Source organism: Solenopsis invicta, chromosome 11 (assembly GCF_016802725.1).
Source record: "Solenopsis invicta isolate M01_SB chromosome 11, UNIL_Sinv_3.0, whole genome shotgun sequence".
NCBI lineage: Eukaryota > Metazoa > Arthropoda > Insecta > Hymenoptera > Formicidae > Solenopsis > Solenopsis invicta.
In genome coordinates, this window is record NC_052674.1 from 14,607,106 (window position 1) to 15,087,105 (window position 480,000).

General features: G+C 36.6%; 6 protein-coding genes, 1 long non-coding RNA gene and 2 other non-coding genes across 22 annotated transcripts; 4 read left to right on the forward strand and 5 right to left on the reverse strand.

The window, feature by feature from the left end:
- Positions 1–7,979: 7,979 nt before the first annotated feature.
- Positions 7,980–338,804, reverse strand: LOC105203442 (protein spire). Of its 5 annotated transcripts, none has more exons than XM_039455093.1 (17): positions 338,614–338,804; positions 338,327–338,466; positions 317,431–317,775; positions 317,310–317,341; positions 273,278–273,401; positions 248,767–248,921; positions 206,612–206,827; positions 199,896–199,925; positions 190,315–190,572; positions 167,845–167,986; positions 130,657–130,944; positions 129,333–129,451; positions 63,035–63,314; positions 60,980–61,293; positions 37,971–38,219; positions 18,610–18,896; positions 7,981–8,730 (listed from the first exon to the last, which is right to left on the reverse strand). In XM_039455093.1, the coding sequence occupies exons 3-17, from the start codon at positions 317,741–317,743 to the stop codon at positions 8,487–8,489; spliced, it is 3,051 nt and encodes a 1,016-aa protein (XP_039311027.1). In that variant the 5' UTR covers positions 317,744–317,775; positions 338,327–338,466; positions 338,614–338,804; the 3' UTR covers positions 7,981–8,486. The 5 variants fall into 5 exon arrangements, with proteins under 5 accessions (XP_039311023.1, XP_039311024.1, XP_039311027.1 ...); XM_039455092.1 differs by having other exon boundaries at positions 338,327–338,511; XM_039455089.1 differs by lacking the exons at positions 338,327–338,466; positions 338,614–338,804 and adding an exon at positions 329,712–329,773 and having other exon boundaries at positions 7,980–8,730.
- On the forward strand, positions 246,802–247,423 carry LOC120358994. The gene is made up of 2 exons (XR_005575897.1): positions 246,802–246,835; positions 247,227–247,423. It is a non-coding gene; the product is annotated as an uncharacterized LOC120358994 (long non-coding RNA).
- Trnas-gga lies at positions 328,262–328,337 on the reverse strand. Its single transcript has one exon. It is a non-coding gene; the product is annotated as a tRNA-Ser (tRNA).
- Positions 338,805–340,620: 1,816 nt separating the features above from the next.
- Positions 340,621–342,402, forward strand: LOC105203440. Of its 3 annotated transcripts, none has more exons than XR_005575863.1 (4): positions 340,621–340,831; positions 340,977–341,469; positions 341,565–341,904; positions 341,971–342,402. It is a non-coding gene; the product is annotated as an uncharacterized LOC105203440 (transcript). The 3 variants fall into 3 exon arrangements; XR_005575864.1 differs by having other exon boundaries at positions 340,621–340,804; XR_005575862.1 differs by having other exon boundaries at positions 340,623–341,469.
- A 2,757-nt stretch (positions 342,403–345,159) lies between these two features.
- LOC105203439 (ribosome biogenesis protein NOP53) lies at positions 345,160–399,919 on the forward strand. Of its 7 annotated transcripts, none has more exons than XM_026140023.2 (5): positions 345,181–345,297; positions 345,483–345,612; positions 383,372–384,132; positions 397,731–398,242; positions 399,516–399,919. In XM_026140023.2, exons 3-5 carry the CDS (start codon positions 383,374–383,376, stop codon positions 399,619–399,621), a joined length of 1,377 nt encoding a protein of 458 aa, XP_025995808.1. In that variant the 5' UTR covers positions 345,181–345,297; positions 345,483–345,612; positions 383,372–383,373; the 3' UTR covers positions 399,622–399,919. The 7 variants fall into 7 exon arrangements, with proteins under 7 accessions (XP_039310649.1, XP_025995808.1, XP_025995809.1 ...); XM_026140024.2 differs by lacking the exon at positions 345,181–345,297 and adding an exon at positions 345,375–345,396; XM_039454715.1 differs by lacking the exon at positions 345,483–345,612 and having other exon boundaries at positions 345,160–345,297.
- LOC120358910 lies at positions 360,000–363,963 on the forward strand. Of its 2 annotated transcripts, XM_039454720.1 has the most exons (2): positions 360,000–360,825; positions 361,183–363,963. In XM_039454720.1, coding segments are annotated over exons 1-2 (798 nt in total). In that variant the 5' UTR covers positions 360,000–360,028; the 3' UTR covers positions 361,184–363,963. The 2 variants fall into 2 exon arrangements, with proteins under 2 accessions (XP_039310654.1, XP_039310653.1); XM_039454719.1 differs by having other exon boundaries at positions 360,000–363,963.
- Positions 399,920–407,062: 7,143 nt separating the features above from the next.
- Positions 407,063–409,576, reverse strand: LOC105203268 (zinc finger MYM-type protein 1). Its single transcript, XM_026141896.2, has one exon. It carries the CDS (start codon positions 409,574–409,576, stop codon positions 407,063–407,065), a length of 2,514 nt encoding a protein of 837 aa, XP_025997681.2.
- Positions 409,577–457,535: 47,959 nt separating this feature from the next.
- LOC113003185 lies at positions 457,536–459,746 on the reverse strand. Its single transcript, XM_039455033.1, has 3 exons — positions 458,893–459,746; positions 458,124–458,584; positions 457,536–458,042 (listed from the first exon to the last, which is right to left on the reverse strand). The coding sequence occupies exons 1-3, from the start codon at positions 459,413–459,415 to the stop codon at positions 457,686–457,688; spliced, it is 1,341 nt and encodes a 446-aa protein (XP_039310967.1). The 5' UTR covers positions 459,416–459,746; the 3' UTR covers positions 457,536–457,685.
- A 34-nt stretch (positions 459,747–459,780) lies between these two features.
- Positions 459,781–463,523, reverse strand: LOC113005059. Its single transcript, XM_039454803.1, has 3 exons — positions 462,593–463,523; positions 462,030–462,533; positions 459,781–461,927 (listed from the first exon to the last, which is right to left on the reverse strand). Exons 1-3 carry the CDS (start codon positions 463,521–463,523, stop codon positions 459,781–459,783), a joined length of 3,582 nt encoding a protein of 1,193 aa, XP_039310737.1.
- Between the last annotated feature and the right edge of the window lie 16,477 nt (positions 463,524–480,000).

Genomic DNA, 480,000 nt, shown 5'->3' on the forward strand with positions numbered 1-480,000 from the left:
GGGCGGCTGCGCCACGGCACGTCTCACGTTCGCGCGCGCGGCGGAATAATACAGCGCCCTTATGCCCAAAAGCGGCATACGTACCTCTCGTCTATTCGAATTCATTCATTCTTTGTCCGCAACTCATTACGACCGGTCGTCATCATCCGACAACACTTTAAACCGCGCGTTAATTCTGTTCAATCGAATGTATTCAATTCTTATACAATAACTTTTAAATCCAGCAATACGTATCTCTCTCTTATCTTTGTTATAAGCGCTCCGCGATATTCAGCCGATCCGAGCATCGATTCCATTGTTAATTTCAATATCAAGAATAAAATAGTAATCTCAGTGAACCGAGAAAATTCCGGTCCGATCACCGAGAAAATTCTGGTCCGATCACCGACGACGCCGACCACCGGAGGCCGACCTGTCCCCCTCACGCAACGAGGCTTCCTTCCTCCTACCTATCCAACGACCATAACAATAATAGCTGGACGTGACACTGCACAAAACATTCAATTGGTTTCTTTTATGCAGCATGATAATATAATTTATAAATACTACTTTGCAAGAAAAAAAATAATTAATGTTTATTTTAAATCTCGAAGTAAGATGTGATATTAATTTTTCGTCACGCAGAGTTCACTGGACTCTAAAAAAGTTTACAGCTGTAATGCTCTTAAATTTATTTCTTCGTATTGTTTATGTATTATTTCATAATTATAGCAATAATTTAGTCAAGGATTAAAATAATAATTATTTCTGTACTAATTGTGAGTAAATAGATACTCTTTTTATACAATAATTTTATACTTATTACTAGAAAAACATCTTTTTTAAAATGCAAACTGCACTATTTTTCCCTGAAAATGTCATATCTGTAGAATAAAACTATAAATTTCTATTTAAAGAATTAAAAATTAAAAAGTAATAATTTTTTAGGTAAAATTTTTAGGTAAAAAAAACAGATTTTTCAACAATTTTTTTATATGGACATCCACATTTTTTTAAATATATTACAATTAAAATATTTAAAATACCATAATATTTTTATATTCTACAATGTTTAAAGTATGTTCAGTAATTTTTTTTTATTTCAAGGAAGAGAAACCGTGAATACGGCAACCGATTAAATCACTAAGGTAATTTGCCCCCGATGTGATCATTATAGAATTTTCAAGAGGTGTAACTACGAAGGATATTAAAAGTATATGCTTAGAAAGTATATTTATTTTTGTTCTCGTTTTTGCTCGCTTTCATATATTATATTACTACTTACATTATAGCCAATTAAAATTGTAAATTTACATTATCTAAGTTTTAGAAGATAACAGCAAAACAAAACAGGATATATTTTATCTAACAAAACAAATTCGAACTTGTCTAATTAAACATTTCCTAAATACATAAATAAGAACGTTACAGCTTGCAACATGTTATGTTATTATAAAATCCTGTTACGTTTTATGCAGAATATTATTATTCTAAATTTCGTGGATACTTAATTAATTTGTAAATTTTTTTCTAAAAACAATTATACATTTAAAGATCTAAAGATATATAAGTTTAAAAAACGGAAAAATGAAAAAATAATTCAAACATAAAAATAAAATATTGTTCACAAGGAAAATAATAATAAAGAATACATGAAATACATATGTCGGCTCTCTTATGTAATCTTTTTAACTTTGTAATTTTTGCAATATTTAGCTCAATTATTTTAACGTTTTATCCTATTATAAATATTAAATGTAAGCGAAGAAAGAAGGATTCTAAGAATAACACATTTGAGTAATTAAGAAAAAATTCTTTCTATTTACAAATCTTCGCTTTTTCAGCATGTTTTAAAAAATTTTTCAGAAATTTTTTTGGCTTTTTGTATTCTCAAACTATTAGACATTAAACAATTTTTATTTTTACATCATCGTATTATATTAAACTTCTTTAGTTTTCGTATCTTCTTTATCTTTTAAAATTCTTGAATCCTTTAATTAACGAATCAATGTAACCGCAAAATTATAAGCTTTTTGAATTTTATAAGCTTTGTCAAATCTTGCAAGTTCTTGCAACAATCCAATTATAATTAAACTATGAAATTATAACTAAATTGTTGCAAGAACTTGCGACGTTGTATGTATGTATGTATGTATGTATGTATGTATGTATGTATATATGTTTGTACGTACGTACGTACGTACGTACGTATGTATGTATGTATGTATGTATGTATGTATGTACGTATGTATGTATGTATGTATGTATATATGTTTGTACGTACGTACGTATGTATGTATGTATATATGTATGTATGTATGTACGTATGTATGTATGTACGTATGTATGTATGTATGTATACATACACCCACACACACATCGCACGCGCACGCGCGCACGCACACACACAATATACTGGCTTTAACATTAAAACGTTTTGGAATTATTTATAATAAAATTTCATAATTTGTTATTTTATCCTTTTGTACTCTGTACCATATTGATAAGGATTACTTACGGTCAAAATCACAAACAGTATCCTCACAATTGCCGATCTTTACTTTGCTTATATACATTTATTTAATAACAATCTCTACTGTCACAGCTTTGTTTGTTTGCAATTAAAGAAACTCGAAATAAATAATGTCGTTGTGAGACGTATTTTACAATTTAAAAAGTCATTTACAATATGTACAATCAAACATAATTCATACATTTTCTACTTCACATATTCTTAAGTAGCAACACACGAGATAACGAATTAATTTATTTTAGAATTATATGTAATCGCAATTCATTTTATGCGCAAAAATTATCATAATTAACACTCAACCATCGATATTAATCTTACTAAATATTTGATTAATACCACACACATACCAAAAGTAATTAATTAATGTTCCCTAGTCCTTTCATTGAAATACGCATTTTAATTTCTATATTTTATCTTTCTTACGTGTCTTATCTGAAATTTCTATTAAATTAATTTATTTATATACTAACATGAAGAAATTTTTATAATAAAATGTATCGATAATTTTTGCATTTGTTTTCTTTTTGTGATATTTGTTTTAATTCTATCTCTTTCAGAATATACAATTATTTGTAATTATATTCGTTATATACAAGATATTCTTGAAAAATGTGAAATTTGAAGTTTCTTTATTTTTCCATCAACTGGGTCAAACATTGGTTCATACGCACTTCTGCGAACGATTAGCTCTACGTTAAATCAATTGATATTACAAATCTGAAATTTACTTAATTTAATGTAAATATATTACTCAAATACGATGTAATGTTAAAAGTATCATATATTTGAGAAAAAGAAATACATTTCGAATTAGTAATGTCAAGACTATCTCTTCAAAGCCTTACATTTTTTCACAAATAAAGCTACTGGTACATACATATATTTAGAAGCATAGTTTTAGAATATCTTGCATACTTTTTAGGCATATAATTAATTTCTTAATATAGTTGAACATGTTTTTATGGAAGATCAAATTAATAATATCTTACAAAAGAAGTATCTACAATAAGAGAATCAACATAATGTCAACTTTTCATCATTTTTATCTTTATAAAGCCTTGTTTGGTTCTGTCTTCATCTCTACGACGATTATATAATAATACATAGTTTAATTTTTGTCGATTTTGTATACTTTATTATAACTAAATAAAAACAAGTTATTGTTTTTACCTATAAACTTGCAATATTTATCTGCAAATGTATATATATAATTGAAAAAAGACGAGATTATGAGATATGGTCGTGAATCTTTCTAATGTATCCACAAATGTATATTGTATTAAGAATTATTACAGAAGAAAGTAAGATAACTTAAAATTTTATTTAAAGAAATTATAACAAATAATGATTGAAATGCAAAAATTCACATTAGTAATAATCAATATCTATATTTAAAATTTCATAATATATTAAAATAACATCATATAAATACCGTAAATAATACTATTAATTTTTGATTGATTTGTACAAAAACTCTAAAAATTTAAGCCTATGTAGAAGTACAAAGTTAGAAGTCCAAAGATTTACTTATCTTGAAAATTGTCAACACAATACATAAGATTACAAAGGAGGGTGTATAAAAATTCGCCAAAATTAGTCCTGAGCAGAAATCTAAACTTAAACAACCATAATTCCACAGTGTTTCGTGATGTATATTAAAGAGGAAAATAATGGGTGCATTCAGTACTACGACTGCTCAATGAGCGATAGTATTGAATAGATGCAATATTTATAATGTCTGGGAAAAACTGATGATAACAATAAAATGTCATACAAAATACGTAATGCATACGTAACATTATGTTTCACACGACATTATAAATATTTTTCTTTTTCATACACATCAAAAAACAGTATGGAATTAGTTTTTAAAGTTTCTGCTCAGAGCTAATTTTCATATACCCTCCTTTATGACACTGAGAATCATTGAAATCAAAATTTTTTAAAAATAAAAAAGACAAATTTTGTAAAGAAATTTCTTAAATTCATATTTTCATATTTTTTAATTCCTTCCCAAATTCTTAATTTCTCTTATAAATTTTTCTTTGTATCCTAATGTTAAATTCATAATGCTTTGTCCTATTTTTAATGCTTTTTGTTCATAAATCTTTGGATTCCTACATCTTGAAATTCTTTCGTCGATTTTACGTTCTTATACGTATTTAGACTGAACTTTTCTAAACTTTTCTAAACTTTTGCATAATCTTCAATATTTAGATTTTTGGTTGTATTTAATTTGACTTTTATATTATCGAATCTTTATTTTAAAATTTAATAAAGTTTTCAGCTTTGTTTGAATATTTTAGTTTTTCTTTCCTTTTTAGTACCTTATACATTTTAGCAAAGTAATATAAATAATAAGAAAACATATATACATAGAACAAAATAATGTAATAATTTGATGATAACTTATTACATATCGTGTTGACTTAATATTTTAATAACAGATAGATAGGTCTTAAACACAACAATACTGTATTTTGGTATCAAATAAATAATACGTATTAAATTGGTTATTTCAGTAAAATATAAACATGTGTACAAAATATGATACAATATTAAATCTAATATTTAATCTAATCAAGAAATTTATACATTTAACAGAGAATAAGCAAATATAAACTATATTGTACGCAAAGAATGTTTATAACTATTGCACCGAAAAGATAATTATCTAAGATTTATAAATACACAGATTCTAAAAGTCTTTGAATTTTTATTATGTCGGACTTTCAATTTTGCGGATTTTTAGATTTCAACAAATATGAGAATGTCTGTGATAAAGAAACACTATCACGTGCAAAAATCACAGATATTCTTAAGTTATGAAATATATATGAAAACAATATAAAAAAATTGTGTAATTGGACTTTTCACATTTTAGAAAAGATTAAAATGTAAAAATAATTCATATTTGTAGAATAAATTTCAAAAATCCAAGATAGCAAAATCTGTGATTCTCATTTTATTTTGTTTTCTATAAAATAATAAAGTACTTAGCACAAAGCATAAGCATCAGTCAGGTTGCTTTGATGTATTTATGACATGTCGAATGATCATAGTACATGCTTTACATAGAGACACTTATAATAATATTGGTATCTTATAGAAACAATTGTATAATATTGATTGTTTTCTTCCTTTCTCTTGCTTTTCTACTTCTTACTGATCTAACATATTCATCGTTTAAAAGAGAAAAAAACTCTTTAGCTCAGAACATAAATGCGTTAACATGTATGGCTTAAGGGTTATAAGTGTACTAAAAATAAAAACATCGTCTTTAACAATTTTTTGTGACAAATTAAAGAAATGTATAAAAGCAAAGTTTTGGGAGATATTTATACATACAAAAAAGTATTTTTTATTAACAAATACTTATATAAATGTGCGATATATACAAATTATCCATAATAATAATCATATCGTCTCTCTCATGAGCAGAGAGAATGAAACTGAACTAAGTCAAAGTGTTATACCATTTTGCAATTTTCGCAAGTTAACACAAAATATTAATTAATATTAGTAATTACTACACCCTATTTAGTGAAAGAAAATTATCGGTTGTGCATATAAGCAGCATAATGAGGAGAGTTTAACGCTCTACTCATTGCCAGTATCGTCAGAGAATGTGAGAACGGTAATATTTTTTCTTATATTGCTCGAAACTCTCCATACACTAAAAACTTCATCCATTTTCGCCAGGAATGTGAACTGCAAATGACATACTTTTTGCGACCGTACCGTTAAAATCGTGTCTCGTAAAATATATATATGGTTCATGTCCATGCTAAAATCATATAGTGTGGGCAGACTTTTCATAGTAATTTTACAAAATACAATTTTAATGGCACGGTCGCAAAATGTACATGACTTGTAGTTCACATTCCGGGCAAAAATAAATGAAGTCGTTAGTATGCGGAGAGTTTCGAGCAGAAAATATATTATAAGAAAAAGACTGACATTGCCGCTATCAGATTCCTCTTTGATACCGTATAAATAAGTAACGCATTTTTGGGCTCGGGCTTAAAAAATTAAGCACGTAAAATAATCTTTGCATTTCAATGTAATATTAATCAAAATCGTAATATATTTAAATTATATACTTCCCTCAAAAATACTAAATCAAACCGTTTAACATTAATATTTGTAAATTAATAATTGCAACGATTATTCCGATACCACCCGCTTGAATCCACTGGCATTACAAGTCTATATGAGTGTATGTCAGAAGAAAAAGAAAGCTTCTCAACCGTTCTGTAAGTAGAGCCTGCGTAAAACGGACAAATTTTTGTCCGACATAAGAATTTTCTCACACTGAATAGAGATTGTCGAAACCAGCCTACCGCCAAAAACAAACATACAACAAATTATATCGCCCAATACCAAGAGTTGTCGTTAAGTGTAAGAGATAATGTTTGATAGTATGCTCTACGTGCCGCTCTTGCATAGCTAATATATTGTATATAAACAATAAACCCAATTTACATGAAATACGTATCAGAGCATAAACAAAAGCATAAGATCGCTGAACCAACGGAGCATCCAGCATAAAGTCACCATATTGATTTACATATAATTCTAATTAGTCTAGTAGCCTTATGCTGTAATATGTATTTTATGTAGAATGTGCTTAAAGCTTATCCCACATGAATTGCGTGACAAAACATAAGCATAAGGCCACTGGATCAATGAACATCCAACATAAAGTCGTCATAAGATACTTATTGGTCCAGACAGTATAAGCTACGCAAATGTAACTTATAGATCTGTTCTTTTTAGCTAAATTGGCTGCGTTAGTTCAGAGTTTATCTTTCTTCTTCCAACGTAAAAGGCAGTGTAGCCAGTTCAATTAAAAAGAACACGCCTCTAGTCATTTTATACGCAATGAAGTTAATTCTCCTCTAGCAAGGATAACTCGATAAGATACGACCACTCAGACTACATTCTAATACCGTTCTAGAGTAACTGAAAAACTGTGGTTTACATATGCCATAGATTTTTAATTATTTAGTACAGTTTTAGAACGCACCCGTGGGTGGTCGCATCTTATCGAGTATTTGCATTTGATAACAGGCCAGACAGCTAATTTTATACATTGATTTCTCATTAACTATTGCAAAAATCGCAAAATGGTATAGAACTTTCCTATTCAGCTTAATCTATTCTACATATAAAAAATGTAACGATGTGTGTGTGTGTGTGTATGTGTGTGTGTGTGTGGTGTGTGTATTTAAATGTGATATATAGTTACGTATCTGTTAATAGAAAATATTTTTTTTTCTTTATACGTTGTGTGTGTGTGCGCGCGCGCGCGCGTGTGTGTGTGTGTTTATATTTATATATATATTTATATTTATATATAATATTTATATATATATTTATATTTATATATAATATTTATATATATATTTATATTTATATTTATATATATATATATATATATTTATATTTATATTTATATATATATTTATATATATATATTTATATATATATATATATATATTTATATACATACTATATATATATATATATATATATATATATATATATTTATATTTATATATATCCCTCAAAATGTTACTTTCGTTAAATTATTCAATTTGTTACAAAATTGTCAAAGATCTTCGAGCAATTTTATCCTCTCAGTTTTCTTAAAGAATTCATATTGTATAGCGAATTGAACTGTATTAGTCAAATTCGCTAATAGACACGTCTTTATAATTAGACAATTCTTATTCTATCACTATCTCAAAACAAAAACTAATGCAGCAACTCGTATTATGAAAAAACAAATGTGCTTTTTGCGTGAATTCTTTTTCATTATTCGTTTTCGAATTGTGTCGAATATTTGTACCTATTGTTCCCATTATATAATATGCGTACAATAAAACTCAAAATTCCGATGAAACTGGAGAAACAATGACGAAAAATGATGCAGCAGCATTGGTGATGATGAACGTTTAAGAAAAGGGAATTAAATATAGGCAGGAGAAAGGTTCAGAGTGAGGCGGGAAATAACATTGTTGCGTATTGTTGCACGCGTTGTTCTTGAGCTCTTGATTATCTGGATGACCATGATGCGACAGTCGTGGCAAACGACAACGGCAACACTACGTAATCGTTCCGCTGCCATACGCTGCTCCGCACTCGATCCACTTGAAGAGGAGAACGTTTTCGTGGTTGAGAGAGCGGCAGGACTACCGCTGCCTTTGTAACATCTACATAGCAAAGCATTAAAATTATATTCAAGTAAAATACGAACATATAAGATGCGATCCATTTAATTGGGAAATTAATATTACTTCGTACATTAACAACCCTTTCCCATTTTGACGAGCAAAGAAACAAGGCTATTTTTTTTAACTAAACAACACAGCGATTTCAAAGTTTTATATGTTCTATGTATCTTCGACAATAAAATAAAAATTGTTAAAAAACATTAATTATTATAAAGGTATAAAATAATGACAAAAATGCTTTTGAAAAAAACTTGTTTAACACTATGACTCAAAAATTATTAAATCGATTGACTTCTACTTTTGCATATATCTTTAGTCAACTTTAAATATGTCTACTTCGGTTATAAATCTTAAAAATTTGCAAAATTTTAAAAACAAACATTTTACTTACAAGAAATGTACGCAAAGTGTCCGCCTCAGATTTAAACAAACTTTTAATATGTTATAGTATAGATAAAAATAAAGGACACGTATTTTTTTATACGTGCTCCTTTGCACTTTTGGAGGGTAAAACACCTCTTTAAAGTAAATCGGTTTTTTTCTTCAAAGCGTGTATCGTCAAAACTATAAAAAATAAAGAAAAAAGTTTTAAATAAAAGTTGAATAGTTCAAAAAATACTTTATAATAGCGAAAAAAAATGTTTTTTTTTTATACTTACCCCTAATACTTATCTATTTTTTTAAAATTTTTATTCTTTTACAAGCAAAATAAAGCTTATTTTATTACAAATTCAATGGTATATGACAAAGTTAAGTTGCAACATTTCCATTTTCCAAAAATAATTAAAAACCTCTCCATAACGCATGGTACGGGTATGGTCGGATCCTGATAACACACGGGACCGATAGCACACCACCACTCACAGCGGCCAATGCATAGAGTTTTTCCGTTGGTTGGGTTAGATAAATCAAGATAATTGGTTAATGGGCTATCACACCGTGCGCTATCGGATTCCGTCCTATAGGCACCCGTCCGTATACTATGAAAGTGTCTCCCATCAATTATGACAAGCATTTAAGATTTTGCTTATAAAAAAAAACAAAAATTTTGAAAAAACAGGTAAGTGGTGGGGAAAAGTATAAAAAAAATTTTTTTTTAATGTTTCTATCACTGTTATAAAGTACTGTTTGAGTCATTTAAATTTGAATTAGAACATTTTACGGTAATTGTGCATTATAGGGACCCCAGTTTCAATCATGTTGACCTTGATATATGTTATAGAGGCAATGATACTGAACAACTTTTCCTCATAAACTAATTGGCGCTCTCGTCTAGTTTTTGAGATGTACCTAGAGAAAGAAAAAACAGTTTTTCTTAATTATTTCAGAAAATATTTATTTTACAAAAATATGTGTCAAACAAAAAATGAAGCTCGTAATAAGCTTTATAAAAAAAAGTTATATACATATTTTACCTAATTTTAATACTGTATAATTGTTATAGTAAAAAAACTGTTTTAAAATAATTCTTTTTTTTATTTTAAGTAATTTTGCGTGAAATGTAAATGCTTGGGCGGGGGAAGGGCGGAGCCCCTCCCCCACACCCCCTCCCCGTATTTTTTTTAATCTAACCTAATCTTATCCTATTTTAGTTGTAATTTGGCCAAGGATTGACCATGTTGCAATATTAGATTTGAAATTATAGCTCACCCTTTCCCGCACCCATCACGTCATTAGTGGACCGACTGAGACGAGGTGGGGTAAGTTAGAAAAAATACGGGGAGGGGGTGCAGGGAGAGAAGCGGCCCCTCCTCCGCCCACGCGTTCTCTGTACATGTAAAAATTTGAATTTGTCAGAGTTTTTTAAAATGGTTTTCATTATAACTCCTAAAGTATTGGAGTTAGGTAAAATACAATATTTATGTATAAAACCTTATTTGTAAAGCTTATTACAAGCTTCATTTTTTGTTTAACACATTTTTTTGTAAAATAAATGTTTTCTAAAATAGTTACAAAAAACTGTTTTTTCTTTCTCTAAGTATATCTCGAAATCTGTAGGAGAACGCCAATTAATTTATAAGGAAAAGTTGGTCAGTATCCTTGTCTCTATAACATATGTCAAGGTCAACATATATGATTGGAGCTGGGTCCCCTATAGTGCACAATTACCCATTTTTCTTCATGCCTTATATAATAGTTTCGACGATATACGCTTTGAAAGAAAAGAAACCGATTTTCTTTAAGGGGGTGTTACACCTCCTAAAATTAAGCTTGGGCACGTATAAAAAAATACCCTAGTAGCACAAAATATTGGTTCAATATTGGGAAATAATGTAAACCCAATATTCTATATTGGGTGTGAATTGATTTTCAGTATTGGTTCAATATTGCAGAGTATGATATCGACTCTTATTTAACCAATATTAAAGTTACAATATCGGTCCAATATTGAAAAATTATGTCAACCTAATATTATCTATTAGATGTGAATTGATTTTCAATATTGGTCCAATATTGCAAAGTATGATATCGACCCTTATTTAACCAATATTGAAAAAAAAAATACGATATTATATATTGATTGTGCATTGGGTTTTCAACATTGGTCCAATATTAGAAGGTTGACACTTTAACCGATATTAGTCAAATTTTTTTTTAACCCAAGCGGTCACCCATCCAAGTCGCGACACCGGTGAATGTTGCTTGACCTGTGTGATCGTTGCGAACTGATCCCTCGTGATGACCTGTGAACACTTTGTGCTGATACGTGTATACTATATAACTGGTAGATCAGGTCAATATACGTTATCAAAAAAATGGAATATGTATAATTAAAGCACATTATTTATATAAACAAATATAAAATTATAGTTTTTTTACTAATTTCACAAATGCGGAATAGTATCTGGAATAACTTTTCTGTTATTTATTTGAGTAAGAATGCAATTAGAAAATGTCAATATAATACAAATTAAATATGAAAAATTTTTATAAAAAATTTTTATAAAAAAAAAAAAATTTTTTTTTAACAATTAAAAAATATTGTTTGCTCATTGGAATGTAGATTGAGGTTTCTTCATTTATGGACCTATTTCGTTTATTGATAATATTTACAATACAATTATTGACTCGTAACATTGGCAGCACATTAATATTTCTTTTATAACCAATATTCGCTTTAGATTTGGAAATCTTGGCCAATAATGCGCTTCCAATATAAGTGCAATATTGTACAATTGTTAACTCGTAACATTGGCAGCACATTACCGTTTCTTTAAAAAACAATATTTGCTTTTGATTGGCAAATATTGGCCAATGCACTTCTAATGTAAGTGCAATATTGTACAATTGTTGACTCGTAATATTGGCAATACATTACCGTTTCTTTAATAAACAATATTCGCTTTACATTGGCAAATCTTGGCCAATGCACTTCCAATGTAAGTGCAATATTGTACAATTGTTGACTCGTAATATTGGCAGTACATTACCGTTTCTTTAATAAACAATATTCGCTTTACATTGGCAAATCTTGGCCAATGCACCTCCAATGTAAATGCAATATTGTTTATTAATTGGCGAGCAATATTACAAGTACATGTGCAATTGATTCTATGTCCAATATTGGCTCTTTATTGGGAAATATTGGCCAATACTCCCAACATAACCAATGTTTCGCCAATGTTAACCAATGTAAAGCCAATGTACTGTGCTACTAGGGTACGTGTCCTTTATTTTGATTTGTACTACAACGTATTAAACGCTCGTCAAAATCAAAAGGGGACACTTCCATAGTATACGAACGGTGGCCGTACCATGCGTTATGAAGGGGTTTTTAATTATTTTTGAAAAATAGAAATGTCGTAACATGACCTTGTCATATACCATTGAATTCGTAATAAAATAAGTTTCATTTTGCTTATAAAAAAACATATAGTTTTGAAAAAATAGATAAACGGTGAGAAAAAGTACAACAAAAAATTTTTTGCTATTATAAAGTACTCTTCAAACCATTCAACTTTTATTTAGAACATTTTTTTCTATCTCTTATAGTTTTGACGATATACAATTTGAAAGAAGAAAACCAATTTTCTTCAAAGGGGTGTTTCAGCCCCTAAAAGTGCAAGGGCACGTATAAAAAAAAATACGTATCCCTTATTTTTATTTATACTACAACATATTAAAAGCTCGTTTAAATCTGAGGCAAATACTTCGCGTTTACATTCCTTATCAATATAATAAAGGTTGATTTATGTGTAAAATACGCAAACTTTCAATCATTTTATAATTTTCAATTTTTTGGTTTAAAGGCTAAAATTCGAGATTCACACGCATGCCTTAAATAGACATATTATTACTAAAGCTATATATATATTACCAATATAAAAAATCAATCCAATCAATCTACTAGTTTTTACAATATCAAGATTCAAAATTTTCTCAGAAGCACTTTTGTTATTTCTTTACTTTTTTTTTTAATTAATAAATTTAATTAATAAACTTTTTTTTTTAATTAATAAATTTTGACAATTTTTATTTTACACATTTTGAAAATACGTAGAATAAATGTACAAAACTTAAAATTGCATAGTATTTTCAAAAAAAATTTGTAAAAATAACGCACGCGCACACACACTCACTAACACACGCACGCGCGCGCACGCGCACACGCGCGCACACGCACGCACACGTACGCACGCACACGCACGCACACGCACGCACGCACGCACACGCACGCGAACACACACACACACACACACACGGCAGCAAAATTAAAGAATCACCTATTCTGACTACCAAAAATAGGCTAAATTTGAGAGTATCTTTCTCAAAAATACTCGTAAAAAAATGTTCAAAAAAGAATTTTAAAGTTTGAAATCTCTAGTTTCGAGATTGATAATTCATTAAACGATTTACAGATTGTTTACGAAGTTTACGCAAATTCAAATGGGGATGCGTTAAAGCTCAAATTATTTAACAAACTTTGCTGCGCGGTGTGAAATATATGCAAATACGGTTTACAACATTCGAAAACACAAATCTTTAATTTGTGTACTTGTTGAACGTTATAAAAATAGCCTTTTTTACTTCCATGTTGAAGAACTCAGTGAAAAATAATCGGACAACGCTCAACAAATACGCAATGTAAAGATTTACGCTTTCGAATGCTGTAAACTGCATTTGTGCGCAATTTTTATTTCACGCTGTAAAATTTGGCAAAATATTTATAAAATTTTAACATTTGACGGATTTTTTTTACAAAATTTTCATTTTACGCTATACTTTTTACAAGCTTTGCAAAGTTTATAAAAAATTTCAAGATTTGACGCATACCCATTTAAATCTGCGTAACTTCGTAAACAATCTGTAAATTGTTTAATGAGTTATCAATCTCGAGCTAGAAATTTTAAGCTTTAAAATGCTTCTTTTAACATTTTTTTACGATTATTTTTGAGTTACTCTTTCTTGGGTATCCCACAGTAAACAATCAAAATTTTAATAACGTATTTCTTCCTTAAAAATAAGACAAAATTCCTAGTACAAAAATGGCGAAACTATAATACTTTTTAAATAAAAAGTATTTACAATAAGCGAATGAGGTAGTCTAAAGATCGTGCGCTCAGTGATGGTACAGCGGGTGCTCTTGCACTTTTGTAAACTTATTATTATATTGAAATACTTACGATGATATAGAAATGCTTTATTGATTGATATATATATTTAAATATAAATTAGTACACCCAAGGACTTTGATTCTGTCCATGGCGAAATTTTCCAAACTGAGAAGTCGCTATCTTTCTACATACTTACAGTTCATGATTAACGTAACGACCAATAAGCTCTGGTTGTTTCATTAATCATGAACTGCGAGTATGTAGAAAATGGTGACTTCTCAGTTTGGAAAATTTCCCCATGGACAGAATCAAAGTCCTTGAGTGTACATACATTGTATAGTCGTGAGCTAAAAGGTTGCAACACATTTTCTTCGATTGTTTTTAAAATGTAGACTTGCTCATCAAACGGCGAACGTCATTGGTTCTTACCTGTGGATCCAACCAATTAAGCATCAAATCATCTACCATCAAAAAAAATGTGTTGCAACCTTTTAGCTCACGATTATACATGTCATAATCATATGAAAGTAGTACAGGATATTAAAAATAATTATAATAAATTGTGAAAATTCACGAGATGCCAATGATTCACAAGATAGCCAACTTCAGAGAAAGGATATGTCGTACAACTCGGCAATAATTAATGAAAAATGTAGATAAGAACGCAAAATTCTTTGAAGCTTAATTATATTTCCATTGGTATACTTAAAATAATATTTCATACCATTACATCATACTACGATATTTATTTTCCCCAATAGGCACATTGTCTTTATTTGATTCTTGACGAATGTTATTTAAATACTTTATTTCAATAAAATTGCTGTGTTATAACCTTGTATCATCTTACAAGGAAAGGGATAGAGATGTCCCCCTCCGATTTTAACGAGTCTTTAATATGTTGTAGTACAAATAAAAATAAGAAACACTTTGTTACATCTGGCGTTCAAATTTTTTTTTCCTCTTTTTTTCACGCCATCCAATAGTATATTTTTAAATTAAAGCATCTTTAAAACAACCGTGCTAATCCATAAATTTATTTATGAATTTATAAAATTTACGTTAATATTAATGTTAAACTGACATTTGTTGAATCGCGTATTTAAATAATTAATTAATATATCAGACTCATTCGGCCTAAATATGTTGAAAAATTATGATTCTAAAACAGTAGAATTTAAAAGAATACGCTCGTAAGCGCGCGCGGCCATCTAGCGTTCTCGAACATTCGGCGACGCGCGGTTGCGCGGCGGAATACGGCCGCCCGGCGGAACGCAGCCTCTCTCCCCCCCACCTCTGCGGCTCGACCCCGCACGAGCGTCTACAAGCGTGGGAGCCGGCGCTAGCCGCGAAGGCGCGTTGCAGCGCCATTTTCAAACCCATAACCACCCTTGCGCGCCCGAAGTGTATAAAAAAAGCGCACGCGAAACATTCTTCGAACAGATTGCTCTGAACAGTCGGAGTGTGCGCTTGCCAGGCGACAGCCAACGGTAAGACTGCCTGAAGGGTCACAACGGGAGGATTATTTTTGCGAACGAGGCAGCCGAGGAATAGCATCGGGATGTCTCCTTCCTTCTCTTCCTCTCCCTAGTAGGACATAACAGTTGAACCACACCAAGCATATGCTTGAGTGCGGCCTCAGCCTAACCTACGCTCCTTCTTTCTTTCATCGTTCTCCTTCTCCCAGGTCCAAAGGTTAGTCGCGGCGTAATTTGTTTGCACCACTTTCCGACATCTATTGTCCCTCACTTTTCTAATTTTTTCTCTTACCCTAAAAGAGGTTTTTCGAGCTGCGCGCGACCGAGCTTCACACTTGCGTTGCGCCTCCTTCGTCACCTCTTTTTCCTTCTATGACATATTTTCTAACCTCTCTTCCTTCTTTAAAAAACTCACCGGCATCCTAAGTTATTGTTCGACGCTCCAGTATTCAAATTTAAAATTAAACTAAAAACGTTTAAATCGGAACTAAATTCAACCTTCAATCTTAAATTCAGTAATTAAATAATTTATAATTTAACATATAATTTTCAAGTTCATTCCTGCTGTTTTTCACACCGTATTCTTGCATATACAATTTCATTTAAGCAATCCTCTCTCTCTAAATTAATTTAGTCGCACGAAAATCGGTAAGAAATTATTTTATTTTATTTTTTTTTATTAGAATTTGTATTAATTGGTATAATGGCAATCTTTCGTAAAGCAACATGGGCAAAAAGATCCATCGCGGCAAAGCCGGAGGCCGCAGACGATTTTTACGCGCTGTCCGCAAAGAACTAAACACGATCAAAAATTTTGATTCCTCTGTATATTGGCCGGAGTTGCCTAACGTCCTCTCTTCCCCGGCAGAATCACCGGTACTTGAACTGCCAGATTTCATCGCTCTTTTCCATCCTCCAAAACGAGACGTAAGGAAGGAGATCGAGTTCAGAAGGAGGACAGCAAAACCCTCAAATAAATACATCCCAAATAGAAAACCCACGCGCCCCATTCCTCCGTCAATCTACACAAAAAAAAAAACCAATAAAAGCGCGAAAAGTACCTTCAATTATATGTTAAATCTAATTTCCGAGTACTAAAGACCCCTAGCGGCCTAAAAATTGTTAAGTTTAATTAGACATTATTATTATTATTATTATTAATGTAATTATTGTTATATTTAAATTAATTATATTTTGTAAACACTTAAATATCATTATTATCATATTATTCTCGTTCGTATAAAAATTGTTCATATTTGTACAAATATTTATTTTTCTTATCATTATGTGTGTGTGTGTGTGTGTGTGTGTGTGCGCGCGCGCGCGCGCGCGCGTGCGTATGCGTATGAGTGTGCGTGTGCGTGTGTGTGTGTGTGTGTGTAATAATAATAATAATAATAATAATAATAATAATAAAACCAATTCATTCATACGTATTTTTATTCTTCCTATCAAACCTTTTGTAACTAATTATTTCCTTTATACATTTTCATTTAAATAAAAACTTATAAAATTATTTTCCACTTAACCAAGCTTATAAAATCATTTAATCCAATCCCACGCCACCGCTTCCCAGCCACACTACCCAAATAAGTAATAATAATATCATACATAATAATACGCAAAATAATTATCTAATCTAATTAAGCAATCCTCTTTCTCATTCTAAACTAGTAATAATAATAAATCAATCAATAATTTTGTCCTGGCAAAATACAGGACTGGTGACAGCAACCCATTTAAAAATATAAAACTCCAAAATAAAATTCATAAAATAACATAAAAATTCAAAAACCACCACGTTTCGACCCACGCCCGGATGCAACAACGTATATTTTTATACGTGCCTAATCTCACTTTTAAGGGGTAAAACACCTTTTTAAAAAAAATTAATTTTTTTTAAGCGTATGTTGTCAAAACTATAAAAGACAAAAAAATATTCTAATTTAAAGTTAAATGGTTTGAAAAGTACTTTATAACGCTAACAAAATTTTTTTAATTTTTTTTAACACTCACCACATATCTATTATTATTAAAAGCTCATTAAAATCGGAGGAGGACACCTCTGCCCCTTTTCTTGTTAGTGCAATTAATCAAAATTTTCGTTAATTCGTGATGCCACTATACAATAATATTCGCACAATGTGCCTATTGGAGAATATAAATATCGTAGTATGATGTAATAATATGAAATATTATTTTATATCAATAAAAATGTAATTATGTGTCAAAGAATTTCGCGTTGTTATCTACATTTTTCATTAAGTATTTCCGAGTTGTACGACATACATGTATTCCTTCTCTGAAATTGGCTATCTTATGAATCGTTGGCATCTCGTGAATTTTCACAATACATTATAATTATTTTTAATATCCTGTAATATTTTTACATAATTATAATATTTTTATATGATTATATGTAAAATGCATATATTAATTTATGTTTAAATATAATTCAATCAATAAAGCATTTCAATATCATCGTAATTACTTCAATGTAATAAAAAGTTTACAAAAGTACAAGAGCACCCGCTGTCATTGTACCATCACTGAACGCACGATTTTTAGACTACCTGATTTGATTATTGTAAATATTGTACTTCTTGTTTAAAAAGTATTATAGCCTGGACATTTTTGTATTAGGATTTTTGTCTTATTTTTAAGGAAGAAATACGTTATTAAAATTTTGATTGCGGATTGTGGTACATCCTGTATACTATATATGTATGAAAAGTCACACGACTCTCTTCTATTTTTTTTAAGCTGATGAATATTTATCAACATTTTATATTAGTTATTATGGGAATATATATTATTGTTCTAACCGTTTTTCTAATCCTTGAACTTCCATCTCTCGACGTGCGTGAGAAGGCGTCGACGAAGGTGTCAGCGCAGAAACAGGTGTCATCGTCGGCGTCGAGGCAGGCGTGCCGCTGCGCAACGCAGAATCTTTTCGTCTAGACGCGGGGGAAGCTGGTGCCGAGCCGACTGAACTTGTATTTTTTAGCCAAGAATTCTTGCCATCGTTTTCCGTTTCTGTGGGTGAAAGTAACAATCCGGGGGAAAGTAGAACGACTGGCACTCGTGCAAATTGCTCCGTTGGTATTCGCATCTGGAAAATGTTATAAACACTGTATTAACGCTCAGAACTATTAAAAAACAAAAAGCAACTCGATGTAAAAAGATTTTCTACTTTGTCATGGTTTTCTAGATTTCATCAGTTCAATAATTACAATATAAATACTTCTGATGCTTTTTCTAAATACAAAGAGAATTATTTCACTATTTTGAATATTGTCAGTTAATAAATTCATTTTACTCTTTAAAAACTTTCCGAATTTTAAGTTAACTTTTTCAGGAATTAACGAACATAATAGATTTATTAAGTTATACAAAGATTAGATATCCACTCATTTCCGTTCCAATGCAGTGTACAAAATCAATTGTTTAAATTGTGGGGCAAATTCGTATATTATTAAATAGCAGAATTGACGAATATAAAAACATCAGAAAAGAAAGATAAGGTACAAATATCAATTATTACATGTAAGAATAAAGAGAAATTTAGACTGCGGGAAGTTAAAAAGGAATATACAGAGGATTAAAAAAAGTATTATGGGAGAGTCAGAAAAAAGATAAGGAGGGCAGAAAGAGAGAATGATAAGATAACGGAGTGCAGAGAGGGCAAAAGAAGGATGACAAGAGTTGAGGAAGTTAAGGAAGGAAAGGGATAGGTAAAGAGAGTAAAAAAAGAAAAATAATAAAATGTGTGAGAGGAAGAAAAAAGAAGAGAGTGAGAAGTGGGCGGAAGAAGAAAAAATGCGAGGACAGAAAGACAAGTAAACAAGGAGACGAGGAACCCATGGGGGAGGCAATATAAAATGGCAGTTAAGAAACTCCACCCGTAGGCTCCCCCCCTCACTGAGACGTTAGACCCCCAGTTCCTGGAGCGGGTCGTAGATCAACTGTTCCCCACCCGAAAAAAGGACATACCGGCCAGGTCTGGTTCCCCCCCGGGTCAAAGGAACTGGGGGTCCAAGATTACGAAATTGAGGCGGCCTTTACCCGGATACGCAACAAGGAAAGAGCTCGCGCGCCCGGCCCAGATGAAGTCTATGGCAAAATCTGGGCTGCGTCAGTAATAAGTGAGGACCTCAAAAGAATTCTCACCTGTTGTCTAAAAAACGGCGTTTTTCCCAGAAGGTGGAAGAGGGCTAGGCTTGTCCTCCTAAAGAAGGACGGCAAGCCAGCGGAGAACCCATCCGCGTACAGGCTCCTCTGCATGCTGGATGATGACGGAAAGATCCACAAGCGCGTGATCGCAAACCGCATCATCCGGCATCTGTCTCGGGAAGGTTCCGACCTATCCCCCGGGTAATTTGGTTTCCGTGAGAAGCGATCAACGATTGATGCAATTCAGCACATTCATGCCCTCAGGGGATCCATACTGGAGGAGGGAAGAGTGGCGTTGGCGGTGTCGCTAGACATCGCCAACGCCTTTAACACCGTCCCATGAGGCAGGGTAGTGGCGGCACTGTCAGATTATCACGCCCTGCCGCCCTACCTTGTCGAGACGGTGAGCGACTATTTCCGAGACAGAACGCTGAAGTATTTCGACAAAGAAGGACTCCAGCGGCGAAGGAAAATAACGTGCGGCGTTTTGCAGGGGTCGGTTCTCGGACCCCTGCTATGAAACGTCGCGTATGATGTCGTCCTCCGCGAGGCTTCCACCCCCCCCGGCTGCCACATGGTGTGCTACGCCGATGATACGCTGATGGTGATTGGGAGGACCTCCTGGGAAGATGCAACTTGGCGGTGGCGTGCGTCGTCGGCTCAATCAAGGCATTGGGGCTGAGGGTGGCCCCCCAAAAAACGAAGGCCATCTTTTTTCACGATGGCTTCCGTGGGCCCCCTCCAGGCCTCAATCCTCGTGAGAGGAACCCAAATCCGGGTAGAGACAACCCTAAAATATTTGGGGTTGCTCCTGGACGACCGGTGGAGCTTTGTTGAACATTTCGATGACTTCGCCTCACGGTTAGGCAAGAAGGCAAATGCCCTTAGAGGTCTATGCCCAACCTCCGGGACCCGGGTGTGGGTGCGAGATGCGCGTATATGCACGCAGTCATGTCCGGGGCGCTGTATGGCACTCCGGTCTGGTGCAAAGCGGCAGGGATCAGCCGCAAGATTTTTAAGAATTTACATTTTATGCAGAGGCTACTGGCCCTACGCATCGCGCGCACATTTCGCACATCTCCCAGCGATGCTATAATGGTCCTGGCGAGAATTCCGCCAGCGGAATACCTGGTGGAAACCCGAGCGAGACTGTACGCTCGGGTCAAAGCTTCCCGCCTACGAGGCAATGTCATCGCCCCGAGGAACATCTCGCTGTGGAGAGAGAGGGCCCGTCGGCAGGCAATCGTAGAATGGCGAAACCATCTCGCCGAAAATCCGCCGACGGTTGGCACCCGGGTTCTGGAGGCCGTCCTCCCCCATCTGGAGGAATGGGTAAACCGCCATTGAGGCGGTCTCTCCTATCGAATGACACAGGTGCTCACCGAACACGGATGTTTCGGGGAGTACCTGTGTCAAAAGGAAGAAGCCGACGACGCGCTGTCACCATTGTGAGGCTGAGTTAGACTCTGCGTAGCACACGCTGGAGCATTGCCCGGCGTGGGATGAACTGCGCGGAGTCCTGAAAGACGAAATCGGGGATGACCTCTCCCTGAGGGCTGTCGTTGGTAAAATAGTCCTCAGGGAGAGTTGCTGGAAGGCGGTCTCCTCCTTCTGTGAGCAGGTCATGCTACAGAAGGAGGGGGCCGAAAATGTGAAAGAGAGGCAGAGAGGAGAAAGACTGGGAAGGAGAGGCAGGCGACGCCGACCCCCTCGGGGAAACAGAGGAGCCGGGGATTCCCGCCCTTCTCGGGATCTCCCAAATCTTCCGGACGGCGGAGGTTCCCAAAGAAAACAAAGAAGAATCGCTGGTGCTGCACCCTTCTCCCTCCAAACCATCGAAGAGGAGCGGGAGAATAACTGTGATGCCACCGCTGCGGGAGAAGAGGAGCCCCCTGCCTCCCCTGTCGAGGGCCCCGCTTTTGGGACTCAAAGCAGGGCGAGGCAATCAACGCTGAGAATTACTCCCGGCGGGGCTGACCCCTCGTAACGTCGGGGGGAGAGTCTCTCCCTCTCGCATAAGAGGGATGGCTCTCACAGCCTCGCCGGGGTGAGGAGAGCGGGGCACTGTGTCCCCCCCCCCTGAGAGATTTCGGGAGCTTCGCGCCGGTTCAGACTGGCGCAAATAAACTCGGGGTTTTCCGGCGAAGGCCGGATCCCCGAGTCCATACTCCCAAACAACAACCGGGGAAGAGGTTTCGGAAGTATGCTACACGCGTTTCCGGAATCCCCCAGTTACGGACTAGGGCAGGACACCCGGAGGGGTTTTAGTCGGTAGGCCTTTGCCAGCACGTCGCTGGCGGGGGAGAGCCCCACATAACCACCAGGCCTCCCCCGGGGCCTGCGGTATGTGGTAACGCATTTCTCCTCCGTAATCAAAAAAAGTAAACAAAAAGAAAAGGAGAAAAATGCGTGTGAAAGGATTAGAACAGAGAAATGGATGGATTATTTTTAAAGGACTGGATTCATTTTAACGGATTATTAGATGAAAAGAAGAGTAGTGAGAGAGATAAAAGGGGAAAGAAAGACGATGAGGAGATTACAAGAAGCAAAGTAGAGAGTGTGGTGAAAAAGTAAAGAGAGAGGAAGGCGATAGGGGGAGGAAACCAGGGGAGATCTAGAAGTGTGAAAAAGAGAGATTAGAAGGATTTATTTGGGAGATATGTAATAGAGTACAGAAGGGGAAAAAGTGGATTGAGGATTAAAGTGTAGGAACAATAGTACCGATAAGAAAGAAAAAGGAAGGAGATAAAGTGGAGGTCTACGGGGGTGAACGGTTGATGTTTCTGCTATACAAAATATATGCGATGATTACAGCAAATAGGCTAGAAAAAAAGGAAGAAAGTTAAAGGAAAGAAATAAGGTATCACAGAATCAAACGAGATTTAAGAAAGAAATGGGAACAATAGACAACATGTATGTAATGAATTACTTAGTAAACAGGTAATTTAAGTAAGGAAAGGGGAAAGATGGTGAGATTTTTTGTGGACCTAAAAGTCGCATTTAATTCTGTGAAGGAAAAAACGAAGAGAAAGAGAGTAATTAATGAGGGGGTAGTAAAGTGTACGGATTGAGAAAGACAAGGAATAGAATAAAGATAGGAAAAGAATTCAGTAAAATAATTTGGTCGGAAAGAGGGATTAGACAAGAATGCCCACTAAGCCCAAAACTTTTTAACTTGGTAACGGCAGATTTGAAGGAAATGAAGAAAGAAGAGTGGAGAAGAGTAAGATTGAGAGAGAGCAGATATATACTGGCCTATGCCGACAACATAATGCCACTGGCGAAAGAAAAGAAGAGATGAGAGCAATAATGACAAGATTAGAAAGATATGGCATGAAGGAGGAATGTAAAAAAAAATCAAAAGTGATAAGGTTTGTAAAGGGAAAAAGACAAAAGAAAAAAATAAAATAGAAATAGAAAGGAAGAAAAAAGAAAGAAGTAAAAAAATTTAAGTACTTGGGATACATTTCTCACAGGAATGGCAGCCAAGAGAAGCAGGTGTTGAATAATCAATAATTACAACAAATTTATATATTTGAAAGTAGTAATTAAAAAGATTGAAGATCATTAGAAGAAAAACATCTTGACTTTGTTTTCTTGATCCTTTCATTAATTAATGATCATTAATGGTGTGGTGTGTGAATCGTATGTGCTGACGCAGATGTAAGGCCTTACATAGTTTAATGGATAATAGTACAATACAGATAAGTTTATTCTATTTATTAAGAATATCATTTTGATTAATATTATGTTGATTCTTATTTAATGTTGTTAATAATCTCCAGAGATCATGATTATAACATCTTTTTCTTACCTTGAATGTATGATTAGTTCAATGTTAAATACATTATATTAATACGTGTTCTAAATCAGTTTTATTACTTGAATGATAAATTAATAAGCAATTGAAGTAAAATTTCATAAACCTTTAACAGCAGATTATAAACAGGGTAAAGAGGGGAATAGTGATGATGGGGCAGGTGTAGAAAGTAAGAAAAAGGAAGCTATTCGATGCATTGGTAGACGTGTAGACAGTGATAGAATATAAGGTTAAACTCTGGAGATGAAGGGAGAGAAAGCAAATGGAAAAAACACAAGAGAAATACTTGAGATGGTTGTTGGGAATAAGCTGGAGAGTACATGATAAAAAAAAGAGTTATAAAAAAAACAAATTAAGAACAAGGGTGGATATAGAAAAGCGTAAGGATTCGAGAAGAGAAAGAGGTTAACAGATGAGAAGAAAAACCTTACAAACAAAATCACTAGCTGGATATTGTAATCGATATGGTTAGTGTAATTCCGCCCAAAATTATTACATATGACGGATCACATACATGTACAATAGTTACTGTACTGCAAATACTATAATTGCCAAATTTTTATACTATTCTGTACTAGAATTATACGCCATGCCACAGAATGGATCACACGCGTGTAATTATTGTATTAATGCCGCCCTCATGTTGCCCATGTAACAGGTTTCCTAATCTGAATAGTCATCAATCTCGATTCGTAAGGCAGATAATTTTTTTTGCCAAACTCATTTGTTTTATGCAAAAACGAGTTGAGTGAGTCTATAAATAAATACGTACAGTTAAAAATATACATTTTGTATTAACTAGAGTCAATATTATACTTTTATGAATGCTACGTATCAAATTTTTCAAGCGTTTATGATTTTTCAAATATTTATGATTGACAAAGTGCACATGAATATTTAACAAAACAAAGCTAATTAAACTGAATGCGCATTATTAAATCTACTTTTGTCTTCCTACTTCCTTTCAATGCTTATCTCCCTTTTTTCATTAAAAATATGATTTGTTTTCTCACATCTGCCTCCCAGTCATAATTTTTTAACTCTAGCATTAATGTAAATGTATATTTTGAATGAACCAATGTTTGAAACAAGTATCAAATGATTGAATAAAAATATAAAAATAATTTTGATGATGTTGTACGTTTAATTTTACAAGTTGAGTTTTAGAGGCATCAACGCTGCGTATTGTCTGATTTCAGAAATTTGTAACTGGATTAATTCATAAGTAAGATAAATACATTTTGAATCTGTTTATTAAAATTAATAAAGTTAAGTATAACTTTTACAATGTATATAAAGTTCACTAAATTAGTTAAAATAATACATGATGTTGAATGTAATCACTATGTTACAAAATGAATGTTAATTGTAATTGAATAAAATGTGTGTTAATCTCGCTGTATTACCTAATATTTAATAATGTTTCTGAGCCTCTTATAAAATGTATTCTCTCTTATAAAAGATAATTTATTTTTTAATTTAACGCAGCAAGCATATTTAATATCATGGATTATTTTAACTAATTCAGTGCATGAACTTTATATACATGGTAAAAGTTTTACTTAACTTTATTAACTTTAATAAACAAAATTCAAAATGTACTTAACTTACTTATTAATTAATTCAGCTACAAATTTCTAAAACCAAAGAGAACATACAGCGTTGAAACCTTTAAGACTCAACTTATAAAATTAAACGTACAACAGGTATTAGAATCATTTTTACATATTTATTCAATCATTTGATACTTGTTTCAAACATTAGTTCATTCAAAATATACATTTACATTAACGCTAGAGTTAAAAAATTATGACTCGGAGGCAGATGAAAGAAAACAAATCATTTTCAATAAAAAAAAAAGAAAATAGGCATTGAATAAGAAGACAAAAACAGATTTAATAACGCGCATTCGATCTAATTAGCTTTACTTCGTTACCACATGCATGTTGCACTTTGTCAATTATATGTTATAACACTTAGAAAATTTGATGCATAGCACTCTTAAGAGTGTAATATATGACTTTGTCTATACAAGAGACATTATTTTCTGTGGATAGAGCTGAAGATTTGTTGTTACAAGGACTTCCATTTTTTTTTTATTTTACATTGGTAAGGAATTAATTTTTGAAATTTAGTTATATTCACGTAAGCACTTTTTTTTAACTTGTTGCTTTTATTATATGTTATTTACATAAAGCAGTGAATAGTTTGATTTTATTTGATGCACAGTACATGTAACAGCGTAATATATGACCTTGTCTATACAAGAAATATTATTTCTTGTAGATGAAGCTGAACGTTTTATGTTACAAGGACAACCATTCTTTTAATTTCTCACTGCTAAGGTTTAGTTACATTCAAGTTTAGTTTTAAGTAGACAGGTTTTAAATTTTTGAACTTTTTTGTTTTAATATTAAAAATAAACTTTTTCACTGGCAGACATATACCCAGTCAGCAAAATGTTAGCACTGTGTCGGCAGGCTGGCGGCAGATTCGATCACGACGTGTTGACAGACTGAACTCAACTGATCTCAAATTCTGCTTACGTTCTGTTAACAGAACCTGTTGATATTTTATGTCAGCAGAATGACAGCACCAGACGAGCACGCCGTGCTGCCAGCACGTGACGCCAGATAGGCGGCAGAATTCAAACATGACATGCGCAACACAATTTGACGGCAGACTGCTAGCACAAATCGAGCACGTGCTGACAAGTTCTGACGTCACGCTGGCAGCAAAAATCAAGAATTTTTATTTAAAATTTTCAAAAATTTTTATTATAAAAAAGTTTTTTTTAGTTTTCTTGCAGATATTATTCTTATTTTTATTATAGGTTAATCTAATTTGCATATATTTTATTTTACTAATTACGATTACGCATTATTTTACAATTTTTAAAAACGCATTGGCGCCGGCGCACAATGGAACCAAATCGATTCTAGCTGGCCAAAAATGAAAAATATTAAGTTTAAATTTTTTTATGATAAATATTTTTTCTTAGTTTCCAATAAACAAAAGCACACGAAAATGAAAGTTTTAATGATATTTATCATTGCTCGGAAGAAATATTCACAATCAAACATAGCTTCTTACGTAGTATCGCTGAAGCAATTAAAATAATCATTCTAAATATTCAGCGATCATTCAGTTATTAATGAAGTGATCATTAAAACATTTTTTTCTCTGATCTATCGACTAATAAGCTTTCGAAAAATCACTCATATCATTATTAAATATATACAGATTATTTACAATTATTAAGATTCTACAGCCACTACATAAAATTCAAAACAGATCACATATTATACTATACAAAAAAATCATCATCAATCATCATGGTGAGGTTTTTTCTACATGAAGAGAATACTTATAAGAAATGATATGCAAAAGGAGAACAAGCGCTTTCCAGTGCTTTGCAAAATACAGCAGATTTTGTGTTCCTATGCATGGCGCCTTACGGGGAATTATTCATTTTATGAGAGTCTGTTTCATTACACTTCTGTATTTCGTTCTTCCGAGTATCAATTTTCATTACATATGTACAATTATGGAATTTTTCAATAAAAGATAAATAATTATAATAATTTATAAATTATTTATGCAATTTAAAGCGCTGCACAGTTTTAATTAGAAAAAATTAAATTATGTACAAGTTAAAATGTGTAATATTATGTAAATAAGTGTATAAATATTCAGCATATTTTGAATGTTACAATTTTTAACTCATTTATAAAATTAGCTAAAATTTTTAATTTATATAGCAACTATATTCGAATGGAATTGTTGGATACTCATACTTACCGAAAGAAGCAAACTCTGTAATTTAAGTTTCATTTCTACAGAGAAAAAGTAATAAATTTGAAATAATTACATCGCAGCAAGACAGACGTCCGTTAATAGTACGCGGCGCTGCCAATAGATGGACCGCGGCGTTGTGTTTCTCGTATTTAAAAAATGCTCACTTACAGAATAAGTATCTGTTGCAAAATATGAAGTTTTTCACTCGTGCTCAAGTACTTGTTCTTGAGCGTTTACTCTGTTCTAATAATACGATATTCTGATGATTTCCTGCAGTATATAATATTTCAGCATTATTTAATTCTTCCCTGCGTTATATAATATTGTATTATTATTTCTATATTACTCAATACTTTTTCCACAAATTTATTAAAATTCTTTTGTTCACATTTATTCAGATTTTTGTTCGATATCTTTCTTCTTAAAATTAAAACCCAATAAATTAATAACCAATATCAAAACATGGTTTCTTTCACACGATTAGAATTATATGAAGCAATAAAGGAAATTCAACCGCCTTTCCACAGCGAATTTTTGAAAAGCTTTATTTTAAATAAATTAGGTCTTTCGGAATGTTCGTCTTCTGCTGAGAAGGATCTAAATAAATATATTTCTTTCTTTCTCGATATGATTACAAAAAAAAGATCAAAAATACGAAAAAGTTCTGACGAGTTCGTCAAAAAATCAAAGTCATGGCTAGATAAAGAATTTATTGTTCCAAAATCAGTACTTTTACTCTGTAAGAATGAAACTACAGTTACAAAGTCTATTTCAACCGATAGGAGTGGACGTCCAACAATTTCATTCGAAAATGCAAGCGAAAGAACGAAAAGACGAAAGTGTTCGGAATTGTTATCGTCTCATTCCCTCGAACAAATCGCATCGACTGCAACTATGGGATTACGTAAGGCGGGTAAAAAGCAAATTGCAAATTCGTCGCTGACATTATATCATCTAGATCTATTCCAAAAGAACCTGAGAAATGCCAATATTCAGAAGACCAGGCATTATCATTATTAATAGAAGGCGAATTGACGAAAAACCAATATAATTTGATTCGTTTGCAGGCAAAGGAGATGGGAAGTAATTTATATCCCAGTTATAAACGGATTTTTGGGGCAAAAAAGCGATGCTATCCTGACGGAATTAAAATTACTGAGAATTCTGCAGAAGTTTCTTTGCAGTCTCTTTTGAATCATACTGCTTCTCGTTTGCTACAAACAGTTTTAATTTCATCGGATACATCAATACAAAGACTTGAATTGATCGTAAAATGGGGCTTTGACGGTTCATAGGGACAATCGCAATATAAGCAAAACACTTCTTCCGGTTTGGAAGTTTCAGATCGCAATCTTTTCGCTACATGGATCGTTACATTGCAACTTAGATACGCATCTCCAAATGGGAACATGTCCGTATTGTGGAGCAATCCTCGTCCATCTTCAGTAAGATATTGCAGGCCTTTGCGTTTTCAGTTTCTGAAAGAAACTGTGACTGTTATTAAAACTGAAGAAGAATATGTAACTTTACAGATAAAACAATTGTTTCCGTTGAAGTTGGAAGAACCATTTGAAATAATGGTGAATTTCAAAATGGTATTGACCATGGCTGACGGAAAAGTGTGGAACGCGTTGAAGGACACCTCCAGCATGACATGTTACATTTGCAAAGCAACAATCAAAGATCTGAAACAGTTTGATGTATCCAATCATCATGTAGATGAATTTGCTCTATCATTTGGTATCTCTCCACTTCATTGCTTGATACGATGTTTCGAGTGTCTGATTCATATTGCATATAGAATCACTCTAAAAAAATGGCGCATTACGGGAAATGATAAAATAGAATTTGAGAAACGGAAAAATTTCATTCAAAATCAGCTCCGGCAGCGATTGGGATTAATTGTTGATATTCCAAAGCAAGGGAGTGGAAATACGAATGACGGTAACACTGCTCGTAGATTCTTCCAAGATCCAACAGTGTCCAGTCAAATTACTGGAGTTAACGAAGATCTTATCGATCGATTTTCCACTTTGTTGAAAGTTATTTCTTCCGGTTTTGAAATCGATTCTATTAAATTTGGCAAATATTGCAAAGAAACTGCAGATCTGTACAGAAAGATTTATAATTGATATCCAATGCCTCCAACTGTTTTGGGAAAACTGACTCAAAAAACATATATAACACTTTCTTAATTGTTATAAACAAATTAATTGCAAAATTTATTTTTGCAACGTTCCTTTAGTAATTTTTCCCGTAGAATCGATTGGAGTAATCAGTTTTTCTCTACAGTCAATTTTTAGTAGTTTGTTTATACCAATTAATTGCAAAATTGAGTTTTGAAAAGTTTTTTTTACATCAGTAATGTTTTTTCATGCTTTAGTCCTATTTCCAATTCCAATTTTTTTGAATATTTTTGTTAGTCAGACTATGGCCAGGAACGGGTTTTAATTTTTATATATGCGGGCAGATGCAGATAGAAATCTGGACAAATACATGCGGATAGATACGAATAGGATTTCTATACGCAATCACGGACAGGTGCAGATAGAAATTGCGGCGTATAAAATGCAAACAGAAACAGACAGAACATATGCATAAAGAAATTGATTTGTCCAATAATTAAGCAAATGCATAAGAAAATGGATCAATCACTTTCTTTATGCATATGTTATTTATGCGTGCAATTATGCAAGTTTGTCTGAAAAGGCCCTTAATAAATTCATGAAGAGTTACGTCACAGTTTAAAAATTAATATGCAAAACAGCACGGTTTGCTTGATTTGTGCTGCGTCAACGTGACGTCAGATCTTGTCAGCACGGGGTGCTCGATTTGTGATGTCAGTTTGCCGTCAGATTATGTTACGCAGGTTATGCTTGAATTGTGCTGTCAATCTGATGTCACGTTCTCTTAGCACAGGGTGCTCGATTGGTGCTAACAATCTGCCGTCAGATTGTGTTATGCAGGTCTTGCTCTAATTCTGTCGCATATGTGACATAAGCTGCTGGCAGCACGGCGTGTTTGCGTGGTGCTGCCAGTCTGCTGTTAGATTGTCGCGTAGATTTGGCTCGTTTTTTGCTGCCAATCTGATGTCAGGTCTTGTCAGCACGCGGTGCTCGATTTCTGCTGCCAGTCTGCCGTTAGATTGTGTTGCGCAGGTTATGCTTGATTTTTGCCGCCAATCTGACAACAGTTCTGTCAACACTATGTGCTCGATTTCTGCTAAAATTAAATGCCAACAGTTTCTGTCCTATTTCTGACAGCAGTTTGCTGACACCGCAGATATTGCAGAGTCTGTGTGAAATCTGTTGCCTTTCTGGTAACAAAAAGTGATAGCAGACTCTCCGAATAATCTATTTGTTCACGTTTGGCTGACGGGGTAAATAGCCTAAGTATTAAAAAATTAATAATTTAACGAGTTTATATTAAGTACTTTCTTTGTTAAACCTAAATAAAATATATTAAAATATTAAAAGATTAAAATAATATATTAATTAAAATATCTTTTTGAAGAAAATCTTTCTTCCCAGCAAACATTTTGTACGCAAAAGGATATCAAATTGGCACCAAATTCCAGCGGAATTTTGTACCAAAACCGTATCCTACTGTGTCCACATTAGGATGCCCAATGTAAAACAAATCTCACGAATATATTTAAAGTCAAATTGAAACCAATACCAGAACAAATTTAATAATAATAATGTGATAACAAAATGGCATCAAACACAAACCAAATCTGTTATCAAATGCGTTGACAAAATAATGCAAAATACAAACCAAATCTGTTTTCAAACGTGCTGACAGAATGACACCAAATCAAATCTGATGTTTCCAAGACCAATAAAAAAATTTAATTTTTTTTACAGATTTTATTATTCTTATAGCTTAATCTGTATCCACTGTTTCACATATAACATTTTAATTCACTCATTATAATTACGCATTATTTTATAAATTTTTGAAAACGCATCAAAAACGTCGGCGCCGGCGGGATTCGAACCTAGGATTTCGGAATAACAACCTAACACGCTAACACTGAGCTAATCGTACACATGTAATATCGTTAATAAAAAGTTATATTTGAAGTAAATCTGAATTGAACCGAAAGAAACTTGCGTTTTTAATACGCGCGAACACTATCACTAACCCTATGAATATTTAGCCTTAGATATTTTTAATATAAACTATATAAATAATTAAAATCTTTTCCTGCGCATAGCCAGATCAGTCAAAAAATAACAATTAAAAATAGTATCGAAGCATAATAAAACATTATTGACGTAAAGAGCACGTTGCAAAAGTCAATTTTGCAATTAATTGTTATAAATAACTGTAGAGGAAAACTGATTGCACCAATCGATTCAGCGGGAAAAATTACTAAAGAAACATAAATGACGCTTTCTTAATTGTTATAGTTGTTATAATTATTATAAACAAATTAGTTGCATAATTGTTTTGACAAAAAAATAATGGCCGAATTTTTTGAAAAGAGCATGATGTGCGTAACGTAACATTTTATCTTTGTTTAACTTTTGCTGATCAACAAGGATTATGTCATGCGCATTAGGCGCTTTACGGAACTCAATTAATGTTGCATTCTTGTATGATAAACGCTGACATTTTCGTAATAGCTAGCTTGCCACAGGCTACTATCTGCCATCAATTTGTCAATCATACATACAACAGATCTGTCTACTATCAACTTCCAATCTGTCGTGTATTTTGACAAAGGGATAATATTGCATTTTTGCGTGAAAATTGCTAACATTTTTGCAATAGCAAACTTGTTTAATATTTGTTATAAATTTGTCGTCAAAACTTTCAACAGATTTGTTTGCTTTTCAACGGCAATTTGTCATATACTCTGCCAACAAGGTTGTAGTATATTTGGTACAAATCTGCTAACAGTATCGGAAATACCAATGTATGTGGACCATATGTGGACCAAAATCTGTTATCAATCTTTGCAGTTGCAGAAATGGTTATAGGGGTTTCTTTTTAAATATCTTTGGTTTTTAAATGTCTTTCTTACTGCTTTTATGGCTTTTCTCAACTTCTCTTCATCATGGACTCTATTTGTCTTTTTTTGTCTATGTTGATCCATGCTTAGCTAATAATCAATAGCAAAGAATAATAAAAGAGTAAATAAGAGTGATATTTTTTTGGTTATGTTCGACAAAGTCAAACTTGCGTGAAATAAGAGTAATAAACAAAAATAAACATGTCATGATGTACCTCAAGAATTACTGTTATATGTCAATTGCTCCAAGGAAATACTCGCCACTTAACTTCACGTAAACAGTAACGTCAGTAACATAAAACTTGTATTAACATAATCAGCCTTAAATCTCTAAACATTATCTTATAACAGTATAGCCGTATACACTTATGCCGCCAAAAAAATGCCTTGTCTTGACAAACAAAACTATAAACTGAAAAACAAATTTTCAGTCTAATAGATATTTTTATATTAATCTCGCCATCATAATTTTTTCACAGACTTCTGAAACTCAAAGTAATTTTTTTGTCGTGACGTTTTTCTTTTGTATGTGATAACGTTCGAATATGCTCAATGCATTTAAAAAAAAAAACTGCTGTCACATAATGCCCCGTGTCACAATGTACCTCACCTTACTCTATATTTCTAGCCAAATAAATAGATATTCACCTTTTAATTTTTTTTATGATTATCGGAAGTATTTAAAAAAATCATGCAAATTGTTACACTGAATACCTTTGTGATCATTATTGTTACATAGCTTTGTTCTTTGTCAATCTTGAGGCCGTTTTCTCTTTGATCAATATAAGTTAAATTTAATTTCATTATTCGTTTGTGTAAACTGATAGTTATATGATTAATTGTCTTGTATGAAATTAATACTATTGTTACGCCCGGTATTGGAGGTCCGGCGCGTGAACGGAGCTGCGTTGTTTGACGATCGGAGATCGTTGTGTTCTGTTTCTGTTCGTTCGTTCTGGATCTAGTTTTAATCTTGTAACACGTTTCGAATTAAAGAAGAATTCTAGAGTAGAAAAAGTAATCGCTTACTTTTTCCGAGTTCTTAGCAAAACGGAAAGAAATTACTGTGTGGCTCGGCGGGAGCTTTTAGCTGTGGTTGACCCTATTAAGTCATTTCATCAGTATTTATATGGGCGGAAGTTTTTAGTTAGAACGGATCATATTTTACTTCGTTGGCTTATGTCTTTTAAAAAATTGGAAGGGCAATTAGCACGTTGATTAGAACGCCTTCAGCAGTATGATTTTGAAGTGTTACATCAAAAGGGAGTTGCGCATAAAAATGCAGACGGTCTATCTAGAAGACCTTGCGCGGGAAATAAATGCAATTATTGCTTTAAAGTGGAATTAAAAGAAAATAAAGATCCTTCTGATGTAGTTCGTCGGATAGTTTTTGAAGAAAGTCATTTTAAAAAACTACGTAAGCAACAATTGAATGCTCAGGCTATTGCAATCATTTTACGAGAAAAAGAAATCGAGAGGCATCCTTCTTTACAAAAAATTTTTTGTTTAGAGAGTTCAGCAAAAATTTATTGAGCTCAATTGTATGCTCTTATTGTTAAAAATAGAATTCTTTACAGAAAATGGTTGGTTCAAATTTGAAAACTGAAGTGTTTCAGATTGTTGTTCCGCGAGGGGAAATTAAACGGATTTTAGAAAAGGCACATGATTCTTCTACTGGAGGACGTTTCGGCATTAATAAAACTTTAGAGAAAATAACGAAAAGATTTTATTGGACTACTTGTAAAAGAGATGTGGAAAATTGGTATAGGTCGTGTAAAATCTGTGTAGGAAAAAAAAGGTCTTTTGATCAAGAAAAATCTCCTTTACAAATTTATAATAATGGAGCTCCTTTCGAGAGGGTCCAGATGGATATCCTTGTACCACTTCCTCTTACTTTTTCGGGAAACAAATATTTGTTGGTGATAGTGGATTGTTTCTCAAAGTGGTCGGAGACCATTCCTCTGAGGAATAAAAGGGCTTCTTTTGTTGCAAAAGCTTTTATAGAATAAGTAGTCTCAAGACATGGTGTTCCTCTAGAGATTCATACCGATCAGAGAAGGAATTTTAAATCCCAATTATTTTAACTCTCTAAACAAGAAATCTTTTTTCTTTTAGGAGCTAAGAAAACTAGAATAACACCTTTACATCCGCAATCTAATGGTCAGGTAGAAAGACAGCATTTGACTATTTTGAATTATTTAGCTAAATTTATTTCCAAAAACCAGAAAGATTGAGATCGATTTCTTTGTTTCTTTTATCATATCGTTCTTCTAAACATGAGGTTAATAGATTTTCTTCTTCCAAAATGTATTTGGGGCGTGAACTTTTTTTATCTTTAAATCTCCTTCGTGGTCGCCCTCCTTGTAAAAAAGAAGAAATTTAGGAAAATTCTACTCGTAATTTAAAAGAAAAATTGTTTAAAATTCATGCTCAGGCACGGCTTCATGTAAATGATAGAGCTGAAGCAGTTAAATGTCATTATGATAGGAAAGCTAGAAATACTCAATTTGAGAAAGGTCAGAAGGTTTGGTTGTACAATCCACAAGAAAGGTTAGAAAAAGTTCTTAAGTTGCAAAGTCATTGGGAGAGGCCTTTCGTGATTGTTAAAAAATTGAGTGATGCTGTTTTCTGTATTAGAAAATCTTCCAGACATAGAAATAGAATAGTCAATTCGGATAAGTTAGCTTCTTTTACAAAAAGGAAGAAATTTAATTTGGGGGTGGTTGAGAGAGTTCGAGTCCGTAGAGATCTGAGACCTTTTTTTCTTTCCAAAAGATGTTATTTCTTTTTTTTTTAGAATGGAATAGACGACGCTCGGTAACCTGTGGCAAGAGCCCAGGATAGAGCAAAAAATCATCGAAAGAATTGTGATTACAGAAGAGTACGATGCTCGGTAACCTGCGACAGGAGCCCAAGGTAGAGCAAGAAATCGTCATTTTGGTCCGAATCACGGAAGACAACGCTCGGTAACCCGTGGTAAGAGCCCGGGGTAGAGCAAGAAGTCGTTGAGATGTTTAAGAATGATGAGGACGGCGCTCGGTAACCCATAACAGAGACCTGGGATAGAGCAAGAAGTCGTTAAGATGTTTGAGAATAATGGGGATGATGCTCGGTAACCTGTGGCAGAAGCCCAAGGTAGAGTAGGAAATCGTTTGATTAAAATCTTTTATTAAAATTGTAATTTACTGATTTTCCGCGCACGGATCAACTCGTCGAGTTTTCGGTGCTAGACTGCAAAAATGGTTCGACACGAGAGAAAGGAAGGCCGGCGGTGCGGTTAACATACTACACGCATAGTATTACTTGGATATATTTACATGTATTTGGCTAATTTGCGAAATGGACAATATGTATACGATATATCTATATATTATCTATATATATATATATATATATATATATATATATATATATATACATACATACATATGTGTGTATATATTTAGATAGATAGATAGGCTACGATGCTACTAGAAATCACAAAAGTATCTCTGTTTACGCGCGGTTTCGTAGGAGCGCGGGCGCGGTCTACGGCCGGCGTGCCGTAGAGTAAGGTTCGCGACAGGTTTGCGACGCGGTGGACGTGGTTTCACTGTACGGTCCGCGGGCTAGCCTTTGTGCCGTGGTTATCGCGGGCGCGCCAAATTTCCGCGCAATATGGAGGTCGCGACGAGATCGTCGCAGAGCTGGATGCGCGGCACTCCGTCAAGTAAACTTTATCCGGGACCCCGAACACGGCGGTCGCAATTTTGGTGGGTGTTGCAAGGCAAGGAAGTCAGTCTCCTGGTAATCGGGGACCGGCTCGCTGACCCAGACTCTTGGTTTTGAGCGGGTTCTCGATTTTCGGACAGCTGTGTGTTCAGGAAGGATCAGTGTCAGAGACGGAGTAATCTCTCGCCGCGGCTAAGCACTCTTCGATCGTTGTTCCGATTTCAGGAGCGGAGTGTTACAGACGCAGCGGATTGCTTTCGGAATGCTGGCTAGTGACGGAGTCGTCGTTTCTCGGCGTGAAGGCCCTATTTATACCGGGCGACTCCGCTCGCCTCCGTTATTTTTCGGCGCTTGACAGCGGAGTCGTCGGGGTAGGAAAAACCGCGTGTCTTCCGAGTGCGCGTGCGCACCGACTTAGCGCGTGCAATGGCTCGGCTCGTCTCTTCTGGCGATGCTTGCCGGTATTTCTGTGTTTGAACTTAAAAATGGGTACCCGTGGTACCTCCGGTTATGGCCCGGCGGCCTTTCCGGCTGATATTTGCCGGGACGATGCTTGCTACGGGGTGCATCGTCACAAAGTTTTTCTCTTGCAAGGTTTTTGTTATTTTAAATTGAGTACTCGTCGGATTTTTGTTTTCTTTTTTAGTTTTGAAACCTATTCGTAACGATGTACTTCTTGTGGAAGATCGCCTTATTCTTTTAAGAAAACCGTCTCGCCCGGTTTTTGGATCCAAGGTTTTCCTGTGGGCCATAGGGCAAATGCCGAGACGAGGACTTGAAGAGCTTTTTTGGCAATGGGTTCTTGAAAAGTTTATTCCCCCCCCCCCCTTGTCCGAAAAACGAAGTAACAAACGCACAAGACACAAAATGAAGACCTTTTTAAAAACCCTCGGAGTTAGTTGTCGGGACAACTTTGAAAAAGGGAAGTTGTGTTACGCCCGGTATTGGAGGTCCGGCGCGTGAACGAAGCTGCGTTGTTTGACGATCAGAGATCGTTGTGTTCTGTTTCTGTTCGTTCGTTCTGGATCTTGTTTTCATCTAGTGACACGTTTCGAACTAAAGAAGAATTCTTTTATAAATGAGTCGACTAATTTCTTAGTGCATGTATGAATAAGAGTGCGCGAGTGAACCGTATTGCGGGCCTGTCTTTGGCGGACGCATCAATATTAAGACCGTTTTAAGATAAATTGTTTGTTTTAACGATATAGCCTAACTTCGACCTTGTTATTAATTGGCTTACATGGACATTGTTGTGACAAAAAACAAGAAATTTCACAAAACTTCTTTTTGCTGATTATATATTACACAGAAAAAAATTCAATCTTAAATCAAAACATTTATACACTATTATTAATATACCTAATGATAATTAACTTGGAAGAGTTGATGTTCTTTTATTGTACGTTCTAAGAATCACGTAGGTTTGCATTGACAATTATATTTACTTATTTAATAATTAATGGTTTAAAAAATAAACTGAATTAAATTAACTACTAATTAAAATGCAATTTATATCTCGAAAACTATATCTCTAAACATTTTTTGTTAATTAATTGGTAATTGATCTTATAAGTGTAGTTGTAGCTCAAATTACAAATGTGTGTACTCTTGTTCAATGTGTTATAATCATAATTTATATTAATATAAAAATCATATATACTAACTTTCGAGTAACATTTCACGCAGACGGTTCTCTTGCATAGGCGACAACGTTGTCCCCAAGGACCCAGTAGACCAAAGCGCGTTTTCAGGCAAAGAAAACAAACGCGTCTTTTCTCCACGTCCTCTTTTACGCGCCCTTCAACGGGAAGAGACTCTAATTCGGCTTTTGTAAGCACGCTACGAATGTGCACAATCTCGTCTAATGTTAACGATAGCCTCTCGTCCAACAGCATGTCTCCAAACGTCGCCTTCTGCAAAACATGATTACAGTTGAGTGCATCTGCATATACAGTGTGACAATTAAATTTCCGGATGAAAACTAAAGCAATATTACTAACGAGATAGATGGTACTAATTAGACAAAATATTTATTTATATGTTGTGCAAGTTTTAATCTTTTTGGTTGCCGCATTCAAAAGTTACAATTGTTGCGGTAAGGATAAGGTTTGTATTTTGTTGTGCTTAAGGTTATAAAATGGAACAAAAAACAGTAATTAAATTTTGTATAAAATTAGAAAAAATAACTATTAAATAACTATTAAATAACTATTAAAATATTTGAAATATTTAAAGTATATTGCATATGGTAAAAAATGTTTATCAAAAACAACTACGTTTGAATGGCATAAAAAGTTCAAAAAAGGAAAAAAAGTTGCTAGAAGGCAATGAATAAAAAGACCATCTTTCAATTCTCTAAAAAAAATTAATGAAAGTGATTCAAAAATTTTGGTTAAAGACCAAACTAATTGATTGAATTCATCGTATTAAATCTGATTTAAAAAAAGTCCTAATTTGTACTAAATGATAATGCTCTAGCACATTCTTCGATCGTTGTCTCCAAGTTTTTGGCAAAGATAATCCTCGTTTTATCCCATCCACCATACTCATTGGATCTAGCACCACCTAACTTTAGTGATTTCCTAAATTAAAAATTGCGATAAAAGGGACGAAATTCGTGAATCCAAAAAACTATAATAAAAGAATTGATTCCAATGAAAAGGTTTTCTCGGGTATTCAATTCATTATAGAAGCGAAATAAATAATGTACAGAAGCGGCTGGGAACTATATTAGATAAAAATAATAAATATTTCTTTTATGTATTGTGTATGTTTTTTAATGGCCTCTTTCCGGGAACTTAATTGTCATATTGTATATAATTTTATGTCTTATATCTACATGTAACATAATTTATATAACGTTTGAACGACAAAAACTGTCACAATATCCTTATATTGATTTATTATCTTTTATACTTTTTACTGTTTTAAGAATAACATGTACTATATTATTTCAAAAGAATGTTAATGAGTCTTTCAGTTTTCGGTCAAGAAATTTTTCCAAATAGTTATTACAAAAACAGCAAAAAATCAAAAAATATTTTTTCTGATTCGCTAACAATTCTGGTAAACTTTAAATAGAATATTTTCAAAACAATACAAATATTATAAAAAAATTAGATTAAAATTATTTGTATTAGATGTTTTATACTACACTTGAAAGTAATACAAAAATTTAGTGGTAATTTTCTATCTGAATAAAAATTATTTCAACAAAAAGTAAAAATATGCTCTAATATAGTATACTCCATTTATTAAGAGAAACCAAATTAATCTACGCACATAAACAGCATAGTGGACAGAATAAAGCACGCTACCTAGTATACGTAAATATGACATGTTAGAGCCCGGGCTTAGATTATCAAAAAGTATTTACTAATGATTATTTATATAATTTATTAATTTCAAATATTTTTCTAATAGTGTGAACTCATACTGAAAAGGACACTTTAAACTTTAAAACTACAATTTCCGATATGCTATAAACACACTATTAATTCTTATTCGTCATTGTTTATCCTGGCTTTTTTTGTTTTTCTTCACAGGAGATGAAACACTTCGACATCTAATTCTTCTTCCATCAAAATAGTTAGTTTACACTTCTCTCAAAAATACATATAAAATTAAATCGTTTGACGATACTATTTTTTGAATAAACAATTGTACAATATGTTCTGATGCTACACGCTTGAACCTATTAGCATTACAAGTCTATACAGGCTGTGTGAGCAAAAGAGAAGGTAACTTTTCAGCCATCCTGCAGGCGGAGCCTGCGCAAAGCAAACAAGTTTTCGTCAGAGTAGTTTCAATTTTTCTCAGTGAATAAAGTATAAAAATGTAATTCAGAAATAATAGCGATGAACTAATTTTATTAAGTACTTATATTGAAGATGATTTAAAGTTTTATTGCGCTACAGCAATTAATTTTTCTGTAAATAAACAAAATATTTTTGTTGATTTATTTATACAACAATGTTCAGAATTACAATGAAATTTTGCATAAATTATCTCGAGTACTAAAAACATTTACAAAAATTGAAATTTTGATCATTATTTTGTAAAATAATTTAATTTTAATAACAAATAAAATAGATAAACAATAAAAATATATAAATAAAACTATAATATATTCACACACGTTCATATGTATATAGTGTTCATTTAAAATATAAATGTTAACATAATTTCCAATTTCAATTTACTTTGCAAAGACCGTATGTATGATACATTCTCAATTATTTTCTATATTTTTTCTATAATCTTCTTTATTAATATCTATAAATTTTTTATTACTTTCTGTATCAATATTGAATGTACTTATGCATGATCATTTGCTGATTTTTAAGGGAATGCTAAAATAAGTATTCCGATCAATTTTCATCAGCTATTTTTCTAATAGCAGATATAAAAATTTCTTTTCCATAAATAAAGTATTAAAATTCTTTTTCCATAATTAAAATACCATTACAAATGTACAGCGTTGAACAAAATAATATGAATACCTATTCTGACTCTGAAAAATAGACGTAATTCACGAGAGTGTAACTTTGTCAAAAATGATCGTAAAAAAATTTAAAGAAAAGCATTTTGAAACTTAAAATCTCTAGTTTTGAAATTGATAAGTCATTAAACAATTTACAGATTTACAAAGTTACGCAAATTTAAATGGGGATGTGTTAAATCTCAAAATATTTTACAAACTTTACAAAGCTTCACAACGCAAAATAAAAATTGCACACAAATGCGGTTTACAGCATTCAAAAAAGTGTATTTTTACATTTAACTTGCGTTTTTGATGAGCATTGTACGATTTTTTTTCACTGAGTGAGACAACACTGAAGCAAAAATGGCCTCTTTTGCTTCAATGTTGTATAATTCAGTGAATGAAAATCGTACAACGCTCAATAAGAACGCAAATTAAAGGTAAAGATTCACGCTTACAAATGCTGTAAATCGCATTTGCAAACGTGTGTAATTTTTAATTCACATCAAATAAACTCGCAAAATACATAATAAATTTTTCCGCATCTTTATTTTTATCCATGTAGCTCCTTAAAAAATCAGTATACGTTTTCAAAGTCGATATTAAAATTGTATGTAGAAAAATTAAGCTGTAAAATGCGTTTTAAAACATTTGATTTATCATTCTTGTTGATTTATCATGTTATACACTTTTTGGAGAGTAACTGTAGGTGATCTTTTAATTTTGCTGTTGAACGCTCACTTAATCTTTGCTGAAGTCGATATTTGAACTTCGTAAAAAAAAAAAAGTATAAAACGATCTTCCAGGGCTCATTTTAAAGGGCGAAACCTTTCAATTATTTAAGTTGATTTTTCTCAAAGTTTCTTTTACAGTTTCTAGGAAGTAAAGGAAGAAATTCAAGAAAAAGAGACCATTTTTGCTTCAGTGTTGCCTAACTCAGTGAAAAAAAATCGTACAACGCTCATCAAAAACGTAAATTAAAGGTAAAGATCTACACTTTTGAATGCTGTAAACCGCATTTGCGTGCAATTTTTATTTTGCATCGTGGAGCTTTGCAAAGTTGGTAAAATATTTTGAGATTTGACGCATCTCCATTTAAATCTGCGTAACTTCGTAAATCTATAAATCGTTTAATGACTTATCAATTTCAAAACTAAAGATTTCAAGCTTCAAAATGCTTTTCTTTAAATTTTTTTACGATCATTTTTGACAAAGTTACACTCCCTTGAATTACGCCTATTTATTACTCATTTTTATGTAAGGAATCTCGTAACGTATTCAGTGTTAGGTATTTTTAAAACACCCAATTAAAACAGTATAATTTCATATTTTGCACACTTTTTCTCGTACGGCGCATGCTCAGTTCGTTACAGTACGTCGAACTGACAGGTTTTCTAATCTGTGCAATCAACTTTAACGGTTGCAATCATGATATCTTGGTTCGCGGGGCAGTCCGACATTTTTTCTTTTTCTTTCATTTCAAGCAAAAGCACATCAAATGATTCTAAATAATTATTCTATAATAAATAATTATCAAAATCGTTTCAATCAATCCTAAGTTTTCGAGGGCGAGTTTGTAAAAAGTGTTACTTTGACGATTTCAATTTTCAGTTTTAAATTTCAGCCTCGCGAGTATCCGCCAAGACGCATTCATAATGCTTATGACAAGCGAAATGTCTGTCAAAATGCACTCTTATAAGGTGTCGTGGATTAATAAATGATGGATAATTGTATGTGAATCACTAATGTATTTATTAGTAGGGAAAATACGTGATTACATAATGATCCTATATTTCTATATGTCCGAACGTCAAGCGCTGGCTTAACTACTAACACACGCTACATTATTATATCGTAACCCATAGAGAAGGATTTGGGGGTCGATTCTGTATCATGTAACTAAAGTGAAAATTACAAAAGTAAGCAGATTCACTAGGTGTTGACCAATAAAATTATAAATAATTTAGTAAATTTATTCACTTTTGTCATTTTCACTCTAGTTACATAATACACAATCGACCCGGTCCCGAATATACACCCAAGGACTTTAATTCTGTCCATGGGGAAATTTTCCAAACTGAGAAGTCGCTATCTGTCTACATATTTACAGTTCATGATTAACGTAACGACCAATAAGTTCTAGTCGTTTCATTAATTATGAACTGCGAGTATGTAGAAAGTGGTGACTTCTCAGTTTGGAAAATTTCCCCATGGACAGAATCAAAATTCTTGGGTGTACATAACATGAGGTTAAGGCCGCGACACAAGCTTTTGCATAGCTGCATAACCGTATGCATAAAGAAATTAATTGGTCCATTTCCTTATGCATGTGCGGATCAATCAATTTCCTTATGCATATGGTTATGTAGCTATGCAAAAGCTTGTGTCGCGGCCTTTACACAGTTATTCATGGCAGCTGTTTGAACCAATCGAGAGAACGATCAAGCAAGAAACTAAAGAAACGAATGAAAAAGTGAAAGAACGAATGATATCGAGAAAGCGACCGAGCAAGAAAATGGAAGAACGAACAAGACAGTGCACATTGCTTTTCGTTGCATGGACCGAGTGAGAGAGTGAAAGAACGAGATATTGAGAATCATCGAAAGAGAGAATGAAAGGCGGGTGCGATGTCAGTCAGAACTTCCAAAAACGGAATCTCGGAAAAGTAATATTGTAGGGAAAATGGAATACTATTCTATATAACATCAAACCGTAACTTTTAGAAATAAAATATTTATTATTTTTACTACTTTATTACAAATTAATTTTTATACTAGAAAAAATCCGTAATTTGAATAAATAGAAATCATACTTAATACGGTACTCCTACCACCTCCAATTTTGACAAAATTAGTCTCATTCAATGCATTTTTACACAAAACAAACGAATCTGGCACACAAAATATGTCGTCCTGCCTCAAGAAGCGAGATATTATAATTATTAAAGTTAACGAATATTAAAGTTAGAAAACTTGTCATATCAGCAAAATGCAGTGACACAAGTATGTCCTATTGCCACGTACGCATGCAAAAAGTGCACAAATTTGAAACACATATGTGAATAAAATATTCTCTGCTAAAATTACACAAATTCCTTACTTTAAAAACACAAATTATTTTCTTATCTAATTTTTGTATTCTTAAAGCAGAGAATTTATGTTTTTAAAGCAAAAAATTTGTGTTTTGAAACAGAGAATTTATATTTTTAAAACAGATGTAACGTTACGTCCCTCCGCCGCGCCACCACTCCGGTCCAAACGCCGAACGCAACGCGTAAGACTAAGCACGTGCACGCGCTTAGCTAAGATTGCCGCGATCACGCGCCACCATGCGTGCCGCGTTCGGCAAGCGTTCCTACTCCGGCCGGCCCAACCGCGCGCGCTGATTGGTACTTGCGACCGCGCGGACCGCTATATAAGCCGGCAGCGGGCAGCAGAGATCAGATCACTCCGAGCCACCGATCTCAAACCTACTCCGCTCCTGCGCCGGGTATTCTCGACGCTCCTTAGCTTGGGCATTCTCAAGCACTTCCTCGGGAACGGGCATTCTCGTTCTAACTTTCTCGCGACGGGCATACTCGTCGGTCCTAACGGCTGGGAATACTCGGCCGATCCCATCCTCCGTCCGCGACGGGAATACTCGTCGTTTCCGCGGCTGGGTATTCTCGGCCAATAGGAACCGTCCGTCCCGCAATTCCGTTCTCGGGGATTCTCGAGACCAGCACCGTCGTCGAGAATGCTCGACGCCGTCCTCCGGCTCATTCCGCAAACCTGTTCCCTACGGGGTGACAACACTCCGCAGGGAGAGACCGCTTAGGTCTCTACCGTCGACCGCTCTCGCGTATCGCGGAACTGTCCGCTGCACCGCGCACTGCCGATTCCGCGATCGCGACCGTCCGTCGCGCGGGCCAATCACGGCCCGTTTAACCGTAAGTTAAGTTAGCCGCTTCACGGCAACTCCGATCATTGCTTCCGAGCGCCTGGCGCATAATGCCTGTCCGTCTGTTGCTATAACTATCCGAGTCTGTTCTTTAATATTAAGTGACCCCGCGAATTATATTTTCTTGTCCGCGGAACCGATGATTGTTTAACCGAACAACCCCGATTGCTACCTCCGAGCGCATAGCGCATAACACGTGTCCGTCTGTTTCCAGAGTTTCTAAAATCCGTTTCTTCTAAGTGTTTAGATATTAAGTACGCCGCGAATACATTGTGATCGTTCTCTTAGTTTCACGCGGGCCGACGACCGCGCAATTAAGCACTCCAGTGCCGTAATACTATTCGTGGAGTTCAGTATTATCCGATAACGATATCGGGATCTTATGATTCTTTTGTACTAAACCATAGCAAAATATATTTAAACTATTTCGTTTCCACTACCAAACCACGGCGTTATCATTTGACACGAACCCGGACAACCGGCGAGCATATCCGAGTAATCGATCCTGAACCTAAATCCCGTAACCGACACCAAGAAACTACCAGCGTTACACAGAAAATAGTTTATTATTTAATTATTTTAATTAATTGTTATTTAATTATAAATAATTTAATAGATATATTCATTTATTATAGAAATCATCAGATAATGCATTACACCCAGATAACATACTACTAGCTGTGAGAATAGTGTAGTAAGCGATTCTTTAATATCAGTTTATATGTAAAAACCAACAGTCTACTCTGTACTAACTTAAAGAAATTGCATTTTTTCAAATTGAATACGTGCCGATACTATTTTATTTATAAGTGGCTTTAGTATTTTCAATATAGTTCCTAATATCGCCAAATTAAGTTAATGCTTGGGCTAGCTACGCTAAGAGAAATACAACGCATATTATTGTCATGATAACAGTTTATTTCATGTCATGTTCCTCTTGTACAGCTAGCACAAACACAGTAACTCAACACGCCAATATTAGGAACATTATTGTCATATACACTTGTGTTGAAAAGAGAGGATAAAAAAATCAATCTGAAACAGTGTGACTTAATTGTTTCTTGCTCACATCATTTTGAATTAAAAAAGAAGTACTGCAATCAAAATTGCCGGTTTCAGCTTGCTAGTAACCGTCTCTCAATATACTAACATCCTCTCTATAGCAAATCACTAGTACCTTAAATAAGAATGCGGACAATACAGGGTGATCCTTAAGCCAGTTGTTGCAAAGTCAGTGATATCAAATATACGATAATTAAGCTTTAGAATATTTCTGAGATTTCACCAATCAAAACTGAGGTTACATCGGCCGGCTGTCAAAACATAATTTACTAACACTACGATACATTCATGATCGCTGACGCAGCATCCGCTTATAATAGTCATGAATGTAAAAACAACTAAGAACAAAACGTGGACCCTAGAATCGGACTCCAGGCATACCTGGCACAAACTGTACACTGCACCTATGACAATACGCTATCAATGTATCGGTTTCAACGCGATAAGAATTGTATCGCGTGGTTCGTCGAGCAACTTAAACATTTAGCGCAAACTGTAAATAATATTCTGTCAGTTAATCTTCCCATGGATATAACGCGAGACGATTGGAAAAAATTTAATAGCGCTGCCACGTTTGTGAAAAACCATTTACACCTAATAAAATAGAACGGGTACGCGATCATTGCCATTTAACCAGTTGATTCAGAGATGCAGCGCATTCAAATTGCAATTTAAATTACAGAGATTCGCATTGTATTCCAATAGTTTTCCATAACATATCTAGCTACGACGCGCATTTTATCATTAAGGTGTAACGTTACGTCCCTCCACCGCACCGCCACTCCAGTCCAAACACCGGACACAACGCGTAAGACCGAGCACGTGCGTGCGCCCGGCTAACCTTCCCGCGATCACGCGCTACCATGTGTGCCACGCGCCGCCGCGTTCGGCAAGCGTTCCCACTCCGGCCGGCCCAACCACGCGCGCTGATTGGTGCGTCCGACCGCGCAGAACGATATATAAGCCGACAGTGAGCAGCCAAAGTCACTCCGAGCCATCGATCTTGCACCTACTCCTCTCCTGCGCTGGGTATCCTCGGCGCTTCCTAGCTTGGGTATTCTCGGCGTTCCTAACGGCTGGGAATACTCGACCAATCCCATCCACCGTCTGCGACGGGCATACTCGTCGTTTCCGCGGCTGGGTATTCTCGGCCAATAGGAACCATCCGTCCCGCACGTCCGTTCTCGGAGATTTTCGAGACCAACCCTGTCGTCGGGGATACTCGACGCCGTTCCCCGGCTCAATTCGTAAACCTATCCCCACGGGGTGACAACACCCCACGGGGTAAGACCACTTAGGTCTCTAAATGACGATAATCCTCGCGTATCGCGGAACCCTCCGTTGCGCCGCGCATCGATTCCGCGATCGCAACCGGCTATCGCGCGGGCCAATCGCGGCCTGTTTGACCGCTTCACGAGTTCGCCGCCTTACGGCAACTCCGCTTAAAGGGTTATCAACGTATCCGAGTCCGTTCGTATGACCCGTAAGGTAATTTATCCAAACGCTCTAGTCATTTAGTTTGTTTCCGTGTCGGAGTTCTATCAAAGAAAACATATTTGCACTTTCTTTCGCGCCGATGCGCACCGTTTCCGTTTATATTGTTTAATCAAACGCGCCCGCTGTCTATTTTCGGAGTTCGCGCCGTTGCGCACCGTTTCCGTTTATATTGTTTAATCAAACACTTAACGATTTAGGTTTCCCTGTAATTGAATTATATTAAAGATATCTACAACCGTTAGACTTTTCATAACTAAATCACGAAGTTGTTATTTTTTGTACTTAAGTTACCTTGAACAAATATATTTATATCATTACACTCAAACCACGGAGTCATTATTGCTGAAAACCCTGGCATCCAGCGAGCCCTTCCGAGCGACCTATCCCGATATCCCCACCCGAAAAGTAGCAGTGTTACAAAGGAAATAGCTACAGCATATGAAAGACGAAAAGATTTACTTCCGATAACAAAAGAAAAATATATTTCGTTTACAAAATATTATCAGAAAAATTGCATAAAATTAAGATTTATCGATTCTTTCAAATTTCTCGCTTCTAGTCTCGATAAATTGGCATTTTCTCTTAATAAGGATAAAATGTGCTATGCATAACGCAACAAGAATATTGTAATTTATCAACGGAAAATTTCGATTTTTTAACACAAAAAGGTGTCTTTCTATACGATTATATTGACTGTGTCAAAAAATTAGAAGAGTCACTATTACCGTCGCGCGAATCATTTTACAGTTCATTGACGGGTGACACAGTATCCGAGAGCGATTACGCACACGCCGTCAACGTATGGCAGCGCTTCTCCATCCAAACGCTCGGAGACTATAGCGATTTATACTTGAAAGCCGACGTATTGTTGTTAGCTGATATCTTTGAGAACTTTCATGATAATTGCATAGCGAGTTATGGACTTGATCCCGCGTATTATTATACTTCACGCGATTTGACGTGGGATGCAATGTTGAAACATACGCATGTAAATTTCGAACTGTTGACAGATATTGACATGGTCATGTTCATCAAACATGGTATACGTGGTGGTTTGAGTCAATGTTCAAACAGGTACGCACAGACCAACAACAAATACATGAAATTGTACGATCCATTGAAATCATTATCGTACCTAATGTACTTTGATGTAAATAACTTGTATGGTTAAGCAATGTGTCAACCATACAAAGATTTTCGATGGGTTAATGACGTAACAAATTTTAATGTTATGGACATCGCGCTAAATTCTCCAACAGGTTACATTCTTGAGATAGATTTAGAATATCCATGAAATTTACATGGCGCGCACATTGACTTACCGTTGTGTCTAACACGTACGCGATAAACCGCCCGACAAGCGGCAAGACAAGCTCCTCGCAACCTTATACGATAAGAAACGTTATGTCATACATTATCGTAACCTGCAGCAGTGTGCTCGTCACGGCGTTCGAACAAAAAAAAACATCGCATATTATAGTTTGTGCAATCTCCATGACTTCGTGATTACATTTAATTAAATACAGATTTCAGAACATGTACCAAAAACAATTTCGAAAAAAACTTAGACAAATTAATAAACAACGCGATATTTGGCAAAACCATGGAAAACGTGTGCAATTACATCAATGTGCATCGTGACAAAATGGAAAGGCAGATATGGCGCGGAGGCAATAATCGCTATGCCAAATTTCCATAGTTGTAGTGTCTTTTCGGAGAATTTAGTTGCAATCAAAATGCGTAAACTTGAGGTGAAATTTTACAAACCAATCTACGTGGGTATGTACATCCTCGACATATCTAAGACATGTTTGTATGAGTTTCATCATGAATATATGGCAATGTTGTTTCGCGAAAAATGTAAAATAATGTATACTAATATGGATAGTTTAATATATAACATTGAATGTGATGACGTATCCAAAATTATAAAGCGTGATATTAATAAATTTGACACAAGTGATTACGCGGTTGATAAGGTGTACGGTATTCTGCTCGTTAAAAAAGTACCAGAATTAATAAAGGACGGAAATAACAGTGTGATTATGACCGAATTCGTAGGACTTAGAGCATAAATGTATGCTCTGCGCGTTGATGGTGAAAAAAACATAAAGAAAGTCAAGGGAATCAAGAGCAACATTGTAATAAAATCGATAACTTTCGATGATTACAAGCGATGTTTGCATAATGAGATTGAAATAACACGACAACAAATAACAAGTCAAGTATTAGATCGAAATTGCACGAGGTGTATACTGTATCCGAAACAATAATTGCTCTTAGTCCGTATGACGATAAGGGCTATATTATGTCAAATTTTACCAACACATTGCCTTGGGTACATTATAAAATACCAATGTAAATAAAACACTTAATTTGTATAATATATGTATATTTGTGTAATTGTAATAAAAATTACAAATATCTTGTAAATAAATTTTGTACAATACATTATCCTTATGTATCTACAAATTGTGTGAATTATCAAATCCTAGCCATTTCACATAAACCTCATTTCTCCTTTTGCGTAAAATTTTTTCAACGAGGTACAAGTCAGGATTAGCGCTAACTCGCTGCAGCTCATATTCGTAAAATCTGCCGGCGGTGTTTTCTATAGAAATCTTTCAATAAATATGTTACAAGATTAGTTCTCTGCACTTTGACAATTTTAAATAGCTCCGTAGTCCAATTCGGCATATATAACCTTCATCAAAGATGGTTTTAAATTTGTTCACTCGTACCGATTCACCCATTTTGAATCGCGCGGGTGCAGCGATTTTTATGCAACTATACACAGTAGATAAGAGTTTTTTGGCAATCGCAGGGATAACATTGATGGGTCGCATACCAATAGTGCGATGCCTTTGCGAGTTGTATTCTGATACGAAACATGGCAACAAATTGATCCATTTATAATTTCCATTAAGCGTAAACTGCTTCCATATGTCGTTCTTCAATGTTCGGTTCGACGACTGACGCCTTTATTACGAAATATGTTGAATAATGATTAATATCATGTTTTTTCAATAGTTTCTCTACCGTAGCGTTGTAAAATTCCTTTCTTCTGTTAGTCTGCAAATTTTTCGGACATCTTTCATCGTCTTGAATTATCTTTGTAATCGCATTAGCCATTTTATTGCCACTCTTGGCCTTGAGAGGCATGAGCCATGCAAACTTGCTCAACATATCGATAGTGGTGAGTATAAAGTCTGTTAGAAAAGTATCCGACCTTATTTTTTTCTTTTGCGAAAACCTGATGGATTTAAATCAAGCGCGCTTGCACTAGCCGACCTTGAACCTTTGAATTTTTTTGCACCTGTCGATTTTTTTGAACCCGTGAATTTTTTTGCACCTGTCGATAGCGTCAGTCGCTGGCAAGCAGCATTTGAGTGAGATTATGTGTAGTGCTCTTGTCGCAGCGTCAGTTTTTAGGTCTTGTTGCAATTGCGAAGGCTACTTGATCTCAGATATCTTTTCAGGTATGACCACAGCGTTTCTTTACGTACGTTAGCTGTGGTCGTACCAGAAAAGTACATATCGTTTATTGGCAGTATCGCCATCATCTTTAGGTAGCGCTACGTGACGAATCTTACGTGACTTTGCATCAAAATTGGCAGAGACCACGCAAAGAGCGTTATCGTGCACGTAACTTCTTATTAATCCGCTCCATTTGTAATACGATTCCGCTATTTCCGAGCGATATCCCAAATTTGTTGATTGACATTTCAACGTTGACTAAAATAATATGAGTAGCGCGACTCAATTTATAATTAAACCAGCTTCGCAAAGTTCCTCAATAATCAACAGGATCTCATTGTTATAAGCGTTGTGTCGGCTTAGCGCAAAGCCTCAAGCAATCGAAAACAATCGACGAGTTCGTTCGGATCGTTCCAATGAACGTAATCAATCTTGTTGTCGTTTAATGTAACGGTACTCGGTATACCTCGTCCAACTTTATCCAATCTTAACATAGGGGAGATTATATTTTTGTACTTGTATCCTTTGTTACATCCAGTATTGGATTACATTCGCCATAGTCTCGCCTATGTGCGTTTGTAGTTAATATGAATATCCTTATATTTCTTTACATCGTCACTAGTGTAAATATCAGCGTTGAATATTTTCATAAAAATTAATTCGTACAGATTTCGAGTACCTTTGTATCTTTTACCGTGAATAAATATCACCGTCTATGAATATCATCATGCAAGTCGATACATTTGTTATCAAGCATCGTTCCAGTATTGCTGAAGTAAACTCCGTAAACGTTATCTACATTAACCGTTTTCTTACCGCTCAAAACAGCTCCCATATATTTTTGCCCCAATAGGCCACAGTGTATTTGTAATTCTTTTTACCCCTTAGACGTTTCCAACTGTTGTCGAACAGACATCACGAGGGGCTCGTCGGTGATTTCGAAAACCTCTTCAACGGAAGGTGCATGATTCTGCAATAAATCGCTATCTTGTAAAATTTGTGATGCTTTATTAAAATTAATTGGTACAGTGTGCGATTTAATTGGAGTAGAAGTCATTATTGAATTATTAAACAAAATGTTCGACCGCTTATGTTTTTGGCTCCGCGTATTCTTCATCTCTCAAAAAGAATGCTTCACTCTCAGGTGGTTTACACTCATCTCCAACGGTATTTTCAACTCCAAAGGTATTTTTAACAATCTATTTTAGTAGTTCAATGATTGGTCTAAAATATCTTTCTAATGCGATATCTTTTACCGGTTTTTAATGCGCGATATTTTTTGCGAATTGTGTTACTCGTTTTACAATCTGTTTAGCTATTTTCTCGCAATCCATGTTACTATCCATGTTGAACATTCAACGACAACTAATCACTTTATAGTATTGCAAAATCGTTGAATCCTTTTCTATATCGTCCATCAACAAGCGCGCTCCCCTTGTCTATCTAGGAATGTCTTGCCGCAATTTGACGAACCACAAATGATGCCGCGTATATAAATCGGTAGCACATTCCCATGTGTGCGTGTTTTTATTTCGAGCGTTATCTCGTCATCAAAATTAATTACTCTGATTGTCTGCACTTGCCGCACGAACCGCATATTTTCTTCCTCTTCACGGTAACAATAAATTGAAAAATTTTTTATTGAGAGCAGTTTCTATTTATAGAAGTATGTAGAGTGAAATCGCTCAGTATGCAAAATGTTTCTTATCGTGTCAGATCTCTGTAATGTACACAGTTTGACTACCAAACAGTTAAAATATATATCGAAAGTCGTTTTGCAACAAGAGTTTCACAATTACATCGATCATTTATGGGACAAATTACCCAAGCATATAAAAGCAGAATCGGAGGTTCAGCAGTACCGGTGTTTGAAATATTATAATTTATCATCTCAGCATATACATATAGATAATCCGATGCCGAAAGAATTGACTTGAGAAAGAACTGCTGCAAATACCTGCGAAAGGCTGCGGCTTGTTAAATCGCGTGAATAATGCACTTCCTTTCAAATTACATATCCCCGGTTATCAGTAGTGCAGTCCAGGAACACGTTTAGTAGAGCGATTGGCTCGAGGTGACCGAGGCATCAATCCGTTGGATGCGGCGTGTCGTGAGCATGATATAGTCTATTCACGCAACGATCTTGCAAAAAGACACGTGGCTGATAATATACTCGCCGCGAAAGCACGGAAACGCATTATAACGAGAGATTTGAGTCTTGGATAGAAAACCGCTGCGACAGCAGCTTGGGCGGTTATGAAGACCAAGATGAAAATCGGTATAGGTCTGAAATCAAGAACAAAAAGAAGAAGACAACGCGCAAGCGGATAACAAAACGTGGTGATATCCTATCCGTCTTGCCATTGTTGGGAGTTCTCGGGTCATTGGTCGGAGGAGCGGCTGGAGTAGCAAAGATCGTAAATGATAACAAAGCGCAGCGTCAACTGTAGGAATTAAAACGTCATAATCGTGTCATGAAACATTATGGAGTTTATCTCACTCCGTATAAGTGCGGTCGAGGAGTATTGATAAGAAAAAAAAATGTCGACGAAATGTTAAAAATGCCAAGAGGTGTTACTACAAACTTTGAATTACTACAACTAGTAAAACATATGCACATTTCATATTTCTGAGGAATTTTCATGCGTACTTCATTACCAACAGTGGAGCACGCCAAAACGAGAGCGGTATCATAAATTTGGATGGTGTTAAAGGACCGGGTACTCATTGGGTGGCGTTCGCAAAGAGAGAGAATTGTGCTATGTATTTCAACAATTTTAGTAATCTTCAACCACCGCAAGAATTAGTGCGATAATTTAACAGTGACGTGACATGTATCAAGTACAATCACGCGCGTTATTAACGTTACAATTAAAGCAACTGTGATCAACTATGCCTACGTTTTCTGCAATCGGTCGACAATTAATTTAAAGATCAACATTTCGCTATTTAACTCAGTATACAACATGTCACTGACGTTTACGCTAACCGGCAAGAGTAGCGTCCTCACGGTAAGCTACTTTCCAGCTGTAGATTTTAGCGATGGTAATTACGAGCTCGGTCTGATAGATTTTGAAACCTACAATAAGATACCTAATATAAATTCCTCGAATAACAAATTTTACTCTAACAAAGACGACAAGAAAATTATCACTCCCGAAGGATCGTACAAACTGCGTGACATTGACAAATATCTGAGACATGCAATATCTCATGTCCCAAACGATGTTACAAGGAAGAAGTTGCTTCGTAAAAAAATCGATAAAAACAAAGATAACAAGGTGATGATTCGCGACAACAATAATACGATGAAGAGCAAGATCAAATGCTGTTATCAAATAAATGTTATCAAATCCGACAACACTGAATCGCTGTAGGGATTTTCCTCGAATCGTATGCTAGAACTTCGACAATGGCACAAATCGGACTTATCTATAAATATAATCAATGTAAACATCATTTGCATAGAATGTAACGTGACCGTTCGTGCGTATAGCAATGACAAGTGCGTTCATACGATACATGAATTTTCACCGAGTGTTTCTCCCGGGTATAAAATCTCGGAAAAGCCTGCACAAATCAATTTACCTTCCGACCGTCGTACGGAGCATTACTGATTTGACTATTCGCATTGTGGATCAAAACCGTCGATTTCCGCGGAGAGGAAATTACCGTTAAATTGCACGTACAAAGACGATAACGTAAGATGCTCGTGCTGAATGAACAAGAGCGAGACACAATTTGACAACAAGAAGACGATAATCAAAAAGACAGCAATCAAGAATATCCAATTGCTCGGTAAAAAGAAACTTACCACATTAAACGTTGCATATTTGAGATTACTGGGATTTGCCGTACGAAATTTCTGAGATGTCTAATATTCTAAACATTGGAGGTGAGCCGATCTTTGACGATAGCATCGTCAAGATTGAAACTCACTCGTACAATCCGTACGCCGACACTACTTTTGGACATAGTGACGAAATAAGGATACCTATACAACAACAGGACTTACGCACATTGCCATGCAAAAGTTTTCTCTACGTTGAAGGAAGATTAGTGAAGAAAAAAAAAATGATGATAATGACGATGATGCATCGAAAATAAAACTTGGAAATAATTGTGTAGCGTTCATGTTTGATGAAATTCGAAATCAACAGCGCGGAAATTGATCGCAACAGAAACGTTGAAATTACCAATACTATAAAGAACTATGTATCTCTTACGTTTAACAAAGAAATGATAATGCAGAATGCCGGATGGGATATGTCATCCATTCTGTGTGAAAATTATTTCAATTTTTGTGTGCCGCTAAATTTACTGTTGGGCTTTTGCAAGGATTACAAATGCATAGTTGTTAACGCAAAACATGAATTAATTTTGATACAAGCGCGCAATGATAACAATTCTATTGTGGGAACGAATAGAACGACGAAACCGAAAATTGAATTGTTTAAAGTACAGTGGCGGTTGCCATATGTTAAATAAAATCAATAAACTATACATACTACAAGCTTTAAAAAGCGGGCAATGTCTAAGTATGAGTTTTCGTTCCTGGAATTTGTATAAGTACCCCTTGTTGCAAAGCACAACCAAACATTCGTGGGCTGTCAAAGCTGCAATACAATTAGAAAAGTTTCGAGTCGTTATCTTTGCGCTACAGACTAGTCGCAAGAATATCATGTCTCAAGATGTTACTATTTTTGACGACTGTAATTTGATCAATGTGAAACTTCATCTCAACTCTGAATTTTACCCGTACAATGACTTAAATCTATACTTTCGTAAATTTAGATACGCTATCCTATTTGAAATGTATCAACGTTTTCATAAATCTTATTATGGACGTGATTGTTACGATACGCTGCTTAACGTGGTCACATTCCTGCAAAGAAGACCTTTTACAGTCATTGATTGCTCGCAACAAAACGAGTCCATAAAAAGTGCTACTGTGGATGTGCGCATTGAATTTGATTGCAAAAAAAATGTACCTGCCAGCACAACTGCTTATTGCCTCATCTTACATGATTGTATAATCGAACGCTGTCCATTGTCTACCGTTGTATGCAAAATCATGTAAAATGTAACGTTAGCAAATATCTTCAATAAATACCGAGATATTTTGTGATATGGTACAGTCTCAAAAAATTACATGCCATGGTTGTGCCGATATTTGCGGATCTGCAAAGATTTACGTTGGAAAAAAATTTGTTGTAAAGGAAGTGGCATTATTGAAACAGGGAAACGTTCTCACACATTACATTTTTACAAATTCCGTGCCATGGAGTGCATTAACAAAATCAAAGATCTTGCGTTTCCTGGTTAGTTGCTTATCACCATGGATTGCAATGGAAAGACGGGATAGTTTAGTATTGGAAAGCGAAGCCTGATTACAACAGCTATGTATGACAAAAACGATAATGAGGCTATCATATACGTTAAGGGGCATAAAAAATGAGAATGGCTGAAGAATATATTCAATGTCAATGTGAGAAATAATGTTATCATCGAGACCGTGGATGCTGATTACGAAGATATTAAAACTTTAAATAATTTGGATACTACGAACACTATACAATGTGACAAACATGTAAAGAATTGCGCTGTGCAGAATGTATTTAAATTATACAATTATTGGTTACAATGTCAAAAAGATGCTTTAAAAAATATACAGGGTGTCCGTCCATAAATGTCCGAGCAAATATCTCGTAACTGGTTGAAGTTAGAAGAAAGTTTAATAAGGAAAATTTACATGGTTTTTAGTCGGCTACAAAATGCACGTAAAGAAATTTTTTTACTCGTCACCTTTTTGAGTTATGAAGGTCAATGTAGGTTTTTTAAATGGGTACCTATAATTTTTTTTGCATATTTACATAGTAGAGGTAATTTTCAATCAAAATTATATTAGGAAAAAAATTGCTACGACGCATCGTTTACGAGATAATCGGCATGCAAAGTATTAAAGTAATAATTTGGATCGAGTATTGTTGAACAAATTTGGAATATCAAATAGGTTGAGAAAGTAAACATTGTTTTTTCATGAAATATTTATTAACAAATTAATTAAGAAATGGTTCGAAATTGTTACCATCATGATCGATACAGCATTCAACGCGTTTTATAATGTTTCTTATTGTTAACTGCAGCATTTCTGTTGTAATACTTTCAACAGCTCTAGTGATTTTATGTCGTAAATCTTCTTCATTTTCAGGAATAGTTGCATAAACAATATCCTTAATATACCCCCAACTTCTGTTGTAATACCACATCTCGAGCATACCACACTTTTCCGTAATTGTAAACATTGTTCTCACGCGCTCGTATGAAGTCTGTTATATCGAACAGGATCGCTGACCTTCAACTTTTCAAAATACACGACTGTTTGATTTGTAAATAAAGTATTTGTATAGCACGTAATATGAATTACAGGGTAGTATGAGTCTGTTAGTCAATCGTCTACATACGAGCGCGTGAGAACAATGTTTACAATTACGGAAAAGTGTGATATGCTCGAGATCTGGTATTTAAGTATGCGTAATGAAAATGAAGCACGATTACTTTATCAACAAAAATATCCAGAACGAAGAATACCAAATAATCGTACATTTCGACGAATTGAAGATCAATTGCGTCAAACAGGATCGCTAACAAGACAACGACGTACAATCCAAACAGATGAAGAAAAAGAGACAAGTGTGCTATTAAGTTTTATTGAAAACAGACGTACATCCATAAGAACAGTAGCACGTAATTTAGAATTATCGAAAAGTTACGTACACGCTGTACTAAAAAAATTCAAATTCAAACCGTTTCGTGATAATTTAGTACAAGCTTTACATGAAGGAGATGCAGATCGCCGATTAATGTTCTGCCACTGGCTTTGAGTTAATTATCGCACTGACTTTGGTTTTCTTAATAAAATATTATGGTCTGATGAATCTTGTTTTTCCAATTGTGGTATGGAAAATCGATATAACGTGCATACTTGGTCCGATGTGAATCCACATGCGAAAAGAGATAAAGGTTTCCAACGCAGATTTTCGGTGAACGTATGGTGCGGAATCATCGGAACAAAAATTATTGGACCTTTCTTTTTCCATGGTCATCTTAATGGTGACAAATACTTGGAATTCTTGCAAACAACTTTCTCAGATTATTTACGCGATCTTCCATTATCAGTTTTTCGAAATATTATTTTTCAACAAGATGGTGCTCCAGCACACAATACACGTGCTGTAATTAACTTTTTAAATAATAGATTTCCTAATTGTTGGATGGGTACTAATGGTCCTGTACGATGGCCACCGAGATCTCCGGACTTGACACCTTGCGATTTTTTCCTTTGGGGGTATATTAAGGATATTGTTTATGCAACTATTCCTGAAAATGAAGAAGATTTACGACATAAAATCACTAGAGCTGTTGAAAGTATTACAACAGAAATGCTGCAGTTAACAATAAGAAACATTATAAAACGCGTTGAATGCTGTATCGATCATGATGGTAACAATTTCGAATTAATTTGTTAATTCTTAATTAATTTGTTAATAAATATTTCATGAAAAAACAATGTTTACTTTCTCAACCTATTTGATATTCCAAATTTGTTCAACAATACTCGATCCAAATTATTACTTTAATACTTTGCATGCCGATTATCTCGTAAACGATGCGTCGTAGCAATTTTTTTCCTAATATAATTTTGATTGAAAATTACCTCTACTATGTAAATATGCAAAAGAAATTATAGGTACCCATTTAAAAAACCTACATTGACCTTCATAACTCAAAAAGGTGACGAGTAAAAAAAATTTCTTTATGTGCATTTTGTAGCCGACTAAAAACCATGTAAATTTTCCTTATTAAACTTTCTTCTAACTTCAACCAGTTACGAGATATTTGCTCGGACATTTATGGACGGACACCCTGTATATATAAACGTATTTATATTTTATTTTATCTTTCTCTGTAATACATAAGTATTATAATTCGTAGACGTTAAACGTTTAATAATAGTATGATTAGCGTGTCAACCATACTATTATCAAATGTCTAACGTACTAAACTCGAACGTCTGTAGTACAACGTAGTACGGTAGACATACGACAGACGTATAGTAGACGTACGACAGACGTATGGTAGATGTCCGATAGACGTACGGTAGACGTATAATAGATGTTTGATATCGGTTCAATAGACGTATGATGCACGTTCAATGCACGTGCGATCATGTTATAAAAAGTGTTTAGTATGCAACGGTCACTTGGTATGAGACACTGCTATATCTCTTGATAAAACATATCTCTTGTGTTATCAAAAATTTAAGCTGCATGGTAAGATAACAAAATTGCTTAGAGGTGTTCTCATTTTACTATGAAAACAATAAGGTAGCAACGTCTCGAAGATAAATCACGTACATTTTGATTGTAAAAATAAATGGGCTCTGCTCGCTAGCGTTAATCAGTCAGTCAGTCAGTTAACCATAAACTGTGACAAATGTTACGGTTACTTCACTCCCTCAAAGCGTTACGTATGTATGCGTTCTCATTGGGCGCAAAAGCGCTACCGTTTGCTTGAGAGAAGCAAAAATGTGCAAATAGTTCAACCCTTGATCAAGGAACTTTCTCGAGTAGTTGTAGTGCCCATAGTAGCACTTCATTTACGACAAGAGTCGCCATTATGGTGACAATCGTCTGATCTGGAGGTGGAGGCCTATAACCGAGCCCACTTCATTGTCGATCCTCTCCGGATTATTTTTAATATAACCAGTGGTCATCTGGTGATACAGATCGTACCACCCCGCTCTTAAGGTAAGTTTCTTTCTTTTTTTTATAATTTATTTTTTCATAATTTCTGTATTGTTTTAACTTATTCTTACGACGCTTATTATCTTTTTATTATATTACTTACAGGAAGAAGAGGAGGATAAACATAACGATGTGCCACCACCACCATGTCACGCCACGTCACACATAAATTATTCTTTTATTGTTTATAAATTTTTTTCATTTTTTATAAATTTTTTTCAATTTTTATAAATTTTTCATTTTTATAAATTTTTCAATTTTTTAATTTTTATAACACTTAAAAAAATAAATATAAAATAATAGAAGAAAAAATAACTATAATATTATTTCCCTATCTTTGTCCCACCATTTCTTATCCTTTATATTAATAAGAAACGCGTGCGATTATAGCGTTGATGTGTGAACGAGCACTTTGAGACGCGTACGAGCGAAAAGGCAAGCGTACGAAATTATAATAAGACGAGAGAAAAAGCGTACGGGGAGGGAGTGAGAGTGCAATATATGATATGATGAGTATATGAGAGGGAGTGAGAGAGCAAACACACGTGCGCTTCCTCAAATGATATCATCTTCCTCTACGCTATGGCTAGCACGCGAGGTGGCATCACCCACTCCAAGACGCACGACGTCAGCACGACAAAGAGAACATTTGCATGCAAGCAAACATCTTAAAGCGCGTACGAGCGAGAGAGCAAGCGTATGGGGAGAGAGAGAGAGAGAGAGAGAGAGAGAGAGAGAGAGAGAGAGAGCGCAACATATGGGTATATGGAAGGGAGCAAGAGAGCAGTGACATCATCTTGGTCAGTACGGCAAAGACGCGCGCCTGTGCTCTTCCTTAGTGAGCTCTTCCTTAAGTGATGTCACCTATGCCATAATTAGCACCGCGAGGTGGCATCACCTCCTCCAAGATGCACAGCAAAAATATGTGCCATGAAATGTTCCTCCCGCTTCCCGCTTAACATCATCTCGGTCAGTAAGCCTCGCGCTCTCCTCAAATCCCATAAAATGATTTTAAATCCGCCTTAATATCCTACTATTGTAAATACTTTTTAATAATTGTTTTATTTTGCAGTAAGCGATTTGCAGAAAGCTATTAACTGATATAATTACAAAAAAATCAATATTTTAACTTTTGCAAAATTATGTTAATAACAAATAATTCAGAACTATTGTAAAAAAATTATACAAAATATTGACAATGCTTCAGTAAGAATGCATTTTTAAAAAATTTAAAAATTATTAAAAATTAAAATTAAAAAATTTTAAATTGAAATAACAGTAATTTTTTATCTTAGATTAATAAATTTCTTGATTCCCTAACTTGCCTGGTTTTCCTGATTTTTTCAGACCGTTATAGCTCTAGTAATTTACTCAAGGACAAAAATGACGTATACACAATATTCCTTACCTTGTCAATATCGTTCTCCCATTCATCGCCCTGGGCTTTGTCGTTCTTACTCTCATGTGAAATTGTATTTGCTCGTCGCGGTTGTCTCGGCGTACGTGGTTGCGGACTATAATTCGGGCTGGGATTCAAGCTAATGTTAGGACTTGGATCTTGATTCAACGTTGAGTCCGCAAGGCCAACATGCTGCCGACTCTGCGGCCTTGAATGTGGCAGAGACGTCGTTCCCATGAGCGACATTAACGGTATAGAGCATTTTGCGGCGTGTCTCCTCGCGGACGCCCTTCGGGAAAGACATTGCGTCGCCAGATCATAAGCTGCAATTAGATAAAAAATTTTGAAAAAAAGTAGATTAAGAAACAGAATATAAAGCATTATAAAAAATTTTAAAGAAAAAGTTAAACAGTTAACAAAAAATAACAAAATAAAAAAAAGAATGTAAACGTGACAATTACGATCAAATTAAGGGGGCATATACATCCAAGAAGGTCAAAAAAATCAATTTTTTTATTATTACATATTTATAATGTTTAATATTTCAAGAATGTATGGTGAAAATTTCAAATTAAAATTCCGAAAAATAATAATGAAGTTATAGCCCTGATAGCACATTGGCGCACCGCACCGCGCGCGCGCGCCGCTGACAATAATGGAAATAGACAATAATAAAAATAAATAGAACTGTGGAAACAATAATAATAATGTGTAATGATTTGTAAACGGTGTTTTGGAAGCATCTCAATGTCAGCTACAAGGATATGCTATGAAAAATAGTTCAGGAACTCCGAAACAAAGTCTTTTTTAGAACTTTTATCACGCGCTATAATACTCAATTTCTTGAAACCTATGACCTATACGGTCTCGCTTCTTTTTTTTTAATTCACATTTTAAGCTGTCAACTATTACTGATTTCAAGGATTTTTATTAACTTGTTGTACAAACTAAAACGGTCCCTTGCGAATTTTACCACAATTATGATTGGACCACGGCCCGTCCCTTCGGTTTTGTGTCTAATACCTCAGTAAAGACGCATTATTAAAGTGCTGTGTTGGTGGATATACTCAAAATAGTAATAAAAGTTTTAATAATATAATTTGGAAAATAGCCTCCAAAACAATGCACAGCGGTACTTGTACAGTAGAAATTGCTGCAGAGACATAGCTGCTTGCATATTCAACGATGGTATAACATCAATATTACGAATAATGAGCATTATGGGCATTTCTCTCAGACCGAATGCACATCAATATGCTACGCGCGAATAATCGCCGCATAGCGCAAGCCAAAGTACGCGCACAGAAACAGACAAAAGAAGCGCAAATACATCGCCGACAACAAAATTTAGACGATATGTACATCGCATCTACTGCAGAAGACTTATATTATGGCCCTGAAATTGACGACTCTGTGTAATTTAAAAAATTTTCGTGTTTTCTTAATAAAAACATATGTTAAATATTCAAACGCGTTTTTCTCGAAACGACATATTTCAAACTGGTACCAGAAATATCTCGACAACCACTGAACCGATTTGCTTGAAATTTATATTGGTTATTCCACACATGATTTTCTATCGCGTATCAAAGAGGTTTTTTTTTAGATCTCTTAGTTTTTTGGGAGAAGCGAGAAAACGAACAAATTTTATATTGAAAATCGCAACTTTAAGTTTAAACGCTCGCCATTTTGTCAAAAATTGATATTTTTGAAATCGGCCCCAATACGCCAAAGATGTTATTATATATTTTAAGATTCCATAAACATTTTTTGTTTCAGTTGATTTTTGGCGAAGGTACACCTGGTATCATTTTGGGCAATTTTTTCAGGGCTGCCTTTTCACAACACCATATTTCTGTCATTTTACACAAGTTCTTAATAAAAAAAATTATAACGTTTCTTCAAAATATATATTTTTAACTTAAAAAAACCCAATTCGGTAACTCCAACAGTTTCCAAAAAAAATTTCAGAAAATTGCCATTTTTTTAGACTTCTAGATATATGCCCCCTCAAGTCAACAAAATAAATAAAAAGATTATTGAAACATTATTTATAATACTTACATTCTAATTGAGCATCACAGAATCGATGATATTCGTTCCTAGTTAGACGAAGTCCGCCAGTTTTTCGCCAAGGATTTGCAGATCTCTCGTCATCATCCCTGTATTCTTGAGCTTTATGCCCGTTTCGTACACCTTTCCAAGTACCAAAATTGTAATCTTTAAGTTGCCAATAATTACAGGCCTCATCTTCTTCCTCAAATCTTGTCTCCGCAAAATTTTCCTCGTTGTAATCATCATCAACATCAACATCATCGTCATCATCATCATCTTCTGCATCCAACTGTTCATAAAATAATAGAAATACATAAATTAACGATAAAATTAAGAGACGCGATAGCGTCTCGTGTTAAGTATATTTTTTTTTTATTTTTTTTTAACCAAGTAAATAAAAAACGCTACCGTATATTATTTATAGGAAGGAACTCAGTTTTTTACAAATAAAGGGTTGTCTTTTTTAAACAAATTAATGTTATTAAAAAATGAATGTAGGGGGGGTAAGTGTCGATTTTTCCGAGCACAATGACACAAGAATGATGCCCGTACGTGCATTTGATTCTGAGTGTATGAATTATGCATGTATTTTTTAGCCCGATTTATGTCATTTAGATACGTCGTCGTCGTCGTCGTCGTCGTCGTCTTCCTCTTCGCAAAATTTCAGAATTGTCCACTTTAGCGGTAATTTTGAAAAGCCATATAAATATATATAAAAAATATTTCAAAAACTTAGTCTCTCTCTCTGTTTTTCACTCTCTCCTTTGCTTGCTCTAGTTCTTCGTCTCTCTCTCTCTCTCTCTCTCTCTCTCTCTCCCCCCTCTTTCTCTTCCATTCTCTCAATCTGTACCGTTCTTTTTTGCTCTCTATCGTTCTTCTACGCTCTTTATCTCGCTCTCTTATGCTTTCTCTCGTTGTCTATCGTTTTTTCTTACTATCTCTCGCTTTCCTTCGTTTGTTTTTACCATTCTTTCTCTCATTCTCTACCGTTCTCCCTTGTTGTCTTCCGCTCTCTCTCTCGCCCTCTACTGCTCTCCCTCACTTTCTACCGTTTGCCCTTGCTTTCTTTCGCTCTCCCCCGCTCTCTCTTCTTCTCTACCGCTCTCCTTCGCCCTCTCCCGCTCTCCTTCACTCTCCCTTTCTCTCTATCGCTTTCCTACGCTTTTTACCGCTCTTCCTCGCTCTCTACCGCTCTCCTTCGTCCTCCACCGCTCTCTCTCTTTCTCGCCCTCTACTGCTCTTCCTCGCTTTCTACCATTTGCATTTGCTTTCTTTCGCTTTCCCCCGTTCTCTCTCGTTCTCTACCGCTCTCCTTCGCCTTCCCCTCACTCTCCCTCTCTCTCTATCGCTTTCCTACGCTGTCCTTCGCCCTCTACCTCTCTCTCTCTCTCTCTCTCTCTCTCTCTCTCTCTCTCTCTCTCTCTCTCTCTCTCTCTCTCTCTCTAATATTTATTATTACATTTAATATTAATCGTCAAATAATGTAATTTAAAAATCTCGTGATTTACTAGAGCATTACAAAAAATAATAAAACAGTACTTGTTAAGTTCTAAATAATTATTATTGTTATAAAAAATTATAACGTTATTACTAAATTGTTATAAAAGATAACTTTAACGGTATTAGTTATATAAAAAAAACGGGCGCGTTAAGTATGCTGCTACTAGAGATTTTGCCCATCTTTGATTTTATCTGTCACATAATTTACTGCTCATTGGTACGGGAGTGTCCCGTTAGACCACGTTGCGATTGATCACAATCATTTAGAGCGACCGGTGTCTAGAGTTTTTCCACTGTTTAACACTGTAAGTGACTGGTGATCAATCGCAACGTGGTCAAAAGATTTCCACCCCATCGGTAATAAATATATTTTCAATATTTTTGATTTCACTTCTTTTTGATGGTATTATATTTGATTCCATTCATTGCAGTTTTGGTTTGGTTTAGTTTGGTTTTTTATTTAAAAAAATATATTTGGCGCTTTTTTTAATGTTTTTTTTTAGGCGGACATTATAATTCATTGCAAATAAATTGGCAGCTTTTAAATTTTGAATTTAAATTTTTATTCAATCCACATTCTATACATCTTGTCAATTGCATTAATCCCCATTCATCTCAATACACTTCTTCCAACAAACACATCAATATCTTTCGCGTAGACATTGGAAGAGTGAAATGCAAGAAATTCTTTAAATAAACTTTTCGCAGTAGTTTGAAACATTTTTATACAATACTTAAAAAGTTATCCATGCTAAACAAATAATAATCTGTTGGAAAAAGATCAGGAGAATAAAGAAAATGAGGGAGAACTTCGCATTCTGCTAATTTTTTTGCAGTTTGTTTTGCAACAAACTTTTGTGATTTAGAATTATCGTAGAATAATAACATAAAACGTATATTTAATAACGTTGGGTTTCATGGAGTGAAACACACACAAAACAGGATTTGAAGTTATTAAAAATATTATAAAGTGGCACACACATATATTTTTTAAACATTTATATATTAACTTAATCTATGTATTCAAAAAGTCATTTCTTAAAGGAATTCTAAAGTCGTCTTTTTTTACCGACATTATTAAATAAATGCAGATCTTCAAATTGGCTTTACAAATTACAAAATCCTTTTGCAGAATTAAAATGCGTAAAAGAAATAAGGCAACGATACATTTTATAAGAAAATCGTATAAAAGTAAAAAATTCACTCGTATAATCTGTTATTTAAGATTAACTTTATCTTACAGAAGTTTTGCAGCTCGTATAAAATGAGTTGAATGAGTGAAGTAGAGTGAGATAGTAAGAAAGAAGGAAATGGAAGGCAAGATGTAAGCAGAAAAAAGGGAAAATTTAAAGAGGAAATATTGTAGTTCTAAGATGAACAGACAGATACTAAAAAGTAGAGGAAATTAAGAATAAAGAAAAAATCGTTGATCAAAATCGTGTACACCAATACGTATTAATGTCATTAATGCCCTAGTAATGCTCATTAATTTGCAGTCATGCTCTAGTTAATGTTCTACAATCCCCCTCCCACTAATGTATAATAATGTCTCATACCATTTACAATTAAATAATAATAAAAGCTATAAAAAAATTAAAAACTATATTAAATTAAACAAAAGATATTAAATAATTAAAAATATAAAACATTTTTTTTATTATTTTTATAGCTAATAATTTTTTAATAATATCACACATTTTTATTAACTGTAATTATAAAACAAATTATAATTATAAAAAAAGATAAATAAAAATAAAAATATTTTTTACGTAGTAATAAAATAAAAATCTATTTTTCCTTTATATATTATAAAAAAATAATACATCATTAATATTTAATATATTTATTTGAATATGTAAACGCTTTATCCTAACCTTAAATTTAATTGTTTTATGTTTGGAGATACTGAAAGTATTGTTACGTTCAGCACACACTTTCATTCACAGCACTCGCAAACTCAAGAAAAAGGACGCACTTTCGTTAAATAACTTTGATTATACAGAAATTTCAAGAGCTCGCGTTTGACAGCAACAAAACTCAAATCAATCAATTAATAACCGAACGAAACAACAACGTCAAGAACTGATCTTCTTCTTAACATATGTAGAAGACTATGCGTCCTTTCTCGGTCATAACAGTATTATAACAATAGTATGCAAAAAGTTAAAGATGTCGTAATTTATTCTTCATTAGCTTACATTTTTTATTTATAATTAACAAATCTGAGTACTTTGTAAAATATTCATTTTTGTTAGAGAGCTCAGGAAAAGAGCAGGCAAACCGGAATAAAGGATACATGCTATTGTAGGAACAACTAGAGAAAATGTATTTTACTCAATGTTATATAGGACGAAAGAAAAGTGATCGAAAGAGTGTGATTAAGCCACGAATAGAGTATATAGATGGAAAAACAATTTATGAAATTAACAGTGCAGATGGCGCCGTAAATGAGGTAATAAAGGCAAATAGTAAGAGATGGTGAATTCCGTACGTAAATCGCCTTATGTTGATCCAACACTTCCCCTCGAGACGCATCAAGAAATTGTCTCGTTCAGTTCAATTCAAGCTCGTTGACACACCAGTTGTGTTTCTCTCTTTAATCCCTTGGTCAGAACGTCCGTGACCATCCTCTGCCGTTGGCAATCATTCACCTGTATGATTCCGTTTGCTTGTACTTTTTGCACCAAGTAATGTTTGATATCAATATGTTTGGTGCGGACGTCGAAAACGAGGTTTTTTCCAAGCTTAATCGCGCCGATGTTGTCGCAAAAAATGGTTACCTTCTGCTTTTGAAGTAAACCAAGTTCTTTTAGGAAATCTTGGGAATAAATAGCCTTCTTCAATGCCTCCATTAGAGACATGTACTCTGCCTCCGTTGAACTTAGAGCCACAGTCCGTTGTTTCCTGCGATTCCACTGCTGCTCCATTAATCAAAAACGCCTATCTAGTATACGATCTTCTGTCAATGCATCCTCCTCAGTTTGCGTAGAAATATTCGACAAATGGATTCTTCTGATGTTTGAATTCCAGTTGATAATCGATGGTTCCTTTCAGGTATTGCAACACCCGTTTAGTCGCGACCCGACTCTTGTCAAAACAATCGTTGAATTAACTTAAGTGACTAATCACGAACATTATGTCCAAACATGTTTTCATGTCAAAATACATTAATAAGCCTACGAGCTCTCTGTAAAGCAATTGTAGCTCTTCTTCGCTTCGATCTTCGTCTCTGGTTAATTTGGTACCCATTTCCAACGGTTGATACAAGTTTGACCAAAATGTCAAAACAATCCAGAATGTTTGTAATGTAGCCCGACTGACACAGTGTGATTGAATGTCTCTTCCTACCAAGCTCTAGGCCCGAGCAATACTAAACTTCACCTTGATCCCTCATTTCAAATCGCTTGGAGAGATGAACCATTAATCTTTTAATTAGATTTGAATCTTAACATCACTAAAATGTCGTCCACGTATATAACGATCAGTATCATCTCTTTTTCTTTTCCTGCGTGATACACATATAGATCCGCAGTACTAGGCTTTATTCTGGACTCCTGTAACTCTTTTTCTAACAGCGCAAACCAACTGCGTCCTGACTGACGCAACCCATATTATGCTTTATTTAGCCTACATACTTTACCTCCATGCTGGAACTGTTTCAATATGTTCCTCGCTTTAGCTTCGGATCTTTCTCCTTCCTCCTTATGATGAACTTTATTGTTTTTTGAAAAGTTTGGATACTTCCATGTAGATTTATTCATTGATCAAGCTGTTTAAGTATGTTGTAACGTCAAATTGTCAGATTTTTATTCCGATGCAAGCAGCTATGGCACATGTCAATCGAATAGAGCTTAATCTTACAACTGGAGAATATGTACCTCGTGAAAATCTACTCCGAGATGTTGAAGGAACCCTTGGGCCACAACTCGTGTTTTTCTCCTATTGATTTCCCCCGTCTGAGTGTATTTATTAGTGTATTTATACAACTTTACTTCCGCCGTTTTCCAATAAATGGCTTTAGCGCTATGTAGTGGTGGAAATAAACAGATGTAGACGTCATATATTAAGCTTGGGCATTTGTCAACATAACCCCATCAAAACATTAGTCGATTTGTGTCCGCATCGTAACGTTATTCTCGATTGTCAGTTTCGAGACAAATTCTTGTCATTTGCGGGAGGTTATAATTTTCTGCTTCAATATGAAGAAATCTTCGGCTGAGATTCATCGAATGCTCTCAAATACCTCTCGTGAGACCACTACTAGTGAAAGAACATCATGAGTGGTTTCAACGCTTCAAGAACGATGATTTTGACATCAAAGATCGGCATGGCGGTGGAAGAGAGAAGGTTTACAAAGATGCAGAATTAAAAGTATTACTTCATGAAGACTTGTGTCAAACGCAAGAATTGGCAGGATCATTGGGAGTGACTCAACAAGCCATTTTAAAACGCCTGAAAACCATGGGAATGATTCAGAAAAAAAGGAAATTGGGTGTCGTACGACTTAAAGTCGAGAGATGTTGAACGGCGTTTGTTTGCTTGTGAACAGCTGCTTGAAAGGCAAAGACGGAAGGAATTTCTGCATCGCATTGTGAATAAAAATAAAAAATAGGTTCATTACGTTAACCCCAAACGCAGAAAATTATAGGGACTTCTTAGGCATGCTTCCACGACGACCAAACCAAATATTCACAGTTTAAAGGTCATGCTCTGTATTTAGTGGGACTAGCTCGGCATAGTATATTATGCTAAAATTGTTTGTAACAATCACAGGCGATCTGTATCGAAAGCAATTAATGCGTTTAAGTCAAGCATTGAAAGACAAACGGCCGCAATACAACGCGAGATACGATAAAGTGATTTTGCAGCATGACAATGCTCGACCCCATGTCGCAAAATCGATTAAAATATACTTAAAAACGTTGAAATGGAAAGTACTACCTCATCCGCTTTATTTTTCTGACATTGCTCCTTCTGACTATCACTTGTTTTGATCAATGGCACACGGCCTGATTGACCAGTACTTTCGTACTTATAAAAAAGTCAAAAATTGGATCGATACGTGGATTGCCTCAAAAGAGCAAGTTTTTTTACGCGAGATTCGTACGTTGCTCGAAAGATGGGAGAAAGTAGTGACCAACAATAGACAATTTTGAATAACCAGTTTTTTACAATAAAACCTCAAATGTCAAAAAAAATACGGCGGAAACAAAGTTATACACCTAATATTTCTAAAGACCATTCTGCTTTCAATGACCCTTTTATAACCGGCTCGGGCGTTTGAGCAGCTCAAGCGACCAGTTCCCAAGTGTTCATGTTTATCAATGATTTAACTTTGAATGCCATAGCCTCTACCCATTCCTTAGAATGCACACTAAATAATGCTCGATTCGTAGGCACCTCAGCCATGTATGCCACTTCGTATAGATTCGTGTCTTCCTTTTGGCGTTCCTGATATTGCTTACGTGCTCTTACTGTTTTGATCATCTTAGGCCTCCCCAGTCACTGTTGAGTGGGAGCTTGATTTTAATCTTCATCGATCACATCCTATCGTGTGGTAGAGTAGGCTCAACTTCGGTGTCCTCAAAGTCTGTATTCCTTGGTATTAACTTTACATCAATGTCATCACCATTAGTTAAAGTTTCCAGATTCTTCGACGAGATGAGTTCGATTAAGTTTGTTGGAGATGGAATTACGTTTTTCAAGACCTTAACATCTTTTGACTTCCACCATTTTCTCTTCTTGTATCCAGATTCTATAAGCCTTGGATCTATTCAAATATCCTAGCAGTATCCTCTTTCGGGATTAAAGATAGAACTTCCGCTTATTATGCGATTTGTCTAAATATAATAGTAAGCTTCACTTCCAAAACGCTTAAAATATTTTACGTTAGGTTATCGACCTATTCATTTTTCGTATGGAGTTTTTCTTGTCAGACTCTTGGTTGGACATCTTTTTCTCACGTAACAGATCGTAGATATTGCTTCTGTCCAAAATGACGCATAAAGGTCGGTTTGTATGAAGTAGCATCTTGCGGATTCCAATAGGGTTCTGTTCATCCTCTCGGCAATGCCGTTTTACCGAGAGCTGTATGGCGCACTCAACTTGTGTTTGATTCTATTCTTTTTGAGATCTTTGAAGTCTCTGCTAAGAAATTTGCGTCCGTTATTGGATCAAAGTCGTTTAATGGTTCTATTGTGTTTGTCCTCCACAAAAGCCTTGTATAACTTTTCAAAAGCCTGATCTTTTAAGGAAATATATCTCGCACTACCTGAAACAGTAGTCTATAAAAGTTATAAAATATTGGGCCCCTCGTTTGACGTTACCCTCATCAATAAATATCAGTGTAAATCACTTCCAGGATATCAGTTGTACCAGGATATCAGCTTGACTCTTCGGAAAAAGCAGGCCAAGACATTTTTCCCTTAATGCATCTCGCAATCAAAATCTCCGGTAATCTATCTGAATCCTTGTATCGCTCCGCTCGTAATTGCTTGTCGAAAGTCACGCGCGTTTAAATGACCGAGTCGATAATGCCAGATTTTTAGCGTTGTTTTGTTTTTTGACGGTTCGACACTCGTACTTCAATTTTTCGCGAACTAAATATAAATCGTCTTTACGCGTCGCGATCAGCTTTACGTTGCCGTCTCTGTCCGATATCTTTGCTCTAGAACAATTGAAAATTACAGTATGACCGCAATCCGTTACTTTTATCACTGACAGAAGATCAACTCGAAGATCTGGCACGTAGAGCGCTTCATTTATTTCGACATCACTGGTTTTTTTTCTGATATCAGTTGAGAAAACAATCAATCTTTTATCGTTATAAATTTATCACTCGTGAAGTTTACCACAGTTTTTTGAATAAATGTTCGTAAACGCATTCTTGTCTTCGTACAAATGCGAAGTGCACTAGCTATCAAGGCACCACAAGTTATCATCGTCTACGCGCAATGCCGCTTGCATACTGTCGTCAAAATTAGCGTAAAGACTTACCTTATTCGTGTTGTTAGCGCTTTGTTTCTTCGTCCAGCAATTGGACGCTTTATGGCCTACCTTGCCGTACTCAAAACATTTTAGACCTTCTTTCTTAGTCTTGTCGCTTTTCTCAAATTTCTGTTTTTAATAAATTAAATTTTGCTTTTTTTTAACAGCTAATGCCTCTTGACCTGAGTTACACGGCATGTTACCTGTCGTTGCGTCGCTCTCATCCAGAATTTTCACTCGTAGTATTTCTAGCGATGGAAGTTTGTCTCGAGATTCTATTGCACATCTGAAGTTCCTGTACGCTGCAGGAAGGCTGTATAGAAACATGATTAACAATAGATCCGGTTGAATAATAACGTCCATTTCCGTTAGTTTATCAACTGCGTCAAAAAATTTTGCTAAGTGGTAGCGCATATCGCCTCCCGCCTTCATCTCTTGTAAAGTGAGCCGCTTAAGTAACGTGGTCTTTCTTGCAAGGCCTTTAGACTGTTATATACTCTCGAGTTTCAGCCATATCTCGCGTGAGGTCCTACATTCTTTAACTTGTTTCAGTTCATTCGCACTAATAGACAATATTAAGTCAGATTTGGCTTTGCTGTCCTTCTCTGTCCAGTCTCTCTCTCTTTGCCGCTTCAGAAGCCGCGTTTTCGTCGACTTACTAGGTCATAACATTTTGGAGGCTCATCCGACTATTCTCGGACCGTTTTCAAGGATATAAAAACGAGCCATGGCAGAATCAAGAAAACAAATTTGTATGTGTTTGGTGAAGTGCCAGAGTTCTCGCGTGGAAACGGCGGAGACGGAAGCTGTCCTTCGTCCAACTTTAAAGGTACTGAGGAAGATGCGTAAGGAACGATTCATTTGTCTACAACGTCGGGACGAGTTAGCAATGTTATTTCGTCAACGGGGTGAGGAGCTACAACGTCTTCGGAAGACATAGTTAAGTTTTTCCAAAAATATTTGTTTACGTGCGGCAAATTTTGCTTCAAATGTTGGAGACGCGTTGTGTCCGCGTTGCTTGGTCGTGAGAGATTTTCCGTCGGATGCTTGAAATACGTTGTTTCTATATCGCTTGCGCGCGAGAAGTTTTCCGTTGAATGGTCGAGGCGTGTTGTGTTCGCGTTGCTTGTGCGCGAGAAGTTTCCCGTTAGATGAATGGGGAAACGCGTTGCGTTTGCGTTGTTTTGGCACGTTTGGTTGAGGAAGAAAATATTCCCGTCAAACGCATTTTACGCTTGTATCTACATCTATTAATTTTTTTTTTTTTTTTTTCTTAATTGACGCATGGCGTATCGTTTCCTTTGAAAATTTTCTTGAATAAATATAAAGAAAGAAAAAGAAAGAGAGAGAAAGAGAGAGGGGGAGAGAGAGAGAGGGAGAGGGAGAGAGAGGGAGTGAGAGAGTGTGCGTGTGCGCGCGCGCACGTGTGTGTGTGTGTGTGTGTGTGTGAGTGAGTGAGAGCAGGTCATCGAGTAAATTTTGATTTCAGAAGTGGACGACGCTCGGTAACCTGTGGCAGGAGCCCAGGGTAGAGTAGAAGGTCGTCGTTTTTGTTTGATTTTGCTCAAAACGACGCTTGGTAATCTATGGCAGAAGCTCAGGGTAGAACAGGAGGTCGTCATTTTGGTCTGAATCGCAGAGGACGACGCTCGATTACCCGTGGCAAAAGTTGGGGATGAAGCAGAAAAAAGTCTGAGATTTTCTCTCAGAAAGATATTGGTTTGGGAGTGACGCTGGCAACGCTCGGTAACTCGTGGCAGTGGCCCGGGGTAGAGGTCGTCGTGCTTCTTTAAAAATCCTCGTCTTGGGAGAAAAATTCTAAAGGTTGTTCTTTCATCAGGAACTGAGAATGAGTTTCGATTCTTTTTCTTCTGATTCGTGGAGGACAACGCTCGGTAACCTGAGGCAAGAGTCCAGGGTAAAACAATCGTTAGATTAGAATCTTTTGCGTAAAATTTTGTTTGAAATGTGGAAGACAAAAATTCTTGACTAAAAGGTTCGTCTCTTGCAGGGTTATGTTGTTTGAAATGTGATACTCGTCGGATTTTAATTTGTTACAGTTAAAAGTTCGTAACATCTTGATACGAGAAGAATTTCTTCTTTAGCAGAGTTTGATTTCTTCGACTTTCTAAAGAAGACCGCCTCGCCCCAATTTTTGAATCAAGAATTTTCCGAGGGCCTAAGAGCAAATGCCGAGGCGGGAACATAGGGAATTTTAAAGGCGTTGGGTCCTCGAGAGCTAATTCTCCCCCTCGACGGAAAATTAAAGAAAGAAGCGCGCAAGACTCAAGATGACTTGAACAAACAAGAAGTCGTGAGGAATTTTTCGGAAGCCCTCTGAGTTAGTTGTTGGGACGTAACAGTAACAATATATAGATGGAAAAACGATTTATAAAATTGACAGTGCAAATGGCGCCGTAACTGAGACAATAAATAATTACATAAAAGGTGATAAATTTCATATGTGGATCGCCTTATGTTGATCCAACAATTTTCAATTAATTCTATTGGATCATAAAAATTAAATTCTCTTTTAGCAATAATTAAATTCTGATTATAAGAATTTTATTTTTATATTGTTCTTATTACATTTAATAACTTTAACAATAGTTATCTATATAAATAAAAATGTAAATCTTTGTTCATAATTTTAAATCACCAAAAGTTCTTCAACAAATACCTAATTTTGACACAACGTTGCATTCAAATACGGAAATGTTTTTCTATAGATTGTATACCCACAAAAATAGATTGTATACCCACAAGCATTATAAAATTAAACATATTAGAAACATGGGTAACATTGTTCAGAATACCTCACCTTATCTCCGATTTTGACAAAATTACTCATTCGACGCATTTTCGCTCAAAATAGACGAATCTAGCAGCAAAAATATTGCTCTGCTTCGCGAACCAAGACATCAATCGTTATAGGCTTTCTACAATAAGCTATTAGTCAGTATCATAAGTCATAAACCAAAATTGACAAATCACAGTCAAATGTGAAGAGAATATTTGACTGTAATTGATCAATTCTTATATCTTATGACTTACAGACTAATAGTTTATTGTAAAAATCCCATTAAAGTTGGCGATTGTATAGGTTAGAATACTTGTCACCTCGGCGTAATGTAGCAAACTGAGCATGCATTGTGGTCATGCAAGGGGATTCCACACACACACACGTGCACACGCAACACGCACGCACATACACACACACGGGGGGGGGGGGGGATTTGCAAGAGGGTAAGCGTAGGCCTACCATCTTAAAACCCGTGTGCATGCGTGCGTGCGTGCGTGCGTGCATGCGTGTGTGTGCGCGCGCGTGTGTGTATGTGAGCATGTGTTTGCGTGTGTGCGTACGTGTGTGGAACTCTCTTGTATGCCCACACGCATGCTCAGTTCGCTACATTACGCAGAGATGACAGATATCCTAACCTATACATACGCCAACTTTAACGATTGATATCTCGGTTCGCGAGGCAGAGCGATACTTTTTTCTGCTAGATTCGTTCATTAGTGAAAACGCATCGAATAAGCCTAATTTCATCAAAATCGGAAGTGAGGTGAAGTATTCTGAAAAATTATCGAAACGTGCGCTTTCTATTTTTGTTTTTACTTTTCCATTTAACCAAATTGAGCCATAGCAATACATGGTGGGCTAATTATAAATAAAAACGATAACATTTTTCTAATAATATTTTTTACTTATTTTCAAAAAAATATTTTGTTTTATAAAATTTTTTATCTTTTTTTTGATGTTGTTTTATTATTAATCTAAATTTTTATAAAAAACAAATTTTCAGTCATTGATTTTTGTGGAACCTGTTTTGAAAAATCTTTTAATTCTAGACTTTTCGATTCTAAATCATCTTGGGTACTCGGCTAATGTTTCCAAACGCAGCTAACATAATTGCAAATAATGCTATCTAGATCAGGGCTTGGTACGTATTACACATTAAAACAAAATTATCTTTTCAAAAAAAAGTTAAAAAAGGCGCCTATGTGTGTCCGCGCGCCTAAAAATCTTTACCTTTTCATTTTATTGCAATAAATAATTTTTGATATACAAAAACATGACGCTGCTAGAGATAGTAGCAATTAGGTCTTGTATAGAAATTATTTAATTTTTCTTATTGCTTTTCTTACCTGGCAGCGCCACGTTTTTGTGCATTAAAAATTATTTATTTCAATAAAATTTTCTTATTTTGTACTGTTTCCTCTTTAATTTTTTTAAATAAACGCACTTTAAAGATTTCATACATTTTTCCGAACAAACGCATATCATTTTTTGACATTTATTTTAAGTAAATACTACTTAGGCTTGAATAAGAAATTTTGTAGAAAATTTTAATACATATCATTTTGAAAAAGTAAAGATTTCTAGGCGCGCGCACACACATAGGTGCCTTTTTTATCTTTTTTTGAAAAGGTAATTTTGTACTGATATCACGCGTTTTGTAGTGTTAAGTAATATACAGGGTGTTCAAAAAGTCCCGGCGAAATATCTCGAAAATTAAGCATTTTAGAAAAAAATGTTTCAGATAAAAGTTGTAGAGTTTCAAAAGATCTATTTACTGATCTTATCAGTTAGACCTTGGATGGCGTCGGCAAGGTCAGATCAAAATCACATTAACTTTTTTAAATGGAACTGCCTACTTCTTATTGCATATTCTTGTAGCTTATTTCAAGACCTTTCCAAAACACTATAAACAAATGTATTTTTGTTAAGTATTTTTCGAGTTTGAAGCTTGAAAGTTACAGTACATTACAGCTTTCAAGCCTCACAACTCGGAAAATAATCAACGAAAATAAACTTTCTTGTAGTGTTTTGGAAAGGTCTCGAAATCGATTACAAGAAAATGCAATAAAAAATATGCAGGGTGTTCAAAAAGTCCCGGCCGGTTGAATGTCCCGGACTTTTTGAACACCCTGCATATTTTTTATTGCATTTTTTTGTAATCGATTTCGAGACCTTTCCAAAACACTACAAGAAAGTTTATTTTCGTTGAGTATTTTCCGAGTTGTGAGGCTTGAAAGCTGTAATGTACTTTCAAGCTTCACAACTCGAAAAATACTTAACGAAAATACATTTGTTTATAGTGTTTTGGAAAGGTCTTGAGATAAGCTACAAGAATATATAATAAAAAGTAAACAATTCCATTTAAAAAAGTTAATGTGATTTCGATCTGATCTTGGCGACGCCATCCAAAGTCAAACTGATAAGATCAGTAAATAGATCTTTTGAAACAACTACCCTACAACTTTTATCTGAAACATTTTTTTTTTTAATGCTTAGTTTTCGAGATATTTCGCCGGTCCGGGACTTTTTGAACACCCTGTATATATTTTTTGTAGGAAAAGACACGATTTACACTATCACTTAGGTTAGAGTAACAAGTCTAACTTGTCTAAATCGTCGTCGTTATTTGTTCTTTGTGACACCACTTCCTAAGAATAACACAATCTTTATAAAATTATGAAGTTCGTATATTATCAGTATTATAATACTGCAAAATATACAAAAAAACAAATCACTTTTTTCGACATCCACGGTGGTAAACAGTAATAAAAGTCTGGATGCGCTGGTACAGGCCTAAACGCGACTGCCATAATCCTCTTAAATTTATTTTTTATCAAATTGTGTAATGGTTTAACATTGTTGCACGCAGAGATTTTTAATTGGTTCAACAGATCATCTTCTGGCAACATGCTCAAATGTCTGCACACCGATCGTAAACAATATGTAATATTAATCTCAATCAGGTTTTCCTCGCATTGTGCTACGACGGTTTCCATATCCTCGTAGCTCAATGACTGTTGCAATGCAAGTGACTTATAAACTGCGACTACATAACAATGACAATGCGCTAAGCTTAACAATTTGCAATGTTCCATCAAACTTTGTTGATCTACCATAAAATATCAATCTTTTTAAAAACATGTAATTATCAATATTAATTTTTAACTTTAAATAATGCAATAAGGCAATGCTATTAAGTGCGCAACTAAGTTCTCGCTGCTTTTTTTTATGAAAATGCAACTTTATTGTGAAAAAATGATTATAAATGTATTATTCAAAGTATTGCCTATCGCTAACTACAACTTTTACCCATCTTTCTGGCAGAGCTCGAATATCGTTACAATAAAAGTGTTCGTCTTTTGAGGCTATCCACGAATCAAGCGAACCATTTTTTGATGTTTTCATATGAGTGGAATTGCTGATCAGCCAGACCATGTGCCATTAAACAGAACAAGTAATAATCGGACGGCGCAATATCTGGGGAATATGGCGGGTGGGGTAGGACTTCCCATTTGAGCGTTTCCAGGTTTTAACAGGTTTGGCAACATAAGGCCAAGCGTTGTCATGTAGTAGAATCACTTTGTCGTGCCTCTGTTCGTATTGTGGCCGTTTTTCGCGCAGTGCTCGGCTTTGTCGCATCAATTGAAGTCGATACCGTTCCCCAGTGATGGTTTCGTTCAGTTTCAACAGCTCATAATAAATAACACCGACCTGGTTCCACCAAATACACAGCATAACATTCGCAGCGTGGATATTCGCCCGAGCCGACAACGTAGAAGCATGACCGGGCAGTCCCCATGACTTTCTTTTCTTTGGGTTGCTGTAATGAATCCATTTTTCATCACCCGTCACGATGCAATAAAGAAAATCCTTCCCTTTTTGCTGCTGGAGCAGTTGTTCACAGGTGAAAAAACGACGCTCAACGTCCCTTGGCTTCAACTCATAAAGAACCCAAGTTTTTTGCTTTTGAATCATTCCCAACGCATGCAATCGCTTGGAAATGGCTTGGCGGGTAACTCCTAATGCTGAAGCAAGCTGTTCTTGCGTTTGGCACGGATCCTCATCGAGCAATACCTCCAATGCAGCGTCTTTGAATGTTTTTGGCCTTCCTTCATGCGAACGGTCGTCAACATCAAAATCACCATCTTTGAAGCGACAAAACCAATCACAGCACGTTGTTTCATTTAGAGCAGCATCTCCATAAACTTTTTGGAGCTCTCGATACGTTTCAGTCGCCGTTTTCTTTGAATGAAAAAAGAAAATCAACACTTCCCGCAAATAACGATTATTTGGCACAAAATCAGACATTTTCACACAATCAAAAGTATATGACGCCAAAACAAAATCACTAATGTGTTAACGCGGTTTGTTTACCATATGTCTAAGCTTGATTCATGACGTTTTGGATATGTCTAAATCGACCAGCACTTACTGCTGGAGCTATCTATTGACAAACAACGGGAACTTAGTTGCGCACCTAATAGTAAATATTCTTTAAATTGTATATTTTTTCTACATTGTTAACGTTATATCTCAAAAAATGTGCCTACCGCTAAAAATATTGTCAAAATCTTCGCTCTTCGGTTCCGGGGATGAAGGTTTTGTATTGCTATCTGATTTCAAACTTACAAAATTCTTGGAAATTTGCTCTTCGATCTTAAAGATACGATCGTGATAGATACCTTTATTCTAAGGTGTTTGCAATTGACCGACCAACGCATCAATTAATAATGCTAATGAGTAATCATATACGTAAACAGATATAATAAGGCTCTCCTCATTGTCGGCGTTATTAAAATTATAATATACATTAGCTTTTGATGTGTTATTTACAGTGATAGATTGACTAGAAATTTTTTACTCAATGCTTTCCAATGTCATAAAGTTAGGTAAGTTGTCTGAACATAATGTTAGATTGGAGACGATACCTGTACAGGTTAATAAGAAACCTGTTATTGATATTGCCATGAATTATGCATCACATGTCACATAAAAATACAGCTATACAAGCGACACTATGTCAAAAAAATGTACTGGACAACATTCGCTTGGAGACGATGACGTTTCTTAAATGTAAAACAACGAGATTTGGACTTTGCGTCACGATAACTTCGCATGTAGGGCACAGAGAAAAAAAATAAAAACACTTTTATTAAGCAATTTTCCCTAAGCTATCGATTGAGACTGCTCAGAACTTGATCGGTTCAGCCGTTATTGAGATCTGAGAATCTCGTTCGCTTGAAAGTCACTTGCTCGCGTAAAAAAGGCTCGGTCTGCAACTTTTTTTTCCACATAGGCTTAAGTCGCGATTGCGCCTTTTGATTTTAGCCGATTTTCGGTCAATCGGAATTTGCACGTGAAGTAGTGAGAACAAAGTGCTAAGCTGCAAATGTGTATTCAGTTTTTGTAAAAATAACAATACTAATTAATACTTAATAAGAACCAATAAATATGTTGTAACATTCACTAATTCCCATTAAGGCCTGTGAATTCCTATTAATTCTCAAATGACCAATAATGCCCCAAGGCTATACATCACAATATTTTAAACTTTTCCCTCAGAAATAGGAAAATATGCAAGGTTCATGAAGAAGAAAAAGTGAAAAGAAATAATGAAACAGACAGGAGAATAAAAAAATACAAAAAGTGAGAAAGTAGAAAATCAAAAAACAAAAAATTATATAACAAGAAAGGTAGCAAATTAATAAACTTTATAGAAGAAAAAGAATGGAGCATACTAGGGCAATGGAAATAAAGAAAGGGAATCTACATATGCAAGGATAAAAAAAATTTGATAATTGACTATATGTTGACAAATGAGGAAACAAAGCAAAAAAATGAAAAGAATGGAAATATAGACAGAATAGAGTTAATGGAGTCATTACTTGGTGAAAAATTAAAAGTAAGAAAAAGGACATGAGGAGAAGGAAAGAGAGGAGCAGTAGAAAGGCGAAGAGGGAAGCCTAAGGTGAAGAGGGAAGAAAATCATTTAAGAAATAGAAAGAAGAAAGGTGAAACAGAAGGACTTTGCAAAAGTACATGAAGGAAATAAAGGAACAGAAAAGAAGCAAGAAAAAGGGATGATAGGATCAGGAATGCGTGAAAGTAAAGAGAGAAATAATAAGTAAAGAAGTAGAAAAAGGTTCGAACGTATTGGAGCGCATTGGAGTAAGTATAAATATGTTGGAGTATGCGGCGCAAACAAACCTCTATTATTTCCATAAATATGTTGTATCTTACTTCAAGATGCTTTTCTATCGTGCATGTTAATCTTTTTTGCTATTTTTTCTTAATTATGTGATTACACTAAGAAAATTAATCCACGTAGTAAAAAAAATGTTTCAGAGAAAAGTTGTAGAGTTGAAATATGTTTACTGATTTTATCAATTTGATCTTGGGTGGCGTTACCGAAGTGAGGGCAAAATCATTTTAAAATTTATAATAAAAATTCTTTTTATAACATATTCTGATAGATGAAATGAAGATGCTTTCAAAACACTATAATAAAGTATCTTTTCATTAAGTTCTTTGCAAGTTACAAAACTTGAAAATTACCGCTGACATTAAGATTACACAAGGTTACCACGTGAAAGTTTAACTCAAAACGTATTTTAAAAAAAGTTAATTATAGTGTTTTGAAAATGTCTCTACTTTAGCTATACGAATATACTATAAAAGTAAGATTTTTATTTAAAAATTTCGAAGTGACCGCATCCTGACCTCAGCAAGCCACTAATAAAACGACTTTTGTCTGAAACATTTTTTCGTATCTTCCATATTTCTCGAGATATTAAGTATAGGATAGGTAAAAGTTGTATTGAGTATACCCAGATAACCAAGCTAGATTCAGCACATCGGGCAAATTAATGCATTGCATGTATTGTTGTAAATTTGTAAGCAATTTGCTGGCTACAGAGTTTAACGTAAAATTAAGTCAGCAACAGGAGAGCAAAAACACAACATCAGTTAATGAAATGTTAAAAGCAAAGGTTTATTAATAATAACATATCATGTTGACAGCAAACTGTCGGCTCGTCATGAGCTTACATTCGTATATGTCATAATGACAGCAATATGTCAACAAAATAATGAAACGTATAATATCAAAAGTATAATACAAGAAGTAGAATATTTGGTAAATATTGTTAAAGATTCTAAATTGCAGCTTATTATGAACAATTTGGTGACATAACAATATTCGGTCCCGCCGTGTGTAAGACCCCACGCGAACAAGTGAGTGCTGGCGCCACGCTAGGTGGCCACACCGCGGGTGATTTCTCGTGAGTCAAGTGCGACCACAGGCGTTATATCTAGGCACCACCGCGACCGACTTCCCAATTCATACCATGGTTCATACTTTAGTAAACCTTTAGGAGCTACATGTTGTAACATCGAATACTCGCTCTCATTCTTTTAAAACATGACGTGTGTATAAAAAGCTGTCCCACATAAAATTTTATATTTTTGGTACAGAAATCCCGATCGATTCCAGATTATATATTTTTTTTAATCAGTTTTAATCGTACATTTTCGGCAGGAAAGTATCTCGAGACTATATTAATATTCTGGTGAAAGAATTTTGCAAATATTGCAGCAGATATATATAAATTTCTTGTAAGAATTTAACTGCAGAATCTTTCAGAAGAATTAAATATAATGAGGAAGCAAATCGTCTTGTTGGCAGAATCTTTCAAGAATCTGTTGCAAGATTTACTGCAGTCTTGCAAAAAATTACTACTAGGGTAATAAGCAATTGCCGACAACAAAGCTTCACGTGTAGATATCATGTATGATGATGACTTGCTGACATTTTGATATCAAACACATCAGTTGAATGTAGTGTATGTATGATAACAATTTGCTGGCAATTTGCTGAATTTAAATAAAGACTTTAATGACGTCAAAACAATGGACAGTTTGTGGAAACACCTTGGTTCTAGTTTGATGAAATTGAATGCGGAATAAGTAACAGCAAAATGTCATCTGATTATGGTCATTTGGCTATTAGGGTATGATGGTTAAAAGTATATTGAGTATACCCTATAATCAGAAAGTACCGGGAATTTTTAAATAAAACAAAATAGAGTTAAATTTCAGACAAATTTATTTTATCTCCTTCAAAATATGATCCATCTGAAGCACCACACATGTGCCAACGCTTGACCCAGTCCTCCATGCATCCCTGGTAAGCCGACGAAGGGATGGCCTTTAGTTCCCTCGTCGCATTCTCTTTGATCTCCTCGATCGACTGAAATCTCTTTCCACGAAGTGGCAACTTCAACTTGGGGAACAAAAAAAGTCGCACGGGGCCATATCAGGTGAATACGGTGCTTGCTTGATGGTATTTACTTGATGTTTGGTCAAATAATTCAGTACAATTCGGGCTCGGTGCGATGGTGCGTTATCATCATGCAAAATCCAAGAATTGTCGGCCCACATTTCCGGCCGTTTGCAACGTACAGCATCTCTCAAACGCTTCAAAACGGATAAATAATATTCTTTGTTGACTGTCTGGCCCGGCGGAAGGTACTCATAGTGCACAACGCCTTAGCAATCGAAGTAAACAGTCAACATCACCTTCACTTTTGAGCGACTTTGACGCGGTTTTTTCGGTTTCGGCTCGTCTTCGAAGCGCCACTTGGACGATTGTTGCTTTGTTTCCATGTCAAATTCATAGACCCATGTCTCGTCGCCCGTAATTATCCGTTTCATGAAGGTTGGATCACTTTGGGCTTCAGAAATCATCTTTTCAGCAACTGTCTTTCGGTTTTTGCAAGAAATTCAGATCCTTCGGAACGAGCCTGGCTGCCACGCGTCTTATACCCAAAACATCAACCACAATATGCTGTGCCGTTCCATATGCAATGCTAAGTTCACTAGACATCTCTCTTAAGCTGGTATGACGATTTTCAAGCACCATTTCTTTCACTTTCTTCACGTTTTCATCGGTGTTCGACGACGATGGATGTCCGGAACGAAGGAAATCTTCCACCACTGTACGACCACTTTTAAAGTCTTTATACCACTCGTATGCTCTTGTTTTTGATAGAGCAGATTCGCAAAATGCTTTTTGCAACATTTTCAGTGCATCGGCACACGAAATTTCGTTCGCAACACAAAATTTCAAACAAACTCTTTGTTCAACAAAATTATTCATGGTAAAATGCGGCAAAATGAAAAAAGTTGACTGATGTAAACAAACGCCAGGCAGACACTAATGATCGGATGGCACTAAAACCTGACAGATGTGCGTCTTAAGGTCGTACCAACATAAGAAAAAAAAATAAACCGGTTCCCGCATGCGCGGTACTTTTAAATAAAAAATTCCCGGTACTTTCTGATCATAGGGTAGATGGTTAATGCTCCAATCTGTATACATATAATGTATCGTATTTGTGGATTTTTCTAGTAATTATTCTTACAATATTTAATGGTCCAACATGTATTAAGTGTAAATACACCATTAGTTGCGAAATCTATCATTTATTAAAAATAAATGAGTTTTTTTTCAAAGCGTTCAAATAGCTATTTTATTTTTTTTTGAAGATTTCTCAACATTTCCTAGGTAAATAAGTTTTCTTTCATAAATGCATAACCTCTCAATAAGAGAACTGCATAAGTTTTAAAGATGTCTGTTTTGACCCAATTTTAGCTATTTTTAGATTCCCTCCTTAGTCTTTTAGAATTAAATGTATACCCTGTATGGATTTATAGATTAAATAATCAATTTCAATGAAATTAGGTACAATCTTAAAACTACTGTTGTTTATTTTTATTTTATAGAGATAATTTATTTCATTTCAAACATATATTGAGAAGATGATATTGTAAGATATAATTCAAACATCACGCTTATGTTTAATGACGTCTCAGTCGCGATACGAACGCCACAGCCTTATTGATTGGACTTTATACCCACGTGAAAAAAATCGAGAACGTGTTGATCACTTGAGGTAGCGACGGCGACCTCGTGCGTTAAACTGTAAGTCATATGCCAACAAGCATGGAGGAAAGACGTGTGTAATATCTAAAGAAATAAGAAAATCAGGAAGAAGGCTTTCTAGTAACCCGTGAAACGGAAGTAGCCTCCTACATTGACTGCTAAGTCGTTAAGCGCCATTATTTGAATTTCTATTTTCGTGACGAGATTTATATGTAGTAATATTTAACATGTAAAGTTTAATATTGCATTTTCTTAGATAATTAATTCATACATATATACTTTTGCAATACATAATATTTAAGGCTCTTTTACTTTTAAGATAATTACTAAATAGTAATTATTTCATATTGTCAAATAAAAAACCAAAAATATACAATTTTTGTAAAATATATTGAAATACGTTTCAATAAAATAATACTAACAGTTGATTTATTGTTAATTAACTTTATAATATAAGTATAAGCTATAGAAATAAAGTTATGAATGACTATTGCAAAGGCAATCGGCAATTTAGAAACAAAAAATCCTCATATTTACTGAAGTTATTAGAAAGCTTCTTCCGTTTTAAGCGTAACCATGGGATTCTCGCCAAATGCTCCTTCCTGATTTTCTTACTTCTTTGGTAATATCCGAGGAAATAAAGTGTGTGTTTCACCAGCACTTTCAAATTAATCCCTCTGCCTTAACAGTATTATGATCACTATAGATATTATGATTATCTTTATTATTTCTATTATTAAGTGACAAATTGCTAGTAATGACTTATGGAATCATTTGTTTAGTAGTCTGCTGTTATATGGAGACACTAATAAGCCAATACATAATAACCGACAATTATATAAAGCATATTTACTTTCAAGCATTTTAAAACTTTTTCAACAAACAGTTTAACATTTAATTATACATACTTTCTCATTATTTTTAATTTAAAAATTTTATTATCACACAATGCACACTCGAGTGCTTTTTGCTATTCAACTCTTTATTTACCCAGGCAACCAGCTGAAGTTGTAATGACGTAAATTTACATGTTTTTTGTCACTAATTGGTGATTATGACCTAACATTGACGTTATTTTAAACGTCATAACAATGACGTCAGTACGTACGTCATAAGTATACGTCGTATATGATATTATTAGTTTTTAAAGGCTTTGTTTACACCAAATACTTGATACGCGTAATATTTAGTAACTTTCTGTTGAAATTTGAGGATTTGATGGATGGATCAATCTTGAATATACGAATGTACTTGTATTTCCTTGAGTGAATATATTTTTCTTATACGAATACAAATCGCTTATCTATAAGCAAGTTATACAAAGACATCATAGAGAGAGAGAGATGAGAGATGAGTAAGTTCAGTTAGGCACAACCATAGACAAAAGTATAGTAGATGCATAAACAAAATTAAAATTGTGACTTTAGAGAACCTATTAAAAAAAATTGCATGTATACAATCATAACGTTGAACAAAAAATTATTAATAATAAAATAATTTTAACATCCCCTCTCAAAGTTATGACTATGGAACATTTAATTAATTAAACCAAGCCCAGATACATGTTGACGTGTTTTTACAGCTTCAAGTGGCTTCGTTAAGATGTCTGCAATCATTTCAGATGTTGGACAGTAATAAAAATGAACTTGTTGATTCGTTTTTAATTCCTTACAAAAGTGATACTTAGTATCTATATGCTTCGTCCTATTTGACATCTTCTCGGAGTCCAACATCTTGAGACAGCTCTGGTTGTCCTCGTATAATATACCTGGTTCTTTTAGACAAATATTGAAATCATTCAATAATCGGTTAATCCATATTAGTTCTTGACAGGCTTCGGAGAGTACAACATATTCAGCCTCTGTAGAAGATAAGGCCACACACGTTTGCTTGCGACTTGCCCAACTGATTGGTGCTCCATAAAGTTTAATTACGAATCCTGAATTTGATTTTCGATCTGTTACATCTCCCGCCCAATTTGCGTCAGCATATCCAATCAAGGCAGTATCTTCGTTGGTATTGTCTTCTCCTAATTTTAGACGCAAATGCCTAGATCCTTTGATGTATCTGATTACGCGCTTCACCTCCTCCCAATCGGCTTCGGTTGGTGCGCTTATTTTTCTACTTAAGATAGATGTTGCTGCTGCGATATCTGGTCGTGTGTAGGTGGACAGATACAATAATGCTCCTATTGCACTACGATATTGCTTATTGTTAGGCAATTTCTCTGATAATTCCTTAAATTTTTCATATCCTGGATCCAATGGAATTTTCGATGGTTTCGCATCTTTTAAACCAAAACGTTCAATAATTCGGTCTATGTATGTACGTTGATGTATAGCAAACATCCCATCTGACTCTTGTTCGATGTGAATCCCAAGATAGAATTTTAATTTACCAAGGTTGCATAAATTAAACACTTGACTAAGTTTTTCTTCTAACTTCTTAATCTGATCCTTGTTATCACTTGCAATGATGAGATCATCAACATATATTAAAATATATGTCCATTTTCCATTTGATCCTCTTGAATATAAACATTTGTCAGCGTTGGCGCGTTTGAATTCTTCCTTTGTCAGTACGTCGTGAATCTTCTGATTCCATGCTCTTGCTGATTGTTTCAGTCCGTAAAGACTTCGATGTAGTTTATATACAAGTTCCTCTTTACCTTCAACAGAGAAACCTGCCGGCTGCTTCATAAAAATATCTTCCTCTAATTCGCCGTTTAAGAAAGCTGTTTTTATATCATAATGTTGCACTGACATATTTCGTTTGCCTGCTATTGTCAAAAGCGTACGAAATGTTGCTTGTTTTGCCACCGGTGCAAATACTTCATCGTAGTCTTCTCCATATACTTGCAAATAACCCTGGGCAACAAAGCGATAACGACTAATATTCCCTTTATCATCGAGTTTTCGTTTAAACACCCATTTTCCTCCGATGACCTTTTTATCCGAAGGCAATTTTGTTAAAGTCCATACGCGATTCTTCTGAAACGATGCTATTTCTTCTTCCATAGCTTGTTTCCAGTGTTTATTTTCTGGACTAGATATAGCCTGCTCGTATGTCAGCGGTTCTTCGGGTATAGAACATGAAACCAACTTGCATGTTTCTATTAGTCGTTGTGGTGGAATACCTTTCGTAGATCTCGATGATTTCCGGATTGTTTCTTCTGCTTGAGGTGCTGGTTCATTTGTTATGAACTCTGAAGAGGCGTGCTCTGAAGATTCGATTTTTGAAGGTATTGGAATTTTTGGAGAATGATTCTCTTCTACTGAATCATCAGTCAATTCAAAATAACTCTTCCGATATATTTTTTCAATAAATTTGACATCACGACTAACATATATTTTATTAGTAATCGTATTGAGTAATCGATAACCTTTTACAGTTTCGGAATAACCTACTAGTCGAAGCTCTATTGCTTTGTTATCCAACTTTCTTCTTTTTTCATCTGGAACATGCATGAAAGCTTTACATCCGAAAGTTCGTAAATAATGGACATTAGGAGTGCGATCAAACCAGAGTTCATAGGGTGTTTTATCGATTGCTCTCGAAGGTAAGCGATTTTGCAGATAATTTGCAGTTATTACTGCTTCACCCCAATAAGTGTGAGGTAGTTCAGCTTCGATGAGCATACATCGTGCCATTTCGATGAGACTCCTATTTTTGCGTTCAGCAACTCCATTTTGCTGTGGGGAGTATGATGCAGTCGTTTGATGCACAATGCCATTATCCTTTAAGAAGGTTTGTAGTTCAGTACTTAGATACTCGCGACCTTGATCCGTCCTTAACAATTTTGGTTTACGTCCGAACTGTGTATCGCATAGAATGACGAATTCCATTATTCTTCTAGCAGCTTCACTCTTTTCTTTTAACAAGTATACGAAACAGTAACGACTAAAATCATCAATTAATGTCATTATGTAACGTTTATTACTCGGTGTCTTGTCTGCATCGGCCCACAAAGATCACTGTGTATTAAATCTAGAGGTATCTTTGACTGCTGACTAGATTTCTTTGGAAATGGCAAACGTGTAAATTTTCCTTTTGTACACGTTTCACATGGAAAACGCTCATTACATTTTTCAATCTTGATTCCGCATGCCATCGACTTACTCTCTAACAGTTTTATAGCTTCAGGATTACGATGTCCAAAACGTCGATGCCAAGTGTGTATACATTTTTCATGTGATCCATTTGTAGTCATCAACACTTTCTGTGTACAACGCAGTTTAAACAAACCATGTACAGCATCAGCAGTTCCAACAATGACATCACCACTTATGATCTCACATCGATTCTCAAGGAAATTCACACGTATGCCACGTGAAGTGAGCGCCCGTACTGAAAGAAGATTACAATCTAAATTTGGTACATATCGAACGCTTTTTACCTGAACATGCTTTACATTTCCGTTGTCATTGCTGCAAGAAAGTGTTATATCTCCTGCTCCTTCAGATTTTGTCTTGCGCCCGTCTGCTAATGTTATTATTTCACAGACATTCTTATTGAATCTGTTGTAATAACTTTTATTATTAGTTAAATGACAGGAAGCTCCAGAATCTACGTACCATGCATCTTGATCGCCCATGCTCGTCTTAAAGCAAAATAGTTCAGAATCATTGCTTGATTTCGATGATCCTCCCTCAGATTTTTCTGGAATTTGCTTAACGATTTTTGCAGTTTGCTGTTTTTCACTTCCAGTATTTTTCAACTGCAATTGTGCGAGATACTTGTAACATTTTTCTTGTATGTGTCCCTGCTTATGACAAAAAACGCATTTTAGCCCTCTTTTTTTTTCTTTTTTATCTTTCTTCCATGTTTCTTTCTTGATCTTCAGTGCTGTTTCGGTTAGTTCTTGTGTACCCTCGTTTGCAGTTCTTCGGCGTGTGTATTCCCCGAGTATTTTCTCTCTAACCATTTCAACAGTTAGATCGTTTTCTGCACGACATTCAAGGGCAGTAATAAGCGTACCGTAGCTGCTAGGTAAACTTCCTAACATCATACCAATTTTAAGTTTCTTGGTAACTGGCTCTCCTACAGCGACAAGGTGGTCAAGAATACATTCGATTTCATGGAGTATCGATTCAACGTTACCATTTTCTGCCAATTTTGTGTTAGCTAATTTGGTATACAAATGAACGGTAGATGAAAGACTTGCCTTTTCATGATGCTTCTTTAAGTTTTCCCATGCTTCTTTTGCTGATTTTGCTGGTCTCGTGTGCACATGTTGACCCTTTTCAACAAGCAAACCGATTGTGCCTATGGCTTTACTATCCGCCTGTGTCCAAGCTTCATATCCTTTTTCTGTCGCGGCAGGAGGATCTGTGGTGACTGCAAACCACGTGTTTTCACGTCGAAGAACGAGTTCAGCCTCGTATTTCCACGTTTGATAGTTGCTATTATTCAATTTCTCTACACTGATTTTTGCAATATCTGCCATTTTAGACGTTTTTTTTTGCAACAATCCTTGTATGAATCCACACGTTTATAGCGTCTTCAGAAAGAATTTTTGAGGTTAACTTACTTTTATCTATTTCGTTTTATATGCAAGATGTGTCCTGGGCCCATAACCTTTGTTGAAATTTGAGGATTTGATGGATGGATCAATCTTGAATATACGAATGTACTTGTATTTCCTTGAGTGAATATATTTTTCTTATACGAATACAAATCGCTTATCTATAAGCAAGTTACACAAAGACATCATAGAGAGAGAGAGATGAGAGATGAGTAAGATCAGTTAGGCACAACCATAGACAAAAGTATAGTAGATGCATAAACAAAATTAAAATTGTGACTTTAGAGAACCTATTAAAAAAAATTGCATGTATACAATCATAACGTTGAACAAAAAATTATTAATAATAAAATAATTTTAACACTTTCTATTTAATTATCTTAATTTCAGTAATAAATTTAATGAATAGTATATTAAGCTGGTACAATATGAATCAAGATAATTAATTAAATATAGATATCACGTATACATTTACACGTATTGTCGAAATTAAGACAATTTAATAGAAAGTTACTTGTTAGTATGCGTGTCAAGTGTTCGGTGTAAACTAGGTCAAAGTGACGTCAGTTGAAACAAGTTAGTAAAACGTCATAATAATGTTACTTGACGGTTGTTAAAAATTTGTTTTTGAGTACATTTATGTATTATATATCATATACGTAAATATTTTATACTTTCGTTGAGACATGGCTCCATCACATAGGACGTACAGACCGTGCCATTAATCTTGGGTCACCCATTTTAGGGACCTCGTTTCTTTCTTGGTTATTTTTACGTTCATAACAGAATGTTGCGCGCGACCACAAATGTATCGTGGGTTAGTAGTGTTTTGACAGCTAGCCGTTCCAGCCTCAATTTTAATCATTCAAATTTCTGAAATATTTTAAAGGAATATTTAGTAATAAAGTTACTTAACTTTAGTAAAGTTAGGTGTTCATTAGAAATTAAAAAAAAATTACTCACAATTTAATCGAAAGGAAGTGGATTGAAGCATTTGATACGTATCAGATAAGTAGCATTAAAAAAATAAAATAAAATTGCTAATAAATTATTTGTTAATAAAAAAATATACTTTGTGAGTTGTTCTTATTATTCACAGGTAATAATAAATAAGCAAAAAGAGTCAACAACAAAGCGTTTGTGGCGATAAGCATTTTATTAGATGCAAACACAGAAGTAATATCTAATCATGAGATATTTGACAGAATATAATGGTAAAGTAGTTCAATATTACTGATTTTGCAAGAATGGATAGTATATGGTTAGATATTGTGTGCATGTAATAACAATAATTTGATATCTGAGATATGCATAATATCTTGACAAAAATATCCATGAATATCCAAGATCAGTTAACGATGTATTTGTTTAGTTTTAAAGAACCTGATAATAAAAAAGAAGTTGAAAATAAATAAAGTTTATATGTTTGCCAGGACGCAAGTTTGGCAAGAGAGCGTGTTCTCTTACTGGAGGGCCAGTAGAGTTTAGAGCGTTTATCTTAGTGCTTGCATGCCATTACCATTATATCTTGTACAATGAGCAGTTGAACAAAGGGGGTGCATCGATGCACTGCTACGTTAGGAAATGTTGCAACCAGCTATGGATATCTCTTCTCAGAGCCTCCGCACCTGAGACGCCTGAAAAAATTAGTATACCATTTGAGAACAACATCGTTCGTTGCTTAGTCAGGTTTAAATTAATATATTATTCTTTAATACACACAATCAATATGTGTGTCTAAACAAGAGTGCAGGGAATTTTAAAATATATATGTATTAAAGAATAATATATTAATTTAAACCTGACTAAGGAATAAACGATGTTGTTCTCAAATGGTATAATAATTTTTTCAGGCGCCTCAGGTGCGGAGACTCTGAGAAGGGATGTCCATAGCTGATTGCAACATTTCCTAACGTAGCAGTGCATCGATGCATCCCCTTTGTCCAACTGCTCATCGTACAAAATATAATGGTAATGGCATGCGAGCACTAAGATAGACGCTCTAAGCTCTACCGGCCTTCCAGCAGGAAAACACGCTCTCTTGCCAAACTTGCGTCCTGGCAAACATATAAACTTTATTTATTTTTAACTTCTTTTTTATTATCAGGTTCTCTAAAACTAAACAAATACATTGTTAGCTGATCTTGCTAGCTCATGGATATCTTTGTCAAGATATTATGCATATCTCAGATATTAAATAATTGTTATTACATGCACACAATATCCAACCATATAATATCCATTCTTGCAAGATCAGTAATATTGAACTACTTTACCATTATATTCTGTCAAATATCTCATGATTAGATATTACTTCTGTGTTTGCATCCAATAAAATGCTCGTCGCCACAAACGCTCCGTTGTTGACTTTTTCCGCTTATTTATTATTACCTGTAAATAAGAAGAACAGCTCACAAAGTATATTTTCTTATTAACAAATAATTTATTAGCAATTTTATTTCTTTTAATGCTACTTATCTGACATATCAAATGCTTCAATCCGCTTTCTTTCAATTAAATTATGAGTAATTTTCTTTAATTCCTAATAAACACCTTACTTTATTACTAAATATTTCTTTGGAATATTTCAGAAATTTGAACGATCAAAATTAGGGTTAGACCGGCTAGCTGTCAAAACACTACTAACCCACGATACATTCGTGGTCGCGCGCGACATTCATACAGTTATGAACGTAAAAACAACCAAGAAAAAAACGAGGTCCCTAAAATGGGTGACCCAGGCATTAATGGCACGGTCTGTACCAATAATCCATGTTGCTAAACGAGCCGGGTTTTTCGTGCATGCACGACAAACGTAGCGTCAATAATCAAAATAACAACTATGATTAAAATGATATATTATTAATTGTTTGTGAATATATAAATATTTCACATTTTTCCTTAAATTACAAACACTTTTGCAAAATTATGTACAGACACACAGAAATTTTATGCCTAAAACACTACAGTCTACATGTAAATAGTGCCATCATAATCGCGCATGCGTGAAAAACCCTGCTTGTCTAGCTACATTGGGTGCTTTCCAACAAGAGACACAGGCGACACTGTGTAACACAGTGTCTACATTGGTGCTTTCCAACTATGACACAGAGAGACACAGAGCGACACTGCAAAACACAGCTCAATCTTAAGTTTGGCCGTCAGCCATCAATAGTGCCAACACATCGGGCAAATAAATTATTTTTTCAAGTATGGTACTGGTACATTTTAGTCATGTTCAGTCATGTTTTGTTGCCTTAACATACAAAATTAAAATCATTGCTTGAACCTTTCGTTTCTTTACATCTTTTTAAATTAGCACAATGGACTTATATTTTTACTAAAAATGTCTTCGTGTTCGAAAATAACGTACCGGACCTAGAATTCTTAGATGGTAATCAATATTCATTATTTTTATTTAAAGAATTGTATGAACCTAAGAAACAATGCATTTGTTGATTATCCATTATTCGTACGTATTTTATCGGATTAATTTGCAGGTTTATTCTTTTGTCGGCATTGTAAAGAAGTTATTCCTACGTTGGATTATGTAAAATTCCTTCTTTAACGGGTCTGGATTTTCTACGGATAGATTTCTGATTCAATTCGAATCTGTATTTTTTACTAACAATAAGTCAATCTTTTACGCACTCTAGTGACCGTGTTTAGTAACTTATCTGTTCCAATTAGACTACACAACTATGTTACACTGTGTCTCTCTGTGTGATACTGTGTCACACTGTGGCACTCTTGTTGGAAAGCACCAATTGATTGCCGTGTCCTGTGTACTGTGTGCTGAAGTCATGTTTGGCCATGTCTCAAGTTCGTCGTAGCACGTCTGCATCTCATAGCATTATCAAGTAATATTGCTTTTATCGTAATTATTATTCATCAGAGTGAATATAATTATTTTAGGCGTCTAGCCGTGTCTTTATTGAGATACATATATGTATATCTTAATTATATTCTTAATATTTTGGTTGCAATCAGAAACAGATGGATGCACGTGGCTTCATTATAAAGTAAAATCCCAGAAAACATTTGGCTGGTAAATGTCCAGCAAATCACGCGCAAAAGGGATTCCTACAACGCAAGCAAAACCTTGTCCCAGTGCGTCGTCATATAAGTAACAAATCGCCAGCATATTGTGCGTGATGCTTGCATATATTATACAAATATTGCATGCATATATTGTTAGCGTATTGCTTGCATAATTTATTTATATGACAACCCTGCCGAAAATGTGCAATTAAAACCGATTTAAAGAGAGTAATCCAACTCAATTAAGATTTTTGCACCAAAAATCCGATATTAAGACCGATTGAAAATAAGATCAGAATCAAGATAGATTTATTGAAAGAGAATACATTAATGTAAACGTAATAAATGTTTAGTTTACAAAAAAATATTTTTTGTACCCTTTTCGTTAAAAAAAAATTTAAAAAAAAATGAATTTAAATTAAATATTTAATTTATGTACAAGATTAAATAGGACTTCCGTTTCCGGTAGCGAGAGTAACTATGGTGTATGTGGAAGATGTGTGTGGTCAAAAAGTATTTTAGAGGATAAGGAAGGCAATATTGAAGTACAAGATGGCCAGAAAAGTGGCGGAGGAAGTTAGAAAAAAAAGGGATAGGGCAGAGGTAAAGGTATTCCCTCTTTATTAAGAGGCAGGAGGAAAATTGGGGTTTAGACGGAATTTAGAGATTAGGCGAAAGAGCAGGTATAGAGAGTAAAGAGAAAGCAGGAAAGAGGCAGAGGCATCAACGTCGGGTGGTGGAAGTGAGTAACATAAAAGAAGAGAGTAAGCGGAAGCGCGAGAAATTTTGAACAGGGAAAGTCGGTGAGTTAGGGAAAGACAAGATAGAGGTAAACGGAGAAGGAGGGAGGGAGAAGTGAAAGATAGAGGAAGAGAATGGGGAGGAAGAAAAGAAAGTGAGAAGGCCGAGTACGGCAGAAAGTTTGTTTAGGGATAGAGCAAACAGTGTGCTTCTGTTAGAAACGTTTAAGAGAGGAGAGAAAAAGAAAAGGACACAGGGGAGAAAGATAGGAGTAGAAGAGGGAGAAATTTTTAAAAAGAATACAAAAGTTAAGAGGTCAGCAGAAAGGAAGTAGGAAAATTGAGAAAAATATTAAGGGAGGTGAGGAAGGGCTTTAACGAAATAAAAAATAAAATGAGAGAAATAAAAAGTAGAGAAAAGATAAGAGAATGGATGGAAGAAATGAGGAAAAAAGTAGACAGTTTGGAGAAAAGAGTGGAGGAGATAGAGAGAGGAAGGGGAGGAGTGAAGAAGGATGAAGGCGGAAGGGATAAAGATAGAAAGAAGATGAAAAAGCAAGTGGAGATAAGAGAAATGGGAGAGATGAAAGAATTAGAAGGATGAGAAAATTGGAATTGACAGGGAAAAAGAGAAAAAGGAAAGAAAAAAGAGGAATATAATTATAAAGAGGATAAGAGTAAAGAAAGAGGGGTAGGAGGGGGTAGTTAAGAAAAGAGGTAGAAGAGATAATGGAGGCAACAGGGGCAAGTGCGAGAATAAAAGAAATGAGGAGGATAGAGAATAAAGATAAAGGGGGAGCGAGATGATATGGGTAAGATTCGCGAGTGTGGGGGAAAAATAGATGTAATAAAGGAAAAAGTGAAGTTGAGGGATAGAAAGGAGTGGATCGTGGACGACTTGACTGAAAAAGAAAGAAAGATAGAGTGGCAGATAAAGAAGAAAACAGAAAGGCACAGAAGGAGAAGAAAAAAAAGTAAGAGTAGGATATATGAAAATTTGGATTGAGGAAAAATTGTGGGTATGGGATGAGATTCAAGATGAGTTAAGAAAATGGCGGGGAAGAGGTCAAAGAGGATAAGAGGGGGGAAAAAAGCGTAGGAAAAGAAAAAGGGGATTTCTAGAAGGGGTGTGGGGTGAGGGAAAGAGGGAGAAAAAAAGAAATAAAAGAAATAAAAAATATGGTAAAAAGAGGACAAATAAAAAGAAAGAAAAAGATAAAGAATACAAAATAGGTTTCTGGAATGTGGTTAGCATGAAAAATAAAGTGGAAGATTTTAGGGAAAAATTAAAGAAATGGGATATGATATTTTTGAGTGAGACAAGATTAAATTAACTTAAAGAGAGAAAATGGTAGAGGCTAGTGGGAATGTATATGAATGAGGATTTAGAGAAAAAAATGAGGCAACTAAGAGAGTGGAGGGGGTGAGAGTATTAATAGAGGGGGATTTTAATGCGAGAACAGGCAGGGAAGACGTAGGTAGAGAGGAGGAAGAAGAAGGAAAGATAGGGGAAAGAGGGAGGAATTTGAAGGAAAGAAAGGTGAATGGAGAGGGAAAGAAATTGTGTGGTTCTATGAGAGAATTAGGATGGTCAATAATGAATGAAAATACAAAAGGGGATGAGGAGGGGGAATAGACTTATACAGGAGGTAAGGTGGGGACTGTAATAGATTATATGACTGGGAATGAAAATACGAGAGGAAAGGTGAAAAAGATAAAGATGGAAGATTAGATGGATTCCGACCATCAATAACTGTATGGATGAAGAGTAGAGGACGCGAGAAGAAAAGGATTAAAAAAAGAAGAGAGAGAGAGAGAGAGAGAGAGAGAAGAGAGGTGGACGAAAGAGACAAGAAAAAAGTTTGATGAATATATGGGGGAAAGGGATAGTGAGTGGGAAAAGGTGGAGGGATGGAAAAAATTAAAGAGGAGAGTGGAAGAGACATTAGAGAGAGTAGAGAGAGAAGATAAAAAGATGCGAAGAGGATAGCAGAATAAAGAGTGTAAGAGTACAAAAAGAGAAGTAAAGAAAGAGTTAAAGAGGTGGAAGAGAAGAGGAAGGGAGGGCGAGAAGTATAAGGAAATGAGGAAAAGATATAGGGAGCATTGTAAAGAGAAGAAAAGAAGAGAGAGAGACAGATGGGAGAGGAAATTAGAAGGAGTGAGAACGGAAGAGGATGTATTGAGGGTAGAGAACAAAAAAAGGAGAAAAAGAAAGAGGGACAGGGAAGGGATTGAAATGAGTGAATGGAAGAGACACTTTAGAAGAGTATTAGAAGAAGTAGAGTAGAGGGTGAGAGGAAATGTAAGAGGGAGAGGAGAAAGATGAAATTAGGAGGGGCGAGATAAGGGAGGCGATAAGAAAACTAAAGGAGAGAAAAGCAGCGGAAGGAGATGGTAGAGTAAACGAGGTGTGGAAATATGGGAAAAAAAATAAGGGAATGGCTGTGGCAAATATGCAACAAAGTGTGGAGGAAAGAAAGGTAGTCGGAAGAATGAAGGGAAGGGTATTAATACCAATAATAAAAAAAGGGGAAGAAGAGAAAATTAAGAATTATAGAGGGATTACGCTGATACAAACTACAGAGTGTACGCAACGGTTTTGGCAGAGAGGCTGAGAGAAGAGGTGGAGAAGAAGGAGATACTTCCACCGAGTCAAATGGAGTTTAGGAGAGGGATAGGAACAATAAACCAGATTTACGTGCTAAATTATCTAATAAACAGAGAGTAGGAGAGAAAAAGGGAAAGACGGTTGTAATGTTTGTGGACATAAAAACAGCGTTTGACTTGGTGGATGGAGATCTTTATGCAGATGATGAGGAAGAGGGAAGTTAGAGAGAGTCTGGTGGTAAGGTGTGAGGAGGTATTAGAGGAGACAGCAAGTAGAGTGAGGGTGGGGGATAAAAAGAGGGGAAGTTTTTGGACGGAAAGATGGGTAAGACAGGGATACCCTCTAAGCCTTTGCTTATTTACGCTACTGTTGGCGGATTTGGACGAGAAACTAGAGAAAAAAAGATATGGAGGAGTAAAGATAAAGGAAAGGAAAATATACTCGATGGCGTATGCGGACAATGTGGCAGTGGTAGCGGAGGAAGAAGTAGGAATGAAAGAAATGATGATAAAGATGCTGGAAAGGTATGTAGAACGAAAAGGTTTAGAAGTAAATGTGGAGGAGACGAAAGTAATGAGGTGCAAAAAGAGGGTGGGAGGCACTAGAAGGTGGTGTAGAAATGGAAAAGGAAAGAAATAGAGGAAATGAATAAATATAAATACTTAAGGTATTTAGTGATGGCAAATAGGGGGCAGAAGGCACATATAGAAGAAAGAGTTAGCAAGGGAGCAGTAGTAATGAGAGAAATGTGGGGGATAGGAAAGAGGAATTTTGAAAGAGATTGGTCGAGAAGGATATGGTTGTTTGATAGACTGGTTTGGACAGTAGTTAATTATGGTGTGGAGATCTGGTATTGGAAAGAGAGAGGGTAGAGAGGATACGGGACAGATTTTTGAAATGGGTTATGGGGATTAAGACGTATACAGCGGGGTACATGGTAAAAGAGAAAATGCAGAAAGAAAAATTGAGGAAGAGGGCAGAAATGAGGGCATGGAGTTACAAGAAATTGGGAGAAGGAGGAGGGGGAACTGGCAAGGTTGGGAGAAGATGAGAGATAGGGCAAAGGAAGGAAAGGTGATAGGCATATAAGAGGAGAAAAAGAGAGATTTTTACGTGAAGAAGAGTTGGAACATAGAGGAGATAGAAAAGATGAGAGAGGAGAGGGAATTGAGAGAGAAAGAGGTAGTAGCAAGAGAGAGGAGGTAGCAGGAAGAGGAAAGGTGGGAGAAAATTAGAGACTCCAAATTTAATAAGTGGTACAGTAGGGTAAAAGAAAAGGGAGTGCCAAAATACTTAAAAAAGAGGTGGAATGAGAAAAGATGGCAGAGAATGGCAAAGTATAGGTCGGGAGATGGGATGAGAAGAGATAGATATTGAAAGGGGGATGAGAAAAAAAAGTGTAGGATATGTGAAGGAGGAAAGCAACAATATATTGTTGTGTGCTTGCCCTAAGGAAGCAACTAATATCGATTCGCGCGAGGCGATCGATGTGCGCGACAGAAGAAGATCGTTCCCTGTCAACAGTTGTTGTGATCGTTGTGATTTTTCTTACGAATTGTCACGTTCTTATATTAAAGTTTTTAAAAGTCTGTCTTCTTATTTCGGGAGAGCGCGTGTTATTGTCACAGCGTGAGTGTGTGATAACGAGACAATCTTTCCGGTCGTAACAATATATATACAAGATTAAATAACAATACAAATTGTTATTTACATGTAAAAATATAAAATTTTATGTAAAACCAGAGAATGGAAAGTTACTTTTTAAAAGTAACTCGTTATCGTTACTCGTTACCAAATCAAAAAAGTAACTAGTTACTCGTTACTGACTCTCAAAAGTAATTCGTTATAGTTACCGTTATGTAAATAGTAACAATTCGTTACTTTTTCGTTACTTTTTAAATTTTAAAATAAAATTAGATGTTTAAAAATTTTCATATAATTCTAAACCTACAGTTCTTAAAATAAATAAAACTACAAAAAATATGTAAGATTTTCTGAATAAGATTCGAATAGAATTTATTAAATATAAAGTGTATACACTTTTTATCGATCTTTTTAATAGGAAGTTAAATAATTACGTCACAAAGGTTAATTATGTCACAAAGGTTTGACTTTTGTCTGAAGATTTTATTTTGTAATGTAAAAGTTAAACCATAAAAATGTTTTACTTTAATATTACATTTTTATCGGTATTAATTTACTATTTACTTTTAACAAAACTTGACATCTGTAATGTTCGTTTTTAATACAATTTTGTGATTGGTTTATTTTACAACTATTCTTCAAAACAATCTTAAATATAATATAACAAAGTATGAATATTGATTAAAAAATAAAGATTGAAAATTATATTATAAATTTAAAAGTAACAATAAAGGTAACTATTAAATTCATTACTGTTACTAGAAAAATGTAACTACGTTACCGTTACAGTTATAAAAAATAAAAAGTAACGCCGTTACCAATTCATTACCAAAAAAAAGTAATTGTAATGGTAAGGGATTGAAAGTAACGAGTTACAAGTAACTCGTTACTTTCAATCACTGTGTGGAAACAGCGTTCCACACAAACGTTTGAAAAGAAGTAAGAAACGAGTATTCGTCTCAAGGTTACAACAAAAAGCTCACTGAAGTATGAACTGGGGATTTGGTCGCGGTGGCGTCTAGATATAATGTCTGTGACCACACTCGATTCACGAGAAGATACCCCGTGGCGTGGCCGTCTAACGGTGGCGCCAGCGCATCTTAAATCCATTTCAATCCAAAATTACAGGATTTTATAAATTATAATTAAATCAAATTTTAATGCAATGTGACACGCTGAGACGTTGACAATTCTTGTGTGCCATTTTTAAATAAAGAGATATTTTGATGACAACACTATAAATCACGTTAACAGATTTGTAAAATTGTCCGAAAGCAATGCTTTTTAGCAGTTAATAAACAACCATAAAAAAAATAGTTTTCGAACAATTTTACAAATTAGTTAAAATGATTTACAATGTTATTTTATCAAAATAGCTTTTTATTTAAAAATAGCTAGCAAAAATTCTCAGCGTATCATTTCTCACTACTAATGTCAGGTTTCCTAAACGTCGCTAAGAGTATTTAAGAGTTTTAATGAAACTAAATTAAAATTTAAAAAAATTTTTATATTATGCATTACACTTAAACAATTTATAAAATTAGAAAAATAAAATCTTTCAAATTTTCTTGAATGTTTGGAAATTTTTAACAACATAGAGGTATATTAACTCCTTAACCCACAATTATGTGTGAGACACGTGGTCTTCTATATGGGCCAAAAGTGATTATCACGGGCCTGGCCCGTAGTACGTACATCGGTCAAGCCAAATATAAATATTACGGGCATGGCCTCTGGTACAATGATCGACCCAAATGTAAATATCACGTGAGGTTGAAAGCCATGACATACGGCGTGAACGTTTTGGACCCAGACTGTTAAAACGTAAATCATAGGTTAAGGGGTTAAATTTAAAAAAAGAAATAATATATAGAAAATGTGTGTGTGTGCGTGCGTGCGTGCGTGCGTGCGTGCGTGCGTGCGTGCGTGCGTGCGTGTGTGTGTGATTTTAATATAAAGTATTATAAAATAAATGAAACTTCTGTTTTTCACTTAACCTTAAGCGGATTATTTTGAATTATGTATCCATTCAATTATATAATACAAATTTATTTGGATTAACAACATGGATTAGAATGTAATTATTTCGAATTAGAAATAATTCGCAAAAACGATATTAAAATCAATTACAATTCGTATAGAATTAAAATTACTTTTTAATCCGCTCGTGGATTGAATCGATTAAAACAGCTTAAAATCTATTAAAGAGGATTCCGTTTTAATCAGTTTTAATCGCATATTTTCGGCAGAGATGTACTAAGATAATACGTAGAACAAAGCAGTTTTGACAAAATAAAATCTCTAATATTTGTTAAAAATTAGATAAATCTAAATTTGAGATATAAATATTTTACAATTATCACAAAAACTGTTTGATTCTTTATTTAAAATGTTACCATGTTGATGTATAACATTTCATACTGCAATATTTTTACATTATAATTTAGGAATAATTGTTTATTTTTGTAAACATTTATTTAGATTAATTATATTTCTAAATTTTATTTATTATTAAAGTTTACATTTTAATAATTTAAGGGGTTACACTACCCAAGCGCGTCGAAAAAAATAAGCTTCTTCGTGAATTTTTTTCTTGAATTCTAGGTGGTGGATCAAAACAAAAATTTAGGGCTTTATTACACATATATTAAAGTTCTCAAAATTATTTTTTATTTATATATGTATAACAAAATGGCGTCGTGGCAGTATAAAAAACAAAAAAAAATTTTTTGTAGGAGAAAAACGGTGTGCACCGTTGCAGTCCTGGTGTGCCATCTGGAACAAAAAAAAAATTTTTTTCTTAATTTACAATAGTTTTTCCATAGAAGTACCAAGGATTTTTAATTTTGTTTAAAAATTCACAAATTTGTATGAGTTGAAATTTTTTTTTCATTTTTTAGCAAAAAAATCGACCTTAAATTGTTAATTGCAAACGTAATAATTTATCAATCATAAAAATCGTGTGTACTTCCACGGAAAATCTATTTAAGAAGTTGCAGTTAAAATTTCAAGTCAATCGGACAAAAATTGAGCGAGATACGGTGTACACCGATTCGTAAAACATAGTTTCGAGAAAAACGCGTTTAAAGTTTGAAATCGTATTTGTGATATGAAATTTTCAAAATATGGGCTTGCTGATTTTTTCACCTTTACTCTGCTATCCCAGCTCCATATAGCTGTCCTTCTACATTCGAATTTAGCTCGTCAGTCTCCTTCCTGAGTGCCGTAAGATCCTTCCGAGTGCTTTTTCGGTTGATCGACGATGAGCGGTTGGCGGCTCGAACACGATGTTGGTCGATTTCCATTGCGTAATTATGCAACTCGGGACTAATCTTCAATTCGAGGGTTGATACTACATCTAACAGTGATGAAAAGCCGCCATTATATGTTATGACGGCTACGTTGGTGTCAATATCAACTACTGCTTTGCCGCTAGATATCGCTTTCGGTGCAATCGACCAAACGACAGAGTTCAAACTTTCGTTTGCATTTTGCGTATATCCTCCTAGGCAACGGGAGAGGAGTTCTTCTCTTGTTAAATCTTCGTAGATTTTTTATACAGCATTGAAAACCAAGAGGGGCATAGCTGGTTTGTGAGTGTACATCTCGAGAGTTTGCGAGGCTTTCGCTCTTTGCCAAGAGCACCAAGAATCGGCCTTGCCTTCCGATACCAATTATTCTCATAGCAAAAGTAACACGTCTATTAATATCGTAAGCATGACCATTAATTAATGGACTGCTGTCAATTGAAGTACTTCCGCACTTTTGACACAACACAACGAGCTTGAATCCAAGACCACGCACGCATGATTCCGAAAAAGTAACACTGCCTCCGCACTGACACTTTAAAATTTGTGACAGCATCCCAAAAACAGTAACAAAGTTCAATATCCGGTATCCGAACGTTGCGTCAATTTCGAATTCATGTTCATGGGTTGTTTTTAATTTTTTTGCAAGTCTCGAAACTCCCTCGATGTCGCTCTCGAAGCTGTGGCGGTTGGGCGGTTTTCTGTTAGAAATTCTGCTCCGACTGGCCCGAGATGGTCTTGTTCTATTTCCTTTCTTTGTGTTATATACTTTTTCACTCATTTTGTTAAATAAAGCACTGAAAAACAACGCACAAACTAAATAAAATGAGCGCGTACGTCGGACTAGCAAGCGATGCTCGTTGCGACGTGTTTACTCCAGTTCTAACGGTTTTTCTGGCGTCCTACGACATCTCCGAGATTTATTACATCATCTATATATATTTTGAAGAACTATAATTCACTTATACCTGCTAAAACTACCGACAGAGCTGTAATACCCTTATAATCCTGTGCGCGGTCGAACGGCCTTTTCAAACGTTTCGGAGCGCTCAGAGGCGCTTCCGAAAAAAATCTGAAAAAATTATTTATAACAGCCTTTCCACCAAAATTCTTTTTGAATGTCATTTTTAAATAGTTTATACATCATTTAAGCAAATAAACAAATTTTGAAAAAAAAAAATTTTCTGGGTAGTGTAACCCCTCATACAAACAATGTGCGCACAATATTCGTTCAATTAGCATACGTCTTATATGTTTATTAACAAGAGTATTGCGTGCAAAGTTTGCTGGCTATTTGTTACCTATATAACAGCACATTAAAACATGGTATTGCTTGCACAATATAAATTGTTTTTTATCGTGATTTGTTGAATATTTACACACAAAATATTTTTTGAGAAGTTGTGCATTGTGTTGTTAAATTACGAGCAAACGATTAGCAATATGCTAGTCGTCTGCATGTAATTTGTCAGTATATGGAACAATACATGAGTTAACCACTTGTAAGCAATATACACAATGTAACACGTTCTACGAACAAAACTCATGCAAATCTGTTACAAAGTTTGCATGCATATCGCGCGCAAAACTTGCACGCAAGAAATTTTATCTGGGATGACAGTCACGTGTTGTTCATTAAATCAAAATTCTTTACTTAATAAAAAATTATATTATTATATTGCTAAAATTAAAAATTAACAGTTAAATACCTATTTAAAACTGTTCAATGTATTCCAAACACGAACATAACTTCTTTTTTTATCAAACAGTTATTATAAAAAGTCTATCCAGACAAATTTGTATATGCATAATGCATATGCACAGAAAAATTAACCACGTCTAATATAAAGAACATAAGTAATATACCATTTTTGTATTAGACACTTGATTAGTCAATTTCTTTATATATATGCATTATGCGACAATACAAATTTGTTTGGATAGATCCTAACTCTATTAATTCTTAATGATCGATGATAAGTTTTGCTTGCATGAATCCACACAACAAACACGAAGTAACAGTAACGTAACATAAATGTTATAATTTTCCACTCAACAGTGTAAGTGCGATGTAACATGCCTTGTATGTAGCAGTTACATTGTTGAGTAGGAAATAATAACATTAATTACGTTATTCTTACTTTGTTTGTTGGACACTATTAAAAATAATTCAATTGAATTTAAATCATTACTTTTAAACACATTACTGACGAACCGCGGTATCCCGTATACCAGCCGTATAAGCGCAAGGGATACCATTTCTGTCAGTTTCTCGAGCGCCGCGATTCCGTGTCTTCTCTCTCGATCCAGCGTCGAGTGAGGAAGATGCGGTATCGAAACGCTCCCCACTACTTTCTGCCGGCACCCCGACCTCCGCCGCGCTGCCAAGAAACACGTACGTGCGCGCCTCGCGTAGCTCGCGTGTGTGCGGCAGCCGAGCGTCAGCGCGGAGAGACACCATTTATGCCGGTGCGTGTACATCACAGAGTGTTGTGAAACGAATAAAGTGAGAGATTTGTCGAACAGAACGATATGCGTAGGAAAAGGAGGGGCGGGGGGGGAGGAAAGATCGGGCGTTAAAGAGGGGAAATACGATCGAGAATAAGAAGATACGCGTCAGAAAGCAGTTTGGTATCACTTTGTTCGTTAAGTCCTTTTCGTTGTCTCTTTATGTTTAACATTTTAGATATTGATCTTTTTTTTAAAAGATGGTTCTTTATCTAAAATTTCTACATTATCCCAATCAAAATCATGATTGTTCTCGATGCGATGTTTCGTAATAACGGAAGGAGAACTGGATTTTCCGTTATCCGATTTATGTTCCGTGACTTTTGTTTCAAGTTGACGTTTTGTCTGTCCCACATAAGACGACTCACAATCTCTACAATTAATTTTGTAAACTACATCATTGCACGATAATCGGCCAATGTGGTCTTTCCCCGTGGTTATAAATTTGTTAAGTTTGAAGGGGATTATAAACGCTACGTTGCAGTCATATTTATTACGGAAAAACAAAAATTTATTTATCTGACATCGACTTGATATAAGGGATCGTGAAATACCTTTTCGCAACCTTATTCGCCACGTCGGTGTCATTTTTATTAAGAAAGTGTTTTAATCTAAGATGAATCATAACAAAGATAAAATTTAATGGATAGTTATTGTCAAGTAAAATATTAATCATAAAAGTGAAATCTTTTTGATGAAACTGTGGATGTGATAATGAAAAAATTCTGTTTACCATACCAAAAACAACTCCTTTTTTATGACACAACGGGTGATACAAAAGGAAGTTAAGGTATCTTCCCAAAAAGGTAGGTTTACGATATTGATCGAAAATAATCACATTGTTGCATTTTATTAATGACACAACAAGAAAATTGATTTTTTCTTCTCTCTCTATCTCCATTGTGAATTGCAGACAGTCATGCACGGAATTAAAAGTGTCAAGAATACAGGATAAAGAGTATTCGGTTGCTGCCAGTATAATATCGTCTAGAAAGTAAACTCTCCCTTGCTAAATTCCTTAAAGCACTTAATTTAATATTAGACTCCACTTTCTTTAAGTCTAATAATGTTGTTTACAAACAGTTCTTTGGTTTACCAATGGGTTCTCCGTTATCTTCTATTTTAGCAGATCTGGTCATGCAGGATTTAGAATGCACTGCGATAAAAAACCTTCCGTTCCATCTATCGTTCTATTTTAGATACGTAGACGATATTATACTGGCAGCAACCGAATACTCATTATCCTATATTCTTGACACTTTTAATTCCGTGCATGACCGCCTGCAATTCACAATGGAGATAGAGAGGGAGAAAAAAAAATCAGTTTTCTTGATGTGTCATTAATAAAATGCAACAATGTGATTATTTTCGATCAATATCGTAAACCCACCTTTTTGGGAAGATACCTTAATTTCCTTTTGTATCACCTGTTGTGTCATAAAAAAGGTGTTGTTTTTAGTATGGTAAACAGAATTTTTTCATTATCACATCCACAGTTTCATCAAAAAAATTTCACTCTTATGATTAATATTTTACTTGACAATAACTATCCATTAAATTTTATCTTTGTTATGATTCATCTTAGATTAAAACACTTTTTTAATAAAAATGACACCGACGTGGCGAACAAGGTTGCGAAAAGTTATTTCACGATCCCTTATATCAAGTTAATGTCAGATAAATAAATTTTTGTTTTTCCGTAATAAGTATGACTGCAACGTAGCATTTATAATTCCCTTCAAACTTAACAAATTTATAACCACGAGGAAAGACCACATTGGCCGATTATCGTTCAATGATGTAGTCTACAAAATTAATTGTAGAGATTGTGAGTCGTCTTATGTGAGACAGACAAAACGTCAACTTGAAACAAAAGTCAGAACATAAATCGGATAACAGAAAATCCAGTTCTCCTTCCATTATTACGAAACATCGCATCGAGAACAATCATGATTTTGATTGGGATAATGCAGAAATTTTAGATAAAGAACCATGTTTTAAAAAAAGATCAATATCTGAAATGTTAAACATAAAAAGACAACAAAAAGAACTCAACAAACAAAGTGATACCAAACTGCTTTCTGACGCGTATCTTCCTATTCTCGATTATATTTCCCCTCTTTAACGCCCGATCTTTCCTCTCCCCCCCCCCTCCTTTTCCTACGCATATCGTTCTGTTCGATAATTCTCTCACTTTATTCGTTTCACAACACTCTGTGATGTATGTACCAGCATCTTTTAGGATATAGTTTTCGGAACTCATAGGTATGATCTATACTATTCCTTTCATGTTATTTATTCCATTTTACAATTTTATTATTTGACTTGTACAACTCTTTATTTATAATTTTTTATATATTTTAACTTTATGTTAGTTTTTTCCTTGTTACAATTTTATTATCTTGACTTCTACAGCTCTTTATTTATTATATTTTATTATTTATTTTTATCCGTATTTATTTATTTAATTTTTTTTACAGTTGTATTAAATATTATTGTCCTTTGGTTATCGGACTTACTTAGACTTATGTTCCAAAAACGATGTCTCTTCGCTCGTTCCTCAAGGATACATCTCGAAATAAGATGCTTTGTGACATCTTTTGTTAAACCGTTTCAATGTAGTACGTTTGCGTAAGCTGATATATCTGGTAAGAACTTAATTTGTTGATTTATGTTGCGTTAAGTCTATGATATGATTTGCTATTTAATTGTTTCGATTTTATAGATTCATTGTACTGAAGATGACTTGATATTAAACGGTGGAAACGTTTACTCTAATTACATATGTATTTATTTTGTATTAACACCCTGCACGTCCCTGAAGCTCTTTCTGCCTCACTTGAATTATTATTTTTTGGAGCCTTGTAAATTTGTATTTATTTTCTAATTTTTTTTTATTTTATTTAATTTTCAATTTCAGATTAAACAAAACATTTTTATATTTCTTTTACAATATTTTTACAGATGATTTAGATTATCTAGATGAAACATTTCAAAAAAGGAAGAAGGCCAAGCTTACGTCTAACTTGGATACTGACAGTGATAAGGATAAAATTCGAAGAAGGCGACCGACAGCAAAACAGTTAGCTTTCGACGGTTGTAATTCTAATTCTGACGCTGAAAATACTACCTCATCTAAACTGGCACAACGGCCAAAAAAAAATAATTATGTCACCGATTGCACACCGATCTTCTTTGTTGAGTAAAAGTAATTCTACGGTTTTCACGAAGTCTACAAATGGAGAAGAGGATGAATTCAGCCATAATGTGAGAACGATATCACGTCAACCAATCTCTAATTTTTCGAGATTGGTTAACTCTTACTTCCCGTTCTACTAATACAGTTCGCGCTTCTACTAATAATACATCTGCAGAGAACTCTACTCCAAAAATCGTCCAAGGGATGAAGTCGGCCAAGTGGGATTTAATGAAAAAGGTTAGTACTAATTTATTTTTTTTATATTAACAAAACATTTACTAGTTCTTGTTAATGTTATAGGTTATTGTTAATTACTTGAACATGTTTTGACAATTAAAGAACAAAATAAACAAATATTAAAATTGCTAACACAGACACAATCAGAACGGCAAATTGATCTAACAGATTTTCCTTGTGATTTACCTCTTAAATCATATGATGACGTTAAAAAATTTAAAGCATATTTAAAAGCTTTAAAAGAAAATTATGAAAAAATAGTAAGAAATATATAATTTATTTCAAAATTTAAGCAATATTTATTTAGAGTTTAATGTGCGTGTGTGTGCAAGTGTTGTTAATCCGTCTCTTCTTTTGATGAAATGAAGAAAGCCATAATCCAAGCAGCACAATTTTTCATACATGATGAACCTCACAAAATCACTCGCGGCTTCATATGTAACTTTATTTGACAAGCGTAATATTAGCCATGTTTGTTATCTGTATATTGACGATGAAGTTATTGTTTTACATGAATTATACAACTTTTTTACCGTAAATAAATTAAAAAGCTTACTTGAAAAGGTATTTAAACAATAATTATATGAACGTTCGCCATCGTCGACGATCTTATTGCCGAGACAGACGGAGCACAAGTGAGGCATAACCGTTGAGCAAAAGTCAGTAACGTATATCTGTATTGTCTTTGAACGAGTCAAGTAAACAAAATTAAGAATCATAAAGAAGTTCTGTATCATTCTGTGAGCTTAGTCCGTTTGTTTTATATGTTGTTTTATATGTATCATTTCCAAAATTAATCTTTTATGGTAATTTTCTTCGATGTCAAAAATTTTTATTTCCTTATAATTAAAGGAGTGGTCAAAAAATATTCTATAGTTTGTTATAACTGAGTGTTTTAAAGGGTCAAGTTTAATATTATTAATATGCTCTTTTGTTCTAGTCTTCAACTGTCTCTTCGTCTGCCACACATATGTAGCATCGCAATTATTGCAAAAAGTCTTGTAAACGACATTGTTACTGCAGTCACTCTCCGTTTTGTCTTTATGCACTTTGATGAAATTGTTAATTTTGTTTATGCATCTGTAGCCAATCGTAAATGTGTTTTTATCTAACAAAGATGCTGTTTTTCTAGAATTTTCTCATCTTTTTTTGTCTGGTCTTGATCATTTGTGTCTTTGATAGTGATGGGTGCAAGTTTTGTGTTTAATAAATTTTTTATTCTTATTCCAATATATTTGAAAATAAATTCCAGAGGATATCCATTTTTTAAAAGTAGTCCGATAATTAATTCCAAATTTTTTCGTTGGAAAGTAGGGTGAGATAACAATAGCGCTCTATTCACCATATTATAAACTGTTCCAATTTTGTGACATATTGGGTGATGAAAGAAATGATAAGTAACGACCAGATAAAGTTTTTTTATGAAACCAATCAATAATGATTGTATTGTCAAGTATTTTTAAAAAAAGGTCCAAAAAACTTAGGCTACGGTTCTGTTCTAATTCAATGGTGAATTGTAATCTATTATGAAAACTGTTAAACGTCTTAAGAATAAAATTGATTAAATTCACAAGTGCTGCCATAACAATTTCGTCAACATAACGATAGTAGAATGGTATTTCTAAATTTATTGACTTTAAAGCCTTTTCCTCCAAATCGTGCAACACAATATTCGGTATAATAGGCGATAAGAGCGATCCTATTGGTGTATTAAAAGTCTGTTTGTAAAAAACGTTATTAAAGGTGAAAGAAATGAAAGACAGTATAAATTTCAAAGTAGATACAAATTCATCATATAGAATCTTTGTATTATTCTCTATTAACGACCATCTCCTGCGAATACTGTCATTGCCAAATCTAAAGGAATATTTGTAAACAAAGATATCGCATTTAAAAATATTAAGATGTATTCTTTACTAATTATCATTCCCGACAGAGACTTTGCAATATGTAGAAAGTTTTGATATATAATATTTATTTTTCATTAGTTTTAAAAAAAATTTAAGATATTAATGCAGTTTCAAAGAAATAATTTAACATAAATAAATTATAATAAACATATTCAAAGCAACAAGCAATAAAAAAATATCTTGAATTGAATAAAAAATAGGCAAATGTATACTTGAGTATACATTCGTACTTGAGATGACAAGCACGCTTTGTTTTTGAATGCTTGAGTGTATACTTTGACAAGTGAAGATATATTTCTCACGATTGGAAATTTATTTCTCAAGATTTATCCAAAACTTCACGAGTCTTTAATCGAGAGGGTTTCCGGATGGATGCCACATGCGTGCTGGGCACTTTGCCGACGTTTCGCAAACATTGCAGCTTGCATCATCAGGGCTAAGAGCTCCGATACTGAGCTCGCTTTGATTGTGGTAGTCCTTATATATCCCCGTTGCGCCCGGTGAGGGTTGGGGTGGGGGGTTGATTTGGTCAGCCAATCGGAGCGTTTTGATTGACCGGTCGGTCAATTAAAAAACCCGGGAGAACGGTATGCCAAATAGGATTTGCTTGAAGGCCTTTGTCGCGGTTGAGGTTATCAGGATTTCAAGATTTCCAGACCTTCCCGATATTTTCTGGCAAAATAACTTTGTGACGGGGCCAGCATGGTAGACTTATCACACTGTACGGCATGTCCAGTCTCCATCCAATGTTCCGCCAAGGCTGATTGCGAAAAGTGGCTGTATTTGGCACATCTCTGGTGTTCTTTGATCCGTGTACTGATCTTTCTCCCGGTTTCTCCTATGTACACTTTTTCGCAAACGCAAGGTATCTTGTACACACTTGGTGTTTTCAGACTTGGTTTTTGATCCTTGGGGTTAGAGAGTAATTGAGCAATTTTCTTCTGGGGTTTGAAGATTATTCTGGTGTTATGCTTACTCAAAATTCTGCCTAAGCGCTCTGTTGTATCTTGAAGATACGGAAGAACAGCTGTCATTTTCCTTTCTCTTTCTTCATCCAGAGTTTCGGTGTCGTTGGGACTGGAGATCTTGTTCTTCAATCTCTTGGTTATCTAATTAATGTTCTTGCTGTTGTACCCATTCCTAGTCAAGGTCTGATTAAGATATTGTAACTCCTCATCCAGGAACGTTGGTTCAGAAACTGTGAGGGCTCTGTATACCAATGAGCTGATAACTGAATTCTTTTGCGACGGATGGTGATGGGAGATTGCGTGAAGATATCGGTCAGTGTGGGTTCGTTTTTGGTAAAACCGATGGCCTAAGGTACCATCTCCGTTTCTTCGAACCAATACGTCTAGGAAAGGAATTTGGTTTTCCTGTTCTACCTCCATTGTGAACTTAATGTTTGGGTGTTGGGCGTTGAGAAAAGCGAGGAAAGGTGGGAAAGTTTCTTTGCCGTGGCTCTATATAACAAATATGTTATCTATGTATCGGAACCACGTGGAAGGTTTGAGGAGTGCGTTCTTCAGAATTTTGTTTTCAAGATGTTCCATGTTGCAATAAATGTTTGCAATAATGGGTAAAACAGAGGATCCCATTGCTGCTTCAAAGGTTTGTTCAAAGAACTCTCCTTAAAACTAGAAGTAGGTCGAGGTTAGGCAATGTTCTATTAGTGGGAAGAGGTTGGCCGGAAGTTTGTCGGACTATTTGATAATGTCCAACGTATCCTGGACCGCGACATTTGTGAACAATGAAACCACATCAAAACTCACTAGGATGTCATTGGGTTTCGTTTTGATCTTTGCAATTTTGTTTACAAATTCACGAGTTTTCTTCTGTCTTAATGGTTACATAGACAAGTGTCAATGTCTATGATACGGCTACGGGTTGTGATGCTACGACGGATTTAGCAAACCGTTGGTAACCTGACTACTTCCCGGTTACTTTGACTGATAATGGCTAGTTTTTTAACTTCTTTTGACTTTTATTATTATTGATACGCTGAGGAGAACTCTAAAGTGAGTCAAAATGTTCGTTTGTTAAGAGAAATGAATAAATGATTACACATCAATACATGTGTTCGCGCACTCTTTACCCGCGCTGACACTCATTAGCCTATTTCTAATTCAATTGTTAAAATTTTGAGAATCCTTAATTAATCAATTGTTTAAAAAATACTTTATTTTAATTGACTTACAATTAGTTTTATATAAAACATTTAACAATAAATTTTATTTTAATAACTTTGTTAATTTTCATCTGCAGTTCTGCAGAATGGACAAGGAATGCGAGAAAATGAAGTAGAAAATGCAATAAAAGTTTGACTCAAAGGCACAAGAACATGTTAAAGAAGCTAACAAAAAATGAAAATCCGGAAGCTCAATCAACTTAATCTATTAGAACCTTAACTTAGTTTCCGCCCAAAAAAATCTGAGAAAAAGCATTTATTGGAAAAAATTTGTACAAATTATTTCAATGAAAGTATTTTCCATCACTTTCTACAACTTTTTTCCATCTTTCTGGCAACTGGGAGATACCGTCTCAATAAAACAATGTCGATTTTAAAGCAATCCGTTCGTCCACCCATTTTCGCACTTCTTCAACATTTCGAAAGCGTGTACCACTCAAACCGTGCTGCATCGATTTGAACAAGGGGTAATCAGAAGGCGCTATGTCTGGTGAGTACGCTGGATGAGGAAAATTCTCATTCCAGCTGCGTCAGTGTTTTCTTGACGATTTTTTCAGTGTATGGACAAGCGTTATCGTGAAGAAGAATAACTTTGCGCCTTTTACTTGCTATTGCTAATCTTTTTAGCAACAACTCATCATTCAATTTGTTCAATTGACGTTTGTAGACATCGGCAGTAACAGTTTTGTTTGGTTTCAGTAGCTCGTAGTACAGCACTTCTTACTGATCTCACCAAATGCAAAGCATTACGTTATGACCGTGAATGTTCCATTTTGGCTGCGATGTTGATGGTTGTCCTGGGTCTACCCATGATTTCCTGCGTTTGGGATTGTAGTAGATCCACTTTTCATCGCCAGTCACAATACGTCAAAGAAAACTCTTCTTTTTTTGCCTGGCAAACAAGGAAACCGTGATATTGAAACGGTCGTGAATGGCACTTTCAGACAATTCATGTGGTAGCTATTTTCCTTCCTTTTGGATCTTTCCCATTGCGTATAAACGTTTGGAAACAGCTGCTTTAGTAATTCCTAGCTCGCTTTCAAGTTCTTGTAACGTTCAAGCTGAGTTTTCATGCAATAATGCTAGCAATTCATCGTCTTCGAATTTTTTTGGCTCTCCTGAGCGTGGTTTGTCATTATCATCAAAATCATTTTGAATTGTGTGTACCACTCTTTACATGTTGTATGCAATAGAGCTTGATCATCATAACCTTCTTCAAGTAATCAATGAACTTCTGCTACACTTTTTTTCAAATCAAAGTAGTGCAAAAGCACATGTCAAACAAACACTTTATCGCGTTCCATTTTTCACAAAGCAAAAAAAATTGTTTACGCAAATAATTGTGTATGTTGACTAAATGTTATCGAGAAATGGTTAACGCATCTAGTACTTTTTTCTTAGTTTTGTTGTACATTTAATTTTATATAAATATTTGCAATTTTTATTATTTTTAACTTCGTTTCTTCAAAAAATTAGCAATAAACGTAGTTTTAAAAAATACGTTTATTATTGTTCTTTATAAATGTATTTAATACAATATGTTTAAGAAAAAAATCAAATTAAAAAAAATTATCAGTAAACGACAATTAAATAGGAGAATTAATGCAAATCTCCAATCGGAAATACAAGTTGTGTGCAATAATTTTATGCGATGTAGCAATAACTGTCCTTCTAATATTGTTTTGCTCATTGAAATTATGTAGTGTAATAATATAATATATTTGAGGATATTCCTTTAATATCCTAAAATGGTCCTGAAATGCGTATGTATGTCCCGAAAATTGCGAATGGACATCTTTAGGACTCCCGATAGGATGTCCACAGGATGTCCATGGGCAAGAATGAGGCGCTCATTTGCTAGTCTACGGGACGTCCTGTAAACGTCCCGAAACTATAACAAGTAATTCCCAGGATATCCCGTTCGTCCCGACAGATCGTCCTTAGGACGTCCCTATGCTATTAGGGAAGTGTAGTGATAACTTTTTGATCGGAAAATATTTTACTGAAAGTTCTTCTTTGTAGGATTATCCATTTTCTTCAAATTATTTAAATATATATGAGTTACAAGGTGGTTTTTCAAATTTGCAAACGTGGACATTCTCAGATATAGCCACTAAATGTATTATTTTTCCTTCGAGCCAAAATAATAATTTTCTATCATTTCCCCTACTTCATACAAGAGAAAGCGATAAATAATTATATGATGAGAATGATTAAACGCTTTTGGAAAATTTAATTTTAAGTAAAACCTTTTTCAAAACTCTTATTGTAGAGACACTTTGTGGTATTCAATTTTCACTTTTAATTTTGCATTCATGTTAAACGACTATAATATAAATAGTTGCATTATTAAAAATAAAATATCTTGCTTTTTCTATCTTAAAAGTAGAATTTTAGCTTTGTAATGAATCTTTAACATATATTAAAACTATTTATGTTAAATTATTTATATAAACACGTCTGCTATTTTTTTTTGTCAAAAAGTCTCATAAGATTTTACATGCCATAATTGCAAAAGTAAAATATAATAGCTCTTTCTTGACATTAAACATACAGTATTCGGTACACTTATGGATTTTTTTGTTTTTTAATATTATAATTACGATGCTAATATCTACTACAATATTTAATTATTGTCTCTTATGCCATTTATACCCGTCGAGCCTTATAATGCAGGGCATTTGTAGAATATCACTATCGTTTAGTGCAATTGGTGCTTATGCATAGTAGAGATCTCCGTAAATATAATTGCTATAAAACATGTGATTTTTGTTTTACTTAAAAGCAACATTTCTATTTTATGTTATGTTTTTCGAATATCTCATACAACATATAATACAGCAGCAATATTGCAACAATATATAATAATTTTTCTACAATATTTGTAATATTGTAATATATTACGTGCTGTATGGGAATAAAGTAATTATAATTACGCTAAAAGTTATGAATTTTTTTGTTTATTTTACTTAAATAATGTTATTATATTATTTGTGTTATGCTTCCAAATGCTGTCAACCAAAGGTTAAAAAAAAATGCGCTTCATCAAAAAATCCAATCGGTTATTATTTAATATAATAACAGATGTGATATTATAATAATAAACTTTAATTACTCAATAAACATTGTAATAAAATATTGTAATAAAACATCTTATGCTGTATTTTTAATTACCTATGTTTTAAATACGTCTTTATTACGTGTTATATTATGTGTTTATTACGTGCTATATTACATGTTTATTACGTGTTATATTACGCCTTTATTGCGTATTACAACGTGATATATGACGTAAACATGACATCAAGTTAATCATGTTAGGTGAGATTAATGTCGTAAGTAAACGTCATTACCTTGACGTCATTTTTGGCGAGACTAACTCACGTTATCATTAAGTTAATGTCACGTAAAAAATAACGTTAAACGGGTTAAAAACGGATCTTAAATTAACGTCATTACAACGTCAGCTGGTTATCTGGGTAGCTATCCACTTTTGGAGTTATGCAAAATTATTCAAACAAATTCAGCCATTACTTTTATCCGTAAAAATAACGGTAACGTCTTTACATATTTTATAGTATTTACAGCATATCACTTTTTTAATATAGTCACCTAAGCGTACTTATATTCTAATATGGCTACTATCAAAATTTTCATATGGCTACTATCAAAATGTTTCTTTGATAAATCAATTGTTACTCTAAAGAACTGCGTTCAAAAATTTTAGAAATATCATTGTATCTTTGTTGTTTATAATTATAACATTGTTGTTTATAATTATAATTGTTGTTTATAATTATAATTATATTGAATATTAAACAAGGATAAAACTTGTACTCGGACTTGGGGACCATACTCAAACAGAGCAATAAGTCGCAGAATCAACAAAATAACATTAAAGTTAATCGCGATTAATGAAAAAAAACTTGTAATAATTATTTTGCAGTTATATTGACATTATTTTAATATGATAACTTTTTATTCTATTAGGAATATATTTGTAATGTGTACAATAGAAAATTTATATGTAAAATGTACAGTATTTTATTTTTTTCTACATATATTAGGTGTTAAACTTAATTCTTGCCGCTTGCTACTAGAGGGTGCTACTAGAGGGCTCTAACGCTAGCGAGTTTCGACGATGAAGTCATATGTCTTTTGTAGTTTAGACATCGCTGAAAGTGATTTAATCCTCATAGATTAGATTACTCAACGCCAAAGACATTTTCCAATCCACTAAAAATGAATCGCGATAAGCTGTTTTTCCGACATGTGCTTCTTCATTACTTTGACCTCAAAAAAACCGCAGCTGAAGCGCATCGCTTATTATACGAAGTGCATGGTGATGAAACTCCATCGAAAAAAACATGTAGAGTTTAGTTTGAACGCTTCCAAAACAGTGATTTTGATGTGAGAGACAAAGAACGTTCAGGACAGCCAAAAAAATTTGAAGATGTCGAGCTGCAAGAATTGCTCGACGAGAATCCAGCCCAAACGTTTTTAAAGTTGTCGGAACAGTTAAATGTTACTCCAATGGCCATCTGAAAACGCTTGCATGCCATGGAAAAGATTCAGGAAGGGAAACGGCTACTACATGAGTTGTCAGAAAATGTCATTTCGAATCGTTTAACTATTGCGACTTCTTTGCTTGCCAGGCAAAGAAAAAAAAGTTTTTTGTGGCGCATCGTGACTGGCAATAAAAAATGGATTTATTTTGATAATCCCAAGCGGAAAAAATCATGAGTGGACCCCAGCCAACTATCCGCTTCAACGCTGAAAAGGAATATTCACGAGCATAAGACCTTTCTGTGCGTTTAGTGAGACCAGAAAGGTGTGCTGTATTATGAACTCTTAGGTTCAAATAAAACCATTACAGCTAATCGCTACCAACAACAATTATACCGATTGAGTGACGTATTGATGCAAAAAGATCATCCGTAGTCAACAATCGATGCAAAGTCATGTTGTTGCATGATAACGCTCGACCGCATGTCACGAAAAGCGTGAAACCGGTACTGCGCAAGCTTGAATGGGAAGTTTTGCCGCACCCAGCGTACTCCCCAGACTTGGCACTGTCGAATTACATCTCTTCCGATCGATGCAACACGCACTTACGGACACACACTTCTCCAATTAAAACAAAGTCTAAAAATAGGTGGCTGAATGGTTCGCCTCAAAAAACACTGTGTTCTATCGTTGTAGGATTGCCCTGTTGCCGGAAAGATGAGAAAAAGTAGTAAAAAATGAAGGAAGTTACTTTGATTAAGGTATTCATTCATCTTCCCTTCAAAACAAATCGATTTTATAGACAAAAAAAGCAGGAATTAAGTTTAACACCTAATAATTTAAGTCTACAAAGGACTCCACACAAACCTTATGGAAAATGAGTCTTAATGGATTTGATTAAAACTTTGAAAATTTATAGTTTACATGGTTTTGATGAAAAGCTCTCATTGCCTCAACTTGTTGCATTAAGTCGTTTAGGTTCTAGGGATAATTGAAAGTAGGAAATAGACGATTGCGTGTAGAAAATCATCTGATAATGCCTCCCTCTTCTATCCTCTTCCCATTCCTCTTTCTCTCTTTTTCACTTCCTCTCCCTTCTCCGCGCGCGTGTTTGTGCGTGTGTGCGTTGCGTGCATATGTTTGCATAAGTGCGTGTTGCGTGCGCATGCACACGTGCGTTACAGCAAAAATAAAAACCCTCGTCAGTATTTTTTGACTCTAAACTCGCTCTGCTGTACGCGTGTAAATGTGTGTGTGTGTGTGTGTGTGTGTGTGTGTGTGTGCGTGTGCGTGCGCGCGTGTATGTGTGTGTGGGGGGGGGGGGGTCTAAAACAACAAACTAATGTTTAAACATCAATAATATTTGGTATATTATCAGAAATTTCTCTAATATCGGTCCAAAAACAATCTTGTTTAATAAAAGACTGTATTCGCAATTTAGCAATGCAGCAAAGTATCAATTATGGATATCATATCGACCGACAGATGATCATGATATAAATGATGGAATGGATGTACAGGACGGTCTTCACATCCAAGGTTACTACTACACTTGCAAATCCGGTGCTTGAATTCTGGGCACATGTGCACATATAGCGAATGTTTTATGGTTTATTGGATACGCGACACGAACATGTTTGGTACTATGGTTGCTGATTTGCTTCAAAGGCATCGACATTCGAATTTTGAAGCTTTGAAGATTCGAAACTTTGATATTAAAATTTTCGAAATTCGAAGTTAACTTCAAAACTTAGAAGTTTCGAAAAATACGTTTGTGCCCCGCAAACTAAAATATTATTGTTGACAACTATTCACTACCGTAAGCACTAATTCTCAACTGCGGGTAACATTGTTTCATCACAACGAAACTGTCTTGTTTCTGAGAATATTTCGATAAATGTTTTTATTTTTCAAAATAAGTTTCTATTAAAATAAAACCATGTATTTTCATTAGATATAGTTTCAATAAAGAAATATTTTTACGTTTATTCTATTTTTTGCAAAATATTTTTTTATCATTCCCGAATATTCTTTCAATGTTACGATTAAAAACAAGCTAAAATATTTATTTTTTTAGAATATGTGTTATATGATGCAAGTTTCTAAAACATGTTATAACATATTGTAGTTGTACTAATCTTTTAATTTGCACAAATGCATTTTTCGAAACTTCAAAACTTCAAAGTTAACTTCGAAGCTTCGAAGATGCCTTAAACTTCAAAAAATCAAAGTTAACTTCGAAGCGTCAAATCCTTTGAAGTTTCGAATTTTCAAAGTAAGTCAAAAATAATAGCCCTTTGATATCCTTCATCGAAATTTCTTTATACTATTCACAATGCAGCGAATAGGCCACCGCAAAAAAATCCTGATAATATACCAAATGTTATTGATATTTAAACATTAGTTCATTGTTTCCCCCCCCCCCCACACACACACACGCGCACGCACGCACACACACGCACACGTACACAGCAGAAAGAGTTTGGAGTCATAAAATACTGCGGAAATGACGGACCCTAGGATACTCTCTGCTGTAACGCACGCACGCGCGCGCGCAGGCACGCACGCATACACACATACGCACGCGAAAAAGGGAAGAGAAAAAGAGAAAAAGGAATAGAGAGAGTATAGGGGAGAGAGAGAGAGAGAGAGAGAGAGAGAGAGAGAGAGAGAAAGGCATTATTAGGTAATTTCCTACACGCAGTCGCCTATTTCCTACTTTTAACTGTCCCTGGAGCCCAAACGGCTCAATGTATCAAGTTGGGGTAATAAGAGTTTTTCATCAGATCATGTAAACTTGTAAACCACAAATTTTCAAAGTGTCAGTCAAATCCACTAGGATCCATTTTCCGTTTATGCAGGATCCTTTGTTTTATAAAATAATCTTTTGGGCAGTTTGTCTATAATCTTTTTGTGATTAAACTGTCAAACAATTGACTCTAACAAGGGGATGACGCGGTGAATCACCCTGGGATTTTAACCTCAATTTTTTTAATTATTCTAGAGATGAAAAAAAAATTTATGTTTCCCGGCGTTTGATTGAATAGGCCTTAGTTTCGGAGTAATAAATTTGTGAAACTTGACTATACCGCAGCGCGCCGTATGACTCCCGATAACTCTTCTTCCAACCAGTACAGTTGGCTCCGTGGATTAGGTGCTTGCTTCATAATCATAAGACCTGGATTCGCTCCCAGAGATGGGCAATAATTTTTTTCTTTTAATGAGTTTTTTTATTTATGTTTATTTATTTTGATGACATTGATATAATATGCAAATTTTTAAAATAAGAAATTTAATTTAATATCACATTCTAAACATTAATTTAAATTTAATTTGAAGGGAACTTTAATTCAAGTAAGTATTTTAAATAATACATAAGTAATAATAATATAGATAGGTTGCCTTTATATTTTATCCATTACAAATAACTTATTATTATTATTAATTTATTATTTCAAATACTACTTGAATTAAAATTTACTTAAAATTAAATTTAAATTAATATTTAGAATGTGATATTAAATTAAATTTTCTATTTCAAAAATTTGCATACTATATCAACATCAACAAAATAAATAAACATAAATAAAAACATTAAATAAAAAAAAGTATATTATCCACCTCCGGGAGCGAATCCGGATCTTGTGATTATGAAGCAAGCACCTAATTCACGGAGCCAACTGCACTAGTTGGAAGAAGAGTTACCGAACTCATATGGCGCGCCGCAGTATGGCCAATTATCACAAATTTATTACTACGAAATTAAGGTCTATTCAATCAAACGCCAGGAGACATAAATTTTTTCTTTATCTCTAGAATAATTTAAAAAATTGGGGTCGTAATCCCAAGATGAGTCACCGCGTCCGCCCCTTGTAAGTAAATAAGCATTTACCTCTATCTCTATTAAAACTTCGCAGTTATATAGTAGTTTTTCTTACAATTTATTCTTACAAAATGTACAATTTTATAACAAAATACTGTGTTTTTAATCAAAATCAATTAAAAAAATTTTTGAGGTGATTACATTACCACCCCTGTTCCTCTTCGATCCATTATGCAGTGTCGTCACATTTACAAAAAGCACGTCTTAAATAATAATAAATGTAATAAATATTACATATCTTTGAGTCTGGAATCTATTAAACGACACTTTAATGAACATAATCGGTAGTTTCAATATAAAATATTAATTATTAACAAAGTTATTGAATAAAATATAAATAGATGACCATAATACCACCTTCTCTAACTATAAATATCTTTTATTGGGTTGACAACTAAGTGATTGCGGATTTTAAATAAAAAAGAAAATTCCAAATTTTTGCTTAAAAATATAACTTTATTCAATCACGTATTGTCCGTTTTTGTCGTTGATCTTTTGCCATCTTTCAAACAGTCATAATTCCATGTTCGTGAAACTTCTGATTTTTGCCAGCAAAAAACTGAAATAAATGTGATTTTACATCATCAGCATCATTAAAAATTTTACCATTTAAGGAGTTCTGAATAGAACGAAATAAATGGTAATCTGAAGGTGCAAAGTCAGGGTTATATGATGGATGTGCCAACACATCCCAACCTAGTTTCAATAATTTTTAGCGAGTGACCAAAGACATGTGGGACTTTGTATTATCATGCTGGAAAACAACACTGTTACGATTTGCCAATTCTGGCCGCTTTTCTTGAACTGCATCGCTCAGTTTGGCAAGTTGTTGAACGTACACGTTTGAATTAATTGTTTGGTTTTTTAATAAAAGTTCAAAGTGCAGAATTCCTTTATAATTCCACCAAACTGACAGCATAATCTTTCCTTGGTGAATCTCAACTTTTGGTGCCGTTTGGGTTGGTTCATCTTGCATCACCTAGGATCTTTTCCGATTAACATTGTTATAAACTATCCACTTTTTGTCGCCAGTTATCAGTCGTTTCAGAAATAGATTTATTTCGTTGCGTTTCAGAAGCAAATCGCAGATGCTAATGCGTTGCGTCAAATGAATTTCCTTAAGCTGATGAGGGATCCATAAATCAAGTTTCTTGACATAGCCAAGCTGTTTTAATCTTTTTTGAATGCATATATGCGATACATTGAGCTTCTCTGCAATCTCACGTGTTGTTCTATGACGATCTAAATCGATAATAGCCTTTTAATATGGATCTCATCAACTTCAACTGGACGACCAGATCGTTACGCATTTTTCAGCGAAAAATCAACAGAACAAAATTTGGCAAACTAATTTTGATACTGCCTTTTTTTAAAGCTTCATTTCCATATACGGCACATAACTTCTTGTGTACCTGCGATGCGTTCTTGCCTTTTCGGAAATAATACAATAAATGCGCGTTTGTATGTCTAAAATGCGCGTTTTGTTCTTTCATTTTTAAATTGAGATAAAAACAAAACTAAATAACTAATCAATACAATTTTTTTACTAAGTTAAAGGCAAAAGTACAAACAACAAGAAAACAATATAGGTTAGGTGCTTTGAACATGCTGACAAAACAAGAATTTTCCAAGGCTATGTATCTATCTATTGACAAAATCCGCACTTAGTTGCTAACCCAATAGATATAGCTCATTAAAATCAAAGATCAAAAATATATAAAAAATAAAGATAGAAATTACAGAGTGTTTGGCAACAAATGAAAAAAAGTTAACCTTTTCGTTACGAGCGTTTTGTTCACAGAGACGCTCCCACTAAACAAAACGTCGCGCCAAAAATGTACACGCAATCATCAGTGGTCGGATTTATGTCTTACTCCTACAAAAATTGCTTTGATGACATTTATTAGAAGAGAAAGAACTTTCCTTAAAAGAAGATCTTTATAATTTCTTAATAAATTCATTTTTATGGAAAGCGACTACAGTTGTTCGTCGTAGCAAAAGGATTAAGAAGAAATTCTAGATGATAAAATGATTTAACAATGAAAATCAAGAACACCAAACTTCCCTGTCAGCCAAACGTGAACAAACAGATTATTCGGAAAATCTGCTATCAATTTTTGTTGCTAGAAAAGCAATAGATTTCATATAGACTCTGCAATATCTGCAATGTCAGCAAACTGCTGTCAGAAATAAGACAGGAACTGTTAACATTTAATTCCAACAGAAATCGAACAAATAGTGTTGACAAGACTGTTGTCAGATTGGCCGCAGAAATTAAGCATAACCTGCGTAACGCAATCTGACGATAGCAGAAATTGAGCACCGCGTGCTGACAAGACCTGACGTCAAATTAGCGGCAAAAAACGAGCAAGATTTATGCGACAATCTGACAGCAGACTGGCAGCACCACGCAAACACGCCGTGCTGCCAGCACTTAATGTCAAATAGGCGATAGAATTAGAGCAAGCAACCTGCACAACACAATCTGACGGCAAATTGTTAGCACAAATCGAGCATCCCGTGTTAACATCGTCATGTCACGCTGGCAGCAGAAATCAAGCAAACCGGGCTGTTTTGCATATTTTTAAATTGTGACGTCACTTCATGAATTTATTAAGGGCCTATTTAGAAAAATTTGCATAATTGAATGCATAAATACTATATGCATAAAGAAACTAATTGAAACATTTTCTTATGCATTTGATTAATTATTGGACCAATCAATTTCTTTATGCATATGTTCTGTCTGTTTCTGTTTTTGTATTCTATACGCTGCAATTTCTATCTGCACCTGTCCGCGATTACTTACAGGAATCCTATTTGTATCTATCCGCATTGTATTCGTCGAGATTTCTACCCGCATATATAAATAATTAAAACCCATTCATGGCCATGGTTTGACTAACAAAAATAGTAAAAAAAATTAAAATTAAAAATAGGACCAAAGCATGAAAAAACATTACTGATGTAAAAAGAACTTTTCAAGACTCAATTTTGCAACCAATTGGTATAAACAAATTATTAAACAAATTCAAATAAGAAAGCCTATTCGGTCATAGCTAGATCTTAGTGCTTTATATATACGTGTGATTTTATATACTTTCTCAGACTCAATCAAACTGCGCGCTGTTACTTTTGGTCATATAACACAGTTATGATCGAATAAGAGTTAGTAATATCACTTTTATTGAATTAAAATTAATTTAATAATACTTGATGTTTACTAGCATCTATATTAACCCTTTCTCCCACCCTCCTAAAAAAATTGTAAAGAATTTATTGCGAAAAATATCACCTCAGCCAAGGTTCGAACCTGGGACCTTCCGAATCTCCGGTACGGGTGTTTTAGCCAACTCGACCACTGAGGCTGTGGTGATATTTCTCGCAATAACTTAAATTAATTTTAATTCAATAAAAGTGATATTACTAACTCTTATTCGATCATAACTGTGTTATATGACCGAAAGTAACGGCGCGCAGTTTGGTTGAGTCTGAGAAAGTATATAAAATCACACGTATATATAAAGCAATAAGATCTAGCTATGACCAAATAGGCCTTCTTATTTGAATTTGTATGTTAGGTACATGTATCGGTCGAATATCTCTCTAGTTTCAAATTATTAAAAATTTACTCTAAAAGAGAACTGATCGCGCCAATCGATTCTACAGAAAAAATTACTAAAGAAACGTTGCAAAAATAAATTTTGCAACTAATTTGTTTATAACAATTAAGAAAACGTTATATGTTTCTTGAGTCATTGTTCTTATAAAATCGATTGGAGTAATCAGTTTTCCTCTACAGTCAATTTTTAGTAATTTGTTTATAACAATTAGTTGTAAAATTGATTTTTGCAAGCGTGCTTTTTACGTCAATGTTTTTTATGCTCTGGTACTATTTCAAATTGTTGTTTTTTGGACTATATTAGTTTGGGCAAGAACAAGTTTTAATTATTTATATAGTTTATATAAATTATTTTAAAAATATTTAAAGCTAAATAATCAAACGGCTAGTGAGAATGTTCGCGCGATACTCAACACCTAAGTTTCTTCCTGTTCAAATTAGCTTTACTTCAAATATAATTTTTTATTAACAATATCACAAGTGTACGATTAGCACAGTGTTAGCGTATTAGGTTCCCCTATAACCATTTCTACAACTGCAAAGGTTGGTAACAAATTTTGGTACGCATATACGAGGTGTGTTCAAAAAGTATCGCGAATTTTGTGTTTTTTCAAAAATTATTTATTTATTCATGAATATCTATTTTGTCCCCTTCAAAGTAATCCCCATGAGATATTATACACTTGTGCCAACGGTTTTTCCAATCTTCGAAGCACTTCAAAAAATCTTTTTTTTTTATCTTGTTCAGCTCCTCCTTCGATGCCATCTTTATCTCGTCAAGCGTAGCGTAACGTCGTCCTTTCATGGGCCTCTTCAGTTTAGGGAACAAGAAAAAGTCACAGGGGGCCAGATCTGGGGAATACGGTGGCTGCGGCATCATTAGTGTGTTGTTTTTGGCCAAAAAGTCGCGCACAAGCAACGATGTGTGAGCAGGGGCGTTATCGTGGTGCAAAAGCCAATTTTTGTTCTTCCACAAATCCGGGCGTTTCTGGCGGATTGCTTCGCGCAAATTGCGCATAACTTGCAGGTAATATTCCTTATTGACCGTTCTACCCTGTGGCAAGAACTCATGATGCACCACGCCCCTGCAATCGAAGAAAACTGTCAGCAAAACTTTCACATTCGACCGAACTTGGCGCGCTTTTTTCGGTCTTGGTTCGTGCGGCAGCTTCCATTGAGATGATTGAGCTTTGGTTTCCACGTCATAACCATAAACCCACGATTCGTCACCAGTTATGACCCTCTGGAGCAAATTTGGGTCGTCGCGGACAGAGTCCAACATCTCATTAGCAATGTTCATGCGATGCTGTTTTTGGTCGCAATTGAGCAATTTTGGTACGAATTTCGCGGCGACCCGTCTCATGCCCAAATCATTGATAAAAATCGAATGGCACGAGCCAATCGATATGTTTAGGTCCTCAGCAACTTCTCTAACGGTGATTCGACGATTGGCCAATACCATTTTCTCCACTTCATTAATTTTTTCGTCTGTTGTTGAAGTGCTCGGGCGTCCGGCACGCTCTTCGTCGTTCACATCTTCTCGGCCTTCTGAGAACATTTTGTACCACCGATAAACGTTGCTTCGGTCCAAGGTAGCTTCTCCGTATGCCACAGTCAACATTCGGAATGCATCCGCGCACTTAATTTCGTTTTTCACACAAAATTTGATACAGGTTCTTTGATCCATTTTTTTGAATAGGTAAAAATCGAAGACGATCCAAAACACGTGCAAGCAAAGCAGCTGTCAACAATTAAGTGAACATTCAAAATGGCCGAGCTTGTCGGCATAAGTGAGAGACATGAGTACCAACATAACGCCACAAAAAGATCGAAATTCGAATATACGTAACCCGCGAAAATTCAAAATTCGCGATACTTTTTGAACACACCTCGTAGTCCGCATATAGTCCGCATACATTGGTATTTCCGGTACTGTTAGCAGATTTGTAACAAATATACTATAACCTTGTTGGCAGAGTATATGACAAATTGGCGTTGAAAAGCAAGCAAATCTGTTGAAAGTTTTGACGACAAATTTATAACAAATATTAAACAAGTTTGCTATTGCAAAAATGTTAGCAATTTTTACGCAAGAAAGCAATATTATCCCTTTGTCAAAATACACGACAGATTGGAAGTTAATAACAGAGAGATTTGTTGTATGTATGATTGACAAATTGATGGCAGATAGTAAGCAAGCTTGCTATTACGAAAATGTCAGCATTTATCACACAAGAATGCAATATTAGTTGAGTTCCGTAAAGCGTATAATGCGCATGACATAATCCTTGTTGATCATCAAAAATTAAACAAGAATAAAATGTTACATTACATACATCATGCTCTTTACAAAATTCGGCCATTATCTTTTTGTCAAAACAATTATGCAACTAATTTGTTTATAATAATTATAACAATTAAGAAAGCGTCATATATGTTTCTTTAGTAATTTTTCCCGGTAAATCAATTGGTGCAATCCATTTTCCTCTACACTCATTTTTAAAAATTTGTTTATAACAATTAATTGCAAAATTGACTTTTGCAACGTGCTCTTTACGTCAATAATATTTTATTATGCTTCGATACTATTTCTAATTGTTATTTTTTGAATAATCTGGCCATGGGCAAGAAAAAATTTTAATTATTTATATAGTTTATATTAAAAATATCTAAAGCTAAATAATCATAGGGTTAGTAATAGTGTTCGCGCTATATTCAAAACGCAAGTTTCTTTCGGTTCAATTCAATTTTACTTCAAATAACTTCTAATTAACGATATCACATGTGTACGATTAGCTCAGTGTTAGTGTGTTAGGTTGTTATTCAGAAATCTTAGGTTTGAATCCCACCGACATGCCTTTACAAAAATTTATAAAATAATGTGTAATTGTAATAAGTAAATTAAAATGTTATATGTGAAACAGTGGATACAGATTAAGCTATAAAAATAATAAAATCTGTTAAAAAAAAAATAAATATTTTGTTGGTCTCGGAAATATCAGATTTAATCTGTACTTGGTGTCATTCTGTCACGTTTGAAAACAGATTTGGTTTGTATTTGGCATTATTTTGTCAACGCATTCTTTTGATAACAGATTTGGTTTGTGTTTGATACTATTTTGTCATCACATTATTATTATCAAATTTGTTCTGGTATTGGTTTCAATTTGACTTCAGATATGTTTGTCAGATTTGGTTTACATTGAGCATTCTAATGTAGACATAGTAGGATACGGTTTTGGTACGAAATTTCTCTGAAATTTGGTGCCAATTTGATATCCTTTTGCGTACAAAATGTTTGCTGGGTTATTGTCCCGAAATCTTAGGTTCGAATCCCGCTGCCCCAAATGCGTTTTCAAAAATTATAAAATAATGCGTAATTGTAATTAGTAAAATAGAATGCAAATTAGATTAACCTATAATAAAAATAAAAATTAAATCTGCAAGAAAACTAAAAAAAAACTTTTTACAATAAAAATTTTTGAATAAAAATGCTAGATTTCTGCTGCCAGCGTGACATCAGATCTTGTCAGCACATGGTGCTCGATTTGTACTAGCAGTCTGCCGTCAGATTGTGTTGCGCATGTCATTTTCGAATTCTGCCGCCTATTTAGCGTCATGTGCTGGCAGCACGACATACTCGCTTGGTACTGTCATTTCACTGATATAAAATATCAAGATTCTGTCAACAAAACGTAACAGATTGAGATCAGTTGAGTTCAGTTTGCTAACACGTCTTGATGAAATCTGCCGTCAACCTGCCGACACAGTGCATTTTGTTGGGCTTAAAGACATTATTCTTTAATTATAAATGTTTAAATATACACTTGACTAAAGCTCGTGGATATCTAAACATTATAATTAGTACGAATTAGCCTGCATTAATATTTTGTTACTATTTGTAATTTTAAACATTTAAATAACCTCGTATATAAAGTATATGAATATTTATATTAACAAACAACTTCTTAATCACAATACTTTATTAACCCTTAAACACACCGATCCTGTAAAATATGGAAATACGTTTTCGTGTGTGGGAGACTTTTTCAACTTTGAAAAGCTATAATTTTGATTACAATCAATACTTTCTACATTTTTTTTTTTTTTTATGAAAGTTCAAAATCTTAGAAGTGTGACTGCACAATTGGCATTGCCAAAAAATAATTTATTGTGAAGTTATAACAGTTTATTAAAATTGTGAAGTTATGGCAAAACCATTAAGCAAAAATAAGAAATTGGTCAAAAATCCACTTTTCCTTCAAAAAATCATATCTTCATAATAAAAAACTTTTAAAGACTTTCAAATACGTTTTAAAGCTAAAGAGTTATATTTTTAAAATAAAATTTGGCAAAGTTATTCCTTTTAAAAAGTATAATTATGTAACATAGAAAATATGAGGTATTTTTAGGCATCTAAAAATCCACTTAAAAAAAAAAATCATATCTTTACAACAAAAAACTTTGAAGAACTTTACAATACGGCGTTTTAAAGTTAAAGATTCATACTTTCAAAAGAAAATTATATCATTGTCATTTCTATAAAAAAAATGTACTTATGTAACAAGGCGAATATGAGGTATTTTTGATTAAATCATGTCTAAAATTGAAAATTGATGTGTTTCATGATATAATTCGGAAAAACTCCCTTTTTTTACAGCATTTTATAGTATTCCAATTTCAAACAGAGTATATGCGAGTAACATCCGCAAACCGACTTGTTCAAACGTATTTTGTTCAGCTTTTTTATATAAAATACTTACAAAAAATGTTTCACTTACATACTATATGGGTCGCATTGACCCTAACAAAACTTTGCTGTCGTACCGTTTAAATTCTAGTTGACAAAAAAAGTTGATCAATCATATCAATCGAAAGAGGAGATTTCAAACTTTTTTTACGTCTTGGTCCGAACCTCCTATCTCATTCCGTCCTCACACAGGAAGCGTTCAAAACTCATATGAGGTCTCTCAGAGCCACTTATGTGTTTAAGGATTAATACGTTATTCTTAATTTTGATTAAGAATATTCTTTATTCTTTACTTATTCTTTGCTTTATTATCTAAAATATTTCTTAAATTTTCTCTCATTTGTTGCCGAACATGTATTATATATAATAATATATTTTATATGATAAAAAAAATATAAAAGCGGACCTTCAAATCAATGTCGACAGGTATCACTTTTTTGGTCCGCCTACTAACATCCAAATTTCTCCCAGATGGTTTTGGCAATGATTCGTATTCATTGGTATCCTCTCCCTTCTGTGTCATATCTGAAAAGTTAATTTCGCTCTTAATATGACAATTATGTTTAGATTTATACTCATTACGTCAAAATGCACTAAAAATCATTTATAATATATGTTGTTATATAATGAGATGAAGAGATTTGATTTAGAAATGGGTAAAAAATAAATGGAAGAAATGTACAATTTTTTAACAGATACATGGATAAGAAGAAATAAAATCAATATCAAAGAATATTAGAAAAACGATTAGTAAACTATTAGGATAATTATAAAAATTGATTTTAAAAATCAAAAATTCTCTGAAAATTTTAAATTGTCGCGGTATTTTCTGATAGAAAACCTTGTAATATATGTGTTATGTAACACAAAAAAGCGTTACTCAGAGCTGGATGTAATACAATGTGATATTTGATCATTTATTTTTCATAAGACTCAATGATAAAAAATAATTTTATTAAATATAGAAGAATTTGACATTAATATCTTACAAATTATTGTTTTTAAAAGAGCACAAAATTTTTACAAAAACAAATACATGAACATTCATTAAACGTTTATTTTCACTAGCATATAATTTATGGTTAATAGCATGAGGATCTCAAAGTTCGTCCTCGCGTTTAATTTCGTCCGTCAACCGATTTCAGCTATTAAATGCTGCAGCTGGTGAAGATGGAAATTTTTACTAAAGACGACACTAGATAACTGACAACAGTGCTATGAATATCCATTTATTTCACTCGACATTATACCGTTGTTGATTCGTGTACACAATGCACTATAATATTTGTAAATTTTTCAAGTCAAATTTCAGCATCTAAGGTATGCGTTTTCATCACTTGCTTATATCTAGATGTAATAGATTATTTCTATTTTGAGATTATGAAGTGACGATCTTGTTCTGCTATGTGAAGGCTTTTAAACTAAAGATTCTAGGTAAATATACAAATTTTTATAAGTTTTTATATTTATTTGTTTTTCAAAATAAAAAACCTTAAGAGATCGAAATTTAGAGTCCTATTTTCATTAAAGATATAAACAACTAGCTATATTTATATAACGTTTATTCTATAGTATTTCTAAATATTCTTTAATAAATATACATAAACTATTTATTTGAGAAAAATTGGTGATAACTGTATCAGACTGTATCAAATATTTCATTGTAATCAATTGCTTCACAAATATTGTTTATACCTACTGTATGACAATGAGATGAATGAGATGATTACCTGTGACCGTAATACGCCTTCTACGCGACTTACGATTCCTATTAGGAGGTAAGACCCTGATGTTGGGTCTCTCCTTGGCAATCCTTTGCCGTGGTTGCGGTACCGGCGGTACATTTTGTCTTCTACGGTTTGCTGCTGCCAGGATGTCGTCGCTAGTTGCCAAAGCCCTCTGATCCTCCGATTGTAACCATTGAGCCGCAACATCCTGTGCAGACTCCTGCTCTTGTTCTGGTTGCGAAGGTGGTACTTCCCCGAGAACTATCATGCGAGACTCTCTGTTTACGTTGCCTAATAAAAAATTGTAAATTTAACTTAAAAAAAGTGTACAAAATTTAATTCAAGTGTACAAATATAACTTTCAACTTATATTTCTAAAATGTGCATATTATACAGAATGATTCTTAAGCAAATATAACAAATCAAAAAGAATATTTCTTAACTCATTTTAGGAAGAAAAGATATCACCAATACACGTCATTATTTTCATCCTTTCAAAGAATATGTCAAAACATCATTAAAGAAAGATATTTGTATAAGATAAAAGTATATTCCCTTCCATGGCATTTTTTTACAAAGATGTAGAAAGCTTTATAATTCTATTCTTTTTAATTCGTCGAAAGGCTAATATTTAATTTTGTTTTTTTTCCAAATCCCTAAATTCAAATTTCTATAAGACTTGTGACTCGTAAAACTATAACTAAATTTTTCATTTGTACATTATTATAGCTATGTACAATAGAAACAAGTATTTTTGTAAATTTTTAAATTATATCCAGTCAACAAAATGTTAGCACTGTGTCGGCAAATTGGCGGCAGATTCGATCAAGACGTGTTAGCAGATTGAATTCAACTGATCTCAAATTCTGCTTATGTTCTGTTGACAGAACCTGTTGATATCCTGTATCAGTGAAATGACAGCACGCCGTGCTGCCAGCACATGACGCCAGATAGGCGGCAGAATTCAAACATGACTTGCGCAACACAATCTGACGGTAAACTGCTAGCACAAATCCACCACCCTGTGCTGACAACATCTGATATCACGTTGACAGCAGAAATCAAGCATTTTTATTTAAAAATTTTTATTATAAAAAAAAATTTTTTTCAGTTTTTTTTATTTACTTCAATTTTCAGATTTAATTTTTATTTTTATTATAAATTAATCTAATTTTCATATATTCTATTTTACTAATTACGCATTATTTTACAATTTTTAAAAACGTACTGGCGCCGGCGGGATTTGAACCTAAGATTTCGGGACAATAACTTAATACGCTAATACTGAGCTAATCGTACACTTGTGATATCGTTAATAAAAAGTTATATTTAAAGTAAAGCTAATTTGAATAGGAAAAAACTTACATGTTGAATATCGCACGAACATTCTTACTAGCCCTTTAATTATTTAGCCCTAAATACCTTAAAAATAAATTATATAAACTATATAAATAATTAAAACCTGTTCCTGCCCATGGCCAGACTAATATAGTAAAAAAACAACAATTGGAAATAGTACCGGAGCAGGAAAAAGTATTAATGATGTAAAAAGCACGCTTGCAACATATGGATAACATATGCAAACATATGCATAAAGAAATTGATTGGTCCAATAATTAAGCAAATGCATAAGAAAATGGATCAATCACTTTCTTTGTATGTTATTATGTTATTTATGCATGCAATTGTGCGTGCAAAAGTTCGTCTGAATAGGTCTTTAATAAATTCGTGAAGAGTGACGTCACAATTTAAAAATATGCAAAACAGCACGGTTTGCTTGATTTCTGCTGCCAGCGTGGCATCAGATTCTATTAGCACGGAGTGCTCGATTTGTACTAACAATCTGCCGTCAGATTGTGTTGTGCAAATCTTGCTCTAATTCTGTCGCCTATCTGACATTAGATGCGGGCACGGCGGATTCGCATGGTACTATCAGTCTGCTGTTAGATTGTCGCGTAGATCTTGCTCGTTTTTTGCCGCCAATCTGACGTCAAGTCTTGTCAGCACGCAGTGCTCGATTTCCGCTGCCAGTCTGTCGTCAGATTGTGTTGCGCAGGTTATGCTTGATTTCTGCCATTAATCTGACAACAGTCTTGTCAACACTATTTGCTCGACTTCTGCTGGAATTAAATGCCAACAGTTTCTGTCCTATTTCTGACAGCAATTTGCTGACATCGCAGATATTGCAGAGTCTGTGTGAAATCTATTGCCTTTCTAGCAATAGAAATTGATAGCAGACTCTACGAATAATCTGTTTATTCACGTTTGGCTGACGGGATATATATGAACACGGATTGGTTGCTCAAAAATAGTGAGAAAAATTAGTTTTAGTCCTGAAAAAGTGAGAATAGAGAGCATATTTGCAAAAAAAAGCTTTCCTGGGCAATTATATGTTAAAAGTTAACATGATATGATAAAAATTTTTATATTATGCACTATTTATATTATAGTACTATTTTTATAAATCTAAGAATGAAAACATTATTTTTACAGTAAACCTCTATAATCATTTCTGCAACTGCAAAGATTGGTAACATATTTTGGTTCGCATATGGTTCGCATACATTGGTATTTCCGGTACTGTTAGCAGATTTGTACCAAATATACTACAACCTTGTTGGCAGAGTATGACAAATTGGCGTTGAAAAGCAAGCAAATCTGTTGAAAATTTTGACGACAAATTTGTAACAAATATTAAACAAGTTTGCTATTGCAAAAATGTTAGTAATTTTCACGCAAGAATGCAGTATTATCCCTTTGTCAAAATACACGACAGATTGGAAGTTGATAGCAGACAGATCTGTTATATGTATGATTGACAAATTGATGGTAGATAGTAAGTAAGCTTGCTATTACGAAAATGTCGGCATTTATCACACAAGAATGCAACATTAGTTGAGTTCCGTACGGCACATAATGCGCATGACATAAGCCTTGTTGATTACCAAAAATTAAACAAGGATAAAATGTTACATTACGCACATGCTCTCTTTACGAAATTCGGCCATTATCTTTCTGTCAAAACAATTATGCAACTAATTTTTTTATAATAATTATAACAACTATAACAATAAAGAAAACGTCATATGTATTTCTTTAGTAATTTTTCCCGGTAAATCGATTGGTGCAATCCGTTTTCCTCTACACTTTTAACAATTTGTTTATAACAATTAATTTGCAAAATTGACTTTTGCAACGTGCTCTTTACGTCAATAATGTTTTATTATGCTTCGATACTACTTCTAATTGTTATTTTTTGAATGATCTGGGCAGGAAAAGATTTTAATAATTTATATAGTTTATATTAAAAATATCTAAAGCTAAATAATAGGGTTAATAATAGTGTTGGCATGATATTCAAAACGCAAGTTTTTTTTGGTTCAATTCAACTTTACTTCAAATATAATTTTTTATTAACGATATCACATGTGTACGATGTGTACGATTAGCTCAGTGTCAGCGTGTTAGGTTGTTATTCCGAAATCTTAGGTTCGAATCCCGCCTGCGCCAATATGAGTTTTCAAAAATTTATAAAATAATGCTTAATTGTAATAAGTGAATTAAAATACTATATGTTAAACACTGGATACAAATTAAGCTATAAGAATAATAAAATATGTTAAAAAAAATAAATTTTTTGTTGGTCTCGGAAACATCAGATTTGATCTGTATTTGGTGTCATTCTGTCAGCACGTTTGAAAACAGATTTGGTTTGTATTTGGCATTATTTTGTTAACGCATTTTTTTGATAACAGATTTGGTTTGTGTTTGATGCCATTTCGTCATCACATTATTATTATCAAATTTGTTCTGGTATTAGTTTCAATTTGACTTCAGATATGTTTGTCAGATTTGGTTTACATTGAGCATTCTAATGCAGACATAGTAGGATACGGTTTTGGTACGAAATTTCTCTGAAATTTGGTGCCAATTTGATATCCTTTTGCGTACAAAATGTTTGCTGGAAATATCAATAGAAAAACTTATATTTCGGAAAAAAAAAGAAATATAATACATAAAATTTAAAATTGTTTAATTTTAAAATTTTACTTATAAAATTTATTTGTAAACTCAATTTTAAATACATATTCAAGTACATTTTTTAAAAAAACTTGTTATACAGAACAATAATTAAACTTTGTAACTTTCAAACATAATTAACACTTAAATACACCGATCCCGTAAAATATGTAAACACATTTTCAGGTCTGGGAGAATTTTTCAACTTTGAGAAGTTATAACTTTGATTCCAATCAACATTTTTCAACAATCTCTTTTTTCACGAAAATTCCGAATCTCAGAAATGTGACTGCAAAATCGGCATTACCGAAAAATGATTTATTGTTAAATTATTGTTAAATTATAAAAGAAAAACCATTAAGCAAAAATTTGAAATTGTTCAAAAATCCACTTTTCTTTTAAAAAAATCATATCTCCGCAACAATAAACTTTCAACGACTTTCAAATACGGCGTTTTAAAGTTAAAGAGTCATACTTTCAAAAAAAAATTATGGTATTGTCATTTGTTTTAAAAAGTATAATTATGTAACAAGGAGAATATGAGATATTTTTGGGTGTCTAAAAATCCACTTTCTTTTAAAATCATATCTTTACAATAAAAAACTTTTAAAGACTTTACAATGCGGCGTTTTAAAACTACAAAGTTATACTTTTAAAAAGAATTATGTCACTGCCATGTCTATTAAAAAATATACTTACGCAACAGGGCAAATATAAGGTATTTTTAATAAACTAAAGGTGTCTAAAATTAAAAATTGATGTGTTTCATAATATATTTCGGACCCTACGCAGAAGTCTTCTTTTTCACGGCATTATACTAGTAGTATTTTAACTTCAGACAAAATAACATACGCGAATAGACCTATTTGAACGTGTTTTGTCCAGTTTTTTTACATAAAATTACTCATAAAAAAATTTCACACACTATATCGCATTGACCCTAACAAAACTTTGCTGCCGTGCCGTTCAAATTCTAGTTGACCAAAAAAGTTGATCAACCATATCAATAGAAAGAGATTTCAAACTTTTTTTACGTCCTGGTCCGAATCTCCTATCTCATTCCGTCTTCATATAGCAAGCATTCAAAACTTCATATAGGGTTTCTTAGACCCACTTATGTATTTAAAGGTTAACAATGTAACATAAAAATAAATATAAAAATAAAGTAAAAAAACAATATTTGAATTTATTTAAACTGTAATATATTGCACTATATATTTCAAAGAGATATTGAAATATAATTTAAAACGTTAAAAAAACATTTAAATTATAGGATTTTATATCCAAAACAGATTAATTAACTATCTCATTAAATTTAATCGTAACTTTTTAATTCATAAGTATTATGTTTTTAAAGTTATCATTATCTTCTGTTTCCTTTAAATCTTTATACTTCTCTTTAAAGAAGCTATGTATTAAAGATGAGTTTCTGACAACAAGTTTTTCTCGAAGTAGCTCAACTTTTGATGATTTTAACTGCTTTCTAATCAACACCGCTTCCTCAAGTATATCTTAACTTCTTATAAGTCTTTACCATCTAATGCTGTCTTTAGTCTGCCTCTTCCCTCTTTGGAAGAAATAAACCATGCTGCTTTTTTCTTTTTTATTTTTAGCTACATTTACTTTTTTTCCAAGTTCTTCTATATCATGTCTAGCTTTATTTGTTTCTTTATAAGTAAAGATATTTCTAGTTTGGATAAAGCCGGTATATACGCTGCACCTATCGGAAACTTAATTTAACAAGTATTATTTACTATGTTTAAGAAAAATAAATTAAACCAATGAAAACTTCATAGTGTTTTCTACTATACAAAATTTTAAATATAAAATATTTCTTTTCTGTTTGAAAAAGAAACTTTAAAAAATTCTTGCATTTTTGTCGTATGAAAAAAGTTAAAAAAGTGATAGAATTTACGACTACTCATGTGTAAAATATTTTTTTCTACAAAACCCAAATGGTACTATCTCTGTATCCTTATTGAAAAATTTTGTTATTCTAATCCATGTGATACTCTCTTTAATTTCTATACAAAACTTAAGTGATATTATCTCTGTATTATCATTGAAAAAAACTTCCTATTTCAACCCAAGTGGTATTTACTTAAAAATAAATATTCTAAATTTAATGCAACCTAAATGTATTTTTCCCAAAAAATGTATGAAATCTTTAAATTGCGCTAATTATAAAGAGAATATATTGATATACTTTTTGAAATAACTGCTGTACTACTTTTAACAAATAAAATTCAAGTGATAGATCTTTCTTTTTTCAATAAAACTCAAGTGGTGCTGGTTAAAAATTAAAGAGGAAAAAAAATATAAAATTTTATTAAAATAACAAATTTTTAAACTACAAAAACTTGGCGCTGCAAGATGTCTAATCTGTTCCTCCTTGGTGCAAACTTCTAGCGGAGCGGCTATATTTACGCGCTCGTAGCGATAAACAAACTGACGCGATCAAGGTCCAGCTTTGATTATGGGACCCCAGTAGTGCCAATTTAAAGCCTGCCTGCCCGGAACGCAAAAGAGGCCACTTTTGCTTCAGTGTTGCCTAATTCAGTGAAAAACAAAATCGTACAACGCTCGTCAAAAACGCAAATTAAAAGTAAACATCCACGCTTTCGAATGCTGTAAACCTCACTTGCGTGTAACTTTTATTTCGCGGAGCTTTGCAAAGTTTGTAAAATTTTGAGATTTGACGCATCCCCATTTAAATCCGCGTAACTAACTTCGTAAACAATCTGTAAATCATTTAATGACTTATCAATTTCAAAACTAGAGATTTCAAGCTTGAAAATGCTTTTTTAAACATTTTTTTGCGATCATTTTTGACAAAGTTACATTCTCTTGAATTATGCCTATTTTTCGGAATCAGAATAGGTGTTCATATTATTTTGTTTAACCCCTGTATGTATTAAAGTAACCTTGAACAATTTTAAATAAGATTTTTTTTTATCAAATCATTATTTCAAATAATTCAATTAATAAAATAAACTAAATATTACATAAATGTTAAATAAATATTACTTTAGATTATTATTTAAAATGAATAATTAATATAAATATTGCATAGACATTAAGTAAATATTATTATTGAATAAATGTCAATATAAATGTTTATTCAATTAACGTTTAAAAATACGAATGTATGGACTCAATAGATGTAAACATCAATATAAACTTTTAAGGACTAACGAGCCACGCTAGATCATCGTGCTATTAACAATAAAAATATAAAATCAAAAACAAAATTATAATGACTCATAAAATGTCATCCATCCGAGACACACAAAATTCTCGAGTTACCATGGCCAATATCAGATATACTAAAATCTACTTTGTTAATTTGTACATAAGACCATTTGATCAGAGATAATCTTCATGTAGCACAAACATTTAAAAAATTCAGACACTAATCTAATTTTTAACATATATAACTATGACTTTTTATAACATTTATCGAATGATATCAGCGCATGTGAACGTTGAACACCCATTTTTATGAAAAATTATTTTCAAAAATTCTCTTAATTATTTAATATGTTCATAATTTTAATTTTATTTGTTTAATTACCCAGACAGCATAGTGACATTTTAAAAACATACATATTAGACGTTTTGGACATATTAAAAACATCAAGTTTAGATCCATGGATATCTTAAAAACATTTTAAAAACATCCAGTGTTATCATTATGGACTTCTTAAAAACGTCCACTTTAGGACGCAATGGATTAAAACTAAACTATTAAATTAATACATTAAACAAATTTTAGACTACAATCTAGACAAAATGATTCTTATACAATATATTTTTTGTCGCTGAAAATAATTCCGTAAATAAGATTGCTCTATCATATCACATTACCAGAATGTTTTCTTACAAAAAAAAAAATTATTTATAAATATTTATTTTAGCATTGTAAAAAACCGTTTTCTTAATGTTAATTAAAATAAAAATGTTACTTAAAGTAAAAAAAAAATCGGGAATACTTCAAAAGTATTTTTTTTTTTGGAATTTTTCAAGCGGTCATCCATTCAAGTTGTAATCTCACCCAACGTTGCTTGACCTGTAAGACCGCTGCAAACTGATGCCTGGTGGTGATCTGTAAACATTTTGTGTTAACGTATGTATATCAAGTCAATATATGATATTGAAAAGATATAACATAATTAAAGCATGTTATTTATATTAATAACTTGGGTGACTGTTTGAAAATTTCTAGAAAAAATTTTTGGGAAAGATTCTTGATTTTTTTAACTTTAAAAAACATTTTTATTTTATTTAACGTTAAGAAAACAGTTTTTTAATATTCTAATATAAATATCTTTTTCGTAAGGGTTTGGGAAACTATCCCTGTCTGAACTTGTGTCATAAACGTTCAACGGATCTCTTGTACCAAAAAAGGATGTCCAATGTCCAAAAATACACGTTCGATGGACATCCATTAGACGTCCATGTGCAACCTGGGCTCAACGCTTGCCGTTTGTTACGTGCAGTCTGAACTAAGCTTTAAAACCTAATTAAGAGCACATTTCACACAAAATGCTTCGTAATAAAAATAAAACCCCTCGTGCAATTTTTAAAAAATTGCTAAAAAAACAAAAGCAAAATATTGCGAGCAAACTCAGAAAAATTTTTTAATAAAATGGTCATTTTTAAAATGTCCAAATGTAAACATAGTTTGTACGTTGTATAACGTACGTTTTTAAAACGTTCGTATTAAATCCATGGACGTTTGGACCAAACTGAAACCAAAACTGGACGTCCAATAGATGTCCCGTGCTGTCGTGGAATTATTGTTATGTTCACTGAAGATAACCTTATAAGTCGAAAAGTATGACTTTTTTTAAATTGACAGTTTTAGTTAATAACACGACGTCTGTCGCAAGTCGTTGGCCCTTTGAAAGTTTGTTCTAGTTTCTTTTAATCATTATTGTAAATAAATTATTACTGTAACATAAATATTAAATAAATATTAACCCTAGATTGCCACACTTATTTTTGGTTATCTTCCTCGTCACCCACGGGTCTCTAAAACTCTGTAATTTTATCATGTTATATCTTTAAAGAGACAACACATTTTTTAGCTTAAAATATGTGAAATCAACTTCAAAGTTAGATAAAAGCAACAAATAAGATGAAATAAAAATTTAATAAAGATTGTACGCAATAGTCAACAAAATATAATGTCGTTACTAAATTGTTAGAAACAGCTCAATTGAAAGATTTGCAATATCTCATTAAACGTTTTAAAGATATTGTAATTAATTCAATTAAAATTTTGAAAATTTATTTCATGAAATATTTCATAAACAGCTCAACTGAAAGATCTGCAAATTATTTCATATGAAATGTTGCAGAAATAATTCAACTGAAAATTGTCAAATTTATTGCATGTAAAAAATTTCAGAAACAACTCAACTGACATCTTCTAAATCATTTTACTTGAAATGTTTCAGAGATAATTCAATTAAACTTTTCAAAAATTATTTTCACGTGGAAGGTTTTGAGAAACATTTCTGTTGCAACACTTTATATAACACATTTTAGAAATCTTTCAGAAATGTTGCACATGAAATGAGAAAGGTTGAAATGATTTTAAAACCTTTCAGGAAGCTTTCTGCAATAATCGGTGCTATATAGGATATTTTATTTTAAAGTAATTACAATTATTTAAGAAAATTGTATTTTAAAAATTAGCAAAAAAATAAATACTATGAATTCAAAAAATCTCAAATTGTTAAATTTAATCTTAAAGCAAAAAATCGATTTTTAGTTAAAACTTTGGATTAATAAAAAAAAAAAGTAAGATAAACATCACTCCAAAAAGATTTAATTGTTTGAAATATCGAAAATCGACATATTTGAAAAATCAACAAAGTATGATTTTACAACTAATAAGCTAAATTATATTATTGTATTTAAACAATCTAAAATGTAGAATAAAGGGTCATAATAAATAAATATTATTATTGTATACATTTATAATTATGGAACACAGATTTTGAACAGTCTTAAAAGTTTCACAGTTTCGTAATGTTTGTGTGGGTTAGTATGCAAAAGGCAAAAAAATATACGATACAGTACGTAATATTGCATATACATTATACTAAAACATTTTTTAATACTACAATTTCATGCGCTTATTTTTATAATGAAACTCAATAAACGTGTATTTAACAAAAAAAGGGATATTTAAAAAGCCATAAACTTACGAATTAGTACACCCATGATATCTTACCAGATACCAAATATCTTTTTAAACTTTTACATTGAGGATGTAAGAATATAAAGAAGTGTCCTTAAAGGCTTATTGTATTTATGGATAGTTAAAGGTTTTTTTTATCTTAATCCGAGACTTTAAATTATAAAAAGGTTACAGCAATGTAAAGAAGAATACATCGTAAGCATGACGAGCTATGGTTAAATAAACATTGTATAACAATGTAAAAAAGAATACATCGTAGCAGCCATGATGAGCTATTAAATAAACATAAAATATTTTTTTGAAACATTTTAAATAAATAATTAACGTAAAATAAATATCAGATAATAACCTACTATGACCGAGAGGTGTAGCAACATATTTAAATTGACAAAAACGAACTAATCGGTATTTAAATCGTTAAAACGAGTTTAAATAATTGAAATTAATAATACCTTCCTAGATAATTATATGCATTTATAAGTTCCCCCAAACTATGCGTCGCGTTGTATGTTTGCCAGATTTTAAAATACTGTTGACAAATAGAACCAAAAATGTAATATAAATTTAATTAATCTAGTTGATAATTTATGATATCATTAAGCATCTTCTACAATCCCCCCTTTTCTTCTTTACAATTTTCGGGATAGAGAGAAATCGTCAAAGATACTTGATAGAATTAAATATTATTAAATTAATTAGCAATTTAATTTGTGATAGTACATTTTTGGTTCTACTTATCAGCTGCGTTTTAAAATTCAACAAACATGCGGCGCACAGTTTGGAGAAACTTATAAATGTATTATACATTCACTTAAGAAATTGCTATCAAACACTATCTGCAAGATCCGCTTTTGACCGGTTAGCCATTTTTCTAAATATTTAATTAACATTTAAAAATATTATTTTTACAAATAACTTACAATTAATAAAAAAGGTATATTAAAAAATATTTAAAAAACGTTATTCGCTGATTAGGTAATATTTGCATATTTCTAGATTCTTACATCTTTTTTTGTATCTAACAATACGAAATATTGATGAAATTTTTATCTGCACGTAATATCCTGTATTTTCGTTTACTGATGAATTTTGTAGAAACTATCATAAAATTGAATTATTTTAAATTTCTCAAATTAATTAGTGGAAGATTTTAATAAATGTTCATCAATTACATAAAACTAATTGTTTAGATACAAAATTTGAGAGCTCTTGTTTTATACTATTCACCAAATATTGTAAATGAAAAAAAACTCGATTGAAATTAAAAAACTTTGCAGTGATACATTTTCGTCAAAAAAGTACGCTTCGGATTTGTAACATGAACCCCTCGATAACCTATATGTCTCAATAATTAATTTTTTAAATGTATATAAAATTGTTTTTTATTGCACCATGATTTTGCAATCTGCATACATTTTTATTACGTAAAACAGAGATAAAATAGAATCGGGGCTTTGTTGAAATTTTATTTAAATTCTTCGATTTGATTTTGTTGACAACAGACTAGTGAATCTATTTAATTTAAACACAAGTATGCCTTTGATGAAAATACGATGACAAAGGTAATATCTTCCAATCGAGTTTTCTTCAAAAATTACAACAGGATCCAAACCAATCATTGAACAATTATTAGACAATTATTTAAGAAAAACATTAAAATAATAAGATTTCAAAATAAATTGCAAAGAAACTGATACTTTTCAGATTTAAATTTTTATACAAATTTAAATAAAATATCATTTTTTAATTAAAAATATAATCATACTATGTTGTTTTTGTTCGTTCATTATTTGATTCAATTTCTTATTTTTGTACAAATAAGAATTGATAAGAACAACTCATTAACTGATGCAATAACCCTATTTGTGAATTTCTAATATAAAATAAACTACAAATGTCCTGTATCCAAAAAATTAATCTCATGATTATATACGTAAAGATTGCATTTGTACTTTCCTTTAAAAATCACAGATTTTTTAAGATCTTTAAAAGTGACAGATTTTTACACATATCGTTTCTTATTATCCTTTTGGTTTTTTTGTGTTATAAACATTACGTATGTATTTTTTAACATAGTAAACAACTGTTCATGCTTTTCAAATCACAATTTTCCTAAACTCAAAAATTCTTCACGAGATCATTCACCCAAGAAGACACAAAACAAAGAACATCGGTTGTTATCCTAGGCATTTTTGGACACTGGTAAACTAAGAATTAATGTCTCTCACAGATGACGATGCGATGATACTAACAATTGTTAAAACAGTGCAGAACTCGCAAGTAACGGGTGATATCCGTTGACTAGACTGGCATTTCACGATGACGTTTCGGGCAACGTCAGTTCACCTTCGCACGTTTTCAGTTATTGATCGTGTCTACATCGTGTCGAGCTACTCTCCCTCCACATCTCTTTCTCTCTCTCTCTCTCTCTCTCTCTCTCTCTCTCTCTCTCTTCGTTTTGCTATGCCTTGCTATGTCCATACAACTTCAAATCATGATTCATTCTATCACACGGTGATGTGAGACTTACTATCGAATTATCACTTTTAATATAATTTGGATTTATGAGCGGATATTTAAAATTGAAACGTTTAGAAATGGAGAGATTTAAAACATTCTTAAAATCCATTTTAATTGACATACATTTTTGTACCCGTAATTGCACATGCGCACACGCGCGCATGCGTATTTGGTACAGAATATATCTAAAATAATTCTTATAATAGATTAAACAAAATTTAATAAAGAAAATTTATAAAATAATTCATAAAAATTGCAATTATGTATATATATGTGTATATATATATATATATATATATATATACATATATATATATATATATATATATATATATATATAGAGAGAGAGAGAGAGAGAGAGGAGAAGAAGGTAATATAGCACCCATTTTTATTTTATTGAATAACTTTGTTTATAACTAATATTTTTTATTAAAACTTAAACGATTACATTCGTCAGAATTGTTTGATAAATTATAGACTCAAAGTAAAGAAATATTTATTATTTAGCCTATTTTCCGATCATTAATTGTATTTATTATTTAGGATATGATTTATAAAAATCTAATGCATTGCATAATCGGTGAAAGAAAAAAAGTGGTCGTAATATGGCTATCCATAAAAATAATTTTAAAAAATAAGTTTAGTTTAAAAGAAACACAGTACCTTGTTACAAAATTATATATTTTTAATTTTCCACTGTTTAGAATTTTCCTGATTTAGAATTTTCCTAGATTCAGAAATTTTAGAAATACCATTAAAAATTTCATTAAAAATATCATTTTATCCCTGTTTAATATTAAACAACAAGCATAAAATGATGTCTCTAATGTTTCTAAACATCTTTAGAATGACAATTAATATATCAAAAAAATTTTTCGACATAAAAATTTTGCTTAAAAAACTGTATTAACAAAATTTCATATTATTTTTGACTTTGTATAACTCGAAATGTATACGGCTGAATAAAAAGTTAAATAACAAAAAACACTCGAGTGTATGTACTTTCATGTGATAATATACTCAAGTTTAAGAATAATGAGGAAGTGTATGGTAATTAAAGATTAAAAGTGTATCTTGAAAAAGTTTAGAAGTGCTCAAAAGTAAAAATGCCTTATAACAATTGACAGTCATTATGTATTGACATATTAGCATCACTAAAAAATGACGGCCTACTAAATGAATAACTCCATAAGCAATTATTAGAATACGTCACCTAATAATGGAAATAATATGGGTAGCCATATTGACGACAAAAGCCATAATACCTTCTTCTCCTCTATGTATGTGCACACACACTTAAATTATGTAAAAAATTTCCTGAGCATTCCTGGATTTCCTATAAATTTTATTCAAAATTTTAAATAAGATTATAGAATTTTTTAATCCAGCTTTAAAAGAAATTTATTTTATTATACCTTTTAATATTCTTTAATGATATACGAAGATGGATTCTTAACGTGACTATGTGACTAAAAAATATTAAAAGGTATAATAGTCGATTCTTATTTCAATATCATATTAGGTAACATCTCAAAATACTATGGCTCACTGATTGGTTGATGACACCTTATACATAGAGAGTGCGGCGCCAAAATCCAAACAAATTTATACATTTTTTCCAAACATATTTTTTAATGCAAAAACAAAAAGGTTTACAAAATATTTTTAAACACATTGTTTGTAAAGCTATAAAGAACACATTTACTTAATAGATCCTCCGCTTGCTTGAATGACCGCCTCCAGTTTCGGTCTGAAGCGTGTGCAAGTGCGCTTTAATGCGTCACGGTCCATATCGGCAAATGCTGCTTCAATAGCGGCTTTCAATAATGCGACGTTTGGATGTCTGGACTTGTTCATGACTCTTTCAATTACGCTCCATACATAGAAGTCCAAAGGATTTAAATCTAGGCTGTTGGAAGGCCAGAATTCTTTTGATCAAAACATGTCAACGTTTTCCGACAATCAATTTTGCACCTCGTCGGTGTTGCAAAACCTTCGTTGGACTTCTCCGACTCATTGTACTTTGATGACATCATACACAGTCGATCTCAGGTACCCAAAGAACTAAATAATTTCTGTCGCCGAGTGTCCAGCGCGAACACTTTCAATAATTGCGGCTCTTCGACTATACTCCGCACTTGCTTTCGACATTGCCATTGTTTCGAAAGTTTATGATGGTTTAGTACATGCATCAAGCTGGAACGCCAATCGCGATATCTACCAATGGCATAGAACGGCGGAAATTTCAAATTGAATTTTGTTCGGATTTTGGCACTGCACCCTGTACATATATACAGGGTGTCCCATGAAGTTTGCCCGCGGTCTTGTAGGTTGATAAATCAAGTAAAACTGAACAGAAAAGTTTTTTACTATTTTTCAATATTCGCAGTAGTTACCGAGATAAAAATTAATAAAGTCGGCGAATAAACGCGTACCACCACGCGCAAAGATCACCCGCCGGTTCTTCTTCTTCTTCTATTGGCCTATAGATATCTGTCTTCTACTGAAGATCAAAGTACCACGTCATGCAGAATCAATCAAATCTATTGGCCCAAAGATTAGACAGCTGCCGGTTGTTGGCAGTCGCGACAGACGGCGCGGCGGGAAGGGAGAAGTAACAGTAGTTACTTGCGAGCGGTGCTAGATCGTCGCTCTGAGCTGTTCGTTCCTCGTTTTCTTATAAAAATGAAATTTTTGAATACAATATCTAAATATGAAAATGTATCTGTTTTTATACAAATGTGTGTACATACACACATTTTTGAATGCATGCATGTATTTGTACATGCATGAACAGCGCGTGATAGACGCGCAATTTATAAAGTAATTTTTTTCTGTGGCAAAAAAATGATAAAACGCTATCATTTCCACACCACCTTGCGGTAGATAGCATGATGCGTTTATTTTTTAAGTGATATCCTCAAAAGGCTTAATCCACTTTCTTGCATTTTTAATGCAAGATTTATTCAAAGTGCCGTCCTTGTTCTCGTAGACGCGACCGCGCCGGCCAAATAACTGGGCCCCCTTGACCCATCCATCTGTCCGGATCTTAACGTGTTCGACTATTTCATTTGGGGTTACATCAAAAAGGACTCCGCACATCTCGAGTCAAGCACAGACGTGACAGTACGGAAACTAAGATGTGAGAAGTGATTCTCGCAGCTTCCAATGCCATCACGCCGGAAATGACGCATCGCGCGACGCGCAACATTACTCGAAGGGCCGAACTTTGCGAGAACGAGAACGGCACTTCGAAAAATTCTTGCATTAAAAATACAAGAAAATGGATTAAGCCTACTGGGAATACCATTTAAAAAAAAACGCATCATGCTATCTACCGCAAAATGATATAGAAATGATAGTGCTTTATCGTTTTCTTGCTACAGAAAAAAATTACTTCTTAAATCGCGTGTCTGTCACGTGCTGTTCATGCATGTACAAATACATGCATGCATTCGAAAATGTGTGTATGTACATACATTTGTTTAAAAACAAATACATTTTTAGATATTGTATTCAAAAATTTCATTCTCATAAAAAAACGAGAGAACGAGCAGTTCAGAGCGACAATCTAGCACCGCTCGCCAGTAACCACTGCTACTTCTCTCTTCTCGCTGCGCCGCCTGCCGCGGCTGCCAACCGTCTCGCGATCGGCAAGTGACCCTTGCGCATAGTGAAACGCGCTTATTCATCGACTTTATTAATTTATATCTCGATAACTATTGCGAATATTGAAAAATGGTAACGGACTTTTCCGCTCAATTTTATTTGCTCTATCAACCCACGAGACCACGGGCGAACTTCATGGGACACCCTCTGTGTGTGCGTGCGTGCGCGCGCGCGCGCGCGCGTGTGTGTGTGTGTGTGTGTGTGTGTGTGTATGTATGTGTACAGAGTGTAACAGTAGAATCCGGGCAATTTTCAAATTAAAATTTTTGCCATATAACTTGTGAGCCGGCAACTAAAAAGCATTCAAGTAAGCCTCATCCATTAAAAATAAAAACATAACTTTGTCATGGCCGAGCTGGTTAAGCAGTGTCCAGAATATAACAGGAGAACCGTGCTTGTTGAAAATTTTTGCACGGGACGTACCGTGTCCGGAATAATAGTATTCTGATTACCCAAAATCGACAGTTTACAACATTATTTATCGCTATACGGCTTCCAAAAAGTCCAAAGAAGATTCTTAGCCACTTAGTACAGAATCGGCTCTTCAAAAACATGAAAATGTGTCGGAGTAAGGCATTTTGGCCTGCTAACACCCTGGACTTTATCCGCTGTATTATTTCGTGTGCTACGTGTTTGAGGGACACTCCAACACGACTCGACATCCTAACGTTGCATCGCTGAAAGCCGCTATTAAGGTGTCGTTCGCATGTATGGTGAAGGAATTTTTGATAAAGGCATGCGCGCGCTTCCGGCACAAAATTGAAGCGGTCATCGTAGTAGAGGTAGGCTATATAGAATGAAATTGTTTTTTAAGAATGCCCTAATCCAAATATAAAAATATTTTTCATACAATTGTTATTTTTTATCAAAATAAATAATTCTGAAAATTCACAATGGATTTTTCCGAATTCCACTCGTACACTCTGTATATATACATACAGTACTGAACAAAATAAATCATACACCTTATAAAAAATTAAATTTGTTACTGTAACTATTTTTTTAACAAGCAAATATATTATTAAATACAGGAAAATTAAAGTATTTCAAAGTATTTAAATAAAGGAAATAAAAAATAATCAAAATTGTTCTTAATTTTTTTGTGAAAGATTGATTATTTAATATTGTTACATTTTGCCCTGGACAAAATAAATCATACACTTTTAGAAGTAGTAATTAACAAACAAATAAAATTAATTCTAATGATTCTTAGTACTTGGTCGCCTTTAGCTTTTAATACTGCTTCCAGTCGGCGAGGCATACTCTCGACTAATTTCTTCAAGTATTCAGGATCAATTTCCTCCCAGGCCTTCTGGAGTGCTACATAATATGATGTTTTGTGAGTTACATTTGTTTTATCTACGTTCTCGTCGAAATAAGCACAGATTTTCAATCGGGTTTAAATCTGGTGATTGAGGTGGCCATTCAAGGAGTTTTACTTTATTGGATTTGAAAAAGGCAGTGGTTTTCTTTGCCTTATGTTTTGGCTCGTTATCTTGCTGAAAGATAAAGTTGTTTTCTAAGTCCAATTTTAAAAGAGATTCTTCCAAATTCTCGCACAAGATATCGATATATCCTTCTGCCATTATAACGCCTTCAATTTGAGCCAAATTACCGATACCAGACCAGGCAAAGCACCCCCATACAATGATATTACCACCTCCATGTTTTACAGTTTCCTGAATATTTACTACTTTGAGAGCTTCACCAGGTTTTTGCCACACCCTAGACCGCCGTTTTTGTCCAAATAACTCAAACTTGTTCTCATCAAACCACAATACTTTTTTCCAAAAACTTAGAGACATATTTGCGTACTTCTTGGCAAACGTGAAGCGCTTTTTCTTATTTATTTTATTGATGAAAGGAGGCTTTGATGCAAACACGTTTTACAGTCCAAATTCCTTAAGTCTACGACATATAGTGCGACTACTGACATTCAAGTTCATTGATTCTACAATGTTTCGCAATGATAATTTTGGATTTTGTTTTACCATTCAAACGATTCTGGTGTCATTACAAAAAGTTGTAGCCCGCTTTCGACCTTTTCCAGAATAGTTTTTCACAATCCAATGTGTTTTGTATTTTTTCCAAATGTGCTGCACTGCTCCAACAGAGATCGAGTATTTATTACCAATTATCCTAAAAGAATCACCTCTGTCGGTCCCAAATGACCAAATTTCGGATATCAAGAGAAATTTGCTTCCGTGACATTGTTCTTACTCGTTACAGTTACTCTGATTCACTAAACACGTAAATTCTAAGCGTAGATACAATGTAAACAAACAGTAGAATGACGAACAATAGCAGAACGATGAAATGTAAATATTGGCAGTTCTCTATGTTAAACTATTTAAGTGTATGATTTATTTTGTCCAGGGTATAATGTAACAATATTAAATAATCAATTTTTTACAAAAAAGTTAAAAACAATTTTGATTACACACGCACACACACACACACACACGCACACGTACACGCACACACACACGCACGCACACACACACACACACACACACACACACACACACGCACACACACACACACACACACACACACACACACACACACACACACACACATGCATATACGTACATACACTAGGCAATAAAATTATTGCAACACTTATTTATACAAAAATTTTGCACAACTTCAAATAATTATAACTTTGTTAAAAATTATCATACTTGAAACTTTTTTTTATTTTAAAACTTAACTAAGTCTTTACATGAAGGTGCATTTGGTCAATTTTGAATTTCTCCTTTCTTTTTTTCGCTGTTTCTTTAAAAGTAAGGACGTGTTTTGTTTACATTTGCATAGTTTGACGCATTCTACGGGGTAAGATAAATTTTTTTTTGCAAATGTCACGATAGCCATCGTAAAATTTGGAGTTTTTCCAGCAAATTGAAAAAAATCAGGTTTGTACAATTTTTTTTAAGGAGTTAGAATGTGTCAAATTTATGTATGCATTTTGATCAGTTACCACTAGCATTACCCGGATTTTGATTTGTCTTATTGATGATAAAGCGATCTTCTCTAGCTGACGTTCGTCTCTTGATCTTGTCTTCGACAAAATCTGTCTGTTTCTTGATAACGAGCCCACGATAACTCGAAAGATAGAGGATCGATGAACACTTATTCTTTTTGCAACATAACTTTGATTCAATCTTTCCAAACGAGCAATGATTTGCCCACATTAAATTTCGTTCAAACTAGACATTGTTACAATTTTATCGTTTGCTTCTTGAGTAATACAGTAAAGAATAAGTTTACGCTTATATAGAGTTTTGGTGATTACAGTTTTTATGGGAATCAATGTAAATCTACATTTCACAGCGTTTCTCTGAATCATGCAAAAATTGTAAACACAAAATTCTATATAAGCGTAAACTTATTCTTTACTGTATCACTCAAGAAACAAACAATAAAGTCGTAACAATGCCTAGTTTGAATAAAATTTAATGTGGTCAAATCATTGCTCTTTTGGAAAAATTGAATCAAAGTTATGTTGCAAGGAGAATAGGTGTTCATCGATCCTCTATCTCTCGAGTTATCGTGGGCTCGTTATCAAAAAACAAACGGATTTCGTCGAAGAAAAGGACAAGCTCAAGAGACAAATAATGTTAGCTAGAAAAGATCGCTTTATCATCAATAAAAGAAATCAAAATCCGGGTAATGCTGACGGTAACTGCATACATAACTTTGATACATCCTAACTCCTTGAAAAAAATTCGTACAAACCTGATTTATATTTAAATTTGCAAGGAAAACTCTAAATTTTACGATAGCTATCGTGATATTTGCGAAAAAAATTCATTTTACCCTGTAAAGTGCGTCAAACTATGCAAATGTTTAGAAACAAAACACGTCCTTACTTTAAAAAAAAAACAACGGAAAAAAGAAAGCAAAAATTATAACAGCGCGCGACGAACCGCGGTATTCCGTATACCGGCCGTATAAGCGCAAGGGATACCATTTCTGTCAGTTTCTCGAGCGCCTTGATTCCGTGTCTTCTCTCTCAATCCAGTGTCGAACGAGGAAGATGCGGTATCGAAACGCCCCCCCACTACTTTCTCGGCACTTCGACCTCCGCCGCGCTGCCACGAAACACGTACATGCGCGCCTCGCGTAGCTCGCGTGTGTGCGGCAGCCGAGCGTCAGCGCGGAGAGACACCATTTCTGCTGGTGCGTGTACACGACTGACTATAACGAACTGATCGCGAAAAACGTGGAGCGTTCAGAAACCAAAACAAATCATTGCTTCTATGTCTTACGCCGTGTTTTTAATTTTCATGGCCAGCCTATCAAGCAAATCAAAATAAGATTCGTCAAGCAGCTTTACTTATCTCTACTTTAATGTATTAAATTTTGCTCATTTAAATACTTAGTATGCTGCAATATCTTATAATAAATATTTTTCTGTACATTATATGTTTTGTGACGTGGCAAGTTTTCCTGCCTCGCCACTTTGTCCCTCAGCCTACGCAAATCGCCGGGGTGCGCATATGACTGGGCCGGACATTAAAAGAAAGAGCGAAATCTCCGGCGGGACTGAATTGCGCTTATTATTTTGTTATATTGATTCGCAGCTTAATTTCATGTAAAATCAGGCGCCTCGACAAACGTCGTCGAAGGAGCAGCAGCGACGAGGGAGGTCGACAGCAGCTGGACGAGGCGAGGGCGATCGTTCAGGGCCGGAGCACGGAAAACTGCCGACGGAGAGGAGGACGAGGCAAGACACGGCGACAACTACGCGCCGCGCGGGAAAGGCTTGCGCGAGGTGTTAAGAATGGACAGACTAGAGCGGACGAACGGCCTAGATAAGGGCCGTCGAATGCTGGCTGTCTGCCCAAAATGATAGCAACGGAGGAACGTCGCCTCGAGAGAAAGCTGCTGTCGTTCGCAAGAACGGTGAGAACGGCGAGGATATCGGATGTCGACGGGAACCGCACGACACTGGCGGAGACCCAACACTGCGCTACCGTGACGTCACGGCCAGATAAGGACGGCCGCTGATAGGCGCAAGGATACCGTGCACCCTGTAGGGGGGGGGGGAGGTAGCGCCCATCGACCGCGCATCGAGCGCAATCCTCGCGGCTTTTGCGTGCGACTCGGCAACTTGCGTACGTGTCAGGCGTGAGCGAGCGATCGATATCGGCCCAGGTTATCGTTGGTGGTTATCGGTAGCAGTGCCCGGCCTGGCAATCCCTGTCCGGACATCCACGGAACCAGGGAGGAGATAGTGTCGTCGTCGGAGTGACCCTCTAAAAGCTGTAAAGCCACGAGCTGCCCGTGCCGGTCGGTTCATGCTCTGAGGTGAAGCCATTAGGTTAGTGTGTGAGTGCGTCCGCTGCGTGGCGATTGAACGCACTTTTTTCGTGTTTGGCTGACTCTCCATCTCAAGCACGAGGCACCCAGCTGTCGTCTGCCGCGTGTACGAGATGGAGAGTATCCCGCCATAGAAGCTCGCGGACGACCGGCTTCCCGGGAAGCCGCAAAGCCCTCGCGCACGTGCGCGAGTCGAGCCACGGCCGTGATCGCACAGCCGCCCGAGATATCGCGCGTTTTAGGATAATTTGGTATTTTAGTTGCGACGACTGCGTTGTCGTCGGCGCAAATCTTTTGTGCACTTTTTATCGTCGAGCTAATTGGTTTGTCTTAGCAAAGACTTGGCTATCGTGTTCTCGTCGCGCCGGTTAAAATGCGCGCAATTGGCTGTCGTGTTCCGCGCGCGACCAGCCACCGTAATCTTCGCTTTTAACGTAATTATTGTAGAAGTTAAGGTAATTCTAGCGTCCCGTTTATTTTTCCGCCAACTCCTTATCTCTTTCGGTTGTTTTTTTTTCTCTTTGCATTGGCTTATATTTTTTTGTCTGCTGTACGCTGTCTCTATTATGCACTACAATATATGTTATTCCTACTGGTTACATCGGCCTAACTTTGCTTAATTTCTCGCCTATCCGTCTCCTCCCGTAAGAGCCGCTTCGTCCCGGTCTCCGCTACCCCGTCCCTCTACCGGTTAGAGGAGCTACCCAGATAGCCAAACGTGAATACTCAATCTAAATCAAATAATTGCAGAAATTAAGTTGCTCGTCAATTGCTATTATGTTGCCTATAATTTAATGAAACAAAAATGTTTTTGTTAATTCAGTATTAATATGCTGAGTTTTATTGTCAAACAACGGTAGAACAATTGTTGCAACCAACGTTTATAGCAATCTGATAGCAATATGTGAACAACGATTATCATTCATGAGTTGTGAGCAACGTGTCGGCAATCGAATGGTAATATAAAGTTAACAGGAACATGCGAGTATTACTTTTAGTCATAAGTTGTGAGCAACATGTCGGCAACCGAATAACAACTCTACTATAATAATAATTACTGAAAAGTTTTCAACATTTAGTTGACAATAATGTGCATTATTATTGAGTGAAAGAAGTGCACGTAAACGCCAGTACCTAAGCGACCAACTGAAGCGAAGCATACTTACATATGCATCGCCTAACCTACTTTTTTACTCTTATTATGAATGTACATCATTTGTCGTTGTGTGTTTCATAAAACTAGTGAAAATTCAAAATGGCCCAGTGTCAGCAATGCATTTTCGATTTTTAGCAGCCACACTAGTAGCATGGAAGGGGAAGACTAGTACGTATGTATGTGGGCGCTTTGCGTATATGTGTAGAAGCCGCGTGTCGCGCGCGGAGGGATACCGATTCGGTGTGCGTATATACAGTCATGAGCTAAAAAGTTGCAACACTTTTTTTTATGAGTTTTGGAACATAGTTTTGTTCTTAACTCACTAAGCGCTCACCGATCTGTTCTATCTGTTGAACATAAGTCTTGATATGACACAGATTTTGTAACAAGATCTATATGGTATTTATAGACGGGATATAAAAAAGATTAAAAATCTTTTTACCTGTTGTTTATAATATGATGGCAATTTAAAAACACAATATGTTGCCCGTCAGTTGTTCACAAATTACTGAAAATCGTTGTCATCAGATTGCCGACGGATTTTCTACAAGTTTTTTGCATTGTCTGCAATCTGAGGGCAACCTAACAGCAACACTTGTTTCCTACCCATTGTTTAGATTTTAAGTATTCCTGACGTGTTGCGCGCCAGTTGCCAGCAAGTTGCTGAAAACTGAGTTTAAAGTCTATTGCCAATAGATTGTTGGAAACTTGCCATATTTTAAAAATTGTTACTGACAAAAACATACTGAAAAGAGGATACCCCCTTCTGTTGCTTTGCTGACAACTTATGAGCGATATTTGTGGCAAGTCGCCGACAATTTGCAATCATTTGGCTATCTGGGTAGCTAGCGAGCGACGCTTTCGCGGTTTCATATGACGAGCTATCGCATGGTATGAATTAGCGTTTAGCGTTGAAGAGTGAACCCGGTGACGCAACCGGTATAATCGCGTTTGGCGCCCAATTTCGCGATTTAGCGTGAACGTAGCTATTGGTGCTTGCGTCGCTCTCGCGCATGTTTCACGTATAATCTCTGCTACCTTGTTTGATTGCGTATTTCGCCGTCGCTCTCCGGCGTAGAGAAAATACGTGACAGTTTACACAAGTTTCTAATATAAATAATTATTTAAAATCTTTATGTTAAAAGTATTTTTCATAAAATTCCAGGCAAGAAAAAGAATATAGGAAAAATAGCAACGACGTTTCCCTTACGTTTGACTTAAGGGTTACATACCTTCTTAGTGCTGAAAAAATACTGATTTCTAGAAATTTCTTTAGAAAGGATAATAAATAAATTTAATATCTACAAAAAAACATGTTTAATTGTTTATAATTAATGTGTAAAATAATAATTTTTTTTCAACATTAACTGTTATGATTTATTTAAATTGACTTTTACAAGGGCAGCTTTACAAAGGCCCTCCGTCAAGACATCCATCCAGTATTAGCGCTCTAGAATTCTGTAAAACAAATGAAAATAAGAAAATCAATTACAAGTCTCTAAAATAATTGTGATATTAAGACAGATTAGGTTTCAAAATGGTGTTAAAATTTGAAAGTTATAGCATTTAAAAAAGGTTTAACTTTTTTAACAAATTTTTGATTTTTAAATGTATATAAAAAGTATTATAATAAAAAATGTTTTAAATAGCACGTAAAGTCGTATAACATTGTATTTTATATAATAAAACAATTATTTTATCAAAAGGGATTGAAAATTGTTAAAGTTATTGTGCTAAAACTTGGATTCAAAAGCAACCCACTCCTCCCAGTAAAAATTAATTTAAATAAGTTAAAACAGTTTTAAAAAATTATTTTTTAAAACATTAATAATCATATCTTTTTTATGAATATCAAAATTTATTATTCTCTCCCTAACAAATTTCCAAAAATCAGTAATTTTTCAGCATCGAGAGAGTATAATAGATAATTATTTAAAACACCCCATCTCACCTCCAATTTTGACGAATTAGATTCATTCGACGCGTTTTTGCAGAAAATAAAAAAATCTGGCAGAAAAAAGTATTACTCTGTCCCACGAACTGAAATATTAATCGTTAAAATTAATGATTATACAAGGTTAGAAAACCTGTCATTTCGAGGAAATGCTACAACATGAGTATGCCCTGTAGCCACATGCGCAAGCAAAAAGTGCACGAATTTGAAACGTGTGTAAAATAATTTCTAATTACACAAATTCTCTGCTTTAAAAACACATTATTTTCTTATATAATTTTTATATTCTTAATCCTTAAACACGTAAGTGTAGAAACTCCATATGATGTTTCAAACGCTTGCTGTGTAAAGACGAAATGAGATAGAAGATTCAAACCAGAGGGTAAAAAAAATTTGAAATCTCCTCTTTCAATTGATATGGTTAATCAACTTTATTGATCAACTAGAATACGAACGGCAGCAAAGTTTTGTTGGGGTCTGTGGGATTAAAATTGTGTATAAGTAAAACTTTTTTTGTATTTTACATAAAAAAGCTGGACAAAATACGGCCAAACAGGTTCGCGGATGTTACTTACACATACTGTGTCTAAAGTTGAAATACTATAAAATGCTGTGGAAAAGGGAGTTTTTCCGACATATATCATGAAACACATCAATTTTCAATTTTAGACACGATTTAATCAAAAATACTCATATTCGTCTTGTTACATAAGTACATTTTTAAATAGAAATGACAATAATATGATTTTTTTTGAAAGTATGAATCTTTAACTTTAAAACGCCGTATTGTAAAGTCCTTAAAAGTTTTTTGTTGCAAAGATGATTTTTTTTAAGTGGATTTTTAGATGCCCAAAAATACTTCATATTCTCCATGTTACACAATTATACTTTTTAAAAGAAATGACTTTGCCAAATTTTATTTTGAAAGTGTGACTCTTTAGCTTTAAAACGCCGTATTTGAAAGTCCTTAAAAGTTTTTGTTACAAAGGTATAATTTTTTAAAGAAACTGTGGATTTTTTACCAATTTCTCATTTTTGCTTAATAGTTTTTCCTTTATAACTTCACAATAAATTATTTTTCGACAATGCCGATTGTACAGTCACATTTCTGAGATTCTAAACTTTCATTAAAAAAAAAAATTGTAGTAAAATATTGATTGTAATCAAAGTTATAGCTTCTCAAATTTAAAAAAGTCTCCCAGACCCGAAAATGTGTTCCCGTATTTTACAGGATCGGTGTGTTTAAGGGTTGAAGTAAAGAATTACTTACATTAGTGTTTTTAAAGCAAAGGATTTGTGTAAGAAAAGATAGAGAAAATATAAAAACTAAAAAGATTAACAAAATCTCTATGTAAAGTGGATGAGTGTCTCATAGTTCAAATCTTCGCCTTACTAAATAAATTAGTGTCAGCAAAGTCCAGACAAAATTCAATTTAAATTTTCTGTTATATTTGACTGTAGCAGTAGATATTTGTTGGCGTTTGAGTAAAGCATACATGTGTAAACGCGTATAATCTCAAAATGATTGAGTAAAAAATCCCAGGCATAAATATTTTTTTGCTGTTTCTATATTATTTATTTGCAAACGCGGTTTGTAAAAAAAATATCAGAGAAATTTATCCGTAAATCATATTAATAGAGAAACCAACAAGAAACCGCAGACAAAATTGCAAAGAAAATACTGATAAATTTGCAGGCAACCCAATAAACCAACACATAACTGTTACATAACTGAGGGAGCACATGAAAAGAACAATGTTATATATCATTTCTATGTGGATGAGACGTAAATATTATATAAATTTGAGAGCACTTTAAACGAACAAAATTATATTTCTTTATTACGTATAATTCATAACATAATGTAAAAAATGCAATTTCGTAAAATATATGTAAACAATAAAAAAATTTTTTGCTTAATTTTTTAATAGATATGCTTAAGTTAAGAGAACTAAACATCTTTTGTGATTCTCTATATAAGTTTAATTATGTTATAATTATATATGCAGCTGTGTTGAGAGTTTTTCGATAAATACTGTCAGTACTGAAAATCTGTAGTTCATATATAGATTTTTAATACATAGAGAAAAAAGTATGTGGTATCTGTGACTACACCCAGATAGCCAAAGATGCGTGATTTCGCATGTTAAGTAAATTAAGCACTTTACGAGTTGTTGTGAAGTTGCCGTCAATTTGCTGACACCGAAGTCCTAATACATGCAAACTGAGCAACAAGAGAGCAAAAATATATCACCAGTTAATTTTGAGAACGTGCAAACATTTATGAATAATAACAAGTCATACTGGCAGCAAACTGACGGCTCGTCATGAGTTCGCATTCGTATATGTTATAATGGCTGAGTTCAGCAGACGCAACTGTTGTACAACTGTTGGATGAGTGTCTGCTGAACGCGTTTCGCTTACTCATTGATACTCAACATATTTAGTGAGCGGACGCCATTTTTTCCACCAAACTTTTTCTCCGCTATCTCAGCATGATGTAAAACAATATGTTGGTATACATATGATAAGATAAACACAAAATTGAGATTAAATTATAGAAAAAAAAAATTCGATTAGAATTAATAAATTAAATTTCAGTTTAACTTTGTTTTTTCTTAGTTTTCAAAGTTACAGAAAGATGCAGAGATAATTAAATCTAGATTGAAACAACCGATATTCCGTTAATATGCGTGGATTTAGCTCGCGGCTGGGTTAACGTAATAGGTTCAAGGCAAAAGAGAGAAAATAAATCGGCTCTGACAGTACGTGAGTTTAAGTTTATTGTGTAATACTATGTTTGATACAGATATATTTCACGATAATACGATCAAGAAATGAAAAGAGCGGTAAAAGATTTCTACGTTTTAATACAGATATATTTCACCATAATACAATCAAGAAATGAAAAGAGAGCGGAAAAACAATACGATGGTATCGGATCTAATTTCTACGGACGGTAGACTATTTATAAGGTACAGACGGCCTTAATCTCAAAGCCGAGCGGGAATCTCGCGATTCTCGGAAACGAGGTCGGCGTTCCTGAGTATTTCGGCTGACCGAGTTTCTAGGTGCGGTTGCGTTAGTATTGGCGGGGCGCGATGTACGGCGCGCCGACAGCGCAAATGCGCGGACTAGCCCGGTATGCTTAAATGCTTCAGAAACAGTGCTCGCGGCGCGTCTGGCTTAATAACCGGTGCAGAGGTTTTGGCGTGCGCGAAGTCGCGAGTTTTTCGATCTGGACGGTCCAGAGCCACCAAGTACCTTGGTGGCGGCAAAGAACCTTTACCGCTTTTGGTCTCCGGGCTGGTTGTGCGAAAGGAAACTGCGCTCTCTCGAGCGTTGGCTCTGTCGAGTACCTCGACAGCGGCAAAATATCTTTACCGCTTATTCTCGCCGGAGGAGTTTCGGATTGGGATCAAGATCGCGGAATGGATGCCGAACGTGCGAGCGGAGGCCCCCTTTTATACTGCCTGGCTCGCGCTCGGTCGTTTCCGCGCGCTTTCGTTATCCCTCGAAATTTCATCTTAAAATTCCCGTTCCTCCACGGCGGCTGGTACAGGCGCGCTTTCGTGGGGTTTCTTATTGCGGCTGATCGGTGATGCGCGTGCGCGCGGTCTTCTATCGCGCACAGATTTGCCTCGTGCTAACGGCCGCCTTCGGCCGTTAGCGGTGTTGTCCTTGTGGCGGCGGTTAGGTAAGCGCGAGCGCGCCTTCTGTCGTTTAGAGCCGGATAGCGGCCTCCGCCTGGTGTTCGCCGGGAATAATGCATGCAACGTGCATGCGTTGTTACAAGATTAAAATCTATAAACATTGAATACAATTGAAAAAATGAATGCAATTCATTTATTTTAATTATTAGTAATTACTGTTTTCTAATTCTTTAATGACATTTTTAGATTAATTCTATTGGAATAAAATACACAAGTATCAATAAAATAAGGAAATTTTACTTTCATTAATAAGTTGCAATAGATAATTTAAATATTATTCTCTTAATTGATGATGAGAACCATAATAACCGAATAAACGTATTGCATCTTATGCTTAATGAATTAATAGAACTATTACCGGATCTTAACGAATTACAAGTAGAGCAACCAGTGGTCAAAGACTTAGAAATTGGAATTATTACGAAATTATCGTTCCTGTGTATGACGATATTTTATTTAAGGAACATTTTAGAATGTTTCGTGCAACATTCGAGGTACATGTAATAAATTTTATATTACATGTAAAACTACAAATTTGCATAAAGATTAATTGGGATAATCAAATTAATTGTTTAAACAAATTTTTGTAGGATCTAGTTAACGTAATCGGACATGCAATAGATGAGAATCCAAACTATTTTGCTGATTTAAAAAAGAAAGTTATGTTTGCAATTTGGATTTTAGCTAAACCGGAAAGTTTTCTCGCTGCCAGAGATCGCTTTGATTTAGCCAAAAGTACTAGTCATTACATTTTTAAAGAAATAATCACAATTATAGCTGATTTGTTACCAAATTATATTACGTAGCTTGACAGACAAAAATGTCACAATGCCAAAAATATTTTTCGAAGAAGATCCCGGAGATTTCCCGGTGTTGTTGGGGCAATTGATGACTGCCATATTCCTATAAAGGCTCCCGCAGGCAATCATATAGATTATTATAATAGGAATAAAGTTCACTCTATCATACTGCAAGGTGTATGTGATCACAGAAGTCGTTTTATAGACATTTTTATTGGTATTCCTGGACGCATGCACGATGGTCGCGTATTTAGACAGAGTGAGTTATTTGCACAATTAAACAATGCAGAAAATCCTCTGCTACCTCCTAATATGCATATTTTGGGATATTCAGCCTACTTTCTGTTGCAAGGTGTAATGACACCGTTTCGGGCCATTTAACAATAGCACAAAATAATTATAATACCAAGTTAAGTGCAATAAAATCCATAATCGAAAGAACATTCGACCTATTAAAGAGTAAATTTCGCAGATTGAATATTTAGACATTTATGATCCAATGTTAGGAAATACAATTATAACAGCAGCGTGTGTATTACATAATTTCTTAACAGATAGAAACAAAATTGATTTTGAACATGAAGCACTAATCGATAAAGTAATGCAATTAGTAAATGATGATATACATATACAAGAAGAAAATCTTCCAGCGATCACAAAAAAAAATGAAATAGTAAATTTACTGCAATAAGATAATCGTTTTCAAATAAAATATTGTACAGCCGTGGTTGTATCAAACGTAATTGGTTCTTACTTGTGGATCCTAGCAATGTTTGCAAATTACTCGATGAGCAAGGCTACATTCCAAAAACCATTAAAGAAAAAGTGTCACAACTATATTGTCCACAACTGTATGTATGTACATACACGGGGTCAGGAATACCTACTCATTTAAGTTTAAAGCGTTTCAATTTTCATTTAGGATATATAACGTGAAGTATAGAAAACCCAAAACGTAACTTCAGATGGGTAGGTATTCCTGGCCCAGTGTGTACAATAGATTGATATTAATAATGCAAAATTTGTTTCACAATAAATATCGCATTTTTCGTTTTTATATCGATACCCATGACTGATTACAATTAAAATAATAATCGTTATAGTACTTGAAATAAAAATAAAGTAATTTACAAAATTATCAAAATTATAAAACGTTAATTAAACGGTTAGATATGTGGTAGCACAGCCACAGCTAAGAGTAAGTAATAAAGTACCCGAGCCGAATAAGGCCACTTAACTTATTTTATTTTTTATAAATTTTATTTACAAAGATAATGAAATGAACTAAATAAGAATAAAATGTTTATTTTAACCACTTGCCAAAATAAACTTATCATCTACATAAAACATTTTTTAATAAACAAAAAAAAATTTTTTTAAACTGTGACATTAGGCCTTATTAAATTCTTGTGTTTTTTTAATAAGGCCCGAATTAAAAATAAATTGAAAATAACAAAGAAATTAAACATATTTTCCAACTCACTGTTAAAATGATTATTAATCACAAATACGAAATCCTTTAAGATCTATTTTACTGTAAAACATCACAATTATTTTTAATTTTGTCTATAATTAATATTTTAACTTTAAGAAATTCTATTTTAGTACAATTTTAGCTTATAGAAAGTTAGCGTCATTGAAAATCGTTATTCTCTGTTGCAAGCCACATACATAATAAATCAATGGCAATGACTATAACAATAAATGTATAAGTGGGTTAATTAATAATACATTATTTATAAAAAAGTATACTCATTCCAAAAAATCGATATATATATATATATACATATATATAATAAATATATATATATATATATATATATTTGTTTTTTTCTATAATTAGAAAATTGAATATTATAATATGTTGTAATAAATCATAAAATAATGTATACTTACTCTTGTTGCACTGAATAAATGTGTTGCTACCGGTATTAATTTACCTAGTCCCTCTTTATGTACTTTTTATGACACATCTTTTAAGCATATATTTTAAACATAAAGCGCATTTTTAAATAGTAAATTTAAAAGTAGGCCTTATTTAGTACTGAGCCTTATTCGGTTCAAGTACCTTATAAAGGAAACAAACTCACAAATTGTTATGTTTGAGTTACATCATGGTACAAACTAATACTGATTAAAATTAATGCTAATCAAAGTTATAGTAACAAAATAATATAAAAGAAATAACATATTTATGTTGTAATGATGCGCCTCCGCATCGTTTTCCTCTGGGGCCACGAACTGCCCCCCTGTCTGGCCAAACATCCACCGGACAGGCAAACAGGCGCAAATAAACGTTATACATACGCGCGTTCGAACGGCTCGACAAACGCGCCATTACCGTACGAACTCCGCGCACTAAACCGCACTCTCCTGGCGTTGGAGCAACGAAGAGGCGTGTGCGCAAGCGAGAACGCGATACCAGACCGATCTCAGAGCAGCGGAGATGCTGTATTTCGAAGAGAACTAAACTTCACCCAAGTATCTTTCCGAGATCGGGGTATAAAAGGCGGGCAATCTCGTGGAAATATCGACTCTTTCCTGATCCAGCTTCCAAGCCAGACCAGGGAAATCCGTGTAGTAGAGCGAGCCTTGCCACCGCTGACAGATCTCAATGATTCCGCCAATCTCCGAGAGACCAGTTACCGCGGTGGAGCGAGCTCCGTCACGACCGAGAGATCTCGGCACTGGCCACCTCTCGTTTCGCAACAGAATCCGCGGTGAACACTGCCACCCAGGAGATAGAGAGATCTCAAGGCAGCTGACATCGACGCATTGACAAAGCTCTCTCTAAGGGAATCCCGGATTCACTTGTCGCAAATCGCGAGACCGAATTCCGAGAAGCGCATCGTCGTATCGTCTGCGCGACGTTTCAATCCGCGCGCACAGCGGGCCCCGAAGTCGCACAGCCGCGGACGTAAACATCGCGAAAGAATACGCGCCGTAAACGAACGAGTGCAACGGAGATATCGATACCGCACTGTTCCCACTCACTGGCCGCAATCCCAGCGAAAATAAAACCGTATATAGCTACCGCCACATTCATTGTAAATACCGCGCTTTCTATATTCCCTTGTTTTATCTATATTACCAAAACATTTTGTTTGTAATAAATTCACATTTATATACGCACTCCCAATCTCAGGATTAATTAACCCGGCAACCTCCCTTTGAGTCCTGGCTTCCCTGAGCTTATCCGTCTTCGGACAATCACAGGTGGTTACAAGGTACATTGCATAAGGAAAAATACGTGGCTGAAGTTCATGTATTATATTGAGAATATATCCTATTGTATAGATTCATTGTTTAAAAAATAAACGATCTACTATTTTATTTATGGAGAGGAGAGGGCGTGCTTTACACCCTGAAAGATAGAGTCTCGTTACATGACGTATTTACAAGTTCTCTCGCAATTGAAATTCTGTACTATAAGATTCGTAGATTATTTGAGCATCCCTGCTCCATAGAGATGACCGCCATTGATAAACTCTTTGTAGCATATCGACGCTGGTTACCCTTTGTGAGGGTGTGTAAGTGTGAAGTGTAAGTTGAAAGTGTTCGAAGCGATAACCGCATATGCGTGATCATACAAATCGGTTGGCTCCAACTCCTATTTAGATAAGTTAGAGGAAAAAGCTGTAATACGCATTTCTGTGATCTCGACTCGCCTCGTACTTGCGATAAACGGCTCGACTTAGAATCTGTAATCCTTTAGTCGTGCTCAAAATAAAAATTATTTGTGTGTGATTGAACTTCATGACTATTAAACTTGCTCTGACTCAATCCTATCCTAACAACGAAGTAAGATAATTGACCCGAGATAATCATAACTATCTTCTGCTATAAATCTTACAGTACTATCACATGAAAGATATTCCAAGAATCTATCTACATACTACTCTAATTTATTCTATTATATTCTATTCTTGTTCACTTGTTTTCCATTTTTTTATTTGTATGATACTTTTGTAACAAACCGTCTTTCCGCTCCTCCCTCGGACCGTCCACCGTTCCGCGCTGTCCGACCAACCACCCATCGGACAGCCAAATAACCGGCTCACGGTGCCAATAAATATTTCCAACAATCGGCGTAGCGCGCAAATATGCATCCGCGCGTCGGGAGTATCTCCGCGCGCACACGCCGAAAAAGCGAGCAAAGTGGCGGTCGCTGCCAATCTCGAGCAGCGAGGACTCCCTCTCCGATACCGAACTGTCCGTCCCCGCGCCGCCCCTCCTCTCAAGATTCGGCTACATAAGCGCCGCCGCTTCTACGAACAGGGCTTTTTCTCTCCGAACCGTCCTGTTCGAAAAGAAAACGCAAATCTTTCCGCTCCAATCCGAAATCAAGAGAACTTAGCTTCTACCAAGAGATCTCGGCGACGAGCTCGTGGCGACGAGCTCGTCCGCAGAAACGGAGGCGGTCAGGAAGCTTCCTGATCGCCTCCGTTTCCGCGGACTCAAACGCCTTGGGTTTCACCGAGAGATCTCAGTAAAACCGGAAGCTCCACCACCTAAGTCCTCTCCGTCGGCACCGACTCGCGATCTGGGGTGGAGTTCCGCGCCTTCACCAAGAGATCTTGGCGCGAGTCGCTGCTCCCGCCGCACCAACAACGCGGTACTAACTCTGCGCATCGCGACCACCTAATCACCGTACAGCTGTACCGCGCGCGCGATATCGCCACTCAGGCCCGCGCGCCTGTGGCCAGTGTGGCGGTGGTCGCGGCCTTCGGCAAGGCCGCGCCGACGCGTAAACAGGTATTCCGAGTTCGAAGAAATTCGTCTCGAGATCACCTAAATGGTGTAAATACCTCGCGTTTATTTCACGTCGTTCGTTCGTCCGCGCGTAATCATAGATCTGTCCGTCCGAGAGCCGCGATCATTAATCGTCCGTCCGAGCGTTATTTTTCTGTTCCGTCCGTCCGCGCGTAGAAGTTCTCCGTCACGTCCGTCCAAGCATCATCCCCATTTGTCCGTCCGCGCGTTGCACCCGCGAAGATTTGCTTATACATTTTCCATTCTTTTTAATAAACTGTTTTATTTGATTGTCAACACAACCACGTCTAGTTTTCTCGGCAACCTACCCGCATCCTCGTCCACCAAATCAACACCGCCCGTGCGCGGAGTCAGGTCGTTATACTTTAACTTGTGTCATATAAAAGCTCGGTTTATTTTTATATATCTATGATTTCTCGCTACTTTTTTGTTGTTTCATGCCTACATTGTCTTATCTTTTCAGGTATATTTTTTCATATCTTGATCGTTTATTCTTTAATAAGAGAATAAATCCTTTCACTAAATATTTAGGCTGTAATGACCAAAAAAGATCAAAAAATGAAAAATTTTTTTCCTATCGAAAACACATTAAATACTTTGGTAATGATTAACAATTTGGGAAAAAATAATCCGAAGAAACGGAAATTAATAAATTGAATTACATTCCATTACAGAGCAAAATATGCAAAAACTGTTACCAAAGAAATCAGTAAAAAAGCATCTTAAGTTCCCAGATGGATGATGATCCAAATACACCTGATCTCTCGATTTATCGTCAAAGTATTAATTTTCATTCGCGATGTACTTTTGGCTGCAAAAACCCCTTGAAGTTGATCGCAATTCCCCAAATTATCCGTTGTAAACTATAGATTATAACCAAGAATAGATCGATTCTTGACCAAATATACTTGTCAACAAAAAATAGGGAACACTTTCTAGACACCAAAAATTAGGCTAATTTCAAATGACTGTAGCTTAGCAAAAAATTATCGCAGATAAAAAAAAGTATTTTAAAGCTTGAAGTTTGAACTTTAACACTGAATCGACAGATTTTTAAAGTTCTTTTAACTTCCTTGTTTTATGCAGTAAAAAAGCACATTTTGTTTGTTCCTTAAAATTTCGTATTTTTGACACTTTGCAGCTCGACAAAAAACTTTTTTTTGAACAATTCAAACAAAGCTTCATAAACTACAACATTTTGCCTACAAAATGTTTTTTTTAAATTTCTTTACGATTTTTTTTGACCGAATAACGTAACTTTGAATATAAATGAATATAAATCTGCATTTTTTATAAATGATATCCGTACTCCATAAAAAATCATTGTAGACTAAAAATTAAAAAACATTTTAAAGCTCAAAGTTTCAGCTTTAACATGCTATTAATAGTTTTTAAAAATTTTCTCAATTTTTTATTTATGCCCCAAAAAAGATACACTGTTTTTTCTTTAAAATTACATATTTTTGATTGCTTGTAGCTCAATAAAAAAATTTTTTCTTGATAAATGCAATGCAAGTGCCGTAAAGTATTTTTTCTACAAAATGCTTTTTTTAAATTTTTCTACAATTTTTTTAACCGACTTACAAGACTTTAAAGAAACATATTTTTTACAGTACATTTTTCCGAAAACTAACGTTTACCGCCAACATTAGCATTACCCAATGTTCACCATGTGAAGGTTTCCGGTCGGACTTTTGCATATTGCGCGTGCGTGTGCGTGTGCGTGTGTGTGTGTGTGCGCATGTCACAGGAGAGATAAGGACCCCCACGCAGAAGTGACGAACTGCGGAGTCCTTATCTCTACTGTGACATGCGCACGCCCGCACGCACGCACGCACACGCGCGCGCAATGTGCAAAAATCCGACCGGCAACCTTCACATGGTGAACATTGGCTAATGCTAATGTCGGCGGTGAACAACAGCTTTCGGAAAAATGTATTTTAAAAAATATGTTTCTTCAAAGTCTTGTAACTCAGTTAAAAAAAATTGTAGGAAAATTAAAAAAAAGCATTTTGTAGAGAAAATGTCATACTTTATGGCATTTGCATTGCATTTGTCAAGAAAAAATTTTTTTAAGCTACAACTGTCAAAAATAAGTAATTAAAAAAAACAGTGTACCATTTTTGAAAAATTAATAAAAAATTAAAAAAATTTTTTTAAAGTATTAATAGCATGTTAAGGCTGAAACTTCGAGCTTTAAAGTGTTTTTTTCATTTTTTGTTTACAACGATTTTTCACGGAGTACGGATATTATTTGTAAAACATGCAGGTTTAGATTCAAAGTTACGTAACGCAAGCAAAAAAAAATTGTAGAAAAATAAAGAAAAACATTTTGTAGGCAAAATGTTGTTTATGAAACGATGTTTAAATTGTTAAAAAAAAATTCTTTTGTCGAGCTACAAAGTGTCAAAAATACAAAATTTTAAGGAACAAAACAAAGTGTGCTTTTTTATTGCATAAAACAAGGAAGTTAAAAGAAAATCTGTCGATTCAGCGTTTAAGTTAAAACTTCAAACTTCAAAATGCTTTTTTCATTTTTTATCTGCGATGATTTTTCGCCGAGGCACAGCCATTTAAAAATAGTTTAATTTTTGGTGTCTAGAAAGTGTTCCCAATTTTTTGTTGTCGAGTGTATATCACTATGAAGTATATAACATAATTAAACTTTTTTTTAAATATATATTGTAAAAAACTTAGGACCGTAATGACGTTAGATATTGTTAAGCAAGTGGAATAGTTACGGTTTCAGGAAAGCATCATAGCTTAGCTTAGCATTAAGAACGCTGTCTTATGGTCCCAAGTTCAAATCCCAATCAACTCCGTATTTTTCCGTCACTTACAAAATTCATACATACAAACACACACACACACACACACACACACACACACGTGCGCGCGCACACACACACGCACACGCACATACACACAAATATATTTGTATGTATGTATTTCGACATAATATAGAATTTAATAAAACAGCATATTATTTTTATTGTTATAACATAATACCTATCATCTATAAATACATATTGCAAGATATGCAAACTTACAAATTGATGTTTTCTCAATTTCGGAAGCATTTTGTCTTGAACTGGAAGATCTTAAAGGCTTTGGAGGCTTTTTTATACTTTCCATAAGTAATTCTCTCAAGGTACTTTCCTTTTGTAAAGGTCGTAATCGTCTTTCTGAAGCCTGCACAGTAAAATATAACTATTATTTTTATCAAATCATTTATATTTTACATATATACACACGCACGCACACTTAATTAAACAAAATAAATATAAAATAAATATCAATATGAAACATAACTCTAAACGTGTTTCGTGTTCTAATAGCTATTTCGGCTGGGACGCACCGGTGTGCCACCTTACCGGTGGCATACAAATTGACTCCGACTATTTTCTCAGGTCCACTTTGTGTACAACCAATATGCACTTGTGAGGTGTATCAAGTCCAGACGAACACGGCACCATTGAAAAACTGCATTATTTGACTAGCTAAACACAAAAGTTGCACCGACACCTGAAATGTGCAACCGGTGCGTCCCAGTCAAAATCGCTATAAGCCTTCATTAGCAATAATTATTGAGTATACAACTTAGTTCGGTCCGTTTTCAAAAGATGGCTCTAGGTGCTATAAATGATTGACGGCGACAGCTAATTATTTCTCTATCGTAAAGTGTCAACATCTGTCAAACAAATATTGTTTACAAGCCTTTGGATTTTGCACAACAAGTTTAATTTTTATTGCGTTGAAAATGTCGAGTTTTATTTCAAATAAGCACCCCCTTACAAAAAAAAAAAAAAAAAAAAAAACTATTGCCGGCCATGTGATTATTACACGCGGCTGTGTGATTATTATTGGTGGCTCTGTAATTATCAAGGCAAATATTATTGCCCTTATAATAATTACTAACAATGGAATACAGACGGATATTACTTGCCTGTTGGGTATCACTAGAAAAATCATTGCATATGTAATAACTACTGAGGGTACGAATTATAGGCAGATATTACTGGATGTCGCTTAATTATTGTTATATAATAATTAATGTTATTATATGATATGAGCAGGGATATTAAAAATATTCTTGTAAATATAAAAACTTAAAAATTTTTTTATATTATTTAGAAGTTTTAAATATTTTTTTTCAAATAAAGCAGCAAAATATTTTTGTATAAAAAATACAAAAATAATATAAATTCGATTAAATAAATGTTTCATAAATATATAATATAAATCTCACACAGCATAAATGACTGTTTGTCGACTAATAGTCAACTTTTTTCAGCCGACTTAAAGTCAGCTATTAAAGTCGATGTTTAGCTAACTTAGGATGATTTTTGTCGACTTTAAATTGTTGACTTAAGAGGATGCTAAAGTAACAGAAGAACTTCCTCGACGTCGGTCCTACAGATCACTGTAGATTATTTTTCGAGCAAGACCAGGCTATTGCTCTTTGTCCATTGCATAGATCTGTCTTTGTTTTTTGATTATTTCGCCATCTGCGAAAAGTCCTATCAACTACTGTTGGGCTCCATATTGCTCTGTTTATGACAGTTCAGCTTCGCTGAGCGAAATATGCGCGTGGTAAAAGCACATTAACGTATCTTTTTTGTTAGGCGTTCAATCGTAACTTTGCAAGGTCAGTGTTATTCGTGCATGTTTTCTGAAGGGTGCTCTACTATCATTTTGTACGCACGAGCTACACAACTTCTGTATTAAGGTAAAGTTAACCTCAGGTGACGGCTATACGAGTGAATTTTTAATGATTTATTAAATTTTTGTTCGATTTTCTTATAAAATTGACCTGAGCACCCTTTCTTTTTACGCGTATTTCAATTCTAAAAAAAGTTTTTGTGATTCTGTAAAGCCAATCCAAAAATATTTAATGCACTGTAAATGTCAGTAATTCGTGGTACTTTAGCATCCTCTTAAAGTCGATTTCAAACGTCAAATGTTGATGCATAGTGCGCGCGCGATATCATGCGATTGCTGCAATTTCATCCTTTTGATTGTCTTTGTGTGCAGTGTGCCTCCCGCGTGCCAGCTTTTCAAGTGTGCAATATTTATCACAATAATGTTCTTCATTCTTAATTAATATAGCATAAAAAAATTAAAGAATATTGGAGATATTATACATATGTAAATTTTTTGCATAATAATTCGTGATATATACAATTATGTACAAGTGAGGTTAGACTCATCTTCTTCCTTCTCCTCTACTGAGTTTCCATGTATCTGTTAGTAACAGTATTTTTGTTTCAGCTTGTGCAAAACATAGAGGCGATGCTTATATTATGTTAGCCGATCAAAACATTCTGAAGTAATAAATATATGTAATAGTGAAAGATGTGGCACCGGCGAATTTCGGGCGAAGCACATGACGGTACATGATCAAGGTAATTAACATGACCTTCTAATTTTTGATAAATTAATTTGAAACACAATATAAACAAAGTGTCGTAACGGTCACAGCTACGAACTACAATATTTATTGTATTGATTTTATATACCTTTTCACTGCACACCAAATTATATTTTTCGATCATAGCTTCAAATTAAATTAATAGTAATATCTTTTTATTAAATTAAAAATCAATTTACTAATTAATGATGCTAACTCGCATCAAAATGAAAACTCTTCCTCCGCCCCCTTAAAAAATCTGTAAAAAAATTATTGTAAAAAATAATACCTCAGCCAGGAGAGAATCTATTTGGTGCACAGTTTAATAAACTTGAAAAGCTATATAAAATCACACCATAAATATTAACACTAACAATATCTAATTGCTGATTTTATTAAAATCTTAATAAAATTTAATGAGTGTGGTAGTATTCATTGAAACATTTATTACAGTAAAGCAGCAGGTGCAAAAATATAAAAATATAGTAACGAATTGCGAGGCACTCACTCCTCGATTTCGCTTGTCGCCATGGAAGAGAAATAGCGTATTGCTATATTTATATTTATTTTTATATTTTTAATGTAATTATTTATATATTTAATATAAGTTATTGGTTTAGTATTATACAATATTATATACGTAAATTTATACTGTATATACAGTTTTCTTGTAATATATATAATTTTATAAATATTATGAGTATATTATATAAAAAGTACAATATATATTTGTAAAATTGCATGCAATAAATAGCTATTATTGTATATATATTCATTTATTATTTGTGACGTGTATAAATGACATTATATAAAAATCCTATGGGAGAGGCCTTTTAGGATAATTTCAGTAGTTACTAATAAAGTAACAATATTTTAGTAATATAATTTTCAGTTAATTATAAAACAAAAATTATTGGGCTCAATCAACAATATATTTACTACTATTTCAGTGGTGAAAAACAAGAACAATATATTTTGATCACTGTGTCTACTAATTTTCTTTTAAAATTAACTGGAAATCATTATTAAAATATTGTCGTCATACCAGTAACTACTGAAATTAATCCAAAAAGCCTCTTTTATTTAGGCAGTAATATTTTGACAGTAATATTTTAGAGTAATATATTTCAACATACAGTGGTACAAAATATCCACTAATATTCCTATGTAATTATCAGTAATATCTATGTGTAATCGGCAATAATTCTTTTTTGTAAGGGCCATTTGTGGGAAGTTTTAATTTTCTGTTTCAACTGGAAGAAAGTTAGACATCTGTCAATAATATTCAGTACATATCGCTTTGAGTTTCATAAAAAACCTAGCTTTTACTATGTTGAATATGTCAACTTTTGTAGTAACTAAGCAGCATTTGCGGGAGGTTTTAGTTTTCTGTTTTAATTGGAAGAAAAGCACAGCTGAAGCGCTTCGAATGCTTGTGGAAGTGTATGATGAATCTGCACCATCGGATAAATCTTGCAGAGAATGTTTTCGACGATTTAAAAGTGGTGATTTTAATGTTGAAGACAAAGAGCGTTCGAATTAACCAAAAGTTTGAAGATAAAGAATTAGAAACATTATTCGATTTGTGTCAAATGCAAGAAGAGCTCGCAAAAACATTAAAACTCAACCAGCTATTTCAAAACGACTCAAAGCCACGGGATACATCCAAAAGCAAGGAAATTGGGTTCCATACGAATTGAAACCGAGAGATATCGGACGACGATTTTGCATGTCCGAAATGTTGCTTAAATGGTACAAAAAAAAAGTCTGCATCGAATCATTACCGGGGACGAAAAATGCGTTACGACAACTCAAAACGTAAAAAATCGTATGTAAAGCCTGGCGAACCGGAAACATTAACGCCGAAACCAAATCCATTGTGCCAAGATAATGCTCTGTCTTTGGTGAGATCAGAAGAGTGTAATCCACTATGAGCTGCTAAAACCTGGCCAAACCATCACGGGAGACTTCTACAGGCAACAATTGATCCGTTTAAAGCAAACTATAGCCAAAAAATGTCCAGAATATACGACCAGACACGAGTCCATAATCTTTCACCGCTTTCAACGCTCGGCCTCATGTTGCTGTTCCGGTTAAAAACTATTTGGAAAATAGCAAATGGGAAGTTCTGGCTCACCCGCCTTATAGCCCAGACCTTGCTTCTTCCGACTACCACTTGTTTCAGCCGAGGGTTTGATTAGAATACGCTTCACTTCAGAACAGAGATCAAAAATTGGCTCAGTTCTTGGCTTTAAAAGATGAACGTTTCTTCCGCGACGGAATCCATAAATTGTCAGAAAGGTGGGAAAAAGTAGGCTAGCAATGGACAATACTTCGAATAAGATATTAATTCATTTTGTCGTTTAAATAAATGCGTTTTTCAAGCAAAAAAACGGACCGAAAATTAAGTTGTACACCCAATATAATAAACAAATGAGAACCAAAATTTATAAACTATTGGTAAGAGATCGATTCTGTATCCTCAACAATGTCGTTATGGTATTGTTGCGCAATTATTACATGATACAAAAAACCTGCGCAACGATATTATAATGACAATGTTAAGATTAATTGACCCTTACCTCAAATATCAGCATAAATTAACAGAATGCACAAGAGCAAGAACGAAGATGACACAGCACCAAAACAAAAATAAATAATTAAATAAATAAATGCAATATTAAAATGCAATATTAAATTAATGTTTTCAATCCAGTAAAAATAAAAGTCAGAATAAAAGTGTAACAAAATTTTTTTTATTCACTGTAATCCTTACAGATAAAATATGATCGGAACGTCATTGTCGCAACTATTCTTTGTTTATTAGCGAGAATGAGTGGAAATCAAAATGTGGTCAAGTTGTCATTCGTTAATGAGTTAAACTAGATATCTGAGGTAGAATTAAGGAAACACTTCTAATCAAGAAAGGTTAATTCTAGAATATATATATTACCAAAGTAAAAATAAGCGTACACAAGGAAAGGTTATCGTCTTATTAAATTGAATATGAATTCTTTCTTATGAAAGGTTAATATTAAAAAGAAGCAAAAAAAAAATCAAAAATTGTTGTATCAAGCTTCGAATCGAAAACAACTCCTGCTTATGAGACTCACAAAGAGTATCTGATGAATATTAGGAATATATTGAACAGAACAAGAGAGATCAATGACAAAATATAAACATAAAAATCTGCGTGCAAACAAGATCATTTGACAAATGTTATCGTAAGGTTACTTATTAAATCATATGAAATATGAGCTTTCAAACAATTCAATATCTTTGTTCAAACTAATACCCTTCTTTTGTTCTTTGATATAAATCATCTTCGAAATGAGTCCTTTATGTAAATTAGATTCAGAGTCAAAAATGGTGACTTTATCTGCTCAAAAGTATGATTGAATTTTGTGATGCAAACTACTCAAAAAACCACTGAATATTATTATTTTTGTGTTCTTTAACCCTTAAACACGTAAGTGGGTCTGAGAGACCACCATATGAAGTTTTGAACGCTTGCTATGTGAAGACGGACTGAGATAAGAGGTTCGGACCAAGACGTAAAAAAGTTTGAAATTTCCTCTTTCGATTGATATAGTTGATCAACTTTTTTGATCAACTACAATTCGAACAGCACGGCAGCAAAGTTTCGTTAGGGTCAATGCGATCTATATAGTGTGTAAGTGAAACTGCTTTTGTGAGTATTTTACATAAAAAAGCTGGACAAAATATGTTCGAACAGGTCGGTTTGCGGATGTTACTCGCAAACATACTCTGTCTAAAGTTGGAATACTACAAAATGCTGAATAGAAAAGAGAGTTTTTCCGAAATATATCATGAAACACATCAATTTTCAATTTTAGATACGATTTAATCAAAAATACCTCATATTCGCCTTGTTACATAAGTATATTTTTTAATAAAAATGACAATGACATAATTTTTTTTTGAAAGTATGAATCTTTAGCTTTAAAACGCCGTATTGTAAAGTTCTTCAAAATTTTTTGTTGTAAAGATATGATTTTTTCTTTAAAGTGGATTTTTAAATGCCCAAAAATACTTCATATTCTCCATGTTACATAATTATACTTTTTAAAAGAAATGACTTTGCCAAATTTTATTTTGAAAGTGTGACTGTTTAAAACGTATTTAAAACGTATTTAAAAGTCCTTAAACGCTTTTTGTTGCAAAGATATGATTTTTTGAAGGAAAAGTGGATTTTTAACCAATTTCTAATTTTTGCTTAATGGTTTTTCTTTTATAACTTCACAATAAATTATTTTTCGACAATGGCGATTGTGCAGTCACACTCCTGAAATTTTGAACTTTTGTTTTAAAAAAATCGTAAATATTAATTGTCAAAGTTATAGCTTCTCAAAGCTGAAAAAGTTTCCCAAACCCAAAAATGTGTTTCCGTATTTTATAGGATCGGTGCGTTTAAGGGTTAATTCTTACCCCTAATCATCTCTTATAGTTAATCTGCCTCACAAGTGGCATCGTAATTATTACAGTAAATTTTATGAACAATGTTAATATTTATATCAACAAATTGATTTCTATCTTTATGTACTCTGACAAATCTATTAAACTTATTAATAATCCTATATTCAACAAAAAATTTCAATTTATCAATCACTGAAGCAGCTACTTCTAATCAGGGTTGCTAATAATTAATTAAATTTTTAATTTAATTATCTACTAATTAAGAAATAAGTCTGTGATCAATAATTACGGACTTGTTTAATTGATAACTAAAAATACAATCGTCAATTAACAACTAAACTAATTAATAGTTAAAATTCTAATTCTCAATTATATAGTTAATAATTAATAAATAAACTTTCAATTTTCAATTAAAACTAAAGTAAATTAACAATTGGGTTCGTAAATAAATTTTTGAATTGGAAAATTTAATTGTTTTATTAAAATATAAGTACTATGATAACAATTTATTAAAATAAAATCAGTTAATTTGTTAATATTTTTTTAATAATAAAGTTCAAATATTCATAGAATTTCAAATGGATGAAAACGCATCGCTATTGGCGTGACGTCACAACGTTGTTCCTTTTCCGCGCGCTTCGAGCCTTCTGCTGTGTGATAGTTTCGCACAATTATTATTATTAAATTATAAACAAAAAGTAGTTTCAAATATGGCAAATATTTTAGAATCAGGTTTTATTAAAGCTGATTTAACAAATTTGTTTAAAATAGACGTATTTATGGTTTGTGAGTTTATTAAGGAAAATGACAAATTCAACGCTGTTGAAGTTAGGGAATGCAAAAACTGCAATATAAGTTCATTTATTTCTAACATCAAACGAAGAGTATCCTGCAGCCAAAATATCAGTAACCTCTTTTGTATCTCATTGTCAGTAAGATGAAAGGAATAATTTGCAGTTCGTTCTCTATTGAGTTGACAGGAAAAAATATGTGGCATAACTCCCGATTTCATTTTTATAGGCCCACCCATTGAAGAGAAACAAATATAATTTTCCATGTCATCTTTTAATTAAAAAATATCAACAAAAGAATTATTTTTACAACATGTCATTCTTAGATACTATTCTCATAACCTAACCTCAAAACCTAACCTCAAAACTTTAGAAATATAGATACTAATGGAAATAATGGTTTGATATTGAATATTTACAACAAAATGATCATCACAACAAAAATAATTCGATTTTGTTGATTCATGCGGACGTCGAGCCAATCGAAACCACAACTACCTTATTGCTTCTTCGCGTAGTACTGTCACAAATACTTTAGCGAGTGCACTTTTCGTAATATTTTTGCTTAAGGACACAAAATACTATCAATAACTTATGTTTATTTGTTGTAATAACAGTACAGCAGTTCAAATTAAATAAAAATTGAGCATACAGCTGTACTGAGTATTATGTGCATACATACTATGCTTTCGGCAACAACATCGTGACGTCATTTTCGAGTTCGGATAATCTCGGGCAATTCCGGAGCGTTCAAACAATCAAACGCCCAACTGTGTTTTAAAATTGCTATAATTTTATAAATAAAGAGTAGATTGCAAAAATAAAAAAGTTACAAATATATTTAAATATATTCTATCGATTGACAATGTTACGAAATAAAAAATCGACTTAAGAACCAAATTGTATTTTTAATTATTAATTATATTTTATTTCCTAGGTTTTATTCGATTCTGTCTTATTTGCTTATTTTTTTTCTTTACCCGTTATCTTGTTGCTTAGTGTGTTCGTCTTCGTCTTGTGTGTGACGTTTTTTTTCTTCTCGCTCTCTGTCTTGTTTGTGGAGCGTCGTGTCGTTTTTCTGGTTGTGTGTGTGTGTGTGTGTGTGTGCGTGCGCGCGCGCGTGTAAGTATGAGTGTGTGTAAAAGTGTATGTGACTGACAGTGTGTGTGTGTGTGTGTATATGTGTGTGTGTGTGTGTGTGTGTGTGTGTGTGTGTGTGTGCGTGCGTGTGTATGTGTATATATGTGTGTTGCGCGTTTTCTTCACGGCGCGTTTTAGCAGAAAGAAAAGTAAGAGAGAGAGAGCAAAAAAAAGATAAATTTTTGTGTATAGCCGTGTTTTTCTTTGCGGTGTTTTTTCTTTTAATGCTCTATATATTGTTTTATTCTATTCGTGTGTACCCGTATTTTTCTTCGTCCTATTTTAATTGTGTAGTTCACGTCGTCGTGTTTTTCTATTATTGTATAGGGTCCAATCCACAGTGCTTCTAACTTTTTTGATCTTCCTCTTCGTAGTGTCTCGTCATAGAGTAAGACTTTATCTCCAATTTTATAAGTTGTTTCTTTGTTTTGCATAGTGTTCTTTTGCTTTGGTTTTTTCTTCCTTGAAGTTTTCTCGTGCTATCTGGTTCGCACCTCTTATTTTTTTCCTTCAACTCTTGTGCGTAATCGTCATAGCTGTACGTTATTCCTGGCGTCTTTAATAGCGCCGTGGGTAACGTGGTCTTGTTCCCGTACACTAGTTCAAACGGAGTGTATCCGGTGGCTGTGTGTAATGTCGTGTTGAATGCAAACATCGCATAGGAAATCCACTTGTCCCAATCGGTCTGTTCTGCATTGATGTAGTGGCGTTAGATATTCCGCCAACGTTCTAGGCTACAATTACTTTCAGGGTGGTATGCCTGTTTTAGTCAAGCTGTAACTCGGCGCATGGCAACCATAAACAGGTCACCATGCCCCAAATTAAAACACTGGCTAAGCATTTTCGTGACACGATGAAACAATCAGAGAACCCAAAAATCTGAAAACCCAACAGGCAATCGGAGCTAGGTCCAACATTGTACAAGTAAAAGCACAACATGCCGTTGTCTACACCTTTTTTATCTATAATAACTTACATACGTTTTTAAATAGATTATTTATAAACTTTTTCCCTTGATCTGTGTACTATTTTGGATATTCCGTATTCTAATATGACTTTCATCGTAAATTCTTTTGCAATTGTCGCTGCTTCCCGATTAGGTATTGATATACCTGTCCCAAATGTTGTTAGGTTGTCTTGAAATGTTAGTAAGTATTTATTACCTGAGGCCGTCACTGTTAACGTCCTACTATGTCTAGGGCGCATTTCTGAAATGGTTTTGTCGGCGTATTTGTAATTACAAGTGGCGCTTTTTGTTTTCTTGTTAGTTTATTCTTTTGGCACTTTTCACGTTTTGCGATGTGATTTTCCTTTAGTCATGCCTTTCCATTTGTATTCCATTTTTAGACGGTTTTCGGTGCGTTCTACCCTTTAATCCCCTCCTGTAGATGCATCGTGGTATTCGTATACTAGTTGTTTCTCTTCCTCTTCTGTATATTTTTTCTCTTTTTGCTGTTCATCTGACTCGTGGTCGAGTTTCTACTCAGGGCATCGGCGTTTGTGTTTCTTTTTCCGGCTCGGAAGATGATTTCCTGGTCATACTCTTTTAATTTGAGTCTGCACCGTCTTAGCTGCAAGCCTGGGTCGTTCTCGCTAAACAGTCATGTCAGCAGTTTGTGGTCTGTAATAATTTTAAAGTAAGTTCCATATAGGTATGGTCAGAAATACTTTACCGCCTATACGATGGCTAGTAGCACTTTCTCCGTTGTGTTATAGTTTGGTTCCGCTTTGCCTAGGATTCGACTAGCGTATGTTATTGGGCGATCTTGTCCAATCGGTCCTTGTAACAGTATTGCTATCGCATAGTCGGATGCGTCGGTGGTCACTATAAATGTTTCTTTAAAGTCCAAGTAACGTAACACCGGTGCTGTCGTCAGCTTTTCCTTGAGAGATTCAAACGCGTGCTGTTGTGTCACTGTCCAAAATTTTTTATCTTTTTGTGTTAGCATGCTTAATGACTTCGCTATTCTTGAAAAATTTTCTATAAATCCTGCTAAAAACCCTATAAATCTTCTATAGTATCTTGCTAGGCCCAGAAATGTTTTAACTTTATTTGGCGTCGGAAAGTTTTTTAGTGCTACTATTTTGTTTGGATCTGGTCTTATTCCTTCCTCTGTAATTATATGTCCTACATAGTTTACTTATTTTCTTAAAAATTCGTACTTGTCTATTTGGAGCTTTAAATTGTGTTTCTTTAATTGCTAGAATATTTCTCGGCGATTATGTTCCTGTAGGCTTGGTCCGTATATGACGATGTCGTCTAAGTATACAAGACATCTGATACCTTGCACGCCGACAAGTACAAAATTCATTAACTGTTGAAACGTCGCCGGCGCATTTTTGAATCCGACTGGCATTCTATTATATTCATAGTGCCCGTACAAAGTAGAAAATGCTGTTTTTCCTTTGTCTTTTTCCACCATCTGATGATACCTTGACGCTAGGTCTAATGTCGTAAAATATTTGGCGCTGCCTAGCTGATTTAATAAATCTGTTATGTTTGGTAACGGAAATGAATCGCCTATCGTTATATCATTCAATTTTCTGAAATATACTACTATTCTCATTTTTCGTTTTTTGGACGCGTCAGTTTTTTGGGGGAGGTACTACTAATATCGGCACATTCCACTGGCTTGCACTTGGTCTAATTATCCCATCTTTTAGCATTTTGTCTATTTGTTTATTGACCTTATGTTCTTCTGGCAAACGGTACGGTCTTATGTTTAAGGGTGCGCTATCTGTGCGCGTATTAATTTCATGTGTTATTGCTGGGTTGCACGTGAGCGGGTCCCCTTCGAGAAAAAAATATCAAAAAATTTTTTGCAAATTTCTATTAAAATTTTCCAGTCATCTGTATTTAAATGTGCAGTAGTTGTCATAATTGTTCATGTCTTTTCGCTTGTGACGGTTTGCTTTCGTTTTCCTGCTCGTATGCGTTATTCATTTCTTCGTCGTCTTCTTCCTCTATCGTATCAAATGCCACGTGCGGCGTCGTTATCTTTACGGGTACGTCTGTTGTGTTTATCATACTTTTTATGCCCGTATAGTTGTATGGGATTATTAGACATTTGCCTATATACACTCCTGGCGCGGTCTCTTTTTTCCTTGTAATCCCCGTTTTGTTAGTATTCGTAATTATTTGAAGCAGTATTTCGCTGCGCGATTTTAATGTTACTTTTTTGTATAGGTATAGTTTAAATCGAGTCTCGCCTATTATTACCTGCTTCGTGTCATAATTACACGTCGCTTTATTTTTCGGATGAAATCGAATTCGACTCCGAGGATGCCTTCATAGGTAAATAGTACATCATCTCGGGTGACATAGACACGGTGTTTTCTGAGCTTGTTATCTACTATAAGAATGTATGCTTTTCCAATCGTTGTTATAGAATGACCCGATATTCTGGTAAGCTGAATTTTTTCTTCCATTTTTTCTGTTTCGTCTGTTAAAATTTTCAACTTAATTAATGAGATTGTTGCCCCTGTGTCAAATAGAAATTCGATTTTGTTTCGGGCTGCTTCCTGTACTGGTAATAAAATTAAGTCTAGCCTGTTTTCGGCGCGTGGTGCGCGCAAATGCGTTATGCAATAAGAGACGATTATTCGCTTATGCGGCGGGTTCTTATCTCTTTCTTCTTCCTCGCTACTTGGCGCATCAGCGGTTTTTATCGCTTACCGTTTCTCATGATTGTTCTCTCTCTTATTTTCTCTTGTGTTTTTCCCCGTTCGGGGCTGAGCGTGAAAAGTTCTCTACCTTTTCGGGACGGCCATTTAAAGACCAACATTCTTATCTGGTATACCCTCGTTTTCTGCAATGATTGCGGTATTTCTCCACTGTGTTCACACACGGTCGTCCTTCTGGTTTTGGCAAGGAAAAGTGATTTACATAGCGACTGCTTCGGCAAACTTGGCCGTAATGCCCATTTTTTCCGGATTTTTTGCATTGTATGCGTCTCGGCGATTCTATTTTTACTTGTAAACGTGTTACTACGGTTATTAGACTCTTTAACTTTTTCTTTCGCTATGGCGCCCGTTATCGCCTTTGCAGAGATATATAGCGCTGAGAGCTCATAAATAACTTGATATCTTCGTGTAACCCTGTTTGGTAATTGCGAAGAGCCAACTCTTTAATATTTTCTAATATCGCCTGTTTTTGCTCCACGGTGTGTTCTTCCGCTTCTTCCATGGACTCAAATATCTCCATTGCTAGTTGGTCCACGCGACAGCCAAAGTCTTGGGCACTTTCATTGTGTCGTTGTTTTAGCGAGATAAATTCTATTTGCAGGTGGGCTGTATTTCTTTTTCCGAGATACTCTTGTTCGAATTTAAACTATGAATTTCGCACGTTTGAAAGTCGGTCATTGCTTTGTCTTTGAATTTGGTGCACAAAATGGCTTCCAGTAACGTATGCTCCTCTGTGAGATGAATATTTTTCATAGCGTAAGTACTTACGTTTATAAACTTTTTACGCGGTTTTGCTTGGTACCGTCTATCTCGGGTATCCTGTTTCTAGCATTTTTTAGCGGTAAAAAGGTGATCGTGGACCCTCGTTAGTTCTTTATATCCTGCGAGTATCGATCGTGCGTAGTATCAAATGCGCGTTCGTGAAAGCTTAGTCGGCGGGCCGTGATATTTTGCGGAATGCGAGCTTGAGTCTCATTTTGATCTATCCGTGTTTGTAATCTTCGTATCTCGCGCATGACATCTTGTAGTGTCAAATTTTCATCTGGGTCGGCATCCAGGAGATCCTGCATTTGTTGTGTTGCTGCATTAGACAGGCCGGGATTACTCAGTTCTGCGGCCGTTCTAACGGGGAAACGTGCCAAGCGGAAGTTGGCATGGAACTGTAGTTCCGTTTCCGTCGCGTTAGTATTGTCGTTGTCAATTAGGCTAAAGTCAAACAGTCGGATTTTAAAGTGGCGTTCGGTAATCGCGCGGGTAGAGTCGTACTTGATGGACTCGGTTAGCGCTTTATCTGCGTTGCGGAGCGTTTGTTTAGGCGCGTTTTGCTTTACTTCACTCGCGTTAGGTGGGTTAAGTATTTCCATTCCACTCACGGTCAGTGAGTAGCTTGTCTCATCTGACATGTGCGGAAGTAAGAAAAGTATGGATGACGTACAGTACGGCTATGTTGGGCGCTCGCATGTTGTTGTCTCGTTCTACGCTGTGTAATCTGATGCTCGGCGGCTTATCTTAGTAGGGCAATGGGTCAGCGCTGGCCTTGTCAACTCTGCAGACTGTTGGCTCGTTGACTCGGCGTTTCGGCGGCACGGCTGCTTGGTGGCTCGGTAGCTCGCGGCTCAATGGCTCGTTGCTCGATGATTCTCCAGCTCGGCGGCTCGATGGCTCTGCGGCTCAATGACTCAGTGGCCTCAATGGCTCTTTGATTCATGGGTCTGCGGCGGACCTTCTCGGGACTTGGCAGAGATGTTTCGCTCTGGCTTGCCCTTTTCCTCGTTGTGGCTTTTTTCGCAAAGGTTCCTTGTTTGCCCCCTTTGGCGTCGTTATCCTTATATTTCTGACACCAATGTTGTGCTTTTGATCGCACAAAGTCGGACCTAAGCCCGATTGACGCCAAGAAGAGCAGACAAAGGGCTGGTGAAAAGACTTACAGAAGGAAAAGTCCGTTTGAAATAAAGTCGTTTATTTCGACACAGTCTGCTATCATTCACAAGCACAAGCTCGTGTTACAACGTGTATGTACCGCTTGAGACGATAGTATACGTTAAAGGGCAGATCCCGATAGCACACGGGATCAATAGCACACCACCACTTACAGCGGCCGATGCCTAGAGTTTTTCCGTTGGTTGGGTTAGATAAGTCAAGATGATTGGTTGGTGGGCTATCGCACCGTGCGCTATCAAATCCCATCCTACGTTAATAGGCGTAACTACAGTGTCGGTGTTGGTCCTTATATGTGGAGCTCTCGAGGTGGATGGTGCCTGCTTGTGTATTGCACAAATAGATGTATGATGTACGGACACTTGATTATCACTATTCCGCCACTCGATTGTCGGGCGGTCTTCTTATACTAAAGTGATTGCGCTAAGCCGCTGCTTGGCGCAATTACTTCTGAATGGTCAGCGCCCTCGTGACACAATTTCGGCAATGCCCGTTGGGTCTTTCAGGTTTCAGGACTCTCTGATTGTTTTATCGTATCACGAAAATGGTTAGCAAGTATTTTAATTCGAGGCATGGTGATCTGTTTACGGTTGCCATGCGCTGAGTTATAGCTTGACTATAACAACATAATTACATTTCCATTTATATGAAATAATGTTTCATATTATATCATACTTTGACATTTATATTTCTCAATAGACACATTGTGCAAATATTATTTTGTATAATCACAAATTGACGAAAATTTTAAATAATTACGCTAAGATAATACATTATAACGCAGCAGTGTTGTCGAAATAAAGTTTTTAAATAACATTTGTCAAAAATCAAATAAAGGAGTATACAAATTTTGTTCAAGTTTAATTGAAAAAGCACGACTTTGTATAGAGTTAGGAGGAGCGCACTTTGAGCATATGCTGTAAAAATTTTTTAATAAATATTGTTATACAAACTCCGATAGCACAATCATTTATTAAATTGTACAACGAAATCTAGCATAAAAATTATAATCAACAATTATGTATATACATTTACAAAAATAGATGTAAGAGTGTTGACTTTTTGTAAAATTTTGATAATTGTTTACTCAATTAACTTACTTATGAGAATTTGATTATGAGCAAACTTTGAGTCAATAATCAAATATTATATTAAATCAAATCTGGAAATACAAAATAATCCGTAAAAAAAATTAATTGGAAAGCTATAATATAATTGATTTTTAATTATAGTTTGAAGTTTCTGTCACAAGACTATTAACTTTCTTGTAACAAATGTTATAGAAAAAAATGTAATCCAATTAACGGTTTGTAATGCATTATTACTCGATTTGATACAATTTTGAATTAGTTTCTAAATTACTGAAGCATGATTGACGATTTCATGACAATGCAAATAATGATTCAGTCACTTTATTTCAATATAGCAATTTTTTATTAAGTGTGGCGTTATTTTGACGATAATTTTCTACAAAGAAAAATACACAAGAAAATATAGAAATAGAACGATCATTGAATGGTAACAAAATTATTGAAAATTTGTGTACTTTTTTATTTGATTTTTGACGAATGTTATTTAAAAACTTTATTTCGACAAAACTGCTGCGTTATAATGTATCATTTTAACGCAATTATTCAAAATTTTCGTCAATTCGTGATACCACAAAATAATATTCGCACAATGTGCCTATTGGGAAATATAAATATCGTAGTATGATGTAATGATATGAAACATTATTTCATATAAATGGTAATTATGTGTAAAAAAATTTTGCGTTCCTATCAACACATTTTTTATTAAGTATTGCCGAGTTGTATGACGTATATATTGTAAATCATTGACATCTCGTGAATTTGGACAATTTATTATAATTATTTTTAATATCCTGTAATATTTTTATATAATCGTGACATGTATAATGCATATATTAATTTATATTTAAATATGATTCAATCAATAAAGCATTTCAGTATCATTGTAAATTACTTCAATGTTATAACAAGTTTACAAAAGTGCAAAAGCACCCACTGTCATTGTACCGTCACTGAGCGATCTTTAGATTACCTGATTCACCTACTGTAAATGCTTCTCATTTAAAAAGTATTATAGCCTCGACATTTTCGTAACAAGATTTTTGTCTTATATTTAAATAAGGAATACGTTATTAAAATCTTGACTATAGATTGTGGAACATCCTGTATATATTTCTGTTTTGATCAACAGGATTTTCAACAAAATGGCAAGTATTCCAAATTTCGCTAAAAATTCCAAATTTTTCCTACATTTTTGTATTTGTGGAAGTGCTGTGGCAAATAATATCATGGACTCGAGCACCGACTTCTTCTAAATATATTATCGCTTATAATGTTAACTGAGCTAACACTCGCCTTTTAGTGGCTCCAACATAAACAAAGATTAGTTGTTAAAATTTATCAGCAAAAGAAGTAAATAAAACTAGCGCATGATTAGCCATGTTCTTTACATCCGTGGAATTGTTTTCACTGATCAATCCTTCTTATATTAAAGTTTTCGCATTTGCAACAAGACTTTTCTTTACTTGTATCTCATCAAATATAAGGTCATTTTTTGCAAGATCATTAAGCGAATGCAACTTATTTTAAAATAACTCAAAAAATTGGGGATCAAATCCAGTTCTATTGTTACAATAATATTACAAAGATAACGATTAATCGTTGTAGGCGATAAAAACGGCAATAAATTATTATTGCACAAAAAATTATAATTAGAAATATTTTTAATCTTGTATAATAAACATAATAATAACCAATTTTTGGAATTTCTTCGGCTACGAGTATTTGACAGTGTCGCAGCAAAAATACATACATTTATAAGGATTATCTGTAAAGCATTTTAAAAATTATTTTCAGATACATGTCAAAATTCGGGACATAAAAGGATTGCAAAATATCTTAAAAATGAGTTTTATTGTGATATGGCTTAGAAAATCTTTAAACTCCTTTTAATATGATTTTAAGCCCGATTCAGACTATACGCAGTAAGGGGCAAGGTTTAATTAGCTGATACAGGACGCTTAATTACTGCTTTGTGCAGTTTGAATCAGGCTTTAATGTACCGATTTTTAAAGTATCTTTTCTTATTATATTCTATGAGAATAATTTATTATAAAATTAAATACTTGAGTTTCTGAGAAATTCAAGTTTTAAAAATAATTTGAAGTGAATGTCTTTATACTTTTTTTATGCTTGATTCGTATTCTTCTATACCTGTTGTCTTTGTAACGTTAAAATATTATAACTGTTTTATTATGCAATTATACAGGGATGATCAAAAAGAGACGGCAAAATATCTCAAAAACTAAGCATTTTAGGAAAAATTGTTTCAGATAAAGTTTCATAAATTATTCATTTGATAAAATGATTTAAGTAAACATTTTTTAAAAAACGTAATTTAACATTTTGTAAATATTTGTGTCATTAATTTGTAACAAACCGCCTTTTTACTACTCTTCGAACTGAACATCGTCTATAACCGCCCGACAAGAAGTCGCATCGCGCCAATAAAACTTCCAAAACCGCGCGATCACGAACATCGAGAGCGCGCCAATCATTTCGCCGCACACAAGCGTTAAGCCGAATCGGTACACCGGCTAGCGTGATTCGCACCTAACCCTGGCGTGCGCCGATCATTCTCTCCACCCGATTTCGAGCGGCAAGGATGCTGGATCCGAAATGATCTGAGAAGCCGACGAACATCCTCGACTTCTCGAGATTCGGATATAAAAGAGCTGGAGCAGTATGATGCTACGCTCTTCTCCGCCGACTATTCGAAAGAAATACTTCGCCGTCTAATCTCTCCGAAGAAGCCTCTCGTGGTAGCCTCCCGGGGTAAAGCCTTTGCCGAGAGTTCTCAGTGACTACCATCCAATATCCGTCTTTTCCGCCGATGTCGGGCTCAAACGTGCTCGAGCTCAGGCAAGTGTACTTGCCCGTTGGTTTTAGAACACCTAAACCAAGCTTTAAGTAGCGGCTAAACAACCATGAGGTAATGCGTCTTTGCCTCCGCCAAGAACACTTGGCATATTCGTTGTATTCTGAATCACAAATCGTGAAAACCTTAAGTCAAGAATTAAAGGCCGTGTACTCGTGGGTTGCGTCGCGTCCTCTACCGCGCGCCCGCCAATCTCGAACGCGCCCGACATCATACGCGTAGATCACGTAAAAAAAGCATCTGCGACACACAAGTCGTCTATTAATAGCACGAACAACTGATCGCCAAACAATAGGCCGCACCGAGTATTATATTTCGAGCCGCTAGAAGGCAAACGCGATTAGATTGCAAGTCGAGATATAGTATTTCTGGGATACCATGCGTATATCGCCTCGTATTAGGAAACCGTCCTTCCGGCATAATTATATGCGCTTCAAGCATTACGACCGCTACCAACAAATTGTACTGCTGACGCACGTAAATTTACCGGTGCCGCTCTATAACTGTAAAACGAGTCCGTTGTATTATACTTCTGCATTATTTCTACTGTGCGTTTATACTCCAATATTTCTGTACGGTCATCCCGTTCATGTACTGACTGTGTACATACCCGCTTCGTTATCTATATAAGAATATTCACGTTTGCGTCTATCTATCTGCATTAATTTGTCGATCGCACTTATTATCATTTATACCACATAGCACACAATTACTGTCTTGAGTAAATCAAGTTATTTTTAGTTAACATTACAAAAAGTGTCTAATTCTGTCAAATCCAGAAATCGTGCTCTGTAAATCCCGACGAGTTATGCGGCTGAGCGCAATTAAAATACGGGTTGTTACAAATTATTAATTTGAAAAAATGATTTCTATAACGATTTGTGTGACGTTTATTTAATATTTTTGTAATATAGTCTTCATTAATTATTTATTTAACGAAATAATTTCAGTTAACTTTTCTTTTACGTTTATTTAATATTTTGTAAATATCTATTTATCATTTAAGAATTCACTTATTCATTTAAGAAAATAATTTTAGTAAATTTTTTAATACATAATACTTAAAAAAAGGAAGAAAAAACAAAAGAAAAAAATTATATTAATGTTTTTACTTTGCACTTCATGATAAATAGACAAACTTAATTGTAAAACTGACGGAGATGCAGAAGACGAAACAGATATGTTACTTGGTAAAGTTTCATCACTATATAATGAATCGCCCTGTTGCCACCACCCGGACCGTCCATCGTCCCACGCTGTCCGGCCAAACATCCGCCGGACAGCAGCGACAAGGCGCAACGCGCCAATAATACTTTTTCACGTTCAAGCGCATTCGAGCAAAGGATCCGCGCGACGGCAATGTAGACGCACACGCGCAGTCGTCGCCGATCTCGAAAAATCGAGAGCACGCCGCTTTGCCGTGCCCGATCTCAAGTGGCGGGGATGCTGGCTTCGCCTCCGACCGTTCTCAAGCATTCCCCTACCACCAAGCTCGGGTATACAGAGTACGGAGAGCGCACTTCTCGTGGCTCTCTTCTTCCTGATCCGTCCGACCAGAAGAAGTCACCCAGGTCCCGAAAAGAAGTCAAGCGCCTTGGCTTTCGCGGAGTACTCTCCGCCAGTGACTGCTCCCGCTTTTCCGTTGAGTACCGTGGGCTCAAGCAACTTGGGCTCCGGCAAGCGATCTTGCCTGCTCAACATAAAGTCAGCTCCAGCTTCCTGCTCTCGGCAACGACCAAAGGTGCGGGAATTCCGCGCCTCTACCAAGTGCTCTTGGCGTGGGCGTTGCCACTCGACGAAACCTAGCAGCGGTATTAACCGCCACGCGTCGCGCCGGTTTTCAGATCAGCTGATCTCGCGACATGCTATCGCCCGCGCGGCCGTCCGGCCTACGAGCGCTCAAGGCGTCGTAAACAGCGTGAGATTATTTATAGCCTCACAGCTGATCGCTGGATAACGCGAACACTTCGGTACACGCGCACGACGCCGCTAGACCGTACCCTAGGCACCTGTTTTTTGTAAATAGTCTCCGAATTTAAATTTCTGACCGTCTATGCAATAAATAATTCCACGAATCGTCTGTCCGTTTTCCGTCCGTCTCTTTGATACTATTTCCATTATTCTCTTTTACATTGCATTATTATTTTCTGTTACTTTCTTTTATATTGCGTTCATTATTTTTGCTCTTTTATATCGCATCCAGTATTTCCTTTATTTTCATTTATGTTACATTATCATTTTCTTTATTTTTTTTGTGTTTCTCACAATTATTTTTTGCAATAAATCCAATATATTTTTCACCGAAAAAACATTGCGTACGTAATTAATTCTCTCCCTGCAATCCCTTGCGCTCTCGCCGCCGTTACCACCGCCCGTACGCAAAGCGGGATCGTTTCAACTACTATCCTGATTTGATTTGCTATCTACTAAAAAAATATTGTCTTGATTCATTTGCTGCTGCTCATTATTATTAATATCCACAATTTTTTCTATTTCTAATAAAGCTGTAAAGGAAGAAATAGCTTCATCTCTTAATCCTTTTTTATTAAATTCTCGTTAAAAAAAAAACTTAACATATAAAAATTCACTTTCTCTTAACCTGTATAATATAATAAAAATATTTATTATTAATGCGTCACAAAGTCTAAGTTCTGTCTAAAAGATTGACAACGTAGGTTTGGATCTCCTAACTAATAAAAAAAATAATAAAATAATATTTATATTACCTGATATATTATTGTTTCATCAGAATTCTTTATAATCTTTCTGTTAAAATATCATGTATTTCAAAATAATTTTCATAGACAACGAAATGTAGGCAAAATCTGGATAAGCGCTATGGATTAATAAAATCCATTCTTCGTGACGCTTACTATTGGCATTCAAAATATAAATTTGTTTATCTTTACGTCTTTTTGTGAAACTAAGGATTACACTTAAGAAATAAAGCGGAAATACCACTGTAGTGATTAAAGTACGCATTAAACACTTAATCCACATAATATTATTACATATATCTTTTAACAGAATACAGCTCTTACGAGCTTAAAGAATAAAAAAAACACCTTCGCTAGAATAGAACCTTTGCTAAGATAGTCTCTATATATTTCTTTCTTTTTTACAGAATCAGAAAGTAGGAGGTGCAACAATCAAAAGAAACATAAAGTACGCACACACATTAGAATGGTAACTTATTTAAATTATTTGACACAACTAAACCAATAAAAAAGTATTATTGCAAAAAGTAACTAGTTAAATAAAACAAAAAGAAAATTTTCATATTGATTACTTAACTCTAATAGTATCATCACTTGGTTATGTTTTTCACGAAGCGATCACATGTCATCACAGATGACAGCGATCTAGCGTAAAATGACTCAATCACTCTCTATTGATAACTAGTAAAGGTAAATGCAATCGGCCCATGGAATACATAATAAGTGAGCGCCGCTATGTCGAAAACGTGAACTGAACAAGATTTTCTGATGATGATGTATCTTACATAAAAATTTTAAAACTTGGTTTTTTTGCATCGCGATATCTCTGCTTGTAGGTATGGAGAGAAAAAATAAAAACGCTTTTATTATACAACCCCCCCTCCCCAAGCTATTGATTGAGACTACTTAGAATTTGATTCAACCGTTACTGATCCGATAATTTCTGGTTGGAAGTCGCCGGCTCATGTAAAGAGATGTGGGTTTCTCGCGCTATGCGTTCACTTGGCGCAATACACTACCACATCTCTTGATACGTTCAGATTGATGTTGTTTAACTCAATCATAATTGTAGAAATCAATCAGTTATCTGTTATAATATCTGTTATATCTGTCATAATAGTCTATCACAAATATCTATTGTAATACCAGTCTATCATAATAATCAAATTTCTTTACGTAATAAATGCCTAAAATTAAATTATATATCCGCGTATAATTTTTTTGAACCCGTATCGAACCCTGAAAATCCCGGCGAGCTAATCCATGTTCGATAATCACGGGTCGTCATAAATAAATTAAAATATCTAATTATAAGTCACACATCGTATTGCTATGTCAGGTTAAACAAATTTAATTAGCATTGAATGAATACAAAACCTTCTTTTAAATTTTTTATTTACTCGGACTTTATATGCACGCAATAGTAAATCTTACCTTTTTTAGAGGTGGTCGACTTCGAATAAATTCAAGAATAATAGCATGTGCATCCTTCCTCAATGGCGTAGGTGGTGTTTTCCTCAGGTGGTACCGTCTTTCCCTGATATCATCCATCAAACTTTCATATGGTGTCATCTTGTAGTCGGAAAGATTTCCTTCTCTGCGCGAGGACACGCGAGAGCCCAAATTAGCTTCTACTTTCTTCAATTTCACTCCTCGCCTCAACTCGTTAATAACTTGAACCCAAAACCTAGCCTGACAATACATTTAAAAACTCTGATATTGCAATTAATAAATATTTATAATATTGATAAATATTTCCTTTTACACAACTAATCTCAAATGACTTCTGACTAACTTTGATGTTAACCTTAATCCTTAATAAGAGTCAGACTTTTCTTAGCATTCGTTATTAATTAAAAAGTTATCAACAAAACAATTTTCATAAGTAGAATGTAATTTTCGACTTTCCATGGGAAGCGAGATCTATTCCACGTCTCTTCCTGTTTGCAAAACAAAAAAAAAAAAAAGATCTACGTTGTAGATACTGATATACTCGTATATATACATATATATATATATATGCTTTAAACTTGTAGATACTGATATATATATATGTTTTAAACTTTCCACGGACACTTATGTCCAAATATGACACTCCACTTAAAAATTTTTTGTTAATAACTTTTCAATAAAGAAAAAGTACAAAAAAAAGTTAATGATTTTGACTTCCTAGAGAATCAAGATCAACATCAAGTTCAGTTAGAAATCATTTGGGGCTGACTATGTAAAGGAAAAGCTTCACTATAATATTACATACTTATATCGCGTAATGTATATTTTTATAATGTTTATATTTATACAATATATTTGGCAACAGATGAAAGAAAATTTAGGAATTGATTTTTAATAGATGATAAAATAAAATAAAAATAAAAAATAAAATTGTAGTTAAGACTTCGTTTTTAATGATACTGTGTAAATATTCACGTGCTTTAGGCATTTTTTATGTAAATATTTAAACACTTACAATTATTGTAAAAAACAAAGTCTTAATCGCAATTTTCTTATTCTTATTTTATCTTATTTTTTATTATTCGTGTAAACGAGTTACTCGTGTAACTTACAGCGTTCATGAATCAAATTTATTCGTGTCAAATTTAATCATCACGTTGTAATATACATCCATTCGTAAAAACTGAACATCAAAATATAAGCATGTTAGAAATTTTTCGTACTCAACGTTCAAATTGTGAAAGTGACATGTAATTATAACAAGATTACAAGCCTTTATTCTTAGTGGCACCTTTCCAATTCAAATATGTTTATTTCAAGCATAAACTAGTAAAATCCTTTTCAAAAGGCAAATAACGAGACAAAAAGTTTTTCCCTTTTTGTTGCCAAATTCAAGGTATGACCAGAGACCTATTCCGCTTCGCGATAGATTCTGTAACAAGCTGCCGAACAAAATACTTCTAATTCGTCTTGTTAATAAATCATATCAAAACCGGGAGTGCGGGAATTCAAAAGTTCAAATTTGAAGTTCGGTAAAGAATCTGTGACAAAAGCTCACAAATTCTTTTGTTATGGATAATTCGTTACCAAACACTTGTTACTGTTCATATTTGAAAAAATCATAAAAGATGTGCAATCTACAAACTAGCATTCTCACTGGCCTATTAGCTGTTTTAAGCCGTCACATGTGATCTAGTCATACCATGCTCACACGGGGAACCTTTGAGAATGATATCACCGATTTTAATAAAATTTTAAGGGTGTGTAGTATTTACTCACACCTTTACTCTGGTAAAGCTGTTTGTTGCAAAACAAGAAGAACGATTGTCGCATAAGCGTATATTAAATAATTAAAAGTGATTTAACAATTATGTATAACAATTTAAAAATATGATTTAAAAAAAAAAAAAAAAATTCTTATCCGCGGCGATCGAACCTGGAACCCCAAGCATACTAGCCGACGTCCCAACACCCCACACAACAACGCTTATTCGACAATCGTTCTTCTGTAACGGTACTATAGATGCTGGAAATATTTAATTGTCAATTTCTCGAAAATGCTTAAGTTTTGCAACAAACGGCTTTACCAGAGTAAAAGTGTGAGTGAATACTACACACCCATAAAATTTTATTAAAATCGGTGATATCATTCTCAAGGGTTCCCTTTGTCAGCGGGCCACAAAACCTCGTAATTTTCGCATGCAACAAAAACTGTGTATTTCGACGAAATATGAGCAAGAACTATACTATTCACCTGTGTTCTAAACATATCACGTACTTTTAATAAAATTAAACTGTGTTGTTACAAAAATAAAAAATTTTAATTAACTCTCATTACATAAATCTCTCTGCCTATAACAATTCCCATAATTTACGAACAATTCCCACAATTTTCTCTTGGTCTCCGATAATGTGCGATTCAAGTGTTCGGCAATTATTCTGCACATTTCTTCTCTCGTGTTATTTATAGCAAAATTTTTGTTCGCCCATTCGTCTTCTGTTTCTCACTCCACCGCGCTTTATCTCACAATCTGTTTGAGCAAAACTGGCGATTCAAGTTCACCCCGAATCTCATTTCATCGGATCGTGAACAATCATCTATAATCACTTCTCTCATTTGTTGCCTAATATTCTATATATATTAACAAAATATGCAACTATTAACAAATTATTTCATAAATCAATTGTCGTATATACATATATTTTAAAGTACATATCCATTCGCTTCGCGTGTCACCTGACGGAAGGCGCAACTGCGCCTCTTGATTTCTAATCATTTTACTGCTGTTTCCAGAAATTTTTTTTCAAAACTAACTAATACACTGTATATTATGTAATAGAATAACATTAATTCATAACCAAAAATAATTTTGAATCAAGTAATAATCAAATAACAAATCTTATAAATTTTTAGATGCTGAAAATAATATCGCAAGCCAAATTTGTTGATGTTTGCCAATCAAATCACAACGTAAGGTTTTCAAAATAATTGAGATTTCTGAGCCAAAATTAGCTTTTTATAAGATACTTAAATTTTTTATTAAGAAGATATTTTCATTTTTGAATTTCAAAAAAATCAATTATTTTTTTTAACATTTTTTAATGGTTTAAACCAAAAGAAAAAGAAATTCAAAAAAAGAAAAACAGAGAAAAAGAACAAATTAAAAGTAAAAATCAAATAAAAACTTCAATTATTTTTTTAGTAAAAAAGTCTCGAAAAATATTTTGCTGTTTCTGAAAAAATCAATGTCTTTTAAATATTAATTAATTGCTTTGCAATCTTAACACTAGTTATTCAAGCTGTTCGTAATAATACGAAAATAAATTTAATAAACGTAATTAAAACAATTTTTTAAATTTAGCTATAGGTTGGACGAAAACTATATTTGTATAAATTAAAGCTCCTGTCTCTTCAGCCGAAAACTCCGTGTTGACAGTTGCGGACAAAATTAAAACTAATAGACATGAAACGTGACAGATTGACGATGAGATGTTGTCGTGCATGTCATGTTATTGTGTGTTTTATTGTGAAAATATGACTTGTTTCGTAATTAGCAAATTCGTAAAAATGGACCGCAATTAAAATTTCTTTGAGTTTTATACATAAAAGCACATCCTCTTTCACTCCTTTCAGTAGATATCTGTATGTTTTCCTGTCTATATTCATTTTACGTGCTTTTTACGACTATTTACTGACTGCTAAGCAAAAAAAAAGGATAGTCTTGACCAATGGATCAAGACTATCCTTAAAACAATTTGGATAAAACAGATTTAATCAGATGGCTTTAAAACACATGTAAACAGTTTTAAGAATAGTCTTGACCAATAGATCAAGACTCCTTAAAACTGTTTACAAGTGTTTTAAAACCATCTGATTAGTCTGTTTTATCCAAATTGCCTTTATTTACAAATAACACTTCGGGAACTTTAGCTTAACCGTGTGTTTTTCTGCTTGAATAGCTTTACATGCTTTTTACGATTATTTACTAACTGTTAGACGAAAAAAGGATAGTCTTCATTCATTTTTACAAGTGTTTTAAAGCCATCTGATTAGTCTGTTTTATCCAAATTGGCTTTATTTAGAAATAAAACGTCGGACAAAATTACGTATTATTTTACGCAATTTTACGTCACGACTTCAATATGATCGCAGTGAGGAGCCGGGAGCCTTAAGATATTCTTAACATATTCAACAAGTATCATTTCCGGTTGCAATTTACTATTAAGTATAAGAATAACAATTGTCTCAATTTTTTGGATATGAAATTGATAAGAATTAAAAATTTTTTAACAATTGATTGGTATCACAAGGACACATTTTCAGGACGCTATCTATCATACTACTCAAGTCACCCACAATGGCATAAAATTGGAACAATTTATTTGTGGACTTGTGGGCAGAGTAATACTACGTTCCAATCCCATATTCCAACAAAAAAAACTTGTTAGACAACAGAAAAACTTGGTTATACAAATGCTGAGAGACATTGGTTATCCACTGGATTTAATTTTCAACAAAATCAATTTCAGATTGAAAAAAACTCATCAATACTTACAAACTTACAAACAAAAAAAATAATACTCAGGATAATTGTAAGCCGGAAAATGAAAAAAAATACATTACAATCCCATGCGTAAAAGGCGTATCCAAAATAGTAACAGCGGTTATAGACAAGAACAAGTTCACGATAGGTTACAAATGTTTAAACCGACTGAACAAGATTGTCAAAGCACAGAAAGATAGAGATATCACTACTGTCACAAACAACGTGTATACAAAATAAAATGTAATAACTGCGATGCCTCCTACGTAAGCCAGACTAAAAAAAAATTGAATACTAGAATAAAAGAACACACAAATAACATCAAATTGGAATCGTCAAAGCACTCTGTCATCTCAGAACATATCACATGCTACAATCACTCGATAAATTGGAACAACACGTTAGTTTTAGATACAGAACCAAAATATTACAAAAGATAAATATCTGAAATGATACACATAAAAGAACAGAAAAATGAATTCAATTTACAAAGACACAGAGCTTTTAAACGAATCTTACTTTGACTTGCTTGACAGGTTGGCCGATAGAAATTAAAAGTATAACATAATATACAAGAACAATAAATAATTTATGTTATCCGCTCCATGTTCTCCTTAACTAGCTCTTTACACTCAGTCGTGTATTCATGTCCGCACAAAACAGACACACACAACAAACGCACACAACCGAGCACAGTACTTTATCCATACGATATACTATTCGTAAGTTTTTAAATTATCATTGTATACGTCAGTCTATTTAAATCATTGGGGCCATATTGAAAGTTTTTTTACATTTTTGAATCATTTTATTCATCTAAATTATTTTTATTCAGCTAAACTAGTATTAGTTATTTAAATTGTTATTATTCATTTAAATTATTACATTTCAGTAGCGAAACTCGAAACGACGGTGCCTCACAGTGGATCATGGATTCAGACTGTTCTCGCGTTGCATCGACGAATAAAACTATGCTGATTTTTATATAATATAACGAACAAAAAATCGGTTTAGTTATACGCTCACGTAGAAATTTATATTTAAATATAGTAATTCAACATTAAAAATGTAAATTAATGCGGCTGAAGAAAGAGAAGTACGTCTAAAACGTTCTGCTAACTGTATCTTGTCAAGATTGAAAGCAAATTGTAATCCAAAAAACCAAAGAATAGCTCATTTTGGGCTTTATATTATTCATTACAAATAAAATTATTTTTAACATATTAATTATTTTAGAATGCCAACATGCTGGTGAAAGAATAATTCAAAATTTTGCTCATTTTACAACGCCATTAAAATGTGCGAAGATGAAACACAATACAATAAACAACATAGAGGATATATAAAGAAAAATAAAGACAATAATAAAGAAGATAATGGAGGGAGAAAAAAACGGATAAAAGAAACAAATTAAGAAAGAATTAGAAATAAAGTGGGAATAGAAAGAGAGGAAAGAAAAAAAGAAAATAAACAAGTTGAGCAGAGAGAGAGAGAGAGAGAGAGAAATAAAATTAAAAACAAGATAAGTCTATTCATATATGGTTATAGCAAGACCTTGGAGCTAAAATAATTGTTAGTGATTTTACATACAATTTCTAAATTTTTTGAACTGTATTGTTTTTAAACTTTCTACGTAAAAACATATTTTTCACTTCTTTCAACAGATGTTCGTGTATTTTCCTGCTTGAATAGAATTTACGATTATATTTACTGACTATCAAGAAAAAAAAAAATAATTGGGACTCATTTTTACAAGTGTTTTAATTCTTAAACTACTCGAAGAGAGAATTGATAGGTTTAAAAGTGCTCTAAAGGAAAGACTTTCAAAAATTACAAAGTACTCACAAATTGCTTGAGAAGGCTCAGGAAATAAAATTAAATTCAGATAATATATTCTCAGGTTGAGCCACTATATAAAAAATTAGAGAGGTGTAAAAAAAACTACTCTTATAACTAGTTTTTTTTTAAAAAGGCTCGAATTAAGAGTAATATTGTAACTAACAATGTACCTGTTAATTCTACCTAAAAACGTAATTGTTTATTTTCGTAATAAAAGTTATTTTATTTTGTTAAAATATGATTCATTAAATTTTATTTTGTTTTCTTTTGAGATACAATATGACATCAAAGAACTGTATTCTAGAATTTGTACTAGATTTTCGTGTCTAGTGCATAAAATACATATTAGATTGTACTTATTCTAAGCAAAAACTTTCTTTGTACTAAATGTGATACCAAAAAATAAGTTATGCATGAAGATTTTTATTCTCGTAGAAATAGATACGTGTTTAAATTGTTTTAATTTTGTTTGTGTATTAAATTCAATCAAAGTAATAATTAAGTAATACAATCATGTACTTTATTTATCATCTTTTTTGTCACTTTTTTGTGTGAAAAAAATCACTTTTATTCCCCTTTTTTCCCTTGAACATCGTTAGCCAATCCTATCATATGATTGATGATTATAACATATTTTATTGCTTCATAATTAATGTTTCTGCTATACTCATTAATTCTCATTTTTAATTGTCGCTTTACTTAATTAAGACGCGTCATAGTTTTTACAACAAATCTTATAAAGAATTGCTCTACCAAATTCTCATCTTTATATTTTTTTATAAATCCAATTAATCTATTGTAAAGCATCTATATTGAATTATATATTCATTTTTATTAATGGCTGTAGCTATTTTATTTCAAAAACGTTTTTTTATAGAAAAGAAAAAAATATAATCCCTTTATTTAATTGATTCACCTCTTTATAATTTAATATAGCGCTAATGAGTTTTCAATCCAACTCCTAATCCTATCAAAAATTAAATTTATAGGGCAACTATTATTTAATAAGATGTTTATTTTCTACTACTCTGGTCAAACTTCCCTTGCTATAAATCAAACCTCTCTGATGTCGGGAAGTTTAACCATTTTAGTTAAGTATAAAAAAGTCAAAATAACGTGGTTATGATATAATAAATAAAAATTTCACCAAATAAAATTTATAAATAATTACACACAAAATTTTGAATATGTTAAACTATAAAATTATTTCTTTAAATTTTATAAAAAAATATAAAAATAAATAATAGAAAACATGTTTAAAACTCCCTACCTACCTTTAGAATATTAAAAAAAAAAAAAAAATTGGAATACTTGAAAAAAAAATGAGCAGAAAGTAAATGGAAAAAAATAGAGAGATTTAAATTGAAAAATAAAGTATAAGAGAACAGATACTGATTAGAAGAGGAGAAATGAAAGTGTAGATTATTTGGAACAGCAGAAAAAATATGGGATATATGGAAGGAATATAGAATGAGAAATTTGGCAATACAATTATATGTTAAAACATATCAAAATCACTGCTTACATTATAAAAAGTTTTCAGAAACTATCTTTCTTTCTCTTTCGGCCAAATGTTTAGTTTAACAAAAAAAAACAGACCTTTTTATGCAAAATTTCCAAACAAACAACTTTTATCGTAAACATTTTTTTGTATCTGCATTCGTTTTCAAGAAATTCAGCTTTTTTATAGACAGTTTTATCTGTTAAAAAAATTAAGCAACAGAAATGGACGGATCAAATTTTTAGCATAATGATTAAAGAAACATTCTAATTCTAGTCAAAATTTTATGGTTACCAAAGAAATTTTAACTTTATTTATACTATTATGCTTATACAATTAAAAATTTGACTATTCTGATTCCCTATCTTCAAAACTATCCTTATGCTAAAAATAAAAACTTCTACAAAAATTTAAAATTTGTGTAATTATAAGATAAATATCTTATTATTTAGCGTCTTTAGCGGTATACAGTTTGATTCAAATTTAGTAGCCACAAAATAAATTGTATTTTTGGCTTTAATATATCATTATATAACATAAATTCATGTTAGATCACTTTTTAGTTTGAGATATTGTTCTTAACATCTAAAAATCTGTAAATAAACACCTTGTTCAAAATAATTAAACAATTTTTTTCTTAAATAAGTAATTGTTTTATAATAATACCCAAAATTAATTTACAAAATAATTGCAATAAATAGACATAAAAGGTAGCAAAATAATTTATAGATTTATTGAATCAAAATGACATACAATAAGAAAAATAGCAAATATTAAATTAATAAATAAAATCACATTCTCCACAAGTACTTTCTTATAATATCATTTAAGTTACTAAATAATTAATAGTAAATGCACATGCACAATTAATCTTTTTCTTATATAATTAACCACTTCTTTTTAATAAATAAAATTTCAGTTTTATTGATTCAAATTTGATTTGTTTTATATAAATGCTAGTAAGAATTAATTTATCATGCTGCATGCATTTATTATGTTTGATATACATTACATTCATTAATTTTATAAAAAATATAAGGTAACTCTGGTATTTACGCCGCGCAAAGATTTGTGCCACAAAAGTAAGAAAAAATAGAAAAAATGAAGTTAATTTGCTCGCAATCACTTTATTATGTTCACCCGTATGTTAAATTAGTATTGTATAGTAATTTCAATTTTTTACTGTTAATATTAACAAAATCAAAATAAATTGAATTAATTTGTCAATGTTCTAAGTAAAGCAGTGATATGTTATAACTTACATAAAACTCTCTTTAGGGAGGCTCTAAAAGGTTCAGTAATTATTTTGTTCTACGTAAATGTAGTAAAAGATAAAGTATATCAAAACATAAATGCCTAACTCTTGTATCTTTTGTTCAGTTTAATTGTTTCATTTATGAGCCATCCCCTTTTGATATATGGTAAAAAGACAAAAAAATTTGTTTTTTAATTTTTTTGGAAATGTAAGTAAATATTCCCGTTTTAAAAACTTTTTTATAGTGGTAAACAGTATAAAGTTTTCATTAATATAATTTATTTATCTTAAACATAGTAAATAATATTTAATAAATTAAGTTTTAAATAAGTGGGGCATATATACCAAAGTTATTTAATAATTTATTAAAATTACAATGCAATTACAATAAAACAAATAACTGTACATATTTATACAAACGTACTTGTATAGCTCTCCAAATTCTAACGTCCGTCTATAAGAATAAATGTTAATTAGCAATCAATAGATATGGTTAATAAAACAATATATAATTTTAATAAACAATGTATTATTTACGTGTCATTTTTATATCATTTATACATTGTTATTTTAAAAACATAACAAGAAAATATACTGCAAAAACACAAAGCTATTTTTATGAATTTTTTTAACTACACAACGAATCGATTTCAAGATTTAAACATCTATTCTGTATATCTTTAATAACGTCTAAAATATAAATTGCTAAAATATATTAGAGGAGAAAAGGATAATATAGCACCCAATTTCATTTTATTGAATAACTGTGTTTATAATTAATATTTTCTATCGAAACCTAAACGGTTACATTCGTCAGAGTGTTGTTTGACAGATTTTAGACTCAAAGTAATGAAATATTTATTATTTAGAACGTGATTTATATAAATTTGATGCACTGCATAATCGGTAAAAGAAAAAAAAATGGTTGTAATATGCTATCCATAAAAATAAATATAAAAAATTAGTTTAATTTAAAAGAAACATAGTACCGTGTTACAAAATTATATATGTATTTAATTTTCCATTGTTTAGACGTTTCCTGATTTAGAATTTTTCTGCGTTTAGAAGTTTTAGAAATACCATTAAAAATTTCATTAAAAATATTATTTTATCTCTGTTTAACATTAAACAACAATCATAAAATGATGTCTTTAATGTTTTTAAACACCGCTCTTTAGAATGACAATCAATTTATCGAAGAAATATTACGATATAAAAATTTCGCATAAAAAACCATATTAACAAAATTCCATGTTATTATTTTAACTTTGTATAACTCGAAACATATATAGCCAAATAAAAAGTTAAATAACAAAAAAACTCGAGTGTATGTACCTTCGTGTGATAATACACTTAAGTTTAAGAATAATGAAGAAGTGTATGTAATTAAACGTTAAAAGTGTATCTTAAAAAACTTCAAAAGTGCGCAAGAGCAAAAATGCCTTATAACAATTGTCAGTCACTATGTATTGACATATTAACATCACTAAAAAACAACGGGCTACTAAATAAATAACTCCATAAGCAATTGTTAGAATACGTCACCTAATAACGGAAATAATAGGGGTAGCCATATTGTTGATAATAGCCATAATACCCTCTTTTCCTCTAATTTATTTAATAGATATAAAATAATGATGGAAATGTTTCTAAAAAATTAAAATATTTCAAAAACTACTATTAGATCAATTGACTTTTATTTTAGCATATATTTTTAGTATATTCAATAGTCTATCTAGGGCATAAACCTGGAATTTTACAAAAAATTGAACAAAATAATATTCAAAATTAACATTGCATATTTTCATAAAAAAGTTAACTTTTACTAAAACAAAAATATTTTTAGATTACAAGTATTTTGAAGATTTATAGTTTAGGTAAACATATACTAAAAATATGTGCTAAAGTAGAAGTCAAATGATTTAATAGCTTTGTGATATTTTGTTCGCAATTTTTCGAGCCTTCATCATTATTTTATATCTTTTAAATAAATAATTAAAATTTTTAACAATTTTTATTTTAGATATTGTTGAAGATATATAAGATAAACATACAAAACTTTCTAAGTACATTTTATTGAATATTCTATGTAGTATCAATAAATATATTTTTACTCCAGAACTGCAGAAGGCGGGCACAACATAGGAGATAGGTATGCATATCACCAAGTACAACATTTGTTACCTTTGTAACGAAACACCCCTCCATCTCGCGCGCACTGCCATTCCGCTCCGTCCACCCGAGCAAAGCACCGGCAAACACCATGTGCGCACACCGAGCTAACCTACCGTCGCGATTACGCGGCAGCACGCGCGCCATCCGTGGCGTTCGGCAACGTTCCCACTCTGGGCCAGCCGACCGAACGCGCGGATTGGTCCGCCCAACCGTGCATTCGGATATATAAGCCGGCAGTGGGAACGGCGAGTTAGATCTTTCCGGTCCATCGAACCCGACAGGTCGAGAATCCTCGATCGCAACTCCGACTCCCAAGAGGACGAGAATACTCGCCTCATCCAGACCCCTCGACGAGAATCCTCGTCGTCCCGACTAGCTGAGGATCCTCGGCTAACACCGATATCCCGAACACCGCTCCGCAACCAATCACGGCGAGCATCCTCGCCGCGCTCCGTAGCCGAGTATCCTCGGCGAATCACCGTCCACGACGAGCATCCTTGTCGAGTCCGCAGGCTAGATGTCCCTGGCCAATCACCTCCTCTCCCTCAGGGAAGACTCACCAGTAACCTAGAGCATCGTCCTAGGGCATCCGCGCTCTGACGATATCTTCGCCTCACTTTGCACGAGGCGGCTCGGGCGAGGCACGGAATCGCCACCGTCGCTCCGATCCCGCGTTCCGCGGCTCCCCGATCACCCCGGACACCGTGTCCGTTTAAAACCACACATCCACCGTACAATTCTCCGATTAGTTTAAGTTAGATTATTATTAGCTTTATCATTCCGTCAGTATTATCGCGGTTATAATGATTGATTCCTATTTTGTTTTCTTTTCGGTTCTCACTTAACATTTTTGTTACTCCGAGCGGCGCCGTACATTTTCCCTTACCAAAGCTAGCATTTCGGACCGCTCAGAGGCGATTCGTCGTCGCGACCACCGAGAGCCAATCGCGTCCCCGCTTAGGCTAAGTCCACTTGTCGCGAGGCGTTCAAGTCAACAGACTATCTGTTTACATGTAGCTATCAAGTTTTGAATAAAGATGTAATGTTTTTGTCATCTAATTCCGAGTGCGATTACTCTACCGAACCCGGTCAATCTGGCGAGCTTATCCGCAACCGTATGACCTGACTCCTACCGCACCGCACAAAAAACACCAGCGTTACACCTTAATTCTCAATAACTACAACATGATTTAATATTAACTATTGCACATGAATTTCTTATTAACCAAACTTGGTTCATATGAAAATATTTTCATATAAAATTATGAAACTTGAAAGATGTTCCATAAAAAATGGCTAAACTGTCATATGTCGAGTGGACTAAACTGATAAGAAGAGGTTACACTCTACCCTTCACCGATTTTGATAAAATTTGCAATAATTAGAAGAGCCTATTAAGTAAACATCTGTAAAACTGTTCCTTTGAAGCCGAGTAATGAGTAATTAACCCTTAAACACATCAATCTCATAAAATACGTAAACACATTTTCCGACCTGAGAGACGTTTTCCACTTTAGAAGCTATAACTTTGGTTTCAATATTTTTGTAATAATGATTTATTGTAAAGTTATAAAGAAAAAACCATCAAGTAAAAATAAAAAATTGTTCAAAAATCCACTTTTTCTTTAACAAATCATATCTCCGCAACAAAAAACTTTTGAGGACTTTAAGATACGGGGTTTTAAAGCTAAAAAATCATACTTTCAAAAATAATTATGGCATTGTCATTCCTTTTAAGGCTCCTGTCTATTCGCGACCATATTGAAATTGTAACGTCATAAGCGAGAAATCACACATAAAAGTTTCCGACGTGACATTTGTAAATAAAAAGAATTTGGATAAAATAGAATAACAAAATCACATTAAAATACTTGTAAATATGAACCGTGATTATACTTTTTCTGCCTAATAGTCAGTAAATAATCATAAAAGCATGTAAAGAGAAATTATTTCGGTAAGAAAACATACGATTAAGCTAAAGTTTTCAACGTGGCATTTGTAAATAAAGAGAATTTGGATAAAACAGAACAATGAGATCGCTGTAAACACGTGTAATTAGACCTTGACTATTTTTTTTCTGCCTAACAGTGAGTAAATAATCATAAAAAGCACTTAAAGTAAAACCTATTCAGTCAGGAAAACACAGCGATAGCTAATAAAAAGAATAAAAAATATGCTTTTATGTATAAAATTCAAAGAAACTTTACTTGCGATTTCCTTTTATGAATTCGGTAAATACGAGACAAATCACATTTTCACAACAAAATATATAATAACAAAATGACATGCACGACAAAGTTTCATTGTCAATCTGTCACGTTCCACGTCTATTAGTTCTAATTTTGTCCATAACAATACGTCTCTACCGCCAACGCAAAGTTCTCAGCTGAGGCGCCAGGAGCCTTAAAAATTATAATTATGTAAGGAAAATATGAGGTAATTTTGGATTTTTAAAAATCCACTTTTTTGTTAATTATAACTTTGCAATAAAAAACGACTTCATAATAAGGCGTTTTAAAATTAAAAAATCATTACAATACTTAAAATAAGGTCAATAAACCGAGCAAAATAAGGTAAAATGTATGTATTAAATACACAATTATTTTTATATCTACATTTTTATATCTAGATATTACAATATCTCTTAATTGGCTTTACAGATCTCAAAATCTTTCTCCACAATTAAAGTAATGATAAAAAAACATACACCGGATACTATAATTTAAAACAAAAAACAAAAATAGATTAAAAATCACAGTTAATTATTAGCTTCTGCAATCAACTTGTGACAACATGTGCCCCATATAAAAGTTTTAGGCTTTGTATGTATAAAATAAGTAATTTCCGACGTATGAATTAAATAACAGAAAATACGGCACTGCAGAATGATCCTAGAAGCTCTAGTATAAAAGATATAAATGTTTGAAAATTGTTTACGTAATTTATACGCAGAATTGGCAAAGAGCAATAATTGTGTTCATTGTAGTCGAGAGATCTTACATCAGATAACGCTAAAATTAAAGAACAAAGACAGATAAGTGCGTTTGACAAAAAGTGCTAGCCTATTCCCCTTACTCTTCGCCAAGCACGCGATCACGAGTCGCTCGACTTTCCGTCGAAAAAATATCTGCAGCAATCTGCAGTACCGACATCAAATGAGTTCTACCATCAGTCCAACATCGCCTTAAGCTGTAATTCGCTTTAGCATACACGAGCCATTATATCTTATTGTTGTTTTGACTAAAAAATCATTTTAAAAAAGAAGAAAAAATTATGTTATTGTCATTCCTATTAGAAAGTATAATTATATAACAAGGCGAATATGAGATATTTTTGATTAACTTAAAATGTCTAAAATTGAAAATTGATCTGTTTCATTATATATTTCGGACCTTGCACAGAAGCCCCCTTTTCCACAGCATTATACGAGTATATAGTATTTTAACTTTAGATAGAGTATATGCGAATAATGTATGCAAACGGACCTGTTCAAACATATTTTGTCCAGTTTCTTTTATATAAGATTGCAAAAAAGTTACACTCACACAATAGTGGTACCACAAAACTTTACTGCCATGCCGTCCAAATTTTAGTTGACCAATAAAGTTGATCTACCATATCAATTAAAAAAGGAATTTCGAACTTTTTTATCCCCTGATCTAAACTTCCTATCTCATTCCATCTTCACACAGCAAGCGTTTGAAAGTTCACAGTTCTTTGACTCTTTAGTGTATTTAAGGGTAAATATAGGTTCTCGGTGTACGTATCAGTATACCATGTTTATCTTAAAAAGTATCGTCTAATTTATCCTTGAAAAAAACCGAATCAAAAAATCCTAAACCACTTTTCGTATAAATATTAATAAAGCTGTAATGCGCTCACGCACATTACCAAGCGCACGACTCACTGACGTACGCCGCTATAGTTATGTCATGCTCCACCTAATACTAATAAAATGTCAACTATTTCATCTGCAGAATAATCCATGATTTTTGAAGCATCACCGATTAAGCGCGACAATGATCCTTATACGCAGTGATAGTAATTATAGATGGTAAGCAGAGTTGCTAGCTGGTTAGTCAGCAGCGCTTCCAGGTCATAGACGAGAATCGAGTGGAAGAGAGAAGTCGCACGCCAAGATATTTCTCACTCATGCTGGTGGCACAAGGAAAAAGAAATAGTTATATATGTCTTTGTTCATTAGGACAAAGTTTCCACACTCTCACGTACACGCACACACAAGAAATGTAAATCCAATCAAACAACCTCTACGTGGTGCATGTTGGGTAATGCTAATGCCGGCGATATTATAACTTTCAAGATTCATAACTTTATGAAAAACAACTCCATTATAGTGTTTTAAAAAATTCTCAAGGTAAACTACAAAAATGTGCAATAAAAAAGGGAATTTCCATTTAAGAAATTGAAGGTGACCTTTATGTGATCTTCAAATGATAATTCAAGGGCAAATCAATAACACCATCTTATGACTCATTCAAAGTTACAAAACTTTTGTCCAAAACATTTTTTTCTATCATTAATAACTTCGAATAAAATTGACTGTATCAATTTAAATGAACAACTGAATAAAGAATATTCTTTCAACAATTCTAGAATATAAATTATTGATCTCATTTCTACATTCTGCGTAGATTTAGAAAATATTCTCTATATTTTTATAATATTCTAATATTATCAACAAATATTCATAAAATGTTGTAAAAAATGTAAGATCTAGATTTAAATCAATTCGTCTTATAGTTAAAAGAAAATCAAAAACAGTCTAGCTTTCGTTAAAAAAAGAAAAAAGAATTGTTTAAAATAGAAGATTAAGTATACTTTTTCCTATCATAGATTGCTTAATAAACAATAAAACAATTTTTTTTAACAAAAAACAAACATCTTTCATGAAGACGTGATAAAATACTGTTGCACAATATATATTTGTGTTTATTAAAAACTCACCCAATCATTGAAATCCAACGCATTAATGGTCTGCAGTGAAGTCGAGGTACGATCGGCATTATTTGGACTAAAAAAATCTTGTGATTGTTTGTCGTCAACGACTTTCTCTAAAAATTGAGAGAGATCAAGAGCTTCTTCTACAAATGCTTGTATCATACTTCGATAATAACAGTCGGCATCTTCTTCATGCAAACTTTGCACGTGCCTTTCACATATCTAAAACAGAAGCAAAAATTTTACAATTATTTAACAAATATCGTTTTATAGAAGCTATATAAACAATTAAGAAAAAAATAAAGTTATTTATTTCCTTTTAAATTAAGAGCTTTTTGTCACACTAATTTTTAAAGAGATTTTAGGAATTTGTTTCAGGAAAATTAAAAACTTTTCTTCAAAATTAAACATAAAATTAACAGGTCTATATCAGTCACAGCGGTTCTTAGCGCCAAATAATTTTTAATTTTTAAAACGTTTAACCTATTCAAACGGCACGCCGCATATTCGTCAAACTTTAATTCGTCGGACACAGTTATAAAGTCGGAATATATAATATTGTAGCCTCATTAGCTACCTTAATTGTCTTGCATATTCGCTTAGCAACAATCACGCCACGAGCGCCCGTTGCAGCGGAAATGTAAGATTGCGGAATTGGTCAATCGCGCAAGGGCCTAATGCCCCACCATATCAAAAATACAGAAACTATGACTACAGCGGGAGATTCTTAACGCAAAGTACGAACGGCACGTGCGCGCTTCGCGATAAGTCGGACACCCGACACACCGCAAAACATCCAGCGGCCAAGTGCACGACAACACGTGATCCGTGCACTGCGATTTGATTGTATTAAGAGGGAAAACCGTTTATAATAAAGCTTGGGAAATAAAAGTATCAGTAAAAAGGTGAAAATGTTATTTGCCACCCTGCGCGTCTTCCTCCAAGTATCCTCCTCGTGAGTCCTAACCCTTCAGACGGACCAAATCCCGAAAATTTTATCTTGTTGCACCCGCCGGTACAACAAAAATTGGTGTCAGAAGTGGGATGAAGCAAAGCTAATACTGTCGACATACCCTGAGTAGAGTCCGGAGACGACCAAGATTCACCGTCAGAGGAGATACCGTAAAATTGCGAAAGACGCAGCGATAAAGGTGCTGACAAGCAGAAAATCACGCATGAGGGTAGTCACCCATCCAGTGATCAACCGGGGTCACCGACGTAGAGGAGCTACAGTAACCAGAGGTAACAGCCAACGAGCCGACGAACCAACAAGCCTACGAGCCAACAAGCCTACAAGGAAACAGCACAACGAACCGACGAGCCAACGAGCCTACGAGCCAACGAGCCAACGAGCCGACAAACCAACAAGCCGACGAGCCAACGAGCCTACGAGCCAACAAGCCTACAAGGAAACAGCACAACGACAGCAGTTGCAAGCAGGAACGAGTCTTCAAGGGATCTCCGAGCGAGGCAAGCGAGAGCAACATGCGAATCTTAGCAATACTGTAAGTCAAGATTACACTGTACTAATTCATAAAGCGAATGTTCGATCAATCGGATATACACTTCCCAAATCAATCATGGTTATTAAGTGAAACGGCGAGACGCACGCTTAACCAAAGCCCGCAAACTCCTGTGCAAATCGCGACCGACGTGTTAGAAGAAATATTAGCGCAGGTAGATAGGATACTAAACTTACACGAGTTAAGCCGTAGTAGAGATACTTCTCCGGTAAACATAGTGACAGAACGCAAATTTCCATTCGACGAGTTAGACCCGAGCTTACTAGAGACCGACGCAAACGACGCTCAACCGACTAACAGACGAGTTATACCATACGTCAGCAGAACGCCAAGTAGCCTGAGTCTTAGACGCAAATTTTCGCTAACATCCTATAAATGCGATATTTTCGACCCCAAAGAAATTTATCGGGAGCAAGCCAACAGAATGGCGACCGGTGGAAATAGAATGCAAGAGAAAAATTAGCAAAATGAAGTAAACCTAGATAACGAACAATGAAGTGTTTACCGAACGACCTGGACCTTCGGAAGCCCGATCGCGCGGAAATTCCAGGGATATTTTACCGGAATTAGGGGAATCCTCCGCATTGACAGAACTCCTACGCGACTTAACGTATTATCGAAATCGGCAGGACCGAATAGTAGAGCGCATCCAAGCGCAATTCGCGTACCCGACGGAACGGCGAACAAGCCGCGCGCGCGTGAGTCACGGCGCTGATATTTCGTACGGCCGTACGCAAGGAGATGTCCGCGCGCGATTTGATATGCCCCAAAATTACCTTCGATTAAAAGAAGCGCGCGACATGATACCGGAATTCGACGGTACTTCAAGAAACCGAGTGTGAGAATTTCTAAACGCAAACAGTTATGCGATGAAAATTATTGATCCCCTCAACGAATACACTTTATTAGAAGCGATACTATGTACAAAGCTTAAAGGCAGAGCGATGCTCGATTTTCAAACTCGCGATATCCAAGACTACGAGCAACTAAAGGAAGCCCTCGAGAAGGAATACCTGAGTAAACGAAGCACAAGTCACTTGCAAATCGAATTTAATTCGTTGAAACAAAAACTTGGAGAGAGTGCACAAGATTTAGGCCGAAGAGTCGACACGTTAGCAATGGAACTTTACGAAGCCATGATAGAAGAAGGGACACGTGACCCCGAGCACCAAAAAGCTATCTTAAAAATGATCAAATTGCAAACGTTGCATAATTATCAACACGGGTTAAATGAAGAAATAAGATTAATAGTACGCTCACAAAAATACAATACACTGCAAGAAACAATGGCCGGAGTCAGCGCTGAAGAAAAAATAAAGGGATCAAATTATCGAAATAATTATCAAAATAAGTCGAGAGCAACTGACGGCCGACAAACAAAAAACTCGAATCCCCAATGCCAAAGATGCGGGAAGATGGGGCACTATGCACGAGAATGTCGAAGTAAATTCGTATTACCGAGAGCGGAAGGAACCTCTCGAATAAATGTTGTGAATAAATTCTGTCAACACTGCAAAAAGTCTGGACATGTGCGCGACGTATGCTGGTCGCTGCACGGCCGACCCAACGGAGAGAATGCGAGACAAAGAGAAGCAAATGTCAATCAAGCGGCACGACGCAAATACTATGATACAAACTCAGTCGTAGAAAGGTACAAGCGAAAAGATAATTCGGAAACAGACGAGAGCAATGACAAAAAAGAAGAAGATAAACGACGAGTACGTCCCATATCGAAATATAAAATTTCTCACATAAAGCGAGAGAAACTAGTCGACACTGCATTGGACTTAGTTACACTACCGATTCGCGAGGTAAAGCGAAATAAAGTTTATTTACTTTACGATACAGGAGCAGCTACCTCAATGATAAAAATGAAGAATTTTAAGGAAACCGCCCTAGTACACAAGGAAAAAATAAAATTGACTGGAATTACAGGACACGCCATGTCAACAATAAGAAAAGTCTACGCTACCATTATGTTAAAGGATCGCAAACTAACGCATCCATTCTATGTAACACGAGACGACTCATCGCTCAAATATGATGGAATTCTAGGAGCAGATTTTATTCAAAAGTACGTAGACACATGCGATTACCGTTATAAACTTATTAAAATCGAGAATAATTATTTTAAATTGCATCCACGTAGAAAAATCACATTTAAGCCGAGAAGTGAAACGATTGTGCAGGTCACGGTCGACCGAAACGTGATAGGTGTGACGCAACCAGAAGAGCCGTCACCCGGTGTCTTTATCAGGAGCTGCTTAGTAGAGCCCCGCGAATTCGAATGCCCCGTAAGCATACTAAACAAAATTGAGAACGAAATAAAAATGGAAGTTCCGCACATTGAAATTGAAGAATTAATAACGCCTATTGAGGAGCCTATAAATATAGTAACAAAAGAAGAAGAGACAAAAATCTGTCGTCAGGAAAAAATCCGCAGCCTCTTAAAGGTCTCTCATCTCAATGACGAAGAGAAGAAAACATTGGTTTCGTTATGCGAAGGATATAACGACGTATTTCATCTCGACGGAGAACCACTATCATGCACGAGTGGAGTAACACACGAGATAACAACGCAAACCGATACCGCAAGCATAAACGTACGCCCGTACCGATTCCCCGAGAAGCATAAACAAGAAGTAAACAAACAAATCAGCGAAATGCTAAAACAAAAAATTATACGTCCTAGCAGCAGTCAATGGAACGCGCCTTTATTAGTAGTGCCTAAAAAAACAGACGCTTCAGGTAAATCAAAACTTCGCATTGTTGTGGATTTTAGAAAATTAAACGACATTAAATGTACAATAGGAGACTCATTCCCTATACCAAATATAACGGATATACTAGATCAATTAGGAAGCGCGAAATATTTTACTACACTGGATCTCGCATCGGATTACCATTAGATAGAAATGGCCGAGAAAGATAAACATAAAACTGCATTCTCTACACCCTACGGACACTACAAGTTTAACCGTATGCCGTTTGGACTTAAAAATGCACCAGCAACATTCCAGCGATTAATGAATACAATACTAGCAGGCATGCAAGGACTGCCTAGTATATTTGGACGACATTGTAATTTACGCATCCAGCCTGGAAGAGCACAATAAAAGATTGAGGGAAATATTCGATAGATTACGAAAAAATAAATTAAAGCTACAGCCAGAAAAATGCGAATTTTTACGCAAAGAAGTAATTTATTTAGGACATATTATAACAGAGAACGGAATTAGACGCAGTAAATAAATTCCCAGTACCGAAATGCGTCAAAGATGTACAATCATTTATAGGTCTTGTTCAGGATTGAGCAATAATTAGAAGAAAGGCTGAAAACAGTTGTCGTACAAGGCAATGCTGAGAACATCCGCGTAAATCGAACAACGAAAAATTTCACAAATTCAACCGAGCTAGCTTAAGGCAGCAGAGTACAACCGTTTTCGGCCTTCAAGTTTCGGAGAGCGCAGGAATGCGTAAACAAGTAGATAATGGATCTCCAGATCGGAGAAGCTTGCTCCAATTGCCCCCCCCCCACTTTTCTAGCATTCCTGTGCGCGCTCCGAGCACTGAAATAAGTTCAGTTCAAAGAAGGAAATCCTACGGTGAGGCCGTATCGCGCTTACATCCGAATTTCTAATATAAGAGCGCAATCAACGCGATTCGTCAGCGACCTAACGTCGCGGAGTGCGTAAGACTTGCTCGCGCTCGATCGTACCATCGTCGCCGAGCGAGCGCACCTCTTGTAATCTCGTTCGCGTGCTCGCAACCTAATGTCGCGGAGTGCGTAAGACTTGCTCGCGCTCACTCGCACCATCGTCGCCGAGCGAGCGCACCTCTTGTAATCTCGTTCGCGTGCTCGCAATCTAACGTCGCGGAGTGCGTAAGACTTGCTCGCGCTCGCTCGCACCACCGTCGCCGAGCAAGCGTCGCCGAGCAGCTCGCTCGTCACTGTCGGATGTATCATTGACAGCCAATAAACGTGCGTGACTCGCAGTGTTATAACGTCAAAGAGTTCCCTCTTCCTTTTTCCTTTTTTTTAAATCCTTAATTCTCTCCTTCATCCACTACCGGACTTCAAGGTCCGAGATGCGGCACGCCGATCGGCATGCGTTCCGGCGATGCTTCCGTGACGTAGTCGCGTAAGTGCTTACGATTACGTTCGAGCGCAATATTTTGGTCCTTCGAGCCGGATCGATCTCGGACCAACGCATCATCAGTGAAACGAACCATACTGACACGCATCGCGCAACAAAGGCTTATGAAAATTAAGTGCAAATAACCAATAAAACTCACGTAAACTAATACGACTCGCGTAATCATATACAGTCCACTCCAATCGAACTGATTCGCGCAAGGAATCATTAAAGTCACGAGATTCACGCGCGAAAGTGAAGCGCGAATACCATGATTCACGCGATGGATCATGCACCTTGATTACTAAATTCAGTGCATTTTGACACGCGTCGCGTTCGAACCGCACGGGACTCCGGACTAGCTACAATCGCTTTAAGGGATCGTGAGCTCATCCTCACGATCGGAACCAGTGCTTGGGGACCTTTTCAAGAGCGCAGCAGTTAGTGAATCAAGATGAGTGAACACTTGCTGCAGCAGAGGGAGCAGTTGCGCAGCGTGGCTCGCGCACTGGAAAACTTCAGAAAAATCGGACAGTCCAATCTGACGCCTGCAAAAGTGCGTTCCCGTATCGCTGCGTTGAAAGAGACGTGGGCCAAGTGCGTCCAGAGCCACGCGCTTCTGCTTGAGTTATTCTCTGAAAAGGAGGATCGAGCCAAGCATGACTACTTCAAGACAAAGCCGATTGACGAACACGAGCAGCTGTACCTGGAGGCGCTGGACTACATGGCAGAGAGGCTCGAGGAACTGGAACCACCGGCCAGTCCGCTGCGTGCCGCCTTTAACGAGACTTCTTTTGTAAGATCCGATCAATCCGCGTTGTCTTTGCGGCATCTCCCCCGATTAAGTTACCGCCATTCTCCGGCGAGTTCGCGGAGTGGGAGTCGTTTCGCAACCGGTTTACCGCGCTCATTATCGAAAATAAAGATTTGACGAATTTCTCCCGCATGCATTTTCTAGCGTCCAGCCTCACCGGATCGGCTCGCGATGCTATTTCCGGAATTCCAGTTACTTCCGATAACTTTCAGGTCGCATGGACCGCATTGAAGGATCGATATGAAAATAAGCAAAAATTAATTGAAACTCATATCACGTTGTTAATCAATTTGACTCCCATGCCGCGTGAGACCGCAGTCGAGTTGTACGCATTGCGAGATGCCGCAATGAAATCGGTGACTGCTCTGAAGTGTCTGGGTCGTACGAGTGACGAAATACTCAATGACATATTGATACAATTTGTCGCGGCAAAACTAGATCACGCGACCCGTAGAGCTTGGAAATTAAAGTGTAGCAACTCGGAGGACCCCTTTGATTTTGATGATTTCATGAAGTTCCTTTCCTCGCGGGCGGCAGTTCTTGAGGAATTGTCTCCTGCGGCCGCCAGGACGAAGAAAGGAGTTAAAGTACATAACGTTACCACCTTGAACAGTTCAGAGCCGAAGTGCGGACTGTGCTCGGGGGCACACTATCTTAACAAATGCGAGGTCTTTCTTGGCAGAAGCCCGAGTCAACGGAGAGCGTTCATATTCGATTCTAAACGATACTTGAACTGTCTGCGCACGGCGCACTCAGCTGATACATGTCGCTCACCGTATTCCTGCCAAAAGTGCCAACAGAGGCACAACACGTTGCTGCACGTTGACTCGAGCTATCAGTCAGACGCCGGGGCGACCTCGACGATCTCGCACGTTGCGAGCAGCCGCGCTGCCGCAGAGTCAGAGACGCAGGAGTCGGCGGAATGCGAGTCACCGTCGAGCGCGATCGTAATGTCCTTTATCACCATCGCCCCCGAGCCTGAGCCCGTCTTACTCGCGACGGCTAAGATAATAGTCGAAGCTCCCAACGGTCGGAAGCAAGTTGTCAGAGCCCTCCTGGATCCGGGTTCGGAAGTGACCTTCATCACGGAGAGTCTCGCAAAGGAGTTGCGAGTGCCGTGCGCTCGAACGTTGACGCGAGTGTCCGCCGTTGGCGGCTCTATAGTCGGGACATGCAAGCATGTAACTCATCGAGTTCTATTCTCGTGGCAAACCCCACCCACGCTTCATGACCAAGGCCTTTATCCTTTCTCCCATTACCAAGTACTGCCTGCCGGTCAAGCAGCGAATCGACCGATTAAAGCATTTTGACCGCCTGTGGCTGGCGGATGATGATCCCACTAGTTCAGCTCCGATCGACATGCTGATCGGAGCAAACGTTTACGGCCGCGTCATCTTGGGCGGTGTGCGGAAGGGAGCTCCGGAACAGCCGATAGCTCAGGATTCCCACCTCGGGTGGTTAATCTCCGGGCCGCTCAAAGGCTCCGCTGCGTCGTCCAACGTGATTCGTGCGTTTCGCTGTTCTCTAGAGCCGGACTTAAAGAGGTTATGGGAGATGGAAGAATTTCCCGCAAAACGGTTTCTCTCCCCCGATGAGCAGCGGTGCGAGGAGCATTTCTCAACCACGCACTCTCGCACCCCATACGTCCTTCGACTCTCATTTAACCGGGGCCCTCCAATTGACGTTGGAGAATCGAGATCGATTGCGTTGCGCTGCTTAACCGCGACCTCCCGTAGGCTCTCGATGGACGAGAGATTGAGGACTGAATATAGCGAATTTATGAGGGAATATGAATCACTGGGCCATATGAGCCCAGTGACGCCGATTCCTTCTACGGCCCGTCAGGTCGCGTATATTCCTCACCACGGGGTGATCCGCAGCGCAAGCACCACCACGCGTCTCCGCGTGGTTTTTAACGCTTCCAGCCTTACGACGAACGGCAAGTCGCTAAACTCTCACTTGTTGATCGGACCCAAATTACAAACCGACTTAACGACCGTCTTAACAAAATGGTGGCAATACCCCTTCGTCTACGCCGCTGATATAGCAAAAATGTTCCGTCAGATCCTGATAGACCCTCGCGACCGCGATTACCAAAGAATTTTATGGTACGATCAATCCGACAAGGTAACCGATTACCAGTTAAATACGGTAACGTATGGTATGGCCGCCGCGCCATATCTTGCTCAGCGTGTCGTAAAGCAGCTCCTTCGGGATGAAGGCGAGGAGTTCCCGTTGGTCGCGTCCGTGTAATCCGAAAACATCTACGTGGACGACGTACTTTTCGGAGCCGATGACGAGTCACACCTGCGTCACATTCGGATGCAGGTCTGCGATCTCCTCGCACGTGGTGGGTTCAATTTGCGCAAGTGGGCGAGCAATCGTAGCAATTTGCTTAGCGATATCGCCCACGAAAATCACGGACTCGCGAACGATAAATTATTTCAGCCGGACGACAATTTGACCATTTTGGGCATTTCATGGAATCCCCACTCAGAGTGCTTCCAATTTCGCGTGGTCGTCGAGGAGAGTGTCCCATGTACAAAGCGGCAGATTCTATCCACTATCGCCAAGCTCTTCGATCCACTCGGGTGGGTCGCGCCGATCACTATTGCGGCAAAAATCATCCTGCAGCAGCTTTGGCTGCTAAAATTAGATTGGGATGATCCGGTTCCCGTTGTATCTCTAGACAGATGGATCAAAGTATATGGCGAGCTGTCACAGCTAGTCTCTCTCCACATCCCCCGCTGGATCGGCTATCAAGCCGACATTCGTCGCTGTAAACTACATGAGTTCGCCGATGCGTCCACCGCAGCTTACGCCGCGGTCATTTATACCCGCACCGTTTCATCCACCGGCGCCATTACCATGAGTCTACTCACCGCCAAGTCCAAAGTCGCTCCACTCAAACTCGTGAGCGTGCCACGGCTGGAACTCGCCGCTGCTGCTCTCCTGACTCGACTTCGTCAAGACCGCCCTTAATTTTCAACCAAGCTCCATCCATTGTTGGACCGACTCCACGGTCGTACTAGCGTGGCTGCAATCACACCCTTCGCGATGGCGAACCTTCGTCGCCAATCGCGTCAGCGACATTCAGACCCGTCTTCCAGAGGCCGAATGGCACTACGTGCCTACGCTGGAGAATCCCGCAGATTGTGCCTCGCGGGGACTTCTTGGGTCTGAGTTCCTTTCAAACTCGTTATGGTGGGGCGGCCCGCTCTGGTTGTCGTCCGCCGACGCGGAGTGGCCGCGGCCGCCCGCTCATACCGCTCCGGAGACCAGCCAGGAGGAGAAGGGATCTCACGCTCACGCGGCCCACGCGAGCCCAGAGTGGGATCTCGCGTCGAAGTATTCCAACTGGGCCAAGCTGGTTCGGGTGACGGCTTACTTGCAGAGATTCTTAAGGGGCTGTCGCCGCCGCGGAGAGCTCTCGAACCGTTCGAGCCGCACCATCGCGTTGTCTGCTTCGGAGTGTCACTCGGCGCGACGGTTTTAGATTCGCTGGATCCAGTCTCGTCAATTCGCTAAAGAGATTGCTTGTTTGAGGGAGGGACGCGGGATCGGCTCCGGGAGTCCGATAGTATCGTTGGGCCCCTTTTTGGATGGGGAAGGGGTCCTTCGCGTGGGCGGCCGTTTGGAGCGTGCCTCTATGCCGTTTGAAAGTAGGCACACCGCCGTGTTGTCCGCCCACCCCATTGTGGAATCGATAATTCGCGATACTCATTTAGCCGCGTGTCACGCGGGAGTGCAGCTGACACTCGCCACTCTACGTCAGCAGTATTGGATCTTAAAGGCGCGCAGCGTTACGAAGCGGATCATTCACAGTTGCATTCCGCGCGTTCGAGAGCGAGCCGCGGTGGCGAGCCAGCTCATGGGACAGCTGCCCCCCGCCCGAATCTCGACTCCTAAGAGAGCCTTTGAACACTGCGGCCTTGATTACGCGGGGCCGATTCAGTTGCGGACTTCGCCTGGTCGTGGGTTCAGATCACATAAGGGATACGTCGCGCTCTTCGTGTGTCTCGCAACCCGAGCCGTCCATATCGAGTTGGTGAGCAGCTACTCCACCCCTTCTTTCCTCGACGCCTTCTCTCGCTTCTGCTCTCATCGGGGGTTGCCGTCGGTTGTGTACTCCGACAATGGTACGACATTCGTCGGGGCTGACAGAGAGCTGACACAAGCCTATCGGGCCGCACTCGCGGACCCTTGCTTTCTAAATAAAACTACCTCCGATAACATAAGGTGGCAATTCATCCCTCCTCACGCTCCTCATTTTGGAGGACTCTGGGAGGCTGGAGTGCGTAGCGTCAAACACCACCTTCGTCGTGTTCTCGGAGCGTACACCTTGACGTACGAAGAGTTGAGCACCCTGCTCACTCGCATCGAGGCTTGCCTAAACTCGCGCCCGATCGCTCCCTTGTACGATTCACCCAACGACTGCGAGTCGCTGACTCCCGGACACTTCCTGATTGGAACTCCTCTTAACATTAACCCTGAAGCGTCCCTTTTCTCAACTAACGAAAATCGACTTAATCGGTGGCAGCTCATTCGCCAGATGACGGAAAGATTCTGGCGAATCTGGCATTCGGATTACATAAATACACTACAACAACGATGCAAATGGAACATCAAAAGTCCGAATCTCAGGGTTGGCACAATGGTCTTAATGAAGAACCCCTTTCTCCCACCCTGCAAATGGGAAATAGGCCGTGTCACGGGGGTCATGGCGGGCTCTGACGATTTGGTTCGCGTAGCGACCGTTAAGACCGCGCAATCCGAGTACGTTCGACCGATCGTCAAGCTATGCATGCTGCCGATCGAGACTCATGACGCAGAAGCGACTCCTCCGACCGAGGAGTGAATTTCGCGATGACACCTAATAATGTACATAAGGTAAATACCTCGCATCAAAAAAAAAAAAATGTATATGTTAGTTAAGGTTGCATTAAATTCAAAATGTATATAATTTAAATTAGCAGTAAGTTTAAATCTCGACTAGCTCGCAAATAAACGCAAAATCATTGAGAAATATCGTTACGACAACGGATACGGTCGATCACGGCGGGCGGACGATTAAATTAAAATCCCGCCCAGAACCGAAGCAAAACTAAATCAGCCATCACAAGCGATAAGCGCACGCTAAGTCCGACGTACCGTCTGGTCTACTTGAACAGATCTTGTCCATCGTTAAGCAAAGTAAGATGGAGGCGTTTCGAAACTAACGCTTCGAGGCGGGCGGTATGTTCAGGATTGAGCAATAGTTAAAAGAAAGGCTGAAAACAGTTGTCGTACAAGGCAATGCTGAGAACATCCGCGTAAATCGAACAACGAAAAATTTCGCAAATTCAACCGAGCTAGCTTAAGGCAGCAGAGTACAACCGTTTTTGGCCTTCAAGTTTCGGAGAGCGCAGGAATGCGTAAACAAGTAGATAATGGATCGCCAGATCGGAGAAGCTTGCTCCAATTGCCCCCCCCCCCGCTTTTCTAGCATTCCTGTGCGCGCTCCGAGCACTGAAATAAGTTCAGTTCAAAGAAGGAAACCCTACGGTGAGGCCGTATCGCGCTTACATCCGAATTTCTAATATAAGAGCGCAATCAACGCGATTCGTCAGCGACCTAACGTCGCGGAGTGCGTAAGACTTGCTCGCGCTCGCTCGCACCATCGTCGCCGAGCGAGCGCACCTCTTGTAATCTCGTTCGCGTGCTCGCAACCTAACGTCGCGGAGTGCGTAAGACTTGCTCGCGCTCGCTCGCACTCTCGTCGCCGAGCGAGCGCACCTCTTGTAATCTCGTTCGCGTGCTCGCAACCTAACGTCGCGGAATGCGTAAGACTTGCTCGCGCTCGCCCGCACCATCGTCGCCGAGCGAGCGCACCTCTTGTAATTTCGCTCGCGTGCTCGCAACCTAACGTCGCGGAGTGCGTAAGACTTGCTCGCGTTCGCTCGCACCATCGTCACCGAGCGAGTGCACCTCTTGTACTCTTGTTCGCGTGCTCGCAACCTAACGTCGCGTAAGACTTTGCTCGCACTCGCTCGTCACTGTCGGATGTATCATTAACAGCCAATAAACGTGCGTGACTCGCAGTGTTATAACGTCAAAGAGTTCCCTCTTCCTTTTTCCTTTTTTTTAAATCCTTAATTCTCTCCTTCATCCACTACCGGACTTCAAGGTTCAAGATGCGTCACGCCGATCGGCATGCGTTCCGGCGATGCTTCCGTGACGTAGTCACGTAAGTGCTTACGATTACGTTCGCGCGCAACAGGTCTAGCCGAATATTACCGCAAATTTATGCGGTATTATTTTGATAACTTCTCAAAAATCGCACGACCTTTAACAAACTTAACAAAAAAGGAAGAAAAATTTGCATGGACAACAGAACAACAAAACGCGTTTAATACACTAAAAGTTAAATTAACTACCGCCCGTTTTGAAATATCCCGACTTCGAGCAAGAATTCATAGTAACAACGGACGCATCAGATTACGCCGTCGGAGCAGTGTTATCACAAAGTGAGGTAGGGCAAGACCGCCCAATCGCGTATGCGAGCCGTGTATTATCACACGCCGAGAAGAATTACATTACAACAGAAAAGGAACTACTAGCAATCGTATGGGCCGTAAAACATTTTAGACCATACCTTTACGGAACAAAATTTAAAATAATTACAGACCATAAACCATTAACATGGTTATTTAGTGTAAACAACCCGGGATCGCGATTAATCCAATGGAGATTAAAATTAGAAGAATACGACTACGTCATACTGCATAAGTCAGGTAGGGCCAACGCAAACGCGTTGAGCCGAAATGTGATCGCCACAGTCAACGTCATAAACGAAGAGGAAGAAGAAGAAGAAGAAGAAAAAGAAGAGAATACGATAGCTCCCATAAGAATTGATAATAAAGAAGAAAAAGAAAATCCTTTACGAGTACCACGATGCACCAATAGGAGGGCATCAAGGAATAGATCGCACCTTGAAGAGAATTCGAATGCGATATACGTGGCCAGGAATAACCGCAGATGTTGAAAAATATATTTCGAAATGTAAACTTTGCCAAAAAAATAAATAAAAAAATAAAAAAAAAGCACCTCTAATAATAACGGATACACCGGAGGGCCCATTCAAAAAATGCGCTCTTGATGTAGTTGGACCACTAACTGTGACGGACAACAACAATAAATATTTATTAACGTTTCAGGATTGCCTAACAAAATGTAGTAAAGCAGTACTCATACCGAATCAAGAAGCTAATACAGTCGCGAAAGAATTCACACTAAAAATAGTACTTGAACACGGAATACCTAAAAAAATATTAACAGGGAACTAACTTTGTCAACGAAATATTTAAAAATGTGTGTCGATTATTAAAAATCGAAAAGATTTAGACGACAGCCTATCATCCAGAGAGCAACGGAGCATTAGAACGCACTCACCGAACTCTTACGGAATATTTACGTCATTATATTAACGAAGACTAGACGGACTGGGACGAGTGGATACCTTACGCAATTTTTGCATTCAACGTATTGAAAGCAAAAATTGCGTAAGGTATCCACTCCTCATATAGCGACAGGATATACACCATTTGAACTAATCTATGGACGTCAAGCTACCCTACCGTCAACACTAACTATCCCCCCAAAACCCACGTACTTCTACGAAGATTACGCCAAGGAATTAAGAGAACGAATACGTGCAACAAACCAAATCGCAAAGAAAACTTGAAGGAAGAGAAGCAAAAAGCGAAAGAATATCAAGATAAAAAGACTAAGGAAATAAATTTTAAAATAGGCGATAAAGTATTATTGTACGATGAGACGCTACGACGCGGACGATCGAAAAAACTCGACGCGTTATGGACAGGATCGTATATAATTTTAGAGAAACATTCCGATGTTAATTATACAATAAAAAAGGGGCGGAGAAAGATCCTAACACACATCAATAGACTTAAAGCCTTAATAAATTATTAAAATTTAAAAAAAAGAGGAACTCAACAATGAGGAGGAATCCATACAGCAAAAATCCCCTCACATCAAAAAGTTTGCCAGACAGTCACTTATTAAAATCTAATCACTATAGTCCATAACATAATAATCCTTACACAATAACAAAAACACTACACAGATGTGGTTATATTACAGAACAATGCTAGGGATAGCGCTAACAATAAACCGAACAGAAGATCTGCGAACCAACGGACAATACGAAATCGAAAGTTTTAACCATCACCCAGGAGTATACTACGAAAAAATCGGAAATCTTTATCCGTCGCAATCATCATGGAAATTAGTAATCCAGATAAACGTTACATCGCTAACAAGAAAGACAAAACAATTAAAAACTTACATACAGGAAACAGAAAACATGTGCCAGACCATTCCACTTATACACGAAGGTGTGTCAAAGCCTTGACCAAGCAATACAGGAAAGTTATGAAAAAACAAATAAAAAAATAATAAAAGTTAACTCGCTATACCAAACGTCAAAGATTCAGAAAAGAGGACTAGTAGACGGACTAGGCACCGTTGCGAAAACATTATTCGGTACAATGGACGCTAACGACAAAAAATTAATTACAGAACAGTTAACACAAATACATAACAAACAACAGACGACACGACACGCTTTTAAAAACCAAATTAAAATATTAGAGGAAACGATAGGACATTGACAATACCGAAAAAACAATAGAGAAAAACGAATACCTTCTCGCGAACATCACGAAAAAATTAAATGAACAATTATCAGCAAACGAGCGCCAAAATAGCTTACATGAACGTTTTATTATAATAAATACAATATTAACAGACCTAACACGCGATACAAAAGATATATTAGATTATCTAGTTCTAGTAAAGCAGGGAATAATACTTCCAAGACTAGTACCAATTGCGAATATAATACAAAATCTAAGAGACGCGAGCACTCAATTACCAGAAGGATTATATTTCCCATTTAGAATCAGAGAAAATATTATAAATGGTCCGAAATTGAACAGATCACGACAGTCAATGCGTATTGTAACGACGAGAATATATTTACAGTATTAAGATTCCCTCTAATATCGCACACGCAATACGAAATAATAAATGTAATTCCGTTACCTATGCCAAACCACGGAAACTTGTTTGCTATAATTGAAATAAAAAATCCCCTAATCGCCATAAATACAGAATTGCGTTCGTATATAATATTGTTGTGCCCGTTCGGCCGAGAAGCTGGCCGAAGGAAGATCTATCGATCGGAAAAAAAGAAGCGCGGCCGGCTTTTGTTCTTTGGTTTTTCGGGGCGCGGAGCTGTCAAGCAACATTTAAAATAATTCCGCTATCAATTAATTGTATATAGCCAATTAATTAAAGTCAGTGTTCTTTTATAAAAGAGAGTGTTCAATTATTTCGCGCTGAGTGTTCGTGTGAGTGTTTTTGTGTGCTCGTCTCGTCGAGCATAACAATATTATCAAAAGACAGCTTGCGATCATGTAAAGAAATCAACAGAAAATATATATGCGAGCAAAATTTTCCAATACGTCGCGTGAACATTAACTCGATTTGCGAAATAGATATCTATGTAGAAAGTAAGCCGCAATATAAAAATTGTAATATCAAATATGTCAAATCTAATAATACCTTTTGGATACCGTTACATGATACACACTCGTGGTTGTATTCATCACCGATAAAACAATCGATAATTATTAAATGTAAAGACCATGGGCAAGTAAAGAATACGACTGAAAATACAAGGAAAATTTTATTACAAAATAATTGTGAATTAATAACTCACAAAATAACGCAAAGTATGTTAAACGAAATTAGAATCATTTCTACCTGAATATAATATCTCAGTATTAGAAGAAAAGATAAAAACAAACATGTCTCAGCAAACGGAAATAGAAAAGATTATCCAAGACCCTTCAAAATTAAGGAACTTAAAGACGAAATTGAAAAAAATAAACAGTAAGTTAGACAATAGCTCGTATTTTCAATCAGAAACCTTTATTTACCCTATGGCAACTAGCGGATCAGCTATACTGTTAACCGTAATAATCGCCATAGGAATAATAATATATATTATGCAGAAAAAGAAGCGGAGTTAATCCAAAAAACGTGTAACAGTAGAAGACGCCGACGATGAATTCCGGCTACCAAGACCAATTCGTAGAAAACATAGACATAGTACACGTTTCTAAATCAAATTTTTCTTCTCACTACAGAAAAACTCCGTTCCTCCGTTTTTCTTTCACAACGGGAGAGGGGTGTTGTAGCCTCATTAACTATCTTAAATGTCTTGCATATCCGCTTAGCAACAATCACGCCACGAGCGCCCGTTGCAGCGGAAATGCAAGATTGCGGAATTGGTCAATTGCGCGAGCAGCGTAAGCATCGCATGATTGACGCGAGCATGACCATATATGGTCACCGCGAGGGCCTAATGCCCCACCATATCAAAAATACAGAAATTATAAGTTAGGCTGTCTAATTATGGGCAGCGGGAGATTCTTAACGCAAAGTACGAACGGCACGTGCGCGCTCTGCGATAAGTCGGACACCCGACACCCCGCAAAACATCCAGCGGCCGAGTGCGCGACAACACGTGATCCGTGCACTGCGATTTGATTGTATTAAGAGGGAAAACCGTTTATAATAAAGCTTGGGGAATAAAAGTGTCAGTAAAAAGGTGAAAGTGTTATTTGCCACCCTGCGCGTCTTCCTCCAAGTATCCTCCTCGTGGGTCCTAACCTTTTAAACGGACCAAATCCCGAAAATTTTATCTTGTTGCACCCGCCGGTACAATAATAACATTAGTGCTTTAGAAACATATAAAAGATTTCTCCTTCTCGAAAAAACTGTAAAGAATTTTATTGCGAAAAAGTAATGTCTTAACCAGGGTTTAAACGGATCTGACGATATTTCATGCAAGCATTCTACTAATTCTCGGTAGTCGCACCTTGTACATCAAGATCAAAAAGTCATTGGAGAGTGGTCTTCTAAATTAAATAATTACAAAATAGTAATTTACTACTACTTTATACATACGTAACATAATACTTTAACGGATAAATTACAGCAGTTATAAAGAAACCATGATCAATATCAAAAAATATGAAAGATAATTATAATGACTGATGAATCTTAAACTTGTTCATCGTATAATTTCAAACAAAATGAATGTGATCGAGTAAGTAATTTATTCTACATTAGAAAACGAGAATATAGCCAATCCAACCTTTTATCCACATTTTGTCATTAAATCGGAGAAACAACTCAAGATATCAATTATCCTTAAAATTAAAATTTGGTATTAACAAATAAATAATATGTATTCATATAATCAATCATAAAAAACTTGACATATGTATAAGTAAATAAATGATTTAAAAAAATAATCCAAATAAGTAAATTAAAGAATGAAAGAATCATTAATTCATAATTTAATGAACACCATCAATCATTACAAAATTGATAAATTTATTTTCAGACTTTATTAGTCCTTCAGCACAATCTCGTACATCGTTATACCATAATTAACCTCATAACCATTAAATAGCAAAAAATCAATTTAAAATTATACATTATCAACCAAACCATAATACTTTTTAAGAATCATAATCCCAAACCCGCACACGTTAGAAAGCTATGGATACATCTGCCAAAACGCAATTAAATAGCATCACAATGCTCGGCCGTCATTATCAGAGTCTGGATCTTGGTGGTATTTTTTCCTACTCCGAGCATCGCGTGCTTCAAAAAGCAAAGCCACCTACGCCGGTAGCGGTCTAGCATAGCAAACGGGATACTATTACGTGCGGCCCTGCTTTTCGCGGTGCGTGGAATGGGGGTAAACGCCACAATCCGGACTCTGTTCATTATATATCGTATATTCAATGATATAAGTATGTTTGATAGAAGCTAGTCTACAATTCATTCTTTGTTATGTGATGAGAATTAATCATGTCCATTCCTATCACCATATTTTGTTGAAAGCGCCATAAATAAAATAGAGTTTAAAATGTAAACTCAAATTACTATTGTCAAAACTTATAAAAAATAATCGAGTAGCAGATCATTAAAGGGATGCTTAACACTTTTTTACTGACTAAACACAATTAACTTTTGCAGACAAAATTCTTCTAATTGCATTTACAAATTTCAAAATCCTTCTCGTCAATTAAAGTATAAACATTAATGTACGTCCTAGTAATTCCCTTTATGCCAAAAACCTTAATTTATATCTTTTTCACCTAATCTTAGTCCAACATGGCATCTAGAGCTGTCAACGGGTATCAATATTCACTTCATACAAATTTGACGATCATACATATTTGACGATCTTTTCCTACAAATCGAGTGTACTAAAAATTGCAGATTATTCGCAAAAACAACGTAAAATTTCCGAAATTTGGATTAGAAGTCTAATATATAAGATTTTTGTCTGCAAAAATTGGTGAACACGTACGTCCGATGTTGGGATATCACAGCTGATTGCAGCAGAAAGAGAAAATTAGTTGTCCTGTATTGTGACAGATGGCAGTGTTCAAGTCGGACGAAGCAATCGATCTGTTTATCGATCGATTGAATTGAATCTAAAGTAAGCGATATTAGGTTAGATTTCCTGTCAAATTCAACTCTGCAAGCAGATTATCTGCTTCGACTAGCTTAAACTTCTTGGCATTCTGCGTTTCGAAATTCGTTGCTAGTATTACAAATCTATAGTTCCGTATGCTGTAAACGTTATGTATGTACACTGTAGATTTTCAGTACTAATAACGAATTTTGAAAAGCAGCACTTTGCATTACCTATTTTCTAAAACTGAATCAGTGAAATTTTACTGATTTACAGTGCTATAATTGTGTCATCAGTGAATATTCACTATTTTTCAGCGATACATTACTGACAAGGAATAAAATACTTATAAGTATATAGTGATATATTCAGTGGAATAAAATAGTTATAAATATATATCACCAAAAACAGCTAGACTATTCACTATCTATCAGTGAATAATACACTGATTCCAATTTAGAGAAAATATAAACGTTTTATTATATACAGGTAAAAAATACTTAATAAAAATGTAACGTTTTATAAAATAATTTTGGGATTAATATCTCTTCCTAATTTTTTTTTATAATTAGGAAGAAATATTAATCCAAATAAATAGATTGAATTGTGTTTATAGTTGCATTTACAATGTTACATCAGGTTTCAATTTAACACATTTTTATTTATATTATTATGTTAGCATACAAGATAACTAATAAATATAAATAAAATCAAAAATATACAATAGTAAAATTTTTCATATTAATAAGACTCTTACTCTGTAAGTAATATATGTCTAATTGATATTAGTTTAAAGTATTCTCACTTTGGAGTAATATGTGATTTATACAGTTTTGAATATAATTACATAAGAAAGTAAATGAGGAATTCAAATATATTTGGTAGTAAAAACAAATTTATATCAGTAGGTCAAAAACTGTTTCACATATATTTTTTATTTATATTAATTAGAAGTAAGATTTTTCAATGAAAAGTTTAAGTGACATGATAAAATATAAATGATAAATATATATAGATCTGTAATATGTTCTTGATATATATTATAACGATAAGTATTTATAACTCATATTTTTATCACATTATACTCAAATTTTTCATAAATAAAAAATATATATTAACCCTTAAACACACCGATCCTGTAAAATACGGAAACACATTTTTGGGTCTGGGAGACTTTTTCAACTTTGAGAAGTAATAACTTTGATTACAATCAATATTTTTCTACAATTTTTTTTTAAAACAAAAGTTCAAAATCTCAGGAGTGTGACTGCACAATCGGCATTGCCGAAAAACAATTTATTGTGAAGTTATAAAAGAAACATTAAGCAAAAATGAGAAATTGGTCAAAAATCCACTTTTCCTTCAAAAAATCATATTTTCGCAACAAAAAACATTTAAGGACTTTCAAATACGGCGTTTTAAAGCTAAAGAGTCACACTTTCAAAATAAAATTTGGCGAAGTCATTCCTTTTAAAAAGTATAATTATGTAACATGGAGAATATGAGGTATTTTTCGGCATCTAAAAATCCACTTAAAAAAAAAAATCATATCTTTGCAACAAAAAACTTTGAAAAACTTTACAATATGGCGTTTTAAAACTAAAGATTCATACTTTCAAAAAAAAATTATATCATTGTCATTTCTATTAAAAAATGTACTTATGTAACAAGGCGAATATGAGGTATTTTTGATTAAATCGTTTCTAAAATTGAAAATTGATGTGTTTCATGATATATTTCGGAAAAACTCCCTTTTCTACAGCATTTTATAGTATTCCAACTTTAGACAGAATATATCCAAGTAACATCCGCAAACCGACTTGTTCGAACGTATTTTGTCCAGCTTTTTTATGTAAAATACTCACAAAAAAAGTTTCACTTACACACTATATGGGTCGCATTGACCCTAACAAAACTTTGCTGCCGTGCCGTTCGAATTCTAGTTGACCAAAAAAGTTGATCAACCATATCAATCAAAAGAGATTTCAAACTTTTTTTACGTCTTAATCTGAACCTCCTATCTCATTCCGTCTTCACATAGCAAGCATTCAAAACTTTATATGGGGTCTCTCAGACCCACTTATGTGTTTAAGGGTTAAACAGTTTTTTTACTTATCGATTTAAATTTACTTTTACTGTCAAATATATTTGAACTTCTTATTCAGTTTCTTACTATAACTTAACCCTTTAAAACTGTATAAATCATATTTTAAATTAAGAATACTAATATCAATGACATATTCATTTCTTATAATATACAACAAAAATTTTTGCATTACCTATTAAAAAAAAATCTTACATATTTCACTTCTTATTTTAACTATGTAGAATTCTTGTATGGTAACACAATAACATAAATAAAAATGTGTTGAATTGCAAACTTGATGTAACATTGTAAATGCGACTATAAACGTAGTTTATTTTCTTAAAATTATAAAAACAAAATGAGGAAAGAAGTAACTTAATCTCTCTAAAGAAAACTCTCTCGAGGAAACTCTCTGAAGGAAACTTGTTCTATAAAACTTTACATTTTTTATTATGTATTTCTCACCTATAATGGCATAACGCAAAAAGACAAACAAATTCGGGAAATTACTAAAAGGCGCTTTTTCTCTTAGGTTCCATATAATTTTGATGAAAGTGTTAGAATGTAGGTGCACATTTGCATCTATTGATACATAATCCACAAAAACAATTTTATATATTAGGTGCGCAACTAAGTTCTCGCTGTTTTTTTTTTTTTTTTTTAATAAAAATGCAACTTTATTGTAAAAAAATGGGGACAAATGAATCATTCAAAGTATTGCCCATCGCTAGCTACAACTTTTGCCCATCTTTCTGACAGAGCTCGAATACCGTTAGGATAAAAGTGTTCGTCTTTTGAAGCTATCCACGAATCAAGCCATTTTTTAATGTCATATGAGCGGAACTGCTAATCAGCCAGACCATGTGCCATCAAACCGAACAAATAATAATCGGACGGCGCAATATCTAGGGAATATGGTGGGTAGGGTAAGACTTCCTATTTGAGCGTTTCCACGTAGGTTTTAACAGGTTTGGCAACATGAGGCCAAGCGTTGTCATGCAGTAGAATCACTTTGTCGTGCCTCTGCTCGTATTGTGGCCGTTTTTCGCGCAGTGCTCGGCTCAGTCGCATCAATTGAAGTCGATACCGTTCCCCAGTGATGGTTTCGTTAAGTTTCAACAGCTCATAATAAATAACACCGACCTGGTTCCACCAAATACACAACATAACATTCGCAGCGTGGATATTCGGCCAAGCCGACGACGTAGAAGCATGATCGGGTAATCCCCATGACTTTCTTTTCTTTGGGTTGCTGTAATGAATCCATTTTTCATCACCCATCACGATGCAATAAAGAAAACCCTTCCTTTTTTGCCGCTGGAGCAGTTGTTCACAGGTGAAAAAACGACGCTCAACGTTCCTTAGCTTCAAATCATAAAGAACCCAAATTCCTTGCTTTTGAATCATTCCCAACGCATGCAATCGCTTGGAAATGGCTTGGCGGCTAACTCCTAATGCTGAAGCAAGCTGTTCTTGCGTTTGGCACGGATTCTCATCGAGCAATGCCTCCAATTCAGCGTCTTCGAATGTTTTTGGCCTTCCTTCACGCGGACAGTCGTCAATATCATAATCGTGGAGTCAGTATTATCCGATAACGATATCGGGACCTGATGATTCTTTTGTACTAAACCATAGCAAAATATATTTAAACTATTTTGTTTTCACTACCAAACCACGGCGTTATCATTTGACACGAACCGGGACATCCGGCGAGCACATCCGAGCAACCGATCCTGAATCTAAATCCCGTAACCGACACCGAGAAACTACCAGCGTTACAAAATATTTTTATATAATTTTCCAGGGAGACCACGAATCAAAGTCATGGAGTTGGATGCGGATGTTCTCCCACCACTACCACCGGCACCACGTAATCAACGGGACATTCCAGTCATCGACATATCAGGTAAATTTCAAAAATATAAATGTTATAGAAATTTAATGAAATAATAATAATAACTTTTATTATTTTTTAGATAACAAAAATTTTGACAGGGTTTCACCCAAAAGAAGAAGAAAAGATACAGTTGACATAATTCATAACAATTTTTTTTTCTAGTGCAGGAAAATGAAAGGGAAGAGATAAGAAAAGAAAAGAAAAGCGGCGCGGAAAGAGGAAGGCAAAGATGATGAAAATAGCGATGATGAGATAAAACGAATAGTAGAAGGAGAGAAAAGGGAAGAAGACAAAGATGGGGAAAAAAAGACGAAAACAAAGATGAGGAAGAGGAAGGAGAAGAAAAAGACGTGGAACAGGAAGAAGAAGAGGGAGACGGAAATGAGGAAGAAGATGGAGAGGGGGAAGCTAATGATTGGAAGATGATGACGAAGGCTATAGAGAGACGGGGAAAGCAAAAAAGAGGCGGGCGAGGAAGAGCGGGATGAGAAAAAAGAAAAAAAATGAGAAGAAAAAGAGAGAGAACCCAGAGTTTCTTCGCCTAAATATAATGGTAAATATTATTATTATTAAATTATTTTGTTTGTATTTTTAAGTAATATAAAACAAAATAATTTTTAGATATATATAAAGTCCGACGATTTTTTCTTGGTCGGTGTAATTGATATTACTGGGAAGAAAATGTCGGATAATTACGAGCTGAGAAACCAACAAAGACCCATTACGCCGCCAACAGAAGAAGCCCGCTGGCATTCGCTCCAATCTTTCGGCGTCGGAGTGACAAGATGACAATCAATTCTTCTGTTTCCTTTTCTTTTAAAAAATAACTTTTTCTTGACTTTCTACCATCTTTTATTATACAAATATTTATTTGAAAATTTACAAAAAAAATTGTGCATTTTTCTTAAATTACATTGTAAAAAATATTGTATATTTAGCATTGTAATATTTTAAATAAAAAATTCATTAAATTTTAAATAATTGTAAAATATTTATTTCCCAAATTTAGTTTTATTTAATTTTTGACAAATATTATTTAGAGAATTAATAGAAGTATTATTTAAATTTTATTTTAAAAAAAGTACTTTGTTTTTACTTCTTCTTAGCATAATTATTCAAAATTTTTGTCAATTCTTAATGCTATTATTGCACAATATTCGCATGAGGTTAGTAAGCGTGAAAAGAAGAAAGACAGCTTGAGAAAAGAAACAAAAAACTCTATAACGCGTCACCATCTTGCAGCACGACGTAGGCGAGAAGAATGTTGTGAGTGTCAGCTGGTTATGCTTCATCTACTAGTGATGTGACGTAAAATGGGTTTCCATCGGTAACTCGGTGAGCCAGCTCGTATGATATCTTTTGTCAGCGTTTTCCTATATTAGTAATAAAATATTAATTAAAACATGGTATAAGGCAGGAATAATTAATAAGAATATTTAATCTTTCAGTTCAAATCGGCGGTGGACTTGATAAAGCTGCGGGTGGGGAAAACAGTAAAAGAGAGCAATTCCCCCACAATTCTGCAGAGAATGATGGCGAGCAGGGATCTCGGCAACAACATTCGCAACAGCCACGTTCGCAGCAGCAGCATCAGTCGCAACAACAACAACAGATTGGCGATATATTCATTTATATAGAGCTACGGACGGAAAACGCGCGTAGATTTAGAAATTTTGCAATACTCGGAAGAGAGGCGAGTTTCGCGATACGACCGGTGCCGAAAGGGAATAATACGTTAGTTGGAAAACGCGTTTCGGGAAATTTATAGATACACAATAGGCTCTAGTAAACCGACGGATTACATCGGTTTATCTTTCAATTCCGTAAGTTTGACGAACGGTCCGGCAGGGTTATCGTTTCGTCCTGCGCGCGATTTGACTTATGAGAACATACGGGATCTCGTAAGTTCGGTAGCACAAAGCACTGGAGGAATCAATATCGCGGAAAATTTTGATATTCGAGTTTTCAGCGTCACGGTATCGGTAGGACGCGGAAAAATATCCAATCCGTTAACGCGCGAAGATGTCGCCAAACGTTCGATATTAGAAATAGTAAACGACAATAATTTGTGTTTTCCTCGTTCATTCGTAGCCGCGAAAGTCCACTGTGAGTGTGAAAATCTAAGGACGGAGCCACGTCACGAAATGTGGGAAGCCGGCGTAAGATTCCAGCGTTCCTCGCTACAGCGGGATTACGCAATAGAATTAACGAGGAACGCTGACATCGTGATACCGGAGGAAGAATGCGGAATTCACAAAATCCAATAATTCCAACGGTCTCATCAATAAAAATATCGTTATAATGGTTTACGGCTTCAAAGATTTTGAACGTGGGGGAAACCTAATCTACGACGGATGCACAATACTCGCTTCTCTCGGTCGCGAACCGAATCATACTTTAAATATAATGTACTCGTATTATGAGGATAGACGTCATTACAATCCGATATTAAATTTAAAAGCTGCTACGGGTTCACGAGGAGGCGTAGCATGTAACATTGGTTATCGTCTTGATAGAGGCCATCGTTGCTCTAAAAAATGTCCACGCTGCTACGCTATACTCTCCTGTGAATGCCACGACGCTGAAAAAGTCAAGTGTGAAGCGTGTAGCCGTACGTTCTTCGGTAATACGTGTTTCGAGCGTCATCGTGCCGAAAAATCATACGAGGGAAAATCAACAGTTTGCAACTCGATTAAAATTTGTGATGTGTGAAATAGATTTATAAAAATTAACTCGCGACACAAACGTGACAGTACCTATTGTAGGATATGTCGTTCTCATCAACCAGTGAATCATTCGTGATTCATGCAACCTCTTCGTCGTAAAGTCATAGCAGAAGACCCTGGCAAAGATACAAGTGCTATTGCAACGATACGTGAAGAGACACAAAGAAACGCTAATGACCTCGAGAGTGAGAACAGCAATGTCAAGGGAGCTGTCGCATTCGTGTTTTACAATTTTGAAACGCGATAGGACACGGCGCTCAAAAGAATCGAGAACGTAAAGTTACATGTTCCAACTCTCTGCGTGGCACAGCAAATTTGCGTGACTTGCGTGGCAATAGACAACATGTCGATGCGATGTCGTTGGTATGGAACGCGTAAATTTATATTTAACATTGATCCGGTAAAACAGTTTATAGATTTTATGACACGTCCGACGAAACATTTTAAAAGTATTATCTCGCTCACAATGCAAAAGCGTTCGACGCGCAATTTATTTTAAAATATCTAGTCGAAAAATCGCCAATAAGGGAAGGGCCGAGGGTAACTTTAAACGGGACAAAGATTATCGTGATGACGGTCGGTCATACAAAGTTCATCGATAGTGTTAATTATATGCCGATGCAATTATCCAAACTATTTAAAGCTTTCGGGCTAAAGGATACGGCGGATAAAAGCACTTTTCCGCATTTATTTAACACTGTGGAGAATCAAACGTATGTCGGTCCATTACCTGAGGCACGATTTTATTCCCCCGATCAAATGAAGCCCAATGAGCGCAAACAATTTCTTGCATGGCATATGGAAATGACAAATAAAAATGTCATTTTTTACTTCCAGCAAGAAATCGTACGTTATTGTCGAAATGATATATATATTTTACGACGTGCTTGTGTAGTTTTCCAGAAAATATTTTTAGAGCGCGGCGGTGTGTGCCCTTTCAAAGAATGCACGACTATCGCTTCCACGTGTGTGAAAATTTTTCAAAAAAACTTTCTGCGCAAAAAGGAAATAAGAATCATTCCTCCGAAAAGATATAGAAACGTTAATAGACAATCGCGTAAAGCCTTGCAATAGTTAGTGTGAATGGAGCGTGAGCTCGATCATCCCATAATCCAGGCAGGGCAAGGACGCAAGCGTTTGATCGCCGGTAACCGCGTCGACAGTTATTATGAAACAAAATTGGGGGATGAAACGCAGCGTTGTATTCTCCAATTTCACGGGTGCTTTTGGCACGGTTGTCCCACTTGCTACCAAGTGAACCGTGACAGGAAACTTTTAAATACTAATTCCGACGTTACATTAGATTCGCGCTACGAGAGAACCATCGCAACGACATGTCGTCTACGCAAACACGGGTACCGTGTGATTGAGAAATGGGAGAGCACTTTTGCTCAAAAGATGCGAACAAATAACGAAATGCGAGATTTTCTTGAACATCACTCCGTATTAAAATCAGCACCTCTCAATCCGCGCGACGTATTTTTCGGTGGCCGCACGGAAAATATCGTAACACGAGTTGAAGTAACGGAGGGTACGGAAAAAATACGATACATGGACGTGTGTTCTCTGTATCCTTACGTATTAAAGACAGGTGCTTTTCCGATCGGTCACTCTAAAATTTATATCGGAGCAGAATGCTCATCGATAATCGGTGAGATACCCGCATATAATTTTGATTCGGTCAAAGGTCTCGTACGCTGTCGAGTACTCCCACCACGCAATCTCTTTCACCGGTACTCCCGTGCACGGAAAATTGCTGTTTGCGTTGTGTCGGAGTTGCAGCAAAACGTTTTCGCAGTCCATGTGCACTCACAAGCACCCCGACAAGCGTGAATTCGAAGGTACATGGGTATCCTGCAAATTACGCAAAGCCGTAGAGAAAGGTTATCTCGTGAGGCAAGTGAGTGAAATTTGGCATTACAAAGTCGCTCGCTATGATCGTGATACGAGGCAGGGCGGTTTGTTTACCGGATATATAAATTCCTTTTTTACAATTAAAACAGGAAGCTACCGGATGGCCGAGTAAATGCGTGGCTGACGAGAGTAAAGCACGATACCTTCAAGAATACGAGGAAATCAAAGGTACTGTACTGAATAGAAACAACATCTCTCGTAATCCAGGCTTACGTTCGGTCGCAAAACTCTGCTTAAATTCGTTTTAGGGAAAATTCGGCCAACAATCCAATCTTCCTACTACCGAGATCGTAGAATCGCCTCAGCGTTTTGCAACTTTGCTCACTAGCATGAGATAACTGATATATTACCCGTCAATGACAAAGTACTATATGTATATCTCGTGGCGGCTACAAAAAGAAGCGGTCATAGTTTCTCCGATTACCAACGTTATGATCGCGGTTTACACAACGGCACAGGCTAGATTAAAATTGTATAGTTATTTAGAAAAAGTAGATAGGCGTGTATTATATTGCGATACAGATTCTTGCATACATTCGAGTAGCGGTGATCCAAACGAGTACAAACCTCGTACTGGAAATTTTCTAGGTGACAGACGAACTCAAAAGCTACGGCAACGGTAGCTACATCGAGTTATTTGTGTCAGGTGGCCCGAAATTTTATGCGTATGTGGTTTGTACGCCGGATAGAATCACACATGAAACTTGTAAAGTTAAGGGTATAACATTAAATTATAATAATTCTAGGTTTGTAAATTTCCATAGCATAAGAAGTTTAATATTAGAAAAAAAAGACAAGTGAAAGATGAAGAAAACTAAGGAAGGAAACCCACAATAAATCTGCGTTTTAGTGCAATTCGTCGCAATGTAAGAGTGGGATAAGCCTATAGTTGCGTCGCACCGCTGCGAGTATCAGCTTTGCGTCGGCCGCGGTGCTCTTCGCTGGCTAGCCCACGCGGGGGGTACGGTTGCGCAAGCGCGTGGGGGCCGCCGCCGTCGCCGCCACGTTGATGGGCTTATCCCCTCCTTCTAAAATTTAACTCTACCTATAGCAATGAATTATTATCATTGTCGTAAATTATTATTATGTTTGGTCGCCATTTTTCTTTTTTTTTGCATTAGAAGCAACGTACGGTAATCGAGTCAATCATTTCGCGAAATGGATGTCCGCTGGAACATCCCTGGACATCGATCGTATGCGGTCCCACCGGATGTGGGAAAACGATCTTTGTAAAGACTTTTCTCAAACAATTATCACTCATGTCCAATGTACGTTTCGAGAGTTTTATTTTATTACGCAGAGTTTTATTTTATTACAAGTTTTATTTTTTTACAAGAGTTTTATCTTTTTTACAAAAGTTTTATTTTATTACAAAACAAGCATACATGGGTCAGAAGAAAAGAAGAGGGGAGTGTCAGCACAAGAATTCATTAATGACGCTGTTACACCAACGACGACGAAGAAAAATGTAATCGAATTTCGTGAGGGATTACCTCGTCCGGATGATTATTCGAATCCGCTTATCCCAAAGTTGGTGATAATCGACGACCTTATGAGAGAATCGTTGTCAAGCGACGCTATCGTAGATCTTTTTACCAAAGGCAGTCATCATAAGAATCTCAGTGTCATTCTTATCTCGCAAAATCTCTTTCATCAAGGGCGCGGACAACGTGACACATCTCTCAACGCAAATTAAAAATCCTCGTAATCACGCACAAATTCGTCATTTAATACGTCAAGTCTATCCTGACGATCCAAAGTTTTTAGAAGAGGCGTATTACGATGCTACATCGAGGCCACATGGATATTTATTGCTCAATATGAAACAATCAACTCCTGATAAATATTGATTTCGTATGTGTATTTTTCCCGATAATACAAAACATTACGTCTACGTACCGCGCAGATCGTTTTCCAATGTATAAACGCTAAGTAATGCTATTTACGAGGCTCAGTCATACTATTCTCTCGCAATGAAAAAGCGACAACATAAGATCGAGTAACGCATCGAAAATCGCTAGACATTCGATCGGAAAGAGAAACGCTTGTCTTCTCGAAGCGCTGTGCCATTTGAACAATAAGCAGCGAACCAATTTTCTTCGAAACGCAGACAACAAATTTATTCGATATATTTGTGAATGTGTTTTTAATACTTTCAAAAGTAACATTACACTTAAACGACGAGAAAAAGAACAACTAAATGAATATAAAACGACATTGCGCCAAATCGCGGGAAAACAAAGAAATTGAAAAAAAAATAACTTTTGGTACAACGTAGAAGATTTTTACCCTATATTATTGGTCCCATATTGTCGGTCTTATTATCGCGAATCATCGGAGAAGGATCAAATTCGTGAGCAAAATAGAAAGAGCAGAAAAGATGATTTTAATTTCTATGGAAAATCTTGAGAGAATGCACAACAGCAAAAATCGGCATCGATTGGCGTAGACACAAAGGAAAATACCTCACCGAGAAATCCGGAGAATGATGAGAGTGAAAATAATTCCGTACAAACTCCAGGTACCTTTCTGACACGACTTGATATTTCTATATCAAGTCGTGTCAGAAAGGTGGCTATATCAAGTCGTGTCATTTCTATGAGTCGCATTCTTAATTCTACCTACCCTCGTAACAAGGACGAGAGATGGAAAATGTACAGAGAGGTGCTTTGGCGGTATCTTCACTATATCCGTGAAGCAAGAAGAGAAAATGCAGCCAACAAAACTGACATCGTAAACAATAAAGCACAACTTCCGGAAAAGATTGACAACGCTATTGACAATGAATCGACACTCGTTTCTCATGATATCTCACAAAAATCGCAAACTTCTGCTAAACTTCCTCATTTATCCGCTATCAACAACACCGTTTTGGAAAAAAATCACAGCATTTAATTGCTAAAGAGCTCCAGTAAAATAGTAGAAAGTGTCCCAAAATCGTATCGTGCACAAGCACGCTTACTGATGAAACATTTGCTAGATAATGCGGTGTCTGATAGAATTAATTGGAACAAGGATGGAGTCGTGACTATAAATGGCAACATTGTAAAGGATTCGAATATCGTCGAGCTGATAAACGACGTGATGCGAGAAAGAAAAACCGTAAAACCACCGCCAGGAAGAACTCAGTTTGCGCAATTACTATACAGCTTAAACACGCGTTCGTCATTGGTGGAAAATAAACGTCTGTTAAACGGAACCTCTGCTTTTTCGTCTCTAATTATTGAAAAACTACGACCTACAGCGAGTTCCAAGATCGCGTCCATCGGTGCTGAAAAAAGAACGAAGAATGAGAAAATAAAAGAAGTGCAAACAGAAAGAAAAACCCCTTTTTACACATTGTTTTTATCCCCTCGCTTTTGTAAAGTTTATCCACCTACAACTTTTATGAAAAACGTAGATTCACTTCCAGCGAAAAAAAGACGCTTACTAGATTGGAGTACACTAAAGAAATAATCGATAATATCGGAACTTAAAAAACTATATTACGATCCCTCACATTACGCCGGTTTCTTAGCAGTGGAAAATCTGATACGCACCACTAAACCAAATTTCACACGTGACAAAGTCGTTCGTTGATTGGAATCGCAAGACGTGTACTCACTGCATCGTCCGCTGTGTCGAAAGTTTCTTTGTCTACATTACAACGTAACGCGTCAACGTCAAAAACAACAAAGACGTCGTATTAACGTACTAGAAAAGGATGATCCAACTGTACTTGCTGTATTGGAAATGATAGCTATTAATCCACGCGTGTCAACGAGGCAAATCAAAAGAGAATTAGATATTCCGAAATCAACAAGTCACAGGATCTTGACCACTCATAACTTCCATCCTTACCATAATACTCTGACACAACAATTAACACTCAATAATTTTCAACAAAGACTAGAATTTTGTAGAGGCGCACAAATAATGTTAAATCATGATCGAATGTTTTTCAGATTTGTTTTATTTAGTGACAAAGCAACTTTTCACAACACTGGACAATTAAATCAACATAATTCTCATTGGTCTGTTGAAAACCCATGTTGGTATAGAGAAGTTAATCACCAACATCGCTGGAGCCTCATTGTATGGTGTGGCATATTAAACGGAAACCTTATCGGCCCTTATTTCTTTGACAAAAATGTTAATGGTAATAATTATTTACACTTTCTACAACAAAGATGCCGGCATTGCTTGAAGATATCGATCTGGATACAAGACAACGTATGTTCTTTCAACAGGATGGTGCGCCTGCGCACTAGAGCAGAAGAGTTAGAAACCATTTAAATCTCACATTTCCGGGTAGATGGATAGGACGCGGTGGATCAGTGTCATGGTGTCCTAGATCTCCAGACTTGTCAAGTCTAGATTTCTTTTTATGGAAATACTTGAAAAACATAGTATATTCAAAAACACCCATAACAAAAGAGAATATGATGGAGCGTATAACTCTTGCCTGCCGTAACATTCCAAGAAACATACTTTTATTGACAGTTGACAGTTTTGAACGTCGAGTCCAATTATGTGTGGATAATAATGGATAGATATTCAAACACTTATTAAAATCATAATTCTTTCACATAAAAACATAGATTCTGATATGAATCGGCCGGATCAGTCCAGATCTTGCTTTAATCGGCCAGATCAGTCACGACCTTGCTTTAATCGGCGGGATCAGTCCGAACACATACACCCGCACACTCACACGCACACTCTCGCACGCACGCACGCACACAGACACGCGGGATGTACATCTGACCGTGGCAACCTCCACGTGGTACATCTTGAATAACGCTAATGCGGTATTATGACTTTCAAATCATGTAACTCAAAAAATACTTAAGAAAAAAAAATTATGTTTTAGAAAGGTCTTAAGATAAGCTACAAAAATATGCAATAAAAAATAGGCAACTCCATTAAAAAAATTGAAAGTAACCTTCAAGCAACTATTCAAGGTCAAATCAACGACCATCTTATGTCCTCCTTAAAATCATACAACTTTTGCCTACAACATTTTTGTTTGCTAAGTTTAGTTTTCGAGATATTTGGCTGGATCATTTAAAATCGAAAACCCTATACATATATATATATATATATATATATATATATATATATATATATTGGAGTACAAATTGAAAACCGCCGTTTTTTGTCAAAATTTGAGGATTGATTGTTGAAAAATGGTTACATACTTATTTTTGAAAGTATTGTCCATCGCTGGCCATTACTTTCTCCCACCTTTCGGGCAGCATACGAATCCCGCGTCGAAAAAACTGCTCGTCTTTTGCGGCGATCCACGAATCGACCCAGTTTTTGGCCTCTTCGTAATAATGGAAGTGCTGCTCAGCCAGGCCATGCGCCATTGATTGGAACAAGTGGTAATCTGAAGGGGCGATGTCAGGAGAATATGGCGGATGAGGTAAGACGTCCCATTTCAATGTTTCCAGATAGGTTTTAACGACCTGAGCAACATGTGGCCGAGCGTTGTCGTGCAGCAAAATCACTTTTTCGTGTATTTGCTCGTATTGTGACCGTTTTTCCTGCAATGCTTGGCTCAAACGCATTAGTTGTGCTTGATAGCGACGTTTTGTGATGGTTTCACCCCAATAATACCTCTAACTTTGCGCCTTCAAACTTTTTCACCGATCCGGGACGCTCCTTGTCCTTTATGCCAAAATCACCACTTTTGTAGCGTTGAAACCATTCTCGACACGTTCTTTCATTAATGGAAGCCTCACCATAAGTTTTTACAATCATTCGACGCGCCTCAGCCGCAGATTTTTTCGAATTGAAGGCAAAAAGCAAAACTTCCCGCAAATGACGCTTATTGGGCACAAATTTCGACATTTTTGATCACAAAAGAATATATAACGCCGATAAAAATTCACAACTGCAATGATAAGGAATTGTTGCCAGATGCACAATCTTACATTTAAAATTTTTGATCTAACGTTTGGCGCCAGCATTTACCGCTGGCGCCATCTACTGGAAAACGGCGGTTTTCAATTTGTACTCCTAATATATATATATATATATATATATATATATATATATATATATATATATACACGAGGTGTGATCAAAAAGTAAGGTGACTTTTTGAATTTCGCGCGCTCTGTACACTTTAATTTCAAAATTTTTTTTTTGTGTTGTGTACACTCGTCACGATCATATGTTCACAGTTTTGACTATATAGCATGTGTTGTTTTTATGTGAGAGGCATAAAGGTTAGACTCGTGTTTGCATGCTCGGCGATTTTTTGCTGTTGAAAATAATGGAGCAGAGAGTTTGTATTAATTTTTGTGTAAAAAATGGTATTAAGAGTTCACAAATTCTTGAAATGTTGACAGTGGCGTACGGTGAGTCAACTTTGAGCAAAAAAAATGTTTATAAATGGTATAAGTTATTCCAAGAGGGCCGAGAAAATGTTAACGATGAACCTCGCTCTGGATGTCCCAGCACGTCAAAAACCGACGAAAATGTTCAGGAAGTGAAAGAAATTGTGTTGAAAAATCGTTGAATTACGATTAGAGAAATAGCTGATGATCTTAACATATCGTTTGGCTCATGTCAATCAATTTTAACGGATGTTTTGGGTATGACACGTGTATCAGCGAAATTCGTTCCAAAGCTGCTTAATTTTGATCAGAAGCAGCGTCGCGTGAACATCGCCCAAGACATGTTGAACGACGTCAATGATGATCCTGATCTGCTCAAAAGGGTTATAACTGGTGACGAAACATGGGTATATGGTTATGACGTCGAAACCAAAGCCCAATCATCCCAGTGGAAGAGCCCAGAAGAGCCAAGACCGAAAAAGGCACGCCAAGTTTGTTCAAATGTGAAGGTTTTGCTCACAGTTTTCTTTGATTACCATGGCGTTGCATCAAGAATTCCTACCACAAGGTCGTACAGTAAACAAGGAGTATTACCTTGTGGTTATGTGGCGTTTGCGTGAATCAATAAGAAAAAAACGTCCGGAAGTGTGGAAAGAAAATTCATGGATTTTGCACTATGATAATGCACCTGCGCACACGTCGTTACTAGTGAGTACTTTTTTGGCCAAAAACAATACTATCATCATGCCTCAGCCACCGTATTCACCAGACTTGGACCCCTGCGACTTTTTCCTCTTCCCAAAATTGAAAAGGCCTATGAAAGGACGAAGATTTGCGACGATTGAAGAGATTAAGGCTGCATCGCTGGAGGAGCTCAAGGCAATACCCAAAAGTGCATTTCAGAAATGTTTTGACGACTGGAAAAAGCGCTGGCACAAATGCATTGCATTAGAGGGGGATTATTTTGAAGGGGACAACATAATTTTGGATGAATAAATGAATATTTTTTTATAAAAGTCACCTTACTTTTTGGTCACAGCTCGTATATATATATATATATATATATATATATATATATATATATATATATATATATATATATATATAGGGGAGACCGGGACTATTCGTTAGACCTTTTTTTTCTTTTGTGTCTCCTGAATTCTTCTATATTCGTTACAAAAAAGAAAACATAGGATGGATTGAAAGGTTAAACCTTCCCCTTCACAATGCCGGTATAGATAGAACATGAAAGTGTACTTGCTTTGAAGTACATATAAAAATATCAACCAATGCCAAGAATTACAAATAGCCTCAAGCCCGGGGTAATTCGTAACGAGTGCGGCAATATCCCAAAATTTGTGTTTTAAATTGAAAGACTATAAAAAAACTGTTGTTAAGACTTTCTTTTATTTAAAAAAATATATAGCTATAAAAAAAATGCAAACACACGTTCGCATGTCTTTTTATACCATTGGTGTAATAGATTTCCTAACCTCACAAGTGTCAATTTTATAGCTTTATAACTGTTTACCTACTTAAAAGCGACGATTTTATATTCATATACATGTTCTATCTACTAAAATACACAATATTATCAAGTTTAAACTAAATCAATGAAGAACTTCAGTTTATCAATGCTTAACTCTGCGTAGCGTAGACATTCGTAACGCAATCAACGTAAGGTTAGGGTTACCCTTAGGTTACCAGGCGCTGCAATCAGTATTAATAAATCGCCCCGGTACTCGATATTACGAATAGCCCCAACGTCAACTACGCGCATTATTGCGTATGATCGACAAAAATAGACATCACACAGCAAAAAGTAAACACAAAATGTTTCAAATACATTCAACTGGACACAATACATTCAAAGTTTTCAAAAAAACCTTATTATTTTATTTAAATTTCGAAGAAATACTGACTACCAAAAATTACTTCGACTGTCGCAAAACACATTTTTCACTATTACGACTTCAATATGACGCCGTTACAAAACTTTGTTAGCAACATCGTTACATTAGAACGTGTTTACACTCATCAAAGTAAATTTTTAATATGTACCCATAAAAAGATATTCTCCAATTATCGAATTACCCCGTCTAATAATTTGCCCCGGTCTCCCCTATGTATACATACAGACATATGTGTGAGTGTGTTCGTATGCGCGCGCGCGCGCGTGTGTGTGTGTGTGTGTGTGTGTGTGTGTGTGTGCGCGCGCGCGCGCGCGTGTGCGTACGCCTGCGTGTATGTGTGCAGGTGTGTGTGTGTGTGCGTGTGTGTGTGTGTGGGTGTGTGTGTGAGTGTGTGTGTGTGTGGTGTGTGTGAGTGTGTGTGAGTGTGTGTGTGTGTGTGTGTGTGTGTGTGTGTGTGTGTGTGTGTGTGTGTATAATATATACACGGGGTGTCAGGTAAATACCGCCCCTGGTTTCGTGGATTGATAGATCAAGTAAAACTGAGTAGAAAAGTCCTTTAACATTTTTTAATACTCGTCATAGTTTACAAAATAAAAATTTATAAAGTCTGCGAATAAGTGCGTATCACCGCGCGCAAAAACCGCCCGTCGGTCGCCGAGCGATTTGCTGCTCGCGAGTACCCATTACTACTTCTCCTTCCTTGCCGCGCTGCTCGCGGGCAGTACTGCTGCTTTTCCCTTCTCACCACGCCGCGCCATGCCGCCAGCCGCGGCTGCCTACGACTCGGCGACCGGCGGGCGGTCCTTCAAAAAAGTCGCACGGGGCCAAATCTGGAGAATACGGTGGATAGGGCAGCAGTTCGTAGTGCAATTCGACCAATTTGGCCGTGGCGACGGCGGAGGTGTAAGCCGGTGCGTTGTCATGGTGGAAGAGCACTTTTCTTCGCCAAATGGGACCGTTTTTTCTGCAATTCGGCGTCGAATCGGCCCAATAATTCGGCATAGTAAAGCCCTGTGACCGTTTTGTCTTTCTCCAGGTAGTCGATGTAGTTCACGCCTTGTGAATCTCAGAAAACGGTGGCCATCACCTTTCTAGCCGATAGGACAGTCTTCGCCTTCACGTTCGCCGGGTGAAGTCCACTGTTTCGACTGTTCCTTGGTCTCTGGTGTGTACCAGTGGATCCATGTTTCGTCGACGGTCACAAAACGACGCAAAAACTCCTTCGGATTGCGCTTAAACAGCGTCAAACACTGCTGTGAAGTGGTCTCACGGTTGCGCTTGTTGTCCGGAGTGAGCAAACGCAGCACCCATCGCGCCGACAGCTTTCTCATGCCCAAAATTTCATGCAGGATATGACCCACGCGGTCTTCTAAGATGCCTACTGTTTCAGCTATCTCGCGCACCTTAAATCAGCGGTCTGCCAATACGAGATCGTGGATTTTTGTCACGTTATCCTCCGTGGTAGCCATTTTTGGGGCACCTGGGCGTGGTTCATTAAAAACCGACGTGCAACCACGTTGAAACTCGTTAAACCAATTTTTGACGGTCGCCATCGAAGGATAAGAGTCATCGTACACAGCATCCAAGCGCTCTTTGATTTCGCTGCGCAATTTCCCTTCCAAAAACAAGAATCGAATCACCGACCGATATTGCTCTTTTTCCATTTTTCTAAAATCCGCGGACACGCCCGCTTCCACACGCGGTCAAAACAAAACTACGAGTCCAATTCGGCTGAAATTTTGACAGTAGCCGTCTACGAGAATGTACTACACGATAGTAAATCTCTCTTGCGATACTGGCACCATCGGGCGGTGAGACTAAGTACTTATCGGACCGCCCTCGTATATATAAATATATATACACCCACACCTACACTCACACACACACCCACACCCACACACGCGCGCGCGCGCACCCACACACACACACACACACACACACCCACACACAGCTACACGCGCGCACGCACGCGCGCACGCACGCACGCAAGCACGCACGCACGCACACCCACACACGCACGCACGCACGCACGCACCCCCACATACACATACCCACACACACAAACACACACGCGCGCGCGCGCACGCGCACACCCACACGCAAACGCGTACGCGCACACCCACAAACACGCACGCACGCACGCACACAAGGTGTTCAGAATAACCAGTTGTCCTTAAAGGGACGTATTCCTGGTCGAATTCTAAAACGATTTTTCCTTTGTTAAAAATTTGACAGACGCTTAGATTTTGAAATATAAGTCGATTAAGTTAGCGTATCACGGGTCAAATACAAATGGTACGCAGGGGCGGCGCACTCACCGTTATGCTCAGGTGTGTCGTGAGGCGTCTGCTGTGCTCAGCTGATACAACACACAAGAGTCTCTCTCCCGTCTCTCACTTTCTGTTACATCACAATACTAGTTTTAACTTAAAAATGTAATTATTTTTTATCTTGATTTTAATAATTTTGATAAGAGGAGTGCCAGAAAATTCTTAGTACAGTCGAAGAATCAAACAAAGAATTACACGAAATCTGCAAAAGTATTTACATCTCAAGTTTTTAGAAACAGTAATACTTTTCTTCTCACAAAGAGAGAGAGAAAGAGAGAGAGAGAAAGCGTGCTTGCTTGAATAAGTTTGGGCATGTTTATTAATATTTATAATTATTAACTATATGATTGAGAATTAGAATTTTAACTATTAATTAGTTTAGTTGTTAATTAACGATTAAAATTTTAATTATTAATTAAAAAAAGATTTAATTAAAAAGAATAAATTTAATTACTTAATTATTAATATTTAATTACAAATTTTGCAACCCCGGATTATACAAAAAATAATTTTGAAAAATTTAATATTTCTTTACTAAAAATTGCTACTATTTATAAATCTTTATGTAAAATGTATCTGAAAAATAAACGCAAATGCGTATATTAAAACAACAAGTCTGGTCATATAAAAATAAAATTAAAACATAATGTCACATATGCATTACGTGTTTTACATAATATTTTATCAACAATTTTTCCCGTACTTTCGATTATAAATATTATTTTTCTCTTTCATGTATATCAAAAAACACGGTAAAATTAGTTTAGCTGCGGACAAATTTTGACCATTTTCATATATTCTCCTTTCATCAAATGTTTATAATAATCGTTTGTGTTATTCGTGACTGAAAAACGTTCATAAAATATTTTAATTATTTATTATAATATAAAACAATAAAAAAGGCTAACTAGGAAGACCTTCCAACTGCTAGTAATACTTTAACTTTTACGCTTCATAACTCAAAAAATGAAACTATTTAATAAAAAAAGCATCAATATAGTAAATTGAAAAGTGTTTGGCAACAGTTATTAGATTGTGAAACTAAAAATAAGATGTTCTATTTAAAAAAATTATGTGACCTTGACCTGACCTTGGTGACGCCATCTAATGTTAAACTGATAAGATCATTGAATACGAAGGAGTAACCACTCGGAAAGTAAGTGTACATCGTGCTTCGGACTTCAAGATTTCACCGGACTTTATTGGACTACATCGGACTACGTCGGACTTCATTGGAATACGTCGGACTTCATCGAACCATGCCGGATTTTATCGGACTTCATCGGACTACGCCGGACTTCATCGAACTTCGCAGACTTCATCGGACTACACCGACTTCGCCGGACTTCATTAGACTACGTTGAACTTGGTCGGACTTTGCGAACTTCATGAACTTCATCGGACTTTATCGAACTACGCCGGACTTCATTGGACTACGTCGGACTTTATCGGACTTCAATGAATTTAACGGACTTCTAGCAGATTGTACATCAAAATTCAAAAGTGGGTACCTTCTCAATTAAATAAATCTTTTTATCTTTTTAAACCCTATAATTTTATTTGAAACATTTTTCATGAAACTTATATTTTTCAAGATAATCCATTTTCGACCTTTCCGTTATATCTTATAAATACCATACTGACGTTCAATCAAAAGGCAACGATCTATATATCTGTAATCGTCTTGGTGTGTACTTTCCAATAATATATTACTTGATCGACAACTAGCAGTTGAATGGTCTTTCTAATAAGTAAAGCTAAAACATGTTTATTTTCCTATCTGAAAAACTTCATGTTAAAACGATAATCGTATTTCTCGAAATTTATTGACGTTTTTCCGTAATGCTGATTGGTTCTTACGCTGTACTTACTTTGCAAGCTACTGTCATCGCAGAAATCGCGTTTTGATAGTTACGTGTACAAAGGGTTAATGTGTGTAAATTACAAAAAAGTAACCACTCTTGAATTCCGGTGTACAGTTCGTGCCAGGTATGCCTGGGGTCCGATTTTAGGGTCCACGTTTTGTTCATAGATGTTTTTACGTTCATGACTATTATAAGCGGATGCTGCGTCAATGATCATAAATGTATCGTAGTGTTAGTAAATTATGTTTTGACAGCCGGCCGATGTAACCTCAGTTTTGATCGGTGAAATCTCCGAAATATTCCAAAGCTTAATTGAAAAGAAACGGATCGAAGCCTTTGATATATCAGATAAGTTGTAGTTTTAAAAATAAAAAGTGTTATTATTTGACAATAAGAAAATATACTTTGTGAGCTGTTTTTCTAACAATTACGGGTAATAATAAGACTTGGTGCAAGACATTACCGTATTCTTTAATAAATGTAAGGATAGTCAACAACGGAGTGTTTGTGACAATAATTATCAAAGGCTTTGATCCGCTTCCTTTTAATTAAGCTTTGGAATATTTTTGAGATTTCACCGATCAAAACTGAGGTTACATCGGCCGGCTGTCAAACACATAATTTACTAACACTACGATACATTCATGATCGCTAACGCAGCATCTGCTTATAATAGCCATAAACGTAAAAACAATTAAGAATAAAACGTGGACCCTAGAATCGGACCCCAGGCATACCTGGCACAAACTGTACAATCCGCTAGAAGTCCGTGGAATTCTTTGAAATTCGCTGAATTTCTCGAAGTCCGATAAAGTCCGGCGAAATCCGGTGTAGTCCGATAAATTCCAGCATAATTTGATAAATTCAAACAAATAAATATTTTCTTGTACTCACTATATTGTGATCATTTATCCCTTTATTTATTACTTTGCATGTAACGATTGTAACAAACCGCCTTTCCGCTCCCCCCTCGGACCGTCAACCGTTCCGGGCTGTCCGGCCGAACAACCGCCGGACAGCAAAAACGCGGCGCACAGCGCCAATAAGACACGCAAACACCGGCGTAGCGCGCGTTGACGCATCCACACGTGAGATCTCCGTGGCAGATCTCCGCGCGCACGCGCTCGACCGGAGTGGCGACCGCCGGACCGATCTCGAGCGGCGGGGAGACCCCCACCGACTCCGTACCGTTCCGTACCCCCGCACCGTCCCTGTCCTCGAGATTCGGGTATATAAGCGCCGCCGCTCCGAGAGTCGAGCGGTCTTCTTCTCCGTCCGCTCTCCTGTCCGTAGAAGAAGCCCTCCTAGTGCTCACAGGGAGTTAAGCGCCTTAGCTTCCGTCAAGAAGTCTTGACAAGAGCCGTCCGCCTTCCTGAAACCGCCGGTTAAACGGGCTCAAGTCCACCTTGGACTCCACCAGGGGATCCTGGTAGTCGGCAATTCCCGATCCGTCGTCCCCGCTTGGGTATCTACTCACGACCTGGGGTGTGGAGTTCCGCGCCTCTACCAAGAGCTCTTGGCGTGAGTCGATCACCACCGCCGAACATCGCGGTATTAACCGCTTCGCGTCGGGAATCGCGATCCGCGTACAGCCGCACCGCGCGCGCGTCATCTACGGCCGTGGCCGCGGCCTTCGGCAAGGCCACGGTCTGCGCGCGTCAACAAACGATTCCGAGTTCCCGGAAACCTCGGCGCAGGAATTCTGCGAACCGAGCCGTGTACATAGCTTCGCATCCGATACCGCGTCAAACATATTTGTAAATACCGTTCGTCCGTCCGCGCGCTCCGTTTTTCGTTTGTCCGTCCGCGCGTATTCTTTAAGTTCTGTTGCGTCCGTCCGAGCGTCACCGCCATCCGTCGTGGCTAAGCCACTCCGCTACTCCACTGTACAACTATCTTACGCAAAATAAACTCGCTACTTTTCTACCATCCAAACCGAAAAGTCTAGTTCTCTTGGCGACCTCAATCCGCGTCCTAGTCCGCCGCGCTCGCGCCGCCCCGTGCGCGGTAAAAGACAGGTCGTTACACGATCTTGTATGTATTATAAAAAATAAATATAATCTTACTTGGAGAACAGTCTTCAAAGTACATGACGGTCTATCCGTGTAGGATTTGCTAGTTTTCGGCATCATATAATCCTCCGCATCGGTATCACCAGAGTCCCTCTCGATACCTTCATCGTCAGTTTCTTGTAGACGGTCTTCTACGTCACCTACGCAAGCTAATAATCAAATCGTATTTTAATTTTGACTGAAATAAAAATCAATTTTAACCATTATATTAATTTAAATTTTCATTAAAATAGTGATAAACATTAGGACTACAAATGAGAAGTAACGCGTTATTTTCCACACGGCACATGTGACATTTTTTCATCTAAGGGATACTTAGCATAGGTATCGCGACAACCATACAACGTCATAGGACATCGCAACGTATATGCAACATCCCTCCGATGAAATATGTTGTGTAGGCTATAATGATATTGTAATTATTATTTATATTATTTTTTATTTTTATATATAAATATGTATTAATTTTATTAATAATAATTAAATTAATAGTAATAAACATTACTTTATTAATATTTTTTAATTTTTAGGATAATAAATTTGAAATTTTATTTAATTTATTATTTAGACTATGCGAGGGAGTATTATTTCTTTTCCTTTTTTTTGATAACGTTTGTTACGTTTTTAGAGAGGACCCCAGCTGCTTATAAATCATAAGCCAACGTAAATTTATAAATGTTTTCGAACACAAAAACTTTACCTACAGTATTTTTCGTACACAAAAATTTTTACCTACAGTTCGGTAGTCTACAAGCTCTATTGCGCACAAATATTAAATTAAATAAAAAAAACAACTGTACGTTAGCATACATGACAGAAGTCACATAATACACAAAAAATTTTTGCCTACAGTTTGATTGCCTACAAGCTAAATTGCGTAAAAATATAAAATTAAGAGACGAACGTACGTTGGTGACACACACGCGCCACGCACACACAAGAGGGAGGGGGGGGGGTGCAAGGTCCATCCCCTCCCGCACCTCGTCGGTAAAGGACCGCACTTTATAACTATCTACCGATGGGGTGGGTGTACGAGGGGGTGGACCATAAACCCGTCCCTTTGCATCTCCCGCCCATGTGTGCATATGTACAGTCGTGGTCATAAAAGTTGCGACGCTTTTTCTTCGATGATTTTTGGAATGTAGACTTACTCATCGAGCGGCAAACGTAATTGGTTCTTACTTGTGGATCCAATCAATTACGTTCGCCGCTTGACAAGCAAATCTACATTCCAAAAACTATCGAAGAAAAAGTGTCATAACTCTAATGACCACGACTAGGTTCCACGAATGCCTTAACACATGAATTTGTACAAATGTCAAAGCATATCGATATATGTAGTTCAGTCAGCGTGTTCCGACTTTAGATATTTTTACATCATGACTGTCATGTGACAACGCGATTATATATTCAATTAAAGGGTAACACCACCTTTGAGGCCCTAAAATGATACCTAAGTTTGGGAATTTATTGTCGGCAAATGAATAACTTTATATAAAAAAAGCTTAGAGGGCTTTATTGTACATATATTGATAAGTAAAAAAATAGTTTTTAATTTTCTTTTATGCACAAAATGGCGGCGTACTAGCCCATTTACAAAATCGTCTTTTCTTAAAGATGAATTTTTGCGTGCAAGTTTTCTGCAACATGATTTATGTTGGAACTAAACAAAAAAAAATCTTATTATCTATATATTCAAAACTAAGGAAGTACGTAGGGATTTTTTAAAATATTAATTTTTATCAAAATGGCAGCTATTTATTAAAAAAAGTGGATTTTTCACCCAAAAATTTGTTTAAAAAATGCTGATTACAAAAAGAGTTTTCAACATTTCGTAAAAAGCCTACGTACTTCCCTGTAGAATAGTTACAAGAAGATTATGTTTCAAGTCAATCGGATAAAAATTGTAAGAGTAACCTTGCACGCAAATTTGAAAAACTGTGTTTTGAAAAAAACGCGTTTAAAGTTTTAGTAATTGATTTTTTGTGTATAAAGTTGAAAATTTTTATTTTATCTCTAATCTGCGATGCCTGCCTCATAAAGCTGTCCTTCCACAAGTTCAGCAACCTCATTTGATTCCTTTCTTGTTGCTAATAATGATATTCTGGTCTCTTTGCTTCTTGGGTGAGACTGCGCTCGGCAAGTTCGACGCGCCGCGCATCCAATTTTTGGCAATAATAATGATAAATAGGGCCCACCATGAGGTTTTAGATTTGCAAAATTTTCATTAGACTGTTATAGTCATCATTATAATAATAAACAGCCAAGTTTGTTGCATAAACACAGAAAAACTAATGGCGTCGCATAAACACAGAAACCGACACTTTCAAAACTATTTACTGATATAGTACAACTAATAACATCTATATTGTGTTAGTCAAAGGTCTATTTTCGGTACATAAATAAGGCCCAAATAACTACGAAGCATAGAGAAGACGGGGCCGCTCCAAATCGCTTGCAGCTGCTCGGTAGACGCATAGAGACGATTCATTTAATCAGCTCAAACACTATAATACAGTTTGAATTTTGTTCTAAAACTACAGCATATTTTTATAAGTATAAACTAATGATTTAAGCAAAAAAAATCGATTTTTTCAAATCTCAAAGGTGGTATTACCCCTTAAATTGTTAACAATAATTTACCTCTTTTGGTTTTAATTAAATTTTTTTTATTAAAGCATATAATAAATTTTTAAGTCAAAATTAAATGTAACTAAAAATTGTATACCGCGCTTTCTTTTTTCTTACTTTTTCATTTAACTAGACTGAGCCACAGCAACACGTGGCGGGGCACAGTTAGTATTTTCAATATAAATAATCATCCAAATACTTTATATTTTATTGATTTAAATATTAATTTTCGTTCTATTAATTGGATTAAATTTATTAATTAAAAAAAATCATTCAAAGATCGTAAAAAGATGTCCTATTTGAATCTTAAAAACAACAAAAAAATTAAGAAGTACATTAATAATCACTCACATCTGCACTTATCCACACCGCAGAGCTGTCAAACCAAGACAATATTAATTAATCTAACAGTTGTACAGGTTTCCTGGGCAAAACGAAACAATGCCACTCTTCGGACAACGTGATAGAATAACACTAAATCATTGGAACTTAGATCAAAAGCTTTGAAAAAAAGTCTTCGCTTGCATAAAATTATATGCGTACATCCAACGACTTTGATTCTGTCCATGAGAAAATTTTCCAAATTGCAAAGTCGCTATCTTTCTACATACTCGCAGTTCATGATTAGTGTAACGACTAGAGCGTATTGCTTGTTACGTTAATCATGAACTGTAAGTATGTAGAAAGAAAACGACTCCTCAGTTTGGAAAATTTCCCAATGGACAGAATCAAAGTCGCTGAGTGTACGTGCGTCTTTTCTCGGAGATGTTTCTCGTTAGCGCGGAGGCATCGTCGGGTGGGACGCTGGTTTTCGCCGAGGCCGTGGATCAAAGGATCGTTCCTGGTGCTTGTTGGGATTGGGGGGCCTAGTCGTCCGGCCGCAGTCCATTGTCTGGCACGCGTCAATCATGGGTTATCCCGGGTGTGCGCTTGACCGCGTGCACTTGGGTTTTGTTTTGTGTTCTTCCCTGGTCGGCGCGTGTGATGTGTGTGTTGTCTATTAGGTCCGCCTCGCGTCGGTGGTCCCCGGACGCCGGCCCGTAGTATCCCTCGGGGCGAGGGTGGGGTTTCCCTCGTAAAAAAATATCCCATTTATGGATAATAATGGAACACGGCAACTTGTGGCGCAGGGTGGAGGGGGGGGCGGAGTCGGATTCCCCCTAGGCCAGAAGGAGTGGACTAATGTCCCGGGTGGCCCCTTGTCGTTATCATCCGACGGGCTGTCGAGCGGGGTGCCCACAGGCTCCGCCGACAAACGGGATACTGTGGAAGTCAATGTACGTGATTGTCTGAATCTGTCGCGGGAATCGTGCATGGAGACGCTCTTGCAGATGCAGGAGCACCTTATGCACGAGTCTCGCGATGCCATCGATCGGTTCCTCGCACTTGAACAGCTCAAAGAAGCGCTGTCCGGGAGCGACAAGTCCGACGGGGAGAGGGAGGAATTTTCGTGGGTGGGGGGTCCTCTCTTTCTCTTCACTCGGAGGGGGAGGAGGGGATACGTCTCCTTCAGCGAACTGAGACCGGCGGAGCAGGCCTCCTGGGCCGGGGTCTCCGCCTCGTTCGCGGGGAACTCTGTCATGTTGACCGGTGATCGTCGTAAGATGGGCGGTGGGCAGCAAAATAGATGCGCGAGCGGATCTCCAGAGACCCGATTCTTTGAAATAGTGGCATATCCATTGCCTCCACAAATCCGCGGGGAAACAACGCCGATCCGCGTCCATGGGGGAGGTTCGGACGGGAAGGACCTCAGTGACCCGCCTCGTCCGAGGAACCGATCGATGGCATCGCGGTAGGGTCTATCCCGGGCCTGGACCTAAGGGTGGCCCCTGAGAAAACGGAAGCTGTATTCTTCCACGATGGCTCTAACGGGATACCGCGCCAGGCCTTCATCCTGGTGAACAACACCCAAATCCGGATGGGAGCAACCCTAAAATATTTGGGGTTGCTACTGGACAGTCGCAGGGCCTTTGTCAAGCACTTTGACAATCTGGCACAGCAATTGGGCAAGAGGGCGGACGCCCTTAATGGGTTGATGGCCAACCTCCAAAGTCCGAGGGTCGGTGCAAGGCGCGCGTACGCTTATGCCGTGATGGCTAGGACTCTCTATGGAGCCCCAATCTGGACTGAAGCAACGCTAGCCAGCCGCCGCATACGCGAGACATTACACGTAATACAACGGCGGCTGGCTCGAAGAATCGTGCGCGCGTATCGCACCGCACCTAGCGCGGTAATAATGGTCCTAACGAGACTCCCCCCGGCGAAGTTCACGGCCGACGCTCTGGCTTGATGCTACGCCAGAGCGAAGGCCATCCGCTTACAAGGGGGGGGGGGAGTCGTTAACCCCAAGGCAACCGCACTATTAAGAGATAGAGCACGCCGGCGGGCGATGGATGGTTGGCGAGAAAACCTCATAAACGACCCGCCGGCGGCTGGATCTCGGATCTTGGAGGCCGTCCTACCCCACTTGGACAAATGGGTGAGCCGCCCTTGGGACAGCCTGTCCTATAGGATGACGCAGGTGCTCACCGGACATTGGTGTTTCGGTGAGTACCTGTGCAGAATACGGAAGAAGCCGACGGCACGATGCCACCACTGTGCCAAAGAGTTGCACTCCGCGCAGCACACGCTGGAATTCTGTCCGGCGTGGGACGACCTGCGCGGAGTCCTCAAAGAAGAGGTCGGAGACGACCTCTCCCCGCGGGCCATCGTTAGCCAAATGGTCCGCAGTGAGAGCGCGTGGGTCGCGGTCTCCTCCTTCTGCGAGCAGGTAAGTGCGGCAGAAAGAGGAGGCCGAAAAGCGACGCAAAAGAATGCCGGGGGGACGCATGACCAGGGCAGGGCACGGACCAAGGCAGGACACCCAGAGAGGTTTTAGTGGGTATGTCCCCGCCGGCATGTCGTCGGCGGGGAAGAGCCCCACATAACCGCCAGGCCTCCCCCGAGGCCTAGAGTATGTGGTAACGCATTTCTTCTCCGTTATCAAAAAAAAAAAAAAAAAAAAAAAGAGGAAAGAAGAGATGGCCGGAAACCCCTTGGAGCCGGTCATCGAATTAGATAAGTCGGAGGGCCGTGACAGGATCCCGAATGTACCTCTCCCTGCCGGCCAACCTCTCCCTACCGGCCATCATCAGTCAGATGGTCGGCAGGGAGAGCGCCTGTAAGGCGGTCTCCTCCTTCTGCGAGCGAGTCATGCTGCAGAAGGAGGAGGCCGAAAAGGTGCGGGAGCGTCAGCCTGGGGGTCGTATGCCCCCAGGCGACGCGAGGAACAGAAGGGGCGGCGGAGACGGGGGTCACGCTTCGTCTCGGCCCCCGCCCCGTCCGCCCCGACCGAGAAGAAGCGGCCCCCGCCCCCGGAGTTCCACCGGGCGGCGGCGGGGCAGAAGAGCCGTGGCGGTCGCCCCCCTCGCTATTGCGGAGGAGAGGGACGACGGCGACCGCCACAGGAATGATGAAATGGAGCTGCCGTCCTCCCCTGCGGCTGCCGGCCCAGCTTTCGGGACGCGCAGCCGTAGGAGGGCAGCTCCCCATGTAAGTGAGCCCGGCGAGGCAAACCTGACTTAACGGTCCGGGGGAGCGATCGCGCGTCACAATGCGCCATCGCTCCCCCTCTAGCGCCTCGCCGGGGTGCTGGTGGGGGAGGGAAATTCCTTCCTACCTCCTCCCCCCCAACACGGAGAAGAGTATGCCGCCGCGCCGGGCTAGTCCGGCGCGTAGGGGCCCGGGACATCCGGCCGGGGGGCCGGACTCCCGGGCTTTACCCCCGTAAACATCACAAGGGGAAGAGGCGGGGGAGGGCTGGTGTCCCTCTCCCCCGACCTTAGGCTGGCTTGGCCTCACGGCCCTGCCGGGGGACCCGCACCAGGGTGCCCCCCGGCGTGCTGAGTCGGCCTCGGCCGACCTGGTCCGGGGGGCTCCGGAAGCATGCTGTACGCGTTCCCGGAGTCCCCCCCAGTCAAGGACCTGAGCTGGACACCCGGAGAGGTTTTAGTGGGTATGTCCTCGCCGACATGTTGTCGGCGGGGAAGAGCCCCACATAACCGCCAGGCCTCCCCCGGGGCCTGGGGTATGCGGTAACGCATTTCCTCTCCGTTAACACACAAAAAAAAAAAAAGGATCCCGAATGTTCCGGGAGACGGATTCAACCTCCTGGCTCACGTGAGAGGTAGGCGCGCCCGTGGCCGCCCTTGTTTGGACGGGAGTGGACCCTTCAGGTCCCCTTCCCCATTACCCGACGGGGCAGACACGGAGGACCGGCTCCACGGGGTTCCCATGGAGCAATTTAGGGTAGGGCTCACCCCTGTTCTTTCTCCCGCCGACTCCGAGCCAATGTCATCAAGAGCTTGGAATCGGAGGGAGAAGGAACGGGAGTGAGTGATGTGCGGCCTCGGCAGCGCATCAGGATCCTCCCGACCCTTTTCACGCCAGATCAACGTCGATATATTGATCGGCAATTGAGAGTGATCTCCCGGAGTATGAACACCGATTTGGCTGGCCTGGTCGATAAGTGGCTCCAGGAGGTCAAGAGCGCGCGCAACAAAGCGTCCACGGGTTGCCCGCTGTCGGGCAACCTGTCTGAAAGCATTAAAATCAACAATCATCTCGCCCGGGAGACGCTCATGACGCTGGCGTACCGCGCCATGGACCGTATCGGGCGAGATAATGAGGAGGAGAAAACGACGGCCGCGGCCCGGGAGGAGAAAATTCGCTCCCTCCGGGCTGAAGTCGCCAAACTGAGGGGACAGCTGGGAGTAGAGTCCCTAGAAGTAGAGAGTCTGGACATCTCGGAGTTCCACGTGATTGGATACACGTGATTGTGCACCTAAAATGGCAGCACCAATACGGATCCCTATTTAATCCTCCTTAGCCAATGTGATAACAGCATACAACACGTTCAAGTGCACACAACGATAAACATACACACACATAAAGCTCACGTACATACACTGACATAATCATCACCGACATTTTAGGAACAGATGTCCAGACTCTCTACTTCTAGGGACTCTAGCTGGGAGTGGCTAAGCGCGCCCTCCTCGTTTGCGGCTGCCTCACAGCCGTCGATGGGAGAAGGTCTCTACCTCCTCTGCCGCCTACGGCGGCCGCTTCCGGCCCCGATGCGTCTGGCTCTTCTCCTTTCAAGGAGCGAGTGCTGGGGACGTTGGAGCGGCTGGCGGCAACGGTAGAGGGATTGGAGAAGCGCCTGGCGCGGGTGGGGTCGGGGGCTGTCCCGGCTGCCGTCCCCATCGGCGCCAGGAACAAAAAAGGGAAGGGTCGAAAGGGAGGTACCGGGGCTCCGCGGGAGGAACCTCCTGCACCTCCTGCCATGCCGGCGGCCGCGTCCAGCCCCGATGCGTCTACGGGCAATCGGAGCTGGATCGAGGTCGTGGACAGTCAAAAGAGGAGGGTGGATAGGGGTGGTGCCCAATGCCACCTCTGATCCTCCTCCTCAAAGCAGTCTGGGGAGCATTCCTCAGCAACGCCAGGAGAAAAGGGCTGGGCCATCGAAAGAAGCTGCTTTGAGCGTTCCTTCGGCGGCCAAGCCCAAAAAGAAAAGAAAGAGAATAAAAAGAAGGAGGTTCCGCCGCAAAGCGAAATCCTCGCGGCGAGAAAGATTAGGAAACGTGTCCCCAAGTCATCCGCGATATTAGTAACGGTGACTGGGGATGACGCTTCATACGCGGCGGTGATGCGGCGGGCCCGAGAGTCCATCGTACTTGGGGACATAATGTCGGACCCCACTGGACTCCGGTTCCGTCGAGCCCAGACAGGAGAACTCCTATTGGAGATCCCGCAAAAAAATAGGCCAGTCGCGGAACGGCTGGCGTCGGAAATAAGGCGCGTCGCGGGAGGCCCGAACGTGCGGATCTCATGCCCTGTGCGCAGGTTGGGGATCCGCATCTCCGGGTTCGACGAGTCAATCTCCCCGGAGAAGGTGGCCACCGCGGTCGCCGATTCCGGGGCTATCTTCGTGGCGGATTTCTGGGTGGGAAAGGTGACGGCAGAGACTGGGCTCTGTTATTGTACAGTGTCCGGTCGCCGCGGCCGCAAAAATCGCCCAATCGGGCAAACTGGCCCTGGGTTGGGTAGCGGCTCGCGTGGAAGTACTTAAGGCGCCTCCACAGCAATGTTTCCGATGCTTAGCCCATGGCCATACACAGCATCGATGCCCTGGCGATACCGACAAGGCCCGGTGCTGTTTGAATTGTGGGAGAAAAGGGCACACCCAGGCAAAATGCGCAAATAGGCCGTTCTGTCCGGGGTATGCCTCAAGAGGGAAGTCGCACCATCACCGCCCCGGCGGTGAGAAGTGCCTCCAGCTGCTCGTCAGGGAAAAAGACCTCCCCCTTCTCCGCAGCAGGAAGGAGGAGATCTGAGTGATAATCGGCCTCTGTCCCCGCCGCCTTCCACTCCTCCTGGCGCTCAGGCCGTGAAGGAGGGGGATGGCGGGGGGGGGCGGTCGATATAGATATGAAGATGACCTGTAAGTGAGGCCTTCGTCACGGGAGTGATCGAGATGTCGTCGGATTCGTCCAGAGCCTCCGGGCTAGGGTCAAATCCGCCGAGTAAGAAAAAGTGCGAGGCACTCAATAGTCCGAGTACCTCAAACCTCCCTGAGGTGAAGGTGGTGCTCAAGCCTCTCCCTCTTCCGCAACGGGAGAAGCGAGTGGGATTCAACTTGAGCACACCTGCCAAGAAAGCGTCCAGACCCCGGGCGGAGAGGACGTTGACGCCCTCTCCTCCAGGGTCGCCTATCCATTGAGTTGATAGGGCCGCGAGGTGTCCCCCTGGGGGGAAGGGCCACCTTGCGATCCTGGGCCTCGTTTCCGGCTACCCTTGCGCTCGGGGATGCTCAGGAGACGAGGACCCTGGCCGGACCTATGGGTCGCCCGATAAGTCGGGGTCTCCGCTCATCCGGCGGGTCGGCCACTCGTGGATAGTAGGTAGGCCTGGATGATTCCTCGGGACCTCTGGACCTTGGGCAGGGGGTTGACGCGGAACGGGTAAGTTTGACGCTCGCCTCCTGCTCTAAAGGAGTGCGGGGGGCGTGTCGGTGCTTGCACGGCGCTACCCCGGGGTGGACAGGTGGCTGAGCTGACGTATCTCAACTCGCTGTCCTGACACGTCCACTCCCAACCTGACAAACTGGCGCGTCGGGGGACTCACGCTCTGTCCCCGGAAAAGGCTACTAAGAATATCTTATGCCGGGGCCTTCCTCATACGGGGTGAGGTAGCTCGGTGAGGTTTTTAGTTGGTAGGCGGGGGGGGGACAAACCCGGTCGCTGAAACTATGTGGCCGGGATTGCACCGTTCTGACTCGAGTCCAACACTACCAGGTCTAGCCAGCCTGGTGTGCCATGAGCATTTTTCTCATCGTACCAAAAAAAGGGGGGGGGGAGAAGATGTAAGGAAATGCTATTACATTCCCTCGGATTGATTCGAAATCTCCCGCACAAAAGTACGGGTTGATTAAACAGGCACCTAGATATGCAAGAAAAAAAAGAGTAAACACGTCGAGAGAAAATACTGTGAGAAATTCGTTAAACTGTACTTATAGAAAATACCTGTAATGGGAGAAGTAGCATCGTGAATAATAAACATTAAATGTTGTTTTCTTGTTTTACAAGTGAGAACTGTAAATATTAGCTCGTAAGTCCGAATTAATAAAACTCTTTGTTTTATAGAAAAACAATTCAATCTTCTACGTTGATTATCCTCGAACCAGAAATTTATAAGCACATTATAAAAACAAGTGGCAAAAATATTTTATTTTGTGTAGCTGTTCGCCTGTGTTTTGGCCTCGTTGTCAACACAGAAAGTAAGTTTTTATTTAGTGTTAGAAATATTAATTACATTTATTTTTTGCCGAGCCTTGTGCCATAAAGGAAATAATGTATTTCACAATATGTGTTTAAATTTTATATTATGTATGTACGTTAATATATATGTCTTTCAGATTCTAAAGAGAAACTAAAAGATAAGATGGAATCAACGAGGGTCAAGATTCCCCCCAAAAAAATTGTTACAATCGGCCTCAAACGCTAAAATAAACACTGAAGATGGTAAAATCTTATCAAAAAAGGTAAATATATTTTTTTGTAAGCATCGCACGATTAACGCGAGTATGACCATATATGGTTATCGCAAGGGCCTAATGCCCCACTATATCAAAAATATCAAAACTATAAGTTAGGCTGCCTAATTATGGGCAGCGAGAGATTCTTAATGTAAAGTACGAGCGGCAAGTACGCGCTCTGCGATAAGTAGGTCACCCGAAACCCTGCAACACATCCAGCGGTCAAATACGTGATAACACGTAATCCGTTCACCGCGATTCAATTACATTAAAAAGAAAAATCGTTTATATCAACGTTTGGGAAATAAAAGTGTTAATAAAAAAATAAGAGTGTTATTCGCCACCCCGCGCATTCTCCTCCAAGTGTCCTCCTCATAGGTTCCAACTCTTCAGACGAACTAAATCCCAAATATTTTATCTTGTTGCAACCGCCGGTACAACAAAATTAGTGTCAGAAGTGGGATGAAACAAAACTAATTACTGCCGACATATCCTGAGTGGAGTTCGGAGACGACCAAACTTCACTGTCAGAGGAGATAAGATTGAGAAAGACGCAGCAATAAAAGGCAGGAGAAATATTCTCCGTATTAATCTCTCAACAAAGAAAAAAAAGCTCTGCAACCAGACAACATAACAAAAGCTGACAAGCAGAGAATCACACGTAAGGGTAGTCACCCATCCAGTAATCAACACCCGGAATCACCGACGCAAAAGAACTGCAGGGACCAGAGGTAACCGACAACAATCCTACAAGCCTACGAGCCAACAAGCCTACAAGAGAAACAGCACAACGACAGCAATTGCTGCAGGAACGAGTCTTCAAGGGATCTCCGAGCGAGGCAAGCGAGAGCAACATATGAGTCTTAGCAATACTGTAAGTCAAAACTATACTGTAATAATTTGTAAAGCAAATGTCCAATCAATCGGATACAACCTCCCCGAATCGATCGCGGATATTAAGTAAAATGGTGAGACGCACGCTTTATCAAAGCCAGCAAACTCCCGTGCAAATCGCGACCGACGCGTTAAAAGAAATAATAGCGCAAGTGGATAGGGTACTAACTTACACGACTAAAGCCGTAATAGAGATACTTCTCCGGTAAACGTAGTGGCAGAACGCAAATTTCTATTCGATGATTTAGACCCGAACTTACTAAAGATAGATGTGAATAACGCTCAACCAACTAACAGACGAATTATACTATACGTCAGCAGAACGCTTAGTAACCAGAGTCTTACAAGAAGTAGGCAAGAACTGTAAAATGCCAAATAAGATGAATCATAGCTTATTCAAAAGGGAGAAAACAAGTATATTAAAAGTGTTAAAAGGTTAGCGTGAATGGGCCTTACTTTTTAAGAAAATTGCAATTAAAGTTTAACATTTGGATGTTTGTACGTTAAGTACTAGAATCTTGAACCATTATCCAAGAGAGCGTCGTGGCTGAGAAAGCTAAGTTCTAACGTTACATTTTTTCCTTTGTGGCCGAGTTCAAATCTCCGCAGTATTAAATTTTTTTTATTTTATTTAAACCTTTTGCTATTATATTTTACAATTGCATTATTTTTAGTATTTTTTTAATCAATTCATAATTATGTACTTACACATATTAATAAAATTAAGCAACTTTTTATTAATAAAAATTAATAAAAATGTTTAACAAATTATTTATTATAATAAAATTATTTATAAAGATTAATAATTAGGCCTTAACGAGCAGTTTATTCCGAAAAATAATACACCTTGAGAGTTTCTATAATATTATAAATTATAAAAAGTTGTAAATTATAAGAAGTTATAAATTATATGATGTTATAAATTTATAAAACGTTATAAATTAAAGTGTATTATTTTTCGGAATAAATCTGCTCGTTAAGGGCTAATTATTTACCTTTATAAATAATTTTATTATAATAAATAATTTATTAAATATTTTTATTAATTTTTTATTAATAAAAAGTAGCTTAATTTTATTATTATTAAATACATTATTATTAATTAATTTAAAAAATAATAAAGATAAAGTAATTGTAAAATATAATAGCAAAAGGTTTAAAAAAAAATAAAAAAAAATTTGATACTGCGGAGATTCAAACTCGGTCCGCCACGAAAGAAAAAATGTAAGGCTAGAACTAAGCCTTCTCAGCCACGATGCTCTCTTGGATAGTGGTTCAAGATTCTAGTACTTAATGTACAAACGTCCAAATGTTAAACTTTAATGGCAAAAGTAAGGCCCATTCACGCTAACCCTTTTACACTTTTAATATACTTGTTTCCCCCTTTCGAATGAGCTATGATTCATCTCATTTGACATTTTACAGTTTTTGTCTACTCCTTGTTAGACGTGAATTCTCTTTAACATCTTACGAGAGCGATCTTTTCAATCCCAAAGAAATCTATCGAGGACAAGCCAACAGAATGGCGACCAGTGAAAATAAAACAAAACAAAAAATTTAGCAAAATAGAGAAAATCCAGATAACAAACAAAAATTTACTAAACGACCTGGACCAGCTGAAGTCCAAACACTAGGAAACTAGAGGCATTACCTAAATTAGAAGATTCCTCCGCGTTAACAGAACACCTACGCGACTTAACATATTATCGAAATCGACGGATCGTATATTACGCAATTCGCGTACCCGACGGAACAGCCTCGAGCAAGCCGCGCGCGTAAGTTGCGGCGCTGATATTTCAAACGGACGCACACCTGCAGATGTTCGCGCTCAAATTGACATACTAGAGAATTACCTCCGATTAAAAGAAGTGCATGGAATAATACCGGACTTTGACCTCAAGAAACCGAGAATTTTTAAATGCAAGCAGCTACGCAATGAAAAATATTGATCCTATCAATGAAAGTACTTTATTAAAAGCGATATTATGCACAAAGCTTAAGGGCAGAGAGATGCTCGATTTTCAAACTCACAATATTCAAGAGTTCGAGCAATTAAGAGAAGCCCTCAAAGGAATACCTTAGCAAACAAAGTATAAGTCATTTGCAGATTAAATTTAATTCGTTGAAACAAAAACATGGAGAAAATGCCTAAGATTACGGCTGAAGAGTCGACACGTTAACCATGAAGCTTTACAAAGATATGATAAAAAAAGGGACGCACAAGCCCGAGCATCAGAAAGTTATCTTAAAAATGATAAAATTGCAAACGTTGCATAATTACCAACACGGCTTAAATAAAGAAATAAAATTAATTATACGCTCAGAAATATAACACACTACAAGAAGCGATGGCAGGAGCCAGCGTGGAAGAAAAAGTAAAAGGGCCAAATTATCAAAGTCATTATCAAAATAAATCAAAAGCGACTAATGCCCAACAATTAAAAAATTCGAATCCCCAATGCCAGATGCGGAAAAATAAAACATTATGCACGAGATTGCCGTAGTAAATTCATATTACCAAGAGCAAATGGAAACTCTCAAGTAAACATAATAAATTTTGCCAATATTGCAAAAAAACCGGACATGTGCGCGACAAATGCTGATGCATTGCACGGCGGATCCACTAAATGAGAAGCAATGAAAAGCAAGTGTGAATCAAAACACACGGTACAATTACAATAATAAAAAGAATGGAGCAGAAAGCCGAAAGGAAAATTGCTAGGTATGACATTACCGACTGATGTCGGCGGATTTTCGGTACGCCACCCGCCAAGTCGGACGAGTCTAACTTGTGATCGGTCTCGCGACTATGAGAGACCTTGCTAACCTCTCTAACGCTGTATCCCACCAGAATAAACGTAGAGTATATTGTATATCTACATTCGTATCACGGTGATTCATCCCTTAAATCCCAAATACCCGACATATTGGGGCAGTCGGAGAGAAGAATTTCGCTCAGAAAAAGTCTCTGAAAGCGGAAAACGTGTGCAATGGATGCCACACTGAAGCAGCTAACGGACGCAGTTACAAGCTTATTACAACTGCAGTTAAAGCAAAAAAATGCATCCGAAGTAAAACAAGTCTTATCGGAAACGGAAATCTTCGATCAGTTGAATACGCGTATCGAGAAATATGCGTACAACACAACGGAAGGTATCAAACCGTTTCATAAATAGCTAAAACAACACAAGTATACTATAAAAGAAGGCAAAAATGCTACCGGAAGAAATAAAAACACTGATCATCGGAAATCTGGGGCAAGTAAAGTTCGATAAGTTAACGGATGTCGCACCAAAAGATTCAGCCAAAATAACTCAAGCCAAGGGAACAGATAAATTAAAAAAATTATTCGACGATGAAAAACCCATCACGCGGCATCGAATAGAAATTCTAAATTTTCGGTACGACAAAAATACGCCCATTCGCGAGCATATCGATAAAATAAATCAGCACGCGACAGAATTTGATCAAACTAGCTTAACAGACAACAAGTTAAGAGTTCTTTTGATAATGCAGTCACTTTGCTACTCTAGTGACAACAAAGATCTTAAAAAGATAGCGTTACGAACAGTTAAAAGAGATGCGAATGCTACACTAAAAAACGTATGCAATAGCTTAAAGACGCTAGAAAATCTATCAAATACAGTAGTAGAACTCGTCAACGCGGTTCAGGTAAAAAATGGGCAAGTCGGAAAAAAAAGCTATAAAGGATAAAAATATGAACCAACCTTCACATAAGCGCAAGTTAAAATATAACGGTTGCGGCAAAACACACTTGCGCGCAGCATGTCCTTATCTAGAAAGCATCTGTAACACTTGTAAGATGAAAGGGCATCTAGCAACAGTTTGTCGTTCGGCAACAAAAAAAAAATCTACAGAGAATACTCAACACAATAAATATTTAGTCATCAAAGCATTCTCTAGTTTACAAAGAAACCAACGCATTTATGTACAGGCAACTGTAAACAATAAACTAGTCCAATTCCAACACAACATAGGGTCGGATATTACAATAATCGGAAAACGTCAATGGATTAACCTAGGAAAACCGGAGCTACGTAGAAGCGCAGTAATTCAACATGCCGGTGGTAAAAATTTCAATACAATTGGCTATTTTTCAGAAAATATGACAATCCAAGGCCATGAAGGGAGAACGGAAATACATGTCGCAGCACGAAACAAAATCAATCTTCTAGGTCTTAACGCAATAGACGCACTAAACTTATGAGAAATACCACTCTCAAGCCATAAACAATCGCAAACAGTTCAAGCAATCCACAAGCAGGAACACGACAGGAAGACAGAAGAAAAATCCGAAATCAGCAAAGGGCAGCTCAAACAGTCAGGATACGAAAGTTTAAAGAAGAATTTTCCAGAACTATTTACCGATGAAATGGGGCAGTGCAAAAATATCGAAGCGCATCTCAAGTTAAGTCAAGGCACAAAACCTGTACAACTGCCGTGCAGATCAATACCGTATGCAATGCTCAAACCATTGAAGGAGGAAATCGATCGATTAATCACAGCAGACGTTCTTAAACCAGTTGAATCACCAAATTGGTCAACACCAATCGTAGTTGTAAAGAAACCAAACAGCAAAATTCGTCTTTGCGCAAACTACTCAACGGGGCTAAACAAAGCTTTAGTCGATAATAAGTATCCTTTGCCAAATACCAAAACCGTATTTTCTACACTTAACAAAAATCGTTTTTTCAGCCAACTGGACCTAAGTGATACATATCTCCAAATCACAATAGCAGAGGAAGATCAAAACGTAACGACTATTACAACACCTAAAGGACTGTTCCGATATAAACGCCTACCATTTGGCATAAAAGCGGCACCAGCAATTTTTCAAAGAGTAATGGACCAAACCTTAGCAGGTATCGACAGTACCATGGCATACTTAGACAATATCCTGGTAGTTGGACAAACGCGAGGAACATGACCAACGGCTTTTAGAAAAGGAAACGCTCAAACGTTTCCAAATAGGAGGATTTTGCTTAAACTTAACAAAATGTCAGTTTGGAAAGGAGGAAATCAAATTCTTAGGAGTCATTGTAAATAACCAAAGCATCAAAGTTAATAGCAAACACACCAGAGCCATTGCGAAAATGCCTGCACCCAAAAATATTACCTAAGTAAAAAGGTATGATCAATCATTATGGTAAGTTTGTACCACACTGACATAATTTGAAACAACCCCTAAAAGAACTTACCAAGAAAAAAACACCTTGAAAATGGGGACAAAAACAAAACAGAGCAATACAAGAAATCAAGAAGATCATGCTCAGCCCGATTTTACTAGAGCATTACGATCCAAAAAAAACTTTAATCGTTGCTGTGGATGCAAGTGCAACAGGCATCGGAGAAGTATTACTGCAAAGAGACGACAAAGGTCAAGAAAAAGCAGTATATCATATGTCTCAAAGTTTAACCGACACACAGAAAAACTACTCTCAGTTGGAGAAAGAAGCTTTGGCTTTAGTAACGGCCGTCAAAAGACTACACAAATTTGTATGGGGCCGTAAGTTTAAACTCCGGACGGATCATAAACCACTACTGGGATTATTACGGGCAGATAACAGTAAAGGCCTTCAACCGATGACAGCAGCTCGATTAAAACAATAGGCAATCCAACTACTAGGATACAACTTTGAAATAAAGTACGTACGCACCGAAGATTTTAGAGAGGCAGATGTTCTATTCAGACTCATTAATAAATTCAGGTAAGATAAAAGTTACCGCCAAAGAGTTACAAGTCGCTTGCATTCGAAGCACGGAATTAAAAGTAAATCAACTCAAAAATTCGATAACGGAAAAATTCGGATACAAACTTTGTCAGAAACTAAAGGAAGAAACTCAAAACAATCCAGAACTAAAAAGAGTGATGGAAGTACTACAAGCCGAAAGCAAGAAGAGCAAAGAAAAACAAATTTCCTCAAGCTTTAGTAAATGTCAGGATAAATTAAGCATTGTAGAGGGAAAGTTCAAAGACAGGATTGTCATCCCGAAAGCGATGAGAAAAGCAATCTTGAAGGCTTTGCATCGTGGACACCCAGGAATACGCCAAACAAAACAACTAGCTCAAGAATTTGTCTACTGGCCTGGAATGACGAAGAAAATCGAAAAACATGTATAAAGATGCAATCCTTGTGCCTTAGCGCAAAAGTTATCTATTAAAATTTCACTTAATCCGTGGCCGACAACAAGCAGACCAGGTGAACGAGTCCATTTAGACTATGGTGGACCAATAAATAACCAATATATCCTAATTTTCGTGGATTCTTTTTCGGAATTCATCGACGCGGCAATCACATCGGTCATCATAGCCGAACACACAGTAGATATCTGCAGAGAGATATTCTTACGTTACGGCCCACCAGAAATATTGGTAAGCGATAATGGCAAACGATTCACTTTTAATCATTTTTCAAACCTATGCAGAGAAATGAACATTATACATTTATTTTCGCCTGTTGGACATCCACAATCAAATGGGCAAGAGGAAAGAGCGGTAGACTCAGTAAAACAAGCAATCAAAAAAGGTGGAGCAAATTGACGAACGGAATTGTACAACTTCTTACACAGTCACCAATACATTTCAAATCCTGAAAATCCGGAGGGAAAATCGCCAGCAAAGCTATTTCTGAAAAAAAAATCAGATCTTCGTTAACATTACTACCAACGGATTCACCCCCAGATCCACTGCCGAAAGGAAAGAAAGAGAAGAAGGAGTATCAATTTAATCATCACTATGGAACACGAGAGAGAAACCTAGAAATAGGTAATAACGTGGTAATAAACCTCAGAGGAAACAAACGTGAATTAGGCACAATTAGCCGTCAAATCTCGAAAGACATCGTAGAGGTACAACTTTCGAACGGATAAAAGATACAAAGACATCTAAACCACGTATGGAAAAGCGGAACTGGACCACTACCTACAGGTACAAACGATTACCTATTGTCACCGGAGAATTCACCAATACGTACTCGACCAGATGCAAGCCAGAACGAGAATGAGGCTGAAGAAAGTCGAGATGAAGAGGTCAACCTAAGGGATGCAGAATCGGCGGTCTAAGAACCAACTAGCACTATACACGCAAGAAACCCCACGACGATCGCGTCGTGAGCGGGCACCACCCCGACGATTAAACCTTGACCCTCACGCTAAAACATATTCAGATTTATAACTTTATTACAATTTCCTTTAATCTCACATTCAAAATATACTATATTAAATGTAATTGCATTACCTGTACCAAATGGAAAAAATATATTTACTGTTATCGACACAAAAAACCCTCGAATAGCTTTAAGTAACAAACAACGTTCTTATATAACACTTTCAAGTAACAACTTGCAAACTTGTAAAGTAATTAACAATGAATATTTATGCAAAAAAAATTGCCTACAACGAATGAATGCAAACTCGATTTGCGAAATAAACATGTATACAGAAAATAAAATTTATTATTGTAACAGGAAACAAATTTTATCGAATAACACTATATGGACACCGTTAATCCACACTCATGATTATATTCGTCATCAACAAAAGAAATAGTTAATATCCAATGTAAAGACCACGGACAAATAAAACTAGCGATTGAAAATACAGGCAAAATCACATTAAAAAACAACAATTGTGAATTTGTAACTCATGGCATGATACTAAAATCACCAAAAAACATTAAACAAAACAAGAATAGAAGCATATTTACCTAAGTATAATATTTCATTATCAAAAGATAAATTAAACTGAGAATACGTCTCAAAAAACAAAAAAACAAAAATTACATTAGAAAACTCTTCAAAATTAAAAAAAACTTAGAAATAGAACTACAACAATCAAATAATAATTTTAATAAAAATAAGAATTAGTATTTTCAATCAAAGCATTTTATTTATCCAATGGCAACTAGAAGACTTACAATGTTATTAATTGCAATAGGTATCATATGTATAATAATATATCTTGTACAAAAAAAAAAAAAAACAGAGACCTGAGAAACGTGTAACAATAGAACTAGACACCGATAACGAATTCTGGTTATCAAAATCAATTCTTAAGAGACACTCTCATAGACAGAGTACACGTTCCTAAATCAATTTTTTTTATTATATACAGAAAAACTTCGTTCCTTCGTTTTTCTTTTTCCAACAGAGGAGGGGTGTTGTAGCGCCATTAGCTACTTTAATCGACTTGCATATCCGCTTAGCAATGATCACGTCACAAACTCTCATTGTATCGGAAATGCAAGATTGCGGAATTTGCAATCGTGTGAGCAGCGTAAGCACCGCAAGATTGACGCGAATATGACCATATATGATCATTGCAAGGGTCTAATGCCCCACTATATCGAAAATACCAAAACTATAAGTAAGGCTGCCTAAGTATAGGCAGCGGGAGATTATGTACTTGATGTAAAGTATGAACACAACATATGCGCTCAGCGATAAGTCGGTCACCCAACACCCCCGCAACACATTCAGGGATCGAGTGCGCGATAATCCGTTCACCGCGATTTGATTATACACTACTCAAAAAAAAATAGGGAACACTTTCCAGACACCAAAAATTAGGCTATTTTCAAAAGACTGTAACTCGGTGAAAAATCATCGTAGATAAAAAATAAAAAAAACATTTTGAAGCCTAAAGATCCAACTTTAATGCTCTATCAGCAGATTTTCGAAATTCTTTTAACTTTCTTGTCTTATGCAGTAAAAAAGCACACCTTGTTTTGTTCGTTAAAATTTCGTATTTTTGACACTTTGCAGCTCGACCAACAAATTTTTTTTGGATAATTCAAGTAAAGCTTCATAAACATTTTACCTACAAAATGCTTTTTTGAAAATTTCTCTATGATTTTTTTTGACAGAGTTAAGCAACTTTGAAGCTAAACCTACATTTTTTACAAATGATATCCGTACTCTGTGAAAAATCATCGTAGACAAAAAATCAAAAAACCATTTTAAAGCTCGAAGTTTCAGCTTTAACATGCTATTAATGGTTTTCAAAAATTTTCTCAATTTCTTAGTACTATGCACCAAAAAAGATACACTGTTTTTTCCTTAAAATTACGTATATTTAACAGCTTGTAGCTCAAAAATTTTTTCTCGACATATCCAATGCAAGTCCCATAATGTATGACATTTTTTCTACAAAATGCTTTTTTTTTATTTTTTCTACAATTTTTTTTGATCAAGTTACAATACTTCAAAGAAATACATTTTTTACAGTACATTTTTCCAAAAAATGACGTCTACCGCCGACATTAGCATTACCCAATGTACACTACGTGGAAGTTACCGGTCGGATTTTTGCACATCGTGTGTGTGTGTGTGTGTGTGTGTGTGTGTGCGCGCGCGCGCGCGCGCGCGCGCGCGTGCGTGTGCGCGTGCGTGTGTGTGTGTATCACAACAGAGATAAGGACTCCGCAGTTCGTCACTTCTGCAGTATTTAATGACTCCAAATCCTCTCTGCTGTGTGTGCGTGTGTGTGTGTGTGTGTGTGTGTGTATGCGCGCGCGCGCATGAGTGTTCAATAGTGTGTATTTCCTCCTCTCTGATCAATTACTGCTTGCAAGCGTTCTCGCATATTTATACATCTTGCAATACGATCTTGCGGAATGTTGTGTCAAATTTCCGTTAAAATTTCTCCCAAATTTTCTAAATTTCGCGGCTGTTCTTTGCGACGCCTTAATCGTCGTTCCATTTCATCCCAAATGTGCTCGATTAGATTTAAGGCCGGGCTATTGGCGGAATAATTTAACAGTCTAATTGCGTGTCGTTAAAAAAAACATTATATTCGCCGTATGAGGTCGAGCGTTGTCCTGCATAAAAATAAAGTTCCGACAGGTTCGATTTAATAGCAAAACGTGTGGTCGTAGAATATCGTTGATATAACGAACGCGCAAAAAATACACACTATTGAACACTTATGCGCGCGCGCGCATACACACACACACACACACAACACACCCACACACACAGCAGAGAGGTTTGGAGTCATTAAATACTGCAAAAGTGACGAACTGTGGGTCCTTATCTCTGTTGTGATACACATACGCACGCACGCGCACACGTACACACACACGCGGGCGCACGTACACACGCACGCACGCACGCACGCGCACGCACGCACGCACGCACGCACGCACGCACGCACGCACGCACGCACGCACGCACGCACGCACGCACGCACGCACGCACGCACGCACGCACGCAGCACGCACGCACGCACGCACGCACGCACGCACGCACGCACGCACGCACGCACGCACGCACGCACGCACGCACGCACGCACGCACGCACGCACGCACGCACGCACGCACGCACGCACGCACGCACGCACGCACGCACGCACGCACGCACGCACGCACGCCACGCACGCACGCACGCACGCACGCACGCACGCACGCACGCACGCACGCACGCACGCACGCACGCACGCACGCACGCACGCACGCACGCACGCACGCACGCACGCACGCACGCACGCACGCACGCACGCACGCACGCACGCACGCACGCACGCACGCACGCACGCACGCACGCACGCACGCACGCACGCACGCACGCACGCACGCACGCACGCACGCACGCACGCACGCACGCACGCGCACGCACGCACGCACGCACGCACGCACGCACGCACGCACGCACGCACGCACGCACGCACGCACGCACGCACGCACGCACGCACGCACGCACGCACGCACGCACGCACGCACGCACGCACGCACGCACGCACGCACGCACGCACGCACGCACGCACGCACGCACGCACGCACGCACGCACGCACGCACGCACGCACGCGCACGCACGCACGCACGCACGCACGCACGCACGCACGCACGCACGCACGCACGCACGCACGCACGCACGCACGCACGCACGCACGCACGCACGCACGCACGCACGCACGCACGCACGCACGCACGCACGCACGCACGCACGCACACGATGTGCAAAAATCAGACCGGCAACCTCCACGTGGTGCACATTGGGTAATGCTAATGTCGGCGGTAGACGTCATTTTTCGGAAAAATGTACTGTAAAAAATATGTTTCTTCGAAGTCTTGTAACTTGGTAAAAAAAAATCGTAAAAAGAATTTAAAAAAAAGCATTTTGTAAAGAAAATGTCTTACTTTATGGGACTTGCATTGGATTTGTCGAGAAAAAATTTTTTATTGAGCTACAGGGTGTCAAAAATACGTAATTTTAAGGAAAAAACGGTGTATCTTTTTTGGGGCATAGTACTAAAAAATTGAAAAAAATTTTTGAAAACCATTAATAGCATGTTAAAGCTGAAACTTCGAGCTTTAAAATGGTTTTTTGATTTGTTGTCTACGATGATTTTTCACAGAGTACGGATATCATTTGTAAAAATGTTGGTTTAGTTTCAAAGTTGCGTATCTCGGTCAAAAAAAGAAACGTTGAAAAATTTTAAAAAAAGCATTTTGTAGGTAAAATGTTGTAGTTTATGAAGCTTTACTTGAATTATCCGAAAAAAATTTGTTGGTTGAGCTGCAAAGTGTCAAAGATACGAAATTTTAACGAACAAAACAAGGTGTGCTTTTTTACTGCATAAGACAAGAAAGTTAAAAAAATTTTGAAAATCTGCTGATAGAGCGTTATAGTTGGATCTTCAAGCTTCAAAATGCTTTTTTTATTTTTTATCTACGATGATTTTTCACCGAGTTACAGTCATTTGAAAATAGCCTAATTTTTAGTGTCTGGAAAGTGTTCCCTATTTTTTTTTGAGTAGTGTATTAAAAAAGAAATTATTTATATTAACGTTCGGAGAATAAAAGTGTTAATAAGAAAGTGAGAACGTTATTTGCCACCCTACGCGTTCCCCTCCAAATGTCCTCCTCGTGAATTCCAACCTTTCAGACGAATCAAATCCCGAATATTTTATCTTGTTGCACCCGCCAGTACAACAGGTTATATGACCGGTTAAATTGACAGGCAAACAAAAAAAGCACATTAATAATGACGAGATATTGTGGTATTACGGGATTCATAAAAAAAATAACATACAACACTTCAAAAATAATTCGCTATTTTATCATTAAAATAATTTAATATAATTTAAATTCTACATAGTATTAATTATGTTAATAATCAATTTATTTATTTCTATTAGGTGTTTCTTACAGATTTGATAAGATATTCGATTAAATTCCTTTAAATCGTGATATGTATCTTGCAAATAATGATCACTCTACTTTAACGGTTAAAATCAAATATTATATTTGGTATTATTAACATTAATATTTTAAATTAATAAAAAAACAACTTTCCTAATATTTATTTACTGTTATAGAAAATTCAATTGGACGCACTAGTGCACATTAAAAGTGTATACAAATCAACGTAAAAATGGGTATTATTATAAAATATATAAATAAGATAAACTGCAAACTTCCAAATACATTATACATTGTTGTATTATTTGATAACATATATTTATCATTTGAGATATTTGCATTTTATTTTCAAACTTTAGATTAAATCAGTGTACAAAAGTTTTAATACGCATACTAATGCGCATTAATGCAGTTCAATCAATTTCGCATAATTTCTTTCATTTTAACTTATTTAATACATAAGCACATTAATAGGGACAGACACAATAATAACAAATACTATAGTTTAGAGTTTTAAGATTTAGCATTAATTATTAATAATATACTTTTAAAATCTAATATCATATTTTGATATTACTACAATAAAACAAATTGTTATTTTCTAAATAACAGTTACGCATTACATTTAAAAATTAATAAGGAATTATTTTTTACAAAAAATAAAACATTATTTTTATAAAGTCCAACCTTTGTAATAACATTGTAATAAGAAACAAGAAATAAATATAATTATTTATTTACCTCGATTACAGTTTGTCATCAATGTAATGAGAGCTTCTAAGTCTGGTGACAAAGCTATTTCCTCTCCAGCATTAGAACCAAAGTCCAAGGCTTTAAAAATGATCATGCCCAATGAGAATATCGCCTGCACAAAAAATTAATAATTTAAATTTATTAAATGTACTATGTATATCTGAAGTATAATTAAGACTTATTATAAAATGCAAAAAGTTTTCTTCAAAAAACTAAATAAGTCCAAAGCTAATTTTCCAGAAACAAAAACTGCTTATCCTTATTTTTAATCTCTATTTTTAAAAATCAATTTGATCTTGACCTGACCTTGGCGACATCCACCAAGGTCAAACTGGTATCTATTTTTTACAACATTAAACAAAACGCCTGACAGGTTATAACCAAATCGTAATACTAATATTTGTGTGACTATATATACAGGGTGTTCCAAAGCGATGTATACATATTACAATCACGAAATAGAAAAAATCAAAAAATCAAAAAGTCTAATACCATTTTGCGATATTTGAAATAACTTTCAAGTAATAAAATATTAAAGTCGGCCAAATTAGCGCGCACGAAGAGACAAGCAATCGCTCGCCTGAGCCATAAGACCGCCCACCGCGGCCCGACTGTAGACGACGCTACGACGGCCCGGTGAGAAGAAGGATAGCTTAGCACCGCTCCCTCATGCTCCCGCCGTGACACGCGTTAACGCTATACACTCGCGATCACAATTATTAAGTATTTTGTTCTTTGTAATATTTATAGCATTTTTTATAACAAAAAACCAAAAGTCAAATAATGTAACTTCGCAAATATAGCATTACACCTCCCCCCTCTCTGTCTAAAGTACAAAAACACAGTAAATATTATCTTTTTAAACAACAGTTCTAATTAATACTACTTGAATCTCACCATTATGTGTAATTTCAAATAAAAAATTTAAACTGTTAGCATTTCTTTACATTTTTCATATTAAGCACGGTAAAACACTCGGATAAATAGTATCATGCTGATTATAATTTATCCTAGTTCTAACAACATTTTCATTTATAAATTGTAATTTACCGACTTTCCGCGCGCGGATCAGCTCGTCGGACTCCCGGTGCGAGACCGCGGAAATGGTTCGACGCGGGAGAAAGAAAGGTCGGCGGGCGGCTTTGAATGATTCGACGCGAGTTTTGAATTTGAATGCAGTTTACACAAATATATTTCCTATATGCTATTTACACGTTTGCGCTATTTACATATATATACAAGTGCTTTGATGTAGGCGCGTCTCGGCGTTAGCCCGCACGGGAGCGTATCGGCGCGATTCCGGGGGGTGCGGTCCCCGCGGGCTGTGTGTCGTGCTCCGGCGACGCGGTAGGCGTGGCCTACGGTACGGTTCGCGGTTCTGGCCGGTGTGACGCGATCGCTTTGGGCGGATCGGATTCCCGCACGGTACGGCGGTTTCGCGACGGGGATCGTCGCAGGCAGGTCGGACGCGCGACACCCTGTCAAGTACCTTGACCCGGGACCCCGAACACGGCGGTCGCGGTTTTGGTGGGTGTCGCGGGGAGAGGAGGGCAGCCTCTGGGTCGCCAGGGGCCGGCTCGTGGACCGAGACCCGTGGTCTTCGGTTCGCGGAGGCTGGTGTCTATTGAAAGGATTTGCGTCGGAGGCGGACTACCCTCTCGCCGCGGCCAAGCACTCTTCGACCGGGTTTTCCGACTTTAGGAGCAGGATATCGCCAACGCAGCGGACCATGATCGGGAAGCTGGTCGGTGGTAGAGTGTCGTTTCTCGTCGCGGTGGCCCTATTTATACCGAGCGACTCCGCTCGCCTCCGTTATCTTTCTCGGCGCTTGACGGCGGAGTCGTCGGGGAAGGGAGGACCGCGTGTCCTCCGAGAGCGCGTGCGCGCCGACTCAGCGCGTGTGATAGCTCGGCGCGTTTCTTCTGGCGATGTTTGTCGCCAGGCGGTATCGCGGTCTTGGATCATTAAAAGTGGGTGCCCACGGCACCCCCGGTTATGGCCCGGCGGCCTTTTCGGCTGATGTTTGCCGTGGCGATGCTTTTTATACGGGGTGCATCGTCACAAAATATTGTTATGCCCGCTTTTCGGCTGAGATTGAGAAGCTGGCCGAAGGAACATCAATCGATTTGATAAAAAAAGCGCGGCCGGCTTTTGTTCTGTATCGGGACGCGGAGCTATCAAGCGATTTTACTCCTTCAACATTGATTTATGTCATTTCGTGATTTTCATTACAATTACCAACTTCAATCTTCAAAATAAATATACTTTTTGAAAAGCTCGATATAATACTAGTTTTTCCTTAAAAGTATACTACTTCTGGAGTAGAACCCCGGTAATAACTTTGATTTTATTCCAAAATTAGAATTTTCAAAAATTTTTTAGTACAAAATGGCATTTTTCAAAATTTTTTTTCCTCGTGTCGTTTCAATATTAAAAAATTTAATAAAGAATACATAAACAATTTGATTACGAAGAAGAAGTCTTAAACTTCATTTTCGTGAAGGATTTGAGTCGATTCATCAAAAGGAACGCAAATGGCAACTGTTTTTTTGCGTCGGGTCAACTGGACCCAGTGTAACCATTACGTTATTTTTTGGAGGTGTAACCACAACGGGTTAAACAATTCCGCTACGAATTAATTGTACACAGTAATCTGAGTAAAATCAGTGTTCTTTTTTATAAAAGAGTGCCTAATTCTTTCGTGTTGTTCGTTCGCGCCTCCCTCCGCGAGAGTTTTGCGTGCTCGTCTCATCGAATACATTTTAGGGGCTCGTCCGATTTCGGACCACGAAATGGACATCTCGGAAGATTTAACGGCAACAACTCCTGCGAGAGCGGAGGGACGTCCTCTTCGTAAGAGAATGCGTCTCCGTACATCTGCTAAATCTTGACTCTCCACCAAAGCAAATTCTCTTCGGGTGGTCGCCGTGGAATTGCGTCAGCTTCGTGCTGAGAGACAAAAGCAGCGGCAATATGAGGAGAAAATGCAGGTACTGCTCCAGGAGCGCGACGAGAGACTTCAGCGTCTAGAGGAGCAGCTACAACATTTTTTAGGCCAGTCGTTACCTTTTTCTGTTTGTCCTCCAACCGCGGAGATTCTTTGAGATTCCAGAAACGCGGGCGTCAATTTTAAATTAAAGTCAGATATTTTTGACGAGAGTGTTCCGTTGCGTAAATATTTTACACAATTTGAATTGATTGCGCAGGCAAGTAACTAGGAAGATTCTACGAAGGCGGTGTTAGCCTCGGGTTTGCGGGGATAAGCGCGTTCAGTTCTAGACGAAATAACGGAATGAGAAAATTTAAGTTATGGAGAAATTAAATCAAAGCTCAAATTACGTTTTGGAGAAGGTCATTTGTCTCCAACTTTTTACGCTCAATTTACGAATCGTAAACAAAAATTTGGAGAAAATTTAGCTTCGTTGGGAGCCGATTTAGAACTGTCACGTTTAGCTTATCCGGAGTGTCCTCAAGAAGTGCGCGACAAGATTGCTTGTGCTCAATTTATTATTGCAGTTTCTGACGGATTTTTAAGACGCACTCTCTAACTAGAAAGAATTTCTTCCTTGTGTTCTGCAATTGAGAGAGCGAAAATGATTAAAGCTATTCAGAAAAGTAGTTTTTCTTACGTTTCCTCAAATAAAGATGGCAGAAGGAGAAAATTTTATCCTAGAGAACAAATGAGAGTAGGAAATAGAAAAGAAGGAATTTCTTCAGAGGAAAATAAAATTTTAATAAGTGGAGGGCTGACAAAGAATGGCAGTTTAGTGCAAAGAGACACTACAGATCAGAATGTCCTGCGGTTTTTTCTTTAACAAAGAAAAACTAGGTTTGGTCGAGCTTAGCGGGGTCGACTCGACCATTCGAAGAGAGACCCCAACATTTTCGGAAATTAAAAATTGTAGGAAAATTAAGTTAAAAGATTGTTTTTGTTATCCTGGTCTTATTGATGGACAGGATTGTATTTTTAAGATTGATATAGACTCAGACGTTTCTATATTAAATAAAAAATTTGTACTACCACTTATTGAAAATGTTAGTGTGAATTCCTTACAATTAAGATATCCCACAGGAGAGAAAATTCCTATAATTTCTAAAAAAGAAGTTAAGATTGTTTTAAGAGATCATAGCTTAGAATTTCCGGTCTTTATTGCAAAAATCGAAGACGATTGTATTCTTAAAGTTGATTTTCTTTCTAAATTAAATTTAGAAAAAGTTTTTGAGGTAAACCATTACAAAAGGAGAGCAGTCTCTGACGACTTTAACCTTGACATATGTTATCAATGGGAAGGTATTGAGTGACAAACACAAGTTTTAAGTAATGCTCACTTTTTATTTAAAAAAATATCATTACAGAAAGAAAAAACAGTTTTTTTTACTTATTTCGGAAAATATTCATTTTACAAAAAAATGTGTCAAACAAAAAATGAAGCTAGTAATAAGCTCTATAAAAAACGTTATATACATATTTTACCTAATTTCAATACTTTCGTCGTTATTGTAGAAAGACTATTTTGCGTCAAAAGGGTTTTTGATGCAAAACAGTTTTGCTACAATATACAAAGAACGCGTAGGCTCCGTCCCTCTCCCTGCACCTCCCCGTATTTTTTCTAACCCAACTCACTTCGTCTCAGGTCCACTAATGACGGTGTGGGTGCGGAGGGAGTGAGTCATAATTTCAAATCTAATATTGCAACGTCAATTAGATATCCTTCATCAAATTACAATTAAAATAGGTTTAAGTTGGGTTAGAAAAAATACGGGGAGGGGCTGCGGGAAAGGGGCGGAGCCTCTCCCCCGCCCAAGCATCTACTTTTCACACAAAACTACTAAAAATAAAAATAAAAATTTTTTAAAACAGTTTTTCTACTATAACAAGTAAAGTATTAAAGTTAGATAAAAAATGTGTATAACTTTTTTTATAGAGCTTATTACTAGCTTCATTTTTTGTTTGACACATTTTTTCGTAAAATGAATATTTAGTGTAATAATTAACAAAAACTATTTTTTCTTTCTCTGATATTTTTTTAATAAGAAGTGAGCATTACTCAAAACCTTTTGTATGTCACTCAGTACCTTCCCATTAATAACATATGTCAAAGTCAAGATCGTCAGAGCTGCTCCCCTTTTGTAAAAGTTTACCGTTTTTTATTCAAATTTTTGTTCTTCAAAATCTAAGGAAATACAAAAAAAACTTTTGTGCTCGAATTAGTGGATGTACAGTTCCAGATTTTCTTGAGGATTTTTTTCTTAAGAGTTTTGAGAATTTGAATGATTCTCAAAAAAAACTTCTTGCAGAATTTCTTTCAGAATTTCAGGACGTTTTCTCAAGGAAAATCGTTGCTGGAAATTGTAAAATTATTGAACATTCTATTCAAACAGAAAATTGTTCTCCTATTAACCAAGTTCCTCGTCAAATTCCTTTACAAATGAGGGAAGAGGTGGAAAAGATCATCGAAGAAATGAGGCAACAGGGTGTTATCAAAGAATTAAATAGTGGACCTCTTCTGCAGTTAAGAAAAAAGATGGTTCAATTAGATTTTGTGTAGATTACAGAAAGTTAAATAATGTGACTCTTAAGGACTTCTACCCAATTTCCAGGATAGATGATTTAATGGACTGTTTCTCAGGACATTCTTGGTTTTTCACTCTGGATCTCAAGAGTGATTATTGACAGGTTGAAATTCGTCCTGAAGATCAAGAGAAAACTGTTTTTTCAATTGAAAAAGAGTTATGGCAGTTTACAGTTATGCCTTTTGGACTTTGTAATGCACCAGCTACCTTTGAACGTTTTATGGAAAAAAATTTTTCAGCAGCTACTTTTCAAAATCTGCATGGTTTATCTCGACGATGTCATCATTTTCGGCAAATCTTTCGAGGAGATGTTAATCAATATAAAAAAAGTCCTTTCGTCTTTACGAGTAGCAAATTTTAAACTCAATCCTAAAAAAAATGTACTTTCTTCGGGAGAAAAGTTAAGTATTTGGGTCATGTCGTCTTAGAGAAAAAAATCACCACAGATTGAGAAGATTGTTGCAGTTAGGGATTGGCCAATTCCTAAAAATAAAAAATAAGTCCGAAGCTTTTTAGGTTTTTGCTCATATTATCGAAAGTTTGTGAGGGGGTTTTCTCTTATTGGTAAACCTTTATTTGTCTTAACTGAAAACTTGAGTAAATTCAGATAGAATGATGCCTGCCAAGAAGGTTTTGAGTTGTTGAAAAAGTTTTTAATTACTTCGCCAATATTATTATTTCTGACTGAGGAAGGAAAGTTTATTTTGGATACAGATGCTTCGGAACATGGAATAAAAGCGGTCTTATCTCAAAATCAGGCAGGAGTAAAAAAAGTGATTGCTTATTTTAGTAAGGTGTTAAGTAAGTTTGAAAGAAATTATTGTGTAACTCGGCGTAAATTATTGGCAATTATAAAGTCAATAAAATCTTTTCATCACTATTTGTACGGATAAAATTTTCTTATAAGAACAGATCATGTTTTAAGTTGGTTACTTTCTTTTAAGAACGTTGAGGTACAGTTGGCCCGTTGGTTAGAACGTCTTCAAGAATATAATTTTATAGTAGAACATCAAAAAGGAAAATTACATGGAAACGCTAATGCCTTGTCAAGGCGCCCTTGTGCTAAAAAAGGCTGTAATTATTGTTCTAAAGTTAATTTAAAGAAAAAAATTCTTTAACTGAATTAGTAGAACAAATTGTTTTTGGGGAAAATAATCTTGAAAATTGGAAAAATTCTCAGAAAGACGATCCTTCGTTTTCTATTTTCCTGCTAGGAAAAAAGCTTAGAAAACGGCCGACTTGTCAGGAAATTGTCTCTGAAGACAAAACTTCTAAAGTTTACTAGTCTATTTGGGATTCTCTCATTATTAAGGATGGAGTGTTCAGAAAATGGGAATCTCCAGATTCAAAACGTCAAATTCTTCAAATAATTGTTCAACGAAGTCAGGTACAGCGTGTTTTTGAGGAAGCTCATGATTCTCCTTCTGGTAATCAATTCGGTGTAAATAAAACTTTAGATAAAATTCGAAAAAGATTTTATTGAGCGACTTGTAAGCAGGATGTAGAACACTGGTGTAGAACTTGTGTTGTTTGTTTATCGAAGAAAAATCCTTCTGATAAAGGAAAATCAGCATTGCAAATTTATAATTCTGGTTTACTCTTCGAAAAAATCCAGATGGATATTTTAGGTCCACTTTCCCAATCTTCTTCGGGAAACAAACATCTCTTAGTTATTATTGATTGTTTTACAAAATAGGTAGAAGCATTTCTATTATATTAAAAAATTTCAAAACTAAAACTGTTGCCAAAGTTTTTGTAAGTCAAATAATTTCTCGTTTTGGTATTCCTTCGGAGTTACATACTGATCAAGGGAGAAATTTTGATTCACAAATGTTTTCAGAATTGGCACGTTTGCTTGGAATAAGGAAGACCAGGACTACTCCTCTTCATCCGCAGTCTAATGGTCAAGTGGAACGTCAACATCAAACTTTGTTAGACTATTTAGCAAAATTTATTACAGAAAATCAAAAAGATTGGGATCGGTAGATTCCAATAAGTCTTTTAGCGTATAGATCTTCAAGGCATGAAGCAACTGGTTTAACCCCTGCAAAAATGAATTTTGGTAGGGAATTAAGACTGCTTTTAGATTTACTCCGTGGGAAACTTCCTGGTACCGATTCAGTTAATTCTAGGTGAGATTATGTTTCGAAATTAAGAAAAAAACTTTCTCAGATTTATATCGGAGTTAGACAACGTTTAAATGTTAGGTCTCAAAAAATAAAAGAGGTTTATGATCGTAAGGTTCGCTCTATTCACTTTGAGTCTGGACAAAAAGTATGGTTTCACAATCCTCGTAGAAAAATAGGTAGGTTTCCTAAACTGCAAAGTAGTTGGGAAGGACCGTTTAAAATTGTCGAAAGGTTAAATGACGTAGTTTATCGTATACAGAAATCGCCTAGGCATAAAAGTAAAATGGTACATTTAGATAGGTTGGCTTCATTTCAAAAGAGATAAATTTTCTTTAGAAAAAATACTCTGAGCTTAGTTAAATTCCTTATCTTATAAAATTGTTTTCTCGCATGTATTTCTTTTTTTTAAGATAAAAAGTCCTGTTCAGACGATTGCTGCTTCTTTTTGAATGTTTGAGGATGCGCTAAGATTATAAGGACAAGTCTTCTAGTTGTTTAAACAAAAAGAAGACTGCCTCGCCCCAGGTTTTTGAGCCGTGGTTTTCCCTGTAAGACTGAGGGCAAATGCCGAGGCAGAAGCTTGGTGAGTTTTTCGAGACGTTGAGTCCACCGTAGATATCCCCACCTTGCTCAAAGTTTTTGAAGAAAGAAAATTCCTCAGAAGAATTCTTCGAAAAGAATTTCTCTAAAGAGGTTGTTCTTCGAAAGAAGATTTCTTCTGTAATCAAGAATTCCAGGATGTCGTTTGAATCCAAAGAAGAGTGGCTCGGAATCTTGAAGCAGCAGCTCAAGAAGAAGAGCAATAACACTCAGATGGGTCCTGGAGACGACAGGAGGTCCGGAAATATGAGAAGATTTCGTGCTTGTCAGGACGACCAATTTTAAAAAAAGAGGGCAGTGTTAGGCCCGCTTTTCGGCTGAGCTTGAGAAGCTGGCCGAAAGAAGATCGATCAATTTGATAAAAGAAGCGCGGTTTTTGTTCTGTTTCAAGACGCAGAGCTGTCAGGCAATATTTTTAAATAATTCCGCTACAAATTAATTGTACATAGTGATCTAATTAAAGTCAGTGTTTTTTTTTATAAAAAAGTGCCTAATTATTTCGTGTTGTGCGTTCGCGCCTTCCTTCGCGAGAGTTTTACGTGCTCGTCTCGTCAAGTACAACAATATTTACGTAATAATATAACACATTGTTACTGTGAATATAAGTAATGTCATTAAATGTAATTTAATACATTATTATAAAAAAAAAATATAAAAACTAATATTAAAAAATATGTTGCTGCTGTAACTGTGCTTAAATTGATGATCGTAGAGAGAAATATTCTATTAGAACTGCAATAAATAAGCAGCAGCACACTTTCTCTGAATATCGTGCCGTATTTGAAAGTATAAAAAAAGTAACAGTTTATACTTATTTTTAAAATTACACATAATGGTGAGATTCAAATGTGATTAATTCGTACTGTTTTTAAAACTTATAATATTTACTGTATTCTTGTGCTTTAGAATGACGTGTCAGCATGCTATATTCGCAAAGTTACATTATTTAACTTTTGGTTTTTCGCAATAAAAAATGCTATAAATATTACAAAGAACAAAATACTTAATAATCGTGATCGCAAATGTATAGCGTTGACGCGTACCACAACGTGGTGCGGAAGCATAAGGGAGCGGTGCGGTGCCAAGCTATCCTTCCCCTCGCCGTGCGCCACTTACCGTCGCAGCGTCGCCTACAGTTGAACCGCGGAGGGCGGTCCTACGGTTCAGACAAGGGACCATTTGTCTCTTCGCGCGCTCTTATTCGGCCGACTTTAATACTTTAATACTCAAAAGTTAATACAAATATTGCAAATATCGCAAAATGGTATTAGACTTTTTGATTTATCTCGATCTTTTCTACCTCATCGCGATAATATCTATACGAGGTGTGATCAAAAAGTAAGGCAACTTTTCATTTTTATAAAAAAATATTCATTTATTCATCCAAAATTATGTTATCCCCTTCAAAATAATTCCCCTCTGATACAATGCATTTGTGCCAGCGCTTTTTCCAGTCGTCAAAACATTTCTGAAATGCACTTTTGGGTATTGCCTTGAGCTCATCCAGCGATGCAGCCTTAATCTCCTTAATCGTCGCAAATCTTCGTCCTTTCATAGGCCTTTTCAATTTTGGGAAAAGGAAAAAGTCGCAGGGGGCCAAGTCTGGTGAATACGGTGGCTGAGGCATGATGATAGTATTGTTTTTGGCCAAAAAAGTACTCACTAGTAACGACATGTGCGCAGGTGCATTATCATGGTGCAGAATCCATGAATTTTCTTTCCACACTTCCGGACGTTTTTTTCTTATTGATTCACGCAAACGCCGCATAACCTCAAGGTAATACTCCTTGTTTACCGTACGACCTTGTGGTAGGAATTCTTGATGCACAACGCCATGGTAATCAAAGAAAACTGTGAGCAGAACCTTCACATTCGAACGAACTTGGCGTGCCTTTTTCGGTCTTGGCTCTCCTGGGCTCTTCCACTGGGATGATTGGGCTTTGGTTTCGACGTCATAACCATATACCATGTTTCGTCACCAGTTATAACCCTTTTGAGCAGATCAGGATCATCATTGACGTCGTTCAATATGTCTTGGGCGATGTTCATGCGACACTGCTTCTGATCAAAATTAAGCAGTTTTGGAACGAATTTCGCTGACACACGTGTCATACCCAAAACATCCGTTAAAATTAATTGGCATGAGCCAAACGATATGTTAAGATCATCAGTTATTTCTCTAATCGTGATTCGACGATTTTTCAACACAATTTCTTTCACTTCCTGAACATTTTCGTCGGTTTTTGACGTGCTGGGACGTCCAGAGCGAGGTTCATCGTTAACATTTTCTCGACCGTCTTGGAATAACTTATACCATTTATAAACATTTTTTTTGCTCAAAGTTGACTCACCGTACGCCACTGTCAACATTTCAAGAGTTTTTGAACACTTAATACCATTTTTTACACAAAAATTAATACAAACTCTCTGCTCCATTATTTTCAACAGCAAAAAATCGCCGAGCACGCAAACACGAGTCTAACCTTTATGCCTCTCACATAAAAACAACACATGCTATATAGTCAAAACTGTGAACATATGATCGTGACAAGTGTACCAATACAAAAAAAAAAAATTTTTTAATTAGAGTGTACAGAGCGCGCAAAATTCAAAAAGTCACCTTACTCTTTGATCACACCTCGTACATTGCTCTGGGACCCCCTGTATATTTTCAAGTTCACAAAACTGTGTGCCAAATAACTTTTCGGTCCTAAAATATAGTTCTAAGTTAAACAAAACTTATTACTTATTAAAAAAATATTTACAAATAAAGTTTCATAACTGTTTAATATGTTTTTTTATATTACAAAATACATTTTCTTAATATGTAAATTACATGATGTGATAAAAAAAAGATCGGAATTTCTTAATAACTTATGTATTAATTAAAAAATTACAAATTTAATGCGGCTCGCCTTCAAAATAATTCCCTTGGGCATCAATGCACCGTTGGAACCGTTTATTTCAGTCCGCAAAGCACTCAGAAAATGTAGCAGACGGAATCAATCATAATACCTTCTGCGATTCTGATATTATTGTTTCTCTCGACGCAAAACGCTGCTTTGTCAGTCGTAACTTCATCCGGAGAAATAGGAAGAAGTCAGCTGGAAACAGGTCTGATAAGGAGGTTGCGGGACAATTGATAGGTTGTTACGAGCAAGAAACTCTCAAATACAAAGCCCAGTATATAGCTGCGCATTGTCATGATGCAGTAGCCAGTTGCGCTGCTATAACGCCGATCGTTTTCATCGCGCGTGTTCCCTCAGGCGCCGTAACATCTTTTCGTAGTATTCTGCATTTACTGTGACATCTTGTTGCATGTATTCGTGATTAACTACGGACGGATCCCATTAACACACGGTGCGATAGCCCACGTTCCGATAAAACACGTCAAATTTAAAATAATTCTCGATAACCAACGTCTCTTTAGCACACGTTTCAATGACCCACGAAGTAAAACGTGCACCTGCTCGATAACGTCAAATTTAAAATAATTCCCGATAACCCACGTCTTTTTAGAACACATCCCGATAACCAACGAAGTAAAATGCGCACCGTCCACCCCCCTCGCGAGCAAAACAAGATCTACGCATGTAATGTTCCAAATGGGTTTGCAATTTTCCACGGTAAGGTAGACCTTGCTTCTAAAAAATAGTCATGAAATAAAGCTAATTAGGCCAAATGCGCGTAATTAAAACTGTTTTGAGACCTGTGTTATCGAACAAGTGCGCATTTTACTTCGTTAGTTATCGGGACATGTGCTAAAAAGACATGGGTTATCGAAAATTATTTTAAATTTGACGTGTGTAACAAACCGCCTTTCCGCTTTCCTCTCAAACCGTCCACCGTTCCACGTTGTCCAGCCGAACACTCGCCAGACAGCCAAACAACCGGCGCACGGCGCTGAATAAATACTTTCAACCGGCGTAGCGCGTAAAAATGTATCCGCGCATTAAAAACATCTCCGCGCACACGCGCCTGAAAAGCGGTCAAAGTGACGATCGTTGCCGATCTCGAGCGGCGAAGATTCCCTCTCCGTTACTAAACCGTCCGTACCCTCGCACCACCCATCCTCACGAGATTCGGCTATATAAGCGCCGCCGTTTCCACGATCGAGGCTCCTTCTTATCCAAACCGTCCGTTCGCTAAGAAGTGGTACTCCTTTCCGCTCCGATTTGAGATCAAGCAAACTTGGTTTCTGCTGAGAGATCTCGGCGACAAGCATCCTGACCGCCTCCGTTCCTACGGGCTCAAGCGCCTTGGGCTCAACCGAGAAATCTCGGTAGACCGGAGAAATCACGATCCGATCACCTCTCCGTCGGCACCGACTCACGATCTGGGGTGTGGAGTTCCGCGCTTTCACCAAGAGATCTTGGCGTGAGTCATTGCTACCGCCGCAACAACACTGCGGTATTAACCGCTGCGCGTCGCAATCGAACCGTACCAAAGTACAGCTGTACCGCGCGCGCGAGTTGTATTGTCACCGAGCCCGCGCGGCCGTGGCCGTGGTCGCGGCCTTCAGCAAGGCCGAGCCACCTCGTAAACAGATTCCAAGTTCGGAGAAATTCGTCTCGGAATTACCTGCGTGTATATATTTCGCGATCATCTGTCGCCGTACGTCCGTCCGCGCGTCGTTATCTCTCCCGTCTGTCCGAGCATTATTTTTACATCCGTCTGTCCGAGCATTATTTTTACATCCGTCCGTCCAGGCGTTACTTTTCCGTTTCGTCCGTCCGCGCGTAGAGATAAGTTCAATGTCACGTCCGTCCGAGGGACATCTTCATTTGTCCGACCGCGCGCCTCGTCCGCGGATACTTCATTGTATCTTCTCTTTTATGTACAGTAAACTGAGTTCTTCTGTCATCGTTAAAAACAAATTCTCTCGACAATCTACCCGCGTTCTCGTCCACCGAAGCAACACCGTCCGTACGCAAAATCAGGTCGTTACACGTGTGTTATCGGGCAAATGCACGTTTTACTTCGTGCGTTATCAAGACGTGTGCTAAAGAGGCGTGGGTTATCGGGAATTATTTTAAATTTGACATGTGTTATGGGGACGTGGACTATCGCACCATGCATTATCAAATTCCGTCCATTAATTACATTTTGGTCAAAAAATGCGATCAACATAACCACCGACCCTTCTTAAACCGTCCGTACCATTCATAAACTTGAATAGAACTCATAGTCTCATCCCCATAAACTTCATTAAGCAGTTTGAATGTCTCCGCGCACTTTTTTCCCAGTTTATAAAAAAAATTTCACACTACTCTTGCAATACTTTCATTTTAAAAACGCATGACAAATTGTAGAACGGTACATATATTTGTTTCCAGTGCAATAACTTCGGAACTACTAGACCGATTATAACAAAATTTCTACAGCGTACTAGTGAAGGTGCGCAATCTACCAGTAAACTACATCCGTAGCTTTACGCACTCGACGACAAAATTCCGGTCTTTTTTTTATCACATCTTGTATTTAGTAAATACATACGACTCATAATTTAAAACAAAGCTGTGTATCCAACTAACTGCATGACACGCACTAACAAAGAAAACCCGCGACCTTCGAATCAACAATTTTAATAAAATTTTATGGGTGTGTAGTATTTACTCAAACCTTTACTGTATTAAAGTCGTAAGTTGCAGATATTAGGCATTCTCGAAAAAATAACAATTAAATATTTCCAGCACTTATAATACCGTTACAAAAAAAAAAAAAAAAACACTTGTCGAGTCAACAGCGTAGCATCCAGTGTTAACATAATCGTCATACTTATAACAGTATCCGAATAAAACGGTTTTATTTTTTTTTGTCTAGACCTAATAAAAAAGCTAAAAACTGTAACGGTACTATAGATGTTGAAAACATTTAATCGTCATTTTTCCGAGAATGCCTAATATCTGCAACTTACGACTTTACTACAGTAAAGGTTTAAGTAAATACTACACGCGCATAAAATTTTAGTGAAATCGATGAGCCAAAGGTCACGGGTTTTCCTTGTAAACCGTACATGTCAATCACTAACAAAATCAAATCAAAACGAAGCACACCTTCCTATTTACAAATTTTCCACGCTTGTAGTAAATGGTTGGGGTGAAGGAAAGGGAGAGCCCCTCTGCATGCTCTGTGATCGTATGTGTGTTGTCACAGAGCAAAATTTGGGGTTGAGTTGGAATGTTAAGCAGGAGTTGCAAAAGAGAGAACCTGCTGTATGAAAAAACACAACACTAAATAAAATGTATTAATCGCTAATATCTTAATGCTGATAGTTTTATGTACATTTACAAGTTCACAAAACTGCGCGTTGAATAACACTTCGGATCAAAAATACAGTTCTAGTTGTAAGTTGAACAAAAATTAATAAAAACACAACTTGAAAGCCTTGTACGGTCGCAGCTAGATGGTGCTTAATTTTATTTGTGTGATTTTATATATCAATACAAAATTACCTTTTAAAAAAAAGTAAAAAAGGCGCCTATGTGTGTGCGCGCGCGTAAAAATCTTTATATTTTTTTCAATCAAAATAAGATGTATTAATATTTTCTACAAAATCTCTTATTCAAACCTAAGTGGTATTTACTTAAAATAAATATCTTAAAATTTTGGAATTTAAATCATATGCGTTTTTTCAAAAAAATGTATGACATCTTTAAAGTGCGCCTATTATAAAAAGAATATACTTTTTCTACAAAATCCAAATAGTAGTATTTGTATTCTACAAAATCTCTTATTTCAACCTAAGTAGTATCTACTTAAAATAAATGTTTTGAAATTATGTAATCTAATAAAAATGTATTCCTATTAAAAAATCTTTCATCAGTTTTAACCCAAGTGATCATATTTATTATAATTTCAATAAGTTTCAATAGAATATATAACATTTAATTTAAAAAAATTAAAAAAAAAACAGTACAAAACAAAAAAATTTTATTAAAATATAAAATTTTTGATGAACAAAAACATGGCGCTGCTAGATAAAAAAGCAACGAATAAAATTAAATAATTTCTAAACAAAACCTATAAAATTGCTACTATCTCTCTATTGTCATAGAAAATCTTCCAACCCAAGTGGTATTTAAATGCAAATAAATAATATATTAAAATTTTGTAATTCAACCTAAATAATTTATATTTTAACTAAAAAAAAAAAAAATTATTAAAATAATTTTTAATAATCTTTATTGTTTTAATAAAACCCAAGTGCTAGTATCTTAAGTTTAACTTACAATGTTACTTGAATATTAAAGAAACTAAATCTTATTACACAAATTGCTTTTATAATGCATACTTTACAAGTGTTACATTTATTGCATTCTTTCTTATGTCTTTTCTGCTTTTCCTATCTACCAATGCCATATTTTTGTAGATTAACAAAGAACCCCGCAACTTTCATCCGATACTTTTCGATGACCCTGTGTGTACATGAATATATATATATATATATATATATATATATATATATATATACACATTTATATTTATATATTTATATATTTATACATTTATACATTTATATATTTATATATTTATATATTGTTGTACGGCTAACGTATGAGACGAGCCTAAGCTCGCGGACACCAGGAAATTCGTGGTCTAGCGGAAGGAGTTTATAATGACAAAGTCCACTTGGCTTCAGATAATAGATATATTTGCACTCACAGTCGATCACAACGTAGGTACACTTAATATAGCTGCGAATACAACACGACACCTGGTTGCTTACATAACTTCACCGATTATTCTCCGTCGTTTGGTCGTTTGGGTGCTCCTTTTGCACAAAAGTGATTGCGCTAAGCCGTTGCTTGGGATTTTGGGCTCCGTGTTGCGAAAATGCTTTACATTCGTGGCATGATAACCTCATTTAGCTGTCAGGCCTTGCGTATTTCTTAATTATAACATTTATGTGGCATGGTAACCTTATTCGGTTGCCATGCCGTACGTTATTGCTAAGCTATAACATCCTTCCCCCCTAGAAAGAAGAAAATTGAGGGGGCTGAATTTCCTATTATCTATTACAATTTTTGCTGGTTATACTTTTTGTTCGGTAGTTATTTCAAATCTTTTTCTTTTTAGCATTTTTGTTATTTGGTTAGTATCTGTGTCTTTTTTCGTTTGTATATGTATACGCTTATTCCTGCTATCGCTGCTATTGTTGTGATTGTTGCTAGTGTTCCTGTGCTGTATACAAATTTGTCAGATGTTAGAATGCTTTCGTTGATAATTTCTTCGGATATTTCGCTTAATTTTTTGCTATATTCTATTAATTCTGCAGGGTCTTATAATTTGTTTTAGTTTGGGTTCTGGGATTGCGGTTATTTTGTTTTTGTTTTGTGTTAGTGTTAGGTTAGTTTCCGGGAGGTGTGCCTCCATTGTTCGTGTGTCTATTTCGTTTTTTGTTAATATTGTTATATCGTTTATCATAAATTTACAATGGTCGTTTATTTTTACCTTTCCTGTTCTTTTTAATGTAATTTGAGTTCTGCTCTGCTTGTCGAATTCTATCGTTGTTTTTTTTTCGTTAGTGTGGAGTATAGCCATGCTTGTGGTTCTGAGAGTGTGATCCATAACGTGCTGTTGGCTATGTGTCTCTTCTCGCAGATTTTCATGTAGTCGGTTGCTCCTGTGTACATCTGTACTTCGCATGGTGCGTTAGCTTGCAGGTGGTATATTGGTAGATTTTCTTCGCATGTGTATGTTTTGTCTATTTTTATGCATTTTTTGAGGTCTTGTGCTTCTACTCGGAGGAAGTTGTAGCTTACTTTATTTATTGCTATTAGTGGCTATGTTATTTTGACTAATGTGAATACATTGTCGTAGTCGTGTACCGGTAATGGTATTACTTTTATTACTTTGTACACGGGGTACATTATTATTGGGAAGTTTATGAGGCTGTAGATGTGTAAATTGTTATAATATGCGCTTATTTTTGCGTATTTCCGTATTTTCTGCCAGTTTCCTGTTTGCAGCCTGAAAGGAAAGTGTAGTCCGTTGGGCAGGTGGATCGTGGCTTCTCGTAGGTCCTTTATTATTTCGTTTATTGACAGTAGTCTTGTTTCTATTGCTCCGTCTTGTTTCGCTGTTAAGTAGCGTCCTTGTGGTCCTCGTATAAGTCTGTGAGCACGGCGGTGATTGTTATGAGGTGCTCGTCTATTTCTTATTTATAACTTGTGCTGTTTGGTCTTGCATTTTTTTGGTTATATTGGTTATTATTTTTTCGTTGTGGTCTATTGCTTGTTCTAGTGCCTGTATGTGGCCTATTGTTGCATTTACTATTTTTAATTGATTTTTTGCTACGTGTTCTGCTGTTTGTTGGCATTTTTGTATCATTGCCATTTGTTCGCCTATGATCCTTGCGTCGTTTGCGTCCATTGTTCCAAATAGTGTTTTGGAAGTTGTTCCTATTGCGTCTATTAGGGTTCGTTTGGTATTTGTTTCTTATAGATCGTTTGTAGTCTTTCAGTGGTTGTTGTTATTTTTTCGTTTTCTTTATTTAATATTTGTAACGTGTTTTTGCAGTTTCTATTTGTGTCTGCTATGGTTAGGTTGCACATTTCTTCAGTGCTTTGTAGATAGTTTTGTAATTGTTGGACGCGTACTTCTATAGTTGTCACGTCTATTTTTATTGCTAATTTCCATGATGCCTCTACTTGTTGTAGTGTTCCTATTTTCTCAAAGTATATTCCGGGTTCCTACCAAAATTCCTGCACCTCGTATGGTGGCTTCGTTTTTACTTCTTCCGGTAAGCTCTTCGTGGCCATAAGTCTGCAATGTAATCGTTTTTATTTTATCATTATTCAGTTTTTGTTATTTAATCTGTCTTTTTTTTATTGTGAATTTGTGACTGTCTTTTGTCGGTTGTCGTTCGGTCTCTTTAGTCATGTTGTACCGCGTTTCTTTGCATTTTTTTTTTTTGCTCTGTCTGGGAGAGTGATGAGGATGATCCGGATAATTTCCGGGGGCGTCCGGTCGGTTTTAGGGATGATCCAACCAATTTCTGGGACGTTTTTGATTCTTTTCCTGATGTTGTTGTCGACGGGCCCATGTATATGTTCCCGAGGGTGCCTGATGCGTCTCGCGTGGATGATGATTCGGATGCTGCTTTCGATCATTTTTTTCACTCCACTGCTACTGTTCCTCGTGGGGATTCTCTGGCGGTTTCTCGTTCTCTTGGTGAGTGTATTGCTATCTCTTTGCGAGGTTCTAATTTCGTGCTCAGGTTTTTTCTTACTTAGTGTCGTTTTTCCTGATAACTACTTACTTCAGCTTTTTTGTCGTTTCTTCGACTTTTACTATTCGCGATTGTTCAATCTTTTTCTGGCGGTCTCCTGAAGTAGTGCTGTGCTTTTTTCAAAATGTGTGTTTTTGTGCCAGATTCTCAGGCTGAGCTGCCTACGAAAAACGCCTATGTTGGGTCCGGACATAAGATGGATCCGGAGCTTTTGGAGCTCTATTTTGGTGCAGCTGAGGACGTGGAGGTCCTCGGTGATGATGATGTGTTTATTGGGGCTGCTCTGGATTCGGACTCCAAGTCGGAAGATGTTATGGAGGTCGATAAGGACGAGGAGGAGTTTAGTGATGGCGATGCTTCCAATGTGGAGTTGCCTGACGTCCCGATTCCGCCTGAGGACGTCAATGCTCTTTTAGATGAATTTTTTGTATCCGACAGTGACGATTCGGAAGATGAGTTCGCGGGGGGTTGGTGATTTTGTCTTTTTTGTTTGTTTTTGTACTACCTTTTTTCATTGTAGTTGTAGTTTTTAGTGATTTGTAGTGTAGTGACTTTTGCTTGTTGACTTTTCTTGAACTGTCGGGGTTTTTTAGCCGGTAAGAGTCCGGCATAACCTTCTCCTCCGAGAAAGGGAAAGGTATCCTATGAGGATTTTTCCCCGTTACTAAAAAAAAACAAATAAAAATTTTTTAGGTAAGTTTTTATTTTATTCTTTTGTTTTATTTCTTTGACTTTATTCACTTTGTTTTTTGTGCTTACTTTTTGTCTGCGCGTTATATTGTCGCTTGGTGTGTTTGTCTTTTTCTTATGTGTGGCATTTCTTTCTTCTTTTTTCTTCTTGCTTTATTTTATTCGTGGAGCATGTGTGTACATGTATGTTTTCCTAAACGTTTTTTCGATGTGGGGGAGGTGGAAGGGTATCTTAATACGAGAGTTTTTGTATTATGTTATTTTTTCTTCTAATTATGGTATGTATAAATTGCTTTATTCTGTTTATGTGTACTCTTATTTTTCTTCTTCCTTTCTTTATTGCATAGTTGACGTCGTCGTGTTTTTCTATTATTACATACGGTCCGATCCATATTGCTTCTAATTTTTTTGATCTTCCTCTTCTTAACTTTTCGTCGTGAAGTAAAACTTTATCTCCGATTTTGTAGGTGGTTTCTTTGGTTTTTCGATCGTAGTATGCCTTTGTCTTAATTTTTTTCCTCTTTGAGGTTTCCTCGTGCTATCTGGTTTGCGGCTTTTATTTTTTCTTTTAATTCTTGTGCGTAGTCATCGTAGTTGTACGTGATTCCCGGCGTTCTTGATAATGCCGTAGGTAACGTGGCTTTCGTCCCGTACACTAACTCGAACAGAGTGTATCCGATGGCTGTGTGTGGTGTCGTATTAAACGCGAACATTGCGTAAGGGATCCATTCGTCCCAGTCGGTCTGTTCTTCATTGATATAATGGCGCAGATATTTCGCCAGCGTTCGATAGGAACGCTCTAAACTTCTATTGCTTTCAGGGTGGTATGCTGTTGTTTGTACCTTCTTTATCTGTAGCAACTTGCATACGTTTTTAAATAAGTCGCTTATAAAATTTTTTCCTTGGTCCGTGAGTACTATCTTCGGTATTCCGTATTCTAGTATTATTTTTATTGTAAACTTTTTTGCGATTGTTTCTGCTTCTTGGTTTGGTATTGGTATGGCTTTTCCAAATTTTGTTAAATTATCTTGAAATGTTAATAGGTATTTATTGCCTGAGATTGTTATTGTTAGTGGTCCTACTATGTTTAGAGCGCATTTCTGAAATGGTTTTTCCGACGTGTCTGTGATTATCAGCGGCGCTTTTTGTTTCCTTGATAGTTTATTTTTTTTGGCATTTTTCGCATTTTGCAATGTAATTTTCCACGTCTTTTGTCATGCCTTTCTATTTATGTTCTGTCTTTAGGCGGTTTAGAGTGCGTTCTACCCCTTGGTGCCCTCCCATTGGGGCGTCGTGATACTCGTATAAAAGCTGTCTTTTTTCTTCATCGGTGTATTCTTTTTCTTTCTGCTCAATGCTGTTCACTTGACTTGTGGTCGGATTTCTGCTTAGAGCGTCGGCATTCGTGTTTCTTTTTCCGGCTCGGTGGATGATCTCAGTCGTATTCCTCTAATTTCAGTCTCCACCGTATTAATCGCGAGCCTGGGTCGTTCACGCTAAAGAGCCATGTCAGCGGTTTGTGATCCGTGATTATTTTGAAGTGGGTTCCATATAAATATAGTCAAAAGTATTTCACTGTCCATACGATGACTAGTAGTTTTTTTTCTGTTGTATTGTAATTTTGTTCTGCTTTGCCTAGGATTCGGCTAGCGTATGCTATTGGGCGGTCTTGTACTATTGGCCCTTGTGATAGTATAGCTCCTATCGCGTAGTCAAATGCGTCGGTCGTTACTATAAATGCTTCTTTAAAATCCGGGTAATTCAATACCAGTGCTATCGTCAGCTTTTCCTTTAGCAACTCAAATGCGTGCTGTTGCGTTACTGTCCATGCAAATTTTTTATCTTTCTGTGTTAGCATGGTTAACGGTTTCGCTATTTTCGAAAAGTTTTCTATGAATTTTTTATAGTATCCTGCTAGACCTAGAAATGCTTGAATGTTTTTGACTTTATTTGGCGTCGGGAAATTTTTTACTGCCGTTATTTTATTTGGATCTGGTCTTATTCCTTCCTCAGTAATTACGTGCCCTAAGTAGTTACTTTTTTTTTTTAATTCACATTTGTCTATTTGGAGTTTTAAGTTATGTAGTCTTAATCGTTGGAATATTTCTGTGAGGCGGCGATTATGTTCTTGTAAGATTGGCCCGTATATGGCGATGTCATCTAAATATACGAGACATCTGATACCTTGAATGCCTGCGAGCACTGAGTCCATTAGCCTTTGGAATGTTGCCGGTGCATTTTTTAATCCAAATGGCATTCTATTATATTCGTAATGCCCGTATGGCGTGAAAAATGTTGTTTTTCCTTTATCTTCTTCTGCCATGGGTATTTGGTGATACCCTGACGCTAAGTCTAGCATCGTGAAGTATTTTACGCTTCTTAGTTGGTCTTGTATGTTCGTTATGTTTGGTAGTAAAAATGAATCGCCTATGGTTAGGTCGTTTAGTCGTCTAAAGTCTACTACAATTCTCATTTTTCGTTTTCCGGATGCGTCGGCTTCTTTGGGTACCACTAATATCGGCGTGTTCCACTGACTTGCATAGGTCAAATAATTTCATCTCTCAACATTTTTTCTACTCGTTTGTTTACTTCGGTTTTGTGTTTTTCTAGCAGGCAATATGGTCTTATAGTTACGGGTGCGCTATCTAACCGTGTATTTATCTCTTGTGCGTCACGGTTGGAGTACACGAGAGTGTTTCCTTCGAGAAAAAAATGTCGGAAAATTCTTCGCAAATTTCTATTCGATTTTTCGTTCTTCAGTGTTTAAATGTTCGGTACGCAATAATTGTTATAATTTCTCTTGTCTTTCTCCTGGTGATTCGGCGTGTTCGTTCTCTCGCTGGTGCACGGCGTGTTCGTTCTCTCGCTGGTGAACGGCGTTTATTTCTCTGCTATCTTCTTCCTCGATCGTATCGAGTGTCGCGTGTGGCGTTGTTATCTCTACCGGCGCGTCTGATGCGTTTATCAAGGTTACTACGCCCGTATAGTTGTGTGGGGTTATTAAGCATTCACCTATATACACTCCTGGTGCCGTTTCTTCTTTCTTTGTTATTCCTATTTTGTTAGTGTTTGTAATAATTTGCACTAGTGTTTTGCTGCGCGGTCTTAGAGTTATTTTCTTGTATGGGTAGAGTTTAAATCGCGTATCGCCTATTATCACTTGCTTTGTATCGTAATTGCATGTGGCTTTGTTTTTTCGGAAGTCGACTCCAAGAATACCTTCATAGGCAAACGGCACTTCGTCTCGGGTAACGTAGATGGAGTGCCTTCTGAGCTGGTTGTCGACTATAATATAGATATACGCTTTTCCAATCGTAGTGATAGAGTGGCCCGATATTCCTGTAAGCTGGATTTTTTCTTCTATTATCTCTGTTTCATCTGCCAGAGTTTTTAGTTTAATTAGCGAGATTGTTGCCCCTGTATCAAATAGAAATTCTATTTTGTTTCGCACGGCTTCTTGTACGGGTAGCAAGATAAGGTCTAGTCCGTTCTCGGTGCGTGGTGTGCGGAAATGTGCTATATGGTAAGAGGCGGCAGTTCGCTTACGCTGCGAATTCTTATCTTTCTCTTCGTCATCGCTGCTTGTCGCGTCGGCGGCCTTTATTGTTCGTCGTTTCTTTTAACTGTTCTCTCTCTTATTCTCTCTTTATTTCTGCAGGCTAAACGTGAGAAATTCTCTGCCTTCTCGAGTCGGCCACTTAAAGTCCAGCATTCTTGCCTGGTATGTCCTTGTTTTCTGCATTATTTCTCTACCGTGTTTACGCGTGGTCGTCCTTCGGGTTTTGGTAGGAAAAATCTATTAGCGTAACGGCTGCTTCGGCAGTCTTGGCCGTAGTGCCCGTGTTTTCCACACTTTTTACACTGCGAGTTGATAGGAGGTTCGTTTTGGCGATTGTTTAGTTTTTCCTGTAAACGAGTTGTGGCAATTATTGGGTCCTCTGACCTTTTCCTCTGCCATGACGCCTGTTATTGCTTCTGCCAGGGACGTATAGCGCTGCGAGCGTACAAGTAGCTTGATGTCCTCATGTAAACCTGTCTGATAATTATGAAGGACCAGCTCTTTGATATTTTCTAATATTGTCTGTTTTTGTTCGGCGGTGTGGTCTTTTCCTTCTTCCATGGACTCAAATAGTTCCACTAGTAGGTCCACGCAGCGTCCGAAATCCTGGGCGCTTTCGTTATGCCGTTGCTTCAGCAAATTAAACTCTATCTGGAGGTGGGCCATGCTCCGTTTTCCGAGATACTCTTGTTCAAGTTCTCGTTTAAGTTGGTCGAAACTAAGAATTTCACGCGTTTAAAAGTCTGTCATCGTCTTATCCTTGAATTTTGTGCATAAAATGACTTCTAGCAACGTATGCTCCTCGGCGAAGAAGATATTTTTCATGGCGTAAGTGCTCGCGTTTATGAATTCTTTCACGCGGTTTCGTACGGTTTGGTACCGTCTATTTCGGGTATCAAGTTCCTAACGTCTTTAAGCAGCAAAAAGGTGACCGTGGAACCTCGTTGGTTCCTTATGTCCTGCGAATACCGGTCATGCAAATTGTCAAACGCGTGTTCGTGAAAGCTTAATCATCGGGCCGTCGTATTTCGCAGAACGCGAGCTTGAGCCTCATTTTCGTCTATGCATGTTTGTAAGCTTTGGATCTCGCGCATGACGTCTTGTAACGTCAAGTTTGCTTCTGGATCGGCTGTCAGAAGATCTTGCGTGTGGTGCGTTTCACGCGTGGTTGCGGCGTTCGACGGAATTACTCGGTTCCGCGGCCGTTCTGACGGGGGAGCGTGCCAATCAAAAGTTGACATTAAACGGTAGTTACGTTTCCGTCGCGTTAGTATTGTCATGGTCCATTAAGCTGAAGTCGTGCAATCGGATTTTAAAGTGGCGTTCGGTAATTACGTGTGTCGAGTCATATTTGGCGGAGTTAGTTGTCACTTTATTTTCGTCGCGGTACGTTTGTTTAGGCGGGCTTTCTTTTACACCACTCGTGTTAGGTGGGTCGGATTGTTCGGTTCTTTTCGCGGTCGATGAGTCGTTTTTCTCATCTGACATGTGCGGTACAAGAAAGATGGTAGCGACTTACAGTACGGTGAGGATGACTGCTCGCATTTTGTTGTCTCGCTCTGTGCTGCGTAATCTGAGGCTCGGTAGCTTATCAGTGAGGCAGTAGGTCAGCGTTGGCCTTGTCGACTATGTAGGTTGTTGGCTCGTTGACTCAGCGTTTCAGTGGCTCGACGGTTCGGTGGCTCGACGGCTGGCGGATCGGTGATTCGTTGCTCAATGGGTCTGTGACCTTGTGGCATGATGACTCTGTGGCTTTATGGCTCGATGGGTCAATAGCCTTGTGGCTCTGGCAAGGGTATCTCGCCCTGGCTTGCACTTTTCTTGTCCAATAGATCCCATTTCTGACACCAGTTTTGTTGTACAGCTAACGTACAAGGCTAGCCTAAGCTCGCGGACACCAAGAAATTCGTGGTCCGGCGGAGAAAGTTTAAAATGACAGAGTCCAATTGGGTTCAGATAATAAATATATTTGCACTCACACTCGATCACAACGTAGGTACACTTAATGTAGCTGCAGATACGATGCGACACCCGGTTGCTCACACGACTTCACCAATTATTCCCCGTCGTTTGGTCGTTTGGGCAAACCTTTTGTACAAAAGTGATTGCGCTAAGCCGTTGCTTGGCGCAATCGTTCGTCAGCATTTTCGTGACACGGTTAGTCCAAGTAGTCCACGGATTTTCGGGATTTTGGACTCCGTGTTGCAAAAATGCTTTACATTCGTGGCATGATAACCTCATTTGGTTGTCATGCCTCGCGTATTTCTTAATTATAACATTTATATGACATTGTAAAATTATTCGGTTGTCACGCATTATGTTACTGCTAGGTTATAACAATATGTACATATAAATATTTCGTACTACAAAAAAACATCATAACGTTGGTAAATTGCTATACCAAATATATCGCACTCAAAGGCAACTATGTTGAGGAATAAATATAACTTTGCTCAAAAAACGCTTGTTTTTATTAAAAATCCCAGGACTTTTCAGCTAATGTAATTTACGCACGCACACACGCACGCACGCACACACGCACGCACGCACGCACGCACGCCCGCCCGCCCCGTATTTTTTCTAACCTCACCTAATCCTAATCCTATTTTAGTAGTAATTTGGTCAAGGTTAGCTAATTGACGATGTTGCGATATTTGATTTGAAACTATGGCCCACCCTTTCCCGCATCCACCACGTTATTAGTGGACTCACTGAAACGAGATGGATTAGGTTAGACAAAATCCGGGGTGGGGGTGCAGAGGGAGGAGCGGAGCCGACCGCACCTCTTAACGTTCCTTTCAATGAACTGTGCGCTGAATTGTTTTCTCAGTCATAACACAGTTCTACATTGAACAAGATTAGGTAATATCACGTATTATTAAATTTAAAATTAATGTTAACGCTTTCCCAAAGGTCTAGCTGTGACCGTAGAAGGCTTTCAAGTTGTGTTGTTTCATTAACGGTCAAATATCTCTCTAGTTAAAAATTATAAATACTGCGATATCATTTATAACAAAGGTGCCCAACTTTTTCACATGTGTGAACTACTTCTTTTAGTAAAGAAACTTCGCAATCTACCTATGTATGAGTAAAATGTAAGAAAAAAAACAAAATTACAAAATTAAAATACGATTTAAACATTTATTAAACATATTAATAGGGATAATAAAAATTTTCTAATTTTGGAAAGAAAAATATCTGTCTCTTTTGCAATTAAAACAAGTTTTAACTTTCTTTGCAGTGTTATAATTCAATTTTATTTCAATAGTTTGTAAGGTGTGATAATTTTTTAAATTTATTTGAATGCAATCAACTAAAATAATGATTTTAAATAGACGTAATTAAAAAAAAAATCTACCAAAAAAACATTGCGATTGACCAGTAGATCGCGATCGACTAATTGGGTACGCCTGACCTATAATAAAGCGTTTTGTTTAATATTGTGTTTTCACATATGAGTCGATGTCCTTTATTTAATTTGTAATATTTTTCGTAAGGAATTTTATATTTTTTCCAAAGAAAGAAGTAATTTTATAAATTAACTAAACAAGAAAATAACAATAAATCGGGCAATAAGGAGTCAACGAGGTAACCAATGCACATAAAATATATAAGTCTTTACTTACAGTGACCTTTATTTTGTGATGTTACAATATGATTTTATACTTATATTTATTATATCCAAACGTTTCGGTTAAACTTTAAAACATCCTCTGTAGTTGCTGCAATATTTTGTAGCTTAGCGGCTCATAAGAACAAAAAAAAAGATAAAAATGACTCAGCACATTCGTTCACAAGCGAAGCTACGGTACAATTTTCTGGCCCTGTTCCATAACTGGAAAAAAAACTGTATGAAAAAATCGTGTAAGAACATTAGTTTAAATATGATATCGAGAAATTCAAGATTCGATTTCAATTGCGGTTCGTCCAATAAACTACTGTAGAGTCAGATTTATAAAAAAAATAGTCTGTTAAATTTTTTGGTCTTCTAACAATAATTATTAACGGTAACGTACATTTCACTTTTAGATTTGCAGTCGAAGCAGTCTATATCATATCAGAATTAAGAATGAAATAAGTTCTACGGTAAAAACCTTAATATGCGACATAAAGTTAGCGACTAACATGCCAAACAGAAATATTGTTTACTTATTGATAATAAAAGGTAAGTATACTATGCTTAATAATTCGGTATCTGTTTAGATATTTAGGTCATTGTTCTGTTGTTTTATATATACATATTGTTGCGTGCCCACCCTGAGAAAGCGTTGACGCGTCGCGCTCATTGATCAAAAAATTGAGCGCAAAGCGATCAATGAGCGCGGCAGAAGATCGTTTCCTGCCAACGCGTGTTTAGAGTTTTTCGAGACGCGGAGCTGTCAGCTGAGATTGTGATATCTGTATGAACAAATTAATTGTATTGAGCTCTTATATTAAAGTTAGTGTTTCCTTTAAAATAGAGCGTTGATTCGTCGCGCGTCTGATCCTTCTCATGCGAGTATCGCGTGTGTTTGTTGCGCCGAATGCAACATTTTGGAAGCTCAGCCACGATAGGACAATCGGGTCGTGCGTTTGTTCGAAAAAATGTATGAAATCTTTAAAGTGCGCCTGTTATAAAAAAAATATACTTTTTCTATAAAACCCAAGTGGTAGTATTTGTATTTTCAAAACATTTTTAATGCACAAAAACATGGCGCTGCTAGATAGAAAAAGTAATAAAAAAAATTAAATAATTTCTGTACAAAACCTAATTGTTACTATCTCTAGCAGCGCCATGTTTTTGTGCATTAAAAATTTTTTGAAAATACAAATACTACCACTTGGATTTTGTATATACAGGGTGAGTCAATTTAATCTATGAACCCGAATATCTTCCAAATAACGGTATCTACAAAAAAAGGTTTAGATAAAAGTTGACGAGGACAGAGGGGGTCATTCAATTGTACCATTGGTTTTGACCTTGAGGTCAATTTTGAAGATTATTTCAAGGTCACGATGGTTTTTTTAAATGGGACACCCGTTTTTGACTGCGGATTTCGAAAGAGCGGAAAATTTTACATCAAACTTGTCTTATAAAAAAATTGTTTTTGCGACCTTGGAAAGGTCAAAAATGAAGGTGAAATGCCTGAAAAACGATCTGGTGTACTTTTTCTGAAATGATGTGGTATTCTGGGTAACACAAATGTGCATAATGCTTAAACATTACTACTTGCAACTTTCGGCCGGATTCTTCGACGCACGCCTATTGCTCCCCTCCCACCGCTCGCGCCTTAGCAACGGCGCCGCCGGACGGCGTAACGCACGGTCCTGAGACGATGTATCGCGCTCCTTAGTTATACTTCACCTTATACTTCACCTTAATCCTCATGTTAGTACTCGCCAGATTGAAAGGGAAATAGGTATACCACAAAGAACTGTTGTTAGAATTTTAAGAGCTCTAAATTATCACCCTTTCCACATCACTCTTACGCAGGCTTTACAGCCTAATCATCATCTGATGCGTATTGCTTTTTGCCAGTGGGCTTTACAAATGTTACACGATGATCCTAATTTTTTTAGGTATGTGTTTTTCTCAGATAAGGCTAAATTTTATAGTGACGGACAACTTAATAGACACAACTGTCATTATTGGTCAGATGTTAATCCCCACTGGTACAGGCCAATAGATCATCAAAATCGATGGAGTATTATGGTGTGGTGCGGCATTGTAAATGGTTATTTGATTGGACCTTATTTTTTTAAAGAGAACGTTGATAGACATAGTTACTTATCGTTGCTAAGAGATCACTTACCAGGCTTATTAGAAGATGTTGACTTAGCAACAAGACCAAGAATGTAGCTTTAACAAGATGGTGCATCGCATTATGCACTCATTGTACATGCCTTTTTAAATGCCAGTTACAATGACAGATGGATTGGACGAAGGGGTCCAGTTGAATGGCCTCCTTACTCACCAGATTTGACGTCGCCTAATTTCTTTTTATGGGGATACTTGAAAAATGTTGTTTTTGCTGAACGACCAACCACAAGAGATGATTTTATGGTCCGCATTCGTAGAGCTTGTACAGCCATTCCTAGAGCTACCCTGCTTAGAACTGTGGATAGTTTTCAAAACAGATTGCAGTTATGCCTCGAAGCCAACGGAGGTAATTTTGAACAATTACTCCGTGGGTAATTCATTTAAATTACAGTGTCAGTGAGAGGCGAAGGGACTCACGATAATCAAGCACCCCAACGTGAGAGGCAAGGGGACTCACGATAATCAAGCACCCCGACGTGAGAGGCAAGGGGACTCACGATAATCAAGCACCCCGACGTGAGAGGCAAGGAGACTCACGATAATCAAGCACCCCGACGTGAGAGGCAAGAGGACTCACGATAATCAAGCACCCTAAAGAAAACAGAACTTATTACGTCCACGTCGTTGTTTCCGGGTAACACTAAAAGTAAGATAAAAGTGCTTTTGACCTTGATATGACCTTGATATGTCCTTCAAAAGGTCAAATCGGAAAACTAAAAAATCCCTATGCTCATGTAAAAAGTGCCATTGTTTAAGAGCCCATTGTCAAGAAACAGGTTCTGCGGCCAAAAATAGGGTTTACTAATCAAAAAATGCGTTATGAGCCTCAAACAACCTTGAAAATTGACCTCAAGGTCAAGCTAGTCAAAGTGGTTAACACTTTTACAATTCATTGACTTTGTTTAAGCATTATGCACATTTGTGTTACCCAGAAAACCACGTCATTTCAGAAAAAGTACACCAGATCGTTTTTCAGGCATTTCACCTTTATTTTTTACCTTTCCAAGGTCGCAAAAACAATTTTTTCATAAGACAAGTTTGATGTAAAATTTTCCGCTCTTTCGAAATCCGCAGTCAAAAATAGGGTGTCCCATTAAAAAAAATCATCGTGACCTTGAAATAACCTTCAAAATTGACCTCAAGGTCAAAACCAATGGTACAATTGAATGACCCCCTCTGTCCTGGTCAACTTTTATCTAAACCATTTTTTTGTAGATACCGTTATTTGGAAGATATTCGGGTCCATAGATTAAAATGACTCAGCCTATATGTATATATATATATATATATATATATATATATATATAATTTTTATTGCATATTCCTTTCGGTTTACAAGAACTTCCGCTATCTCTATATTACAATACAATACATATATTACACCTCCTGTCTATTTACAGCTTTCTTCTTTACTTTTTCCTGTCTCCTCCATTTCAACCCAATTCTTCTCCCATTGCCTCCCGTCCCTCCTTCGCTCTCTCCTCTGACTCCCTCTCCGTCTCCTCACTCCACTCTTTCCATCTTGCTATCATCCGTCTCATCCACTCCTCTCCTCCTCCATCCTCCCGCAGTATCTCGTTCACCTTCCTTCTGACCACCGGACTATCTCTTCTTTTGCATCTCTCCAGCACGTGCTCCCACAACTCCATCTCCGCACCCTCTGCATTTCCTTTTCTCCTCTTCTTCCCAATATCTTCCTTCTCTTAACTCATTCCCCATCCTGAATCTAGCCACTCTCACCATTCTTGTTTCCTTTCTTTTTTCTTCAAGTACCTTACTAATACATCCACCTTTACTTCTTTGTACACCTTGTTAAATCTCGATTCTCTTATCCTCGCCTCCCTTTCCTGCATTTGCATCGCCGTCTCTCTCCTCTAATTCCCCCTTTACATCTCTCCCTCCTTCTCTTCTTCTCTCTATTTCCTCTACTGCAAACCCTCTTTCCTCAAAGAACTTCTTTCTTTCCCCTTCCTATCTTGATCCTTCCTCTTCCCTTCTTTTTTTTATCTCCATCAGGCATTTCCTCGCAAGCTGACTCCCGTTTCCTAGCATCAATTTTTCTTCGTATCCGATCGCTCTTCTTCCCGCTCTCGTCCTCATCTTTTCCCATTTTACTTCTTCCCTTATCATGTATGCCGGTGTCCACCAATCCAGTCTCAATGTTCACCTAATGTACTTCTCTTGTAGCTTTTTCACCTTTTTTCTTTCTCCCCATCCCCATATTTCGGCCCCATATAACATTATACTTCCTAGCATTGTCTCAAACATCTTCCTTCTTCTTATCCAGTCCCCCCCCCCCCAAACCTTCTTTTCCCTATCCTCCAGACCTCTCTCATCGCGACCATCGCCTTTCTTGTTACTTCTCTGATGTGTTCCCCCTGCTGCCCGTTCCTTTGAAAGATGTAACCCAGATATTTAAATTTCTTTACCTCCTCTATCCGTTCTCCTTTCCATCTCCATTCTCCTTCCTTTCTTCTTCCTCCTTTCCTGAATCTCATTATCTTGCTCTTGTCCACATTTACTGTAAGCTTCTTCTTCTCCATGTATCTCTCCAGTCTCCTTATCATCTTCTTCATTTCCTCTTTTTCTTTGTTAACAATACCATGTCATCGGCGTAGGCCAGTGTCCATATTTTCCTATTGCCCACCAGCACTCCTCCGTCCTGTCCTCTCCATAGTTTCCTCCATGTCCGCCATGAATAGGTTAAATAGCAGAGGACTAAGCGGACATCCTTGTCTAACTCCCTTCAACGTCCAGAATTTTTCACTATACTCTTCTCCTATTCTTACCTTACAGTTTGTCTCCTCGTACAGTTCCCTGATTCTCTTCCTAAATTTCCCGCTTACTCCTCTGCTCTCCATTGCGTTCCATACTCCCCGTCTTTCCACGCTATCAAACGCCGCTTTAAGATCCACAAAGAACGCAACCATCTTTCCTCCTTTTTTCCTCACTTCTCTACTTACCACCCAATTCAATGTATAGATATTGTCCACTGTCCCCACTGTCTTCCTAAATCCCGCCTGATTATCTGGTATCATGCCTCTCTCTTCCATTTCCCCTCTTAACTTCTTGGCCAGTATTGTTGTGTATATTTTATGCGTTGCTGTCATTAACGTTACCCCTCTGTAGTCCTTCACCGATTGTCCTCCCTCCTTTTCGCTATTAGCACTATTATCCCTTTCTTCCATTCCTCTGGTATTCTCTCACCTTCCCATACTCAGTCGCATAATTTCCACGTCGCCGCTTCCAGTTCCGCTCCGCCGTATTTCCACATTTCATTCACCAGTCCGCCACTACCTGCTGCCTTTCCGCTCTTCAGTTCCCTCACTTCTTCTCTGCTCAGTCTCTCCTCTCCGCTCTTCCCCCCCCCCCCCGATTCTCCCTTCTTTCTTTCTTCCACTCCTCCACTCCTTCCAACAATTTCTTGAAGTGCTCTCTCCATTCCTCCATGCTTATTTTTTGACATATTTCTTTCCTCCAATCTCTCTCCCTATTTATTATTCTCCAGATCTCTGTCTCCAATTTCGCCCTGCTCGCTTCTTCCATCAGCCTGTTTCTTCCCTCTTTCTTCTTCTTTTTACATAGTATCTTATATTCCCTCCTCCCTTCTCTATACTTCCTGCCATCTCCTTCTCCCCTCCTCCATTTTCTCAATAATTTTCTAACTTCCTTTTTTCTCTCCCTACATTCCTCGTCCCACCACCACAATCTGCTCCAGTTACCTTTTCTCTTCTTAATTTCCTTCCATTGCACCGCCTCCATCACTGCTTTTCCTATTTCTTCTGCACCTGCCGCCTCTATCTTCTTCTCCTTCATCCTTTCCGCGTATCTTACCCTTTCTTCCTTTGACCAGTCCATTATTCTTCTCTTCTCCTTTCTCCTTGTCCTCCCTTCTTTTCCTCCCTTCCCTAGTTTCGCTTTTGCCGTAATCATTATCGGTTGATGGTCGATTCTACCCTCGCCCCTATCTCTAGTTTCTCCATCTCCTCCCATGCTTCTCTGTTTTCTATAGCATAGTCCACGACTGATTCTCCCCTTCCCCCTATGTATGTCCAATCTCATTCCTTGTCTCCTTCCTTCATTCCGTTCATAATTTCCCATCCCTCTTCTTCTATCCTCTCCAGTAGTTTCCTTCCGTCTTTATTGATTTTCTTGCCCTTTGATCTCCTTACTTCTTCCTCCTCGTCCGTGAGCCCCACCATTCCCCCCTCTTCTCCTGTCCTGGCATTAAAGTCCCCTCCTATCAGCCTATCTCCATTGGAGATCTCTCCAATTCCCTCTCCCCCTACTTCCTTTCCTAGTTCCTTTAGCTTCTCTTCTATGTTCTCATTGATGTAGACTGTTACTATTTTTCAAATTTTCCCCTCCATTTCTATCACTCTTTGCACTCGTCCCTCCTTTCTTGCGTCTATTTCTTTCCTTTCTCCTATCTCTCTTATATCCTCCCTCACTCCTGTTATTATCCCACCCATCGCTCTTCCCTTTCTGTTCTTTCTTCTTGCCGGCTGATACCCATCTATATCCTTTCGGCATTCTTCTTTTTATTGCTTCCCATCTCTTCTCTTCTATCTATGTTTCGGTAAGTCCGGTTATATCCCATTCCTCCATCTCCTTCCAGAAGTCTTCATCTTTTCCTGTTAATCCAGCCATTATTCCAGAACATTATCTTCCTTCCCTCTGCCCCTCTACCTCTCTCCTCCGCACTTCCTTCTTCCCCTCCTTCTACCCTTACTTCCCTTCTCCCTTCCCCCCTTCGTTTTTCCCCGCCCACCTCTCTCCTTTCCAGTTTCTCAATTCTTCTTTACTCTTGTCCCATTTCCATCCTTCTCCCTCAATTTCTATCTGACTCTCACTCTCCTCCCCTTTCTTATTTCTTCTTCCGCAATACACCTTAGTTTATATTGCATCCTCCTTTCCTTCCACGTCCAGTCGTCTTCAATCCTTTCTCCTCTTCCTTTTAACATCCCTTTCCTTTGCATTATCTGTCTTTTTTCTTCCATGCTTCCCAGTTTAACTATCACCATTCTTTTCCCTTTCCCTAACCTCTTTCCTATCTCTCTCACTTCCTTTGCTTCCACCTCCAAATTCATTACTCCCTTTATCCAATTTACTATCTCTTCTTTCGTATTGCTCTTATCATTATCCAATCCCTTGATCACTATATTCCTTTTCCTCTCTCTCCTTCGCTTCCATTCTTGGTTCCATTACCTTTACTCTCTCTTCCATGCTGTTATCCCCCCCGTTATCCTTTTCTTCCAATAGGTCCATTTTCCTTTCAATCTTTTTCATCCTATCCTCCTTTCCTTCCCAGTCCTTTAATCCTTCTTCCAATTTTTTCTATCCAGCCTCTTATTTCTTCTCTCTCCGCTATCCATCTCTCTCTTTCTTCCATTTCCTCTCTTAACTTTCTCACTTCCTGTCTTATATTATCTTCCGTATTTTGCCCCTGCCTTCTCAGCTCTCTGATCTCCTTCCTGATTTCTATCAAAATCTCTTTCATTTCTCCTCCGTCATCTATTCCTGACCTTGTCACCTTCCTACTCCTTTCCGCCTCCTTCCCCTCCTCCTCCTTTTTCTCTTCCACAGGTCCTCTATTGTAGCGATACTATCACTTCTCCTGTCTCATTATCCCTCCCCAAAACACGTTTCCCGGATTCCCTTTTCTGTCCCCTCTCTTCCCCACTTCCTTCTTCCTGCCTTCCCTGCTCCATTCCTTCGAGCCTTCCTCTATTCTCCTCCTATTTCCTTTTTCTCTGCTTCTCTGTCTATGTGTTCGTTAAGGAGCCTAATTCTCTCTTAGTCTTTCTCTCTCTCCGCTGGAGTCACTGCGCCGTATTCATACTCTCACGCTCCCTGAGCCAACTGCTCCGAAACTACCGACCGTGATTGGCTTCCGAAATCAGCTTATAGACGTCGGGTCCGATTCTACAATCTGCCGCCTGCGGTCGCCGTGTCTTCTTCAAATACACTTGTTTGCTCTTCTTCTCACCGCCTCCCCTCCTCTTCCCGCCTATCCGCTTCCTAACCTCTCTTCGCCACGTGCCTCTGCTTTCTCCTCTATTCTCTTTACTCCACCTTCCTCGCGCTCCACTCCATCTTCACCACTTCTCTCCTCCCTTCTATCTCCGCCACTCCTCTCTCTTCCCTCTCACCAACTCCCTTTCGCACGTTCTCTCCTAATATCTCCTCGTCACACTATTCACGTCCATTCACTAGGCGCCTCCAAACGGAAGTCCCCCTTGGATTTTGTAAAAAAAGTATATTCTCTTTATAACAAACGCACTTTAAAGATTTCATACATTTTTTTGGACAAACGCATATCATTTTTATTAGATTACACAATTTCAAGACATTTATTTTAAGTAAATACCACTTAGGTTTGAATAAGAGATTTTGTAGAAAAAATATTAATATATATCATTTTAATTAAAAAAATAAAGACTTTAAGGCGCGCACAAAAACAGGCATCCTTTTTTTACCTTTTTTTGAAAAAGTAATTTTGTACTGATATCACATCTTTTTGTAGTGTTAAGAAATATATTTATTTTTTGTGATAAATCATGATTTCAACTTACAAGATTATAAAGGATTAATGTGTGTGAGTGAGTGAGTGAGTGCGTGTGCGTGCGTGCGTGCGTGCGTCGTGCGTGCGTGCATGCGTGCGTGCGAGCGTGCGTGCGTGCGTGCGTGCGTGCGTGCGTGCGTGCGTGCGTGCGTGCGTGCGTGCGTGCGTGCGTGCGTGCGTGTGTATGTGTGTATGAATATATATGTACGTATGTATATATGTATGTATGTATGTATGTTGTAACAAACCGCCTCCGCGCGACCTCCCCCCAACGGACCGGTCATCGTCCGTCAAACGCCGGCCGAACATCCGCCGAGCGTTGAACAAGGCGCTACGCGCCAATAAACGACTCCAAACGCGCCAATGCGAGCAGCGAGGCATCCGCGCGTCACGGTGATCGCGCCGCGCACGCGCACCGGCCCAAATCGGCACGCGCTAACGACGTGCTCACTCGCCTCCGTCCGCCCACCACGCAACCGATCTCGAACGGCAGGGACGCGGGCTCCAACGCGAACCGAATCGCCACCGAGCGTTCCCGACGTCTCGAGATGCGGGTATAAAAGCACCGGAGCAGCGAGATGCTGCGCTTCTTCTCCGCCGACTGTTCGGACCGCTATTCCGCCGACCGGTCTCCGAAGAGTCTCCCGAGGTAATCCTGGGGTCAAGTGTCTTGGCCTCTGCCGAGCGTTCTCGGCGGCTACCGCTCTCACACCCGTCTCTCCTCGCCGAAGCTGGGCTCAAGCGTCTTGGGCTCAGGCAAGCGTACTAGCCCGACCGGCTTTCCTCGACACCGATCCGATCCTACCGCGGCGGCTACAGAAAACGGGATAAAGTGTCTTTGCCTCCGTCGAGCGTACTCGACGTAGCCGTCGCATCCTGCCTGCGAGAAACACCGCGGTATACAAGCAGCGGATTTAAAGGGACGCTCGGCCGAGCACCGCCCCGCGCTCCGCTGCCGCTCTGACGACCGCGAAAGCCGTGCACGCGACCTCGCAAGGCTGAAAAACACGAGGCCGCCCGACGCGCCGAAAAGACGCCGACGACGTAAACAACGCACCTGTCGCGCGAATAACGGCAACCACGCCGACGACGATCCGCGCACCGAAGCCGGTACCCACCGGTATTCGCAACCTCCGCTACCGAGATAACCGTCACTCCCGCGCGATATGGCCAACGACGTATCATCGTCACGTATCGGTGACGCTCGCGTAACCTTTGTAAATAGTAGTGTTAAGACATTTGTATTTCGTCCGTGTGCTTCACTCAATAAACACTGTACATATCTTACACGTCAAAACCACGAGTCTAATTCTCTCTTAACCCGGATCGTGCCCTGGAATTCCCGACTAGCTACGTCCGTGCGCGATATCTAATCAAGAAAAACGGGTTGTTACAATGTATATACATTAATTCTTTATAATCTGACTTGTAAGTTAAAATCATGACTTATGTACACGACAGAGCCACACACGCGCGCGCACATACATATATATATATATAAATAAATATATATATATAAATACATATATATATATATATATATATATATTTATATATATATCAAGCAAATTTCAAAAACTGCTTACGTGAATATAATTAAAATATGTTTCTTGTATAGACAAGGTTATATATTATGCACTTTGTTCAGCCGAATTCGTTTGTTTTGTACAAAAACGCGTTGAATAAGTGTATTATTAAAAAAAATATGTGCAGTTAAAAATATATATTTTGCATTAACTAGAGTCAATATAATATTATATTATATTCCTACGAGTGCTATGTATAAAATTTTTTAAGTGTCATAAGATATGATTGACAAAGTGCATATGAATATGATAATAAAACATAGCTAATTAGATTGCATTCTTATTAAATCTATTTTTATCTTTCTATCTTCCTCCAATGCATATTTTATCTTTCCCAACAAAAATGTGGTTCGCTTTCTCAGATCTACCTCTAAGTCATACTTTTTCAACTCTAGCGTAATGTAAATGTATATTTTGAATAAATTGACGTTTGAAACAAGTGTCAAATGATTGAATAAAGATATAAAAATATGTGTAATTTTACAAGTTAAGTCTCAGAGACCTCAACATATGCTGCATATTCTCTCTGGTTTCAGAAATTTGTAACTAGATTAATTAATAAGTGTGGTAAGTACATTTTGAATCCTGTTTATTATTAAAGTTAACAAAGTGTAGCTCTTACAACATATATTGAGTTTACTAAACTAGTTAAAATAATACATGATATTAAATATGCTCGCTGTGTTACAAAATAAATGTTAATTGTAAATAAATAATATGTGTTAATCTCTCTGTTACCTAATATTTAATAATATTTCTGAGCGTCTTATAAAAGATATTTTCTCTTATAAAAGATAATTTATTTTGTAACACAGCGAGCATATTTGATATCACGTATTATTTTAACTAGTTTTCAGTAAACTCTATATACATTGCAAAAGTTACACTTACTTTATTAACTTTTTTAATAAATAGTACTTACCTTACTTATTAATTAATCCAGTGTACACGCAGCGTTGAGGTCTCTGAGACTCAACTTGTACAAAATTACATGTACCAGGCATTAGAATCATTTTTATATCTTTATTCAATTATTTGACACTTATTCCAAACGTCAATTCATTAAAAATATACATTTACATTAACGCTAGAATTAAAAAAGTATTACTTAGAGTCAGACCTGAGAAAGCGAACTACATTTTTGCTGAGAAAGGTAAAATATGCATTAAAAAAAGATAGAGAAATAAAAATAGATTTAATAAGGTGCATCCAATCTAATTAACCTCGTTATATTACTATACGAGTATTCATGTGCACTTTGTAAATCATATCTTATGACACTTGAAAAATTTTATACGTAGCACTCGTAGGAGTATAATATAATATTGACTATAATTAATGCAAAATATATATCTTTTACTGCACATATTTATTAATAATAAGCTTATTCAACGCATGTTTGCACCATGCAAACAAATTCGGCAGAAAAATGTGTCGTTTGCCCCGCAAACCGAGATATTATTGACGATTCAAGTTACAGGTTAGGAAACCTGTCATACGCGCAATCATGATCGCGGTGACGTGATGCACATCACATAAATGCTGATAGTGTAGCAGCGAGCGCCACACTATGTCAAAAATGTGAAAAGGAGAATTCCTGAAGGCAACAACGACGACGACGACGACAAACAAGGAGACATATCTTACAGAAAAATGTAGAGAAATTAGCATCTTAAACTTTGCATCACGATATCTCCGCTCGTAAGGCACGGAGGACAAAAATAAAAACACTTTTATATTTGCATTTTTTCCAAGCTATCGATTGAGACGACTTTGAACTTGATCGATTCAGCCGTTGCTGAGATCTGATAATTTCGTTATGTTTGAACTCGCTGACTCGCGTAAAAGAGGCTCGGTCTCTCTCGCTTTTCGTTCATTCAGAAAAAAAAAACAGACCGAGTCGCGACCGCGCCTCTTGATATCTTCTTCTATTAAATTTTACTGTTTTAGTAAACGGATGGCGTATCGTTTTCTCTTAGAATTTTCAATTTATTGGGTAATTTAGAGAAAATAAAAGGGTTTCAATGTTAGAATTTCTTCTTTTCGGGATTAAGATTTCGTTCCAAGAAGGAGGGAGACGGTCTGAGGTTTCTTTCTTCCAAAAAGGCGTTGGTTTGAGAATGACTCGGACGGCGCTCGGTAACTCGTGGCAGTAGCCCGGGATAGAGCAGGAAGCTTCCCTGGAAGTCCTCGTCTTGGGAGATTCGGGGGACCGTTTTTTCTTCAAAAGCTTAGCACTACAATACTCAAAAAAAAAATAGGGAGAAACTTCAGACACCAAAAATAGGCTATTTTCAAATGACTGTAACTCGATGAAAAATCATCGTAGATAAAAAATAAAAAAAGCATTTTAATGCTTAAAATTTCACCTTTAACGCTCTATCAGCAGATTTTTAAAATTCTTCTAACTTCCTAGTCTTATGCAGCAAAAAAGCTTGTTTTGTTCCTTAAAATTTCGTATTTTTGACACTTTGCAACTCAACCAACAAATTTTTTTCGAACAATTCAAGTAAAACTTCATAAATTACAACATTTTGCCTAAAAAATGCTTGTTTTAAAATTTCTCTACATTTTTTTGACCGAGTTACGCAACTTTAAAGCTAAACCTGCATTTTTTACAAATAATAATCGTACTCCGTAAAAAATTATCGTTCTTCTGTAACGGTACTAATAGATATTGGAAATATTTAATCGTCATTTTTCTCAAGAATGCCCAAGTTTCGCAACAAATGGCTTTAAAGGTGTGAGTGATGTTGTACCCTGTACAACTACGATAATTACACGCATAGCAACAGGAAATTAAGATTCCTATTGCTATGCATACGCGTAGCGGACTCGAATTCCGCATACGCTAGAAATATCGAAAGACGCTGATGGTCTGTCGGGCTTCCGGCCCGCAACACCATCGCGCCGCGCCAGCTAATGCTGAGTCGCTTTCCGGTATTCGGATTTCGGCTAAGCGTGGGAGCTGCATGCCGCAAGGAACACGATTGGCCGAACCAAACGACGAATTTCCGTATAAATATCGCGACAAAATCGGAAAGCGACGGAAGAGTTTGACAAACAGCTGTCCGGTGTGTTACTCGCCGTGCGTGACTTACACGTCGAGCTTGTAACACAATCCGGAGATAACAGCCGACCTATATATACCGGGCCGTCCGGGAAGAACAAGCAAACGAGCGACATATATAATCATACTACAAGTGTAACGAGGGCAATACTGAAAAAAATACATTATTTTAACGTTGGAACAAGCAAGTGTTTTATCTTCAAACACCGAGCGGCCCTTCCTACGAGTCCTAACTCCTAAGGCGCCGAAAAGATCCCGATATACCTACCGACGTCCCCGGAGCCATCACCGGGGCACAACAGTGAATACTACACACCCATAAAATTTTATTAACATTGGTGATATACATCTCGAGAACTCCCCCTTATGAGTCAATTCTAAGATAATTTTTCTCTTTGCCAAAATTGTGTGCGTTGCCTCGTTTTTAAGCTAAAAGCAAAAATAGTTGGCAAATGATAGGCCGCATATGGAAGGTAGGCAGAGGCGGCACGCTCACCACTTGACGTAGGCGCTTATATCGGATACTAATGTAATCAGCTGATTGCTCTCTAATGATAAATGGTGTTCTGATACACATTTACATAAACCACACACACACACACACACACACACACACACACACACACACACACACGCGCGCGCGCGCGCGCGCGCAAATATTTCTAAGACCAATCTTTATTCAAGTTTTTTTTTACATCTAATACTTCTGTATTTTCTTTCTTCCGGTATGGAACCGTGCCAGACATAATTATACTGTAGCTTCGCCTATAAACGAATGTGATGAGTCACTTCTTATTTTCTTCTTTTTTGCTGTTATAAACCACCAAATTACAAAATATTGCGACAACCACTAAGAAGGCTTAAAGTTAAGCCAAAACGTTTGGATATAATACAAGTATAAAATAACATTGTAACATGACCAAATAATTAAAGACCACTGTAAGTAAAAACTTATATATTTTATGCACACCAATTAACTCGCTGACTCCTCACCGCTGACTTATCCAATTTATTGTTACTTTCTTGCTTACAAAAAAACCTCACAAAATAAAAAATTCAGATTTTAATGAAACTTGGCATAAATATAGAAAAGGTAAATACATAAATTTAGAAATTTTTAGTTGCTACTAAAATGTTATTTTTACGACATCTTACTTTCACTTGTTAATAACATCAAGTTATAATTATTTAAATATGTCTAAATTTATACCAAATAAAGTGTTTTTGCGGGGAGTTTTATTACATTACTTTCATATGAATAAAACTGCTGCGGAAAGCCATAGGATTTTAGAAGAAGTTTACGGTGAGCAAGCTTTAGCTGAACAAACGTGTCGGAAGTGGTTTGCGCGATTCAAGAGCGGTTATTTCGACTTAGAAGACAAGGAACGACCTGGACAGCCAAAAAAGTTTGAAGACAAAGAATTGGAGACATTACTTGAGGAGAACTCAACTCAAACGCTCGAAGAGTTGTCCACATCGTTGGGGTTGACTTTTCAACAGTGGGAAAACGACTTAAAGCGTTAAGGATGATCCAAAAGGAAGGACATTGGATCCCATACAAATTAAAGCCGACGTTGAAAGGCGTTTTTTGACTTGCGAGTTACTGCTTCAACGGTACAAAAGAAAAAGTTTTTTACATTGGATTGTTACGGGTGATGAAAAGTGGATATATTACGATAACCCCAAGCGCAAAAAATCATGGGTTAAGCCTGGACGACCATCATCATCAAACGTACCAAAACGTAATATTCATGGATCTAAGCTTCTTCTTTGCATTTGGTGGGATCAACGGGGTGTGGTTTACTACGAACTGCTGAATCCAAATGAAACCATCACTGGGGATCGTTACCGACTGCAATTGATGCGCTTGAGTCGGGCATTGAAGGAGAAACGGCCGGAATGGAGCGAAAGGCACGACAAAATTATTTTGCTGCACGACAATGCTAGACCGCACGTCGCAAAGCCAGTGCAAACGTACCTGCAAACACTGAAATGGGAAGTCCTAACCCACCCGCCGTATTCTCCAGATATTGCTCCTTCGGATTATCACTTGTTCCGGTCGATGGCCCATGGTTTGTCCGCGGAGAAATTTACTTCTTATGAAGAATGCAAAACTTGGATTGATTCATGGATCGCCTCTAAGAACGAAGCGTTTTTTCGACGGGGTATCCGTCTCTTACCCGAAAGATGGGAAAAAGTTGTGGCAAGCGATGGAAAATATTTTTAGTAATGTATTTTTATATTTAAACTTAGAATAAATCGTTGTTTCTCTCTAAAAAAACGCTACGAATTAATTCCAACACCTAATAAAATAATTTTTTGAAAAATGTTTTTTAACAAATTTTTTTTGGAAAATAAATAGCGTAGTTAAATAGATATTTTTCCTGTTAAACGTTGGTATAAAACATTTTTTTTATATTTCGTGCGGTTTACGAGATATATGAAAAAAAAAACAAGTCTCTTTACCTTTAAAGAGTGGTTTCATCCTTTCAAACCATTTTTAGCAACTAAAAATTTTTAATTCATGTAATTACTTCCTCTACATTTATGCCAAATTTCATTAAAATCTGAATCTCACTTCGCGAGGTTCCCAGATTAGTTAATTTTAATATAAGAAGTCCTAGATGTGAGATATTAATCATGATCTTATAAATTTGTTAACATTTGCAGCTGATAAGTAACAACGTGTTAATTTATTCTTCTTTTATTCATAAGGGAGAAAGATCAAGTTAGTTGTCCGTTTTCACTATTTGTTTTTTAATTGATGAGTAACAATACGTTAATACGTTTCTTTTACTCACAAGAAAAAGACCAAATAGAATACACACGGTTGCCTAATTTTAAATATATTTTAATTCTTATCCTTTACTAACTCATAGATAAAACGCACGACGTAATATTCAAATATTTGCGAGAAATTTGCATCAAAAGTTTCTAATGCAATGTTTTTTTGTCTTTTTATTTTATAATATTTTATTATGTAATAATAATCAAAATTTTTACTGAATCGTGCAGTTTCAAAATATGTAATATGAGTGCTTGTAAGTACTAAATAAGTACTTTGTATTCATAACTAAATAAAACTTTCTACATCTCAAATTTACACAAAGCATATTTTTGCCACTCAAAAATATTCATAAGTATATTACTACTCAAATATTCTCGTACGCAACCGCTTTAAGGCTCCTGAGTAGTCGCAGACTATATTGAAATCGTGACGTCATAAATGAGAGATCATACGTAAAAGTTTCTTGCGTGCCATTTGTAAATAAAATAAAATAATGAGATTACTTTAAAATACGTGCAAAAATAGGTCTCAATATTTCTTTCCCCTTTGACAGTCAATTGATAGTCGTAAAATAGTCGTAAAAGATCGTAATTGATAAATAGTCGCACGTAAAGTGAAGCCTATGCAAGCAGAAAAACATAGTTAAAAGAAATAAAAAATGTTTTTACGTATACAAGATAACTTTACTCGAGGCTCATTTCGAATTTAATAAGTACGAGACAAATCATATTTTAATAATAAAATACATAGTAACAAAATGACACAAAATCGTTATTCAACACCATCTTTTCACGCCTGTTAGTTCTAATTCTTTCCATGGTACATCGCCACTGTCAACACGAAGTTTTCAACCAACCACTCAGGAAGTTAAACTACTCATTTTTTCAAAAAAATTTTCGTTTGTGATCTAAAAATGAAGTCATAGTCACTAAACCAAATGCACATTTTTACTACTCAAACTAACCAGTGTCACGGGTTAAAAACAGTAAAATATTTTTATAAAAGATGCATTGTTTAAAGAATTAGAAAATGTATTTAAAATTTTTAAAACATTTTCAGCAGTAAGATCTCTTGTTATGACCATGTATAGTGGCTGTTTTCCAAATTAAATTGTGGTATACATAAATCCGTACAACAATTAAAAGGTATCTAAGCATCTTTGAATTTCACTTAAAAAGTACAAAAATGATCGATTTTTGTTTCCGACCCGGCAAATAAATTTCCATAATTTTTATAATTTCTCAGGCTACAGAATCACGCAGTACACATAGTTTTCCATAGATATAAAGGAAACATATGTAAAAGTGCGAAAAGTAAATAAATAAATGCTTATTTACTTCTCTACACTTTTTATTTTATTAAAAAAACTTGATTATTTTTTATAAAAAATTTCTCAATAAATATTTTATTATATTATACATTTACCTTCTCTTCCGAAACAAGAGAGTGCTTAGAACCTGTAACGTAAGTTTGTCTATTAATTATTTCTATCATAATAATGATAAAAAAGTTTCTGATTTATTTGTAAATAGAATAGAATGATTACCTGTTAAGTTTTCAAGCAAAATATCTCCGTCTTTGTGAAGTATAATTTGCGAGAATTCGGATATTTCATAAAACTTATTATCAGTTAGGCGTGATAAATTATTAGCTATATGGTAGCATAATGCCCAGGCTCGTTCCTGGTTTACAGGACTATCGAACATCAGTAAAATATCCTGGAGATTTAAACAGCCGTGCAAGTCCAGCTTACACTTGGGCCGCGCCAATGTATTTTTCTTCTTGTTTACCGCCGCTTGCAGGTCTTTGAGAACTGTAACCTCTTTCTGATTATCTGGACTTTTCTTGGAATTTGACATCGTGCAAGTACTCTTCCACTTATGGAAACTCACTGTCAATTTTATAAATCTCTTTATTAAAAATGTACTATTTCACAGATAATTATGGTGTAAAACATGTCAATACATTAAATTTTTATAAAATTGTTTATGTCAAATAATACATGTGACATCAACATATTTACAATATCATATCATTCATAGTTAGCATTAAAAAAAATCATAGTTTTATAAAAAATGTTTTTTTCGGCTTTGCTTACAAAGTATATTAAAAGTATGTTTTAAGTTATAATAAAACAGAGAAAATTATGTATTACAAATTGTAACCGCCAGAAATCTAAAATATAATCAGAGTGTAAAATTAAAATAACACTAAATTATAGTACTCTCAAGTTTGTCAAATAATTAGAATTACAAGGGCTAACAAAAGTATAAACCGCGGTTGGTGGAGCGTAAAATAATTACAACAATTATATTTACAATTCGTTCCTCTAAACTAAAAAAACATCATAGAGAGCTTACAATTAGTATAAGTTTCATATAAAGTTTTTAAAATTGAGTTGTAAATATAACTGGTGATGACATTGTGAGATCCGTTTAGGTAAATAAAAATAATCCTCTCATAAAAAAAATTGTCCACTGTTTCAATTATCAATCAGAAGAAATGTTATCCTTAATTTTGGAAGCCGGGAGATTGCCCAACCGAGAAACGTTCCGCAGAAACGCATTCATCATATAGCATGGTTTAAGAAAAAACCGTTTATATGAAATTTATATGAAAAAAAAACGTGTTCGACTTGCTTGAATTTTTTATATGTTGTAGTATTTACATTCCTAATAAAAAACCTCAATTTTTAGAACATTTTTATGTCTAGTTTCGGAATTAAAAATATTTGAAGGTCTCTTTCATGACATTGGCTCATATGTATATCTATACCAGTTTAAAATTGTATTGACAATATCATATTGCTCACATATGTATATTGGTACGTATAAATGTCCCTAGATAACTGCATGTGCGTGCACACGCGAGTGTGCACGCGTGCACATGTGTTTGTGTCAGCAAAGATAAGAACTTCATGGTTCGTCATTCCCATAGTATTTAATGGCTCCAAACCCTCTCTACTGTGTGCGTGCGTGCACACACACGCACACACGCACGAGCACGCACAAACGCACGTAGAAGAGAGGGAGAAAAAAAGAGAGAAAGAGGAGTAAGGAGAGAATAAGAAAGGGAAGCATTATCAAATGATTTCCTACACGCAATCGCCTATTTCCTACTTTCAACTGTCCCTAAGACCCAAACGGCTCAATGCATCAAGTTGGGGCAATAAGAGCTTTTCATCAGAATCATGTAAACTACAAATTTCCAAAGTTTCAATCAAATCCACCAGAACCCATTTTCCATAAGGTTTGTGCGAGGTCCTTTATTACTCCAAAACTAAGGCCTATTCAATCAAACGTCGGGAAACGTAAACTTTTTTATCGTCTCTAGAACAATTAAAAAAATTGGGGTCGAAATCCTAGGGCGTCACCTGATCCTCCCCTTGTCAGTCGTGTAGTTAGTTCCGCACAAAACAGAACATAACCGAGCACAATACTTTATCCATTCAATATACTATTCGTAAGTTTTCAAGTTATTAATGTATTTGTTAGTCTATTTAATTTATTGGGACCATGTTAAAAAAATTTTTTAATTCTCAAATCATTTTATTCATTTAAATTATTTCATTTCAATAGAGAAACTCGGAACATCGAGACGTTGCCTCACAGTAGACCATGGATTCAGAATGTTCTCGCGTTACATCGACAAATAAAGCTACGCTAATTTTTACATAATGGACAAAATCGGCATAGTTATACGCTCATGTAGATTTGTTTAAGTAATTCGACATTAGAAATGTAAATTGATGCTAAAGGACAAGTACGTCTGAAACGTTCCGCTATCTGTATCTTGGTTGTCAAGATTAAGATAAATTGTAACTCAAAAAACCAAAAATTGGTCGTTCTCGGCCTTATATTATTCATAAAACATATTCAAATGTGAACAAAATTTGACTTATAAAAAGAAAATTTAATTGAGTATCGCAGATTTGCAAGGTAATATTTTTTGTAATTTATAATTATTATAAAACAATATAATATGATTGAATTTTTTGTACATACATATCTATTAAATTGTTTATTTAAATGAAATGGTTGAACCAAAACTAAAAAAACAATTAAACGACAGTCAAACAGTTAATAAGAAATATTACTTAAGCATTATGAAACGTTTGTATAAAATAATCCAAAAAATAGCCGAATTTGTAGAAAAACAATTTATTGATATTACATGATAGTGCGCAAGCGCGCGCACATTTTCTTCAACAGAACAGTAGACATTTCGACTCGTAATTGAGTCCTTTTCAATACAATAGTAATAATTAATTAACGAAATATCTAAAAGATGTGATAAACTGTAAAACATTTTTTTAACGGTGTTATGATCAATACATTCCATACAAATACAATTTTAATAAGTAACATTAAATAATCAGCGTTGTACAAATTAATTAAATAAATTGACGATTACATAATTAATCTATTAATCTATATAAATATTAGGTGTTGGAATTAATTCGTAGCGTTTTACGAGAGATGGCGGGGATACTACAGTTTTCTGTTTTTACCGTCAGAAGCAAATTTATCTTAAATCAGTTGTTAGGTTAGGTGTTATTTTTACTGTATATCTTACTTTCACTTGTTAATAACATCAAGTTATAATTATTTAAATATGTCTAAATTTATACCAAATAAAGTGTTTTTGCGGGGAGTTTTATTACATTACTTTCATATGAATAAAACTGCTGCGGAAAGCCATAGGATTTTAGAAGAAGTTTACGGTGAGCAAGCTTTAGCTGAACAAACGTGTCGGAAGTGGTTTGCGCGATTCAAGAGCGGTTATTTCGACTTAGAAGACAAGGAACGACCTGGACAGCCAAAAAAGTTTGAAGACAAAGAATTGGAGACATTACTTGAGGAGAACTCAACTCAAACGCTCGAAGAGTTGTCCACATCGTTGGGGTTGACTTTTCAACAGTGGGAAAACGACTTAAAGCGTTAAGGATGATCCAAAAGGAAGGACATTGGATCCCATACAAATTAAAGCCGACGTTGAAAGGCGTTTTTTGACTTGCGAGTTACTGCTTCAACGGTACAAAAGAAAAAGTTTTTTACATTGGATTGTTACGGGTGATGAAAAGTGGATATATTACGATAACCCCAAGCGCAAAAAATCATGGGTTAAGCCTGGACGACCATCATCATCAAACGTACCAAAACGTAATATTCATGGATCTAAGCTTCTTCTTTGCATTTGGTGGGATCAACGGGGTGTGGTTTACTACGAACTGCTGAATCCAAATGAAACCATCACTGGGGATCGTTACCGACTGCAATTGATGCGCTTGAGTCGGGCATTGAAGGAGAAACGGCCGGAATGGAGCGAAAGGCACGACAAAATTATTTTGCTGCACGACAATGCTAGACCGCACGTCGCAAAGCCAGTGCAAACGTACCTGCAAACACTGAAATGGGAAGTCCTAACCCACCCGCCGTATTCTCCAGATATTGCTCCTTCGGATTATCACTTGTTCCGGTCGATGGCCCATGGTTTGTCCGCGGAGAAATTTACTTCTTATGAAGAATGCAAAACTTGGATTGATTCATGGATCGCCTCTAAGAACGAAGCGTTTTTTCGACGGGGTATCCGTCTCTTACTCGAAAGATGGGAAAAAGTTGTGGCAAGCGATGGAAAATATTTTTAGTAATGTATTTTTATATTTAAACTTAGAATAAATCGTTGTTTCTCTCTAAAAAAACGCTACGAATTAATTCCAACACCTAATAAAAATGTAAATTTTTGGTATGGTTGACAAAGTACTGTTATTATCACATCCTCAATTCCACCGGAAGAACTTCATAATTTTAGTTAACATTTTATTGAAAAATAACTATCCTTTAAATTTTATCTTTGCTATGATAAATTTCAGACTCAAACACCTTTTTTATAAAGATGACACCTGCGTGGATGATAAACGTGTGAGATTTTTTACGATCCCTTACATCGAGTCCGTATCAAAAAAATTTTCGTCTTTCTCATGTAAGTTCGACTGCAGTGTTGCGTTCACAATCCCTTCCAAATTGAACAAATTTATAACTACTGGCAAAGACCATATAGAGCGTCTTTCTTGTAATGACGTAGTTTATAAAATTAACTGTAAAGACTGCGATTCTTCTTACGTGGGACAAACAAAACGCCAATTAAAAACAAGAGTTAGCGAACATAAAGCAGACATTAGAAAGGCCAGTTCTCCTTCAGTTATTTCGCTACACCGCATCGGAGAAAATCACGAATTCGATTGGGAGAACGTAGAAATTTTAGACAAGGAACCATCTTATGTCAAAAAATCCATATCTGAGATGTTACACATCAAAAATCAAATGCACGGACTCAATAAACAAAGCGACACGAAACTTCTCTCAGATGCGTATCTTCCTATCCTCGAGCGTATTCCCCCTTCTTAAGTTCATCACCCCTCCTTCTATTCCTTCCGTTTAGGTCACCGAGGCTATCTCGCTTCGGTCCTTATTATTCGTATCTATTCTCACCGAGATGTAACATCCCATCTCAAGGCAGTGACACGAGTTTTGGTGCTTAGAGGTATTTTGAAATTTTCGCTTCGGCTTATTTCCTTTTTTTTCCCCTTTTTGTTGAATTTACATTAATTTATATAAGTGTTTTTTTACAATTTTATATCTAATGACTTGTACAGCTTTCATTTTTATTCTTTTTTATTTATTTTTTTATTTTTTTATTGATTTTCCTTTTATTCATCTTTTTCAATTAATTAATTTTTATGGTTGTTTGCCACAAGTTTTAAAGTCATCATTTTAATATCTTTCTCTTATTTATTTATTTATTTGTTAGCAACCAACTACGTGGTTTCACAAAACTCTTGTCTCGGCACACGCTCTGTGAGGTCTTTCATAATATTTTTATTCTAAGACGCTGTAGTAAGATGTACACCGCGGTTTTGCACAATCGCTATCTATTCGGTAACTTGTTTTCATTTCTTATTTCTGTTCTTTGTTTATTGTGATAAATTCATGTCTTAATCAGTACGATTGTTGTTTTATAGAATTGTATTATCACTGAGGAAGACCGTCATTAAAGGTCGAAACGTTTGCCTGACATTGAAGAATTTTATTATTTATTTGCACCCGACGTGGCTCTTGAGCTCACTTTTCTCTAAATTAAGTCTAATCTAAAAATGTAAATATGCGTTTGTTCAAAATCTTAAATCTCAAAAAGTTCTTCAAGGAATGCTTTAAAATTTTAACACAACGTTACATTCAAATATGCGCGTTTTTATATAAAAATTGTATACCGCACTTTCTCTTGTCTTACTTTTCCATTTAACCGACTGAGCCGCAGCAAAAAGTGGCGGGGCACAGCTAGTTAAATTATAATAACCTTAAATCATCATTGCCAACAAAAATAATAACGTATAGTCTTGTTGACCGTATTGTGAAAAAATTATACATATTATATAAAAACAAAAAACTGACATGATTGGAACGGATTGGAGACGATTGAAGTGACATGGCACGTAAAAAAGTAAAGACGCTTTTGGAATAAAAAAACGTCAATATCATTAAAATAAGTAACAAATACATAATAAGCCTGTACTTTACGAGAAGGGGGAATCATCAAGATTTTGTAATTATTTACTTATGTTACATCTTATGTTAGCATATAATGAGTTAAACAACTCCGTGTAATTTTGCAAATTTAAACTGTTTTTGTTTATGTATAAAGATCCTCTCAAAGATAAATTTTTTATTAAAAATTTTTTCCACGTCCAATATCGCAATTTTCTCCCAATCAAAATCTGTTTATTGCTGCGTGATGCGCGCTTTGAGATGCCGGAATTCACTCCGAGTAGAGCGCGAGCAAGAACTGCGTGAACGTTTAAATTTTGCGGCGCTCGGCCTAGACACGGCCCTGAGCGCGCGATTACGAGAGCGAGTCCGACGCGAGAGCGCGAGCGACGACGATAACGTAACTTTCGAATAATGAGTGAAATGGGAGGCGGGAGAGGAAAAGAAGGCGAACAAAGTGATCACTCGATAGAATTCGTTGTCAATTAATTGTCTTTAATCAAACAGTGATCGAGAATAGTTCTGTCTCGAGGATGAGCAAGAATGCCCGCGAAATCTTAGTCAAGACGCGCGTATCGACAGCAAATGCAAGTTCGCGCGCCGTATAACTCCCGACACTTCCCGATTTCTGTCTCGCTCGGTTTCGGATACGGTGTATCTTTCTCGCGTCGCTTCTCGAATCTGAATCTGCCGATCTCTCGCAGAGAGAGCGAACCTCCCTGCTCTCGTTTAAGCGAAGAAAAAGCCGGGAGAAGCAAATTCGGCGGGAAAATGTCTCATTGGCTCGGATGGGCTAATCACTGTATCGTCATCGACGATTTAAAACGGCCACCGGATTGGACCAGTAAACTTGCTATTTGCTTGGGCCGACCTTTCCTTGCGTGTACGGACGACCACGACAAAAACTGATTTGCTTCGCATACAAAATATTATTATCTCTATCGTCGAAGTTTCTCGTATTCTGACTTTCGCATAACCAACGAGACAGAAGATTCTCGACGAAATACAGCGCGTAGAACAGATGTTCTTAAGAATATAATAATATGATGATTTGAAGACAATGATGAAAACAATTCTCATAATTTTGACTTTGATTAATCAAATACATTTACATGAATAATATAAGAAAGAGAAAACAAAGTACGGTAACTTATAATTAACTTGACTCGACTATATATGAGTATTTGGACTTGAACCATCGCATAATGATTTGAACTCGAAACAAAATCATAAGACAATTCGATTCTATATTTTGTAATAGCAGATCGTTGGACAGCGTTCCTATTTATGTAATTCTTGTCATTTTGTTTTCACCGGCCTACAAGTTTCCTCCACATATGAAACATCACAATTTTTACAGTTAATCTTATAAACTACATTCGGGCGGAACATCTTTGGCAGCTTATCTTTAAAAACCTTTATGAATCCATTTAAATTATTAAAATACCTTAATATCCTACATGTATTGTAGAATTTTTGAAAAAATTTTTTATTCTTGACAAAATATTCGGTACAAAAAAAAATTGTAAAAAATTCTTTATTTCTTCTGACTCTTCTTGCTAGTTCCTCTTCGTTTGTTAAAATTAGTAAAATACAATTTATTATGTAGTCTTTTTTAATATTATTAAATTAAATATTATTAAAAATAATGATTGTTTAATATTACTCAGTAATAATTGTACTTGTATAGAATGTGCTAATCAGTAACATCGTTAAAAAATTTTATAGTTCATTATATGTTTTAGACATTCCGTTAATCAGTAATCGCTATTGTACTGAAGTGAATTCAATAACAAGTCGAAACGCCTACTACTTTTTATTTAACTACTCAAAATCAGGTCACAGAGGCATTTCTTCCCAATGATTTACAATACAAAATTACATTAATTTATAATGATACAGACAGTAAAAAAATCACAATTTCTAAGTACACGATTTAAACGGAAATAAACATTATTTTCGTATAAAATATATAGAGGTGTTTAACACGTTTTTCACACGTATTCAACCCAAAACAATTAAATTTATTTCATGTTAATGATACATTGTCATGTAAAAAACAGGTAAAGAAAAGATTCACCTATCAAGATTCGAACTAGTGATTTCGAGATTACAATTCTGGCGCGCTCCCACTGCACAACGCGCTCTTCGATTAGACGCTCTGTGCAAACTGCTCAAAACATGTATCTCCTCTTTTATACAGCACAGAATATTAAAAAAACATGGCTAAGTAGCAATTTTAAATATTGAACTATAAATGTTTATGTCAATGTTGAATCTACCTTAATTTTCTTTCATTGATTATTAATGTTACAACAATGTTAAAATGACAATTTCAATTCTTTCATCAAGTTCTTTATACATAAAACTTTTTCTAGTAATCATCGTGTTCAGCAAGGGCTGGCACATCTTCAAGTTGAAGAATAGCCATTCATCTAAGAGATAAACCTCAGAAATCCCTAGTGGAAAGACTCAATTGATTTTTGCGATATTAAAACTAGTTTCAGGTTTCTTCAACTTATGAGGTTGAAGAAACAGAAAATGTTTAACTGTCTCAAATCTTAAAATAAATTTTAACAATAAATGTTCAGCAGCTGCTTCGTAATGCTGTTAAATATTATCAAGATTTCAGCTTATGAATGGTAAAAAAAAGGGGAAAAAGTGATCAAATTTGAAAAAAAAAAGACTAAAAATGACCCAGTTACAAAAAGTGAGAAAAAGAGCTTGCTAGCAACTCTGGTTAAATATAAGAAAATAAACACCGTTACGTATAACCCTTCGTAAATGTAGCCGTAAATAATTTTTGAATTATGTGTTATTGCACACACTGGAGAGGACTCCGTAGAAACATTTGTAAATAATTGTTAAACAATTCTGAAAATATTGTTTCTCGAAAAAAGAAAATCCAAATAAATATTATGTTGTGATTCTTTTTGTTTCATTTATGTAAAATACATTTTCTATAAAGCATGCCGTTTTTTGTCCCATCAAATTTAGTTTTTGATGATGAATTCAATCACTCGCATTACACTGGATTAATGCAAATTAAACACTATATATAAATACAATGGCATGATACAGGCTATTTTTCAATTAAGATACACTGACGTTACATTGTTCCGTTATATAAGGTTTTTGTTGGAACACAATTAGAGTTCTAAATTTAATTTCTGATATACTAACTGAAAAATAATCTCCTTCTATACAACTCACATTATGATCATATTCATTGTCAGTGTTGTAACATACCTAAGTAGTATAATTTATTAGGTACAGTGTACTTTACCAGTACCTAAATGAATCACCTAGGTCCTTATAGGCGGAGATGTCTCTACCTGTACCTGGGTACTTTTTGTAGCATATTTTTATGTTTAAATACAAGTTAAGTTTGGGTACAAATACTTACGCTATTTTAAGGATAAAGCAAGACTATCGATACTTTATTAAATTATAATGTAATTCAGAAAATGTTTATAAAGTATATTATTCCGACGTCTTTGGCACCTGTTGAAAAACTCTTCAGTGGTCAAATTTTAACCCCCAGAAGAAATCAACGTTCTGATACACTGTTTGAAACACTATTGATTTAAAAAAAAAAACATGATAAATGACAATTATCCAAAACATTTTTATAAGTACTGCATAAGTATTAGTAGTTTAATGTAAGATAAAATTCATTTATACAGTTTAGTTTTTTACAAGTAACCTAAAAAGTAACTAAAATTTTCAGATACCCCTATATTGTATCTGTATCTATAGATAGTTGCTTTTTATATTTAAAACCGTCTTAAGTATCATTTTAAGAAGTCATCAAGCAATCAAAGAGTCATATTAGCATCTCGAGTTATTATTTAAAACAGTCTTGAAATAAAAATTAATTATGAACACTGGTCTTCATATCTAAGTAATTTTTTTTTATGTATCTATAATTGTGACTAGGTACTTTTTCTAAATAGTATGTATATATATATATATATATATATATATATATATATATATATATATATACAGGGTCCGAGACCAATGTATACAGATTATCATGATGAGGTAGAAGGGATCATGATAAATCAAAAAATCTAATACCATTTTGCGATATTTGCAATAATTTTCGAGTAATAAAATCTCAGACAAATAAGAGCGCGCGGAGAGACAAGCAATCGCCTGAGCCGTAGGACCGCAAGCCTCGGCGCGGTGCGGAGGCATGAGGGAGCGGTGCAGTGCCAAGCTATTCTTCTCCTCGCCGCGCGCCACTTACCGTTGCCTACAGTCGGGCCGCGGTGGACGGTCCTACGGCTCAGACAAGCAACCGCTTGTCTCTCCGCGCGCTCTTATTGGGCTGACTTTAATATTTTATTACTCAAAAATTATTGCTAATATCGCAAAATGGTATTGGACTTTTGATTTATCTCGATCCCTTCTACCTCATCGTGTTAATCAAAGGTATCTAGATACCTTTTAAAAGATACAACACTGGACATATTTAACGCATGATAAACAAAATATTTTAGAAAGTTTATGACACTAACATATTTTATATAGTAAAAAGATATTCAACCGTTTATGTAACATACAAATCTAAAGAATGCCTTCCACGGTCGTAGCTAGATTTTGGTGCTTTTGTATTTACTCGTGTGATTTTATATACTTTCTCAGATTCAACACAAACTGCGCGCCGTTACTTTCGGTCGTAACACAGCTATAATCAAACAAGAGTCAGTAATATCACATTTATTATTAAATTAAAATTAATTTAATAATACACAATGCTCACTAGCATCAAATATTAACCCTCTTCCCCCTGAAAAAACTGTAAAGAATTTATGCGAAAAATATTACCTCAGCCAGGGTTCGAACCTGGGACCTTCCGAATCTCCAGTACGGGTGTCTTAGCCAACTCGACCACTGAGGCTGTGATATTTCTCGCAATAATCGGCTATGAGTTAAAACGCATTCGATGGCCGCGTGATTTAAAGTAGAAATATATTCAACCGTTCATGTAACATACAAATCTAATCATGTAACATGCAAATCTTTCTGAAAAAGTATATAAAATCACACAAGTAAATACAAAAACACCAAGATTCAGCTACAATTGTAGAAGGCGTTCTTGTTTAGATATTTTATACACTTGTACTTAGCTTTTTACAGTTGAACAGTAGAACATGTCACAGTTTGTGACACTTTGTGTTAGATATAGTTTACACTATCATCTGTGTATTTTGTTGAAAAATAGTTATATACAACTTTGACAATGAAAAAATACGTGTATATTCTGTTAAATATTCTGATAGTATTATTATGGATAATAATATCACAGAATATTTAATCATTTAATACATTTATCTGCTTTTGCATTTAACTTTGCTAATTTTAGTATATATTTTTTAGTATATATTAATCTGGTGTAATGCAAGTGATTAAATTTGCTGTAATTATGTATTGTTTTATAGTAATATAAAAACATTTTTTTAAAGGTGATACTTAATGAATTTACTCTAAATATAATATATGACATAAATAATGCACAAAATATGTATTTTTTATACACAAAAAAACACTATTGTATTTATAAATATTGAGAGTATAAATTAGTTTGGATCATTTCCAAAAGATGGCTCTGGCTGTTATGAATGTGTCATAGTGACAGTTGATTCCAGTGGTTTCAGAGAGGTTAGGCATCTATCACTAATATTCAGTACATATAGCTTTGAGTTTCATACAAAACCCCTGTTTTTTTACTGTGTTAAATACGTCAACTTTTGTATTAACTAAACAGCATTTGCGGGAAGTGTTAGTTTTCTGCTTTAATTGAAAGAAAAGTGCAGCTAAAACACATCAAATGCTGCCCAGATAACAATTCGTGAGTTCACGTTATTCTAACGACGTGATAATCACGCTGTGCGTGCAAATGTATAACAGTGGCCTCACAATGTGATAGACGCATGCGTGTACGCGTAGAAGGTCACATGGTGCAATCACGCGTGATAGGAACATTTCACGGCATGAGAATAATCCTGTCGTGCGCACAAGAATACGAGTATATCACGCTGCCCTCACGATGTGATGGGGACACGCTGTGGTCAATCGCAACGTGATCAAACAAGACCCTCCCGTATATTATATTAATAAATTTACAAGATACCATGTGAACTTCCAATCATTGCGCATTTTTTTTAAGTACTTTTTATGCTTTTAATACTTTTAATGCTAATTTATTAGGAGTATAAATAAGTTTCCGCCGTTTTTTATAAAAAATTGGGCATTTATTGTGAAAGAACGGTACCTAATGTTTTATTCGAAGTATTGTCCATCGCTAGCCACTACTTTTTCCCATCTTTCTGGCAGCATACGGATACCGCGTCGGAAGAATGCTTCATCTTTTAAAGCTATCCACAAATCGACCCAATTTTTTGTATCTTCATATGATGTGAAGTGTTGCTCAGACAGGCCATGCGCCATCGATCAAAACAGGTAGTAATCAGAAGGAACAATGTCTGGTGAATACGGCGGGTGGGGTAAAACTTCCCAATTGAGTGTTTCCAGGTAGGTTTTGACCGACGCCGCAACATGTGGACAAGCATTATCATGCAGAAGAACTTTGTCGTGTCTGGAGTAGTAGTGGGCACGTTTTTCCTTGAGTACTCGGCTCAATCTCATCAATTGTGTTCGGTAGAGAGCCCCAGTAATGGTTTCATTCGGTTTGAGCAACTCATAATACACGACACCAAGCTGATCCCACCAAATACACAACATGAGCTATTTTCCATGAATGTTCGGCTTGGCTGTCGATGTTGAAGCATGGCCAGGTGGTCCCCATGATTTCTTCTTCTTTGGGTTATCGTAGTGGATCCATTTTTCATCACCAGTGACTATACGATACAAAAAACTCTTTATGCCTGGCAAGCAGCATTTCACATGTGAAAAAGCGGCGTTCAACGTTTCTCGGCTTTAGTTCATATGGAACCCAGTTTTCTTGTTTTTGAATCATTCCCAATGATTTTAAGCGATGTGAAATTGCTGGTTGAGTCACTCCTAATGTAAGTGCAAGTGCTTCTTGCGTTTGGCACGAATCTTCATCTAATAATGTTTCCAATTCCGCGTCTTCGTACACTTTCGGCCTTCCGCTACGTTCTTTGTCTTCGACGTCAAATTCACCGTTCTTAAACTTGTAAAACCACTCACGGCAACTTCTCCCACTTAAGGCAGCCTCACCATATGCTTCTACAAGCAATCGATGCGCCTCGGCTGCAGATTTCTTCAAATTAAAGAAGTAAATCAAAAGCTCCCGCAAATGACGCTTATTCGGCTCAAAACTCGACATTTTCGCATGAAAAAAAGATATATAATGCCGATACAAAATCGCTAATATTTTAAGGTTATGTTGTTGCCAGATGTCCAACCTTACGATATATCGTTTTACAACAGACAATTTCAACCATAACATACTAGTGGCGCCATTTTTTATGAAACGGCGGAAACTTATTTATACTCCTAATACTAAAAATATTGTAAATAGTAATATTATTCTTTAATTGTAAATAAAATAAAAATAAAAACATTGATAGATAATATAATGCATTAAAAGTATTCCAATCAGCACACAATATTTTGTAAATGTTTTTTTAATATTTATTTAATATTAATTCTTCATTGTACAATTCATTATAACAAAAATATTTATTCAACATTTATTAAATATTTATTTAACATTAATTAAATATTTAAAATGATTTAAAAAAATATTTATTTAATATTTATTTAATGTTTATTTAACGTTTATTTAATATTAATTAAATATTTGAAATGATTTGGAAAAACATTTATTTAACGTTTATTTCACGTTTATTTAATATTTATTTCACATTAATTTTTCAATTAAAAAAACATTTTTTAAAAACATTATTTTAACATTTTTTCAACTTTAATTTAATATTTATTTCACATTAATTTTTTATTTAAAAAAAATTTTTTAAAAACATTAATTTAACATTTAACATTAATTTAATATTTATTTTACATTAATTTTTCATTTAAAACAATTTCAAAAACATTAATTTAACATTTGTTGAATATTAATTTAATACTTATGTAATATTTTTTTCATTTTTTCAAATAAACGTTTTTTACACATTTATTTAATATTGTTTAAGTATTTATTCTTCATAAACTATTTAATTAAAAAAATGATTTTAGTAAGCATTTTTTTAATGTTTATTTAATATTTATTTAATGTTTATTTAATATTAAATATTTTATTTATTTTTCATCTCTATAAAATTATGTTTATTATTTATTCAACATTTAAGATATTTATTTTTTAATTATTATTGATTTTAAAATTCGTTTAAAAATGTTTTAATAACATCTATGAAAATCAGTAAAAAATCGACTTAGTGATATATATTTATATAAATAATATACTTTAATTATATATATTTCGTCTTTTTGATAACATATATTAACCTGATCTATCAACGATGTACATATATTAGCACAAAGTGTTTACAGATCGTCACAAGGGATCAGTTCGCAGCGATCACAGAGATCAAGTAACGTTCACCGAGGTCGCAACTTGGATGGGTGACCGCGTGAAAATTTCGGAAAAAAAATTCTTAAGAAAAAACCTCAATATTAAAAACAAAATTTGTTTAATGTAAAAAGGACCATAAATCCATTAATTTTAACGTTTTAAAAAATTTTTTTTATTGCGAAAGTTTTTAAAATGTTTTTAAAAATATTTTTTAAATATTGTTTGCTGATTGGGACGTGAAAAAAATGGACAATGATTAAAATTTTTGAGTGCCGTATGCATGCATGCGAGCAATATGAGTCTCATTTGAAGAACGAGTACCGCACGCGTGCGACCGATATGATTCTCGGATGATGACGCATCTGTCGGATACCGTGAGCTCACACCGCGCGAATAATCTGCACGGCATGCGCGCTCCGTGAACTCACTATATGCTCATTTTGTTATCTGGGTGGTAGAAGTCTATGGTGACAATGCTCCAACTGATAAATCATGTAAGGAGTAGTTTTGACGTTTCAAGAATGGTGATTTCAGCGATGAAGACAAGCCTCGCTCTAGACAGCCAAAAAAAATTCGAAGACAAACAATCGGAGGCATTACTCAATAAATATCCATGTCAAACACAAGAGGAGCTTACAGAATCAGTGGGAGTTACGCAACAAGCAGTTTCCATACAATTGAAATCCATGAGAATGATTCTCAAGCAAGGCAAAAACGGACCAAACTAATTTGTACTCCCAATAGTACATATATTATTTGTTTCAAGTATTTTGTTTATACATTATAAATTTACATCTGTCAATCTATCACAAATTTATCACAAGAATCATTAAACTTATTCAAATTATAATCTAAATCCTAGTAATTCATTACATAATACTTCAATCAAATATATTAACAATTGATTAATTAATAACTCAAAATTTGAACAACAATTGAACAATAAACTACTAAAAGTCAGCACAAGTACAGAGTGCTCAAACACCTCTGTCAAGCTAGCAGGACCAAACGAGCAAAAACCAAACGGGACCTATTGAAAGATTTAGTGCTCATTTAATGCTAATTTGTGCCGCAAGAAACAATTGTGTACCTCATGCCGTTTACAAGAAACTCGTGGCGCTGCTAACTTTATATCAAGCTAGCAGGACCACTTAAAAAAAAAATAAAAAAATAAAAATAAAAATAGATATAATTAGTATTAATTTTGTGCTAATTTGTGCTGCGAGAAGCAACTTTATATCTCGTGCCGTTTAAAAAAAAAACCGATGGCGCTGCTAATTTAACATCAAGCTAGCAGGACCATAAAAAAAAATTAAAAAATAAAAACAGGTATAATAAGGGCTGATTTTGTACTAATTTGTGCTACAAAAAGTGATATTATATTATTTGTTATTAAAAAAATTTATTAATTATAAAGAACTTATTATTACATATAAGAAACCATTCTTATATATAATTATTATCGACTTTGTGGTAACTTGTTTTATATAAAATAAATTAATAATTTAAATAAATTACTAATAATTTAAATATTTTACACATAAACTATGAAATATCAACAAGAGGCTAATTTTATTTAATTTTAATTAATTAAAGAGGAGGCTAATTTACCACTAAAATGGACCCATATTAAAAAAGATAAATAGAATTGTCATATAGAAATAAAATAGCAAAATTTGTTAATTTGTACTTAATAGTAACGTTGAGACTAACTAATTTTTAATGAAACGACGCATTATGCTTCAAGGCTCTTTATTCAATCATGAAAGAATTTATTGCTCGCATGAATATGATATTAATATCATCCTCAGACATCGTACCATCGAAATATAACAAAATCCGATTTTGTTGCTAACCGTAAATCGCTGGTAATAATTTGTTTATTCGGGGAATGCGCGGGTTACGATGTAAAGTCCGTTGCCCGATCGTCCAAAAATTTGTTGCTCGTATGATATTGATATAAAATCATGTATCTAACAAAATACGATTTTGTTGCTCCACCCTTGACCCTCGAAAAGCCATCCCTATCAGTCCTGCCGTAGGACAATTCTATAAAATTGATAGTTAACAAAATATCTCGACTGATTACGTCTCCCTGATTTTGTTGCTTGCAATTTTCAAGAAATACGATTTTGTTGCTCCACCCTTGACCCTCGAAAAGCAACCCCTATCAGTCTTACGTAGCACAATTCTATAAAATTGATAATTAACGAGATATCTCGACTGATTACGTTTCCCTGATTTTGTTGCTCGCGATTTTCAACAAATACGAGTTTGTTGCTCCACCCTCGACCCTCGAAAATCCACCCCTAACAGTCTTGAAGCAACAAAATCGTATTTTGATACATAATTTTATATTATAATCATACGAGCAACAAATTTTTGGACAATCGAGCAACGGACTTTACATCGTGACTCGTGCATTTCCCGAATAAACAAATTATTTTCAGCAATTTACGGTTAGCAACAAAATCGGATTTTGTTATATTTCTATGGTACGATGTCTGAGGATGATATTAATACCATATTCATGCGAGCAACAAATTCTTTCATGATCAAATAAAGAGCCTTGAAGATGCGTCGCTTCATTAAAAATTAGTCTCAATGTTACTATTAAGTACAAATTAACAAATTTTGCTATTTTATTTCTATATGACAATTCTATTTATCTTTTTTAGTATGGGTCCATTTTAGTGGTAAATTAGCCTCCTCCTTAATTAATTAAAATTAAATAAAATTAGCCTCCTGTTAATATTTCACAGTTTATGTGTAAAATATTTAAATTATTAGTAATTTATTTTGGGAGGGCAGGGTTGAGGGCATGGAGCTATGAAAAGAAACTGGGAGAAGGAGGAGAGCTGGCGAGGTTGTGTTTGGAGGAAATGAGAGACAGGGCGAAGGTAGGAAAAGTAGTGGGTAAATGGGAAGAGGAAAGGAGAGACTTTTACGAGGAGAAGAGCTGGAACCTAACTGAGATAGAAAAGATGAGAGAGGGGGGAGAGCTGAGGGGGGAAGAGGTAGTGGCAAGAGAGAGAAGGTGGCAGGAGGAGGAAAGATGGGAGAAAATTAGGGGCTCGAGATATAACTTATGGTATGGTAGGGTGAAAGGTAAGGGGGTACCAGAGTACCTAAAGAAGGGATGGAAGGAACAAAGATGGCAGAGAGTGGCGAAGTTTAGGTTAGGAGACGGGATGATGGGGAATAGATATTGGGAAGGGGATGAAGAAAGGAAGTGTAGGATATGTGGAGGGGGAATGGAAACTTGGGAGCACGTATGGGAGGAATGCACGAATTGGGGGGTTGAAAAAGGATGGCAGGAGATGGTGGATGAAGTTTTGGGAGAAGATGGGGAGGGAGAGATTTGGATGAGGAGATTAGAGGAATTGAGGGAGGGAGGAGGGTGGTTGGGTGTGAATGAGAGTGTGGAAGGAAGAGAGGAAAATGCGGCGGAAACGGAGGTCCGGAGAATGAGTGTGGATGTATGGATGGATGAATGATCTTTCTCTCTCTCTCAGGTGTTGGATGGGATGCGAGGAATAAAATTGCGAAATTTAAATTTTGTAAGCGGAGCGGAGGTCCGCAGTGTACTCCGCAAGGAATAAAGTACCTTTATATATATATATATATATAGTAATTTATTTAAATTATTAATTTATTTTATATGAGACAAGTTACCACAAAATCAATAATAATTTTATACATATAAGAATGGTTTCTTATATATAATAATAAATTTTTTATAATTAAAAAAATTTTTTAATAACAAATAATACAATATTACTTTTTGTAGCACAAATTAGCACAAAATCAGCCCTAATTATACTGTTTCTATTTTTATTTTTTATTGTCTTTTTTATGGTCCTGCTAGCTTGATGTTAAGTTAGCAGCGCCATAGGTTTTTTTTAAACGGCACGAGATACAAAGTTGCTTCTCGCAGCACAAATTAGCACAAAATCAGTACTAATTATATCTATTTTTATTTTTATTTTTTTATTTTGTTTTCTAGTAGTCCTGCTAGCTTGATATAAAGTTAGCAGCGCCACAAGCTTTTTGTAAACGGCACGAGGTACAAAATTGTTTCTTGCGGCACAAATTAGCACTAAATGAGCACTACATCTTTTAATAAGTCCCGTTCGATTTTGCTCATTTGATCCTGCTAGCTTGACAGAGGTTGCTCAAACACATGTATTGATATATAATCATTTATTCATATCTCTTACAAACAAACATTTCAACTAACTTTGGAGACATCTTCAGCGTATCAAAAATAATAAAAGTCAAACAAGTCGAAAAAACTAGCCACCGTGTCATTAGTCACCGTGACCGTTCGTTTGTAAGAGATATGAATAAATGATTAAAGGAGACCGGGGCTATTTGTTAAACCTTTTCTTGTGTCTCCTAAATCCTATATTCATAAAAAAAAAAAATGAGACGGTTTGAAAGGTTGAACTTTCGCCTTCAAAATGCCGGTATAGATAGAACATAGAAATGTATTTGCTTTGAAGTACATATAAAAATGTCGACCAATGCCCAAAATTACAAATAACTCCAAGCCCGGAGTAATTCGTAACTAGTGCGGGAATATCCCAAAATTTGTGTTTTAAGTTGAAAGACTGTAAAAAAGCTGTTGTTAAGACTTTCTTTTATTTAAAAAAAGATATAGGTATACAAAAAGCAAATGCAAACATATACGCTCGCATGTCTTTTTATGCCATCGGTGTGATAGATTTCCTAACCTCACAAGTATTAATCTTTAACGCTTTATAACTTTTTACCTGGTTAAGAGCGGCGATTTTATATTCATATTCATGTTCTATCTACTAAAATACACAATATTATCAAGTTTAAACTGAATCAATGAAGAACTTCAGTTTACCTCAACGCTTAACTCTGCTTAGTGTAGCGTTCGTAACGCAGTCAATGTAAGGTTAGAACTACCTATAAGTGCTGCAATCAGTATTAACAAGTCGCCCCGATGCTCGATATTACGAATAGCCCCAATGTCAACTATGCGCATTATTGCGTATGATCGAAAATAGACATCACACAGCAAAAAGTAAACACTAAATGTTTCAAATACATTCAACTGGACACAATACATTCAAAGTTTTCAAAAAAACCTTATTATTTTATTTAAATTTCGAAGAAATACTGACTATCAGAAATTACTTCGACTGTTGCAAAACACATTTTTCACTATTATGACTTCAATATGACACGGTTACAAAACTTTGTTAGCAACATCGTTACATTAGGACGTGTTTACATTGTTTAAAGTAAATTTTTAATATGTACCCATAAAAAGATATTTCCAATTATCAAATTACCCCGTCTAACAATTTGCCCAGGTCTCCCCTATATATCAATACATGTGTTTGCGTACTCTGTACCCATGCTAACTCTCAGTAGCCTATTGTTCAATTGTTGTTCCAATATATTAAGTTAAAACAAAAATTTAATTTGCTTATTACTTTGATTTTTCTTTGATAAAATTTTATAATCTTCTTTAATATTCTATAAAATTAATATTCTTTATAAAGTTTCTTTTTAAAAACACAAGTTTTTCTAAAAATTTATGACAAATATATTTTAAGAATGTCACATCATTCACATCATAAGAATGTCAAGGTATTCAAGATATAAATGTATAAAATATACATTTAAATATATAAATATATATTTCATAGATTGTTATATTAGAATGTTTAAATGTCTGTATAAAATTGTTTTAAAAGTTATTTACTTTGTTGTTTGTTCTGGATTCTTAAGCAATAGCATAACTATTACATAAAATAGCATTTTGTAATATTTACAAATTTGAGAAAATAGCTTTACAAAATAGTTTCATCAAAATTTTTTACATACACTATTGAAATTCTAATAATCTAATAAATATTCATGTAAAAGTTTATTTGGATCTACTTATTCATTAAAATTTATCTGCCTAAAATTACAAAACATGATTTACACAGCATAAACCAAATTATTCATTGTTTTATCTAGTAATTGGTTTCAGGATCAAAAACTGAATATTTATAATCAAAATTTTATTCACTGTTTAAAAAGAAAAAAGAATAAACCTCAAAAACTTGTAATTTTTTATTTCAATAACTTTTAGCTGGTATTGTAAAACCAAAATGTACTTAAGATCTGATGTGTTTTGTTAAAAAGACTTTTGTTAAGACCACAAAAGTATTTTGTTAAAAAAATAACTGTTACTTAATAAAAAGAAAATAAATTAATAATTACTTTTCTTAGCAATAGAATTGGTAGTACTTTTTTTGTATACAACTTAAAAATCAACAATAACAAGCAAATTACAATTTTATTCTGTTGTAATATTATCAATTATAAGTGATAATACTTACATATTTAAATGACTAGCCAGACAAACATTCGCATTCTATATGTTGGTTTCACAGAAGATAATTGTTGTTTCGTGCCACTTATCCTAAGATTTCTTGTTGTTCTTATTCTTACTTGGATCTATTGCCTGTAGATAATCGAGCTAAACGAATTACGATAATAAATGACACACACTCACATTCAAGTTCTGAAATTTGATATTTCGAAATTTTACTTTATATAAATGTCATCTCTTTCTCTCTCTCTCTCTACATATATATATATATATATATATAAAATTGTTGCTTACATTGCTAGATCTTAAACCATTCTCATATTCTTTATGCAACAACGAAACACCCATATCAAGAATTCGGATTTCTGATTCGTATAAATCACAATACCACTCATCTAGAATCCACAGCAAGAACTCGCACACTCGCAGTAGGCATTATTGCACTTCGCACTCTTATCGATGTGGTCAGTGTTGCCAAATGAAAATTTGCATTCTACCAGGGCTGCGTTCAGAATGAACGTCCGGACAACTTTTTCACCCAGAAGTAGAGAACCTCTAGAGGTTTGTTTTCTATTCCTGCTAGAGTCCTATATAAAGAGAGAAGCGACATCGAACCCCCACCACAACCTTCAGTATCCAATTGAGTCCTCCACTGCCATTTTGAGACCGCTCTAACGTCATCAAACACCATTCGTATCATTCTGCAATAGCTGTGTTCACAATATGGCTGCTCGCTTAGCCAATCAAGTATCAATCAGATTACCAATCAGAGCTTCGGACATCAATGTCGCTTCTCTCTTTATATAGGACTCTAATAGCGTTTTTCATTGGGAAAACTAGTGCGCACTGAGTGTGCACTCGCCGCTGGCAATTGGACGTTTCGGTACGCGCGATGACGGTGCCAACGGAAAGGCCCAATTACCTGCAGCAAGTGCACATTCAGTGCGCACTAGTTTTCTCAATGAAAAACGCTATAATTCCTGCACTAGACTGCACTGGAACGTTTCTTCTTGCTTTCACTATTTAAATATATATCTATTTTATTTTTTTTAGGAGAGAAAATTGCCAAGAAGGTCACGTGACCGAATCTGTGATTGGCTGACAGAAATGTGCAGATTTTGCATTGCGACGTCAATGCGTTTATTCGTTGCAAGAAGTAGAGTTCAAAAATTCTCGGTAAAATAAAATCGGAAAAGGTAACAAAGAATATTCCCGTATTATACCGTTAGTACGAGAATTCACGAGAATCTATGACAAAATTTATTATCAATGTTTATTTGTTGTTTATTCACTTAAAACGACATGTAAATTTAATAATTAAATAAGAAAACATAAAAGTGTTATAAATTAAAATTAACTGCATAATTTCATTTATTTTTAAATCTAATTTTATTTATTTAATTTATTTTTAGTATACTTAGCTAAGTATGACATAAATGACAAAGTATAAATCTCTGCTTTGGTATCACATAATGTATCACACTGTTTTGATCTGTCAGAAAATTAATATCGTTAATTATTATAAATTTATTAATCTAATCGAAAATCAAATAGAACTCTTGAAAAATAAAAGGTTCTTCTTATTAAGATTTTACATTAGCAAAAAAGTAGCTATTAATTTAAGCTATTAAATTAATTTAAAAGCTTATTTGATTTTTGATTAAATTAATAAGTTAAAATCTAAATAATTTTTTAAACAAATAAAGCTAAACTATACTTAGCTAAATCTACATAAATAACAAAGTGTTAATCTTTGCTTTGGTCTCTTTTACTATTAGTAATTAATAGCTATTTTTTCTCTAATGTAAAATTTTAGTAAAAATAGAGTGTTTTAGTTTTCAACTTCAGAACTGTCAGACAAATCTTCAAAGTTATATTCTTCTTCATCTTCAGCATATTCGGCTTTTAACTCTTCTGCTTAAAAACCAAATTCCTTATCATTCTACGGAGTAATAAACATAACTCTTTTTTTGTTTTTCTCTTTGAAGACTTTATTTTATAGAAATTACAAATTTTTATAAATTCTCGTAAATTCTCAAAAAAATAATACGACAAATTACCGTACGTAATTTACCGGTATTTTCTGATCCTTTCTGACGTAATATACTACCTTTAGAACTCTAACGACGAGCCAGCTTTCTACATACTTGCTGTTCATAATTAATCTAATGACCAATAAGCTGTCGTTTCATTAATCATGAACTGCGCGAGGGGGTGCGCACGATTGGACACCGCACGATTGGACACCACCACTCACAGCGGCCGATGCCTAAAGTTTTTCCGTTGGTTTGGTTAGATAAGTCTAGATGATTGGTTGGTGGGCTATCGCACCGTGCGCTATCGGATTCCGTCCACTGCATAGGATAAGATAAGGAGTCGTGGTCATATAAGAAAAACTGTTTTTCTTTAATTTATGTATAAATCATTTGTTTTTTACATATTCCTAAGAGATTGGCGAAAATTAATACTAAAAATGATAATATAGGTTATCACAACTTATATTATCTTGAGAGTATAAAACCTATTCTACTTTATATAAAATATATTAAAGCTTGCAAATTATTTGATTAATATATAGACAAACAGAAACGTTTTATTAATATGTATAATATATAGATTTGTGTGTTTTAATCATAAATTAAAATTGTTTTTTTCAGATCAACTGGAAGAGAGTTATACTTATTGAAGCTTGTATAGTAAGAAACCACAAGAGTCAACAATCCGTAGACTTGTATCGAGCAAACGATGGGCTCTCACTGACACACCTATACAAAATAAAGAATTAGATTTATATGCTATTTTGAAGTATCTTCTAAATGCTCACCGTTCGACGATCTATTCGTTTGGAAGAGATGGTTGAATAATAAGAATGCTGCAGGACATCAAAGATTAGCAACAGTCATGACATTAATGTTGAGAAGAATTAAACAAACATTGATAGCAAAAGGTTAGAGTTAGAAAGTTTACCTGATAAATCTATCAAAGAAGTAATTGTGCAACTTGACAGTCAGGAGCAATTAGTGAACAAAAAAATTTTAATTTATTTGTGTACTCTGTTTGCTCAATTCTTTGCTCAATGTGCGGAGAAAGAACATAAGTACAATTTGTACAGTAGAAAATATAATAAGCCTGCTTATCTTTTAAACCCAAGTAAGATTACACTTGAAATAATATGCTTTCTTGCACGTTTGTAAACATTAAAATGTATATTAATATGCAATTGTTTTTTTTATTTTTTCCTAAAGATAAAAAGACTCAATTTATGAAAGCGCAAAATAAATTGTTGGCGATGCATGCCAACGTTAAAACACAAGAGATTTGTGTTTCTACTACGATTGCATCAGATATGTTGCCACCTGGCATTGATCCATGCAAAGTTAGATTAAGAAGACGTTGTACAAAGTGGCATAATGCTATGGAAAACTTGAATTCTGATTTATTGTCCCGAATGAACAACATCACTTAATGGAATTAATAATGTCAAAAAAGATGATGCAGAAGAAAGAAACATTAGTATTGATGAAAGAGTAATTGGAAATCTACTCACTGTGAATCCAGTGTTGGATAATGACTATGAGTTCGAAGGTAAGTTATAAATTGAAAGGTTTTACTATTTTATATGATTACTACAATATATGTATAATAATTTAGATGGAGATATTACTTAATACGATTAAAGAAATTTTACAAAACAGTAATGATAAACTTATCATTGTTTCACGAGCACTAAGATAAATGCGCTACCAGCCTTTCAGCAAGAAAACACACGCTCTCTTGCCAAACTTGGGTCCCCAAACACATAAACTTTATTTATTTTCAACTTCTTTTTTATTATCAGGTTCTTTAAAACTAAACAAATACATTGTTAGCTGATTTTGCTAGCTTATGGATATCTTTGTCAAGATATTATGCATATCTCAGATATCAAATGATTGTATTACATGCACACAATATTCAACCATATAATATCCATTCTTGCAAGATTAGTAATATTGAACTACTTTACCATTATATTCTGTCAAATATCTCATAACTAAATATTACTTCTGTGTTTGCATCTAATAAAATGCTTGTCGCCACAAACGCTCCGTTGTTGACTTCTTTCGCTTATTTATTATTACCTGTAAATAAGAAGAACAGCTCACAAAGTATATTTTTTTATTAACAAATTTATTAGCAATTTTATTTTATTTTTTTAATGTTACTTATCTAACGTATCAAATGCTTCAATCCACTTCCTTTCGATTAAATTGTGAGTAATTTTCTTTAATTCCTAATGAACACCTGACTTTATTACTAAATATTCCTTTGGAATATTTCAGAAATTTGAACGATCAAAATTAAGGTTAGAAACGCTAGCTGTCAAAACACTACTAAAGGGCCTTGCACATGAAATGCATAACAAAGCATAAGCATAGCATAAGGCCTCTAAACCAATGGGAATCTTATGTAAATCAATATAGCCTGTTCTACAATAGCATAAACACAAGACCGTAAGGTTGTAAGGCATTGTTTTAAGAGCTCGTAAGCGAATGAAAAATTTTCATTTCTTACGTTACAACCTTACGGTCTTGTGTTTACTGCTATTGTAGAACAGGCTTATGACGACTTTATGCTGAATGCTCATTGGTCCATCGATTTTATAATGTGCTTATGGTATGTTATGCATTTCATGTGCAAGGCCCTGTATTATTGAAGAGGTTAACCTTTTTGGTATTGCATTGCGTTGACAGGATAAGATAATGTATGTAATGTTGTACTACATAAATAAAAATAAAGGGCCTTGCACATGAAATGCATAACATAACATAAGGGGGTCGATTGTGTACAGTCGTGTTCATTATAGTTGCGACACTTTTTCTTAGATGCGTTTCTGAACGCGCAACTATAACGAGAGCTGAGGACATGATTGGTTCTTACTTGTGGATCCAGCCAATTACGTTCGCCACTCGATGAGCAAGGCTACATTCCAAAAACCATCAAAGAAAAAGTGTCGCAACTATAATGAACACGACTGTATGTACACCCAAGGACTTTGATTCTGTCCATGGGGAAATTTTCTAAACTAAGAAGTCACCACTTTCTACATACTCGCAGTTCATGATTAATGAAACGACTAGAGCTTATTGGTCGTTACGTTAATCATGAACTGTAAGTATGTAGAAATATAGCGACTTCTCAGTTTGAAAAATTTCCCCATGGACAGAATCAAAGTCCTTGGGTGTACCATATAACTAAAGTAAAAATTACAAAAGTGAGCAAATTTAATACGTGTTGACCAATGAAATTATAAATAAATACTCTAGCAAATTTGTTTACTTTTATAATTTTTACTCTAGTTACATGATACACAATCGACCCCCAGCACAACATAAAACCAATAGACCAATGAGCATCCAGTATAAAGTCCCCATATAGATTTACATAAGATTTCCATTGGTTCAATGACCTTATGCTACGCTTATGCCCTGTTATGCATTTCATGTGCAAGGCCCTTAAAGTTTTTGTGATATATTTAGGGAGTCGATTGTGTATCATGTAACTAGAGTGAAAATTACAAAAATGAGCAAATTCACTAGGTGTTGACCAATGAAATAAATACTCTAGTAAATTTGTTCACTTTTGTCATTTTCACTCTAGTTACATGATACACAATTGACCCCTAGGTTTGATATTTATATTTGACAAATTGATATTTTGATAATTATATAGAATAAGGCTTCATCAAATGCAAATTTAGATAAAAATATACTTTAATGCGTTTTGATACACAATGATATAAGAAAGGTGTGTCTTGTGAAATAGAATATTAATCAATCATTGTAAGTGTTTATAATTTATAAATTTGGAAAATACATGTGTGAGCGGAGAATTCAGTTTTGATAAAAGTCCGTATTCTAATTATTCAATATTTTTTAATTAAACAAAGTTAAATTTAATGACTAATAAAATTAATTTACTTTAAAATTTGCATAAATAAAAAACTAAATTAAAATTAATTTTAAAAAACAATGATAGTATTAAATTACAATGTAATTTTTAGAATTAGATTACTAAATAATAAATAGTTGTTACATTATATGGATCATCAAAACTAAATGTAATATACATTATATTTGTAAATTAAGTTTATGCAATATAACTAAGAAATATTTATTTATAAATATGTTATTTATTTATAAATATTTTTTTTACAATTTTTTTTATGTAATTGAATTTTTATAGTAAAAGTTATACTGTAAAAGCAGGTAGAAACCTTTTTCACGACCACTTGATAGTTGCGATGACAGAGTCTCTAAAGGTGAATTTCGGAACGCAAACTAAACTTCCGCGCATTAAGGTTGGTTTATGCAGGACATAACCACTAACTTATGCCGTAATCTGCAATGAATTGACCAATCATAGTCAATTATTCTTCTATAAACTAATTATGATTGGTCAATTTCTAATAGATTCCGGTTTAAGTTAGCGTTTACGGCCTGCATAAATCAACCTTTATCCTTACAATCATTAGGCTTGTTTTCTATTCCTGCACTAGACTGCACTGGAACATTCCTTCTTGCTTTCGCTAACTTTGAAACATCTATCTATTTCATTTTAAGTGTACACTTATTTAGAGAGTTCAGGAACAGAAAACAAACGGGTTGTAAAAAGATTCACGTGAACTCTCTATTAGTAAAAAATGAAAAGTGAAACGTGAAAAGTTCCACGTGAAATTACATGATTGACTTCTAGATTCCAGTGTCAAGAAGCTGCGCAATAATCTTCTGCGCAACTCGATGCTCGACACTCGACGCTTGCATGTAACTGCACCTTTATTTTCTATTCGATATTTTGTGTATCGAATACAGAAAAAGTATCGATATATCGAATATCGATAAACATTTCTATCACGATCTCCATATGTAATTCTGTTGTGTGAATATCACATGGCAATACTTATTTTCTATAGTTTGGTGTTACACCTAGCATTTTAAGGTAATTAATTCTTTGATTTGTGTGTATTGTAATCATGTGTGTGTGTGTGTGATCTGTCTAAAAAAAATGTTCATGTAAGATCGAATACGCAAATAACAGGTAATACATAATCGCATAATGAAGTCTCATAACCTCACTTGACAAAGTCATGTCATGAACAGTATCATATAACTTAATTCCTATAGGGGAGGTACGGATTCAGGACGCATACTGATTTGCTGGTCGGCGGTGGATTTGGTCGACCGCGTACCCGTTAGCGTGATTATAATAGTGAGAAAAAGCGCAGTTAGGATTGCTGACACACTCCACCTTTAGGTTATGATATTAAGATTTAGTATTCCCATTTAAGTTTATTGTATTCCACATATATTACTTAGATTTAATGGCCAAATTGTCCACGTCTTATTAGTATCAGGGGACGGGTATATCAAAGGAAGAAGAAGCTAGTTGGCTGTGTACCAGTAAGGGTGATTTTAATAGAGTGAAAAAGCATGGTTAGGATTGCTGATGCAATCCACCCTGAATTCGCGTAATAACATAGATTTTGTTTTCCTATATAAACTTTACTGTCTAATATTGGACGAAAACACTATTAATCGAAGGATGGTGGTATTGATTTTGGTGTAACACTGGGAACAGGTGCCAATAACCACTAAGAGAAAGAAGAAGGACGCATACTTAAAAAGAAAAATGTTACATGAAGTAAATTAGCATTTTTTTCTCATGTTGCTGATATTTTGGAATCATTAGTGATTCTTGATTAAAATTAAACAATGGCACTTTTTTTCTATTCTTTAACAGTTATATAAAGATCTCAAAGCAATCTCTTAAGTACACATTATGTAAACTAATAAGTTTTTGTGTTCCTACTTTCTTAGCAGTCTTCTAGTTCTTGTTTGAATCAATTAGATTTAACCCTAAAGTTATTTCTTAAAACTAATTGTCTATCTGGTACGGAATGTTATATAATTGAAGCAGTTTAAATCTCTTGTTGAAAAAGAAGGTTTTAATGAACTGTTGAAGAAGTACAAGAGAAAGAACCAAAGAAATGATTATTTTTTAAGAACTTTTTTTAATAATTGACTCTGCTTTTAATGAGCTTCAGATATTTATAGAGAAAACATTGATTTTTAATTATAGAGATGCACTTGTTCAGAGAGGTTTTTCATAAATGAGATTGAAATAGAAAATCAAAGCAATCAATCAATTGTTGCACAAAGTACAAAAAAAGTTAAATAGAGATAAAAAAAGAGAAATTCAAGAAAAAAGCTTATCTTGGTAAAAATTTTCAATAGAAAATAGAATTCACGAATTAAAATCCATATTGAAAACAATAGGATTTTTTCTATTGAAAATTTTTATCAGGGTACTAAATAAAATAAAAATTAAAAATAAAGAAATTTAAAATTATAACTAACAGACCTCAAGATATTTCAAAAATAGGTGAAAAGATAAATGTTTCTCTTTCAAAAATGCAATAAAGGTTTTATTTTATGTTTTAAAAATGTCTTAAAGATGTGAAAAATTTTGTTTTATTATTTTTGATGTATTTTAAAACAATTTTGTTTGTAAGTATAGAGAAAATTTTAATATTTGTCTTCTGGTTTTTGTTAAGTGATCTTTCTTAGTTTCAATCAGGGAATTTTATTAAAAACGCATTTAAAAAGTAATCTGGAAAACTTAAAAAAGTCAAAAAATATTTTTTTCTATTTTGTTGACAATATTAGTTATATACATTTATGTACACAATAAATAATTTACTAATAATCAGAAAGTTTTTGTTAAAAAATATTTATTATAAAAATATATAATAAAATTGCTTACCGTTACAAATTAATAAATTGTGAAATCTTTAGATTAAACGAAACAAGCTAAGTGTACTACTGTGTCCAAAAAGTAAGGTGACATTGCATTTATTTCGAAAATTCTTTATTTATTCTTGCAAATCAATTTCGTCCCCTTCAAAGTAATCCCCCCCTGATATAATACACTTATTCCAACGGATTTTCCAATCTTCGAAACAGTTGTAATAATCGATTTCAGGAATGGCCTTTAGCTCCTTCTTCGCAGCGGCTTGAATCTCTTCTATCGACTTGCTTGAGTTTGCTGAATAGCCAGAAGTCGCATGGAGCCAAATCAGGTGAATACGGTGGTTGTGGAACGATATTAGTCGAGTTTTTGGTTAAAAAATCACGAATCACCGTTTCGAGTCGATAGAAGAGATTCAAGCCGCTGCGAAGAAGGAGCTAAAGGCCATTCCTGAAATCGATTATTACAACTGTTTCGAAGATTGGAAAATCCGTTGGAATAAGTGTATTATATCAGGGGGGGATTACTTTGAAGGGGACGAAATTGATTTGCAAGAATAAATAAAGAATTTTCGAAATAAATGCAATGTCACCTTACTTTTTGGACACAGTAGTATAAAATTTTGAAATAAACTGGTTTATTTAATTAGTTTTGAACAATCTTAATAGAATGTTTTGACCATACTTTTGGTTCTCATCAATCATTTAAATTAAATTAGTGATATAGTAGTCAATGCAATGCAGTTAACAAAAATGAGAAAATAATATAAATTTAAAAGGTAAACAATGTCGAGGCGAGCAATTTTAGAGATCTAATAAATTTATAATGTGAAACTGATTTACCGTATAACAAATTTACTACATATACATATACATGTTTCAGACTTACTTGTCTCTCATCAGTATGTTACAATTCAAAATACTATAATAAACCGCGTAATTATTTAGAAGATGCTCATAGGTCGAAGAGAGCCCGTGCTAACGGATGATCTTGTAAGGTGTTGATTGTTTCATCGAATTTATATCATTCTGCACATCACAAACGTAATTCATACTGTTGTTTAATTGAATGCAGTAAAAAAATTCTAAACGTTTATAACTTACAAGAGGTGAGATTGTACGGATACTGAATTGAGTCGAGGTAACGCAATAACATAGTGTATGATCTTAACACACTGACGGTCTGATCTCGACTAAATGTTTGTTTCAAATATAATGGGCATAAAGGCAAGGAAACTTATGTACAAACACAGTCTCTATACTTAAACAGATTCGTTATTTTAACGAATTTAGAATATTTGAGTAAGTATCGTTCAAAAGATCTGTGTTTTTTTTTTAATTAATACCATATCTTTGTTTTTTGATATGCCTCATCTCCAACACTAATCTTTTTTGATAGTTGGCTTCTCTGCCCAATATCTTTATTTTATTCTAATTGAAAGAGCCCAGATAACAAAATGTGCGCATAGTAAGTTTACGGAGCGTGCATGCCGTGCGGATTATCCGCACGGTGTGAGCTCACGGTATCCAACAGATGCGTCATCATCGTATTGATAGCCCAGGATTTTTAGGATTTTACTTCGGAAAAAATGCCACCTAGCTAAATTTTTGCACATACCTTTATTTAGGCATTATAAATAAGGTGCAAAAAGTCCCCATCGATATCGTGTTAGCTTCAAAAGTTATTCGAGGTCAAAGGTCACAAAAATCGATTTTTTGTGAATATCTCGCTTCCTATTAGTCGTACGTCAATTATGGTTATTATGAAAAATTGTAGATTGAACTGTTCTCTACACAAAATGTTCTATACATTTTTCATGTACGAACAACCGTTTTCACGTTATACGGCCAACAAAGTGTCCGCAGAACAATAATAGCAATACATTTGTTTCCACACCACTTTCGAGGTAGAATATAAGGCGCGTTTTTTTTTTTACATGGTTTTCCCTGTAGGTCTAATCTATATTTTCTAAAAAATAAATAAAATCAACTAAATTATACAGTGGATGGTGTATTAATGAAAAGTTAAAATTGATGTCAAGAAGCATAAAAGTAAAAATGTGATGTCAATCAAGTTGCGCAAAAGTTATCATAGCGCAAATAAAAAATTTCCTCGTGCATTGCAGTAAATAAATAAAATTATTCTTCCTCATCATTGCTGTGAATTTCAGGCATCTCTTCTATATATACTTCTTCTATTTTGCCTTGCACATTTTTATTTTTTTTTTATATGAAAGAATCTGTCGTGTTAATTTCATAATATTCTGATTCTCCTATGTTAATATTGTCATCAGAATCGTTATCAGGAGTGACATTCAGGCATGATCGACCACGACAATGACTACAAACTGCAGAGCACGGCAATCCCACTTTTCTGCAGCCACAATTAGACCCACAATCTTTTGTACAATTACAAAAAATTGTGTTGAGAAGTGCATCCGGCGCAGGTGGTAATAAAGTTATTATGGGCTCTAATAAATATTTATTACCCATCCCCACTGTTCAGGATCTATCTCATTACCTAACCAAGTTTGTACCTGGTAATAGACGCGATATAGATGCTGTTGAGTGGCTGCAGCTGTTGGTGGGAGTAAGGATAATTTGACTGGTGTATTGAATCTTGTCAATTTAGCGAAGCTCAAGTATCGATAGTTATTAATACAAGATTCTGTGATTGGAGCTCCATACATCGCCAAGAGAAAACGTACTCCATTATTCACAATTACATTTAGTGGGTAATTTTTCTGATTAAATACTTCTGCTGAACGCTGTAAATCTTGACGTTTCTGTAATAACTTCAAAGCTTTTATTTTTCCTTTATTGAAGAGTGCAGAAGTCGTATCATATCCAGTGATAGCATGTAAAAATAAAAGATGTTCTTTACAATGAGTATAATTGCCGATGCTATCAGAAGAATATATTTGTCTCAATTTTTCCTTTGCCTGGTTTAATAAAAAAAATTTGTTTATGCGAAGGAGTGCGTGTTATTAGAAGAACTAAAAGATCTACATCTCCAACAACAGCTGTAATATTTATATGTGATTTTCAAGTGCTGTTTCTGTTATTAAAACATCAGCATCATTTCGAGCTTGTTTCGTAACTATGTTGGTACTTGGTAATTTTTGCATCAACAATTTTTAGAAATTACTCTGTTTTTATTGGAGCGATTGGCAAGAAATTTTTCCTGACTCATAGTTACATGCATCGTTTTTTCAAAAATAACTTCAGAAGATCCAGAAACTGCAACGATTCGCTGTTCCATTGCTTTTATATTCTTGCTATCATTGTATCCGTCAAATACAACTGTTACGTTAGAACCGAAATGTGTTTGTACATAATGAACATATTTATCAATTATACAATCGAAAGTATCATTTTCTTGCCATATGACACGCTGCAAAAGAAATCCACCATCGATTACATATGCAATGTTATTAAGTACATATGTAATATTATTAGTATCCAATTCAATATGGCAAGGTTCAAAATATTTGTAAACCGACGATTTTTTAGTTTTTTGCAAGCTTTCTTTAGTGAAGAGTGCCAAAGGATAGGAAGATAATTCATATTGTAAATATTTGCTAAGATGTTTGTCAAATTTTTTGTTTAAGCTTATTCTTTGAAACAGCAACGGAGGATCAATAGCGACTTTACAATCATGAACTTTAACAGAACTGTTGACCGACAAAAGTGGAAGAACTCTGTTAGACCGCTTAAATTTGATGTTATCAAATGTTTGTCCTATCATATTTTCCATAGAAATACGACCAACATTATATAAATCATGACAATTTATTTGATCATTACCAATAATTCCAGTAGCTAATGACATAATTTGATTGGTTCTTGGGAAAGAGTTATGAGATGCGAACCATTTAACTAATTTTTTTACGTCTGCATTATCTCTTTTGATGCGCGAATCTCTTGCATCAACATGTTGATCGACGATGTCCAAAGACGTTGCAAAATTTTTCTATTTCTTTGCAGACTGTATTTATGGCATAAATTCCATAAATCCACTTACACAAAACGCTTTCTTGAGTACTTCTTTCTCGTGAAATTTCCTCTTCACTTTTCATGCATTTCATTAATGTCTGTTCTATTACTATGTCATTTCAGGTTCCGCAGTTAAATTTATCAGATTGTCTAATAGTAAAAAATCCATTAGTAAACTTTTGAAACGTCTGTTGGTCCATATTATTTTCCAAAATAAGCATGTCTTGCAAATATAAATGCGCTGACTTTGTGTATAGAAAATGTCCTGCAGCATGAAAATAAGGAAGCATTTTTTTAATAGCATTCAGGTGTCTATTCCAATTTCCCAGTCTTTTAGCTTTAATAAATTCTTTAGCTATTGATACCATGTGAAAATATTGTACCCATAACTTTGCCATGGGATCTCGACTTTGTAATTCATTTAACTTATTGTTAAATTGTTCCATATTAATGGTTGAAAACAAGTAGATTCTTCGATTTTTTTATATGAATATGTCTGTTTTATTATATCTTCAATGTAATCATTCAGAAAATTATATGTGTGATCATCTATTTGTATATCTTCGAAAATAATTGTTGATAAAGCAAGATGAAGCAATGTGTGACTTTTAATCGCTTTTGCATAAGCATGACCATTTAACATTTTATCAACAGCTTTGGGAGCATAAATAACGCTAAGAACTTCTTTGATACCACTTCCTGCCATTATATAGCCTATTGTTCCAAGAAAGGACATAAGTAAATGAAAACCTCCAAGTCTCACTATTATTTTTGAAAACTCCGATCCAGTTTCAGAAGCTGCTATTATTTCACGAGTTTTAATATAAAGTGGTTGGTCAAAAGTGACGATACATATTTTCTGCCCATGTGACTTTGAGTTATCAAGAACACAATTCAATGTTGTATAAATTGTATTATAGTTACTCGCTGGATGATGAATAAATGGTAAAAATATGATACGAGATTGTAAAAAATTTGTATTATTTTTCGTCGATACTCTATATCTAAATTTGTTCCATCCAGGAAGTGCCGATATGTCTTTCCACTTTCCGTACATCCACAAGAAATCAATATTATTAATTGTTGACTCTGTTGAAACTTCGTCGTAATTAATTTTTTTTATTTCGATTTTACTCATTCCAGATACATTATAATTTTCATAAATTTTCAAGAGCAGCTAAGTTTCTTGCAGTAGGCGTCAATTTATATTTTGCTATCGGCTCTTCAGCTATAACTGCGCTCATTGGAGTTACTATTTTTACAACTCCCATTATATGTACTGTATTATAACCGTCGATAGTGTAAACATTAATATCAGCATTGTCTGCAGCATATTGTATAATAACGCTAGACTCAGGTGATAAAATGTCAGGTTGAGGTTGATAAACGGTTGCAACCTCATATAACAATACTTCTTGGTATGTAACTGCAAATGCCGAAGTTGATAGAATATGCAGTAAACGTTTAGATCCATATCTTCTATGAAGGAATACTGACAGACCAACCAATAATTGAGATGAAAAGCTTCGTGGACGAACCGCAGCCATTATGGCGTGGCTTATGGCCGTGCATTTTTTTTAGGTGGTCAGTTTTGCCTTTCTTTTTTTTCAAAATTATTCTATAAAAAATAATAATAGACTGCGTAGGATATCTCTATTAATATTATCGAACATACTGCTTGCAGGAGGATAGAAATCAGTATTGACAGGAACGGAACGAATATCTTCTCTAATTATTGCCGCAGCAGCTTCTAAAATTCGAAGGCGTTCTTTCGCTGCATTTGATTTTTTATTTTTGTACTAAGATCTACTTAAAATATTAGTTTGCGTATCACGAAAACAAATTATTGTCATTGCTGCTGACTTTGTGATGATAACAATATTTTTCCCGTACCGTTCAATTAATTTTGAAATAATTGTTTTGTCATCAGGAACATAATCTATAAGTACTTTTTTCAATTCCTGTAGTGTAAATTGGCAATCTTCATTATTTTCAATATAAGAAAATATGTCTTCCATTGCTAATGCAATATTCTCATCCAATGGACGACCTGTTTTACTTCCTCTTACTATTTTAGCGAAAGACGCGAAGCATTCGCCATGATATTTTGCTCCAGCGGCTACTAAATCATACTCAAAATTAATTTGATCTTTTACAATGCTCTCATATTTATCACCACGTGCCTCCGCTACTTTAATAATAGAGTCCTTAAAAGAAATTGTACATACATGGTTAATTTTACGGCGATAATGTTGTGTTTTCTTTTTCTCTGCTTCCTCGTTGGCTTCTTCACCACAAAACAAACACAGTGTTTGAAAATCGAAAGAACTTACTCGTATTTTACGAAGAGGGCTCTGGGATGTACCAGCGTCTTTTTTTATCTAACTGTCTTTTAAATGAATTGATGCTACTTTTTCGCGTGTAGTCTTTACGACAATTAATATGGATGGTCACTGAAGTTACATTTCGTATATATTCAATAAGTCTATCATCTCTATTAATACTGGCATCCTTTAAACTTTGTAAGCTGTGCTCAACAGCTACAGTATCGCCTTCCGAGAGCGATTTCGAGCAAATAAAACAAATATTTGCCATTGGAATTATAATTTTAATAGTACAGTATAGTTTACTTAAAACACAGTACACAAGGTCCGTACAATGTATTGATAATTATCGCAATGCGCGCGCACAATATCAAATCGCGTGTAATATACTGGCCTTTTTTTGACGTGTGAAAAGCGATAACGTCTTGGAGTGAGTTATACCCTGAGTCGCTGGGACTTCGCCTAGGAGCTTTCACTCTAGGTCCGTATTCAGTAAAAACATGAAATACTGTCACGATTCGTATCGTGAAGAAACTCGCGGATGCATAGAGTTATGGTCGTGGAGAAGACTATTCTCGACTAAGATTTGCACTGAAGGAAGTGCTCGGGACGTTAGCTCTTATATATTTCTTGAAAACTTGCGGATTTGTCTCGATTAGTAAATCCAATCCAAACTCCTGTCCAGATTGGCAAATCTAGCTCTTTGAATAGCGACCGCAACGAATAAACGCCGGGCGGTTGAGACAAACGGTTGCCGCAAGCTCAGGATCAAAGGTGTTATCATACCCGGTCATCGCTGCTTCCGACTTAAGATTTCGCGGTTCACATATCGAATCCGCGGCATCTTAAAAAGAGTAATATGTCATCTGAAGAGGTGCGATGATTAAAGCTATGCGCCCTCGAAGCCGCGACTTGGTTGACATCACGTTTTTACTTTTATTCTTCTTGACTTCAATTTTAGCTCTTTATTGACATAACCACTGTATATTTTAATTTTGTTTATTTTTTATAAAGGATTAGGCTACAGGAGAAACCATGTAAAAAAAACGCGCCTTAAATTTTACCTCGAAGGTGATGTGGAAACGAATGTATTGCTATTATTGTTCTGCGGACATTTTGTTGGCCGTATAACGTAAAAACGATTGTTCGTACATGAAAAATGTATAATACATTTTTTGTAGAGAACAGTTCAATCTATCAATTTTTATAATAATCATAATTGACGTACGACTAATAGGAAGCGAGATATTCACAAAAAATCGAATTTGTGACCTTTGAATAACCTCGAATAACTTTTGAAGCTAAGACGATATCGAGGGACTTTTTGCACCTTGTTTATAACGCCTAAATAAAGGTGTGTGCAAAAATTTAGCTAAGTGGCAATTTTTCCGAAGTAAACCTCTTTTTTGATCTAAAATTCCTGGGCTATCGATCGCACACGTGCGGTACTCATGCGTGCGAGCTATATGAACCTCAAATGCGTTCTCCAAATGAGACTCATATTGCTCGCATGCATGCATACGGCACTCAAAAATTTTAATTCATTGCCCATTTTTTTCACGTCCCAATCAGCACAATATTTAAAAAATGTTTTTAAAAACATTTTAAAAACTTTTGCAAAAAAAATTTTTCAAAGACGTTAAAATTAATGGATTCATGCTTCTTTTTACATTAAACAAATTTTTTTTAATATTGAGGTTTTTTCTTAAGAATTTTTTTTCCGAAATTTTCACGCAGTCACCCATCCAAGTTGCGACTCCGGTGAACGTTACTTGATCTCTCTGATTGTTGCGAATTGATCTCTTGTGATGATCTGTAAACACTTTGTGCTAATACATGTACATCACTGATAAATCAGGTCAATATATGTTATCAAAAAGACGAAATATATATAATTAAAGTATATTATTTATATAAATATATATTACTAAATCGATTTTTTACTGATTTTTGTAGATGTTATTGAAACCTTTTTTTAAACGAATTTTGACATTAATAATTAAAAAATAAATAGCTTAAATGTTAAATAAATAAACATAATTTTATAGACATGAAAAATAAATAAAATAATTAATATTAAATGATTATTAAATAAATATTAAATAAACATAAAAAAAATGTTTATTAAAATTATTTTTTTAATTAAATAATTCATGAAAAATAAATACCTAAACAATATTAACTCTTAAACACATAAGTGGGTCTGAGAGACCCCATATGAAGTTTTGAACGCTTGTTGTGTGAAGACAAAATGAGATAAGAGGTTTGGACCAGAACGTAAAAAAAGTTTGAAATTTCCTTTTGATTGATATGGTTGATCAACTTTTTGGTCAACTAGAATTCGAACGACACGACAGCAAAGTTTTGTTAGAGTCAATGCGACCCATATAATGTGTGAATGAAATTTTTGTTGTAAGTAATCTTATGTAAAAAAACTGGACAAACCCGTTCAAACAGGTCTGTTCGCGTATGTTACTCTGTCTAAAGTTAAAATGCTATAGTGCCGTGAAAGAGAGGATTTTTGCGTAGGGTCCGAAATATATTATGAAACACATTAATTTTCAATTTTAGACATCTTGAGTTTATGAAAAATACCTCATATTTTTACGCCTTGTTACGTAAGTATATTTTTTAATAGAAATGGCAGTGACATAATTTTTTTTGAAAGTATGATTTTTTAGTTTTAAAACGCTGTATTGTAAAGTTTTTAAAAGTTTTTTTATTGCGGAGATATGATTTTTTAAAGAAAAAGTGGATTTTTGAGCAATTTTTAATTTTTGCTTAATGGTTTTTTTTTATAACTTAATAAGTCATTTTTTGGCAATATTGATTATGCAATCACATGTCTGAGATTCTGAATTTTATATAAAAAAAGATTGTTGAAAAATGTTGATTAGAACCAAAGTTATAATTTCTCAAAGTTGAAAAAGTCTCCCAAACCCGAAAATGTGCTTACGTATTTTACGGGATCGGTGTATTTAAGGGTTAAATAAACGTTTAAAAAATACGATCCCGTAAAAAACGTTTAAAAAATGTTTATTTAAATAAAATAAAATATTACATAAATATTAAATTAATATTCCATAAATGTTAAATTAATGTTTTTAAAATTGTTGTTTTAAATGAAAAATTAATCTAAAATAAATATTAAATTAATGTTAAATTAATGTTTTTAAAAAGTGTTTTTTTAAATAAAAAATTAATTTAAAATAAATATTAAATTAAAGTTGAATAAATATTAAATTAATGTTTTTAAAAAATGTTTTTTTAAATGAAAAATTAATGTGAAATAAATATTGAATAAATGCTCAATAAATATTTTTGTTATAATGAACTGTACAATGAAAAATTAATATTAAATAAATATTAAAAAAACATTTAAAAAATATTGTGTTTTGATTGGGATATTTTTAATGTATTATATTATATGTAAATGTTTTTTATTTTTTTTAATGATTTATAATTAAAGATTAATAATATTATTATTTACAATATCTTTAGTAAATTAGCATTAAAAATATTAAAAGTACAAAAAATACTTAAAAAAAAAAAATGCGCAATGATTGGAAGTTCATATAGTATCTTGTAAATTTGTTAATATACTATACGGGAAGGTCTTGTTTGATTACATTGCGATTGTAATACACAACGTGTCTCCATCACATCGTGAGGGCAGCGTGTTACGTTCTTGTGCGCACGGCGGGATTATCACGTTACTCTCACGCCGTGAAATGTTTCCATCACGCGTGATTGCACCATGCGACCTTTTATGCGTACACGCGCGCCCTCATCATATTGTGAGGGCACTGTGATGCACTTTTGCACGGACAGTGTGATTATAACGTGAACTCACGAATTGTTATCTAAGAGTGATTGTGTGCTATTATATGCTTTTTTATGACTGTGTGTCTAGAAGTATTTAATTTTATATTATTCCTATGTTCTTTTGTTCTAGTATCTAATTTTTTTTTGATTGTCCGACATAGGACGAATCACAATTGTTACAGTTTATTTTACAAACCATGTTATTATGAAACAATGAGATTTTATCTTTTTGTGATTTTAGTATTTTGCTGAGTTTATTGAAACAACGGTAACCTATATTAGCGTTCTGTTTTTTTTTTATTTTGGAAGAAATTGTCTATCACACTTTTTATGTATGGCATAATAATGAAATATTCTTTTCTGATTTTTTATTTGAAGTATTTGAATTTTGATCTATGTTGTTTCTATGAGAGTTATTAATAAGTTTTTTATTTGAGTGTTAATTGCTGAAAAAATGATATCTAGAGGATATCCGTTATTTGCCAAAACAACAACAATGTTTAATATTTTTGTTATGAAAAGTTGGACGCGAGAGCAGTAAAGCACGGTCAATCAGATTACAAATGACTCCAATTTTTTGACAAGTTGGGTCATTAGAATAGAAAGAGAGAGTGCGTCTTGAGAATGTACTTTTTTGGAACCACTCAATATAATTGATATTGTCTACAATTAAAAGAAGGTCCAAAAAACTTAAACGTCTATTGTTCTCTATTTCCAAAGTAAATGTTATACGTTCATGTTGCTTGTTAACATGTTGGAATACATTCTTTATTTTTTTCTTAGTAAAATTAATAAGATATCAACATATCTTACAAAGAGTAGGCAAGAACTGTAAAATGCCAAATGAGATGAATCATAGCTCATTTGAAAGGGGGGGAACAAGTATATTAAAAGTATAAAAGGGTTAGCGTGAATGGGCCTTACTTTTTAAGAAAATTGCAATTAAAGTTTAACATTTGAACGTTTGTACGTTAAGTACTAGAATCTTGAACCACTATCCAAGAGAACGTCGTGGCTGAGAAGGCTAAGTTCTAATGTTACATTTTTCCCTTCGTGGCGAATCGGGTTCGAATCTCTGCAGTATCAAATTTTTTTTACTTTTTTTTAAACTTATTGCTATTATATTTTACTTTATCTTTATTATTTTTTAAATTAATAATAACGTATTTATATATAATAATAAAATTAAGCTATTTTTTATTATTAAAAAATTAATAAAAATATTTAATAAATTATTTATTATAATGAAATTATTTATAAAGATAAATAATTAGCCCTTAACAAGCAGATTTATTACAAAAAATAATATATTTTAATTTATAACGTTTTATAAATTTATAACATCTTATAATTTATAACTTCTTATAATTTATAATATAGAAACTCTCAAAGTGTATTATTTTTTGGAATAAATCTGTTAATCTTGTTAAAGCTTTATTATTAATCTTTATATATAATTTTATTATAACAAATAATTTGTTAAGGGGGTTTCCCCGTTTGACGGTTTGAAAAAATCGAATTTTTTTTTGCATTTTTTTATAGTTTATGATCCTAAAAATATGTGTGCAAAGCCATTTTACGAAATTCGCAAAATTGCCAAAGATATAGAGGTTCAAAAGTCCCGCCCCCCGTGCGGCTCGCCGGCTCAGATTGCCGCGCAGGAGACGGATGAGATTCTAGTCAGGTAAGGCCGTACATTACCGTCTGAAGGTCTTGTACCTGCCTTGGAGGAAGTCTTTGTCCATATTGAAAAGCGTCCATATTGAAAATTTGAGGCAAACGACCGTTAGGATCTCTCATTCTGCTCTCGACATCGAAGCGAAACACGTGTATTTTCTGAGTGAATATGGATAAAAAAGGACAACGTGGTGGTCACGGGCGCAGATCAGTGGTAAAAAAACGGAAATTTTTTTACAATCAACATACTGCTGAACAGGAGACAAGCTTTGCAAGTACATCTGCAGAAAAATTGAAGAAATCAGGGAATGCAGAAATTCCTATTCACAAAGAACACGGTTACTGCATTTTAAATTTCTTTACTGTTTTTTCTGCTATAAGTGCTCTTGTTGTTTGTAAAAAATGTGGAAAAGATATATCGTTTTTGGAAACAAACAGTCGTGGTTTAGGCTTTAAAATAGCCGTTCAGTGCAGTTGTGGTACTACATATATTGATTCCTGCCCTCAAATTCAGCATGCGTTTGAAATTAATCGCAGAATAGTATTTGCCATGCGACTTTTAGGCATTGGCAAAAATGGACTTGATTTATTTTGTGGAATCATGGATATTGGACAAGGACTCGCTTGGAATACATATTATTGTTGTCTTGAGAATATTTATCATGCGAGTCAAGCAGTTTTTAATATCGTGACGAAAACAGCTGTTGAGGAAGAAAATACAAAGAATATAAATAAAGGAAATCTACCTTCAGAATTAACTGTATCTGGCAATGGTACATGGAAAAAACGTGGCTTTAGCCCGTTGTTTGGTGTCACGACGCTCATTGGCATTTACAGCAACAAAGTCATAGATGTAATTATAAAATCGAGTTTTTGTAAGGCATGCTCTACGTGGGAAAAAAAGATCGGCACTCCGGAGTACGACAATTGGAAAAGTATTCATGAGGAAGAATGCACATCTAATCATAATGGTTCGGCAGGCAAGATGGAGGTTGCTGCAGTAAAAGAAATGTTTTCACGATCGGAGGCCCAGTATATGTTAAATATATTACTTATGTTGGAGATGGCGACAGCAAGACTTTTAAAACTGTGTCAGAAGCAATGGTGTACGGTGAAGATCATCCGGTAAAAAAAAAGAAATGCGTCGGTCATGTGCAAAAACGTATGGGTACACGTTTACGCAATGCGAAGAAAAAGTATAAAGGCATCGGCGGAAAAGGATCAGGGAAATTGACAGATAAAGTAATAAATGAACTAACTACTTATTATGGCTTGGCAATAAGGAGAAACCCGGATTCATTGGAAAAAATGAAAGAAGCTATATGGGCCACCTATGATCATAACAGATCGACCGATGCAAATCCACACCACACGCGCTGCCCCGAAGGCGCTACTAGCTGGTGCGCTTGGCGTAAAGCGGAAGCTGAAGGACAACTTAGTACATTCAAGCATACTAAACCACCATTAAGCGATGAAGTGCTAAAAGTTATTAAGCCTATTTACGAAGATCTAACAGCAGATAATTTATTAGAGCGATGCGTTGGATGTTTTACACAAAACAACAACGAGAGTCTGAATTCGCTAATTTGGACATTCGCTCCAAAGCATATGCACAGCGGCAAAGAAACTGTAGAAATCGCCACTTATTTAGCTGTGTGCATCTTTAATGAAGGTTTTAATAGCATATTACACATGCTGAATGTGATGGGAATTAAAATTGGAAACGTTTCAAAAACATTCGCTGCAATGAGAGACAACTGCCGCATATACCATTCCGAGAAGAAGGCGTGGCAGGAGTCTAAAGAGGCTAGAATTGCTCGCAGACAAGAACAAGCTGCTCAAAACGATTATTTTGAAGCTGAGGAAGGCATATTGTATGGTCCTGGCATAGCTGATTAGTAAGTAACAATGAAAAATCAATCATTATCTAATCGTAAACTTTAAAAGCGTTTTTCTCGAAATGACATTTTTTAAGACGGGCGCAGTAATTTCTCGGAAACTACTAGGCTAATCGGGCACAAGTTTTGCACACTTGTTCAGTATATGACTGGCTATGATCGGTGCCTCTAACTTTGTTTTACGCTGCAAAAAAATAATTTTTTCGGACCAGAAAAGGCTAAAATTTTTCTGAAAAAACCGGAATTTTTGTTTCAAGTGCCGCCATTTTGTAAATTTCAGTGTTTTTTTGATGACCGTGGCACCGATCATAGCCACACATTTAACAATGAAAATGATCTTTGGTTTTTTAATTTCAGACGACGGAGACAGCCGCTACAGGTGCGCCCGACTAAACAAAATTTTTCAAAGAAGGCTTGCATCGTCAGCTTTAACTGGGATTTATTATTAATAAAAACGTCTACAAAAAATTTTTTTTATTACTTTAAATATACTTCAACACATATGTAAAACGCCACATGTGTCAAGCTTCTAGTTACCTCTATTTAAATTCGTAAAAATCGCGTTAAAAGTCGGTATTCAAACGGGGAAACCCCCTTAAACATTTTTATTAATTTTTTATTAATAAAAAGTTGCTTAATTTTATTAATACATGTAAGTACATTATTATTAATTAATTTAAAAAATACTAAAGATAATGCAATTTTAAAATATAATAGGAAAAGGTTTAAAAAAAAGTAAAAAAAAATTTGATATTGCGGAGATTCGAACCCGGTCCGCCACGAAGGAAAAAATGTAACGCTAGAACTTAGTCTTCTCAGCCACGACGCTCTCTTGGATAGTGGTTCAAGATTCTAGTATTTAACGTATAAATGTCTAAATGTTAAACTTTAATTGCAATTTTCTTAAAAAGTAAGGCCCATTCACGCTAACCCTTTTACACTTTTAATATATTTGTTCTCCCCTTTTGAATAAGCTATGATTCATCTCATTTGGCTTTTTACACTTCTTGTCTACTTCTTGATAGATATTTAGTTGCTTTAAAAAGTTAAGAGCATTTAAAATTTTGTTTTTAAGATATTCCATCACTATGTCTGCAACAATAGGTGATAACGGAGATTCCACAGGGATTCCAAACACGTGCTTATATGTGACGTTGTTAAAGTTAAAATAAGTTAAAGTCAAAATAAATCTGATTGCCTCCAAAAATTTATCTTTAGGAATCGTAGTGTTTTTCTTGATGTAACATCGTCTCTTTGATAGGCTTCCAATTGTTAATTCTGTTGGGATAATTGTAAAAAGATTTATAACATCAAAAGAAACCAATACCTTAGAGTTAGTTAAATTTTTTCCGTCAATATGTGGTAAAGTTTGTAGTTATTGTTAATATGATTTTTTGCTGTAGGAGCACTGTCCGAGATGATTTGTTGGCGAAATGATTAATGGTCAGGATTTATTTTAACCACGGAATAAGTATTAGTGTCTTTTAATAGATTATTAATTTTGTTGTAATAATTATTTTTATTAATTGCAATAGTAGCATTGCTTTTATCAGCACGTGTAAAAATGATATCTGGGCTATCATTGCAGAATTTATTTGTTGTGTTACGTAATTTTAACAATTTTGTATCTATATGATTTGTAAGATGTTTTTTAACAAGAAATTCTTGCAGGTTATAACATAATAACATTCTCTCTCAATTTTTTATGGTTTCCCTTAAATTGAATCATATTATATTTTATGTCTTTAATCACCTAATGTATTGCAAATTTTTTATTTAAACCCAATGGAAGGCAAAAGTTTCCATCAGGAATAATATAAAATTAAATCCTTTTAGACACAGTCGTAACAGAGTATATAATAGCACATAATCACTCTTTCAATTGGGATGAATTAGAGATATATGACAAAGAAGCTATCAAAAAAGATTAGTATTGGAGATAATCCATATCAAAGAACAAAGATATGGTATTAATCTAAAAAAAAGACACGGATCTTTTGAACGATACTTACTCAAGTATTGGACTTGGTTAGGCGGAGTGAATGCGAATGCGAATGCGTGGTGTGAGCCGGTGTGAGATAAGAAGCGAAATAGCGTATAATAGGATAGGTACAGGTATAAGGAGGCGAGAATTAGCGAGGTAGAGAGGTAAGAAGATAGGGGAATTGGAGGAGAAGGTAGGTGGAGAGAATTGGCGGAGAAAAAGGCGGAAAAAAGACATGGATCTTTTGAACGATACTTACTCAAGTATTGAACTTGGTTAGGCGGTGTGAAGCTATGCGAATGCGTGGTGTGAGCCGGTGTGAGATAAGAAGCGAAATAGCGTATAATAGGATAGATACAGGTGTAAGGAGGCGAGAATTAGCGAGGTAGAGAGGTAAGAAGATAGGGGAATTGGAGGAGAAGGTAGGTGGAGAGAATTGGCGAAGAAAAAGGCGGATTAAGGCTAGGATAGAAAGAGGAGGTTATGGCAGGCAAGGAAATGGCGGGATTAGGCAAGGACGAGAAGGCCGGTAAGGTAGGGAAGCAGCTCAAACTGACTACAGTTGGTAAAGAAGGAGGAAAGAGAGTGTTTTAAGCTCTCGGAAGAGAGGGGAAAAGAAGAGCGAGAGGATTTAATCAAGGTGATGATGGAAGAATTGAAAATACTGAAAGGCGATAGGAAAGTATATAAAGAGGAGATGAAAAAATTTAAGGAAGTGGTTAAAAAATGTGAGGAAGAGATAGGAAGGTTAGAGGAAAGAATAGAAGAAATGGAAAAGAATTAGAAGGAAGAAAGGGAGAAAGATTTGACAAGCGTGGAGACGGGAGGAGAGCAGGAAGACAGGAGAAGCGTTGGAAGCGTATAGAGCCGGAGGAGCAGTACGGTCAGCAAGGCGAGTTTAGATTCTAGGTGTAGCGGACGAAGTGAGAGAGATAGGTAGACTTAGGAAAGAAACTGGGAGGATAGGAAACTCAATATTATTATAAAAGGTGTAAACATGCCCGAGTGAAGAAAGACAGGTTAGAAAGAAGAAAGTGGGCAGAAGATTTGATAAAGGAAAAAATAGAAGTCACTTGCAAGATAATGAGCTGTAGAGTAAGTGGACCCGTGATTATTGCAAAACTGAAGAAAGAGGAAAAGAAAAAGGAAGTAATGATTAATAAGTCGAAGTTAAAGCTAAAAGGAGAAAGGATATTTTTGGAGAACGACATGAGCTGGGAACAGAGAAGAACGCAAGAGAGGATAAAAAGATGGGGGGAAAGAGTAGAAAGAGAAAGTAGTTCAAGTAAAAATAGGATTTGGCAGAGTGAAAATAGGAGATATATGGAGACCATGGGAAGAGATAGGGAGGAGGAAAGGAGAGATGAAAGAGAAGCAGGTGACAGAGAAGAGGAGAATCAGAATTTCAGCTAAGCCGAGAAGAGGAAGGGAGACGCGAGGAGGGAGTAGTAACAAATAGGAGGAACAGAAGAAAATACCTATTTTGGAACGTGGCGGGAATAGGAAACAAAGATAAAGAATTTTGGAAATACGTGAGAGAGTTTGAAATAGTCAGTATGTGTGAGACCTGAGTGGAAGAGAGTGGATGGGAGCGCATGAAAAATAGGTTGCCTGAATTGCATGAATGGATTTGTAGTTTTGCAAGGAAGGGCGAGAGGAGGATTTATAATAGGCAAGAGGAAAGAGGAAGTAGGAGAAAGGAACAGGATAACGATAATAAAAGAGAAAGAGGAAATGGTGATGACAGAGATAGCTTGGAAGAATGAGAAACAGAATTATTTTGGTTTACGGAGCACAAGGAGGAAAAGATTTGAAGGAGAAGTTAGAGGAACTTATAGGAGAAGAGGAGGAAGGAAATATAATAATAGGAGGAGATTTTAATGTGAGGATAGGAGAACTAGGAGGTAAAGACATAGGAGAGGGAGAGAGACACAGTAAAGATAAAGTAATAGGTAATAGAGGAAGAAAAATAATAGAGTGAATAACGGAAAAAGGCTGGTTCATCTTGAATGGGACAATGGAAGGAGTTTGGGAGAGTGAGTTTACATAGGAGTAAGAGGATGTACGGTTATAGATTATGTAATTGTAAGCGTAGTTATAAGAGATAGAATTTATAAGTTTAGAGCAGGGGACAGAGTGGATCACGTGCTGTTGGAGATGGAGTTCAGCGGGGGAGAAAAAGAAATGGATCCAGAAGAAGAACCAGAGGAAGAAGGGGAAGTGGAAATAGAAACGATTCTATGGGATGACGAGGCGAAGGAGATGTACGCAGAAAGGACGGAGGAATTGTGTAACAGGGAAGAGCTGGAAAAAAAGGAATCAGACACATTAGAAGAAGAATGGGAAAAGGTAAAGAAGATTGTAAAGAGAGCAATGGTGAAGAAAAGAATAAAGAGAAGGAAGAAAGAGCTAGGTCATAAAGATTGGTGGGACAGAATCTGCAACCGAAAGAAGAGAGGTAAAAAGAATCTACAAGAAATGGAGGAAAGGAAGAATAGGAAGAGACAGATATATGAAGGAGAAAAGAAATCTGAAAGAACTGTTAGAGAAGAAACAGAAGGAGAAGAGGAGAAAGGAAGAAGAGAAACTGAGAAGGATGAAAAATGAAGCAGACGTGTGGAAATATATAAATAGGAAGAGAGGGAGGAGAACAACGATTGACAACAAGATAGGAAAGGAAGAATGGAGAAAGCACTTCATGGACCTGCTTGACGGTTCGGAGATGGGCCCGATGGAGAAGAGAGTAAGGAGGGAGGAGAAACAGCAGCAAGAAGAAGAGGAAGAAATAGTGGAGGCAGAAATAATTACAGCAGTTGGGAAAATGAAGGTCAAGAAAGCAGCAGGTATTGATGGGATACCGGCAGAAGCATGGAAGCACGCGGGCAAAGAACTATGGAAAAGGCTGGTGAAGATAATGAAACGGATTTGGTATACAAAAGAGATGCCAAACGATTGGAGAATGAGCATAATTATGCCGTTATATAAAAGAGGAGAGAGGGAGAAGGCCAGCAATTACAGAGGTAGCTTTATTCTTTGTTCGACGTATAAGATTTATGCGGAAATTATCAGGAATAAACTGGAGACGGAGGTAGAAGATCGAGGCCTGGTTCCGGTAAGTCAGGCGGGTTTTAGAAGAGGGAGGTCGATTATGGACAACATCTTCGTCCTAAGTCACTTGATGCAGAGGGAGAAAGGAAGAGGAGGAAGGAACGAAAAGGTATACATGCTCTTCGCGGATCTGAAGGCGGCCTTCGACAGAGTAGATAGGGATGAACTATGGAAAGTGCTAAGGAGTATGAGTATAAAGGAGCAGCTGATAGGAAGAATCGAAAAAATATATGAAGAGACGCAGACGGTGGTAAGAACGAAACAAGGTAACACGGAAAGTTTCGCAACAGGAAAAGGCGTTAGGCAAGGATGTGTGATGAGTCCTCTTGTTCAATTTGTATACGGCGGAATTAGAGCAGGTATTAAAGAACAAGGGGATAGGGGACGTAGTAATAGGTAAGACAAGGATATGGGAATCCAGACGACATAGTGCTGATAGCAAAAAATAGAGAAGCACTACTAGACATGATGAGCACGCTCAAGCGTTTCTTGGCAGACAGGAAATTGAAATTGTGTCCAGAGAAAACGAAGATAATGGTCTTTAATAGGAAGAAGAAAGAAAAAATAGAAAAATGGAAGTGGGGGGAAGAAGGAATTGAGGAAGTACAAGCGTTAAATACTTAGGCTTTAATAATAGGGGTAGTTACAAGGAACATGTAAAAGAATTATGTGGTAAAGGTAGAATAGCAGTAAGGAAAGTATGGGGATTAGGAGAGAGAATTTGTAGAAACGACATAAAGAGGAGATGGATGTTGTTCACATACCTGGTGCAAAGTGTGATGGCGTATGGGGTGGAAATCTGGGGATGAACAGAGATCGAGAAACTAGAGAAAATAATGATGGACTACGTCAGGTGGATGTTTAGACTGGATTTTTGTACACCAAGATACATCATCTCAAGAGAGCTGTTAATGGACAAATTAAGAGTTGGATGGGGGATCAGAGCGAGGAGATATGAGAATAGAATTAAGGGAAAGCTGGAGAAATAGTTAAGGAGTGTTGGAAGGAAAAAGAGTAGAACAACTGGAGCGATATATATGGGATAGAAAGGGAGAGATACTATAACAAGAATTGCTGGGGAACAGAGGCGAAAGAAGTAAAAGAAGACGATTTGGAAAAGGACTTAATTGACAGAGAAAGAGATATTTAGAGGCAATGGGAGAACGAAAAAATTAATGCGGCAAGATACAATAGGAGATATAAGAAAATAGGGTTAGATGTGAAGTTGCCGAATTACTTAGAAAGTAGGAATGTAGAGGATTTAAGCAGAGGAGAGGAAATAAGAGCCAAGATAAAAGTAAGATATGGTAATCTAGAACAAGCGAATAAATATTGGCTAGAGGAAAGACAGAGACTATGTATATTTTACGAGAAAGATTGGGATTATCTAGAGCACTACGTCAAGGATTGCGTGAAAACAAGCGTACGGTTTGCGGATTTAGGAGATGATAAGGACAGAGTTGTAGAACAGATATGCGAAGAAGACATGGACAGGCGGAAGGGAGAAATATTGAAGAAGCTATGGAAAGAGAGGGAAAAAGAATTGAAAAGAAGAAAGGAGGCGAGCGATGAGAGGGGGAAAAACAAAAAAAAACAATACCGAAATAGTAGAATAAGACAACAGGATTTAGACTGAAGAAATAGGTAATAACTGTAATATAAGGTAATTGTATGATAATTGTATAAAGTATGGAAAATGTAAAGAGGCTGTGATCTCTAAGTCATAGAATTAATAATTGAATAGGTGAGAATAGGTACAAGCAATACAAAAAAGGCAATAGTTAAACGGTGTAGGAAGGGCGTAGAATCTAAGTTACAGAGTAAATATTTGAGAGCCTGTTGCAAAGATATGTAGAAGAGTAGGATTAGCTTAAGACAAGGACTGTACAAACGGCAAGGGAATGGAGGGATGAGAGAGAATAGATTTTATGTAAACCAAGTCCACTTCTTGGCTGTAATGTAAGCTGAAGTTAATAAATAATATTAATATACTTACTCAAATATTCTAGTTTAAAATAACGAGTCTGTTTAAGTATATAGACTGTGTTTGTTTATAAATATAAGATTCCTTGCCATTATGCCCGTATATTTGAAACAAACATTTAGTCGAGATCAGACTATTAGTGTATTAAAATTGTACACAATGTCATTGCGTTACCTCGACTCAATTTAGCACCTGTACAATCTCACATCTTGTAAGTTACACGTTTAGAATTACTGCGTTTAGTTAAACAAAAGTATTTATGAATTACGTTTGTGATGTGCAGAATGATAAGAATTCGATGACACAATCAACACCTTGCAAAATTATTTGTTTACGCGGGTTCTCTTTTTGATTTATGAGTATCTTTTACATAATTACGCGGTTTGTTATAGTATTTTGAATTGTAACATACTGATGAAGGACAACTAAGTCCAAAACATGTATATGTAATAAATTTGTTATGCAGTCAAGTTTAAAAATTAGTTTCACATTATAAATTTATGATTTATTAGATCTCTAAAATTGCTTGACCTTGTTTATTTTCTAAATTTGTATTGTTAAATGTTCTGAGTTTGATTATAATTATTGTAAAAATGAGAATGTTTTTTTTTTATATGATTGCCTTTATAGTTACATTTTTTGTTATCTGCAGCAAATTCAGTTGGTGGTTTGTCATTCTTTTGTGAAAACTGTCATGTTCGAGAAGCTGGTTTTTGGTGGGAACCATAATTATTTAGCGGTAAATTGGATATTAAAAATTTAAGGAATAAAGAATCTAATAGCCGTGTTAAATAATAACGTTTTTTGTGAATTAATTTGACAGAATTTTTAATTATTAATTGTAGTGAAGATGTGAGACAAGTTGTCAACGTTTTATTTGTATGAAAATTTAAGTAGTTATAAAGTAGAGATATTTGTCCGTTACTATGACAACACAAATTAAACAAGAATGCCTCTTACAGTTATAGCTAGATCTTAATGCTTGTATTTATTCGTGTGATTTTATATATTTTCCTCAAATTCAATAAACTATGCGCTGAATTATTTTTTCAGTTGTAGCACAGCTTTAAATTGAACAAGATTTAGTAATATTATGTTTTATTAAATTGAAATTAATATTAATCCTCTTCCCCCTTTGAAAAAAACTGTAAAAAATTTATTGCGAAAAATATTACCTCAACCAGGGTTTGAACCTGAGACCTCCCGAATCTCCGGTACGGGTGTCTTAGCTAACTCGATCACTGAATTTGAGAAAAATATATAAAATTATGAATAAATACAAGCACTAAGTTCTAGTTACGACCGTAGAAGACATACTTGTTTAATTTGTGTTGTCATGTAATTATGTTAGGAAAATAACACTAGCCTGCGAAATTTTGCAGATATAACGAAACTAAGTAATTTTTATAGATTTTTGCGTGCTGAACACAAATCCGTTGTCGGAATTTGGCTATCACATCATAATTTTGAGAAAAATAATGTCAAGAGGTGAAAAGCGATAATTTAAGGGTTTTTATGGTGTTTTAGCATTTGTAGCAAATTTTTCTTTTAATTCCGGTTAGGACACGTGAAAATATGAATTTTTAGCTTTAAAATCCATTTTGTTTTATTTTGCTATAATTTTTGTTTTCTAGATATAGTCAGGGACCCTGACCGAACCAAAATCGATAACCGGATCATAACCGTTATTTTAGTCATATCGAAACCGAAACCGAAATGTTGTGCAGGCTAATCGATCGTAACCATAACTTGACCGGTTTTTTTGATCAGATTTTTTAAAATGCTATTAAAGATCATACTGAAGATCAGGTAAAAAAGGAGAAAAACGCGTGCTGTGTAGAATTTTTTCTCAACGAAAGAATAAGAAAAAAAGGTACACGGCTCTATGTTTTATCTCTTTTTTATATTTTTAACGCTCCATAGATATACAGTTGATTTTAAAGATTAATTTTTTCTTCAATTTGTGACCATAAAATGAATACAAAGGAATAAGATCTTCGTAATGTTAAAACTAAATTTTTAAAGCTAATATTATATTTCAATTTTTTCTTTTAGAGCATCGAAAAAAATTTGACAATTCTAATTGAACTTTTAAGACCGCAGATATGTACTTCTAGGTTCTCAATAAATAGCGATATTACAGGGTGTCTACGGAGGGTTACTTATTTATTTCTTTGCTTTTGTTATGATAATTAGATTAAGATTATTGTTATTTTATAGAGAAAAATTACCATTAATATCAGTAAAAAGCGATCATTAACGTTGCAAGTTGCTGAGAATGTTGAAGTAAAACAAAGAGATTTTGAAAGACCCGGAACCAATGATTTTTAAACATTTTTATATATGAAACAAGTGTTGTTTACAATACACAGAAATTTTTTATAATATTATATTTATACTTGTATTATTTTTATACTGTAAAGGGGGGATAAAAATAATAGAAAGGGAGAATATTAATTAATAGTATCAGGAAATAGGATTATGTAAATAAGAAGGCGAATGAGAAGGGAGGGCCTGTGCAAGGAAGAAGACAAAGTTAACCGTAAACTCGTTTATTCTCGTTGGATATACAAAGGGTTATGTGAAACGTGCGATCACCACGGCAGTGATTTAACGAATGCCGAAAAGGGCTGAGATGCCTCATGTTGCATCATGCCCATAGCATCGCATAACGGTAAAAGTATGGCGCGATCCCTTTGGCCAATGCCTGAGGAAATAGCCACAACGCGCGCAACGCTGTTGCTAGCCTGAGTCATTTCGACGCTAGCTTAAAGATATCTTACAATACATTATTATTTTTATACGTTTATTAAATTTTGCAATAGGTAATTGTATATCTGTAACCGTAACGGTAACCGAAAAAGACCGAAATTCAAACGGTGACCGTAACCGTTATCAGTAACAAGACCGAAACTGAAACCAAAAATTAAATATAATTTCTGACAGTAACCGGACCAAAATTTTATTTTGAGCAGGGTCCCTGGATATAGTTAACATAAGAAATGCTAGTTGTGTGCGCATATCACCAATCTGATTACTTGGTACGATATCTCTGAGTACAATTAATAATCATTTAGGATGTATTTTTGAATACTAATATGTGAAAATATTAATAAAATTTAACTATTACATCATAATAGTACCAAGCCGAACAAGAACGATTATGTTCTATATTATTGTTTTTGTGACGTGATAATTAAATTCTATTAATGTTTTTATATATAGGGTGTCAGAAAAAAGGGTCACATATTTTGATAGCAAGTAATATTGATCAAAACAAAAAGAAAAGGTCTAATTAACATGGGTCCTGAAACTAATATCTTCAAAGATACAAGCTATTTTATTATTTGAGCTCTTTGTCATTTTCTTATTAGTCGGGTCATTTTTAGAATGTAATGAACAAAGAAGTAGGGAAGAGTGGGGTACAATGGGGATATCTTTTTTCTAGGTGCCTTAAAAAATAAACAAAAAGAGAATAAATAAAAAAATAATTTTTATTTTAATATAAAATGTAATCATTAATTTTCTATAAAAAAAACTGAAATAAAGAAACTAAATGTATGTACATATGATAACAAAATAAAAACTCCTTTTTTTACAAAAAACAAGAAATTTTAATGCTGACTGAGATGATTAATCTCGTACTAACGAACTCTCGTATAGCAACAGTAGTAAACACTCTTTTGTTTACTAGGGCTGCTCACATTCGTCAAAGCCTACGCAATGTCGTTTGACTGGTAGTATCTATTGCAAAGGTAAATGAGGAGACATTCTGAGATGACACAACTAATAAGAAAATGACAAAGAGCTCGAATAACAAATTAGCTTGTATCTTTGAAGATATTAGTTTTAGGACCCATGTTAATTAGACCTTTTTTTTGTTTTGATCAATACTACTTGCTATCAAAATATGTGACCCTTTTTTTCTGACACCCTGTATACATATGTACGTATAATTTTATACATGTGTGTCTACGTGCGCGCATGCACACACGCAAACACACCCCCCACCCACCCACACACACACACGCGCGCGCGCACACGCGCACGCACACACACACACACACACACACACACACACACACACACACACACACACACACACACACACACAGGGTTTCTTAATTTGGTCTGTACTATGACATATTAAAGGCTCGTCAAAATCGGAGGGAGATACTTCTGTCTCTCTTCTTGTAAGTTAAGCAAGACATAGTAATATCACGTTATTAAATTAAAAATTAATTTAATATTAAGTGGTTCTAACAAGGGAATTGTCACGGGTGTCCGGCGCTAATTTGATTCTCTTTGAAATATGTTGTGAAACATGAAAATCTAAGAGACTCGTATTGTTTTTTATATCGGCGAAATCTCATGTTTAGGGGGTAAAACATCCTTTGAAAAAAAAAAAAAACAGTATTTCTCTTTTGGAGCAAATATTGTTGAAAGTAAAAGAGAAAAAATTTTTTTTGCAAGTTATACGGTTTAAAAAGTATTTTGAAGTTGTGGAGAAACAATTTTTTTTGTTTTGTTTAACAGAATATTTCTACCACCCAAAATTTTTTTCAAATTTTGTATATAGTTGGATTTGGAAAAAAATAACCTTTAATTTGGCTGAAAAAAACTATAACTTTGAAGAACTCTTTAAACTGTATAACTTTTGTTAAAAAAAGTTTTTTTTATTTCTTCTACTTTTGACGCTATTTGCTTCGAAAGAGAAAGACCATTTTTTAAAGGGTATTTTACCCCCTAAAAATGGGATTCTGCCGACATAAAAAAAATACAGGTTTTTTAGGTTTTTGTGTTTAACAACATATTGTTATACGCGACAAAACGAGTACACAGTTCACTCACACAAAGACACTCGTTTTCGACTCGAAAGGAAAGAACACTTTTTCATAAAAAGGAACACTTTAATCTAATAACTTTATACAAATAGATCGTGGCGGAATTATTCTAAATATCTTGTGACAAGTCCGCGTCCCAGAACAGAACAAAAGCCGGCCGCGCTTCTTTTATCAAATCGATCGATCTTTCTTCGGCCAGCTTCTCAAGCTCAGCCGAAAAGCGGGCATAACAATATTTCAAGGAAAATCAAATCGATGCCGGACACCTGTGACAGTTTCCTTGTAAGAAACATTTAAATGTGAAAACCTTTTCCCTCTAATAAACTGTAAAGAATTTGTTACGAAAAATAATACCTCAGCCAGGGATCACTCGCCTCGGAAAGTCGGAAGGTCCTAGATTCGATCTTTGGTTAAGGTATTCTTTTTGCTAAATGCTTTACAGTTTTTTTAGGGGAAAGGCTTCTTCTCATATTTATATGCTTCTTAACATATTTATTATTAAATTTATCTTCAATTTAATAACATGATATTACTATTTTTTATTTAACTTACAATTGTATTTAAAAATTGAAAATGTTCTTTGGAGCGCAGTTTAGTGAACTTGAAATGGCATATAAAATTATAATAAATATTAGCATTAAGATCTAGCTGTCACCGATAAGGCATTTTTATTTATATTAAAAATTTTGTTTAATTAAGTTTTAATTATATATTTATATAAATACATGTATAATTATATCTGAAAGATAGTGATAAATGTAGTTACAAAATTTAATTAAAGTTCTTGATTTCTCAGCTGAGAACTCCGCGTTGACGGTAGCGACATTCCGTCGCGGACAAAATTAGAACTAATAGACATGAAACGTGACTGATTGACGATGAGATGTTGTCGTACATTTGTTATTATGTTATTATGTGTTTCATTGTGAAAATATGACTTGTCTCGTATTTAGCCAATTTGTAAAAATGGACCGCGGGTAAAGTTTCTTTGAATTTTATACATAAAAGTACATTTTTTACTTCTTTCAATAGATATCCGTGTATTTTCCTGTCTGAATAGGCGTTATTTTATGTGCTTTTTATGACTATTTACTGACTGCTAGGCGAAAAAGGGATAGTTTTGACCGATATTTAGAAGTGTTTTAAAGTCATCTGATTAATCTGTTTTATCCAAATTGTCTTTATTTACAAAAGGCACGTTGGAAACTTTAGCTTAACCGTGTGTTTTCCTGTTTTAATAGCTCCACTTTACATGCTTTTTACGACTATTTACTGACTGTTAGGCGGAAAGAGGATAGTCGTGACCGATATTTAGAAGTGTTTTAAAGCCATCTGATTAGTCTGTTTTATTCAAATTGGCTTTATTTACAAGTGGCACGTCGGACAAAATTACGTGTTATTTTACACAATTTCTCGCTTCTGACGTCACGACTTTAATATAGTCGCAGCGAGTACACAGAAGCCTTAATGTTCTTAAGACTAGTTTATATACAAATTATATTATATAAAAAATTGATAAAATTACAATTACATGTGGGTCATTCCATGCCATTTCAATCAGAACTGGTCGCTTTATAATTAAAAAAAAATTTGATATTGTAATTGTAACGATACGCTCCTCCACCGTCCACGCGCCTTCACAAGCCGTCCGTCCACCAGACACCGAGCGTGGCGAAAAGCCACGTACAGTCGTGAGTTAAAAGGTTGCAACACATTTTCTTCGATGGTTTTTGGAATGTAGACTTGTTCATCGAACGGCGAACATAATTGGGTCTTACCTATGGATCCAACCAATTACGTTTGCCGATCGATAAGCAAGTCTACATTCCAAAAACCATCGAAGAAAATGTGTTGCAACCTTTTAGCTCACGACTGTACGCGCACAGCCTAACCTCGCGGCGTGATCACGCGCGCAGACCGTGGCGTTCCGCAACGCTCCCACTCCGGCTTGGCCGACCGAGCGCGCGGATTGGCGCACCCAACCGCGCGTTCGGATATATAAGCTGGCAGTAGAGTCCTATATAAAGAGAAAAGCGACATTGATGTCCGAAGCTCTGATTGGTAATCTGATTGATACTTGATTGGTTAAGCGAGCAGCCATATTGTGACCACAGTTGTTTGTAGAATGATACGAATGGTGTTATTGGTGCTTGATGACGTTAGAGCGGTCCCAAAATGGCGGTGGAGGACTCAATTGGATACTGAAGGTTGTGGTGAGGGTTCGATGTCGCTTCTCTCTTTATATAGGACTCTAGCTGACAGTGGAAACGCACAGATCAGATGCATCCGACTCTCCGACCCGTCCGGTGACCGAGCATTCTCGATCACTCCCAAAAGACGAGCATTCTCGTCGCTTCCTAGCTCCTCGACGGGCATTCTCGTCGCTATCCTTTGCCGAGTATTCTCGACCAGTCAACTCCGAGATCCTCGACGAGCATTCTCGTCGTTATTACCGGCCGAGCATTCTCGACCAATCATGTCCGAGATCCTTGACGAGTATACTCGTCATTATCACCGGCCGAGCATTCTCGACTAATCACCGCCGTTCTCGAGTCCCTCGACACAAGAAAATCCGGGTCGCTCTCGAAACCTTGAAATCCAGGGCATCCGCGCCCTGTCGATCCTCCACCCCTCTGCATAGGGGCACGCTCGGGAAAACCGCGGAAACAACCGGCCGTGCAGCGCGTTTGCATCGCCCACGTACGTACTTGCGACGACCACGTCACGTTCGGCGGTTTCTCCGACCGTACGGGTAGACCGCCCACATAACCTATCAGTATTCCGTGAATAGTTCTATTTCCGCCGAACCTAAGCATTTAAAGAAGTTCTTTTGTTTGATTATATATTGTGAACAAACCTTTAGTTTCCGTTTGCGCGTAATTTCGTTGCGCATCATTACTCAGTTCGCAATCCAATTACCAGCTATGGGCTGGACACCGGCGAGCCGTTCTCTTTCTTTTTTCTGTTAACTCTTTCTTTTTTGTCAACGTCTACTACTCATTTTATGAATAAACTGTTTTTTATTTCTTTCTACTTTAAACACTGGGTATGATCATTACGAACGCCTGACCAACCGACGAGCCTTATCCGGACCGATTCCGAAATTCCCGCACTGCACCGTTGCACCGAAACCGCGTACCGTTACATAATCACTTATTTAGCTATGTTTTGAAAGTTCAAAACTAATTTAAAAAAATCTGTTAACTTTTCTATAAATAATGTTAACCTAACCTAACCTAACCTAACCTTAGCTGCGGCAGTCATTTTACGGTGACGATGTACAGCAATTTTTTCATTTTAAAGTATTTACTTTAATTGCTGTCACGCTTATTCTATTTCTTTGATTTGAATGAATCAAAAGCCATTATCTTCAGCTTAAAACGGTTCTTTTTAAGTTATAGCTTTTTTTATAAAGTTAATAGTTTTTGTAATATTGGATTTCTTCAGATGTAATTTTATATTTTTTTTGTTTTTAAGCCAAAATTTTATCACAAAAGGGACAAAATACCTCAATCAATTTTTTATGTGAACAGTGAGGTATCAGATAATAAAAATAGCAAATTTTAGGTGTTTTTTCTCTCTTTTTTTCTACAGGCTTTTAAAAATAAAAAAATTATAATAAAAGTCTGATATTTAGGTAGTTAAAATTAAAATTTTCTTTCATAAGAAAAACTGTTATGCATATTAAGGGACATCGCGCTAATGACCTTGACCTTGACATATGTTATAGAGGCACGGGTATTGATCAATTTTTTAAATAAATTATTTGGCGGTCTCGTATAGTTTTTGAAATATACATAAAGCTCATTTTTAAAATGTTATTATTTTTATTATGACAACTTATATATGATGAACAGAGTACTATTTTATATGAGTTTACAATTTTTATGTAGCGAGGTTCACTCCTCCTCTACTTTGGCTTAGGGACAAAATAAAGGTCTGTAATTTTTCTGTTTTACATGGTTTTTCAATTTTTCATGCAAAGCGTGAAACTTTGAAGCGTCTACTTTTCCCTTTCTCTACTTACGAAGCGAAATGAAGTCTATAAATGTTCTGTTTCATAATGTGAGGTCCACTCCACATGCTCCTGCTGCTTACAAGGTGAAACAAAGTCTATAATTGTATTATTTTATATGGGTTTCTGATTCTTCACACAAAACGAGATCTATTTTACCCCCCCCCCTCTCCTTCGCGGTTTCACCTTCTTCCAAGGCGAAACGAAGTCTATAACTGTTATGTTCATCAATGTAAACGAAATCACATAGCCGCAGGTAGAAAATTAGTGAAATGTAATCTAAAATGCATATTTACTACGCATCACATATTAAGTGTCATATAATGAAATTTTAAAAATGAGTTTTATATAAATATATCTTGAAAATATACGAGATCATTAATTTATAAGGAAATATTGACCAGTACTCTATAACATATGCCAAGGTGTTTTTTGTCTTTAATATGCATAATTATCAAAATTTGAAATTTACTTGTCAGTAAGACTTGTTTATGTACAACATTATATTAAAAATTGGTTGAGGCGATTTGCAGAATAAGAAATATATTTTAATTTTAATTCTATGAAAAACCATGCATTTTACTTGTAAAAGATAACACATACACATGTGAGTGAATAAATACATAATTAAGTTAAATTATTTAAGTAATAATTATTTATTTATGTTTTTATAATAAGATTTTATTTTTTATTTACTATAAGACCTGTATATATTTTTTCTATAAGATGCCATGATATATTAGATTGAAAACATTTTATTGATGTAAAAATAACTTAAATATAATATGAGTAGTATATAAAAGAAAATTACGATATTGTAATATTAAATAACAATTAATACTTTGAAACTAATTATATAGTTTTATTTATTCATGTACGTATGTATTATTTTGTATATATAAAACGTGATGTTTCTTTTATTAAAATAAAAATATATTTAGTGAGAAAAGGATTGACGAAATATAAATATGAGAATAGCCAATGTCGTTCTTGCAATAGTCTATTAGTCGGCGGATCTTGGTACCTAATATTAATTTCTATAAATTTTACAATCTACTCATGTCAGATGGAGGATTCATCTTGATTGAAATGTTATTCATCGCAAAAATTGTTTTACAGTTTTTTTCGGGAAGGATAGGATCTTCTAGATACTTGTTAGCATCAAAATTATTAAATTTAATCAATTTAATTTTTGAATTGATTATTCCGGCTTTATGAAAGGATTATGTTTCAAGACCGACAAATATGCAGTTTGCATTACTAATGTTTAGAATATATTTCTTATTCTGCAGATCACCTAGACCAACTTTTAATATAATGTTGTACTTCAAAAGGTCTTACTGAAGTGTAAATTTCAGATTTTTTTAAGATAACCTATAACCTATAACATACGAGGTGTGTTCAAAAAGTATCGCGAATTTTGAATTTTCGCGGGTTACGTATATTCGAATTTCGATCTTTTTGTGGCGTTATGTTGGTACTCATGTCTCTCACTTATGCCGACAAGCTCGGCCATTTTGAATGTTCACTTAATTGTTGACAGCTGCTTTGCTTGCACGTGTTTTGGATCGTCTTCGATTTTTACCTATTCAAAAAAATGGATCAAAGAACCTGTATCAAATTTTGTGTGAAAAACGAAATTAAGTGCGCGGATGCATTCCGAATGTTGACTGTGGCATACGGAGAAGCTACCTTGGACCGAAGCAACGTTTATCGGTGGTACAAAATGTTCTCAGAAGGCCGAGAAGATGTGAACGACGAAGAGCGTGCCGGACGCCCGAGCACTTCAACAACAGACAAAAAATTAATGAAGTGGAGAAAATGATATTGGCCAATCGTCGAATCACCGTTAGAGAAGTTGCTGAGGACCTAAACATATCGATTGGCTCGTGCCATTCGATTTTTATCAATGATTTGGGCATGAGACGGGTCGCCGCGAAATTCGTACCAAAATTGCTCAATTGCGACCAAAAACAGCATCGCATGAACATTGCTAATGAGATGTTGGACTCTGTCCGCGACGACCCAAATTTGCTCCAGAGGGTCATAACTGGTGACGAATCGTGGGTTTATGGTTATGACGTGGAAACCAAAGCTCAATCATCTCAATGGAAGCTGCCGCACGAACCAAGACCGAAAAAAGCGCGCCAAGTTCGGTCGAATGTGAAAGTTTTGCTGACAGTTTTCTTCGATTGCAGGGGCGTGGTGCATCATGAGTTCTTGCCACAGGGTAGAACGGTCAATAAGGAATATTACCTGCAAGTTATGCGCAATTTGCGCGAAGCAATCCGCCAGAAACGCCCGGATTTGTGGAAGAACAAAAATTGGCTTTTGCACCACGATAACGCCCCTGCTCACACATCGTTGCTTGTGCGCGACTTTTTGGCCAAAAACAACACACTAATGATGCCGCAGCCACCGTATTCCCCAGATCTGGCCCCCTGTGACTTTTTCTTGTTCCCTAAACTGAAGAGGCCCATGAAAGGACGACGTTACGCTACGCTTGACGAGATAAAGACGGCATCGAAGGAGGAGCTGAACAAGATAAAAAAAAATGATTTTTTGAAGTGCTTCGAAGATTGGAAAAACCGTTGGTACAAGTGTATAATATCTCATGGGGATTACTTTGAAGGGGACAAAATAGATATTCATGAATAAATAAATAATTTTTGAAAAAACACAAAATTCGCGATACTTTTTGAACACACCTCGTAGTTATTGTTACTCAAATATTGGAATTTTTTTACAATTTTTTTATTTCTAAAAGCCTGTAGAAAAAAATGGGGACAAAATCTCTCAAAGGACGATGTACGATTTATATGAAGAAAACATTTACAGTTGATTTGCTTTAAATTTTTACATGTTGAATTACTTGCATTCTTAATTAAAAACTTTAATTTTTAGAACATTTCTATGTTTAGTTTCGGAATTAAAAATATTTAAAGGTTTCTTTCATGACATGTTACGGCTCATATGTATATCTACACTAGTTTGAACTTGTATGTTTGCTCATATATGTATATCGGTACATATGAATGTCCGTGACTGCGTGTGCGTGCATCAGCTGAGATAAGGACCTCGTGGTGCGTCATTCTCGTAATATGTAATGACTTCAAATCCTCTCTGCGTGTGCGTGTTGGTGTGTGCGTGCGTGCGGAAGTGACAAATCGTGGAATCCTTATCTTTACTGACACGTACGCGCTTGTACACAATACCCACACGCAGAGAGGGTTTGGAATCATTAAATACTACGAGAATGACGCATCATGTGGTCCTTATCTTTGCTGACACACATACATGCGCACGCAGATGCCCGCGTGTGTACGCACACGCAGTCATCCACGGACATTCATACATACCGATATACGTGCAAGCATACAAGTTCAAACTGGTGTGTATACACTATGAACCGATATCATGAAAGAGACCTTCAAATATTTTTAATTCCGAAACTTGACACAGAAATGTTCTAAAAATTGAGGTTTTTTATTAGGAATACAAGAACTAAAACATAAAAAATTAAGCAAATCAACTAAAATCTTTTTTTTTTTTACATAAATTGTGAGGGGTTTTTGTTATTTTTATTCTTATTTGGTACTCCATTGTTTATATAAAAAAATTGAGGTGTTTTTTTCTCTTCGTGATAAAATTGGGCTTAAACGTGAGAAAAAATATAAAATTAATAATTAACAACAAAAAGTTTAAGGCTTAGTTTGAAAAATTCAAATGATTGATATAAGCCAAAGAGCTGCGATTGTTGTTAGTGTCATATGTGTAATAATAAATACAACTTTTCAATTTTTAGTTGCTAAGACTATTAAACAAAACATTAACCAAAATGTACGTTTCGATCTTTGTATTAACAGTCTTCATCAGTGTACATATCGGATAATACGATAATTACAATTCGGAGTCCAGAGTAACAGATCAGTCGTCTGAAACATGTCATAGTGTTTCCTTAAATCCTTAAATTTTAACGAGGCATACTTAGGCAGAACGGTGTTGTAGACAGCAACCCGGTCAACTAATTATAAGTACGATTTTTCTATACAAGATGTTTTAAGAAGAACATTTTGAAATAAGATTTTTTGTCTAACAAGATGAGCATTGTCAACTATACAATAAGAAGAATCTGGACTCCGAACAGAATTGTAATTATTATATCATCCAATTTGTAGATTGATGAAGACCGTTAGTAGAAGGATCGAAACGTATATTTTGGTTAATGTTTTGTTTAAGGGGGAAACCTCAGGTAAACGGCCATTTTTTCTCTATTTTTTTTAAATGACAAAATTTATTGAATCTAGATAAACTACATGATAATATTCACAATTAAGCTAATTAAAAAAATTTTTAAATGGCGGCACAGCAGTTGCTTGGAAGTTGGTTCCTTGAATTTTCGCCGGACAACGCCGAGGTCATAAAATTAATCCGAAACAAAAATTTTAAGAAAATTTCTTTAGTTTATGTACAAACGCATAGTATATACCTAAATAATTAATAAAATTTAAAAAATTGCAAAATTGCGGCGACATAAATAAGAAAAATTGTTTTAAAAAAGTGATTATTTTGTTTATGTCGCTGTTTTTGCAATTTTATGAATTTTATTAATTATTTAGTTATATGCTGTGTCTTTTTACATAAACTAACGAAATTTTCTTGAAATTTTTGTTTCAGATTAAGTTTGTGATCTTGGCGTTGCTCGGCGTAAGTAAGAGCCAACTTCCAAGCAGCTACTATGCCGCTATTTTGAAATTTTTCAACACCAAAAAAATTTTTTAATTAGCTTAAATAGTGAATATTATCATGTACTTTGTCTAGATTCAATAAATTTTGTCACTTAAAAAAAAATCGAAAAAAAACGACCGTTTACATGAGGTTCCCCGCTTTATAATCTTAGCAACTAGAAATTGAAGAGTTGTATTTATTGTTACACATTCGACACTACTAACTGTTGTGGCTTTTTGGCTCATATCGATCTTTATATGAATAAAATTAGTATTTTGAAAAGAAACTAAAATAACAAAAACTATTAACGTTAGAAAAAAAATTGTATTAAAAGAAAAAGTATTTTAAAGTGAAGAGAATCTTGGTTCTTTATTCTTTAATACTAATCTCGTAGTATGTTTGGAAGTTGTATGTCTAGTTACATTAATTTCAGTTTTGTTAACTGCATTTGATTTATTCAACTGCTTTCGATTTATTCAAAAAAGAATAAGAGTTACAGAACTTAACGTAAATGCTAGAAAATTGAAAAATTATTATATTTCACCGATTTAAAATAGCCACCGCAGTAAGGTGAACGTAAGGTTAAAATTTTTTAAATAATTACAATTTTAAACAGTTTTGAATTCTTAAAACATAGATAAGCGATAACAATATTACAATTTTTTTAAATTATGTACTGACCAATTAATTTTAAATTGGTTGAAATGGCGTGGAATGTTCTATGTATATTTTATATTAAAATACAACCGAGGGGAAATTCACAGCCGGCATTGGTGTACAAAATTTCGGCAGTGGACTGCCGAAAAAAGTAAGCAGTGACCTATAATATTGACGGCATTGTCGTCAGTGGTTGGGGAGTGGTGAGCTCACTTCAGAGTCGGTTTTTCGATCATGGGGTTGAGCACAACAATTTTTTCTTGCATATTCCGAAAGTACATAAATAAAAGAATATTTTAAGCCTATAATTAATTTCATAATTGCTTTCTTTCTGGTAGTTTACTCTTGTACCGTTAATGTGTATTCGTACTTTCGGGACGATTTTCTGGTCGAAGAGATTGAGTACGAACATTTATTTATATATCGTTGGAAAGCACATAAAAAGCACTTAATTCTAGTGTATTTATTTTTTTATTTTATTAATTATTTATATGAGTTGGTGCTGGCTTAACGTTAAGCTGACACCCCCACCTTCAATCTCATTTTCCTGCTAAACCGCTTGAGCACAAAAATTTCAAATAGGGTACATAATTAGCACATAAAAAGCACTTAATTTTGGCATAAGTGGCGTTTCGATTTTTTGTGGTGGGGGTGCTAACTTAACAGACATTGTTATTTTTAGTATTCTATTGTTTGAAGTTAGGTATACCTATGCATAAGACATCACATAATAATGTGCAATTACAGTAAAATGTATAGAATTTTTAAAGAAGAATGTTTAAAATTTATTTTGATTACAAACAAATACAATATCAAGGTCATTATTTTGATTATTTTTATTATTATTTTTAGTGTTCCATTGTTTGAAGTTATATGCATAAGACAGCACATAATAATGTGCAATTACATTAAAATGTATAGATACAGTTCGTAAATAAAATTTTTGGAAGTTTTTTGTATAATTGTGTAGAATACTTCGGGAAAGCTTTAGAATTCTTGTGCAGACATTGGCGTATGATAATGGGCACGCGGTAGTGTTCATAATTGCATGGCATTGCCTTAATTTTAATATAGGATTGACGGCATTGTAGGCATTGACTAACAATAAGCATTGTCGGCAGTGTACAAAAATGTCGGCAGTGTTTTACAGCAATGCCAAAAATCGGCATTGGTATACAAAATTTTGGGTTGTGAATTCCCCCTCGAATACAACATATTTTTTTCAGAGATGTTTGACGTCAAAGTTAAGAAGCATAAAGTTTCAAAGAAGACCAAAAGATCATGGAGAAAATACAGTGATGTTCAAGATATAGATGCGTTTCTTGATAATAACAGATTAGAAGAACGATTGGGTGTTCCTTTCTCCGAGCGCACAGATTTGCAATTGTTTACAATCGACAAAACTGCAATTAATGCAACTAGAAATACAACTTCTAAACGTGCTACGAGATTAGCATTGAAAAATAAAGAACCAAGATGTTTTGTTTCTTTGAAAGCACATACGTGCGTGCCAGATCCGATTTCTAAAAGAAATCGAGTTAGTGCCAAGAAAGAACGCATAAATTCTGTATTACAACATGAAAGGGAAAAGAAAATAAAGAATATTTTACAATTAAAAGAGAAGAAAGCATTAAAAAATATATTGCGTGCAAATACTTCAGTGAACTGTTCTGAGAGAGGAGAGATTAAAGACGACATATGGAATGGCACAAATATCTTGTTGCCAGAAACAGTCATGGAATGGATGTCTTCAGACAGTGTTAGACATACGATTAAGTATTTAGGAGTGACGAAAAGAAAATTACCTTCATCATTAGGTAAAAAACCATCTATTTTATCTGCAGTAGAGATGCCACATCCAGGAACATCTTACAATCCATCGTACAACGATCATCAGAAATTATTGAATGAAGTTGCGAAGAAAGAATTAGAACTTATAAAGAAAGAAGAGCATTTAGACAGGGTCACCACTCGGTTGTTTCAAAAAGTAAGTTTAACATTATTAAGAATGTATTACACCTATTTTTAAATTAGATTATTTTTGTTGCATTTGAAAGTAATATCAAAAATTTTGTGGCACTTTTTTGTGAATCAAAAATTCTTAAATAGAAGTATATTTTGATGAAACTATAAAAATAATGAAGAAATATTTGAATCTTTTATGTAAATACTCAAGTAATAAGTATTCAAATTGATTTATGTGAAGTTTTTCTGCGATGAAAGATTAATTGTTTTTTAAAATCGTAATAAATAAATTAAACAGAATTTATTTATTTACTTATAGAACTAAACTTAGAATCGCATGTTATTTTGCATAAATCAACTTGAATATTTGTATACAATGAGTGGAAAATAGGCTAATGAGAGTCAGTACGGGTCAAAGAGCGCAATCACAAGTATCGATATTGAATCATTTAGTGAATTCAAAATTACAAAACGAACATTTCGATTTGCTTTGCAGTCATCTTCAGCGCAACAAAACATAGTACAGACAATAGAAATAGAAGCCGTTATCAGTCATCGAAAACGAGAAGCATCCAAGTCGCCAACGGTTTGACAAATCCGTGGTGGCATTTTTAACCGTGAAAGTATCGCAAGAGATGACAGTTAATTGTATAACTGTCGTATAATTATTTTGAATCTTGAAAAATAATTCTAATTGAGACTATATTTTCTGTCGTCGTGTCGCAAGAAGTGACACTTCACTATATAATTGTCAAATGATTATTTTAGATGTTGAAAAATTATTTTAGTTGCGATGTACGTACTCGTCGATCTCCATTTGAGCTGATGACGGCTAATAAAACTTGAGATAAATTTTGTCTGTAGAAATTAATTTCTCTTGGAAGCACTCAAACGTTACTCGTTTTACACCAACGTGCTCACGGTTTCGAGTTTGAATGATTTTCGAAATACTACATATTCATTTACAAGATAAAAGTCTCAACTTACAAACGGACACCGAATATTTATATCATGCGTATCTCTCGTTCATGAGTAAATTATAATCGATTTAATTCGTCAAAATAATACAAAGTTAACTCATTTTATTGTAATATTTGACGTACCGTCAATTTATTCTAAATATTTTTGGTACCTATGCATTTGAATTTGCCGTTGTTAATTTTCAACTGCCTGACCTTTTGCGTAACGTTCATGTAAAACGTAATGTTCCGGACAGTTAGTACGCATTCGGACTTGAAATTGTAAGCACGTGTTGGTGTGAAACGAGTCACGTTTGGGTGCTTTCTGTGTCAAGAGAAATTAATTTCTACAGATAAAACTTATCTCAAGCTTTATTAGTCGTCAACAGCTCGAATCCGAGTACATACAGTCGGAACTGAAATAATTTTTTAACATCTAAAATAATCATTTGACAATTATATAGTGAAGTGTTACTTCTTGCGACATGACGACGAGAAAATATACTTTTAATCAGAATAATTTTTCGAGATTCAAAATAATTATACGATAATTATACAGTTAACTGTCATCTCTTGCGATACTTTCACGGTTAAAAATGCCACGGATTTGTCAAACCGTTGGCGACTTGAACGCTTCCCGTTTTTCGATGACTGATGACGGCTTCTTTTCTACTGTCTGTACTATTTTTTGTTGCGCTAAAGATGACTCCAAAGCGAGTCAAAATGTTCGTTTTGTAATTTTAAATTGACTAAATGATTCAATATCGATACTTGTGATTGCGCTCTTTGACCCGCGCTGACTCTCATTAGCCTATTTTCCACTCATTAATTGTATTTAAACTTCGAGAGTCCGGAACTAATTAATTGTTGAATATTTGTAAGATATATGCACCTAGATGAGTTAAAATGAATATTTAATTTTGAAAATTGAAAAAAGATACAGAAAGCATGTTTATTCTATTGTAAAGATTATGCTTTTGTTTATTTAACATTTATATTTTATTAAAAAATATAAAATTGTGTTGCTATTCAAGTTTTTCTTCATTATTATTTAAAAAAAACGCATGATTAATGTATGAAAATAGTTTGACTCATCATCTTGCAATTTTACATACTTTTTTTTGCATAAAAATTAGCGCAAAGGATTTTTTTACAATGTTTAATTTTTTGTCGAATCCCATAAACGAGAAAAAGTTATAAGTGAAAAATTGATACGTTACCTAATTGTCATTTTATTTAAATATAATATTTTGAAAATATGTTAAGCAGTAGATATATACTAGATAATAAAATTATTGCAACACTTATATCATAAAATTTTGCAAAACTTCAAATAATCATAACTTTGTTAAAAATTATTGTACTTGAAAGTTTTTTTTTTTTATTTTAATGCTTAAAATCTTTACTTTAAGGCACATTTGGTCAATTTTGAATTTCTGCTTTTTTTCCGCTGTTTCTTTAAAAGTAAGAACGTGTTTTGTTTTCAAACACTTACATAGTTTGACGCATTCCACGGGGTAGGATGAATTTTTTTTGCAAATGTCACGATAGCTATTGTAAAATTTGGAGTTTTTCCTGCAAATTGAAAAAAAAATCAGGTTTGTATCAATTTTTTTTGAGGAGTTAGGATGTATCGAAGTTATGCATTTTTGTCAGTTACCGCCAGCATTACCCAGATTTTGATTTGTCTCATTTGATGATGAAGCTATCTTCTTTAGTCGATGTTATTTGTTTTTGACCTTGTTCTCTTTTTGGACGAAAAGCCTGTTTCTTGATAACGAGCCCAAACTTGAGAGATAAAGGATTGGTGAACACCTGTTCTCTTTGCAACATAACTTTGATTTAATCTTTCCAAAAGACCAATGATTTGCCCACATTGAATTTTGTTCAAATTAGACATTATTACGACTTTATTGTTTGCTTCTTGAGTGATATAGTAAAGAATAAGTTTATGCTTATATAGTTTTGGTGTTTACAATTTTTATGGGAATTAATGTAAATCGCTACATTTCACAGCGTTTCTCTGAATTATGCAAAAATTGTAAACACCAAAATTCTATATAAGCGTAAACTTATTCTTTACTGTGTCATTTAAGAAGCAAACGATAAAGTCATAACAATGTCTAGTTTAAACGACATTTAATGTGGACAAATCATTGCTCTTTTGGAAGGATTGAATCAAAGTTATGTTGCAAGGAGAATAGGTGTTCATCGATCCTGTATCTCTCGAGTTTGGGTTTGTTATCAAGAAACAAGTGGATTTTGTCGAAAAAGAGGACAAAGTTGAAGACGAATAAAGTCAGAGAAGATTGCATCATCAATGAGACAAATCGAAATCTGGGTAATGTTGGCGGTAACTGACAAAATGCATATATAACTTTGATACATTTTAACTCCTCAGAAGAAAAAATCGTACAAACCTGATTTTTTTTTCAATTTGCAGGAAAAACTCTAAATTTTACAATGGCTATCGTGACATTTGCAAAAAAAAATTTATTCTACCCTGTGGAATGCGTCAAACTATGCAAATGTTTAGAAAGAAAACATGTCCTTACTTTTAAAGAAACAGCGAAAAGAGGAAAGCAAAAATTCAACATGACCAAATGCACCTTAAAGTAGAGACTTTAAACTTTAAAATGAAAAAAATAAACTTTTAATCACAATAATTTTTAATGAAGTTATGATTATTTAAAGTTGTGCAAAATTTTAGTGTAAATGAGTGTAGCGATAATTTTGTTGCCTAGTGTATATTACTTAAAGTTGGAAAATAACGCGTTTTTTGTAACGTTGTTACCGTTTCAATTACTTTTTTAAGTAACAAATAAGTAACGACACATTTCCTCGTTTGTAAATTTAATGATAACGCAATTACATTTTGCCGCTAACATTATCGATTTGAATAGTTACTTTGTTGATTTTTGTATTATGTAGATTGAGAGTAATGATGTTAGATATACGACGACTTTAACATTTACTTATTGCTTATTTTATATGATAAATTTAGTAGGGAAGGATAGGGTAAATTGGACCTATTTGCAGCTTTTGTTCTTTAGATGCAAGTAAAGTTTGATCGTAAAACCGAAGGAGTTATTGGAAAAATAATTTAATTTTCTTTATTTTTGCTTTAGGCCGTATCTCTCATCTATGTTAAATTATAATAAAAAATATAAAAATACATTTTCCAGTTTGCAATTTGGAACTACCAGTTCTAATCAACAAAAATAGAGATATCCGATATGGAATAGGGGATGGTCCGATTGGAACCAATATTCAATTATCAAATATCTTTATTTTTGTCGATTTTTAGATAGGTAAATTTTGGTAAAATAAGGTTTAATAAAATTTTGTATACATATACGTTATGTAAATAAATGAATTTATTAGTCATCTATTAGAAAATATCAGTTGCGGCCCAAAAACAGTTTTAATGTTTCAAATCATCCCTAATGCGTAAAGTGGTGTTTTTTGTTATATTTTAAAAACTATTTTAAATATAAAAAAATTTTTTATATAATAGTTTTAGGTAGAAAAAATTGCTATTCATCCACGTTAAAAGGATATAGTAACCGAAGAACTTTCTCGACGTCAATACTGCAGATTGTTTTTTGAGCGAGACCAGGCTATCGCTCTTTGTCCAACGTATAGATCTGTCTTTTTCGATTCTTTTGCCATCTGCGAGAAGATCTATTATTGGACACAGTCACTGTTCTGTTTGCCATCGTTTACGTGCGCTAAGCGAAATTTGTATACGTACAGCTGTTTAGGTATTAAACTTTTTTGTTAGGTTTTTGATTGGAATCATGGTATCATAAAAATATAAGGTATTCCATTCCCAAGGATGCGCAGTTGAACAACATGGTGGCTTTTTGATCAACCAAAACGTTGTTCTTTCTTTGTACCTCCATTCCTAGGTTTCTCCCTTCTTTCTTCTCGGTTTTTCTTTTACCTTTCTTTTCTTTCCTCTTTTTTCTTTCCTGTTTCTTATTTCAAATATCTTTAATAACCCTTATAGCCTTCTTTTTACCCAGACTTCCAGAGATCCCGACTTAGTATCCCGACGCAGAAATGCAAAAATTACGCATCTTATGGAATCGTTCCAATACAACGTGACAAGAATTACCCACAATGTGAACTTGTTGCTGCAAAAAAGATCCACAGAACACTTCTGTCTCTTCTGCATCCACCTCTGCTGTCTTGTTCTATACAATCCTTTTTTAACCTTTGTAAGCACAATCTCCAAAGGCAAAAGATGCGGCTCCGTTTCTCCTTTTTTAACAATCCATCAGCCTCCTCTTCTTCCAATTCTTACTAAAATTCTGGTTTTTCTTTCTTTTCTGCTTACACCTTTGTCGCCTCTTTGTCTTATATATTTATTTTCTTTTTCTTTCTTTTTCGTCCTACTTTTTCATTTATCCTTTATGCTTCATAACCTCAATTTTCTATTCCTCTTTCTCCTTTATGCTTCATAACCTTAATCTCCAACGGCGTTGAACTAAGTTCCCTCGGTTTCCTTCTTTATATAGCAAGCCACCCAAGATCCTTAATTAATCAATCACTTATATCATTCAACTATACCTTTACATTTCTGTTTTCTTTATATTTACTTTTACAATATCTATATATATACTTATGTCTATACCTGATCCTATTTCCTACCTTACGTTCTAATTTTCTTTTGCTACTTCTTTTCTATACTATCACTCCTCTCACCGTCTCCGTACTTCTATACATTCCTTCCAATCTCCTTTCCTTTCATTCATTCTTTCTCTTATTTACAATATGTCACTCATTCTCCATAAACCATTTTGCCTGATTTCTTGCATTACCTATCGCTTTTTTTTCTATTTCTGTTTCTGCTTTTATTTCTACCATTTTATTTCTCTAACTTATTCTCCTAACACTCTTTCTCTTTGCTCTTTTAGTTTTCTTTACCTTTTATGTTTAATTCCTACCTTACCGGCCCTCCCGGATTCTCCCGCCTCATTGTCTGTCCTAACCTATTCCTGTTCCTTCCATCTATGTCTTACAATATTTCCTCAATTCCTTTCCCCCTACATCCGGCTCCGATTATCCGTTTTCTTTACCTTCTTACCTCTTTAGATCGTATCTCTTTACTTTCCAATACTTCCTAATATACTACAAACATTTATACTCAGCCTCACTCTATCTCTAGCCACATCCATACACCATCGCGCCACATAATCAAATCCTTTATATGTGTATATGTGCGTGCGTGCGTGCGTGCGTGCATGTGTATATATAAGAAGAAATAGTTAGCGTATGATAGGGGTCGGATACAAGTGGTAGACAAAGACGGCGCGACTCACTGTTACACGCGGGTGTTTTCGTGAGGCGCTTGCTGCACTTAAACAGTACACGAACAACACATTTCTAATTAAACTCTCTCTCTCTCTCTCTTTCTCTCTCTTTTTTTCTCTTTTTCTCTCTCACTTTAAATATGCTATATTTAACTTGTCAAATATCGATCTTTGTCATCTGACCGTCAAATATTGGGATGACCATAAAATTTTCAAGTTTATGGTCACAGGTGCGACACATGGGCGCAACAGTATTATAATGAATGTACGCCGGCGAATAATAAAATTTAGTGCAAATGGAATTACTTAAATATCATTTGCAAGTTAAAAGTAGCACATTAAATTGCACAAGAAGGAAAGGAAGGAGAGGGGAGGGGGGCGTTCAAACAATTTTGAGCACATTTACTCCCGCACTATCCCGTACGGCGATCAACTTATTATTTCCACGATGCGACAGTTTAATTAAAATTTGTTCTCTGTCCCTTGAAGTTGTTTCACATTTCACCACGTTTACACTATTTACTCATTTGATCGATAAGCGCGGAACGACGCGACGAACTTAATTGATTAATTTTATTAATTACTATTAATCATTACTAATCACTACAATCATTCGACGCGTTCGAAATTATTTGAAAAAACACGTGTTTACGTTACGATCACACAACACGTGTTACTCGACGATAGCAAGCAGTTGACTGGATGTTATTGGTTATGTTGTTATAACAGTGTCGAAAGATTAGTTAAAGCTGTAAGTCAAAACGCGACAATTTAAAATGAAATTATTGTTTAATACGATTTACGTTAATACAATTTATTAGAAAAATGTTGCAAATGCAGAAGAAATTTATTTTGATAAAATCAATTCTTAAATATTTTGAATAAATAATAATTATCTTGATAAAGTTACTTATGTATCATACAATTTTTCACGAATAATGTAAATGTGCATTCGCAATTTTTTTAATAAATTGTATTAATGTAAATTGTATCGTTATGTCATTTAAGCGCAGCAGGCGCTTCATGGAAACACCCGCGTGTATCAGTGAGTTGTGTTGCCTTTGTGTATCACTTATATCCGACTCCTCATACGCTAATTCTTCCTTTTTATAACTTAAAAACTAAGTTCCGGACAAATTTTTGCTAAAGGAAAAATTGTCTCAGAATTCTCTTACGAATATGCCAGTAACGGGACCAATATGTTATTCTGAATCACTCTGTATATAAGTTGTGTAACAACCCCGCTTTGCGCATGGACGGTGGTCGGCGGGAAACGAGGGCGCGGAGGGTCGTAGAAGAAATTAGACTCGCATTTGTAGGAAGAAAGAAATAGGTGTTTATTGATAATAATGACCGTACGAAAAAGTGCGTTACAAGTGCACGAAGAATAAGACGTTACTACGAAGTTTGGACAAGTATAACGTACAGTGTTCTTGCTCGGACTATATCGTGAGCAAGTGAAAGACGGTGAGACGAAGAGTCGAACCGGCGATGGTCTAGGCGACTGCCCGACAAAGAAAAAAGGCGAGCCAACGCGAAGAAGGCGTTTCCTTTTTAAAAACACGGAGTTTACCGCGCTCCAAGTATTATTCGTCCAACGCACTATAATCGGACACAATTGTCACGCACGCTCCGATGCCTATCGAAAGCCGCACTAATCCGATCTAGCAGAATCAAAGTCCGAAAAAGGAAGGCCGTTACAAAATTCGCTCACTTTAACTTTCGCGTACTATTTGTCTTGAAATCAAATTGCGACTGCGACGCGCGTCTCGCTCTCGCGCCTTATAAAGACTGTGATCCCTCTGGAAATATTCCGGCGGGAAAACGAGAGATCGTAAACAACATTCCGCTCTCCGGATCTTTCCAGAAGGATCGTCGAATACAGAAGGCGTCAATATTTGTCGCTATTTCCTCTGGCAATCTAACACGGTCCGCGCGCACGCTCCCGCTCGCCGTTGACCACGCTCGAGCGCGTGTTCGCGCTCGCGGCCGTGCCATCGCCTGACGACGGCAGGCTCTCGCTTTCCGCTCGCGAGCGTCGGTCTGCCGCGAAATCGGGAAAAGCGACAACGCCCCTCGCGCCATCCCGAACATACAAAATTCGGAAATAATACGGAATTGATAATTTGGAATTAAGCGGACGACGGACATGACAATTCAGACGGTTGACAATAGTTGCGGACGAGAAATACAGCAAGAAAATAATCTATTTACAACGGTGTCGCAAGATGTATTTCGCGAAATATGCGTGTATATTCAATCCGACGTTCCGTATTTGTGACGTTGCCGGATTCTCGGCACAGATGGCCGTATTGTTTTCGCCTGAACAATAGCTTCGTGGCGCGACACGGCGCGGCGGAGCACGGATCCGTGGCTTTGACGCGCGTTTTGTCGTGATGTGATTAACACCGCTATTGCCGGAACACTACTAAGTGCTCTTGGTGGAGGCACGGAACCCCTCCTTACGCGTGGCAGTGTCAGATTTGAGATGCGGTGAGGTTGGTTTGCCTCCAACCAAGTATTCTTGGCGAATCCCAAACTAACTTGAGCTTAATGTGGCGATGGGAGTGGAATCGGAACGGTCTTCTAGTAGCTCGATGGAAACCAAGTCGCTTGATTCCGTCGGAGACTTGGGGGAGCGTCTCCGTGGAGAGGCGGACAGGATCAGAGAGCAACGTTTCATGGAATTGGCTGGTTTATATACCTATATCTCGAGTAGTCGAGGACGTTCGGGGAGGCGTCAGCTCTTGTCGGTGACCAGTGTTCCCGCCACTCGAGATCGGTTTCACGGGATGGAGTCTGCTGCGGCGTCGCCCGGTGCCGGCGGGCGTGCGAGCGCGTTGTTAATTTGTGATCGGCCAAGTACGCTTGTACGGGCCAACGTCGATGCGTGACATACAGAGCGCCGCTCTAGGCGCTTTGTTATACTTACATATATTGATCAATATTCACGTTACTGTTTTTTTCCCATCACGCTATAGATAACATGGTAGTTTCTTTTTGTTAAGGATTGTAGCAAATTACAGTCATATTTGAGTCACGCGATTATATTTTAAGTATACTTCTTTGTAATTTTGTTTGGCAAATTGTTTGCGCCTATTTAAAATTAAAGTATCAAATTTAGCATCGTTTATTTCCGTTTTGTTTATAACGATTATTCTTATTATGAATATCGAGCCTTTTGCAATCATTTTCGTTCGCATAAGTTTTCCTCGTGAAATTAGTATTCAACTTGTAAGACGATTTCAATAACATATTTACATGTGTGCTGACATCCTGCATTCGTACGCAGAAAAGCGTGAAACAGTTTTGACCGAACGTTCTAGAACACCGGTTGCTTCCTCTCTGATAGGTGGGCTCTGTCCTTAAACAGTTTGACTTTCGCTTCCGCTATCGTTATATTGTTTGGCGTAATATTTCTTAAACCTAACTCTGTTTTTAGTCCTATATACTGCGCTCTTTCTAATTTCAATTTTTCGGAGTTCTCCCCCGGATAGTAAACAAATATGCCATATTCTGTTACGGATTTGACTATACTTTTGTATAACATCAGAGCCGTATTCACTTTTATTCCTTTTGATTTTTTATTTAAATATGTCATAATTGAGTTAGCTCTGACTTTTCCTCTTATCTCATTTACTTGTTTACGATAGTTTAATGAATTGTCCAATCAAATTCTCCAATCAAATTTGGTCTCTTTTGCATTTACCACTCTAGTTCCCTTTACATTAATGTACATATTCTCGTCTACATATCCACTTTTAGAAAACTCTACCAATACGTTTTTGATTCTAAGTCTAATCCTAATTCTACCGCTCTGTTGCCTATTTTATTTACTGCTTGTTTTAGCCTAGCCTTATTATTTTGTTGGTCTACATCCGTGACATACATCGCTATATTGTCTGCGAATTGTACTGTTCTAATTTTTTCTCCTAGATTTTCCGTTATGTTATTTGGAGAGTCCGACCAAAATCACTTATTTTATTTTTGGCGAAACCGAATATTCGGTCGATTTTTAGTTTCGGCCGAATCCGAAACCGAAACTTTTATGAAAAATATAAAAATTTTAGAATGGGATATATGTATAGGAGCATGCACAAGAAAGATATTATTTATGTATGTACATAGGATAAAGTCGTTTATTATGAGATACTTTTTTGTTAAAGGCTTATAATTTATTAAATTTATACCATTAACTCCTATTGTTATATTGAAATTATAGTAAATATATTTAAGTTTTATCATCAAAAGTTAGCAACCGATTATAATTGTAACTTTATTTTATAATAAATGCAATTTTTTATCAAAATTGTCGATTTTGCTAATTCAAAAGAAAGATTCTTAATATGAGACACAAAGAGTTTTGTTATATGAGATGGGTCTTATCGACTTGAACCTAGGTTTAAATTAGGCTTCAAACTCAAAATCTAGTTGACCAATTAAATAGCTCTGACTTAAAAACTTTTATAGGTAACATTTTTCTCCAAAATCTACTCTTTTTGAAATATTTTTAAGTCTCGGTGCTAATGCTGAAAGCCATTACTTTTAAGCTTCATAATTCAAAAGCCCTTAATGAAAAACTTTGCTATAGCATTTTGGAAAACTCTCAAAGTCAGAATATGCAATAATAAATGGGGATTTTTGAGTATCTTATATTATGAGTTCCACGCTTTGCGATTTCACGATCATCAAATATTTTATCAAATATCTAATATTTATAATTAAGCAAATCATCACATCCCGTATTTTTCTGTTAATACGACTTTATTACTGCATACAGAATTTCAAAAGTTTTTTTTCAACCACTCCACGCATTATCTAATAATGAATTTTCTACTAAATAGTTTTCACCCAAGAGTAATAAGTTTATGATGGTATCAATAACATACGTTTATTAATGTAGCAGAAACTTTGCTCATATTAGGAACCTATCTCATAATAGGTGACCTTACTCTATATATAGAATAATACATATTTCTTCTTTAAGAACATATCATATTTATCATATATTGCACTCAATAATATTTATTTTTATTGCTCATTACATATGAAAAGCAGATAGAATGAAGCATGTGAGCGTCTAAATGGAACGTAGCCTAATAGTCGAAGTTAAATAATTGAACGTTGTAAAATAAAAACAATAATTTATATCGGCATTTATGCTTAACAAATTACTACGTCTACATAACTCTGTCTACATAAATTTGTCAGCAGAACTAAATAATTGTTTACTTGCTAAATTGCAGTAATTGTTGCGCCGCGCCGATGTCGCCAAGTGTCGTGTAACTTCGGTTTCTAACCCACCGCGCGGCGAATGCCAAACTTTACATGCAAATTTCTCAAAAACGAATGCCCATGCACTCAAACGCTTTGACATTTTTCATACCTTTGAATACCGCCCTTTTTTGAATGAATTATATCTCATTTAATTTTGTATTTTGAAATTCGCGTCATCTCCTTGTAAGATTTTCTGTATACGACCTACCCCGTCTAAACCTATTTTGATTTTTGGATAGTTTCTACTTGTTTTCCGCCCATCATACTAATCTTTTGTTGACCATTCTTTCCATTATTTTGCCTACACAGGATGATAAGGCAATCAGCTTCACCTTTTCCTTACTTTGTTCATCTATGAACAGCACCTGATAGTTTCTCCAGTCCTTCCGTATTTCACCCGATCTCTAAATTTCGTTGAATATTTCTAGCATCACACCCATCATTTTCGTGAGTAGATTCTTCAGAGCACTGTACTCTATCCCGTCTCTTCCTGAAGTTGAATTTCTTCTGATCATATTTAAAGCTCTGGATAGTTCATTTATGAAAGGTTTGTCCAATTTTCTCTCATCTTGCTTGTTTATTTCATCTGGCGTTTTTTACTTTTGAAAGATTAAAGGAGGGCTAATTTGTTTATCTCTTTTTTTATCTCCTCTTTTTAATTTTCTTGTGCACGTTCTTGAAGACTTTTATTATATTCCGTACTTACTTAATTCTTGTATATCTGTTTATTGATGCACAAAAGCTATCGAAATTCTCTCTTTTTTTCTTGTAATATTTTAATTGTTTCCACCTGTTTCTCCTTCAACTTAAAGTACCTGTGTTTTGTTTTGCCCTTTAGGAAGTCCTTCATAACTTGCTTTCTTTGTCTGATTACATCTTTGCATTTTTGTTCCCAACATCTCTTTGGTTATCCTCTTCTGCCTTTTTTACTCCTAGTTATTGTTTCTTCTTTATTCTTCTCGCCTTTTCCTGTTATTTTCTTTGTACTTTCCTTTATGATTTCTTTGAATATGTTGTACTTATCTTTTATCTTTCATTTTCTATTATGTATTCTTCTCTAATTGTCTCGTTCTTGAGCTTATTTGGGATCACAGCTCCTAATTTACGTCCGTTTTTTTGGTCGAGATTCTATTTGAGATCTTTCTGTATCTTTGTATTGTACTAGGGTAAATAAAAAATTATCGGCACTTTTCGGGAATTTTTTTGCCTAGTGCACTAGTGATTGGTTGGGTTTTCCGGGGCGAGGTGACAGAATGACTGCACCGAGATCGCTTGGAGGCAAGAGAGCGCTCTATCCTCGTTTTCTTGCAATCGTCGTCGAGATGTGGTTAAGTAGAATTTCAGACCAGCAGACGAGAGGGCTCAACAGAGGCAAAAGAGTACTCTACCTCGTGCGTTGGCCCAGGATCGGAGATGAGAAAAGAAGACGAGCAGATGCCGAGAACGCTCGGCTAAGGCAAGAGAGCACTCCATCTCGAATCTGAGACTCTGGGTCTGGCTTCGATGTGATCAGCTAGGCTGATCTGATTGGAATAGCGATCTTCGAAGGAAACTGCTCTTTTTTTATATCGTTATCTTGGAGTGTTGGGGATTTTCGGGTGTAGTTTGAGTCTGCTCGTGGTTCAGCATCCCCGAGATCGGCTCGCTCGCGTTCACGCGTTCGGATTGTATCTGCAATCGGAGTCTCGGCAGTTTTGCACGTGCGCGACGAATTATCCATGTGACGGTTTGCTTGTGACGGTTTATCGGCGCCTAGGCGCCTGTCCAGTGAAGTTTTAGCGAACAGAGTGGATGATGCAGGGATGTTTTGTTACATTCTATATGTATACAAAATTTCATTAAAATCAGAATTTAACACTTTGAGGTTCCCTTATTAGGTGAAAACTTATTCAGTCACACTTTAATGTTAATTCTACTTTAAATTAATAATATTTTTACATTATTTAAACTAGCCTTAATTTATAATTTAATCTATAATTTGTAATTTAGATACTTTGGTCACTGTTAATTCATTTTTTCTATTTTTTAAATACAAATTTGCAACATTAAATTATTTACCTTTACAGATTTCATTAAAGAAACAAGAAGAGAATATGATGAAAGAAATGTCAGAAGGTTTGTCAAAGAATTGCATCACGTTAAATTATAAATCTGACCATGATCAAGAAGATTCAGCTGAAAAAACAAATAGTAAATCTGTAAAGAATAACAAAAAGACGCTTGTACAAAAAAGGAAACAACGGGAGCAGAAACAAGCAGTTAAAGAACGTACGTTGGTAAAACTTGAGAAGAAAAAAGTCTCTGACATATATAAATTAAAAGTTCTGCAAAAGGAAATAGAAGCCAAAGAGAAAAAGCAAGAATTTTTGCGCCAGAAACGTATCAAAAAATATGAAAGGGAATCTCTTATGCCAAAGACATTGAGTAGGACGAAGTTTGAACCCATTGATCCTGATTTTCAGTTAGCAGAAGAATTAACTGGCAATTTGAGGAATTGTAAACCCTCTAAAAATTTACTGAAAGAACGATATAAATCGCTTCAACAAAGAAACATTATTGCACCAGCCGTCATAAAATTGTAAGTATTAGTAGACTATAAGTCTAAAGCCGATATTAATGGTCGATTCTTATATTTAAGGACTGTTTTAAGTACTGTTTTAAGATGACATTAACGAATCACAGAATCATATTAGCATCTTAAGATATTATTTAAGATAGTTTTAAAATTGGAATTGATCATACTATGGTCATAAGTACAGTCTATGACTCAAGTATGGTCTAACAAAGGTGAATAACTACATTTCTTAAAACTTCAAATCAGATGCTTTGATAAAATTGAATCAAAGGAATTATGAATTGGATTAATGGAATATTGTTTGAAAAGTCAAAAAAAAAGTGTTTGTCGAGAATTTTTTAAAATATGTGTTAGAAAAAATCAAAACAGAATGAACGTCTTGTATCAGTTAAACTTTCAAAAATCGCCGATCTGTTTACATGCATTTTGCACGCGTGCTTCTTTTCTTCTCCTAATCCAACGTTACAAAACCAATATTACAAAACCAAAAACTGGCGCTCTTTCCGTACCAACTTCTTTTACGGAACTATATTCTTGCATTACCAACTTGCTGTAGGCCTACCAACATATATCGAAATTAATGTCAAGTTTTGCATGCTTTATTACTATTTTAATATTTTTTAAATTAACAGGCTTTTTTCTTTTGACGTTCTAAGACAAAGGTATTTTTTCAAATTTGATTTTGAAAAAATACACGTTGGATAAATTTCAAATTTTATATATTTTATTTTTATGAATCTGTAAAATTGTTTAAAAAATTTGTTTAAAACAATGACAAAATAATTCTGGAAAAAATGCAAAAAAATTAGTTCTTATCATAACTAATATTTGAGAAAAATATGTGTTTCTACATTGTTCGGAAATTCTGATATCCTAAATAAATATAGTAAAATATATATGTGTGTACTTATTCAAAAACATCAGAGATAATTACACGTGCTAAGTCAAGCGTTTTGATATCCATTGCTTGCTTTTCTTGTCTATAGCTTTGTCAAATAACAAATACCATCGAAAACATTTGGAAAATATGTTTTAAAGGCGATAATTATTAAGAATATTTTAAAAAATCAGTTTTTTGATTTTTCAAACGAGAATATTTATTTAAGGGAGAGATACTAGAATAGAAAAAAGAAAAAAATTAGGAAAAAAATTGAATATGCAAATTATTGATTATTTGTTTTGATATGAACAAATTATTAATATTTATTTACTATTTTGGTTACTCATAAAATATATTTTAATATATTGATTATACAATTAATATTTTTTTATTTAGGAAACGGGACAAAGCAAAGATGAAAAAGTTTATAAAGCCCGATTATAAAATAAACTTAGATGACATCGAGAAGTCTACAACCTTTTCCAATAAAAACAGGATTTAATGTCTGATTCAATCTAATACTTTGCCAACAGTGTAGCAAGCACGTCACAGGCGTGCTAATTCATCGTATCTTATGTTGCAGCGACGTCTCAACTGGTGTTCGAAATGTGACTGACATCTAGTTATTATGTAACTAACAGTTGAATTTCTGGTGACAAAAATGTTGTGATGTGTATTTATAATTTTATACGGGCTGAAAATAATCAACCAATTTTGAGAAGTTAAGATTAATTTTTACTGTATTGTGTATGTAAAATGCTTACCAAGCAAAATATATGAAGATGGCCTTCAAGACATAATTTTATTATTATTAATTAATATAATATTAATACTTATTTGCATCATAATTTTTTGTTCCTCACTTGCTATCATAGGGTCACTCGCGTTTTATATTTCTATACAATGTGTCCCATAAGTTTTAAGACTGTGGCTATAAAAGATTCAAAAAATTACAAAAATTTTTTTAACAAATTTTTTATTTGAAATAGTCTCTATTAGAAGTAATACACATGTTGGCACGATCTTGCAACCTATTCATGCCTTTCAAAAACTCCTCTTTTGAAATACTGTTTAACTTTATCATGGCTTCTTGTATCTCGTCTATCGATGCAAAGTGGTCCCCTTTCAAGTCCATCTTTAATTTGGGGAACAGGAAGTAATCAGGGGGACTCAAAACAGGCGAGTACGCTGGATGGCTAAACACAGAAACTATTTTTTTGGCCAAAAATTGAGTGTTAATTGCCGCGGTATGCATTGGTACATTATCGTACAAGAGGAAGAAAAGAACGATCTCTCCACAACTCTGGTCTAACACGCGCAATTTTTTTGCGATCCAACACTTGTTGGTAGAATAAAGCATTCACAATAGTACATTGAGAAACAAATTCTTTGTGGACGATGCTTTTGGAGTAAAAAAAAAATGACCAACATTTGTCTTAACTTTTGATTTTTGAAATCGCAATTTTTTTAGTCGCGGCGAATTTTCGCCGCCCACTCAGCACTTTGACGTTTCGTTTTAGGATTGTACGCGAAACACCAACTTTTGTTACCCGTAATAATGGATTCAAGAAAATTTGGTTGTGTTTCAATCATTTCCAGCAAATCATGTGCGTGAGAAACTTGTTACTGTCTCTGTTTGGCGGTTAGCGCGTGTGGAACGAAACGCGCGCATAGCTTCCTTTTCTTCAAATCGCTCCTAATAATGCGTTGTACGATGGTTTTTGATATTTTAATTAGTTCTTCTATCAACCTACAGCTTGCATTACGATGGTCCTTTAACACAGCTGCGACTATAGCGATGTTTTCGTTACTCTTCGTGACGCATGGCCATCCGCTCCTTTCGTTGTCTTTAACCGACTCTCTACCTTCCACAAAAAGGTTATACCATCGAAAAAACTAGCACGAGACATAACAGATCCACTATAAGCTAATTTTAACATTTCGAACATTTTCGTCGCTCTATTACCGGTTTTAAAGCAAAATGTAATTGTAACACGTTATTTTTATTTATTGTGAAATTATGACCGCGGCCACTTTGATACTACCACGCAAACTGCTACTGAACAGTTGCATGTGATCCAATGAACTTGAAACTTCATATGGGGGGAGAGGAAGGTTGTAGTAACTAGTTCCCAAAATTTCATGAAGATAGCGTTAGTAGTACCGATTTTACAGCTACAGTCTTAAAACTTATGGGACACACTGTGTATTAAATGGTACACCATAATTAGATTGCTTTCAACTGTAATTCTGCTTACAATTAATTTCAACCTTCTATTGTACAATTAAAAAGTGAAATGGCAATAACAATTGGTGAAACAATGTAATTTTGCCAAATATGTGAACAAAGTTACGTCAAATGAAGGGTAATTTTAAGAAAATCATTTTCTTAAAAATTATTGTAGAGAACTGATTTAAAAAAGAAGAAATTAAAGTTACAGGATTATATTTTTATTTAAAAAATATCTATTGGTTTGGATTCATAATTTAAATCTTAAACACATAAGTTGGCCTGAAAGATCCCATATGAAGTTTGGAACGCTTGCTGTGTGAAGACGGAATAAGATAGGAAGTTTGGACTAGGACGTAAAAAAATTTGAAATCTCTTTTGATTAATATGATTGATCAACTTTTTTGGTCAATTGGAATTCAGACGGCACGGCAGCAAAGTTTTGTTAGGGGTAATGACCTATATAGTGTGTGAGTGAAACTTTTTTGTGAGTAATTTTATGTCAAAAAATTGGACAAAACACGTTCAAACAGATCTATACGCGTATGTTACTCTGTCTAAACTTAAAATACTATAGTGCCGTGCAAAGAAGGACTTCTGCGGAGAGTCCAAAATATATTATCAAACACATTAATTTTCAATTTTAGACATCGTGAGTTAAATACCTCATATTTGCCTTGTTACGTAAGTATATTTTTTAGTAAAAATAGCAGTGACAATTTTTTTGAAAGTATGACTTTTTAGCTTTAAAACCGTATTGTAAAGTTCTAATTCTTAATGTATTCTTAAGTTTTTTTGTTGCAAAGATATGATTGTTTTAAAAAAAGTGGATTTTTAGAAATCCAAAAATATCTCATATTCTTTTTGTTATATAATTATACTTTTTAAAAGGAATGTTAAAGAGCATACAATCTTATATGAAATTTGAATTATAATTTTAATGTAATTAAGTTTTTGTTTCTATCTCGTTATTGTTCTACTTCTCGTAAATACAACGAATGTTCTCGCTTTTATTCCTCTCTCATTGGAGCTTAAGCTCAAGCATAATACAGTTTTTAAGGCAAGCGGTTTATACCTTTTCCGTTATATTTTATTATCACATGAAACTCATACTTAGGCGATTCCCGCCAGGATAGGCTGAACTTGACAGTTGCTCCCCTCTTATCAGCATATTTCGGAAGCGAAATTCCGGCCGATTTGACCCTTAAACACGTAAGTGGATCTGAGAGACCCTATATGAAGTTTCGAACGCTTCCTGTGTGAAGACGGAATGAGATAGGAGGTTTGGACCAAGACGTAAAAAAAGAATTTGCGATGTTACGTCTGGCGAAAAAATTTTATTTTTCCGCGCCATCCGTACTAATAATAGCCTAATTAAAATCCGGAAACATCCTCCGATCAATTAGATAAATCCTACATCAGTATCATAAATCGATATCACTCGATTTCAAATCTCATACGGCTTGGCTACATCGCGGTGCCGCCCCCTCGACGCGCAACACCCGCGAGCGTCCATCGGCACGAGACAAACATCGTGCGCGCCGACCCCTCGGCTTGCGACCCCCTCTAACACCGCCAAACTCCGCGCTTTGGAATTCTATTCATCTTTCCAATTTAATATAAAATATTACGAACGGCAAATTTATAATTATCGAAACGTGATCCACTCATGGACGCTTCCTACTGCTGCGCCATGCAACTCGGATCGAAACAGTTTTAAAATTGCGGCCAATAAAAATGCCAAACAATTTTGAATCAATTAATCTCTTACGAATAATAATAAAACTTTAACTTTTTATACGTAAAACTACAGCGTGTGCTTGGCGCTATCGCCTCGTACACTCTCAATTATAATATAATTTCTATTAATTTCTATTAGTTTTCTGAGCACTGGATTTTGCGTCAATGCGTGGTATGCGGTGCCCCCGCGGATCGCGATTCCGGGAGAAGTCTACAAGCGCCTCGCGCGAACTATAGACGCAAGCCGCGCGGTCGCGGAGCAGGGCGGGCTTCTAAGGGCCACACGTTACGAAAAACTATCGCTCCGAATTTTCCGCGAACCTGAGGAATCGTCCCGCGACACCTCTTGCCCATATCCTTGCCTATATAAGGAGCGAAATTGGAACTCGAAATTCAGATCAGTCTTGTTGGTCAAGCGAGAATCGCTGCCATCGGCGACCGCCAACGTGCAGACCTCCAGGTACGATCTCAGCGACGGGTCTTATTCCTGACGAAGACGTTGGTCTTCGGGATGGCCCCGGTCAAATTGCCTCTTTCCTTCTCTCTCCTTCCTATCAGAGATCCTGAGGGTTGAACCATACCTAGCATTAACTAGAGTGTGGCCTCACTCGTTTCTCTGTCTCCCTCCTTCCCATCCGAGCGTTGGAGAAGACTCGCGAAAGCGACTCTCCGGCGTCTTCCCTCTCTCTCCTTCTCCTGCAGCGTTGAAGAAGACTCGCTAGCGCGACTCCTCGACGCATTCACCGTCTCTCTACCCGGTGACTCAAAATTTTTTCCTGAATAATATCCACCTTCAAGGGGGCGTTCTAACGGGTGTCCACTCCGACCCAGCGAAGTCGTCTCAACACATACTCGTTTTTTTTTGCCATTTGGTTTTCAATCATTAATAATTTGTCTCACTAAAATTCGTAGATCATTCACACTGACCTCTCTCTATCAATCGCTATTGCGTTGAAATCGTTTCTTCAGAAGACCGATAAGTCATCGGCTCATTCATACATTCACGTGGCAATTCTTCTCACTGATTCAATTATGCATCTCCTCAAGAAGCTATGGTCCGAAGAAGGGCACACCGCGCCTACGCGGGCGGACGAAAACGGTTCTTCCGTAAAATGATCCGGGAACTCAACGCTACTGGAGAGTTTGACCCTTCAGTTTTCCCGCCTCCGCGGCTTAGCCCCTTGCCCTCCCCCCGAGAGAAGTAGACGAGAAGTAGGCTCTGGACTACGGATGGACTTACACCCAGGAGGTTGCCGGCAACTTGGTGGACCGCTCAGCTGGATCCCCGCCCCCTTTTCTGGACGACGTAGTTGTCCCGCAAACGAACTCGGCCAAGAGTTTTAGAGCAAACAGGAACCCGAGGGGTAACCCGGCCAAGGCATCCCCCGATCTTGTGCCGACTCGGGCGCCTACCAGGCCGCTGCCACTCGGGCTAACCGCGCGAAAACCAGGCACTATAAGCCTCCCTCCCAGAAGGCCCCGGATTATAGAGGGCGTTAGGGCACCGTTCAAAGTCTGGAGGACCCCTTCGGGTTATTCAATAATATCATAACATGCGATTAACTGGACATCGTTCACAATATAACGCTTAGCGTATACATAATAATAATCACTAGCTTGTTCAAACGTTTACTAGTATATAATAAGAGTAAGTATGTTACATATACTCATATAACTAAAAATATATATATACATATAGTTTAACCATTGCACACGCGTCACGCTTATTTTACCTCACGCCGAGCTCAATCACGCATGTCTAAACTCCTTCGACTTTAATAAAATATTATTAAACCTTTCTAAATTCACTGCTTATTCATTACCTAAATATATGTATCCTCCTAAAACATCTTTCCTTGCATAAATGAATTGTCGTGTATCGGGGCGTGTTATCGCACGATTCCGAGCCACGATTGGTGACAACTGCCTTTATCTCAAACAGAGGTAAAATTCAACCAAAAGAAAAAAACAAAATTTACGTCCCGTATTATTTCATGAATCCGCGGACGTAACAGCGATTTTAATAAATAATTCTTTAAGAAAAGGTCACTGTCCGGAAGGTTGGAAAACCTCTACTGTAATACCGATCCCAAAGATAGATAACGCCAAAAAAGCGAGCAAATATAGGCTTATTAATATGCTATCAATATATGAAAAAGTCCTAGAATTGATAGTAAAAGAACAACTTGAAACATATTTGGAAACAAACGGTATTATAACAGAGCATCAGGCGGGATTTAGAAAATATTATTCGTGTGAAACAGCGATTTAATCTGTCATAGACGAATGGAAATTAATAGTGAGCGAAGGAAAAATGGTAGGAGTTATCTTCATGGATCTTAAGAGAGCGTTTGAAACAATAGATAGAAAAAAATGTATTAATACGGAATTAAAAGAATGACCTTAGAATGGTTCAAATCATACTTAAATAATAGGAAACAACAGGTGCGATTCAATCAAATATGGTCTAAATTATTGCCTACAAAATATGGAGTGCCTCAAGGTTCAGTACTAGGACCTTTGCTATTTATATTATATATAAATGATATAATTGAAGTCTGTCCGGAAGGCTGCAATATAAAAATGTTTGCAGATGACACGCTTATATATGTAAGTGAAGAACGTAGTGCGGATGTAGAGGTAAAAATGAATATGGCTTTTAATGTAATCGAACATTGGATGAATATAAATAAGTTAAAAATGAACGCAGATAAAACAAAATATATGATAGTTAGAAGTATTAGAAAAGAATTAAGACGTAACACTGTCGTGAAGTGTCTGGATGGAATTAAAATAGAACGGGTATCAACCATGAAATATTTAGGTATAATGCTAGACGATAGACTTAGATATCGGGACCACTGCGATTATATACTTAAGAAAATAGGGAAAAAGACCAGCTTTTTAAATAGAATATGTAACTTCGTATCAGCATATACTAAATGTATTGTGTACAAGTCCATCATAGCACCTCATTTCAAGTACTGTGCCACTCTATTAGTTGAGATGAGTGAAACGCAATTGAATAAACTTCAAATAGCTCAAAACCGTGTCATAAGAGTAATTCTACAGTGCAATAGATTTACCAAATGTCTGTAAGGCAACGGTTATATTATAACGTTAATGTATTTATCTTTAAAATATTAAATGGCATGACTTTGGAAGCGTTAAACAATAAAATAGAGATAGTGGGAAGAGAATGCGATAGACAAACGAGGCAGACAGGAAACTTAGCAGTAACTTTCCGTAAAATTAGAAATGCTCAAAAAAGCCTTTTCTATGAAGGTATAAAAATGTATAATTCGTTACCCACTGTGATTAAGCAGTGTATAGAATTGTAGCGTTTAAGAGATTGTTAAAAGGATATATATATTAATGTTAATATATAGTTAATGTATGTATAATAATCAGGGCCGGCGCAAGAAAATTTGACGCCCTAGGCGAATGAATAATATGCGCCCCCCCCCCCAATATGCACTCAGTGCACGCAAATACACATTTTAAATATAATCAAGGAATAATTAAATATACTTGGCATAAAAACTTACTTCTTCTCTGCGTTTTACAGGGTTGAAACTGTCACCAAATACTTGTGTACTTGGACGCCCGCATTAGAATTCTTTTTTTAATTGTTTTTTTTATTTTTAATTTTTTAAAATAATTTTTTATATAATTTTTATAATTTTTTTAATGATTTTTAAAATGATTTTGTTAAATAACTTTATATTTCTTATAATTTTTTAAATTGTTTATTATTATTTATAAATTGCACCAATTTCAAGGGAACATAGTCCTGTAAAAATTCCTGATTTGGCTACATTTAATCGTATTATTCACTGCAGAAAACTGTATACGTCCAGATTTCAAATTAGTTTTCTGCAATAGACAAATATAGCCAAATGTAGTCAAATCTAAAATTTAGTACTGCAATGAGAGGTTTCATCCATATAAGTTTTAAAGGAATCGATACAACTTACATTTTCATTTTTCTTGCTTTTATCTTAGAGAAAGTAGAAGTTAGTTCTTTTAAATCAATAGTTTGAGCGATATCTTGTTCTATTGATAAAGTTGACAACGCAACAAGTCTGTCTTGAGTCATTGTAGATCGTATATATGTTTTTATCAGTTTCAATTTAGAAAAACTGCGCTCACCACTGGCTACAGAAACAGGAAGGGTTAATAAAATACGAAGAGCAATGACTAAATTTGGCATGCTGTCTAAAAGGTTGCAATTACATATATAATTAATTACATCCTGTGGGTTCGCGTTTTTCGGCACTCTTCTTGCAATAGCTTGCAATTCACTGCACAACTCAAAAGCATCAATATCCTTTGAATCTTCATACGTTAGACATTTTTCTAAATTCGAGCAATTTTTTAAAATATTATTGTGTGATTCATTCTCTAATTTTTGCAAATCATAAAGAAAACCAAATGTAGAATTAATTTGTTGCAATTGGGAAAACCTTTCATCAACAGAATTGATCGCAGTATCAAGAATAGCAAAATAAAAATTTACTTTAAATTTTTGCGTTGCATTTAGAACAGGCTCATCTTTTGCTTCGTATGAAAATTGATTTTTTTTTCTTCCCAATCGAGCTGGTTTGGACACCGATTCAAATACTGGAGGAATATCGAGCTCTTCGGCAAGTTCCCTTGCTTCTATTAACATTTTTTCAAAACCTAAATCACTTCTGCAGTTCTCAAGAAATGTTTTTGTTACATGCAGCTGCTTTGTAGCAGCATGCAAATCAAAATCCTTAGATTGGAGTAGTTTACTGGTTATGTTAATTTCGAAAAGAATGTTATGCCACACAATCAAGGATACAATAAAGTTGTAATCTGAAATTTTCTTAGCAAGTCCTTGAGCCTCTACTCGTGATAAGTTACCAGATGGTCCTGTCAAAGTAGTATCTTCGTAAATATCCATGAGAGCATCATGTACATTACACAACTGATATCGAAGTGGTTTCAATGCATCTATTCGACTTTCCCATCTTGTATCGCTCAGTGGTTTTAGTGTTAAATTTGGTACGTTACGTAATAGAACTGCCCAACGTTGTGTCGAAGAAGAGAAATATACGTATATACTTTGTACCAAATTAAAAAAAGACGTGGCATTTAAACAACACTTAGCAGCATCATTTACAACAAGATTTAGAGAGTGAGAATTGCAGGGTACAAAAAAAGCTCTGGGATTAATATCTAAAATTTTCCGCTGTACACCCTTATTTTTGCCCTTCATATTACTGCCGTTATCATACCCTTGTCCACGTAGGTTTGCTATTGACAATCCCATTTCTTTCAATTTTTCAAGAATTTGTTCAGTTATACTGATGCCAGTTGTCTCAGTAAGAGGTAGAAATCCCAAAAAATGTTCTTTAATTTCACATTTATTGGCGTTTATTATATCTACAAATCGAATAATAATCGTCATTTGTTCAACATGGCTCACATCGGGAGTGCAATCTAGAATTAAGGCAAAGTATTTAGCAGCCTTGGCAGAAGCAAGAATTTTTTCTTGTACAGCAGCAGATAAAAGACTAATGAGTTCATTTTGTATTTCTTTTCCTAGGTAATGTACATGTATCTCTTTATTAGTAATTTTCCTGAGGTGTTCATGCATAACAGGATCAAACAAAGCCAGGTATTCTACAAATTTAAGAAAATTACCATTACCAGCAGTAAATAATCGTTCATTTTTTCCGCGAATTGCTAAATTTTGTGCTCCAAGAACCCGTATTAAAGCAATTAGTCTTTCTAAAATTTGTTGCCAGTATTTTTCCTCTTGTCTAATAATATGTAAATTGCTTTCGTCAATAGATTTATTTTTTTTCAACCTAAGTTCCAATTCTTTCCACGCTTGGAAGCTTGTCAAATGATCGCTGCTTTTTTCATGATTGGCTAATATCATAGATATATTTTTCCAATCATTTGAACCTTTATTACATAAAGCCAATCCTCTATTCGTTGAAAATAGCTTGCAAGGAAAGCAGAATACTGAATCTTTTGACACCGAATACTGAAGCCATTGACGATGAATATATTCACCATTAATGAGGCGCCTTTTGTAGTGAATTGTCGAAAATTTTCTTTTATCATTATTCTTGGGAAAATTAAAGTCTACCACTTGAACAGGACCATGATTAACAAGATTTTGTCGCAGATTATCGTCACAATTTTCCCAAACTCCAGGATCACTATAGTTCAAAACTTCTAAATTTGGTGTTTGATGAGCTTTTTGTTTTTCATTGTCATCAAACTTATTCGCACTTTGTGAATCAACAGTAAAAGCTTCTGCCTGTTTATTTTCTGTCTGAATTTGTTCTAAATCCTGTTCCTTCTCTTCCGAATAATCTTGTGGCCTGCTTTGTTTTTCTAAATGAAGATATTTTAAAAATGAGCCCTCTAACTTTGATAAAGATTTTTCCTTCTCGGCTTTTCGTTTCCGAAATTCCGCTCCAGACATTTTTTTTCTATCAGCCATGTTTTCCTGAAGAATCAACTAAATATGACCAGTATCTTTATTATTGTTGTGCGTAAAACGTAAATTTTCAAATTTTAGAGTAAAATAAATGAAGAAATATAATTTTTTGACATAAAAGAAGAAATGTTTAATATATCCATACAAAGGTTTTTATTTATTGCGAGAACAGATCAAATGTGGCAGCCCAATTCGCCGCCTGCCACAATACGGTACCACCAATGGTATAATACACACGTATGCGTTAGTCACAATGCAGTATATATATGTACTCTAAATAAGACGGCAGTAAACGTTGAAATCACTTATTATCAGCTGAAGACTCAGTGAGCTGCTGAGACGATAAGTGATTTCATCGTTCGCGGCCGCCTTATTTATAATAAATATGACTACATTTTCGATACGAGTTGAGCGTTCGACCACGCGGCCACCTATCGGTGGCGTTCGAACTGCGTGCCGTACGCTTGAGACTCGGCAACCAGCGCACGCGTGTATCGGCGTATTATAATCATAGACATAGGATTATGTCTATGATTAAAATAGGCGGTGAATCGGACTGCTACGCCGAATATAAATTTTCTCAAAGTTCCGTGGCGATAACGATTAGCTAAATAAGGAAAAAAACTGTGGAACCTCTTCCGTTTATAGGTAACCTTAGAACCGTTCCAAAACATGCTTTGCATGTTTCGTCTCGCTTGCTCGTGAGAAGCGTCGGCGTATACCCAACAAATATCGAATATAACATAGATGTAAAGCTGTATAACAGATATAATAGATGTATATGTTATGACATTACAAGAGCGCCTTTGAGCTCTTAAAACTTCTAAAAATCGTATGTGGTGACGCGTTCGAACCGGAGCGATCACAAGTGCCGCCCCCCAAATTTTGCCGCCCCCCAAATTTTGCCGCCCTAGGCGATCGCCTAGTTTGCCTATATGGTTGCGCCGCCCCTGATAATAATTGTGTACAAGAAATAGCTGTGAAAGCTAAATAAAGGTCAATCAATCAATCTCTCTCTCTCTCTCTCTCTCTCTGGGTGCGTTTTCAAGCAAAAAATATATAAGAGGGACGAGTGGCTGAAATGTGAAGGTCTATTTAAAGAAGTTGTAGTAAAGAGTGACAAAGCTGAAGTGAAACGCCGACGGCGATAGAGATAGAGCGGGGTCAGCAGGATCAACGGGATTGGTGGGAACGAGTACAAACAAACAATATGGAGTGGGAGCGAAAATTGATTGGTTAATCAGAACGATAATGGAAATGAGAGATGAAGTAGCATGCAAGAATGAAATCAAGATGATGATTGCACAAATTATCACAGAAGAATTGAAAACTTTTAGGCATGAATTTGAAGAGAAATATGCAGGAGAAGGCCGCAGGTAGAATAGAAAGCTACCGTGAGGCAGTAAAAAGTAAAAAGAAAGAAAATACAGGAGAGTGAAGCTACGAAGAAATTAGTAAAAGAGAAGGTCGGTATAAAGAATTTAAAGATAGGAATAACAAAAATGAAGAAAGAAAATAAAGGATCGATTATTCTTGGATGTGAGAGTGAGAGGAAAATGGAAAAGCTAAGAGATACTGTGAGAGAAAAACTTGGCGACGATTACAAGGTCACAGAACTAAAAGGCATAAAACCGAAAATAAAAGTTGTTAACGTGGAAGATGAAGAAATACAGCTAGATGATACAACCCTGATTGACACGATCACGAAGCAAAACAAAATAGACAAAAAAGTTGACATAAAAATTGTGAAGAGGATGGTTAAAAGTAGAAGTGATGAGAATACAGGTGTAAGAGGAAGGAAAAAAGAGGATGGTTCCATATTATTGGAGGTGGATGAAAGGACACACGACATTCTGCTGAGAAAGGAGAAAATAAATATTGGATGAAGGAAGTGTCCTGTATTTGATCATTACAGTGTTAAGAGATGCTTTAAATGTTGGGGTTTCTACCATATTGCGAAAAATTATAAAAGAGACGAGACATGTCATAAATGTGCGGAAAACCACAAAGTGAGCGATTGCAAGGCAACAAAGATGAGATGTGCAAATTGTATGCACAAGATTAAAACATACAACGTAAAGATATATGACGAACACGATGCCTTGAGTAGGAAGTGCCCAACGTTCATCAGAGCATCAGAGGAGGAGAAAAAAGAGAGCTGAAGTTTACTAAATAGCAATCACTGAGGGATTCAATTATATACACGAATGCACAGAGTTTTATGGCGCACAAAGATGAAATTCAAGACTATATAAAGAGGATGAACTTTGCACCCATGGCATTGTCGGAGATTAGGTTCATTCCAGAAATTGAAGACACTGAAGTGAATGCACCGAGATATAGTTTAGTTAGATGCGACGAAGAAAATAGAAACACAGAAGGTGTGATGTTCTATATAAGAGACAATATTAAACATGAGGTATTAGTTAAGGAAAAGATAGTATCAAACTGCTGGTGTGTAGCGATTGAGATAAGGGATAAATTATACAGAGGAATGAGTTGTGTATCATTCACAGAGTGCATCAGATGGAGATTTCTTAAGATTTCTGGACGATGTTATGGACCTTCTAGTAACGAAAGGGCAATGCATTATGTTAGGTGACTTTAATAGATTTAATGGCTGATGGGTTTTATGCGAAGAACTAATAAGTGAGATGTGGTATGGGTATGAAACAATATGTAGACAAACCGACGAGGATTACAAAAGACAGCCAAACTTTAATAGATTTATAAAATCACATAAATAAAATAAAAGCACTAACAAGGGGAGGATCAGGTATACAGAATTGCATTGCATCAATGAAGATGGTTACCACAATTACTGGTCACCACTATTTCACACAGGATGTTACACTACCGCGCACTCAGTAAAATATCGCGGCACCGCAACAAAAATCAAGTCACATAAACATCCTACTGCATTCTCACTGCAGTATAGAAACAATAACATTATCATTTTTGTTAGTGTTCGACACAATGCATGCAATGCAACTTTGGTACAAACAAAGCATCTGCAACTACTCATTAAAGAGATAAAGAATGTATCGCGCAAACCAAAAATGGAACCACCGCCTTTAAATCTACTGCGTACAATTACAGATGTTATTTCGCCGCATTATCATATTATTAACTACAGTGGAACTAACATAAAAATAATATACTTTGAGTTATTACTAACTAAATGTGTAAATAAACGACCCAAGCTGCAAGCTGCTCTGCAATTCGCACACCTGGATCCAACCCACTTTGCCTACACCATGACTGGCGGGCCTGGTTATTCTGCTCACATTCGAGAGAAGGCCGCAGAAATCTTTCCATGTGTTCTAGTACCAGTGCAGACGGACGGGATCCGATAGCGCACGGTGCGATAGCCCACCAACCAATCAACTTAACTTATCTAACCCAAACAACGGAAAAACTCTAGGCATCGCTCGTTGTGAGTGGTGGTGGGCTATCGATTCCGTGCGCTATCGGGATCCGCCCAATGCAGACGAGGATCCCTGATAGCTGCTTCTTGGACTTACCAATTTTAGTTGGTGGAGAGCCTAAATATCTCACGCCAAAAACTCAAACTATTTTAACTACAGGCACTGAGATCGCCTGCAGACCGAAATCTGCTTCTGTGTTTCGACTCAAAAATACCTGGGCGCAATATACACCTCGCCCAGAAAACATTGCCAAACCCCTGATCCTCAATGCACGTAAAATTGCATGGGGAAAAATTATCCCTGCAGTCGCACCAAACACTGCAGCAGACGATGGTTCAACGCAACAGAACTATCTCACTCAAAAGACTATAATCTTCAGCCTGCAAGGATTTATCCGGATTATCGGAACAACGTTTGGCTTGTTTATGATTTGGCAATGCTTTATACCGAAAAACTCAGGTGCAAGAATGCCTAAAACCTCACCAACTTATCGTATTGAAACTTTTGACTTACGTCAAACCTAGTCCGATGCCACTACACGAGCGAACAATTTGCAATTGCACAAAACTCAATTGCGAACCTACCAGCCTAAAAGCTCGAAGATCCACGGTCGATATGCAGCAATTCCACCCTTTGCTGTATAGAAATTTAACGGCGACATCTAAATTACTGGCTCAACTGGACCAAAAGTTCGACGACTGTCTCAAAGGAAAAAACCTATCCTACCACTGAGGGATGGCAACAACTAACGCAGTCTTGCAACTTCAACGTGTCTTCCCCACATAAAAGCAATTATTGTAAACCTAATTATAAAAATCACAAGAAAAAGATCCTTTGAAACCTTTAATATAAAAATTACGTCAGCAGCGAACGCGGCAGCACTTACAAATCTCCAATATAAAACAAAATCAAAATCATAAAACCAACATCTTAACAGTAGGCGGAAGCACCTATAAAATCCAACTTAACAATTGGTGACAAAAAAAGGGGAGAAAAAAAATATATATCTATATATAATAGATTAAGAACTGTAGTCGGTCAAAAAAACATGATCATAACTCTCAAGGATCTTCTTCTAGTGCACTAACAACGACCGGTGACAACGCTTCGCTAAAAGCTCATTGGTTCGAATAATAAAACAATCAATATGCAACAATAATTGATGACAAATTGAAACAGTTTTTTCCACCACTGAACCCATCGCGCTTCACGCTATAAGGAAGATTCACAGTCCTGATTGCTGTGATAAAATCTGTATAAAAACTCAATTATTGCTGCTTGAAATTTACTAACTCACAGGGTGAATCTTACTGCTACAATTATTATCGTATTTTTTAACTATCTTTTCAACGTATTTATGAAAGGAAACAAAAAGATTTAAACATATTAAAAATCCCCTTTCATATACATTAGAATGTCGACAACGACTAATGAACGCGGAAGTGTGGCCCACATTTTGTAATCTTTGCGTCTCACGCATAAAGATATTCTCACTTTCGAGAATTTCCAGCCCTAATTGTTGTGATGTAATTAAAGCTTCATCGCGATAATTATCGCTGTTTAAAACAATAAGTTAACTCACAAAGTGAGTTTTACCAATATACAAGGACATATTCATTATATATATGCGTATATCCTTGTATAACCTTTTTTGTATATGACCCACATTGCATATACACCAAAGTCTAATAATCGTAGGAAATTAGTTATAAGCGTTCAAATTCGACACTTATTTATGTCAACTTCAAGAATTATTTTAACACTTAGATAATAGTTATTTTTTACGTTCAAAATTTGTGTGTTAGATGGCCTTAGTCTATATTCACTCCTGTGCTCATTAGTTACCTTATTTTTTTTATATATGCCGTACGCCTCTTATAATTTTTTGTGCACGTATTTTTACGTTCATTATACTCTCTAGTAGCATTAAGTATCTAGTTATCTCTCGCGCGCTACTACTATACTATACTAGATTACTAAAATTTTTTATATATTGTAACAACCTGTGTTTTGTCCGAGCGCGGACGAGCTCAGGGAAGCCAGGGCTCGAAGGAAGGTTGCCGGATTAATTAATTCCGAGATCGGGCGTGCGTTAAATGAGAAACTACTTTATTCGTGATATAATATTGACAAATATGCGCACGTAGTTCGGGGATACACGCGGTGTATCCGCGACGGTACGGTGACGCGGTTTTACAATACTAAGACGCGGTATTTACAGGACGGGGGTCTATTTACATGCGTTCGGTCGCTCGCACTCGGCTCGTGGCCGGTGCGAGAGAGCGCACGATAGCGCGGTCTCGCTCACGCTTGGTTCGGTATCGTCGCGAGGATTCCACGATGTTTATGTCGTCGCCGGCCTTGTCGATCCGCGGCGCGCGCGGGCCGGGACGCCCTACGCTAGAAGCCGCGTCGGTGTTCCGCGAATTCGCGACAGGTGCGCGGCGGGATTCCCTTAGTAGGGAATCCCCGACGTGAGTCGGTGTCGGCTGCCTCGAGAGCTCTCGATGGAGGCAGAGATCTCTCTACCCCCTTGGTGGCAGTCGTTACCGTGGACTCTCGGACGGAGATGGGTTTGAGGGAATCGTTGAGATCTCTCAATGGTGGCAGAGCTCGCTCTACCACTCGGATTCCCTAGGTGCCGGGAAAGCGGGATCGGAAATCGCCGAGATCTCTCGGCGGTGACAGAGCTCGCTCTACCACGCGGATTTCCTGGGTCTGGCTCGGAGGCTGGACCGGAGAAGAGTCGATCTCTCTGCGGGATCGTCCGCCTTTTATACCCCGATCTCGGAGAGTCGGGGATGTTCGAGTGGAGTTCTTCTCGGAATACAGCACCCCCGCTGCTCCGAGATCGGTCCGGTATCGCGCTCTCGCTTGAGCGTACGCCTCTCTGTCGTTCCAACGCCAGGAGCATGCGAATCCGTGCGCGTGCGCGCGGACTTCGGGCGTTTAACGGCGCGCTTGTCGGACCGTTCGTGCGCGCGTGTGAGGCGATTATCGGCGCGTAGCGCCTGTTCGTCTGTCCGGCGGGTGTTCGACCGGACAGGGGAGCGGTTCGTGGCCCCAGGGGGGGACGATGCGGAGGTGCATCGTTACAATATTCTATCGATATTTTTGCGTTCATGCATTAGTTATAACTAATTACTCTAGTAATTATATTTAGTAATAGTTTGTACGTGCGCCGCAGCATATCCTTTTATTTTCATGCGTTTTATCCTTCGCGCCTTTTTTCTTGCACTTTCTGACTTTAATCAGTTGCGCTGTCAAATGTTTATTTTTGCACCAATGTTATAGCTCACAACATTAGTCATTTTTTTTTGTTTTTGCGCTCTCTACTTATATACCCTGACACGCTACTTTCTTTTCTCCTTCGCTCATGTTTTCTAAAAACAAATAAAAAAGGAGGGAAAGGGGGGGGAGTGCTTGCTCAGAAGATCCTTGCTGTAATCTACTTTCAAATACTTACTACTTTTAATGCGACAAAAAGAGAGAGAAGTTTATTTATCAATAGGTCGCAAAATATGGAGACCTCCGATTTTGCTTCACCCTAACGATGGGGGTGTTACGTCTGGTGCCCAGAATTTTCCCTTAACTTTACGCACCATCCGCATGCATTTGTTAACGTATATTTTAACGTGATTAGACCTTCTAGAAAAAAATTACAGAAACAAACTTTGACATATAAAGATAATGTAATATAAATAACCACTTCAAATCTAAAATTATAATAGCAACGCATAACCGCCCAAATTTTGTAACATTTTTCAGTAAAAATAATAATAAAATAATAAACCTGTGATCGCGTGATGATTGCGTGTACTGGGTGTTATCGCGCCGTACATGCGAACCAGAGATCACTATTTAAAATGTAATTTTGATTTAATTGGAAATAATGCGCTGAATGCGATCCACAACGCTCGCGCGCGGTCTCCCCGTGCCTCACGGCTCCCGCCTGCGTCACCAAGCACTCGCGCGCGCTGAGTCTTAAGATTTATTCAGGCACAAAGAAAAATAGTTTCTTCATAGTAGAAATAATAAAATTGCGAACTATAACACGCACTCTTGTAGAGTGCCTACTCCACTATCCTACTGTGCACGCGGGATTAAAAAAACAAGAAAACTGAGAGTGTTATAAACGTCTAAAGTATAAAAATCGGTTTCACCCAAAGCAATATTAAAATTCAAACTTTTCGGTGACGTAATGATTTGGAAAAATCGTCTACCATCCTGTCAAATCAAAATTATGATAACTCAAGAATTGTAATTTACACAAATATTTAAAGGTATACGTTATTGCGTGAGATAGTGAGCACGCGGCATTACAGCAAATTCAAACGTATACTTTGACAGGCGAATTTCGCTTCCTATGGACAAAGTGATCCAACGTTTCACCGGTCGTCATAGTGCCAATGGAAAATTGTCAATTTTACTGACACGACAACGGGCAATGCTTCCACGATGGATTTGGCAAACCGTTGGTGACTCATTTAATTCCCGGTAACTGCCTGATAACGATTAGAATAGCTTCCACTTGTAATTGCGTTGAAGATGACGATTAAAATAATTTTTTACTTGTAATTTCGCTGAAGAGGGCTCCAAAGAGAGCCGAAACGTTCGTTACTTCTGATTCATTATGAATAAATAATTGTTTGAACACTGATTGTGTTTTGCGCTCTTAAACCCGCGCTGACTCTCACCAGCCTGTTTTAGCTGTTTATTTTGTGTTAAATCTTGAGAGTCTTTTAATACTTTGTTTAAATATTTAAGGGGATTAAAGGATCTCGGAATAAACTTCGTCGCGGCACTGGTGCGCGCGGGCGCGCGCTCCTAGCAACTCTTGTATGATAATTCTGTCTATTTTTACGGGACAATTAAAAATAGTAGCATTAATAAACTTATGGGTTTTAACCTAAAAATTTATTACACTCGTTCTCAGCTTGCGCTCTGTTTGCACTATATTAAAATCCCATAAAAATTAGAACCGCTAGGGTCTTTTGAAAATTTAAGATCGATAAAAAAATAGTTCTCGTTGAAAAATTCTAATTTTTCGCTATGTGACAATTCAGAAAAATCAGCATTACAGTTCTGCGCACTCAATTTAAAAATCATTTGAAAATTACATTTTATATTGAATTTTAAAGTATCAAAATTAATTCTTGATCTCATACAACCCCCTTAACGAGCGGCGCGGCACGCGGAAGGCGCATGATCGTTAAAGGGCTTACCTATATTAGAAATCTAACAGAAATCGGGAACTTCTCCTTCCTGGTACCCCTCGTCTACAACCAGACGGTATAAATACGACGCGAAATCGGAAATCAGTTCACTGATATCGAGCCAGCGATCGGTGAGTGCGCAACCCAAGGCAGCCTCCCAAACTGCAGATTGCTGATAAGATAACAGGTGGGTCAATAATTAATAAATAACTTCCATCGAGGATTTCCGAGATGCCTCTCCTCTCGTCTCCACCCTTCCGCAAAACCCCTTTCAACACCGATGTCGTATACAGCGGCCAGGTTGTGCGCTGAATGAAACGCCTTCTTAAGCCCTATTCAAGACAGGAAAAAATTCCATACTAAAAACGAGACACAATTGCGCGCTCCTAAGCCTCCGTTTAAATAACGCCTCCGCAGCCTTGATCCTCTAAACTCGCACTCCTCTCAAAATACTAATTTTTTTAAAATAGAGGCAAGGGTAGAGCTTCTTTGGTTTTTGATGGAAACTTTTACATAAAAAGGTCTTGCCTTATAATTCCGTTTTTTTTCTTTTCTTAACATTGTTTAACACTATTTTTGTTTTTCTAGAAAAAAATTCAAATTGCGTCTGATTCCTATAATTTATTACAAGCGCTCTTACACTTGCACGCACACACACACTCTCTCTCTCTCTCTCTCTTTTTTATTTCTAAACACATGGAGAAGCCGTAGCTCACCCTCCCTTTTTTTATTTTTTTTTATTTTTCTAACGAAGTTTCTTTTCTTTCTTTTGCGATTACCTCGTGAATTTCTTTTTGTGACGCGTACGTTAGTGCTAAGGCAAAAATTATATATCAGAACGAAGTTATAATTAATAAAGAGTTGAAAATTAAAATAAGTTCTAGTATATTTTCTTTTACACCTCCTGTAAAACTCACCCTCTTCCACGCCAAAAATGCTACTTTAAAATCAGACAATCATCAAAGAAAAAAAACTCCTTTATAAACTAAACAATAAAATAATTGTCGTCATAAGAACGGGCATATCACCCATAATCATGACGATTGGTGACAGCGGCCGACATTAAAACCATTACGACGCCAGTTCACAAACCGGTGGACGTAACGTAATATTTATTTAATGTTTATTTAATATTAATTTTTTTATTTATTTTTTATCTTTATAAAATTATGTTTATTTATTATTAATTTAACATTTAAGCTATTTATTTTTCAATTATTATTGATTTCAAAATTTGTTTTAATAACGTCTATGAAAATTAGTAAAAAATTAACTTAATTATATATATTTATATAAATAATATTCTTTAATTATATAGGACTTCCGTTTCCGGTAGCGAGAGTGATTTACATGTGTGTGGAGAGTGCGATTGATAAGCAGGTGTTAGGGTATAAGATGAGACGTGGTGGAGTACGAGGAGGTGAAGGGAAAGGAAAGAGCCTGGTGGTGGAGGGTGAATGAGAGTAAAGGACGGGAGTAAGGGAGTAGAGAGATAGAAGGGAAGTAGGTGGATAGGAGTTGGAGGTTAGGCGAGCAGGAGGTAGAGCAGGCCACAAACGTAGTTAGTGGAGAAAGCACTAAGCAAAAGAAAAAGCAGAGATAGCGCCGTCGTGGCAGAAGTCGGAAACGCAAGGGAAGATATCAGGCGGGGACGCGAGAAATTTGAAAAGGGAAAAGATAGTAAGATAGGAGAAGAACGAAATTAAGAAAGGGGGGGGGGAGAGGAAGGAAGGGAGATAGGAAGGCAAGAAAAGGGGAAAGGGGAGAAGAAAAGAAAGGAGGGAAGACCAAACAAAGCAGAAGGTTTGATGAGGGATAGAGTATACAGTCTGTCGCTGATAGATGCGTTTAAGTGAGGAGAAAAAAGGACGGGGATAGATGCATTTCAGGCAGATATTTTTAAGAAAAGTTTAAAGGTATTGAGATCGCCGGAAAAACAACAGGAAAAACAGCCGGAAAAGCAGGAAGAAGGGGGATTGAGAGAGAAAGAGAGAAAATCATCATTTATTACGCGCTCTGGGATTAAATCCCCTCAAGCGCATCATCAATTACATCTTTAAGATAGACATGAAAAATCAAAAATCGCAGAATATAGATACTAATATACAGTTACAATATAATCTGAAATTAAAATAATATTTAAAAATATTAAGAATTAGTAATTAATATAAGTGGAAATTAATATAAATATGGACTAGAAAATAATTAGTGAGTCGCAGTATCGAGACCGATGTTTCGATTGTTCGTGTCAAAAGCGAAGCGGATTTTGGCCTATCATCGGTTTGTTCCGACCAGGAAATCGTAAAGTCCAGATTTAAAAAGGTCTAGTGATTTGGTACATCTAATGTCAGATGGGAGGCTGTTCCATAACTCGATGGAAGCGCACCTAAAAGACCTCTTATATAACTCGGTTCTACAGTACGGCACGGTTAACATGTCACTCGCGGTCCTTGTGTTGCGGACTATTACGTTGCTTCTGTGAGTATAACCCTTGTAGATTGCAGTGGGTTCTTTTTGTACGCATTATACAAAAGGTGAGGCTCCCTATTAAGTAACTTCTCCTGGAAAGAGTCTTTAACCATCCTAGTTTATCAAAATAAGGGGTGATATATTCGCCCTTCCTAGCCTGGTAGATGAACCTAACATAGGCATTCAAGGCCCTTTGCAGCCTGTGGTTCTGCTCTTGAGAAATGTCCGTAAGGGCGACTGAACAGTAGTCCAGAATTGGAAAAATTAACGTTCTTACTAACCTTTCCTTGAGAGAGATAGGCAAGAGATTTTTGCATAACTTCAACTGATGTAGCGAAGCGTATATGCTAGACGTTGTCCTCGTTGCCTGCTTCTCCCACGATAAGTTGTTAGAAATAGTCAGTCCAAGGTAATTGACTGAGTCCACGAATGGTATGTCGGAGTTGTTAACCCTTATGCAGGGAAGCTCGTTCAGGGCAAGATTATTCACGTACCTAGCTGTACCCACTACCATTGCTGTGGTTTTGGAGGGGTTTAATATAAGACAATTATTAGTGGCCCAGTCTGTGATGTTCCTGTTATCTTCGTTGACTAAAGATATGCTGTTGTGCAAATATCGAGGCTCTGCGTGAAAGTATATAAACAGATCATCCGCATAAAAGCTATAATTGCAGGGTTTAAAATGTCCTTGAAATCCAAGAGATAAAGAACGAACAACAGAGGCCTCAGAACAGAGCCCTGTGGTACTCCCGAGGTGATGCTTCTGACCTCTGACAACCCACGCGTGATTGGATCTCTAACTGCTTGTTTCCTAAGAAAAAGATAGGCACAAACTTAGCATAATGAAGAATACGAAAAACCTATATTCCTCAACTTCTCTATTAATGTGCGATAGTAGACGTAGTCGAATGCCTTTATGAAATCGAAGAAGACGCACACTGTGACTCTTCTAGAGTCCGCCACCTGACGGACATCGTCTAGAAATTTGATCAAGGCCGTTTGAGTGGATGTGCCTTTCAGATAAGCAGACTGATTTGGATCCAAGACCTCCTGTTTCTCTAGATAGACTGTTATCTGATCTGCCACAATTTGTTCTAAGACCTTGGAGATGAAACACAATTGAGATCGGCCGGTAATCCTTCATTTGAGAAGGGAACTTAACCTTAGGTATTGGACAGATAGCCGCTGTACGCCAGTCACAGCAAGTAGAATACACGGCAAGGCTATGCTTAGCAGCCTCGGTGCCATACCGTCCACGCCCGATGCTTCAGACCCTCGTGATGTTAGAGCCTTTAAGACGTGGTGAGGCTCGATGTAGCTCCAATAGAATTTTGAATCGTCGTACGACTCTTCTCCCAGGTGAACATTATTACCTCTATGCTCCGCCGCTATTACGTAGTTAGTAAAAAATGCGTTTAAATCTTCCATAGAAAAGAGTAGTCTTCTCTCAATCGCCTTAGATTTTATCAACCCGAGTTGTTTTAGCCTCTTCCACAAAGCATCGGACCCCTCGAGCTCGCAGAAGGTTGCCTGATAGTAATTTTGCTTAGCGGTGCGTACCATGTGTTGTACCTGATATCTTAGCTTCTTGAAAGAGTCGTAATCCGCCTCAAGACGGCTCCTCCTCCATCTTCTCCGACTCCTGTTCCTTTTCGCCATGAACCTTCTGATCTCGTTAGTGATCCATGGCAAAAGCAGGTGCCTTGGAACAATTTCTTTTAGCGGAGCATGCTTGTCGAAGCATCCAGTGATGTAGCTGTTGAACATCCTGACCTTTATGTCAACATCACACTCACGATACAGAGCCTCCCAGTCGCACGTGCTAAGCTCGTCCAAGAAAGTGTCTTTATCAAAGGAACGAAAATCTTGCGCTGAGATGCACCTTTTGCAATAGCAATCAACTTTAATCCTGTACATTATTTCAATCAGCTGATGTGCGGAGAGAAACGTGACATCGCGTTGACCTCTCGTCACAAGTTTTTCACCATCGTCGATGATACATAGATCTAGCCACGTGGAAGAAGAACGAGTGTGGTATGTTGGCTCGAAAGGAATAGATTAGATGTGTTCACAAAAGACTTAATCTGCTCAGAGTCGAACGTCTGAGAGCACAAGTCAGCATTAAAATCACCGAAGATGATGGAGTGATTATATAATGCAGAAATATCTGTGAAGACGTTTAGAAAATCCGCCAGATACTCACAGTGTGGAGGCCTGTACACCATGTCGAGAAGAATCTTTGACCTTCCGTCCGGAATCACCTCCGCGAGAATGTACTCTGGTTTGTGACTATAGACGTTATTTGAATGTTGTAACAATCGGACCCGCAAGTGCTCGCGCACGAAGAGAGCCACACCTCCCTCCTGCTTCCTGAACCGATCACATCTGAGCGGATAGTAGCCCTGCAGAGATATTATTTAATCCGAAATAGCTGGTTTGAGCCAAGTTTCTGTAAGTCTCAGATAATATGATACTTAGAGTAAACAAAGTAGACTCGGAATTCGTCTATATGCGCAAGCAGCGATTGGCAGTTAACATGACATAATTGAATATAATCCGTCTCTTTACTGTCCATAATCTATGTTCTTTATACGATCGGCGACCCTCCTTCGCAAGATGGAGCAGTATCTGCTATCCAATGCTAAGTGAGATCGCTCCTCGTGAGGCAGTCATCGCATGCAGTTGCCGCAGACCGGATTCCTCCCCCTCGTGACACAATCCCTGGTTTCGTGTCCCTCAGCACAGTGACCGCAGCGAAGTGAAAACTTACAGACCTTGGCGAAGTGACCGAATGCCAAGCATCTATAGCACTGTAGAACCTTTACGTAGTCAGCAATTTTGCAGACAGAATAATTTACAAAAATTAATCCTTCTTTCAGTAATTGAGCGCGGATAGCGGGTGATACCTCTATGACACAGCTGGTGAATTTTCGATTTTCTCTTGGAGGGAAAATATAAATAACCCTGATGTTCGGGGAAGCAACGTTCTTCAAATTCAGAGAGATGATTTCCTTCTTGAGATCCTCACTCTTCATACCGCAGGGGACTCCGTGCACTATGAGCCTAGGATTGATTTTGGTTTCCTGCTCTAGCCTAAGACCGACCCTGTCTAAAACCTGCGATTGCCTCAATTTAGCCAGGTCCACGGAATGGACCTCCATACGAATGCCGTTTTTCCTGACTGACGATATCCGACATATTTTTAGGTCATACTCGGAGGGCTTTAACGATTTTTCCAAGACACTCCTAGTTTTGCGAGAAGTCGCAAGGCCAGACTCGTCCGTGGGAGTGATTATAAGATTAGTGATCTTTGGAATGTCTAGAACAGGACCCCGCGCCACGCGGATCGTCGGTTGCGCCGAGCAAGCGGACGCATAGGTTTTCGCACCTATATTAGCAGACGTACTCGGCGCACAGGTCGCCCCGACCGCCCGGTTGGCATGTTCCCTTCGCGTCCGCAAGGAGTCAAACGCATTAATGACTGCTTTATCTATATGAGTTTCAAGTTCCTCAGATAATAGAGGAGCAGACACATGTTTTTCCAAAACACTTAAGTAAGCCGATGACAGCTCGAGAAATGCGTCTTTGCAGACACGAAAGGCGGACTTGATCTGTCTCCGCCTCTCCAGGGACTCCTTGGTGCTTAACAAAATTTTCGCTACTTCGTCGCTGTGTCTGTTCACAGTCTGACGTAGATCGAAAATCTGAGACGCACTCACGCTCGTCAAACTCGGTGCGAGAGACACATTCGTCAATGTGATGCTCTTTCGAATTCCCTTGTTCTTGTTTTCATCGTTCGCCGTTTCAATACCGTCCTCGTCGGCCGCGGCGAGACCATGCTCCGACATCGTGCACCAACAGCGCGACCGGCAGCCAATCAGAGTCCTCTGCGTCGTACGCCGATGTCTTCTTACACCGTTGCGAGTAGAGATCACCGAAAGATCACAGTGAGAATCCAAAAATCCAGACAAAGCCGTACAAAATTTCATAAATAAGAACAGAGAGCAAGAAAACAGCCCTGAATAAAAACCCGGAACCGCAACAAAGATGCCCCGCGGGGCAGAAAACTGCAGAAAAAGTATCTAAATACGGAGCGATATGACATACGACTGTAAGTACTCACCGGGCGCCATTTTCCCATTGAGTGAGATATTAAGAGAGGTGAGGGAGGGTTTTTACGAAATTAAAGTGGAATTAAGAGAGGTGAGGGAAAGAGATGAGAGAGTGGATGGATATGAGGAAAAGATTAGACAGTTTAGAGAAAAAATTGGTAGAGATCGAGAAAGGTAGAGGAAGGGAGGAGAAGGGGGGTGAAGAAAGGAAGGAGGAGGAAAAGGTACAGCAGATAGAGAGAAGGAAAAAAGGAGAAATGAAGAAACTAAAAGAAAGGATGAAGAGAATAAAGTTGGAGGGGAAAAAGAGGAAAAGGGAAGAGAGGAAGAGAAATATAATTATAAAAGGAATGAAAGCAAAGAGATAAAAGGGTTAAGAAAAGAGATAGAACAGGCGACGGGAGCGACAGCGAGAGTGGAAGGGATAAGGAGTTTAGGGAAGGAAGATAAGGAGGGAAGGGAAAGATTAGCGAGTGTAGGGGAGAAAATTGAAGTGATGAAAGGAAAAGCGAAGCTGAGGGACAAAAGGGAGTGGATAGTAGATGATCTAATAGGAAAGGAGAGAAGGATAGAATGGTGGCTAAGGAAAGAAGGGGAAAGGATAAGGAGGGAAGGTAGGAAAGTAAAGTAGGATATATAAAAATATGGATTGAGGAGAAATTATGGGTATGGAATAAAATTAAGGATAAGTTGAGGGAATGGCACGGAAAAGAAGTAAGAAAATGGAAAGAGGGATAGAGGAGGGCAGAAGGGTGGAAAAAGAGAAAGGGGACGGACGGGTGCTGGACGGAGGGAGAAGGAGAGAGGAAAAAAGAAGGAAATACAGAAAATGAGAAACATAGAAAAAAGAGAAGGAATAAGAAAAAAGAAGATAGTAAAAAGTATAAAATAGGCTTTTGGAATGTGGCAGGCATGGAAAACAAAGAGAAGGATTTCATGGAAAGACTAAAAGAATGGGATGTGATGTTTCTGAGTGTAATGTTTCTGAGTGTGACTTGGTTACAGAAGAAGGGATGGGAAAGAATTTGAAAATGGCTGCCAAAAGGGTACGTGTGGAAAGTGCAAGGAAGAATAAGAAGGGGAGGGCAATGGGAGGCATGATTATAGGGATAAGGGAAGGGATAGGGAGAGAAAAGGATAACAAGGAAGGAAAAGAGGCGGGATTACAAGCAGTAAAACTAAATTTAGGAGAAGAGTGGTGGAGGCTAATAGGAGTATATGTGAATGGAGATTTGGAGGAAAAAGTGGGGCAGCTGAGAGAGTGGATGGAGGATGGAGAGGAAGGAGTGTGGGTGTTAATAGGGGGATATTTCAATGCTAGGACGGGGAGAGAAGGAAAAAGAGTAGGTGAGGATGAAGAGAAAGAGGTAGAACAGGGAAAGAGGAGCTTGAAAGATGAAAAAGTGAATAGAGAAGGAAAGAAACTATGTGGTTATGTAGGAGAATTGGGATGGTCGATATTGAATGAAAGCGTAAAGGGGGATGAGGAAAGGGAATGGACGTATACAGGAGGGAAGGGAGGACCGTAATAGATTACGTGATCGGGAACAAGGAGACAAGAAGAAAGGTAGAAAAGATGAAGGTGGAGGATTGGGTAGACTCCGACCATCAGCCGATAATGGTATGAATGGAGGGAGGAGGGCAGAGGGAAGAGAGAACCGGGAAAGGGAGAAGAAGAAGGGGGGTTTGGACGGAAAAGGGAAAAAAGAAATTTGAGGAATATTTTGGGAAGAGGGTTAGTGATGGTGAGGGGGTAGGGAAGGTTTGGAGGAAAATGAAGAGAAGAGTAGAAGTGGCATTAGAGAGTAAAGAAGGAAGAGAAGAAGGAACGGAGAGGATGGTGGGATGAGGAATGTAGGGATAGAAAAAGAGAGGTTATAGAGGAATTAAAGAGGTGGAGGAAGAGAGGGGAGAGGAGAAAAAATGGAAGAGGGGAGAGAAAAAAGGAAATGAGGAGGAGGTACAGGGAACATTGTGAGGAGAAGAAGAAAAGGGAGAGGGAAATAGAAGGAATAAGATCCAAAAAGTATGTGTGGAAGGTAGTGAATAAAGGAAGGAGGAAGAGAAAGAGAATCAGGGAAAGGATTAAAATGGAGGAGTGGGAAAAACACTTTAGAGGGGTACTGGGGGGAGTAGAGTGGAGGATAAGAGGGGAGGTAATGGGGAGAGGGGTAGAGGAGGAAGAAGAGATTAGTAAAGAGGAAATTAGTAGGGCGATAATAAAATTAAAAGAGAGAAAAGCGGCCATAGGGGATGAGATTATGAATGAAGTATGGAAATACGGGGGAAAAGAAATAAGGGAATGGCTTTGGAAAATATGCAATAGAGTGTGGAAGGAAGAGGGATGGCCGGGAGAATGGAGAGAGGAGATAGTGGTACCGATAGTGAAAATGGGGGAGGGGGAAAAAGTAGAAGACTATAGGGGGGTTATGCTTACGCAAATGGCGTATAAAGTATACGCGGCGGTTTTGGCGAAGAGATTGAAGAAAGAAGTGGAGAATAAAGGGATATTACCATCGAGTAAAACGGGATTTAGGAGAGGGGTAGGATGTGACCGGGCGAACGAATGTTAATTTTATTATTTTCATTTTTCAGGTTATTTCCTTTATCTTTATGTTGATCCTGCACGGATCTCACGGTCGCCAGGTAATTTGACCTAGTAACTACTAAGGTACAGTATTTAATGACTGTTTCTGTCCGTTGCAGTAATCCTCGCACGTTAGCCAGGCTTGTCCTTCCTGTCTACGGTCATAGAGTTATTTACGCAAACTGCATAACGCTTGTCAGTGCACAGGTAAGTATCCTTGTCTCTTAATTGTGCACGCACTCAAAGTCTATGCACCAATTGTTACAAGAACGCACGTAGGAATGAGACTTATTAGTATTGGGCGCACAAGAGATTTATGCCAATTACATAAATACTGAGTTTATTGCACACACAAAATAAGGTAAACTAAAGGTACAATCCGTCTACTCATCACACTATCTAAAGCGTTTCGATAAATAAAATTAGTTCTTCGCGTCGCGCGCGATATAATGCAACATTGCATCATACACATCTTATGCGACGGCATAGATGGGCCTCGTCTCGCGGTTGTCGACCGACTCCTCGCATTATGGTGTCGCTTGGGTTTTTCTCCTTCAGGCCCTCATTCCATATGCTGCTATGTATTACTCTGCCAACATGGCGGTATTACTACAATTCGCAATTTGTGGCAATATAGTATGGCCATCTGTTGGTTTGCTATTGAACCACGTAGCTATGGTTCCACAACTTGAGTTTGTGGGTATTTTGATATTTCATAATTAAATCTAACCTAACTTTTAAATGCTTTGTATATTTAATTATAATAAATTAAACTTATTATATCTAATTTATTAACAAGAAAAGTCTGATGACCTAAACTAATATGTTGTTATTTGAATATATAGTGTATCTAGATATATTTCGTATACTAAGTTTATGTAAATGGTTATTATATGTTAAATTAATATTACAATGGTTTATTAACCTAAGCTAAAGTATATATTATGTGGTTAAGATGTAACTTAAATTAATATGTTATATAGAGTATGTAAAATAAACAATGTTTTGTGGTATTTCTATTGTTAAACCGGCCATTTAATCTATTTCCTGTTCTTTCGCTACCTGTTGTGGGGAAAAACTCGGATACTCGAATGGATCTTCCTCCTTTGGCGAAGTTGTTAGTTTCTCTGCTCCGTCTTTAGGATCTTTTGGCTGCTTATCGGTGTCGGTTGTTGTCTTGCTGACTGTTGTGTATTCTGTCTGATTTTGATCTGGCTCCCTGCTCATTTCGGGATGATCCGGCACGTTTTCTGTCATTGCCTCTCGCTGTTTTGCTACCGGGGGCTTTTCTTGCCTCGACAATCTTTCGAGTGTGACCACGGGAAAGTTTTCCCACGGTTGCAAGGAACGATAGACCACATATACGTGTTAACCTATCTAATAAATAAGAAAATAACGGAAACGAAAAAAAAATAGTAGTTATGTTTGTGAATATGAAAGCAGCGTTTGACTTGGTGGATAGGAAGATACTGGTACAGACAATGAGAAGGAAGGGAGTGAGAGAGAGTCTGGTGGTGAGGTGTGAGGAAGTTTTGGAGGAGACAATAAGTAGAGTAAAAGTGGGTAAAGGGAGGGGGGAAACTTTTGGACAGGTAGAGGAGTGACAGGAATGTCCGTTGAGCCACACATGTTCACTCTACTGCTAGCAGATTTGGAAGAGAAGTTAGAAAAGGGGAGATGGGGGGGAGTAAAGATGGAGGGAAAAAAAATCTATTCCCTGACGTATGCGGATGATGTGGCGGTGGTGGCAGAGGATGAAGCAGGGATGAAAGGGTTAATAAAAACATTAGAAGAATATGTAGAACAGAAAAGATTAGAGGTAAATGTGGAAAAAACAAAAGTGATGAGGTGTAGAAGAGGGAAAATAGAAAAAGATAATATGGAAATAGAAAGGAAATGAAATAGAGGAAGTGAAAAGATATAAATATCTGGGTTACATGATGATGGCAAATGGGGGACAGAAAAAGCATATAGAGGAGAGAGTCAAAAAAAGAGCGGTAGTGATGAGAGAGGTATGGGGAATAAGAAAGAGGAAATTCGGAAAAAATTGGGCTAGAAAGATGTGGTTATTTGATAGATTGGTGTGGACAGTAGTTAGCTATAGTGCAGAAATTTGGGGGTAGATAGAAAGGGAAAGGGTAGAGAGGATACAAGACAGGTATTTGAAATGAGTAATAGGGGTGGGAAGGTACACACCGAGGTACATGGTAAAAGAGGAGATGCAGAGGGAAAAATTAAGAGGAAGGGCAGGAATGAGGGCATGCAGTTATGAAAAGAAACTGGGTATAGGAGGAGGGGCAGGGGGGAGTTGGAAAAGTTGTGTTGGGAAGAGATAAGAGGTAGAGCAAAGGAGGAAAAGGTGATGGAAAAATGGAGGAAGAAAGAAAAGGTTTCTATGAAGAAAAGAGCTGGAATATCAAGGAGATAAAAAAGTTGAGAAAAGAGGAAGAGTTAAGGGGGGAAGAGGTGGGAGCAAGAGAGAGGAGGCGGCAGAAGGTGGAAAGGTGGGAAAGAACTAGGAGCTCGAGGTTCAACAGATAATATAACAAAGTAAAAGAGTGCCGGAGTACTTGAAGAGGGATTGGAAGGAAGAAAGATGGAAAAGGATTGCAAGATTTAAGTTAGGATACCGTATGAGAGGAGGTAGATACTGGGAAGAAAAAGAGGAAAGAAAGTGTAGGATATGTGGATGGGAAGAGGAAACGTGGGGACATATATGAATGAAAGAATGAATGAATAGGGGTTTATTACTGCCCTAGGGCAAGCCCTCTAAGGACAGGCAGTTACAAAGACAGAAAAGGAAGACAGATGTCGACTTAAAATTAATAATAAGCATATAAAATAATACTAGACATATAAAATAATAATAAGCATATAAAATAAGAAATAAAAATAAAACAACTAAAGTAGGATAACGATGCGTAGAATACAGATAAAGTAAGACAGTAGCAAAAATAGAAATAAAGAATGCTCAAGACAAAATACATAAATATATAAAGTTGAATAGCAGAGAAAAAATGATAAGTAAAAGAAAATATATTACCGCAAAAAGAAGAAAGAAATAGAAAAATAAACCGGCATGAGAATTAGAGCGGGGGCTGGGACTGAGACGCACCGCGCTGCTGCAAGAAGTCGAAGAGGCCACGTTTGAAGGAGCGAGTTGTCTCAGCGTCGCGAACAGGGATGGGGAGAGAGTTCCAGAAGAAGGGAGCGGTAATAACGAAGGAACGCTGGAACGTAGAGGTGCGGCAAGAAGGGATCGCAAGGTCCAGTGGGGAAGCTCTGGAGGCGGCCCTAGGTCTTGAACAGGGCGAGAGCAAGAAAGCTAAGTAGGGAGGGATGCCGGTACGGAGGATGGCGAAAATGAAGCTGCCGAAGAGGTAATGTCTCCTGTCATCCGCCGGCAGCCAACCAAGCTGGGAATAAAAATGTGAAACGTGATCGTCCTGGCGGAGGTCAAAGATGAAGCGCACACAAGTGTTCATCAGACGCCGAAGCTTAAGGCGATGCGACCCAGTGAGGTCTGTCAGGACGGCACAGCAATAGTCGAAAATAGGGAAGATCAGAAAGGACACAAGGCGAACGCGCAGGGGACGCGAGAGGCAGTGCTGGCGTACTGTGGCGCCTAATAGTTGAGGCGCCACAGTACGCCATTCACGCGCTGGGACACAGACCTGACCTGCTCGTTCCAGCTAAGCGTGCTGGTGATAGTCAGGCCAAGATTGGCCACCCGATCAGTGACCTTGATGGGAGTGCCGTTAATTTTAAGAACGATGTTGTTTACAAGAATATTGACATAACGAGCACTACCCAGGAGGATGGCCTTAGTTTTCATGGCGTTCAGGGTGAGTTGGTTGTTGCGAGTCCATTGCTCTATTGCAGAGATGTCCTCTCTGATTCTCCCAAGCGCGCATTCGAGATCGGCAAGAGAGAAGTCCAGGTAGATCTGCAGATCGTCCGCGTAGAGTAGATGTCGGCTGTAGCGAATTATTGCTCTCAGGTTATCAATAAATAGAGTAAAAAGCAGGGGGCCGAAAACGGAGCCCTGAGGAACGCCGGCTTGGATGAGACTCCAAGAAGAGAAGCCGTCGTGACTGCGAACACGCTGGGACCTGCCAGAGACATAAGACTCGAACCAGCGAAGGACGGGGTGGAAGATATGGAAGTGCAAAAGCTTACGCAGAAGCAGCTCGTGGCAGATGGAGTCGAAGGCCTTCGAGAAGTCGAATAGGATTAGGAGGGTGATCTTTCTCTGATCGACGGCTTGCCTAACGTCATCCACCAGCTTGACGAGTGCAGTCTGCGTGCTGTAACCGCAACGGAAGCCGGATTGGAGAGGATCGAAGAGATGGAGAGCGGAAAGGTGGAACAATAGCTGATCATAGACAATGCGCTCGAGGATCTTGGAGAGAAAACAGAGGAGAGAAATAGGACGGTAGTCGGAAGGAGAGGAGGGAGTCTTGACCTTGGGAAGAGGGATAATGTGGGAGCGCTTCCAAGAAGAAGGAAAAGTGAAGGAGTTCAATGAAAGGTTAAGGAGATCGAGGATGGGATGGAAGATGAAGGGGAGACAATCAAAAATGAAGCGACGACTCAAGTTGTCAGGACCTGCAACATTAGAAGAGCATCTGATGAGCGCCCTGTGGAGGATAATGGACGTGATATGTAGAAAATAAAATGAAGAGGGATCGGATAAGGTAATAGATGAAGATGGGGAAGAGCTGAGAGGAGAGAAGAGACCGGCAGATAGGAGGAGGTGAGTGAATAAGGGGTGAGAGAAGAGAGATGAGCGGAGCAGAAAATGGAGTTGAGCTGGTCAAGAGAGAAGTCATGTGTCGAGGAGGTGGAAGAGCGAGATTTGGCAAGACCGAGCAATCGCAACTCAGTCCACAGCCGAGCGGGCGATGCTGCAGATTTCAAGCGCCGACTAAGATAGTCGTTTCTGGCTGTGTCCAGAAGGATATTCACCCTGTTGCGCAGGGATCGAAATGTGGCCAATTTGGCAAGAGTGGAACGCCGACAAAAAGCTCTTCTGGCCGAGTCCCTTTCGCCCATGAGAAGGCAAATACTCCTGTCAATCCATGGAGCTGGAGGTCTCCTGGCACAAAAAGTGCGGAGTGGAGCCACGGCGTCAAGAACGGCCTGAAGAAGCGCGGTAAAGGTCAACCTGTCGTCCAGCGCAATGGACTGATGAAAGGAATCCCAGTCAAAGGAGATCAGACAATCAGAAAGCGTTTCGAGGTTGATACCAGAGAGATTACGAGCTGAGATAACGCAAGGCGGGAGTTTATTAAAATTGCAGTTGAGGGTTACCTCGATGAGGTCGTGGCAAGACAAGAAGGGAAGGGCGTGTTGATCATGGGACAGCGCGAGAGACCGATTGCTGACTAGGCAATGGTCAATACGGGAGTGAGATGTAGCGGTGTGGTGGGTGTCGGAGTACGGAATTATGTGCAGACGATTGCTCTGACAAAAGTCACGTAGGGAAGCGGCGTCATGAGACAGGCGGTTTAGGTCGATATTGAAGTCGCCTATTACGACTGCCGCCGGGAAGGAGGGGAGAAGTCTCTTAAATCCTTGCTGAAAATTAACCAGATGACCCAGCTTGGGTGGCCGATAGACGACAGCCAAAAGGAACGGCCTGCGTCCAGCTGCCGAGATACGCACGAACATGTACTCAGGCTAGCGCGCGGGCGAGGTTGCAAGCGGATAGCCGGTCGCACACGTAGACGCCAATCCCCCCTCCCCCCCCTTACTCACCCTGTCAACACACAAGAGCGAGTAATCAGGGAGGCAAGCCGGATCGTCAAGAGCGGGGGGCTTAAGCCACGTCTCCGACATAGCAATGATGTTGAAGCGATGGCGAGAAAAGTAGTGGCGAAACTTGATGAAACGGGGGAGGAGGGACTGGTAGTTGACATGATAGAGACGGAAGAACCCAGTAGCAGCAAAGTTGGCAATCGAAGTGCAACAGGCCCTACGCGCGGAGGAGGGCGGGACGACAGCCGCACAGCCGGCACCAGATGTGCCACCGGACGCCGCCGAGGGCACGCGAGGTTTGACAGCAGGCGCCCGCGGAAGGCGAGGCGCCGAGGAAGAGGTCGCCAAAATGGAGGCCGCAAAAGAAGTCGCTGAGCATCCGGCGTCCCCGGCGGCAACGGGGGGTCGGCTGTGATGCTGTCGAGGTGTCCAAGATACCCAAGATATCCGAGTGTTGCCGGACGAAGACAAGGCCGTTGCGGACCCAGGCACGGTGCAGCCTACCACCGCGCACCGCACGCCTAGCCTTGCCAAAGATAGACCTCGTTGACGATGTTAGTCTCTCGTTGACGTCAACCCGGGAACCGGAGAGCTCAACCGACACCTCAGAAAGGACGCTCCTGGCTCTCTTTCCGTCTATCCATCGGTTGCGCGCTTTACAAGAGAAAAGCCTGACGATGGTCGGTCGTGGTCGGTCCCCTTTAGATGGAATACGAGCGGCAGAAATCATGTCGAGAGAGGCCTCTATCCCAAGTGCGGAGGCCACGCTAATTGCGACGGCGCGAGAGTCCTCGGAGGGGATTTTTAACGCCGGCTTTTTAACGCCGTACAAGATAAGCTCATTGCTTAGTTTAGCGCGCTTGAGCGCCTCCAGACGCTCCTCGATGTCGCCCGATGACACGCCCGGGCCGCCGGAAGGTCGCGCCTCCAGGGCACAAACATGAGCATCGAGAGCAGCCTGCCTCACATCGACCCGGCACACAGATGCCGCCAACTCCTCAGTTCTGGCCTCGATGGCATCACGAGACTGTTGGACGCCTCTCTCAAGGGAAGCCAGCTGTGCCCTCATGGCGGGGAGCTCCCGCAGCTGATCCCTCATGGCTGGAAGATCCTGCAGATTGAGCTCGATGCCCTCGACCTTGGTCAGCACAGTAGCGATAAGATCCTTGAGATCCGAGGGGGGGAGAGCAGACAACGCGGCTCCGCCACTCGCAGGCCTCGGTTATCAGACAGGCCCACAACGAGACCCTGCTCACCGCAAGCAAGATACGGAAGCACCAAGGAATCGAACCGCGACGCACGATCCAGCAAGCTTGACACACATACCTCATGAAAGATGTGCTTGGGATTGCGGTCGCAGCATCAGTGGTAGAAATATAGCGCTTACAAACCGTGCACAACGTGACAAAGTGTCATGGTGACAAGAGCTAAGCTGATTGGCTGGTAAGAAAAGCTGATTGGCTGGTGAGAGAAGCCGATTGGCTGGCGACGCACGAGCGTACTCGAGCTTGGCGCGCGCAGGCAAGAGCAGTCCTTGATACAGCATGCACGAACAGACTCGTCCGGATGACGGCGCGTGCGACCTCCGGTGAAAGTGAGGTTATGCCGCAGCAACAATTAAAAGCCGTGAAAAGAAGGTGGAAACGGCACAAATATTCTCACCCAGAAGGCAGACGCCAAGCAAAAAAGCCCTTGACAAGAGAGACCTGCAACAAGCGGCCCCGCAGGGCAAAAAGCAGCAGCAAAGCTTCGAAAGCGATAGAGCACAAAAGATGCACGTCAGAGCGATACTCACCAAGAGAGAGAGAGAGAGAGAGAGAGAGAGAGCAAATATATGGGAGGAATGCACGGATTGGAGGATGGAAAAGGGATGGCAGGAGATGGTAGAAGAGGTTTTAGGTGAGAGGGAGGAGGGAGAGGTTTGGATGAAGAAACTGGAGGAGTTGAGGGAGGGAAGAGGCTTGGAATGAACGGAAGTATGGAAGGAAGAAAGGAAAACGCACGTGCGTGCGTGCGTGCGTGCGTGCGTGCGTGCGTGCGTGCGTGCGTGCGTGCGTGCGTGCGTGCGTGCGTGCGTGCGTGCGTGCGTGCGTGCGTGCGTGCGTGCGTGCGTGCGTGCGTGCGTGCGTGCGTGCGTGCGTGCGTGCGTGCGTGCGTGCGTGCGTGCGTGCGTGCGTGCGTGCGTGCGTGCGTGCGTGCGTGCGTGCGTGCGTGCGTGCGTGCGTGCGTGCGTGCGTGCGTGCGTGCGTGCGTGCGTGCGTGCGTGCGTGCGTGCGCGTGCGTGCGTGCGTGCGTGCGTGCGTGCGTGCGTGCGTGCGTGCGTGCGTGCGTGCGTGCGTGCGTGCGTGCGTGCGTGCGTGCGTGCGTGCGTGCGTGCGTGCGTGCGTGCGTGCGTGCGTGCGTGCGTGCGCGTGCGTGCGTGCGTGCGTGCGTGCGTGCGTGCGTGCGTGCGTGCGTGCGTGCGTGCGTGCGTGCGTGCGTGCGTGCGTGCGTGCGTGCGTGCGTGCGTGCGTGCGTGCGTGCGTGCGTGCGTGCGTGCGTGCGTGCGTGCGTGCGTGCGTGCGTGCGTGCGTGCGTGCGTGCGTGCGTGCGTGCGTGCGTGCGTGCGTGCGTGCGTGCGTGCGTGCGTGCGTGCGTGCGTGCGTGCGTGCGTGCTGCGTGCGTGCGTGCGTGCGTGCGTGCGTGCGTGCGTGCGTGCGTGCGTGCGTGCGTGCGTGCGTGCGTGCGTGCGTGCGTGCGTGCGTGCGTGCGTGCGTGCGTGCGTGTGTGTGTGCGTGTAGGTGTTGAGTCCTCCAAGCAGTCACAATTTTTTTTCCCTCCCTCCTTACATGATGAAGAACTCACGATCACTCACGGCTTCATATGCAGGTTTTATTTTTCAAGCACAGTATTTGCCACGTTTGTTCTCTGTGTGTTGACGATGGAGTTATTGTTTCGTATGTATTGTAAGATTTTTTGTCATAGATCAATTAAAAGGCTTACTTGGAAGAGTATTTGAACAGAAATTATATGGACGTTCGCCACCGACGGTCTTGTTGCCGAGACAGACAGAGCGCAAGTGAGGCAGAACCGTTAGAGCAGAAGTCAGTAACGTATGTTCGTGTTATCTTTAAGCGAGTCGAGTAAACAGAAATAGGAATCATAAAAAAGGTCTGTGTCATTCTGTGAGTTTAGTCCGTTTGTTTGTTGTTTTATATGTATCATTTCCGAAATTAATCTCTTTTGGTAATTTTTTTCAGTGTCCAGAATTTTTATGTCCTTCCAATTGAAGGAATGGTCAAAAAATATTCTATGGTTTGTTATGACTGTGTGTTTTGAAGGATCAAGTTTTATATTGTTAATATGCTCTTTTGCTCTAGTCCTCAACTGTCTCTTCGTCTGTCCTACATATGTAGCATCGCAATTATTACTAAAGATCTTATAAACGACATTGCTACTGCAGTCCCTCTTCGTTTTGTCTTTATGTACTTTGATGAAATTGTTAATTTTATTTATGCATCTATAGCCAAATGTAAATGTATTTTTGTCTAATAAAGATGTTGTTTTTTCAGAGATATTCCGAATGTAAGGGACAACAATGAATTTTTTTGTGTTCTCATTTTTTTTGTCTGGTCTTGATCATTTACGATAATAGATGCTATTTTTGTATTGAATAGATTTTTTATTTATATTTTAATATATTTGAAAATAAATTCTAGAGGATATCCATTTTTTAGGAGTAGTCCAATAACTAATTCCAAATTTTTGGAATAATTCCCTTTGTCTGCGCGTGTAAATATAACATTCGGATTTGATTTGCAAAATTCTGAAGTGGCTCTCTTCATGTGTAGCAGTTCCTTTTCTACTCTATATAAATTGGAGTTGTGTAAAAAATTGTGTAACAACGGGATAACTGAGTTGCGGATTTCTCCTCTTTCTTTCTGAATGTATCTATTGCTCTCGATGTCTTTTATGAACTCAATTATGCTTGTTTTTTTGTTGGGAGGAAGGCAAAAATTGTCGCCAAGTTGTAGCAGATTCGAAACACTCGGGGGAATTTTTGCCTTCGAAATATTGACGAACCATTTATTATTAGTGGAGGTCAATGGGTTAGTTTCCAAATTGACAAACTTGGAAGGTTCCAATGTGATCTTCATTGTATTGTCAACAATCGAATTGAGTTCATTGTGAGCATATCTAAATGTATCAAATTTGTTATTATTTTGAAATCCAATATAATAAAATATTGGTTTGATTTTGTTAATTCTTTCCGAGTGATGCAAACCTAACAACCAATTGAACTTGTTTTTGTGCTCTGTGTATTGTTTTTTATAGAATATGAAAAATGATGTTGAGTGGTGTTCAATTATGTCTTTCAGGATGTATTCAGGAAGAGAGTTAAATAGATTAAAAGAGTGGGTAAACAATTCTTTTTTTATCTTATCGGTGTGTCTATAAAGATCAAAAATGTCGATTTTTAGAAGTCTCCATCGAAAATTCCTACTTAAATTCTCCAATTTTTTATTCGATTTGTAATGTTTAAATTGAAATGACTCGCAAATATTTTTTAAATGAGATGGAAACAATCCATGACGTTTGCATTCTTTCAAAAACTGAATTTGAGAAGAGGCTTTAATTAATTTATAATTACAGTCGATCCAACGTTTTAGAGTATTAGAACAATCTTCTCCAAACATATAATAAATAAATTCGAGATTGAATCTATGACACCTGAACAGCACTTCTGGCAGCACTTCTGAACTCACTCAATTTTATCCTCGAGGCATTTAACAGTTTTCATAATAGATTACAATTCACCATTGAATTGGAATAGGACCGTAGCCTAAGTTTCTTGGACCTTTCATTAAAAATAACCGACAATACAATCATCATTGATTGGTTCCATTAAAAAACTTTCTCTGATCGTTATTTATCTTTTTTTTTTCACCACCCAATATGCCACAAAATTGGAACAATCTATAACATGGTGGATAGAGCGCTATTGCTATCTCATACTACTTTCCAACAAAAAAATTTGGAATTAATTATTAGACTACTCCTAAAAAATGGATATCCTCTAGAATTTATTTTCAAATATATTAAAATAAGAATATAAAATCTATGCAATACAAAAATGGCACCCATCATCACAAATGATCAAGACCAAACAAAAAAGAATGAGAACACAAAAAAATTCATTGTTGTCCCTTACATTCGGAATATCTCTGAAAAAACAATATCTTTATTAGATAAAAATACATTTACATTCGGCTGTAGATGCATAAATAAAATTAATAATTTCATCAAAGTACGTAAAGACAAAACGGAGAGGGACTGCAGTAGCAATGTCGTTCATAAGATCTTTTGTAATAATTGCGATGCTACATATGTAGGGCAGACGAAGAGACAGTTGAGGACTAGAGCAAAAGTTTTATATTAACAATATAAAACTTGATCCTTCAAAACACACAGTCATAACAAACCATAGAATATTTTTTGACCATTCTTTCAATGGAAGGACATAAAAATTCTGGACACTGAAAAAAATTACCAAAAGAGATTAATTTCGGAAATGATACATATAAAACAACAAACAAACGGACTAAACTCACAGAATGACACAGACCTTTTTCATGATTCCTATTTCTGTTTACTCGACTCGCTTAAAGATAACACGAACATACGTTACTGACTTCTGCTCTAACGGTTCTGCCTCACTTGCGCTCTGTCTGTCTCGGCAACAAGACCGTCGACGATGGCGAATGTCCATATAATGTCTGTTCAAATACTCTTCCAAGTAAGCCTTTTAATTGATCTATGACAAAAAATTTTACAATTCATATAAAACAATAACTCCATCGTCAACACACAGAAAACAAACGTGGCAAATACTACGCTTGAAAAATAAAACCTGCATACGAGGTGTGTTCCAAAAGTATCGCGAATTTTGTGTTTTTTCAAAAATTATTTATTTATTCATGAATATCTATTTTGTCCCCTTCAAAGTAATCCCCATGAGATATTATACACTTGTGCCAACGGTTTTTCCAATCTTCGAAGCACTTCAAAAAATCATTTTTTTTTTATCTTGTTCAGCTCCTCCTTCGATGCCGTCTTTATCTCGTCAAGCGTAGCGTAACGTCGTCCTTTCATGGGCCTCTTCAGTTTAGGGAACAAGAAAAAGTCACAGGGGGCCAGATCTGGGGAATACGGTGGCTGCGGCATCATTAGTGTGTTGTTTTTGGCCAAAAAGTCGCGCACAAGCAACGATGTGTGAGCAGGGGCGTTATCGTGGTGCAAAAGCCAATTTTTGTTCTTCCACAAATCCGGGCGTTTCTGGCGGATTGCTTCGCGCAAATTGCGCATAACTTGCAGGTAATATTCCTTATTGACCGTTCTACCCTGTGGCAAGAACTCATGATGCACCACGCCCCTGCAATCGAAGAAAACTGTCAGCAAAACTTTCACATTCGACCGAACTTGGCGCGCTTTTTTCGGTCTTGGTTCGTGCGGCAGCTTCCATTGAGATGATTGAGCTTTGGTTTCCACGTCATAACCATAAACCCACGATTCGTCACCAGTTATGACCCTCTGGAGCAAATTTGGGTCGTCGCGGACAGAGTCCAACATCTCATTAGCAATGTTCATGCGATGCTGTTTTTGGTCGCAATTGAGCAATTTTGGTACGAATTTCGCGGCGACCCGTCTCATGCCCAAATCATTGATAAAAATCGAATGGCACGAGCCAATCGATATGTTTAGGTCCTCAGCAACTTCTCTAACGGTGATTCGACGATTGGCCAATACCATTTTCTCCACTTCATTAATTTTTTCGTCTGTTGTTGAAGTGCTCGGGCGTCCGGCACGCTCTTCGTCGTTCACATCTTCTCGGCCTTCTGAGAACATTTTGTACCACCGATAAACGTTGCTTCGGTCCAAGGTAGCTTCTCCGTATGCCACAGTCAACATTCGGAAAGCATCCGCGCACTTAATTTCGTTTTTCACACAAAATTTGATACAGGTTCTTTGATCCATTTTTTTGAATAGGTAAAAATCGAAGACGATCCAAAACACGTGCAAGCAAAGCAGCTGTCAACAATTAAGTGAACATTCAAAATGGCCGAGCTTGTCGGCATAAGTGAGAGACATGAGTACCAACATAACGCCACAAAAAGATCGAAATTCGAATATACGTAACCCGCGAAAATTCAAAATTCGCGATACTTTTTGAACACACCTCGTATGAAGCCGTGAGTGATCGTGAGTTCTTCATCATGTAAGGAGGGAGGGAAAAAAAGTTGTGACTGCTTGGAGGACTCAACATCTACATACACACACACACGCACGCACGCACGCACGCACGCACGCACGCACGCACGCACGCACGCACGCACGCACGCACGCACGCACACACACACACACAACATTCGATGCACGAGATTACCCGTTCGCCATCAAGAAAAATCACAGACGGTATGCGACATATACACACGATAATTTTTTAAAAAAAGACAGTTTAGGGAAAATTGTTATTTGTAGAAATTTAAATCTAAGAGTAAAGAAAATTCTTTTGTAAAGAGATGAACTTTTAACTGTATTAATAGGCTGTTGAAGGCTAAGTAAAGCCGAAACGTTCCAATTATTAGCGTCTATATTAATGTAATTGTAAATCCTGAATTAAATCAATTTTGTTCGTTAAATTGACCGTTTTCAACATTATACTTGTGTTTTTTCTTTAAATGTTTAAAAAAGGTTTTTATAATATTTAAAAAATATTTTTTTAATGTTAAAATAAACATTTTTTTTAATGAAAAAGAGGGCACTTAACCCTTTATTTTTAACGTTCTTATAAATGTTTTTTAAATGTTTTTAAAAACATTTTTTAAATATTGTGTGCTGATTGGGCTTGTTCATAATTCGAGAGCTGCCGATGCACCAGTGCGTCTTCGTGTTTGTCGAAGAAGAAATTCTTCAGGCATTCTATGATGATCCTGGAAATGTACGTCGTGTTGCACGTAATCTTGGTGTGTCGCAATACGTTGTGCATCACGTTTTACCTATGAACGGATTGCACCCGTACCATTACCAGCGTGTGCAACATCAACTGCCGGGAGATGCACAACAACGCATGAATTTTTGTCCAGGTATTGTCGTAATCGATTTTTTTTAATTCGCGTTACTTTTAACGTAATAGTAATTGGTAGTAAAATATGCGCAGGCTTTCTTGCACAATGTCGGCGAACTAGATCTTTTTCCGACTTAATTTTATAAAGCAACATAGCCCATTTTACACCAAACGTCTTCAAGCCATAACTTTTTGTATTGGGATGAAGAAAATCCTCACGTTGTTCGCGAAGGCGCGTTTCAACACAAATGGTCTATAAATGTATGGGCAAGAATGATCGCGAACCAAGTGGTAAGCGTTAATCGTAAAAATTTTTTACGTAATTTTTTCTCGCTGCTAAATGTAAATATTTGCGTCAACAATTTTTAGGTCGGTCCGTATTTTCTTTCGCCACATTTAAATGGCAATAATATAATTTTTGGAAAATCGACTACCTGAGCTCCTTTATCATGTGCTCGATGATATGTCTCTTTATGAGCGAGCACAACTGATTTTCCAGCATGACGGAGCTCCTGCACATTTTAGGAGAAATGTTCGCAATTTGTTGAACGCGCATTATTCAGCTAGATGGATAGGTCGAGGTGGACCTATCGCTTGGCCGCCACGGTCGCCTGATTTAAATCCTCCCGATTACTTTTTGTGGGGTTACATAAAAAATAAAGTTGAGCATGTGCTTAGTGATACAGAAGCGGAAGTACGATAAGCAATTGTTGCAGCTTTCGCTACCATTACTCCGGAAATGGCGCTCAATTCAACGCGTATCGTTCAAAGAGCCGAACTCTGCATACGAGAGAGAGGACGGCACTTTAAACAGTTTTTGCATTAAAAAATGAGAGTAGATTAGGCCTATTGGGAAAACAACTATAAAAAAACGCGCCAGGCTATCTACCGCAAGGTAGTGTAAAAATGATAGCGGCCTATCAATTTCTTACCACTGAAAAAAAAATTTTTTTTAGCGCTCTATTCTGTGTCACACACTGCTCGTTGTTTGCGCATGTGTGCACGCACCGTATAATCACATATTATTTAATATTTTTTAACATTGTGGAAATATTCTGTTTTATGTGCATTTTACGTAATATTCTAAATATTTATGTAGTTTTGAGATTTAGAGTAATAAACATTTTTCTCTAAATTATAAAAATATTAATAACAAATGGCATATTTAAAATCTGTTCTTTTTTGCAATATAAAATTTTACATACTCTATTTTGTATGTTAACTTTATTTCATTTTAAGAAAAGTACATTAATCTTAATTAAATAATTAATTATAATTTTTTTATTAATTTTAATTTAAATTATTTAATAATATAATACATTAACTAGAATATTACTTACCATTAAATAGTGAGGGAGAAAATTGATGTGATGAAGGGAAAGATGAAGCTGAGGGATAGGAAGGAGTGGATCGTGGACGACTTGACAGAAAAAGAGAGAAGGGTAGAGTGGTGGATAAAGAGGGAAGCAGAAAGGAATAAAAGAAAAGGAAAGAAGGTAAGAGTAGGATATATGAAAATGTGGATCGAGGATAAATTGTGGATATGGGATGAGATTAAAGATCAATTAAAGGAATGGAGGGGAAGAGATGTAAGAGAGGAGGAGAAGGGGGAAAGAAGGAGAAAGGGAAAGAGGTTTTTTAGTAAGGGGGGGTGGGGTAGGAGAGAGGGAGAAGGATGGGAATAAGGGAAATGGAAAATATGATAGAGAGAGAGAGAGAGAGAGAGAGAGAGAGAGAGAGAGAGAGAGAGAGAGAGAAAGAGAGAATCAGTATTTATTACGCGCTCTGGGATAAGATCCCCTCAAGCGCAACATCAAAATACATTTTTAAAGATAATCATTATTAAAGTTGGAAGTCGCAGAAAAGAAACTATGATTACTTACAGTAACGCATGTAAAATATGTACAACAAATTTACACTTAAAGTAAAAAATAAAAATAGAATATAAAAATAAAAATAAAAAATAAAAACAATAATAATAGTAATAATGATAATAATAGTAATAGTAATAATAGTAATAATAGCTGCACAGAGACCAGAGAGCGCCACAAGGCCGAGTCAAGAAAAGAAAAGAAAGTGAGAAACGACGACAAATCGCAGCGGTTCGCACTGAGCAGAAAATCATAGAGTCCGCTCTTAAAAACATCTAAGGATTTGGCATTTCTAATGTTCAATGGAAAACCGTTCCATAGCTCGATAGAGGCACACCTGAAAGACCTCCTGAATAACTCGGTTCTACATTGTGGCCATGACAACGTATCGCTCGGAGCCCGGGTGTCGCGAGACGTGACGTCGCTACGGTGAACGTAACCTTTATGGATTATAGCCGGTTTTTTCGTACGCAGTATACAGAAGGCAAGGCTGCCCACCAAGTAGTTACGTCTGGAAAATGCCTTAAGCCATCCGAGTCTCTCAAAGTAGGGAGTAATGTGTTCGTCCCTCCTTGCCTGATAGATGAACCTCACACAGACGTTCAAGGCTCTTTGCAACCTAAGATTTTGCTCACGCGTGATATCTGTAAGAGCAGCAGAACAGTAATCGAGAATAGAAAAAATCAGCGTTTTTACCAACCTCTCCCTAAGGGAGATAGGCAAAAGATTTTTGCACAGCTTCAATTGGTGTAGCGAAGCGAAAATTTTAGACGTAGTCTTCGTAATCTGATTCTCCCACGATAAGTTATTTGTGATAGTAAAACCAAGGTAGCCGACCGAGTCCACAAAAGGTATGTTAGTGTTGTTGACTACTATGCTGGGAAGCTCATTTAAAGCTGTTCACGTACCTCGCCGTACCCATTATCATTGCCGTAGTTTTGGAAGGATTCAGTAATAGACAATTACTAGTGGCCCAGGCAGTAATGCTCTTGATATCCTCGTTTACTAACAGTATGGTGTTATATAGATTTCAAGCCTCAGTGTGTATGTAGATGAGCAGATCGTCCGCATAAAAACTGTAGTTACAGGCCTTTAAGATTCCCCTGAAGTCCAGAAGATATAGAACAAACAGCAAGGGGCCAAGAACAGAGCCCTGTGGCACCCCAGATACGATGTCCCTGACGGTAGACTTGCCACGCGTGATTGGATCTCTCATCGCCTGCTTCCTGAGAAAAAGGTAAGCACAGATCCAGCGCAAGGAGGAACACGAGAAACCCAGCCTCCTCAGCTTCTCAACTAATATGTGATGGCAGACATAATCGAACGCTTTCGTAAAATCAAAGAAAACGCAGACGGTGACCTTACGCGAGTCCGCCGCTTGACGCACATCATCAAGAAATCTGATCAAGGCAGTCTGGGTGGATGCGCCCTTCAGGTACGCAGACTGATTTGGATCCAAGGTGTCATGCTCCTCCAGATAGACCTTGATTTGGTCTGTCACAATACGTTCCAAGGCTTTGGAAACAGCACACAAAGTGGAAATCGGTCTATAATCCTTCATTTGGGAAGGGGACCTGACTTTTGGTATCGGGCAGATGACAGCCGTGCGCCACAGATGTGGATACACTCCAGCTTCAAGGCAGTAATTAAAGATTATGTATATTTTATTAGAATACATGGGCAAGAGGGATAGTGTTTCGGAGGTGGTTGAGGAGGGTTGAAGGAAATTGAAAAAGAGAGTGAAAGGAGCATTGGAAAGAGTAGAGAGAGAAGAGAAAAAGGTGCGAAGAGGATGGTGGGATATATAGTAGAATGTAGGAGTATGAAAAGAGAAGTAAGGGAAGAGTTTAAAAAGTGGAAGAAAAGAGAAGGGAATGGGGAGAAATATAAGGAGATGAGGAAGGGATACAGAGAATATTGTAAGGAAAGGAAAAGAAGGGAAAGAGAAAGATGGGAGAAAGAATTGGAAGGTGTAAAAACGGAAGAGGATGTAAGGAGGATAGTAAACAGGGGGAGGAGAAAGAGAAAGAGAGTCACGGAAAGGATCGAAATGAGGGAATGGGAGGGACACTTTAGAAAAGTGTTGGGGGAGTAGAGTGGAGGGTGTGAGGAGAGGTGAGGGGAAGAGAAGGAGTTGAGGAAGATGATATCAGTAGGGAAGAAATAGCAAGGGCGGTAAGTAAACTGAAGGAGCGAAAAGCGGCGGGAGGGGATGGTATCGTAAATGAAGTATGGAAATATGGGGGAAAAGAAATAAAGGAATGGCTGTGGAAAATATGTAACAGAGTGTGGAGAGGAGAGGGGTGGCCGGAGGAGTGGAGGGAGGGGGTGGTAGTGCCGATAGTGAAAAAAGGGGAAAGGGAGAGGGTTAAAGAATATAGAGGGATCACGTTAACGCAAACGGCATACAAGGTGTACGCAACGATACTTGCGGAGAGATTGAGGAGGTGGAGAGGAAGCGGATACTCCCACCGAGTCAAACGGGGTTTAGGAGAGGGGTAAGCACAATTGATCAGATTTACGTGCTGAATTATATGATAAACAAGAGAGTGGCAGTAAGAAAAGGCAAGATGGTGGTGCTATTTATAGATCTGAAAGCTGCATTTAACTCGGTGGATAAGGAAATCCTCACATAGATGATGAGGGAGAGGGGAGTTAGAGAAAGCTTGGTCGTAAGGTACGAGGAGGTACTGGAGGAGACCATAAGTAGAGTGAGGGTGGAGGATAAGGTAGGGGAAAACTTTTGGACGGGGAAAGGTGTAAGACAGGGGTGCCCTCTGAGCCCATGCTTATTCACGCTGTTGCTGGCGGATTTGGATGAGGAGTTAGAGAGGGAGGAATGGGGGGGAGTGAGGGTAAAGGGAAGGAAAATATACTCGCTAGCGTATGCAGATGATGTGGCAGTGGTTGCAGAGGAGGAGACAGGGATGAAAGGGATGATTAAGGCACTAGAAAGTTACATAGAACGAAAGGGATTAGAGGTCAATGTAGAAAAGACGAAAATAATGAGGTATAGAAGGGGGGGCGGGAAACAGAAAAAGATGGTGTGGAAATGGAAAGGAAGAGAGATAGAAGAGGTGAGAAAATACAAATATCTAGGGTATGTAATGATGGCAAATGGGGGTCAGAAAGAACATATTGAGGAGAGAGTTAACAAGGGAGCGGTGGTGATGAGAGAAGTGTGGGGGGATAGGAAAGAGGAAGTTTGAAAAGGATTGGTCGAGAAGGATATGGTTATTTGATAGATTGGTTTGGACGGTAATGGGATATGGAGTGGAGATATGGGGCTGGAAAGAAAGAGAGAAGGTAGAGAGGATACAGGACAGGTTTTTGAAATGGATTTTGGGGGTTGGGCGGTACACGCCGGGGTATATGGTGAGGGAGGAAATGCAGAGAGAAAAGTTGAGGGGGAGGGCAGGGTTGAGGGCATGGAGTTACGAAAAGAAACTAGGAGAGGGAGGGGGAGGAGAGCTGGCGAGGTTGTGTTTGGAGGAAATGAGAGATAGGGCGAAGGTAGGAAAAGTGGTGGGTAAATGGGAAGAGGAAAGGAGAGATTTTTATGAGGAGAAGAGCTGGAACCTAACTGAGATAGAAAAGATGAGAGAGGGGGGAGAGCTGAGGGGGGAAGAGGTAGTGGCAAGAGAGATTAAATGGCAGGAGGAGGAAAGATGGGAGAAAATTAGGGGCTCTAGATATAACAGATGGTATGGTAGGGTGAAAGGTAAGGGGTTACCAGAGTACCTAAAGAAGAGATGGAAGGAACAAAGATGGCAGAGAGTGGCGAAGTTTAGGTTAGGAGACGGGATGATGGGGACTAGATATTGGGAAGGGGATGAAGAAAGGAAGTGTAGGATATGTGGAGGGGGAATGGAGCACGTATGGGAGGAATGCACGAATTGGGGGGTTGAAAAAGGATGGCAGGAGATGGTAGGTAAGGTCTTGGGAGAAGACGGGGAGGGAGAGATTTGGATGAGGAGATTAGAGGAGATATGGGAGGGAGGAGGGTGGTTGTGAATGAGAGTGTGGAAGGAAGAGAGGAAAATGCGGCGGAAATGGAGGTCCGGAGAATGAGTGTGGATGTATGGATGGATGAGTGATCTTCCTCTCTCTCTTATGTGTTGTATAGGATGCAAGGAATAAAATGTTTAAATTTTGTAAGCGGAGCGGAGGTCCGCAATGTACTCCGCAAGGAATAAAGTACCTTATATATACTTACCATTAAATAACATTGCGCGCCTACATACGCACAAAAGTACATTTTTCTATGCTGTTAAAAGATTTTATTTTGATAAGAATGACGGAGGACATTTACGACTCAAAGCGGGGGCCCAGCATTACGCGTCGTTCTTGCGAAGGCCATCGCCGCTAGTAAACATTACGCCCCGCGCGCTCGGCAACGAGCACGCGCTTGGATTGGCGGTGGGTGAGATTAATTTGGCTATTTTTATTAATTTATAATTCGTTAACTATTTCAAGTTTTGGAAAATGTTAGAGGACTTTTCGACTCAGTTTGGTCCATACTACTTACATGCAAGAGATTAATCATTAATTATCAAACACCCTGTGTATATATTTTTTTTTATTGATTGCAAACATTTTATTAAAAAATATTTTTATTAAATTGAGCATTACAAGAATTTTTATGGTGTATTTACACGCCTTTGACATCATCGATTTAATATGGTTACAGTGAGTGAATAGAAGCTTTAAGATTTTTTAATATATATATGACATCGTATAATATTTGTGAGTGTTCTTGCAACTGATCAGATATCCATTGCTTCTGATTTTCTACAATAGCAAGTTTTTCTTTTTCGCAATAAAGTAAAAGTTCTATGTGCTGCGCACGTGTTTCACATTTACGTGCAAGAATTTTAGCATTATCTTTGTTTGTTGTATATTGCTCTTCATTTAAATAATTAAATTTGGTCAATTTGAATAAATTACCGTTTGCTTTTTTTTGAATATCATATAACATTGCAAACGTAGATTTTTCTAATTTAGAAATGATTATGGATTGTGTTATATATAAGTGCATATTATTGATGTTTCTTTTATATCTTTTTACTGCATTTCTGCAAAATAATAAATGTTGCAGTATTATTAATTTATAATAATATAACTCTGTAAAATTAAAAGAATTTTATAAAGGACAGAAGGGGATCGTGAGATAGACATGGGATGGTGAGTTACCATGATATCTCGTATAATTCGCATTAAATTCTAAAAGCAATCATTAAAATTATTTCGTTACAATCTATTCAGATATTGTAAGATAGATAATGGTTATAAATTTTTTAAATAAATATTTTAAGTTTATGACCCGTAACCAGGTTAATGTTCATAAATTTTTATTAATTTAAACAAATAATTAATAAACGGGCTAATGAGAGTCTGCGCGGGTTTTAGAGCGCAATAAACAATTAATATTCAAATAATTATTTATTTATTAAAGAATCAATCAAAACAACGAACGTTTTGGTTCTCTTTGGAGCTCTCTTCAGCATAGATTACGATTAAAAATTGATTCTAATCGTCATCAGTCAGTCTACGGGGTGTAATCGAGTCACGAACGATTTGCCAAATCCGCCATGGAAGCGTTGCTCGTGGTAGTGTCGAAGAAATTGACAAATTTCTAAACAACCATCGCGTTTTTTTATATAAGAACTAACTATTATTGTAGTCAATAATTTATTTGCCTGACTTACCTATAAAAACTGATGAAAACCAGTGAAGCATTGGATAAATTTATCCATCGGAAACGTAATTCGCCTGTCACAGCATACATTTAAACGCTCTATAATGCCGCGTGTGCACTGTTTAACGCAGTAATGTATACTGACTAAGTCTTCGTTCGTACGTTTTATTAATTTGAATTTCAGTTTTACAGTAGCAGAGATTTTTACCAGTGTATACTTGTTATGTAATTTTAAGAAATATATTAACTACTAATTTTCTGTTTTCTCTCGGTCTAGCTTAAAGATTTGAATGTGGCTTCAAATAATGTAATTAAATTTAATTGTGACGTAAGTGAATTTAACATATAAAGCTATATTATATACAGGACAGGATCGTGAGCCATTTGCATTATGATTGTTATGATCAATTTTGCGACTTTACAACCTCATAGTAGACGTTGTATAATGCTTACTAACAGAAAAAAAATTATTTTAAAAAGTTAGGATTTAGTAAAAAAAATTATTAACAAAATTTTTTTCTAAATAAAAAATGCTTTATAAAATATTTGTTCCAGAATGCACGAGAGTTGATGCACTTAAACTTGCCTGCTGACTCTGCTCAGAGAGAGCGCGGATCGTAACCATGGGTTGAGTCGACAAAGACGGACAGCACTGATTGTGAGTGAAAAGACGATATTTCTAAACGAGACCGAGCGAACGCCCAGCTGAGCGTTTGAAAAGAGATTGCGAAGAAGGAGTCTGGATTGCGGGTAAAGAAACAGTAGGTTTTGTAAATGCATTGGTTTAATTCGTAAAAGTCAATAAATTAACAATTTTGCAATCGTGCCACAGTTCAGTTCATAAAAGTGAAATTGCACCATCCACTTTAATTAACAAGAGTTAATTGGTCCACGTCTAGAGTCAGCGTCGACCCGTTAGAACTCTGCGACTCCTGTTTAAAATGACAGATAGAAAATAAATGGATCTTATAAAAATGGAAAGAATATCAATGTTAACTTATATGACAAATTATTTACCAATGTTGCAGTAGATAGGATTTCTACCTAATTCAATAATATTTTATGTTACAGTTCTTTTTAATAATGTTACATAAAAAAATTCATAAATTCCTTTGATGTTTCCTCAATCATAAGCAAAAATATTATGCGTTTATTACGATTTTATAATATATTTCTCAAAATATATTTTCAAAACAAACTTTGAAAGCTATAATATTCTATAAAAGTTGAATTTCCTATAATACTCTATAAGAACTCAATAACGTTAAACATGAAAATTTGTACAATGGATTAGTTTTCAATTATAAACAATAATATTACGTTTTTATTATTTTATGATACATTTCTTATATAATATATTTTCATAACAACCTTTAAAAACTATAAAGTTCTATAAAAGCTGCAGTTCTTATAATATCCTATAATGTGTTTTCTACGATATCTTATAGTATCCTATAATATTTTATACAAACTTAATAAGGTAAAATATGAAAATTTAATGAGTTACAATGAGTTAATCCCCTAGTAGCACAAAATATTGGTTCAATATTGGGAAATAATGTAAACCTAATATTCTATATTGGGTGTGAATTGATTTTCAATATTGTTCCAATATTGCAGAATATGATATCGACTTTTATTTAACCAATATTGGAGTTGCAATATTGGTCCAATATTGAAAAATTATGTAAACCTAATATTATCTATTGGATGTGAATTGAATTTCAATATTGGTCCAATACTGCAAAGTATGATATCGACCCTTATTTAACCAATATTGAAAAAACTAAATAAATACGGTATTATATATATTGATTGTGCAATATTATATATTAGGTTTTCAACATTGGTCCTGTTAGAAGGTTTTACGTCTATCGCAGTGATTTAGACCAGAAGACACAAGGCTTGAGATGCGTGTTAATATAATGTATATAATTCAGAGAATAACAGTAGAATACAATATTAATATATGTCAGGCGATACGAAGCCATAAGAGAAAGCAAAACAACATGAATTAAGCAAATAACAATTGCAATCTATATGCGATATACATATTAAGTGATAAGAAGTCCATATAAATTGCGTGCAACGATATTAATCTCCAACAGGTCCAATATTAGAAGGTTGACATTTTATCTTATTTAACTAATATTAGAGTTGCAATATTTGTTAAATTTTTTTTCGAACCCAAGCGGTCACCCATCCAAGTCACGACTCCGGTGAACGTTGCTTGACCTGTGTGATCGCTGCGAACTAATCCCTCGTAATGACCTGTGAACACTTTATGCTAATACGTATATATAACTGGTAGATCAGGTCAATATACGTTATTAAAAAAATGGAATATGTATAATTAAAGCACATTATTTATATAAACAAATATAAAATTATAATTTTTTTACTAATTTTACAAATGCGGAATAGTATCTGGAATAATTTCTGTTATTTGTTTGAATAAGAATGCAATTAAAAAATATATGTCAATATAATACTGTTGAAACATAAATTTGTAATCGAACGGAACCGCGCTTCTTAGTACGGCCATCTTGATCACATCGCATATCGATTACGTAAATATCGATCTGGATCACTCTCACGAGCGCCTCTACTACTTCCCTGCCTAGCCTGTCCTTCTTTTTACTTCTATATACTGTTACAATAAACGCGTCTAAGCAAAGAATAAAAATCGATACCCGTCTTCTCTTATTGTGCCGCATCGACCCACGTAAGCTCTCAGTTCAATAGGTTATGAGCCCAAGGCAGCGTACATTGCAAGCGTAAGTCACAAATTAGACTGTGCGCGAAGTAATACAGCGAGCGTGGTAGTTATAACCTCACAATTGAGAAGGCACGTGCTCGTGCGAAATATATAGACCTACACAACCGCAAGCAATAAGCTGTGTGAGTTAATAGAAAGATGTCAACCGGTTTAAGTGTGCATATAGACAAGCTAACAAAGGACAATTATGACACTTGGAAGCTGCACGTGGAGGCAATCCTCGTGAAAAACGACCTGTGGTGCTACGTCAACGGATCGCGTGTAAAGCCGGAGACACCGGTGCATGCGGCGGCGTGGGACATGAACGACCGTAAGGCGAGAGCAGATATTCCCCAGCGGAGTTATGTCACGTAAGTCCTGCACCACTTTACGCGAGGTATGGACGAAACTTGAGCAAGTGTACGAATCGAGAAGTCCTGCACGTAATGCAACGCTTTTAAAACAATTAATCTTCATAAAGTTAGAAAATAAAGCGTTAATAGCTGAACATCTAAATAAATTCTTTAACACCGTAGATAAACTCGGTAAGATGGATATTGATGTAGCTGAATACTTGCTCAATATTTTGTTACTTTACAGTATACCAAGCTCATATGAAAACTTCAGGTGCGCAACTGAGGCAAGAGATTCATTGCCCACACCAGACGCATTGAAAATAAAATTACTTAAAGAAGACGAAGCAAGAAAAAATGTACAGATCTCGAGAGAATGTCGGCGCCCTCTACAGCAAGCAATCATCCTTCAAGGGCAAGCAGTATGAACGTAAAAGTGGAAATACACCGGCGTACAGTCAGAACACTGGAGGTGGTAACACACAAGGCAATGAAATACCCCAACGCAAAAACTACAAATGCAATTTGTAACGACCTGACGTTTTCCGCGCACGGGGCGGCGTGAATTTGGCGGACCAGGACGCGGATTGAGGTCGTCAAGAGAACTAGACAGTTCGTTGGGTGGTATGAAAGCAGCGAGTTTATTTCGCGTAATGTAACGTACAATGGAGTAGCGTGGCGTTTTAGCCACGGCGCGCGGACGGACGGATGGTGGTGACGCTCGGACGGACGTAACACAACTTAGATATTATGCGCGGACGGACAGACGGAAATCGGAGCGCGCGGACGGACGAACGGTATTTACACGCGAATTTCTTGACGCGGTATTGTACACGGATCTATTTACAATGTTTCGCGGGATTTCCGAGCCGAGATTCTCGGAACTCGGAATCCTTGTTGACGCGCGGGTACCGTGGCCTTGCCGAAGGCCGCGGCCACGGCCGTAGACGACGCGCGCGCGGTACAGCTGTACTAGGTCCCGATTTCGACGCGAGGCGGTTAATACCGCGATGTTCGGCGGTGGTGATCGACTCACGCCAAGAGCTTTTGGTAGAGGCGCGGAACTCCACACCCCAGGTCGTGAGTCGATACTTAAACGGAACGGCGGATCGGGAGGTGCCGACTACCAGGATCTCCTGGTGGAGCCCAAGATTTACTTGAGCCCGTGAACCGGCGGTCTAGGAAGGCGGATGGCTCTGGTCAAGATCACTTGACGGAAGCTAAGGCGTTTAACTCCTTGTGAGCACTCGGGAGGCTTTCTTCTGCGGACGGGAGATCGGACGGAGAAGAAGAGAGCCTCGACTCTCGGAGCGGCGGGGCTTATATACCCGAATCTCGAGGGCAGGGACGGTGCGGGGGTACGGAACGGTACGGAATCGGTGGGCCCCCGCCGCTCGAGATCGGTCCAGCGGTCGCCACTCCGGTCGAGCGCGTGCGCACGGAGATCTGTCACGAAGATCTCACGTGCGGATGCGTCAACGCGCGCTACGCCGGTGTTATGTGTCTTATTGGCGCTACTCGCCGTGTTTTCGCTGTCCGGCGGTTGTTCGGCCGGACAGCCCGGAACGGTGGACGGTCCAAGAGGGGGAGCAGAAAGGCGGTTTGTTACAAATTTCTGCAAGAAATTAGGTCATAAAGCGGCGGAATGCTGGAAAAAAAATTTGTGGAAGAAACAATCAACGGCAAATGCCCAAGAAGAGGCGCTACTAACCTACGTAGACAAGGAGATGTCGTCAAACCATTGGAGCGATACAGCAGATGGAACTTCTATAGCAATCGCGTTGAATACAGATACAGTACCAATGAAGGAATGGTGTATCGACAGCGGCGCAATCTTTCACATGTGTCATTCGAAAGGTAATTTCCACGAATTAAGTCCAATATCAAACCAGACAGTCAGACTTGCAACAGATAAAGTTACACCCATCGAAGGAAAAGGAGCCGTGTCATTGACAGTAGTAAACCCAAACGGCTTATACAACTTGAAAATACATTATGTGTGCCTGATTTAAACACAAATTTAATATCCGTAGCCAAGGTGCTGAATAGACATCGGGTCACATTTACAAAGGAGTATGCCCACATTATCAATCGGAACAATGAGGTAATAGTTGAGGCGTGCAGAAAAAAAGACCTTTTTTTTGTCAAGCCAACGAAAGAGCAGACAAAATTATTAAAAGAAGAGGATACCTTAAAACAATGACATTATTGCTATGGCCATCTAAAAGAAGCTGACTTACAAAAAAACATCCAAACAAATGGTACACGGTTTGCCAGTATCCATGAACGCAAAAATGACGGACTGCGAAGTATGTGCTCGAGGAAAGCAAACGGCAACTCCGTTACCCAAGGAGCCAACGAAACATAACCGTAAGCCATTCGATTTCATACATTCAGACGTCTGTGGACCCGTAAGGACACGATCAATTGGAGGAGCAGCGTATTTCGTTACCTTTATCAATGACTGAACACGATGGGTGGAGGTCTATATGCTAAAGTCAAAGGACGAAGTCAAAGAAGCTTTCTGCAAATACAAAGCGTTAGTTGAGAATCAACACAAAATAAAAGTAATTTGCACAGATAATAGACTAGAATATTGTGGAAAAGAATTTGAGGATGATTTGGGCAAATCAGGTATTAAAAGAGAGCGTAGGGTAGTTTATACCCTACAACAAAATGACGTAGCAAAACGAATGAATAGGACGCTGACCGAAATGGCCAGGTGCATGATTCTACAGGCTGGACTATCATTGCAATTTTGGGCAGAGGCCATCAACACTGCGGCGTATATGAGAAACTGGCCACCAACAAGGGCATTCGAGGATGCGACTCCGTACGATGTGGTTTTGAGAGAAACAAACGTCAAACTTCAGGACTTTTGGCTGCCAGGCTTATGTCCTAAATAAGAAACCCGGCAAGGGTAAATTTGAACCAAGGTCAACTGAATGCATCCTCTTAGGCTACAGTCACAAATCAAAGGCATATTGCTTGTGGGACAAAAAAGCCAAGAAGATCATTAAAAGCAGGGATGTTAGGTTTATAAATGAGCCAGCAATGGACCAGGCAAGATCCACGCTCGACGTTGACCTCTTAAAACCAATCCCAGATATATTAAGCGATGAGAATGAAAACGAACTCCAGTCAATAGAAAAAGCAAGGGAGGACAGCGACGATATGGAGGAAAACAGCCCAAGAAGAATTTCCCACGCCAATAACTCCCGAAACACGCAGGGGGCCAGGAAGGCCGAAGACCATTCAAAGCGGAACACCAGGGCAATCAAAGACAATATATAACATAAAACTAATTGCCATGGAGTATGCCCAGCTGTCATTCGACGACCCTACGGAACCAACCTTAGAAGAGACAATGGGCCACACCAAAAAGCGTGGAAGTCAGCCTTAAAAAAGGAATTCAACGAATTAGAAAAAGCAAGGGAACTCACGAAGTGCCCGGAAGATAAAATACTAATTGGATCCCGTTGGGTGTTCAAAACAAAATATAATCCAGATGGTTTTATAAAACGCCGTAAAGCACGACTAGTAGCAAGAGGTTGTTCGCAAGTACCCAGAATTGATTATAAGGAAACATATGCGCCAATGGCATGATTACAATCAATACGAACAGTGCTAGCATTGTCAGTAGAATTAGGATTAACACGTCGACATAACTATGGCATATACATATGCAGAATTGGAGAAGAACATATATATGAACCAACCGCAAAGATTTGTTAAGCCAGGTGTAAGCCAGGGTAACCGACCGGGTGAGGAAATTACTGAGGAGGGGAGGAGAGAGAGTGAAAGGATAGACACGAAGGCAATACCGTCTTATAAACACTATAATGTTTATTCGCCCCAAGGATTACAAGAGTCCTTACACATACGGCCGCCATGAGGAGAGTGCCCGTTCCCCCGTTTTTTCGCTACGCTTGCCCGACTCTGCCACGAGGTGGCGGTTCCGTTATCTCAAGCGGCCAATAACAAGCCATACTTAAGATCACCTGGCCGGAAGGGCCAATGGCGCTAACGGCCTGAGTCACGAGGCCGCACTAGCCAATCTCGTAATGTGGTGCGCTGCGGTGGAAGTCCGCAGCGCCATCTTACGCAACCTAACCTCCAGAGGGGTCTCCACCGAGAGCCCACTGGATGTCGCTTACAGCTCGGCCATGCTGCAGGTTATGTTCGTCCCGAACATGGGAAAGCAGAGATACCATAAAATAAACATATCACAATTCATTTATCTCGCTATTACAGAGAAGACTTAGATTTAAAACAAAATATGCGTCGCGCACGCAAAATGAAATTAAACTATTTTGAACGAACATAAACTATGAGGAGACTCTGAACTAAAAGAAAACAACGTTCTATATATTAATAGGAACGATCGCACTTAAGTATTTATAATGCTCATATATTAGTGGACTTAGACTAGTAAACGCACTTACACTAACAAGAGGAGATAGGTGTATCTATGATGTACACGTATCTTAGCACTAGATCAAGAATGCTTTAGCGGTTTTGAGAGGCAATTGGTTTGATCCAAGGTTTGATCCTATCAGACGACAAGATAGTATTCACAGGCCTGGCTGTTAGATTAAACCCAGGAATATCTTGTATCACATACCGGTTTTTCTTTAATACTTTGGCCACCAAATAAGGCCCTTTGTAAGCCGGTCTCAATTTTCGGGCTTCGCCCGGTTTAGGAGTTGTATCTCTAATTAAAACAAAATCCCCCTCCTGGTAGCGTGAGGGCGTCTTATGTCTTTTGTCATAGTACTCCTTGTTGTACTGTTTAAGTTTGTTAGAGGCTTCTATGGCGATTTTCCGGTCAATATTTCTCTCATCATCAAGATTAATAGAAGATTTAACCAGATCGTTGAGAAATTGGACCAAATCTGAATCAGACTTGTTCCGACCATCATAACCCAGCAAAAGTTTAGACGGAGTGTTTTTAATAGAAGAATGGTACGTGTTGTTAATCACATACTGGACGGTAGAGAGATGCTCTGACCAGATAAGCTGGTCCTCGACTATTTTTTTAAGTGATGATTTTAAAAAACGATTGACCCTTTCGACAAGACCGTTAGACCACGGTGCTGCGACAGCAACTAAATGGTGTCTGATGTTTCTTGCATCCAGGAAGCTGGCAAACTCGAGAGAGGTAAAAGCTGTACCGCGATCCGTGACAATTACCTCAGGACAGCCGAAAGCGTTAAGCAGTTAAGTGATTAATAGACTGCGGATTTTTGTGCAGTAACATTTTTTTAGATTTAGGTAATAATAACAAAAGATCTGTGCTGAACTAATAAAGTTAAATTTTTTAATGAATATCTGGATATGCATATCTGGATATGCAAAATATATGCACCAAAAATATGCATTATTTATGCAGCATATATGCAAGATATGCAAAATAAATATAGATAATTCGCATCTTATTTAGAAAATTATATACGTATAATCACTGTAATTACTGATTAGTAATTACTGTAATCACTCGAACATGAAAAACCAAATCTTGCGCATGAACAAAACATAATACATAATACATAAAACACAACGTAGAATAAATATACTTAAATACATAAAGCAATATATACATATTATTGGTTGTAATTTAAATGACAGTAAGTAACAAGATATTTTTCGAGATTAGCCGGAGTGAAACTATGCCTTTTCTCTGATAGTATTAGTTTATAAGCAGAGAAGGATCTTTCAACGTCACAGGACGTGACGGGAGCATATTTATATTTGCTTCATAAAGAAGATGGAATCGTTTCAGGAATTTCGGAATTAGGCGTACATTTTAATACGTCACTAATTTTAAATATTTCCTTCACTCCGGGATTTCTATTCAGAATCTGCTGTATTTTTTCTGAAATTCTTTGTCCACAAGGACCTGGAATCGCTTTCAAGTCTTCAATACACGACCTTGCTATTTCAGTCGATTCAATTAAAGGTAATCCTACTGATTCCAGTTTTGTCATTACTTTAGGAAGATTTTTAAAATATGTTTTAATATAACATAAATCTTTGACAAGCTGTGGATTTTGAAGTACATTCTTCGCTGAAATGATCGACTTAGCATCTTCTGAATTGAAAGACTCAATAACCTGTGATCAAATCAAAATCTTACTATATCAATTTCAATTTCATTTTTAATTATTGTATCAAAAAAATAAATAAATGCATACCTCTCGAATACTAGTAAAATTATTTGCATAAAAAAGTGCAGCTTCAATCCAAGTTCTCCATCTTGTTAAAATTGGTTCAGGTGGTAATGGAATATTTCCTAATTTTGCTCGATATTCTTCTATACGAAGCGGAGCTTTCAAAAAAATTTTTTTTACTGAAGATATAGTATTAACGAGAGGAAAGTGAAGGCGAACTTCTTCAGCCACTCTATTAAACCCATGCACCAAGCATGTTAAGTGTATAATGTTTGGATAGAAAATTTGAAGATCCCTTGCAGCTTTTAACATATATGCAGCTGCATCTGTTACAAGTAATAGAACTCGTTCTTTATGGGATTCCCTTGGCCACAAGATTTTCATATTTGAATTTACAAAGCGAGCAATAGTGGTATGATTGGTTCTCTCCAGAACTTGAGACGAAATTAGATGAGGTGTAGTAGTTTCCTCACATAGTTTACCGACTAAAAATTCAAGAAAATTGATAAAAATGTTAAATAATAAAATTAATTAAAATTAATTAACACATTGAGCACCGGCAGCACACACCGTGTGACACTGACTATTTTCGTCGATAGCCGACGACACACACCGTGTGCCACGGCAAATATTGTTCGCTCAAAACAAAATAAAAATAAAAATAATTTCCAAACATTGGATAATTTCAAGCTTTGGCTCCTGCGGCACACCTAAAAAACCTGATCGGCGCTCAACGTGTTAATAAAATTTAAGTATTAGGTATAAAATTTAGGATTAAGTAAAAAATCATTACCTATTAAATTTGCGACTTGACGATCGAGTTTATCTGTGGTTTCGTCTACAGATATCCAAATATAATTATCGCCAATATCTGACCTAATATTTTCGATGACCGAATTGTAGCAGACATCCAAATAATTCTTCCTCAAAGTTGACTCATTCGGAATTTGTTGTCGTGTATATTTAGCGAGGAAATTTCTCCATGTCTCATTGTCAAGACAACGCCAGGGCATCTTAACAGCAATCATAGCTTTGCAAAGATCGACGTAAAAAGTATTTGCATATTTTGACTGTTGCTTTTTTCCATCTGATTCGTTAATATTTTCACTGTGTTCGTTATTTTCTAAATGTAACACATTCATTTTATGTGTAGATGTTGAAATATGCTGAGTTAATTGTGACTTTCTATCACATGTAATCTCTTTGTTACATCCATTGCAATAAACAGAATTTCCGTCATATGTTAAATATTTGTGGCTGATTTGGTCGATCCAGCTTTTCACCAGCACGTATTTATTTTTCTTAACTTTCGGCATTTCTTTTCTTTTCACTTCTCTATTCACGCTATTCACCCTATCAACTGCTCAGTGCTCGAAAATAAACTGGCAGATAGCACGCGTAGTAATCCGCAGAACGTAAATACAACCGAGACCGACACTCGCTATTCCGATTGATCAGTGATCACGTGATCAGACTGAAATTCATCGATAACACAGACATTCCATAAAGTTACAAATGATCTCTATATATCTACTTCAAAGTTACATGGGATATGTAAAGTTTAGGAAAAATATGCATTTTATGCAAATAATATGCTCGATTTATGCAAATATGCAATTATGCAAAATATGCATTTTATGCAAAATATGCAATTAAATGTTTTTGCATAAATATCCGCAGTCTAGTGATTAATAACCTCTAAAGAGCCCGTTGATTTACAAGGAAACAGAAAGGTGAAGCGTGTACACGCATCAATCACTACCAGTACATGTTTAATCTTATCTCGTGACTCTATGAGAGGGCCAAAGTGATCAAGGTGAATAATCTCGAAGGGTAACTTAGGCGTTTCGGTGAGATGCATTTCACCCTTCCTGGTACAACTGGAGGAGTTAGCCAGCAAGCAAGTTAAACAATTATCTAAGTGCTTCTTGGTCTTATTTCTTAACGCCGGAAACCAATAATTGGCTAAGATGCCTTGAACCGTTTTATCAAATCGGCAATGGGCCGATTCGTCGTGATAACGATGGATGATATTGTGGACCATGCTGTCCGGAACGTAAAATCGGGGCTTATCTTCAAATTTCCTGTATACTAACCCCTCGAATAGGGTGAAGTGTTCATGTTCACCCGACTCAAGGTGCTCAGCCAATGCCCGGATGTGCGGATCGGTCAATTGCCTGATTTGCAATTCTCTTTCGAGAGGTAACGCATCTATCGACGCCACCACTCTACTAAGGGCGTCCACGTGCGCCATTTTTTCACCCTTGCGGTGAACAACCTTAAACCTATAATTTTGTAGTCTGTAAGTCCAACGCGCAATTCGCGAGTTGACATGCGCTTTGGTTAGGGCATAAACCAACGCGTGGCAATCTGTTATTACAGTAAATTCAATTCCGTACAAATAAATGTGGAAACGTTCCACGGCTTTTACAACGGCGAGCATCTCGAGCTCGAATGAGTGGTAGCGACTCTCTGCATCGTTGGTCGCTTGACTATAATACGCCACGGGCGTCCATTTGCCGCGATCCTGCTTTTGAAGGAGTATAGCCGCTAACACGATGGAGCTAGCATCTGTATGCAGCTCAGTTTCAAGACTAGGATTGTATAGACGAACGATCGGATATGAAATTAAAATAGATTTTAACATGTTAAACGCGTTTTCGCAGATATCGTCAAATTCAAAGGGAACTCCGTTTCGGAGAAGATTGTACAACGGTCTTGCTTTGACCGCAAACTCGGGAATGAATCTCCTAAAGAAGCTCACTAAGCCCAGGAATCGCTGGAGTTCGTGAACGTTTCGCGGAGACGGGAAGTCACGCATTGCGCTGACATGCCTTTCGCTCAATGTCATCCCATCCTGGGATATGTTGTAACCGAGGAACTCGATGTTTTTTTTCAAGAATTTACATTTTTTATAATTAAGCTCAAAATCATACTTTTTGAGGAGAATAAGAACCTCCTTCAAGACTGCTAAATTTTCTTCCACTGTACAAGAAGGAATCAACATGTCCTCTATGTACACCAGAACTTTATCCTGGCGAATGAGTGGTTGCAAAATATGAATGAGTCTCTTTTGAAACTCAGCTGGGGCTTCGCAGTAGCCAAATGGCAGCTTTAAAAATTCATATTGACCATCCGGGGTTGCAAACGAAAAATACTTCGTCGAGTCCGGGTGTATATTGATTTGGTGAAAGCCATCTCTTATGTCAAGCAGAGTTAACACCATTACTCGCGGCCCGATTCTAGCAAGACAATCCTCGATCACTGGGAAAGGATAGTTCTGTTTGATTGTACGGTCGTTAAGCGGCCGCAAGTCGACACACAGGCGCAAACTTCCGTCTTTTTTTCGCACCGGAACTACGCGCGAGCAATAAGGGGAGCAACTCTCCGCAATAATGCCCCGCTCAATTAAATCGTCAATTATTTTTCTAAGTTGTAAGCGCTCCATCCAAGCGAACCTTCTTGGAGCGTACGCAAAAGTCGAGTTATCCTTTAAAACGACCGAGACGCAATAGCCATCCTCTACCTTGGCTATATTTGATTCGTCTACTTCTTTAATAATTTGCAACACCTTTTGATCGGTTAAATGGCCGAAGTCAGTTTGAATATCAATAGCAGGCAGGTGCGGAGGCTCGTCCTCCAGTATGTCCGCCGAGGCTACTTCGTTCATAAGTTTAACTCTGTTAGATAATTTCGGATCCAAAGGATCGTACAATAATTGAAGATTATTGGCCGCAATAAAATCCCGACCAAGAATTGCGTGGGTAGACCACCCTGAGTCATCAATCACTTTAAAATTGGCTTTAGCAAGACAATCCGGTAACTGTTCTAAACGGATATTCAAACTTACTTCTCCCTGAGTAGGTATTACCGAGTTATTGAGAGCTTTAAACGAAACTCTTTTAGACGCGTCAACATTAGCGACCTAACCTCGCAGACTATCTAAAGCCGACGATTGCAAAAACGAAACTGGGCTGCCGGTATCAATTAAAGCAATAAGATTCGATTTCGAACCATTAACCGCAAAAATTTTAACAACCGTGTCGCTTATCTTAAACTTCCGATGCTGGCTCGACTCGACGCACCCAATTGTCTCAGGATCTGCTGGCATCGCCTCATCATCTGATGTTGGCCGGCTACCGACGCAGCCAATCTGCGACGTAGCTGCTTTAACTTCCGCGGCTGAGAGTGATGACTTGGACGACACTGGCGTAGAATTCTGTGACAAGGCTTGCTCCCTTCGTCTCAGTTTAAAGCAGTCTTCCTTCATGTGGCCCTTCGCCTTGCAATAACCCTGCAAACACTGCGAGTCCTTAGCTTCCCTCGACCACTGGTTGGACTTCGTCGGAGAGGGCGGCGAGGCTTTGCCTCTCTCTTTCTTAACTGGTGGGGGGGGGACATCCTCGCTGTTGTAGCGGCACAAGAGCTGGTGATCTCAAACATGAGATCCAAGAAGTCGTCTATGGTTTCAGCCCGGAGGGCTGCAGCAGTACCTCTTAGTGCCACACTTCCAATGCCGTTAATCAATAATTGAATGCTGTCCCGCTCAGACAATTGTAGCGGGTGCATCAACTTCAACTTTTGTCTTGCATACTGTTGGAAGCTTTCCCTCGAGAAGTTCCATTTGCGAGCGTCCACCTTTTGTATCGCCAAGTGAATGGGCACCTTGCGACGGAATGCTTTGACCAGTGCAGGTTTCAATGAAGCCCATGAACTTGTAGTAGGTCCAATGTTCATCTCGTGCCAGTCCTTGGCGTCTTTGGTGAGTCTCTCCGAGGCAGCCAAATTTACCAGCTTGTCCGAAACACCATACGTAGCCGCGATGTACTTCACCTTCCGAATCCAAAGCTCGATGTCTTCATCCTCTGTTCCTCCGAACAGAGGGATCTGAGTGGTGAGCATCCTGATAGCCTGCCCAGCTGTCATATCTGTCAGATATTGGTCCTCACCATGCATGGAAGTGTTTAACGGCGGGGACCGTGAAGCTCCTGGAACGAGGGCATCCGGCATTCGGACCCTAGGAGACTGTGCGTGTGGAGACTGGAAGCCCGGTACATCCAGCGTGTGTGAATCCAAAATCTGGGCGCCTGAAATCTGAGTGTGAGGGCTCTGCGCACTTTGATTATGTGTATTTAAGTTTAGTTGCACCAGCAATTTTATTTGCTCAGATAGAGCTGAGTTTTGATCAATCAATTGCTGCAGAAATTGTTGAATTGCAGCGTTGGATACCTCCGATAACGGCGTCGACGTACAGCCGCTATCTGGAGGGTTCAGGCCCAGCAGGTCCACCGGCGCGTTCCTCTCGAAATGGGACATGAGGGCATCGATACAACTCGCAGGATTGCTTAGCACAGCCAAACTGTATTTCCTAAGCTCGGCTTGCAACTCCTGCAGGGAAAGCTTTTCAAGCTGCTGGCGGTCCATCATGACTCGACAATCACTCGCGAGGGCACTCACGAAACCGTCAGACCAAACGCGCAGCAACAGGTTCAAACGTGCACCGGCGAGAGAAACTGTCAATCACGCCGATTCACAAGATGGCGGCTATGCCGGGCGGCACGAATACGCGAGCGCGTAGACGCGTATAAAGCGTGATATAACGCGTAATAATGGTGTTGAAGCACCGAGGCAGCAGGGCTAGTAGTCCTAGCTGCCTATATTAAAGCCGACAAGCGAAATCACTGAACGGCGGAAAAAATGCGCGATAGCGGGAATACCGCGCCGCAGCGGACACTGCCCGTTACACGTGGCCGTGTATAAACGTACCGCGCATTACTGCGGCCACAATCGCGTGCCCGTAAAACCGTGAGATCACGGGGAGAACCCTGAGACGAGGCACGGACCGAATAAAAGCACCGCGAACGCAAGAGACGGGAAAACTTGACTCTCCCCGTATGACTACTTTCTGACCGTTGCGCGGGACAAGGACAGAGGAAAATGCGAAGGTGTATCCCACTTCTGAAATTCTTAGCTGTAAGCCAGGGTAACCGACCGGATGAGGAAATTACTGAGGAGGGGAGAAGAGAAAGTGAAAGGATAGACACGAAGGCAATACCGTCTTATAAACACTATAATGTTTATTCGCCCCAAGGATTACAAGAGTCCTTACACGTACGGCCGCCATGAGGAGAGTGCCCGTTCCCCCGTCTTTTCGTTACGCTTGCCCGACTCTGCCACGGGGTGGCTTATCTCAAGCGGCCAATAACAAGCCATATTTAAGATCACCTGGCCGGAAGGGCCAATGGCGCTAACGGCCTGAATCACAGGCCGCACTAGCCAATCTCGTAATGTGGTGCGCTGCGGTGGAAGTCCGCAGCGCTATCTTACGCAACCTAACCTCCAGAGGGGTCTCCACCGAGAGCCCACTGGATGTCGCTTACACCAGGATACAAAGACTATGTCTATAAACTAAAGAAATCCCTATATGGATTGAAACAATCAGGAAGGCAGTGGAATCATAAACTCAATAAAGTTTTCAATAAATACGGATTACGTCAAACGGACTCCAATACATGTGTTTATTCTTTACAAAAAGAAGACGAGATATTAGTTGTCGCAGTCTATGTCGATGACTTAATAGTGGCTGTAAATAAATCAGAGTTATTCACATTAATAAAAAGTTTCTTGAATTGTGAATTTTAGATTCAAGACTTGGGAATGATAACGTACTGCCTTGGAATTGAATTCACACAAGCAGAAGACTCGAGGCGCATCGAGATGCATCAACACAAATATGTTATGGAGCTGTTGGCTAAATTCCAGATGATCGACGCGAAACGTGCACTCACACCAATGGAGGCAAAAGCCAAGTTTGAAGCAGACGAGGAGGCACTACCAGTAAACCAACAATTACATAGATGTCTGATTGGATCACTTCTGTATGCGGCAACGGCAACGCGACCTGACATCGCGTACGCAATAAGTGTATTGAGTGGTTTCAACCAGGAGCCAAATCTCACTCACTGGACCGCAGCGAAGAGGGTCCTTAGATACCAAAAAGGAACAAACGATTATGGACTGATTTTCGAACAACGAGCCAACCCCTTAACCGCGTTTGTAGACGCCGACTGGGGAGGCAGCATAAGCAACCGAAAATCTCGCACAGGCTACTTTTTTAAACTGGCAGGTGCAGCAATAACTTGGGAGTCCAGGAAACAAAAGACCATGGCACTCTCCACCACAGAAACCGAATACATAGCTCTATCAGAGGCAAAGGAGGCAAAATATATCCGAAAGTTTCTACAAGACACTGGACTGTGGGAGTATCACTGATTGCTCACAACTACTTATTGCGACAACCAAAGAGCCGGAAAGCTGGTGAAGAATCCGGTCCATCACTCCAAAACCAAACATATAAACATACGTTATCACTATGTCAGACAGATTTATGAGGAGGGCGAAACAGACGTGCAATATATACCGACGAATAAAATGATCGCGGACATTCTTACAAAAAAATTTATGTAATCTAAACCACAAGAAGTGCTTAAAAGGTCTAAGCATGGGATTAGTTAAGATAAATAATGATAGGAACGAATAGAATCGCGGTTCAGGGAGGGTAATAAAACATAAATTTGTAATCAAACGGAACCGCGCTTCTTAGTACGGCCATCGTGATTACATCGCATATCGATTATGTAGATATCGATCTAGATCACTCTCACGAGCGCTTCTACTTCCCCGCCTGTCGTTCTTTTTCTTGCTTGTACACACTGTTACAATAAACGCGTCTAAGCAAAGAATAGAAATCGATACCCGTCTTCTCTTATTGTGCTGCATCAAACCACGTAAGCCCTCATTTCAACAAATACAATAATTAAATTAAATATAAACAATTTTTATAAAAAAAATTTTTTTTCAAACAATTAAAAAATATTGTTTGTTCATTAGGATGTAGATCGAAGTTTTTTCATTTATAAACCCATTTCATCTATTGATAATATTTACAACACAATTATTGACTCGTAACATTGGCAGCACATTGGCAGCACATTAATATTTCTTTTATGGCCAATATTTGCTTTAGATTGGGAAATCTTGATCAATAATGGACTTCCAATATAAATGCAATATCGTACAACTATTGACTTGTAACATTGGCAGCACATTACCGTTTCTTTAAAAAACAATATTTGCTTTTGATTGGCAAATCTTGGCCAATGCACTTCCAATGTAAGTGCAATATTGTATATTAATTGGCAAACAATATTACAAGTACATGTGCAATTAATTCTATGACCAATATTGGCTCTTCATTGGGAAATATTGGCCAATGTACTCCCAACATAACCAATGTTTTGCCAATGTTAACCAATGTAAAGCCAATGCTACTAAGGTCCTTTTCAATGATAAACAATGATATTATGCATTTAATATTTTATGATATTACAAATTGAAAACCGCCGTTTTTTGTCAAAATTTGAGGATTGATTGTTGAAAAATGGTTACATACTTATTCTTAAAAGTATTGTTCATCGCTGGCCACTACTTTCTCCCACCTTTCGGGCAGCATACGAATCCCGCGTCGAAAAAACTGCTCGTCTTTTGCGGCGATCCACGAATCGACTCAGTTTTTGGCCTTTTTGTAATAATGGAAGTGTTGCTCAGCCAGGCCATGCGCCATTGATCGGAACAAGTGGTAATCTGAAGGGGCGATGTCAGGAGAATACGGCGGATGAGGTAAGACGTCCCATTTCAATGTTTCCAGATAGGTATTAACGACCTGAGCAACATGTGGCTGAGCGTTGTCGTGCAGCAACATCACTTTTTCGTGTCTTTGCTCGTATTGTGGCCGTTTTTCCTGCAATGCTCGGCTCAAACGCATTAGTTGTGTTCGGTAGCGAGCTCCTGTGATGGTTTCACCCGGTTGCAACAGCTCATAATAAATCACGCCGAGCTGGTCCCACCAAATACACAGCATGAGCTTCGAGCCATGGATGTTTGGCTTGGCCGTCGATGTTGATGCATGGCCGCGGTAGCCCCACGATTTTTTTCGCTTTGGATTATCATAATGGATCCACTTTTCATCGCCGGTTACAATACGATGCAGAAAACCCTTCCGTTTTTGCCGTTGGAGCAGCTGTTCGCACGCGAAAAAACGCCGTTCGACGTCTCTCGGCTTTAATTCGTATGGCACCCAGTGTCCATGCTTTTGGATCATTCCCATGGTTTTCAAACGATGTGAAATAGCTTATTGAGTCACGCCCAATGAATCTGCAAGCTCCTGTTGCGTTTGAAATGAATCTTCATTCAGTAATGTTTCCAATTGTGCGTCTTCAAACTTTTTCACCTGTCCGGGACGCTCCTTGTCTTCTACGCCGAAATCACCACTTTTGAAGCGTTGGAACCATTCTCGACACGTTCTTTCACTAATGGAAGCCTCACCATAAATTTTTACAATCATTCGAAGCGCCTCAGCCGCAGATTTTTTCGAATTGAAGGCAAAAAGCAAAACTTCCCGCAAATGACGCTTATTGGGCACAAATTTCGACATTTTCGATCACAAAAAAATATATAACGCCGATAAAAATTCACAACTGCAATGATAAGGAATTGTTGCCAGATGCCCAACCTTACATTTAAAATTTTTGATCTAACGTTTGGCGCCAGCATTTACCGCTGGCGCCATCTACTGGAAAACGGTGGTTTTCAATTTGTACTCCTAATACATTTCTCATAATATAATATATATTCATAACAAACTTTGAAAGCTATAAAATTTTGTAAAAGCTGTATGTTCAGGATTGAGCGATAATTAAATAACGAGAGCTGAAAACGGTTAACGTGAGATATAATGCTGAGAACATCCGCAAAAATTGAATACCGGGAAACTTTGTAAATTTTATCTAGCTAACTAAAAGCAGTAGAGTATAATCGTTTTCGGCCTTCAAATTTCGAGGCGCGCAGGAATACGTAAACAGGTGAGACAATAGATCACTAGATCGGAGCAACTTGCTCCGATTGATCCCCCCGATTTTCTCGCATTCCTGTACACGCTCGGAGCTCCAAAATAAGTCAGTCCGATTAAGAAAATTTTCCGGTGCGGCCGCATATCGCGTACGTCCAAATTTATCATCTGAAAAGTGCACTCAAGGCAATTCGTTGGTGGCATCGCGCTCCCGCGGAGTGCGTAAAAGACATCGCGTGCTTGCTTGCACCTACGTCGCCGAGCAAGTGCAAATTTAGTGCTCTCTCTCTCGCGCCCGCAATCAGCCGTAGCATAATGCGTAAGACATTGCTCGCGCTTGCTTGCACCTACGCCGGCTAGCGAGTGCAACTTTCGTGCTCTCTTTTGCGCTTGCAACCAGCCGTCGCGGAGTGCGTAAGACATTGCTCGCGCTCGCTCGTACCTACATCGTCGAGCAAGTGCAATTCTCGTGCTCTCTTTTGCGCTCGCAACCAGCCGTCGGGGAGTGAGTAAAGACATCGTGCTCTCGCTCGCACCGACGTCGCCGAGCGAGTACAAATTTAGTGCTCTCTCTCTCTCTCTCTCTCTCTCTCTCTCTCTCTCTCTCGCCCGCAATCAGCCGTCGCGGAGTGCGTAAGACATTGCTCGCGCTCGCTTGCACCTACGTCGCCGAGCGAGTGCAATTCTTGTGCTCTCTCTCGCGCTCGCAACCAGTCGTCGCGACGTCACCCGTGCAACCGAGCTGCTGCGATGCGTAGAGGAATTTGAGCACATTAACACGCAGTGCTGCGAGCGTCAACCAACGCCCAAACCGTCCACGAGTTCCACCGCTACCGCCTACGATAAGAACGAGTGCTGCTGGCGGTGCAAACAGCGCGGGCACACTCGGTTTGAATGCCGCCGCGCGGCACGAAAATTTTGCTCTCAGTGCGGGAAAGACAATGTCTTCACCCGACTGTTACCCGCCGCCGGGAAACGCGACCAGGACCGAGGGCACCGAGAACGCTCCCCGGTTCTCCGAATAAATTATAATCCGCGTCTCCACATTGACGTTCCCGTCGGGGACACCACACTCACGGTCCTACTAGACTTGGGTTCCGAGGGCTCGTGAGTGTGGACGCCGCGAAACGCCTCCGCGAGAAGGGGTACACAACGATACCCGTCACCGGCCGCATTTACCTCGCGGACGGCTCTAGCACTCCGATAGTCAATTGCCTCGTTCTGCCGGTCGTGTTTCCAGCGCGCTCGTTCCGACACAAATTCCCCGTGCTACCCGAACTTGACGTCGACATGCTAATCGGCGTGGACGTCATGGTCCGAGCGCGAATCACGATCCCATCGCCGCCGTTACCCCGGGAAGAAAACGGCACGCCACGAGACGCCGCTCGTCCAACCACCGTCGCTAACATGGAACCCGCGGAAGACGCGAGACTGCAAGCATTCCTCGCCAAGGAACTGCCACAATTTGACCTTGTACGCGGACCGATCGACCGTGCAGAGCATGTCATCCGCGTCAAAAATCACCCGCCGATAAAGCAACGCTATCGTCCTCGAAATCTGGCGATGCAGGCGGTCATCGACCAAGAGGTCGACGAAATGTTACGCGCGGGCATTATCGAACCGTTCCAAAGCGCATGGAGCTCGCCGATCGTCATCGTGCACAAGAAAGACGGAAAACCGCGGTTCTGTATAGACTTCCGCCGCATGAACGACGTAACGGAGCGCGACGCCTACCCGTTGCCGCAAATACCTGCCACGCTCGACAAATTAAAAGGCGCGCGCTACCTCTCGACGCTCGATTTAATGAGCGGCTATTGGCAAATACCCCTGGCACCGGCTAGCCGACCCGTCACCGTTTTTACCGTACCGAGCCGGGGGTTAATGCAGTTCAAAGTGATGCTCATTCAGGCTTCACTCCGCGCCAGCCACTTTTCAACGGCTACTTAGACGACGTTTTCAGACCCGAACTGGAACCGCGGGTTTTTGTCTACTTGGACGATATAATTGTCGTCACCAAGACGTTCGACGAGCACCTAGACACGCTTCGGGAGGTTTTCCGCCGGTTACGCGAAGCACGACTCCGCCTAAACGCCGAGAAATGCCGCTTTTATACGGAGCGGCTAAAGTATCTAGGACACGTGGTCGTCCGCGACGGAATCCGGACCAACCCGGAGAAGACCAAGACCAGGGCCGCAAACCGTGCGGCAGATCCGGCAATTCCTTGGCCTCGCGTCCTGGTACCGCCGTTTCATTCGCGATTTTGCGACCGTCGCCGCACCGCTCACCGCGCTCACGCGTAAAAACGCCCGCTGGACGTAGGGAGATCACGAACAAGCGGCCTTCGACGCCTTAAAAAAGACCCTCACGTCCGCACCGGTCCTAGCCTGCCCGGATTTCGAGCGACAGTTCGTGCTGCAGACGGACGCGAGCACGACAGGACTGGGCGCCGTTCTCACCTAGTACTTCCCTGAGGGCGAGCGCGTCATCGCGAGCAGAACGCTCAACAACGCCGAGTGAAACTACAGCGCAACTGAGCTTGAGGGTCTTGCCATACTCTGGGAAATCCGCCGAATGCGCAACTACCTTGAAGGCTACCGTTTTAAGGAAGTTACCGACCACCAGTCACTACGGTGGCTGCAAAGCGACTCGCCAACCGGACGCCTGGGCCGCTGGGCGTTCGAATTGAGACAATACGATTTCGAGGTGCAATACCGAAAAGGCGCGTTAAACAAAGTTGCAGACGCGCTCTCGCGACAAACCGCCGTTAGCGCCGCCACGAACACGGCGTGCGCGTGGTACCGGAAGTGGTGGGAAATTACTTTCAACACGCCGGACGCCGCCCCGCCCGGTTCCGCATAGAGGACGGTTGCCTTTATCGGCACGTAAGTAGTTGTTATAGGCCGATTCGGGACCACTATGTGCTAGTGCATATGTATACGTGTACGTGTGTGTGTGTGTGTGTGTGTGTGTGAGGGACGTTACAAGGGTCAGGTATATTCCCTGTCTTTCTCTCTCTCTCTTTCCCTCTCTTTCCAATAACGGTTTTTCCCGAATCATTGTTATATGCTAAATTAATTTTTAATAAAATTGATATGAATTCTTATTATGTTTATATTAGGTTGATATTAACCTAACATAAACTTAATATAAATTTTATATCAAATTTATTAAAAAGTAGTTTAGCAAATCACAATTATTTGGGAATAAAACATATCCCTTTCTCTCTCTCTCTCTCTCTCTCCCTCTCTTTCTCTCCCATAGCGTTTTTTCTCGAATAATTGATAAACTAATTTTAATAAATTGATATAAATTTTTATTATGTTTATATTAGGTTAATATTAATCTAATATCAATTTAATATAAATTTTATATCAATTTATTGAAATTAGTTTAACAATTATTTGGGAATAAAACGTATCCCTTTCCTTCTCCCTCTCCCTCTTTCCCATATAGTTTAGGTTTTTCTCGTATTAAAATATTTATTTAACAAATATTTAGAAAAACGTATCGCTCTCTCTCAATTGTCGATCTCTCTTTTACATATTGTTTAAATTTTTGTATTAAAAATTCGTTTCAGCCTTTTAGGAAGAAGAAACGTTTTTTCCTCTTCCATTGTCAAGAAATATTTTATGACTCATCATTTAAAACCCGTACATTTGTCGTCGACGTTGTAGACGACGAATCTTTACCTGGGGTAATGTTTTCACATCCCCCGTTGCGGCACGCTATTGCGTCAGTCGCATGTTTTTGGCTGCACGCGTTGCGGCTATTGTTCGCTCGCTCGCATTTTTTTTTTTTTTATATATACTAAAGAGGAAAAGTGGACAGGGCAAATCATTTTTAAATTTAATATATATTTCAATTAATGGCACCCACGTAGCAGACGAATCTTTACGGATCCGTACGGGGCAATGTTTTCGCTCGTACCCCCCGCTGCGGACAGTTTAATACGAATACTACCAATAGTACAATTTTACTACAAATAATACTATTTTTATACGCTATGCATGCATATTCGCTCGCGTATTATAACACTAAAAAGGATTTTGATACGAAAACAGAATTTTATGGCAAGGCAAATAATCGGGTATTCATCTCCGAAAGAGATGAGACCCTTGACCGCTGCTTATGGGTAGAACGTGTCACAAAAAATGGGTCAAAATATCTGATATCTGCGTACGCTCTCGCTTCCGTCTCGTAACGTTTACACCTTATTTATTATGGGAAGGTGGATAATAGAAATAATATTTAGACATTATTATTTTTAAAAACTTTTTGCATTTATTAAACGTGTAAGGCATCAAATACAATATTGTCCAAAGCGTACATTAATAGTTCACAGTCTATGAATGAAGTTTTTTCGTACATTTCGCGTAACAATTTTGCCGCATCGCACTTATTGTTAACACAATTTCTGCGCAAAAGAGATACAAAATGTTTATATTTTTCGTTTACAGCATATATATTCTGGTATAATTGATAATACGCATGCTCGATGCAATGCTCGATTTCCAATAAAAACAATATAGTTGACGGTTTCATGTACATGCAAGTACTACACGTCAACTTTACTATAGTTCCATTGCTCATATTTACAACTTGTATAGTTAAATTGCAAATGGTGAGTGATGCCGCAGCTGTTGCATGCACAAGTTGCACGATGTCCGCACGTCTTTGAAGCAATGCCTTCCACGGTTCGTAATGTAGAATTATTTGGTTGCCTCGGTTGTCTCCGATAATTAATTTGACAAAGGAAATCGGCCCTGCACTGATCCCAATGTCAAGATATTTATAAGCTGTAGGCGTCAATGCGAATCTCCTTCCCAGAATGCGAGGCGTATACTTTGGTTCCAAAGGTAAAGAAGAAGAAAAAGAAGAAGAAGAAGAGGAAAAAGAAGAGGAAGAGGAAGAGGAAGAGGAAGAGGAAGAGGAAGAGGAAGAGGAAGAGAAAGAGGAAGAGGAAGAGGAAGAGGAAGAAGAAGAAGAAGAAGAAGAAGACCAGACGTTCTCCGACGATAACGGTTACAACAGTGATCATAGTGAGTACCTTGAGGATTGCATGGAAAGAGATGTGCCATCTGCTATGCAACTCAATGCTCTACATATGACTACGAAAGTTTGCAAGATATCAGTTTATTATATGCTTACTCTTCATGAAGATTACACTCAAGTAACATGTACTTCATGCATGATGGAAGGTGATCCCGCGGACTTTGGATTAGCGCAAGTCATTCGACTCCATCAAACTGGGTCTTATATTGAGCTCTCTAGCAAGTATTGCGAATGCTGCCGAAAACCAACGTTTATAAACATTCCGTGCAACATGTGCCCAATGTGTATGCCCACCCAATAAAAAACTGAAAAAATGGAAAACATTGAGCAAGTGGAACGTAAACTGCTCCAGCAATGCTCGCAGGTTGCGACTTTGGTGAAGTTTTTTGCGTGGCTGCAACGATGTGACGAGTGCCTCGAACAACTTGAAGAACGCTGTAGTGCCAAGCGTCCTCGACTCGCTATTGGGCATAAACAATCTCTAGTTGCGAGAATCACGCGACTCGCTAGTGCAAAGACTCAGTTAGAAAAACGTTTTATACACATTGGTGGTGGTGGATACGCGAGCACTAGTGCCGGTGATAAGAAAGCGCTCGTATGGCGTGAGATTAACGCCGCGTTCAAGAGCCGCATTTTGATCGGCGCGGTGATTAATATGGACTATATCGAGCCGCGACAATTCTTGGAGGACGCCAGTGATATGGTTATTGAGCATGTGCGAGACGCTATCCAGAAACATGATAACGTAAAAGTGAATACTGTGTTCAACGGTGAGTTTGTGAACACGCATGGTGAACGCGATAATAAAAGTATCGCAACGAAAAATAATGAACTTTACCAAACGTCGAATGTGTGTGAGTGGTACGAGCAGCGCGTCATCGATGTCACGTTGGCGAAGCTGGATGAGTTCCAAGAACGCGAAAGCGGATGGGCTCCCTTCCGAATCCGGAATCTAACTGTGAACATTAATAAACTTAATCCCATGCACGCGTTTTGCATGGTCAGTGGTTGCCGCTTTGTATCCAGCCAAACATCATGTGGATCGAATATCTTCGTATCCGCATTATAGAACAGTGTTAAATCTCGAAGGCATTGAGTTTCCGATGACGCTGAAGCAAATTAAAAAATTTGAACGCTTAAACAACGTATCGATCAACGTATATTGCATCGAGAGGAAACCATATGATATTTTGATTCTTCCAATTCAACTTACTGATAAGAAGATGGACAAGCACGTAAATTTGTTGTACGTGTAAAAAGATAATGACGTGGGCCACTTCGTATGGATCAAGAATCTGTCCCGCCTCGTTAGCTCACAACTCAACAAACATGGTCATAAAAAATATTTTTGCGATCAGTAAGCATATGAATAAATAAAAAAGTATGCAAAAAATTTAAAACATATTTAAATTATTTTCTTTATTTTACAGATTTCTGCACTATTTCAGTTCAAACGAAAAATTGCAATCACACATAATGGACTGCAGAAAAATGAACGACTGTGCCATCCGACTGCCGAGCGAAAAAGACAAATGGCTCGAATTTGACAACTCATGCAGCAAGGAGCGTGCACCCTTTATCGTTTACGCCGATCTTGAATGTGTGCTACAGAAAACGGAACCCGAGAAGCAAGTCGCGTCATATTACTATCAACATCATCAGGTATTTAGCGTAGGATATTATGTACACTGCTCATACGACAACACGTTGTCGTATTATCGTATTTAGTCGCGATAAAGATTGCATCGCGTGGTTCGTCAAGCAACTTCAAGACTTAGCGCGCAATGTACATAGTATTTTATTAACTAATACATCGATGAAACTCACGCAAGACGACTGGGCAAAACATAATAGCGCAACGTGTTGCCACATATGCGAGAAACCGTTCACGCCGGATGAAAAGCGGGTACGCGATCATTGCCACCTTACCGGTCGTTACCAAGGGCCAGCTCATTCAATTTGTAATTTAAATTATAAAGATACGCGTTACATCCCCATAGTTTTTCACAATTTAGCTGATTATGATGCCCATTTTATAATTGAGAAATATCTAATGCATTTGAAGGCAATATCAATTTGTTGCCTATAACAAAAGAAAAATATATTTCATTTACTAAACATGTTAAAAGCACCAAGAATAAAAAAACACAGACATGCATAAAATTAAGATTTATTGATTCTTTTAAATTTCTAAATACTGGTCTCGATAAATTGGCATCGTTTCTCAGCAAGGATAAACTACGTATAATGCAACGCGAATATTGTAATTTACCGAAAATTTTGATTTACTAACGAGGTGTCTTCCCGTACGAGTACATTGACAGTTTTAAAAAATTGGATGAGCCACGTTTGCCACCGCGCGATTTATTTTTTAGTTCTTTAACCGGCGATACCGTGTCTGAGAAAGACTATGCTCACGCCATTGACGTGTGGCAGCGGTTCTCTATCAAAACCCTGGGCGAATATAGTGATTTATATTTGAAGACTGATGTCTTGTTATTGGCAGATATTTTCGAGAACTTTCGCGATAGTTGCATTACTAGTTACGAACTCGATTCAGCGCATTATTACACATTGCCCGGTTACACGTAGAATACAATGTTAAAATATACGCGTATCAAATTTGAATTGCTCACCGACATTGATATGGTAATGTTTATCGAATGTGGAATACGTGGCGGTCTTAGCCAATGTTCTGGCAGATACGCGCATGCCAATAATAAGTACATGCAGTCGTACGATCCATTGAAATCATCGTCATATTTAATGTACTTTGATGTAAACAATTTGTACGGTTTCGCGATGTGCCAACCGCTGCCTTACAGCGAATTTCAATGGGTTGAAGACGTTGAGAATTTTGACGTGAACGCGATCTCACCAGATTCGCCCACGGATTATATTCTAGAGGTCGACTTGGAATATCCACAAAATCTCCACGATGCGCACGCCAATTTACCGTTCTGCCCTACACGCGATAAACCACCCGGCAAGCGACAAGACAAGCTTTTCGCGACACTATATGATAAAAAACGATATGTAATTCATTATCGAAACTTGCAGCAATGTACTCGTCACGGTCTTCGCCTAACAAAAATTCACCGCGCGCTACAATTTGCGCAATCTCCATGGCTTCGCGATTATACGAGGTGTGTTCAAAAAGTATCGCGAATTTTGTGTTTTTTCAAAAATTATTTATTTATTCATGAATATCTATTTTGTCCCCTTCAAAGTAATCCCCATGAGATATTATACACTTGTGCCAACGGTTTTTCCAATCTTCGAAGCACTTCAAAAAATCATTTTTTTTTATCTTGTTCAGCTCCTCCTTCGATGCCGTCTTTATCTCGTCAAGCGTAGCGTAACGTCGTCCTTTCATGGGCCTCTTCAGTTTAGGGAACAAGAAAAAGTCACAGGGGGCCAGATCTGGGGAATACGGTGGCTGCGACATCATTAGTGTGTTGTTTTTGGCCAAAAAGTCGCGCACAAGCAACGATGTGTGAGCAGGGGCGTTATCGTGGTGCAAAAGCCAATTTTTGTTCTTCCACAAATCCGGGCGTTTCTGGCGGATTGCTTCGCGCAAATTGCGCATAACTTGCAGGTAATATTCCTTATTGACCGTTCTACCCTGTGGCAAGAACTCATAATGCACTACGCCCTTGCAATCGAAGAAAACTGTCAGCAAAACTTTCACATTCGACCGAACTTGGCGCGCTTTTTTCGGTCTTGGTTCGTGCGGCAGCTTCCATTGAGATGATTGAGCTTTGGTTTCCACGTCATAACCATAAACCCACGATTCGCCACCAGTTATGACCCTCTGGAGCAAATTTGGGTCGTCGCGGACAGAGTCCAACATCTCATTAGCAATGTTCATGCGATGCTGTTTTTGGTCGCAATTGAGCAATTTTGGTACGAATTTCGCGGCGACCCGTCTCATGCCCAAATCATTGATAAAAATCGAATGGCACGAGCCAATCGATATGTTTAGGTCCTCAGCAACTTCTCTAACGGTGATTCGACGATTGGCCAATACCATTTTCTCCACTTCATTAATTTTTTCGTCTGTTGTTGAAGTGCTCGGGCGTCCGGCACGCTCTTCGTCGTTCACATCTTCTCGGCCTTCTGAGAACATTTTGTACCACCGATAAACGTTGCTTCGGTCCAAGGTAGCTTCTCCGTATGCCACAGTCAACATTCGGAATGCATCCGCGCACTTAATTTCGTTTTTCACACAAAATTTGATACAGGTTCTTTGATCCATTTTTTTGAATAGGTAAAAATCGAAGACGATCCAAAACACGTGCAAGCAAAGCAGCTGTCAACAATTAAGTGAACATTCAAAATGGCCGAGCTTGTCGGCATAAGTGAGAGACATGAGTACCAACATAACGCCACAAAAAGATCGAAATTCGAATATACGTAACCCGCGAAAATTCAAAATTCGCGATACTTTTTGAACACACCTCGTATAGAATTAAACACTAAATTTAGAACTCATGCAAAAAATAATTTTGAAAAAAATTTATATAAACTAATGAATAACGCAGTATTCGGCAGAACCATGGAGAACGTACGCAATCACGTTCATGTAAAATTATTGACAAAATGGGATGGTAGATTTGGTGAGGAAGCAATGATTTCGGAACCAAATTTTCACAGCCGCAGTGTCTTTGCAGAAAACTTGGTTGCCATCGAAATGAGTAAACTTGAGGTAAAGTTGAACAAGCCGATTTATGTGGGTATGTGTATACTTGACGTATCAAAAGTCTGCTTGTATGAATTTCATCACGAGTACATGTTACCACTGTATCGTGATAAATGTAAGGTTATGTACACCGACACAGATAGTCTTATATATTTCGTAGAATACGATGATATAAACAGCATAATGAAACTCGATATCAATAAATTTGATACGAGCGATTACCCATCTAATAATGCATATGGTATACCTCTCGCAAATAAAAAAGTACCAGGGTTAATGAAGGACGAGAATAACGGTGCGATTGACTGAATACGCAGGACTTAGAGCGAAAATGTACGCGTTGCGCGTCAACGGTAAAAAAGACACGAAAAAAGTCAAAGATGTCAAAAGTAACATCGTAGCGCGAACAATAATTCGATGATTACACGCGATGTCTATTTAACGAGATTGAAATGACTCGTCGCCAATCGTGTATAAGATCGAAATTGCACAAGGTATATACTGTATCTGAGGCAAAAGTCGCTCTAAGTCTTTACAATGATAAGAGATACATTGTGCCTAATTCTACCGACAGACTCCAATGGGGGCATTATAAAATACCATTGTAATACATGTATTTCATAAATAAACAACACATTTTTGTATTTTATTAATACTTTTTATATTTCAAAATGTCAATGCATAATATGTTTTTTATATTGTAATAAACATGAGTATAATAATAATAATAATGTAACGTATAATTTATTTTACAACACACTATCCTTGTGTATCCATGAATTGTGTGAATTGTCAAATCCAAGCCATTTCACATAAACCTCTTCCCCCCTTTTGCTCAACACTTTTTCACAACGAGATACACGTCAGGATGAGTAGCACGATGCAACTCGTACTCGTAGAATCCTCCGGCAACAGATTTTCCCTTGTAATCTTTTAGTAGATAAGTCACAGGATTAGTTATTTGTACTTTGGCATTTTTAAACACCTCAGTAGTATAGTAAGGCGGATTCTAACTCAGGGATCTGAGGGGGGGTGCGGGGGGGAAATTTCACGACGCGTCTTTGCCGTACTGACCATGATGATGTCATGTGGGGGGAGCGGGAGGAACATTTCACGGCATGTATTTGTCGTGCTAACCACGCCTTGAAGGGAGGGGGTGATGCCACATGCCTACTCGCTCGCACGCCAATGTTCTTTTTGCCTGCTAACTGCGTTTTGGAGGGGGTGATGTCACCTCGATTTGTGCGGGGCAGGGAGAATTTCACGACGCGTCTTTGCCGTACTGACCGTGATGATGTCACGTGGGGGGAGCGGGAGGAACATTTCACGGCATGTATTTTGTCATTCTAACCACGCCTTGAAGAGAGGGGATGATGCCACCTCGCGGCGTTAGCATAGATGACATTACGTAAGCACTGCGCTCTCACTCCTTCCTGTATACCTTCTTGCTCGCACGCCAATGCTCTCAATCGCCGTCTTGGAGGAGGGATGATCTCGCCTCGCGATGCTAATCATAGCATAGGTGATGGAAGCGCACATGCGTTTTCTTTCTCACTCCCTCCCATATATTGCGCTCATCAGACGCTGCGATGCGGTGTGGCGATGCATCATCCTCCTTCCACCCCCCCCCCATACGCATGTTTTATTCCTCGCTCGCTTGCTCATGCTCTCCCACGGCTTATCTTATACTTCGCACGCCAATGTTCTCAATCGCACGCGTTCTTATTTCTAAGGTGTTCTCAGGAATGGAAGAGAATAGGGAAAATAATAATAATTTCTTTGAATATATTTGTAATATATTTATTTTTTATTTTATTTATTTTAAAAGGAATATATAAAAATGGTTTTATTAAAATATTATTTATTAAAATTATTTATCTATTTTTAACATACACAAATAATTTTATTTGTCTTTATTGGATAAATTTTGCTTTTTATTTATTTTTAATAAGTATACAAATAATTTTGCTCTCCCACGGCTTATCTTATACTTCGCACGCGTTCTTATTTTTAAGATGTTCTCAGGAATGGAAGAGAATAGGGAAAATAATAATAATTTGCTTGAATGTAATATATTTATTCTTTTTATTTTATTTATTTTAAAAGAAATACATAAAAATGGTTTTAATAAAATGTTATTAAAAATTATTTATTTATTTATTTATTTATTTATTTTTAATATACGCAAATAATTTTATTTGTCTTTATTGGATAAATTTTGCTTCTTATTTATTTTTAAT

Coding starts and splice junctions, on each gene's coding strand:
- LOC113003185 (XM_039455033.1), bottom strand. CDS start 459,415: ATGCCGAAAGTTAAGAAAAATAAATACGTGCTGGTGAAAAGCTGGATC. Junction 458,585..458,892: donor TCAAGTCGCAAATTTAATAG/GTAATGATTTTT, acceptor TTGAATTTTTAG/TCGGTAAACTATGTGAGGAA. Junction 458,043..458,123: donor ATTTTACTAGTATTCGAGAG/GTATGCATTTAT, acceptor ATTTGATCACAG/GTTATTGAGTCTTTCAATTC.
- LOC105203268 (XM_026141896.2), bottom strand. CDS start 409,576: ATGGCTGATAGAAAAAAAATGTCTGGAGCGGAATTTCGGAAACGAAAA.
- LOC113005059 (XM_039454803.1), bottom strand. CDS start 463,523: ATGGACCGCCAGCAGCTTGAAAAGCTTTCCCTGCAGGAGTTGCAAGCC. Junction 462,534..462,592: donor TGGAAGTGTGGCACTAAGAG/GTACTGCTGCAG, acceptor CTCATGTTTGAG/ATCACCAGCTCTTGTGCCGC. Junction 461,928..462,029: donor GGCTTTAGATAGTCTGCGAG/GTTAGGTCGCTA, acceptor ATATCCGTTTAG/AACAGTTACCGGATTGTCTT.
- LOC105203439 (XM_039454715.1), top strand. CDS start 383,374: ATGTTTGACGTCAAAGTTAAGAAGCATAAAGTTTCAAAGAAGACCAAA. Junction 384,133..397,730: donor CCACTCGGTTGTTTCAAAAA/GTAAGTTTAACA, acceptor TTACCTTTACAG/ATTTCATTAAAGAAACAAGA. Junction 398,243..399,515: donor GCACCAGCCGTCATAAAATT/GTAAGTATTAGT, acceptor TTTTTTATTTAG/GAAACGGGACAAAGCAAAGA.
- LOC120358910 (XM_039454719.1), top strand. CDS start 360,029: ATGGTGTACGGTGAAGATCATCCGGTAAAAAAAAAGAAATGCGTCGGT.
- LOC105203442 (XM_039455089.1), bottom strand. CDS start 329,739: ATGGACAATACTTCGAATAAAACATTAG. Junction 273,402..317,309: donor CTCTTGTTTCGGAAGAGAAG/GTAAATGTATAA, acceptor TTTTTTGTGCAG/GCGATATTCTCATTGGGCAT. Junction 38,220..60,979: donor GGGAGAACGATATTGACAAG/GTAAGGAATATT, acceptor CATGTTTTGCAG/AAGGCGACGTTTGGAGACAT.